We start from the raw sequence: 505,422 nt of genomic DNA, 5'->3' as shown, positions 1-505,422 counted from the left end.
GATTATATAATATTCTATATACTAACACTGTGTGTACTCTAATTATATAATATTCTATATACTAACACTGTGTGTACTCAGATTATATAATATTCTATATACTAACACTGTGTGTACTCTAATTATATAATATTCTATATACTAACACTGTGTGTACTCAGACTATATAATATTCTATATACTAACACTGTGTGTACTCTAATTATATAATATTCTATATACTAACACTGTGTGTACTCAGATTATATAATATTCTATATATGCTAACACTGTGTGTACTCAGATTATATAATATTCTATATACTAACACTGTGTGTACTCTAATTATATAATATTCTATATACTAACACTGTGTGTACTCAGATTATATAATATTCTATATACTAACACTGTGTGTACTCAGATTATATAATATTCTATATACTAACACTGTGTGTACTCAGATTATATAATATTCTATATACTAACACTGTGTGTACTCACATTATATTATCCTATATACTAACACTGTGTGTACTCACATTATATTAGTCTATATACTAACACTGTGTGTACTCAGATTATATAATATTCTATATACTAACACTGTGTGTACTCTGATTATATAATATTCTATATACTAACACTGTGTGTACTCAGATTATATAATATTCTGTATACTAACACTGTGTGTACTCAGATTATATAATATTCTGTATACTAACACTGTGTGTACTCAGATTATATAATATTCTATATACTAACACTGTGTGTACTCAGATATATAATATTCTATATACTAACACTGTGTGTACTCACATTATATTATTCTATATACTAACACTGTGTGTACTCAGATATATAATATTCTATATACTAACACTGTGTGTACTCAGATATATAATATTCTATATACTAACACTGTGTGTACTCACATTATAATATTCTATATACTAACACTGTGTGTACTCAGACTATATAATATTCTATATACTAATACTGTGTGTACTCAGATTATATAATATTCTATATATGCTAACACTGTGTGTACTCTGATTATATAATATTCTATATACTAACACTGTGTGTACTCTAATTATATAATATTCTATATACTAACACTGTGTGTACTCAGACTATATAATATTCTATATACTAACACTGTGTGTACTCTAATTATATAATATTCTATATACTAACACTGTGTGTACTCAGATTATATAATATTCTATATATGCTAACACTGTGTGTACTCAGATTATATAATATTCTATATACTAACACTGTGTGTACTCTAATTATATAATATTCTATATACTAACACTGTGTGTACTCAGATTATATAATATTCTATATACTAACACTGTGTGTACTCAGATTATATAATATTCTATATACTAACACTGTGTGTACTCAGATTATATAATATTCTATATACTAACACTGTGTGTACTCACATTATATTATCCTATATACTAACACTGTGTGTACTCACATTATATTAGTCTATATACTAACACTGTGTGTACTCAGATTATATAATATTCTATATACTAACACTGTGTGTACTCTGATTATATAATATTCTATATACTAACACTGTGTGTACTCAGATTATATAATATTCTGTATACTAACACTGTGTGTACTCAGATTATATAATATTCTGTATACTAACACTGTGTGTACTCAGATTATATAATATTCTATATACTAACACTGTGTGTACTCAGATATATAATATTCTATATACTAACACTGTGTGTACTCACATTATATTATTCTATATACTAACACTGTGTGTACTCAGATATATAATATTCTATATACTAACACTGTGTGTACTCAGATATATAATATTCTATATACTAACACTGTGTGTACTCACATTATAATATTCTATATACTAACACTGTGTGTACTCAGACTATATAATATTCTATATACTAACACTGTGTGTACTCAGATTATATAATATTCTATATATACTAACACTGTGTGTACTCACATTATATTATCCTATATATTAACACTGTGTGTACTCACATTATATTAGTCTATATACTAACACTGTGTGTACTCACATTATATTATTCTATATACTAACACTGTGTGTACTCAGACTATATAATATTCTATATACTAACACTGTGTGTACTCACATTATATTATCCTATATACTAACACTGTGTGTACTCAGATTATATAATATTCTATATACTAACACTGTGTGTACTCTGATTATATAATATTCTATATACTAACACTGTGTGTACTCAGATTATATAATATTCTGTATACTAACACTGTGTGTACTCAGATATATAATATTCTATATACTAACACTGTGTGTACTCAGATATATAATATTCTATATACTAACACTGTGTGTACTCACATTATAATATTCTATATACTAACACTGTGTGTACTCAGACTATATAATATTCTATATACTAACACTGTGTGTACTCAGATTATATAATATTCTATATATACTAACACTGTGTGTACTCACATTATATTATCCTATATATTAACACTGTGTGTACTCACATTATATTAGTCTATATACTAACACTGTGTGTACTCACATTATATTATTCTATATACTAACACTGTGTGTACTCAGACTATATAATATTCTATATACTAACACTGTGTGTACTCACATTATATTATCCTATATACTAACACTGTGTGTACTCAGATTATATAATATTCTATATATACTAACACTGTGTGTACTCAGATTATATAATATTCTATATACTAACACTGTGTGTACTCAGATTATATAATATTCTATATATACTAACACTGTGTGTACTCACATTATATTATCCTATATACTAACACTGTGTGTACTCACATTATATTATTCTATATACTGACACTGTGTGTACTCACATTATATTATTCTATATACTAACACTGTGTGTACTCAGACTATATAATATTCTATATACTAACACTGTGTGTACTCACATTATATTATCCTATATACTAACACTGTGTGTACTCAGATTATATAATATTCTATATATACTAACACTGTGTGTACTCAGATTATATAATATTCTATATATACTAACACTGTGTGTACTCAGATTATATAATATTCTATATACTAACACTGTGTGTACTCAGATTATATAATATTCTATATACTAACACTGTGTGTACTCACATTATATTATCCTATATACTAACACTGTGTGTACTCAGACTATATAATATTCTGTATACTAACACTGTGTGTACTCAGATTATATAATATTCTATATACTAACACTGTGTGTACTCAGATTATATAATATTCTATATATGCTAATACTGTGTGTACTCAGATTATATAATATTATATATAAGCTAACACTGTGTGTACTCAGATTATATAATATTCTATATACTAACACTGTGTGTACTCAGACTATATAATATTCTGTATACTAACAGTGTGTACTCAGATTATATAATATTCTGTATACTAACACTGTGTGTACTCAGACTATATCATATTCTATATATGCTAATACTGTGTGTACTCAGATTATATAATATTCTATATATGCTAACACTGTGTGTACTCAGATTATATAATATTCTATATACTAACACTGTGTGTACTCAGACTATATAATATTCTGTATACTAACACTGTGTGTACTCAGATTATATAATATTCTATATACTAACACTGTGTGTACTCAGATTATATAATATTCTATATATGCTAATACTGTGTGTACTCAGATTATATAATATTCTATATATGCTAACACTGTGTGTACTCAGATTATATAATATTCTATATACTAACACTGTGTGTACTCAGATTATATAATATTCTATATACTAACACTGTGTGTACTCAGATTATATAATATTCTATATATGCTAATACTGTGTGTACTCAGATTATATAATATTCTATATATGCTAACACTGTGTGTACTCAGATTATATAATATTCTATATACTAACACTGTGTGTACTCAGACTATATAATATTCTGTATACTAACACTGTGTGTACTCAGATTATATAATATTCTATATACTAACACTGTGTGTACTCAGATTATATAATATTCTATATATGCTAATACTGTGTGTACTCAGATTATATAATATTCTATATATGCTAACACTGTGTGTACTCAGATTATATAATATTCTATATACTAACACTGTGTGTACTCAGATTATATAATATTCTATATACTAACACTGTGTGTACTCAGATTATATAATATTCTATATATGCTAATACTGTGTGTACTCAGATTATATAATATTCTGTATACTAACACTGTGTGTACTCAGATTATATAATATTCTATATATGCTAATACTGTGTGTACTCAGATTATATAATATTCTATATGCGAACACTGTGTGTACTCAGATTATATAATATTCTATATACTAACACTGTGTGTACTCAGATTATATAATATTCTATATACTAACACTGTGTGTACTCAGATTATATAATATTCTATATATGCTAATACTGTGTGTACTCAGATTATATAATATTCTATATACGAACACTGTGTGTACTCAGATTATATAATATTCTATATACGAACACTGTGTGTACTCAGATTATATAATATTCTATATACTAACACTGTGTGTACTCAGATTATATAATATTCTATATACGAACACTGTGTGTACTCAGATTATATAATATTCTATATATACTAACACTGTGTGTACTCAGATCTAATATATAAAGCTGAATGTGTGTATGTGTGTGTGTATGTATGTCCGGGATTTGCATCTGCACCGTCGCAGCTACAGCCACAAAATTTTGCACAGTCACACGTCTGGACCCCGAGAGCGTCATAGGCTATGTTGTGAGGCGAAATTTTAACCCCGCGCGTTCCAATTCACCAAACAATTTTGCCCCTATCTACATAATGGGGAAAAAGTGAAAGGAAAAGTGTTGGAGGCAAATTGACAGCTGCCAGATGTGAACAAGGGGGACTTAAAGAATGAGAGCGATGGCTTTAAAGAGTATATACCGTACAGTTGCTAAGGTGGGGCCCCGACATGAGATACTCACCACACATGGGGATATGAACACACACACAAAATGCGCCACACACTACCACGTGCTTGATCACATATACCACCCTCAGCACACATTTCACCACACATACACCCACCTCGCCACATAAAAGTCGAAACACAAAAGTCGCCGCTCAAAACTCGCCACGCGCAAAACTCGCCACATGCAAAAACTAGGCTCACGCAAAAATCGCCACAAGTGCAAAACTCACCTCATGGAAAACTCGCCACACGCAAAACTTGCACACGCGCAAAAATTGCCACATTCACAAAAGTTGCAACACATGCAAAAGTTGTCTCACACAAAACTTGCACATACTCAGAAGGCACCACACATAAAACTCGCAACGTGCAAAACTCGCCATGCGCAAAACTTGCTGCACACAACTTGCTACACTAACCTGTCACATGCAACTCGACACACAAAAAGTTGCTACACGCATGTTGCCACACAAAACTCATCTCACAAAAGTCGCTACATGCATGTCGCCACACGCAACTCAACACACACAACTTGACAAACGAAACTCGCCCTAAAACACACACAAGTCTGGTATTATCCTTCAAAAATAAAAATCTGATTAATAAGCAGACAAACTACAAGAGCAACAAATGTACCATATAGGAAATACGGCAGCTGTCAGTCACATGACCTGTCTATTATGTGTACTGTATGTGTGAGCTAATATATACTGCCAGGGGGAGGGCTTCCTGTTGGCTGGGGATTTATCAGGCTGCCAATTTAGCTTACAAATACTGAGGTAAAAATACTGAGCAAATAACGTGTGAACGAGGTCTAATACAGGAGGAGATGACACACAGGTATATACTATATACAGGGGAGATGACACACAGGTATATACTATATAGAGGAGGAGATGACATACAGGTACATACTATACAGGAGGAGATGACATACAGGTATATACTATATACAGGAGGAGATGACACACAGGTATATACTATATACAGGAGGAGATGACATACAGGTATATGCTATATATAGAAGATGACATACAGGTATATACTATATACAGGAGGAGATTACACACAGATATATACTATATGCAGGGCAGATGACACACAGGTATATACTATATATAGGAGGAGATGACATACAGGTATATACTATATACAGGGGAGATGACACACAGCAGGTATATACTATATACAGGAGGAGATGACATACAGGTATATACTATATACAGGAGATGACATACAGGTGCATACTATATATAAGGGAGATGACAAACATGTATATACTGAGGTGAAAATGAGAGGTGTGAGGTGAAAATGAAAAGGTGTGAGTGCAAAATGAGAGGAGTGAGGGAAAATAGTGGAGTGATTGGAAAATGACATGTGAGGTCGAAATGACAAGTGTTAGGGGGGAATGAGAGGAGTGAGGGAGGAAATGAGAGGTGTGAGGGAGAAAATGAGAGATGTGAGGGGGAAAATGAAAGATGTGATTGGGAAAATGAGGCATGATGGGAAAATAAGAGAAGTGAGGTGCTATAACTAACCACAGATATTTACTATGCCCAGTGTTATGGCTGGCAATCAGGCAACACAGCGTGCAGTAATCAGCGCACATACAGAGATCTGGCAATAACCAAAAACAATAGGACGAGCTCTGAGACGTGGAATCTCTGTAGACTGCAGTACCTGATCTATCCTCACACAACTATAAGCAGCAGTGGATTGCGCCTAACAACTACCTATGCAACTCGACACTGCCTGAGGAGCTGACTAGCCTGCAGATAGAAATACAAGCCTGACTTACCTCAGAGAAATACCCCAAAGGAATAGGCAGCCCCCCACATATAATGACTGTTAGCAAGATGAAAAGACAAACGTAGGAATGAAATAGATTCAGCAAAGTGAGGCCCGATATTCTAGACAGAGCGAGGATAGCAAAGAGAACTATGCAGTCTACAAAAAACCCTAAAACGAAAACCACGCAAAGGGGCAAAAAGACCCACCGTGCCGAACTAACAGCACGGCGGTGCACCCCTTTGCTTCTCAGAGCTTCCAGCAAAAGTTAATAGCAAGCTGGACAGAAAAAACAGAAAACAAACTAGAAGCACTTATCTAGCAGAGCAGCAGGCCCAAGGAAAGATGCAGTAGCTCAGATCCAACACTGGAACATTGACAAGGAGCAAGGAAGACAGACTCAGGTGGAGCTAAATAGCAAGGCAGCCAACGAGCTCACCAAAACACCTGAGGGAGGAAGCCCAGAGACTGCAATACCACTTGTGACCACAGAAGTGAACTCAGCCACAGAATTCACAACAGTACCCCCCCCTTGAGGAGGGGTCACCGAACCCTCACCAGAACCCCCAGGCCGACCAGGATGAGCCACATGAAAGGCACGAACAAGATCTGGGGCATGGACATCAGAGGCAAAAACCCAGGAATTATCTTCCTGAGCATAACCCTTCCATTTGACCAGATACTGGAGTTTCCGTCTAGAGACACGAGAATCCAAAATCTTCTCCACAATATACTCCAATTCCCCCTCCACCAAAACAGGGGCAGGAGGCTCCACAGATGGAACCATAGGTGCCACGTATCTCCTCAACAACGACCTATGGAATACATTATGTATGGAAAAGGAGTCTGGGAGGGTCAGACGAAAAGACACCGGATTGAGAATCTCAGAAATCCTATACGGACCAATAAAACGAGGTTTAAATTTAGGAGAGGAAACCTTCATAGGAATATGACGAGAAGATAACCAAACCAGATCCCCAACACGAAGTCGGGGTCCCACACGGCGTCTGCGATTAGCGAAAAGCTGAGCCTTCTCCTGGGACAAGGTCAAATTGTCCACTACCTGAGTCCAGATCTGCTGCAACCTGTCCACCACAGAATCCACACCAGGACAGTCCGAAGACTCAACCTGTCCTGAAGAGAAACGAGGATGGAACCCAGAATTGCAGAAAAATGGAGAGACCAAGGTAGCCGAGCTGGCCCGATTATTAAGGGCGAACTCAGCCAACGGCAAAAATGACACCCAATCATCCTGGTCAGCGGAAACAAAACATCTCAGATATGTTTCCAAGGTCTGATTGGTTCGTTCGGTCTGGCCATTAGTCTGAGGATGGAAGGCCGAGGAAAAAGATAGGTCAATGCCCATCCTACCACAAAAGGCTCGCCAGAACCTCGAGACAAACTGGGAACCTCTGTCAGAAACAATATTCTCAGGAATGCCATGTAAACGAACCACATGCTGAAAGAACAAAGGCACCAAATCAGAGGAGGAAGGCAATTTAACCAAGGGCACCAGATGGACCATTTTAGAAAAGCGATCACAGACCACCCAAATGACCGACATTTTTTGAGAAACGGGAAGGTCAGAAATGAAATCCATCGAAATATGTGTCCAAGGCCTCTTCGGGACCGGCAAGGGCAAAAGCAACCCACTGGCACGTGAACAGCAGGGCTTAGCCCTAGCACAAATTCCACAGGACTGCACAAAAGCACGCACATCCCGTGACAGAGATGGCCACCAGAAGGATCTAGCAACCAACTCCCTAGTACCAAAGATTCCTGGATGACCGGCCAGCACCGAACAATGAAGTTCAGAGATAACTTTACTAGTCCACCTATCAGGGACGAACAGTTTCTCGGCCGGACAACGATCAGGTTTATCAGCCTGAAATTTCTGCAACACTCTCCGCAAATCAGGGGAGATGGCAGACACAATGACTCCTTCCTTGAGGATACTCGCCGGCTCAGATAACCCCGGAGAATCGGGCACAAAACTCCTAGACAGAGCATCCGCCTTCACATTTTTAGAGCCCGGAAGGTATGAAATCACAAAATCAAAACGAGCAAAAAATAACGACCAACGGGCCTGTCTAGGATTCAAGCGCTTGGCAGACTCAAGATAAGTAAGGTTCTTATGATCAGTCAAAACCACCACGCGATGCTTAGCACCCTCAAGCCAATGACGCCACTCCTCGAATGCCCACTTCATGGCCAGCAACTCTCGGTTGCCCACATCATAATTACGCTCAGCAGCAGAAAATTTCCTGGAAAAGAAAGCACATGGTTTGAACACTGAGCAACCAGAACCTCTCTGTGACAAAACCGCCCCTGCACCAATCTCAGAAGCATCAACCTCGACCTGGAACGGAAGAGAAACATCAGGTTGACACAACACAGGGGCACAGCAAAAACAACGCTTCAACTCCTGAAAAGCTTCCACGGCAGCAGAAGACCAATTAACCAAATCAGCACCCTTCTTGGTCAAATCGGTCAATGGTCTGGCAATGCTAGAAAAATTACAGATGAAGCGACGATAAAAATTAGCAAAGCCCAGGAATTTCTGCAGACTTTTCAGAGATGTCGGCTGAGTCCAATCCTGGATGGCCTGAACCTTAACCGGATCCATCTCGATAGTAGAAGGGGAAAAGATGAACCCCAAAAATGAAACTTTCTGCACACCGAAGAGACACTTTGATCCCTTCACGAACAAGGAATTAGCACGCAGTACCTGGAAAACCATTCTGACTTGCTTCACATGAGACTCCCAATCATCTGAGAAGATCAAAATGTCATCCAAGTAAACAATCAAGAATTTATCCAGATACTCACGGAAAATGTCATGCATAAAAGACTGAAAAACAGATGGAGCATTGGCAAGTCCGAACGGCATCACCAGATACTCAAAATGACCCTCGGGCGTATTAAATGCCGTTTTCCATTCATCTCCCTGCCTGATTCTCACCAGATTATACGCACCACGAAGATCAATCTTAGTAAACCAACTAGCCCCCTTAATCCGAGCAAACAAGTCAGATATCAATGGCAAGGGATACTGAAACTTAACAGTGATCTTATTAAGAAGGCGGTAATCAATACACGGTCTTAGCGAACCATCCTTCTTGGCTACAAAAAAGAACCCTGCTCCCAATGGTGACGACGATGGGCGAATATGTCCCTTCTCCAGGGACTCCTTCACATAACTGCGCATAGCGGTGTGTTCAGGTACGGACAAATTAAATAAACGACCCTTAGGGAATTTACTACCAGGAATCAAATCGATAGCACAATCACAATTCCTATGCGGAGGTAGGGCATCAGACTTGGACTCTTCAAATACATCCTGAAAGTCCGACAAGAACTCTGGGATGTCAGAAGGAATGGATGACGAAATAGACAAAAATGGAACATCACCATGTACTCCCTGACAACCCCAGCTGGTTACCGACATAGAGTTCCAATCCAATACTGGATTATGGGTTTGTAGCCATGGCAACCCCAACACGACCACATCATGCAAATTATGCAGCACCAGAAAGCGAATAACTTCCTGATGTGCAGGAGCCATGCACATGGTCAGCTGGGCCCAGTACTGAGGCTTATTCTTGGCCAAAGGTGTAGCATCAATTCCTCTCAACGGAATAGGACACCGCAAAGGCTCCAAGAAAAATCCACAACGTTTAGCATAATCCAAATCCATCAGATTCAGGGCAGCGCCTGAATCCACAAACGCCATGACAGAATATGATGACAAAGAGCACATTAAGGTAATGGACAAAAGGAATTTGGACTGTACAGTACCAATAACGGCAGAGCTATCGAACCGCCTAGTGCGTTTAGGACAATTAGAAATAGCATGAGTAGAATCACCACAATAGAAACACAGTCTGTTCAGACGTCTGTGTTCGTGCCGTTCTACTTTAGTCATAGTCCTGTCGCACTGCATAGGCTCAGGCTTACTCTCAGACAATACCGCCAGATGGTGCACAGATTTACGCTCGCGCAAGCGACGACCGATCTGAATGGCCAAGGACATAGACTCATTCAAACCAGCAGGCATAGGAAATCCCACCATTACATCCTTAAGAGCTTCAGAGAGACCCTTTCTGAACAAAGCCGCTAGTGCAGATTCATTCCACAGAGTGAGTACTGACCATTTCCTAAATTTCTGACAATATACTTCTACATCATCCTGACCCTGGCATAAAGCCAGCAGATTTTTCTCAGCTTGATCCACTGAATTAGGCTCATCGTAAAGCAATCCCAGCGCCTGGAAAAATGCATCAACATTACTCAATGCAGAATCTCCTGGTGCAAGAGAAAACGCCCAGTCCTGTGGGTCGCCGCGCAAAAAAGAAATAATAATCAAAACCTGTTGAATAGGATTACCAGAAGAATGAGGTTTCAAGGCCAAAAATAGCTTACAATTATTTCTGAAGCTCAGGAACTTAGTTCTGTCACCAAAAAACAAATCAGGAATCGGAATTCTTGGTTCTAGCATCGATTTCTGATCAATAGTATCTTGAATCTTTTGTACATTTACAACGAGATTATCCATTGAGGAGCACAGAGCCTGAATATCCATGTCCACAGCTGTGTCCTGAAGCACTCTAATGTCTAGGGGAAAAAAAAGACTGAAGACAGAGCTAAGAAAAAAAAATGTCAGGATTTTTTTTTTCCCTCTATTGGAAATCATTGGAGTGGCTCCTTGTACTGTTATGGCTGGCAATCAGGCAACACAGCGTGCAGTAATCAGCGCACATACAGAGATCTGGCAATAACCAAAAACAATAGGACGAGCTCTGAGACGTGGAATCTCTGTAGACTGCAGTACCTGATCTATCCTCACACAACTATAAGCAGCAGTGGATTGCGCCTAACAACTACCTATGCAACTCGACACTGCCTGAGGAGCTGACTAGCCTGCAGATAGAAATACAAGCCTGACTTACCTCAGAGAAATACCCCAAAGGAATAGGCAGCCCCCCACATATAATGACTGTTAGCAAGATGAAAAGACAAACGTAGGAATGAAATAGATTCAGCAAAGTGAGGCCCGATATTCTAGACAGAGCGAGGATAGCAAAGAGAACTATGCAGTCTACAAAAAACCCTAAAACGAAAACCACGCAAAGGGGCAAAAAGACCCACCGTGCCGAACTAACAGCACGGCGGTGCACCCCTTTGCTTCTCAGAGCTTCCAGCAAAAGTTAATAGCAAGCTGGACAGAAAAAACAGAAAACAAACTAGAAGCACTTATCTAGCAGAGCAGCAGGCCCAAGGAAAGATGCAGTAGCTCAGATCCAACACTGGAACATTGACAAGGAGCAAGGAAGACAGACTCAGGTGGAGCTAAATAGCAAGGCAGCCAACGAGCTCACCAAAACACCTGAGGGAGGAAGCCCAGAGACTGCAATACCACTTGTGACCACAGAAGTGAACTCAGCCACAGAATTCACAACAGCCCAGGCAACGCCGGGCTCTTCAGCTAGTTATATAATATTCTATATACTAACACTGTGTGTACTCAGATTATATAATATTCTATATATGCTAATACTGTGTGTACTCAGATTATATAATATTCTATATACTAACACTGTGTGTACTCAGATTATATAATATTCTATATATGCTAATACTGTGTGTACTCAGATTATATAATATTCTATATATACTAATACTGTGTGTACTCAGATTATATAATATTCTATATACTAACACTGTGTGTACTCAGATTATATAATATTCTATATATGCTAATACTGTGTGTACTCAGATTATATAATATTCTATATACTAACACTGTGTACTCAGATTATATAATATTCTATATACTAACACTGTGTGTACTCAGATTATATAATATTCTATATATGCTAATACTGTGTGTACTCAGATTATATAATATTCTATATACTAACACTGTGTGTACTCAGATTATATAATATTCTATATATGCTAATACTGTGTGTACTCAGATTATATACTATTCTATATACGAACACTGTGTGTACTCAGATTATATAATATTCTATATATACTAATACTGTGTGTACTCAGATTATATAATATTCTATATACTAACACTGTGTGTACTCAGATTATATAATATTCTATATATGCTAATACTGTGTGTACTCAGATTATATAATATTCTATATACTAACACTGTGTACTCAGATTATATAATATTCTATATACTAACACTGTGTGTACTCAGATTATATAATATTCTATATATGCTAATACTGTGTGTACTCAGATTATATAATATTCTATATACGAACACTGTGTGTACTCAGATTATATAATATTCTATATATGCTAATACTGTGTGTACTCAGATTATATAATATTCTATATACTAACACTGTGTGTACTCAGATTATATAATATTCTATATACTAACACAGTGTGTACTCCAGGGCCAGACTGGCCATCGGGCAGTTCTGGCAAATGCCAGAAGGGCCGGTGCCAGTAGTGGGCCGCTGCACGCCGACTCACCATTCCCCCCCCAGCGCCGCTGCTGCCGCATTCAACTATACCGGCGTCTATGATGCCGGTACAGTTGAATGCAGTGATGGAGGAGAGAGCTTCACCTGATGCTCCCTCTCCCATCATTCCCCGCTCTGCCTCTGACACTGCGGGTGCGCGTGCACTCACTGTGTCAAAGGCAGTGCAGCGGCAGCTGCCGAGACAGGAGCAAGGAGCTCTGCTATATACTACTATTTGGGCTCTGCTATATACTACTGTGTGGGCTGTGGTATATACTACTATGTAGTCTCTGCTGTATACTACTATGTGGGCAGTGCTGTATATTACTATGTGGGCTGTGCTATATACTACTATGTGGGCTGTGCTGTATACTACTATGTGGGCTGTGCTATATACTAGTGTGTAGGCTCTGCTGTATACTACTATGTGGGCAGTGCTATATACTACTATGTGGGCTCTGCTGTATACTACTGTGTGGGCTGTGCTGTATATTGCTATGTGGGCTGTGCTATACACTACTATGTGCGCTCTGCTGTATACTACTATGTGGGTAGTGATGTATACTACTGTGTGGGCTGTGCTGTATACTGCTATGTGGGCTGTGCTATACACTATACTATGTGGGCTCTGCTGTATACTACTATGTGGGTATTGCTGTATACTACTATGTGGGCTGTGCTATATACTACTATGTGGGCTCTGCTGTATACTACTATGTGGGCAGTGCTGTATTACTATGTGGGCTGTGCTATACACTACTATGTGGGCTCTGCCGTATACTACGTTGTGGGCAGTGCTATATACTACTATGTGGGCTGTGCTACATACTACTATGTGGGCAGTGCTGTATACTACTATGTGGGCTGTGCTATACACTACTATGTGGGCAGTGCTGTATACTACTATGTGGGCAGTGCTGTATACTACTATGTGGGCAGTGCTATACTACTATGTGGGCAGTGCTGTATACTACTATGTGGGCAGTGCTGTATACTACTATGTGGGCTGTGCTGTATACTGCTACATGGGCTGTGCTGTATACTGCTACGTGGGCTGTGTTATCTGTTATGCAGGTTGTGCTATATACTATGGGGGGTATATTCTATTCTATGGGGGAGGCCGTGTTATATACTATGTGGCTGTATATTCTATTCTATTGGGGAGGCTGTGTTATAGTATGGGGGGCTGCATTATATTCTGTGGGGGCTACATTATATATTATGGGGAGGTGGGCTGTATTATTTTCTATGGGGTGGCAGCATTATATTCTGTAGGGTGGTGGCTGCATTATACTATATGTGGGCTGCATTATACAGTATCGAGGATTATGGGGAATACGTTATACTATATGAAGAACTATGGGGTGCATTATACTATGGGAAGTGAATTGTACTACATGGATGACTATGGCGGTGCATTATACTATATGGAGCACTATGAGGAGTGTATTATGCTATATGGAGGACAATGAGGAGTGTATTATGCTATATGGAGGACTGAGCAGTGTATTTTAATATATGGAGGACTATAGGGAGTGTATTTTACTATATGGAGGACACTGGTGCACATTATAATATATGGAGGCCTATGGGGTGTATTTTACTAAACAAGTAAAATGCTGCATATTCAGATTGTTTTTGCTGGAACAAAAATCATTGTTCTCAGCAGCGCATCGCCAGCCTAAACTGTAGATGTGCTGCTGATAACATGATACTGTATGATGATCTGTTAGTGATCTATTAGTGATCATTCTGTCCCATCATTATTCCTCAGCTGGAGGAAAGAGGCCGGGAAACAAGTGTTGAACAACTTCAGTATTGTCGATCAAACTCATTTAGCGGCCTGAACTCAGCACTTGTAAATACAACCGAAATGCTTTTGTGTGATGTGCAATATGTTAGCACTTGGGGCCCCATTTTAAACTTTGCCTAGGGCCCCACTTTGCCTAAAACCGGCCCTGTCTACAAGTGTACAAAGATATTATACAGTCACCATGTGACAAGTGGGCCTATGTAACTTCAAATGCCAGGGCTGAATTTTAGTCAAAGTCCGGCCCTGGTGTACTCAGATTATATAATATTCTATATACTAATACTGTGTGTACTCAGATTATATAATATTCTATATACTAACACTGTGTGTACTCTGATTATATAATATTCTACATACTAACACTGTGTGTACTCAGATTATATAATATTGTATATATACTAATACTGTGTGTACTCAGATTATATAATATTCTATATACTAATACTGTGTGTGCTCAGATTATATAATATTCTATATACTAATACTGTGTGTACTCAGATTATATATTATTCTGTATACTAACACTGTGTGTACTCAGATTATATAATATTCTATATACTAACACTGTGTACTCAAATAATATAATAGGCTATATACTAATACTGTATGTACTCACACTATATATTATTCTCTATATTAATACTGTGTGTACTCAGATTATATAATATTCTATATACTAATACTGTGTGTACTCAGATTATATAATATTCTATATACTAACACTGTGTGTACTCACATTATATATTATTCTATATGCTAACACTGTGTGTACTCGCATTATATATTATTCTATATACTAACACTGTGTGTACTCAGATTATATAATATTCTATATATCGTTATTATTTATTTATATAGCACCATTAATTCCATGGTGCTGTACATGACAAGGGGTTACATCAAAATAAAAATATCACTTACAGTAAGCAAACTAAGAATGACAGACTGATACAGGGGGCCGAGGACCATGCCTGTGTGGGCTTACAGTCTACAGGATTATGGGGAAGGAGACAGTAGGTTGGGGGTTGCGGTAGCTCTGATGGTGTTGAGGTGGCCGTGTGGTCATTACAGGTTGTAAGCTTCTTTGAAGAGATGGGTTTTCAGGTTTCTTTTGAAGGATCCAAGTGTGGTGGATAATCAAATGTGTTGGGGCACAGAATTCCAGATGATGGGGATATTCATGAAAAGTCATGGAGGCGATTGGGTGAGGAGCGAATAAGCGTGGAGGAGAGAAGGAGCTCTTGGGAGGACCGGAGATTACGTGAGGGAAGATAGTGAGAGATTAGTTTGGAAATATACGGAGGAGAAAGGTTATGGATGGCTTTGTAGGTCAGTGTTAGTAGTTTAAACTGGATACGCTTGGAAATTGGGAGACAGTGAAGGGATTTGCAAAGAGGGGAAGCAGGAGTGTAGCAAGGAGTGAGATTAATTAGTCGGGCAGCAGAGTTAAGGATGGACTGGAGGGGTGCGAGAGAGTTAGAAGGTAGGCCACAAAGGAGGATGTTGCAGTAGTCGAGGCGAGAGATGATGAGGGCATGCACAAGAATTTTGGTAGAGTGAGGGTTGAGAAAAGGACGGATTCTATAAATATTTTTGAGCTGGAGGCGACAGGAGGTGGCGAGAGCTTGGATGTGCGGTTTGAAGGACAGGGCAGAGTCCAGGGTTACTCCGAGGCAGCGGATTTTGGGGACTGGGGGAAGTGTGATTTCATTTATTTTGATAGATAGATCAGGTAGGGAAGATATGCGAGATGGAGGAAAGATAATTAGTTCAGATTTGTCTACATTGAGCTTGAGGAAGCGAGAGGAGAAGAAGGAGGATATGGCTGATTGACACTCTGGGATTCTGGAGAGCAGAGAGGCGATATCTGGGCCAGAGAAGTAGAACTGAGTGTCATCAGCATATAGATTGTACTGGATGCCATAGGACCTTATGAGTTGTCCGAGGCCGAGTGTATAGACTGAAAAGAGTAAGGGCCCAAGGACAGAGCCTTGAGGGGCACCAACAGAGAGGGGGCGAGATGAAGAGGTAGTATGGGAGTAGGAAACGCTAAATGTGCAGTTGGTAAGGAATGAGGAGATCCAAGATAGGGCAAGGTCTTTGACACCCAAGGAAAAGAGGATCTGTAGTAGGAGGCAGTGGTCAACTGTGTCGAAGGCAGAGGACAGGTCTAGAAGGAGGAGTATAGAGCATTGTCTGTTAACTTTTGCTGTAAGTAAGTCGTTTGTAATTTTGGTCAGGGCAGTCTCAGTGGAATGGTGGGGATGGAAGCCAGATTATAAGTTGTCGAAGAGAGAGTTAGATGCAAAGTGAGGGGAAGGTTCAGCATGGATGTGCTGCTCAAGGAGTTTGGAAGCAAATGGGAGCAACGTTATTTGGCGATAGCTAGACATAGCTGTTGGGTCGAGGGTTGGCTTTTTAAGGATAGGTGTGATTGTGGCATGTTTGAAAGCAGAAGGGAAGGTACCAGAAGTTAGTGATAGTTTGAAGAGATGTGTTAGGGATGGGATTAGTGTGGTGGTGAGGTTGGGGAGGAGGTGGGATGGGATGGGGTCAAGTGCACAAGTGGTGAGGTGTGACTTGGAAAGAAGATGAGCAAGCTCCGCTTCAGTGATTTTGGAGAGGGAAGTTATGGGTTTTGGGCATTGGTCTGGTATACAAAGGGGTTGTGGTGGTTTGATGACAAAGACTTGCCTTGTTTGGTCAATCTTATTTTTGAAGTGCATGGCAAAGTCCTCGGCAACGATTAGGGAACTCGGAGGGGGTAGTGGTGGGCGGAGGAGGGAGTTAAAAGTGTTGAACAACTTTTTGGGGTTGTGGGATAAGGAAGATACAAGGGTTGTGAAGTAGGCCTGTTTAGCAGAGGTGAGAGCTGAATGCGAGTGTTGCTTGTTTGAGTGCAGTGAAATCATCTTGCGAATGCGTTTTCTTCCAATGACGTTCTGCAATTCTGGATACTTGCCGAAGCTTTTTAGTGATGTTATTATGCCAGGATTGTCTATTGATTCGTCGCACTCTGCTATGCATGACAGGGGCGACCATGTCAATAGCTGATGCAAGAGTGGCATTGTAGAAAGCAGTGGCAGTGTCTGTGTCTTGGAGTGAGGATATGGATGCTAGTGATAGGATAGAGTCAGAGAATGTGTGGGTGTCTAGGTGTGCGAGGTTCCTGCGTGGGTGCGCATGTTGCTGGACATGGGTGATAGGTGAGGAAGACAGGGATGAGAAAGTGAGTAGATGGTGGTCAGATAGAGGGAGAGGGGAGGTGGTGAAATTAGATAGAGAGCAGAGACGGGTGAAGACCAGGTCTAATGTATGTCCGTCTGTGTGGGTGGCTGAGGAGGACCACCGAGTAATTCCAAAGGATGAAGTAAGGGACAGGAGTTTGGAAGCTGCTGACTGGTGGGTGTCAATTGGGATGTTGAAGTCACCCATGATGATGGTGGGAGTGTCAGCAGAGAGAAAGTGAAGGAGCCGGGTGGAGAATTGGTCAATAAAAGCAGTGGTCGGACCCGGAGGTTGGTATATGACGGCCATTTGGAGGTTGTAGGGAGAGTAGATGTGGACAGTGTGGACTTCAAAAGAAGGGAGGCTAAGGGAGGGTAGAGGCGGGATTGGGTTAAAGGTACAGTTGAAAGAAAGGAGAAGGCCCACTCCTCCACCATGTTTATTGCCAGTGCAAGGAGTGTAGGGGAAGTGGAGGCCACCATAACATAGTGCAGCGGGGGAGGCTGTGTCAGAGGATGTCAGCCATGTATATATTAATACTGTGTGTACTCAGGTTATATAATATTCTATATACTAATACTGTGTGTACTCAGATTACCATATATACTTGAGTATATGCCGACCCCCCTAATTTTGCCACAAAAAACTGGGAAAACTTAATGACTCGAGTATAAGCCTAGGGTGGGAAATGCAGCAGCTATCAGTAAATGTCAAAAGTAAAAATAGATACCAATAAAAGTAAAATAAATTGAGACATCAGTAGGTTAAGTGTTTTTGAATATCCATATTGAATCAGGAGCCCAATATAATGCTCCATAAAGTTTATGATGGCCCCATAAGATGCTCCATATTAAAATATGCCCCACATAATCCTGCATAAAGGTTAATAATGGCCTCGTAAGATGCTCCATAGACACATTTGCCCAATATAATGCTGCACAAATGTTGATTATGGCCCCATAACATGCTCCATAAAGATATTTGCCCCATATAGTGCTGCACAAATGTTATGGCCCCATAAGATGCTCCATACAGACATTTGCCCCATATAGTACTGCACAAACATTGATTATGGCCCTATAAGATGCTCCATAAAGATATTTGCCCCATATAGTGCTGCACAAACGTTATGGCCCCATAAGATGCTCCATACAGACATTTGACCCATATAGTGCTGCACAAACGTTGATTATGGCCCCATAAGATGCTCCATAAAGATATTTGCACCATATAGTGCTGCACAAACGTTGATTATGGCCCTATAAGATACTCCATACAGACACGTGCCCCATATAGTACTGCACAAACATTATGGCCCCATACAGACACTTGCCCCATATAGTGCTGCACAAATGTTATGGCCCCATATAGTGCTGCACAAACGTTATGGCCCCATACAGACACTTGCCCCATATAGTGCTGCACAAACGTTATGGTCCCATATGATGATCCATACAGACACTTAACCCATTTGCTGTTGCTGCGATAAAAAAAAATCACATACTCACCTCTCCGTCGCTCAGGCCCCCGGCGCTTTCAATATTCACCTGACTTCGTTCTGGCGCCGCTCCATCTTCAGCGTCTTCTGCACTGACGTTCAGGCAGAGGGCGCGCACTAACCACGTCACCGCGCCCTCTAGCCTGAGCGTCACTGCAGAAGATGCTGAAGACGGAGCGGCGCCCGGAACGGGGAGCAGGTGAATATCGTGCAGCGCTCCCCATTATACTCACCTGCTCCTGACGCTGAGTACACACAGTATTAGTATATAGAATATTATATAATATTATATTATAAAATCTAAGCACACACAGTGTTAGTATATAGAATAATATAAAATCTGAGTACACACAGTGTTAGTATATAGAATAATATATAATCTGAGTACACACAGTGTTAGTATATAGAATAATATATAATCTGAGCACTGTGTTAGTATATAGAATATTATATACCGTATATACTCGAGTATAAGCCGAGATTTTCAGCCCATATTTTGGGCTGAAAGTCCCCCTCTCGGCTTATACTCGAGTCATATCCAGGGGTCGGCAAGGGAGGGGGAGCGGGGGCTGTCTAATTATACTCACCTGCTCCTGGCCATTGGGATGAATTTCAGGCTCCATACCTCACCATCCACTACTGCATTGCTTGTGGCATAGCCAAGATGATAGTCCATAAAATTATGGCGATCTCATACAGAAATCTGACTTGCAACTATTTAGCATATGATTAGTTATACAGATTCTTGTCATGTCACTGCATTGTTACTGTTTTGCTCCGATTGGTGAAAAAATGTTTTTCTTCCTTTATACTACAAAATACAACCTGTTCTCACATTCCCTAACAGCCTCACTATATTATCAGTTGACCCCATCCATCGTTCCCATAGTCCCTACTCCCTGTTCCCTACTGAACACGTGCTTTGGCAAAACTAATGTTTATTTGGTCCTGCCAATAAAGCTTCATTGAATTGAATTGAATTTATTCCCAAGTAAAAGGTCATTGGTTCGAATCAAGATGAAGAAGATTTCCCAAGAAAAGAGAAACAGCATCATCCATCTCATCGATAGCCAAGAAAATTACCCACCTACATCATGTGAGACCCTTGACAGTTGGAAGAATATATAATTAAGTCTGTCCATTCATTCAAAAGCCAAGAAGTGGATGTCCAGGCAAAATATCGGCATCAACAAGTCGGCTCCTCCCAATGTCTATCAGTTCTGGAGCTACAAACACAGCAGTGGAGGTGGCTCGTATTCCTTGTAATAGTCAGATCACAGACATCCATGCAAACACCGTGAGATGCATTATATAAAAGTCTGGAATGGTTGCCCGAAAAAAAGTGAAGAAGCCTCAAATTCAATATTGTCATAAGAAGCATCGGCTCAAGTATATTTTGATTTTTCTATAAGGGAATGAGTCACATACTTTTTTAAAAAAATGATCAATAATTACCACATACAAGGGACAAATACCGTCACACCATGGCCGGACAACATATTACCACCACATACTACATACTGGGGATAAATACCGCCACACCAGACCACATATTACCACCAGATAGTGATCAAATAATACCACATACAAGGAACAAATACTGCCACATCATGAGCAGACCACATAGTGATCAAATAATACAATACTGATTATTAATAAAAAAAACAATAATATTACCTTAAGTGCCATTATACCCAGGAGCTCTGTATATAGTTGTATATAGTGTACAGGAAATACAGGGATCACTGGTAACATTATACACAGGAGCTCTGTCTGTAGTTTCAGTGTACAGGTAATACAGTGACTCACCGGTGACATTATACACGTGAGCTTTGTATATATTGTCAGTGTACAGATAATACAGTGATCACCAGTGACTTTATACAAAGGAGCTCTGTATATAGTGTCAGTGTACAGATAATACAGTGATTCCCGATGACATTTTACATAGGAGCTCTTTATACGCTATACAGTGTATAGTGTAAGTGTACAGGTAATATAGTGATCACCAGTGACATTATACACAGGATCTCTGTATATAGTGTCAGTGTACAGGTAATACAGTGATCACCACAGGAGCTCTGTATATAGTGTCAGTGTACAGATAATGCATGGATCATCAATTACATTATACATAGGAGCTCTGCACATAGTATGCAGTATATAGCGTCAGTGTACAGATAACACACTGACTCACCAATGATATCTCTAAATGAGGTCCTTCTTCGCTTTTCTTCTTCATCTGACACAGACTGCCATCACTTCTTCCAGCCAGGACTCGTCTCTGCATAAAAAATAACATATCTAGAGCAGTGCTTCCAGAGCACATTCCCCACCTTTTCCCCAACTTCTACGCTATGCAGCTGAATACAGATGTGCACCCACCATTAATATATAATTATTTAGAATGCAACCCACCATATCAAGTAATCCACCACTGTGCCCACGGTTAATATAAATAGCCACATTCCCCACCTAATAAATATATAAATTAATTAGCACCTGTACGCTTTCCCCCAATTCATTACCAGTCACACTCCTGCATCCTTAATGCCCCCCCACTCTGTACCTCCCAGTCCCGCGATTAATTATATTTACATGCACCCCTCCACCCCAATTCATTATGTCATGTCCTCAATACAGCATCATTTGCTCTCCTCCAAATTCAATTCATCATTTACTCTCCTCCACCCTCAATTCATCATTTACTGTCCCACATCCCCAGTTTCAATACATCATAATTTACTCTCTCCACCCTCAATTCATCATCCTTTTCTCTCCTCTCCCACCATCAATTCATCAATATTTGCTCTCTGCCCACCCTCAATTCATGATCATTTGCTATACCCCACCCTCAATTCCTCATTATTTGTTTTCCTAAACCCCACCCTCAAGTCGTCATTTGGTGTCTTCCACTCTCAATTCAACATTTGCTGTTCCTCACCCTCAATTCATCATTATATGTGCTCCCCCACCCTCAATCAATCATTATTTGCTGTCCCCCACCCCAATCTATCATTATTGCTGTCCCTCGTCCCCAACCCTAATCCATCATTATTTGCTGTACCCTGTCCCCCACCCCCAATCCATCATTATTAACTGTCCCCCATCTCCTACCCTCAATCCATCCATCATTATTTACTGTCCCCCACCCTCAATCCATCATTACTTGTACCCCCACAGCACCCTCAATACATCATCATTCACTGTTCCCGTTTTCCACCCCAATCCTTTATCATTCACTGTCCCCCACCCCCAATCCATCATTATTTGCTGTCACCCTTCCCTCACTCTCAATCCGTCATTATTTGTGCTATCCCACAGCACCCTCAGTACATCATCATTCACTGTCCCCCACCCCCAATCCATTTACTGCCCCCCATGCCCCCAATCCATCATTATTTGCTATCCTCTGTCTCCCACCCACAATCCATCATTATTTGCTCCTCCACACCCATTTCATTCATTTTATTTAAAAAAAAAAAGAGTTTCATACCTACATGTCATACTATCCCCTGCTGGTGCAGCTCCGCTTCTGGTGTCCTGGTGACGGCAAATGGCACGCGTACATGCGGTGCGTACACAATGATGTTATCGCATATGCACCACCATCAGCGTGTCACATAAGAGATGGGGGGACTCTCTTGGAGTTGCAAGGCTGTTCCGGGGAGCTCCAAGAAACATGCCTGTGCTGAGATGTGCACCGCCTATGGCATTATTATACTAGGTAAGCAGAAGCACAAGATGGGGTGGGCACAGACTGGGTCACAGAGCCAGAAGAAATCAATGGGCAGGTGGCCATCAAAATACAGCTACTGACCAAGTACTACTTTATGGAATCTGGCCGGGGGCGAATAAAAGGTCATTGAGAGCCGTAAACGTCCCGCGTGCCTGAGGTTCTCCACCTCTGTAGTAGTGGATGATGAGATATGAAGCCTGAAAGTCAAAAGTTCAAAATATTGTTGCACTTTTGCTCGTCACTGTACTAAACAAATCTGATAAATACTAAAGCAATGCTATGGACATTAAACTAACAATATAAATACTTTACATTACTAACATACTACTAAGGCAATACATAGATACTAAACTAATGCTGTGTATACTCAAATATTATTCTACATACTAGCTAATACTGTGATAGAAATATATATATCATGTAGATCTCACTTGCATGTATACTCCTCTATAATCATATATACTCATATATCCACAGCTAATATATACTCAGCTAGTTTATAATCAATTGCTCGATTTGACCGCATGAGCTAGGCCAGATGGTTCCTCGGTACTTTCCAGATACCCGAAAAGCGAAACAGCACCAGATGTATTAAGTGATGATCAGATGTCTCAACTTTGTCTTAGATGCAGAGAGCTACATTTTAGTTGCTTAATCAGCAACCATATGTGCATTAATCACAATATTCCATATATATTTAGATAACCAATAACAGAGGAGCTAGACAATATGGCAATTAACTAACCACCCCTAACCACCTCCTTTCTATATGCGATTATAAAACTATGTATGTACAATAAATCATCAGTAGTGATGGAATGCTTTTCTGTCACAATGGTGTACAATCCATTCTTGATGAGCGCTCAAAATATTCAGTCTTATTGGGAACGGCCGCAGCACACACAGGGATAGATTTATCCAAACCAAATTTCCATAACATCTGGCGCCCAACGTGGGGCACGGACGAAACGCACAGGGACCCTGCTGACCGGAGAGACGGAGGTGTTGGCCACGGCCTTGGTTCATGGGACAGAGACTGCACAGCTCCATAAGTAAGGTAAGAAAATGTTATCATCTTACCTGAAAGTCCCCTGTGTCCAGTCGGGGTCTATACCTCTTGCCGGTCAGTTGTGGCCACCACCGCATTCCCATTCGAATATGCCCTTGTGGTCGTGGATGTGTCCTCCGGATGGCCAGAGGTTTTCCCAATGAGGAGCCAGTCAGCAAAGACTACTGCAAAGACGCTACTCTCAGAGATGAGATGTGTAGATACGGGGTCCCAGAAGTGATAGAGAGTGACCAGGGACCCGCATTCACAGCAAATCTCACACGGCAAATCTGGTCAGTAGTAGGGTCAGACTTAGGCCTACACACTCCTTACAATCGCACAGAGTAGCGAGAAAGTGTAAAGACTGAATGGGACACTTAAGAACAGGATGTTGAAAGTTGCCCAAGACAAACAAACCATGGCAGGAGACACTCCCAATCACACTACTTAGTGTAAGGCACACTTCCGGAGGCCCAGAAAAGCTGTCACCATATGAAATTTTGTTTGGGTTTAGTCCCAGGTTAGGGGTGTTCTTCCCTCAGCAGCTGACTATGCAATATGATACTTTGTCTGCTTATGTAATTGAACTCACCAAGAAACTTGCTAATATCCATTCTCGAGTTTTTTCTTCATTGCCAGATCCAGATTCAGTGTCCGGTACACACTCCCTGAAGCCAGGAGACTGGGTGTTGGTGAAAAAAAAAAAAGTTTGTAAGGAGAACACTACTCGATCCCAGATTTGATGGTGCTGTCCAAGTGCCAGTGATGACACCAACCTCTGTGAAGCTGGAGGGAAGACCCACTTGGATCCACTCATCGCATTGCAAGAAAGCTCCCCCATCAGAGGATGACACCCAAGCCAGAATGATGTTGTGGATGCCCTGCCTGATCGAATTGATGATCTACCTGATAAAGAATACACTACACATGCTATTGACTAAGAGACTGATTGCAACGAACCCCCGTTAGGGAAAGATCTCCTGACCGCCCATTTGCGAAAAGTCTGTATGGAGTGGGGCATATGTGCTAGGCATACGTCAGTTCACCGGCAGCATAAAAGATTTGCAGCGCTTTGGGACAGGAGGTTAGGATTAGGGTATGTGATATCTAAGGGGGGCTTGTGATAGAAATATATATATCATGTAGATCTCACTTGAATGTGTACTCCTCTATAATCATATATGCTCATATATCCACAGCTAATATATACTCAGCTAGTTTATAATCAATTGCTCAATTTGACCACATGAGCTAGGCCAGATTGTTCGTCTGTACTTTCCAGACACCCGAAAAGCGGAACAGTACCAGATGTATTAAGTGATGATCAGATGTCTCAACATTGTCCTAGATGCAGAGAGCTACATTTTAGTTGCTTAATCAGCATCCATATGTGCATTAATCACAATATTCCATATATATTTAGATAACCAATAACAGAGGAGCTAGACAATATGGCAATTAACTAAGCACCCCTAACCACCTCCTTTCTATATGCGATTATAAAACTATGTATGTACAATAAATCATCAGTATTGATGGAATGCTTTTCTGTCACAATGGTGTACAGTCCATTCTTGATGAGTGCTCAAAATACTCAGTCTTATTGGGAACGGCCGCAGCACACACAGGGATAGATTTATCCAAACCAAATTTCCATAACATCACTATAAATACTTAAAAGTTATTTTAAATCCTAAGCTAATGCTAGAAATAATTTGGCAACACTATGGATACTAAACTAATACTATGTGTATTCAAATAATATTCTAAATACTAAACTAATACTAGAAATACGAAGAAAATGGATGGCTTCAGAACTAATGCTATAAATACTAAAGAAGTGTACTGATCTAATACTAGAGATAATAAGACAATGTATGAGTACTAACCTAATGCTATAAATACTAAAGCAATGTATGAATACTAAACTAATACTATGCAGACTCAAACATTATTCTAAATACTAAATAAATCATTAATCAATGGATGGCTACTGAACTAATACTATGAATACGCAAATATTTTTCTACATACTAAACTACGGTAATTCTAGAAATATTAAGACAATGAATGGATAGTAAACTAATACTATAATTACTAAGCAGTGTACTGAACTATTACTATAAATACCTAAGCAATGTATGAATACTAAACTAATACTATGCAGGCTCAAACATTATTCTAAATACTAAATAAAAAATTAATCAATATATGGATACTAAACTAATACTAAATATGCTCAACATACTAAACATTTTCAACATTTTACTTTTATGAATTGTCCCCTTTGCAGGAGAAAAATCAAAAGTGGGGGTTTTAGTGACTGTGGGGCCATCTATGGGACCACCAATCACATGTGAAAGACATATCTAAAGGATGGGCATTCCATTAATAAATAACAAAGAGACTGATACATGAATACAAATAATACTGCCTCTTCCTTGTGTCTGTGCTATTGCTCAAGTTGAATGTTTTCTCACCCTGCTTAACAGACTACCATTACACTGGCCCCCCAGTTTTCCTTCACTTTCAATGTACCATCAATAACATTAAAAGAGGTTACTTTACATTACAAAGTTGTCCATACTGAACACTGGGGGGTCTTCAGGAGCAGATTCTATATTCCCAGTTTGGGTCCCCTTTTTCTCAAATGCATGCCATGCTAAGTGAATTTTTCAGCCCAATAGAGTTGGAAGACTGGACACTCAGCAGAATTGTGTTTGGCTCCTGGATATACAGCATTGTAAAGGGCTAAATACTCCATAAACGTCCATAGTGACCACTTAATACTGTGTATATGCGCAAAATATAAACATAATCTAAAACTCCTGCGCAAAACAAAATCAGTAATTGTTATGTGTTGGATTATTTGTCATTGTTTAATATAGGTGTCATTGAATACATGACATCAAATAATTATTGTTATTATAATGTTATAGTTTATAAAGCCAGAGTTTTATGAAGTTGAGCACATGTACTAACACCATATTCCAACCACTCCAAGACATTTCAAGTATGTCAAGAGCTATGGGTCAACCATTCTGCCAAAACAACACATATCACATTCCAAGGGCATGAAGGTTAAGTAAAGGTGTCATCTACTGAGACACTTTCAAGAGAAACATACTCACATTTGTCCCCAAGCAGCCATCACACACATTCCTAGTCTAAGTTAAGAGTTAAAACATTATCACTTGGGCTGGCCATAGACTTAAGATAACTGTCAGCTGAACAGCTGTCCTGCTTATTAACAAGCGTGCTTGGATTGGACGAGTGTGCATATTTTGGGAGATAGGTGGATTAATTATGTTTGCTTCTATTGCACCAATATATGCTGGATTTATTATTTATTATGCTTGCTAAAATAGCACTTCAAGATGCAGCAACGACGCCGGGAGTCGATAGGAGAATAGCTATGGGCAAATCAACAATTAAGTTTCCGGTCAAGGTCTTCAAATCGATGAACATTTCACTGACGATGAAGACATGGCTCGTACATAGTTTGGTCTTTTCTGTGCTAACATATGGATACGAAACCTGGTGTTATCAATATCATTGATGGCAAGAAAAACATACAAATACATTTTGGAACAAATCAAGCCAGACATGTCACTCGAAGCAAGGATCACTAAGCTGCATCTTGCCTACTTTCGACACATCATACGAAGAGACCAAACACTGGAGAAGGACATCACAGTTGGAAGAATAGATGGAACAAGGTGAAGAGGAAGACCAGCAACCCAATGGCTTGATACAATCGAGGTAACATCGGTGAAGACCCTGGTGGATCTATCTAGGCTTGCACAAGATCTATCTTCCTACAGACTGTTTATCCATCAAGTCGCCATAGCTGAAGATTAAGCTGAAGGCCGTTATAAAATATATATATAAAATATTATTTATTTATATAGCACCATTCCATGGTGCTGGACATGAGAAAAGTGGTTACTTACAGGGTTATAGATATCGTTTACAGTAAACAAATTTACAGTGACAGACTGGTACAGAGGGGAGAGGACCCTGTCCTTGTGGACTTAAAACAGCACCAGTATATATTCCTCAGCGCTTTACAAACACTTCCTTCACTGTCCCCATAGAGGCTCATAATCTACATTCGCTATCAGTAATTTTTTAGAATGTGGAAGGAAACCGGTGGGAATCTATGCAAAACATAAGGAGTATATACGGTATGTATATTTATATATATATATATATATATATATATACACTGTATATACAAGATCCCCGTACATGCTGTCCTTTGTGAGAAGTGAACCCAGTATTGCCGGAGCATGCTGTTAGCTCCCAATCCTGGCCAGCTTCAGCCCCACTGCACTTTCAATACTGCAGAGGCAAAGCTACCTCATATAACAGAAGCAAGTGCATGCACTTTAGGGCTAATGCTGCAGCGATACTGGTGGTCCACACTGTCAATCAAACAGGAGCACCCATCCCCAGCAAATACGAAGACGATTGGCTTGGGAGCGGTATGCTCCTGGGCAGAAGGTGTAGGACCAATTATTTAATAGATGTGTGGCTATAGCTATTTTTCCCGATCTCCCCCATACACAAGTCAGCTAATCTGATTATGCATGCCTTTACAAAAGGGCAAGGAGGGTAAGCTGCAGCCAGAAATCTAACAAGTATAATCCTTCTCCCCCCAGCATCTGGCATTGTGACAGAGATGGCACACCCTAATATTACATTAGGTAGTTTGCCGATCCAGTCAATCTGTTGGCTTCAGCCACCTTTCCTCTAATGTGTATTACCACCTTTAGTCTGGAAGTCTACATAAACATTCAGATAAACAGATATTTGAAAAGATTTCCATGCGTAAAGCTGAACAACTTGGCTGAATTACTGTTACCATTGGGGTGATAGATGGATTTTAGCCCCCAAGCCCCCCATGCACATTAGACTAATATTGGCTGAACCCACCAATATCACTGGTTTCAACTGATGATATAATGTGAGTAGGATGCCACGGACAATTTATTGTCAGGGAAAATATCTATTTGGTATGTACAATTTTGGACTGCTGATCATATTGTCTCTTTGAGATCATTTGCTGTCTGATGTGTCTGATTATGGATATCTCATAGGAAACATAGGAATGCTCGGCCAAAGTGCTCCTGTGCATACGAGAACCAGCTGAATGATCAGCCAAAACATCATTCAGCTGAAAGCTTTCTAATGTATATGGCGGCCTTTACAATGTTGAATTGGAACTTGAGGGATCTGGAACAATGCATTCCCTCCCTGTTGAATTGTACTCTGTACAGTCTCTGTTGATCCCATTGGGTATGGTATTGGGGAAGTTACTAATTCACACGTTCAGTATTTGGTCAGTATTTCATTTCAGTCTTTTTAAGCCAAAATCAGTAGTGGAACAATCAAAAGAAAAGTATAATAGAAACACGTCACCACTTCTGTATTATCACCCACTCCTGGTTTTGGCTTAGTAATACTTATGTAAAATACTGACCAAATCCTGAACACGTGAACATGGCCTTAGTCCGATATTTATCTTACGTCTGTTTTCTAGCATAGTCTAGAGGCCCCCATATACATTAGTGTCAGCCAACTGACGTGAACAGGTCCAGCCAAACATCTAATGGGTATGGGGACCCCAACAGGTGATAGTCAAATAAGAGGAGTATCATGCATGTCTGATTTTAGACTGCCAATCCTTTAGTTCACTAAGAGATAAGCTGGCAGTGGAAATGTCTAGCAACAGATCTGACAAGCAGAACAGAAGAGTAGTTGGCCAGCTGAGCACTACTGTGTAAGGGAAAATTGGGTGAGATACCTGCCAGCTGATCGATTGGTCGAACAATCATTTCGTGGACAGCCATCTAATGTGGATGGGGGTCTTTGCTGGTAAACTTCCAATTAGCGCATAGCTGATTGCATGTATTCACCAGTTTCACTAGAAACTCCCTTTACCTTCTTTAGTCTTCAGCTTACAAATGACAAAAGACACAGTACACTTCTGTCTCTATCTCTTTGCAGTGTAGCAAGAAGAGGAGCCCATGCTGAGCGCGAATACATCAACCTCCTAGCAACTACAACACTAGGACTTGCATTTGCTGCAGTACATTTGTCTATTTCTTTTGTGAGCTGTAAAGCTGAATGCCATGGATAGTATGTAAAGACATTGCTCCGAAACTTGTCCTCATCAATATTGCTTTGTGTTTTTGAGTTTTGTGTGCAAACATCACCTATAAAGAGAAATGGCACACGCTGAGAGATGTGTTTTCAATTCAGTCCATAGTCATCTGAAATCATATTAACTAGATCAGAAATAATTAACATGGTGTGAATTAAAATGATAAATGAAACATCTGCTGGTAAGTGATAATTAGATTTTGATGATGTATGTCACACGATGCGATTTATACCCGATGTGCCAGACAAAGGGCTGATTAATGACAATTGGCATTATCTCACCAAATGCATCTGTGTCTGTGTGTACATATATACACATATATACACACACACATGCACAGTGGGTACGGAAAGTATTCAGGCCCCTGTAAATTTTTCACTCTGTTTCATTGCAGCCATTTGGTAAATTCAATAGAGTTCATTTTTTTTCTCATTAATGTACACTCTGAACCCCATCTTGAAAGAAAAGAAAACAGAAATGTAGTAATTTTTACAAATTTATTAAAAAAGAAAAATTGAAATATCACATGGTCATAAGTATTCAGACCCTTTGCTCAGTATTGAGTAGAAGGACCCTTTTGAGCTAGTACAGCCATGAGTCTTCTAGCGAATGATGCAAAAGTTCTTCACACCTGGATTTGGGGATACTCTGCCATTCTTCCTTGCAGATCCTCTCCAGTTCCGTCAGGTTGGATGGTGAATGTTGGTGGACAGCCATTTTCAGGTCTCTCCAGAGATGCTCAATTGGGTTTAGCTCTGGCTGGGCCAGTCAAGAATGGTCACAGAGTTGTTCTGAAGCCACTTCTGTTATTTTAGCTGTGTGCTTAGGGTCATTGTCTTGTTGGAAGGTGAACCTTCGGCCAAGTCTGAGGTCCAGAGCACTCTGGAAGAGGTTTTCATCAAGGATATATCTGTACTTGGCCGCATTCATGTTTCCTTTAATGGCATCCAGTCGTCCTGTCCCTGCAGCTGGAAAACACCCCCATAGCATGATGCTGCCACCACCATGTTTCACTGTTGGGATTGTATTGGGCAGGTGATGACTAGCGCCTGGTTTTCTCCACACATACCGCTTAGAATTATCACCAAAAAGGTCTATCTTCTTCGAGATAATCTTATTTCTCATAGTTTGGGAGTCCTTCATGTGTTTTTTAGCAAACTCTACGCGGTCTTTCATATATCTTGCACTTCATCATCCACCACCTCATCTTCCACGTCCACACTCTGGTCCTACTGACTTGATGACTTAATATATCACTTGTTGGCAATTGTGTCTCATTATCTACCTCTTGAGACACGAATTGCCGTTCCCCACCAACATCTTCTTTTGAAAATGTTTGCGCAGATATTTTGGCATCCTTACACATGATCTCGTCATGGCCCTTTTGAAACATGCAAGGCAAGGGGACAGAAACAATAAATGTAAATGTAAAGAGCTCACCGGAGTTTCCGAGTGGGGCAGTTTTACTAGAGAAAGGACAGTACAGTGAGTACAGAAAGTATTCAGACCCCTTTAAATTTTTCACTCTTTGTTTCATTGCAGCCATTTGGTTAATTCAAAACATTTCATTTTTTTCTCATTAATACACACTCTGAACCCCATCTTGACTAAAAAAAACAGAAATGTAGACATTTTTGCAAATTCATTAAAAAAGAAACACTGAAATATTACATGGTCATAAGTATTTAGACCCTTTGCTCAGTATTGAGTAGACGCACCCTTTTGAGCTAGTACAGTCATGAGTCTTCTTGGGAATGATGCAACAAGTTTTTCACTCATGGATTTGGGGACCCTCTGCCATTCTTCCTTGCCTTCCTCTCCAGTTCCAACAGGTTAGATGATGAACGTTGGTGGATGATGAACGTTGGTGGACAGCAATTTTCAGGTCTCTCCAGAGATGCTCAATTGGGTTTAGCTCAGGGCTCTGGCTGGGCCAGTCAAGAATGGTCACAGTTGTTCTGAAGCCACTCCTTTGTAATGTTAGCTGTGTGCTTAGGGTCATTGTCTTGTTGGAAGGTGAACCTTCGGCCAAGTCTGAGGTCCAGAGCACGCTGGAAGAGGTTTTCATGCAGGATATCTTTGTACTTGGCCGCATTCATGTTTCCTTTAATGGCAACCAGTCGTCCTGTCCCTGCAGCTGGAAAACACCCCCATAGCATGATGCTGCCACCACCATGTTACACTGTTGGGATTGTATTGGGCAGGTGATGAGTAGTGCCTGGTTTTCTACACACATACTGCTTAGAATTATCACCAAAAAGGTCTATCTTCTTCAAGATAATCTTATTTCTCATAGTTTGAGTTTGGGAGTCCTTCATGTGTTTTTTAGCAAACTCTATGCGGGCTTTCATATATCTTGCACTGAGGAGAGGCTTCCATCGGGCCACTCTGCCATAAAGGTCCAACTGGTGGAGGGCTGTAGTGATAGTTGACTTTGTGGAACTTTCTCCCGTCTCCCTACTTCATCTGTGGAGCTCAGCCACAGTGATCTTGGGGCTCTTTGTTAACTCTCTCACCAAGGCTCTTCTCCCATGAATGCTCAGTTTAGCTGGATAGTCAGGTCTAGGAAGACTTCTGGTGGTCCCAAACTTTAAGGATTTTGGCGGTCACTGTGCTCTTAAGAACCTTGAGTACTGCAGAAATTCTGCTGTAACGTTGGCCAGATCTGTGCCTTGCCATAATTCTGTCTCTGAGCTCCTTGGCCAGTTCCTTTGACCTCATGATTCTCATTCGATCTGACATGTATTGTGAGCTGTGAGGTCTTATATAGAGAGGTGTGTGCCTTTCTAAATAAAGTCCTATCAGTTTAATTAAACACAGCTGGACTCCAGTGAAGGAGTAGAACCATCTCAAGGAGGATCACAAGGAAATGGACAGCATGTGAGTTAAATATGAGTGTTTGAGCAAAGAGTCTGAACACTTATGACCATGAAATAATTCAGTTTTCTTTTTAAACTTACAAAAGTTTCTACATTTCTGTTTTTTTCAATCAAGATGGGGTGCAGAGTGTACATTAATGAAAAAAATGAACTATTTTGAATTTACCAAATGTCTGCATTTAAGCAGAATGAAAAATTTAAAGGGGTTTGAATACTTTCTGTACCCACTGTATATTTGTATATGTATATATATATTCACTTATATTTGTTTTGTGTGTGTAAACATTATATTTGAACATGGTATGTAATGATATTATGATCTTCAATGGAGAATGTAAAAGAAGAGGTTGGACAGGGAAATGACATTACAATTCTTTTTTTTTGTTAAATAATATATCTTTATTTAGCTTGCAAATCCGCAGATAAAACAGCATGAAAATACGCATCAAAACCGCACGAAATTTTCAACTGCGTTTGCTGCCAAGAGAGGCAGAATCTTCACAGATTTTTACATAGGCAAATCTGCAACGTGCGCACATACCCTTATGCCCAAAAATGACAAAAGTATTCTGGGAGTGATACCTTTACTGGCAAATCAGAAACATTATGTTTGCAAGCTTTTAGAGTAGAGGCTCTTTCTTGAGGCAGGTATTAGAAATGAATTGGATTATTTATGGACATTACTCTTACCCCAATATGACACAAGAAGGACAGAGAACATGGTGCTCATTGATGTTTAGCAGATTATGATTAGTTGATAAACTATAAAGCCTGCTCAATTAAGGGCGACCCATATTAAAATTAATTTTGTGGTCCGTGAAGCCGGAAATTAATGAAGAAAATGAAAATTGAATTTTGATTGATTGTTGGGGTCATTTAGGTCAACTTTTTATATACACACATTAGGCCTGAAGTCCTCAACTTTTGTAGATCTTGAGACAATTGGTATTGAATAAGATGTGTGTTTATGGGTACTCTTAAATAAATCTAATACAACACATTCTGGTTCTTGCAAGCATTTTCTATAGTTTAGAGACAAATATGACTGATTAAGAAGCAATTCAGTTATATAAATATTAATTTCAGCATCATCTTGATAAGGTCAAATGATGTCAACAAAGAGGACATTATTATTTATACAAGCTTGTAATAAAAATACCAGTAAATTAAAGGGAGAGAGGTACAAATCTAGAAACATTAGTTTCAAAAAGTGCATCAAAGTAACATTTAGATGCACATTCATGAATTTTTATATAGCATCAATGTTCTTTTAAGTGTTGATGTGGGGGAGTAGTTTATGAGACATAGAATTATTTCACATGGATGTAAGACCAGACATACACGTTCCTCAGGTTTTACCAGTGGTAGAGAGGAAATTCTTTATTACAGGAAGAGCTCACCATTGTCCACCACTGTAAAATATTTTTAAACACCCTTTGAAGTCTGGGTGGCAGAATGGTTATGTGTCATCTAAATACAAACTGAAGGGTTTACAGCAAAATATTTTGGTGCACACATTTCACAGATGTTCAAGATCTGAAAATAAAAAGTTGTCACACATTTTATTCTAGCTGGACAGGCTGGTAGTGATCAGGCCCCTGCTGATCTTGTTACAGCACAGAATGCAAATAGTTGTTCTTTTATCATCTGCCCTTTTGTTTAAAAAAAGCACCAGACTGGGGAATACTTAACCCTTACTGAAACTTGCTGCTTGTGGATGCTCTGGGGAACAGCTGCCCTCCTTCTCTCTCTGACCACCCCACTGCCTCTTCCTGCCTGATGCAGTGGTGCTGAGGATTCCTAGCTACTGGCCTCACTCCTCATGTCACCTTCCCAGATTGAGTCAATGACTTCATCATCCACCACCTCATCTTCCACTTCCACACTCTGGTCCTACTGACTTGTTGACTTAATATATCACTTGTTGGCAATTGTGTCTCATCATCTACCTCTTGAGACACGAATTGCCGTTCACCACCAACATCTTCTTTTGAAAGTGTTTGCGCAGATATTTTGGCATCCCTACACACAATCTCTTCATGGCCCTTCGGAAACATAAAAATCACAAAAGCGTCCCACAATACAAGAGTATTGGTACTTCTCAAGACATCAAACACTGGAGCGACCACTATTCTGTAGTCAACTCAATGAAGCTCACCAATAGTAAAGTCATTTAAAATATAACTTTTTTAGGAACATATAAAAGATCCAAACGACCACTGAAAATATTTGACCACGAACATTATCCCCAAATCAGAGGGGAACATCCACTTACAAAATAGCACATATAAATGAATCAATAAATATTGGTAAAATCAATGACAATTAGCATGGGAAGCTGCACCGTACAATAGACTGGGACTAGAACACCTAAAGCACATAAACACACCCATAAGACACCCAACAAATCCAACTATAGCTAGTGCCACACAGCATCTCCAAGAACTATAAGCTGATGAGAATCACACAGAGTGCCAAGGTAATAACCTGGTGAATGTCCTTCCCGGTAAAATTATGCAGCCAACACCTTGCCAAGTGAGTGCCCATATAGTGGATATCCTCCTCCGGTGCCCCGACGCGCGTTTCGCGCTCTGCTTCTTCCAAGGACGTGACTACAGAGGTGAGGTGGGTTTATTTGAATAAAGCCGCGGCCAATGAAAATGCCGGTGGTATGAAAAAAAGGGGCAATACAACTCGCAGGGCAGAAGTCCAATGAAAGCTTGTCGGCGCATGCATCTGTCAGAATCCTCCGTAGTGAAAGAACACTTCCTGACTTGCGCCAAGAGGACCGCATGTGGAACGCATGCAGGTCCATAGTAGGCACCGTCAGAAGTGTGCGGAGTTTCGACAAAAAAAAATGTGAAACTTTAAGAGATAGCGCCTGCGCACTACCTACATAGAATTCAAATAGAGACAGCCCGGCCAGTATAGCCAATCAAGGGGCTACCTCAGCCAGTGAAATGCCGAAAAAAGAAAATAGTGCACACCTCCTTGACGAAGAAAAAACTACAACTATTACAAAGTAATGTGCACGGGAATGAATAAAGTGCATCAAAAAAGTGCCAATGAATATTGCGCAAGCATATATAACTACCGCGGTGCATATAGAAATAAAAGAGTATAAAGTGCCCAAAACCAGAGATCTTTAATAAAGTCTCAGTTACATATATAGCCATTGAAAAACAATGAGCACTGAAAACAAATGTGAAATACTTTATAAACGACCCCCCCAAGAACAATGTATATCTAGTGAAACAAAAACATGAACATTATCATATTTAAATATGTGACCCATGGGTGAGAGTTAATAGTGCAGGAAGTGCATAAATAGATCAACAAGCCGTATAAAATCCCCCCTGCAGTAATATATAACCTTTGGAGCCAAAACGTCAGTAAATATTTAAAAACTTATACACAATACATCATATACACAATAATAAGCTCCATGCTCCCCTATAGATACATATATTAAAAAAAACTTCCCAACAATTATACACCAAGAATATGAAAATAATAAATGAAAACAAAAATGTATAAGAGATATATAAACAATGTATATCATGTAAAGCCCAAATAATTATTATGTGATCTTCTTAGATGGAGATGAAATTAACACCCACATTATTTCTTGGTTCTTCTCCTTGGTAAGAATGAAAAATCTTTTTTTCATGGACAGTCATAATGAAACAAGAACCACCAGCACAGACGAATAGGCCATGAACCCCCTCAGAATGGTAGAAACTAGTAAAGAAAAAATATAAAGATTAGTAAGATATAAATAAAAACATATTAATAAAAAATTATATTATTTAAAACCAACCCTAAGACCCCTAAAAAGATACCCCCACCCCATCAAGGATCAAATGCACAGTAAATTACCATAGAATAAAGCCAAACCCAAGATGCTTACAAAAAGGCTGAAAAACCCAAGGTTTCGTTCAATCCATTGGTCCCCAACCGGTAGATCCACCTACTCTCCACTTGGGCCCAAACCTTAGCTAGATCACCTCCCCTAGAACCCAGATAACCTTGGTCAATGGCCTTGATAACCAGGCCCTTGGCATTACAATTGTGATATGCTTTGAAATGTCTGGGAAGGAGTTTAAGTGTTGAGTAATCCTCACTAATCTTAGCCTTCTCAATGTCTCTAATGTGTTCACATGTCCTTACCTTTAGTTCACGTGTAGTTAGACCAACATACACCTTACCACACGGGAATTGTGCATCAAAGTTAGGTTTTTGTGAATTAGCTCCAGATACAGGTCTCACAAGTAAGGATACACTACAGTGTTCTCTGTCTCTTTACTATAACCGGTGTGGGTGCTGGTCCTTTTGGACTAGATACCCCGTACTATTATGTATATACTAGATGGTGGCCCGATTCTAACGCATCGGGTATTCTAGAATATGCATGTCCACGTAATATATTGCCCAGCGGCATAGTATATTGCCCAGCGACATAGTACAGTATATTGCCCAGCGACGTAGTATATTGCCCAGCACACGTAATATATTGCCCAGCCACGTAGTATATTGGCCAGCGACATAGTATATTGCCCAGTGATGTAGTATATAGCCCAGCCACGTAGTATATTGCCCAGCCACGTATATTGTCCAGCCACATAGTATATTGCCCAGTGACGTAGTATATTGCCCAGCCCACATAGTATACAGCACAGAGCCACGTAGTATATTGCACAGCGACGTAGTATACAGCACAGAGCCACGTAGTATATTGCACAGCGACGTAGTATACAGCACAGAGCCACCTAGTATATTGCCCAGTGATGTAGTATATTGCCCAGTCACGTAGTATATTGTCCAGCGACGTAGTATATTACCCAGTGATGTAGTATATTGGCCAGCCACATAGTTTATTGCCCAGCCACGTAGTATATTGCCCAGTCACGTAGTATATTGTCCAGCGACGTAGTATACTACCCAGTGATGTAGTATATTGGCCAGCCACATAGTATATTGCCCAGCCATGTAGTATATTGCCCAGTCACGTAGTATATTGTCCAGCGACGTAGTATATTACCCAGTGATGTAGTATATTGGCCAGCCACATAGTATATTGCCCAGCCACATAGTATATTGCCCAGCCACATAGTATATTGGCCAGTCACATAGTATATTGCCCAGCCACGTAGTATATTGCCCAGCCACATAGTATATTGCCCAGCCACGTAGTATATTGCCCAGTCACGTAGTATACAGCACAGAGCCACGTAGTATATTGCCCAGCCACGTAATATATTGCCCAGCCACATAGTATATTGCCCAGCCACGTAGTATATTGCCTAGTTACGTAGTATACAGCACAGAGCCACGTAGTATATTGCCCAGTCACGTAGTATATTGCCCAGCCACATAGTATATTGCCTAGTTATGTAGTATACAGCACAGAGCCACGTAGTATATTGCCCAGCCACGTAGTACCGTATATACTCGAGTATAAGCCGACCCGAGTATAAGCCGACCCCCCTAATTTTGCCACAAAAAAATGGGAAAACTTATTGACTCGAGTATAAGCCTAGGGTGGGAAATGCAGCAGCTACCGGTGAATTTCAAAAATCAAAATAGATGCTCCATACCGTTCATTATTGCCCCATAGATGCTCTATAGAAAGCTGTGCCATATATAATGCTCTGCACCGTTCATTATGGCCCCATAGATGCTCCATAGAAAGCTGTGCCATATAGAATGCTCTGCACCGTTCATTATGGCCCCATAGATGCTCCATAGAAAGCTATGCCATAAATAATGCTCTGCACCGTTCATTAGGGCCCCATAGATGCTCCATAGAAAGCTGTGCCACATATAATGCTCTGCACCGTTCATTATGGCCCCATAGATGCTCCATACAAAGCGGTGCCACATATAATGCTCTGCACCATTCATTATGGCCCCATAGATGCTCCACATAAAGCTGTGCCCCACATATAATGCTCTGCACCGTTCATTATGGCCCCATAGATGCTCCATACAAAGCTGTGCAACATATAATGCTCTGCACCATTCATTATGGCCCCATAGATGCTCCACATAAAGCTGTGCCCCACATATAATGCTCTGCACCGTTCATTATGGCCCCATAGATGCTCCATAGAAAGCTGTGCCATATAGAATGCTCTGCACCGTTCATTATTGCCCCATAGATGCTCCATAGAAAGCTGTGCCCCATATATATTGCTCTGCACCGTTGATTATGGCCCCATAGATGCTCCATATATAATGCTGCTGCTGCAATAAAAAAAAATCACATACTCACCTCTCTTCGCTCAGGACGCCGGCTGTCATGATCCCAATGGCAGGGGATCACAAAAGGACAAGCACAAAAAACAAAACAAGCTCTAGGGTGATGGGAACTGAGCTGACCGCGATCCTGAACCTCAACACACAACTAGCTGTAGCCGGGGAACGTGCCTACGATGATTCTAGACGTCTCGCGCCAGCCGAAGAACTAACTTTCCCTATTAGAAGAAACACAGACCTCTCTTGCCTCCAGAGAAACACCCCACAGAAATAGCAGCCCCCCACATGTAATGACGGTGAAATGAGAGGAAAGCACATACATAGTTATGAAAACAGATTCAGCAAAATGAGGCCCGCTAAAGCTAGATAGCAGAGGATACAAAAGTGAACTGCGCGGTCAGCGAAAAACCCTACAAAAAACCATCCTGAAATTACTTGAACTCATGTTCCAACTCATGGAACATGAGGAGTAATATCAGCCCACTAGAGCAACCAGCAAAAAGGAATCACATATCTGCAAGCTGGACTAAGACAAAAATTAAGCAAAACGTGGAACAGGAAAATCAAAAACTTAGCTTGTCCTGAAGAATACAGAAGCGGAAAGCAGAGGTAACAAGACACACTGATTACATTGATAGCCGGCGAGGAAATGACAAGAAAGCCAGGTTAAATAGGAAACTCCCATATCCTGATAGAACAGGTGGACACCAGAGACCGCAGAGAACACAAGTCACCCAGTACCATCTGTAACCACCAGAGGGAGCCCAAAAACAGAATCCACAACAGTACCCCCCCCCTTGAGGAGGGGTCACCGAACCCTCACGAGAACCACCAGGGCGACCAGGATGAGCCCTATGAAATGCACAGACCAAATCAGCAGCATGAACATCAGAGGCAACCACCCAAGAATTATCTTCCTGACCATAACCCTTCCACTTGACCAAATATTGGAGTTTCCGTCTGGAAACACGAGAATCCAAGATCTTCTCCACAACATACTCCAATTCTCCCTCCACCAGCACCGGAGCAGGAGGCTCAAGCGAAGGAACAACAGGTACCTCATACTTCCGCAACAACGACCGATGGAACACATTATGAATAGCAAACGATGCCGGGAGATCCAAACGAAATGACACAGGGTTAAGAATTTCCAAGATCCTATAGGGACCGATGAACCGAGGCTTGAACTTAGGAGAAGAGACCTTCATAGGAACAAAACGAGAAGACAACCACACCAAGTCCCCAACACGAAATCGAGGACCCACGCGGCGACGGCGATTAGCAAACTGCTGAGCCCTCTCCTGGGACAACTTCAAATTGTCCACCACATGACTGCAAATCTGATGCAACCTATCCACCACCATGTCCACTCCAGGACAATCAGAAGGCTCCACCTGACCAGAGGAAAAACGAGGATGAAACCCCGAATTACAAAAGAAAGGAGAAACCAAGGTAGCAGAACTAGCCCGATTATTAAGGGCAAATTCGGCAAGCGGCAAAAAGGTAACCCAGTCATCTTGATCAGCAGAAACAAAACACCTCAAATAAGTTTCCAAGGTCTGATTAGTTCGTTCCGTCTGGCCATTCGTCTGAGGATGGAATGCAGACGAAAAGGACAAATCAATGCCCATCTTAGCACTGAACGTCCGCCAAAATCTAGACACAAACTGGGATCCCCTGTCAGAAACGATGTTCTCCGGAATCCCATGCAAACGAACCACGTTCTGAAAAAACAGAGGGACCAACTCAGAGGAGGAAGGCAACTTAGGCAAGGGTACCAGATGAACCATCTTAGAAAAGCGGTCACACACAACCCAGATGACGGACATTTTTTGAGAGACAGGGAGATCCGAAATAAAGTCCATGGAACTGTGCATCCAAGGCCTCTTCGGAATAGGCAAAGGTGAGAACAATCCACTGGCCCGAGAACAGCAAGGCTTAGCCCGAGCGCAAACTTCACAAGACTGCACAAAAGAACGCACATCCCTCGACAAGGAAGGCCAACAAAAAGACCTGGCCACCAAGTCTCTAGTACCAAATATTCCAGGATGACCTGCCAACGCAGAAGAATGGACCTCGGAGATGACTCTACTGGTCCAATTATCCAGAACAAACAGTCTTTCAGGCGGACAACGATCAGGTTTATCCGCCTGAAACTCCTGCAAAGCACGTCGCAAGTCTGGGGAGACAGCCGACAAAATCACCCCATCCCTAAGGATACCAGTGGGCTCAGAATTTCCAGGGGAGTCAGGCACAAAACTCCTAGAAAGAGCATCCGCCTTCACATTCTTTGAACCTGGCAGGTATGAAACCACAAAATCGAAACGGGAGAAAAACAGTGACCAACGAGCCTGTCTAGGATTCAGACGCTTGGCAGACTCAAGGTAAATCAGATTTTTGTGATCAGTCAAGACCACCACACGATGTCTAGCACCCTCAAGCCAATGACGCCACTCCTCAAATGCCCACTTCATGGCCAAAAGCTCCTGATTACCAACATCATAATTCCGCTCAGTGGGCGAAAACTTTCTAGAAAAGAACGCACATGGCTTCATCACTGAGCAATCGGAGCTTCTCTGTGACAAAACCGCCCCCGCTCCAATCTCGGAAGCATCAACCTCAACCTGAAAAGGAAGCGAAACATCTGACTGACACAACACAGGAGCAGAAGAAAACCGGCGCTTAAGTTCCTGAAAGGCCTCCACAGCCGCAGGAGACCAATCAGCAACATCAGCACCCTTCTTAGTCAAATCTGTCAAAGGCTTAACAACACTAGAAAAATTAGTTATGAAACGACGATAAAGATTAGCAAAGCCCAAGAACTTCTGTAGACTCTTAAGAGATGTAGGCTGCGTCCAGTCACAAATAGCCTGAACCTTGACGGGATCCATCTCAATAGTAGAAGGGGAAAAATATACCCCAAAAAAGAAATCTTCTGGACTCCAAAGAGACACTTTGAACCTTTTACAAACAAAGAATTGGCCCGCAGGACCTGAAACACCTTCCTGACCTGCTGAACATGGGACTCCCAGTCATCCGAAAAAACCAAAACATCATCCAAATACACAATCATAAATTTATCCAAATATTCACGGAAAATATCGTGCATAAAGGACTGGAAGACAGAAGGAGCATTAGGAAGTCCAAAAGGCATCACCAAATACTCAAAATGTCCCTCAGGCGTATTAAATGCGGTTTTCCACTCATCACCCTGCTTTATCCGCACAAGATTATACGCACCCCGAAGATCAATCTTAGTGAACCATTTAGCCCCCTTAATGCGAGCGAACAAATCAGTCAACAATGGCAAAGGATACTGATATTTAACTGTAATCTTATTCAAAAGACGGTAATCTATACAAGGCCTCAAGGAACCATCTTTTTTGGCCACAAAAAAAACCTGCTCCCAAAGGGGACGAAGATGGACGGATATGTCCCTTTTCCAAGGACTCCTTAACATAATCCCGCATAGCAGTATGCTCTGGCACTGACAGATTGAACAAACGACCTTTAGGAAATTTACTGCCAGGAATCAAATCTATAGCACAATCGCAATCCCTGTGAGGAGGAAGCGAATTGAGCTTAGGCTCCTCAAAAACATCCCGATAATCAGACAAAAATACCGGAACCTCAGAAGGAGTAGATGAAGCGATAGAAATCGGAGGTGCATCATCATGAACCCCCTGACAACCCCAGCTTAACACAGACATCGTTTTCCAGTCCAAGACTGGGTTATGAGTTTGTAACCATGGCAGACCAAGCACTAAGACATCATGTAAATTATACAGTACCAGGAAGCGAATCACCTCCTGATGAACGGGAGTCATACGCATGGTCACTTGTGTCCAGTACTGAGGTTTATTCATAGCCAAAGGTGTAGAGTCAATTCCTTTCAAAGGAATAGGGACTTCCAGAGGCTCCAGACTAAACCCACAGCAGTGGGCAAATGACCAATCCATAAGACTCAGGGCAGCGCCTGAATCCACATAGGCATCGACGGAAATGGCTGATAATGAACAAATCAGAGTCACAGACAGAATGAACTTAGACTGTAAAGTACTAATGGCAACAGACTTATCAACCTTTTTTGTGCGTTTAGAGCATGCTGATATAACATGAGCTGAATCACCACAATAAAAACACAACCCATTTTTCCGCCTATAGTTTTGCCGTTCACTTCTGGACTGAATTCTATCACAATGCATTGTCTCAGGTGCCTGTTCAGAAGACACCGCCAAATGGTGCACAGGTTTGCGCTCCCGTAAACGCCGATCAATCTGAATAGCCATAGTCATAGACTCATTCAGACCTGTAGGCGCAGGGAACCCCACCATGACATCTTTAATGGCCTCAGAAAGGCCATCTCTGAATCTTGCAGCCAGGGCGCACTCATTCCACTGAGTAAGCACCGACCATTTCCGAAATTTCTGACAATATATTTCTGCTTCATCTTGCCCCTGAGAGAGAGCCAATAAAGCTTTTTCAGCCTGAATCTCTAGGTTAGGTTCCTCATAGAGCAAACCCAATGCTAGAAAAAACGCATCCACATTGAGCAACGCAGGATCCCCTGGTGCCAATGCAAATGCCCAATTCTGAGGGTCACCCCGCAGGAAAGATATAACAATCTTGACTTGCTGAGCAGGGTCTCCAGAAGAGCGAGATTTCAAAGAAAGAAACAACTTGCAATTGTTCCTAAAATTCAGAAAACTAGATCTATCTCCAGAAAAAAACTCTGGGATAGAAATTCTAGGTTCAGACATAGGAGCATGTACAACAAAATCTTGTATATTTTGAACCTTAGCAGCAAGATTATTCAGGCTGGAAGCCAAACTCTGGACGTCCATGATAAACAGCTGAGGTCAGAGCCATTCAAGGATTAAGAGGAGGTAAGACGCAGCCAAGCTGCAATTAAGGCTATGCAGCAAACTCTGAGGGGGGGGAAAAAAAAAAAAAAAAAAAAAACTTCCTCAGACTACTTTTCCTCCTACTTCAGCCAATACGATTACCACTTTTTGGCCGGCTATACTGTCATGATCCCAATGGCAGGGGATCACAAAAGGACAAGCACAAAAAACAAAACAAGCTCTAGGGTGATGGGAACTGAGCTGACCACGATCCTGAACCTCAACACACAACTAGCTGTAGCCGGGGAACGTGCCTACGATGATTCTAGACGTCTCGCGCCAGCCGAAGAACTAACTTTCCCTATTAGAAGAAACACAGACCTCTCTTGCCTCCAGAGAAACACCCCACAGAAATAGCAGCCCCCCACATGTAATGACGGTGAAATGAGAGGAAAGCACATACGTAGTTATGAAAACAGATTCAGCAAAATGAGGCCCGCTAAAGCTAGATAGCAGAGGATACAAAAGTGAACTGCGCGGTCAGCGAAAAACCCTACAAAAAACCATCCTGAAATTACTTGAACTCATGTTCCAACTCATGGAACATGAGGAGTAATATCAGCCCACTAGAGCAACCAGCAAAAAGGAATCACATATCTGCAAGCTGGACTAAGACAAAAATTAAGCAAAACGTGGAACAGGAAAATCAAAAACTTAGCTTGTCCTGAAGAATACAGAAGCGGAAAGCAGAGGTAACAAGACACACTGATTACATTGATAGCCGGCGAGGAAATGACAAGAAAGCCAGGTTAAATAGGAAACTCCCATATCCTGATAGAACAGGTGGACACCAGAGACCGCAGAGAACACAAGTCACCCAGTACCATCTGTAACCACCAGAGGGAGCCCAAAAACAGAATCCACAACAGCCGGCACTTTCAATATTTACCTGCTCCTCGTGCGGCTCCGTCTCCAGCACTGACGCTCAGCAGAGGGCGCGCACTGACTACGTCACCGCGCCCTCTAACCTGAGCGTCACTGCTAGAGGACGCTGCAGACGGAGCCACACCGGAGCGAGGGGCAGGTAAATATCGCGCTGCGCTCCCCTCCCTGTATACTTACCTGCTCCCGGCGTGGTCCCTGCTTCTCCTGGCGCTGCAGCTTCTTCCTGTATTGAGCGGTCACAGTTACTGCTCATTTACAGCAATGAATATGCGGCTCCACCCCTATGGGAGGTGGAGCCGCATATTCATTGCTGTAATGAGCGGTACCATGTGACCACTCAGTACAGGAAGAAGCTGCAGCGCCGGGAGAAGCAGGGACTGCAGGGACCGCGCCGGGAGTAGGTAAGTATAACTAGATAACTCCCGCTCCCCCTCCCCTGCCGACCCCCGGGTATGACTCGAGTATAAGCCGAGAGGGGGACTTTCAGCCCCCAAAAATGGGTTGAAAATCTCAGCTTATACTCGAGTATATACGGTATATTGCCCAGCCACGTAGTATATTGCCCAGTCACGTAGTATATTGCCCAGTTACGTAGTATACAGCACAGAGCCATGTAGTATATTGCCCAGTGACGTAGTATATTGCCCAGTTACGTAGTATACAGCACAGAGCCACGTAGTATATTGCACAGCCACGTAGTATACTGCCCAGTCACGTAGTATACTGCACAGCGACGTAGTATTCAGCACAGAGCCACGTAGTATATTGCCCAGTCACGTAGTATATTGCACTGCGATGTAGTATACAGCACAGCCACGTAGTATATTGCCCAGTCACGTAGAATATTGCCCAGTGACGTAGTATACAGCACAGAGCTACGTAGTATATTGCCCAGCGACGTAGTATATTGCCCAGCTACATAGTATATTGCCCAGTGACGTAGTATATTGCCCAGTGACATAGTATATTGCCCAGCCACGTATGTCACAGGTTAAAAAATAAAAAATAAACAAATTCTCACCTAACGATCCGAGGGCCCCTTGTAGTTTAACATACTCACCATTCTTGTCGCTGCTCCTCAGCGTCCCGTCTCTCCGCCTCCTTGGATCCAACGTCGCTGTGTCGATGGGCGCGCGGCTGCCGCCATCTTCCGTTCCCAGGATGCATTGCGAAATTACCTAGAGGACTTAGCGGTCTCGCGAAACCGCTAGGTCTTCTGGGTAATTTCGCAAAGCATCGCTGGGAAAGGAAGATGGCGGCAGGCGCGAGCGGACAACGGAGGGTGAGTGTAGCAGGTTTTTTGTTTTTTTACTATTTTTAACATTTTTTTTTACTATTGATGCCGCATAGGCAGCATCAATAGTAAAAGGTTGGGGACACACAGGGTTAATAGCAGCGGTAACGGAGTGCGTTACCCGCGGCATAACGAGGTCCGTTACCGCCGGCATTAACCCTGTGTTAGCGGTGACCGGAGGGGAGCATGGAGCAGGCGCCGGGGACAGTGACTGCGGGAAGAATGGAGCGGAGCGCCGGGGACACTGCAGGGAGTATGGACCGGAGCGCCAGGGACACTGCGGGAAGCATGGAGCGGAGCGCCGGGGACACTGCGGGGAGTATGGACCGGAGCACCCGGGACACTGCAGGGAGTATGGACCAGAGCGCCGGGGACAGTGACTGCGGGAAGCATGGAGCGGAGCACAGGGGACACTGCCGGGAGTATGGAGCGGAGTGCCGGGGACACTGACTGCGGGGAGCGGGGAGTATGCGGGCGCCGGGCACTGACTGCGGGGAGAAAGGAGCGGCCATTTTCTTCCGGACTGTGCCCGTTGCTGATTGGTCGCGGCAGCCATGACAGGCAGCTGATGAGACCAATCAGCGAATGAATAACCGTGACAGAAGGACAGGCAGACGGAAGTGGCCCTTAGACAATTATATAGTAGATTAATCCACCCTCAAATATGTCCTATATATATATACTTGTAATGGGTCACCTGCCTGAAAATGAAAGAGAAGAGAGAAAAGAGAAAAAAAGAGAGAAAAAATTATAATAGACTAAAACAGCACATAGAGGCTTTTACCCCTTTGCGCAAGCGCTTAATCCGCGGATATTTCTATGATAACCGGTATCCATCAATGTGCACTTTAGTTTTGGCTTAATTTTCCTGTTCAGGAACGGCCTTGTGCACTGCGCTCACATCCATTTCCTGTTGTACAACCGATCTATGTATGTGTCCTCCTGCTTCATATTTCTTGACCTCGCCGCCTCTGGTTACTACACTTATGTACTTCATCCTTTGATCTGCGCATGCATTGAAGCCAATGCGATTTGTTTAGTTGTTGTCATGACAACCCACTTTTAACACTGGGAAACCGACCTGTACAGTGATGATTCTCCTTTATTAGGGACACACTTGCCATCATGTTCTTTAATATTGCATGCGTCCATGTCTGCGCTCCAAAACTCTTTGAGATCTGTGTATAGAAACAGCTTAGTAAAGTAGCACCAATCGCGCATGCGCAGTGGATTATTTACTGTTTTCCGGTCGTTGGAAACCTGTGCCTGCGCAGTAACCTCTGTAACACGCCGGCCCGATGTACCTACATGCCTGCGTTGCCATTGCTGTACTCACCTGGCAGGTAAATTAAGAAACCATTTACCTATTTAAACATTGGTAACACACCACTATTACACCACTGACCTTGAGGAAGACGCTCTAGGCGTCGATACGCGTAGGTCTTTCCACTGACACAGCCTATTGAGGCTATTATGCCCACCATGCCAGTATCTGAGGGGTTACCTTTCTGTCAGGTTAGGTAAGAATACAGCGTCTAGGGTGGAAACCCTCTTGAATATTTATTATCTGCTTACCTGGGTTATCAAACACACAGCCTGGCCATCCCTCTTAGGTTTATATGCTGCCTTTTGGATGAATATCTGCAATGTTGTCATCTATTATGCCTATAGGGAATGGTATTTTTTAGATATAACAGCATGCATATATTATCGAATACTTGGCTATTGTATTTTGATTATGCCAATGTATACTATGTTATAAATGGCTGTGCAGTGTTTTTTGTAGTATTTATCGTATATTGAAGTGGACCCATTACCTCTACCCATGTTGTTTGGTTTTTTTAAATTGTTTTTAATGTTTTTGTGTGATGTTCTCATGAATAAAAATTGGTATTTTTTTGTACTCTATTATTGTTGTGGTGATCCCATCCTTCTATGCATATACTTTTTTCTATGGGGTTGTATTCAAATGAGATATGCATTAAGTGATCCCCTTATGTATTGCAAGTGGATGGTGCCCGCTCGAAATTGTGTTTGTGGAGCGCCCCCAAAGGCTATGGGAAACTCGGTAGCGGGCCCTCTTCTGTACTCAGTGGGGATGTCACGGTGGCTGGCCCGGTCTGTGGCCCTCGGGAGATCCGTTGATGAAATGGTGGGAAAGGTCTTTAAAGGGATAGTGTTCGTGACGCCACCTGTGGTATTCGGTCAGGGTGACCGACGCTGCTTAAGGGTCCGCTGAGGTGATGTTATGGCAGCTAGATGGTATACTTTCCCACAGGTGAAGTATATCCCCAGGGCTTCCCAGAGTGTAGGTAGTAGATGGTGGATGATGTAAGGCGCAGTGAATAACGAGGACACAAGGTTGCAGTCTCTTTACCTTTACTGAAGGATTTAGCATCCACAGTCTAGGGCACCAGACCACAGGGTAGACAGAATCCGGCCGGTCCAAAGGCACATCCAGAGTCCCCTTTGAGTCAATTTGCCACCGTGTCTTCTTAGGTATTTAAGGTCGGGCAGCCAACTTGGAATTGACTGTCCTGCCGGTCTCTGAAGTAAAGCGTAGAGTCCATTACTCCCTCAGTGTTCCGGCCACCGGCTATGCGCCTTAGAAAAAGGCAGCCTCTCTCATGGCAGAACTTCTTCTGGTTTTCTCCTTGTGCTATGACTTTGTGTCTCACTTTCTACAATACAATTCCTTTCTTGTCTTTTCTTAGGATGCTGCCACATGGGTTGCAGGCGCAGCTTCGTGACTTTCTGTCTCGTTCTAGGCCTCCGACAGGATCCCACCCCTGTCTGGGGCCCTCTGTCTGCAGCATTGTGGTGTTCCTCCTTTCCCGCTGTCTGCCTGACAGGTCTTGCCTGGGCCAAGCCCAGTCAGCTTCTCTCTCACTTTCTATCCAACCCACCAGTTTTACCGTAATGTGAGGAGTGGCCTAGTAGATAGAACCCCCCCCCCTCCCGTTAAATCCAGTACTCCCGGACTTGGAAAAGAAAACAATACATTAGCAACAGACATGCAAAATTTTTAAATGCCATAAAACAAATTAATTTAACTGTGCTTCCCTTTATGGGGAGGTGATAACACTTGAACGTTGCAAGCAAGAACATTTTTACATTGTGCGTACAACTTTCAAAGGCAAATAGAAAATAATTACTACCTATCTATGAAACATAATTACCCATACAGGTATTCTATCTATTATCTACTAAGTGCTATCTCGCAACAATAAATTAACATTCTCTTCATAAAACCGTTATTATTCTCTAAGTACAAAGACTCTTAATTTGCTTCCTTAGGCTCACTAGAAGACTCACTAACCCCTACGGGTTTTAAAGTAGTTAAATAATTAGAACAGAGTCACATATAAGTCCGAGAACGGACAGAAGAACTCCCATACAATATACATATACAGTTAGGTCCATATATATTTGGACAGAGACAACATTTTTCTAATTTTGGTTATAGACATTACCGCAATGAATTTTTAAAAAAACAATTCAGATGCAGTTGAAGTTCAGACTTTCAGCTTTCATTTGAGGGTATCCACATTAAAATTGGATGAAGGGTTTAGGAGTTTCAGATCCTTAACATGTGCCACCCTGTTTTTAAAAGGACCAAAAGTAATTGGACAATTGACTCCAAGGCTATTTCATGGACAGTTGCGGGCAGTCCCTTCGTTATGTCATTCTCAATTAAGCAGATAAAAGGCCTGGGGTTGATTTGAGGTGTGGTGCTTGCATTTGGAAGGTTTTGCTGTGAAGTACACATGCGGTCAAAGCAGCTCTCCATGCAGGTGAAACAAGCCATCCTTAAACTGCGAAAACAGAAAAACACCCATCCGAGAAATTGCTACAATATTAGTAGTGGCAAAATCTATAGTTTGGTACATCCTGAGAAAGAAAAACAGCACTGGTGAACTCATCAATGCAGAAAGACCTGGGCGCCCACGGAAGACAACAGTGGTGGATGATCACAGAATAATCTCCATGGTGAAGAGAAACCCCTTCACAACAGCCAACCAAGTGAACAACACTCTCCAGGAGGTAGGCGAATCAATATCCAAATCTACCATAAAGAGAAGACTGCATGAAAGTAAATACAGAGGGTTTACTGCACGGTGCAAGTCACTCATAAGCATCAACAATAAAAAGGCTAGACTGGACTTTGCTAAAAAAAACATCTTAAAAAGCCAGCACAGTTCTGGAAGAGCATTCTTTGGACAGATGAAACCAAGGTCAACCTCTACCTGAATGATGGAAAGAGAAAAGTATGGCGAAGGCGTGGTACAGCTCATGATCCAAAGCATACCACATCATCTGTAAAACATGGCTGGAGGCAGTGTGATGGCTTGGGCATGCATGGCTGCCAGTGGCACTGGGTCACTAGTGTTTATTGATGATGTGACACAGGACAGAAGCACCCGAATGAATTCTGAGGTATTCAGAGCCATACTGTGTGCTCAGATCCAGCTAAATGCAGCCAAACTGATTGGTCGTTGTTTCATACTACAGATGGACAAAGACCCAAAACATAAAGCCAAAGCAACCCTGGAGTTTATTAAAGCAAGGAAGTGGAATATTCTTGAATGGCCAAGTCAGTCACTTGATCTCAACCCAATTGAGCATGCATTTCACTTGTTAAAGACTAAACTTCAGACAGAAAGGCCCACAAACAAACAGCAACTGAAAACCACTGCAGTGAAGGCCTGGCAAAACATCAAAAAGGAGGAAACACAGCGTCTGGTGATGTCCATGAGTTCAAGACTTCAGGAAGTCATTCCCAACAAAGGGTTTTCAACCAAGTACTAAAAATGAACATTTTATTTAAAATTATTGAATCTGTCCAATTACTTTTGGTAATGTCTATAACCAAAATTAGAAAAATTTTGTCTCTGTCCAAATATATATGGACCTAACTGTATGTTATGATCTGGTGGCCTAGGAGCAGCATGAGACGTACTCTGGAGCAGGTGGTACCTGTACTGACCGCAGACCCTGAACAAAGCCAGGACTTATCTTTATAGAAAAGCACAGCAAAACAGGAGAGACCAGGAAGGGATGTGAATCCTCCAAAAACAATGGACAACTGGCACTGACTAAAGGATCAATCAAGACTAAATAGCCCAGTCCTAATTGCAGTGGACACACCTGATAAATGCTGCGATCCAAAGACAGCAGCACTACCACTCATAACCACCGGAGGGAGCCCAAGAGCAGAATTCAAAACAGTACCCCCCCATTGAGGAGGGGTCACCGAACCCTCACCAGAGCCCCCAGGCTGATCAGGACGAGCCAAATGAAATGCACAAACCAAATCGTCAGCATGAACATCGGAGGCAACAACCCAAGAATTATCCTCCTGGCCATAACCCTTCCATTTAACAAGATACTGAAGCTTCCGCCTCGAAAAACGAGAATCCAAAACCTTCTCAACCACATACTCCAATTCCCCATCAATCAACACCGGGGCCGGAGGATCAACAGAGGGAACAACGGGCACCACATACTTCCGCAACAAAGATCTATGGAAAACATTATGGATGGAAAAAGAGGCTGGAAGGGCCAAACGAAAAGACACTGGATTGATAATCTCAGAAATCCTATAAGGACCAATAAACCGAGGCTTGAACTTAGGGGAAGAAACCTTCATAGGAACATGATGGGAAGACAACCAGACCAAATCACCAACCCGAAGCCAGGAACCAACACACCGATGACGGTTAGCAAAACGCTGAGCCTCCTCCTGAGACAACACCAAATTGTCCACCACATGAGCCCAAATTTGCTGCAGCCTGTCAACCACAGAATCCACACCAGGACAATCAGAAGGTTCAACCTGCCCTGAAGAAAAACGAGGATGAAAGCCAAAATTACAAAAAAAAGGCGAAACCAAGGTAGCAGAACTAGCCCGATTATTAAGGGCAAGCTCGGCCAATGGCAAGAAAGCCACCCAATCATCCTGATCAGCAGACACAAACCATCTCAAATAAGTTTCCAAAGTCTGATTAGTTCACTCGGTTTGGCCATTTGTCTGAGAATGAAATGCGGAAGATAAAGACAAATCAATGCTCAGCCTGGCACAAAAGGCCCGCCAAAATCTAGAAACAAACTGGGAACCTCTATCGGACACAATATACTCCGGAATGCCATGCAAACGAACCACATGCTGAAAAAACAACGGAACCAAATCAGAAGAGGAAGGTAATTTAGGCAAAGGTACCAAATGAACCATCTTAGAAAACCGATCACAAACTACCCAGATAACCGACATCCTCTGGGAAACCGGAAGATCTGAAATAAAATCCATAGAAATATGCATCCAAGGCCTCTCAGGGACCGGCAGAGGCAGAAGCAACCCACTAGCACGGGAACAACAAGGCTTGGCCCGCGCACAAGTCCCACAGGACTGCACAAAAGAACGCACATCCCGCAACAAAGAAGGCCACCAAAAGGACCTACCAACCAAATCTCTGGTACCAAAAATTCCAGGATGGCCAGCCAACACAGAACAATGAACCTCAGAAATCACTTTACTAGTCCATCTATCAGGAACAAACACTTTCCCCACTGGACAGCGGTCAGGTTTATCAGCCTGAAATTCCTGAAGAACCCGTCGTAAATCAGGGGAGATGGCAGAAAGAATCACCCCTTCCTTCAGAATGTCGACCGGCTCAAGGACCCCAGGAGAATCAGGCAAAAAACTCCTAGAGAGGGCATCAGCCTTAACATTCTTAGAACCCGGAAGATACGAGACCACAAAATCAAAACGGGAGAAAAACAGGGACCATCGAGCCTGTCTAGGGTTCAGTCGTTTGGCAGACTCGAGGTAAATCAGATTCTTATGATCGGTCAGGACCACAATACGTTGCTTGGTCCCCTCAAGCCAATGTCGTCACTCCTCAAATGCCCACTTCATAGCCAACAACTCCCGATTGCCGACATCATAATTGCGTTCCGCAGGTGAAAACTTCTGAGAAAAGAAGGCCCACGGTTTCATCAAGGAACCATCAGAATTCCTCTGAGACAAAACGGCCCCTGCCCCAATCTCAGACGCGTCAACCTCAACCTGAAATGGAAGAGAAACATCCGGCTGACACAACACAGGGGCAGAAGTAAATCGGCGTTTAAGCTCCTGAAAGGCAGAAACATCCACGGAGGACCAATTCGTCACATCAGCGCCTTTCTTCGTCAAATCGGTCAGAGGTTTAACCACACTGGAGAAGTTGGCAATGAAACGATGGTAAAAATTAGCAAAGCCCAAAGACAAAAACAGACTACAGAAAAAAAAATGGCTCAGCACTTTCCTTCCCTTCTTCTGAGATGCGTTTAACTCATTGTTGGCCAGTTGTACTGTTATGATCTGGTGGCCTAGGAGCAGCATGAGACGTACTCTGGAGCAGGTGGTATCTGTACTGACCGCAGACCCTGAACTTAGCACCGCAACTAGAAGTAGCCGTGGGATGTACTTAACACTCCCTAGACACCTCGACACAGCCTAAGGGCTAACTTCCCCTAAAGATAGAAACGGGAAAAATATCTTGCCTCAGAGAAAATCCCCAAAGGATAGACAGCCCCCCACAAATATTGACTGTGAGAGGAGATGGAAATGACATACGCAGACTGAAATCAGGATTTAGCAAAGGAGGCCTTTCTAGCTAAAAAGAAAGAATAGGACAGAGTGCTATGCGGTCAGTATTAAAACACTAGAATATATCCACCACGGAAAATACAAATCTCCACATTTGACTAAAGACATGAAGGGTATATCTGCATCTCCAGAGATACAGCTTGGCTGCAAAAAATCCTTACACAGACAAGCTGGACAAGACAAAACATGAAAATGCACTGAACTATGAGGCCCACAGCATGTGGACAGCAAAAACAAAGCCAGGACTTATCTTTGTAGAAAAGCACAGCAAAACAGGAGAGACCAGGAAGGGATGTGAATCCTCCAAAAACAATGGACAACTGGCACTGACTAAAGGATCAATCAAGACTAAATAGCCCAGTCCAAATTGCAATAAGTGGACACACCTGATAAATGCTGCGATCCAAAGACAGCAGCACTACCACTCATAACCACCGGAGGGAGCCCAAGAGCAGAATTCACAACACATATATCATCTGAAAAAGGAGTCGCAGAACTGCCATGTAAGGTATAAAAGGTAACAATATTTATTGAACAATATAACAATAAAAAGTTTGAATAAAATACAAAACTATCAGTCATGATAAGGTAACTATGTGAATAACGGATACAGGTAACAAATACCACACAGCACACCTGAAGTCAACGACTAGAGATCACAAGTTCACAATACCAAGTGCATAATAAATATTTCCACATGATAAATCCCACTGGGAACTCCCTATTGGTAGCAGGTCTATAATCATGTAAAGGACTGGATCTCACCCATTTTAGTCGCGGTATGTGTGTGGCAGCGCCAGCCCCTACGCGCGTTTCGCGTAGGCTTCTTCGGGGGGCTGTACAGCGTGTGTCACTGACAAGGTTTTTATAAGGCCACCACACCTGAGGCTGGTAACGGGACTCAATAGACGGCGCATGCGCCAATGACGTCAGCGCCGGAACTAGCATCACCGCTCGGCTGTCCGGGCCGAGCGAGAAGCCAGGGAGCCAAAACCATGGCAACCGTGACTCACATGCTCCATCCAATGGACGCCGGTGGCGATGCACTGTCACGCCCACGTCACCGTCATGCGCACAAGTCCCGGAGGAACGAACAGTGAGAGCAAATGTAGGTATGTGTACCGCAGTGAATAAAGATATAAGAATGAAGATGCTAAAGTGCAAAGTGCTGTGCAAACATGTTGAATACAACCCTAGCATATAATTGCCTGATATACAGATAATAATTAATTAATTACAATAAAATATATAGGACAAAAACGTAAAAAACAACATCAAAGGAGATAACAACAAACAGAGTCCGTGAATATAGTATGATTCTTCAGAAGTATATTGTGAATCTGTAGATGAAGACAATTCCCACTTTCATTTTCTCACATCAAAGTGTGGTGGACGTCAATAACAATAGTATTCCCATCATGAGTAACTAAAGATAAAATAGCAAAAGAAAAACGCATATTATACATAAACACATAAATAGACACACAAAGACATTAAAAACTAAGTCCAGATAACCCTATAAGAAACTAGAGGAAACATGCGAAGCTATTCTGCTCATTGAGTCCAAAGGGGACCATTGTGTTTAGGACATTAATCCACCTGCATTCACGTTGAAATAAAAGGCGTTTCATGTCTCCGCCTCTAATGCCAGTATGGATCCTGTCAATGCCCCACACTTTTAAATCCCAAGGGTTACATTTATGTTTTTCCCTAAAATGTCTCGGTAGTGTTTTTAGGTTACCCATGTCTCTCATCCCTTGCAGCTATGGTCTCTCTCACGTGCTCCCGTGTTCTCACACGCAGCTCTCTGGATGTAAGCTCTATATACACGAGTTCACACGTGCATTTTGCATAGTATATAACAAAAGTACTTTTACAAGAGATAAACTCCTTGATTTTGAACTCGTGTGACCCGTCCGAAGATGTAAATGATACAGCTCTCTGATGGTTTTTACACGCTAAACAATCCATGCAAGGGAAAAAACCAACCCTTAGTTTACCTAATCCAAAACTATCCGGGGGGCTCGCCACATAATGACTTTTAACAAATATATCTTGCAGATTTTGACTGCGTCTAGCCGTCATTAGTGGATTATTTGGTAGATGCTGATTTAGAATTGGGTCCGTTTTCAGGACCGACCAGTGTCTTGACAGAATTGACCGTATTTCTTCCCAATTAGAATTGGAGGTGGTAATGAATCTAGTTGCCCTTTGCTGCCCATGTTTACCCATCTTTTTATTTTTATTTTTATTTCCAGACACATGGAGGTATTGGTCCTGGGAAAGTAAAGAGGTCCTGTTGACATTTTTGGCCCTCTTATATCCTCTCTTGATGCATCTCTTACTGTAGCCACGTTCACTAAATCTCTCCCCAAGGTCCACAGCCTGACGCTCAAAAGCCTCTTCAGAAGTGTATATTCTCCTCATCCGGAGAAATTGACTCACAGGTACAGCCCTGATGGTTGAACTCATGTGCGCGGAGGATGCATGGAGTAGTGCATTAACTGAAGTCTCTTTCCTATGCACATCCGTACCCAATGAACCATCAGGCTGTACCTGTATTTTAAGGTCAAGAAAAGAAATTTCTTTGGGATGCCACGAATAAGTAAGTCTGATGTTGTAGTTGTTGCGGTTCAACCTGGACACAAATGAATCCAAATCTTTGACCGATCCCTGCCAAATAAAAAGGATGTCGTCTATGAAGCAGTACCAACCAAGGATTTGGGGGGCGGCATGTGCGTCATCTGGAAAAATTTCCCTCTCCCAATATCCCAAAAATAAATTTGCATACGAGGGCGCACATGCCGCCCCATTGCGGTCCCCAGCTTCTGTAGAAAAAATCGGTCTCTGAACGTAAAAAAATTATGTTCCAGGATGAACCGCAACAAATCCAACACCAGATCTCTGACATCCGGATCTAGATTACTGGACTCCAGAAAGACACCTGCGGCCCTTATGCCATCCTCGTGATCGATACACGTGTACAACGTTTCCACGTCAACCGTCACGAGGAGCATGTCGGGCTCAATATGTAAACCATCCAGACGTCTCAGGACATCCGTAGTGTCCCTGACATAGGAGGGCAACGTCTCAACCTGTGATCTAAGATAGTAGTCAATATATTTACACAGCGGTTCGTTTCGCCCTACTATGCCAGAGACAATAGGACGCCCAGGAGGGTTCTGAGCATCTTTGTGGACCTTGGGGAGAAGATAAAAGGTGGGTACACGTGGAAATTCTACAGTCAAACCATCCCGTAATTTTTTGGTAATGACCCCCCTTTCAAATGCTATATCCAGAATGTTACACACCTGTGCCTGGAAATTTTTCATGGGATTCTCCTTCAACACAATGTAGGTGTCTTTATCCCTCAATTGTCTAAAGACCTCCCTCTCGTATTTCTCAACCGGCCAGACTACCACATTTCCCCCCTTGTCTGCCGGTTTAATAACCACATCGCTTCTTGTTCGTAACTGTGTAAGGGCCTGTTTTTGATTATAGATAAGATTATTCTCTCTCTTAATTCCACTTAACTTTTTCAAATCCTCCGTTACCAACCTGGTGAATATATCCACCTGCGGTACCAGTGACAAGGGAGGAAATGTGGCAGATCTGGGAGCGATAGGCGGGAGAGAAATACCTGAAGATTCCGGAAGTGCCTCGGCCTCCAATTCCTCCAAGATGTGGAGAGTCTCTTGTTCGGTAATCGGTATTGAGTCCGAAGAAGACTCATACTTAGAATGTAAACGTTTAAGTACCAACTTCCTTGAAAATAAATTAAGGTCCTTTAAGACTGTAAAAAAATCAAAGGAGTTAGTGGGCACAAAGGAGAGTCCCAATTGCAAGACAGAAATTTGATCGGTAGTCAGCGGTTGAGCTGAAAGGTTTATTACCTCAAGATTAGTTTTCGCCTTCTTCTCCCTCTGTGGAGAGTTAAAGGCTTTTCGTTTGTTATAAATGTTCCCACTTCTCAACCAATTTTCTCTTGGAGGATCGCTCCTCTCAACCGAGGGTCTCCCTGTCTCCACCACTTGGTTTCTCTCCTCATTCGATGATACGGAGGAGAAAGATACTGATCTACCCTGTGCTTGCGGATTCACATTGAGAATATTTCTTCTCCATCTATAGATCCTATTATTTTTCAAATCTGTCAAGTCCCGCTGGTACTTTTTGGTTTTCCTGGTGACAATATCATTTTCCCATCTCTCCAAATCAGCATCCATCTCACCACTAAATTTAGTGACCAGCTCAGCCGAAGCTTGTTTGGTAATGTCACTTTGGATGGCATTTAGTTCCGCAACAAGTTCAGTCAATTTTGCTTCATTTGATTTAATAAGAAGCTCCATAAAGCCTTTTGAGCACTGTGTGGCGATCTCCTCCCATTTATTTTTAAACACTTCCTCCTCCACAGTAAATGAAGGAAACAGTTGGACTCTCAGTCCCCTCGGTATCAGACCGCATGATATATATCTCTCAAGGAACGATTTGTTCCACCAAATACGTGTGCGCTTGTTTAGTAATTCTTTAAATTTATTCCTCATTTCAAAGATATCTCTGGACTTAGGATCTGAAGTAGCAATGAAACAGGGGAAGTTTTAAATGAACTATTTACATTTTCAGGTTTTCGAGGTTTATTCTGGCGGTCTCCACCAGGGCTTTACCTGACACGTAGCCCTCTGTGGCATAGGATGGTTCCGATCTAAGATCACTCCCGGTGCCAGGTATACGCCGTTAGTCTGTCTTTCATGCACGGTCAGGTCGTGCGCAGCCACAAATGTCAGGGTGGCTTGGTGTTGGATTACAGTGGCGGCTACCGCAGTTACACCAGTGGTGAGTTCTTCCTCCAGGGTCCTGGATACCGCTAAGAGGGCTGTGCACCTCTGCACATCCCGGGCCCACCAACTGCTTCCTTTCCGGTACCGATGATAAGTCACGGCATCCCCGGGTTTTAAGGCTGAATCCGCGTTGTCTCCGCACAGGCAGGACTCCACCTCATTCTGGGTAACATGGACTCTCACCGATGACCCGATCTCCTGAATGAACCCCTTTTCCTTCCGAGGTTGGTATACCACCACAACACCCCACTTTGGTGGAGAGACGTCCAGCAATTTGCCTCGGGCCTCTCGCTCAACTTCCTTCCTATACTCCGCGATCAGATGCCGCCGGTATTCTCCCCACGGAAAGGGCCCAAGGTCGTGCCTTGGTGGTCCGGAGCCTGGTGACGAAGGCGCCAGGGCTCCAGCAGCCGCGATGGTGAGCGGAGTGAAGGCGGGGGGAAGGCGAGCTCCCTGAGTGTCACGGCTCCGAGTACCTGCACGTGAGATGGTTGTTCCGGCGCCACTCCATTCCTCCGGGGAAGGCGCCAGGGCTAGCGATGGTGCCAGCAGCAGAGCCCCCACGCACAGTTCCCAGGGGTCCATACTCTCCAGCGGTGGCATGCCTGTATAATCCTCCGGTGACAGGGGTCGATACGGGGCCATTCTTTTTCGGGGGTCGCCGCCGATCTCCAACTCCATTCCTTCTTCCTCTGGAGAACGGATTCGCTTTTGCTGCTCCTGCCTGCCATGGAGAATCAGGAGGCGGACCTCGGTTGCTGATGGACACGTCCTCAATATACAGAGATATTTGGACTGGGCGGCCATTGTTTTTTGCGCTTCTCAGTTCGTTCACGTCCACAACTCCACGCCCTTCTTCTTCTCCAGCGCTCCTCGTGGCGCGATAATGGCGGCGGTTTTGGCGGGAATTTTGGCGGTAAATGGCAATACACAGTCCTTAAGCACAAACAGTTCAAATACAATTCTGGCACAGTTCCTAAGCGCACATGACCCGATTTTCAGGCTTAAGTAGATCCTGTTCGTGACGCCAAAAGATTGGAGCGCCCCCAAGGGCTATGGGAAACTCAGTACCGGGCCCTCTTCTGTACTCAGTGGGGATGTCACGGTGGCAGGCCCGGTCTGTCGCCCTTGGGAGATCCATTGATGAAATGGCGGGAAAGGTCTTTAAAGGGATAGTCTTCGTGACGCCACCTGTGGTATTCGTTCAGGGTGACCGACGCTGCTTAGTGGTCCGCTGAGGTGATGTTATGGCAGCTAGATGGTATACCTTCCCACAGGTGAAGTATATCCCCAGGGCTTCCCAGAGTGTAGGTAGTAGATGGTGGATGACGTAAGGTGCAGTGAATAACGAGGACACAAGGTTGCAGTCTCTTTACCTTTACTGAAGGATTCAGCATCCACAGTCCAGGGCACCAGACCACAGGGTAGGCAGAGTCCAGCTGGTCCGAAGGCACATCCAGAGTCCCCTTATCCAGGTGGAATTCAGTAGCCTTCCTACTAGCGCCTGGGTGTTGTAGTACCTCTCTGTTGAGCAACTCGGTAAGGTCCTCACAACTCTTGTAGATGTTCTAGATGTTATCTCTTCCTCTCTGTCCCCCAGATGGTGTGGATAGGACAAACCATATGACTGATGGCCTGAGGCTTGTTTATAGGGACCCTAGAGACGCCCCGACCCCCACAATTTGCCACCGTGTCTTCTTAGGTATTTAAGATAGGGCAGCCAACTTGGAATTGTCTGTCCTGCCGGTCTCTGAAGTAAAGCGTAGAGTCTATTACTCCCTCGGTGATCCGGCCACCGGCTACGCGCCTCAGAAGGAGGCAGCCTCTCTCAGGGCAGAACTCCTTCTGGTTTTCTCCTTGTGCTATGACTTTGTGTCTCACTTTCTACAATACAATTCCTTTCTTGTCCTTTCTTAGGATGCTGCCGCATGGGTTGCAGGCACAGCTCCGTGACTTTCTGTTTCATGCTAGGCCTCCGACAGGATCCCACCCCTGTCTGGGGCCCTCTGTCTGCAGCTCTGTGGTGTTCCTCCTTTCCCGCTGTCTGCCTGACAGGTCTTGCCTTGGCCAAGCTCAGTCAGCTTCTCTCTCACTTTCTATCCAACTCACCAGTTTTACCCTAATGTGAGGAGTGGCCTAGTAGATAGAACCTTTGCTCTCCCCCTGGTGGACTGGAGTGTGAAGTGTGGTGTATGGTTTGTGATACCTGGCAGGGTGGACTCCTTTAGTGCCATCAGATGTAATATCACTCCCCCTGGTGGAAGAATAACATTACTGCAACGAACCAGGACTCTGGGGCGCTGCACTAGCATCACCATACAAGTACCGCGGAAATAACCGTAGAAATGATTGTAACAGGGCGGGCGGGAGGGAAAATGTTTCCTGATGTCCTCCAGGTAAAGGAAAGAGTGAACAAAGAGATAGACAAAGGAATCCCATCCCTTGATAAACTCCCCTCCTCCAAGAATGCACCCAGCACCCATCCTGTTAGCATTCTGGTCTGCCCCTCCCCCAGTCAAGGTCCTCTCTGTGCCAATGGGCTTCGGGGGTCTTGACTGATGGATACGGGACTGGATGGACCTTCTCTCCCCCATAAAAAAAGTTGTGACCCTGGTAAACCTAAACGCTAATAAAGTACAAAACATACAAGGTTTGGATATTAAAATGGCCACAGCTTTATTTAAATCTCCGGGTTATACAACCATAGTTGGAGTCAGGTGGAGTCATCAGTCGCAGGGATTCACGAATACTGTGATTTCCCAGCTGTTTAACCTACTTTATCAGGCTGGATAGCCAAAAGTATTACCATATTAAATAATGTGGGCTGGCTACCCATAGCCGAGCCTGTTCACCGCCATGAGATTGTACATCTTTTATTAGATCAGATTAGTCCACCGTAAGTCCCTGCAACTTCCACCTGACTCCTAAACCGCCATGAAGAGGCCATTTGACACCTTAAATAAACTCGATCGCCACCTTCCTGTAATAGGAAATGCTTTAATTTGGCCACAGCTGCCGTTATTCAGGTAGCAAACATTAACAAGACATTAGTACATAATTAGCAAAATACCATCCTCCCCAAGATGTGGTCATATGAGCCTCCCGCTCATCCAAGTACCAAAAATCCTGCCAATATTCTCCTTAGCCACAAAAACACCTAGCTCAAAGAGAAAAAACATGGGTTTATTGGCTTAATAATCTGATTTTCCTGTCCTCTGAGCTCTTCCCCAGGGACCCATATTCTAAAATTGCCAATATTCTCCTTAGCTGCAAAAACCACCTAGCTTAAGGAGAAAAACACGGGACTATTGGCTTAATGATCTCATTTTCTTGTCCTCTGAGCTCTTCCCCAGGGACCCATGTTCCACCATTCACTGAGGCCACCCCAAGGACCCATTTTTACCATATTCCACATGCCATGTTATGAAAAATTTTGGGGGCGGAGGTCCCAACAACCACATCTCGCCTGGTGAAATTCACCATAATAAAAGAAGGACCCCAGAGAAGCTATATGCTAAAAGGAGGGTGGGGGACCAAAAATGCTATAATAAAGGGTGAACATCAGGGAAGCTGTATGCCAAAGGGAGAGGGGGCCCTGAGATTCCTGTATAGTAAATCCACCATAATACATGGAAACATTGTACAACAGAAAAGTAGTCTATCTCAGACTTTAGAAATCCAGCATTATGTACCTCGTCCACAGAGAAACATTTGTTTCCACAGCCTTGTAATAATATATTCTACCCTTAAGGTACCGTCACACAGTGCAATTTTGATCACTACGACGGCACGATTTGTGACGTTCGAGCGATATAGGTACGATATCGCAGCGTGTGACACGCTCCTGCGATCAGGGACCCCGCTGTGAATCGTACGTCGTAGCACATCGTTTGAAACTTTCTTTTGTCGTCCAGTGTCCCGCTGTGGCGGCATGATCGCATGGTGTGACAAAGGTGTGCACGATATTGTATACGATGTAAAGGGCGGAGGAGCTGGCTACGTAGGAGCGCTGAATTCTCCACCTCCCGTGTGCTGATTGGGCGGTACAATACTGTGCGCTCATTCGACAAAGGACTATTGTTCCCAGCGGATAAAACCGGAGCTCTCGAGCGCGCTATTCATTTCTCTCTGTAGCACGTGCTGTGAACAGAACTCCTAAATTCGCTGGATTCCCTGGACTTTTAACTACTAGACTTTTACCGCAAAAGGTATGTATAACGCTACAGCGTAGCATATGTTGCGCTTCAACGGGGATAAACGCTGGAGTGTGGTTGATTGTTCCTTTGAGTAGGGTAGGCCTGAGAACCTCAGGTACACAGCTGTTGCGTGGCCCAATTAATTAATCCTTTTACAGATCGAGATGGTTGACTGCCCCATTTAATACCAGTAGTAACATATATAGTTATTAGATCAATGGTCAGAACATTGTTTTGTAAGCACGTGTATTTATTGTACGTTTGTTTTCTTTTTAGGAACTATGCTCACTTCCGATGAGAGTTCTGTTGTTGCTGCTGCCCTGGTGTTTGAGGCAGCACGTCTCCAAGAGGAGAGACGTCCTAAACGAAAACGTCGCATGTGGACCCGGAGCTGGCTGCAGAAAAGATCCACATTGTCACACATGGGTCTCATAAGAGAGTTACGTGACAATAACCCTCAAGATTTCCGAAACTACCTTCGGATGTCCGAGGAATCCTTCAAAATAATACTGTCTGCTGTTACGCCACTCATACAAAGGTGTGATACGCCGATGCGTGCAGCCGTGCCCGTGGAGGAAATGTTGGCGGTGACACTGCGCTTCCTGGCAACAGGAAGGTCTCTTCAGGATTTGCAGTTTTCCGCAACTGTTTCCAGACCTTTCCTGAGCGTTGTGATTCCGGAGACATGCGAGGCCATTGTGCAGAGCTTAAGGCATTATATGGAGGTACTACTATATTTTTTTGGCTGCTGTGTTATGTCGATATATTATACTAGCTATTGAACCCGTTCTACGCCCTGATGGCGAGCATTTCTATAGGTATGTGTTCTACATCCTATCATGTGCTGCTCCCATCCTGCGCCCCCATTCTCACATGTGCTGCTGTGATCCTGCGCCTCCATTCTGACATGTGCTGCTACCATTTTGCGGCTCCATTCTGATATGTGCTGCTCCAACCCTGCGCCACCCTTTTTTATTTGCTGCTCCCAACGTAATTTTATTGATTATATTATTTAGATATATTGTTTAGCACCCCCTCTGAGTCACCGAAGCCATCTGAAAAAATGGCTGCCTGCATACTCTGGGTTGTTGACTTTGTTATACTAATCCATACTGCGCCTCAATCACTGTAGGATGTCCACATGAGAGTGTATGTGCATAATATATTTGACCTAATTTGTACATGTTTCCTTCTCATCTTGCAGTTTCCCAAGACGGCGGATGACTGGAAGAGGATTGCTTCCGATTTTGATGAGCTGTGGCAGTTTCCAAACTGCGGTGGTGCATTAGATGGAAAGCATGTGCGCATCACGCAACCAGCCAACTCTGGATCCTTTTTTTTCAACTACAAAGGATATTTCAGTGTGATCCTCATGGCCCTTGTCAATGCAAACTATGAGTTTGTCGATGTGGATGTTGGCATGAATGGTCGAGTCTCCGACGGTGGTGTTTTTGAACACACTTCATTTGGGGAAAGCTTGAGGAACAATGAACTGCTGTTGCCACTAAATGAAGACACAAAAGCAAACCTAAATTTTGTCTTCATCGCTGATGAAGCTTTCCCTCTTCATCCACATTTGCTGAAGCCATTTGCACAGAGAACACTCACACCGGAGCGCAGAATCTTTAATTACCGGTTGTCGAGGGCCCGTCGTGTGGTTGAAAATGCCTTTGGGATTATGGCAAATCGGTTTAGAGTGTTCCACACAGCTATCAACTTGAAGCTGCCGTCTATAGACTTTGTGGTTTTGGCATGCTGTGTGCTCCATAATTTCCTGAGACGTCATGATACGAGCTCCTATTCTCCTCCTTCGTTTATTGATGCAGTGGACGCAAGAACCGGAGATATTGTGCCCGGGGAATGGCGTACACAACCTGATAATTTTACAGCTCTTCAAGCTCTTGGATCTGGCAGACAGGCAGACGATGCAAGGGACTGTCGCGAAAAATACTGTCAGTACTTTAATGGTTCTGGAGCTGTACCCTGGCAGGATCGCGCCGTATAAAAAAAAATTTTTTTTTTGCTTTGCTGTCATATAAACCTCTCAAAATAACTTTAAATGTGATGCCTATAAAATGGTGCTGTTAACCCTTATAGCTTGGTAAACATTAAAGAAATAATGCGAAGATTTTTGGTTTTTTTTGGAACACTTTCTTGGTTTTAAATTATTTTACAACAAAATATAACATAACCCCCCCCCCCAAAAAAAAAAAAATTATCTCCGGCCCAAGAGGTGTCGCAGCGTCACGCCCTGCTGCTCCACTTGACTCTGGAGGAGCGCTGCTGTCTGCTGCAGGAGCGCTGCTGTCCGCTCCAGTCGCAATTGTCTCGCCAGGAGCTCTCTTACGGTGGGCGGTTCTGTGGATAGAAGAGGTTGGAGAACTAACGTTGATTCCACTGAAAATACATCTCGACCTCTGGGGCAGGACCAAATTTTCTGTGTTGTAAATTTCTATTTGGTCTGGCACCACAGGGCGATGTAAATTTTATTAAATTTTACAGTTTTAGTTGTCTATGGTGACATCCAGCAGAAAACCACTCGCATTATCTTGATACTTACGGAGAAGGGACGCCGGTTCCTCATTGCCAGAACCAGAGCTGCTAATGTCCCATCCCAGCGATCTGGCCTCTGCTGCAGCAGCTAAAAGGAAATAATAACAGATCTGGTTAACTATGGAACACGCCGTTGGGAAGCGCTCGCTGTTTTGGTCACTTACGTATGTTAGCTTCTGGGGAGAATGCCGCCGACCCGGGGGAGGAAGAGGAGTGTCGAAAGGGAGGTGTTGAGGGTGGTGTAGGGGTGCGAGGCCGTCTGCTGTCTGGTGGTGGCGTGGTAGGCCGCTGGGTCATTACTGCGTCTGTAATGTATTCAAATATTTCCGCTACCCTCTTATGTCCCGTATGCAGTTGGAAAACTGTAATCTATGATTGTTAACTTACGTGACGTCACGGACTGTGGGCTCCCGCTGGTGGTGGATGCTGTGGTGCTGCTGGCAATGGCAGGTACCTGTTGCCGCCGCTGTCTCTCTACACAGAAAGTTAACAAACGCAATCTTTAAAAACACATGTAGAGTGCTGCAGATCAAAGCTAACAATATACTGAAACATAAAATTTATATCACACTTCACAGGGGTGCGAGGGTGCATGGTCGCAACAGATGGTGGAGGCGTGGTAGGCCGCTGGGTCATTACTGCGTCTGTAATGTCTTCAAATATTTCAGCTACCCTGTTATGTCCCGTGTGATGTTAAAAAAAAAAAGCAATAAATGATTGTGAACTTACGTGATGTCCCGGACTGTGGGCTCCCACTGGTGCCTGAAGATGGGGTACTGGTGGCAATGGTGGGTCTGACTTGCCGCCGCTGTCTCTCTACACCTAAAGTAAAGAATCACAATGTTTACACACAAATGTTGAGTGCTGCAGATCAAAGCTTACAATATACTCAAACATAAAATAGAGATCACACTTTACAGGGGTGCGATACTCAGACATGTATGTGGGCTCTGGTGTTCAATGGTCTTCCTGTCTTTGGAAAACGTATTATTTCATCAGTAGGCCAACCTCCTCCGTTAATATTTATGGGAAATTGAGAAAGTAAAAATTATGGACATCTTAATAATTTCAAGATGGTGGTTGAGATTAGGGAACCCGACAAGTTTTCTCACGGACAACGCATATTCTGCTTGGAAAATAACTAAATTTTAACAAAACGGGGCATGTGTTTTAATGCATTTGAGGTCACGTTGGCAACCATGAGCGCAAGCCTCCCTCCCAACCCCCCCCCCCCTCCTGACAGCATGCATGTCCCAATTCCCCCATACTAGTACTTGCCTCGCCTTGCCTCCGCACGCAACTCAGTAAACATTTGTGGCGTTTTATAGCGGAGGTCAGCCCATTTTTTATGCAGCTGAAGCTGACTGCGGCAGACGCCAAACCTCCTCTCCATCATTCTTGTTATGTGGCCAAGCACTTCTCGCTTGTGGATGTGTGGGTGGGCAGGGCGGCTCTCCAGACCTTCGTAATCCATGGCATCCATCTGACTAATAAAAAAAAGGATTTCTGGCTGCCCCAGAGGAGCAGAACGCATTCTCGCCGCCATTTTAGATGGAATGACCCTGAACAGCAACGCCCAGAGGAGGAGCAGCGCTCCGCCGTCCTGCCGCGCGATTGGCATCGCAATAGCGTTGCCGTTTATGAACAGCGTCACATTTGTGACGACTGAGCGTTACGAAAGGAACGCACATAGTAAATGCCGTTCGAAGGATCGTTATATAACGCCGGAGCGGCACGTAATGTACGCTCGTGGTCTATGACGGCGTGATGACGTACAGCGTTCCTGCGTGCCTGCCCTAGCTTGTTTTTGTCCCCTGACATCGTGATAATGGCTGCCAGTCGCCGTGGTCCACCTATGGGCATCCCAGAGCTCAAGTTCCTTATTGGAACAATGGATAGGATGCAGTATGAAACCACAGGGATGGTGCTGCACCGCAACCAGCACAAGGAGGAAGTTGTCCGTGTGGTGTCTGAGGGCCTCAGGAAGCGGTTTGGGATAACTCGCAGCAAGGCCCAGATAGTGAAAAAATGGGGCGATCTCAAGTCCAAAAGTCCAGAGCGCCTGCAGGAGCTTCGCCAGGAGATTCGCAGAGGTTAGTACTCAGGTACCCAAAAGTATGTGGCACAGCTATGGGGCAGTTTGAACGTTGCAGAGCCACTATGTGCCACAGCTATGGGACAGTATGAACGTTGCAGAGCCACTATGTGCCACACCTATGGGACAGTTTCAACGTTGCAGTGCCACAGCTATGGGACAGTTTGAATGTTGCAGAGCCACTATGTGCCACAGCTATGGGACAGTATGAACGTTGCAGAGCCACTATGTGCCACAGCTATGGGACAGTATGAATGTTGCAGAGCCACTATGTGCCACACCTATGGGACAGTTTGAACGTTGCAGAGCCACTATGTGCCACAGCAATGGGACAGTATGAACGTTGCAGAGCCACTATGTGCCACACCTATGGGACAGTTTCAACGTTGCAGAGCCACTATGTGCCACAGTTATGGGACAGTTTCAACGTTGCAGTGCCACAGCTATGGGACAGTTTGAACGTTGCAGAGCCACTATGTCCAACAGCTATGGGACAGTATGAACGGTGAAAAGTACTATGTGGCACAGCTAACTGCTGACCGAACTTTTTTTTTCCTTCACAGAGGCAAAGAGACAGCGCCGCCGTAGACACGAGGCATCACACACCGCCTCTGAAGTCCAAGAGCCCTCCGGGTCAAAGACAACTGATCCTAGTAGGTTCCCACAATAATGTGATTTGGATTTGGTTGCAGGTCCCCTCCTCCCCCCCCCCGGCAGCCAGTGTTGCCATATATGCTAACAGACCTTTTTTTTTTTTTTCCTTCACAGAGGCAAAGACACAGCGCCGCCGTAGTGACGAGGCTTCTCACACCGCCTCTGAAGTCCCTGAGCCCTCCGGGTCAAAGACAACTGATCCTAGTAGGTTCCCACAATAATGTGATTTGGATTTGGTTGCAGGTCCCCTCCTCCCCCCCCCCCCCCCCCGGCAGCCAGTGTTGCCATATATGCTAACAGACCTTTTTTTTTTTTCCTTCACAGAGGCAAAGACACAGCACCACCGCCGCCACGAGGCATCCCGCACAGCCTCTTCTACATCTGTGCCCTCCGTGTCTACTCCTCCAGATCCTAGTAGGTTCCCACAATTATGTGATTTGGATTCAGTTGCAGGTCCCCTCTTCCCCCCCACCCCCTCCCCCGGCAGCCAGTGTTGCCATATATGCTGACAGACCTTTTTTTTTTTGGTTCCCTTCACAGAGGCAAAGAGACAGCGCCGCCGTAGCGACGAGGCTTCTCACACCGCCTCTGAAGTCCCAGAGCCCTCCGGGTCAAAGACAACTGATCCTAGTAGGTTCCCACAATAATGTGATTTGGATTTGGTTGCAGGTCCCCTCCTCCCCACACCCCCGGCAGCCAGTGTTGCCATATATGCTAACAGACCTTTTTTTTTTTTAATTTTTTTTTCCTTCACAGAGGCAAAGACACAGCGCCGCCGTAGCGACGAGGCTTCTCACACCGCCTCTGAAGTCCCAGAGCCCTCCGGGTCAAAGACAACTGATCCTAGTAGGTTCCCACAATAATGTGATTTGGATTTGGTTGCAGGTCCCCTCCTCCCCCCCCCGGCAGCCAGTGTTGCCATATATGCTGACAGACCTTTTTTTTTTTTCCCTTCACAGAGGCAAAGACACAGCACCACCGCCGCCACGAGGCATCCCGCAAAGCCTCTTCTACATCTGTGCCCTCCGGGTCTACTCCTCCAGATCCTAGTAGGTTCCCACAATTATGTGATTTGGATTCAGTTGCAGGTCCCCTCTTCCCCCCCACCCCCTCCCCCGGCAGCCAGTGTTGCCATATATGCTGACAGACCTTTTTTTTTTTGGTTCCCTTCACAGAGGCAAAGAGACAGCGCCGCCGTAGCGACGAGGCTTCTCACACCGCCTCTGAAGTCCCAGAGCCCTCCGGGTCAAAGACAACTGATCCTAGTAGGTTCCCACAATAATGTGATTTGGATTTGGTTGCAGGTCCCCTCCTCCCCACACCCCCGGCAGCCAGTGTTGCCATATATGCTAACAGACCTTTTTTTTTTTTGTTCCCTTCACAGAGGCAAAGAGACAGCGCCGCCGCCGACAGCACAAGGCATTCGACACAGACTCAGATCCCGAAGTGCCCTCCGTGCCTCAACATCCTAGTAGGTTCCCACAATAAAGTTATTTTGATTTTGTTGCAGGCCCACTCTTTCACCCCCAACCCAAACACCCCCCCCAAGTCAGTTTTGCCCTTATATGCTGACTGTTTTTTTTTTTTTTCCTTCACAGAAGCAAAGACACATCGGGAGACTACTGTGTTATTAATGTTATGTTTTTTGACCCACAGCTGTCGTCACTGTGAACAAGGAGGATCTTGAAGCCGGCATAGAAAAGCTAATCCACACTATGGCGCGTATTCAGGAGCAGCACAATGTGGCAATGGAGGAGCTGCAGAAGCTGCGGGACATGTGCCAGCAGTTGTAGGCGGGCCAATAAGACATTTTTGGTTGTTACAATAAAAATATTTAGTTTAACTATCATTCCATTTTTTTTGTATTAGTTAACTGTACATGAATTTGTTACGTTAATTTGTGCCCTCATACAGTGCTGTGATCGAGACACACCAATCAAAAAATAGTGATAGAATTTCTAATAAAAGCTTTTATTTGAAACATTATTTTAACAAGACAATAAAATAAAAAGGAATGTAAAAGAAGTTAGGAAATCACAAATTATGATACGACGATTGTTCCGGCTGAAAACTTTGGTGCCTGATGGGCGAAGCCATATGTGAAGGTATTGGCGTGTAGGAGTTATTAGGGGGTGGCTGGCCGAAGTGGGAAACGTGAGCATTGTGTCGCATCGATGTCTGACACTGTGACCAACCATTGTAATTTGATGGCTCTGTCCGCTGTATTGGCCGGGAAGAGACCAAACAAGTGTTCTTGTCCAAATCGCCATCTGTACCCCTGTTTACTGCTTCCATAATCAGACGCTCTGCTAGTATTCTTTGGTTGTCGTCCATTTTGGCCAGTTTGTCAACCACATAGTGTCCAAACCCCTGCAACGCAGGGCTAACATTTCTTGTCAACACCTTCTTAGCAAGGCTCAATAGTTCATGTGAGGCGTCTGAGGTGGCTTTCCGTTTTCTTTGACCTTGCCTCGATTGAGTCCTGGCAGGTGCAGCCTCCACTAAATCTGTTGTCGTGCAGTCCTGTGAACAGTCCAGTGTACTCTCCTGCGCACTGTCATCCTGGGGGGGAAAAAAAAAACAAGTTATGAACCCGGCAACAAAAAGTTGTACCACCATAACCGCATCCAAACTATATATTCGTAGTAGGTAAAAAAAAGATTATAATATATTTTAAGCTTAGTAATATTCTTTAACCCTCCCTTTTATTTAATACTTTGAACTACACTGTTCTGACTGCTAGGGGAACCTGACGAAAATTTAATAGTCTAAATAGTCTCAACAAGAGTACATCGGCAGCTTGAAGCGATACTATTTTCTTTATTGCTTAGATGGTATGGTTTAGATATATCGCCATTTCATACATATTAAGTTCCCCATATAATACTTGACTGCGACAGGGTTACTTATGTGTATATGTTTTTGTAACAACTTCAAACTGATGTGATAATCAGAAGTATAAAACATAAAATGCAGAGAAAAATTATGTAATTATAGGACACATTGGTGAACTTTCGTCCAAAGAGCTACTTACTTGTTGCCCTTGTGACTCCTGCTCGGCGTGGTTCTCCGAAACAATTTGTTCCACAGGTGCCAAGTTGCGAAGACACGTGGAAGTCCGTGGCACCTCTTGGTCCCTCAGAAAATTAAGATGTTCAAAATACCAAAGTTTTGGCACATAAACATCTTCAGTGGAAGCTCCGGACCTTGTAGTCTGAAGAACCTTGTTCAGCTCCTTCCTCCACACCGTGCGGAGCGCCTGGATTTTCTTTTTAATAACTGCTTCGTTTGCTGCCTCTTCTGGTGCATGACAATTGTAAAGCTCAATGAGCTTTAAGTAACCCTCTCTCCTCTTTTCCCTGTTACAATACTCAGGAGATTTGATTTTCCAGAGGCAGGGAATAGACTGATAAATTTCGATGAAATCCCTGATGAACTCCACACGATTTGACATCTGAAAAATAATTATAAAAAAAAATTACATGGTTGACAAAGAGTCCTTTAAACAATACTTTTGCCAGTGTGCCAAACGCTTAACAACAGCAGCCACACAAAGCGCTCATGCCTACCATCGCTTCTTCCATCTGCCACGCCATAGGCCACCATAACCCAAAACAGTGTACCGCCCGCTTCCCTACAGCAGCCACACAAAGCGCTCATGGTGACCATACATTGTACCATCTGCCACGCTGTAGCTCACCAGACACAACCGGTCATAACCAGTCACAACAGCGTACCATCCGCATCGCTTCAGCGGCGGAACGAAGCGGTCATGCCGACCAAACTGCGTTCCATCTACCACGCTGTAGCCCACCAGTCACGACCAGTCACAACCAGTCACAACAGCGTACCATCCGCATCGCTACTTCCATCTGCCACGCCATAGGCCACTACCGCCCGCTTCCCCACAGCAGCCACACAAAGCGCTCATGGTGACCATACATTGTACCATCTGCCACGCTGTAGCTCACCAGACACAACCGGTCATAACCAGTCACAACAGCGTACCATCCGCATCGCTTCAGCGGCGGAACGAAGCGGTCATGCCGACCAAACTGCGTTCCATCTACCACGCTGTAGCCCACCAGTCACGACCAGTCACAACAGCGTACCATCCGCATCGCTACTTCCATCTGCCACGCCATAGGCCACTACCGCCCGCTTCCCCACAGCAGCCACACAAAGCGCTCATGGTGACCATACATTGTACCATCTGCCACGCTGTAGCTCACCAGACACAACCGGTCATAACCAGTCACAACAGCGTACCATCCGCATCGCTTCAGCGGCGGAACGAAGCGGTCATGCCGACCAAACTGCGTTCCATCTACCACGCTGTAGCCCACCAGTCACGACCAGTCACAACCAGTCACAACAGCGTACCATCCGCATCGCTACTTCCATCTGCCGCGCCATAGGCCACTACCGCCCGCTTCCCCACAGCAGCCACACAAAGCGCTCATGGTGACCATACATTGTACCATCTGCCACGCTCTAGCTCACCAGACACAACCGGTCATAACCAGTCACAACAGCGTACCATCCGCATCGCTTCAGCGGCGGAACGAAGCGGTCATGCCGACCAAACTGCGTCCCATCTACCACGCTGTAGCCCACCAGTCACGACCAGTCACAACAGCGTACCATCTGCCACATTGTAGCCCTCCAGTCACAACAGTGTACCATCCGCTTCGCTTCAGCGGTGGAACGAAGCACTCATGCCGTCCATACAGCGTTCCATCCACCACGCCCAAGCGGTTTACATACCTCGAAGCAGCGGTGCAAAGCGTGGTATATTCAGCGAAGTACAAAATTCCAATGTCCAGGTCCACCAAGTGTCCAAGTACGAAGTGAAGAAAGGAAATTTTGAAAGCAGTGAGGTGGCATTGGGAACAATAGCGCTCAGGTGACAAATTTTCCAACCAATTGTGTGCACAGAACCTTTGGCCTATCAGCACACTAGCTAGTAGCACAACACGCCCCCAGTGAACAACGTCACGCACAGATTATGCAAAATTTGCTCTGAATCGTCGTGTGTGACACGACCGTACGACTGTCCCATACGACTTCTACATCGCAAATACGTCATGAATTTATCGCTTCAGCGCCGTGCATCGTGTAGTGTGACCGCAGTCTACGATGTTTGAAACGATAATTAAGTGACGATGCAACGTCACAAATCGTGCCGTCGTAGCGATCAAAATTGCACTGTGTGACGGTACCCTTACTGCTACCTGGCAAGAGGAGAAGAATAGATAGAAAGAAGAGAAGTGATGGGCTTATAACATTAGCATTAAAATCCGCCATGGATTAACATTTATCAAATCTGGAGATGGCAAATAAATAGTCATAAACCTATAAAAGGGGGGAGATTAAAATGGAGCGACAGTGGCATCTCGTCCTTCGTTAGTGACGTCTCAACTTTTGTTAGTGACATCTCCCTCTTCATAAGTGACATCTGGTCTTTCATTAGTGTCATCTCGTCCTTCAATAGCGACATCTCGTCCTTCATTAGTGACATATACCACTGTTCAGTGAGCGCACACTGGAATCCCTCAGCCACTTATTACACCTAGCTTGAGGGGAAAGCCATTTATGAAGAATGTCTACTGGGCTCATCTCCAGGGACCCACATTTCCCTGACCACTGGGCTCATCCACAGGGACCCACATTTCACTGTTCAGTGAGCGCACACTGGAACCCCTCAGCCGCTTGTTACACCTAGCTTGAGGGGAAATTAAGGTATGAAGAAATGTCCTTTCTCTGTCCACTGGGCTCATCCCCAGGGACCAACATAATTATTATCATTATTTTTTTTTTTAACCTGTTAAACAAAGTACATTGCCATGACTAAGCTTACTTAGGGGACAGACACATTGACTGCCAGCAGAACTCACCCCCCGGGCCTACATCTCACTGTCCGCTGAGCACACGCGTTTACTGTCCACTAAGACCAGCCAAGGGCCGTCCCTGCCCATCTATGTATAGACTGGCCATGAATGATAAGACATGTGATACGAGTGTCTAGTATTTACCTCATACAGTCCCGGCTGCATGTGCTGAGAGACCGAACTGAGAACCGAACCATGGCTAACCCCACCCAGAGCCAGGTGCAGCACAACATCAGACTATACCCATTAATCACCGAGTCCTGTGCTGACTAATTCCTCACCCACCATTTTATTTATATTACGGGAATACACATAGGATAAAGACACTGTTCATGGCTCTGCCCGCCCTCAGTAATGGCTGACACTGTTGTGTTTATGTCTCTGCCTGCCCTCCGTAATGGCCAACACTGTTGTGTTTATGGCTCTGCCCATGCTCAGTAATGGCCGACGCTGTTGTGGTTATGGCTCTGACTGCCTTCAGTAATGGCCGCCACTGTTGCTGCCTATTGACTGCAGCTCAGACTATACCCATTAAACACAGAGTTTTGCTGACCAATTACTCACCCATCTTATTATTTATATTATGGGATTACATTGCATATAGGATAACACTCTGGGTAAACTCTTTCCCACCACACTACCCCTCATAGGCAGCGTAAGCAAATGGTGGGTATATAGCGTGACTGTAAACCTACCGTAATGACAATGCAACGCCACTAGGTGGAGACATCCAGCAGGGCAGAATAAAAAGACTAAAGGCTTCGATATACTGTATATACAGGGGACAGCCCTATATACCGGTATACAGTAATCCAAACAGGCGTATAGCCATATATACTAGGATTCTGGGGTAAAGATATATCATGCATAAACCAGCAAGGGTACAACCGCATATATAGAAAGTGGCATATATACCGGGGTACAACCATATATACTGGGATACTGTTATAGCTCAGGGGCACAACATATATAGGGTGAATGCCATGTATACCGTGGTACAGCCATATATACTGGGGTACTACTATAACTCAGGGGTACAACATAAATGGGTGAATTGAATATATTCTCGGCAGCACTGGCATGGATGGTAGGATCCGTATACACAGCATGTTACATATATAGCACAGGGCAGGATGCCAAACACAGGTACTACATAGGAGGAAAGTCATAGCGCTTCATTAGTAATGGTGCTTTATCAGTAATCCGCATTTTTGTTCCCCAGCTATGACATGATAATGGCAGATACTTCACACTGCCCAACTCAATGTCATACAGTGCCAGGGCTCGTGTTATACCGTAGTGTATATATATCTATACGCCATATGCCTTACTGAATTATCTGATATATAGGCCATGCATTATACAAACTGTCTGTATATCCACAACGTATTATTCAACAGTATATATATACTGGCCGTGTATTACGATCACCATGTATGATACAGAAATAACTAGATAATGCAATATCAACATATCAGCCATGAATCCTACAGCAATATGTTTATATCATCGTGTATTATACACAACATCTATGATATATAGGGTAAGTATAATACAAAATGTATATTTGCCTAATATTATTTGTGATAAGTCTGATATATATTATACAGCAGTGTCTATATATCAGCCATAATAATACAATATTATCTATGTTATATTGGGGAAGTTATATAAAAAAGTATCTATATATGTGCCGTGGACTAAATTGCAGTATATACATATCCGCCATGCAATATTTTGCAGAATCATATACGTTCACCATGCACTACATTGCAAAATCTACATACATAACATCCATGCAGTATATTGCAGCATCTATATATACACTATGCACTATATTGCAGTATCTATATATAACCGCCATGCACCACATTACAGTATCTATAAATACCAGCCATGCAGTATATGATGTAACAGCAATATCTATATATATTATTATATATGCACGCCATGTCTGCAGCCAGGCCAAAGTCAAACAGGAGAGCATCTGCCATGTGAGAGGTAACATATAGAAATACCCGAGGACAAAGAACTCCCAGGATATAATGATCCTATGTATATATACAGGATCAGATACTGAAGCAGTACGTGGTGTATAAGGTAAATGTACCCGCGTCCCTCATAATGAGGCTTGATATCCCCAATATTATACTCCCTGAGGCTGCAGACATGTTTCCTGCTGTCCTCTAGGTAAAGGAAAGAGTGAACAAAGAGATAGATAAAGAAAATCCCACCCCCTGATAAACTCCCCTCCTCCAAGAATGCACCCAGCACCCATCCTGTGCTCCACCTACAATGCAGGACCCTTTACCTAAAACTACACAGCTATGAAACAGAAAATTTCAACCCTGCATTATAGTCTGCCCCTCCCCCAATCATGGTCCTCCCTGCGTCGATGGGCTTCGGGGGTCTAGAGTGACTGCACACTTTCATCACAAACCTGGACAAGCCCTTTTAAATATACCATTAAGCACTGTAGCATGCCCAATCTTAACAGCGTGTAATATACTCACTGTCAGCAGTCATCACATGACCACTCATATGCGATTTTCATACTTACAGTCAGGTGACAACTAGCTCCTCTTCCTGCTTCTCTCATTGAAGCAGGCGCTGTAGTATTTGACTGGACATTGAGAGAATCAGGAAGAGCAGCTCATTGGCATATAAGTGGTCACATGACAACTACTCAAACGGACTGAGCATTGGGGCATGCCAAACTAAAATCTTGCCCTGGGTGCGAAAAAACCTAAATACTCCTCTGCTGTACCTATCAAGCTGCTGTGACAATTGTTTGGCAAAGATGATAGACATATTCAGGGTTGCCGTCTCACAGTGCGTGGCCTGCTCATCCATTGACTACAATGTGGAGGCGTGGACAATCCTGCCAAAATTGGTGGATATGCATAATTTTAATCTAATATGTATGGTCAACACTTAAGAGAAAGCAGTGTGCACACCATTCACCTCTGATCTATAATTTCTAGTTTGGTAGGGCTTTCACTAAGCACTGCAGACATAACTTAATATGGACATACTGTTTGTCTTTATTTTGTGCATATTTCTGCTTGACTATAATATAATGAAGTGCTAAAAATTTGAGACAAGCAAACAAATTGTTACCACAAATCATTTGACAGCATCAACTATACGTAGAGCAAGTAGAATGATCACTGCTTTGTCATATACGTTTTCTTAGGTTCCTGGCTTGTCATTATATCTTGATAACAATACCTTCGTGGTGGATGAGTAACTAGAGAACAGCCTGTTACATAGTTCGATGTCAGTGCTCCCTGGAACTTCAGTCATTTTCAGGGTGTGACTATGTACAAATAGATTAGGACAGAGAAGGAAATCAGGCATGGTGGATTATACGCAGAGATCTATCATATGCTCAGTATCAGCATTTACCGCTTTCTGGTAGTATTATGTCTTTTAATAATAACTCATTTAGAAGACATTCACCACAGCTCCTGTCAAAATATATTCAAAACAATGAAATTATCTTTCTGACTGATCACTAAGAGTGTTTTACTGCTGGAAATACCCAAGTACATTGACTTTCACTGGACTCTAAGTATGCCGGCCACTTTTTGCCGAAGTTTCCAACATAGCTTCTGGGTCTTAGTCTTATTGACCATTGGAAATAGGCCCTTTTTACAAGGAAGTGCCCAGGTAAGATGGAACGGAATTTTTACTTTAAGTTGTACTTTATGTAGCAGTCATTTATTTTACATTGATTGAATCTAGATGTTGGCTTTATGTAATCATCGACATGTTATATAACTGATGTGTGACGGTAGATTTTTGTTACATTTATGATGTATTTTCATATTTTATTTTAAATTTTGTACTTTATTATATTCAAATTCCACTGCTCTTAAGAAAATGTAAAATGAATTGCCTTCGTGGAATCATGCTAGCCCAGAATGCATGTGGATGGAACTGTACAGCACAATAAAAAATGTATATCCTTTGTGTTATGTGATACTTTTGACCTGCAGGCTTATACTTTGGCTAATAAAAGTTGATTTGACCTGAAAGTCTCCAATAATAACAACATGCTATTAGAAAACTATAGATATCCATTGTCTCTGGTGCTGTATGTGCTTTTGTCTTTATGTAAGCCCACAAGGGCAGGGTCCTCTCCCCCTGTACTCCCCTCTGCCACTATTAGTTTGTCCACTGTAATTTAGATTTGTGTTTTGTATGTAACCCTTTCCCATGAAATCAATGGTGATATAAAAATAAGTAATAATAACATGTACTTTTAGGAAACGGTCACACGTTGAGTATTTGGTCAGTATTTTACCTCAGTATTTGTTAGCCAAAATCAGGAGAAGAACAATCAGTGGAAAAGTATACTAGAAACACATCACCACTTCTGTATTATTACCCACTCCTGTGTTTGGCTTACAGATACTGAGGTAAAAAACACACCAAATACTGAACTTGTGCACGTGGCCTAAGACTTGTTCAGACCAGTATATAATTGGTCCATGTGGAGAGCACATAGTCCCATAACTGCTAGTGTGGCTAGCGCCTATTTTCCAAGCTGACCGATGGTCTACATGTAAAAATCAAAGCATTAACTTCTTTGGTCTGTTTTCCGGCCCAGAAGAATGTGCAAGCAATGTACAGTGGGGAAAAAAGTATTTAGTCAGCCACCAATTGTGCTAGTTCTCCCACTTAAAAAGATATGAGAGGCCTGTAATTGACATCATAGGTAGACCACAAGTATGAGAGTCAAAATGAGAAAACAAATCCAGAAAATCACCTTGTCTGATTTGGCAAAATTTATTTTGCAAATTATGGTGGAAAATAAGTATTTGGTCATTAACAAAAGTTAATCTCAATATTTTGCTATATATCCTTTGTTGGCAATGACATAGGTCAAATGTTTTCTCTAAGTCTTCACAGGGTCTGCACACACTGTTGGTGGTATGTTGGCCCATTCCTCCATGCAGAGCTCCTCTAGAGCAGTGATGTTTTGGGCCTGTCACTGGGCAACATGGACTTTCAACTCCCTCCAAAGGTTTTCTATGGGGTTGCGATATGGAGACTGGCTAGGCCACTCCAGGACCTTCATATGTATAGGCAGCTTATATGCCCAGCCCCAATGTGGACGAGCACACGGAGCCAGTCATATCTGCATCTTGTAGATGCAACTAGTTTGATTTTCAATATGACCATCTGATCCCAGCCTAAACTTGTCTACATATGCAATATGAATGAACACATCCATTGTTTCCTGTGATAAGCCATTGCAGACTGATCATATATCAAATATATCACAATGTCTGAAAAGTTCCAGACTGTTAGGAGTCATTTATTTGAAATAACACATTGACAAACTATATTTTCCTGTTGTGGCCATTGAGTGGCCAATTCATAGATTTCTTCAACAACATTAGCTAATCTTGGTTGGTTGACCTCTTAAAGGGAATCTTTCACCATGTTTTTTCACATGGTGAGAGCGCCAAGATGTAGGGACAGAGACCATGATTTTAATGATGTATCACTTATTAGGCTGCTTGCTGTAGTTTTGATAAAATCACTGTTTTATAAGCAGGAGATTGTCACAGGAAGACTAGTAAACCTGCTGCCACATAGTTATACTTATTTATGTGTTCTGTATAACCCCGTCCCCACCACTGATTGACAGCTTTCTGTGTACACTGTACATGGGCAAAGACCTGCCAATCGGTGATATGGACGGGGTTATACAAAGATCAGTATTGATCCATACTGCTCCCTCGCTCATCAAACTGCAAAAATTTCTCCCCATACTGTCCTCAAATTCCCCCCCCACTACCCATACATGCGTCTGAACCCATCTAGTCCCCTTGCTCTTCATACTGTCCTCAAATTCCCCCCTGCTGCCCATACATGTGTCTGCACGCATCCAGTCGCCTTGCTCCTCATGCTGTCCTGAAATTCCCCCCTGCTCCCCATACATGTGTCTGCACCCATCCCCAACTCATACAGTTTTCTCATACATACCCCCATCTCCCAATTGCTTTTCATATTGGGTACTCAAATTTCTCCCATTGTGACTCCCCATATTACATCCACACTAATCCCTTCCTAGCCCCCCAAACTATGTCTTCAAATCTCCACCATTATCTTCGGTGTCCTCAGCCCCATTAGAGGCTGGAACACTTACCACCAATACTGTGCCCTGTCGCCTTCGCCTCAGCAGAGCCGGTGAGTGATGTCAGCAGTGTGATAACATGACCTTATCACACTGCTGACGTCACCCTGACCTGGAGGTGCTGGCAGTCAGGGCTTCAATTCTCCTCACATCTAAAAGACGCGAATATAATTGATCACTGGGAGCCGGCGCCCTGCACCTTCTCTGAGCTGGCTGTCAGTTTGACAGTGGCCTCATAGAAGGCCGAATCCCAGTCTGGGGCCAGCAAAATGCAGCAGCTGAGTAGACACCTTGAACTGCAGCATTAGGCATTAGACCTGCCCCTTCTCCCCTGGATACGCCTCGGGGTCTCTCCATATGTTTTTACCTAAGGAAAGACCTGTCATTCAATGGATGGGAAGAAGCCGACCCAGGATCTGTCTCAAACTAGTACCCTGACTGCTTTTCAGAGTTTTCTTTCTTTAAAATATGGCAGCATTTCAGAGTAAAACATACACAGCTGCAATAATGCAGCCAGAGTCTGATTCATGTTGCCCATGGTTTGGGCAGTATGAGTGCGATGACAGGTTCTCTTTAACCCCTTTCTGACAATAGACGTAATGATCTGTCCATGTGCCCTGGGTTTATTTGACCAGGGAAGGATCATTACTTCATCATGACCCCCTGTGTGCGTTGGCGATCGCCGCCAGTTGTCATCTGATTCTGACAGCTGACACCCGGCACTAGGTGCCAGGAGCAGTCACAGACCACTCCCGGCACTTTAACCCCCGAAATGCTGTGATCGAACATGATCGTAGCATTACGGAAGCAGGCAGAGGGCTGACAGCCCCTCTGCCTTTGGATCTGAGACACCATGGTGAGACACAAGATCCCAATCGCTGCCATGGTGACCCGATGTCATCATGACAACATCTGGGTCACCAGAGCTAGGAAACTTGTTGATCATGCGCACTGTATGTTCAGCAAGACTCTCTGTCAGTGCAGAGCTGACAGCTTCCATGGTATGGCTATGCTGCTTCATCTCCATGCTATAGAAGCGATCAGCCTACAAAAAATGATAGTTCCATAGTGGGACAAAGTAGAAATGTAAAAAAAAAAAAAAAATTCTAAATAAAATCTAAATAAATATTTGAAAGAAAGAAAAATGTAAACAATAAAAGTACCGCTGCGTCCACAACGACCCGATCTATAAAATTGTCCCACTAGTTAACCCTTTTAGTAAACACCATAAAAAAACCAAGGCAAAAAACAGTGCTTTTTCATCATACTGCCGAATAAAAAGTGGAATAGCACGCGATCAAAAGGACTGATATAAATAAACATGGCACAGCTGAAAACGTCATCTTGTCCCACAAAAAACAATCCACCATGCATCTCCATCAGCAGAAAAATAAAAAAGCTATAGCTCTCAGAATAAAACAATGCAAAAAACATTATTTTTTTCTATAAAATAGTTTTTATTGTATAAAAGCGCCAAACATAAAAGAAATATAAATGAGGTATCGCTGTAATTGTACGGACACAAAGAATAAAACTGCCTTATCAATTGTACCACACACGGAACAGCATAAACTCCCCCCCCCAAAAAAAAGAAGAAATTCAAGAATTGCTGGCTTTGTTCATTCTGTGTCCCAAAAATCAGAATAGAAAGCGATGTCATGTGTCATGTGCCCAAAAATGGTACCAATAAAAATGTCAACTCGTCCCTCGAAAAACAAGATGTCACATGACTCTGTGGGCCAAAATATGGAAAAAGTATAGCTCTAAAAATAAGGTGATGCAAAAACTATTTTTTGCAATAAAAAGCGTCTTTGAGGCCAGTTTCACACGTCCTGATATTTCCGGTCCCGAAAAACACGGTGCCGAAGATATCCGTGTCCGTGTGTCCTTGTGTCCGTGTTTGTACTACATGCAGCACACGAGTGGCAACCATCTGCCACCTGTGTGCCGCATCGGTACCACATGGACAGCCACCAGGGAAGAAGCGCTACTGTAAGCGCTGTTCCTCTGCGTGTGATGCTGAAGCTGGCTGTTATGTCTTCTTCCCTGCTCGGCAGGCAAGCAGCGCGAGCAGGGAAGAATGAATTAAATAAAAACACGATGTACAGGTGCAGGCTGCGATTCTCAGGCTGATAAGGAGCCATGGATATGGCCCACCAGCCTAAAAACAGCAGCCCGCAGCTGCCCAGAAAAGGAGCATCTATTAGGTGTGCCAATTCTGCAGCTTTGCCTGGTTATTCCCACTTGCCCTGTAGCAGTGGCAAGTGGGGTAATGAGGGGTTAATGTCACCTTCCTATTGTAAGGTGAAATTAAGCCGGTTTAGTAATGGAGAGGTGTCAATAAGACACCTCTCCATTACTAATCCTATAGTTGTTAAAGGGTTAATAAAACACCACACAGTAAGAATAAAGTATTTTAATGAAATAGAACAATAAACACAATTTTGCCATCTTTATTAGGCCGGCGTCACACTAGCGAGTTTTACGGACGTATGAGCGCATAAAATACGTCCATAAAACACGCATTACACACGGCCCAATTATTCTCTATGCCCCAGCTCCTATTTGCCCTATTTTACTGATCCGTATTATACGGCTTTCTACGGCCGTAGAAAATCGCAGCATGCTGCATTTGTCACCGTATTGCGCAAAAAAAATCGCCAATCAAAGTCTATGGAAGCCAGAAAAATACGGATTACACACGGACCAGCAGTGTGACTTGCGAGAAATATGCAGCGGTGTTAGAGAGAAAAGCCGGCAATTCAGTGCGGTGTACAGTAAAATCACACTGACAGCTTACAATAGAATAGGTAGAATAAATGTGTACACATAGAATAGGTATATATATATATATATATATATATATATATATATCAGTGAGACACATATATGTATATATATATTAATATTTCATACAGCGCTAGATAGCTTAAAAGCCGGTAATTCAATTGCCGGCTTTTGCTATCTCCTTCCTAAACCCGACATGGTATGAGACATGGTTTACATACAGTAAACCATGTCATATCCCCATTTTTTTTGCATATTCCACACTACTAATGTTAGTAGTGTGTATGTGCAAAATTTGGGCGCTCTAGCTATTAAATTTAAGGGTTAAATGGCGGAAAAAATTGGCGTGGGCTCCAGCGCAATTTTCTCCACCAGAGTAGTAAAGCCAGTGACTGAGGGCAGATATTAATGGCCTGGAGAGGGTCCACGGTTATTGGCCCCCCTGGCTAAAAGCATCTGCCCCCAGCCACCCCAGAAAAGGCACATCTGGAAGATGCGCCTATTCTGGCACTTGGCCACTCTCTTCCCATTCCCGTGTAGCGGTGGGATATGGGGTAATGAAGGGTTAATGTCACCTTGCTATTGTAAGGTGACATTAAGCCAGATTAATAATGGAGAGGCGTCAATTATGACACCTATCCATTATTAATCCAATAGTCTGAAATGGTTAAAGAAACACAAACAGATTATTAAAAAGTCTTTTAATGAAATAAAAACACAGGTTGTTTGAATATTTTATTATTCTGGTAATCCACCTGAAGACCCTCTTTCTGTGACAAAGAAAAAATAATAAACCAACAATATACATATCTTCCGAGGATCTGTCATGTCCCACGATGTAAATCCATCTGAAGGGGTTAATTTTTGTTACAGCCAGGAGCTCTGCCATAATGCAGCTGTGCTCCTGACTGTAAAACCCCAGCGAATGAATGGAAACTAGGTCAATGACCTGTAGTTACCTTCATTCGCGGTGAGGCGCCCTCTGCTGGTTGTCCTCATATGAACTCGAGCCTGGGAACTTTTCTGATTTTTTCCCACGCTCGAAGGACATCCAGTCAGTCCCACGCAGTAATCCATATCTGAGGAAAATACAGTTTACAACCGGGAACAGTGCTAATGCGACCGTCCCAGCTGTAAACTACTGGGGAATGAAGTATAATAGAAACACGTCAAACCTTGTGCAATTATCACCCACTCCTGGCTTTGGCTTACAAATATGGAGGTAAAAAAACTTGCCAAATTCTGAACGTGTGCACGTGGTCTTGGGGTATGTGCAAATGTTCATATTTGCAGCAGAAAAATCTGCTTTAAGTACAGTCATGGTCAAAAGTATTAACACCCCTGCAATTCTGTCAGATAATACTGTTTCTTCCTGAAAATGATTGCAATCACAAATTCTTTGGTATTATTACCTTCATTTAATTTGTCTTAAATGAAAAAACACAAAAGAGAATGAAGCAAAAAAGCAAAACATTGATCATTTCACACAAAACTCCAAAATGGGCCAGACAAAAGTATTGGCACCCTCAGCCTAATACTTGGTTGCACAACCTTTAGCCAAAATAACTGCGACCAACCGCTTCCGGTAACCATCATTGAGTTTCTTGCAATGCTCTGCTGGAATTTTAGACCATTCTTCTTTGGCAAACTGCTCCAGGTCCCTGATATTTGAAGGGTGCCTTCTCCAAACTGCCATTTTTAGATCTCTCCACAGGTGTTCTATGGGATTCAGGTCTGGACTCATTGATGGCCACCTTAGAAGTCTCCAGTGCTTTCTCTCAAACCATTTTCTAGTGCTTTTTGAAGTGTGTTTTGGGTCATTGTCCTGCTGGAAGACCCATGACCTCTGAAGGAGACCCAGCTTTCTCACACTGGGCCCTACATTATGCTGCAAAATTTGTTGGTAGTCTTCAGACTTCATAATGCCATGCACACGGTCAAGCAGTCCAGTGCCAGAGGCAGCAAAGCAACCCCAAAGCATCAGGGAACCTCCGCCATGTTTGACTGTAGGGACCGTGTTCTTTTCTTTGAATGCCTCTTTTTTTTCTCCTGTAAACTCTATGTTGATGCCTTTGCCCAAAAAGCTCTACTTTTGTCTCATCTGACCAGAGAACATTCTTCCAAAACGTTTTAGGCTTTTTCAGGTAAGTTTTGGCAAACTCCAGCATGGCTTTTTTATGACTCGGGGTAAGAAGTGGGGTCTTCCTGGGTCTCCTACCATACAGTCCCTTTTTATTCAGACGCCGACGGATAGTACGGGTTGACACTGTTGTACCCTCGGACTGCAGGGCAGCTTGAACTTGTTTGGTTGTTAGTCTAGGTTCTTTTTCCAACATCGGCACAATCTGGCGTTGAAATCTCTTGTCAATTTTTCTTTTCTGTCCACATCTAGGGAGGTTAGCCACAGTGCCATGGGCTTTAAACTTCTTAATGACACTGCGCACGGTAGACACAGGAACATTCAGGTCTTTGGAGATGGACTTGTAGCCTTGAGATTGCTCATGCTTCCTCACAATTTGGTTTCTCAAGTCCTCAGACAGTTCTTTGGTCTTCTTTCTTTTCTCCATGCTCAATGTGGTACACACAAGGACACAGGACAGAGGTTGAGTCAACTTTAATCCATGTCAACTGGCTGCAAGTGTGATTTAGTTATTGCCAACACCTGTTAGGTGCCACAGGTAAGTTACAGGGGCTGTTAATTACACAAATTAGGGAAGCATCACATGATTTTTCGAACGGTGCCAATACTTTTGTCCACCCCCTTTTTATGTTTGGTGTGGAATTATATCCAATTTAGCTTTAGGACAATTCTTTTTGTGTTTTTTCATTTAAGACAAATTAAATGAAGATAATAATACCAAAGAATTTGTGATTGCAATCATTTTCAGGAAGAAATTGAGTATTATCTGACAGAATTGCAGGGGTGTTAATACTTTTGACCATGACTGTATGTACTGCAAATCTGCTGCAAATGTGTTGGCAGGAAACATGCAGCATAAAATATGTGCATTTTGATGCATTTTTTATACATTTTTTCAATTCATTAGAAATGTTGAAAAATGCTGCAAAAACGCTGATAGAATTGACAGATATGAATCTGCTTCAAATCTATAACAAACAAAAGAGACACTTAGGAATCTCATTCACTTTGCTGGTACTAGCAAATGTGGCTTACACATAGGTAAAAAAAACTCAGCAAATAATATCTAAAGATAGAAAATTGAACCTCATAGCTTAGAGATGCTGAAAACTTGTCTCTGAATATAATGATGATGTTTCTTTGACAATGGCAGCTAGAATGTCCTGATCTTAGTGACTTCTCATCTAAGGCTATGTGCACACGATGCCGAATTACTGCGGTTCCGCAGCGTTTTTTTCCGCGCAGAAACACTGCAGATCTGCAAACTGATTTACAGTACAATGTAAATCAATAGGAAAAAAATAATGGAAGGGTGCAGAAACGCATCAAATCTGCACCTGCGGTTTCTGCTAGGAAATGCAAATTTTGTGCAGAAAATTCTGCACCCAAATCTGCAAGTGTGCACATAGCCTAAGGCCTCTTTCACACGTCCATGTCTCTGGTACATGTGGTGACTAGGCTTGAGCGAAACGAATTCAAAAGTCGCCGACTTTTGGCAAAGTCGGGTTTCATGAAACCCGACCCGATCCTAGTGTGGGATCGGCCATGCGGTCGGTGATCTTCGCGCCAAAGTCGCGTTTCGTATGACGCGTTTGGCGCCATTTTTTCAGCCAATGAAGGAGCGTGGGCAGAGTGATGACATAGGTCTTAGGGGCGTGGACGCCTATCGCCATCTTGTCGCTTGTGCGCTGTAGCGATTTGCAATGTGTAACACCAGCTTTCCTGTTTAGGGACGGAGGAGAGAGAGAGAGAGAGAGAGAGAGAGAGAGAGCAAGAGAGAGAGAGAGAAAAAGAAAAAATTCCCATTGACTTTGCATTGGGTTTCGTGTTTCGGTCGATCCCCGACTTTTCGCCATAATCGGCCGATTTCACTCGACTCGACCCTAAAAAACTAAAAGTCGCTCAACCCTAGTGGTGACAGTTCTCACACATACCGGAGACACTTACACATGTAGACTTATTCAAATGAATGGGTCTGTGCACATGTGACACATGTATATACAAACATTGTTTTTCTGCAGCCACAACCTGCTCTCTTGACAGTAAAAACTCTGCTATCAAAACGCCCATTTTTCCATGTTTTTACAGTCTTTTTTGCATTTTTTTTGGGGGGTGCGGATTACATGTGTGCTTTAGCTATAGCATATGTTTAATAAAGTTAGTATAATTAATTAAAAGTGTATTAAAAATTCTGCAAAAATGCTGACAGAATTGTCATGCTGCAGATTTCAAAAACATTCTCAAATTCAGTCAGGAAAAAAAAAGCTAAGCATGTGCTTCAGGGATGATTGTGCACCACATTCCAGCATGGTAAAATGACTTTTCCTGATATCTACCGGTCTATCCTTATTCATTCCTAAGTACGAGATGAGCAACTACTACTTGGGATACTACGTGTGCCTTATGGGTTAATATAGAAGCCCTATTAGATAACATGTACTGTTGCATGAGATACTATATGTGTTTGTATTTGAGGATCACTACCTATCTATTGTCTCCCTATTGCTGCCAAGTGTTGCCACCATTTGACTAATCTGTATAACTATGTTTGACTATATGACGCAACAAAATGATATGTTTCCTCTAAGTATAAGTATGGAAGGACTGTGGGACCAGGGAACTAATGCCTGAGATGACCCAGCTGTACAGATTTTGCATCGAGACCAAGGAAAGACATTATACTTCTGCCAACGATGAACATTTCAGTCCCAAGTGCGCCAGATTGGAGGAATAGTCTCTATGTAGTTAAACATAATGGAAAGACATTAACGGAGATTTACTGTTGTAATTATGCAATCTAATTAATAGGGTAATTTAAAGAAGAACATGCTTTTCTGCTTAAAGATAGTGATTAAAGATAAATTCATTAGCTTGATTTTCCTTCATTCAGTTGGTGGAAAAAGTGCATAATTTGCTGTGTACCCCTCTTTCCTTTCTAATTTATTCTAATATATAATTATATTTCAGATTATACCCTGTGACATACAATGTCATTATCTAAATGAGTCTACCAGCAGCAGACAAGACTATTTAGAAGGTATGGACATTCAGACATTAAGGATCAGATTCCTTATCACTATAGTCATTGTTTCAGGCTTTTCTAATTTATTTCCTTCTTGTAACCTGGCAAATAGACAGCTATGCAGTAAAACAATAGGTCAATATACAGCAAATGAGGAAATCCGGATCTCTGTGCAGATGCAGGTGTTTGCTTTGGGTAAAAGTATAATAAAGTATATTTCATCAAGACTGATACTTTGATTTTCACAAAGTTTGCTGCTGACAATATCTGTAAAGTGCTGAGGAATATGATGGTGCCACATAAGTAAGCATAATAAATAATAATAATAATAATAAATAGCTCAGGAGAAAGTGTTAATGAACAGAATGCATCTGATACCATTCTGTCATGCTAGTTGCTTAAAAAGGTATATAAGTGCTTTCTTATTTAAGTGGAGATGAAAAAAATCCCAAATTTGTGAAAAAAAAATGGCGCCATTTTCCGAGCGTCTCCATTTTTCGCGATCTGAGGCTTGGTGAGGGCTTATTATTTGCCCATCAAGCTGACTTTTTTATAGATACCACATTGGAATAGATACGATCTTTTTATCTCCTCTTATTGCATTTTATTGCAATTTTGCGGCGACCAAAAAAAAAGTAATTCTGGAGTTTTGATTTTTTTTTTCATTACATCGTTTACTGATCAGATTAATTAGATAGATCTGGCGTTTCTGAAAGCGCAAGTATTTGTGTTTATTTATTTTTCTATTATTTTATTTTGAATGGGGCAAAAAAGAGGTGATTTGAACTTTTATATTTTTATTTTTTTTATATTTTTAAATCTTTTTTTCTAGTTTTTACTTGCTTCAATAGTCTCCATTAGAGACTTGAAGATGGGATTGTCTGATCGCTTGTGCTACACATGGCAGGGCTTCAGTACTGCTATGTGTAGCAGAAATGCTCTTCTGCTATGAATGTCGGCTGCTGGGCGGAGCTCATTGAAGAGCAAAAATGACAATCACAGGAGTCTCCTGTAGACCCCAGGTTGTCATGCCAACCCACTCACGATCAAGTGACAGAGGCGCCGATGGGCAGGCTTTATGACACACCTCCAGCGCGGCCATGGTAAATGCTGTTGTGGGTGATCGACAGCGGCATTTAACATGTTAACAGCAGCGGGTGGATTGTGGTTCTACCTATGGCTGTTAAGGGCACATGTCAGCTGATGACATCAGCTGTCATGTGCCAAAGCCCGCCTCAAACAGGGAGAGGCGACCTATGACGTACCTATGCATCATAGGTCATAAAGGGGTTAATTGCTGTGAAGAAAGGTTCATGGTGTGCTAAAAATACCAGCAAGTGCCAGGAGTGTCTGATAAAGAGGATTCAGCTACAGAACTAGTTTAACAGCAGTGCACTGCTTGCTCAGGAATGGCAGCAAGCAAGTGTCAATGCATTTGCACACGGTGAGACAAAGAAGTTTTGGAGAAAACAGGTGCGTCCAGCAAGTGGTGAGGATAAAAAATAACTTTTAATAGGCACAAATAAAAATATTACAAACATATGATGTCTAGCACTGTATACACACTGGCTCAGAGCCTAGAAATGGTCAACGCGTTTCGTCTTTATGTAGTCATGAGATCTTGACTAAGACATAAAGTCGAAACGCGTTGATCGTTTCTAGGCTTTGAGCCAGTGTGTACACAGTGCTGGATACCATATGTTTGTATTATTTTTACTTGTGCCTATTAAAAGTTATTTTTTATCCTCACCACTCACTGGACGCACCTGTTTTCTATTGGACATTGTTGTGGTTGCTTCGCCGTGGTCCGTGCGGTGTGTCGGTATGCAAGCAGGAGGTCAAGACAACAGGAAATGGTGAGCTGATTTTTTTTCTGATGAAGCTCCCTTCAGACTGTTTTGGACGTCTGAAAAATTATTGTCTGAAGAATAAAAGGTGTCCTGTGCCATGCCAACATTAAAGCAACCTGAGACCATTCATGAGTGGGGTTCCTTATCATCCAACAGAGTGGGCTCACTCACATTTTTGCCTAAGACCAGTGCCATGAATATAGAATGGCATCTAAACATCCCCCAAGAACAACTTCTCCCAATGATCTAGGACAATTTGGTAATGAACAAAGCTTTTACAGCATGATGGAACATGTCACAACTTGACTGTGAAGAAAACATTGAAATTTGTGGTTTATGGCCAGGAAACTCCCCAGATCTCAATGCTATTGAGAACTTGTTAATCCTCAAAAAGTGGGTGGAAAAACACAGAAACTGTGATAAAGTACAAGCATTGCTTAGGTAAGAAATGTATCATGGGGTTACCGCAACGGAGTGGAGCCAGAAGACCGCAGTGTCTGGTTGCTCCTACTACGCTGAGAAGAAGCACTTCTCCAGTGTATTAAACATGTTTAGTTCTTCCAGCAGAATAGGGTTTAATCGCCATATTGGAAACTCCTACATTCTGTCTATCGGGTTGGTGTACTGTGGTGCACGGTAGCGCCTCTCTTCCCAGGGTGAGAGAAGGGGCAGAAGAAGGGCTGCACTAGGAGATAAGGTAAGGGTGGAGGCCCCGGCGACTTTGCCATCTGAAGTATCCCAGGGAACAGGGTGAGCTAGGGCGCCCCCTAATGTCAGGGTCAGGAAAGATGCCCCTGGTCCCAGGTCACTCATCGGTCAAATCATGACAAAATGATTGTCATCAGCCAGGATTTAGCCCAGAACCTCATATCCAGAATTCCAATATGTATGGCAGAAGTCTTGAAAAAGTCAACACAATATTAAGCTTTACATAAATCGGTTGTATTGAAAAACTTATGAAATGCTTATAACTGTACATCAATAACTATAGAAACTTCAGAGCAAAAGATTTAAAATCACTGAAGCAGCAAACTCTGTAAAAAAATAAATTTGTGTCAGTCTAAATAATTTTGGCCATGACTGTGTGTGATTGTGACTACATAATAATTGTTATTTTAGCCCCAATTTATTATACAATGCCCATTTGATGGCTAATCTACATGTAAAGGCAACATGCACAGACCTTTATTATACACTGACATTGTGCTGTCATTGGCTTCTTCTGGTCCTGATTTAAAAGAATGGAACTAATCTTCAGAAATTTCTGCAACTAAATCTGCCACGTGATAATATACTAAAAATGACTTTTATATTATTTTACAGACTGTATTGTTGTGCCAGCACCTCCTTTTGTGTCTTCTATTGGGTCACATAATGTAACATTAAGGTGGAATCCAGCAAATCTATCTGAAACAACATATATGGTTCAGATCAAATATGCGAATGTTCCAAGTGAATGGGAAAATACCCAGGTGAGCTATAACTACAAGCACATTAAAGTCTGCAAAGCAGTAGAAAACAAATGTAAAGTCGAGTTCATTGCTTACTGCCACTCTGGTGCAGTTCAAGTTTTTAAACCAACTTGTACAAATTAGTTTTTAGCCAAGTGGTTGCTCTGAGTGGCTCTTATCAGTGTCAGAAGAGAAATTAAAGGGCCACTGTCACCCCCCTCCAGCCGTTAGAAACTAGAAGAGCCACCTTGTGCAGCATTAATGCTGCATTCTGACAAGGTGGCTCTTTTAGTTATTGGTGCAGTCAAAGCAGAAATAAAGCGTTTTATAATTTCGCAAAAATACCTGTCTTTAGTCGTGGAGGCAGCCTGTGCGGCCGCCCTGCTTGTGAATCCCAGCCCGCACTGTGAATAAAGCATAACACACTGCTGGGCTGGGATTCACAAGCAGGGTGGCTGCACAGGCGCAGTCTGCGAGACTGCATCTGAGGTCAGACGGGCAGCACTCACTGCGCCTACCCCTGGCAGAACTAAACAGCGCAGGCGCCGGATTTGATTGGAAAACAGCGTGGAGGGGGCGGCGCCCGGCGCCGAAGAAGCTCTGAGTGACGGAAGTGTGGCGTGTGCAGCAGGGGGTTAAGACCTGCCTCCCTGTCTAAAGACAGGTATTTTTGCAAAATTATAAAATGCTTTATTTCTGCTTTGACTGCACCAATAACTAAAAGAGCCACCTTGTCAGAATGCAGCATTACTGCTGCACAAGGTGGCTTTTCTAGTTTCTAACGGCTGGAGGGGGTGACAGAGTGCCTTTAAAATGTTATATTGTTAAAAATGTTTGATTTTTTTGTAACTGTTTGTATGTCAGCGCTGGAGTGGTGCTAATAATCTAAGTTCTCCGCATTTGCAATATACTTACTAGCAGCCTACTTCAGCTGTTCTCGGTGACGCTCAAGTCAGCTTCTGTAGTTTCTGACCTGCTGGATCGCTCTATTGTTTAACAAGTTAACTATTATCATTTCTCAGTGTAAGTGCAGCGCCCCAGAGACCTGGTCGTTGCAGTGGTGTCGCTCTGCCACTAAGGGGAGTGATGGTGCGTCTGATGGCACTAAAGGAGTTCATCTGACCAGGTATCACCAGCACACATTATACTTCACACTCTGGCCACTAGGGGGAGCAAAAGGTTTTATTTATTAGGCCACTCCTCACACTGGTAAAACTAGGGGTTGGATAGGAAGTTAGGGAGAAGCTGACTGGGTTTTGCCCAGGTAATATCCCGTGGCAGGGGGTGTTGCGGGGGAGACTTCAGGGGAGGTGTGCGAACCTGGCAGAGACTTAGTGACAAGGACAGATCGTTGCAGAGCTGCGCCTGCACTACCTTGCGGCGGCATCTAAAGAAAGGACACGAAGCGAAGGATATTGTGGACAGTGAGAAACGAGATCAAGCACAAAGGAGAGCCAGTAGGAGTCATGCCCTGAGAACGGCAACATCCTACTGAGGCGCGTAGCCGGTGACCGGAACACCGAGGAAGTAACTGACTCTATGCCTTACTTCAAATACCGCAGGACAGTTAATTATAGGTTGGCTGTCTACCATACATCACCTAAGCAGACATAGGGGGCAACCGTGGAGAGGGGCGTCTCTAGGGTCCCAGAATAGCTCCGAGCCTTTCCATCAAACGGGTGCGTCCTAGCCATAACAAACTTGGGGGACGGAGAATAGAAAGAACTAGAAAGAACGAGAGCAGAAGTTGTGAGGACTATCCCGAATGCTCAGCAGGGAAGAACTACAACACACAGGCGCTAGTGGTAGGCACTGATTTCCACCTGCAAAGGGAACTCTGGATGTGCCTTCAGACCGGCCGGTCTCAGACAGCCCTGTTAACAGTGCTCTGGATTGCGGATCCTGAAGCCTTCAGTAAAAGGTAAAGAGACTGCAACCCTGTGTCCTCGTTATTGACTGCACCTCACACCATCGCCACCTACACCACTGGGAAGCCCTGGGGACTCACTTGACCTGTGGGAAGGTATACCATCTAGCTGCCATAACACCACCCCAGTGGACCCCAAGCAGCGTCGGTCACCCTGACCGAATACCACAGGTGGTGTCACAAAACCTTAGCTGACTTTCATTATCTCTTTTATTGGACGCCCCTTAGCAGGGTCCAGCCACCGTGACATCCCCAGAACCGAGCCAGAGAGGACCGGTACCGAGTAACCCGTGGCCCTGCATCTGGGGGCGCTCCATAAGTCTTTGAGAGCCAGAACAGGCTCTCACAGACTTACACTAAGGCCGGGGTCACACTTGCGAGTGTGATGCGAGCAGCTCGTGCAAGTCTCGTATGAATACCCGGCACTGCCACTGGTACTTGGGACCAGAGTGTGCGGCTACATAGAAATGCATCCAGTCGCACGCTTCGGTCCGAGTGCCAGTAGCAGGGCCGGGTATTGATGCGAGAGACTTGAGCGAGTTTCTCACATCACACTCACAAGTGTCACCCTGGCCTAAGAGGTTGTTACCATTGTTCTGGCACCGAATAAAACGACATTTTTATTTCTTCACTTAAAATACTGAACACACTCACCATACAGACAACCGTGCTTAGCTAAAACATAACCCTCACACTGTAAATGTTCTAAATTTCCCTGCCTTGGCACCCTAGGATTATTCGAGATTGGCGCCCCCGCTCAACGGTGGCTGTCCCTCTTACTTCTGTCCAGCCCCTAATAATAATGTGATACAGTTGAACTCCAATCTAACATGACAGGAAAAAATGAAAAAGACAGATATTGCCTTTAAGCGTTAGTGTTCCATGGCAATCATATAGACAGTGTGAGGTAGAGTGAATGAAAAACTTAATTAAAGTGCAAAAAAGTGCATAACATACATAGAGTACCTCTCTATAACTGTTCCCTGCTCTGGCAGCCTACCTAACTGTGGAGGTTGGCACCCTACTGTACAGCGGAAACGGCGCCCCCACTCCTCGACGGCTCACCCTACCAGTGGCCCTATATATAAACTGTATGTAATATAGTGGGCATATAACCAATTTCCAATCACAGTTATAGACACAAGATAGATTTCATCTATATCAACAGAATGAGGCATGAGGAACTTATCCTCAGAATATCACAAAACGATGAGTACCCTATTTGGCTTAACTGGCATCTTTTTTATAATATAACATGAGTGCACAGTGTTCATCCAGACTGTGCTCTTTTCTGTTGATATAGATGAAATCTATCTTTTGTCTATAACTGTGGTTGGAAATTGGTACCGCCACACCATGACCAGATCACATATTATCACCACATAGTGACCAAATAATAGCATATACAAGGAACAAATACTGCCACACCATGATCAGATCACATATTACCAAAACATAATGACCGAAAACTACAATACTGATCATTAATAAAAAAAACACAATACTAATATCACCGTAACTGCCATTATACACAGGAAATCTGTACTTCATATACAGTCTCTGTGTACTGGTAAAACAGTGATTACCGGTGACCATTATATACAGGAGCTCTGTATATAGTACATAGTGCACAGGTAATACAGTTATCACCAGTGACATTATACACAAGAGCTCTGTACATAGTATACAGTATATAGTGTCAGTGTATATGTAACACACTGACTCACCAGTGACCTCTCTAGTTGAAGTCCTTCATCTTTGCTTTCCATTTTCATCCAGCACACACCGCCATCTCTTCTTCCAGCCAGGACTTGTCCCTGCAGAAAATAACACAGTTATCTAGAGCACATTCCCCAAGTTTTTCCCCAACCTCTACACTACGCAAGATGAAGAAAAAAAGCTGCCATGTCACCCTTGTGAGATAGCGCTCCCTGAGTGCATTGGGGGACACTCGCTTGGCAACGGGATTAACGCACTCAGGCATGGTTTCTCACAAAAACAGTTTATTCTGGTTCATTTAGACTCATAAACCGCATCACAAACAGTTCATTATATACATCAATGGAACACATTAACCACCGACAGTCTTTTCCAATGGCAGATACTTCTCTGCCCATAACCCCCTTTATCAGGAGTTACCTTACAGGAGCTCCTGCTCCACATACTGACTCAGTCCTGGTTCCCAGGGAAGCTGCCGAACTGGGATCACCGTCGTTGTACCCAGGGTACTTCAGATAGTCCAGACCCGCAGACGGAACTGTAGCTTCCCCAACACAGTAGCCATCACAGGCTCTGCAGATACAGCCTCTGCATGTGCTATTCAGGAGGTCCAGTCTCAAGCACTTCCAAAACACAGGCCTTCAGTCTATAGCCTCACCAGGTGCTTCCAGGAATCCAGTCTGCTCCGGGACATTCCAACACACAAGCTATCCAGGATTTCACACTCTGACCATTCAGGTTCATACACTCTCAACATGTGACCCAAACCCTGGTCACATTATGTACTTGTAACCACCCCCATAGGTGAGAGGTGTGTGTGGTTAGTCAGTCCCGCCCAGCTCTCCAACTAACCCTGCAAGCCTCCCTTTTAACTATACAAATTCTTGTGGGACTACAGGTCCCAGAAAAACAATACTACAGGCTTACAGCGCAGACTCCCTCTGCGACACATACCGGCCATTTACAATTATGCTGGACACTGTTTCATTATCACCATTACAGATACGCCTCCATGTGTATCCTAAGGAGCACATACAGTGCCATCTGGCTGTAACATGGGTCTCTGCATCACACCCTGCACAGTAACAGGACCTCTCATCCCTCACACTGAAAACAGTATCCTCAAAAATATCCTTTAATTTGCCCCTACAGTAATAATATCCCATGTGTCCTCCCATTCTGGACCCCACGTGTCCTCCCATTCTGCCTCATGTCTCTCCATACTTCCCCCATGTCTCTTCATATTGCCCTCACAGTCATTCATAGTAGTATAATGTACCCCATAGTCATATATAGCATTATGCACCCCCAAAACAGTATAATGCACCCTATACTACTATAATGCACCCTCATAGCAGTATAACGCACCGCATAATATAATGCAGCCCCATAGTATTATAATGCACCCCCATAACAGTATAATGCACACCCATAGCAGTATAATACACCCCATAGTATGATGCAGCCCCATAGCAGTATAATGCACCCATATAGCAGTATAAAGCATCCTATAGTACTATAATGCACCCCCATATTATAATGCACCCCATGGCAGTATAATGCACCCCCATAGCAGTATAATTCACCCCATAGGAGTATAAAGCACCCCATAGTATAATGCAGCCCCATAGCAGTATAATGCACCCCATAGTATAATGCAGCCCCATACCAGCATAATGCACCCCCTTTCCCTTCCCCCATAGTAGTATTATGTAGCCCCATAGTGGTATAATGTACCCCCATAGCAGTATAATGCACCCCATAGTAGTGTAATGAAGCCCCATAGCAGTATAATGTACACCATAGTATAATGCAGCCCATAGCAGTATATTGCATCACCATAGTAGTATACTGCACCCCCATAGCAGTATAATGCACTCTATAGCACTATAACGCACCCCCATAGTATAATGCACCCCCATAGTACAATGCAGCCCCATACCAGTATAATGCACCCCATTTCCCTCCCCCCATATTAGTAGTATAATGCACCCCCATACCGGTATAATATGCCCCATACCATACAGAAAAAAAGCTTTTCCTTACCTGGCCGAGCTCCAGCGGTGGCCTCCTCCTTAACTGTTGCCATGCGAGAGGAATCTCCTGAACAGCAACAGATTTTAACTGATCGTGTGTCGGAGGACACGCGATCAGTTACTGAAGCGGCAGAATCCTGCTCCTGGGGCCAGGTAACCAGAAGAGAGGGGACTCGCTGTGGGCCTTCTCTGTTCATCAGCCCCATACGCCAGTAAGGGCATTAATGCCTTAATGGCGGCCCTGCCGGGAACAGCTGAAGACGTTGGGTAGTAAATATAATACTAAGGTCAGATTAGTAGCACCACTCCAGCACTAAGAAAAAAATAGGTAGAGTGGGGCTTTAATGGGAGTCTGTCAGTACAAAATGACTGTTCAAACCTAGCACATGCTTTCAGTACACCCATGACATAATGGAGAATTTGAATTCACCTTCACACCTACTTTTTTGTAGTATAATACACCTTCCCACTTTTACTTGCTCTTGTAAAGTCAAAGCTGTTAAACATTGAAGAGGAGGATGGAGGTAGACAGAAAACAAGTAGGTGGTAAGTTGCACTGAACTACTAGGCCACATCAGGGGTGCACCGAGGCCAGGCTTGGTACGACTGGCCATTTTGTGCTGAAGATTCCTTTTAATATAGAGCCGAATCTTAAGCCTTTGAAAGATTAGTTGAAAGTGGATGAAGCCCCTAACTTTTGTTCTCTTTAAAATACAGCCAATAACAGAACCTTCATATACTATAAGCAACCTTCAACCCTACACAGAGTATTTGTTCCGAGTCATATGGATTATTTGTCATCTACAATTCTATTCTCAACCCAGCCCAGCCTATAGGACTCTCGCATCTGGAGGTAAGAAACTTCAACATTGAGATCACTTTGGTGCTTTCTTCTACTTTTTAAGTAAATCTCTAAAAATTTCAGAGACATGATGGAGGAACTGTGCTGCATAAAAAAGATGCTAGGAAATAGGTGACCAGTATGTCTACTGTTACTGCCCTGAATGTTTGTAGTATGCCCAGCAGTTACTATGAACTTTCACTTGCCATACATATTCAGTTTTTTTGTCTGGTGTAAATGTCCTGTAGTCCTTAATCTGAGGATGGTTTTCTTTTCTTCCTGCACCTCTCCATTCCAGAGTTATGCCCCTCCCTTAACTATTAAATAAATCTAGTCTTTTTAACCAAGTGCGCATGGTCCTAAAGAAGACTCTTCTAGAGAAAGTTGAAGACCATGTCCGCTTGTTTGGAAAGGCTAGTTTCAAATACAGGGAAGAGAAGGACAACTTTCAGGATTGGAAAAACGATATCAGATTTAGTAGAAGAACGGCATTTATGCCTGGTGAAAATAAAAAGACATACAGCTCTGGCAAAAATTAAGAGACCACCACATCAAAACCCTGTCATGGGCAGCCCAATCTCCAGACCTGAGCCCCATTGAAAACCTCTGGAATGTTATCAAAAGGATGATGGATAGTCACAAGCAATCAAACAAAGAAGAACTGCTTACATTTTTATGCCAGAAGCAGTGTGAAAGACTGGTGGAAAGCATGCCAAGAAGCATGAAAGCTGTGGTTATTTTACAAAATATTGATTTCTGAACTCTTCCTGAGTTAAAACATTAGTATTGTTGTTTCTAAATGATTATGAACTTGTTTTCTTTGCAATAATTGAGGTCTGAAAGCACTGAGGTTATTTTTAAATTTTGACCATTTTTCTTTGTCAGAAAATTTATTGCTTGGAAAGTTGGAGACATTTTGTCAGAAGTTTGTAGACTAAATGAACAATTTACATTTTACTCAAAAATATACCTATAAAGAGAAAAATCTGACAAACTGAACATTTTGCAGTGGTCTATTAGGGTATGTGTCCACGTTCAGGATTGCATCAGGATTTGGTCAGGATTTTTCATCAGTATTTGTAAGCCAAAACCAGGAGTGGAACAATTAGCGGAAAAGTATAATAGAAACATATGCACCACTTCTGTATTTATCATCCACTCCTGGTTTTGGCTTATAGATACTGATGGAAAATCCTGACCAAATCCTGATGCAATCCTGAACGTGGACACATACCCTTTTTGTTTGCCAGAGCTGTATGTATGAGAAGTGACAGATAGTAATACTAGATTACCATGCTTCTAGGTCTGCACATTATTACACAAAAAAATAAAGGGAACACTTAAGCAACAGAATATAACTCCTGTAAATCAAACTTCTGTGAAATCAAAGTGTCCACTTAGGAAGCAACACTATTTGAGAATCAATTTCACATGCTGTTCTGCAAATGGAATAGACAACAGATGGAAATTGTTGGCAATTATCAAGACACACTGAATAAAGGAGTGGTTCTGCAGGTGGGGACCACAGACCACATCTCAGTAGCAATGCTTTCTGGCTGATGTTTTGGTCACTTTTGAATGTTGGTTGTGCTTTCACACTCGTGGTAGCATGAGACAGACTCTACAGCCCACACAAGGGGCTCAGGTAGTGCAGCTCATCCAGGATGGCACATCAATGCAAGCTGTGGCAAGAAGGTTTGCTGTGTCTGTCAGTGTAGTGTCCAGAGGCTGGAGGCTCTACCAGGAGACAGGCCAGTACACCAGGAGATGTGGAGGGGGCCGTAAGAGGGAAACAACCCAGCAGCATGACCGCTATCTCAGCTTTTCTGCAAGGAGAAACAGAAGGAGCACCGCCAGAGCCCTGCAAGATGACCTCCAGAAGGCCACAAATGTGCATGTGTCTGCACAAATGCTTAGAAACCGACTCCTTGAGGATGATCTGAGTGCCCGATGTCCACAGATAGGGGTTGTGCTTACAGCCCAACACCATGCAGGACAATAGAGATTTGCCACAACACCAGGATTGGCAAATTCGCCACTGGCGAACTGTGCTCTTCACAGATGAAAGCAGGTTCACACTGAGCACATGTGACAGACGTGACAGAGTCTGGAGACACAGTGAAGAGCGATCTGCTGCCTGCAGCATCTTTCAGCATGACCGGTTTGGCAGTGGGTCAGTAATGGTGTGGGGTGGCATTTCTTTGGAGTGCTGCATAGCCCTCCATGTGCTCGCCAGGGGTAGCTTGACTGCCATTAGGTATCGAGATGAGATCCTCAGACCCCTTTTGAGACCATAAGCTGGTGCGGTTGGCCCTGGGTTCCTCCTAATGCAGTTCCTGCAAGATGAAGGCATTGAAGCTATGGTCTGGCCCGCCCATTCCCCAGCCCTGAATCCGATTGAACACATATGGGACATCATGCCTCGTTCCATCCACCAATGTCACGTTGCACCACAGACTGTCCAGGAGTTGGTGGATGCTTTAGTCCAGGTCTGGGAGGAGATCCCTCAGGAGACCATCCTCTGCCTCATCAGGAGCATGCCCAGGCAATGTAGGGAGGTCATACAGGCACATGGAGGCAACACACACAACTGAACATTGAGGTTATGCAGGACTGTGTGTAGTGCTTTGCACACCCGGTTGCATTTATTGTAGATGAAGATACCAATTTGATGATGTGATTTTTATGATTGCAACCTCATCTTTGCTTATATTCATTGCATAATTCCAGTTATGTCTTGTCTTTTTTTCTAGACAGCAAAATTTACTTAGTTTTGAGTCCCATGTCCCTCCCTGTTTTTCTGCACTCTTCTTATCAGTTTTATATTTTATACTTCATTATGTTATTGATTCAATAAAAAGTGAGATTTTTAGAATTTTCGTTTAAAGTCCACTCCTTTATCCTATGGTAGTACATTTACGTAGGATGTTGTGAAAAATTAACTTTGAATTTGGGAGTGGTCACCTAATATAATTGGTATTGCCACATTCAGAGGACCTTTTTTGTATATTAATATATGAATATAGTTCTCCACTCTATGTGACATATGTAGGTTTTACATTTTTGAAGTGTATTCTGTATTATCCTTTATTTGGTAAATGGGATCATGAGGACATGAGAACTTGCTCCCAACCAAAATAATATACTTATGTCCCCTGGATATTATCAGAATAAGATTGTGTTGTTTCTGGTAGACTTGTGCTGCCTGACTCGATTTAAAAGAAACCGGTGTTGACATATAGTTTGATCATTTCAATCCCTTCCTAACATATGACACACTGGTATATCACATGTCGGCTCCCTGTCTTTGATACCAGCTCAGAAATGAAAATGTTAAAACAAAAAATCTCCATGTTGGGAAAGGGTTAAATGAACATATTTCTAAGTTAGGCAATTAAAAATATAATCAGTTAATCACTATTTTTCTAAACAAATGACATACTAATCAGTCAACTAGAGAGAGTAAAATATTTAATATTACTTTTGGTTTTATTTATATGATTTATATTTGCATTTTTCAGTTCCTGCCTCTGCACCCCTAATTGAAAGACTTGATAGTTTTAGCAGCAACACAATAGAGGTCAGCTGGCTCCCTCCGCTTTCCCCAAATGGACCTATTGTTGGATATAATCTGAAACTGTCTACTGATGGTGAAATCCCAAACCATATTTCAGTGGTTCAAAAGCAACATTTTCAATTTTATGGTACAAAACCAACAACAACTTACAGGTAAAATATAGATATGAGCCAAATAAGAGCAAATGGCATGGAATAGAAATTCACAATTTTATAGGTTTTATTCTGATTATAGAGACAAAACTAAATAAAGGTAGAGTTAGTATCACTATTTTTATATAATAATAATCATGGAAAATTTTGAGGTTTATTACATAATTTTTCATTTATATGGACCAAATTGAAATAATAAACAAATCAGTGTGGGCACCATAATGAATATCAAAATAGACTCCCTATTGTGGTGTTGGGTTTTGCCACCCTATACAAATTGGCTTGTTGTTTGTTTCTGTTAGGTTCCCTTTAACAATGCTAAAAATAATAGTACTGTATATCTTATAGAAAATCTTGACATGGAAAAGTAACATAACATTCCAGGGGTAGTAGATCAATATAAAAAACAGGTTTACAAGTGATTTTGCTAGTTTGTCAAAACTGGAAAGTCCGGTCATCATATTTAACCTTTGATTGACCAGATGTTGAATTCTATTAGGCTAGAGGGGGGTAGAAAGACAGATTTAAAAGAAGGCGACAGAGCCAATATTTAGAATCAATATTTAGAATATTTTTTTATAAAGTCATTTTCTGCTTTATAGAAGCCTTTCTGACTTATAACAAGCTCTCTGTAGATACATATTTGAGCGATCAGATTTAATATGTAATACATTGCTAGTCACCATTATTGGCACCCCTTCATTTTTTCATAGACTATACAATATATTCAGAAATAAATGCAAATGTACAAAAGTTATATCCTCAGGATTTTTTAATTAGTGGTCCAAAGTAATGCAACAATAAAACATTGTTTTTCGCCTTACATGTTGCAATTTCAAAGAAGAAACAGAATACACAGCATGGGCAGCAATAAAGGCACCCCGAATTAATACTTGGTTGCACACCCTTTGGTATTGATGACAGCCTCCAAATGTTTCCATCAATAAGCTCCTCGCACTTCTCAGCTGGTATTTTATCCCACTCTTCCTTTGCAGTTTGTTTAAGGTCTTCAATGTTTCCAGGGCTCTTTTTTCCCAATGGCAGATTTCAACTCATCCCAAATATTTTGAATGAGATTAAGGTCAGGACTCATTAATGGCCATTTTAAAACAGTTCAGTGTACTTTTGCATATACAGGTGCTTCTCACAAAATTAGAATATCATGAAAAGTTAATTAATTTCAGTTCTTCAATGCAAAAAGTAAAATTAATATATTATATAGAGTTATTACAAACATAGTGATCTATTTCAAGTGTTTATTTCTGTTAATGTTGACGATTATTGCTTGCAGCCAGTGAAAACCCAAAAGTCATTATTTCAGTAAATTAGAATAATTAACAAAAAAAACACCTGCAAAGATTTCCTAAGAGTTTATAAAGGTCCCTTAGTCTGTTTCAGTAGGTTCCACAATCATGGGAAAGACTGCTGACTTGACAAATGTCCGGAAGGCAGTCACTGACACACTCCACAAGGAGGGTAAGCAACAAAAGGTCATTGCTATAGAAGCTGGCTGCTTACAGAATGCTGTATACAAGCATATTGATAGAAAGTTGAGTGGAAGGAAAAAGTGTGGTAGAAAAAGGTGCACAAGCAACCGGGATAACCGCAAGGCCATTCAAAAATTTAGGGGAGATTCACAAAGAGTGGACTGCTGCTGGAGTAATTGCTCGTAACAAGGACATGGGCTACAAGTATCGCATTCCTTGTGTCAAGCCACTTATGACCAATAGACAACACCAGAAGCGTCTTACCTGGGCCAAAGAGAAAAAGAACTGGACTGTTGCTCAGTGGTCCAAGGTGTTGTTTTCAGATTAAAGTAAATGTAGCATTTGATTTGCAAATTAAAGTCCCAGAGTCTTGAGGAAGAGTGGAGAGGCACACAATCCAAGCTGCTTGAGGTCTAGTGTGAAGTTTCCACAATCAGTGATGGTTTGGGGAGCCATGTCATCTGCTGGTGTAGGTCCACTGTGTTTTATCAAGACCAAAGTCAGCACAGCCGTCTACCAGAAAATTTTAGAGCACTTCATGCTTCCCTCTACCAACAAGATTTTTGGAAATGGAAATTTCATTCTCCAGCAGGACTTGGCACCTGTCCACACTTCCAAAAGTACCAATGCCTGGTTTAAAAACAACAGTATCACTGTGCTTGATTGGTCAGGAAACTCGAATTACCTTAACCCCATAGAGAATCTATGGTGTATTGTCAAGAGGAAGATGAGAGACACCAGACCCTACAATGCAGATGAGCTGAAGGCTGCTGTCAGAGGAACCTGGGCTTCCATAACACCTCAGCAGTGCCACAGGCTGATCGCCTCCATGCCACGCCGCATTGATGCAGTACTTGATGCAAAAGGAGCTCCAACCAAGTACTGAGTGCATTTACTGAACATACATTTCAGTAGGCCAACATTTCACATTTTACAAACATTTTTCAAGCTCGTGTTATAATTTTCTAATTTACTGAGATAATGACTTTTGGGTTGTCGTTGGTTGTAAACCATAATCATCAACACTAACAGAAACAAATAAACTCTTGAAATAGATCACTCTGTTTGCAAAGACTGTAATATACGAGTTTCACTTTTTGTAATAAAGAACTGTTATATATTAGCTTTTTGATGATATTCTAATTTTGTGAGAAGCACATATAGATGATAAAATGTGTTAACTGGGCAATAATATCTCCCCCTCTTCAGGCTCTGTTAGTAAAAAAGGTACCTCTGCTTATACCATATATTTTCTATAGGCTTTCCATCAATGCGGTAAATAAAGAAGGAGAAGGCCCTGCTGCTGAAGACAACATTACTACATTGGGATCACCAGGTAACATTGCTAATTAGAACTATAATGTACAATACAAATACATATTGCCTAAAATACCACAATTTCATGTTATAATTAGTGATGATTGAACGTGCTCGGATAACATGTTTGAGTCCCGGCGGCTGTTAGACAGTCTTGTTAGTTCCGTTAGCTGTCTAACAGCTGCACAGACTCAAACAAATAATTTGAGCATGCCCAAGATACACGGATAACACCCGAGCATGCTCGGATAACACGTTATCCGAGCACGTTAGCTCATCACCAGTTACAATGTGTAACGGTTCAAATTACCAAAAGGAAAGACAATATTCTATCCATATGTTACAAAAATCAAAGGTACAGTAGTTGTAGGCTTTTCCATTTGGTAAAATTTAGCTAGATTCTTAAAGGTGCACTATAGGATTAGAAAAGTCTTTAGAGATAACAACACACTTGTCAGCAGGTTGTGAGAGATATTGCAAATCAGCTCCATTCATTCTAAGAAGCTTAGCAAGAAAAGTCACCATCTAAAGTATAAAATTATAGAATGCTGTTGACCTGTTGCCTGGAATTTTCCAGTATGTAGTTTTGTGGTGGTCTCTCATTCATCCATATATCATTCATAACCCGTTTGTGTGTGTATACTGTAATATATATATGTATATATATATATATATATATATACATATATATATTACTGCAGCGCTCACTGTATGTGTTGGGGGACATTAGCTTGGCAACAGGGTTAAGGCACACAGGAACGGTTTCTCGCAGAAACAGCCTATTCGGTTTACTTACACAGCATAAACCGCATAGCGTAAAGTCCAGTTCATTACATCAATGAACATAACAAGACACCAGTCGGTTCATGTAGCAGATACACCTCTCTGCCGTTCTTACAACCCCCTTGTCTTAGGTTACCTTCCAGGAGCTCCGTTCCACACGCTGACTCATTGTCAGTCCTGGTTTCCAGGGAAGCTGCCTTACTAGGATCACTGTCCCGTACGAAGACTTGCTCAGCAAGGTCCCACCTGACAGTTCCAGAACCTTAGAAGAATGGTAGCTTCCCCACCACAGTTAGCCATCACAGGCTCTGCAGGTACATGGCCTCACCATGTGCTATTTAGGAATCCAATCCTCTTGCAGGACCTTCCAACACAGAGACCATGTAATCACACCACAGTCTCATTATAATGTATGAGACCCACCCCTTGATGGGAGGTGTGTGGTTAGCCAGACCCACCCAGCTCTCTGGCTAACCCTGTAAGCCCAGCCCCTTATAAACTAAACAAGGCTCGTGGAACTACAGGTCCCAGAGCAATATTTCAGGCTTACAGCTCAGAGGACCTCCTCCCCTGCTACACATACCGGCCATTCACAACAACGCCGTTCACTGTCTCACTATATATATATATATATATATATATATATACATTACAGACCAAAAGTTTGGACACACCTTCTCATTTAAAGATTTTTCTGTATTTTCATGACTATGAAAATTGTACATTCACACTGAAGGCATCAAAACTATGAATGAACACATGTGGAATTATATACATAACAAAAAAGTGTGAAGCAACTGAAATTATGTCTTATATTCTAGGTTCTTCAAAGTAGCCAACTTTTGCTTTGATAATAATATAGTAACATAGTAACATAGTAACATAGTTAGTAAGGCCGAAAAAAGACATTTGTCCATCCAGTTCAGCCTATATTCCATTATAATAAATACCCAGATCTACGTCCTTCTACAGAACCTAATAATTGTATGATACAATATTGTTCTGCTGCAGGAAGACATCCAGGCCTCTCTTGAACCCCTCGACTGAGTTCGCCATCACCACCTCCTCAGGCAAGCAATTCCAGATTCTCACTGCCCTAACAGTAAAGAATCCTCTTCTATGTTGGTGGAAAAACCTTCTCTCCTCCAGACGCAAAGAATGCCCCCTTGTGCCCGTCACCTTCCTTGGTATAAACAGATCCTCAGCGAGATATTTGTATTGTCCCCTTATATACTTATACATGGTTATTAGATCGCCCCTCAGTCGTCTTTTTTCTAGACTAAATAATCCTAATTTCGCTAATCTATCTGGGTATTGTAGTTCTCCCATCCCCTTTATTAATTTTGTTGCCCTCCTTTGTACTCTCTCTAGTTCCATTATATCCTTCCTGAGCACCGGTGCCCAAAACTGGACACAGTACTCCATGTGCGGTCTAACTAGGGATTTGTACAGAGGCAGTATAATGCTCTCATCATGTGTATCCAGACCTCTTTTAATGCACCCCATGATCCTGTTTGCCTTGGCAGCTGCTGCCTGGCACTGGCTGCTCCAGGTAAGTTTATCATTAACTAGGATCCCCAAGTCCTTCTCCCTGTCAGATTTACCCAGTGGTTTCCCGTTCAGTGTGTAATGGTGATATTGATTCCCTCTTCCCATGTGTATAACCTTACATTTATCATTGTTAAAGCTCATCTGCCACCTTTCAGCCCAAGTTTCCAACTTATCCAGATCCATCTGTAGCAGAATACTATCTTCTCTTGTATTAACTGCTTTACATAGTTTTGTATCATCTGCAAATATCGATATTTTACTGTGTAAACCTTCTACCAGATCATTAATGAATATGTTGAAGAGAACAGGTCCCAATACTGACCCCTGCGGTACCCCACTGGTCACAGCGACCCAGTTAGAGACTATACCATTTATAACCACCCTCTGCTTTCTATCACTAAGCCAGTTACTAACCCATTTACACACATTTTCCCCCAGACCAAGCATTCTCATTTTGTGTACCAACCTCTTGTGCGGCACGGTATCAAACGCTTTGGAAAAATCGAGATATACCACGTCCAATGACTCACCGTGGTCCAGCCTATAGCTTACCTCTTCATAAAAACTGATTAGATTGGTTTGACAGGAGCGATTTCTCATAAACCCATGCTGATATGGAGTTAAACAGTTATTCTCATTGAGATAATCCAGAATAACATCCCTCAGAAACCCTTCAAATATTTTACCAACAATACCAATACCAATACAATACCAATACCAGCAATATAATAATAATTTTTATTTATATAGCGCCAACATATTCCGCAGCGCTTTACAAATTATAGAGGGGACTTGTACAGACAATAGACATTACAGCATAACAGAAATACAGTTCAAAACAGATACCAGGAGGAATGAGGGCCCTGCTCGCAAGCTTACAAACTATGAGGAAAAGGGGAGACACAAGAGGTGGATGGTAACAATTGCTTTAGTTATTCGGACCAGCCATAGTGTAAGGCTCAGGTGTTCATGTAAAGCTGCATGAACCAGTTATCAGCCTAAGTATGTAGCAGTACAGACACAGAGGGCTATTAACTGCATAAAGTGAATGAGAACATGATGCAAGGAACCTGATTTTTTTTTTTTTTTAAATAGGCCACACAGGGATCGTTAGGTTAATGCAATGAGGCGGTAGGCCAGTCTGAACAAATGAGTTTTTAGGGTACGCTTAAAACTGTGGGGATTGGGGATTGATGACTGCTTTGCACACTCTTGGCATTCTCTTGATGAGCTTCAAGAGGTAGTCACCGGGAATGGTTTTCCAACAATCTTGAAGGAGTTGACAGAGATGCTTAGCACTTTATGGCCCTATTGCCTTCACTCTGCGGTCCAGCCCACCCCAAACCATCTTGATTGGGTTCAGGTCTGGTGACTGTGGAGGCCAGGTCATCTGGCGTAGCACCCCATCTCTTTCCTTCTTGGTCAAATAGCCCTTACACAGCCTGGAGGTGTGTTTGGGGTCATTGTCCTGTTGAAAAATAAATGATGGTCCAACTAAACGCAAACCGGATGGAATAGCATGCCACTGCAAGATGCTGTGGTAGCCATGCTGGTTCAGTATGCCTTCAATTTTGAATAAATTCCCAACAGTGTCACTAGCATAGCACCCCCACACCATCAACTCCTCCTCCATGCTTCATGGTGGGAACCAGGCATGTAGAGTCCATCCATTCACCTTTTCTGCGTCGCACAAGGACACGGTGGTTGGAACCAAAGATCTCAAATTTGAACTCATCAGACCAAAGCACAGATTTCCACTGGTCTAATGTCCATTCCTTGTGTTCTTTAGCCCAAACAAGTCCCTTCTGCTTGTTGCCTGTCCTTAGCAGTGGTTTCCTAGCAGCTATTTTACCATGAAGGCCTGCTGCACAAAGTCTCCTCTTAACAGTTGTTGTAGAGATGTGTCTGCTGCTAGAACTCTGTGTGGCATTGACCTGGTCTCTAATCTGAGCTGCTGTTAACCTGCAATTTCTGAGGCTGGTGACTCGGATAAACTTATCTTCAGAAGCAGAGGTGACTCTTGGTCTTCCTTTCCTGGGGCGATCCTCATGTGAGCCAGTTTCTTTGTAGAGCTTGATGGTTTTTGCCACTGCTCTTGGGGACACTTTCAAAGTTTTCCCAATTTTTCGGACTGACTGACCTTCATTTCCTAAAGTAATGATGGCCACTCCTTTTCTTTACTTAGCTGCTTTTTTCTTGCCATAATACAAGTCTAACAGTCTATTCAGTAGGACTATCAGCTGTGTATCCACCAGACTTCTGCCCAACACAACTGATGGTCCTAACCCCATTTATAAGGCAAGAAATCCCACTTATTAAAACCTGACAGGGCACACCTGTGAAGTGAAAACCATTCCCGGTCACTACCTCTTGAAGCTTATCAAGAGAATGCCAAGAGTGTGCAAAGCAGTCATCAAAGCAAAAGGTGACTACTTTGAAGAACCTAGAATATAAGACATAATTTCAGTTGTTTCACACTCTTTTGTTAAGTATATAATTTCATATGTGTTAATTTGTAGTTTTGATGCCTTCAGTCTGAATGTACAATTTTAATAGTCATGAAAATTCAGAGAAATCTTTAAATGAGAAGGTGTCAAACTTTCGGTCCTTTACATATATATATATATACATACAGAGCTTAGCACAAATGAGTACACCCCCTTTGAACAGTAAGGTTTATATTAACATATCACTTAACCAGAGGAGTAGCTAGGTGTTCAGCTCGGGGGGGGGGGTACCAAACATCTGACTGGGCCTCTAAACAGGTAACCCTGAGTACAACCATGGTGGCGCACCCAATCTCCTGGCTGCTACTGAAAGTAAATCACTATACAAAGACAACTGTGATATTACTACCATACAGTGACCATATAGTGGTAGATACCAGTCCTGCAGAACATGCAAGTGTTCTTACTGATGGAGCAGTTCACTTTTCACGTTTTTTCCATCTGGCCCAGACCTACATGACAACTTCTAACTGTCTGCAGAGGTTACAACAAAAATACATTTGACTTCTCACATTTCCAGCACTGTCCCCATCTATTTCCAATCTGCACAAACTCCTCATCCTGCTGATACCACAATACTGAGCCACTGCTGCCCTATGTGTCTTTTTTTACTGCATATACTGTGTGGTACAAAAACAGCACTCCTCTTGGTGTCCCACATAATAATGCAACCACTGAGCCCCCTACAAAGTAAAATGCCTCTTTTATGCTCTATAGATGGTTAAACAAACCTCTAAAATATATTAATGACCCGTGCAAGTGCTCCAAAAAGAGTGCCCAGATTTTGCCACTAGAAAGTAATAATCTCCCTTGTGCTTCACTTAGACATTCACAATACCCTAAGTGCCCCTATGTTAATGCCAATTTAACATTAATATTGTCCACTGAGACTTCCCCTGTAGAGCTCCCCTGTACGTATTATGTCACAACTCCTTCATTATACACAGCATGATATCCCAACAGCTCTGCTCTATACAGTATGATGTCCCACTATAGACCATATAATGCCCCCAAAACTATTTAATGCCTCCACAGTAGTCCCAACACTGTATGATGGCCCTACTGTAGCCTTCACACTGTATAATGGCCCCTTAGTAGCCTCCACAATGTTTGATGGCTCCCCCACAATGCGATGTCCCAACTGTAGCCCCTACACTATATGATGGCTCCCTTACTGTATGATGGCTCCTACAGTAGTCCCTAAACTGTATGATAGCCACCACAGTAGTCCATACAGTATATTGGCCCCCTTAGCAGCCACCACTCTGTAAGATAGCCCACTTAATAGACCTCACTCTGATGGCCGCACTTGAAGCGCAAACACTGTAGAAGGACCCCCTTTTTAGTCCGCACTCTGCAGAGGGCCCCCTTAGTAGCCCCTACTCTGTAGACGGCCCCTTTAGCATCCCAACACTGTATCATGGCCCCTTTAGTAGCCTCCAAGCTGTATGATGGTCCCCCTTAGTAGCCCCCCATACTGTATCTTCACCCCCTTAGTATACTAGCCACCCCTCCGTCTGACATCGGCATTTAAATCACGCTTCCGGCCATCAGGCCGGAAATATGCACACCGGTGACCTCTGTCATGTGATCGTGGGTCACCTGGTGTGTTGGCATGACAACCTGGGGTCTCCTGGAGACCTCTATGGTTGTCAGTGCCGGCTTGCTGTGAGCGCCATCCAGTGGTCGGCGCTCATAGCAAGTCAGTAAATCTGCTATATAGCCGAGGATATCGGGCTATGACAGCTTCTATTCTCCTATGGAGACTATTGAAACATGCCAAAAGTAAAAGAAAGTAAACATTTTTTTTTAAATATAAAAGTTCAAATCACCCCCCTTTCGTCTCATTCAAAATAAAACAATAAAAATCAAATCAAACATACACATATTTGGTATCGCCGAGTTCAGAATCGCCCGATCCATCAATAAAAAAATGGTGGTGGCAGTGTCTTTGGTAGACGTGAACTTTTCCAATATGAAAATGCTCCAAACACACATCTGTTGCATTTTTGAATAACAGGGTGAAAGCGATTGAAGTGGCCAAGTATGTCTCCTGAGCATGACAGTAGGTGAAATGGAAATGGAAAATCAATTGAAGTCAGAGAAAGTGACAAAGATGTTCAGCTCAGTGTCAGTCCTTTACATTCACACACAAAACACAAATGAACTGCTTATCTGAGCACTAGCGAGACCTAGGCTTCCCTTACTATTCACGTTACCTATTACCTACCACCCGAGAAAGAAGCAAAATGGTTGTGTGATCTCACACCAGTAGCACCAACTGGAGGCTAGCAGTCCTCAGTTATAGAGACTGTTGAAAAGACATTTTGTCCTCTTTGGTTTTTCTCCCACTAAAATGCACAGACCACATCCATTTCTAAATATTCCTAGTAATGTATCAGCCCAGCACCTGCACTGACTTAGGATTACAGAGAAAACCCAGAAAGGAGTGATCAGGCCTGCTACCCAATACTGAAACCTACAAGAGAAATAAGTAAACGAAAACCCTGATGTAACTAAGTAAAAAAAGCAAAAGTGCATTTAAATAACAGAGTTTTTAGTAATACTGTTTTTTGATCAAAAAATAGCACAAAAGCCATCCTACCATGTCGCGTTAACTCTGATCGGGACAGTCCTACACTGTCTAATATTAAAACCTTACCATGTGTCAATGTTGACCTCAGTGTGAATAAGGGCAGACAAAAAGGACTGGGCCCAACCAGTAAAACATTAGACTGGGGAAGCCTTATATAGTCTCTAGCTCAGAAACAGGGAGGCCACACCCAGGCTTGCACAGAATGCAACAATACAGAAAAAAAACAACACAAAATTGAGCTTAAATTGAGTTGGTACACATGCAGAGGATGAAGCGGCGCCGAGTTGGTTGACAGGGGAGCAGTGCATACTACATGTGCCTGCATCTCCCCCCCCATCATGAATATGTCCCCCTGCAGGCACACACATGGCCCCCCGAGTCACTACTTGCCCCCCTGCTGGCAGGCACATGATAAAATAACAAACACTTAACTCACCTTCTGATGATGGCTCCCTGCTCCCAGTTCTCCCATGGCTCTTCCTGTGTCTGTGCCGACATCCGATCATGTGATTGGCACAGCACAGTGATGTCATCGCTGTGTGCCCAGGTCACATGATCTGATGCCTGGGAAACAGGACGTGCAACCGAGGGAGAGGCTGCTGCACCTTCATCAGAAGAAGGGATATAGTTAGGGAGGGAAGATTAACCCCCGAAACTGCTTGTGCTGTAGCGATTTCCACTGTCCAACATCACCATTTGTTTGCAGGGACAGTGGAGTTTATATTTTTGTGCATCAGCTCTGTAGCTTATTAGGCTGCCTTATAAGGCTCCCTGATAGCTGCATTGCTGTTTGCACGCCGCTGTGCAAACCAACTGCTGTTTTCAAAGCACAAATCCTGTTGCTCCTTTCTGCACAGTTATCTTGTTTATTTGTCCACACTTTTGAGTGCAGCAGTCCTTTTTATTGCTGCCATACTTTTCCTGAGATTATTGTAGGGAGATTGAAATTGTACTACAGTCCTTGTATTTTTTCATATATCTTCCAGCCACTTTCTGCCACTTACATTGCGTTGTTTTATACACTGGGCCTGAGTTTTGGGTCAGTCTCCCCCCAAAAAGGGAGTTTCAAATTCTCACAAAGTGGATCTACTGCAGTCCTGTTAGTTTGGTGTATGTCAGCCAGCCACTTTCTGCCACTTACATTGCATTGTTTTATACACTGAGCTTGAGTTTTGGGTCAGTCTCCTCCCAAAAAAGGAAGTTTCAAATTCTCACAAAGTGGATCTACTGCAGTCCTGTTAGTTTGGTGTATGTCAGCCAGCCACTTTCTGCCACTTAGATTGCATTGTTTTAAACACTGGGCCTGAGTTTTGGGTCAGTCTCCCCCCAAAAAAGGGAGTTTCAATTCTCTCAAAGTGGATATACTGCAGTCCTGTTAGTTTGGTGTATGTCAGTCAGCCACTTTCTGCCACTTAGATTGCGTTGTTTTATACACTGGGCCTGAGTTTTGGGTCAGTCTCCCCCCCCAAAAAAGGGAGATTCACATTCTCAACAAGTTTATATATACCTTCTACCTTGTTTTACAGTACCATATAATGGTTGTTATTTTGGTTAGATTTTCCAAAAAATTAGGAAGTCTCGTGGAAGAGGCCGTAGGCGGTGGTTGCCAGCTGGTACTGATGGTGGTGGTGGTGGTGCATCTGGTGGTAGTGGCAAAAGCACAATAGCACCTAAGGCTGGAGATGTTGAGCCAGCGTCATCGTCTGGCTACACAAGGACTCGAAGGCTCCCTTTTCTGGGAGTAGGAAAACGGCTTTTAAAGCCGGAGCAGCAGGAAAAAAGTTTTGGCTTTCATTGCTGACTCAGCCTCTAGCTCTTCCAAATATAAAAGCAGCGAGTCGTCAGTGGATGCTTCCGGTCAAGAACAAGACGTTTCCTTGTGTCCTTCACCCAAAGCAAAAGTGAAGGATGCGTCAGGCGACACTACAGGTTACTCCATGGAGCTCTTTACACATACCGTGCCTGGGTTAGAACGGGAAATTGTTATGTGCCCATTGCAAGATGAATCAGACATGGAGTGCACTGATGCACAGCCACAGCTAGATTATAATGCTGTTCCATTGACTCAGATCACTACATTGCTCTCACAGTGTACTGAGCCTGAATCTGACCCTGATGAAACTATGGTGCCCCGTCCCGAACGCTATGGGACCTTACACTGTGACTCAGACGAAGGTGCACATGACATTGAAGAGGAGGTGATAGATGACCCAGTTGTTGACCCAGATGGGCAGCCACTGGGGAAGAGGGTGCCGCTGCCAGTAGCTCTGAAGCAGAGGAGGATGATCCGCAGCAGCCATCTACATCACAACAGCTGTCATCTGGCAGGCCCGTATCAGGCCAAAAAGGTTTGTCAAAAACAAAAACAGTTTTAGGACAGCGTGGCCATCCGGTGAAAGTAGTACAGCGTGCAATGCCTTAAAAGGTGTGGCAGGAAGAAGTGTGGCAATTTTTTAACCAAGATCCGAATGATCAGTCAAAAGTTATCTGTAAGAAATGTTCAAAGACCTTTAGCAGAGGGAAGAATCTTCAAAATTTAAATACAACGTGCATGCTTAGACATTTAACCAGCATGCACTTGCAAGCCTGGACTAACTACCAAATGTCCCGTACCGTTGGTGCACCTGCTCAGAATGAAGGTAGTCAGCAACGCTACATTGCTTCCCTCACTGTAAGCCCACCGGTTAAGACACCACCAGCAGCAAATGTGGAGGTATCGTCGCAAGGCCAAAGCAGTCAGGGAATCACAAGGTTATTGGTAGGAAACACTGGATGTAGGCCAACATCGAGAATACCATCACCAACCCTCTCTCAATCCGCCATGTCCACCACCACCCCCGCTAGTTCCACCATATGCAGCTCTCCAGTCCAGCTCACCCTACAAGAGACTCTCGTTAGGAAAAGAAAGTACTCATCCTCTCATCCGCGTACACAGGGTCTAAACGCCCACATTGCTAGACTAATCTCGTTAGAGATGATGCCCTACCGGTTGGGTGAAATCGAAGCTTTCAAAGCCTTGATGGCCTACGCAGTACCACGCTCTGACCTACCCAGTCGACACTTCTTTGCGAGAAAAGCCATCCCAGCCCTCCACCAGCATGTAAAAGACCGCACTGTCCATGCACTGAGGCAATCAGTCAGTAGAAAGGTGCACCTCACAACAGATGCATGGACCAGTAGGCATGGCCAGGGACGTTACGTGTCCATCACAACACACTGGGTTAATGGGGTGGATGCAGCGTCCACAGGGGACAGCCATAGTGGGACAGTTCTGCCTAGCCCACGGTCTAGGAAACAGTTGGCTGTAGGCATTTGCAACCCCTCCTCCTCCTCCAGAAGCGAAAGCTCGTCCACAGAGCGCAGTCGCACGACCACTCCATCTGCAGCTGCCAGTGTTGCACACGAGGTGTCCCATTATCGAACAGCTAGTGGTAAGCGTCAGCAGGCTGTGTTGAAAAGGAGGAGGAGGAGGAGGATGGGGATGAATATTTATGGGAGGAGGATGCTTCTCAGGAGGCAATAGAAACTGGTGGCTTTGCAAGGTCAGGTACAGGGTTTTTGTGGGACACAAGTGATGTTGATTTGCAAGAAAGTGCTCCTCAACCCAGCACAAGCAGTGAATTGACACCTGGCACATTGGCCCACATGGCTGAGAATGCCTTGTGTATCCTAAAAAGGGAACCCCGCATTATCAAAATGATGACCGATGACGATTACTGGTTGGCCTGCCTCCTGGATCCACGATATAAAGGAAAATTACAAAATATCATGCCACATGAGAACCTTGAGCAAATATTGGCTACCAAACAAGCAACTCTTGTAGACCGTTTGGTTCAGGCATTCCCAGCACACAGTGGCGGTGATGGTTCTCACACAAGCCGTAGGGGGCAAGATGGCAGAGGTGTTAGAGGTGCACAAATCAGAAGTGGCGTTGGACAGAGGGGTTTTATGACCAGGTTGTGGAGTGATTTCGCAATGACGGCTGACACGACAGGTACTGCTGCATCGATTCAAAGTGACAGGAGTCAGCATTTGTCCAGTATGGTTACAAACTACTTTTCCTCCCTTATCGATATTCTCCCTCACAGGTCATTCCCCTTTGATTACTGGGCATCTAAAATAGACACCTGGCCTGAATTGGCAGAATATGCATTACAGGAGCTCGCTTGCCCTGCTTCTAGTGTGCTATCTAGTGTAGAATAGGATGTGGCTATGCACACAGACAAATCATCAAGCAGTAGTCTTTTGAACCACACTCCAAAGGCAAACTGGACATATAATTTCACACAAAACCCAAAATGGTCTGGACAAAACTGTTGGCATCCTCAGCTTAATATTTGGTTGCACACCCTTTGGAGTAAATTGCTGAAATCAATTGTTTCAAACAGCTCTATATTGATCTCATCTGTACAGAAGACACTTTCCCAGAAGGATTTTAGCTTACTCACATTTTGGCAAACTGCAGTATAGATTTTTATGTCTGTGTGTCAGCAGTGGGGTCCTCGTGGATCTCCTGCCATAGCATTTAATATCGACTATAGTACACGCTGACACTAATGCACCTTGAGCCTGCTGGACTGTTTGAATTTCTTTGTAACATGATTGGGATTGCTTATCCACCATCCAGACTATCCTGCGTTGAAACTTTCCATTAATTTTTCTACGCTGCATGGAGATTAGCTACAGCCCCATGGGTTGTAAATATCTTGATTCTGTTGAGCACCTCAAGATCTCTGGAGATGGACTTGTAACCTTGAGATTGTTGATATTGTTCAACAATTTTGGTCCTCAAGTCCTCATATAGTTTTCTTCTTTTTCTTTTCTCTGTGCTTAGTGTGGCACTCACAGACAAACAATGCAAAGATTTAGTTAGTTTCTCTCCTTTTTATCTGGTTTCAGGTGTGATTTTTATGTTGCCAACAATTGTTACTTGCCACAGGTGAGTTTGAATGAGCATCACATGCTTGAAACAAAGTTTTTTAGCCACAATTTTGGAAAAGTGCCAACAATTTTTGGGGTTTTGTGTGAAATTATTTCCAATTTGCCTATTTTTCCTCTGCTTTTTTGGGGTTGTTCCAATACACACAAAGGAAATAAACATGTTTATAACAAAATGTGTAATTGCAATAATTTTCTGGGAGAAAAAAATATATTTTCTGGAGCAATTTCAAGGGTGCCAACATTTTCGTCCATGACTATATAAAAAGCTTAGTTACTCTTTAAGCAATTCTACATACTTACAATTAGCACTTATACTGTAACCCTGTATGTAGTGATTATCTTTTCATAGGGCAAGTAATCAGATTGTAATTAAAAAAATAATGCTATGTTTATAAAATTATGATATTATAAGCATACTCCTGAAACAACTACTTGCCGACTGATGAATTTACTAAGGTACGTTAAACTTTAATTGTGATAAATATGTTTATGCGAGACACTTAATTGGCTTTATGTGAATTCACTGGGAAAGGATCTTTACCGAAAGACCAGTCATGTGTTATGTCCTGTGTTTTCAACCCCCAAGTATATATAGAGGAAATTTCCATTTAGATGAGAACCAGCATCTGTTCACTTTTATCATGTACAGCTTGGCTACGGCTGTTGATCATTCATTACAAAGCTGTAGCACTGCCCATTGAGTAACTACATTATCGGAGGTGCCACACAAATCTCACTGAGATAAAATTACATAAATCCCGTGAAAACAAAATCAAATATCCATGGTTAGTTACTTATTAACATGGGAGATGCTTCAAGGAGTAGCTCAATACAGTCGTAAATATTGCCAGGGACTGTCATCAAAGTAACAACAAACTGGTACTATGGATGCCAAGACCAAATGCAATCTCCACATCTGATCACACTCTGTTTAGTTCCAGATAAGTCTCAGTGGTTCTTTATGTCAAGAAATGACACACTTAAAATGTGGGAAAACATGGAGTATGATGTTCATGAAGCTCAATGTCTTACAACGTGCAGCAGAATACACAGTAAGTATATACACCATTATAGAATATGTTCAAAGGAAATATACACTACAAGTAGAGAAACCCCTAATGGTGGGTATTATATGCCAATATCACTGCCACCCGTTCTCTACTCATAGCCAGCATGTAAGCTTACATACAGTAAAATCCATTAAACCCGCCTAAGATGGATAAGGCTAAATTTGCAATTAGCAGTCCTACCAAATTTATGGCTACATGTATAGAATTATATGGCTGTGTCATTACATATGCTTACCACAGACTGGCATTAAATAAAGTACACCCTTTCAACAAATGTTTTGAAATTCGGTACATCCCTGAATGCATCAGGAGATTTTTCATGTTTGCCCTCTGTCCCACAGAAGTAGTGTGATGCAAGGCTCAGCAAACATTTTGATTTCTCTTATATAGGGAGCAGTCAGACAGCTGTGAAATTCAGAATGTGATCGTAACGCAGTGCATGGACTTGCTGGCCACTCTTTCGACCCGAGCATGACAGATTCATGTGTTTCTATGCAGCTGTCATGCTCGGGTCAGGAGAGCCTCCTGCAGGGCATTACTGGTTTATGGGGCCCGATGAGCAGAAGCAAAAAGAGGGGGCCCGGACTGAGTTAGACACGCTGCACAGCCTGTGCTGAGGCAACACAGTCGAGCCACTGTATAAACAGCCTGGCAGACTGCGTGGCATGCTGGGGCCTGGGATAATTACTTTACTTTGTTTAATTAAGCCCGAGGACCCAGTCACTCATACCTGCAGCTATTTACATTGAAGGGCAGCAGCAGAGGGGGCCAGCCACGACATCAGTTACGTCAGACGCCCTCTGTTCCTAAAGGTACCGTCACACATAGCGACGCTGCAGCGATACCGACAACGATCCGGATCGCTGCAGCGTCGCTGTTTGGTCGCTGGAGAGCTGTCACACAGACAGCTCTCCAGCGACCAACGATCCCGAGGTCCCTGGTAACCAGGGTAAACATCGGGTAACTAAGCGCAGGGCCGCGCTTAGTAACCCGATGTTTACACTGGTTACCATCCTAAAAAGTAAAAAAACAAACAGTACATACTTACCTAACGCTGTCTGTCCTCGGCGCTCTGCTTCTCTGGTCTGGCTGTGAGCGCCGGGCAGCCAGAAAGCAGAGCGGTGACGTCACCGCTCTGCTTTCCGGCTAACCGACGCTCACAGCCAGAGCAGGAGGAGAGCAGAGCACAGCGCTGGAGGACAGACGGCTGTAGGTAAGTATGTAGTGTTTGTTTTTTTACTTTTAGGATGGTAACCAGGGTAAACATCGGGTTACTAAGCGCGGCCCTGCGCTTAGTTACCCGATGTTTACCCTGGTTACCAGCAAAGACATAGCTGAATCGGTGTCACACACGCCGATTCAGCGATGTCTACGGGGAGTCCAGCGACGAAATAAAGTTCTGGACTTTCTTCCCCGACCAGCGACAGCACAGCAGGGGCCTGATCGCTGCTGCCTGTCACACTGGACGATATCGCTAGCGAGGACGCTGCAACGTCACGGATCGCTAGCGATATCGTCTAGTGTGACAGTACCTTAAGCTGCTGGCATGCCCTGGGCCCACCCGCCCTTTCGACTTCCATTCCTCCATCCATCCTCCCATTTGCCCACCCACTGTCCCATCCCCATCCACCTGCTACTCTTCTTGTGGACGCTCTTCCTGCTCGTGCAGTGTGAAGTTGGAGGCTGCCTCTGTCTGCTGCCTGAAATGTTTAATGAGTTAGAGTACGGCGCAGCCAAGAGAATCTATCTTGTTGTGCCGGCGGCTTAACATTTTTTTTAGCCAAAAGAAAAGCTAACGGTTATCTATGTTATATGTGAATTTTTCCAAGCGTGGGCAGTGGGACTTTGGAAAGTTCAAGGGGTGGAGGCGGAGTCTCAAGGGGGCCCGAAAATGTTGCCACTATGGGGCCCTGAAATTTCTGGTCTCAGCCCTGGCTGCCTGCCAGTCCATAAACTGCGTTCCAATCACGGTGCAATTTATATGGCCATCTGAATGTGCCAATAGGAAGTAAATAAGGAATAGTATGGGTAGAGTTTCCCTAAATAGATGTATGTAATTGGAAATTAGTGTTATGAAATACAATATGTCACCGTCCTCCTTTTCAATGTGAATATTCTTCTAATTGGTTATATCCACTTCCCTGTTTATAGGTCTGCAGGGCCCTGTGGGAAATATATGGCAGACGTAATGGGGTAAAATGAAGGTTGACATGCTTTTTTCTTCCTTACCCACCTAGGTGTCTCTGCTAATATACGTGAACAAGCAGTCTATTTCTCAGAGGGAAATTATATTTGGTTGAAAGGGGTCACTAACATGACAGACACATCAGACCTAAAGAAATTTCACATTGGCCTGGGGACCATAACTTCATTATCTATAGACTGGCTACAGGACAAGCTATATTTTATCATGCATAATCAGGTATGTATGAGCCAGGTGTACGTGTATATAGGTTTTCTACTGTCTCCATATCTACATTATACGATGGCTTTGGGCACAGTTGTCTCCTGTATTTACAGTTCAGTCCCATGTTGCTAAAGATAACAAGAGGTAGCGCTTCTCCTTTTAGAGAGTGACATGGCAGTGAAAGGAGGCTTATAAGCCATGCAATGCTCCTCGGGGAAATTAGGTACGGAAATCGACTCTTCTCCCAATAGGTGGCACTAGAGTTCAAGTCGTCTTCCTCTCTGAAGAGGTAAGTTGCTATAGGTAACAGCTACAACACTCTCCAGAAATTTCCCACAGCTTTCTGGAGTGAAGGGAAATCTTTTGTGCTCCAAGAAGAACCAACAAATCTGGTGTGAGGGGTTTTCAACTTTAAATTTTCTATCCACCTAGTGAACTTTTCATACCTGCTACTACCCCAGTGCTGCCTCTCGGCTGATGTCTCTAGTCTTTGTTAATATGGCTGGCGTGGTGATGTCACAAGTACAGCACTTGATTCGTGTAGCCAATCACTATGCTCAATGGTCATGTTGATATAAATGGCATAAGACCGCTTAGCTTAGTGGCTAAATAGGTTCTGTGCCTTAATCATGACTTCACTGCTCCAGCCATACAGTGGAGAAGCAGTGCAGGAATGGCATGGGTTAAGTACGGCTTGTTTTGTTATTTTTTACTAGAGCTGCCTGTGTAATATAAAAAATGAAACGTAAATCTAATACTTATCTACTGTGCGTAGAAATAATTAACATGAGCATAAACATTACAGTAACATGCAATGTAAGGTAATTTAAATGAGACATTTTGCATCATTCATAAATGGAAAAATGAATATACATTTTTCTGTATCAGGCTGTGTATTTGTCATGTGCATAGTTTTGCTTCTTTATTGTAGATACATAGATGCAGTTCATGGAACTGTTCTTCTACTGCTATTATTACATTAGATGTCGAGAAGCCCAAGAAGATCGCAGTGGATCCATATAATGGGTATTTGTATTTTACTCTGCTTATATATTTGTTTGTTAATACATTTGTTTTTTTTCACTTTGCTGTGTTTTGGGCTACAATAAGGATGCCTATGTATTATCACTATCTGTGAATATTAGTAATATCGCTATAGTGTAACGATAACATTCTGAAATATTCTTCTGCTTTACTTGTAGCTATTTATTTTTTCTCCTGGAGGATGGTATTCACAGAACGATTCTCCCTGAACCTTCCTTCGAGGCAAATATAACCGAACATATTGTAAAACACAACGACATTCAGGATTTCACCATCACCGTCCAGTCTAAGAGAATAGTATATGCTTGGAGAGTTAGTCCAGACAATTTTTACCTGATATCTGTTTTTTTAGATGGCTCTGATGAGAAAATCTTAAGACAGAATCTTCCATTTAAGGGAATGAAAAGCTTTCTTTATTTCAGTGACTCTTTGATGTTCACAGATGGAGACATTGTGTGGTATGAAGAATTATTTATGAATAATTACTTTTACAATCAGTATTTAGTAACTTGTGAAGTAGCAGATTCATCATCATCATCATCATCATCATCATCATCATCATCATCATCATCATCCGACTATAATAACATGATATTATATGGAGAGTCTATGCAGCCCGTTCCTCTGCCAGCATTTCCTGAACATGTGTTGGTGGTCTTTGGAACACATTCAGTTGAAGTTCTTTGGAAGCCACCAATGTTAACAGTTGGAGCCAGTAAGTTATTAAGTTATATCAATTTTTGTGGTTCATGGAAATAGCATTGCATGGCCTCTGCAGTACATTGGTGGGTCTTCCTTAATTCTCAATGTACTGGGGCCACTATGCAAAATATGCCACAATGCCTCCACACCTACTATGTGCCCTTTAAAACTTGTGTACTTTTATGGGGTCAAGGATCTTTGACCTCTCAAAAACATGGGTCTAGCCACCCCTTATATCTACATCCCTGTCTCAGAGGCAGTAGGGTGTCCAGAGGGAGAAGGTAACCAACTGTTCCCCAGAGAACCCACATACGGCAGGGTCCCACAATAAGGGTTAAGTGTTGCTCATCACTTCCCAAATCAAAAAGGGAATGTGGTTGAGGTTTTTTTGGCCTTCTCCTCCTCTTCCACTATATACACAGAGTTATCATGCTGCCCTCATTCAATTTTTAGAGGGTCATCAGAGTCAGTGCAGTGTCCAGAGAAAGAAGGTGGCCAATTGTTGCGCACATTTCCATAAGTCAGCTTCAACTGCTGCTTGTCTGGCAGAGCTGCAGCAGTGCTTGCAGGTGCCAGCTCACTGACTGGTTTGCAATCTGACCACACACTGGAACTCAACATTAAATATGCACTTGGCATGGCTTTGCGAGCATCAGTGGGCAGTAGTTGAATACCAGCACCAACATGCCCATCGTTATTCTACTAAGCCTCCACACATAAGTGATGAGTGGCCATGGATGTATGAAGTCTGTGAAAAATTAATCAAGATTGCGAGTGACGATGTTGCCATAATCATTGTAAACATCCCGCTTCTGTGTCTACTCAAACTGTCCTTGTTCACAATTATAAAGGAAGGATTGCATGTGGACCAGATGCAGACAGAGGAAGAAAGTAAACAAGTTGCTACGTGCTTGCCAACCCCTTGTCCAGAATGTGGATATATCCAGCCTGGCAACTGTTGTTGTCCCAGTGCAGCATTCAGCTGTTCCTACCTCCTCATTGAAACTCAAAAAAAATACCCAGCCACAGGCCCAAACACTAAACTGGCACATTTAAAGACTGCTTGCTCTGAAAAATTTGCCGTTTAAGCTTGTGGACACTTTGGGTTCCCATAATCTCATGGCGGCGGACGTCCCTCGGTACTCGGTCCCCACCTGCCACTATTTTTCACGGTGTTCTATCCCCGCCTTACACCAGCACGTATCTCATAACACCTGACCTGACTAACGCAGTTACTGTGAATGCCCACGTAATGACCGACTTGTGGACAAGTGCTTAGGAGCGCTACGTTTCTTTTATGAATGAATTGTTGTACACACATGGCTGGCCAAGTCACACAGAGTGACTGCAGACTTTTCATTTTAGACTTGACAACCCCATTAAGTATGCTCATAAAGGATAATCTTTCAGTGTAAATGCAGATTTAGATAATATTCAATATAAAATCCGTAGGCGCCCAACACCTCGTACCCCTAGAATACCTGTTTGCAGCTCCCTCAGTGGCCAAATGTACACAATGTACAGAGGTGGACCACAGCAGCTACATATATAGGAAGTAATATTCTTTGTTCCATTTTATTACTCAATTAATAACCAAACATAGCTTTTTAAATAAGCCCTCCCACCTATTTTTTTCTACTAAATGTGTGTATATGTGCATGTACTGTAGTGTGAGTGGATTAATATGCTAACCTGCCACCACACTCTCTGGTGACCAGCGCTGTTCTTCTCTTTTTCTCAGTGATGCCAGCCCCTGCAGACTCTCCCGGTCACACTGTGCTCTGCGTGACCTGGAAGTGACTTTTAGGCTGGGGTCACACTTAATGTATGAAAAATCGGTCCAAGTCTCCCTGCCGAGAGTCTCACAAGTGTTCTCTGTATGGTCATCCGTGTGTAATGCGTTTGCAATGCGGTGATGCGATTTTCTCACCTATGCATCCGTATGACATGCATTTCTCACTGCTTTTCCCCGTTGAATTTAATGGCTCAATTTGCTGAATTGAGGAAAATGTGGGCGTATTTGTCACAAGCTACACTGATGGTCCGTGTGGTGTCTGAGTTATTCTTACAATCATAGGCTTGCATTGGTGAGTCGCGGACGATATACACATACAATCACAGTATGCTGCGATTTTATACGCCTAGGAAAACATATAATGATGTTAGCTGCCCCATAGATTAACACTTGTCCAAGTTCTATTCAATGTTTTCTTGCATAGCACTTGTCTGTATTCTATGGTAGTGTGACTCCGGCCTTACAGTGTAAGTCTATGGAGTGTCAAAATTAGACTACATAGGCTTTGTAAGATGGCCGCCGGATGGGCCCTTGAGGGGAGATATGTGTCACTGTGGTTATTAGCTATGATGATGTGAGCTCGGAAGATGGCTCCAGCACATATAGTGCTGAGAGAGTTATTAGGCCATTCCAAGACTGGATTTTACGAGCGGTCATAAGAGATGGGTGGGAATGATTGCTCACATATCCCAACGCCAGGGGTGTGGTTTGTTAGCTAAAATGGGAGGCAGAAAGTCTCATTCAGTGTCTGGAGCTGGAGATGTGTGAAGCTCCTATGTGTTGATCTGTGGTAATGCCTAAAGAACCGGACACTATCCTGAGCGGGTGGACCAGCTATATGTTGCATGGACTTTTTACTTTATGCTTTCACTTTGTGCCAGAAAAGGCTGTTCTTTTGTCTTGCTATCCTGAACGGTATATACAGTTTAATTAAACTTGCCTGGATATTTCAGCAATACCACTCCGTGTGCCTACCTCAACCGCAGCTGAGTGAGTATAAACCTCCACAGCTTATATTGTAAAACAGAATCCCGCCTCCCACATAGATCATACAGTGAGCCCCCAGGTCGAAATTGTGATGACGTCACTGAGAAGTGGAGCAGTCTGGCACTGCACACCGGAGAGAGCAGTGGTAGGTGAGTATATTAATACACTCACACTACATTACATGCACATACACACATTTAATACAAAATATAGATGGGAGTGCTTCTTTAAAGTGGCTGAGCTAAGCCTGATTACATTTTTCCTCAAGAAATATTGTGGTAAAATCATATTGTTTTGTGTTTTAAAGGTCCTACAGCTTGGCAAAAGTGGCTATATAGCATTTCCTTATTATCAGAACACGGAATACATCAGATTTTCTCTAATGTTAGTAGAACCCAGATAACAATAACTGGTCTGGACTTATCTACACACTATCAAGTGACTGTACAGGCATCATCACCAGCTGGCGATAGTAGGTGGACAGAACCTGTGGCTGGAACAACTCTGTGTTCAGGTGAATTAATATTATTAAAGATCTAAAAGAGTGTAGGATGCGGCACCAGTGAACTCATAGATCAATCCCAGTAACAGAGGGTGGTTCCCCTATCTCGGAGTTTTTCCAGCTTAAGCGACTGGATTCAAAGTGCTCTGCATATATACATAGTATTAGACCGGGGTCATATTTGCGAGTTCAATGCGAGAAACTCACGCAAGTCTCTCGCATCAAGTCCCGGCACTGCCGCCAGCACTCAGGACCGGAGTTTTCGGCTTCATGTATTTCTATACAGCTGCAAGCTCCGGTCCTGAGTGCTGGCGACAGTGCCGGGACTTGATGCGAGAGACTCGTCTGAGTTTCTCGCATTGCACTCTCAAGTGTGACCCTGACTAAGAAAAAGTATGCGGCACAGACCATTGCATTCGTAGAAAGAGTCCTTTATTCCATGTGGAGGTTACAGGACATTAACTGTGACGTGCCTCTGCTTTCCTGTGCAATTAATATTATAGTGTCCAAATTCTAAACACAGGCAGCGGGGCAACATTCAGAAAAGGTTGACAAAGTCCAATTCTATGTCCAATTCTATGGGTTTTTTAGAGTTCTATTCACACGTAGCAGAGTTTTGCTCATCTACTAATTTCTAACATGGTTGTCTAGCAGTTTTTAAGGTCAAGTCCATTACCACAATTGTATTGTTATTATCCGCTTTGCCAAATTTAGTAATCAACTTTTGTTTCAGCTGAGGAAGACCTTTACTTCATAGCAGTGGGCTTAACTGGAATATGGAAGCAACCTTTAGACCGGTTTGGTCCTGGGCAGCTGATCTCAGATAATCTCAAACATGTTACAGGTAAAGATTTTTTTAATTTCTTCAATCTAATAACATTTAAAATCAATATTCATACAGACGTAGTTTAGTGGGAAATGAATAACTTTTTAGCTAATTGGTGGGGAAAAATGTATCCTCTGCAGCGGTTGCACAATCGATGTAAATTGAGACAATGTTTTTGGCTGAAAAGCACAGAGACTACATTAAAAGGTACAATTCCATTTAAGATAGTATTGTCACTGACCTTTACACTTATGAGAGTGTTGTTTCACCATTAAAGGATTATTCCGATCTTCATCAATGGATATTGTTGGATATTGCTTGTAAATGCAAACAATTTTGCAATTTACTGCTTACTAAAATCATCAGCCATTTTTCAGATACTAATACTTTTTCTTATTTACAGCTTATTGCCTTGGAAACCGACCACTGATCCTAGACAAAACATATGCCGTATTCAAGTTCTTTTCCATTTAGCCTATAAGCACTGTTTTACAGCTGATGATGATTGCTGGAGCGCACTATCACCTCCTAATCCCGTCCAACTTTAGCACAATGCTTACAAGCTAGACAGCAGGGGTGGATGGTTTCCTAGCTGAAGAGCTGTAAACTATAAGGCCGGCGTCACACTTGCGAGTTTTACGGACGTAAGAGCGCAGAATCTACGTCCGTAAAACTCGCAAAAAATACGGCACAATTATTCTCTATGCCCCTGCTCCTATTTGCCGTATTTTACTGATCAGTATTATATGGCTTTCTACGGCCGTACAAAATCGCAGCATGCTGCGTTTGTCACCGTACTGCGCAAGAAATACGCCAATGAAAGTCTATGGAAGCGTGAAAAATACGGATTACACACGGACAAGCAGTGTGACTTGCGAGAAATACGCAGGGCTGTTAGAGAGAAAAGCCGGCAATTCAGTGCGGTGTACAGTAAAATCACACTGACAGCTTACAGTCCAGTAGGTAGAATAAATGTGTACACATAGAATAGGTATATATATATATGTATGTCAGTGAGACACATATATGTATATATATTAATATTTATTCCAGCGCTATACAGCTTGAAAGCCGGTAATTCCAATACCGGCTTTTTCTTTCTCCTTCCTAAAACCCGACATGATTTGAGACATGGTTTACATACAGTAAACCATGTCTTCTCTCCATTTTTTTTGCAGATTCCACACTACTAATGTCAGTAGTGTGTATCTGCAAAATTTGGCCGTTCTAGCTCTTAAAATAAAGGGTTAAATGGCGGAAAAAATTGGCGTGGGCTCCCGCGCAATTTTCTCCGCCAGAGTAGTAAAGCCAGTGACTGAGGGCAGATATTAATAGCCTGGAGAGGGTCCACGGTTATTGGCCCCCCCCTGGCTAAAAATATCTGCCCCCAGCCACCCCAGAAAAGGCACATCTGGAAGATGCGCCTATTCTGGCACTTGGCCACTCTCTTCCCATTCCCGTGTAGCGGTGGGATATGGGGTAATGAAGGGTTAATGCCACCTTGCTATTGTAAGGTGACATTAAGCCTAATTAATAATGGAGAGGCGTCAATTATGACACCTATCCATTATTAATCCAATTGTAGTGAAGGGTTAAATAAAACACAAACACATTATTTAAAATTATTTTAATGAAATAAAAACAATGGTTGTTGCAGTATTTTATTCAACGCCCAATCCAGTCACTGAAGACCCTCGTTCTGTGAGTAAAAAAACATAATAAACCAACAATATAATTACCCTCCGCAGATCTGTAACGTCCAACGATGTAAATCCTTCTGAAGGGGTTAAAACATTTTGCAGCAAGGAGCTGTGCTAATGCAGGCTGCTCCTCGCTGCAAAACCCCAGGGAATGAGGCTAAAAATAGATCAAGGATCTATATTTAGCTTTATTTGCGGTGAGGCGCCCTCTGCTGGCTGTTCATAGATCGTGGGAAATTACCTAGAAAGCTCCCTGGCTCCCTGGCTTTCTAGGTAATTTCCCACGATCTATGAACAGCCAGCAGAGGGCGCCTCACCGCAAATAAAGCTAAATATAGATCCTTGATCTATTTTTAGCCTCATTCCCTGGGGTTTTGCAGCGAGGAGCAGCCTGCATTAGCACAGCTCCTTGCTGCAAAATGTTTTAACCCCTTCAGAAGGATTTACATCGTTGGACGTTACAGATCTGCGGAGGGTAAGTATATTGTTGGTTTATTATGTTTTTTTACTCACAGAACGAGGGTCTTCAGTGACTGGATTGGGCGTTGAATAAAATACTGCAACAACCATTGTTTTTATTTCATTAAAATAATTTTAAATAATGTGTTTGTGTTTTATTTAACCCTTCACTACAATTGGATTAATAATGGATAGGTGTCATAATTGACGCCTCTCCATTATTAATTAGGCTTAATGTCACCTTACAATAGCAAGGTGGCATTAACCCTTCATTACCCCATATCCCACCGCTACACGGGAATGGGAAGAGAGTGGCCAAGTGCCAGAATAGGCGCATCTTCCAGATGTGCCTTTTCTGGGGTGGCTGGGGGCAGATATTTTTAGCCAGGGGGGGGCCAATAACCGTGGACCCTCTCCAGGCTATTAATATCTGCCCTCAGTCACTGGCTTTACTACTCTGGCGGAGAAAATTGCGCGGGAGCCCACGCCAATTTTTTCCGCCATTTAACCCTTTATTTTAAGAGCTAGAACGGCCAAATTTTGCAGATACACACTACTGACATTAGTAGTGTGGAATCTGCAAAAAAAATGGAGAGAAGACATGGTTTACTGTATGTAAACCATGTCTCAAATCATGTCGGGTTTTAGGAAGGAGAAGGAAAAAGCCGGTAATTGAATTACCGGCTTTCAAGCTGTATAGCGCTGGAATAAATATTAATATATATACATATATGTGTCTCACTGACATATATATATATATACCTATTCTATGTGTACACATTTATTCTACCTATTCTACTGTAAGCTGTCAGTGTGATTTTACTGTACACCGCACTGAATTACCGGCTTTTCTCTCTAATATATGTGTCTACTGACACACACACACACACATATATATATATATATATATATATATAGACAGTATATATATATTTTCTTTTCTTTTTGGGACACATGGATCACTTCTATAGCGGTATGTTGGTTTTGCTAGCCTGCGAGAAAACCACGCAGTACGGATGCCATACGGATTACATACGGAGGATGCCATGCGCAAAAAACGCTGACACACCCTGCCTACGGAGGAGCTACGGACCACTTTTTTCGGGACTTTTCAGCGTATTACGGCCGTAATATACGGACCGTATTGTTTTACGCTGTGTGTGACGCCGGCCTTAAGCTCTTAATATCTCTAAACTAGCTAAAAATTTGAGCAAGCAGTAAATAGCAAACGTATTTGTTTTTGCAAGCAATATCAAACAACATCCATCTATAAAGAGGGGGAAGAACCCTTTAAATATTCTATAAAAAAAACAAAAACAAAAAGCAAAAAACAATGAATGCTATTTATTATTTAATAGGCTGTTAAAAAAAACAATCCAGTATAACATTATCACATTTACTTTTAATAGTTTTGCACTATTTTGTGTTAATTAAGGGTGCACAGTGTGGCAGTCATAGGTGGGGGGCTGCTGTGTCCCCACACAATGTCACCCCACAAGTGAATAGTGTCCCGTCTGTCGTATGCTCTTTATGAATCGGATAACACTCGCTTTTTGTCTAGAGGACCCCGCTAGCTCCACGATTCCAGATCCAGATGAAGAAAACACTTTGTCCTTTTTAAACAGTTCAATTTTACTCAGCAAATCGAGTTCAGTGTTAGTCACGTATACAGCACAATACGTTAAGGTGGTAACAGTTCTTTGTACCTGCGCTATCCCTCTCTTTCTTTATCGCCTCTCATTGGGGGACACAGGAACCATGGGTGTATGCTGCTGCCACTAGGAGGCTGACACTATGCAAATAAAAAAGTTAGCTCCTCCTCTGCAGTGTACACCCCACCGACTGGCATTATACTCTTCAGTTTAGCTTAGTGTCAGTAGGAGGTGGACACGGGTCTTTCATTAGACCCTTATCTACCTCAATGTGCGTCATTTTCTTTCAGGTTTTCTGGAGAGATACAGGGTGAGCAGTCACACCTGTAGTCCCACAAAGCGGACTATGAGTACGGCGTGTACTGCCACCCCGTATCCTCATAGATCCCTCTCCAGGACCAAGATCCTAGCAAACAAGCGTGCTCAGAAGTCCGGTCCTGGCTCTGTCCCCACCCACTCGCCTTCCAGAGCCTGTCGGTCGGAGGAGACGAGGATGCCCACCAGCTCCAAGGACGTCTAATATCTTCCATGTTTGTTTTTAAGGTTAGTACGACTGCGTGGGATGTTAGGTGAGTATTGGTGCTCCGAGTCCTTATCAGTGCTTAGGGGGCCTCTTGGATTCCCTACCTTCCCTGCTTCTTTGTGCGGCGCCTTACAGGCAGTCGCACTACTATTTCTGCGGCCGCACTACTATCCCTGCGGCCACACCTTTTCTGCACTGGGGCTATTAAGGACAAAAGCCGGGGCCCATCTTTTTGCGCAGCGGCTCTGATGTCCGGCCGCGCTGCTTTCCGACAGCCGCGATCGCTCTACTTTCTGCGGCGCGGCCCCCCTACAGGCAGCCGCGCTGAAATTTTCCACGGCGGTCATACCCTTTTAGGTGACTCGCGGCCGCGGTCGTCTCCTGCGGCCGCCGGTTTTTAATATAGGTCCCGGCTCTTCCCGGGGCCTACTTCCGGCACTGGCGCTCCTCTTTGCATGCGGTGGCTGCCGCACCTGTCAGCGGGACACCCACACCTTTTCCTTTGCGCCCGCACACATTTCACCGGTCACCGGCTTCTAATTTAGGCCCCAGCTTCTCCCAGGGCCTACTTCCGATGCCGCGCTTCGCCCACTTCCTGTTTCTTCGGGCGGGATTTTCTCCCGCCCGACATCTGTGCACTGCTCACCGGCGCCTCTGTGGCTGGCTCCGCCCCCTTCCTCCCCCATGACAAGGGACAGCGTCAGTGTGTGCTCACCGCTTCTCAGCTGCAGGAGCTCACGCAGCGCGCCGCATCTTCGCCACCGCACTCTCCTGTGGGCACACGATCTGCGCAGAATACAGGGAGTTCTGCACCGCAAGTGGGACATCTTCCAGGACCTGGTCCGTGAGTAGCTGCACTGCAGACTGACACCCCCCTCTGCCCCACTGTCCCCTAACCCACTGGCATTTTCTTCAGGGACCTCTCAAAATGTCTACCTCTAAAGGGGGCCGCTCTCGTCCCCCCACCTCTTCTTCTTCTACTTTGCATGTTCATCCTGTAACAGTAAACTTCCCTCAGGTCAGTCCTCCCCACTTTGTCAGTCCTGCAGCAACCCGATTGTTCCCACCGCCCAGGATCCCCCGGCTTCTCCGCCCGAGAGTGATACTCCCATCCCAGGCTGGGCCTCCTCTCTGTCACAATCGGTGGCTGATTTAACACGGGTGTCCCAAACCCTGGTGTCCGTGCTGGATCGGTTACCCCTGCAGACTCCTGCTGTGGCCAGCGGGTCGCAGGAACCGCCGCCCGAATCCTCCTTGATCAGCCACAAAAGGTCCAGACAGGAACGTCGGTCTGAGTCCTCTTCTCGCTCCATCTCGCCACACGGTCCTCCTCTGCGATTGGCGTCCCCCCGATCCTCCTCCCCTGAGTCAGGCGAGGCATTCTCTGATGCGCCCTCGGAGGATATTTCGGAGCTGGATTCTAACCAAATCGCCACCATGAGGGATATGGTCCAGAATCTCACTGGGGCAATAAACCAAACCTGTGGCATAAAGAATCCCTCTACGGAACCCTTCTAAATTTTTTGCTCCTCATCCTGAATTCGAGGAAATCTTGTCCAGAGGGAGAGAGAATCCGACCAGACGTTTTCAGAGGGAAAAACGCCTGGGGGTGTTATATCCTTTTTCATCAGAACTTACCGCCAATTGGACGGTCTCTCCCTCAGTGGATCCCCCTGTTTCCAGGCTGTCCACTAACACGGTGCTTCCACTGTCTGGCGGAGCATCTCTGAAGGATTCTAACGATAGGGTTATAGAATCCTTTGCGAAGTCAGCTTTTGATGCGGCTTCAGCGGCTCTGTGTCCAGCTTTTGCTTCCACTTGGGTCTCAAAATCCATCTCAAAATGGGCAAGGATCTACGTCGAGGTATCCTGGACGGGGCGCCTCACGCGCAACTAGCGGAACTTGCCAACCAGATTTCCCACGCTGGTGAATACCTGGTCTCTGCCTCCCTGGATGTCGCGTCTTGTGCGGCTCAGGCTTCCAGCAATGCCGTTGCCATCCGCTGGACCGTTTGGCTCAAGGCCTGGCAGGCGGACTTATCCTCTAAGAAGTCCTTCACTAGTCTGCCCTTCCAGGGCTCTCGTCTCTTTGGTTCCCAGCTGGACCAAATCATTAAGGACGCCACCGGGGGTACAAGCTCCCTTCTCCCCCAGGCTAAGCCTTGTCGCCCTCCTCCTAGACGGCAGTTTCGCTCCTTTCGGCCTTTTCGTCGCTTCGCTGCGTCAAACTCCTTTTCCCAGCAGCAACAGAGGCCACAGGCACGTCAAGAGAAGAAGGCGGTGTCTTTTAGGCCCACTCCGTCCTGGCATCCTCGCTACTCCCAGGGTAGATCCTCCAGGCCCAGGACTGGAAGATCCACCTCGGGATAATCGTTCCCGTCCCAGAAAAAGAATGGTTCACGGGTTTCTACTCGAATCTTTTTGTGGTACCGAAAAAAGACGGCAAGGTTCGCCCCATTCTGGACCTCAAATTGCTGAACAGGAGAGTTCACCTGAGACACTTCAGGATGGAATCTCTTCATTCAGTAATTTCTTCCATGGAGGCCCAGGAATTTCTATGCTCAATAGACATCCAGGACGCCTACCTCCATGTCCCGATTTTTCCCGGACATCACCGTTTCCTGCGCTTTGCAGTGCAACGAGAACATTTTCAGTTCGTCGCCCTGCCGTTCGGTCTCGCAACCACTCCAAGGGTGTTCACGAAGATCATGGCGGCGCTGATGGCCATCTTGAGAGTCAGAGGTCTGGTCCTATTCCCATACCTTGACGACATCCTCATCAAGGCTCCGTCCTTTTCTCAGGCTCACGAAAGCCTGTCTATTGTTCTCGACACCTTAGCCCGTTTCGGGTGGCTGGTCAACCGGAAGAAGTCCTGCCTTATTCCTTCTCAGCGCATCATCTTTCTGGGCATGCTTTTCGACACTCGTCAGACCAGAGTCTTCCTTCCCAAAGACAAGAGAACCACTCTTTGTCGGGACATACGCTTGCTCCAGGGTCTTCGGCCTCCCTCCCTCCGATCGGCCATGAAGGTTCTGGGGAGGATGGTGGCTACATTGGAAGCAATTCCCTTCGCCCAATTTCATTCGCGACCCCTTCAGCAAGCCATTCTGTCTCAGTGGGACAGGTCTGTCTTCTCCCTGGATCGGCCGATCAGACTCTCTTCTCGGATCAAGCGGTCTCTCAACTGGTGGCTGACGTCACCTCTCATCTCCCAGGGCAGGTCCTTCCTTCCAGTTCACCGGCAGGTGGTGACAACGGATGCCAGCCTGATCGGCTGGGGTGCGGTTTTTCGCCACCTGACGGTTCAGGGCCGTTGGTCGTCGCAGGAGTCATCTCTGCCAATCAATGTCCTCGAGATTCGGGCCATCTTTCTGTCCCTCCGCCACTGGGAAAGGATCCTCAGGGGCCTTCCAGTCCGGATCCAGACGGACAACGCCACGGCTGTGGCATATGTCAACCACCAGGGGGGGACCTGGAGCTCCTTGGCCCTTGCCGAGGTATCCAAGGTCCTCCTTTGGGCAGAGGCAACGGTTCCGGTGATATCCGCGGTGCATATCCCCGGTGTGGACAACTGGGCTGCCGACTTCCTCAGCCGCGAGGGCCTCGCGGCAGGGGAATTGTCCTTGCATCCGGAGGTCTTCCATCAGAATTGTCTTCAATGGGGGACTCCGGACGTGGATCTCACGGCGTCTCGAATCAACAGGAAGGTTCCGCAGTTTGTCTCCAGGTCCCGCGATCCTCTCACAGTGGGCGTCGATGCTCTGGCCATTCCTTGGTCACAGTTCGATCTGCCCTACCTGTTCCCATCCCTTCCATTACTTCCCAAACTGTTGAAGAAGATCAAAGCGGAAGGGGTGCCGGTTATCCTGATCGCCCCGGATTGGCCCAGGAGAGCTTGATTCACGGAGCTCGTCAACCTTCTTGCGGACGCTCCCTGGCGCCTTCCAGACAGGCCCGATCTGCTGTCCCAGGGTCCGATCTGCCACCCGAATTCTCGGTTGCTCAGTTTAACGGCGTGGCTGTTGAGACCGCGGTTCTAAGAGCGTCCGGCCTTTCGGACTGGGTGATTCCCACCATGATTCAGGCTCGGACGCCTTCGTCTTCCAGGATCTACTACCGCACCTGGAAGGCTTACTTCCGTTGGTGCGAGTCCAACCGCGTTCTGCCTATGGTTTTTTCCCTGCCTTCTCTTTTGGCCTTCCTTCAGGCAGGACTGGATTTGGGCCTGGCTCTTAGCTCCCTGAAGGGTCAGGTCTCTGCGCTTTCCATCCTCTTTCAGAAGACCTTGGCCTCTCGGCCACAGGTTAAGACCTTCTTTCAAGGGGTAGCCCACGCTGTCCCGCCGTACAGGGCCCCTGTGGAGGCATGGGACTTAAACCTGGTACTGGACGTTCTGAGGGTTTCTCCCTTTGAACCTCTTAGGGAGATTCCTCTATCAGTTTTATCTTGGAAGGTGACCTTTCTTGTGGCCATCACGTCCATTCGCCGCGTTTCCGAGCTGGTGGCCCTGTCTTGCCGTCCTCCGTTTTTGGTCATTCACCAGGACAAAGTGGTCTTCCGGCCCCCACCTTCTTTTCTTCCTAAGGTGGTTTCCACCTTCCACCTCATCGATGACATCGTTCTACCTTCCTTTTGTCCAGCTCCGACTCATCCTCTGGAACGATCGTTGAACAAGCTGGACCTTGTCAGGGCAGTGAGGATCTATCTGCACAGAACGTTCACTTTCCGGAAGACGGATTCTTTTTTCGTCATTCCTGATGGCACGCGCAGAGGCCAACCGGCTTCTAAAGCGACTATTGCTCACTGGATCAGAATGGCAATTTTGGAGGCTTACCGGGTCAAGAACAGAGTGCCCCCTCCTGGGATTAAGGCTCACTCTACCCAGGCAGTCGGCGCCTCCTGGGCGGTGCACCACAGGGCTTCCGCCCTACAGCTTTACAAAGCGGCAACTTGGTCTTCCATCCACACGTTCGCCAAATTTTACAAGGTCCATACCTACGCTTCGGCGGACGCCAGCCTAGGCAGAAGGATCTTGCAGGCGGCAGTGGTGAGTCCTCTGACCTGATAGAAGTCTGTTTTTCCCGCCCGTGGGACTGCTTTGGGACGTCCCATGGTTCCTGTGTCCCCCAATGAGAGGCGATAAAGAAAACAGGATTTTTGGTTGCTTACCGTAAAATCTGTTTCTTGGAGCCTCCATTGGGGGACACAGCTCCCTCCCAATGTTTCTGTTATATGTTCTATGACTGTTCTCACGTTTACAGTTCTCAAATTTGTGGTTATGGTTTTTCAACCTTGTTCTTTTCTCCTACTGCTTTCTCACTAACTGAAGAGTATAATGCCAGTCGGTGGGGTGTACACTGCAGAGGAGGAGCTAGCTTTTTTATTTGCATAGTGTCAGCCTCCTAGTGGCAGCAGCATACACCCATGGTTCCTGTGTCCCCCAATGGAGGCTCCAAGAAACAGATTTTACGGTAAGCAACCAAAAATCCTGTTTTTTTTACACTTTTTGTCCATGGGATGTGTCGCCCAGCTCTGCAGCTTCCTAAAATGCCAAAGCAATTTCTGTTTGTAAATCCCTGCCCAGCTCTCCCTTAGGAGAAGAAAGCAAGGCAAGCTCCTCCATACCTAGTTCAAGCCATTGGCCTTGGACATTATGAGATGAACCACCGAAACTTGTTGCCATCACTCCCATTCTGCTCCAACAGTCTGTATCTCACATGCTCTTCAGCCCTCTTCCCCCAAACTTCTGCTCCAAACTCTCTTATCTGATACAATTAACACTGTCTACAACTCCATCTGAAATCAGGGAATGCTTCCTCTTATATTTACTTTTCTATTCTTATCTATTTCCTGATCCTATTGTGTCCTCAACTGCATGTCCCCATTCCTAACTACACCTATCACTTTGTCTTATAATAATAATAATTTTATTTATATAGCGCCAACATATTCCGCAGCGCTTTACAAACTATAGAGGGGACTGGTACAGACAATAGACATTACAGCATAACAGAAATCACAGTTCAAAATAGATACCAAGAGGAATTAGGGCCCTGCTCGCAAGCTTACAAACTATGAGGAAAAGGGGAGACACGAGAGGTGGATGGTAACAATTGCTTTAGTTATTCGGACCAGCCATAGTGTAAGGCTCAGGTGTTCATGTAAAGCTGCATGAAGCAGTTAACTGCCTAAGTATGTAGCAGTACAGACACAGAGGGCTAATAACTGCATAAAGTGTATGAGAACATGTTGCAAGGAACCTGTTTATGCTTTTTTTTTTTTCGAATGGGCCACACAGGGATAGTTAGGTTAATGCATTGAGGCGGTAGGCCAATCTGAACAAATGAGTTTTTAGGGCACGCTTAAAACTGTGGGGATTGGGGATTAATTGTATTAATCTAGGTAGTGCATTCCAAAGAATCGGCGCAGCACATGTAAAGTCCTGGAGACGGAAATGGGAGGTTCTGATTATTGAGGATGCTAACCTGAGGTCATTAGCGGAGCGGAGGGCACGGGTAGGGTGGTAGACTGAGACCAGAGAGGAGATCTAGGGTGGTGCTGAGCCATGGAGTGCTTTGTGGATGAGGGTAGTAATTTTGTACTGGATTCTGGAGTGGATGGGTAACCAGTGCAATGACTGGCACAAGGTAGAGGCATCGGTGTAACGGTTGGTGAGGAATATGATCCTGGCTGCAGCATTCAGGTCAGATTGGAGCGGGGAGAGTTTGGTAAGAGGGAGGCCAATTAGTAGAGAGTTACAATAGTCCAGACGAGAATGAATAAGTGAAACAGTAAGAGTTTTTGCAGAGTCGAAAGTAAGAAAAGGGCGAATTCTAGAAATGCTTTTGAAATGCAGATAAGAAGAGCGAGCCAGTGATCGGATGTGGGGGGTAAATGAAAGCTCGGAATCAAGTATGACCCCAAGGCAGCGGGCATGTTGCTTTGGAGTAATGATGGACCCGCACACGGAGATGGCAATGTCAGGCAAAGGTAGGTTAATAGAGGGAGAAAACACGAGGAGTTCAGTTTTTGACAGGTTCAGTTTCAGATAGAGGGAGGACATGATGTTAGAGACAGCGGTAAGTGTTATGAAAGGTAATTCAGTACCACAATGGACATAGAGGTCAGCGCACATACAGTGACCTGGCAATAACCCAAAAAACAAGAACGAGCTCTGAGACGTGGGAACTCTGTTGACCGCAATCCCTAATCCTCTCAAACCACACCAAAGGCAGCCGTGGATTGCGCCTAACGCTCCCTATGCAACTCGGCACGGCCTGAGAAACTAGCTAGCCTGAAGATAGAAAATAAGCCTACCTTGCCTCAGAGAAATACCCCAAAGGAAAAGGCAGCCCCCACATATAATGACTGTGAGTTAAGATGAAAAGACAAATGTAGAGATGAAATAGATTTAGCAAAGTGAGGCCCAACTTTCTGAACAGAGCGAGGATAGGAAAGGTAACTTTGCGGTCAAAACAAAACCCTACAAAAACCACGCAAAGGGGGCAAAAAGACCCTCCGTACGGAACTAACGGCACGGAGGTACACCCTCTGCGTCCCAGAGCTTCCAGCAAGCAGGAAAAACAAATTGACAAGCTGGACAGAAAAAAACAGCAAACAAATAGCAAAGAGGAACTTAGCTATGCAGAGCAGCAGGCCACAGGAACGATCCAGGAGGAAACAGGTCCAATACTAGAACATTGACTGGAAGCCAGGATCAAAGCACTAGGTGGAGTTAAATAGAGCAGCACCTAACGACTTCACCACATCACCTGAGGAAGGAAACTCAGAAGCCGCAGTACCACTTTCCTCCACCAACGGAAGCTCACAGAGAGAACCAGCCGAAGTACCACTTGTGACCACAGGAGGGAGCTCTGCCACAGAATTCACAACAGTACCCCCCCTTGAGGAGGGGTCACCGAACCCTCACCAGAGCTCCCAGGACGACCAGGATGAGCCATATGAAAGGCACGAACAAGATCGGGAGCATGGACATCAGAGGCAAAGACCCAGGAATTATCTTCCTGAGCATAACCCTTCCACTTAACCAGATACTGGAGTTTCCACCTTGAAACACGAGAATCCAAAATCTTCTCCACAATATACTCCAACTCCCCCTCCACCAAAACCGGGGCAGGAGGATCAACAGATGGTGCCACGTATCTCCGCAACAATGACCTATGGAATACGTTATGTATGGAAAAAGAATCTGGAAGGGTCAGACGAAAAGACACAGGATTAAGAACCTCAGAAATCCTATACGGACCAATAAAACGAGGTTTAAACTTAGGAGAGGAAACCTTCATAGGAATATGACGAGAAGATAACCAAACCAAGTCCCCAACCCGAAGTCGGAGACCCACACAGCGTCTGCGATTAGCGAAACGTTGAGCCTTCTCCTGGGACAAAGTCAAATTGTCCACTACATGAGTCCAAATCTGCTGCAACCTGTCCACCACAGTATCCACACCAGGACAGTCCGAAGACTCAACCTGCCCTGAAGAGAAACGAGGATGGAACCCAGAGTTGCAGAAAAACGGTGAAACCAAGGTAGCCGAGCTGGCCCGATTATTAAGGGCGAACTCAGCCAAAGGCAAAAAGGACACCCAGTCATCCTGATCAGCAGAAACAAAGCATCTCAGATATGTTTCCAAGGTCTGATTGGTTCGTTCGGTCTGGCCATTAGTCTGAGGATGGAAAGCCGAGGAAAAAGACAAGTCAATGCCCATCCTACCACAAAAGGCTCGCCAAAACCTCGAAACAAACTGGGAACCTCTGTCAGAAACGATATTCTCTGGAATGCCATGTAAACGAACCACATGCTGGAAAAACAATGGCACCAAATCAGAGGAGGAAGGCAATTTAGACAAGGGTACCAAATGGACCATCTTAGAGAAGCGATCACAGACCACCCAAATGACTGACATCTTTTGAGAGACGGGAAGATCTGAAATAAAATCCATAGAGATATGTGTCCAAGGCCTCTTCGGGACCGGCAAGGGCAAAAGCAACCCACTGGCACGAGAACAGCAGGGCTTAGCCCGAGCACAAATCCCACAGGACTGCACAAAAGTACGCACATCCCGCGACAGAGATGGCCACCAAAAGGATCTAACCACTAACTCTCTGGTACCAAAGATTCCAGGATGACCAGCCAACACCGAACAATGAACCTCAGAGATATCTTTATTCGTCCACCTATCAGGGACAAACAGTTTCTCCGCTGGGCAACGATCAGGTTTATTAGCCTGAAATTTTTGCAGCACCCGCCGCAAATCAGGGGAGATGGCAGACACAATTACTCCCTCTTTGAGGATACCCGCCGGCTCAGATACACCCGGAGAGTTGGGCACAAAACTCCTAGACAGAGCATCCGCCTTCACATTTTTAGAGCCCGGAAGGTATGAAATCACAAAGTCAAAACGGGCAAAAAACAACGACCAACGAGCTTGTCTAGGATTCAACCGCTTGGCGGACTCGAGATAAGTCAAGTTCTTATGATCAGTCAAGACCACCACGCGATGCTTAGCTCCTTCAAGCCAATGACGCCACTCCTCGAATGCCCACTTCATGGCCAGCAACTCTCGATTGCCCACATCATAATTTCGCTCAGCAGGCGAAAACTTCCTGGAAAAGAAGGCGCATGGTTTCATCACCGAGCAATCAAAACTTCTCTGCGACAAAACAGCCCCTGCTCCAATCTCAGAAGCATCAACCTCGACCTGGAACGGAAGCGAAACATCTGGTTGACACAACACAGGGGCAGAAGAAAAACGACGCTTCAACTCTTGAAAAGCTTCCACCGCAGCAGAAGACCAATTGACCAAATCAGCACCTTTCTTGGTCAAATCGGTCAATGGTTTAGCAATACTAGAAAAATTGCAGATGAAGCGACGATAAAAATTAGCAAAGCCCAGGAACTTTTGCAGACTTTTCAGAGATGTGGGCTCAGTCCAATTATGGATGGCTTGGACCTTAACAGGGTCCATCTCGATAGTAGAAGGGGAAAAGATGAACCCCAAAAATGAAACCTTCTGAACACCAAAGAGACACTTTGATTCCTTCACAAACAAAGAATTGGCACGCAGGACCTGAAACACCGTTCTGACCTGCTTCACATGAGACTCCCAATCATCCCGGAAGATCAAAATGTCATCTAAGTACACAACCAGGAATTTATCCAGGTACTCTCGGAAGATGTCATGCATAAAGGACTGAAACAGTGATGGAGCATTGGCAAGTCCGAATGGCATTACTAGATACTCAAAATGGCCCTCGGGCGTATTAAATGCAGTTTTCCACTCATCGCCTCGCTTAATACGCACAAGATTATACGCACCACGAAGATCTATCTTGGTGAACCAACTAGCCCCCTTAATCCGAGCAAACAAATCAGATAACAATGGCAAGGGGTACTGAAATTTAACCGTGATCTTATTTAGAAGGCAGTAACCTATACAAGGTCTCAGTGAACCATCCTTCTTGGCTACAAAAAAGAACCCTGCTCCTAATGGCGACGATGACGGGCGAATATGCCCCTTCTCCAAAGACTCCTTCACATAACTCCGCATAGCGGCGTGCTCAGGCACAGATAAATGAAACAGTCGACCTTTTGGGAATTTACTACCAGGAATCAAATCGATAGCACAATCACAATCCCTATGCGGAGGTAGGGTATCGGACTTGGGCTCATCAAATAAATCCCGGTAATCAGACAAGAACTCAGGAACCTCAGAAGGGGTGGATGACGAAATAGTCAGAAATGAGACATCACCATGTACCCCCTGACAACCCCAGCTGGACACAGACATGGATTTCCAATCTAATACTGGATTATGGACTTGTAGCCATGGCAACCCCAACACGACCACATCATGCAGATTATGCAACACCAGAAAGCGAATAACCTCCTGATGTGCAGGAGCCATGCACATGGTCAGCTGGGTCCAGTACTGAGGCTTATTCTTGGCCAAAGGCGTAGCATCAATTCCTCTCAATGGAATAGGACACTGCAAGGGCTCCAAGAAAAACCCACAACGCCTAGCATACTCCAAGTCCATCAAATTCAGAGCAGCGCCTGAGTCCACAAATGCCATGACAGAATACGATGACAAAGAGCAGATCAAGGTAACAGACAGAAGAAATTTTGACTGTACCGTACCAATGGTGGCAGACCTAGCGAACCGCTTAGTGCGCTTAGGACAATCAGAGATAGCATGAGTGGAATCACCACAGTAGAAACACAGCCCATTCAGACGTCTGTGTTCTTGCCGTTCAACTCTGGTCAAAGTCCTATCGCACTGCATAGGCTCATCGTACAGCAATCCGAGCGCCAGGAAAAATGCATCGATATTACTTAATGCAGGATCTCCTGGCGCAAGAGAAAATGCCCAGTCCTGAGGGTCGCCACGCAAAAAAGAAATAACGATCCTAACTTGTTGAACTGGGTCACCAGAGGAGCGAGGTTTCAAAGCCAGAAATAGTTTACAATTATTTTTGAAACTCAGAAATTTAGTTCTATCTCCAAAAAACAAATCAGGAATAGGAATTCTTGGTTCTAACATAGAATTCTGAACCACAAAGTCTTGAATACTTTGTACTCTTGCCGTGAGCTGATCCACACATGAAGACAGACCTTTAATGTCCATTGCTACACCTGTGTCCTGAACCACCCAAATGTCTAGGGGAAAAAAAGGCAAAACACAGTGCAAAGAAAAAAATATGGTCTCAGAACTTCTTTTTTCCCTCTATTGGGAATCATTAGTACTTTGGGCTTCCAGTACTGTTATGAAAGGTAATTCAGTACCACAATGGACATAGAGGTCAGCGCACATACAGTGACCTGGCAATAACCCAAAAAACAAGAACGAGCTCTGAGACGTGGGAACTCTGTTGACCGCAATCCCTAATCCTCTCAAACTACACTAAAGGCAGCCGTGGATTGCGCCTAACGCTCCCTATGCAACTCGGCACGGCCTGAGAAACTAGCTAGCCTAAAGATAGAAAATAAGCCTACCTTGCCTCAGAGAAATACCCCAAAGGAAAAGGCAGCCCCCACATATAATGACTGTGAGTTAAGATGAAAAGACAAACGTAGAGATGAAATAGATTTAGCAAAGTGAGGCCCAACTTTCTGAACAGAGCGAGGATAGGAAAGGTAACTTTGCGGTCAACACACAACCCTACAAAAACCACGCAAAGGGGGCAAAAAGACCCTCCGTACCGAACTAACGGCACGGAGGTACACCCTCTGCGTCCCAGAGCTTCCAGCAAGCAGGAAAAAACAAATTGACAAGCTGGACAGAAAAAAACAGCAAACAAATAGCAAAGAGGAACTTAGCTATGCAGAGCAGCAGGCCACAGGAACGATCCAGGAGGAAACAGGTCCAATACTAAAACATTGACTGGAAGCCAGGATCAAAGCACTAGGTGGAGTTAAATAGAGCAGCACCTAACGACTTCACCACATCACCTGAGGAAGGAAACTCAGAAGCCGCAGTACCACTTTCCTCCACCAACGGAAGCTCACAGAGAGAACCAGCCGAAGTACCACTTGTGACCACAGGAGGGAGCTCTGCCACAGAATTCACAACAGGTAAGACAATGACTGGTGTTTACTAAAAAGGTTGGAATGATAACAGGAGAAGAAGTGTATAATTGGGTGTCATCAGCATAGAGATGGTACTGGAAACCAAATCTACTGATTGTTTGTCCAATAGGGGCAGTATACAAAGAGAAAAGGAGGGGGCCTAGGACTGATCCTTGAGGATCCCCAACAGTAAGGGGAAGGTGAGAGGAGGAGGAACCAGCAAAAGATACAGTGAAGGATCAGTCAGAGAGATAGGAGGAGAACCAGGAGAGAACGGTGTCCTTGAGGCCGATGGAGCAGAGCATAGTGAGGAGGAGCTGATGATCCACAGTGTCGAATGCTGCAGAGAGATCCAAGAGAATTAGCATGGAGTAGTGACCATTAGATTTAGCTGTTAGTAGGTCATTAGAGACTTTAGTGAGGGCAGTTTCAGTAGAGTGTAAAGAGCGGAAACCAGATTGAAGAGGGTCGAGAAGAAAGTTATCTGAGAGATAGCGGGTAAGACGGGAGTGGACCAGGCGTTCGAGGAGTTTAGAGATCAAGGGAAGATTAGAGACAGGTCTATAATTAGCGGCACAGTTTTGATCGAGGGATGGTTTTTTAAGTAATGGATGTATGATGGCATGCTTAAATGAGAATGGAAAAATACCAGAAGTCAGAGAAAGGTTGAATATTTTTGTTAGGTGAGAGGTGACAGCCGGGGAAAGGGACTGGAGGAGATGTGACGGAATGGGGTCACTGGTGCAAGTGGTTGGGCGAGAAGATGCAAGGAACCTGATTACTTCTTCTTCTGTAACTGGTTCAAAATCAGAGAGTGAACTAGATGCAGTAGGGGAGGGAGGACAGTGCATGGTATGAAGAGATTGGGAGATGATTTCCTGTCGAATATGGTCAATTTTTTCTTTGAAGTAATTGGCCAGATCGTCAGCGCGGAGATCCGTGGTTGGGGCCTGCACTCTTGGGTTGAGTAGGGACTGGAAAGTGTCAAAGAGACGTTTAGGGTTATTTGACAGTGAGGTGATGAGGGTGTTGAAATAGGTTTGTTTGGAGAGGTGAACGGCAGAGTTGTATGTTTTTAGCATGAACTTATAATGGATGAAATCTTCGGGTAGATTAGATTTTCTCCACAGACGTTCGGCGCACCTGGAGCACTGCTGCAGGAAACGTGTTTGCAGCATGTGCCATGGTTGTTGCCGTCTGTGCTGAGTTGTTTTATGTATAGGAGGAGCAGCTTCATCCAGGGCACTTTGCAGGGTTTCATTGTAATGCTTCAGAGCAGAATCAGGATATGAGATGGAGGAGATTGAGGCCAATGAGGACTGCAAGTTCTTCATAAGTTTCTGGGTGTTAATGGCCTAACTTTACACTGCTCCTATCTTATTGCACTACCACATTATAATATAGTTACAACACATTTATGTAATCGATAACAAAATACATGAGTCATACACATATAAACTAGCTGTAAAATTGTACATATTATGTAATTTACATTATTACTTATAAACCACTCAGTTAGTGCTTATAACGTTCAATGCCCTTAAAGTAGTGAGGAGGGAAGAGCTTATTTGTCCCAGACATACTCTTACATTCAGCGTGTATTGCAGTTTGCACATTCTTCTGATGACCCTCTTCCCCAGACATCTAGTATTTTATTTTATTTTTTGGAAAGCACACAGCTGGTGACGTCACTACAGCATAGGGCGATGAGCGGTTAGTGGATAGCCTGGATCAGCCTGACCGGCCGGTGTGCTTATTTATTCTGGCTCCCCAATCTTGGAGCTATTTTACTAATACAGATAGCATTGTGTAAATTCAAATTTCAATTTTTTCATCTTCAATTCGCTCTCTCACATGGGATTGCTCCATGTACAGACTGAAACAGAATATTACAAATTTGCATCTCAATCTTAGTGAGATAAGAATTATGGCAACTTATTAAACCTCCCTCCATCTGTGTGACTGCAGGCTTTTGAATCCCCACAGCACATGCACTGTGCACTGTGGGGATACGCTTTTCACTGCCCTGGGAATGGCGATCAGGTATGCGATATGCATCCTTCAGGGAAGAACCCATCTAGTGGGGGTGGCCTTGCTCAATATACAGCTTTGGCAAAAATTAAGAGACCACCACATCAAAACCCTGTCATGGGAAGCCCAATCTCCAGACCTGAACTCATTTGAAAACCTCTGTAATGTAGTCAAGAGGGGATGATGGATAGTCACAAGCAATCAGACAAAGAAGAACTGCTTAAATTTTTGTGCTAGAAGCAGTGTGAAAGACTGGTGGAAAGCATGCCAAGACGCATGAAAGCTGTGGTTATTTTACAAAATATTGATTTATGAACTCTTCCTGAATTAAAGCATTAGTATTGTTGTTTCTAAATGATTATGAACTTCTTTTCTTTGCATTATTTGAGGTCTGAAAGCACTGTTTTTTTTTTTATTTTGACCATTTCTCCTTTCAGAATAAAAATACAAAATGTATTGCTTGGAAATTTGGAGACATGTTGTCAGAAGTTTATAGAATAAAAGAACAATTTACATTTTACTCACAAATATACCTGTAGAGAGAAAAATCAGACAAACTGAACATTTTGCAGTGGTCTCTTAATTTTTGCCAGAGCTGTAAGTATATGGAGTGAGGCTGCGCCCCGCCTAGTGGGCACAGCCATCTTGTGGATATAATCACTCCCACTAGATGGGTTCTGTCTCGGAGTATGCATATCGCATACTTGACCACTGTTTCTTGGGCACAGAACATTGAATCCTTGCAATGGACAGTGTGTGTGCTGAAGGAATTTGCAATACCTGCTAGGGCCATGGGGTACTTGGAACCAGGTCGAACGGCTCTAAAAGGGGTGGTCACAGCAGTATTGACCCAGTCTGTGGCCCTGGGCTCGCAATTAAAGGTATGAGAGCAATGTTTGTAGGGGATTATTCGTAACGCCACCTGTGGTGTTGTGCTAGAGATGGCCGACGCTGCTTAAGGGGACCGCTGGGGCCGGTGGTGTTGCAGCTGAGATGGTTTAACTCCCCACAGGTGGAGCTGGGACCCAGGGATACCAGAACAGTCTGTGATGCCCACCAGGGCTTTGGGGTACTCTGTACCGGGTCCAGTACTTAAGGGGACATGTCACGGCGGCGACCTGGTCTGTGGCCCTCGGCGCCCATGTAAAAGGGATATTGATTAAAGTTTATGCTCGTGATGCCACCTGTGGTATTCGGTCAGTAGGGACCGACGCTGCTTAAAGGGGTCCTCTGGGGTGATGGTATGGCAGCTAGATGGTATAACTTGCCACAAGTGAAGTAGGTCCCCAGAGCTCCTGGTGCATAGGTGAAGATGGTGATTAGTGTGGTGATGAATGAGGACAAAGGTTTGCAATGTCTTTACCTGGTTTACTGTAGGTTCAGGCAACCGCAGTCGAGGGCACCGGACAACACGTACAGGCAGAGTCCGGCCAGCTTGGAGGCGACCCCAGAGTCCCCTCACCAGGTGGAGATCAAAGGCTTCCTAAAAGTGTGGTGGTAATGTGGTTCCTTACTGCCTACGGATTCAAATAAGGTCCTCACAGTTCCTCTCTGTCCCCCATAAAGGTTAGGACATAACCCGTATAACAGGTGAACTGGGCCATTTTACAGGGTCTCTATCACGACCCAGGTCCTATAAATATTACTGTGTCTCCTGGGTATCAATGTGGAAAGGTGATCTACAATCCAGCTGTCCTGCCGGGTTCTGCCAGGGCTGGTGTTAGGGGCAGGCAGACTAGGCAGCTGCCTAGGGCCCCCGTTTCCCTAGGGGCCACCAGCCAGGGGCAGACATACCGCTGGTGCCACTGCTCTGGGGCCGAGAGGTGGAGGGTGGTCTCTGCCGGCAGGCCCCATATCATGTAGCATCGGTCCCCTCTCACTTCCTCCTGTAATCATGCTAACACCCAGTGCCAGTGACAGAGAGGTGCGCGGAGTGCAGGAGTTCAAAAGGGGGGCGTGTCATGCAGGGAGAGACGTTGGCCAATGAACGCTTTCCTCACCAGACTGAGGAGAGCGCTCATTGGCCGCTGTCTCTCTGTTCTCCTACATGGCGCGTCCCAATGGAGACTGGTGAGTACTCACCTACAGTCAGGGGCCTCGCCGCACAGCAGCACACAGGGAGTCAGGGACAGCAGTGGAGGAAGAGCAAGATTTAAGTTGTACATCTGCTCCCTCCACTGTTCTGTTCCCAGCAGGCTGCAGAATCTCCTCACTGTGAAGAGATGAGGGAGGAGCTCACTGCACGGGACAACACGGCAGCACCAGGGGGCTGATATCAGTCCTGTCTGCTCTGTGCCCCGTCCCCCACAGTGGGTTCTGCAGCCCTCTCCAACTGAACTGACCTCCTCCAGGGCTCATCTGATCACCTGATATACAAGATTAGTTTGTGTGTGTATGTGCTTGTATGTGTATGTATGTGCATCTGTGTATGTACAGTGTGTGTGTATCTATGTGTATGCATGAACATTATGTGTATGTCTGTGTGTATCTGTGTATATGCAATATATTTGTATGTGTATATGTATGTTTATGTGCATGTATGTACAGTATATGTGTATGTATATGTGTTTGGTATGTGTATACTATATGTGTATATAACTGTGTGTGTATGTACAGTATATGTGTATGTATATACGGTTTATGTGTGTGTATGTACGGTATGTGTGTATATGTACAGTATGTATGGTACGAGTATGTATATGTGTGTATGCATGTACGGTATATGTATATGTATCTATGTGTATGTGCGGTATATGTGTGTATGTTGTTATGACCTGGTGGTCAGGACAATAATGGACCTGGTGGTAAAGAGCACACGGAATGACCTGATAGTTACTGATAATAAGGACGAGCTCTGGGACGTGGGAACTCTGCTGACCGCAATCCCTAATCCTATCACGCACACTAGAAATAGCCGTGGATTGCTCCTAACGCTCCCTATGCAACTCGGCACAGCCTAATGAACTAGCTAGCCCTGAAGATAGAAAAAAAAAGCCTACCTTGCCTCAGAGAAATTCCCCAAAGGAAAAGGCAGCCCCCCACATATAATGACTGTGAGTAAAGATGAAAATACAAACACAGAGATGAAATAGATTTAGCAAAGTGAGGCCCGACTAACTGAACTGACTGAGGATAGGAAAGGTTGCTTTGCGGTCAGCACAAAAACCTACAAAAAGACCACGCAGAGGGCGCAAAAAGACCCTCTGTACCGACTCACGGTGCGGAGGCGCTCCCCCTGCGTCCCAGAGCTTCCAGCAAGCAAGACAACAATAAAAATAGCAAGCTGGACAGAAAAATAGCAAACCAAAGAAAAACAAGCAGGAACTTAACTTCTGCTGGGAAGACAGGTCACAAGAACGATCCAGGAGTGAACTAGACCAATACTGGAACATTGGAAGGTGGCATGGAGCAAAGATCCAAGTGGAGCTAAATAGAGCAGCCAGCTAACGAATTAACCTCGTCACCTGTGGAAGGAAACTCAGAAACACCCACCAGAGGAAGTCCATGGACAGAACCAGCCGAAGTACCATTCATGACCACAGGAGGGAGCCCGACAACAGAATTCACAACAGTACCCCCCCTTGAGGAGGGGTCACCGAACCCTCACCAGAGCCCCCAGGCCGACCAGGATGAGCCAAATGAAAGGCACGAACCAGATCGGCAGCATGAACATCAGAGGCAAAAACCCAGGAATTATCTTCCTGACCATAACCCTTCCACTTGACCAGGTACTGGAGTTTCCGTCTCGAAATACGAGAATCCAAAATCTTCTCCACCACATACTCCAATTCCCCCTCAACCAACACCGGGGCAGGAGGATCAACGGATGGAACCACAGGCGCCACGTATCTCCGCAACAACGACCTATGGAACACATTATGGATGGCAAAAGAAGCAGGAAGGGCCAAACGAAATGACACAGGATTGATAACCTCAGAAATCTTATACAGACCAATGAAACGAGGCTTAAACTTAGGAGAGGAAACCTTCATAGGAACATAACGAGACGACAACCAAACCAAATCCCCAACACGAAGTCGGGGACCCACACAGTGCCGGCGGTTAGCGAAACGTTGAGCCTTCTCCTGGGACAATGTCAAATTGTCCACCACATGAGTCCAAATCTGCTGCAACCTATCCACCACAGTATCTACACCAGGACAGTCCGAAGACTCCTGCCCTGAAGAGAAACGAGGATGGAAACTGTTGTGAATTCTGTGGCAGAGCTCCCTCCTGTGGTCACAAGTGGTACTTCGGCTGGTTCTCTCTGTGAGCTTCCGTTGGTGGAGGAAAGTGGTACTGCGGCTTCTGAGTTTCCTTCCTCAGGTGATGTGGTGAAGTCGTTAGGTGCTGCTCTATTTAACTCCACCTAGTGCTTTGATCCTGGCCTCCAGTCAATGTTCTAGTATTGGACCTGTTTCCTCCTGGATCATTCCTGTGGCCTGCTGCTCTGCATAGCTAAGTTCCTCTTTGCTATTTGTTTGCTGTTTTTTTTCTGTCCAGCTTGTCAATTTGTTTTTTACTGCTTGCTGGAAGCTCTGGGACGCAGAGGGTGTACCTCCGTGCCGTTAGTTCGGTACGGAGGGTCTTTTTTCCCCCTTTGCGTGGTTTTTGTAGGGTTTTGTGTTGACCGCAAAGTTACCTTTCCTATCCTCGCTCTGTTCAGAAAGTTGGGCCTCACTTTGCTAAATCTATTTCATCTCTACGTTTGTCTTTTCATCTTAACTCACAGTCATTATATGTGGGGGCTGCCTTTTCCTTTGGGGTATTTCTCTGAGGCAAGGTAGGCTTATTTTCTATCTTCAGGCTAGCTAGTTTCTCAGGCCGTGCCGAGTTGCATAGAGAGCGTTAGGCGCAATCCACGGCTGCCTTTAGTGTGGTTTGAGAGGATTAGGGATTGCGGTCAACAGAGTTCCCACGTCTCAGAGCTCGTTCTTGTTTTTTGGGTTATTGCCAGGTCACTGTATGTGCGCTGACCTCTATATCCATTGTGGTACTGAATTACCTTTCATAACAGTACTGGAGGCCCAAAGTACTAATGATTCCCAATAGAGGGAAAAAAGAAGTTCTGAGACCATTTTTTTTCTTTGCACTGTGTTTTGCCTTTTTTTCACCTAGACATTTGGGTGGTTCAGGACACAGGTGTAGCAATGGACATTAAAGGTCTGTCTTCATGTGTGGATCAGCTCACGGCAAGAGTACAAAGTATTCAAGACTTTGTGGCTCAGAATTCTATGTTAGAACCGAGAATTCCTATTCCTGATTTGTTTTTTGGAGATAGAACTAAATTTCTGAGTTTCAAAAATAATTGTAAACTATTTCTGGCTTTGAAACCTCGCTCCTCTGGTGACCCATTTCAACAAGTTAGGATCGTTATTTCTTTTTTGCGTGGCGACCCTCAGGACTGGGCATTTTCTCTTGCGTCAGGAGAACCTGCATTAAGTAATATCGATGCATTTTTCCTGGCGCTCGGATTGCTGTACGATGAGCCTAATTCTGTGGATCAGGCAGAGAAGAATTTGCTGGCTCTGTGTCAGGGTCAGGATGAAATAGAGGTATATTGTCAGAAATTTAGAAAGTGGTCCGTACTCACTCAGTGGAATGAAGGTGCGCTCGCAGCTATTTTCAGATAAGGTCTCTCTGAAGCCCTTAAGGATGTCATGGTGGGATTTCCTATGCCTGCTGGTCTGAATGAGTCTATGTCTTTTGCCATTCAGATCGGTCGACGCTTGCGCGAGCGTAAATCTGTGCACCATTTGGCGGTATTACCTGAGCTTAAACCTGAGCCTATGCAGTGCGATAGGACTTTGACCAGAGTTGAACGGCAAGAACACAGACGTCTCAATGGGCCGTGTTTCTACTGTGGTGATTCCACTCATGCTATCTCTGATTGTCCTAAGCGCACTAAGCGGTTCGCTAGGTCTGCCACCATTGGTACGGTACAGTCAAAATTTCTTCTGTCTGTTACCTTGATCTGCTCTTTGTCATCGTATTCTGTCATGGCATTTGTGGACTCAGGCGCTGCTTTGAATTTGATGGACTTGGAGTATGCTAGGCGTTGTGGGTTTTTCTTGGAGCCCTTACAGTGTCCTATTCCATTGAGAGGAATTGATGCTACGCCTTTGGCCAAGAATAAGCCTCAGTACTGGACCCAGCTGACCATGTGCATGGCTCCTGCACATCAGGAGGTTATTCGCTTTCTGGTGTTGCATAATCTGCATGATGTGGTCGTGTTGGGGTTGCCATGGCTACAAGTCCATAATCCAGTATTAGATTGGAAATCCATGTCTGTGTCCAGCTGGGGTTGTCAGGGGGTACATGGTGATGTCCCATTTCTGACTATTTCGTCATCCACCCCTTCTGAGGTTCCTGAGTTCTTGTCTGATTACCGGGATTTATTTGATGAGCCCAAGTCCGATACCCTACCTCCGCATAGGGATTGTGATTGTGCTATCGATTTGATTCCTGGTAGTAAATTCCCAAAAGGTCGACTGTTTAATTTATCTGTGCCTGAGCACGCCGCTATGCGGAGTTATGTGAAGGAGTCTTTGGAGAAGGGGCATATTCGCCCGTCATCGTCGCCATTAGGAGCAGGGTTCTTTTTTGTAGCCAAGAAGGATGGTTCACTGAGATCTTGTATAGATTACCGCCTTCTAAATAAGATCACGGTTAAATTTCAGTACCCCTTGCCATTGTTATCTGATTTGTTTGCGCGGATTAAGGGGGCTAGTTGGTTCACCAAGATAGATCTTCGTGGTGCGTATAATCTTGTGCGTATTAAGCGAGGCGATGAGTGGAAAACTGCATTTAATACGCCCGAGGGCCATTTTGAGTATCTAGTAATGCCATTCGGACTTGCCAATGCTCCATCAGTGTTTCAGTCCTTTATGCATGACATCTTCCGAGAGTACCTGGATAAATTCCTGATTGTGTACTTAGATGACATTTTGATCTTCTCGGATGATTGGGAGTCTCATGTGAAGCAGGTCAGAACGGTGTTTCAGGTCCTGCGTGCTAATTCTTTGTTTGTGAAGGGATCAAAGTGTCTCTTTGGTGTTCAGAAGGTTTCATTTTTGGGGTTCATCTTTTCCCCTTCTACTATCGAGATGGACCCTGTTAAGGTCCAAGCCATCCATTATTGGACTCAGCCGACATCTCTGAAAAGTCTGCAAAAGTTCCTGGGCTTTGCTAATTTTTATCATCGCTTCATCTGCAATTTTTCTAGTATTGCTAAACCATTGACCAATTTGACCAAGAAAGGTGCTGATTTGGCCAATTGGTCTTCTGCTGCGGTGGAAGCTTTTCAAGAGTTGAAGCGTTGTTTTTCTTCTGCCCCTGTGTTGTGTCAACCAGATGTTTCGCTTCCGTTCCAGGTCGAGGTTGATGCTTCTGAGATTGGAGCAGGGGCTGTTTTGTCGCAGAGAAGTTCTGATTACTCGGTGATGAAACCATGCGCCTTCTTTTCCAGGAAGTTTTCGCCTGCTGAGCGAAATTATGAAGTGGGCATTCGAGGAGTGGCGTCATTGGCTTGAAGGAGCTAAGCATCGCGTGGTGGTCTTGACTGATCATAAGAACTTGACTTATCTCGAGTTCGCCAAGCGGTTGAATCCTAGACAAGCTCGTTGGTCGTTGTTTTTTGCCCGTTTTGACTTTGTGATTTCATACCTTCCGGGCTCTAAAAATGTGAAGGCGGATGCTCTGTCTAGGAGTTTTGTGCCCGACTCTGCGGGTGTATCTGAACCGGCGGGTATCCTCAAAGAGGGAGTAATTGTGTCTGCCATCTCCCCTGATTTGCGGCGGGTGCTGCAAAAATTTCAGGCTAATAAACCTGATCGTTGCCAAGCGGAGAAACTGTTTGTCCCTGATAGGTGGACGAATAAAGTTATCTCTGAGGTTCATTGTTCGGTGTTGGCTGGTCATCCTGGAATCTTTGGTACCAGAGAGTTAGTGGCTAGATCCTTTTGGTGGCCATCTCTTTCGCGGGATGTGCGTACTTTTGTGCAGTCCTGTGGGATTTGTGCTCGGGCTAAGCCCTGCTGTTCTCGTGCCAGTGGGTTGCTTTTGCCCTTGCCGGTCCCGAAGAGGCCTTGGACACATATCTCTATGGATTTTATTTCAGATCTTCCCGTCTCTCAAAAGATGTCAGTCATTTGGGTGGTCTGTGATCGCTTATCTAAGATGGTACATTTGGTACCCTTGTCTAAATTTCCTTCCTCCTCTGATTTGGTGCCATTGTTTTTCCAGCATGTGGTTCGTTTACATGGCATTCCAGGGAATATCGTTTCTGACAGAGGTTCCCAGTTTGTTTCGAGGTTTTGGCAAGCCTTTTGTGGTAGGATGGGCATTGACTTGTCTTTTTCCTCGGCTTTCCATCCTCAGACTAATGGCCAGACCGAACGAACCAATCAGACCTTGGAAACATATCTGAAATGCTTTGTTTCTGCTGATCAGGATGACTGGGTGTCCTTTTTGCCTTTGGCGGAGTTCGCCCTTAATAATCGGGCCAGCTCGGCTACCTTGGTTTCACCGTTTTTCTGCAACTCTGGGTTCCATCCTCGTTTCTCTTCAGGGCAGGTTGAGTCATCGGACTGTCCTGGTGTGGATACTGTGGTGGACAGGTTGCAGCAGATTTGGACTCATGTAGTGGACAATTTGACTTTGTCCCAGGAGAAGGCTCAACGTTTTGCTAATCGCAGACGCTGTGTGGGTCCCCGACTTCGGGTTGGGGACTTGGTTTGGTTATCTTCTCGTCATATTCCTATGAAGGTTTCCTCTCCTAAGTTTAAACCTCGTTTTGTTGGTCCGTATAGGATTTCTGAGGTTCTTAATCCTGTGTCTTTTCGTCTGACCCTTCCAGATTCTTTTTCCATACATAACGTATTCCATAGGTCATTGTTGCGGAGATACGTGGCACCTATGGTTCCATCTGTTGATCCTCCTGCCCCGGTTTTGGTGGAGGGGGAGTTGGAGTATATTGTGGAGAAGATTTTGGATTCTCGTGTTTCAAGGCGGAAACTCCAGTATCTGGTTAAGTGGAAGGGTTATGCTCAGGAAGATAATTCCTGGGTCTTTGCCTCTGATGTCCATGCTCCCGATCTTGTTCGTGCCTTTCATATGGCTCATCCTGGTCGTCCTGGGAGCTCTGGTGAGGGTTCGGTGACCCCTCCTCAAGGGGGGGGTACTGTTGTGAATTCTGTGGCAGAGCTCCTTCCTGTGGTCACAAGTGGTACTTCGGCTGGTTCTCTCTGTGAGCTTCCGTTGGTGGAGGAAAGTGGTACTGCGGCTTCTGAGTTTCCTTCCTCAGGTGATGTGGTGAAGTCGTTAGGTGCTGCTCTATTTAACTCCACCTAGTGCTTTGATCCTGGCCTCCAGTCAATGTTCTAGTATTGGACCTGTTTCCTCCTGGATCATTCCTGTGGCCTGCTGCTCTGCATAGCTAAGTTCCTCTTTGCTATTTGTTTGCTGTTTTTTTTCTGTCCAGCTTGTCAATTTGTTTTTTCCTGCTTGCTGGAAGCTCTGGGACGCAGAGGGTGTACCTCCGTGCCGTTAGTTCGGTACGGAGGGTCTTTTTGCCCCCTTTGCGTGGTTTTTGTAGGGTTTTGTGTTGACCGCAAAGTTACCTTTCCTATCCTCGCTCTGTTCAGAAAGTTGGGCCTCACTTTGCTAAATCTATTTCATCTCTACGTTTGTCTTTTCATCTTAACTCACAGTCATTATATGTGGGGGCTGCCTTTTCCTTTGGGGTATTTCTCTGAGGCAAGGTAGGCTTATTTTCTATCTTCAGGCTAGCTAGTTTCTCAGGCCGTGCCGAGTTGCATAGGGAGCGTTAGGCGCAATCCACGGCTGCCTTTGGTGTGGTTTGAGAGGATTAGGGATTGCGGTCAACAGAGTTCCCACGTCTCAGAGCTCGTTCTTGTTTTTTGGGTTATTGCCAGGTCACTGTATGTGCGCTGACCTCTATGTCCATTGTGGTACTGAATTACCTTTCATAACAGGAAACCAGAATTGCAGAAAAATGGCGAAACCAAAGTAGCCGAGCTGGCCCGATTATTAAGGGCGAACTCAGCCAACGGCAAAAAGGACACCCAATCATCCTGATCAGCAGAAACAAAGCATCTCAGATATGTTTCCAAAGTTTGATTAGTTCGTTCGGTTTGGCCATTTGTCTGAGGATGGAAAGCCGAGGAAAAAGACAAATCAATGCCCATCCTAGCACAAAAGGATCGCCAAAACCTCGAAACAAACTGGGAACCTCTGTCAGAAACGATGTTCTCCGGGATACCATGTAAACGAACCACATGCTGGAAAAATAATGGCACCAAATCAGAGGAGGAAGGCAATTTAGACAAAGGTACCAAATGGACCATCTTAGAAAAGCGATCACAAACCACCCAAATGACCGACATCTTTTGAGAGACGGGGAGATCCGAAATAAAATCCATAGAAATATGCGTCCAGGGCCTCTTCGGGACCGGCAAGGGCAAAAGCAACCCACTGGCACGAGAACAGCAGGGCTTAGCCCGAGCACAAGTCCCACAGGACTGCACAAAAGAACGCACATCCCGTGACAAAGACGGCCACCTGTACTGTTATGACCTGGTGGTCAGGACAATAATGGACCTGGTGGTTAAGAGCACACGGAATGACCTGATAGTTACTGATAATAAGGACGAGCTCTGGGACGTGGGAACTCTGCTGACCGCAATCCCTAATCCTATCACGCACACTAGAAATAGCCGTGGATTGCTCCTAACGCTCCCTATGCAACTCGGCACAGCCTAAGGAACTAGCTAGCCCTGCAGATAGAAAAAAAAAGCCTACCTTGCCTCAGAGAAATTCCCCAAAGGAAAAGGCAGCCCCCCACATATAATGACTGTGAGTAAAGATGAAAATACAAACACAGAGATGAAATAGATTTAGCAAAGTGAGGCCCGACTAACTGAACAGACTGAGGATAGGAAAGGTTGCTTTGCGGTCAGCACAAAAACCTACAAAAAGACCACGCAGAGGGTGCAAAAAGACCGTCCACACCAACTCACGGTGCGGAGGCGCTCCCTCTGCGTCCCAGAGCTTCCAGCAAGCAAGACAACAATAAAAATAGCAAGCTGGACAGAAAAATAGCAAACCAAAGAAAAACAAGCAGGAACTTAACTTCTGCTGGGAAGACAGGTCACAAGAACGATCCAGGAGTGAACTAGACCAATACTGGAACATTGGAAGGTGGCATGGAGCAAAGATCCAAGTGGAGCTAAATAGAGCAGCCAGCTAACGAATTAACCTCGTCACCTGTGGAAGGAAACTCAGAAACACCCACCAGAGGAAGTCCATGGACAGAACCAGCCGAAGTACCATTCATGACCACAGGAGGGAGCCCGACAACAGAATTCACAACAGTATGTACAGTATATGCATGTATGATGGTATATGTATCTGTGTGTATGTATAGTATATGTGTATGTTTGTATATACGGTATATGTATGTACGGTATGTCTGTGTATGTACAGTATATGCGTGTGTGTGTGTGTATGTATAGTACGTGTATGTATGACGGTAGGTATAGTATATGTGTGTGTTTGTATATACGGTATATTTGTGTGTATGTTCAGTATATGCAGGTGTGTATGTACAGTATGTGTAACCCTCCGTCACATACAATATTCGGACAAACGAGTTCACATACAATGTGCCTGTCAGGCGCCTGCTGGAAAAATACCTATAATATCTAATGTTTGCAATTTCAGTGCTCTAAAAGTGATCAGTGACCTTCATAGGGATGTAATAAAAGAGACTACACATAATCAGTTGCAAAAAAAACATTTACTTAACATAAAACTAATAACTATGAAATACAAACTTTTCAAAACTCCCGCCAAATAGTCCCCAGTTCGACTCTCTCAAAAAAATGTACAAAGAAAATTTTTGAACACAAACTTAATTTTAAGGTACCTTAAGTACTATTAAAAACATATTCAATCAGAAGTAGATGCTGAGGTTTCCCCAGAAAAGTCACACTTGCAGAGCAAATAGCAAGAATTACACACCATTTTTGCATGTGTCAGGCAAATTGCTTTATGACATTTGAGACATTCATAATTTGAAAGCCTTCTGGTTCCGCTTTCCGTTTGGCAGGTGGTGTATCTCCTTCTTTTGTGAGGTGGTGCAGATGGTGACTTTTCACCATCATCTTCTGGGCGGAACCTTTTGAGCTGAACTTGAAGGCGAGAGGGGATACCGATTGTTTTCACGCTTCTCCTGCGTAGCTCTCCAAGTACTAGTTCATGGGCCAATTTTTTCAGATACAATCGTCTACGGAGTGGTTCAAGCTTGTTTTCAAGATAAATTACTTGTGAATTTATACACCCAAATTCAACATAGCAAAAAATATGACCATTGGCCAGCGTTTGATGTTTCTGCTGACGTTGAAAGTGGAGCACATCTGATCTGCTGTATCCACACCCCCTTTGGTGGCATTGTAAAATGTAATTATCTCCGGGTTTTTTTCTGCCCCAGTCCCAGGATCCATGGCAGCATCATCATGAAGTGTTGATAGAAGAAGTACGATTTTTTTGGCATGTGGTACATAGGAAACTAAAGCCTTTCCATTATGGAATGCAAACATACTGCTGTACTGTTGTCTCTCTTTCACACTTACAAACTGTGGCGGCAATTCCCTTTTGTTTTTTCTTACAGTTCCCACATGACAGCTTCTGAATTTTCAGATAATCAGTCAGATCACAACTTGTAAACCAATTGTCAGCTGTAATATTGCGACCCGATCCAAATAAGGGTTCAGCCAGTCTTTTTACAACATCAATGGGTTTGTTGCTCACACAGTAAGGACCTTCTGGTTGTTTTCCTGCATAAACTTCCAGGTTGTAAGTGTAGGTCTTACTGGCATCAACAAGGGCATAAATTTTTATTCCATATTTGTTTGGCTTTGATGGAATATATTGACGAAAGGCACATCTACCACGAAAACCAGGGAGCATTTCGTCAATAGTGAGATTCTCCCCAGGGTAATAACTTTGTTTACAGTTTACAACAAATCTTTGAAATATATCACGAATTGGAGCAAGTCGGTCATGTGTTTTGCGTTCGGTTCGGGTAGTTCTGTCGTCAAACCGAAGGCAACGAATTAGAATCTTGAATCTGTTTATGGACATAACAAGGCTAAATTTTTCAACTCCATCCCCATCTTTACCCCAAAGTTCCTCCAAACTTTGTCTATTTGCCCTATAAGCTCCTGCAAGGTACAGTAATCCAAAAAAAGCACACAGTTCTATTTAATCTGTGGGCTTGATGGTTCTGTTGCAGATGTACTTGTCCTTTATAATGTCTATATATTGGTTGGTATATGTGACAATAGAGTCCAGAATGTCATCTGTAAATATACTGTTCCAGCATTCAACTGCAGTTTTTGCATTACGTGCAGTTCCTATTACTGCAGGAAGGTGAGTAATAATGTTTAAAGGTTCCCTACGTTTTTTCTGGAATGGCTTCTTGTTCCATTTAGTATTTTTATCTTTTCCAATATAATATGATCCAACTTCTTTATCCTCACCACTGTCACCATCTTGCTCTGTTTCAGAATCCAGGACACATTATTCCACCTCATCATGAGAATCAATCTCACTTTCCTCTCCTAAATCCTCATTCAGTGTGAGGTCTCTATCATCTAACAGCATGTTTGTTACTTCCTCAACATCAAGTTGTTTGGATAAATTGTACATTTTCCTCTCCATTTCAGCAGATAATCTGAAGCAAGAGAAGGAATATGTTAGGGAACTACTGTATATGCCTGAGCAGCACACTTTCTTTTATAAAATCTCCCTTATTTCTATGAAATATCCTCACATTTTGTGCTATACATTCATAAAACAAGCTAAATAAACTATTGTGATGAATAAAAACATAAAATACCAACCTTACTGAATGTGACGTATTCACATACAATGAGCCTGAGAGATCTGTGCAGCTATATCCTCTCCCCTGAAGCTCTGAAATCCAACTGTGATATCAGGTTTCACAGACCTTCAAGAGACAGGAGACTACCTGGAGGGAGGGGGTTTCCTCACAATCTGGTGAGGAAGGAGAAATGAAAGTAAAAGAGAAGCGCCTGTCAGATCAGTTGTATGTGACGGAGGGGTAAGTATGATGGTATGTGTATCTGTGTGTATGTATGGTATATGTGTGTGTTTGCATGTACGGTATATGTATGCTTTTCTGTGTGTATGTATGTACGGTATATGTATGTGTATCTGTGTGTATATGTACAGTATGTGTGTGTATGTATGTACGGTATGTGTATCTGTGTGTATGTATGTACAGTATGTGTGTGTTTGCATGTAAAGTATATGTATATGTATCTGTGTCTATGTATGTACAGCCTGTGTGTGTTTGCATGCACAGTATATGTATGTGTATCTATGTATGTACGGTGTAACGCATATATATATGTTTATTACAAACACACAGTATTATATTCTGCTGGGGACTGCATTATATTCTATGAGGGGGGCTGCATTATATGCTATGGGGGTTGCATTATACTATATGAGGTCAGAATTATACTCTAAATGGAGACTGCATTATGCTCTATGGAGGACTATGGGAGTGTATTATACTCTATGGAGGACTATGGGGGTGTATTATACTATATGGAGGACTATGGGGAGTCTATTATACTATATGGAGGACTATGGGGAGTGTGTTATACTATATGGAGGACTAGAGGGAGTACATTATACTATATGGAGGACTAGGGGGAGTACATTATACTATATGGAGGACTATGGAAGTGTATTATACTATACGGAGAACTAGGGGGAATGCAAAATGCAAGATATTCATCGAGTGATTGGATTGGTTATGCCGCAACAAAAATCATTGTTCTCAGCAGCACATCGCCCAGTGAAAACTGCAGATATGCTGCTAAGATGGTACTGTATGTGGACAGATTGATCTACTAGTGAATATTTTGTCCCCATCATTATTCCTCAGCCGGTGTAAAGTGGCCGGAAACAAGCGGCGAATGACTTCAATATTGTTAATCACACTCGTTTAGTGGCCTGAAATCGGCGCATGTAACTGCAACCGAAATGTTTCTGTGTGATGGTGCAATTTGTTAGCATTTGGGGCCCCATTTTAAACTTTTGCCTAGGGCCCCACTTTGCCTCAAACCGGCCCTCTATGCCACTATATAGTTCAGCACGACCACGGTCTTCTGGCTACCGGAATCTGCACTAGGCAGGGAGGTAGCCAGTTCTCAGCTCTGTTCCACTGGCTCTATTCTCCTGCGCTTCTCCCTCCTGCAATCTCTTCCACAATCTGCTCGTCTTTCTTAATCCTTTCAATGCTTGAGCTGCAGCACTTCCGGCTGCACTGCTCCAAATACATTCCTATCCCCACACTGCTCCAGTCTGCTGTCGGGCACTCTCTGCTCCCTTAGTCTCTCTGGACCAACTGCTACTGCTCTCTAACTGCCCCTCCAGCCAGAATATATAAGAACAGCTGTTGTGAATTCTGCTCTTGGACTCCCTCCGGTGGTTGTTGATGGTAATGCAGTTATTCCTGAGCAGCAGTCTTGGACAGGTGGTTCTGCTAATTGCAATTTTGACTGGGGTATTTAGCTGTGCAGGACTCATTAGTCCTTGCCAGTAGTCAATGTTCCTTTGGAAGTGTTGGTCCTCTGCCTGGCCTCTCCTGCTTGCTGCCAATTCAGATAAGTGTTTGCTTCATTTTTTAGACACACTGCTGTGTGTTTATTTTCTGTGCTTATCTTGTTTCTATTTTGTTCCTGCTAGACTGTGCCTGATGTTTTTCTCAGTCTAGTTGGACTCGCTGGAGTCGCAGATATACTCTCCACATCTTTAGTTAGGTGGTGGAGTTTTTGTATTTTTCTGCTGTGGATATTTAGTAGTGTTTTATGCTGACCGCATAGTATCCTGTACTATCCTTTCCTATCTAGGTAGAAGTGGCCTCCTTTGCTTATCCCTGTTTTCTGTCTGCGTGTGTCTTTTCCTCTCCTACTCACAGTCATTATTTGTGGGGGGCTACCTATCCTTTGGGGATCTACTCTGAGGCAAGAGAGTTTTCCTATTTCCATCTTTAGGGATATTTAGTCCTTAGGCTGTGTCGAGGTGTCTAGGTCTGGTTAGGCACACCCCACGGCTACTTCTAGTTGCGGTGATAGGAACAGGGTTTGCGGTCAGTAAAGTTACCACTGCTCCAGCGAAGGTCTTTTCATGCTGCTCCAAGGCCACCTAATCATAACAGGAAGCTCCCCTTAATCCGGGTTCAGAGCTCCCCATTGTGGCCTGGAGTGTGAATGTGTTGTATGTGAGATTTACCTGGTGAAAGTTATCTTTCATCGCCTCCAAGCGTGACATCACTCTCCCCGTGGGGAAAGAAATGCCACTGTGATGGCCAGGACCTTGGGGCGTCACAAGTCTATGAGGGGTTGTGGACCTTGGGGTGCAAGAATAATTGGAGGACACAGGGACTGTAGTTTCTTTATCTTTAATTGTAGGGGCAGTCCGGAGCACAGGTAACAGGTGGTATTAGAGATCCGAGCATCCTGGGAGCAGTTCAGAATTCCCCTAGCCAGTTGGGGTTAGAAGCCTCTCTACTGCGTTGCTCTTTGGGTTCCTGGTGTTTGTAGTTCTCCTCAAGTTCCTCTCTGTTGGTCCACTTAGTGAAACACCACCCGCATGGCAGGCAACTCGAGCCTTTTCCAGGTGTCACTCCCTCGTGATGACTCTGGGCCTCTGGTATGCGGCTGTGCTTTCGGGTGTCAGTTGTGGACAGAAGACCTGTAATCTCCTGTCCTCCAGATTTGGCTGTGGGGCCTGTAGTTCCTACACAACCACGGACTCTGATGTCCGCTCTGTTGCACTCAATCCTGGGGTGAGCTTAGTCACATCTCCACTCCCAGGCTCTTTTCACATCCTTCCTCTCCCTTCACTGTCTCACATTCAACTCTCTAACCCCGCCTCCAGGTCGCAACTTATAAGGAAGCTACCCTGAAACTGGGTTTAGAGCTCCCCCTTCTGGTCTGGAGTCAGAAAAGGTGTTTTATGCCAGCGTACCTCCTAAGGGAATCCCTTCTTGCTCTCAGGCATGGCATCACGCCCTGTGAGGGAGGCAATGCCACTGTGTCAACTGGACTCCTGGGGTACCACAAGTTCACAAGTCTGCAGTCACACACTGTGACTATGGAAACACCTTTAAGCATAATAGTAAGCACGTGTAGCATGAGTTCCATGTCTTTTGGGGGCTTTGCAATAATGGTTAAAAAATAATATTGATTTCATATTTAAAGAAAATTAAATCAGCGTGTCAGCCCAGACAGCTGACATTGGAGTCCAGCTGGGGCACCTGATCTCCAATGTGAACATTACAGCAAACTGCAGTGAAATTATGTTGACAAGTTTATTCAAAAATTGATGAGCATTAGAGGAGCGGTATCTAGGTGATCGAGCATGGAAACTTTGTGAGTGGCCAGAACTGAGTGGAAGTGGGGAAGAGGTAAGTGGCCGCAAGTTCTCGCCAACTCTAGATTATAATAGAATATTCACGAGTAGAAGCTTTCGCATAACAGGGACGAGCATATATAGGCGTATGACCGGGGATGATATTAGAAATTTCCTTTTGTGGGTTACAATAAATTTTGATTAATTTAATTTTTGCTCTGTTTAATAAAATGTAATTGGTATATCACAATTTTTTTTAAATGTACAGTTGTGGCCAAAAGTATTGACACCCCTGCAATTCTGTCAGATAATACTCAGTTTCTTCCTGAAAATGATTGCAATCACAAATTCTTTGGTATTATTATCTTCATTTAATGTGTCTTAAATGAAAAAACACAAAAGAGAATGAAGCAAAAAGCAAAGCATTGATCATTTCACACAAAACTTCAAAAATGGGCCAGACAAAAGTATTGGCACCCTCAGCCTAATACTTGGTTGCACAACCTTTAACCAAAATAACTGCGAACAACCGCTTCCGGTAACCATCAATGAGTTTCTTACAATGCTCTGCTGGCATTTTAGACCATTCTTCTTTGGCAAATTGCTCCAGGTCCCTGATATTTGAAGGGTGCCTTCTCCAAACTGCCATTTTTAGATCTCTCCACAGGTGTTCTATGGGATTCAGGTCTGGACTCATTGCTGGCCACCTTAGAAGTCTCCAGTGCTTTCTCTCAAACCATTTTCTAGTGCTTTTTGAAGTGTGTTTTGGGTCATTGTCCTGCTGGAAGACCCATGACCTCTGAGGGAGACCAGGCTTTCTCACACTGGGCCCTACATTATGCTGCAAAATTTGTTGGTAGTCTTCAGACTTCATAATGCCATGCACACGGTCAAGCAGTCCAGTGCCAGAGGCAGCAAAGCAAAGCCAAAACATCAGGGAACCTCCACCATGTTTGACTGTAGGGACCGTGTTCTTTTCTTTGAATGCCTTTTTTTTCTCCTGTAAACTCTATATTGATGCCTTTGCCAAAAAAGCTCTACTTTTGTCTCATCTGACCAGAGAACATTCTTCCAAAACGTTTTAGGCTTTTTCAGGTAAGTTTTGGCAAACTACAGTCCCTTTTCATTCAGACGCCGACGGATAGTACGGGTTGACACTGTTGTACCCTCGGACTGCAGGGCAGCTTGAACTTGTTTGGATGTTAGTCGAGGTTCTTTATCCAACATCCGCACAATCTTGCGTTGAAATCTCTTGTCAATTTTTCTTTTCCATCTACATCTAGGGAGGTTAGCCACAGTGCCATGGGCTTTAAACTTCTTGATGACACTGCGCCCAGTTGACACAGGAACATTCAGGTCTTTGGAGATGGACTTGTAGCCTTGAGATTGCTCATGCTTCCTCACAATTTGGTTTCTCAAGTCCTCAGACAGTTCTTTGGTCTTCTTTCTTTTCTCCATGCTCAATGTGATACACACAAGGACACAGGACAGAGGTTGAATCAACTTTAATCCATGTCAACTGGCTGCAAGTGTGATTTAGTTATTGCCAACACCTGTTAGGTGCCCCAGGTAAGTTACAGGTGCTGTTAATTACACAAATTAGAGAAGTATCACATGATTTTTCGAACAGTGGCAATACTTTTGTCCACCCCTTTTTTAGTTTGGTGTGGAATTATATCCAATTTGGCTTTAGGACAATTCTTTTTTGTGTTTTTTCATTTAAGACAAATTAAATTAAGATAATAATAACAACGAATTTGTGATTGCAATCATTTTCAGGAAGAAACTGACTATTATCTGACAGAATTGCAGGGGTGTCAATATTTTTGGCCACAACTGTAGGAAATAGTTTCCTGGAGGGCACAAAGATTTTGACAGCCTAGGGGTTTTTACAGAATTTATACCGTTACTGGTCAAATGATCACAACATATATTTAAGGGACCTCTATTTGTTGTGTTTTTTCTTAATATTCTTTAGTATTTAAAATCTAAATGATAGTTTAGTGTAATGCAAATGGAAGGCTGTTTGATATATACCGCCAACTATAGTTGCTTCCTCTGTAATTCATTTTAGGAAGGAATTCTGTATCATCTGGAGCTTTAGGTTTATTTTCTCTGATATGCTGATTGCAGATCTAGACTGGTACAATGGCACCATCTACTGGAGCAATGAAACAGGTCATGTGCATCTTTGGAAGATAAGTGACACAATTGAGGATTCAGCCCTGTATCTACCTGAGATAAGACGAGCTGGTCCCCTGACATATGATTGGATTGGACAATTCATCTACTGGGCTGACAAGATAAACCCCAAGGTATGAGATAAGATGTCATCTTTTGAGGGGAATCCGAATGTTATTTCTACTTAACTATCAATAACTTTTACACACATATACAAATCTCATATAGATGTACAGTGAATCGGGAATTTCTCTTGTAATGCTTTGATAGGAGTAGTCTTTTCTTTACGTGATAAGCCTTTAACCCCTTCATGACCGGGGGATTTTTCATTTTTCCGTGTTCGTTTTTCGCTCCCCTCCTTCCCAGAGCCATAACTTTTTTATTTTTCCGTCAATTTGGCCATGTGAGGGCTTATTTTTTGCGGAACGAGTTGTACTTTTGAACGACATCATTGGTTTTAGCATGTCGTGTACTAGAAAACGGGAAAAAAATTCCATGTGCGGTGAAATTGCAAAAAAAGTGCAATCCCACATTGGTTTTTTGTTTGGCTTTTTTGCTAGGTTCACTAAATGCTAAAAATGACCTGCCATTATGATTCTCCAGGTCATTACGAGTTCATAGACACCTAACATGACTAGGTTATTTTTTATCTAAGTGGTGAAAAAAAATTCCAAACTTTGCTAAAAAAAAAAAAAAAAAATTGCGCCATTTTCCGATACTCGTAGCGTCTCCATTTTTCATCATCTGGGGTCGGTTGAGGGCTTATTTTTTGCGTGCCGAGATGACGTTTTTAATGATAGCATTTCAGTGCAGATACGTTCTTTTGATCGCCCGTTATTGCATTTTAATGCAATGTCGCGGCGACCAAAAAAACGTAATTCTGGCGTTTCGAATTTTTTTCCCGCTACGCTGTTTAGCGATCAGGTTAATACTTTTTTTTAATTGATAGATCGGGCGATTCTGAGCGCGGCGATACCAAATATGCGTAGATTTGATATTTTTTTTATTGATTTATTTTGATTGGGGCGAAAGGGGGGTGATTTAAACTTTTATGTTTTTTTTATTTTTTTCACATTTTTTTTAACTTTTTTTTTAACTTTTGCCATGCTTCAATAGCCTCCATGGGAGGCTAGAAGCAGGCACAGCACGATCGGCTCTGCTACATAGCAGCGATCTGCTGATCGCTGCTATGTAGCAGAATTGCACGTGTGCTGTGAGCGCCGACCACAGGGTGGCGCTCACAGCGACGGGCAATCAGTAACCATAGAGGTCTCAAGGACCTCTGTGGTTACCATTCACAAGCATCGCCGACCCCCGATCATGTGACGGGGGTCGGCGATGACGTCATTTCCGGCCTCCCGGCCGGAAGCGGTAGTTAAATGCCGCTGTCTGCGTTTGACAGCGGCATTTAACTAGTTAATAGGTGCGGGCAGATCGCGATTCTGCCCGCGCCTATTACGGGCACATGTCAGCTGTTCAAAACAGCTGACATGTCCCGGCTTTGGTGCGGGCTCACCGCGGAGCCCTGCATCAAAGCAGGGGAGCCGGCATCGGACGGTATAGTACGTCCGATGCCGGTAAGGGGTTAAGGACTATGCCCATTTTCAGGGTGAAATACACTGCTCAAAAAAATAAAGGGAACACTTAAACAACAGAATATAACTCCAAGTAAATCAAGCTTCTGTGAAATCAAACTGTCCACTTAGGAAGCAACACTGTTTGACAATCAATTTCACATGTTGTTGTGCAAATGGAATAGACAACAGATGGAAATTATTGGCAATTATCAAGACACACTCAATAAAGAAGTGGTTCTGCAGGTAGGGACCACAAACCACATCTCAGTACCAATGCTTTCTGGCTGATGTTTTGGTCACTTTTGAATGTTGGTTGTGCTTTCACACTCGTGGTGTGAGATGGACTCTGCAACCCACACAAGGGGCTCAGGTAGTGCAGCTCATCCAGGATGGCACATCAATGCAAGCTGTGGCAAGAAGGTTTGCTGTGTCTGTCAGCGTAGTGTCCAGAGGCTGGAGGCACTACCAGGAGACATGCCAGTACACAGGAGACGTGGAGGGGGCAGTACGAGGGCAACAAACCAGCAGCAGGATCGCTACCTCCGCCTTTGTGCAAGGAGGAACAGGAGGAGCACTGCCAGAGCCCTGCAAAATGACCTCCAGCAGACCACAAATGTGCATGTGTCTGCACAAACGGTTAGAAACTGACTCCATGAGAATGGTCTGAGTGCCCAACGTCCACAGACGGGGTTGTGCTCACAGCCAACACCGTGCAGGATGCATGGCATTTGCCACAGAACACCAGGATTGGCATATTCGCCACCGGCACCCTATGCTCTTCACAGATGAAAGCAGGTTTACACTGAGCACATTTGACAGGCATGACAGAGTCTGGAGATGCCTTGGGGAGCGATCTGCTGCCTGCAACATCCTTCAGCATGACCGATTTGGCAGTGGGTCAGTAATGGTGTGGGGTGGCATTTCTTTGGAGAGCCGCACAGCCCTCCATGTGCTTGCCAAAGGTAGCCTGACTGCCATTAGGTACCAAGATGAGATCCTCAGACCCCTTGTGAGACCATATGCTGGTGCGGTTGGCCCTGGGTTCCTCCTAATGCAGGACAATGCCAGACCTCATATGACTGGAGTGTTTCATCTGTTCCTGCAAGATGAAGGCATTGAAGCTATGGACTGGCCTGCCCATTCCCCAGACCTGAATCCGATTGAACACATCTGGGACATTATGTCTCGCTCCATCCACCAACGTCATGTTGCACCACAGACTGTCCAGGAGTTGGCGGATGCTTTAGTCCAAGTCTGGGAGGAGATCCCTCAGGAGACCATCCGCCACCTCATCAGGAGCATGCTCAGGCATTGTAGGGAGGTCATACAGGCACGTGGAGGGCACACATACTACTGAGCATTATTTCCTTCTCTTGCGGCATTTACACTGAAGTTGGATCAGCGTATAATTTGATTTTCCACTTTGATTTTGAATATCATTAAAATACAGACTCCATGGGATATTCATTTTGATTTACATTGATCATTTTTATGTTTTATTGTTCTCAACACATTCCACTATGTAATGAGTAAAGATTTGCAACTGAAATATTTCATTCAGTGATATCTAGGATGTGGTATTTTAGTGTTACCTTTATTTTTTGAGCAGTGTATATACAAACACAATGTATGGACACTGCTTTTAAGGCTAGGCTCATATGACCGATTTTCTCTCATCGAAGAAAATGGGTCTGATTATGCTAATCACACTCTGCTCAGACTCTTGTCCGATATTCTCGGATGTGGAGAATTAAAGTACAACTTGCATAGTTTTAGGCGCTCGCTCAAAACTCATTTGTTCAGAGCGGCCTATCACGTTCCCTAATCAGTCATTTTATGTTTGTGTGTGTGTGTAGCCCATTCACTCTCTTCATCTATCCCCCACCCCCTGAAGATGGCTGGACCATCATTGTAAATACATCATTGTAAATACACACCTGTGCTTTGCATCTCCCCCACCTCATTGTAGATTGTAAGCTCTCACGAGCAGGGTCGTCTTATTTTGCTTTATTATTGTATTGTTAACATTGTTACCTATGACTGTTGTGTTTGAAACTGTTAAACTGTAAAGCGCTGCGGAATATGTTGGCGCTATATAAATAAAGGTTATTATTATTATTATTATTATTAGAAAAAAAATCTTCTCCATTTAGTCTATGAAAATTGGATGTTATCCGAGTGCAGTCCAATGGTTTCAATGGACCCATAGACAAGAATGGGTGACTGCCATCCAATTCAGAGGCAAATCATACAGGTTGCAATTTTATTCCTCCGACCACTCGGTCAGAGGGAAAAAAAAAGTCGGACATGTGCACAACCTCATCGACTAACATGGGGTTGAGTGACATTCATCAAAATGACTCTTGATTTTTACAGTCATGTGCACGAGCCCCAAAAAACACATAGATTAGATACCACTATCGTTGCACAGGTAAAGAAACATGAGGCTTTTTTTTCTGCCTCTAGTTAAAACCTACTTTAGAAAGATGGGTGGTTAGTGGTGCATGTTCATGGTAGTGGTGCCATGAATCTTCTATTTTTGCATTCTACTGCCCAGCTCTTTACAGTAACTTTTTAAGCAATGGTTTTTGAAATACTAAATCTGTATGTTTATTATTTTGGAGATTATTATCCTTTTTGGGATTTTTTTCTTTAACACCATTATTGAAAGTCAGTACATTCTTAGACTCCCATTACGGGACTATAAAATAACTATTATGCATTTATTTTGTACTGTTTTTTTATACAGCTCTACAGCCTGACATTACATTACCACTTGTGCATATATAACAGACATTCCACATGCTATAACATGCTGTGTTTTCTCTAGCAAGCAGTATCACTAATACTATAGCCTCTTGGATAGGCATTCCTCTGTGAATATATAAAGTCACTAGGGCATTAGTGATTAGTCACTCTCCAGTTTGGTCTGTTCTTGTGAGTCCACTATCATATACATGCATGTGGAAATGTTGCAATATGCCATATTCATTCACATGCCTGGAAAACTACTAAAAATGGACATCTACAAGAATTGATTCCCATCTCTGCCTTCCTTGGCCAACATGTGAATTACTACTACATGCAGGGCGACGAAAACAAGTACAACTGTCAAGTACAACTGTGCTACATTGTTTGCCCATCTTACATAGAAATAAATGGGAGCTTATTACTCCGTCACGACTTATGACGTGTATATATATATATATATATATATATATATATATATATATATACACACGCCATATGTCGTGTGTCCTCCTTTTCCGGCAAATGATAGCTGATCTGCCTGCGGCTGTTAGCATGTTAAATGCCGCTGTCAATCTCTGACATTTGTTTCTGTGTTCAATTACTTACTCATACAGTATTCCGTAGTGTGGGTTAGATTTATATAATATCTAACAATACAAAAAAGAGTTTAAAACCTTTTTCTGGGTTCAATTTCTCAGACATGCACTATTCTGTGGTCTAGGGTACATTTACGTGGTATATAACACTAAGAAAAAAGTGTTCAAATGTTTGGCTGTTTTCAGTTAGTCATCCATATAGTGTAACGTGCTTAGTGGGTCACAAATATGGAAGAACCATGCAAGTCTCCTGACTGACTTCAGAGGTGGCAGGAGCCCATGGTCTGGATCCGGCCAATTTCCCAGAGCCACCTGAGGAAGGAGAAGAAGACATGTGAAGAGCATTACTCTATTACCCTCCTTATAATTTTTTCCTGGCTTTCTACTTTGTGCAAAGCCTTTATGAGTGTAGGAGTACAGCGACTACACTTTAAAAATATTTGAATGAGGCCCGCCAGTTATTGCCTTTCAAGGGTCCTTGGATGACCCTCCTTATAATTTTGTGCAAAGCCTTTATGAGTGTAAAAGTATATAAACTACATTTTCAAAATGTTTGCTTTTCAAATTAATTTCTGGATATAATTAGGCATCCATACAGTTTAACGCGGTTATTGGTGCATTATGGTGACATATTAAACTCAAAAAAATGCGTTAAAAATGCGGCTGGGTTAAACTTCTCTGATATACACTATTCCTTAGTTTGGGGTAAATTTCTATGATATCTAACCCTCCAAAAAAAGATCAAAATTTTATCTGGATTCAATTACTCATCCATAGAGTATCATGTGGTATGCGGTACATTTCGGTGATATTCAACACTCCAAAATAGCGTTTAAAAATGTATCGGTATTATATTGCTCATCAATAGAGTTTTAAATATTCTTGGGATGATTTTGGTGGTATATAACCCTCCAAGAAATTGTTTGAAAATGGATTGGTATTTTATTGCTCATTCTTAGAGTTTTACATGTTCTTGGGTGATGTCGTTGATATCTAACCCTCCAAAAAAGTTGTTCAAACATTTATAGGTATTATATTGCTCATCTCTAGAGTTGTCAAGACTCTGCCAGGTTTTCCAGGACCAGGGGCTTCTTCCCTGTCTCTAATGCTAGGTGTGCCCTTGCTCGCTTTGTTCCCCGTGAGGACGGCGGGGCCATGTACCTTGTCTTAGCTCTTGAATCCACTCTCACTCTGTACCCTTCTCCCACCCAGGGAAGAGAAGAGTAGTGGTATACTGTAATACATCATCAAGACTAACAAGGTAATACAAACAGGGAGAAAGGAAAATAGCAATAATTCAAATATACTACCACAAACAACTGAGGTAAACACCGTGGAGTGGAGGATGGGGTAAAACCAAAGTAGGGGAAGGAGGAGAATTAGCACACACCCAAAACTTCTTCTGCTCCCACAATCTACTAACCTCCCTAAATCTGACATTTCCCTCTCCGTGGGTGGCACCATAATAACACCCCGGCAGCAGGCGCGCTGTCTGGGTGTTATGTTTGACTCCGATCTCTCCTTCACCTCCCATATACAATCTCTTGCCCGCTCGTGCCGCTTACACCTAAAGAACATCTCTAGAATCCGCCCTTTTCTCACCATGGAGACAGCTAAAACCCTCACTGTCGCCCTGATCCACTCCCGCCTGGACTACTGTAACGCTCTATTAATTGGCCTCCCCCTCACTCGACTTTCCCCTCTCCAGTCCATCCTTAATGCAGCAGCCAGGGTCGTCCATCTGGCTAATCGTTACTCGGACGCGTCCGCTCTTCGCCAGTCGTTACACTGGCTACCCATTCATTACAGGATACAATTCAAAGTACTTGTTCTCACCCACAAAGCTCTCCACAGTGCGGCACCCCCTTACATCTCCTCCCTCATTTCTGTCTATCAGCCTAACAGACCACTGCGCTCTGCAAATGACTTTCGATTAACCTCTGCACTAACCCGTACCTCCCACTCCCGACTCCAAGACTTCTCCCGTGCTGCGCCAATCCTCTGGAATGCTCTACCCCAAGATATTAGGACCATCCATAATTTGCATAGTTTTAGGCGCTCGCTCAAAACACATTTGTTCAGAGCGGCCTATCACGTTCACTAATCAAAGTCATTTTATGTTTGTGTGTGTGTGTAGCCCATTCACTATCCCCATCTATTCCCCAACCCCTGAAGATGGCTGGACCATGATTGTAAATACATCATTGTAAATACACACCTGTACTTTGCATCTCCCCCACCTCATTGTAGATTGTAAGCTCTCACGAGCAGGGTCGTCTTATTTTGCTTTAATTATTGTATTGTTAACGTTGTTACTTATGACTTTTGTGTTTGAAACTGTTAAACTGTAAAGCGCTGCGGAATATGTTGGTGCTATTTAAATAAAGATTATTATTATATTATTATTATTATAAAACCTAGCAACAGTTTCATATAAATCCACCAAACGCCTTCTCAAAAAACAACCACAAACCACTATCTCCTAACTATGCAGAATAAGCTATCTCTGGCAATGAGTGCTAGCTAGGGCTCAGATTAAATAGGAGATGGGAGTGGATAACAGTGAATAGCTGAGAGACTTAATGCAGGAGAACTTCAATAGCTCTCAACTGAGCAGATTAACCCCTGCACTACTAAAGGAAACCTTCACCCTTTAATATGAAGGTGAAGTGCTTCTAAACAGTGCAGGAGTAGGAGAAATCAGATGCTACAGCCTTCTGGCTCCTCTCTGTCACGTTAAACCTGCGATAAAAGTATTACATGTTCTTGGGTAGTTTCAGTGGTATCTAACCTTAAAAAAAGTTGTCTACTTTTTTTTCGCTATTATGAGCATTATATCTTCTTGGGTGCATTTCAGTGGTATCTAACCCTCCAAAAATGTTTCCATAAATGTATTGGTATTTTGTTGCTCATCCATAGAGTTTTACATGTTCTTGGGTAGATTTTGGTGGTACCTAATAGTGATGAGCGAATATACTCATTACTCGAGATTTCCCGAGCACGCTCGGGTGTCCTCTGAGTATTTTTTAGTGCTTGGAAATTTAGTTTTTATTGCCGCAGCTGAATGATTTACGTCTGTTAGCCAGCATAAGTACATGTGGGGGCTGCCTGGTTGCTAGGGAATCCCCACATGTACTTATGCTGGCTAGCAGTGTAAATCATTCAGCTGAGGCAATAAAAACTATATAGACATCGCCCCAATGTAGCAGAGCCGATCAAGCTATGCCAGCTTCTAGCCTCCCATGAAGGCTATTGAATCATGGCAAAAGTAAAAAAAAATGTTTTTAAAATAAAAAACATTCCCTCATTCAAAATAAAACAGTAAAAGAAAAATCAAACCTACACAGATTTGGTATCGCAGCATTCAGAATTGCCTGATCTATGAATAAAAGAAAGAATTAACCTGATCGCTAAACAGCGTAGAGAGGAAAAAATTCAAAATGCCAGAATTGTTTTTTTGGTCGCTGTGACATTGCATTAAAATGCAATAACGCATCTGCACCGAAATGGTATAATTAAAAATGCCAGCTCGGCACACAAAAAATACGCCCTCATCCAACCACAGATCACGAAAATTGGAGACGCTACGGGTCTCAGAAAATTGTGCAATTTCTTTATTTTTTAAGCAAAGTTTGGAAATTCTTTTTAGCACTTAGATAAAAATGAACCTATGAACTTAGACATGTTTGGTGTCTATGAACTTGTAATGACCTAGAGAATCATAATGGCAGGTCAGTTTTAGCATTTAGAGAACCTAGAAAAAAGCTAAACAAAAAACAAGTGTGGGATTGCACTTTTTTTGCAATTTCACCGCACTTGGAATTTTTTTCCCCATTTTCTAGTTCACAACATGGTAAAACCAATGATATTGTTCAAAAGTACAACTCGTCCCGCAAAAAATAAGCCCTCACATTGCCATATTGACTGAAAAATAAAAAAGTTATGGCTCCAGGAAGGAGGGGAGCGAAAAACGAAAATGCAAAAACGAAAAAAAGCTCCGGTCAAGGGGTTACTCCAATAAAGGAGTAGAACCATCTCAAGGAGGATCACAAGGAAATGGACAGCATGTGAATTAAATATGAGTGTCTGTCAAAGGGTCTGAATACTTATAACCATGTGATATTTCAGTTTTTCTTTTTTATTAAATTTGCACAAAAAACTACATTTCTGTTTTTTTTCAGTCAAGATGGGGTGCAGAGTGTACATGAATGAGAAAAAAATGAACTTTTTTGAATTTACCAACTGGCTGCAATAAAACAAAGAGTGAAAAATTTAAAGGGTTCTGAATGCTTTCCTACCCACTGTATATATAGATAGATAAAATAAAAGCCATCAATTTATGTGCCGCGAACAGTAAAATCAGAGCGTGACAGGTTACGATAGAATAGATACCCCACTGTATTATATGTGTGTTTTTAAGAATATTTCTTTTGAAAACGATGTGTAAGTGACATAAAGAATTGCTCTGTGTAAAAGCTCATGTTAAAATTGCATGGCAGTCCGATAGCAATCGCACTGCATTCTGATGTAAATCGGATGCTAGGTGTGAAAAATCGGATTGTACTCGCATGACACTGGTCAGATTCTCGGCAGTGAGAATCGGACCGATTTAGTGTGACTCCAGCTTACAAAAGCTCTCTCTACTGGTCCTGTGTATTTTCGCATTGTATCGAAAATGAAATTCCAGTACTGTTCGCTCTATCGAATATGCCAATATGAGTGATGACATTCAGTTCAAGAGTTAAGGGGGGACAATCACTATTTAAAACAGTGAGTTGACACAGTCATTTATTTAATTGTAATAAATATCCTATGCTTTGCCTTGTGTTGCTACTGGGTAAGCCATATGTTTATACTCTGTGGAGTTTTGTCTTCTGTTTCCCCCTATATGTTCTAAATCTCTCCAGTATGTGTTTTGCCTGTGACTAAGAAGCAGGTGGCAGCATAGAAAAGTTTCATGCCTGTTAGAGAGCAGAAGATGGCAGTAGCAGAGAGAAAGAGAGAAAACCGATGAGGAGATTGTTTAGGAATAGAGATGGACGAACCCGAACAGTAAAGTTTGGGGTCCGTACTGGACACCTAGAGTCTGTGCATGGACCATGTACATGGACTTTGGCCATTTTGGGGTTGATGTCTTGGGGTTGATGTCAGCTTACATCAGGCCCAGAGGTTAGTAATGGAGAGACATCTATCTTACACCCCCATTACTAACCCCGTAGGGAAAAGTAATCAAGACACACAGATAAAAGTCCTTTAATTGAACAAAACAGTCTATGATAAAATCTTTTTCCCATTTATTAACATAAAAATAAAATAATCCTCACTTGTCCGCCGATAATCCATAATGCTAATGTCCCACAACGAGCCCCAACTCTGCTACATCTGGTTGCATTGCTCAGCAGTGGCCTCAGTAATATTTACTGCTCAGTAAGACAGCCAGATCACACTGTGCTTAGCATGAGAACATGACTGCAAATGACCGGCGATAAGCTTAATGACGACAATGGCGGTCACACGCAACTGCGTTCACATGCTCATTGTAGTCTGAGCTGCGTTGCCAGGCTGATTGGTTGCATTACTGATGTCACCGCTCAGCAATGCAACCAGATATAGCAGAGTTGGGGATTGTCATGAGATATCATCATTATGGATTATTGGTGGGCAGGTGTGTACAATGGTGATTTTTTATTTTTATTTTCATGTTAATAAATGAGAAAGTGAAGAAGTGTTCTTTTTAAATTAAATGACTTTTCTGTCTGTGTGTGTGTGTGTGTATTTATTACTTTTCATTACAGAGTTGATATTAATAGCCTGGGGACCTTTATGGATATTGGCCCCTTCCCAGAATAATAACACCAGCCCACAGCTGCCTGCTTTCCCTCAGCTGGTTGTTAAAAAATAAGGGGATCCCAAGCCATGTATTTTATTTTATTCTTTTTATTAGCTAACTACATGTACAGTAAGCTACACATGCAATGCACTAATTATATATCTCATTGACATATTTCTTACTATGCACAGGCGCTGGCTGGTGAATACTCTCATCAGCATATGCCTGCTCTTGCTGATATCAGCGAGACCAGGCGTACGATGATGAAAGCAGTAGTCATCAGTTAACACTTGACCGGCGGTAATCTTTTCACTGCCGGTGACAGCTGCTGGCTCACACGCTGTCCTGTGTGTGACAGAATGGAGACCGGAGCGCTGTGACTGACAGTAACATCAGTAAGGTTACATAGTAACATAGTAACATAGTAACATAGTTAGTAAGGCTGAAAAAAGACATTTGTCCATCCAGTTCAGCCTATATTCCATCATAATAAATCCCCAGATCTACGTCCTTCTACAGAACCTAATAATTGTATGATACAATATTGTTCTGCTCCAGGAAGACATCCAGGCCTCTCTTGAACCCCTCGACTGAGTTCGCCATCACCACCTCCTCAGGCAAGCAATTCCAGATTCTCACTGCCCTAACAGTAAAGAATCCTCTTCTATGTTGGTGGAAAAACCTTCTCTCCTCCAGACGCAAAGAATGCCCCCTTGTGCCCATCACCTTCCTTGGTATAAACAGATCCTCAGCGAGATATTTGTATTGTCCCATTATATACTTATACATGGTTATTAGATCACCCCTCAGTCGTCTTTTTTCTAGATTAAATAATCCTAATTTCACTAATCTATCTGGGTATTGTAGTTCTCCCATCCCCTTTATTAATTTTGTTGCCCTCCTTTGTACTCTCTCTAGTTCCATTATATCCTTCCTGAGCACCGATGCCCAAAACTGGACACAGTACTCCATGTGCGGTCTAACAAGGGATTTGTACAGAGGCAGTATAATGCTCTCATCATGTGTATCCAGAACTCTTTTAATGCACCCCATGATCCTGTTTGCCTTGGCAGCTGCTACCTGGCACTGGCTGCTCCAGGTAAGTTTATCATTAACTAGGATCCCCAAGTCCTTCTCCCTGTCAGATTTACCCAGTGGTTTCCCATTCAGTGTGTAATGGTGATATTGATTCCTTCTTCCCATGTGTATAACCTTACATTTATCATTGTTAAACCTCATCTGCCACCTTTCAGCCCAAGTTTCCAACTTATCCAGATCCATCTGTAGCAGAATACTATCTTCTCTTGTATTAACTGCTTTACATAGTTTTGTATCATCTGCAAATATCGATATTTTACTGTGTAAACCTTCTACCAGATCATTAATGAATATGTTGAAGAGAACAGGTCCCAATACTGACCCCTGCGGTACCCCACTGGTCACAGCGACCCAGTTAGAGACTATACCATTTATAACCACCCTCTGCTTTCTATCACTAAGCCAGTTACTAACCCATTTACACACATTTTCCCCCAGACCAAGCATTCTCATTTTGTGTACCAACCTCTTGTGCGGCACGGTATCAAACGCTTTGGAAAAATCGAGATATACCACGCCTCTGATCAGAGCCGGTGTTTCTAATGCTGTCACGAAGATGACAGGGTGGGAGCCAATTAATGTTGGGGTCTGGGTTCAGGTTTGAGTTTGACTACCGTTCTGGTACCCAAACCCAACGGAGACGAATATCCATGGGTTTGTCCATCCTTATTTAGGAAGAAAAAGGGAAACAATGATAGTGTGGAAGCTATAACCGTTATCACTGGATCTTACTCTTGCTCTGAATAAGAACTATGTCAACGTAGAAGTATGCCCTGAGAGTACGAGTGGCTATAGACTGCCATGGCTGGTGCATGTAACAATTATCCTGTGTTCTGCAGTGTGTTTGAGACAACAGTTATTAAAGTGTGGACATCTTCAACGTAATAAATGTGTAGTTGTCTGGTTTTGTTGCCTTGTTTCAATGACTTATAAAGTCCTACTACCCTACTGGCCGGGATATGTCATTACATGCCAGATATGGCACATTCACAGTGAAACAAGGTGTACTGACCTCAGTTTGTCAGATGTCGTCAGAGCTGAATATCCTTACTTGTAGTTCAACCATCAAGTTGGGAGGGTCTTGGACTCTTCACATAACTCTTCACATGGACAGCACTGTCCAGATGACTCATGATGAGACATAACTACATGTAGCATGTGCACTAATATACAGTATCTTCATTGTCTAAGCAATGATACAATGCTCTATTTATATGTGCATGTGTCAAGAATGATTTTGCAAAGCAGTATCATGCTGTGGTGGTGGTTTGGGAAAATGTAAATGTATGTTCTGTCAACTCTTGAATCATTGGATAGTTGGCATGTCTTTCTAACAGTCTGTAACAACTAGCAATGCTGGAATTTACTTAAAAATCATCTCTTTTCTAAAGTACAGAAAGTTGTATTGCTTACTGCTCATTGTCTAGGTCACCGGCAACTGGTCTATCAGTGATGGCCAAACATGAGCAGTGCTTACAAGCTTTTTCCAGTAGAGCTTGTAAGCACTGAACTGATACTGGTTAGATTGCTGGAGCACACTGTAAATTCTCCATTTGTCACTGCAGCACTAAATCTCTCCTCTGCATATCATCCTAAGACGAATGGGTTGGTAGAGAGGGCCAACCAGGCCAGCACCACTGGAACCAACTCTCAGTCAAGCAAGAGACTCCTACTTCACAAAATGAGATAACCACTTTAAATTTATATAATACTGTATGTTAATGTGGGAAAACAGTTTTCCTAGCAATGACTAATTATCATCTTCTGGTAACAGATTTACCGAACATCCCTTAGGACACATTCTACGGAAACAGTTAAAGATATCACATACCTAGTGAACGACTTGGCTGTGGACTCTGTCAATGCTTTCTTATATTGGAGCACGGGCTACTCCGTGGAGAGCAGCAGACTGAATGGACAGGATCATGTGATTATACAGAACCTAACGTTCTTTTCCAATTTACAGGTAAATGCATTTTTATTATATTGTTCATCTGCCCATGCATCTCTCCATCAATAGACCTTTCTCTTTTATTTGAAAGGGGTTTTTTAAGTTTCGGAATATTGATAACCTATTTGTAGGACAGACTGTCAAAATCAGATGATGGAAGCAGCCATAGTAGTAACTGTCCTGAGTATTGGAGCATTGACCCATTTCTTTCAATGGCACAACGCTGTGATGGCCGTATGGCCACTACTATGCAGACAGTGTGCAGATGAACACAACAGAAGAGCCTGCAGTACTCCGCCAGTGCCATCTTCTTTTCAACCTGCTGATCTATAGGAGTGCTAATAGTCAAACCCCCACATATTGGTGGGCTTTCCTAAGGATATAGTATCATTTTTTTAACCATTATAACCTCTTTAAATTAATGTGATATTGGTGAAATGGAACCTGGTCCACATATGTGATAAAGTACATGTGCCTCTCACAAAATTAGAACATCATTAAAAAGATAATTTTTGTAATTTATGGCTGTAAGCCATGATCATCAAGATTCACATAAATAATCACTTGAAATAGGTCACTCTGTTTGTAATGACTCTATCTAATATATGAGTTTCAGTTTTTGTATTGAAGAACTGAAATTAATTAAGTTTTTGATGATATTCTAATTTTATGAGAAGCACTTGTAACTTTCCCATTAAGCCTAATTGCCTGCCTTATATAGGTTAGTTCAGTAATAAATGTGCTAAAATTACATGTTTGCACGTTCTTGCAGACATTGGGAAAGATTTCCAAAGCTTTGTGTGTTAGGGGTCGAGTTCCCGCCTCTGCACAGGGGGAATCTCGGGCCATCTCCGCTGCAGTCTCCTATTCTTCTCCAGCCGCCATGGAGCCTGCTCAGTGGAGACGTCGGTCCCAGTGTCTCACTCTGTGCAAAGGGTTACTGCTGCTTTTCAAGCTTCTGCCATTGAGGCCAGTGCTGGGCAGTGGCGAGCAGACGCTTTTGGGACTAAGTCCTGCTTTTCCCCTTCTGAGCATGCCCAGGGTAAGATCTCTCATTGGAGATCGAGGGTCACATGCTTAGATACTGCAGCAAAACTCATTGGTTCTCCAGGAAGGTCCTGAAGTTGCTCAGGCTCTGTGACAGCCTCTCATTGGTCCTTCTAGGAAGGTCCTGTACTTGCTGCAGCTTTAAAAGGTTCACATGGCCGCACGGCCATGCGCTAGTATCAAATCTAAGTGATGTGCTTTGCGCCAGTGTGGTTACGTGTATATGTGTTCAGGGACCCGGCTAAAATAAGCCCCTAGAATACCAGCACCTCCGGTGAGGAGATTGTGTGTATGGATTCAGGGCCCCGGCTGAAATAAGCCCCTAGAATACCGTCTCCTCCGGTGAGGAGATTGTATGATTGCCTCTTTGATTGCGTAACCACAAACTGCTATCTGCTCAGCAGTTGCTGTGTACTCCTGTGAGTTTAACAGGACACGGTGCATTCTTTAGGCGACTCTGTGAAGTAACAGAGTTCGTTTCTACCGCCATATAGGGCCGCCATTTGCCAGCAGCAGGTTCTCTCCTGCACGGTGGACCATGGGCTGCGAACGCACTAAATAACATCTCTCCCTTTCTTTCCAGAGCCATAACATTTTTATTTTTTTAGTCAAACTGGCCATATGAGAGCTTGTTTTTTGCAGGACGAGTTGTACTTTTGAATGACACCATTGGTTTTAACATATCATGTACTGGAAAGCGGGAAAAAAGATCCAAGTGCGGTAAAATTGCAAAAAAGTGCAACCCCACAGTTGTTATTTTTTACCATGTTCACTAAATGCTAAAACTGATCTGCCATTATGATTCTGATGATAGACACCAAACATGTATAGGTTCTTTTTTATTTAAGTGGTGAAAAACATTCCAAACTTTGTTTAAAAGCAAAACAATGCGCCATATTCCGATACCTGTAGCGTCTCCATTTTTTGTGATCTGGGGTTGGTAGAGGGCTTATTTTTTGCATGCCGAGCTAATGTTTTTAATGATACTAATTTGGTGCAGATACAATCTTTTGATCGCCCGTTATTGCATTTTAATGCAATATTGCGGCAACCAAAAAAACATAATTCTGATGTTTTTACTTTTTTCTCGTCACGCCATTTAGCGATCAGGTTAATTATTTTTTTATACTAATAGATTGGGCGATTCTGAATGCTATGATTCCATATGTTTATGTTTGCTTTTTTTACTGTTTTATTTTTAATGGGGTGAAAGGGTGGTGATTCAAACTTTAATATTTTTTCATTTTTTAAAATATTTTTTAAAACATTTTTTTTTACTTTTGGCATGTTTCAATAGTCTCCATGGAAGACTAGAAGCTACCATAATCCGATCGGCTCTGCTATATACAGGCAATGATCAGATCGCCTGTATGTAGCAGAATTGCTCACTTGCTATGAGCGTTGACCACCGGGCGGCACTCATAGCAATCTGGCAGTGACAACCATAGAGGTCTGCTGGAGACCTCTGGTTGTCATGCCAACCAATCGGTGACCCACGATCAAGTGACAGGGTCAACGATGGGTGGGAATTCTGGCACGCTTGCCGGAAGCACGCTTCTAATGCCGTAGTCAAAGATTGACCACAGCATTTAACTAGTTAACAGCCACGGGTGGATCGCGATTCCACCTGCAGCTCTTAGAGGCACATGTCTCCTGTTCAAAACAGCTGACATGTGCCAGGAAAGATGTGGGCTCAGTGCCGAAGCCAACATCAAAGGGAGGGTGTCCAACATTGGCGTACTATTACACCCGATGTTGGAAAGCGGTTAATCTGAGACCATCTGGGACCATCAAAAAATGCTTAGAAGGCCTCTTTTGTGCATCTTTGTGCAAGGCATATGTGCATATCTCAGTGGTCAAGCCATATAATCATAAAATATGTTATGTGGATCAATGTCCATAAAATGCTTTAGCAAGTAGGAACATATTCAGTAACTGTGTAACAAAGATACAAAACATTAATAATTTTGCTTCTATGTTTAAATATGTAAGGGAATGAATGATACATTTAATAGGATCCTAAAGTGGATCTGTCCTGAGACTTTACTGCCCTCTATATTAGTTCACAGTGTATAAAATAATATTGAATTGTTTAACGAATAGAGGCCTGAAAATGGAAGTCCGCTAATGCGGCAGCTAACCTGTTCCCATATTATGCTGCTTTAGACAGTCCAGCTTAGTAGGATGGAGAATCAAAATTCACTGCACACTCATGAGTTTACAGTGCAAGAACAGTTGTTTTATTTTTGTCCATAAACAAAGTCAATATTCAAGGGAGCAAAACATATGGTGAAATGAAGAAAACGACTAGAGCTAAATTAACTTTTCGACCCCACCTGGGTCTTAATCATTGAGACCCTGCATTGTTTCGGTAGAAGTCATAAGAAGAGGTAAGGATTTCCTTGTGAGATCCACAGAGAGGATGCTTGCTATTCACTATAGGAATGCTGGTAACATGCTGGTCTGGTAGCTCGTCAGGCTGTTCCACCAGCACCTCACCTCTTCTCTTGACGGTGTGTACACTAAACTTTATCTTATAGCTTAGTAGGATGACAAATCTGCTTTATACTTATGTTAATTTATGTTTTTTTAAAAGATTTTCTACCTAAAATACATTCTGTTTAATGTATATTATACAGGTGGTGGCCCTGACATTAAACCTCATAGATGGACAGATTTACTGGCTTGTCAAGAATGGGTTGCATATTACCATGTACCATGCAAACACACGCATAGAAGGGTAAGAGAACAAAGGAAAAGCAAGGAAAAGACGAGTCTATATACAGTGGCATGTAAAAGTTTGGGTACTCCTGGTCAAAATTACTGTTATTGTGAACAGTTAATCAAGTTGAAGATGAAATGATCTCTAAAAGGCTTAAAGTTAAAGATGACACATTTCCGTTGTATTTTAGGCAAAAGAAAATAATTTTGTGCTTTACATTTAAAAAAAATTACAAAAAGGAAAATGGGTCGATGTAAAATTTTGTGCACCCTGAATGGTTTGTGCCTTACCCCCTTTTGAAAGTATCACAACTTGTAAATGCTTTTTCTAGCCAGCCGAGAGTCTTTCATTTCTTGTTTGAGGGATTTTCATCCATTCTTCCTTGGAAAATTCTTCCAGTTCTATGATATTCCTGCGTTGTCTTGCATGCACTGCTATTTTAAGGTCTAGCCACATATTTTCAATGATGTTCAGATCAGGGGACTGTGAGGGCCATTGTAAAACCTCCAGCTTGCACCTTTTGAGGTAGTCTATTGTGGATTTTGATATGTGTTAAGAATCATTATCCATTAGTAGAAGCCATCCTCTCTTCAACTTCAGCTTTTTTTTACAGATGGTCTTATGTTTGCATCAAGAATTTGTTGAAATTTCATTGAATCCATTCTTCCCTTTACCCATGGAATGTTCTCAGTGCCATTGACTGCAACACAACCCCAAAGCATGATTGATCAACCCCCATGCTTAATCTACACATACCTTTGATCTTTGTAGCCAAAGAGTTCTATTTAAACCTCATTGGTCCACAGGACTTGTTTCCAAAATGCATCAGACTTGTTTAGATCTTCTTTTGCATACATCTGATGCTGAATTTTATGGTGAAGATGCAGAAGAGTTTTTCTTCTGTTGATTCTCCCACAAAGGCCATATTTGTGCAGGTGTCTCTATACAGTAGAACAATGTACCACAACTCCAGAGTCTGCAAATTCTTACCGAAGGTCTTTTGCAGTCAAGCAGGGATTTTGATTTGCCTCTCTAGCAATCCTATGCTGCTCTCACTGAAATTTTGCTTAGTCTTCCAGACCTTATCTTGACCTCAACTGCTCTTGTTAGCTGCCATTTCTTAATTACATTTCAAACTGAGGAAATGGCAACTTGAGCATGCCATCTTTTTATAGCCTTCTCCTGCTTTGTGGGTCTCCACCATTTTCATTTTTAGAGTGCTAGGCAGATGCTTAGAAGAACCCATGGCTGCTGTTTTTTGGCACAAGGTTAGGGAAGTCTGGGTTTTTCCAAAGCTGGGAAATTTTCATCACCTGGCCTTTCCTAACAGTGATGGTTAACGGCTAATTAAGGTCTGAAACAATGGTCAAAGTTATCTGAGCACACAAATCTCTTCATTTTTCCTTTTTGTAATTTTTAAAATGTAAAAGAAGACAATATATATATATATATATATATATATATATATATATATATATATATATATATATAAATTTCTGCCTAAAATGCAAAGGAAATGTGTCATCTTTAACTGTCGGCCTTTTAGAGTTCATTTCATGTTCAACTTGCTTAGCTGTTAACAATAACAGTAATTTTGACCAGGGGAGCCCTAACTTTTACATGCCAGTGTGTAGTTAAGCTTCTTGATCAGTATCTCTAGTTTTTATTCTTTTTTTATTTATTTTTTAGAACTTTTGATGTAAAAGTCACAGAACATGCATCATGGGGTTATACAGAAATTTCCCAGCATGCTTTAATATTCCTCTGCAATCGACTCTTCTGGATAAATGGGCAGAAATATATTACTGTTCAAGAGGTGAACCAAAGCTCTTGTACACCTATATCCCAACCTGCAGAGTTCACTGGCTTTGTATTGGGATTAAATGCTCTAAAACCATTACCAGGTAAGAGGAGACAAACAATAGCAAACTTTCTGTAAATATAAATTAATTCATATAATAAAAATAGTTAAAGGAATATAAATGATGTGGTGATATGAAATTATCAAAAGTAATGGGGACCATACACATCATAATAATGGCAGCCAAACTAACCATTTTTGGCAGTATCAGCCAATTATCTAATATGGGAAATATGGCTGTTGGTCAAACAAGTGCTTAGCCAATTGCAGTGCAGAAGTATATGGCAATCCTAGTATATTCTAAATAATAATTAGTAGTAAGATACATATGATAATGTGTGCAAAAACTGTAAAGTGCTGCGGAATATGTTGGCGCTATATAAATAAAAAGATTATTATTATTTATTACATACGTAAATGTATGGGTACATTAACAGGAATCTATTTTCGATCTATTTGCTGTTTATGACCACTCGTTGTACATGGTATTTCAACAAGGAGTGCACACAGACCAATTATAACCTATGTGTCAGTGCAGCGATTTCAGTGAAAAGTAACATGTACAGAAGGATTTTTGATTTTCCCAATTTTAAACCAAAATGTCTTGGTGTCATCACCTGAGCATGGCCATTAGCATTGGCAAGGCCAAATCAATGGCCCTGTCAGTGTGTGAAAGTTAAGTATGTCCTATCAATGTATGAACAATACCCGACCAACTCAATGGCCCTACCAATGTGTGAAAGTAAACAATGCCCCACCATCTCAATGCTCTGCCAATGTCTTAGGTAACCTATGCCCTACCAATTCAACCCCCACTGTTGATTTTACCCTTACAATTGTGTATTTTTTCATGAACTCATATGAACCTTTTAGTTCAGAACAGTCACTACTTTTTCAGACATAAAAATCTTTTTTTCACTAAATAATTTGATCAAATTGCATTTTTTTCCAAAAATAGTTTATAGTGTCACATATGTCTTGCATTGGTGGCCTAACACCTTGTATTGTTCATGCTTGTATGGCAGAAGCAAAGCTAAACTTTGGAATCCTGAAAAACACAGCAAAAAAATGCAGCAAATATGCAGCAAGAAAAGCAGCTGCCAAGATATCAGGTTTTGGCTACAGAAAAAAAGCAGTAACAAAGCAACGTGTGAACGTAGCCTAACTATTGTTTCAGAGGAATCTGCACCAGAATGTCTGCATCTGCCTCTAGCTAGTTCTCCCTCTCTCCCCCTCACCATAGAATTTTATAACCCACAACTGTCATTTTCCATATCAGTAATGTGAAAATTTATCTTAACTGAATACAGATTTTACACATGAATAGTGAGTGAAAAACCAATTTAGGAGTAGGCAGAACCAGATTTCTATGATAAGATATATTATATAGTTGCATATTTTGATATGTACTAATGATTTTTTAAACAAAAAATAAAATGACTCCTATTCTTTAAACTAAGAGTAACGTGTAATATTCCAAATTGTTTAATCACCAATTTTCTAACTTTCAGACAATTTCTCATATGTCCCTGAGGTGACACCTGACATCATATTAAGTTCCTCTTTTGAAATAAGAGGAAATTATTCTGATTTCATCATTCAATGGATGGAGCCATCTAATATCGAATATGGGACGTTATTCTATTGTGTGGAGTCCACAGTGCTACAGGAGCTGGTATATTGCTAATATCACAGTTTTTACTTACAAACTAAAGATTTCAAATTGCTATTCCCACCTATCTTCAAAATAAGTCATACATATATCATACTGTAGGTATGAGTTCCATCTTTGGGATCTCTGCCTTTAGCCCCTTCACGACTTTGGGATTTTCTGTTTTTGCATTTTAGTTTTTTGCTCGCCTTTTTCCCAGAGCCACCAGAGCCACAACTTTTTAATTTTTCTGTCAAAATGCTTTGGCAAGCTCGGGGGTCTTCTGCAGACCCCTGTTTAACATGCCAAGCCATCAACGCCCCATGATCATGTGACAGGGGTGCCGACGGGTGAGGTTTGTGACACACTTCCGGCATGATCATGTTAAATACCGCTGTCAGAGATTGACAACGTCATTTAACATGTGTATCACTATTCCACCCTCGGCTTTTAGGGGCACATGATAGCTTATCATATCACCTGTCATGTGCCAGAAAAGATGCAGACTCCATTCCGGAGCCCTCATCAAAGGGGGATACATGACATTCCTATACGTCAAAGGTCATGAAGGATAAAGATCATGTAAAATATATTTTTCTAAATTTTTTAGAGCTTATTTTAATTTTTCATTTCATGATCTATATTAAAACACCCTCATACTTCCTATTTGTTCCAGAAATCTACATAGACATTAGCAGCTTTTGACTGGCAAAAATCCTATCTTTTGTATTGAAGTATCTCATCATGAGCATACGCAATGGTCATTGCGAATAGAGGGGGAGCAGTGTCAGCTGTGACATCGCTGATTGTGATTGCTGGATGCCATGTTATCAGTCTTGTATACTGGTGTTACATGTCATTGTAACACTGCCTGTTATAATAATGAGACTGCTGAAAAGTATTCCTGAAAGAACAGGAAGTGTGCATCTAAAATAGCCTCAGAGCCCAGTGTGAAAATGTTAAGATTTTAAATTAATTTTAATATAGAGATTTTGATATTTCCATGTTAAAAAATTATATATATATCTATATATGTACATATATATATATATATATATACTAGATGGTGGCCCGATTCTAACGTATCAGGTATTCTAGAATATGTAGGTAGTATATAGCACAGGCTACATACTATATTGCACAATGACGTAGTATATAACACAACCGACGTAGTATATAACATAGCTACGTAGTATATAAGAGAGCTGCGTAGTATGTAACACAGTGTACGTAGTATATAGCAGAGCTACGTAGTATATAACACAGCCACGTAGTATATAACATAGCCATGTAGTGTATTGCACAGGTATGTAGTATATTGGTCAGCCGCGTAGTATATAGCAGAGTCACATAGTATATAGCAGAGCCACGTAGTATATAACATAGCCACGTAGTATATAACACAGTCACATAGTGTATTGCACAGCTATGTAGTGTATTGCACAGCTATGTAGTATATAACATAGCCACGTAGTATATTTGTAGAGGCACATAGTATATTGCATAGCATAGCCACGTAGTATATTATAGAGGCACGTAGTATATTGCATAGCTACGTAGTATATAAAAGAGCCACGTAGTATATTGCACAGCCACATAGTATATAAAAGAGCCACATAGTATATTGCACAGTCGACGTAGTATATTGCACAGCCACGTAGTATATTGGACAGTCACATTGTATATTGCACAGTCACATTGTATATTGCCCAGCTACATAGTCTATAGCACAGAGATGTAGTATATAACAGAGCCCACGCAGTATGTAACAGAGCCCACATAGTATATAGCAATGTGGGCACTATATGGGTGGTTAAAAAAGACTTAAAATAAAGAATAAACATATACTCACCTTCCGAAGGCCCCTTGAAGTCCTGGCGCCTGTGTGCGGTGCACGCGGCAGCTTCCAGTCCCAGGGTTGGTATGAGCGCAGGACCTGTGATGACATCGCGGTCACATGACCGTGACGTCATGGCAGGTCCTTCTCGCATAGCATCCTTGGCACTGGAACCTGCCGCTTGCACTGCCGAGGACAACGCGCCACGTCGGAGGGTGAGAATAACCTTTTTTTTTATTATTATTATTTGTAACATTATATCTTTTTACTATTGATGCTGCATATGCAGCATCAATAGTAAAAAGTTGGTCACACAGGGTTAATAGCTGCAGTAACGGAGTGTGTTACACCACGGTCCATTAACACTGGCATTAACTCTGTGTGAGCGCTCAGCGCTGACTGCAGGGCACTAAAGCAGCATCCATTTTGCTGACAGACTATGGCCGTCGCTGATTGGTTGTGGCAATGGTCATGGCACTTTGCCACGACCAATCAGCGACTTGGAGTTCCATGACAGATAGAGGCCGCGACCAATGAATATCCATGACAGACAGACAGAAAGACGGAAGTGACCCTTAGACAATTATATATATATATATACATATACATATATATGTATATATATATATATATATATATATATATATATATATATATATGCACTGCTCAAAAAAATAAAGGGAACACCTAAATGACAGAATATAACTCCAAGTAAGTTAAATTTCTGTGAAATCAAACTGTCCACTTAGGAAACAATACTGTTTGACAATCAATTTCACATGCTGTTGTGCAAATGGAATAGACAACAGATGGAAATTATTGGCAATTATCAAGACACACTCAATAAAGGAGTGGTTCTGCAGGCGGGGACCACAGACCACATCTCAGTACCAATGTATTCTGGCTTATGTTTTGGTCCCTTTTGACTGTTGGTTGTGCTTTCACACTCGTGGTAGCATGAGACGGACTATACAACCCACACAATTGGCTCAGGTAGTGCAGCTCATCCAGAATGGCACATCAATGCGAGCTGTGGCAAGAAGGTTTGCTGTGTCTGTCAGCATAGTGTCCAGAGGCTGGAGGCACTACAAGGAGACATGCCAGTACACCAGGAGACGTGGAGGGGGCCATAGGAGGGCAACAACACAGCAGCAGGACCGCTACCTCAGCCTTTGTGCAAGGAGGAACAGGAGGAGCACTGCCTGAGCCCTGCAAAATGACCTCCAGCAGGCCAAAAATGTGCATGTGTCTGCACAAATGGTTATAAACTGACTCCATGAGAATGGTCTGAGTGACCGACGTCCAGAGATGGGGGTTGTGCTCACAGCCCAACACCATGCAGGACGCATGGCATTTGCCACAAAACATCAGGATTGGCATATTCACCACTGGCGCCCTGTGCTCTTCACAAATGAAAGCAGGTTCACACTGAGCACATGTGACAGAGTCTGGAGACACCGTGGAGAGCGATCTGCTGCTTGCAACATCCTTCAGCAGGACCAGTTTGGCAGTGGGTCAGTAATGGTGTGGGGTAGCATTTCTTTGGAGGGCCACACAGCCCTCCATGTGCTCACCAGAGGTAGCCTGACTGCCATTAGGTACCGAGATGAGATCCTCAGACCCCTTGTGAGACCATGTGCTGGTGCGGTTGGCCCTGAGTTCCTCCACATGCAGGACAATGCCAGACCTCATATGGCTGTAGTGTGTTAGCAGTTCCTGCAAGATGAAGGCATTGAAGCTATGGACTGGCCCGCCCATTACCCATACCTGAATCCGATTGAACACATCTGGCAGATCATGTCTTGCACCATCCACCAGCGTCACATTGCACCACAGACTGTCCAGGAGTTGGCAGATGCTTTAGTCCGGCCTCATCAGGAGCATGCCCAGGCATTGTAACGAGGTCATACAGGCACGTGGAGGCCAAACACACTACTGAGCATCATTTCTTTGTCTTGAGGCATTTCCACTGAAGTTGGACCAGCCTGTAACTTCATTTTCCACTTTGATTTGGAGCATCATTACAACTCCAGACCTCCGTGGGATATTAGTTCTGATTTACGTTGATCATTTTTAGGTTTTATTGTTCTCAACACATTCCACTATGTAATGAATAAAGATTTACAACTGGAATATTTCATTCAGTGATAACTAGGATGTGGGATTTTAGTGTTCCCACTATTTTTTTTTGAGCAGTATGTATATATATATATATATATATATATATATATACATATATACACTGAGACATGATGTCCCAGATGTGTTCACTCGGATTCAGGTCTGGGGAATGGGCGAGCCAGTCCATAGCTTCAATGCCTTCATCTTGCAGAAACTGCTCACACTTCAGTGTGGTCTGTGAGCCACAACAGTTTGATTTACTTGGAGGTATATTCTGTTGTTTAAGTGTTCCCTTTATTTTTTTGAGCAGTGAATATATACAGTCAAATTCCAACATCATCTAGGAGAAAGTGTAGAATTATGGAAATCACTGTTTTTAAAAATACACCTAACACAAAAATCTAATTTAAGCAATAAGTCATTTTTTCATACACACGTGGTCAAAATTGTTGGTACCCCTCGTTTAATGACAGAAAAACCCACGATGGTCACAGAAATATCTTGAATCTGCCAAAAGCAATAGCAAATAAAAAATCTATGAAAATGAACAAATGAAAGTCAGACTTTGCTTTGCAACCATGCTTCCTGGGCAGAAATGATGGTACCCATAACTTAATATTTTATTGCAGAACCTTTTGAGGCAATCACTGCAATCAAATTCCTGTAACTGTCAATGAGACTTCTGCACTTCTTGACAGGTATTTTGGCCCACTCCTCAAGTGCAAACTTCTCCAGTTGTCTCGTGTTTGAAGATTGCCTTTTCCAGATGGAATGTTTCAGCTTTTCCCAAAGATGCTCAATAGAATTTAGGTCAGGGCTCATAGAAGGCCACTTCAGAATAGTCCAATTGACAATACCCTTCCTTCACCAGCCATTCCAAATTAGATTATGTGAGCATTGGTACCGGAGTGAAGAATGAGTCAGACAAAAGCTGGTTCAATCTCATTGCATGCTCGTGCTTCCACACATAGTGGCAACGTCACAGCAACTAACTGTTTATTTCATATACACAACATTATATGATCTATTGGGGGAAGGTGTGCAGAGGGCGGGGTTAGGTGGGGTTTAAGCAATATATCTAGTATTTAGTCCCTCTGGTTGGTCTGACATCATCTGATGGATCTTCCCTTCTCCACGTCGCTTTAAGTATCATTTCAAGAGAAATGATACTTGGCTAATGGAATGTGAAACTTGCTTCTTTAGCAGAATCAGAATTAGGGCAAAGGTGAATACTGGCAGCCATGTTAAATACAGTTACATTTGCATTAGCAAGCATAAAGGGGAAAAACTTATTGTTTCACAGCATAAGAATATAAAAGTACAAAAATGTATAAAAATATATATTTTCACCTTGACAATCCCCCCTAAACACTAAGTTTTTCCCTAAAAAGAAAAATCCTTCGAGACTGTCCATGTGATGGGGAAAGGGGAGGTGGATTTCTTCATCCAGACACCTCAGAAGCTCTCCCCTTGTGAGAGGCCTCCAGGCAGCTGAACCCTTCACTAGCTTCACGTGGAGTTCTCCCGCTGTCCCTAAACTAAATCTCTTAGCATCATCTGAGAATTGGTTTTTTTTTCTAACTTCTTGAGGGGGACGTACTTGGGGATCTCCCCTGGATCAGTGCCATCGCACTCTGGTGGGCCTACTTCTTGGTTGAGGAAGGTGCCAGTCGGAGTTGCCTCAGTGATAATCTTTTTATACAGGGGAATAACACAACAGAGGATTATCGATCCAACTACAAGGAGAGCAATCAGTACCAGACAGGCTTGTTGAAGGAATCCTTTGAGCCCACCCAACCAACCGGAAAGGAATGATGTGTGTACTCCAGCATTAGTTTTTAATTGTGCTGCTAACCCATTTATCTTTTTAAGGGCTATCATGGTCTTTCCATTTACCCCAGAGTTCTGAGGGATATAAGTACAACATTCCTCTCCCACCATCCCACAGACTCCTCCTTTCTCAGCTAAGATCGAATCAAGGGCTAGTCGGTTTTGGAGGGTCATTCTAGTGTTAGGGCCCAACTCCTCAACTATACCCTGGAAAGCATCACAGGTAAAATTGACAAACCTTTGTTCACTGTAATATATATGTAATTGATCCAATCAACATTTTTATTAATCTGCACTTGTGGATTAAAGAAGCAAAGCTAGCATAGATCTGGTTCTGGGCTTTAAATTGGTCAGGCACCCCCCTTGGCACTCCAATAGCATCAACAAATACTAATGGATCTTCTTCATAACTCATGTGGAGCTGATCGAGACTTCTCCTCTTTCTGGTATATTCATCAGGTGTCTCTGGATCCCAAGGTAAAATCTTGAACTGGATGGCTAATTTAACAAGGGTGCATTGACCTGTCCAGGCATTAGGCAACCTAGGACGGAGCTTACCATCTCCACATAACCAATAAATGTCGTACATATACTGTGTATGATTAGCTAACAAGTCAGTATCTAGGGAACTGTTCTCTTTGCAGAAACCTGTCTCGAAGACCCTACTGGTGTACCTGTAGTGTCGTGGGAATTATAACAGGAATAATTATCAGCTAATACGGTTATCCCCCCTGGGACCTTTAGTTTAGGTGCTTCATGAATTAGTGGGACATAATCTGAGCAATCAGTGGGCTTTAAACCCTTCAACAGATTCATTACACAGGCAGTAGTTTTAAGTATATCCAATATATCCCAAATTTGATCATCTGGATAATCTTTGGCCCTAACCAATTTATCCCACATTTGTATAACTGACAATTTTATTGGCTATACCCATCTGTACTACTAATCTTTCATGATATTGTACAAACTTATTATTCAAGGATATTGGGGAATTTAGACTGTCCCATGCGGTTACCAATATTATTATATGGAAATACGAAAAACTAAAACATTATGTCCCCTTATTTGCTACTAGTCTGTTTGACCAGCTTGCAGTGCGATACGTGGATCCATGTCGGCCTTCCTTCCAGCTTTACTGACATAGGAGTAATGAGGAGGACCTGGTAGGGACCATCATACAAGGGTTCTAATCCGTGTTTTCTGACATAGCTTTTCATGACCATAAAACCACCAGGCTTCAAATTGTGACCAATATCGGTTTCTGCTGAATCTGGAAGGAAAGAAGAAACTAAAACATGGGTGTTAGCAACATTTTTACTAAGCTGAATAACATATTGAACAGCACAGTCAGTTTCTTCTGGCAACTACTGAGACTTGAAAATTTGCAACTGAGAACCTAGCACCAAACAATATCTCATATGGGGACAGGCCATGTTTTGCAATAGGGGTAGTACGAATGTGTAAGAGCCCTGACCATGGAGCCGTAGTCTCCTGCATCAATTTGGTCAATTGTCTCCTCAGTGTGCCGTTCAGCCTCTTAACTTTACCACTGGATTGTGGATGGTACGAAGTATGGAGGGCTACAGTGGATCCAAGCATTGTCAGAACCTCCTGATACACATAAGAAGAAAAGGCCGGGCCTTGGTCACTTTCAACAACTTCTGGAACACCATTTCTGCATATAACTTCCATCACCAGTTTCTTTGCTGTGATCTTTGCAGTCACGTTGGTAACGGGGAATACTTCTGGCCAACTGGAGAACATATCGACAACCACCAGACAATATTCATACCTTCCAGACTTAGGCAACGTGATGAGGTCCACCTGGACCCTTTGGAAAGGATAGTCAGGCTTAGCAAGGTGCTTCGGGGGTACACGTTGAAGTTGACCGGGATTGCAGGTCCGACAGATACCTCGATGTGTGGGCCCATGCGCCCACGTGGCAATAGCAGGGTACATCCGCTTAGGGAGACACACAAGTTGGTCCTTTTTCCAGAGACCATGTCCATACGTGCTTCATCAGCTTTCCAGTGCTTCACTTCTTCCTTTGGAGACATTCTCTGCATCGTCATTAAGCGGTCTCGCGGGTTCCGACAGAAGACCTTAGTCTGGCATAGATCATCAGGTTCCTGTAGAGTCAGTGTTTCTTGTAACTGTTTACGCTGAGAGCGTGTGGTCACCATAGCTGGTATGGGCAGTTCAACAGGCAGAAGAGCAGCGGCTTTTGCTTGCATATCCGCAAAGGCGTTACCACCAGTCTGTGGACTGTTCCATAGTACCGTGCTCCTTAACTTTGATAATGGCCACCTGAGTAGGTAATTCGATTGAGTCCATGAGGGTTTTAACAGCTTCAGCATTCTTCACTGGAGTCCCGGCGGTAGTAATAAACCCTCGATTGGCCCATAGGGCTCCGAAATCATGAGCAATACCAAATGCATACTGTGAATCCGTATATATTAGCCCGCCTGTCTTTGGCCAGAACACATGCAGTAGACAGATCCTGAAGTTCTACTTCTTGTGCTGACAGGGAGGGAGGGAGTGCAGCTCCATGCAATACAGTGTCTTCTGTAGTAACAGCGTATCCGGTGTGAAATCTGCCAAAATCATCACCATATCTTGAACAGTCTTTCAGGGCCTTGTAGAGAGGTTGCATTATGCGGGATGCGTCCGGTATCCACTGACAACAATAAATACATAGTCCAAGAAAACGCTGGAGTTCAGTCTCATCTTTTGTAGCTGACGGCTATTTTTCTTTCTTCTGTGAGGTGTCTGGCACCCTGAAGGAGACAGTGACCCAAAAATATCACTTGACCAAGGCAGAACCGAAGTTTCGAGGCCGAAACCCGACAGTTCAGATCTGCTGGATACTTGAGAAGGCTAACAGTGGCAACAATGGCTTCCTGCTCTGTCTGTGCACACAACAAAAGATTACCCACATACTGAAGCAGCGTGACATAAGGATATTCTAACTGCCAGGGTAAAAGACATTGGCCCATATTTTTTGCAAACTGATTGGGACTGTTTTGGGCCCCTTGTGGCATAACTGTCCACATCAATTGTCATCCCTGATAAGTGAATGCAAACAGAAACTGGCAATCTGGGTGTTTTGGAATGCTGAAGAAGGCATTGGCAAGGTCGATAACTGTGAACCAAGCAGCGTCTTGAGGTATCTGGGACAAGAGTATGTGGATTAGGCACCACTGGAGTTTCTAGAACAGTAGCTGCATTAACTGCCCGTAGGTCTTGTACCAGCCGGTACACAGGGGGTTGGCTGGGTGGGGTCTTTCTCTTAACGGGAAACAAGGGCGTGTTACATGGGGAAACACAGGGTACCAGGGCACCATTATCGAGTAACGTTTGTATTTGCCCCTTGAGGCCCTGCTCCTGATCATATTTCAAAGGGTACTGATGGACTTTGGGAAAAAGGGCACCAGGTTTGAGAAACACTTTTACTGGTTCTACAGGTATTATTGGGGTGAATCTGGGCCTATCAGGGCCATCATAACCGTGGGAAGGGCATGTAAGATACACATCTCATTATGTTCATCTGCATAGGGGTTATATAACGTAAATACCATTTGACCATCATCTTGGAATTATACTCTGGAGCGGAACTGTGATAATAAATCTGCCCCCAGTAAATTTACCGGACATGAGGGAGAGATTACGAACCGAGCAGTAACTTCAGGGAAAGATCCCACAGGGATGGGTTTTGTAAGAGTATATTTATTGGGTCTGCCATCTACTCTAATTGAAACAAGCTCTTGGTCTGAGAATTAACATAGCAAGGGAGATTCCCAGACTCAGGGTTAAAGTGGATATTGGAGTATGGGACTAGATTTGTGTAGGGGAGGGGGGCTGGAGCCTGGGCCACTGATAAGGAACGAGCTGTGTCCTTGTACTGCGGGGGCTAGAGAGCGCAGCTGCTGATTTAACCTCTAATCTCACTGCTGTTACAGAATGGGTTAAGTTCTTCTGGAAACTTTGTACTACTTTTAATGCATCGTCCGGAGTGGAATTCTCGATGTCAGGTCTAACTGACATTATTGCCTCTTTCAATTCAGATTTAAGGCCGGACATCAAAGCTACTGCAAAAAGGTGTGAATGGGCTTTATTATACAGTGAAAACCCCAAATCTTTAAGTACTACCATGAGACGCCCATAGAACTTCTCAGCAGTCTAGGATATATTGGTGCCTTCGGGTTAAGGGGCACAGAGCTTACAGTCGGGAGAAGAGACTTAATTTCCTGGGGAGGGACCATATTACCTAACAGGGAGCCCCCCTGTACCAAATTTCTTATTGTTTGCTTTCCCAACACATTAATCTCAGTCACTTTCTCAGTTCCTTCTTGCACCACAAAACATCCAGTTTTTTGTCATAGCAATAGACAATTTTCCTTTTTCAATGTAACAATCTAAAACAAAACACCATATTTTACTTTAAACTTACAATAATTCTTACTATACAAGGAGAGGACGCAGCGACTCGCCCCCTCCATACCAGAAACACGGAACAGATAAGAACATCACAGCATTCCTCAACACAAAAGAAAGCAATAGCGCAGTGGTTTGACCCCTCCCATCGGGTGTCTCGGAAAACCACACAGAGTAACGGAATACAGCAGTTCTCAGACTTAATTAATTTCTACAAAACCTTCACACAATTCATATGCCAGAACACCTTAGAAAAACCAATGATTGAGACATTTTATAACCAAACACGGGCTCTGCATCCTATGATCCTCCCTCTCCATCAACCTCTTTCCATCCCTCGTTCTTTAAACCTCGCGCAACTCGCAGATGAGCTTGCGCTTGTTCTAACAATCCTTTATCTTTCAACATGCCCCTTTTGTTCTCTATGAGATGGTGCCATGTAGACAGCTGCAATCTCCCTGACGAGGGCAATCCTACATGCTTGTACAACCTCTCAACATTCTTGACTGCCTTCTTGCCCTCCCGTGACTCTACTATTGTCTTGACTTCCACAGCATCCTCACTTAACTCGTGGGGCACGGACTTCTTCTGCTTCAAGAGACGCAACATGACTCACAGAATACTACGCCCTGCTGCAGCCCAGGATCGCTGACAGCGACAACAACACTATGTCCTTAAAAAAACACGGAGCCTCTCATTCGACGTGCTATGAATAAAGAGCCTCGCGCTCGATATCCTGTCCCTAACCTGAACACTAGTGATTACAGTCTGCCCTGTCACGATATTCTAAACAGTCGGGAGGCGGTCTCCTAGTGAGAGTCCTCCACAGAAAAACAGGTGGTCCCCTCTCGGGACGTCTTAATTACCTAGTTGGTACAATATCACAGAGGCTGCGTCTCCTGTCCCTTTCTCAAAGCCGCCCCAATCTACAACTTCCTCAATCTTTCACTCTATCACTACTAGGCAATAGTCACGGCTAGGGTGGTTGAATGGAGTACAATGACCGGTGGAGGAGGTGTGATGTACACGAGGACGCGCAGAATGCGACGTCTCTCAGTTGCTGGTTCGAAGCGTGGCACGGGATCGCGCTCGGTCTCACCACTCGACCCGTCACTCCCCAGACCCAAGGAGACCACAGACTAACCAATAACGGCTGAAACACTAGCAAGTGTGACACATACATAGTATGTGATCTCCACTTACCGTGTTTGGAGGGTGATCAGTCCTCGAGGTCAGCCACTACGGGTGTCGTCCACGGACGTCCAGGCATGGGTCCAGGGGGTCTCGGATCGCGGGCCACGCCCCACGTTGGTTGCGGCAAATTGTCGGGGTCGTCACGACAATACCCTTCCTTCACCAGTCATTCCAAATTAGATTATGTGAGCATTGGTACCGGAGTGAAGAATGAGTCAGACAAAAGCTGGTTCAATCTCATTGCATGCTCGTGCTTCCACACGTAGTGGCAACGTCACAGCAACTAACTGTTTATTTCATATACACAACATTATATGATCTATTGGGGGAAGGTGTGCAGAGGGCGGGGTTAGGTGGGGTTTAAGCAATATATCTAGTATTCAGTCCCTCTGGTTGGTCTGACATCATCTGATGGATCTTCCCTTCTCCACGTCGCTTTAAGTATCATTTCAAGAGAAATGATACTTGGCTTCTGGAATGTGAAACTTGCTTCTTTAGCGGAATCAGAATTAGGGCAAAGGTGAATACTGGCAGCCATGTTAAATACAGTTACATTTGCATTAGCAAGCATAAAGGGGAAAAACTTATTGTTTCACAGCATAAGAATATAAAAGTACAAAAATGTATAAAAATGTATATTTTCACCTTGACACAATGATTTCCTCTTAGCCATTCTTGGGTGTTTTTAGCTGTGTGTTTTGGGTCATTATCCTGTTGCAAGACCCATGACTCACCGATTCCAAGATTGTAGACACCTGTGATGCTAGTTAGTGGACACACCTTGATTTAACATGTCCCTTTTGTCACATTATTTTCAGGGGTACCATCATTTCTGTCCAGGCCTATTTCTTGAGTTTTATTTTTTTTAATTCTGTGGAAGTATGGTTGGAAAGCAATGTCCTTTTTTGCTGTATAATTCATAGATCTTTTATTTATTATTACTATTGTCAGATTCAGGTTATTTCTGTGACCATTGTGGGTTTTTCTGTCATTAAACAAGGCGTACCAACAATTTTGACCATGTGTGTATGTGTATTTTTGTTACCATAAAAGCAGGGGGGCCCCGACACATTTCTTGCACAAGCTGTCAGTGTCCGCCCCTGTTTCTAGGGGTGGACCTCTTTCTAGAATCTGCTGGAAAATATCTCAGCTTTTCCATAGACTCCCACTATACTCGTTACTCGAATCAAGCATGCGAATATTAGAAATTGCTTGGTTCGATCAACGAGCACCCGAGCATTTTAGTGCTCTCTCATCTCTACTCTCTATCAACAGGGAGAAAAACTGTATTGAACACTGCTTATGTGAATTTACACCTGTAGAAACCCATGCTTAAGCTATATATTTGGAACTTGCACAAAGGCAATAAATAGCAATGTTAGACTTGTGCAATCATAAGCATGCGAATCATGAGAGCGTTTATCCATGAGCAAAAATAGGTTGTTTTATAATAAGCTCCTACACCTAAGGCAGAAAATAGATGAATGACTATGAGATATAGACTGAAATCATCTCAAAGATTTATAGAGTAATGCTAGAGATTCAATATTCCTGTTGCTTACCTTTTCTTGTTCTTAAAAAAAGATCATAGCTTAATTTCATGAGTTATGCATGAAAAATTAAGCAGAATCTTTAACATCAACTGTAATTGCCATAAACAAAATTCCCAATGCAGAGTGATTTATTACCTTGGTACCAGGGGCAGCATGGGCCAGGTGAGTAGAGGGTCTGATGACGCATATTCAGATGAAATATATTGCATTGCAGAGACCCGCCGGCTCCCTGCACTGCAATACATACTACCTTTGATATTGGCTTGCCCATCATAGGCTGTCATGGCAAAGTCAGCTGCGGCCTCTGCATCAGCTGCACGTCGTGATAAAGGGGAAGGTACGAAGATTTTTTTTTCAAATGTGTTGGACATGAATAGCAAATCAGGGGACATTATAACAGGAAGGGACTCAGGATAGAGGACATTATAACAGGAAGCGGCTAAGGATAGTGGACATTATTACTGGAAAGGGTCCAGGATGGGGGACAATATACCCGGAAGGGGCCCAGGATTGGGGGACATTATACCAGGAAGGGGCCCAGGATGGGGCTACATTATACCAGGATGGGGCTACATCATACCAGGAAGGGGACCAGGATGTGGGGCATTATACCAGGAAGGGGACCAGGATGGGGCTACATTATACCAGGAAGGGGACCAGGATGGGGGACATTATAACAGGAAGGGGCTCAGGATAGAGGACATTATAACAGGAAGGGGCTAAGGATAGTGAACATTATTACTGAAAAGGGTCCAGGATGGGGGACATTATACCAGGAAGGGGCCCAGGATTGGGGGACATTAAACCAGGAAGGGGCCCAGGATGGGCTACATTATACCAGGAAGGGGACCAGGATGGGGACATTATACCAGGAAGGGGACCAGCATGGGGGACATTATACCAGGAAGGGGCTCAGGATGTGGGGCATTATAACACAGCTAAAGATGGTCCACCTCAATTCGAGGGCCAGTGATTTGTGAATAGCTCACAAGCTAAGATTTGCCAGCCAGCTCTTTAGTACCATATATCAATTGTCCTCCTGCTGTATTGATCACACAATGCCCATTGTTTATACAATTGAAGAATGTTCCATTCAAAACTTATTTCATTACAATGAGTGTACGACTGATCATACCAATAATATATGTCTTTCATTTTTAGGAGATCATAACCAGATATGAAAACTGTCTTACACATGAAACATTTGCTGAAACCTTCTTTACTGTAAAAGGACTGGATCCATACACAGAATTTGACTTTGCAGTTACTCCGTACACATATTGGGCCAAGGGAATTACAATCTCACTTACGCTCCATGCACCAGAAGGAGGTATTACATTACTTATCTATTCCTATATCATATTAAAGAGAACGCAATTGAATCATATTAGTAAAATGAAAGGTTGGCTCATACCCATGTACATCATTTGGATTTTTTTCCACTTTAATGTCAGAGTGGTTATATGCCATTGATTTGTCTTTTAATTCAAGCAGAAATTATTCTCTTTATGGCAAAAAAAATCCCATTGCTTCTGTTTCTGAAGTACATTGTTCTGTATCTTTGCTTTTAACACAATTGACAAAATATGTGATGTTAGTGTCATTAAAGCATTAATTCTATTGTTATAAAGGTTCCTACTTGTAATATGTCTCTCATCCCTATTTGATGACTTTTTTATGAGCACAGCTATTTCAAATTACCTTGATACGCTGTCAAAGTGTCCATAGATACGGAGAGACAGTTCCAAAAAGTTAACTTCTGTTAATAAATAAATGCTGTTATTGATCTTGTCAAACAATAGAGCTAAACTGAAAATTCCGTGGCCCATTCAATTTAGGTGCCCTTACCCTTAGACATAACTGAAGCACCGACAATACGGAATAGTTCTGGATACAATTCAGCACGGGGTGATTATGATAACAGCGAGGAAATGAGACTATTGTAATACAATAACAGAATAATAAAAATAATAATAATAAAGTTTAGTCTTTAAAGGGATCCTGTCACCCCCAAAATCGAGGGTGAGCTAAGCCCACCAGCATCAGGCGCTTATCTACAGCATTCTGTAATGCTGTAGATAAGCCCTCAGTGTAACCTGAAAGATGAGAAAAAGAGGTTATATTATACTCACCCAGGGGCGGTCCCGGTCTGGTCCGATGGGTGTCGCGGTCCAGTCCAGTGCCTCTTATCTTCATCAGATGACGTCCTCTTCTTGTCTTCACGCTGTGGCTCCAGCGCAGGCGTACTTTGTCTGCCCTGTTGAGGACAGAGCAAAATACCGCAGTGCGCAGGTGCTGGGCCTCTCTGACCTTACCCGGCGCCTGCGCACTGCAGTACTTTGCTCTGCCCTCAACAGGGAAGACAAAGTATGCCTGCGCCGGAGCCCCAGCGTGAAGATAGGAGGCGCTGGACCGGCCCATCGGATTGGACTGCCCGCCCAGGTGAGTATAATCTAACCTCTTTTTCTCATCTTTCAGGATACATCGGGGGCTTATCTACAGCATTACAGAATGCTGTAGATAAGTGCCTGATGCTGTTGGGCTTAGCTCGCCTTCGATTTGGGGGGTGACAGGTTCCCTTTAAAAGTCAGTTATTCTCATATGAAAAGTGTTTCAAATCTGTAATAAACTCTTACTTTGGATTAATGAAAACTATAATGCATCATGCAATAATAACATGCAATGAATAACCAATAAACAGGCATAAATAACAAACTAAATACTTGACTAATAAGACACCAAATGACAGACTAATACATATAAAACAAGAGTAAAAGCAGAAATGAAAGATGAAAGCAGGGAAACATAGACAGCATGAACCATAAATGATCAAGTGTCCTAATATTAAACATAAAGTGCAAGTGCACAGGAAAAATATGCATGGTAATTAGAAATGGAAACCTATAAAATATAAATATATCACATACATGTGCTGCTGATCAGTGTAAAAAAGAGAGAGTGAAAAACTGTGAAAATACTAAGAGGAAAAGAAAGGTAATGGAAAAAGTCACTGACCCGAGTTCATGATGAGAATGCTGCTGCCACCCCTCACTCCAGCGCATGTTTCCCACAGGCTTCCTTCCATGATGTAGGTAAAGTCCAAGGTTGTATCACTGAGTTTACTGGGTGCAGCAGTTCTGACACAACCAGAGTTTTTAGATGTGGAATATGGCATAGCTGAGAAAACGAACACCATCCACACCAGTCTTTTTGTGTACATAGTCTATTGACAGTGAGCTGCTTATCACAGGAGGGGATGTGCACATTCCAGCTGACAATGATAATTACCCAGTGATAAAACCTTCAGTGAAAGTAAACAACATCATGCACCTTAATAAATTACACATCATTGAATTCAGTAATTTAGACTTACACAGGGGCCCCTGGTTTGGGTCCACAGAGTTGCTGCAGGCCGATGAAGTGAGGTTGCAGAGGTTGATCAGAAAACTGTGTCTATGCTAGAAGGTTAGATACAGGAACAGCATCATCTGGCAGAAAAGTAGTTTAAACACAAAGTTCAGAAACATTCATCAAATAGGCTGAACAAATACTGAATAACGTGAGTGTACCTAAGCAAGTATAAACTATAACTGCCACTGAGTTTAAGTAGGTGTTGGTGGTCTTTCCCATTGGTCACAGCAGAAAGCTGATTACCCTTACTGGACATAACACACCCTTAATTGATAGACTTTGTGACTCTACTATGGCTGGATTGAGCCTGCATCGCCCAGAGCTTCTGATCTGGAAGTCTACGTCATAGCCAGCACCCACCACAAATAAATACACTAGAATCATAGAATGTTAGAGTGGGAAGGGACCTCAAGGGTTATCGTGTCCAACCCCCTGCTCAATGCAGGATTCACTAAACCATCTCAGACTGATGTCTGTCCAGCCTCTGTTTGAAGACTTCCATTGAACGAGGACTCACCACCTTTCACGGTAGCATGTTCCACTCATTGATCACCCTCACTTCTTATACAGATCAGTGTCCGGTCCATAGTCCTGAAAAGCATATTTAGATATTAGAAAACCATGGCTTTCTTACACATTCGGTGCACTCTCTCTACATCAGTCCCTCTCTTCTCAACTCTCCCATGTACAACTCTCAGGCTCTACCGACATTTTTCAATCACTCTAAACCATCCACTACCACCTTACATTGCATAAAAAATAAAATAACCACTTCCATAAATCATGAAACATCTGCTCTTTCTTTTTTTTCTCCTCCGAGTTTCTGACAACATCTTTTCCCTAAGCCTGGGCTTTCTTCGAGCAGTATTTATAACTCTCTTCCTGCTGCACATCCGTGCTAATTTTATTGGCATTCAGTGCTTGCCTTCTCCTGCCTTTTTTAATTGTACACTCTGGAACTCACGGTTAGCAGGTAACAAACTCCCCTAAACATTTTACTTTCTAATTCCCTTAACCTTCTGGCTCTCACTGAAACCTGAATTCAGCAGTCGGACACCAATGCCACTGCTGTAATTTTGTATGGTGGACTACAATTTTGACATATCCCCAGACCTAAGAGCAGACAAAGTGGAGATGTGGGAATGTTCCTTTCCTCACAATGTGCTTTCCAGGTTATCCCCCCAGTACCCTCACTTATGTTTCCTTCCTTTGAAGTCCACATTATCAGACTGTTCAAATCCTTCTTCCTGTGAGTGATGGTTGTGTATCGCCCCCCAGGCAAAACCAACCAGTTCCTGGGTCACTTTGCGTTCTGGCTTCCACACTTTTTATCCTGTGACAATCCCACTCTCATTATGGGGGGACTTTAATATCCCAATTAATAATCCGCACTCCATTCCTTCATATCTCCTATAGTCTCTCTACTCAGTTATCACCACCTACCTTACTAAAATATTTAACCTCTCGTGTTCTTTCGGTATCTTTCCTTCTTCATTCAATCATGCAGTTTACTTAAAAAATCACTCCTCAACCAGAACGCACTGCGAAATGCGGACCTGTTTCTAATCTTCCCTTCATTTCTAACCTCCTGGAACACTTGTCCACTGTCGTCTAATATGCTATCTCTGAGAATACTTTCTTCTTGATCCTTTAAAATCAGGTTTCCCCTCTTTACACTCTACTGAAAATACCCTTACTAAAGTATCTAATGATTTACTAACCATTAAATCTTATTTGTTACTGCTGTCTGCTGATTCTCCTATAACTCTCTGCTGCTTTTGACTTGTGTATCACCAGCTGGGTGAGCTAGGCTCTGGCTGGGCCAGTCAACAACGTGTTCTGTGCTGATGTGAGCAGGTATCAGGATGCAGTAATGGTCGGAGGCATAACAAGGGTTTACAAGGGATTTTAATGGAACAGCGTTACTCCACGCAAGGAGAGGGTCAATGGGGGAGATAAGGATACTAAAACGGTGTTTGGTGGACGTAGGTATAGCAGGGGCAATAGAGGGTTGAGGAAAGTACAGAGGTATCAAACTTATCAGTTGGCGGTGTTGAGGATCAGTCTCTGTGAAGATAGCGGTGACGTTCCGGCCTGAACGCTTGAAGAATCCTGCGGCGTCCTGGTTGGAGATGGGTCCTGGGTTCCGGTGTCGGAAAGGATTCTGGAATGTCCTTTCGTGGGTCCTGTTACCACGATGGGTCACGATGGAGAGAGGACAGTCCTTTATTTTTAAGCGTCGGCACAACGCTAATACAGGCGGGAGAGTCTATGTACGATGGCCGCACTCGGTTTATGGCCAGGATCTCGAGTCTCGAGCGGCGCCCTCTGTGGTCTGGTTATGGGGAGGGCTCACTCACGCTCAGTGACACTGTGGGAGTGGATGTCAGGGTTCTTAGGAGACATCTCTTCCTAAATTTTCTCCATTAAGTCTCTGTAGGCCTCCCTGACTTAAGCCTATTATGTCCTGACTGTTTAGCGTAGGAGGGTTCTCACTCTGCCTCCGCACACTACAGCTTCCAGCCAACTGAGTCCCTGTTCCTGTGCACGGTTCCCCTCTTATACCTTTCACGCCCCCTGATTGATCTCAAGTTCAAAGGTCTGTCCGGGGCACTAATATCACCCCTCTGCATCTTGGGTGACAGCACCGATGGTTCCGGACTCGTCTCGGACAGGGCACCCCGAGGCTGGCTCTCCTCCTTACCCTGACATTGAGTTACCTAGGTATTCTGGGTGATTTCAGCTGTGACACTTGTGATTTGATAATTATGACTTTGGACTGTAATACAGACTGGATCTCTGGATCGGTGCAAGATAAGTAATGCAACGCATTTGGAGCGCCCCCAAGGGCAGCGGGGTACTCGGTACCGGGTCCTTCGGTTCACGGGGAGAGGTCACATGGCTGACCCAGTCCATGGCCCTGGAGCATCCATGTAAAAGGGAAAGGTCTTTAAGGGGAATATTCGTGATGCCACCTGTGGTATTTGGTCAGGGTGACCGACGCTGCTTTAAGGGGTCCGCTGGGGTGCTGTTATGGCAGCTAGATGGTATACCTTCCCATAGGTGAAGTATGTCCCCAGGGCTTCCCAGTGTGTAGATGGTGGATGGTGAGAGGCACAGTGAAGAACGAAGATGCAAGATTGCAGTCTCTTTACCTTTACTGAAGACTTCAGCATCCACAGGTCAGGGCACCAGATCACAGAGCAGAGTCTGGCTGGTTTGGAGGCAAATCCAGAGTCCCCTTATCCAGGTAGAAATCAGTAGCCTTCCTCTAGAGCCATGGTGTTGTAGTCCCTTACTGCTAAGCTTCTCATAAGGTCCTTACAGATGTTGTAGATGTTATGTCTCTCTCTCTGTCCCCCAGATGGAAAGGACAAACCCGTATGACCGGTGGTTTGAGGCCTTTTACAGGGACTCTATCATGTCCCAGCCTCTAAAGGGGTGCCACCTTGCCTCCTGGGCGTAGGGGCAGACAGGTAACATGAAATTAGCTGTCCTGCTGGTCTCTGGAGCAAGGCATAAAGGATCATTGCTCCCTCGGTGTTCCGGCTACCAGGATCCTGAGCCTCAGAAGGAGGCAGCCTGTGTAGGGCTGTTCCCCTCCTGGAATCCACTCCTTTGCTACGACTTCTTCACCCTCTCTAAAATACAGTTCTCCTTCAGTGTCTCTTTCTAGAAGCTGCAGCTCTCAGGGCATGCACAGCTCTGTGTCCTTCTGTCTCGATCTCTGACAGGATCCCACCCCTGTCAGGGACCAACTACCTGAGCGAAGCTCAGCCAGCAACTAATTAACTTCCTCCCCAGGCAACCAGTTTTACCTAAGTGTGAAGAGTGCCCTAATAAATAGGAGCAGAGCTCCCCGTGGTGGCCTGGAGTGCGAAATGTGTTGCATGTTTGTGATACCTGGATTCAGTTGTCCTTTGCCTCCAAACGTAACATCACTCCCCCCTAGAGGAAAATGACATTACTGCAATGACCAGGACCCTGGGGCGCTGCACATTCACAGATGTATATCTATCCATGATGTTGTTCCATTAGGGCACATTTGAAAATGGATTATGAATCTTGGCTATAGTAAAATTGATCCTTAAAGGGGCTATCCAATGAACAACATTTATCATCCATCCAGAGAACGACCAGGTGTTCAATCAATGGGACCCCCACAAATCCTGAGACTGCGGTCCTTTGCACTTTTAGCAATTGGAACAGTTGTGTGCAGACATGACAACTGCTCCATTGACTGACTGTGGCAGTGGTGGTCACACATGCAGACTATGGTGGTGGTCAAACATACACGCTTCTGCTCCCATAGACAGATAGAAGTGAATAGAGTAGAGGGCAAACATTCATTACAACACAACGGGTCTTTAAAACCCTCCTTTCAGGAGCAGTTGGGGTAGGGAAGATCAAGTGGCCACACTAAACGACATTAGTCTGCTCACTAATGCATTAGCAGTGTGGGAAATGGTGTTAGACAAGGTTTTTTTGTGACAATCAAAGTGTTCAAATTTGAAACCGACAATTTCAGGAAATTCGATTCAAACTTGATCCTCTGTGGATTGATCTACTCGCTTCTAGTAGTAAATGCTGTTGACTCATGACAATACTTATTTTTAGTAATATTTCCTATTATACTTTACATGATGCACAGCTTCATGAATTTTAAATCAGCAAACCATGTCATTGAAATTGCTTATGTATCTCTGTTTTCCTTTGCAGTTCCGTCCTCACCTGTAAATCCTCGGGTATACAAGTTGCAAAATGCAAGTGTATTTGACACAACACATGTTGGATTGGAGTTAAGATGGGATGCTCCAATAAGGAGCAATGGTGTATTGATAAACTATGCGATTTCCTACAGAGTGATGAATGAAAGTAATGATGCCCAAACAGTTGGTGTGTGGGTTACTGTGAACACCACAGCGTTGTCATTTATTCTCCACGGTGTAAGTCCAGGACTGCTTCTTCAGTTTCAGGTAAAACCTCTTATTAATCTCTTTACTAAATGAGTTTATCAATCTTTCTCAGCTGGACACACAGTGTGCAGGTCCTCAGATACTTACAAGTATCTGCCTTTCTGTGCATTATAAATCTATATTATACATAAAATACAAAGAGGAGCAGCAGGGAAGTATTTGGGGTGTGGGCTCACCTATCACCGCTGTGCTACGTATTATCATTATGTACAGTGGATATAAAAAGTCTACACAACTTGGTTAAAATGACAGGTTTTTGTCCTGTAAAAATATTATACCAAGAAAAATCGCTTAAGATTTTTTTTCCACCTTTAATGTCACCTGTAATGTGTACAAATCCATTGAGCAACAAGGTGAAATCATTTTGAGGGGAGAAATAAAACTAAAACTAATATATTATGGTTGCATAAGTGTTAACACTCACTTATAACTGGGGATGTGCTTGGGTTCAGAATTAGGCAATCTACATATAAAAACCAGAAAATCTGTGTGTGGTAGCCCGATGAGTACAAAAACCACACATTCACCAGATTTGAGTGTAATTTAGCTAGGCCAATGTTTAACCCCAGACTAAAAATACTGCGAACGTTAAAACTCAAAATCCACCCATAACCCTTTCACGAGATTTGGCCTTCTGAATTAAGGCTCAATAGAAATAATGTCGAAAATGGGTGTTGGTGTGTTGAATGCAAAACAACAGTTTTTGTCTAAAGGGTCTTAAAGAATTAAAGCGACATCACCCAAAGAGTTCCTCTTAAAGGGGCAGCAATCATATAGTTGCTAAGGTGGGGCAACCTGATATGCCGCTCTAAAGTCTGTAATAATAGCAACGGCTGTTGCAGAAGTAACTGGGGCCTCATTTATGAAACTAGCCTCTCAGTAAGATCATTCTGGTTGCCTACAGCCACTACAGAAGTAACTGGGGCCTCATTTATGAGACTAGCCTCACAGTAAGATCATTCTGGTTGCCTACAGCCACTGCAGAAGTAACTGGGGCCTCATTTATGAGACTAGCCTCACAGTAACATCATTCTGGTTACCTACGGCCACTGCAGAAGTAACTGGGGCCTCATTTATGAGACTAGCCTCACAGTAAGATCATTCTGGTTGCCTACAGCCTCTGCAGAAGTAACTGGGGTCTCATTTATGAGACTTGCCTCACACTAAGATCATTCTGGTTGCCTACAGCCACTGCAGAAGTAACTGGGGTCTCATTTATGAGACTAGCCTCACAGTAAGATCATTCTGGTTGCTTACAGCCACTGCAGAAGTAACTGGGGCCTCATTTATGAGACTAGCCTCACACTAAGATCATTCTGGTTGCCTACAGCCACTGCAGAAGTAACTGGGGCCTCATTTATGAGACTAGCCTCACAGTAAGATCATTCTGGTTGCCTACAGCCACTGCAGAAGTAACTGGGGCATCATTTATGAGACTTGCCTCACACTAAGATCATTCTGGTTGCCTACAGCCACTGCAGAAGTAACTGGGGCCTCATTTATGAGACTAGCCTCACACTAAGATCATTCTGGTTGCCTACAGCCACTGCAGAAGTAACTGGGGCCTCATTTATGAGACTAGCCTCACAGCAAGATCATTCTGGTTGCCTACAGCCTCTGCAGAAGTAACTGGGGTCTCATTTATGAGACTTGCCTCACACTAAGATCATTCTGGTTGCCTACAGCCACTGCAGAAGTAACTGGGGTCTCATTTATGAGACTAGCCTCACAGTAAGATCATTCTGGTTGCTTACAGCCACTGCAGAAGTAACTGGGGCCTCATTTATGAGACTAGCCTCACACTAAGATCATTCTGGTTGCCTACAGCCACTGCAGAAGTAACTGGGGCCTCATTTATGAGACTAGCCTCACAGTAAGATCATTCTGGTTGCCTACAGCCACTGCAGAAGTAACTGGGGCATCATTTATGAGACTTGCCTCACACTAAGATCATTCTGGTTGCCTACAGCCACTGCAGAAGTAACTGGGGCCTCATTTATGAGACTAGCCTCACACTAAGATCATTCTGGTTGCCTACAGCCACTGCAGAAGTAACTGGGGCCTCATTTATGAGACTAGCCTCACAGTAAGATCATTCTGGTTGCCTACAGCCACTGCAGAAGTAACTGGGGCCTCATTTATGAGACTAGCCTCACAGTAAGATCATTCTGGTTTCCTACAGCCACTGCAGAAGTAACTGGGGCCTAATTAATGAGACTTGCCTCACAGTAAGGGTAAGTGCACACGTTGCGGATTTGCTCTTGTAAAAATCTGCGAAGATTCTTCCTCTCTTGGCAGAAAACGCAGTTGAAAATCCGCGTGTTTTTATGTGTTTTTTATTCGGATTCGGTTCAGATTTTCACATGGATTTCCAAGTGTTTTTGTAAGCTAAATAAGGATATATTATTTAGCAGAAAAAAGAATTATGATGTAATTTACTAGTCCAAACCCTTCTTTTACATTCTCCATTGAAGACCATAATATCATACCATGTTCAAATATAATGTTTGAACACACAAAGCAAATATAAGTGTATAATATATGTGTGTGCAATTCCAAGCCCTAGGTTTAGTAATGAACAGGTGTCAGCCAGATACCCTCATTAATAAAATGGTAAATAGTTAAATAAGAGACACACACACAAAATCTGCGTGAAACGCAATATCTGTTTAATTTTCAAAAACTTTACAAGGTTATGTTCCTACGGTCAGTAAACGCTGTGGGAAGGATGCTACGTACAACCGCAGTGTCCAACCCGCAGCAGAAAGATGTTACAGCATAGTGCATCGTCGCCCGTGGCTTCCCTGCGGAGAGAGACATGTGGCGTGTCTTTCCAGACTGCAGCATGTCTACTTATCTTGGGGATACATTTCAAAAACCTGACCTGCACATCCAAACATAGACTGAGTGTGAACAGGTGCTGAACCCAGAGTCGCCAACTCGTATATAGTTAAATAAATAGGGCAGCACACTGTAGCGCCAAAACATGCAAACTTGAAAAAACGAAATTTGAACTGCATTACTGCACTAGAAATATGAAAAATGAGAGCTTTTAGCGCACAAAAATGGCCAATTTTATGTGTACCTCGTAGCCACGTTAAGGCATCTCTCTTATACGAGGTCCTACGCTTGACCTACCTCACTGAGAATAAACGTCTCCATCTGAATGGGTACATGTAAAAACCTCTTCTTGGACTCAAATTCTCTCTCTATGTGGAGGGGTATTGGACCTACTATAATTAAAACACCTGAAGCTAGGAGGCGGGGAGTGCACGATCAGAAGGCTAGAGAATACATTTCAAAAACCTGACCTGCACATCCAAACATAGACTGAGTGTGAACAGGTGCTGAACCCAGAGTCGCCAACTCGTATATAGTTAAATAAATAGGGCAGCACACTGTAGCGCCAAAACATGCAAACTTGAAAAAACGAAATTTGAACTGCATTACTGCACTAGAAATATGAAAAATGAGAGCTTTTAGCGCACAAAAATGGCCAATTTTATGTGTACCTCGTAGCCACGTTAAGGCATCTCTCTTATACGAGGTCCTACGCTTGACCTACCTCACTGAGAATAAACGTCTCCATCTGAATGGGTACATGTAAAAACCTCTTCTTGGACTCAAATTCTCTCTCTATGTGGAGGGGTATTGGACCTACTATAATTAAAACACCTGAAGCTAGGAGGCGGGGAGTGCACGATCAGAAGGCTAGAGAATACATTTCAAAAACCTGACCTGCACATCCAAACATAGACTGAGTGTGAACAGGTGCTGAACCCAGAGTCGCCAACTCGTATATAGTTAAATAAATAGGGCAGCACACTGTAGCGCCAAAACATGCAAACTTGAAAAAACGAAATTTGAACTGCATTACTGCACTAGAAATATGAAAAATGAGAGCTTTTAGCGCACAAAAATGGCCAATTTTATGTGTACCTCGTAGCCACGTTAAGGCATCTCTCTTATACGAGGTCCTACGCTTGACCTACCTCACTGAGAATAAACGTCTCCATCTGAATGGGTACATGTAAAAACCTCTTCTTGGACTCAAATTCTCTCTCTATGTGGAGGGGTATTGGACCTACTATAATTAAAACACCTGAAGCTAGGAGGCGGGGAGTGCACGATCAGAAGGCTAGAGAATACATTTCAAAAACCTGACCTGCACATCCAAACATAGACTGAGTGTGAACAGGTGCTGAACCCAGAGTCGCCAACTCGTATATAGTTAAATAAATAGGGCAGCACACTGTAGCGCCAAAACATGCAAACTTGAAAAAACGAAATTTGAACTGCATTACTGCACTAGAAATATGAAAAATGAGAGCTTTTAGCGCACAAAAATGGCCAATTTTATGTGTACCTCGTAGCCACGTTAAGGCATCTCTCTTATACGAGGTCCTACGCTTGACCTACCTCACTGAGAATCAACGTCTCCATCTGAATGGGTACATGTAAAAACCTCTTCTTGGACTCAAATTCTCTCTCTATGTGGAGGGGTATTGGACCTACTATAATTAAAACACCTGAAGCTAGGAGGCGGGGAGTGCACGATCAGAAGGCTAGAGAATACATTTCAAAAACCTGACCTGCACATCCAAACATAGACTGAGTGTGAACAGGTGCTGAACCCAGAGTCGCCAACTCATATATAGTTAAATAAATAGGGCAGCACACTGTAGCGCCAAAACATGCAAACTTGAAAAAACGAAATTTGAACTGCATTACTGCACTAGAAATATGAAAAATGAGAGCTTTTAGCGCACAAAAATGGCCAATTTTATGTGTACCTCGTAGCCACGTTAAGGCATCTCTCTTATACGAGGTCCTACGCTTGACCTACCTCACTGAGAATAAACGTCTCCATCTGAATGGGTACATGTAAAAACCTCTTCTTGGACTCAAATTCTCTCTCTATGTGGAGGGGTATTGGACCTACTATAATTAAAACACCTGAAGCTAGGAGGCGGGGAGTGCACGATCAGAAGGCTAGAGAATACATTTCAAAAACCTGACCTGCACATCCAAACATAGACTGAGTGTGAACAGGTGCTGAACCCAGAGTCGCCAACTCGTATATAGTTAAATAAATAGGGCAGCACACTGTAGCGCCAAAACATGCAAACTTGAAAAAACGAAATTTGAACTGCATTACTGCACTAGAAATATGAAAAATGAGAGCTTTTAGCGCACAAAAATGGCCAATTTTATGTGTACCTCGTAGCCACGTTAAGGCATCTCTCTTATACGAGGTCCTACGCTTGACCTACCTCACTGAGAATAAACGTCTCCATCTGAATGGGTACATGTAAAAACCTCTTCTTGGACTCAAATTCTCTCTCTATGTGGAGGGGTATTGGACCTACTATAATCAAAAGACCTGAAGCTAGGAGGCGGGGAGTGCACGATCAGAAGGCTAGAGAATACATTTCAAAAAGAGAGAGAATTTGAGTCCAAGAAGAGGTTTTTACATGTACCCATTCATATGGAGACGTTTATTCTCAGTGAGGTAGGTCAAGCGTAGGACCTCGTATAAGAGAGATGCCTTAACGTGGCTACGAGGTACACATAAAATTGGCCATTTTTGTGCGCTAAAAGCTCTCATTTTTCATATTTCTAGTGCAGTAATGCAGTTCAAATTTCGTTTTTTCAAGTTTGCATGTTTTGGCGCTACAGTGTGCTGCTTTATTTATTTAACTATATACGAGTTGGCGACTCTGGGTTCAGCACCTGTTCACACTCAGTCTATGTTTGGATGTGCAGGTCAGGTTTTTGAAATGTATTCTCTAGCCTTCTGATCGTGCACTCCCCGCCTCCTGGCTTCAGGTGTTTTAATTATAGTAGGTCCAATACCCCTCCACATAGAGAGAGAATTTGAGTCCAAGAAGAGGTTTTTACATGTACCCATTCAGATGGAGACGTTTATTCTCAGTGAGGTAGGTCAAGCGTAGGACCTCGTATAAGAGAGATGCCTTAACGTGGCTACGAGGTACACATAAAATTGGCCATTTTTGTGCGCTAAAAGCTCTCATTTTTCATATTTCTAGTGCAGTAATGCAGTTCAAATTTCGTTTTTTCAAGTTTGCATGTTTTGGCGCTACAGTGTGCTGCCCTATTTATTTAACTATATACGAGTTGGCGACTCTGGGTTCAGCACCTGTTCACACTCAGTCTATGTTTGGATGTGCAGGTCAGGTTTTTGAAATGTATTCTCTAGCCTTCTGATCGTGCACTCCCCGCCTCCTAGCTTCAGGTGTTTTAATTATAGTAGGTCCAATACCCCTCCACATAGAGAGAGAATTTGAGTCCAAGAAGAGGTTTTTACATGTACCCATTCAGATGGAGACGTTTATTCTCAGTGAGGTAGGTCAAGCGTAGGACCTCGTATAAGAGAGATGCCTTAACGTGGCTACGAGGTACACATAAAATTGGCCATTTTTGTGCGCTAAAAGCTCTCATTTTTCATATTTCTAGTGCAGTAATGCAGTTCAAATTTCGTTTTTTCAAGTTTGCATGTTTTGGCGCTACAGTGTGCTGCCCTATTTATTTAACTATATACGAGTTGGCGACTCTGGGTTCAGCACCTGTTCACACTCAGTCTATGTTTGGATGTGCAGGTCAGGTTTTTGAAATGTATTCTCTAGCCTTCTGATCGTGCACTCCCCGCCTCCTAGCTTCAGGTGTTTTAATTATAGTAGGTCCAATACCCCTCCACATAGAGAGAGAATTTGAGTCCAAGAAGAGGTTTTTACATGTACCCATTCAGATGGAGACGTTTATTCTCAGTGAGGTAGGTCAAGCGTAGGACCTCGTATAAGAGAGATGCCTTAACGTGGCTACGAGGTACACATAAAATTGGCCATTTTTGTGCGCTAAAAGCTCTCATTTTTCATATTTCTAGTGCAGTAATGCAGTTCAAATTTCGTTATTTCAAGTTTGCATGTTTTGGCGCTACAGTGTGCTGCCCTATTTATTTAACTATATACGAGTTGGCGACTCTGGGTTCAGCACCTGTTCACACTCAGTCTATGTTTGGATGTGCAGGTCAGGTTTTTGAAATGTATTCTCTAGCCTTCTGATCGTGCACTCCCCGCCTCCTAGCTTCAGGTGTTTTAATTATAGTAGGTCCAATACCCCTCCACATAGAGAGAGAATTTGAGTCCAAGAAGAGGTTTTTACATGTACCCATTCAGATGGAGACGTTTATTCTCAGTGAGGTAGGTCAAGCGTAGGACCTCGTATAAGAGAGATGCCTTAACGTGGCTACGAGGTACACATAAAATTGGCCATTTTTGTGCGCTAAAAGCTCTCATTTTTCATATTTCTAGTGCAGTAATGCAGTTCAAATTTCGTTTTTTCAAGTTTGCATGTTTTGGCGCTACAGTGTGCTGCCCTATTTATTTAACTATATACGAGTTGGCGACTCTGGGTTCAGCACCTGTTCACACTCAGTCTATGTTTGGATGTGCAGGTCAGGTTTTTGAAATGTATTCTCTAGCCTTCTGATCGTGCACTCCCCGCCTCCTAGCTTCAGGTGTTTTAATTATAGTAGGTCCAATACCCCTCCACATAGAGAGAGAATTTGAGTCCAAGAAGAGGTTTTTACATGTACCCATTCAGATGGAGACGTTTATTCTCAGTGAGGTAGGTCAAGCGTAGGACCTCGTATAAGAGAGATGCCTTAACGTGGCTACGAGGTACACATAAAATTGGCCATTTTTGTGCGCTAAAAGCTCTCATTTTTCATATTTCTAGTGCAGTAATGCAGTTCAAATTTCGTTTTTTCAAGTTTGCATGTTTTGGCGCTACAGTGTGCTGCCCTATTTATTTAACTATATACGAGTTGGCGACTCTGGGTTCAGCACCTGTTCACACTCAGTCTATGTTTGGATGTGCAGGTCAGGTTTTTGAAATGTATTCTCTAGCCTTCTGATCATGCACTCCCCGCCTCCTAGCTTCAGGTGTTTTAATTATAGTAGGTCCAATACCCCTCCACATAGAGAGAGAATTTGAGTCCAAGAAGAGGTTTTTACATGTACCCATTCAGATGGAGACGTTTATTCTCAGTGAGGTAGGTCAAGCGTAGGACCTCGTATAAGAGAGATGCCTTAACGTGGCTACGAGGTACACATAAAATTGGCCATTTTTGTGCGCTAAAAGCTCTCATTTTTCATATTTCTAGTGCAGTAATGCAGTTCAAATTTCGTTTTTTCAAGTTTGCATGTTTTGGCGCTACAGTGTGCTGCCCTATTTATTTAACTATATACGAGTTGGCGACTCTGGGTTCAGCACCTGTTCACACTCAGTCTATGTTTGGATGTGCAGGTCAGGTTTTTGAAATGTATTCTCTAGCCTTCTGATCGTGCACTCCCCGCCTCCTAGCTTCAGGTGTTTTAATTATAGTAGGTCCAATACCCCTCCACATAGAGAGAGAATTTGAGTCCAAGAAGAGGTTTTTACATGTACCCATTCAGATGGAGACGTTTATTCTCAGTGAGGTAGGTCAAGCGTAGGACCTCGTATAAGAGAGATGCCTTAACGTGGCTACGAGGTACACATAAAATTGGCCATTTTTGTGCGCTAAAAGCTCTCATTTTTCATATTTCTAGTGCAGTAATGCAGTTCAAATTTCGTTTTTTCAAGTTTGCATGTTTTGGCGCTACAGTGTGCTGCCCTATTTATTTAACTATATACGAGTTGGCGACTCTGGGTTCAGCACCTGTTCACACTCAGTCTATGTTTGGATGTGCAGGTCAGGTTTTTGAAATGTATTCTCTAGCCTTCTGATCGTGCACTCCCCGCCTCCTAGCTTCAGGTGTTTTAATTATAGTAGGTCCAATACCCCTCCACATAGAGAGAGAATTTGAGTCCAAGAAGAGGTTTTTACATGTACCCATTCAGATGGAGACGTTTATTCTCAGTGAGGTAGGTCAAGCGTAGGACCTCGTATAAGAGAGATGCCTTAACGTGGCTACGAGGTACACATAAAATTGGCCATTTTTGTGCGCTAAAAGCTCTCATTTTTCATATTTCTAGTGCAGTAATGCAGTTCAAATTTCGTTTTTTCAAGTTTGCATGTTTTGGCGCTACAGTGTGCTGCCCTATTTATTTACTTATCTTGGGGAGACACTCAGTATCTGCAAGATAAATGTCCCAGTGTACTGTATTAAGCGCAGTGATTCTGCATGGTTCAATGAACACATGCAGAATCACCTGCGTTCAAAAGCCGGCAGCACTTTGGACGGAGTGGACATGTGCTGCGTCCAAAGAGTTACTGGTTCCTGACCATGGGAACATACCCTAAAAATATTGCGTGGGCTCCCGTGTAATTTCTTAACCAGCAGAGGGAAAGCCTACAGCTGAGGTTAATGTTTTAGTAAGGAGCCAATGGCCATAAAGGTTCCCAGGCTATTAATATCAGCTCACATATGTTTGTTTAGCCTTTACTGGCTAGTTTACAGGGGGAACCCCAGAAAAAAATTGACATAGAGTCCCCCTAAAAAATTGAACCAGCAAAGGCTAGGCAGACAGCTGTGGGATGATATTAATAGCTTGGGAAGGGGCCATGGATATTGGCACACCCAGGCTATAAACATCAGCTCTGAGCCACCCCAGAAATGGCGCATCTTATAGAAGCCATTTCTTACAAAGAAAAACATCCAATCCCAGCTATGTTAAAAAGCTGAAGATAAAGAGGAATTTCACAGTTGAACACATCAACGACCCTAAGTATACTGCTACAGTGGGGCAAAAAAGTATTTAGTCAGTCAGCAATAGTGCAAGTTCCACCACTTAAAAAGATGAGAGGCGTCTGTAATTTACATCATAGGTAGGCCTCAAATATGGGAGACAAACTGAGAAAAAAAATCCAGAAAATCACATTGTCTGTTTTTTTAACAATTTATTTGCATATTATGGTGGAAAATAAGTATTTGGTCAGAAACAAAATTTCATCTCAATACTTTGTAATATATCCTTTGTTGGCAATGACAGAGGTCAAACGTTTTCTGTAAGTCTTCACAAGGTTGCCACACACTGTTGTTGGTATGTTGGCCCATTCCTCCATGCAGAGCTCCTCTAGAGCAGTGATGTTTTTGGCTTTTCGCTTGGCAACATGGACTTTCAACTCCCTCCAAAGGTTTTCTATAGGGTTGAGATCTGGAGACTGGCTAGGCCACTCCAGGACCTTGAAATGCTTCTTACGAAGCCACTCCTTCGTTGCCCTGGCGGTGTGCTTTGGATCATTGTCATGTTGAAAGACCCAGCCACGTTTCATCTTCAATGCCCTTGCTGATGGAAGGAGGTTTGCACTCAAAATCTCACGATACATGGCCCCATTCATTCTTTCATGTACCCAGATCAGTCGTCCTGGCCCCTTTGCAGAGAAACAGCCCCAAAGCATGATGTTTCCACCACCATGCTTTACAGTAGGTATGGTGTTTGATGGATGCAACTCAGTATTCTTTTTCCTCCAAACACGACAAGTTGTGTTTCTACCAAACAGTTCCAGTTTGATTTCATCACACCATAGGACATTCTCCCAAAACTCCTCTGGATCATCCAAATGCTCTCTAGCAAACTTCAGACGGGCCCGGACATGTACTGGCTTAAGCAGTGGGACACGTCTGGCACTGCAGGATCTGAGTCCATGGTGGCGTAGTGTGTTACTTATGGTAGGCCTTGTTACATTAGTCCCAGCTCTCTGCAGTTCATTCACTAGGTCCCCCCGCGTGGTTCTGGGATTTTTGCTCATTGTTCTTGTGATCATTCTGACTCCACGGGGTGGGATTTTGCGTGGAGCCCCAGATCGAGGGAGATTATCAGTGGTCTTGTATGTCTTCCATTTTCTAATTATTGCTCTCACTGTTGATTTCTTCACTCCAAGCTGGTTGGCTATTGCAGATTCAGTCTTCCCAGCCTGGTGCAGGGCTACAATTTTGTTTCTGGTGTCCTTTGACAGCTCTTTGGTCTTCACCATAGTGGAGTTTGGAGTCAGACTGTTTGAGGGTGTGCACAGGTGTCTTTTTATACTGATAACAAGTTTAAACAGGTGCCATTACTACAGGTAATGAGTGGAGGAAAGAGGAGACTCTTAAAGAAGAAGTTACAGGCCTGTGAGAGCCAGAAATCTTGATTGTTTGTTTCTGACCAAATACTTATTTTCCACCATAATATGCAAATAAATTGTTAAAAAAACAGACAATGTGATTTTCTGGATTTTTTTTTCTCAGTTTGTCTCCCATAGTTGAGGTCTACCTATGATGTAAATTACAGACGCCTCTCATCTTTTTAAGTGGTGGAACTTGCACTATTGCTGACTGACTAAATACTTTTTTGCCCCACTGTAAATCAACAAAATAATGGCTTTTACAGAAGATCAATATTTTGGAATGCCCCAGCCAGAGCCAATATGAATGTAAATAAAAATCTGTATGTATTCATCTGAAGAGGGCTGTACACTGGAAATGCCCTCACAATCCACCGTGAATCATGGTGGAGGCAGATACTTTAAACCTAAGATTTTAGTCAATATGTGGTTAATTAGGAACAATTCCAAATATTAGTCAATTTTGCAACAGAAGCTGAAGCTGGAGAGGAATTTCACCTTTCAACATGACAATGACCCTAAGCATATCATTAAATCAGACCTGAATAAAAATGAAAATCTGTGGGTTGATCTAAACAGAACTGTACACAGGAGATGCCCTTACAATTTTTTAAGGATGTGTATATTTGTCCAACCACATTATGTTAGTTCTTTATTAGTGATGGGCGAGCACTAAAATGCTTGGGTGCTCGTTGCTCGGGTCGAGCAAATTGGAATACTCCGGTACTCGGCCTGAACAACGAGCCCAATGTAAGTCTATGGGAAACCCGAGTATTTTTACCGCGATCCCCCCCGGGTGTCCTTTTAAGGTCTAAAAACGTCTGAAAATCATGGAAACACTGCTCAAATTACACAGGAACATCATGTGGATCGCCCCTGGAAGCATTCCTGACACGTAGTTCACAGCTTTAATCAATTTTTTTTCTGAGATTCATGCCATTTTTCCCGGTGCCACAAAAAACACATTAAAACAAAACCAAAACGGATTTGGCTGGGAAATATGTCAAGGTACATCCTTGTTATGATCAGGTGACCTTGGATCAGCATGAAAACTTTCACTGGAGTAGGTGGTAACTATACTGACCGCAAACCCTTATCTTAACACCGCAACTAGAAGTAGCCGTGGGGTGTGCGTAACAAAACCTAGACACCTCGACACAGCCAGAGGACTAAATACCCCTATAGATGGAAATAGAAATTTCTACCTTGCCTCAGAGCAGATCCCCAAAGGATAGGCAGCCCCCCACAAATATTGACTGTGAGTAGTAGAGGAAAAGACACACGCAGGCAGGAAACAGGATTTAGCAAATGAGGCACAAACTAGCTAAATAGGAAAGGATAGAACAGGATACTAAGCGGTCAGTATTAAAAATCCTTCCAAAAATATCCACAGCAGAAAATACAAAAACTCCACCATCTAACTAAAGATGTGGAGCGTATATCTGCAACTCCAGAGAATCCAACAAGACTGAGAAAACACTGACACAGTCTAAGCTGGACAAGAGAAAAACAAATGAATAGCACAGAATATAAGCACACTGCATGTGTGCCACAGAAACAAAAACCAGACACTTATCTTTGCTGAATTGGCAGCTAAGCAGGAGAAGCCAGAAAGTGATCCAACACTTCACAAGAAACATTGATAACTGGCAAGGACTAATGAATCCTGCACACCTAAATATCCCAGTCAGAACTGCAATCAGCAGATACACCTGGCCAGGACTGCGACTCAGAGACAACTGCATTCTCACCTACAACCACTGGAGGGAACCCAAGAGCAGAATTCACAACACATCCTTTGCAGGTAAATGACTTGCCTGTAAGGCCAAATATTTAACCCCAGACTGAAAATTTCCTCCCCAACTTAGGCTTAGTTCAGACGCAGCGTTTTTGAAGCGTTTTTCAACTTTAACATTGATTCAACCACTACAAATGCATTCACTGGGAAATGTCATTGTAACATTTAACAACCCTAGCTGGCCATGTGGTGTGTGACACATAAGCAGACCCATCTTGTTTCATTTATGAAGGAGGGCCTCTTAAAGTCACAGAGCCTATTTTTAGTGGTGCATTAATCTTCTTAAAGGGCCATTATGAAACAGTGGGTCTCCTAAGCTGTTGGAGCCTATGCTGTGAGTCGATGGGCTGCCTAGAATTACGACTCACCACAATACCCCTTTTATAAGATGTCCAGGAGGGCCTCCTGAAAAAATGTTGCATTGAATGCAAGGCCTGCCCTGCTACCAATTTATATGCCCCCCCTTACGCCTTGGAACCCACATACTGGATGGGCCCATGAAAATCCACTTCACAATATGCATTTTGTGCTCCATACTCCTTTGTTTTATACATTGGCAGGAAGGCGAGCCCTGCTGCATAGTCAGTCATATGCACCCCATTAGGCCTTGGAACCCACATGAAAATCCACTTCACAATATGCATTTTGTACTCCCATACTCCTTTGTTTTACACATTGGCAGCAAGGCCAGCCCTGCTGCATAGTCAGTCATATGCACCCCATTAGGCCTTGGAACCCACATACCAGATGGGCCTAGGAAAATTCACTCATATTTTTTAATGGTATACAGAGACAGAGTTAAGAAGTAGGCCCAATGGAATGCCATGCCCAATTCCCCAATGTGGTCTCCTTTTTGGACTGATTAAAATAGTGCCATCACAACCCCTAGCCCAAAATGCACCGTACAGACCACGTTCAACCTGGTGATCTAGTGGCAGGTACAGGACAGATTGCAGGAGACCAAGTTAAGAAGTAGGCCCAAAGTTATATCATGCCCAATTCCCCAATGTGTTGTCCTTTTTTAAAAAAAATAAGAGTGCCATCACAGCCCCTTTGCCCAAAATGCACTGTACAGAGCACGTTCACCCTGGTGATCTAGTGGCAGTTAAAGGACACCTTGCAGGAGACAGATTTAAGAAGTAGGCCCAATGTAATGTAATGCCCAATTCCTCAATGTGGGGTCCTGTTTTTACAATATAAAATAGTGCCTTCATAGCCCCCATGCCCAAAAATCACCGGCCTATAACAGTACAGAGCACGTTCACCCTGGTCATCTAGTGGTTCTGGATGATGAGGATGAGTATAAGGAGGAGGATAACAACAAATAGACCAAATATGGAAGTGTATACCCATGTGTGGTTGTGAAGAGGTGCATGAGAATACACCTCCCCAAAAGAGAGAATGTATTTGAGGTTATGTTTTGCTGTTTTCACTTGGTGGTGTACAGAAGTTTTTCCCAATCCAGGCCTTGTTCATTTTGAGTCAGCCTGTCAGCATTTTCAGTTGACAGGCGGATGCGCTTATCTGTTATAATTCCACCAGCGGCACTAAAAACTCTCTCTGACAGAATGCTAGCAGCAGGGCAGGCCAGGACCTCCAAGGCGTAGAGAGCCAGTTCATGCCACGTGTCCAGCTTGGATACCCAATAATTAAAAGGCACAGAGGAATCATGGAGGACGTTTGTATGATCTGCAAGGTACTCCCGCACCATCTTCCCAAACATTGCACTTCTTGTGACAGCACCCCTTGCCTCTGTGCCGCCACGATGGGAGGGTCTGAGAAAACTTTCCCAGAACTTGGCCATTGTTCCCCTGCCTGAGCTGGATTGTACTTCTGTCTCTCTTGCTTGGAGTCCTTGGTTGTACAACAAACTCTGAAGTCTGCTGCCAGCGTTCTCACATGGGAATTTTCTAAGTAATTCCGCTACTAGGGTTCTCTGGTACTGCAACATTTTAGTACACCTCTCTGCCTTAGGCTGAAGAGATTGAAAGTTCTCCTTGTAGCATGGGTCTACAATTGTCACCAGCCAGTAAGGAGTGTCACACAAAATTTTGATAATCCAAGGGTCACGTGAAATGCAGCGCAACATAAAGTCAGCCGTGCGTGCCACACTGCTAACAGGCAAGACTTCCGTGTTCTCACCAACAGGAAAACTTAACATGCTGTCCTCCTCATCCTCATCCTCCCTGTCCTCAGGCCATCCCCGCTGAACAGAAGCTAATAAAGATGTGTTTGTAGTACCGTCTATAGCACATGAAAGTAGCTCCTGTTCTTCCTCCTCCTCCCCCTCCTCATTGGCTACCAATCCACGTTGAGAAGACATGAGGCTGGGCTGAGTGTAATCCACCTGTATGTTTCCTTGCTCCATGTCCTCGTGCTCCACCTGCAGTGCATCCTCTTTGATTGTGAGCAGAGAGGTTTTCAGAATGCTGAGAAGTGAGATGATGATGCTAATTATGGCGTCATCGCCGCTCACCATCTTGGTGCAGTCCTCAAAGTTTTGTAGGATGTTACATATGTCTGACATCCATGTCCACTCGTGAGGTCTTATGTGTGGAGTCTTACCTGAAATTTGACTGCCTTGTTGATGTTGGTAGTAGTCAACAACGGCCCTCTTCTGCTCACAAATCCTTTCCAACATATGCAGCGTAGAGTTCCAACGCGTGGGGACATCACACAACAGTCGGTGAGCTGGAAGCTGAAAATGCTGCTGAAGCACGGCAAGGGCGGCTGAAGCTGTAGCTGACTTTCTAAAATGGTCAGACAGATGGTGTACTTTCACTAGCAGATCCAGCAGCTCCAGGTAGCTTTTCAGAAAGCGTTGAACCACGAGGTTAAGCACATGGGCCAAGCAAGGTACGTGTGTGAGCTCACCTTGCCCCAGAGCCACCACCAGGTTATGGCCATTGTCACACATGACCATGCCTGGCTGTAGGTTCAGTGGTGTCATCCAAATATCTCACTGTTCTTTCAGCACTGTCCACAACTCTTCTGCATTGTGCGGTTTGCCACCTATGCAGATTAGCTTCAGCACAGCCTGTTGCCGCTTGGCTGAGGCAGAGCTGCAGTGCTTCCAGCTTCTGACTGATGCGTTGATTTCAGAGATGGAGGATGAAAAAGAGGAGGTGAAGGAGGAGGTGCAGGAGCTGTAGACTGTGGGGGCAACCCTGATTGACGTAGGGCCAGCAATCCTCAGCGTGGGGAGGATGTGTTCCATCCCAAGGTATGACTGGGTCCTGGCTTCCACTATGTTAACCCAGTGTGCCGTCATTGAGATGCACCATCCCTGCCCACAAGCACTTGTCCACGTGTCCGTGGTTAGGTGGACTTTCCCTGTAACAGCATTGTTGAGGGCACTGGTAATGTTGTGGGACACATGCTGGTCTAAAGCTGGTATGGCACACTGGGAGAAAAAGTGGTGACTGGGGACCGAGTACCTTGGGACGGCGGCTGCCATCAGGTTGCAGAATGCTTCCGTCTCAACAAGCCTAAAAGGCAGCATTTCTAGCGCAAGCAGTAGAGAAATATTACAATTTAGGACTGTGGCCTGTGGGGCGTTGGCTGGGTATTTGCGTTCCAAAGACTGGGTTATAGACAACTGAACGCTGTGCTGAGACAAGAACGTGGATGGGCTTGCTGATGGTGCTGCTTGACTGTGGGCCACAACAGGTGCAGGGCTAGAGGCATATTCACGTGCATGATGTACTGGGGATTGGCTTCCACGCAAAGCAGTGGAAGAAGCAGTGGTGTGACCAGCAGGCAGTGGTCCTGGAGCCTGGGGTTTGGCCCACAAAGTCGGGTGCTTTGCTTGCATGTGCCTAATCATGCTGGTGGTGGTCAGGCTGGTTGTTTTGCTACCCCTGCTGATGCGGACATGGCAGGTGCTGCAAATGGCCAGTTTGGGGTTATTGATAAGTCTTTAAAAAATAACTCGGGAAGATCTAACAGTTGGAATGGCAACTTCCCTCCTGTTGGTGTTACTGGGAACGGATGAATGCCTTCTTTCTGTGGCCACCACACTCCTTCTTCCTGCCTGTTGTGGGGTTATGCCTCCTTCCCCATTTGTACTGCTGGCCTCGCTATGCATGTCCTCCTGCCAGGTTGGGTCAGTCACTATGTCATCCACCACCTTGTCTTCCACATCCACACCCTGCTCCTCCTGACTACCTGGCAATTGTGTCTCATCATCGTCCACCTCTTGTGACACTTTCCCATCATCACATTCGTGTGACCGGGGCTGGTCAAAGCTTTGGGCAGCTCTACATGCGATCTCATCATTCCCCACTTCAAGTTGAACAGCAGAGTTTTCTGATTCTTGAAAACTGAACAGCTCTTCAGAGTGTCCAAGTGTGGGATCAGTTGTCTCAGGGCACTCGGCATGGTGGGAGGAAAGAGGATCAGGGTGAGGAATAACCTGGCCACACTCACGGCTACTCAGACTTGACCGTGTGGAAAACAAGGTGGTGGCTAAGTGACTGGAAGCATTATCCGCTATCCAACCAACAACCATTTCACACTGCTCTGGCTTCAATAGTGGTGTGCTGCGATCCCCTAGAAACTGGGACAGGAAGGTCGAGCGAGAAGATGTGGGTCTTTGTTGTTGCCCACTTTCACCTTGGCCACTGCCTCGTCCTCTGGATGCACCATCAGCATCACATCCACTTCCCCGTCCCTTGCCCCTTGCCTTAACCATTTTAAATGGACTACTGCACTAATTCAAATACTCAACACAAATGTCTTTATTAGTAGCGAAATAATATCTGATCAGTATGCCTGCAAATGTATTATTTTTCAAACCAAAACACCAGGCAGGCCTCAGCCTGACCTAGATGACTGTATTCAATTTTTTTAAAAAAATTTTTGTGACGTTAACGTATGCAACATAGTGCTGTATAGAATTTGAGTATTAGAATTAGATGGCTAAAAATAAGTACACCAACCTGCAATGCCCAAACTTGGAGCAGAGATATATGAGGGCTCTCACAGAAATACCACACTGGCAAATTTGTGGCCTTTTCATTTTTTTATGCTAAATAGTGCTGTATAGAATTTGAGTGTCAGACAGCCAAAAAATAAGTACACCGGCCTACAATGCCCAAACTTGGAGCAGAGATATATGAGGGCTCTCACAGAAATACCACACTGACAAATCTGTGGTCTTTGAATTTTTTTTATGCTAAATACTGCTGCATAGAATTTGAGTATCAGACAACCAAAAAATAAGTACACCGGCCTACAATGCCCAAACTTGGAGCAGAGATATATGAGGGCTCTCACAGAAATACCACACTGGCAAATCTGTTGCCTTTGAATTTTTTTTTTAAGCTCAATAGTGCTGTATAGAATTTGAGTATAAGAGCCAAAAAATAAGTACAAAGCCCTACAATGTCCAAACTTGGAGCAGAGATATATGATGGCTCTCACGGAAATACCACGTTGGCAAATCTGTGGCCTTTGAATTTCTTTAATGCTAAATAGTGCTGTATAGAATTTGAGTATAAGACAGCCAAAAAATAAGTACACCGGCCTACAATGCCCAAAGTTGGAGCACGCAGATATATGTGTTATGCGTTGAGTTCCTGCTGCTGCACAGGGTGAATCTCGAGCCATGTCCACGCGGTCTCCCATTTTTCTCCAGCCACAGTGGAGCCTGCTCAACGGAGACGTCGGTCCCAGCGCCTGGCCAGGAGATTAACTGTACATTTGGTAACTGCTGCCCTTCCAGGTTCAGCCATTATAACTAGTGCTGTTCGGCAGAGAGCAGGCGCTCCTGGGACTAAGTCCTGCTTTTCCCCTCCTGAGCATGCCCAGGGGAAGACCTCTTATTGGAGGTCGGGGGTCACACGCTCAGGTCCTGTAGCAGCTCCTATTGGTCCACTAGGAAGGTCCTGAACTGCTACAGCTATAAAAGGTTCGCCATGCGCTAGTATCATTTGTGTTTGGCAGTTGCCAGTGGATACTCTGCCACACTGTATATAAGTGGTGTGAGTCTGTTTAGCCTTGGGACTGTACACTCAGGCAGGCAGCTAGCGTCAGTGGGGGCAATTAGCCTTGGCTTAGCATCTGGTTCCTTCATGTGTGCGGTTAGCACAGAAGAGTTCCAGAGCAAGCACAACTTCTAGTTAGGATGTTAGTCCCTATGTACAGCGCGACTCTGAGGCAACAGAGCTCACTTTCATTTCACACGGGGTGAAGTTTAACCCACGTGTGAGCTCAGTGTCCATCCGCCATTACTTGCAGCAGGTATCCCTGCACGGTGGACCCCGGGCTACGAACGCACCTCGTATCTATCACCCTATTACTTGGTGCGTTCCGCTAGCCCTAACAATATGAGGCTGTTTTCAGTGAATTTAAAACACCCCCAAAAAAACAGTGGCACAAAAGTAGCACACACAACTAATGCTACGTATACCGGACAGACTATGATTTTTCAACAGGCCCCAGTCTGACAGTACAGACTGTGTATTTTTTTCTGGGGGGGGGGGGTGAATTTTTGGGAAAAAAATGGTATATAGTAAATAAGCTGCAGCAGCAGCAGCAGGCAGCTATGGAGCTTTGGGAGGGATTCAGTGGGAGCAATGGACGCATATACAGTGCTTGCAGGCCTTGCACTGATGTGGATATGCCGTGCCTACCTAGCGCTGCAATATCAGGACCCACGAATTAGCCCTTAGGCTGGGTTCCCATTGCGTTATGGGAACGCGCTTAACGGACAGCGTTGCACGGCAAAATTAACGCCGTGCAACGCGTCCGTTAGCGCGCCCATTCACGGCAATGGGAACGCGCAGCACTAGCACGTGCCATGTTCGGCACGCGCTAGCGACGCGCCGGTGTTTCCTGGCGCGCCGCGGACGCTGCTCGCAGCGTCCGAGGCGCGCCCGCGGTCCGTTCCCCGCTCTCGCAGATCGGGGATCTGCGAGAGCGGGGACGTTACCGCGACCCCAGGACGCGGCCCCATTAAAAACATTGCGTTAGCGCAACCTGCTAGCGCTAAACGGGTTGCACTAACGCAATGTGACCCTAGCCTTAAAAGGACTTTTGGTTTCTGAGGAGTTGAGGAATTAACAGTTGCAGACCTACACTAACTCTAAAAACCACGATTCTGACCCTATCTCGGCAGCAGCTCTCCCTACTCTTGCTGAAACAGGAACAGAATGCGGCGAGCAGGGTGGCGCCAGGTCTCTTATACTCGGGATGATTCTGTGTGACCAAGCCAATCACTGCACGACCACAACAAAGATGGCTGCGGTGTTTCATGGCCTGGCAGACAATACCTGCACTGTGATTAGGTCTCCAAAGTCCGCCATAAATGCTGCGTAGAGACACCAGCTACCGTGGAATAATCCTGGAAATGCTCGATGCTCGCCGAGTACACCGAGCATAGTGATATTCGGTCGAGTAGCGAGCAGTGGCAAGCACGTTCGCTCATCATTATTCTTTATTTTTCATTTTCTACGCAAAAAGTTTTCAGTTTATTTTTTAATTGGATTTTACAGATTATAAGTGACATCAAGGTGAAAAAAATTCTGAAATTCTTCTTCTTGGTATGATTCTATCAGGAGGGGTAATGTGGGGCGATCTGTGGTTGCACATATGGTATTGGCAGCCCACATGATGTCATAGTAGTGGCATTGATACTGGGCTGTTATACGGACAGAGGTGCCTCTCATGTAATGGTGTTAATGGCACTCTATGCAAGCTTGTGTGCATTTTGAATACTAAGCAGCCACCTCACAGATGTTTGGTGCGTTGGTAAGTGGTTGTTTTATTACTATTTTGAATCTGAGCTTCCACCGCCTTTATGATGGGGGACCTGCTGCATCCTGTTGCGCATTTGTGTCTGGACATGGTCAGAGCCATATTTGCCACTAGGCACTTGAGAGCATGTGCCTAGGGTGGGATGATGCACAGGGAGGGGGGGTTACCTGAGCAAATTTTTTTTCTGTTATTTTTTTTATTAAAGTTCGGGGACACCTCCCCCCAACTCCCCTGACTGCCCACTCCTTGAAGACGTCATACTCACCTACTCCAGCGATGCCTGGTCTGGTCCTGATCTCAGTGCTGGCAGCTTGTCCTGTGTGAGCGGTCACGTGGTACCGCTCATTAAGGTGATGAATATGGACGCATATTCATGACCTTAATGAGCGGTACCATGTGACTGCTCACGCAGGAAGAAGGTGCTGCGCCGGGACAAAGGTGGAGGATTCTGTTCCGCGCGGTGTGGAAAAGGTGAGAATGACAGCCAGGGAGGACGGGGGGAGGATGAAGGAGGACAGGGAGCCGAGCCATGCAAGATGGGAGCGGGGAGCCGATGAGCCATGCATACAGGGAGGAGGGGGGAGGGATGAGCAATGCACGATGGGAGCGGGGAGCCCGATGAGCCATGTATACAGGGAGGGGGAGATGAGCCATGCATACAGGAGGGGGGGAGATGAACCATGCATACAGGGTGGGGGGGGAGATGAGCCATGCATACAGGGGGGAGATGAGCCATGCATACAGGAGGGGGGGATATGAGCCATGCATACAGGAGGGGGGAGATGTGCCATGCATACAGGAGGGGGGAGATGAGCCATGAATACTGGAGGGAGGAGATGTGTTATGAACTGGTGATTCAGAACCACAACAGACCTGGTGGTTAAGAGCACACAAAGTGACCTGATAGTTACTAATAACATAGGACGAGCTCTGAGACGTGGAAACTCTGCTGACCGCAATCTCTAATCCTATCACACCACACTAGAGGTAGCCGTGGAGCGCTCCTGACCAGACCTAGGCGCCTCGGGCACAGCCTGAGAAACTAGCTTGCCCTGAAGATAGAAAAATAAGCCTACCTTGCCTCAGAGAAATTCCCCAAAGGAAAAGGCAGCCCCCCACATATAATGACTGTGAGTAAAGATGAAAACACAAACACAGAGATTAAATAGATTTTAGCAAAGTGAGGCCCGACTTACTGAATAGACCGAGGATAGGAAAGATAGCTTTGCGGTCAGCATAAAAACCTACAAACAACCACGCAGAGGGCGCAAAAAGACCCTCCGCACCGACTAACGGTACGGAGGTGCTTCCTCTGCGTCCCAGAGCTTCCAGCAAGCAAGACAAACCAATATAGCAAGCTGGACAGAAAAAATAGCAAACAAAAGTAACACAAGCAGAACTTAGCTTATGCAGGGCAGACAGGCCACAAGAACGATCCAGGAGAGAGCAAGACCAATACTGGAACATTGACTGGAGGCCAGGAACAAAGAACTAGGTGGAGTTAAATAGAGCAGCACCTAACGACTTAACCTCGTCACCTGAGGAAGGAAACTCAGAAGCCGCAGCCCCACTCACATCCAACAAAGGAAGCTCATGGACAGAACCAGCCGAAGTACCACTCATGACCACAGGAGGGAGCTTGTGACCAGGATGAGCCAAATGAAAGGCACGAACCAGATCGGCAGCATGAACATCAGAGGCAAAGACCCAGGAATTATCTTCCTGACCATAACCCTTCCACTTAACCAGGTACTGGAGTTTCCGTCTCGAAATACGAGAATCCAAAATCTTCTCCACTATATACTTCTATATATACACTATACTTATATACACTATACTTATAACTCCCCCTCAACCAAGACCAGGGCAGGAGGATCAACGGATGGAACCACAGGTGCCACGTATCTCCGCAACAATGACCTATGGAATACATTATGGATGGAAAAAGAAGCTGGAAGGGTCAAACGAAAAGACACAGGATTAAGAACCTCAGAAATCCTATATGGACCAATGAAACGAGGCTTAAACTTAGGAGAGGAAACTTTCATAGGAATATAACGAGACGACAACCAAACCAAATCACCAACACGAAGTCGGGGACCCACACAGCGCCTGCGGTTAGCGAAATGTTGAGCCTTCTCCTGGGACAATGTCAAATTGTCCACTACATGAGTCCAAATCTGCTGCAACCTATCCACCACAGTATCCACACCAGGACAGTCCGAAGACTCAACCTGCCTTGAAGAGAAACGAGGGTGGAAACCAGAATTGCAGAAAAACGGCGAAACCAAAGTAGCCGAGCTGGCCCGATTATTAAGGGCGAACTCAGCCAAAGGCAAAAAGGACACCCAATCATCCTGATCAGCAGAAACAAAACATCTCAGATATGTTTCCAAGGTCTGATTGGTTCGTTCAGTTTGGCCATTTGTCTGAGGATGGAAAGCCGAGGAAAAAGACAAATCAATGCCCATCCTAGCACAAAAGGCTCGCCAAAACCTCGAAACAACCTGGGAACCTCTGTCAGAAACGATGTTCTCCGGAATGCCATGTAAACGAACCACATGCTGGAAAAACAATGGCACCAAATCAGAGGAGGAGGGCAATTTAGACAAGGGTACCAAATGGACCATCTTACAGAAGCGATCACAAACCACCCAAATGACCGACATCTTTTGAGAGATGGGGAGATCCGAAATAAAATCCATAGAGATATGTGTCCAGGGCCTCTCCGGGACCGGCAAGGGCAAAAGCAACCCACTGGCACGAGAACAGCAGGGCTTAGCCCGATCACAAATCCCACAGGACTGCACAAACGAACGCACATCCTGCGACAGAGACAGCCACCAAAAGGATCTAGCCACCAAATCTCTGGTACCAAAGATTCCAGGATGACCAGCCAACACCGAACAATGAACCTCAGAGATAACTCTACTCGTCAATTTATCAGGGACAAACAGTTTCTCCGTTGGGCAACGGTCAGGTCTATTAGCCTGAAATTTTTGCAGCACCCGCCGCAAATCAGGGGAGATGGCAGACAAAATTAACCCCTCTTTGAGAATACCCGCCGGCTCAGGCAAACCCGGAGAGTCGGGCACAAAACTCCTAGACAGGGCATCCGCCTTCACATTTTTAGAGCCCGGAAGGTACGAAACCACAAAGTCAAAATGGGAGAAAAACAGCGACCAACGAGCCTGTCTAGGATTCAACCGTTTGGCAGACTCGAGATAAGTCAAGTTCTTGTGATCAGTCAAGACCACCACGCGATGCTTAGCTCCTTCAAGCCAATGACGCCACTCCTCGAATGCCCACTTCATGGCCAGCAACTCTCGATTGCCAACATCATAATTACGCTCAGCAGGCGAAAACTTCCTGGAAAAGAAGTCACATGGTTTCATCACCGAGCCATCAGAACTTCTTTGTGACAAAACAGCCCCTGCTCCAATTTCAGAAGCATCCACTTCGACCTGGAACGGGAGCGAAACATCTGGCTGGCACAACACAGGGGCAGAAAAAAAACGACGCTTCAACTCCTGAAAAGCTTCCACAGCAGCAGAAGACCAATTGACCACATCAGCACCCTTCTTGGTTAAATCAGTCAACGGTTTAGCAATACTAGAAAAATTATTGATGAAGCGACGATAAAAATTAGCAAAGCCCAGGAACTTTTGCAGACTCTTCAGAGATGTCGGCTGAGTCCAATCATAAATGGCCTGAACTTTAACAGGGTCCATCTCGATAGTAGAAGGGGAAAAAATGAAACCCAAAAATGAAACCTTCTGAACACCAAAGAGACACTTTGACCCCTTCACAAACAAAGAATTCGCACGCAGGACCTGGAACACCATTCTAACCTGCTTAACGTGCGACTCCCAATCGTCCGAGAAGACCAAAATATCATCCAAGTATACAATCAGGAATTTATCCAGGTACTCTCGGAAGATGTCATGCATAAAGGACTGAAATACTGATGGAGCATTGGAAAGCCCGAATGGCATAACCAGGTACTCAAAATGGCCCTCGGGCGTATTAAATGCTGTTTTCCATTCATCGCCCTGTTTAATACGCACAAGATTATACGCACCACGAAGATCTATCTTGGTGAACCAACTAGCCCCCTTAAAGGGAACCTGTCACCTGAATTTGGCGGGACTGGTTTTGGGTCATATGGGCGGAGCTTTTGGGTGTTTGATTCACCCTTTCCTTACCCGCTGGCTGCATGCTGGCTGCAATATTGGATTGAAGTTCATTCTCTGTCCTCCGTAGTACATGCCTGCGCAAAGCAATCTTGCCTTGTGCAGGCGTGTACTATGGAGGACAGAAAATGAACTTCAATCCAATATTGCAGCCAGCATGCAGCCAGCGGGTAAGGAAAGGGTGAATCAAACACCCAAAAACTCCGCCCATATGACCCAAAACCAGTCCCGCCAAATTCAGGTGACAGAGTCCCTTTAATCCGAGCAAACAAATCAGACAGCAGCGGCAAGGGGTACTGAAATTTGACTGTGATTTTATTTAGAAGGCGGTAATCAATACAAGGTCTCAATGAACCATCCTTCTTGGCCACAAAAAAGAACCCTGCCCCCAATGGCGACGACGATGGGCGAATATGACTCTTCTCCAAGGATTCCTTTACGTAACTCCGCATAGCGGCGTGCTCAGGTACAGACAAATTAAACAGTCGACCTTTAGGAAACTTACTACCAGGAATCAAATCGATAGCACAATCACAATCCCTATGCGGAGGTAGGGCATTGGACTTGGGCTCATCAAATACATCCCGGTAATCTGACAAGAACTCTGGGACCTCAGAAGGGGTGGATGATGAAATAGACAGAAATGGAACATCACCATGTACCCCTGACAACCCCAGCTGGACACAGACATAGATTTCCAATTCAATACTGGGTTATGGACTTGTAGCCATGGCAACCCCAACATGACCACATCATGCAGATTCTGCAACACCAAAAAGAGAATATCCTCCTGATGCGCAGGAGCCATGCACATGGTCAGTTGGGTCCAATACTGAGGCTTATTCTTGGCCAAAGGCATAGCATCAATTCCTCTCAATGGAATAGGATGCTGCAAGGGCTCCAAGAAAAACTCACAGCGCCTAGCAAACTCCAAATCCATCAAATTCAGGGCAGCGCCTGAATCCACAAATGCCATGACAGAATAGGATGACAAAGAGCAGATCAAAGTAACGGACAAAAGAAATTTTGACTGTACCGTACCAATGGTGGCAGACCTAGCGAAACGCTTAGTGCGCTTAGAACAATCAGATATAGCATGAGTGGAATCACCACAGTAAAAACACAGCCCATTCCGACGTCTGTGTTCTTGCCGTTCAGCTCTGGTCAAAGTCCTATTACATTGCATAGGCTCAGGTTTATGCTCAGATAATACCGCCAAATGGTGCACAGTTTTACGCTCACGTAAGCGTCGATCGATCTGAATGGCCAAAGACATAGACTCATTCAGACCAGCAGGCATAGGAAATCCCACTATGACATCGTTAAGGGCTTCAGAGAGACCCTTTCTGAAAATTGCTGCCAGAGCACATTCATTCCATTGAGTGAGCACAGACCACTTCCTAAACTTCTGACAATATATCTACCTCATCCTGACCCTGACACAGAGCCAGCAAGATTTTCTCTGCCTGATCCACTGAATTAGGTTCATCATAAAGTAACCCGAGCGCCAGAAAAAACGCATCAATATCACATAATGCAGGATCTCCTGGCGCAAGGGAAAATGCCCAGTCTTGAGGGTCGCCACGTAATAAAGAAATAATGATCTTTACTTGTTGAACTGGGTCACCAGAGGAGCGGGGTTTCAAAGCCAGAAATAGTTTACAATTATTTTTGAAATTCAGAAACTTAGCTCTATCTCCAAAAAATAACTCAGGAATAGGAATTTTAGGTTCTAACATAGGATTCTGAACCACTAAATCTTGAATGTTCTGTACACTTATAGCGAGATTATCCATCAAAGAGGAAAGACCCTGAATGTCCATGTCTACACCTGTGTTCTGAACCACCCTGATGTAAAGGGGAAAGGAAAGACAAACCACAGTGCAAAGAAAAAAAAAATGGTCTCAGAACCTTTCTTTTCCCTCTATTGAGAAGCATTAGTACTTTGGGCCTCCAGTACTGTTATGAACTGGTGATTCAGAAACACAACAGACCTGGTGGTTAAGAGCACACAAAGTGACCTGATAGTTACTAATAACATAGGACGAGCTCTGAGACGTGGAAACTCTGCTGACCACAATCCCTAATCCTATCACACCACACTAGAGGTAGCCGTGGAGCGCTCCTGACCAGACCTAGGCACCTTTGGCACAGCCTGAGAAACTAGCTAGCCCTGAAGATAGAAAAATAAGCCTACCTTGCCTCAGAGAAATTCCCCAAAGGAAAAGGCAGCCCCCCACATATAATGACTGTGAGTAAAGATGAAAACACAAACACAGAGATGAAATAGATTTTAGCAAAGTGAGGCCCGACTTACTGAATAGACCGAGGATAGGAATGATAGCTTTGCGGTCAGCACAAAAACCTACAAACAACCACGCAGAGGGCGCAAAAAGACCCTCCGCACCGACAAACGGTACGGAGGTGCTTCCTCTGCGTTCCAGAGCTTCCAGCAAGCAAGACAACCCAATATAGCAAGCTGGACAGAAAAAATAGCAAACAAAAGTAACACAAGCAGAACTTAGCTTATGTAGGGCAGACAGGCCACAAGAACGATCCAGGAGAGAGCAAGACCAATACTGGAACATTGACTGGAGGCCAGGAACAAAGAACTAGGTGGAGTTAAATAGAGCAGCACCTAACGACTTAACCTCGTCACCTGAGGAAGGAAACTCAGAAGCCGCAGCCCCACTCACATCCAACAAAGGAAGCTCATGGACAGAACCAGCCGAAGTACCACTCATGACCACAGGAGGGAGCTTGACCACAGAATTCACAACAGACATGAGCCATGCATACAAGAGGGGTGGAGATGAGCCATGCATACAAAGGGGGGAGATGAGCCAAGCATACAAAGGGGGGAGATGAGCCATGCATACAGGATGGGAGGAGATGAGCTATGCATACAAGAGGGGTGGAGATGAGCCATGCATACAAGGGGGGAGATGAGCCATGCATACAGGATGGGAGGGGGGAGATGAGCCATGCATACAGGATGGGAGGGGGGAGATGAGCTATGGGGGGTGGGCCATTATACAGTATGGAGCATCATATGTGGCCATTATACAGTATTGATCATCATGTGTGACCATTATACAGTATGGGGTCTCCTCTCTGGCTGTGCTTCTCCTCTGCACCCCTCCTTTTTGGTAAGCCTACCTTTACCATTTGATGTTATATCCTAGATAACTGTTATGATACGATGGTCTAGGAGCAACATGGAACGAGCTCTGAAGGAAGTGGTAACTGTACTGACCGCAGTCCCTAAGCTCAACACAACACTAGAAGTAGCCGTGGAATGCTCCTAACTCTCCCTAGGTATCTCGTCACAGCCTAAGAGCTAACTACCCCTAAAGATAGAAGCAGGAAAGCTATCTTGCCTCAGAGAAAATCCCCAAAGGATAGATTAGCCCCCACAAATAATGACTGTGAGTGGAGAGAGAAAAGACATACACAGAATGAAACCAGGATGAGCACAGGAGGCCAGTCTAACTAAATAGATAGGACAGGATGGAAAACTGTGCGGTCAGTATAAAACACTACAAAAATCCACGCAGAGTTTACAAAAAATCTCCACACCTGACTAAAGGTGTGGAGGGCAAATCTGCCTCCCAGAGCTTGCAGCAAGACAGAATTAATTCACACTGATAAGCTGGACAAACATAGAAAGCACAGAATGGATAAGTCCACAATCTATGGACAGAAAAGGGCAAGCAAAAACTTAGCTTAGCTGAACTGGTCAGGATAACAGGGAACTCCAAAGAGATGTGAATCCAACCAGGAACCATTTACAAGTGGCACTGGCTGAAGATAGAGCCAGATTTAAATAGCCGAGCAGAAGAGACGATAAGTGGAGGCAGCTGATGACAGCTAACTCCAAGGAGCAGCCATACCACTAGAAACCACAAGAGGGAGCCCAAGAGCAGAACTCACAAAAGTGCCACTTACAACCACCGGAGGGAGCCCAGGAGCGGAATTCACAACAGATAACTTATTACTTTCCTCTCGGTCCACCGTACGTGGCTGGACTGTTTGACATATCGTTCCTACATAGGCTCACCATTTTTACATTGCACATGGTGCTTGTTCCCTTCCCTTATTTACTATTATTTGGGTGTTATAGGGGCGGCAGTTCCCCTTCTGTGATTGATTGGAATATTTATACTATGACACATTACTGATTGTTATTTTTAATGTTTGTACTAATAAAGACAATGTTTATATATTATCTTTGTATGCTCCTTGTTCTCCTGTTCTCACATTATACAGTATGGAGTATCATGTGTGGCCATTATACAGTATGGAGCATCATGTGGGGCCATTATACAATATTGAGCATCATGTGGGGTCATTATGCAGTATGGAGCATCATGTGTGGCCACTATACAGTATGGAGCATCATGTGTGGCTATCGTACAGTATTGAGCATCATGTGGGGCCATTATACAGTATGGAGCATCATGTGTGGCCATTATACAGTATGGAGCATCATGTGTGGCTATCATACATTATTGAGTATCATGTGGGGCCATTATACAGTATTGAGCATCATGTGGGGTCATTATATAGCATGGAGCATCATGTGTGGCTATTATACAGTATGGAGCACTGTGTGGCCATTATACAGTATTGATCATCTTGTGTGGCCATCATACAGTATGGAGTATCATGTGTGGATATTATAGAGTCTGGAGCATCATGTGGGACCATTATGCAGTTTTGAGCATCATGTGGGGCGATTATACAGTATGGAGCATCATGTGGGGCCATTGTACAGTATTGAGCATTATGTGGGGCCATTGTAAAGTATGGAGCACTGTGTGGTCATTATACAGTATGGAGCATCATGTGTGGCCATTATACAGTATGGAGCATCATGTCGGGCCATTATACAGTATTAAGCATCATGTGGGGCCATTATACAGTATTGAGCATCACGTTGGGCCATTATATAGCATGGAGCATCATGTGTGGCCATTATACAGTATGGAGCATCATGTGTGGCCATTATACACTATGGAGCATGATGTGTGGCCATTATACAGTATGAAGCACTGTGTGGCCATCCTTTTTTTTGTTTATAATTATTGCTTATGAAACAGTATGATCAGCAGTGCTAAATGAGTATGGTTAGGACATGGATATGGGTGTGACTAGTTGTGAAATGGGTGTGGTCAGAGGCGTGGCCTAAAATTTGCTGCGCCACGCATAGCGCGATGCAAACTTTAGCCCTCTTTCACCTCCTTCAAAAGTTGGGAGGTATGGTACCGCATTTGCCGGATCACAACAGCAAGTGCCACAAATGTCCGCAAATCCCATAGGGAATGAATGAGGCCAAACACAGTGTTGCCGTAAGTGATCCGTTACGCAGCAGATGCGGAAAAACTGCCGGATCTGCTGCAAAAGGCTACTTTCACATCAGCGATTTTTGCCAAAAGTCACTGCCGATAGTGTCATACTCACCAAAGGGGGGGGGGGGGGGCAGCACTAAAAGTGCCTAGGGCAGCATAAACTCTAAATACGGCCCCGGACATGGTATTGCAAGTATGGCTGCTAATTCTCTTTTTTCAGCAATATTTTTAAATGATTTTTAGTCCTTTTTCAGTCCAGTAAATTGTGTAGAGATGCAGCAGAGCTGAGTTATGTATCAGTACAAATTATTCCAGCTCTCATTTCATGGCAGTTAGTGTGATAGGAGGGTCAAAGCTGACAGCATTGTGAGATGGGATTTGAAAGGGTTTGTAATAATACAAAACTCTTCTCCGATGTATCTCTTCACAGTAGCTGAAGAGATCAGAGAGGAGGACATGTTCTTTTCTTCTGTACATTGCTGCTTGCTTATGATTTGTCTAACTCAAGCAAGGGAAAAAGTACATTTTCCAAGAGACAAATCTTTGATTACACCGAGCAGAACTATAACATAAATTATAACCTAAACTTAAGCTAATAGCTCAGCAAAAGAGAGGAGAAATTAAAAAATAAAAACTATGTTTTGCTCAGCTATGCAGCCTTTATTTCATGATGTGGCCACTTTAACATACTCAAACTGGTGAAAGGTCCTTTTAAATTAATTCCTCTTGCATTTTCAGACCAGATCTTAAATCGTTTATACTTTTATTATTTGTCTGCTTTTACAGGCTGAGGCCGGCCTCACACTCAGCGTATAAAAATACGGTCCGTAATTTACGACCGTAATACGCAGAAAAGTCCCAAAAATAGTGGTCCGTATCTCATCCGTAGGCAGGGTGTGTCAGCGTATTTTGCGCATGGCATATACTGTATATATATTAATATATCATACAGCGCTAGATAGCTTAAAAGCCGGTAATTAAATTGCCGGCTTTTGCTATCTCCTTTCCAAACCCGACATGATATGAGACATGGTTTACATACAGTAAACCATCTCATATCCCTTATTTTTGCATATTCCACACTACAAATGTTAGTAGCGTGTATGTGCAAAATTTGGGCGCTCTAGCTATTAATTTAAAGGGTTAAATCGTGGAAAAAATTGGCGTGGGCTCCCACGCAATTTTCTCCGCCAGAATGGTAAAGCCAGTGACTGAGGGCAGATAGTAATAGCCTGGAGAGGGTCCATGGTTATTGCCCTCCCCCGGATAAAAACATCTGCCCCCAGCCACCCCAGAATAGGCACATCTGGAAGATGCGCCTATTCTGGCACTTGGCCACTCTCTTCCCATTCCTGTGTAACGATGGGATATGGGGTAATGAAGGGTTAATATCACCTTGCTATTGTAAGGTGATATTAAGCCAGATTAATAATGGAGAGGCGTCAATTATGACACCTATCCATTATTAATCCTATAGTATGAAATGGTTAAAAAACACACATTATTGCAAAGTATTTAATGAAATAAATACACAGGTTGTTGGAATAGTTTATTATACTGGTAATCCACCTGAAGACCCTCGCTCTCTAAAAAAGGTAAAATAAAAAAACAACAATATCCCAAACCTTCCGATGATCAGTCTCGTCTCACGCTGAAGGTGTTAACTAATTTTACAAGCAGGAGCTCTGCTAATGCAGCTGTGCTCCTGCCAGTAAAACCCCAGTGCTAGAGTGCTGTTTATCTCTTACCACGTCACAGCCCCACAGTGTCACATTAGCTTTCCCCCTCCTGGGCGTCCCTACTGAAGGGCGGGCTTGCCATATGACTTACGAGGCACTCCACTGAATTAGGTTCATCATAAAGTAACCCGAGCGCCAGAAAAAACGCATCAATATCACATAATGCAGGATCTCCTGGTGCAAGGGAAAATGCCCAGTCTTGAGGGTCGCCACGTAATAAAGAAATAATGATCTTTACTTGTTGAACTGGGTCACCAGAGGAGCGGGGTTTCAAAGCCAGAAATAGTTTACAATTATATTTGAAATTCAGAAACTTAGCTCTATCTCCAAAAAATAACTCAGGAATAGGAATTTTAGGTTCTAACATAGGATTCTGAACCACTAAATCTTGAATGTTCTGTACACTTATAGCGAGATTATCCATCAAAGAGGAAAGACCCTGAATGTCCATGTCTACACCTGTGTTCTGAACCACCCTGATGTAAAGGGGAAAGAAAAGACAAAACACAGTGCAAAGAAAAAAAAATGGTCTCAGAACCTTTCTTTTCCCTCTATTGAGAAGCATTAGTACTTTGGGCCTCCAGTACTGTTATGAACTGGTGATTCAGAACCACAACAGACCTGGTGGTTAAGAGCACACAAAGTGACCTGATAGTTACTAATAACATAGGACGAGCTCTGAGACGTGGAAACTCTGCTGACCGCAATCCCTAATCCTATCACACCACACTAGAGGTAGCCGTGGAGCGCTCCTGACCAGACCTAGGCGCCTCGGGCACAGCCTGAGAAACTAGCTAGCCCTGAAGATAGAAAAATAAGCCTACCTTGCCTCAGAGAAATTCCCCAAAGGAAAAGGCAGCCCCCCACATATAATGACTGTGAGTAAAGATGAAAACACAAACACAGAGATGAAATAGATTTTAGCAAAGTGAGGCCCGACTTACTGAATAGACCGAGGATAGGAAAGATAGCTTTGCGGTCAGCACAAAAACCTACAAACAACCACGCAGAGGGCGCAAAAAGACCCTCCGCACCGACTAACGGTACGGAGGTGCTTCCTCTGCGTCCCAGAGCTTCCAGCAAGCAAGACAACCCAATATAGCAAGCTGAACAGAAAAAATAGCAAACAAAAGTAACACAAGCAGAACTTAGCTTATGTAGGGCAGACAGGCCACAAGAACGATCCAGGAGAGAGCAAGACCAATACTGGAACATTGACTGGAGGCCAGGAACAAAGAACTAGGTGGAGTTAAATAGAGCAGCACCTAACGACTTAATCTCGTCACCTGAGGAAGGAAGCTTAGAAGGCGCAGCCCCACTCACATCCAACAAAGGAAGCTCATGGACAGAACTGTTGTGAATTCTGTGGCAGAGCTCCCTCCTGTGGTCACAAGTGGTACTTCGGCTGATTCTCTCTGTGAGCTTCTGTTGGTGGAGGGAAGTGGTACTGCGGCTTCTGAGTTTCCTCCCTCAGGTGATCTGGTGAGGTCGTTAGGTGCTTCTCTACTTAACTCCACCTAATGCTTTGATCCTGGATTCCTGTCAATGTTCCAGTGTTGGACTTGCTTTTCCCTGGATCATTCCTGTGGCCTGCTGCTCTGCATAGCTAAGTTCTTCTTTGCTATTTGTTTGCTATTTTTTTGTCCAGCTTGTCTAATTTGTTGCTGGAAGCTCTGGGACGCAAAGGGTGTACCTCCGTGCCGTTAGTTCGGTACGGAGGGTCTTTTTGCCCCCTTTGCGTGGTTTTCTTTAGGGTTTTGTGTAGACTGCAAAGTTACCTTTTCTATCCTCGATCTGTTAAGAAAGTCGGGTCTCACTTTGCTGAATCTATTTCATCTCTACGTTTGTCTTTTCATCTTAACTCACAGTCATTATATGTGGGGGGCTGCCTTTTCCTTTGGGGTATTTCTCTGAGGCAAGGTAGGCTTATTTTCTATCTTCAGGCTAGTTAGTTTCTCAGGCTGTGCCGAGTTGCATAGGCAGAGTTAGGCGCATTCCACGGCTGCCTCTAGTGTTGTTTGGAGAGGATTAGGGATTGCGGTCTGCAGAGTTCCCACGTCTCAGAGCTCGTTCTATGATTTTGGGTTATTGTCAGATCACTGTATGTGCTCTGACCGCTATGTCCATTGTAGTACTGAATTGCCTTTCATAACAGTACAGGAAGCCAAAAGTACTAATGATTCTCAATAGAGGGAAAAAAGAAGTTCTGAGACCATTTTTTTTTCTTTGCACTGTGTTTTGCCTTTTTTTTCCCCTAGACATTTGGGTGGTTCAGTACACAGGTGTAGCGATGGACATTAGAAGTCTGTCTTCATTTGTGGATCAGCTCTCGGCAAGAGTACAAAAGATTCAAGACACTATTGATCAGAAAGCTATGTTGGAACCAAGAATTCCTATTCCTGATTTGTTTTTTGGAGATAGAACTAAGTTTCTGAGTTTCAAAAATAATTGTAAATTATTTCTGGCCTTGAAACCTCGCTCCTCTGGTGATCCAGTTCAACAGGTTTTGATTGTTATTTCTTTTTTGCGCGGCGACCCTCAGGACTGGGCATTTTCTCTTGCGCCAGGAGATCCTGCATTGAGTAATATCGATGCGTTTTTCCTGGCGCTCGGATTCCTGTACGATGAACCTAATTCAGTGGATCAGGCAGAGAAAAATTTGCTGGCTCTTTGTCAGGGTCAGGATGAGATAGAGGTATATTGTCAGAAATTTAGAAAGTGGTCCGTGCTCACTCAATGGAATGAATCTGCGCTGGCAGCTATGTTCAGAAAGGGTATCTCTGAAGCCCTTAAGGATGTCATGGTGGGATTTCCTATGCCTGCTGGTTTGAATGAGTCTATGTCTTTGGCCATTGAGATCGGTCGACGCTTGCGTGAGCGTAAATCTGTGCACCATTTGGCGATATTACCTGAGCTTAAACCTGAGCCTATGCAGTGCGATAGGACTTTGACCAGAGTTAAACGGCAAGAACACAGACGTCTGAATGGGCTGTGTTTCTACTGTGGTGATTCCACTCATGCTATCTCTGATTGTCCTAAGCGCACTAAGCGGTTCGCTAGGTCTGCCACCATTGGTACGGTACAGTCAAAATTTCTTCTGTCCGTTACCTTGATCTGCTCTTTGTCATCATATTCTGTCATGGCATTTGTGGATTCAGGCGCTGCCCTGAATTTGATGGACTTGGAGTATGCTAAGCGTTGTGGGTTTCTCTTAGAGCCCTTGCAGTGTCCTATTCCATTGAGAGGAATTGATGCCACGCCTTTGGCCAAGAATAAGCCTCAATAATGGACCCAGCTCACCATGTGCATGGCTCCTGCACATCAGGAGGTTATTCGCTTTCTGGTGTTGCATAATCTGCATGATGTGGTCGTGTTGGGGTTGCCATGGCTACAAGCCCATAATCCAGTATTAGATTGGAAATCCAAGTTGGTGTCCAGCTGGGGTTGTCAGGGGGTACATGGTGATGTTCCATTTCTGTCAATTTCGTCATCCACCCCTTCTGAGGTTCCAGAGTACTTGTCTGATTACCGGGATGTATTTGATGAGCCCAAGTCAGATGCCCTACCTCCGCATAGGGATTGTGATTGTGCTATCAATTTGATTCCTGGTAGTAAATTCCCAAAAGGTCGACTGTTTAATTTATTCGTGCCTGAGCACGCCGCTATGCGCAGTTATGTGAAGGAATCCCTGGAGAATGGGCATATTTGCCCGTTATCGTCACCATTAGGAGCAGGGTTCTTTTTTGTAGCCAAGAAGGATGGTTCGCTGAGACCTTGTATAGATTACCGCCTTCTAAATAAGATCACGGTTAAATTTCAGTACCCCTTGCCATTGTTATCTGATTTGTTTGCTCGGATTAAGGGGGCTAGTTGGTTCACCAAGATAGATCTTCGTGGTGCGTATAATCTGGTGCGAATCAGGCGAGGAGATGAATGGAAAACTGCATTTAATACGCCCGAGGGTCATTTTGAGTATCTAGTGATGCCATTCGGACTTGCCAATGCTCCATCAGTGTTTCAGTCCTTTATGCATGACATCTTCAGAGAGTACCTGGATAAATTCCTGATTGTGTACTTGGATGACATTTTGATCTTCTCGGATGATTGGGAGTCTCATGTTAAGCAGATCAGAACAGTTTTTCAGGTCCTGCGTGCTAATTCTTTGTTTGTGAAGGGATCAAAGTGTCTCTTTGGTGTGCAGAAGGTTTCATTTTTGGGGTTCATCTTTTCCCCTTCTACTATCGAGATGGATCCTGTTAAGGTCCAAGCCATCCATGATTGGACTCAGCCGACATCTCTGAAAAGTCTGCAAAAGTTCCTGGGCTTTGCTAATTTTTATCGTCGCTTCATCTGCAATTTTTCTAGTATTGCCAAACCATTGACCGATTTGACCAAGAAGGGTGCTGATTTGGTCAATTGGTCTTCTGCTGCTGTGGAAGCTTTTCAAGACTTGAAGCGTCGTTTTTCTTTTGCCCCTGTGTTGTGCCAGCCAGATGTTTCGCTCCCGTTCCAGGTCGAGGTTGATGCTTCTGAGATTGGAGCAGGGGCTGTTTTGTCGCAGAGAGGTTCTGATTGCTCAGTGATGAAACCATGCGCTTTTTTTTCCAGGAAGTTTTCGCCTGCTGAGCGAAATTATGATGTGGGCAACCGAGAGTTGCTGGCCATGAAGTGGGCATTCGAGGAGTGGCGTCATTGGCTTGAAGGAGCTAAGCATCGTGTGGTGGTATTGACTGATCATAAGAACTTGACTTATCTTGAGTCTGCTAAGCGGTTGAATCCTAGACAGGCTCGTTGGTCGCTGTTTTTTGCCCGTTTTGACTTTGTGATTTCGTACCTTCCGGGCTCTAAAAATGTGAAGGCGGATGCTCTGTCTAGGAGTTTTGTGCCCGACTCTCCGGGTTTGTCTGAGCCGGCGGGTATCCTCAAGGAAGGAGTAATTGTGTCTGCCATCTCCCCTGATTTGCGGCGGGTGCTGCAAAAATTTCAGGCTAATAAACCTGATCGCTGTCCAGCGGAGAGACTGTTTGTCCCTGATAGGTGGACCAATAAAGTTATCTCTGAGGTTCATTGTTCGGTGTTGGCTGGTCATCCTGGAATCTTTGGTACCAGAGAGTTGGTGGCTAGATCCTTTTGGTGGCCGTCTCTGTCGCGGGATGTGCGTGTTTTTGTGCAGTCCTGTGGGATTTGTGCTCGGGCTAAGCCCTGCTGTTCTCGTGCCAGTGGGTTGCTTTTGCCCTTGCCGGTCCCGAAGAGGCCTTGGACACATATCTCTATGGATTTTATTTCTGATCTTCCCGTTTATCAAAAGATGTCAGTCATTTGGGTGGTCTGTGATCGCTTTTCTAAGATGGTCCATCTGGTACCCTTGTCTAAATTGTCTTCCTCCTCTGATTTGGTGCCATTGTTCTTCCAGCATGTGGTTCGTTTACATAGCATTCCAGAGAATATCGTTTCTGACAGAGGTTCCCAGTTTGTTTCAAGGTTTTGGCGAGCCTTTTGTGGTAGGATGGGCATTGACTTGCCTTTTTCCTCGGCTTTCCATCCTCAGACTAATGGCCAGACCGAACGAACCAATCAGACCTTGGAAACATATCTGAGATGCTTTGTTTCTGCCCATCAGGATGACTGGGTGTCCTTTTTGCCTTTGGCTGAGTTCGCCCTTAATAATCGGGCCAGCTCGGCTACCTTGGTTTCGCCATTTTTCTGCAATTCTGGGTTCCATCCTCGTTTCTCTTCAGGACAGGTTGAGTCTTCGGACTGTCCTGGTGTGGATACTGTGGTGGACAGGTTGCAGCAGATTTGGACTCATGTAGTGGACAATTTGACCTTGTCCCAGGAGAAGGCTCAACGTTTCGCTAATCGCAGACGCCGTGTGGGTCCCCGACTTCGTGTTGGGGATCTGGTTTGGTTATCTTCTCGTCATATTCCTATGAAGGTTTCCTCTCCTAAGTTTAAACCTCGTTTCATTGGTCCGTATAGGATTTCTGAGGTTCTTAATCCTGTGTCTTTTCGTCTGACCCTTCCAGATTCTTTTTCCATACATAACGTATTCCATAGGTCATTGTTGCGGAGATACGTGGCACCTATGGTTCCATCTGTTGATCCTCCTGCCCCGGTTTTGGTGGAGGGGGAATTGGAGTATATTGTGGAGAAGATTTTGGATTCCCGTGTTTCTAGACGGAAACTCCAGTATCTGGTTAAATGGAAGGGTTATGCTCAGGAAGATAATTCCTGGGTTTTTGCCTCTGATGTCCATGCTCCCGATCTTGTTCGTGCCTTTCATGTGGCTCATCCTGGTCGGCCTGGGGGCTCTGGTGAGGGTTCGGTGACCCCTCCTCAAGGGGGGGGTACTGTTGTGTATTCTGTGGCAGAGCTCCCTCCTGTGGTCACAAGTGGTACTTCGGCTGATTCTCTCTGTGAGCTTCTGTTGGTGGAGGGAAGTGGTACTGCGGCTTCTGAGTTTCCTCCCTCAGGTGATCTGGTGAGGTCGTTAGGTGCTTCTCTACTTAACTCCACCTAATGCTTTGATCCTGGCTTCCTGTCAATGTTCCAGTGTTGGACTTGCTTTTCCCTGGATCATTCCTGTGGCCTGCTGCTCTGCATAGCTACGTTCTTCTTTGCTATTTGTTTGCTATTTTTTTGTCCAGCTTGTCTAATTTGTTGCTGGAAGCTCTGGGACACAAAGGGTGTACCTCCGTGCCGTTAGTTCGGTACGGAGGGTCTTTTTGCCCCCTTTGCGTGGTTTTCTTTAGGGTTTTGTGTAGACCGCAAAGTTACCTTTTCTATCCTCGATCTGTTAAGAAAGTCGGGCCTCACTTTGCTGAATCTATTTCATCTCTACGTTTGTCTTTTCATCTTAACTCACAGTCATTATATGTGGGGGGCTGCCTTTTCCTTTGGGGTATTTCTCTGAGGCAAGGTAGGCTTATTTTCTATCTTCAGGCTAGTTAGTTTCTCAGGCTGTGCCGAGTTGCATAGGCAGAGTTAGGCGCAATCCATGGCTGCCTCTAGTGCTGTTTGGAGAGGATTAGGGATTGCGGTCTGCAGAGTTCCCACGTCTCAGAGCTCGTTCTATGATTTTGGGTTATTGTCAGATCACTGTATGTGCTCTGACCGCTATGTCCATTGTGGTACTGAATTGCCTTTCATAACACAGAACCAGCCGAAGTACCACTCATGACCACAGGAGGGAGCTTGACCACAGAATTCACAACAGAGATGAGCCATGCATACAAGAGGGGTGGAGATGAGCCATGCATACAAAGGGGGGAGATGAGCCATGCATACAAAGTGGGGAGATGAGCCATGCATACAAAGGGGGGAGATGAGCCATGCATACAGGATGGGAGGAGATGAGCTATGCATACAAGTGGGGTGGAGATGAGCCATGCATACAAGGGGGGAGATGAGCCATGCATACAAAGGGGGGAGATGAGCCATGCATACAGGATGGGAGGAGATGAGCTATGCATACAAGAGGGGTGGAGATGAGCCATGCATACAAGGGGGGAGATGAGCCATGCATACAGGATGGGAGGGGGGAGATGAGCCATGCATACAGGATGGGAGGGGGGAGATGAGCTATGGGGGGTGGGCCATTATACAGTATGGAGCATCATATGTGGCCATTATACAGTATTGATCATCATGTGTGGCCATTATACAGTATGGGGTCTCCTCTCTGGCTGTGCTTCTCCTCTGCACCCCTCCTTTTTGGTAAGCCTACCTTTAACATTTGATGTTATATCCTAGATAACTGTTATGATACGGTGGTCTAGGAGCAACATGGAACGAGCTCTGAAGGAAGTGGTAACTGTACTGACCGCAGTCCCTAAGCTCAACACAACACTAGAAGTAGCCGTGGAATGCTCCTAACTCTCCCTAGGTATCTCGTCACAGCCTAAGAGCTAACTACTCCTAAAGATAGAAGCAGGAAAGCTATCTTGCCTCAGAGAAAATCCCCAAAGAATAGATTAGCCCCCCACAAATAATGACTGTGAGTGGAGAGAGAAAAGACATACACAGAATGAAACCAGGATGAGCACAGGAGGCCAGTCTAACTAAATAGATAGGACAGGATGGAAAACTGTGCGGTCAGTATAAAACACTACAAAAATCCACGCAGAGTTTACAAAAAATCTCCACACCTGACTAAAGGTGTGGAGGGCAAATCTGCCTCCCGGAGCTTGCAGCAAGACAGAATTAATTCACACTGATAAGCTGGACAAACATAGAAAGCACAGAATGGATAAGTCCACAATCTATGGACAGAAAAGGGCAAGCAAAAACTTAGCTTAGCTGAACTGGTCAGGATAACAGGGAACTCCAAAGAGATGTGAATCCAACCAGGAACCATTTACAAGTGGCACTGGCTGAAGATAGAGCCAGACTTAAATAGCCGAGCAGAAGAGACGATAAGTGGAGGCAGCTGATGACAGCTAAGTCCAAGGAGCAGCCATACCACTAGAAACCACAAGAGGGAGCCCAAGAGCAGAACTCACAAAAGTGCCACTTACAACCACCGGAGGGAGCCCAAGAGCGGAATTCACAACAGATAACTTATTACTTTCCTCTCGGTCCAGCGTACATGGCTGGTCTGTTTGACATATCGTTCCTACATAGGCTCACCATCTTTACATTGCACATGGTGCTTGTTCCCTTCCCTTATTTACTATTATTTGGGTGTTATAGGGGCGGCAGTTCCCCTTCTGTGATTGATTGGAATATTTATACTATGACACATTACTGATTGTTATTTTTAATGTTTGTACTAATAAAGACAATGTTTATATATTATCTTTGTATGCTCCTTGTTCTCCTGTTCTCACATTATACAGTATGGAGTATCATGTGTGGCCATTATACAGTATGGAGCATCATGTGGGGCCATTATACAATATTGAGCATCATGTGGGGTCATTATGCAGTATGGAGCATCATGTGTGGCCATTATACAGTATGGAGCATCATGTGTGGCTATCGTACAGTATTGAGCATCATGTGGGGCCATTATACAGTATGGAGCATCATGTGTGGCCATTATACAGTATGGAGCATCATGTGTGGCTATCATACATTATTGAGTATCATGTGGGGCCATTATACAGTATTGAGCATCATGTGGGGCGATTATACAGTATGGAGCATCATGTGGGGCCATTGTACAGTATTGAGCATTATGTGGGGCCATTGTAAAGTATGGAGCACTGTGTGGCCATTATACAGTATGGAGTATCATGTGTGGATATTATAGAGTCTGGAGTATCATGTGGGACCATTATGCAGTTTTGAGCATCATGTGGGGCGATTATACAGTATGGAGCATCATGTGGGGCCATTGTACAGTATTGAGCATTATGTGGGGCCATTGTAAAGTATGGAGCACTGTGTGGCCATTATACAGTATGGAGCATCATGTGTGGCCATTATACAGTATGGAGCATCATGTGGGGCCATTACACAGTATTAAGCATCATGTGGGGCCATTATACAGTATTGAGCATCACGTGGGGCCATTATATAGCATGGAGCATCATGTGTGGCCATTATACAGTATGGAGCATCATGTGTGGCCATTATACACTATGGAGCATGATGTGTGGCCATTATACAGTATGAAGCACTGTGTGGCCATCCTTTTTTTTGTTTATAACTATTGCTTATGAAACAGTATGATCAGCAGTGCTAAATGAGTATGGTTAGGACATGGATATGGGTGTGACTAGTTGTGAAATGGGTGTGGTCAGAGGCGTGGCCTAAAATTTGCTGCGCCACGCATAGCACGACGCAAACTTTAGCCCTCTTTCACCTCCTTCAAAAGTTGGGAGGTATGGTACCTCATTTGCCGGATCACAACAGCAAGTGCCACAAATGTCCGCAAATCCCATAGGGAATGAATGAGGCCAAACACAGTGTTGCCGTAAGTGATCCGTTACGCAGCAGATGCGGAAAAACTGCCGGATCTGCTGCAAAAGGCTACTTTCACATCAGCTATTTTTGCCAAAAGTCACTGCCGATAGTGTCATACTCACCAAAGGGGGGGCAGCACTAAAAGTGCCTAGGGCAGCATAAACTCTAAATACGGCCCTGGACATGGTATTGCAAGTATGGCTGCTAATTCTCTTTTTTTCAGCAATATTTTTAAATGATTTTTAGTCCTTTTTCAGTCCAGTAAATTGTGTAGAGATGCAGCAGAGCTGAGTTATGTATCAGTACAAATTATTCCAGCTCTCATTTCATGGCAGTTAGTGTGATAGGAGGGTCAAAGCTGACAGCATTGTGAGATGGGATTTGAAAGGGTTTGTAATAATACAAAACTCTTCTCCGATGTATCTCTTCACAGTAGCTGAAGAGATCAGAGAGGAGGACATGTTCTTTTCTTCTGTACATTGCTGCTTGCTTATGATTTGTCTAACTCAAGCAAGGGAAAAAGTACATTTTCCAAGAGACAAATCTTTGATTACACCGAGCAGAACTATAACATAAATTATAACCTAAACTTAAGCTAATAGCTCAGCAAAAGAGAGGAGAAATTAAAAAATAAAAACTATGTTTTGCTCAGCTATGCAGCCTTTATTTCATGATGTGGCCACTTTAACATACTCAAACTGGTGAAAGGTCCTTTTAAATTAATTCCTCTTGGATTTTCAGACCAGATCTTAAATCGTTTATACTTTTATTATTTGTCTGCTTTTACAGGCTGAGGCCGGCCTCACACTCAGCATATAAAAATACGGTCTGTAATTTACGACCGTAATACGCAGAAAAGTCCCAAAAATAGTGGTCCGTATCTCATCCGTAGGCAGGGTGTGTCAGCGTATTTTGCGCATGGCATATACTGTATATATATTAATATATCATACAGCGCTAGATAGCTTAAAAGCCGGTAATTAAATTGCCGGCTTTTGCTATCTCCTTTCCAAACCCAACATGATATGAGACATGGTTTACATACAGTAAACCATCTCATATCCCTTTTTTTTTTGCATATTCCACACTACAAATGTTAGTAGCGTGTATGTGCAAAATTTGGGCGCTCTAGCTATTAATTTAAAGGGTTAAATCGTGGAAGAAATTGGCGTGGGCTCCCACGCAATTTTCTCTGCTAGAATGGTAAAGCCAGTAACTGAGGGCAGATAGTAATAGCCTGGAGAGCGTCCATGGTTATTGCCCCCCCCTGGCTAAAAACATCTGCCCCCAGCCACCCCAGAATAGGCACATCTGGAAGATGCGCCTATTCTGGCACTTGGCCACTCTCTTCCCATTCCCGTGTAGCGGTGGGATATGGGGTAATGAAGGGTTAATATCACCTTGCTATTGTAAGGTGACATTAAGCCAGATTAATAATGGAGAGGCGTCAATTATGACACCTATCCATTATTAATCCTATAGTATGAAATGGTTAAAAAACGCACATTATTACAAAGTCTTTTAATGAAATAAATACACAGGTTGTTGGAATAGTTTATTATACTGGTAATCCACCTGAAGACCCTCACTCTGTAAAAAAGGTAAAATAAAAAAACAACAATATCCCAAACCTTCCGATGATCAGTCTCGTCTCACGCTGTAAATCCATCTGAAGGTGTTAACTAATTTTACAAGCAGGAGCTCTGCTAATGCAGCTGTGCTCCTGCCAGTAAAACCCCAGTGCTAGAGTGATGTTTATCTCTTACCACGTCACAGCCCCACAGTGTCACATTAGCTTTCCCCCTCCTGGGCGTCCCTACTGAAGGGCGGGCTTGCCATATGACTTACGAGGCACTCAGTGCCATTCCTGTCGCAAGTCCTTTGCATATTCAAGTAGCGCTGTTCCTCTCCTGTTATGTGAATAGCCCCACCAGGTCCAGTTGGCATTACCGTCACCAGACCGCATACAGCCACCTTTATTCTCATAATTTCATATGACATCCAGTTTCCTCCAATAAGGAAATTCTGATGAAGGTCCCATGACGGACCGAAAACGTTTAATTTAATTTAATTGGTCTGGATGTACAATAAGGAAGGAATACATTTTTTTTCAAATACTGAGTGCCAAGTAATTTTTTTTCCTAATTGTATGGGTTGAACACCTGACTTGAGCACCACCAGCAGTATTATTCCAGAGTGCTGTGTTATTTATTTCCACTTGCCACAGGAGAGTTTGAGTGAGCATCACATACTTGAAACAAAGTTGCTTACTGACAATTATAGAAAGTCGTCAACAATTTTGTCCTGCCTTTTTGGGGGGTTTTATATGAAATTATGTCCAATTTGCATTTTTTAATCTGTTCCTGTGTGTTGCTCCAATACACACAAAGGAAATAAATCAGTGTATAACAAAATGTGCAATTGCAATAATTTTCTGGGAGAAATATTTCACTTTCTGGAACAATTTCAAGGGTGCCAACACTTTTGACAATGATTGTATAACAGTTGTGCAAAAATAACAAATATTGGAGTATTAAAAATATTGATAATGTTGTGGTGTTATAGGTACAAGCATACACTTCTGTGGGACCTGGACCTTTTTCTGAAATGGTTGAAGTATTTACCACAGGTAAATCATTGACTGTTTTTAAACATTTAATGTACTGGCTGAATATTGTAATATTGTAATATTTCACTGCATAATGGAGATATCTCTATTTTTCATTTTTTTATTACATTTACAAAAATTTCTACATTTCTGTTTTTTTTCAGTCAAGATAGGGTGCAGAGTGTACATTAATGAGAAAAAAAAATGAACTTTTTTGAATTTACCAAATGACCGCAATAAAGCAAAGAGTGAAAAATGTAAAGGGGTCTGAATACTTTCTGTACCAACTGTGTATATATATATATACTAGCTGAAGAGCCCGGCGTTGCCTGGGCATAGTAAATATCTGTGGTTAGTTATAGCACCTCACTTCTCTTATTTTCCCATCACGCCTCTCATTTTCCCCCTCACATCTCTCATTTTCTCCCTCACTCCTCTCATTCCCCCCTAACACTTGTCATTTCAACCTCACATCTGTCATTTTCTGATCACTCCACTATTTTTCCTCACTCCTCTCATTTTGCACTCACACCTTTTCATTTTCACCTCACACCTCTCATTTTCACCTCATTACCTCAGTATATACATGTTTGTCATCTCCCTTATATATAGTATACATCTGTATGTGATCTCCTGTATATAGTATATACCTGTATGTCATCTCCCCTGTATATAGTATATACCTGCTGTGTGTCATCTCCCCTATTTATAGTATATACCTGAATGTCATCTCCTTCTATATATAGTATATACCTGTATGTCATCTCCTCCTGTATATAGTATATACCTGTGTGTAATCTCCCCTGTATATAGTATATATCTGTGTGTCATCTCCTCCTGTATATAGTATATACCTGCATGTCATCTTCTATATATAGCATATACCTGCATGTCATCTCCTCCTGTATATAGTATATACCTGTATGTCATCTCCTCCTGTATATATATGTACCTGTATGTCATCTCCTCCTCTATATAGTATATACCTGTGTGTCATCTCTCCTGTATAAAGTATATATCTGTGTGTCATCTCCCCTGTATATAGTATATACCTGTGTGTCATCTCCTCCTGTATTAGACCTCGTTCACACATTATTTGCTCAGTATTTTACCTCAGTATTTGTAAGCTAAATTGGCAGCCTGATAAATCCCCAGCCAACAGGAAGCCCTTCCCCTGGCAGTATATATTAGCTCACACATACACATAATAGACAGGTCATGTGACTGACAGCTGCCGTATTTCCTATATGGTACAATTGTTGTAGTTTGTCTGCTTATTAATCAGATTTTTATTTTTGAAGGATAATACCAGACTTGTGTGTGTTTTAGGGCGAGTTTCGTTTGTCAAGTTGTGTGTGTTGAGTTGCGTGTGGCGACATGCATGTAGCGACTTTTGTGAGATGAGTTTTGTGTGGCAACATGCGTGTAGCAACTTTTTGTGTGTCGAGTTGCATGTGACAGGTTAGTGTAGCAAGTTGTGTGCAGCAAGTTTTGTGCATGGCGAGTTTTGCGCGTGGCGAGTTTTATGTGTGGTGCCTTTTGAGTATGTGCAAGTTTTGTGTGAGGCAACTTTTGCATGTGTTGCAACTTTTGTGCATGTGGCAATTTTTCCGCGTGTGCAAGTTTTGCATGTGGCGAGTTTTCCACGAGGTGAGTTTTGCAATTGTGGCGAGTTTTGCAAGAGCCTAGTTTTTGCATGTGGCAAGTTCTGCGCATGGCGAGTTTTGAGTGGCGACTTTTGTGTTTCAACTTTTATGTGGCGAGGTTGGTGTATTTGTGGTGAAATGTGTGCTGAGGGTAATATGTGTTCAAGCACATGGTAGTGTGTGGCGCATTTTGTGTGTGTTCATATCCCCGTGTGTGGTGAGTATCCCATGTCGGGGCCCCACCTTAGCAACTGTACGGTATATACTCTTTTGTGCCATCGCTCTCATTCTTTAAGTCCCCCTTGTTCACATCTGGCAGCTGTCAATTTGCCTCCTACACTTTTCCTTTCATTTTTTCCCATTATGTAGATAGGGGCAAAATTGTTTGTTGAATTGGAAAGCGCGGGGTTAAAATTTCACTTCACAACATAGCCTATGACGCTCTCGGGGTCCAGACGTGTGACTGTGCAAAATTTTGTGGCTGTAGCTGCGACGCCTCCAACACTTTTCCTTTCACTTTTTTCCCCATTATGTAGATAGGGGCAAAATTGTTTGGTGAATTGGAACGCGCGGGGTTAAAATTTCGCCTTACAACATAGCCTATGACGCTCTCAGGGTCCAGACGTGTGACTGTGCAAAATTTTGTGGCTGTAGCTTCGACGCCTCCTACACTTTTCCTTTCACTTTTTTCCCCATTATGTAGATAGGGGCAAAATTGTTTGGTGAATTGGAACGCGCGGGGTTAAAATTTCGCCTTACAACATAGCCTATGACGCTCTCGGGGTCTAGACGTGTGACTGTGCAAAATTTTGTGGCTGTAGCTGCGACGGTGCAGATGGCAATCCCGGACATACACACATACACACATACACACATTCAGCTTTATTTATTATATATATATATATATATATATATATATATATACTGTTTGACACTTGGTTCAATAAAAGGACTAAAGCAGGGTTCACGTCGTGCTGGACCCTACTTTCGATATGACTCCTTCGGTGTTTACTTCCAAACCTCAGCAAAACGGGATTTGGGTGTATGCGTTGAAGGGGCCGTTAACTATAATGATGCAGATGGAGTCACAGTGTGCTCAGTCATATATTATTTTTGGCCGTATATGCCTACTAGAGGCAGACAACATGACGTAGTCTACTACATGTTACTGCTCGCCTCTATAGGCCTTTAAGAACAAAAATGATGTATAGCAGAGCCCACTGTGACTCCATCTGCATCATTATATATATATATATGATGCAGAATCTGGACACTTAATACTGCAAAAAACCATTGCACATACCTAGTTAGGTATCACATTTCTGCACCATGATATCTGCCAGCATAGTGGTGTGCATGTTAGGTAAAGAAATGCTACCTCTGTATATTTTAACATCAAATGCATGAATATTAAATTCAGATTACTACTTTAATATATTGACTACATTTTTACAACATCCATCCAAAAAAAGTTGGGGCGCTAAAGAAAAGAAGAGAGCAGTGATTTGGAAATTTTTTATAACCATATTTTATTCAGAACACAGAACATATCAGAGATAGACATTTTTCCATTTCATATGAAAAAATAACACCTATACAAATAGATAGCAGCAACACATCTCAAAAAAGTTGGGTCAAGCTTAGTAAGAGGCTGGAAAAGTAAGTGACACTAATGCAAAACATGTGGATGGTCAATTTTCAACGTCACATGACATATGACTGTGTTTAAAAATATCATGGGAGATAGGTAGAGACTCTCAGAAGCAGGGAGGGTCAGAGGTTTACACTTTGTCCCAATTTTTGACCTGGAGTTATGTGTTAGAGTTTTTTAGAGCACATTTCAGTAAAATAAATACAAGTAGCACATAGACAGAGGGATGATGCTTTAGGCATAGGAATGGCCTCAATACAACAACCCATTTTCACATGCCCACATCACATAGAGAAGTCCCTGCTCAGGACCATTAAGAGCAGTTCGTAATCTGGTTGACCAAGCTGTCCACGTGTTGCATGGTTTCATTTGAATGATCAGCAGTAGCTGTAGGGGAAATAGATGACCAGCTGCCTTGTAGTAGACTATGATCGTGTTTTTCATTTTCATTACAGCTTTTTTTTAATGAAATATTCACCTAGTAGATTCTGCGGAGTTTGATTTTGATTTGCCTTTCCCGTTGCAGATGTTCATCCTGTTCCAGTTCTAATCAGTACTTCCTCAAGCAAAATAACTTTTACTGACGTGGACAGAAAACAAGAACTGTGGAATCTTAAAGCTGAGAATATACGGATGATTTCCTATATAGCTCATGATGAAAGATTGTTCTTTGTGGATAATGATACACTCTTTCTAAGTGATTTGAAAACCCAATCTGCTGTTCTGGTACTTGTATTTATTGTAATGTTTGGGTCTAGGACTTTTAATTGCTTTCACCGTTTGTTATAAAATAATAAAGCACAATAAGTACTATTGTGTGGATAAGTTAGCTTCATAATACAATAAAAAGATGAAATACAATAACACCAAAAAGGTCTAGGAAAATAATAGTCGTAGTCTCATAAACCCTTTAAAATCTCCATACTGTATTATTATGAGATACTCGACAGTGACATCCAACAATTTAAGCAAAGGGAATGATTTATTAAATAACACTTTTTTTCAGATTTTTAAGAGGAGAAATCACCTTGATAAGTGTTAAATCCAGGTCAAATAAATGACTCGAATTCAAAAACTTCAACTAAAACTGTTAAAATGCCAAACAATACATGAAAACACATTCTAGAGGTTTAGCACTTGATATTTTTTAACACACTTGAAAATGAGAGCAAGGTTTTCAGATTCATAATAATAACCACTTGATATTTCATCAAAAAGTGTTCTCAATTTTTTTCATACATTTGTAGCCCTTTTGTTCTGAACTTTTCTTTTTTTTTGCAGCTACTGAAGGATGTCCGTCTCTCTAGATGTCAGAGTATGACTGTAAACTGGATCGCAAGGCATATTTATGTGGCTGTACATTCAGAATGGAATAGTACACAACTTCTATTTGTTGACCTGGAGTTAAAGGAGAAAGTACTGAACCACATCAACACATTTGAGATATCTCCAAATCTGACAATACACACTGTTGTTGCTTACTCCCTTCTAAGGTACAAGGCTACTAATCGTTGCCTGTTACATTCTTTTGCAAGTCTCATATTGGTAGATATATTAACATTTTGTTATAATAATGCTTGAAAATAACATAATTAACAAAATTATTATTATTATTATTATTATTTATTGTTATAGCGCCATTTATTCCATGGCGCTTTACATGTGAAATGCACTGTTTTTTTCTGTTGTGTTACACTGAAGTTACCAACTAAAGTTTCTCTTTTTGGAAAATACTACTAAATTGTCTAATATCAGTTAATGGGGGTCTATTGTCAAGTCTATATCTTTCCAGACTGAAGCTCTGAACAAATGATCTATTATTCAATTATGTAAATATGATATTGGATTTTTCTTAGATATACTCAAGAAGAAAAACTAACAAAAGGATAATTTTAGATTTTAAATGTCGATGAGTGAACGTGCTCGGTGATACTTGGATATCACTCGAGTATCGTGCTCGGATGTTCTTGGTACGCAACAAGCATTTGCAGGTGCTCGAATTTGAAACTTTAATCCCTTCCCTGCATGTTTAGTACCTGTTACACAGCCAATAAGCATGCAGGGATTGACTGTGAGGCACTGTCTTGGTAGTGGCATTACTTTGATTGGCTTTCCGCATTACTTCATCAGAGGTTATAAAAGGATCAGTGCCACCATGCTCAACTCCCTGATACCATTGCTCAGCTCAGGGACAGTTCTTATTGGAGGGAGAAAGTGCTTGCCCAGGCCTGTGTGTGCACAGTTCAATGAATCAGAGTCTTCTAGTGTTGGTACTGGTGTTGATGCTGAACCATCATACTAGCAGTCCTTCTAAGGGATTATCTTGTGGTTTGCTGTTTGTATCAGGTACATTCTGCATTTAGCCTAGGGAGGGATGTGGCGCCCCAGGGTCCTGGTCATCACAGTAGCATTGCTTTCCTCCCGGGGAGAGTGATGTTACGCTTGAAGGCAAGAAGGGATAACTGCAACAAGGTACCACAAACACGCAACACATTGACACTCCAGGCCGCCAGGGGGAGCTTTTGATCCTACTTACTAGGTGACTCCCCATATATTTATAACTGGTAGTCTATAGGGAACGTCAGTCAGTTTTCCAGAGGATTCCTGCCTGGAAGGAGACAGTAGCCATCTGAGGGAGACGAAGGTTTTACGGAGCTGTGTAGCCCCAGTGCAGCAGTTCCTGGAAAGAGATGTTCAGAAAGCCAAATTGATTGCAGAGAGCGTGCAGGAGAGCAAAGCACAGGAGTGGATATCAGAGGGAGACGAGCCCCGAGCAGGCTGCCTTCTTCTGAGGCGCAGGACCGGTAGCCGGAACACCGAGGATCGTAAGGCACTCCATCACTTACATCAGAGACCGGCAGGACAGCTGAACTTTACATTACCTGTCTGACCTAACACCCAGGAGGCACGGTGGCACCCCTCCGAGGCCGGGGTGTGCTAGAGTCCCTATAAACAGCCTCAAGCCACCAGTCATCCGGGTTATGTCCTATCCTACCCGGGGGACAGAGAGAGAGACAACATCTGTGAGGGTCTTATGTGAGCTTTTAGCAGTAAGGGACTACAACACTACGGCGCCAAAGGAAGGCTTTTGATTTCCACCTGGGTAAGGGGACTCCTAACTTGCCTTCAAGCTGGCTGGACCTTGCCTACCCTGTGATCTGGTGCTCTGGACTGTGGATGCTGAAGTCTTCAGTAAAGGTAAAGAGACTGCAACCTTGTGTCCTCGTTCCTTACTGCACCATTCCTCACCATCTTCCATCTAAACACCGGGAGCCCTGGGGATATACTTCACCTGTGAGAAGTTACACCATCTAGCTGCCATAACTAGAGTTGAGCAACCTTGACCTTTTTAGAGTCGAGCCGGGTTTCGCGAAACCCGACTATCTCAAAAGTCGGGTCGAGTGAAATCGGCCAATTATGACGTAAAGTCGGGATCGACCGAAACACGAAACCCAATGCAAGTCAATGGGGCAGCATAGTCGGCAGTGAGTGGGGGCCAGGAAAACACCTAGAGTGCCCATTTTAATGTCAAAACCATCCATTCTTCTTAATGAAGCTTGTCAAGCGTAATTTACCTTATAATAATTGGAAGGCATTTGAAATTGGGGGTCATTTGGCTAAAGTTGTGGTGGGTAGGGCTGGTTCAAGTAATTAGTGGGCCCAGGAAATCTGGACCACGTCACGGCAGTGGAGCAGGGAGAGGTAAGTATTTCAACTTTGCAAGTGCTGTGAACCTGAGCAAGCAGGGGGGCCCACTCGTTGGCATTGGCACTGGCACAGGGCCCCTCAAAGTACAGCGGTGTGTTTGCACGGCGGGGGCGCCTCCCACCGGCAGCAACACTTTTGCGTACCATGAGAGGCCCTGTGCCAGTGACGTCGCCAACTCGTATTCCTCCCCCCACCTGATGAAAGAACCTGCACTTTCATCTGCACCTTCCTGTTTGTCCCCGTGTAAGGTGGTATGGTATGCGGGAAGGGGGACCTGACTTTCAGCAGGGTCACAATCTTGCAGTGTAGCGTGCACGGGAAATGTTGCGTTATGGGTCAATGTACCAGCAGACTCATCTATCACTGGCTGGGCAATGGGCAGGATGAGGAGGAAACACAGATATAAGCCCAAAGAATAAAGTGGGCTAAATGCAGTTCAAAATTGGTAACACAGGACTAATCAGGGGGCATTGCAGTGGAGGACAACTGGAATGAGAGGCTGACACAGAGAGTAGGCCCAAATCAGTAAGTAGTCGAAATGCAGTTCAAAATTGGCAACAGTAGTAAACAGGCGGCACAGCTTTGTTCAGTGGAGGAGAACAGCAAGGAGTGGCAGACACCGATAGTAGGCCCCAACCCAACTAGTAGGCCAAATGCAGTCTAACATTAACAACTACTTAACGAGCGCCTGAAAACGGAATTTCAGGACAGGAAACCTGGAGAACAGCAAGGAGCGGCAGACACCGATAGTAGGCCCCAAACCAACTAGTACGCCAAATGCAGTTGTTCCGTTTAACCACAATTTAATGAGAGCCTGAAGATAGAAGTTCAGGAAAGGCAACCTGGAGAACACCTTGGAGTGGAACACACCATCTCTCTACACCCCATACCCAATTTGTAGGTCTAATGCAGCGTAATTTCCGACAACTACTAAACGAGAGCATGATGATCGAAGCATTGGCGAGGAAACCTGGGGAACACCTTGGAGTGGAACACACCATCTCTCTACACCCCATACCCAATTTGTAGGCCTAATGCAGCGTAGTTTCCAACAACTACTAAACGAGAGCATGATGATTGAAGCATTGGCGAGGAAACCTGGGGAACACCTTGGAGTGGAACACACCATCTCTCTACAGTGGAACACACCATCTCTCTACACCCCATACCCAATTTGTAGGCCTAATGCAGCGTAGTTTCCAACAACTACTAAACGAGAGCCGGAAGATCGAAGCTCAGGAAAGGCAACCTGGAGAACACCTTGGAGTGGAACACACCATCTCTCTACACCCCATACCCAATTTGTAGGCCCAATGCAGCGTAGTTTCCAACAACTACTAAACGAGAGCCGGAAGATCGAAGCAATGGAGAGGAAACCTGGGGAACACCTTAGAGTGTAACACACCATCTCTCTACACCCCATACCCAATTTGTAGGCCTAATGCAGCGTAGTTTCCAACAACTACTAAACGAGAGCCGGAAGATCGAAGCAATGGAGAGGAAACCTGGGGAACACCTTGGAGTGCAACACACCATCTCTCTACACCCCATACCCAATTTGTAGGCCTAATGCAGCGTAGTTTCCAACAACTACTAAACGAGAGCATGAAGATCGAAGCAATGGAGAGGAAACCTGGGGAACATCTTGGAGTGGAACACACCATCTCTCTACACCCCATACCCAATTTGTAGGCCCAATGCAGCGTAGTTTCCAACAACTACTAAACGAGAGCCGGGAGATCGAAGCAATGGAGAGGAAACCTGGGGAACACCTTGGAGTGTAACACACCATCTCTCTACACCCCATACCCAATTTGTAGGCCTAATGCAGCGTAGTTTCCAACAACTACTAAACGAGAGCCGGAAGATCGAAGCTCAGGAAAGGCAACCTGGGGAACACCTTGGAGTGTAACAAACCCTCTCTCTACACCACGGAAGGGCTGATTCTTAGGAAGGAAGGCTGTCGGAAAGAAGCAGGGCGCGTCCGAGGGTGATTATATTCTTATTAGGTATATACTCACCCTCGGACGCGCCCTGCTTCTTTATTTGTAATGAATGTTTATTTGCAATGTGGTTTTGACTTACTCTATTTTTTTGGTAAATAATGATTTTATTATTTTCATTGTTTTGCATCTTCTTGGCAATAATATAAAGAAGACGCGACAGGACAACACTCGGTGGATGCCATATCTGTGTTTAAAATTGAAAAAACCTTTCAGTTAACTACTTGCAGGAGAAAGTTATTGTAGCTGGTGGCCATTTTTAGTACTGTACCAGATTTTTGTTGTATGTGTTTGTTTTTAATGTTAAAATGTCTGCATTTGATATCTCTCCAGTATTTTCTTTTTTATAAGCAAAATACTTATTTTTATATTTTCTGATGTTGGTTCCAGGGGTACACGGGCAGCAGTGGTGTGGTCAGTGGAGGCCTAGTGGAAGGAGTGACCGCAGACAGGCATCGAAGGCCTAAAATAATAACACATGGCTGTAGGCAATTTTAAATTGGTTCCAGGGGTACACGGGCAGCAGTGGTGTGGTCAGTGGAGGCCTAGTGGAAGGAGTGACCGCAGACAGGCATCGAAGGCCTAAAATAATAACACATGGCTGTAGGCAATTTTAAATTGGTTCCAGGGGTACACGGGCAGCAGTGGTGTGGTCAGTGGAGGCCTAGTGGAAGGAGTGACCGCAGACAGGCATCGAAGGCCTAAAATAATAACATATGGCTGTAGGCAATTTTAAATTGGTTCCAGGGGTACACGGGCAGCAGTGGTGTGGTCAGTGGAGGCCTAGTGGAAGGAGTGACCGCAGACAGGCATCGAAGGCCTAAAATAATAACACATGGCTGTAGGCAATTTTAAATTGGTTCCAGGGGTACACGGGCAGCAGTGGTGTGGTCAGTGGAGGCCTAGTGGAAGGAGTGACCGCAGACAGGCATCGAAGGCCTAAAATAATAACACATGGCTGTAGGCAATTTTAAATTGGTTACAGGGGTACACGGGCAGCAGTGGTGTGGTCAGTGGAGGCCTAGTGGAAGGAGTCACCGCAGACAGGCATCGAAGGCCTAAAATAATAACACATGGCTGTAGGCAATTTTAAATTGGTTACAGGGGTACACGGGCAGCAGTGGTGTGGTCAGTGGAGGCCTAGTGGAAGGAGTGACCGCAGACAGGCATCGAAGGCCTAAAATAATAACACATGGCTGTAGGCAATTTTAAATTGGTTCCAGGGGTACACGGGCAGCAGTGGTGTGGTCAGTGGAGGCCTAGTGGAAGGAGTGACCGCAGACAGGCATCGAAGGCCTAAAATAATAACACATGGCTGTAGGCAATTTTAAATTGGTTCCAGGGGTACACGGGCAGCAGTGGTGTGGTCAGTGGAGGCCTAGTGGAAGGAGTGACCGCAGACAGGCATCGAAGGCCTTAAATAATAACACATGGCTGTAGGCAATTTTAAATTGGTTCCAGGGGTACACGGGCAGCAGTGGTGTGGTCAGTGGAGGCCTAGTGGAAGGAGTCACCGCAGACAGGCATCGAAGGCCTAAAATAATAACACATGGCTGTAGGCAATTTTAAATTGGTTACAGGGGTACACGGGCAGCAGTGGTGTGGTCAGTGGAGGCCTAGTGGAAGGAGTCACCGCAGACAGGCATCGAAGGCCTAAAATAATAACACATGGCTGTAGGCAATTTTAAAATGGTTACAGGGGTACACGGGCAGCAGTGGTGTGGTCAGTGGAGGCCTAGTGGAAGGAGTGACCACAGACAGGCATCGAAGGCCTAACATAACAAAAATGTCAATACAATGATATTGTCAGTGGCAGGCATTGAAGGATGTCAGCGCATAGACTAAACATTGGTGGAGCTGTGAGATAATTTTGCAAGTGGTAGAGCACTGTTTGAGCTGGGGTGGGGGGAAACTGTCTTGTGGCCGGCGGTACAGGCCCAGGGCCCCTCATATTACAACGGTGTGTCTGACGTTGGGTGCGCACCACCACCGCCAGAGACACTTTATTGTACTAGGAGGGACCCAGTGGCAGTGCCGTCGACCAAAAGCGGGCTCACCCACCTCTTCAGACAAACTGCACTCTCACGGGTGCTGTCGCCAAGTGTCGATACCACGGCCCCGTGTGGGGAGTTTGGCCATTTAGTGAGGTGTAAACATGTCGTATGCTGGACAATCAGGTGCAGAAAATTACGAGATTGGAAAAGGCATTCAGAATAGTCCACAGGCAAGACCTTTTCATAGGAAAGCTAGGTGTCAGCCGGGCAAGGTGGGGCAAAAGATTTCGAAATCCAGTTGTGGTTCATTTTAATGAAGGTTAGATCATCTACATTTTGGGTAGCCAGACGAGTCCTTTTTTCTGTTAGTATTGAACCTGCAGCACTGAATACTCTTTCTGATAGGACACTAGCTGCCGGGCAAGCAAGCTCCTGCAATGCATATTCTGCCAATTCTGGCCAGGTGTCTAATTTTGATGCCCAGTAATCAAATGGGAATGACGGTTGAGGGAGAACATCGATAAGGGATGAAAAATAGTTTGTAACCATACTGGACAAATGTTGTCTCCTGTCACTTTGAATTGATGCTGCAGTACCTGTCCTGTCTGCGGTCATAGCAAAATCACTCCACAACCTGGTCAGAAAACCCCTCTGGCCAACGCCACTTCTGATTTCTGCCCGTTCTAACTCCTCTGGTCTGCTGGCCCCTGCAGCTCGTGTGAGAACGATCACGGGCGCTGTGTGCAGGGAATGCCAGAAGCAAACGGTCAACAAGAGTTGATTGTTTGGTTGCTAATATTAGTTCCAAGTTCTCATGTGGCATTATATTTTGCAATTTGCCTTTATAGTGAGGATCAAGGAGGCAGGCCAACCAGTAATCGTCATCATTCATCATTTTAGTTATGCGTGTGTCCCTTTTGAGGATACGTAAGGCATAATCCGCCATGTGGGCCAAAGTTCCAGTTCTCATATCTGCGGTTGTGCTTGGTTGAGGGGCAGTTTCAGGCAAATCCACGTCACTTGTGTCCCTCAAAAAACCAGAACCCGGCCTTGCCGCGCCACCAATTTCCAGTGGCCCCGGAAAAGCTTCCTCATTAAAAATATAATCATCCCCATCATCCTCCTCGTCCTCCTCCTCCTCTTCGCCCGCTACCTCGTCCTGTACACTGCCCTGGCCAGACAATGGCTGACTGTCATCAAGGCTTTCCTCTTCCTCAGCTGCAGACGCCTGATCCTTTATGTGCGTCAAACTTTGCATCAGCAGACGCATTAGGGGGATGCTCATGCTTATTATGGCGTTGTCTGCACTAACCAGCCGTGTGCATTCCTCAAAACACTGAAGGACTTGACACATGTCTTGAATCTTCGACCACTGCACACCTGACAACTCCATGTCTGCCATCCTACTGCCTGCCCGTGTATGTGTATCCTCCCATAAAAACATAACTGCCCGCCTCTGTTCACACAGTCTCTGAAGCATGTGCAGTGTTGAGTTCCACCTTGTTGCAACGTCTATGATTAGGCGATGCTGGGGAAGGTTCAAAGAACGCTGATAGGTCTGCATACGGCTGGAGTGTACGGGCGAACGGCGGATATGTGGGCAAAGTCCACACACTTTGAGGAGCAGGTCGGATAACCCCGGATAACTTTTCAGGAAGCACTGCACCACCAGGTTTAAGGTGTGAGCCAGGCAAGGAATGTGTTTCAGTTGGGAATGGGAGATGGCAGCCATGAAATTCCTTCCGTTATCACTCACTACCTTGCCTGCCTCAAGATCTACAGTGCCCAGCCACGACTGCGTTTCTTTCTGCAAGAACTCGGACAGAACTTCCGCGGTGTGTCTGTTGTCGCCCAAACACTTCATAGCCAATACAGCCTGCTGACGTTTGCCAGTAGCTGCCCCATAATGGGAGACCTGGTGTGCAACAGTGGCAGCTGCGGATGGAGTGGTTGTGCGACTGCGGTCTGTGGACGAGCTCTCGCTTCTGCAGGAGGACGAAGAGGAGGAGGAGGGGGTGCGAACGGCTACAGCCAATTGTTTCCTAGACCGTGGGCTAGGCAGAACTGTCCCAAACTTGCTGTCCCCTGTGGACCCTGCATCCACCACATTTACCCAGTGTGCCGTGATGGACACGTAACGTCCCTGGCCATGCCTACTGGTCCATGCATCTGTTGTCAGGTGCACCTTTGTGCTCACAGATTGCCTGAGTGCATGGACGATGCGCTCTTTAACATGCTGGTGGAGGGCTGGGATGGCTTTTCTGGAAAAAAAGTGTCGACTGGGTAGCTCGTAGCGTGGTACAGCGTAGTCCATCAGGGCTTTGAAAGCTTCGCTTTCAACTAACCGGTAGGGCATCATCTCTAACGAGATTAGTCTAGCTATGTGTGCATTCAAACCCTGTGTACGCGGATGCGAGGCTAAGTACTTCCTTTTTCTAACCATAGTCTCATGTAGGGTGAGCTGGACTGGAGAGCTGGAGATCGTGGAACTAGCGGGGGTGCCGGTGGACATGGCAGACTGAGAGACGGTGGGAGATGGTATTGTTGCCACCGGTGCCCTAGATGCAGTGTTTCCTACTACGAAACTGGTGATTCCCTGACCCTGACTGCTTTGGCCTGGCAAAGAAACCTGCACAGATACTGCAGGTGGTGCGGAAAATGGTGGCCCTACACTGCCGGAAGGGATGTTGCGTTGCTGACTAGCTTCATTGGCCGAGGGTGCTACAATCTTAAGGGACGTTTGGTAGTTAGTCCAGGCTTGCAAATGCATGGTGGTTAAATGTCTATGCATGCAACTTGTATTGAGACTTTTCAGATTCTGTCCTCTGCTTAAGGTAGTTGAACATTTTTGACAGATGACTTTGCGCTGATCAATTGGATGTTGTTTAAAAAAATGCCAGACTGCACTCTTTCTAGCATCGGATACCTTTTCAGGCATTGCAGACTGAGCTTTAACCGGATGGCCACGCTGTCCTCCAACAGGTTTTGGCTTTGCCACGCGTTTTGGGCAAGATACGGGCCCGGCAGATGGAACCTGTTGCGATGTTGATGCCTGCTGCGGCCCCTCCTCCTCCGCTTCAGAACTGCTGCCGCCTGCACCCTGTTCCCCCAATGGCTGCCAATCGGGGTCAAGAACTGGGTCATCTATTACCTCTTCTTGTAGCTCGTGTGCAACTTCGTCTGTGTCACCGTGTCAGTCGGTGGTATAGCATTCGTGATGGGGCAACATAGTCTCATCAGGGTCTGATTCTTGATCAGCACCCTGCGAGGGCAATGTTGTGGTCTGAGTCAAAGGACCAGCATAGTAGTCTGGCTGTGGCTGTGCATCAGTGCACTCCATGTCAGATTCAACTTGTAATGGGCATGGACTGTTAACTGCTTCACTTTCTAAGCCAGGGACGGTATGTGTAAAGAGCTCCATGGAGTAACCCGTTGTGTCGCCTGCTGCATTCTTCTCTGTTGTTGTTTTTGCTGAAGAGGACAAGGAAGCGACTTGTCCCTGACCGTGAACATCCACTAACGACGCGCTGCTTTGACATTTACCAGTTTCACGAGAGGAGGCAAAATAGCTAGAGGCTGAGTCAGCAAGATAAGCCAAAACTTGCTCTTGCTGCTCCGGCTTTAAAAGCGGTTTTCCTACTCCCAGAAAAGGGAGCGTTCGAGGCCTTGTGTAGCCAGACGACGAACCTGGCTCCACAGCTTCAGACTTAGGTGCAATATTTTTTTTCCCACGACCAGCTGATGCTCCACCACTACCACTACCCTCATTACCAGCTGACAATGAACGCCCCCGGCCACGACCTCTTCCACCATACTTCCTCATTGTTTTAAAAACGTAAACAAACTAACGGTATTTGTTGCTGTCACACAAATTACACGGTGAGCTATAACTTCAGTATGATTTAGCTACCCCTTTACAGGTGAGTGAGACCACAACGAAAATCAGGCACAATGTTACACACTCTGTTGTTGGTGGCAACAAATGAGAGAGATGCCACACACGCAGGACTGTCACTGAAGCACAAATGTAAATATTAATCTCCCACTGATTTGATTTTTTTTTTTTTTAAGGGAGACTTTAGGAAAAAAAAATAATAGAATAAAATGATTTTTTCAGGAAGAATTTAGAAACCAAATAAAATAAAATGATTTTTTCAGGGAGAATTTAGAAAACAAATAAAACAAAAAAAGGCTTTCTATGGCCCACTGAGTGAGAGATGACGCACACAGGAGTCAGGAGTGGCACACAATCCCAGAGGCCAATATTTATCTCCCACTTTTTTTTTTTTGTTCCAGGGAAAATTTATAAACCCAATAAAAAAAATAATAAATAGGCTTTCTATGGCCCACTATCTGAGAGACAGAGAGAGATGGCACGCTTAGGACTGGCACACAAGCCCAAAGGCCAATATTAATCTCCCTTTTTTTTTTAAGGGAGAATTTATAAAACCAAAAAAAAATAAATAAATAGGCTTTCTATGGCCCACTATTTGTGAGAGAGATGGCACGCTCAGGACTGGCACACAAGCCCAGAGGCCAATATTAATCTCCCACTTTTTTTTTTTTTTCCAGGGAAAATTTATAAACCCAATAAAAAGAAAAATTAAATAAATAGGCTTTCTATGGCCCACTATCTGAGAGAGAGAGATGGCACGCTTAGGACTGGCACACAAGCCCAAAGGCCAATTTTAATCTCCCACTGATTGATTTATTGATTTTTTCAGGTAGAATTTAGAACCCAAATAAAGCAAAAAAAAAAAAAAATGGGCTTTCTATGGCCCACTGAGTGAGTGATGATGCACACAGGAGTCAGGAGTGGCACACAAGCCCTGAGGCCAATATTTTTCTCCCACTGATTGATGTAGTGATTTTTTCAGGTAGATTTTAGAACCAAAAGCAAGCAAAAAAATAAATAGGCTTTCTATGGCCCACAATTGGAGAGAGAGAGAGAGATGGCACACCCAGGAGTCAAGACTGGCACACAAGCAGAAAGGGCAATATTAATCTCCCACTGATTTGTTTTTTTTTTTTTTTTTTCAGGGAGACTTTAGGAAAAAAAAAAATAGAATAAAATGATTTTTTCAGGAAGAATTTAGAAACCAAATAAAATAAAATGATTTTTTCAGGGAGAATTTAGAAAACAAATAAAACAAAAAAAGGCTTTCTATGGCCCACTGAGTGAGAGATGACGCACACAGGAGTCAGGAGTGGCACACAAGCCCAGAGGCCAATATTTATCTCCCACTGATTGATGTAGTGATTTTTTCAGGTAGATTTTGGAACCCAAATCAAGCTAAAAAAATAATAGGCTTTCTATGGCCCACAATTGGAGAGAGAGAGAGAGATGGCACACCCAGGAGTCAAGACTGGCACACAAGCAGAAAGGGCAATATTAATCTCCCACTGATTTGTTTTGTGTTTTTTTTTTTTTCAGGGAGACTTTAGGAAAAAAAAAATAGAATAAAATGATTTTTTCAGGAAGAATTTAGAAACCAAAGAAAATAAAATGATTTTTTCAGGGAGAATTTAGAAAACAAATAAAACAAAAAAAGGCTTTCTATGGCCCACTGAGTGAGAGATGACGCACACAGGAGTCAGGAGTGGCACACAAGCCCAGAGGCCAATATTTATCTCCCACTTTTTTTTTTTTGTTCCAGGGAAAATTTATAAACCCAATAAAAAAAATAATAAATAGGCTTTCTATGGCCCACTATCTGAGAGACAGAGAGAGATGGCACGCTTAGGACTGGCACACAAGCCCAAAGGCCAATATTAATCTCCCTTTTTTTTTTAAGGGAGAATTTATAAAACCAAAAAAAAATAAATAAATAGGCTTTCTATGGCCCACTATCTGAGAGAGAGAGATGGCACGCTTAGGACTGGCACACAAGCCCAAAGGCCAATCTTAATCTCCCACTGATTGATTTATTGATTTTTTCAGGTAGAATTTAGAACCCAAATAAAGCAAAAAAAAAAAAAATGGGCTTTCTATGACCCACTGAGTGAGTGATGATGCACACAGGAGTCAGGAGTGGCACACAAGCCCTGAGGCCAATATTTTTCTCCCACTGATTGATGTAGTGATTTTTTCAGGTAGATTTTAGAACCAAAATCAAGCAAAAAAATAAATAGGCTTTCTATGGCCCACTGAGTGAGTGATGATGCACACAGGAGTCAAGAGTGGCACACAAGCCCTGAGGCCAATATTTTTCTCCCACTGATTGATGTAGTGATTTTTTCAGGTAGATTTTATAACCCAAATCAAGCAAAAAAATAAATAGGCTTTCTATGGCCCACTGAGTGAGAGATGACACAGACAGGGATGGCACTCTAGCAGAAATGTCAATCTTAATCTCCCACAAAAAAAAAAAAAAAAAACAGGGAGTGTCCTTCAATTACTATCTCCCTGCAGTAATCTCAGCCAGGTATGGCAGGCAGCAATAAGGAGTGGACTGATGCACAAATTAAATAAAAAGTGTGTACAAACCAAAAAGATAGCTGTGCAGAAAGGAAGGAACAAGAGGATTTGTGCTTTGAAAAAAGCAGTTGGTTTGCACAGCGGCGTACACACAGCAATGCAGCTATCAGGGAGCCTTCTAGGGCAGCCCAATGAGCTACAGCGCTGAGGGGGAAAAAAAAAAATGTAGCTTCCACTGTCCCTGCACACCGAAGGTGGTGTTGGGCAGTGGAAATCGCTACAGCACAAGCGGTTTGGTGGTTAATGGACCCTGCCTAACGCTATCCCTGCTTCTGACGAAGCGGCAGCAACCTCTCCCTAAGCTCAGATCAGCAGCAGTAACATGGCGGTCGGCGGGAACTCCCCTTTATAGCCCCTGTGATGCCGCAGACAGCAAGCCAATCACTGCAATGCCCTTCTCTAAGATGGTGGGGACCAGGACCTATGTCATCACGCTGCCCACACTCTGCGTTTACCTTCATTGGCTGAGAAATGGCGCTTTTCGCGTCATTGAAACGCGACTTTGGCGCGAAAGTCGCGTACCGCATGGCCGACCCCGCACAGGGGTCGGATCGGGTTTCATGAAACCCGACTTTGCCAAAAGTCGGCGACTTTTGAAAATGAACGACCCGTTTCGCTCAACCCTAGCTATAACATCACCCCAGAGGACCCCTAAAAGCAGCGTCGGTCCCCCCTGACCGAATACCACAGGTGGCGTCACGAACATAAACTTTATTCCCTTTAAAGACCTTTCCGTTTTACATGGGCACCCAGGGCCATGGACCGGGTCGTAGCACCGTGACATCCCCCTGTGAACACCACCGGACCCGGTACCGAGTACCCCATGGCCCTGGCGGGCGCCTCAGGGACAGCTGCAGGAGCAGGGAGAGTTGCTTAATACAGTCTCTAGACAGGGCTTAGGGCTTTGCAGTCCGTTGCAAAATATATAGCTGATGCAGTTGACCACATTCTTTTTTTGAGGTGAAAAAATTTACTATATTGTCATCCATAGAGTATTACGTGCTCTGTAGTACATTTCTATGCTATATAACATTCCAAACAAAGTTGAATTTTTTTCTGGATTTAATTAGTCATCCATGAAGTATTAAATGCTTAGTGTCTGACAAAGATTACAAAATCATGCAAGACTCCTGTGGGAGAGACTGGTGGAATATCAGAGCCACACCAAGCTGGCGCAACAGTGGAGGTGGCAGGAGCCTGTGGTCTGGAAGTGGCTACTTTCCCAGAACCACCAAGGCTCAAACCCAGGCTGCAACCTTCACTGCTGGGATTCTTATGGACTGCAGATGGGAGAGCTAGGATGCAGCAACTATTCAGCGGAATGCGGGGCGTAGGCTGGCTGGAAGAGAGAAGGAAGCGAACCACAGCTGAAGACATGCTAGATGGCTCACTAGCCACAAGGTACCAACAGATGGCATCCCAGGAGTAGGTTTTTATGTATTATCGGTAATGGAGATGGGGGTCCATTGAAGAGTTTGGGACACCCCGCCATTAAATTTTGTTCGACCAGCAGGCAGTAGAGATGAAACACTTGCTGCAAGAGCTGCTGGCTGGAACTAGGGTCCAAATAAATGGGCCTGGGAGAGGTTCCTTTATTTGGATCAAAATGAGGCTACCACCCCTGTGAGATCGGACTGTCCATGCGGTTCCCCACATCCTCTGCTGGAAAATGCGATGGTGCAGGTGACACAGGGAGCTGTCACCTATTTCCACATGTCGGGGGCTTCAGCACTACCCAAAGTCACGTCTCTAATGGCCCAGGCACCTAGGAATCAGGCTCCAGGAAGCAGGGGGAGGCAGTCCCCCCAGCCTCCCGAGGAAGGAGAAGAAAAAGCGGACAGATGAAGAGGATTACTGTATTACCCTCCTTATAATAATTTACACTTTATGCGTGTAGGAGACTGGAGTACATCAACTACACTTTCAAAATATTTGAATGAGGCCCACCAGTTGTTGCCATTCAGGGGTCTATGCATGACTTTATTACCCTCCTTATATTTTTTCCCTAGCATTGCACTTTGTGCAAAGCCTTTATTAGTGTAGAAGTGCCACACACCCACGCTTTCTTATTTTTTTATGAGGCACTTCAGTTCGTGTCTTGAAGGATGTATGGATGACCCAGCTTGTAATTGTTGACAGGCTTTGCACTTTGTTCAGAAGTTTTATGAGTGTAGAAGAACCACAAGTACATTTTGTTCACAATATTTGAATGAGAAACTACAGTTTGGTGCCTTCAAGGATCTGTGAAAAACCCTCTTTATAATTTTTTTCTGGCTTTTCACTTTGTCAACTACAATTTCAAAATATTTACATTCAAAAAATTTTCTGGATTCGATTAATCATCCATAGAGTATTATTTGCTTTGTGTTAGATTTCAGTGATATCTAAAACTGAAAACAATTAAATTGCAGATAGTCATCCATACAGTGTAACATGGTTATTGTAAAATTACGGTGGTCTCCTACTGTCTCTTTGCAATGACGAATCCTCCTGGTTCTTCAGCACGTGGTCTCCTGATCTGTGCACAAGAAGCAGAAAGTTCAGTAGGCAAGGTCGCATTAGAAGCACACAGTCCAGTGGACACAGCCACAGGCACGGGCCGGTCCTTAGCAGGCACTGCAAGAATGGGACTAAGCAGTGCCCCCGCGGTGGTGAGCAGAGCCAAGGTATGGACTCTATCCTGGTCACTACCCGGTGCAGATGTCTCCCTGGCTGGAGGGTGGAATGTGTCGGAAGTCTTGCTAGCTGGGAATATAGGCACGGCTAGCTGGCATGGGTCCATTGAGAGGGAGTCAACCATCTCACTGCTCACAAGCTTATTCCCCGCCAAGTGTTCTGTCTTCCTGCTCAGACTGCTATTTATGTTGGACCCACCCCCATCAGTCGGGTGCCCTGAACTGCTCTTGTCAGAAATCTCTTCCCCCTGAAACAATGGTGACAGCCCCGATGGTTCCGGACATGGAAGAGAAACCATTAGCTTGGCTCTCCTCTCTAAACTCCTCCACTCTTTTTTCTTGTCATTCCACGGGCGAGACTCCTCGAGGAGTGTGTGACCGTCTTCTCTTTTTCTGTGTGGATTGTTGCCAGGCAAAATTTTCTTGGCCATAGCGATTGGGGGGTTTGCTAGCTGTTGTTCGTTCGGAGCGTCTCAGATCAGGAAAAGTAGTGGAGCTCTCTTGTGGGGCCAAATCCAGCTGTGGGGGAAGGGCCGTGGATGAGCTTGTATCCTCTGTTTCCAACCTCTCGGAGCTTAATCATTCACCCCTTCTTTGTCCTCTGCTTCTACCGGCATATGGACCATCTCAGGAGCCTCGGGCTCCTCTTCTACTTGGACAGGGTTCTTAGACAGGCAGGGTCAGAGCACATTCTGGTGAAGAGTTCGAGTGAGGGCATCTTCTTTCCCTTCAGGCTGGAATTCATAGACAGGTCCTTCTAGACTAACTATTCTCTTCACCCGATACGTATCTTTCTCCCAAGGATTTTCCAGTTTGTCTCGAGGGCGCTTCTCCCGCACTAAGACATGGTCTCCAACTCGAAACTCCAACTGTTCCTCCGGATGGGGTCTTCTCTGCGTGTTCTAGCTCCTGTAATCTGGTCTGGACCAACCGGTGTAAGGTCTGCAGACAATGTCGATGTTCTCGAACCCAGGAGGACACCCCCGTCCGTGGGTAGTCCTCTTCTGGGTCCAGTACCAACTCGGTGATTCCTTTACTTTCTCGGCCGAACAGAAGAGAGTAAGGTGTATATCCCATGGTTTGATGTACTCGATTATTATATACCCACACCAGTTCAGAAAAGTACTCTGGCCACTGGGCCTTCCGATCTTTCTCTAGAGCTCTTAGCATCTGAATCAGTGTACGGTTAAATCGTTCACATGCACCATTACCTTAAGGATGGTATGGAGTGGTGCGGGACTTGTCAATCCGGTACAGATGGTGCAATTCATCCATTACTCTTCCTAAGAAACAAGCTCCCTGATCGGAGTGAATTCTCTTCGGACACCCATATAAAGTTCTTACATGTTGTGTGGCAGCGGACTCTGCAGTCTGATCCTGGTGTAACAGGCCAGATTAACCCCCCACCCAGAATATACCCGGGGTTAAAGTGGCCTAGGCCAAACTATACCCCGGGGTATAAATTGGACAAGTCCAGATTATACCCCTCTGGGCCAGATTATACCCCGGGTATATTCTGGCCTAGCCCAAACTATACCCCGGGGTACAAATTGGACTAATCCAGATTATACCACAGCTGCTGTAGATCAGATTTTTCAGCCTTTTTGAGAACCATTGAGTGATATAATCAATAACGGAGCCCCAGGCAGCAAACGGGGCCCCAGACAGTGCCAGGGCCCAAGGCAGCGCACAAGGCCCCAGGCAGTGCACATGGCCCCAGGCAGCACACAGGCACCCCAGGCAGCGCACAGGGCCCCAGGCAGAGTACAGGGCCCCAGGCAGCACACAGGGCTCCAGGCAGCGCACAGGGGCCTCATGCAGCACGTGGTGCCCCTGGCAGAACACAGGGCCCCAGGCAGCGCACAGGGCCCCAGGCAGCACACAGGGGCCCCAGGCAGCGCACAGAGCCTCAAACAGCGCACGGTGCCCCAGGCAGTGCACAGGACCCCAGGCAGCCCACAGGGCCCCCAGGCAGCCCATAGGGCTCCAGGCAGCGCACAGGGGCCTCAGGCAGCACAAGGGGCCCCTGGCAGAGCAAAGGGCCCCAGACAGCGCACAGGGGCCCAAGGCAGCACACAGGGCCCAAGGCAGCACAGAGGGGCCCCAGGAAGAGCACAGGGGGCCCAGGCAGCGCACAAGGCAATAGGCAGCAGAGAGGGGCCCCAGGCAGCACAAAGGGGCCCCAGGCAGCACAGAGGGGCCCCAGGAAGTGCACAGGGGCCACAGGAAGTGCACGTGGCCCCAGACAGTGCACAGGGCAACAGCCAGCGCAGAGGGGCCCCAGGCAGCAAAGAGGGGCCCCAGGAAGAGCACAGGGGCCACAGGAAATGCACGGGGCCCCAAGCAGCATACGGGGCCCGAGGCAGGGCACAGGACCCCAGGCAACCCACAGGGGCCCCAGGCAGTGCACAGGGCCTCAGGCAGCACACGAGGTCCCACGCAGCGCACGAGGCCCCAGGCAGCACACGGAGCTCCATTCAGCACATGGGGCCCCAGGCAGAGCACATGGCCCCATACAGCGCACAGGGCCCCAGGCAGCGCAAAGGACCCCAGGCAGCCCACAGGGGCCCCAGGCAGCCCGCAGAGCCCCACGCAGCGCACAGGAGCCTTAGGTAGCACACAGGGCCCCAGGCAGAACACAGGGCCCAAGGCAGTGCACAGGGCCCCAGGCAGCACACAGGGGCCCCAGGCAGTGCACAGGGTCCCAGGCAGCACACAGGGGCCCCAGGCAGCGCACAGGGTCCCAGGCAGCACGCAGAGGCCCCAGGCAGCACACAGGGTCCCAGGCAGCACAGAGAGGCCCCAGGCAGCACAGAGAGGCCCCAGGCAGAGCACAGGGGCCACAGGAAGTGCATGGGGCCCCAGGCAGCGCACAGGACCCCAGGCAGCCCACAGGGTCCCCAGGCAGCCCATAGGGCCCCAGGCAGCACGCAGGGCTCCAGGCAGCCCACAGGAGACCCAGGCAGCCCACAGGACCCCAGACAACCCACAGGAGCCCCAGGCAGCCCACAGGACCCCAGACAACCCACAGGGGGTCTCAGATAGTGCACAGGGGGCAGAGACAGTGAGCAAGGGGGTAAGAGATAGCGCGCAAGGGGGGAAATAGACAGAGCACATGTCCCCTGTGCGCTGTCTGGGACCCCCTGTGCACTATCTGGGACCCACTGCACACTGTTTGGGACCCCCTTTGTGATGTCGGGGGCCCTGCTCTTGAGTATATCACTCAATCCTGTAAGGCTAGTTTCACATTTGCATACAGCCGTGCGCATGCATACGCTCTCAGTGAAGCCTTGACCACTGCTGCACCCCGCCGGTTAAGCTCCACCCACATTCTTTTTACGTTGCTGCAACCCGCAGCGAAGGCAACAAGTTGGATTTTCTTGCGTTCACCGAATCGTCAAAACAACGCATGAGGACGCAAACACAAACATCTGCAGGGCCTGCGTACCCAATGATAAAGATAGGGTACGCTGGCCGCATGCGGCCGTATGCGTACCTGGGCAGAGCTTAACTGGCGGGCATGGCAGTGGGCAGGGCATCACTAAGAGCATACACAGCCGTGCGCAAATGTGAAACTAGCCTATGATATCTAGGGCCCCTGTGCCATGTGCGATGTCTGGGGCCCCTGTGTGATGTCTGGGGCGCCGTTCTTGAGTACATCACTCAATGGTTCTCATAAGCATGAAAAATCTGATCTACAGCAGCAGGGGTATATTCTGGCCCGGAGGAGTATAATCTGGCCTAGGTATAATATACCCATGGTGTATACTCCTCTAGGGCAGAAATTGTGCTAATGTAAAGTAGACATGTGGGAAATGTTATTTATTAACTATTTTTTGTGACATATCTCTCTGATTTAGGGGCATAAAAATACAAAGTTTGAAAATTGCAAAATTTTAAAAATTTTCGCCATATTTCCATTTTTTTCACAAATAATCGCAAGTCATATCGAAGAAATGTTACCACTAACATGAAGTACAATATGTCACGAAAAAACAGTCTCAGAATCAGCGGGATCCGTTAAAGCGTTCCAGAGTTATAACCTCATAAAATGACAGTGGTCAGAATTGTAAAAATTGGCCCGGTCATTAAGTACCAAATTGGCTGTCACTAAAGGGTTAAAATACCAATATATCAAACCCCGGCTGTTTCTGCCTCGTGATAAAAATTTCCCACATACCAAGTAAACAATGAAGGACAGCATCCAATCCAGGTGAAAGTGTTCAAAAATGGATTCCTTTATTTGCCAAAGTATTTTGCTATTCTGTTGGAAATAATTTCCCACATGTCTACTTTACATCAGCACAATTTTGGAACCAAATTTTTTTTTTGTTCGGGAGTTATAAGGGTTAAAAATTGACCAGAAATGTCTCATTTTTACAACACCATTTTTTTTAGGGACCACATCACATTTGAAGTCATTTTTAGGGGCTTATATGATAGAAAATAACCAAGTGCGACACCATTCTAAAAACTGCACCCCTCAGGGTATGTGCACACGTCAGGATTTCTTGCAGAAATTTCCTGAAGAAAACCGGAAACTTTCTGCAAGAAATCCGTATTTTTTTTTGCATTTTTTTCCCCATTTTTTTCGCGGTTTTTTTTAGCATTTTGCAAGCGAAATTAGCTAGCAGAATGCTAAAGTTTTCTAAGCGATCTGTAGCATCGCTTGCAAAACTGACTGACAGGTTGGTCACACTTGTCAAACACTATGTTTGACAAGTGTGACCAACTTTTTACTATAGATGCTGCCTATGCAGCATCAATAGTAAAAGATAGAATGTTTAAAAATAATAAAAAAATAAAAAAATGGTTATACTTACCTGCAGACAGCCGATCTCCTCAGCGGCGTCCGTTCCTATAGATGGTGTGTGTGTGCAGGACCTTCGATGACGTCGCAGTCACGTGAGCGGTCACATGAGCGGTCACGCGACCAATCACAAGATGGCGACGTCATCGCAGGTCCTTCACACAGAGCATCTATAGGAATGGAAGCGGCAGCATGCACCGATGAGAGGCGGGAGGACTCTGGGGCCATCAGAGGGTGAGTATATGACTATTTTTTATTTTAATTCTTTTTTTTTTACCAATTATATGGTGCCCAGTCCGTGGAGGAGAGTCTCCTCTCCTCCACCCTGGGTACCAACCGCACATAATCTGCTTACTTCCCGCATGGTGTGCACAGCCCCATGCGGAAAGTAAGCAGATCAATGCATTCCTAGGTGTGTGGAATCCCCGCAATTCCGCAAATTTAATGAACATGTTGCTTTTTTTACCGCAATGCGATTTTTTCGCGAAAAAAAAGCAACATTTGCACAAGAAATGCGGAATGCACTTTAAATAATAGGAGGCATATGTAAGCGTTTTTTTTGCGTTTTTATCACGTTTTTATAGCGAAAAAACGCGAAAAAAACTCGAAAAATACTGTACGTGTGCACATGGCCTCAAGGTGCTCAAAACCACATTCAAGAAGTTTATTAACCCTTTACGTGCTTTACAGGAACTGAAACAATGTGGAAGGAAAAAATGAACATTTAACTTTTTTCTTGCAAACATTTTACTTCAGAACCATTTTTTTTTAATTTTCACAAGTGTAAAAACAGAATTGTAACCATCAATGTTGTTGTGCAATTCCTCCTGAAAACGCCGATACCCCATATGAGCTTGGAAGTGAAGGAGCGCCGTTTGACTTTTTCAATGCAGAATTGGCTGGAATTGAGATCGGATGCCATGTCACGTTTAGAGAGCCCCTGATGTGCCTAAACAGTAGAAATACTCCACAAGTGACACCATTTTGGAAACTAGACCCCTTAAAGGGAACCTGTCACCCCGTTTTTTGAGATTGAGCTATAAATACTGTTAAATAGGGCCTGCGCTGTGTGTTCCTATAGTGTATGTAGTGTACCCCGATTCCCCACCTATGCTGAGAAATAACTTACCAAAGTCGCCGTTTTTGCCTGTCAATCAGGCTGGTCAGGTCGGGAGGGCGTGGTGACATCGCTGGTTCTTCCTCAGCTTTACGTTGGTGGCGTAGTGGTGAACAAGCAGCGCGCGATCTGCGCTGCAATCCCTTGCATCGGTGGGGGCGGCCATCTTCCTGGGGCCGCGCGTGCGCAGATCGAGTGCTCTGCTGCACGGGGCTTCAGGAAAATGGCCGCGGGATGCCGCGCGTGCGCATTAGAGATCGCGGCGGCCATTTTCCCAAAGCCGAGATGCAAACTCAAAAAACGGGGTGACAGGTTCCCTTTAAGGAACTTATCTAGATGTGTGGTGAGCACTTTGAGCCCCGATGCGCTTCACAGAAGTTTATAACGTAAAGCCGTGAAAATAAAAAATCGCATTTGTTTACACAAAAATTATCTTTTCGCCCACAAATTCTTATTTTCACAAAGGGTAACAGGAGAAATTAGACCACAAAAGTTGTTGTGCAATTTCTCCTGAGTACTTCGATTCCCCATATGTGGGGGTAAACCACTGTTTGGGTGCACCGCAGAGCTTGGAAGAGAAGGAGTGCCGTTTTACTTTTTCAATGTAGAATTGGCTGGATTTGAGATTGGACACCATGTTGCGTTTGGAGTGCTCCTGATGTGCCTAAACAGTGGAAACCCCCCACAAGTGACACCATTTTGGAAACTAGACCCCTTAAGGAACTTATCTAGATGTGTGGTGAGCACTTTAAACCCCCAGGTGCTTCACAGAAGTTTATAACGTAGAGCCGTGAAAATAAAAAATCGCATTTTTTCTACAAAAATGATCTTTTTGCCCCCAAATTTTTATTAACCCTAATCTCAAATCTAACCCTAATCCCAAACGTAACCCTAATGCCAACCCTAATCCAAACCCTAACCCTTATCCCAACTCTAACCCTAACTTTAGCCGCAACCCTAGCCCTAACTTTAGCCCCAACCCTAGCCCTAACTTTAGCCTCAACCCTAACCCTAACTTTAGCCCCAACCCTAACCCTAGCCTTAACCCTAGCCCTAACCCTAAATTTAGCCCCAACCCTAACCCTAGCCCTAACCCTAACTTTAGCCCCAACCCTAACCCTAGCCCTATCCCTACTTTCACACTTGCGTCGTGTGGCATCTGTCGTTTTGGACAGATCTGCAAATATGCCCGCAGGATGCAATTTTTGCCCATAGACTTGTATTGCCGACGGATCGCGACGGATGGCCACACGTCGTGTCCGTTGTGCACTGGATCCGATGTGTTTTGGCAGACCGTCATCACAAAAAAACGTTCAAGGTTACATTTTTTGTACGTCGCGTCCACCATTTCCTACCGCGCATGCGCGGCCCCCTCCTCCCCAGCGGATGCATTGAAAAGCTGCATCCGCTGCCCACGTTGTGCACAATTTTCACAACGTGCGTTGGTATGTCAGGCCGACGCATTGCGATGGCCCCGTACTGACGCAAGTGTGAAAAAAGCCTAACCCTAACCCTAAATTTAGCCCCAACCCTATGTTAGGGTTGGCGGAACGCACCAAATGTATAATTTATTAAATGGAATTGGTGCGTTCGCAACCCGGGATCCACCGTGCAGGAAAGCACCTGCTGCTAAATAATGGCGGCTCTATATGGCGGTATATACCAACTCTGTTAGCTTCACAGAGTAACCGCGAGAGGAAAGCTCTGTGCCCTGTTAGACTTTCACAGAGGCACAGGCCAACTACCCAGATGTGAGCAGTGAGTGGTCATGCATGCATACAAAACTCCTCGCCGGAGATGCCAGCATTCTAGGGGCTTATTTCAGCCGGGTCCCTGAACACATTCAAACACATGACCACATTGGCGCAAAGCATATAGCATAAGACGATACTAGCGCATGGCCGTGCGGTCATGCGCAGTTTATATAGTTGCAGCACAGGAAGCTGCTACTGAAGTTTTTGCCCTTTCAGGACCTTCCAGCAGGACCAATGGAAAGTGCTGCAGTACCTGAGCATGTTTTGCCCTTTCAGGACCTTCCAGAAGGACCAATGGAATGTACTGCAGCACCTGAGCATGTGACCGAACATGTGGCCCTCGACCTCCAACGGGAGACCCTGCATGCTCAGTGTGTGCAAATAAGGACTTAGTCCCAGAGAAGTCTGCTTGCCGCAGATCAGTGCAGGGTACCATAGGAAAGCCAGAAAAGGCAGTAGTGACCCTATGCACAGAATCAGCCTCAGCGAGATGCTGGGAGCGACGTCTCCGCTGAGCAGACCCCACTGCGGCCGATGCTGGATGGGAGACCGCAGCAGACACGGATCGAGATTCCCCCTGTGCAGCAGAGGAAACTCGACTACTAACATTACCCCCCCTCCTAGGGCCCCCCCCCTCCTTGAGCCTCACTACGCTCAAAAGCCGCAATAAGCAGCGGAGCCCGAATGTGCTCCACAGGCTCCCAGGTTCTATCCTCTGGGCCGTGACCCTTCCAGTCCACCAGATAAAATTTCTTGCCACGTACCACCTTGCACCCCACAATAGCATTCACCTCAAACTCATCCGTGGATGAACCCGATGTCCCAGCAGATGACTCAGAAAACCGGGACAAACGAACGGGCTTTAAGAGGGAAACGTGAAAAGTATCGGTGATACCAAGGCGTGGAGGAATAGCCAAACGGTAGACGACAGGGTTGACCTGTTCCAGAACCTTAAACGGGCCAATGTAGCGAGGAGCAAACTTAGTGGACTCAACTCGCAGCCTGATGTTACAGGCGGAGAGCCACACCAAGTCACCAGGAGCAAAGACCAGAGCGGGGCGCCGGTGTGTATCAGCCGAAACCCTCATTCTCTCCTTGGAGGCCCGGATGGCATCCTGTGTGCGGTCCCAGATGTCACGTGCCTCCACCGCCCAGTCTGCCACCCTAGAATCGGTGGATGACACGGGCATGGGCACAGGGACACGCGGATGCTGGCCGTAATTAAGGAGAAAAGGAGTCTGACCAGTGGAATCGGCTACGGCGTTGTTCAAGGCAAATTCCGCCCAATGTAGCAAAGATGCCCAGTCATCCTGCCTAGCAGAGACGAAATGTCGCAAATATGTCACCAGAGTCTGGTTGGTTCTCTCCACCAACCCATTCGTCTCGGGATGATATGCAGAGGAGAGGTTCAACTCTATGCTGAGTAAACGGCAGAGCTCTCTCCAAAACCGAGACGCGAACTGGGGACCCCGATCGCTGACAATCTTATCAGGCATACCATGTAATCGGAAAATGTGCTTAATGAACAACACCGCCAAGGCCCGTGCAGAAGGCAACCGAGGGAGCGGCACCAAATGCACCATCTTAGAGAAATGGTCGGTGACAACCCAAATAACGGAGCAGCCACGCGACGCGGCCATATGCGGCCACCAGTATGTTCTAGCCAAAAGCTCAGATGTCCTCTTGGTCCCAAAATGCCCACCCACTCTGGAGGAGTGAGCCCAAGAGAGAACCTCCGGTCGCAAGTTAGCTGGCACGAAAGTCTTGCCCGGGGGCACAGACTCTAGCGAAACCGGAGCTACAGTTCTCAGGCTCTCAGAAGGGACAATAAGACGAGGCTCCTCCTCCTCCTCCTCAGATGACACTACGGAGCGGGAGAGAGCGTCGGCACGAACGTTCTTCTCCCCGGAGAGAAAATGGAGAGTAAAATGGAACCGGGAGAAGAACAGGGACCATCTAGCCTGGCGAGAATTCAGCCGCTGGGCCGTCTGTATATACACCAAGTTTTTGTGGTCAGTGAAGACTTGGAAGGGAAAGCGAGCTCCCTCCAAGAGGTGTCTCCACTCTGAAAAAGCCAACTTCATGGCTAGCAACTCCTTGTCCCTGATGGAATAATTCCTCTCTGCTGGTGTGAAGGTCTTGGAGAAGAAGAAGCAAGGATGCTTCCGACCTTGAGCATCCTTTTGGAAAAGGACTGCTCCAGCACCAACGGATGAGGCATCCACCTCCAAGATAAATGGTTTATCTACATCGGGGCGATGTAGGATGGGAGCGCTAGCGAAGTGTGACTTAATCGAGAGAAAGGCCTTGGAGACCTCCTCTGACCACAACTTGGGATTTGCTCCCTTCTTGGTGAGGGCAACCAAGGGAGCTACCAAAGTTGAGAAGTGTGGAATGAACTGGCGATAGTAATTGATGAACCCCATAAAGCGCTGCACCGCTTTAAGAGAATGGGGTTCCTGCCAGTCCATTACAGCCTGTAGCTTGGCAGGATCCATAGCCAAACCCTGGGCAGAGATGATATAACCAAGGAAAGGCAAGGACTCCTGCTCAAACACACACTTCTCCAACTTGGCGTAGAGGGAGTTTGCCCGTAAGAGGTCGAAGACTTTGCGAACATCTCTCCGATGGGAGTCAATATCTGGAGAGTAGATGAGAATATCATCCAGATAGACTACGACCGAGGTGGTGAGCATATCTCGGAAGATGTCGTTCACAAAGTCTTGGAAAACGGCTGGGGCATTACAGAGCCCGAAGGGCATCACCAGATATTCATAGTGCCCATCCCTGGTGTTAAAAGCCGTCTTCCATTCATCCCCCTCACGGATGCGAATCAGGTTGTAAGCACCCCGCAGATCTAACTTTGTAAATACCCTTGCTCCCCGTAGCCTATCAAAAAGCTCAGATATTAGGGGTAATGGGTACTTGTTCTTAACGGTGATGGCGTTAAGACCCCTGTAGTGTATGCATGGACGTAAGTCTCCAGTCTTCTTCTGTACGAAGAAGAACCCAGCCCCTGCCGGTGACACTGACTTCCTAATGAATCCTCTTGCCAGATTCTCTTGGATGTACTGGGACATTGCCTCCGTCTCCGGGAGAGATAACGGATAGACTCGACCCCGGGGAGGCTCAGCACCAGGCAAGAGGTCAATAGGACAGTCATAGGGGCGGTGAGGCGGAAGGGTCTCCGCAGCTCTTTTGGAGAACACGTCTGCATAGGGCCAATAGTGCTTGGGAAGAGAGGAAAGATCTGCGGGTACCTGTGTAGTAGCAACCTGAACGCACTCCCTCTGACATCTACCCTCGCAGGATTTACTCCATCCCAAAATTCTCCCAGAGGACCACTCAATATGAGGAGAATGGTAGCGAAGCCATGGTATCCCCAACAGGACCTCATCAATTCCCTCAGGAATGACTAATAGGGAGATTATCTCCTGATGTGATGGAGACACAGATAGCGTGAAAGGAATGGTTTGGTGGGTAATCTGTGAAGGTAGTGTTGACCCGTTTACCACTCGAACGGTTACTGGCTTGGCGAGCATCACCAAGGGTATTGCGTGACGCTGGGCAAAAGAGGAAGACATAAAGTTACCCTCTGCCCCAGAATCCACGCATAGCTCGACCATAAGAGTGGATGGGCCTATGGTAATTGTCCCCTTGAAGGACAACTTTGAGGCAAACGTCGCCGTGTCTAGTGTACCTCCTCCAACTGCCACTAGACGCTGACGTTTCCCCGACCGCTGAGGACCCTTGGAGGCAAGATGTCCTGACTGCTGGCAAACATGATGGACCTTATGTGCACGGGCGGACTGAGACTTGGATCCCGCTCGTGTCACCTCTAAGGCCTCATGTGACTCGGACGCCTGGACTGGAGATTCCAAAGGTTTGGCGAAGGTGGGAGCCAGCCGAAACCTCTGCCTACACTGGGCTCGCTCCAACCTTCGCTCGTGAAAACGAAGGTCTATGTGAGTAGATACGGCTATGAGCTCCTCCAGTGTGGTGGGAATCTCCCTAGTGGCCAAAGCGTCCTTCACATGGTCAGCCAGCCCCCTCCAAAATACGGGAATGAGGGTTTTATCTGGCCATTCCAACTCAGACGCTAATGTCCGGAAGTGAACAGCAAAATGGCTGACCATGGTTGAACCCTGAGTCAAAGCCAGCAGTTGGAGCGCTGTATCAAGGGTGACTTGAGGTCCTAAAAAGACCTGTTTCAGAGTGTCCAGAAACCTAGGAACACTCCGCACCACATGATCGTTGCGCTCCCACAGCGGCGTAGCCCACTCCAACGCTCTGTCCGACAGGAGAGAGATTATGAATCCCACCTTTGCCCGCTCAGTAGGGAAACGTGCAGCCAGAAGCTCGAGGTGTATACCACATTGGCTCACGAAACCCCTACAGGACTTACTGTCCCCAGAGTATCTCTCAGGCAAAGGAAGGTGAGATAGGGTCGGAACAGAGGTAGCAGTGGGTAAAGCTGCTGCAGCCACGCTAGCAGCCTGAACAGCTATTGCGGTAACATCAACCGCCGAGGTTGCACGCTCAAGAGACGCCAACCGGCCCTCCAGCAGCTGGATGTACCCCTGCAATCGCTGTTCATCCGCCATTACTTAGCCAGATCCTGGCGCTAGTATACTGTTAGGGTTGGCGGAACGCACCAAATGTATAATTTATTAAATGGAATTGGTGCGTTCGCAACCCGGGATCCACCGTGCAGGAAAGCACCTGCTGCTAAATAATGGCGGCTCTATATGGCGGTATATACCAACTCTGTTAGCTTCACAGAGTAACCGCGAGAGGAAAGCTCTGTGCCCTGTTAGACTTTCACAGAGGCACAGGCCAACTACCCAGATGTGAGCAGTGAGTGGTCATGCATGCATACAAAACTCCTCGCCGGAGATGCCAGCATTCTAGGGGCTTATTTCAGCCGGGTCCCTGAACACACTTAAACACAATCTCCTCGCCGGAGGTGCCAGCATTCTAGGGGCTTATTTCAGCCGGGTCCCTGAACACATTCAAACACATGACCACATTGGCGCAAAGCATATAGCATAAGACGATACTAGCGCATGGCCGTGCGGTCATGCGCAGTTTATATAGTTGCAGCACAGGAAGCTGCTACTGAAGTTTTTGCCCTTTCAGGACCTTCAAGCAGGACCAATGGAAAGTGCTGCAGTACCTGAGCATGTTTTGCCCTTTCAGGACCTTCCAGAAGGACCAATGGAATGTACTGCAGCACCTGAGCATGTGACCGAACATGTGGCCCTCGACCTCCAACGGGAGACCCTGCCCTGGGCATGCTCAGTGTGTGCAAATAAGGACTTAGTCCCAGAGAGGTCTGCTCGCCGCAGATCAGTGCAGGGTACCATAGGAAAGCCAGAAAAGGCAGTAGTGACCCTATGCACAGAATCAGCCTCAGCGAGACGCTGGGAGCGACGTCTCCGCTGAGCAGACCCCACTGCGGCCGATGCTGGATGGGAGACCGCAGCAGACACGGATCGAGATTCCCCCTGTGCAGCAGAGGAAACTCGACTCCTAACACCCTAACCCTAAATTTAGCCCCAACTCTAACCCTAAATTTAGCCCCAACCCTAACCCTAACCCTAAATTTAGCCCCAACCCTAACCCTAACCCTAATTTTAGCCCAAACTCCTCCAGCTGCCGACCGGCAGATTATGGCGGGCGTACTGCGCACGCGCTCACCATTTTCTTACCGGATGAAGAAGCCGGCGGGCAGGAGGGCATGCAGGAGGATCCAGGGACACCGGTAAGTATAACAGGGTCTCCGAATCCGCCTATTTCTCTGTCCTCTGATGTGCGGTCGCCGGTAAACAGTTAATTACCGGCAATCGCAAACAGGGTCGGTAAAACCAACCCCGATCATGTTCTTTGGGGTCTCGGCTACCCCCGGCAGCCGAGACCCCAAAGATCTTCAGGGTGCTGGCTGGCGGGCGCACTGCGCATGCACCTGCCATTTTTTGGCTGGAACAAGATGGCTGCGCCCATCGGGAGCCACGAGGAGCACCGGGGGAGACAGGTGAGTATCCGAGACCCCAGAGAACATGATTCGGGTTTTTTTTACCGACCCCCTGGTTGCGATCACCGGTAATTAACCGTTTACCAGCGGTCGCAAAAAAACACAATTTCCTATTTAATTTCTCTGTCCTCCGATGTGATCGCACATCAGAGGACAGAGAAATGGGGTCCCTGATGGCCCCCCGATACTCACTTTTACCGACCCCTGTTTTGCGATCGCCGGTAATTAACTGTTTACTGGCGACTGCAAAAAAAAAAAAAAGTGGTGTGTTATTCTCTGTCCTCTGATGTGAAAATCCGACTCTGGTGGGTGCTATTCACTTTTTTCACAGCGCCGTTAATTAACGGCGCTGTGGTTTAAGTACCCTTAACTGCCACCGTTAAAAGGCATATCGGCGGTCGTTAAGGGGTTAATACAACGATAACTTCTAATCAATATAGAGAATTATAACAGTTTATGAACAGGCTAGAAAGTCTCTCAGTACTTAACGTTAGTGGTGTGCCCAGTTTTGGGAAACACCATGTGAGTTCTCACTTGAAACTCTGGCTCTAGCGGGGGTCACCGGGTTTTCCTGCTAGGCTGCAAGTCTCTTCCTGACATAGTCTGTTAAAGCCCGATGAGCCTCCCATGCACCAACTGGCCCCCTCCCGACTGTATTCCTAGTCCCAACTGACCCCCGGTACCATAGGTGATAGCTGGAAGTCAGGGCCCTGCTCACTTGCACCGTTCCTCCTTTCTTGCAGGTGTATCTCTCCTGTCACAGTCACCACACGGCTCGTCTTGGCTTGACTGTCAGCAAAAGTCTCTCAGACTCGGGGCAGAGACGACTGGGCCTCAACTCTTGACAGGCATAGTCCAACCTGCGCAGGACGCAGATTATGGCTCTGACTAGTGTAATCCGCACTCAGGGATATCTTCCTGGGGACCTGCCAGGTGGTGACTGACACCCAGATAGCACAGACTCCTTGCTGGCGCCAAGTCCACCTGTGGTTTGGCGCTCTGGGATTTTATATCAGGACAGTTCTTACAGAGCGTCACCTGATCTTGTCCAGCACACAAGGTTCCTCCCTCTGCAAATCTTCCAGCACACTTTGGTTCCGCTTGATTTTGGCTTGCCAGCAGATGGCAGTCTTTCTTCATTAATGGTACATCTTGCACAAATTTTACAGAGTGGTCATATTGCCTGGTTACACTGTGATATTCCAGAACTGAACTCCATGGAGTAGTCAGGAGTAAAAGTTGTTCAGTGCTTAAAAGCTGAAACCCCACCACTACTGAACAAGATACATACTGTATGTTGAAATGTCAAGATTAAGCCAAGAAATATCTGAATACAGATTTTTCAAAGTTTATATTGACCGATGAGAAGAAAGTGACTCTTGATGGACCAGATTGGTGGGCCTGTGCTTGGATCAGTAACTGGCAAAGACATCCACTTCAAATAAGACACCAGCTAGGTGGAGGTGGGCTACTCCAGAGATATTATTAAATAGAAGCTTGTGAACCTGTTCGGTTTGAACATAGACTAAAAATCAAATCCCAAATCTACTGGTAGTTTTTAGAAGACACTTTCAACAAGTAGTGGTACAGGAAAAATTCTGCATCTTTCAAAAAAACATATCTATGCAGTGTAATGCTCCATTGCATGCATCATAGGATTCTACTGCTTCAGTAAATGGCTTAAAAATGAAAGAATAATGCAATGGCACCTCCGTCTATTTATGAAAAAAATGGAAATTTGGCAAAAATGTTGAAAATTTTTAAACTTTTCATGTTTTTACCCTTAAAGGGAACCTGTCACCCCCCAAATCAAAGGTGAGCTAAGCCCACCAGTATCAGGGGCTTATCAACAGCATTCTGTAATGCTGTAGATAAGCCCCCGATGTTACCTGAAAGATGAGAAAAAGAGGTTAGATTATACTCACATGGGCGTCGTGGTCCGGGGCCTCCCATCTCCTTACGATGACGTCCTCTTCTTGTCTTCGATTTTGGGGGTGACAGGTTCCCTTTAAATCAGAGAGTCATATTGCACAAAATAGTTAATAAAGAACATTTAGCTTCTGTCAACTTTACATCAGAAGAATTTTGGAAATATAATTTTTTTGTGTTAGGACATTACAAGGGTTAAAAGTTGACGAGTCATTTGTCATTTTTCCCAAAAAATTTGCAAAACCATTTTTTTAGGGACCACCTCACATTTGAAGTGAGTTTGGGTGGTCAATATGACAGAAAATACCCAAAAGGGACACCATTCTAAAAACTGCACCCCTCAAGGTGCACAAAACCTCATTTAAATTTTTTTTAACCCTTCAGGTGCTCCACGAGAAGTAAAGCAATGTGGAAGGAAAAATGAGCATTTTACTTTTTTCACAAAAAATTTACTTTGGAAACAATTTTTTATTTTCACAAGGGTATCAGGAGAAAATTGACAACAAAATTTGTTTTGCAATTTCTCCTGAGTACGCTGATACCCCATATATCGGAAGGAAAGCCACTGTTTGGGTGCATGGCAGGGCTCAGAATGGAGGGAGCACCGTTTGACTTTTTGAACGCAAAATTGTCAGAATCAATGATGGTGCCATGTCGCGTTTGGAGACCCCCCTGATATACCTAAACAGTAGAACCCCCCAATTCTAACTCCAACACTAATCCCAACACATGCCTAACCCTAATCCCAACCCTAACCATAACCCTAACCACAAACCTAACCCCAACACACCCATAACCCTAATCCCAACCCTAACCATAACCTTAACCATAAACCTAACCCTAACACACCCCTAACCCTTATCCCAACCCTAACCGTAATTTCAACCATAACCAGAACCCTAACCCTAGCCCAACCCTAACTTTAGCCCAACCCTAACTTTAACCCAACCCTAACCCTAACTTTAGCCCAACTCTTACTTTAGCCCAACTCTAACCCTAATGGCAAAATGGAAATAAATACTTTTTTTATTTTATTATTTTTACCTAACTAGGGGGATGATAAAGGGGGTTTGATTTACTATTCTTTTATTTTGATCACTGTGATAGCGTCTATCACAGTGATCAAAGTGAACCAATAGGAAAAATTTCCTATTGTTGCTGGGCCCTGGCTGGCAGTTCTCGGCGGGAGCACTGTGCATGTGCTTGCAATTTTCAATTTTCTCTCGAAAGAAGATGCCGGCGGCCTGGGGGACTACAAAGGGGTTGCAGGATAACGGAGGTATTGGGGGAATCGAAGGGACCCCATTTCTCTCTCCTCTGATGTGCGATCACATCAGGGGAGAGAGAAATTAAATGCAAAATTGGACCTTTTTTTTGCGGTTGCCGTATTTACACTGGGGTGAGTTAACACCGACCCGAATAATGTTCTCTGGCGTCTCAGCTACCTCCCCTAGAGGAGACCCTGGATAAATTCTGACTCTGGGGCGCTATTCCCTTTTTTGTCTGCGTCGTTAAAAGGCGTATCAGCAGTCGTTAAGGGGATAAGAAAGACAAAACCTCGCTTTAAGTTTCTTAAATATTCAGGTTTCAGTTTTGCAAAGCTTTTCAATTGAACTCTTCACTCACAATGTCAATATTATATATGTGCGCTGTGTGTCCAGTGTCTCGTGTATCCTGAGGGTATGTGCCCACGATCCGTAGTCCCTATAGGTTTTTGGCCCCGTCTGACAGTGTGGGTGCTGATAGATTGACATCAATCTAATATTGATGGCTTATTTTAAGGATAATCCATGGATTTTAAAAGGCTGAATTACCAATTTAATAATAGTCTGTGCTCCGCTATCTATGCAGAAAAATTGCTGCAGAGTACTGTGAGATTCTCAGCAAAGTCCGTATGTGTTATACATACATTTTGCATGGATTTTAATGCAGCAGTTGAGACTTTGGAGAGAAGTGGAAGTTGAAGTGAAAGTGGTTGACACATGATCATTTGTGAGCAAATTGCACATGGAGTGGTCGCATAATGAGTGGAAATAGCAGAATCCTAAACGTGAGAGCATTAAACACTGCTAGCGTTCTGCATATTAGGCTCAGTGTTAAATTCTATAATTGCTTTGGACAAACTCTTCATAATTTTCAGTTCACGGGAAAGATATCAGTTACTTTTCTTTAGACAGTTATTTGGTCATGTTATGTTAATTTATTATGACTTTTACATTTAAGCTAAATATTGTAAAATATATTTCTTTTTATTTTGCAGCCGTGTCTACTGGGTGCAATCTTGGGAAAGTGGTAACAAACTTTCTTACTACGACGTAATCAATGATAAAGTAGAAAATATTTTGGGACATTATAAGAAAACAACTCCTACTACCACAAGTAATTGTGATTGTGTTGAGAAGAACTGTGAACTAGGAACAGTAATTGCTTTGGATACGTCAAATAAGAATAACCCGTACATATTCTTCCTTTGTAATATCACAAATATTTGGGCCTCTGATTTGGATGGGTGCCATTGCTGGAAAGTGATCAGTGTTACTCTTCTGCCTGGTAAGTGTTTGCAATTATTATAAAATTGTAACTTTACTGGCTAGATAGACTGTCTGTGCTTAGAAATCCTTTTTATCATCAGAGAATTTATGGTACTCATACAGATTAGGGCACAATGGGCTGAACCCGCATAATTCGAAGGGACCTATCATACCGGTCAGTATGGGGTTCTCCCGACACTTCCCCAATACAATGTTCATTCTCTTATTCTTAACAGAGACTAGCTTCTGGACATGTCTGGGGTCAGTGTATTCTGTCTTCTTTCAGAACTCAAGCATCGTTGGTTGGGCTGAGGTCATGAAGAATGTCTGACAGCTATTAAAGACATATGGCTACATTTTAATGCAGTACAACATTATAAATAGTAGAGCAGATGCCAGAGTAGTTTCTGCAAAAGAGCTTCAATCCCCAGACTGACAATCTGCCCAACTGGGCAGATTCTTGGTGGCCTGCTCATGTTGGACCACCTGTTCAATCAGCCTGGCTCACTACTGTTAAATTCTTCAATTATTTTTGTTTACTGCTGTGTAGAGGACTGCCCAGAAGGTCCTGACACTGATTGACATCAGGGTGATGTGTACAGGCCTTCCTCGCTTGCCTTTGCTGATTTTTAGTTTTCTCAAGGCAGTAGCTGACTGGTCCTTGTGATGGTTGGTGAGTCCAGACACAGTATGCAAACAATCGGGAATTTGTGTCTGGTCTAGTAGTGTTATGTTAGTTCTTTGCTAATGATACTTTTAGAATATGAACACATAATGAGATTGAAGAAAAGGCAAAATCAAAGCATAAATATTCAAAAAATGGATTTTATTAATGAAAAAGGATACAATAAAAACATAGACATCAAAAGACATGATACAATATTAAAAATGGGAGGAACTAGCTAAGCTATGATTTTATTAATTTGAATGAAATCTAGAAATAATTAAATGGGGTCCTTGCTAACAATCCCATTGATCAAAAAAGGAAGGAGAAGGAGAACACAAATGTAAGGTAGTAAAGTTGGAGTTGAGGCAGTTGGGGTTGACGTGAAGAGCAGCTTTGCCAGTTACATCTATTGATCAGTATAAAATCTTGATTATTTTGACCATTATATTATTACATTTTGGGTGTGTGCAATAAACTTTTGAGCATCTATTTTACATGTGCAACAACAATATTTGGGGCTATAATATTTTGTGTATCTATTTTTTGTAATATTGATAGAATATATAGGTATTGCTACTTTACTGTCTGTACATTTTTATTCTCTCACCTCCCCTTTTTTGATCAATTGAATTGTTTGTTTCATGTCCTATGATTTTGGAAACATACAGACAGTATTGTAGTATCGTTGTGTTGATATATGTTGCTCTTTTGTTGCTGTGAAATAAGGTTTGCTCTTTTAAGAAGTTTGTCCTTCCTCTTTTCCTGTCTCTCCCTGATGTAGCTCTGATGTCAGTAACCCCTCCCTTCTTCCCCATTCTTCTTCCTCATTTACTGTCTGTCAGCCATCTTAGAAGCCCATGTGTTTGCAGCGCTGCTCAGAAAAGTCTATTTTATTTGCTGTATGTGTGCATATCTACAAGAATTTAACTGGAAAATAAACCTCTGGAATTTTCATACATGCCTCCTACAATCGAGTTGAAGCTATCTGAGCACATCACTCTGTGAGAGTAGAGGTTGAAGGAGGTAGCCTAGAAATTGTATCTCAAGTTGTATCTCAAGCGATCTACACTTGCAGCTTATTTATGGAGTCAGTCAAAAGTTTGCAAAGACCCAATTTAATTATTTTTATATTTAATTAAATTTAATACAATAATGGCTTAGCTACGTTCTCCTATTTTTAATATTTTATCATGTCTTTTTGTGTCTGTTTTTATTGTAGCCTTTTTCATGAATAAAATTATTTTTTGGAATATTTATTTATTGTTTTTTGCTCTGAAATTTAGGTACAAATTATACTATTTTTATTGTACTTCACTGTGCAATATTGTAGACGTGCTCATTTTGCTTGTCCCCTCTTTATGTTACTTTGTCTTTATGATATCTGTAATTCTTATGATGTATGTGTATTTAACAAAATTATCTATTTTATGAGTTTTTTTGTCTTTTCAAACCTTTTCAGATTATAAATATGCTCTAAATTTGATGTTAACTTATTGATTTTGTAGTATAATCTCGGTTATTTAAACATGTGTACAATATTGAAGATCTATTGTAGTTTCTTTTTGTGAAATTGCAATAAAATTGCTGTAATTTTCACAAACCGCAACAAAAGTTATGCATTTTTACTGTAATTTTGCAGCCCTTACTGCCATGTGAATGTAGCATAAAATACACAGCTATGTGGCAGTGTCAAGTACCAAGCAGTAGAAACATTGGCTTTTTGCCTCCAAGAATAAAGGCTTTCTCCCACATAGCGATCATCGTTAGTGATGAGCGAGTACCGTAATATTTGTAATTGCTATACTCTTAATGATTACTTTGTAAAAATTGCGTATTCATTCCGAATAGTGAGTACAATGCAAGTCAATGGGAAATGCAAGTAATTTTCTGCTGGACCCTGCAAAGGGGACTGGGGGCCTGAGGAAAAGGCTGAAATGGATGGGAAAGTGATGAAACAGAGTGGGAAGAGCCTGGAGAATATGACTGCATGCATTTCTGACTCGCATATGGTTTCTGGGAATAAGTTTGTCGCAGTATTACGCCACTTTTACAGATACACAAGAACAACTACCAAACCTAGATTTCTATTGAATATGTATCCCCTATATCAGTCATAATGTGGGACAACCTGTCACAAGGGCCTCCAATGACAAACATTAGTTTGGTAGGACCACTCTACATTTAAGATTTGTCCACTGCACAATGTGCAAAGGGTTTGTAAATATTATCCCTATGGGCTGAGTCATAGTTGAGGCAGGAAGCCACCATCTCAAGAGCCTCCAATCACCAATAGTAGTTAGGCTGGAGGAGGAATACTGTCCTGGCTTGTCCACTGCAAATGTGCATAGGGTTTGTAAAAATTAGCCTTATGGGCATAGCCATGGTTGACGAAGGAAGGAAACAGGTTTTTATGGAAGGGGTTGACGTTAACAGCAGTAGCATGAATCAGCATTTTTGGTGAATTTAGGTTGGCTTGCTGTCATCTGGAGGGATTGCAAACTGTGGAGATATCCAGTCCTTGTTGAATTTAATCAGAGTAAGTCTGTCTGCATTTTCCATGGAGAGGCATGTGCACCTATCAGTGATGATTGACCCAGCAGAACTGAAAACACGCTCTGACATTACAATAGCAGCTGGGCAAGCCAGCATCTATCTTCAAGGCATATAAGGAGGGGTCAGGCCAAGAGTTCAGTTTGGACGGCAAATAATTAAATGGAACTGAAGCGTCAAAAAGGACGCACGTATGGTCACTTAAGTACCCCTTGACCATGTTCTGCAACTTCAACCTCCTTGGCATTGTTACAGGCACAGATAGCCCTTGCTGTTGTGCTGGTTTATTGAAAATTGCCCACATTTCCCCCCCCACCTGTTGGACCAGGTGCTTGTGCGTCTTCCCATTATCCCTTGACATTGAAAAAAATGCTACCTCTGCCACCAGCTTTGCCTGAAGGTGATGTTTTCAGCAACTAATATGCAATGGCCCTCTTGAATGATTCAATTGTAAAACTCTTTGGTGACTCCAAAAGGAGAGAAGGAAATTTCTCCTTGTACCGTTGATCGAGAAAGGTGGCCAACCAGTATTGGCTGTTGGATAAAATGTGTATGTTGCACCACTGAAGGTCCGGTCACCACAGAGGTACTGCATCTTAGCCAGAGTTGTGGTATCCCACTCTCTGGTAAGGAGGGAACATTGTACAGAACTCTAACACTCGCACCCAACAGACACCAGTTTAGAAAGGGCATCTGGGTATACCCTTGGGGAGGATGGCCTCATCCCAGTCTGGATAGGAAAGGGTGTTGGGGAGTGGGTGGAGAAGGTAGGAAAGAGGGGGGAGCTAGATACACAGAGAGAGAGACAGTTAGTGAGTGAGTAGGCAGACAGAGAGTCTGCAGGGAGCAGGAGAACAGAGCAAAGATGTGGGTCTGCAGCTCTTGTGAGTGGAAGGAACAAAAGGAAAGAAGCTCCCAGGAAGAAGGGGTTCCAGGGGTACGGGAAGTGTGGAAGCCACCCGTAGGACCCGTATCCAGGCTAACCTGCGTCAGTGGAGGAACCAGGCTGCAGTAGGGGAACCAGCCCCTGAACTAGTGGGAAAACTTCAGACTCCAGCTAGCAACCGGAGGCTGCTGTGACTGAAGGTGCAGCAGCCACATTTGCACCTACTCACCTACACAACTACTCAATGTGGACACAGAGGGTCCAGGGGACAGAGAGTCACCTTACAAGACCCACATTCACCGGCTTGAGACACTGGGTGGCAAGCGCAGGGCAGGAGGGAAGATAGCGCAGAAAGATGGCCAAGAGAGGCATATAAAAGAGGAGTTCTGGACAGGTGCCTAACTTGCCGGAGAGTTTTCTGGACTTCACACCTAGAGGACACAGCACCCTGGCTAGGGAGTCTGAACTGTGAGTAAAGCCATGATAACTGCAGCAAGCTGAGTCCTTCCATTTCTTTACGGCATCATCTACTCTGCTCCTTTACCTGTCACTAGTAACATTGCCACCCACACCACTAACTGCCCTGGGGGCCAAGCTCTACCTGTGGAGAGCTATAACAACTCAGCTGCATTATCATCTGCCCCCATAGGACTGTACAGCAACGTCGGATAACACCTTTATTGCCGAACATCACAGGTGGCATCACAAACATTTTCCCCTTTTTCTTCATAACCCTTATTCCCATTTTCTCATCCCTTTAATTGGATGCCCAGGGCCATGGACCAGGTCACTGCTGCCATGACCTTCCCCTTTACGAATGGTGTCTGGCCCGGTATCGAGTATCCCGTGGTCCTATGGGGTGCTCCATGTATCATGCGAGTCTTGCCATAGACACTTACACTTGAACTATGCATGTGAGCCAAGCTGCAAAAAGGCAAATGTTCTGTGTCCCCAACAGTAGGAACAGTACCTATCCTCTCCTCACACTGACTTGCCTCTTCCTCTTCACCACCTCCTCTTCAACCCATCTAGGCTGCACAGTCATGAAACGTGGGTTGGGTGCCCCCTCTATAGCATTAGGAGTCCTCTCGGTGTTAAGGACTGGCGGAACACACCAAGAATCAGATGTTATGGTATTAGGTGCGTTCGCAGTCCGAGGTCCACCGTGCAGGTGAAAACCCTGCTGCTAGTAGAGACAGACGATATGGCGGTACAATAAGTATACACACATGGGTTAACTTCACTCTGTGTGAAGGAAGCGAACCCTGTTGCATCACAGGGCCGCGGTACCGCACAAAGAGTGCAAGCAAAGAGTCTCAGAACTCAATCCCAAGACTTAGGATTTGAGTTCATAAAGACCTCATGCGCTCGACACCACTACTGGGGTGTCAGAGTGACAGAATATAATTAAGTGGCACAAGAGTGCGTGCGGTGCCGCACAAATGGACGCCGCTAACCACCCAGGCTTGGGTCAGGTAAGCGCAGTCAGGCAGTCACAGCAACTAGACGCTGATATGTGTGTAACGTGCTGTTGGATAAGTCGGGCGCTAGATAGCAAACATACACCTTCCGCGAACAGTCATCCAATAGGGAGGGTTATTTAAAGAGCGACTTTCACTCACAACACACACACATATAATCAAGACAATACTAGCGCATGGCCGTGCGGTCATGCGCAGCTTATATAGTTGCAGCACAGGAAGCTGCTACCGAAGTTTTGCCCTTTCAGGACCTTCCTGGAGGACCAATGGGACGTGCTGCAGTACCTGAGCATGTGACCCTCGATCTCCAATGGGAGATCTTGCCCTGGGCATGCTCAGTGTGTGCAAATAAGGACTTAGTCCCAGAGAAGCCCGCTCACCGCAGATCAGTGCAGGGTACAACAGGAGAGCCAGAAAAGGCATCAGTAACCCTCTGCACAGAATCAGTCCCAGCGAGACGCTGGGAGCGACGCCTCCGCTGAGCAGACCCCACTGCGGCCGATGCCGAATGGGAGACCGCAGCAGACACGGATCGAGATTCCCCCTGTGCAGCAGAGGAAACTCGACTCCTAACATTACCCCCCCCCCTAGGGCCCCCCCCTCCTTGGGCCTCGCTACGCTCGAAGGCAGCAATGATCTGCGGAGCCCGAATGTGCTCAGCAGGCTCCCAGGACCTGTCCTCAGGACCATAACCCTTCCAGTCCACCAAATAAAATTTTTTGCCACGTACCACCTTGCACCCCAAAATAGCGTTCACCTCGAAATCGTCCGTAGACGAACCCGATATCTTGGAAGATGACTCAGAAAACCGAGACATGTATACGGGCTTAAGGAGGGACACATGAAAGGTGTCGGTGATACCAAGGCGTGGAGGACGGGCCAGACGGTAGACCACAGGATTAACCTGTTCAAGGACCTTGAAGGGACCCAAGTAGCGAGGAGCAAACTTAGTGGACTCTACACGCAGCCTGATGTTACAGGCGGAGAGCCACACTAAATCACCAGGAGCAAAGGTCGGGGCAGGGCGCCGATGTGCATCGGCGGAGGACCTCATTCTCTCCTTCGAGGCCTGAATGGCATCTTGAGTGCGGTCCCAAATGTCCCTTGCCTCCACTGCCCAGTCTGCCACCCTGGAGTCAGCAGAGGACACGGGCATAGGCACAGGAACCCGCGGATGCTGACCGTAATTAAGGAGGAAAGGAGTCTGACCGGTGGAGTCGGCTACAGCGTTATTAAGGGCGAACTCTGCCCATGGTAATAAAGATGCCCAGTCATCCTGCCTGGCAGAAACAAAATGTCGTAGATATGTGACCAGAGTCTGATTGGCCCTCTCTACCAACCCATTCATCTCGGGATGATATGCGGAAGAGAGATTTAACTCAATGCTGAGAAGACGACAAAGCTCTCTCCAGAACCGAGACGCAAACTGGGGACCCCGGTCACTGACAATTTTGTCTGGCATGCCGTGTAGGCGGAAGATGTGTCTTATGAACAACGCTGCCAAGGCCCGTGCAGAAGGTAACCGTGGGAGCGGCACCAAATGCACCATTTTCGAGAAATGATCGGTAATAACCCAAATGACGGTACAGCCGCGAGACTTGGGCAAACCCACTACAAAGTCCATCCCGACCATCTCCCAGGGCCTGTCTGCCACCGGCAAGGGATAGAGTAACCCAGACGGCCTTTGTCGAGGAGACTTATTTTTGGCGCATGAGACACACGCCAGAACGTAATCTCTGACATCTCGGAGCATATGCGGCCACCAGTACGTCCTCGCCAGCAGCTCAGATGTCCTTTTTGTCCCAAAGTGTCCACCCACCCTGGAGGAATGAGCCCAAGAGAGAACCTCCGGTCGCAAATTTATGGGCACAAAAGTCTTGCCCGGAGGCACAGACTCAAGCAACACCGGAGCCACGGTTCTCAAGCTCTCAGAAGGAACAATAAGCCGAGGCTCTCCCTCCTCCTCCTCAGATAACACAACAGAGCGAGAAAGAGCATCAGCTCAAATATTCTTCTCCCCAGCGAGATAATGGAGGGTGAAGTGGAATCGGGAGAAGAATAAGGACCATCTGGCCTGGCGAGAATTTAGCCGCTGGGCTGTTTGCAAATATAGCAAATTTTTGTGGTCAGTACAAACTTGAAAGGGAAAACGAGCCCCCTCCAAGAGATGTCTCCACTCTGAGAAAGCCAATTTCATCGCTAGCAACTCCCTGTCCCCGATGGAATAATTCCTCTCCGCTGGTGTGAAGGTCTTGGAGAAGAAGAAGCACGGATGCATCCGACCTTGAGCATCCTTTTGGAAGAGGACTGCTCCAGCACCAACGGAAGAGGCATCCACCTCCATTATAAACGGCTTATCGACATCGGGACGATGTAGGATGGGAGCGCTAGCGAAATGAGACTTAGTAGAAGAAAAGGCCCTGGAGACCTCTTCAGACCACACTTTGGGATTTACTCCCTTCTTGGTGAGGGCTACCTAGGGAGCTACCAAAGTTGAGAAATGGGGAATGAACTGGCGGTAATAATTAATGAACCCCATAAAGCGCTGCACCGCTTTAAGTGAATGGGGTTCTTGCCAGTCCATCACAGCCTGTAGTTTGGCAGGATCCATAGTCAATCCCTGGGCAGAGATGATATAGCCCAGGAAAGGTAAAGACTCCTGCTCAAACACACACTTCTCCAACTTAGCGTAAAGAGAGTTTGCCCGTAAGAGGTCGAAGAATCTGCCAACATCTCTCCGGTGGGAGTCAATATCTGGAGAGAAGATGAGAATATCATCCAGATAGACTACGACCGAGGTGGAAAGCATATCCCGGAAGATGTCGTTGACAAAGTCTTGGAAAACGGCTGGGGCATTACAGAGCCCGAAGGGCATCACCAGATACTAATAGTGCCCATCTCTGGTGTTAAACGCCGTCTTCCATTCATCCCCCTCACGGATGCGAATCAGGTTATAAGCTCCCCGCAGGTCTAATTTGGTAAATACCTTAGCTCCCCGTAGCCTATCAAAAAGCTCAGAAATCAGGGGCAGCGGGTACTTATTCTTAACGGTGATGGCGTTAAGACCCCTGTAGTCTATGCAAGGACGCAATTCTCCATTCTTCTTCTGTACGAAGAAGAACCCTGCCCCTGCTGGTGACACTGACTTCCTAATAAACCCTCTTGCCAAATTCTCCTGGATGTATTGGGACATAGCCTCCGTTTCCGGGAGAGAGAGGGGATAGACACGTCCCCGAGGAGGTTCTGCTCCAGGCAAGAGATCTATAGGACAGTCATAGGGACGGTGAGGCGGAAGGGTCTCCGTGGCCTTTTTGGAGAAGACGTCTGCATAAGACCAATAGTATTTGGGGAGAGTAGAGAGATCTGCGGGTATCTCAGTGGTGGAAACCTGAACGCACTCTTTCACACATCTGCCCTTACAGGATTCACTCCAACCCAATATCCTCCCAGAGGTCCACTCAATATGTGGGGAGTGGAAACGGAGCCAGGGTATTCCCAGCAGAATCTCATCCATTCCCTCGGGAAGGACAAGAAGGGAAATAATCTCCTGGTGGGATGGGGACATGGCTAACGTGAAAGGGACAGTCTGATGTGTGATCTGTAACGGAAGTGTCGACCCATTCACCACTCTAACGGTTACTGGTTTGGCAAGCATAACCAGAGGTACTGCGTGGCGCAGAGCAAAAGCAGAAGACATAAAATTTCCTTCTGCTCCTGAATCCACACAAAGCTCTACTGTAAGAGTGGATGTGCCTAACAGGATTGTCCCTTTAAAGGACAATTTTGAGGAAAATGCCGCTGTGTCCAGTGAACCTCCTCCAATGGTCACTAGACGCGATCGTTTTCCCGACCGCCGTGGACATTTATTAGCGTAATGTCCCGGTTGCTGGCAATTTTTACACACCACAGGTACTTGAGCGGTCTGAGACCTAGGTCCCGCTCGAGAAACCTCCATGGCCTCATGGGAGTCGGCCGCCATAACAGGAGATTCTAGAGGTTTGGCAAAGGTGGGAGCCAGCCGAAACCTCTGCCTACACTGGGTCCGCTCCAACCTCCGCTTGTTAAAACGGAGATCGATGCGGGTAGCTATAGTAATAAGCTCCTCCAGTGTGGTGGGAATCTCCCTGGTGGCCAAGGCGTCCTTTACATGATCTGCCAGTCCTCTCCAGAACACCGTAATAAGGACTTTATCCGGCCATTCCAGCTCAGAAGCTAGAGTCCGGAATAGGATGGCGAACTGGCTGACCAAGGACGAAGCCTGAGTAATTGCCAACAATTGGAGCGCGGTATCGTGGGTGACACGGGGTCCCAAAAAGACCTGCCTCAGAGCGTCCAGGAAGATAGGAGCACTCTGTACCACTCGATCACCACGTTCCCAAAGCGGCGTTGCCCACTCCAACGCCCTGCCCGACAAAAGAGACAAAATGAATCCCACCCTCGCCCGTTCCGTAGGAAAACGTGTAGCCAGCAGCTCGAGATGTATGGAGCACTGGCTCACGAATCCCCGACATAGCTTACTGTCACCAGCAAACTTGTCTGGAAGCGGGAGACGGGATAAAGTCGGAGCAGGGGTGGCAGCGGACAAACTGGCTGCAGCTACACTTGCAGCCTGAACAGCGACAGCAGTAACGTCCACAGCTGAGGTTGCACGCTCTAGAGCCGCCAGCCTACCCTCCAGCTGCTGGATGTACCGCTGTGAACACTGATCGTCCGTCATTACTAGCCAGACCTTGGCGCTAGTATTCTGTTAAGGACTGGCTGAACGCACCAAGAATCAGATGTCATGGTATTAGGTGCATTCGCAGTCCGAGGTCCACCGTGCAGGTGAAAACCCTGCTGCTAGTAGAGACAGACGATATGGCGGTACAATAAGTATACACACATGGGTTAACTTCACCCTGTGTGAAGGAAGCGAACCCTGTTGCGTCACAGGGCCGCGGTACCGCACAAAGAGCGCAAGCAAAGAGTCTCAGAACTCAATCCCAAGACTTAGGATTTGAGTTCATAAAGACCTCATGCGCTCGACACCACTACTGGGGTGTCAGAGTGACAGAAATAATATAATTAAGTGGCACAAGAGTGCGTGCGGTGCCGCACAAACGGACGCCGCTAACCACCCAGGCTTGGGTCAGGTAAGCGCACGGCGCCGTACAGGCGGTCACAGCAACTAGACGCTGTTATGTGTGTAACGTGCTGTTGCATAAGTCGGGCGCTAGATAGCAAACATACACCTTCCGCGAACAGTCATCCAATAGGGAGGGTTATTTAAAGAGCGACTTTCACTCACAACACACACACATATAATCAAGACAATACTAGCGCATGGCCGTGCGGTCATGCGCAGCTTATATAGTTGCAGCACAGGAAGCTGCTACCAAAGTTTTGCCCTTTTAGGACCTTCCTGGAGGACCAATGGGACGTGCTGCAGTACCTGAGCATGTGACCCTCGATCTCCAACGGGAGATCTTGCCCTGGGCATGCTCAGTGTGTGCAAATAAGGACTTAGTCCCAGAGAAGCCCGCTCGCCGCAGATCAGTGCAGGGCACAACAGGAGAGCCAGAAAAGGCAGCAGTAACCCTCTGCACAGAATCAGTCCCAGCGAGACGCTGGGAGCGACGCCTCTGCTGAGCAGACCCCACTGCGGCCGATGCCGAATGGGAGACCGCAGCAGACACGGATCGAGATTCCCCCTGTGCAGCAGAGGAAACTCGACTCCTAACACTCGGTAGCACAGAAAAACAAGTCCTCTCCCTCCTCATCCTCCTCATCTTCCTCCTCATCACCCAATGCTGCCTTAGAATATTGGCTAGACTGGGTAGTATCACCCATTGTGAAAATTGGCTCCATACCAACATGCTCAACACTCAAAGCTTCTTCTTTAAGATTATGCAGTGATTGTTTCAAGAGACACAGCAGCAGGATGGTTACACTGATAATAGCCTGATCACAGCTCATGAGCTTGGTGCAGTACTCAAAGTTCTCAAGAACCTCAAAAATATCGGCGATCCACACTCACTCGACAGTTATGTGTGGTGGCTGACTCTCAGTCTGATGGGCATTTTGAAGCTGCTATTCAGCTACTGCCCTCTGCTGCTCACTAATCCTCACCAACATATGATAGGTTGAGTTCCACCTCGTGGGCAGGTCGCAAATGAGTCAGTGACTTGGCAAATTCAAGTGCTTTTTCAGCACTGTAATACCAGCAAAAGCGGTAGAGGAATGGCAGAAATGGGCACTAATATGGTGCACCTTCTCAAATAGATACACAAGGCAGGGTAACTTTTCAGAAATTTTGAAACAAGTAGGTTCAGCACGTGAGCCATGCATGGTATGCGTACCAGCTTGCCGACCTTTAAATCCGCAACCAGGTTATGCCCATTATCGCAGACGACCATACCAAGTTGGCGGTGCCGCAGGGAGAGCCACTGAATGGTCTGTTGTTTTAAAGCTTGCCATAGCTCTGCTGCAGTGTGTTGTTTATGACCTAAACAGATCATCTTCAGCAGAGTGTGTTGCCTCTTTGCCAATGCGCTCCTGCACAGGTTGCAGCTTGGCAGTGATGGGTAGTGTACTTCAGCAGAGGATGAGGAGCAGGAGGAGGGGAGAGAGGAAGTGAAATATGAAGAGGTAGAAACCCTGACAGAAGTTTAAGTGGTATAATGTAGACAGCAGAAAGCAGGCTGTGACCACAAAAACAGCAGGGAGAATGGCCTGGTGTGTGCATGGTTGCAGGCAGTAGGAAATGTTTGGATTACTGCTTTGCGTAGGGCACTAAACGCATTTTCAAATGGACTAATGTGGACAGCAGAAGCCAGGCTCTGACCCCCAAAAGAGCCAGGAAAATAGCCTGGTGCGTGCTTGGTAGTAGGCAGTAGAAACTGTTTGGATTACTGCTTTGTATAGGGCACTTAACGCATTTTCAAGTGGACTAATATGGACAGCAGAAGGCAGTCTCTGACCTCAAAACAGCGGGGAAAATAGCCTGGTGCGTGCTTGGTAGCAGGCAGTAGGAACTGTTTGGATTGCTGCTCTGCGTAGGGCACTTAACGCCTTTCTAAATGGTCTAATGTGGACAGCAGAAGCCAGGCTCTCACCCCAAAAACAGCAGGGAAAATAGACTAGTGCTTTAAAAAAAGGAAGCACTAAATGCTAGTACTCCGTGTGCTGGAAAAATATTGCTTTGCTTCTAGCAAGAGCTGTTTTAAGATGGACACTGGAAGAACACTTTAACCTCTCCCTACCTAATACACAATCTCTCCCTCCCTGTACTCTGATTTTGTTGTGTGTCTTCAGCTATGAAAAGAGCTATTTTTTGGTGATATTATGGAGCTTGTGACCGGCTCGTTTAAACCGTCCCTGCTCGAGTATCTCTCTCTTCCTACTCTACACTGATCTTGTATACACTGCAGGTAGCCCTGAAAAGAAAGGCTTTTGTGTTATCAAGAGGCCTAAAGACTCTCCCTAGCAGCTGAGTGATCTCTCCCTATACTTGTAGAAAGCAGGCTCCAGATGCAATGTGTGCAAAATGGCAGCTGCAGGGCTTCAATAGACCCTATGACGCTGGGCGGCCAGTCAATCACAGTAATGCCACTACCAAAATGTCTGCGGCATTACTGCGATTGGTTAAGAAGTCCAGCATGTTTAGTGGCTGCAAAGGAGGCACCAAAACTGCAGGGAAGACATCCGAATATAGTGAGGTGAGTAGGGTTGAGCGAAACGGGTAGTTCATTTTCATAAGTCGCCGACTTTTCGCAAAGTCGGGTTTCATGAAACCCGACCCGATCCCTGTGTAGGGTCGGCCAAGCGGTACGCGACTTTAGCGCCAAAGTCGCGTTTCAATGACGCAAAAAGCGCCATTTCTCAGCCAATGAAGGTGGATGCAGAGTGTGGGCAGCGTGATGACATAGGTCTCAGTCCCCACCATCTTAGAGAAGGGCATTGCAGTGATTGGCTTGCTTTCTGCGGCGTCACAGGGGCTATAAAGGGGCATTCCCGCCGACCGCCATCTTACTGCTGCTGATCTGAGCATAGGGAGAGGTTGCTGCCGCTTCGTCAGAAGCAGGGATAGCGTTAGGCAGGGTCCATTAACCCCCAAACCACTTGTGCTGTAGCGATTTCCACTGTCCAACACCACCTTTTGTTTGCAGGGACAGTGGAGGCTACATTTTTTTTCCTCAGCGCTGTAGCTCATTGGGCTGCCCTAGAAGGCTCCCTGATAGCTGCATTGCTGTTTGTACACTGCTGTGCAAACCAACAGCTTATTTCAAAGCACAAATCCTGTTGCTCCTTCCTTTCTGCACAGCTTTCTTGTTTGTTTGTCCACACTTTTGACTTTTTTGTGCAGCAGTCCACTCCTTGTTATTGCTGCCTGCCATACATTGCTGAGATTACTGCAGGGAGATAGTAATTGTAGGACAGTCCCTTTTTTTGTTTTTGTTTTGTTATATCTCTTCAAGCCACTTTCTGCCACAGAAAATATACTCTAATACAGTGGCCCAGATTTATTCACTAGTCTCTCTGAAGGTAAAAAAAAAAAGGTGCAGATTAAAATTGGCAAATCTGTATCAGTGGCAGTCCTGTGTGTGGCATCTGTGTCTCATTTTCTGGCACAGAAAACATACAGTCTAACAGTGGGCCTAATTTCTTGCCAATTCTCCCATAAATAAAAAGAAATAGTGGGAGATTAAGATTGGCAATTTTGCCTCAGTGCCAGTGCTGTGTGTGGCATCTGTCTCAAATTGTGTGCCACATTAAACCTAGTGTGTAATACTGGGCCAGATTTCTTTTAAATTCTCCCTGAAAAAAAAAATAGTGGGAGATTAAGATTGGCATTTCTGCTTCAGTGCCACTCCTGTGTGTGCCACCTGTCTCAAATTGTGTGCCACATTAAACCTAGTGTGTAATACTGGGCCAGATTTCTTTTAAATTCTCCCTGAAAAAAAAAAGTAGTGGGAGATTAAGATTGGCATTTCTGCTTCAGTGCCACTCCTGTGTGTGCCACCTGTCTCAAATTTTGCGCCACATTAAACCTAGTGTGTAAATACTGGGCCAGATTTCTTTTCAATTCTCCCTGAAAAAATAAAAATAGTGGGAGATTAAGATTGGCATTTCTGCCTCATTGCCAGTGCTGTGTGTGCCACCTGTCTCAAATTTTGCGCCACATTAAACCTAGTGTGTAATACTGGGCCAGATTTCTTTTCAATTCTCCCTGAAAAAAAAATAGTGGGAGATTAAGATTGGCATTTCTGCCTCATTGCCAGTGCTGTGTGTGCCACCTGTCTCAAATTTTGCGCCACATTAAACCTAGTGTGTAATACTGGGCCAGATTTCTTTTAAATTCTCCCTGAAAAAAAAAAAGTGGGAGATTAAGATTGGCATTTCTGCTTCAGTGCCACTCCTGTGTGTGCCACCTGTCTCAAATTTTGCGCCACATTAAACCTAGTGTGTAATACTGGGCCAGATTTCTTTTAAATTCTCCCTGAAAAAATAAAAATAGTGGGAGATTAAGATTGGCATTTCTGCCTCATTGCCAGTGCTGTGTGTGCCACCTGTCTCAAATTTTGCGCCACATTAAACCTAGTGTGTACTACTGGGCCAGATTTCTTTTAAATTCTCCTAGAAAAAAAAAAATAGTGGGAGATTAAGATTGGCATTTTTGCTTCAATGCCACTCCTGTGTGTGCCACCTGTCTCAAATTGTGTGCCACATTAAACCTATTGTGTAATAATGGGCCAGATTTCTTTTAAATTCTCTCTGAAAAAAAAAAAAGTAGTGGGAGATTAAGATTGGCATTTCTGCTTCAGTGCCACTCCTGTGTGTGCCACCTGTCTCAAATTTTGCACCACATTAAACCTAGTGTGTAATACTGGGCCAGATTTATTTTAAATTCTCCCTGAAAAAATAAAAATAGTGGGAGATTAAGATTGGCATTTCTGCCTCATTGCCAGTGCTGTGTGTGCCACCTGTCTCAAATTTTGCGCCACATTAAACCTAGTGTGTAATACTGGGCAAGATTTCTTTTAAATTCTCCCTGAAAAAAAAAAATAGTGTGAGATTAAGATTGGCATTTCTGCTTCAGTGCCTCTCCTGTGTGTGCCACCTGTCTCAAATTTTGCGCCACATTAAACCTAGTGTGTAATACTGGGCCAGATTTCTTTTAAATTCTCCCTGAAAAAATAAAAATAGTGGAATATTAAGATTGGCTTTTCTGCCTCAATGCCAGTGCTGTGTGTGCCACCTGTCTCAAATTTTGCGCCACATTAAACCTAGTGTGTAATACTGGGCCAGATTTCTTTTAAATTCTCCCTGAAAAAAAAAATAGTGGGAGATTAAGATTGGCATTTTTGCTTCAGTGCCACTACTGTGTGTGCCACCTGTCTCAAATTGTGTGCCACATTAAACCTAGTGTGTAATACTGAGCCAGATTTCTTTTCAATTCTCCCTGAAAAAAAAAAGTAGTGGGAGATTAAGATTGGCATTTCTGCCTCATTGCCAGTGCTGTGTGTGCCACCTGTCTCAAATTTTGCGCCACATTAAACCTAGTGTGTAATACTGGGCCAGATTTCTTTTAAATTCTCCCTGAAAAAATAAAAATAGTGGGAGATTAAGATTGGCTTTTCTGCCTCATTGCCAGTGCTGTGTGTGCCACCTGTCTCAAATTTTGCGCCACATTAAACCTAGTGTGTAATACTGGGCCAGATTTCTTTTAAATTCTCCCTGAAAAAAAAAATAGTGGGAGATTAAGATTGGCATTTTTGCTTCAGTGCCACTACTGTGTGTGCCACCTGTCTCAAATTGTGTGCCACATTAAACCTAGTGTGTAATACTGAGCCAGATTTCTTTTAAATTCTCCCTGAAAAAAAAAAGTAGTGGGAGATTAAGATTGGCATTTCTGCTTCAGTGCCACTCCTGTGTGTGCCACTTGTCTCAAATTTTGCGCCAAATTAAACCTAGTGTGTAATACTGGGCCAGATTTCTTTTCAATTCTCCCTGAAAAACAAAAATAGTGGGAGATTAAGATTGGCATTTCTGCCTCATTGCCAGTGCTGTGTGTGCCACCTGTCTCAAATTGTGCGCCACATTAAACCTAGTGTGTAATACTGGGCCAGATTTATTTTAAATTCTCCCTGAAAAAAAAAAAATAGTGGGAGATTAAGATTGGCATTTCTGCTTCAGTGCCACTCCTGTGTATGCCACCTGTCCCAAATTTTGCACCACATTAAACCTAGTGTGTAATACTGGGCCAGATTTCTTTTAAATTCTCCCTGAAAAAAAAAAAGTGGGAGATTAAGATTGGCATTTCTGCTTCAGTGCCACTCCTGTGTGTGCCACCTGTCTCTAATTTTGTGCCACAGAAATCCTAGTGTGTAGCACTGGGCCAGATTTCTTTTAAATTCTCCCTGGAAAAAAAACAAATAGTGGGAGATTAAGATTGGCAATTCTGCCTCAGTGCCAGTGCTGTGTGTGGCATCTGTCTCTAATTTTGTGCCACAGAACATATACTGTATAAGAGTGGGCCACATTTCTTCAATATTGTCACAGAAAAAATAAAAAGGGGGAGATTTTAATTGTTAGTGTCTGCATCAGCGTCAGTCCTGTTAGTGGCATATCTGTCTGCCACTGAAGCTGTGTACTGTTATACATTGGGCCTGATTTTCCCTGCAGTCTCACCCACCTATAAAGGGATATATAAATCCAACAGAAGTTTGAGTTCACCTTGTAACTGGTTTTACAGTAACAAATACCGTTAGTTTGGTTACGTTTTTCAAACAATGAGGAAGTCTGGTGGAAGAGGTCGTGGCCATGGGCGGTCATTGCCAGCTGGTAATGATGGTAGTGGTGGTGGAGCATCAGGTGGTCGTGGGAAAAGCAATATAGCACCTAAGTCTCGAGTTGTTGAGCCAGGTTCGTCGTCTGGCTACACAGGGCATCGAAAGCTCCCTTTTCTGGGAGTAGGAAAACCGCTTTTAAAGCAGGAGCAGCAAGAACAAGTTTTGGCTTTCCTTGCTGACTCAGCCTCTAGCTCTTTCGCCTCTTCTTCTGAAACTGCTAAATGTAAAAGCAGCGCGTCGTTAGTGGATAATCACGGTCAGGGACAAGTCGCTTCCTTGTCTTCTTCACCAAGAACAACAGAGAAGGATGCATCAGGTGACACAACGGGTTACTCCATGGAGCTCTTTACACATACCGTTCCTGGGTTAGAAAGTGAAACAGTTAACAGGCCATGCCCATTACAAGTTGAATCGGACATAGAGTACACAGATGCACAGCTACAGCCAGATTACTATGCTGTTCCTTTGACTCAGACCAGAACATTGCCCTCGCAGTGTACTGATCCAGAATCAGACCCTGATGAGACTATGGTGCCCCGTCACAAACGCTATACCACCGGCTTACATGGTGACACAGACGAAGTTGCACACGAGATAGAAGAGGAGGTCATAGATGACCCAGTTGTTGACCCCGATTGGCAGCCATTGGGGAGACAGGGTGCAGGCGGCAGTAGTTCTGAAGCGGAGGAGGAGGAGCCGCAGAAGGCATCAACATCGCAACAGGTTCCATCTGCCAGGCCCGTATCTGGCCAAAAACGCGTGGCAAAACCAAAACCAGTTGTTGGACAGCGTGGCCATCCGGTTAAAGAAGTTCAGTCTGCAATGCCTGAAAATAGTAGAAAGAGTGCAGTCTGGCATTTTTTTAAAACAACATCCAATTGATCAGCGCAAAGTCATCTGTCAAAAATGTTCAACTACCTTAAGCAGAGGTCAGAATCTTAAAAGTCTAAATACAAGTTGCATGCGTAGACATTTAACCACCATGCATTTGCAAGCCTGGACTCACTACCAAACGTCCCTTAAGGTTGTAGCACCCTCGGCCAATGAAGCTAGTCAGCAACGCTACATCCCTTCCCTCACTGTAAGCCCACCATTTCCCGCACCACCTGCAGTAAATGTGCAGATTTCGTCGCCAGGCCAAAGCAGTCAGGGAATCACCAGTTTCGTAGTAGGAAACACTGCATGTAGGGCACCAGCAAGAATACCATCTCCAACCCTCTCTCAGTCTGCCATGTACACCGGCACCCCCCGCTAGTTCCACCATCTGCAGCTCTCCAGTCCAGCTCACCCTACATGAGACTCTCGTTAGGAAAAGGAAGTACTCATCCTCGCATCCGCGTACACAGGGTTTGAACGCCCACATTGCTAGACTAATCTCATTAGAGATGATGCCCTACCGGTTAGTTGAAAGCGAAGCTTTCAAAGCCCTGATGGACTACGCTGAACCACGCTACGAGCTACCCAGTCGACACTTCTTTTCGAGAAAAGCCATCCCAGCCCTCCACCAGCATGTAAAAGACCGCATCGTCCATGCACTCAGGCAATCTGTGAGTACAAAGGTGCACCTGACAACAGATGCATGGACCAGTAGGCATGGCCAGGGACGTTACGTGTCCATCACGGCACACTGGGTTAATGTGGTGGATGCAGGGTCCACAGGGGACAGCAATATTGGGACAGTTCTGCCTAGCCCACGGTCTAGGAAACAGTTGGCTGTAGGCGTTCGCCCCCCCTCCTCCTCCTCCTCATCCTCCTGCAGAAGCGAGAGCTCGTCCACAGACCGCAGTCGCACGAGCACTCCATCCGCAGGTGCCACTGTTGCACACGAGGTGTCCCATTATGGCGACAACAGACACACCGCGGAAGTTCTGTCCGAGTTCTTGCAGAAAGAAACTCAGTCATGGCTGGGCACTGTACATCTTGAGGCAGGCAAGGTAGTGAGTGATAACGGAAGGAATTTTATGGCTGCCATAGCACTTTCACAACTGAAACACATTCCTTGCCTGGCTCACACCTTAAACCTGGTGGTGCAGTGCTTCCTGAAAAGTTATCCGGGGTTACCCGACCTGCTCCTCCAAGTGCGCAGACTTTGCTCGCATATCCGCCGTTCGCCCGTGCACTCCAGCCGTATGCAGAACCATCAGCGGTCTTTGAGCCTTCCCCAGCATCGCTTAATCATCGACGTTGCAACAATGTGGAACTCCACACTGCACATGCTTCAGAGACTGTGCGAACAGAGGCGGGCTGTTATGTATTTGTGGGAGGATACACATACACGGGCAGGCAGTTGGATGGCAGACATGGAGTTGTCAGGTGTGCAGTGGTCGAAGGTACAAGACCTGTGTCAAGTCCTTCAGTGTTTTGAGGAATGCACATGGCTGGTTAGTGCAGACAACGCCATAATAAGCATGAGCATCCCCCTAATGCGTCTGCTGATGCAAAGTTTGACGCACATAAAGGAGCAGGCGTCTGCAGCCGAGGAAGAGGGAAGCCTTGATTACAGTCAGCCATTGTCTGGTCAGGGCAGTCTACAGGACGAGGTAGCGGGCGAAGAGGAGGAGGACGAGGGGGATGATGGGGATGAGTATTTTTTGTATGAGGAAGCTTCTCCGGGGCCAATAGCAACTGGTGGCGTTGCAAGGCCGGGTTCAGGGTTTTTTAGGGAGACAAGTGACGTAGATTTGCCTGAAACTGCCCCTCAACCCAGCACAACCGCAGATTTCACAACTGGAACTTTGGCCCACATGGCGGATTATGCCTTATGTATCCTCAAAAGGGACCCACGCATTATTAAAATGATGAGGGACCCACGCATTATTAAAATGATGACCGATGACGATTACTGGTTGGCCTGCCTCCTTGATCCTCGCTATAAAGGCAAATTGCAAAATATCATGCCACATGAGAACCTCAAACAAATATTAGCAACCAAACAAGCAACTCTTGTAGACCGTTTGATTCAGGCATTCCCAGCACACAGCGCCGGTGATGGTTCTCACACGAGCTGCAGGGGGCAACAGGGCAGAGGTGTTAGAGTTGCACAAATCAGACAGAGGGGTTATCTGACCAGGTTGTGGAGTGATTTCGCAATGACCGCAGACAGGACAGGTACTGCAGCATCAATTCAAAGTGACAGGAGACAACATTTGTCCAGTATGGTTACTAACTATTTTTCATCCCTTATCGATGTTCTCCCTCAACCTCCATTCCCATTTGATTACTGGGCATCCAAAATAGACACCTGGCCTGAATTGGCAGAATATGCATTGCAGGAGCTTGCTTGCCCAGCAGCTAGTGTGCTATCAGAAAGAGTATTCAGTGCTGCTGGTTCAATATTGACCGAAAAAAGGACTCGTCTGGCTACCCAAAATGTTGATGATCTAACCTTCAATAAAATGAACCACTCATGGATTTCGAATTATTTTGCCCCACTTTTCCCGGCTGACACCTAGCTTTCCAATAAAAAGGTCTTGCTTGTGGACTCGTCTTACTGACTGTTCCAATCTCTTAATTTGCAGCAGCTGTTTGTCCAGCATACAACATGTTTACACCTCCCTAAATGGGCTAACTCCCCCCACGGGGCCGTGGTCGCGCCACTTGGCGCAAGCACCCGTGAGAGTGCCGTTTGTCTGAAGAGGTGGGTGTGCCCGCTTTTGGTCGACGGCACTGCAACTGGGTCCCTCATAGTACAATAAAGTGTCTCTGGCGGTGGTGGTGCGCATCCAACGTCAGACACACCGTTGTAACATGAGGGGCCCTGGGCCTGTACCGCCGGCCACAAGAGAGTTCCCCCCAGCTCAAACAGTGCTCTACCACTTGCAAAATTATCTTTCACAGCTCCACCATTGTTTAGTCTATGCGCTGACATCCTTCAATGCCTGGCAATGACAATACCAATTTGTTGACATGTATGATGCTAGTTAAAATAGTCAGGGTCAGTGTCCTATATTGACACCAGTAAATACTTAGCGCCAAATTACTATGTTTGAAACTCAGCAGAGGAGCCCACCCCTGTACCTAAGTATGCCACCCTTTTGTTTTTTGGTTTTGTTGTTTTGTGAGACATTAACATCTATTTATTTTTTGGGAGTACTAACTGTGTCAGACACTCCTTCCAATCGTCCTCCGCTGACCACACCAATGCTGCCTGTGTACCCCTGCAAGATAATTGAAACTGCCTTGAGCCTTATTTTTTTTATTTTAGGCCTACTAAGTCTGTCTGCGGTCCCTCCTTCCAATTGTCCTCCGCTGAACACACCAATGCCGACCGTGTACCCATGTAACTTTTTGTCATCCTGCAGTGAGCCTACTTTGTAGTGTAAGGCCTACTAGCAGTGTCTGTCTGCGCCACTTAATACAGCTGTCCTCCTCTAAAAAAAAAATGGTGGATTTTCAGCTCGTCAGAATTATAAAACTGCATTGGGGCCACAAGTTTCGTTGTGGTCTACATACTGAGTCTTCCGCTCCAAGGTGTTCTCTCTGTTGCCTCTGCTTCGCTTCTATCTTGAAGCTCTTGTTAAGTAGTTGTTGAAACAACACTGCATTAGGCCTACAAGTTGGGTCTGGGTTGTAGAGATGATGTCTGCTGCTCCAAGGAGTTCTCCAGGTTGCCTCTCCATAGCTTCAATCTTCATGCTCTTGTTAAGTAGTTGTTGAAACAACACTGCATTAGGCCTACAAGTTGGGTCTGGGTTGTAGAGACGGTGTCTCCCGCTGCAAGGTGTTCTCCAGGTTGCCTCTCCATAGCTTCAATCTTCATGCTCTTGTTAAGTAGTTGTTGAAACAACACTGCATTAGGCCTACAAGTTGGGTCTGGGTTGTAGAGACGGTGTCTGCCGCTCCAAGGTGTTCTCCAGGTTGCCTCTCCATGGTGTTCTCCAGGTTGCCTCTCCATAGCTTTAATCTTCATGCTCTTGTTAAGTAGTTGTTGAAACAACACTGCATTAGGCCTACAAGTTGGGTCTGGGTTGTAGAGATGGTGTCTCCCGCTCCAAGGTGTTCTCCAGGTTGCCTCTCCATAGCTTCAATCTTCATGCTCTTGTTAAGTAGTTGTTGAAACAACACTGCATTAGGCCTACAAGTTGGGTCTGGGTTGTAGAGACGGTGTCTCCCGCTGCAAGGTGTTCTCCAGGTTGCCTCTCCATAGCTTCAATCTTCATGCTCTTGTTAAGTAGTTGTTGAAACAACACTGCATTAGGCCTACAAGTTGGGTCTGGGTTGTAGAGACGGTGTCTGCCGCTCCAAGGTGTTCTCCAGGTTGCCTCTCCATGGTGTTCTCCAGGTTGCCTCTCCATAGCTTCTATCTTCTAGCTCTCGTTAAGTAGTTGTTGAAACAACACTGCATTAGGCCTACAAGTTGGGTCTGGCTTGTAGAGACGGTGTCTCCCGCTCCAAGGTGTTCTCCAGGTTGCCACATAATCGAAGCTGCATAGAGCCTATTTGTTATTTTAGGCCTACTAAGTCTTCCTGCGGTCCCTCCTTCCAATTGTCCTCCACTGAGCACACCAATGAAGACCGTGTACCCATGTAACCTTTTTTAAACCTGCGTCGAGCCAACTTTGTGGTGTAAGGCCTACTTGCAGTGTCTGGCTGCGCCACTCAATACAGCTGTCCTCTTTAAAAAAATGACCTGCAATTATCAGGTTTTCAGCCTATCGGAATTTTAAAACTGCAGTGGGGCTACTAGTTTGGTTGGGGCCTACTCACAATGTCTGCCGCTTCAAGGTGTTCTCCTGGTTGCCTTTCCTGAGCTTCTATCTTCAGGCTCTTGTTAAATAGTTGTTAAATGGAACAACTGCATTTGGCCTACTAGTTGGGTTGGGGCCTACTAACAGTGTCTGCCGCTCCTTGCTGTTCTCCTGGTTTCCTGTCCTGAAATTCCATTTTCAGGCTCTCGTTAAGTAGTTGTTAATGTTAGACTGCATTTGGCCTACTAGTTGGGTTGGGGCCTACTATCGGTGTCTGCCGCTCCTTGATGTTCTCCTCCACTGAACAAACCAGTGCCGCCTGTTTACTTCTGTTACCAATTTTGAACTGCATTTAGCCTACTTACTGATTTGGGCCTACTCACTGTGTCAGCCTCTCATTACAGTTGTACTCCACTGAACAAAGCAATGCCCCCTGGTTAGTCCTGTTACCAATTTTGAACTGCATTTAGCCCACTTTATTCTTTGGGCCTATATCTGTGTTTCCTCCTCATCCTGCCCATTGCCCAGCCAGTGATAGATGAGTCTGCTGGTGCATTGACCCATAATGCAACATTCCCTGTGCACGCTACACAGCAAGATTGTGACCCTGCTGAAAGTCAGGTTCCCCTTCCCGCATACCATACCACCTTACACGGGGACAAAGAGGAAGGTGCAGATGAAACTGCAGGTTCCTTCATCAGGTGGGGGGAGGAATACTCGTTGGCGACATCACTGGCACAGGGCCCCTCATAGTACGCAAAAGTGTCGCTGCCGGTGGGAGGCGCCCCCACCGTGCAAACACACCGCCGTACTTTGAGGGGCCCTGTGCCAGTGCCAATGCCAACGAGTGGGCTCCCCCTGCTTGCTCAGGATCACAGCACTTGCAAAGTTGAAATACTTACCTCTCCCGGCTCCACTGCCGTGACGTGGTCCAGATTTCCTGGGCCCACTAAATACTTGAACCAGCCCTACCCCCCACAACTTTAGCCAAATGACCCCCAATTTCCAATGCCTTACTATTATTATAAGGTAAATTAAGATTGACAAGCTTCAGTAACAAGAATGGATGTTTTTGCCATTAAAATGGCCACTGTACATGTTTTCCTGGCCTCCACTCACTGCCGACTATGCTCCCCCATTGACTTGCATTGGGTTTCGTGTTTCGGTCGATTCCGACTTTTCGCGATAATCGGCCGATTCCACTCGACTCGACTGTTGAGATAGTCGGGTTTCGCGAAACCCGGCTCGACCCTAAAAAACTAAAAGTCGCTCAACCCTAGAGGTGAGTACACAAATACTTGCAATGCAACGAGTAACCCGAATACCGTACTATCCGTGCGAATAGTGAATATTAACGAATACACTAGCTCATCACTAGTCATCGTGCATCTGAGGTGCTGCTGCTGTGAAGTTACTTTCAAATAGCCACAAAGCCTTTCTGCTTCATCATTAAAAGTTAATTGCAGATGTCTTCCTCACCGATAATCACAGCTCAGTTTTATCAAAATGATTTAAGTGAGCCTGTCCGCTGATACATGCTGCCTAATTGGTGGGCAGCATGTATCAGGCACTGAAAGTATGAACACAGCCAGGAACGAGGGGTGTTCCTTGAAGATTTCTCCTGACCCACTTCCTGTGGACTGAGATTAATGAAACTTGGCACAGTTATTTGTTCTTCTCTACATAGGTGCCACATAGGGACACACAGTTCTCCCATCTATTTAAGCAACTGTGCACCTCACTTGTAGAAGTCGACAAAAAGCTATGTTGTGACTTCGAAAATCAGACTCTCATCATCTGAAAAATGCTTGTCCTTCAAAAGTAGCTTCATTGTTGGAAAGAGGTGGAAATCCGATGGTGCGTGGTCAGGTGAATAAGGGAGATGCGATAGTTTCAAAGCCTCAGGAGCATGCTTCCATTCAAACATGTGAGTTGTGAACTGGTGCATTGTCTTGCAGAAGTCAGACACCTTTGTTGAGCATGCCACTTCTCTTGATTTTGATGGCCTCCTGCAATTTCCTCAGCAGTGAAGCATAGTATGCCCTAGTGATCATGGTACCCTCTGCTAGGAAATCCATCAATACTACTCCGTGCTGGTCCAAAATACTGTGAGCATGACCTTGCCTGCCGATGGTTGGGGATGTGCCTTCTTTGTAGGTGGTGAGTCATTATGCTTCCATTGCATAGACTGGACTATAGTCTCAGGATCATAGTTTCCAAAATTGCGACCTCCACTTGCTGGATGGTGTGCTCATCAATAGCAGTGTGGGGTCGCACTAGAATTGGAGCTGTTTGCATTGAAGTCCGAACATATTTGAATTGCTGATGCCAGTTCTTGACTACATCATATGATGGGAAATCATCACCATAAACCTCTTTCATCTCATCGAACTTTTCCTTTGGTGTGCAGCCTTTCAAGTAAAGGAACTTGATGTCTGCTCTGTATTCCACTGGGTCCATTATCAAACCTCACACCACTTCAGCACCTGTAAAATCAAGACTGGTAGCAGTTCTGAGTTGCAAATTGGCACGTATCCTATAAAGACTTATATCATTACACATGTGCAGTTTCAGCTTCCTGTGATAATTAGAAGTGGGTCAGGGGAAATCTTTAATGGATGCCCCTCGTATGTTTAACCCTGAAACACTGCACCATTTCAGAGAAGAACATGCTTTAAAAGACAACTGTCTGACTTGTGAATAGTGCGATCTCAGTCCCTGGCAGATTTTAAACATTCCTGACTGAGTTCATACAGCCAGTGTCCAATCCATGGGCAGCATGCATCAGCTGACAGGTTCACTTTAAAGGGAATCTGTCAGCAGGTTTTTTCTATGTCATCTGAGATAGAGGCTGAAACACAGAATTCAGGGATGTGTCACTAGTCAAAGTGTGTGCTGCTGTTTACTTAATGTGAAGGATTTATCACTAGGAGATTAATATTGCTGGACTAGTCCAGCAATGCCTCTACCTCATGGTCTATGGACTTTGAACACAGAGAGCCTAGGGGGGCGGGTCAGCTTTCTAAGCTCTTCTTAATTCTAAATGTAAAAGCACTGATTGTGTCAGAATGGGTGAACCCAGTAAATGAAATGATACATCGTTTGATTTAGCTTCTCTTTACCTACATTATGCTGCAGTCAGATGAGGTAGCAAAAAGCTGCTGACAAATTCTCTTTAAGTGCAAAGCATTTGGAACTTTTTAAAGTAATTTTTAACAGCTGCACCGCAGTGGAACTTAACTACCATGCAAAATGCCATGTGGGTTCCCAATCTAACAGGAGGCTTCCTTCACCAAAACTGATAATTAATTGAATGTATATTTTCCTTTTATTTTGGAGGCATTTTATATCCATATATTTAATTATAAGGTTGTAGAAATAGAAAATAACAAACACAGCAATACCCATCCTCCCTGAGCCCACTTTTGCCTCTCTGCTGCTTCCCAGGACAGGCTGCAAAAGCCACTGAGCCTAGTGGTTGGCTGCATTGGTCACCTGTGCTATAGTGGTGACATCACAGTCACCGGCAATTTCATTCAGCAGCAGCATGCATTACTAGTCGCAGTTTAGGACTGAGGTGCAAAGGGCATATCAGTATTGCAGTATATGAAAATATTCCATTGCCCTTATTCACAAATTTATATAATGGGTAGTTTTTCATGTTAACCAAATCAAAAATACGAGCCAGAGCATATGTTGGTGTGACGCCCAAGAGACCGGGATACCCAGCACCGGACCAATGGGGTCTGTCTCTTGAGGGGGATGTCACGGGTGGCTTGACCCGGTGCTGTGGCCTCAGGCAATGCACAGTGTAAGGGGTATCGTGAGGGGACAGGCACTTACTTGATCAGCAGCAGGTTCTCCCAGCGGCGATGATCCCGATCCTGGATAGATGGCTATTGTCCAAATGAAAGACTGAGGCACTGAAACGTTTAACCAGTTTACTTTAACATAAAAGGATTTACAACCAGTCCTGTCACCGGAGTCTGTATGGGAACTCTGAGTTACTTTGACCCTGCCGGGGTCTTCGCCTCTTATTGTGCGCAATTTCTGTGTGGCCCTGCTGCTGTATGTGAACTGGCTGCCGGCCCAATCTGTCCCCTCCGGGTCCTGGTTCGACGGGCAACCCGAGTCCTTTTATCGGCTTACCCCCTCCGGGAGTACCGCTGAACTCTGTGTCTGTTGCTGCGTCCGACCCTAGTGAAGCTGATATCACCTCACGTTTTTCCGGTTGCTGTATTATATATAATGAATACAGCCACGGATCCGGTATCCGTCTTTGCGCCTGTTCTGGGTAGTCATTAATGCTACCCGGTTCTCACAATGTCCCTTTTCTCTGTCCCTCTTCTCCTCAGGCCGGTGATTTGGGCCTGGAAACCGTCATAGGGCTGTTAGAAATTCAGCTGTATGACCTCTCACTATCAGCTCCTTAGCCCAACTGCCATTTCTTCTCTCAGACCAGAATGGATTAAGGGGAGTCTCTGGAGCTCCCCCTTCTGGCCGGAGGTGGTAGTGCAGTTTTGCTATTTTAGTATTTGTGTCTAGTGTCAGTAACTATTTTTGTGGCAAATACCCCTAGGGGTGCCACATTCCCCCTTAGTTAAGAACAGTACTCCGGGACTGTGGGACGATAACATTTTGAAATAACAATTAATATGTACAGAGTCTTAAAAATGAAAAGTTACAAAAACCACTCAAGGAAACAAAAATAGAGTTCTGTAAAAAGTCACTTCAAATAGCGTCCATTAATACAGTTCTACCCTTGAAGGTACTCTATATAAAGTCTAAAGAAAGTTCAAAAAGCAGTCTTTCCGGAGCTTTGATTTAGTGCCTCCGGGCTGATAACAAGTTCAAGAATATGCAAGAAGTTCATACAGACAAGTCTCTGTAGGTACTGGGCTTAAACATTGCAGACTGATAACAATGACTATACTACATTTTCTGTTTTACTATATACGGCATAACATATATACAATTCACATTATGAGCTTTATAGTTGGTAATCTGCATACCTGGCCGGTAATTGACCCTGGGTACTACGCTGTGATCTACGTAATAGTGGTATCTCTTCATGTGGAGTACTACTGTCTACTGCGGATGTAGTATCTGCCCGCTCTGCTAAAGATAATTCCATAACTATGGAGTTGGCAAGTCCACCGTGAATGGGATTACTCTTTTCAGGAATCTGTTCTTCCTGGCCTGGAACCTCCTGTAGTACGGGGTCAGCCTCTTCCTGTCTTGGGACTTCTGGTATTGGGTTCGGTGTTGGATAAAAGGCCACCATGGGAACCACTACTGCACCATGGTATGTTAGTAGGGTTTTGGGAAAGTCTCCTATACAGGTGTGATACACTTCCTCTTCTTTTTCCTTTACTGGTTGAACCTGTATGGGTTGAATAACTTCTGGTTCTGGCTGGACAACGTCTGGCTCTTTCAATGCTTCCGGACATAATTTAAGATTGTCTCTTGACACTAGTACAGATGTTAAGCCTCCGTTTTTGGTAATGAGACACATTTTAGGATTATCCACTCTTGTTGGTAAAACTGTGTAGGGTACGGCTTCCCACTGATTGTCCAGTTTATTGGTTCGACGATTTCTCTTGAGCACTTGGTCACCCGGTCTTAATGGGGTCGCTAGAGCATTCTGGTTGAAAGTTCGCTCTTGTCTTTCTCTAGTTTGCTGAAGGCTTCTTTCCACACTCTCTTGCACTTGGCGATACTGCTTTTGCCGTATGATATCCCAATTGGAGTCTTGAACTTCTGCGTCTGGTTTCAGAATTCCCATTTCTAGATCGATTGGTAATTGGCCGGGTCTTGCACGCATAAGATAAGCTGGGGTGCAGTTGGTGGAGCTCACCGGGACATGATTATACAGATCCACCAAGTCAGGCAATTTCTCTGGCCATTGATTCCTTTCTGTCTCAGGTAAAGTCTTTAGTAGGTTTATTACAATATGGTTCATCTTCTCGCATAAGCCGTTTGTTTGTGGATGATAGGCCGTCGTCCTGATCTTTTTGCAACCATACATATTACAGAATTCTCTGAAGATCTCTGATTCAAAGGCTGTACCTTGGTCGGTGAGAACCTGTTCCGGATATCCATGGGGTCTACAAAAGTACGTTTGGAACGCTTTGGCTGCTGTTTTTGCTGTCAGATCTTTTACGGGTACTACTACCAAGAAGCGTGAATAATGGTCCACGATGGTCAAGGCATAGACATAGCCGGACCGGCTTGGTATTAACTTCACGTGGTCTATGGCTACAAGTTCAAGTGGTTGTTTGGTGATTATGGGCTGCAGTGGTGCTCTTTGGTTCTTTTGATCGTTTCTTCTGAGGTTGCACGGGCCACAATTTCTGCACCACTGTTCGATTGATTTTCTCATCCCGACCCAATAAAATCTTTCTCTTAGAAGTACTTCTAACTTTTTCCAACCAAAGTGACCAGCACCATTATGGTAAGCTTCGAGGACCATCTTGACATCTTGTTTAGGCACGATAATCTGCCAAACCAATTCATGTGTTTTCGGATTGGTGTACCTTCTACAGAGCTTCCCTTGATACAGGAACATTTTGCCTCTCTCTTTCCAGAGCTGATGCGTCTCTTCTGGGGCATCCTCATCGGGATATGCACTTTGCTCAGTTAACAGTTCCTTCACCAACTTCACAGCCGGATTGCTGTCTTGGGTGTCAGCCCATCTATGGTGTGCTAACGGATTAAAATTCACCTCTTGTTGTTTCTGATAGGTACTTGACTGATGATGTTTTGCCTTGGGATGATGGAAGGCTGGTAGTTCAATTTCTTCAAGCTCCCCCGTTTCTTCTTCTACATCTCTCAAGTGTGGCATCCGGGATAGGGCATCGGCATTTCCATTCTTGCGACCTGCTCGATACTTGATCTTGAAGTTGTAATTAGATAACCGGGCTATCCATCGCTGTTCTAACGCACCTAATTTGGCTGTGTCCAGGTGGGTCAATGGATTGTTGTCAGTATAGACAATAAATTCTGCAGCGGCCAGATAGTGTTTGAAACGTTCCATCACAGCCCAAACTACTGCCAGTAGTTCCAATTTGAAGGAGCTATAATTTTCTGGATTTCTTTCAGTAGGCCGGAGCTTTCTACTTGCAAAGGCGATGACTTTCTCCCGACCTTCTTGCTTTTGTGACAGCACCGCTCCTAGTCCCACATTACTGGCATCGGTGTAGAGGATGAAAGGTTGATGGTAATCTGGGTATGCCAGAACCTCTTCTCCGGTTAGTGCCTTCTTTAGTTGTTCAAAGGAGTCTTCCCTTTCGTCGTTCCACTGGAAAGGAGGGTTTCGGCTTGAAGGTTTCTTCGTCTGCCCTACCAAGGCGTCTTGCAAGGGTGCTGCCAACTTGGTAAATCCTTTTATAAATCTGCGATAGTAACCCACCAATCCCAGGAATTGCCTCACTTCTTTTGCGCTGGTAGGTCTCGGCCAATCCCTTATGGCGGTTATTTTCTCGGGATCCGGTGCTACTCCCTCCGAACTCACGATGTGTCCCAGGTACTGTACCTTTGGCTTGAGAAGGTGACATTTGGATGGCTTGATTTTCATGCCATACCTGGATAAGGCTTCGAACACTTCTGCCAAGTCTTTTAAGTGTTGTTCGTAAGTCTTTGAGTAGACGATCACATCATCTAGGTACAGGAGGACGGTCTCGAAGTTCTTGTGTCCGAGGCAGCATTCCATCAGCCGCTGGAAGGTACCGGATGCATTGCAGAGTCCGAACGGCATGCGATTAAATTCACTTAGACCCATTGGTGTGGTGAATGCCGTCTTTTCCTTATCTCTCTCAGCCACAGGGACTTGCCAATACCCGCTTGTTAAGTCTAAGGTGGAAAAATAATTAGCAGATTTCAAAGCAGTCAAGGACTCTTCTATCCTAGGCAAAGGGTAGGCATCTTTATGGGTGATGTTATTAATCTGCCGGTAGTCTACGCACATTCTCATAGTTCCATCTTTTTTTTTGACAATCACTAGAGGGGCCGCCCAGGGGCTACAGCTGTCTCTTATTACCCCGGCCTGTTTCATTTCCCTCAGCATATCTTTTGCACATTGATAGTGAGCGGGCGGTATGGGTCTATATCTTTCTTTTATTGGGGGATGGTCACCTGTGGGGATTGTGTGTTCTACCCCTTCTATCCGTCCGAAGTCCAATGGGTGTTTACTGAAGACTTGTTCATATTCCGTCACTAGCCTATACACCCCTTGTTTTTGATGGGTAGGTGTTGAATTTATGCCCACGTGTAGCTGTTGGCACCAATCCTCCATTTCTCCATCTGAGCCATTGCCTTCCACCTGACAGGTTGGTTCTAAGGGCTCAATGGTTGTGATGGCATTGTTGTCAACAGTATATAGCTTTGCCATTGTAGCATACCTTGGCAAAGTGACCTCTTCCTCTCCACAGTTCAAAAGTCGTACCGGCACTCGTCCCCGGTGTACCTCGACTATCCCTCGTGCTGTGAGTATAGTGGGCCTGCTGTCGGTGTACACTGGTTCTATTAAGGCTTGATAATCTTGTCCCATAGTACCAATGGCTGCTCTACACCATACCAGCATTTCTGTTTTTGGTGGGATTACAATAGACGTTGAATCACTTACCCTCACACTGCCGATTTCTCCACCTGCAACTTCTACCTGTTGCCTTAACATCAATACTTTTATTTCCCTCCGGAGAACTCTCCGCTGGCAGGATTGGGCAGTTTCAGCCATTTGCTGTAAGACAGAAATGACTTCGGAAAAGCAGTTCTCTAACACATTCATTCCTATCAATACAGTTGGTTCACAGTTCCGCCGGTCAACATCAACAACAATTATACCCTGTTTCTTCAATTCTACTTTACCAATCTTTATGGTCATCTCCCTGAATCCTAGTTTCGGTACCAACTTACCATTACTGGCCCATATATCTAGTTCAACATCAGAGGGCCCTTTATCAATATCTGCATCAGCCCAGTACCTCTTATAAAGGATATACGGTATAGATGAAATCTGGGAACCTGTGTCCAGCAAAGCGTTGAGGGGCATTCCGTCCAGCACGATAGGGATAATGGGTCGTCCTCCGATGTACCTGTCGTGCCAGGGTGTTGGGCCTTGAAAGTTCATTCCTGCGAAGCGGCCCTCATTCCCAGGGGATTCCCATTTAAATCACAATCTCGTGCAAAGTGGCCTGGCTGCTGGCAACGGCGACAAATGGGCTGTCCATCCGGTTGGTAGCGGCCGCGGGGTCGTCCTCTCCATGTCGGGTATCTCCGGGGTCTCATCCATGGAACACCTTCTCTACGGTTTGACAACTCCATCTTGGGTCCTCTCATCTCCTGCATGGTTTTAGCCATTGAAGCAACAACATCAGTTAAAGAGTCAAGCTTTTGTTGAAGAGCCTCATTAGTACTGGGCCCCAGGGGCTTAGCAATGGCCCCGGACATAGCTGATGTCACTGGTACTCCATGTTGTTGAGGAGCCTCTGCCATGAGTTGCGCAGGCTCCTGATCCCGAGGTGCCTCTGCCAGCTGGAGACGTATAGCGCTCTCCTTTAATTGGGCAAATGTCAATTCAGGGTTCTTAAAAACAAGCATGCTCACATGCCCCCGGTGAGAAGGGGTGTAGAGTCCCTCAATAAATTGATCTCTTAGCAGTTTATCCGCTCCGGTGTTAAAAATGGGTTCAGCCAGTGTAAGTGATTTAAGGGCTTCCTGCAGGTTTAAGGCAAAGTCTCTCACGCCCTCATTAACTTTTTGTTTGCAATTAAAGAATCGTACTTTAGCTTTGCTGCTGGCAGTGGTTTCAAATGTAGCTTTTAATCCAGCAAATATGCGTTCAACAGTGCCTTTTAGATCAGCTGCCCATGCTGTGACTTCTCGCTTAGCATGGCCACTTAACTGCATCATCAGGAGACTAACACGCTGGACTTCACCCACAGGGAACATGTCAAAATGGGCCAGCATCTTTTCTCTGAAATCGTCAAGGGTATTAGGCTCACCTTCATACATTGGAAGCCATGGGCCACCCGGGGTATATGGCATCAGCACCGGCATGATGGGTGCCACTCCTTGCACCGCTGCGCTACCGGACTCTCTATCGACACTCTGTCTTTCAGCTGCATTAGCGTCGCCGGGTGCTGCGGCGTCTCCGTGCTGCGACATACTGTGCCCCCTTAGTTAATCCGGATCCTTCCGGTCCTCCGCTTCCGTCGGGATAGTGTAGATTCGTTCCGCTGTGCAGCAGGATCGATTTTCCCCTTGCTCTGATGTCAGAGCGCTCAGCTTGGTGCCGCCCACAATGACACGCCCCCTGCTGCTCTCACCCACCGCGCTCTGTAATGGCGGATTCTGAAGTTTTTCAGTTAGACTGGGGCTCAGGTGATGGCGTAGCTCAATTAACAGTCTCGTGCCTAACGGTTATGAAGTGATTACCTCAGGGGATGGCGGCCATCTTTACTCCATTATAACCAATGGGGAAAAGTCAATTTCAATAGTTTTCAATGGGGAATGGATTTTTCTTTAATAAAGTCAATTTTCAAGATTTTTCATCCAAGTTTTCACAGTTTTGGGCTCCAATCACGGCACACAATACCCGGTATACGGGCTGGCTAGATCCTGTTCGTGACGCCAATTGTGACGCCCAAGAGACCGGGATACCCAGCACCGGACCAATGGGGTCTGTCTCTTGAGGGGGATGTCACGGGTGGCTTGACCCGGTGCTGTGGCCTCAGGCAATGCACAGTGTAAGGGGTATCGTGAGGGGACAGGCACTTACTTGATCAGCAGCAGGTTCTCCCAGCGGCGATGATCCCGATCCTGGATAGATGGCTATTGTCCAAATGAAAGACTGAGGCACTGAAACGTTTAACCAGTTTACTTTAACATAAAAGGATTTACAACCAGTCCTGTCACCGGAGTCTGTATGGGAACTCTGAGTTACTTTGACCCTGCCGGGGTCTTCGCCTCTTATTGTGCGCAATTTCTGTGTGGCCCTGCTGCTGTATGTGAACTGGCTGCCGGCCCAATCTGTCCCCTCCGGGTCCTGGTTCGACGGGCAACCCGAGTCCTTTTATTGGCTTACCCCCTCCGGGAGTACCGCTGAACCCTGTGTCTGTTGCTGCGTCCGGCCCTAGTGAAGCTGATATCACCTCACGTTTTTCCGGTTGCTGTATTATATATAATGAATACAGCCACGGATCCGGTATCCGTCTTTGCGCCTGTTCTGGGTAGTCATTAATGCTACCCGGTTCTCACAATGTCCCTTTTCTCTGTCCCTCTTCTCCTCAGGCCGGTGATTTGGGCCTGGAAACCGTCATAGGGCTGTTAGAAATTCAGCTGTATGACCTCTCACTATCAGCTCCTTAGCCCAACTGCCATTTCTTCTCTCAGACCAGAATGGATTAAGGGGAGTCTCTGGAGCTCCCCCTTCTGGCCGGAGGTGGTAGTGCAGTTTTGCTATTTTAGTATTTGTGTCTAGTGTCAGTAACTATTTTTGTGGCAAATACCCCTAGGGGTGCCACATTGGTATAAGTGCAGTGCGTAGGTCTGCATTCATGCTGTTGCCATTTGACCACACAGAACCTAAGATAAAAACAAAATGAGCAAATACCCTATAATAAGGAAATTTATAGTATATACAAAGAAAATAGTGTAAAAGCCATCCCATTGTGACAAGGTGTACCAAATCGGGCAACTGCGGAACAGGGCCCCCCCGATGGATTTAACTGTTAACCTGTGGCCCAGTGTGAGCTGGGCTAGATTATCTTTTTCCTTGATGTGAGGGGTCCGTGATATTGTTTATGGGTTGGCGTGGTTTGTAAGCTAGGGCTGCTTTTTATTCCACGTTTAGCCCTGACCGGAACCACAGTTGTAATTTTAGCTGCAAGAAACATGTCGACGAACAACCTTTGGTTGTATGTTGGTGAGTAGGGTTGAGCGAAACGGGTCGAACATTTTCAAAAGTCGCCGACTTTTGGCTAAGTCGGGGTTTCATGAAACCCGATCCGACCCCTGTGCGGGGTCGGCCATGCGGTACGCGACTTTCGCGCCAAAGTCGCGTTTCAATGACGCGAAAAGCGCCATTTCTCAGCCAATGAAGGTAAACGCAGAGTGTGGGCAGCGTGATGACATAGGTCCTGGTCCCCACCATCTTAGAGAAGGGCATTGCAGTGATTGGCTTGCTGTCTGCGACGTCACAGGGGCTATAAAGAGGCGTTCCCGCCGACCGCCATCTTACTGCTGCTGATCTGAGCTTAGGGAGAGGTTGCTGCCGCTTTGTCAGAAGCAGGGATAGCGTTAGGCAGGGTCCATTAACCACAAAACCGCTTGTGCTGCAGCGATTTGCACTGTCCAACACCACCCTCGGTGTGCAGGGACAGTGGAAGTTTTTTTTTTTTTTTTTTCCCCTCAGCGCTGTAGCTCATTGGGCTGCCCTAGAAGGCTCCCTGATAGCTGCATTGCTGTGTGTACGCCGCTGTGCAAACCAACTGCTTTTTTCAAAGCACAAATCCTCTTGTTCCTTCCTTTCTGCACAGCTATCTTTTTTGTTTGTCCACACTTTTTATTTCATTTGTGCATCAGTCCACTCCTTATTGCTGCCTGCCATACCTGGCTGAGATTACTGCAGGCAGGGAGATAGTAGCTGCCTGCCATACCTGGCTGAGATTACTGCAGGCAGGGAGATAGTAATTGTAGGACATTCCCTGTGTTTTTTTTTTTTTTTTTTTTTGGTGGGAGATTAAGATTGGCAATTTGGCATTTCTGCTAGAGTGCCATCCCTGTGTGTGCCATCTCTCTCACATAGTGGGCCATAGAAAGCCTTTTCATTTTTCTGTATTTTTTTTTGTGGGGTGTATAAATTCTCCCTGATAAAAATACAGTGGGAGATTAATATTGGCCTTTGGGCTTGTGTGCCAGTCCTGAGTGTGCCATCTCTCTCACAAATAGTGGGCCATAGAAAGCCTATTTTATTTTTTTTGGGGTTTTATAAATTCTCCCTGAAAAAAAGGGAGATTAATATTGGCCTCTGGGCTTGTGTGCCAGTCCTGAGCGTGCCATCTGTGCCAGCCCTGAGCGTGCCATCTCTCTCACAAATAGTGGGCCATAGAAAGCCTATTTAATTTTTTTTTTGGTTTTATAAATTCTCCCTGAAAAAAAGGGAGATTAATATTGGCCTCTGGGCTTGTGTGCCAGTTGTGAGCGTGCCATCTGTGCCAGTCCTGAGCGTGCCATCTCTCTCACAAATAGTGGGCCATAGAAAGCCTATTTAATTTTTTTTTTTTGTTTTATAAATTTTCCCTGAAAAAAGGGAGATTAATATTGGCCTCTGGGCTTGTGTGCCAGTTGTGAGCGTGCCATCTGTGCCAGTCCTGAGCGTGCCATCTCTCTCACAAATAGTGGGCCATAGAAAGCCTATTTAATTTTTTTTTTGGTTTTATAAATTTTCCCTGAAAAAAGGGAGATTAATATTGGCCTCTGGGCTTGTGTGCCAGTTGTGAGCGTGCCATCTGTGCCAGTCCTGAGCGTGCCATCTCTCTCACAAATAGTGGGCCATAGAAAGCCTATTTAAATATTTTTTTGGTTTTATAAATTCTCCCAGAAAAAAAGGGAGATTAATATTGGCCTCTGGGCTTCTGTGCCAGTCCTGAGCGTGCCATCTGTGCCAGTCCTGAGCGTCCCATCTCTCTCACAAATAGTGGGCCATAGAAAGCCTATTTTTTTTTTTGGGGGGGTTTTAGAAATTCTCCCTGGAAAAAAAAAGGGAGATTAATATTGCCCTTTGGGCTTGTGTGCCAGTACTAAGCGTTCCATCTCTCTCTCTCTCTCTTAGTCAGTGGGCCATAGAACGCCTATTTTTGGTTTTATTTGTTTTCTAAATTCTCCCTGAAAAAATCATTTTATTTTATTTGGTTTCTAAATTCTTCCTGACAAAATCATATTTTTTTTATTATTTTTTTTTCTAAAGTCTCCCTGAAAAAAAAAAAAAAAACAGTGGGAGATTAATATTGGCCTTTCTGCTTGTGTGCCAGTCTTGACTCCTGGGTGCGTCATCTCTCAGTCAGTGGGCCATAGAACGCCTATTTTTGGTTTTATTTGTTTTATAAATTCTCCCTGAAAAAATCATTTTATTTTATTTGGTTTCTAAATTCTTCCTGATAAAATCATATTTTTTTTATTATTTTTTTTTCTAAAGTCTCCCTGAAAAAAAAAAAAAAAAAAAAAAAAAACAGTGGGAGATTAACCCCTTCATGACCAGGGGATTTTTCGTTTTTCCGTGTTCGTTTTTCGCTCCCCTCCTTCCCAGAGCCATAACTTTTTTATTTTTCCGTCAATTTGGCCATGTGAGGGCTTATTTTTTGCGGGACGAGTTGTACTTTTGAACGACATCATTGGTTTTAACATGTCGTGTACTAGAAAACGGGAAAAAAATTCCAAGTGCGGTGAAATTGCAAAAAAAGTGCAATCCCACATTGGTTTTTTGTTTGGCTTTTTTGCTAGGTTCACTAAATGCTAAAAATGACCTGCCATTATGATTCTCCAGGTCATTACGAGTTCATAGACACCAAACATGACTAGGTTATTTTTTATCTAAGTGGTGAAAAAAAATTCCAAACTTTGCTAAAAAAAAAAAAAAAAAAATTGCGCCATTTTCCGATACTCGTAGCGTCTCCATTTTTCGTGATCTGGGGTCGGTTGAGGGCTTATTTTTTGCGTGCCGAGATGACGTTTTTAATGATAGCATTTCGGTGCAGATACGTTCTTTTGATCGCCCGTTATTGCATTTTAATGCAATGTCGCGGCGACCAAAAAAACGTAATTCTGGCGTTTCGAGTTTTTTTCCCGCTACGCTGTTTAGCGATCAGGTTAATACTTTTTTTTATTTGATAGATCGGGCAATTCTGAGCGCGGCGATACCAAATATGCGTAGATTTGATATTTTTTTTATTGATTTATTTTGATTGGGGCGAAAGGGGGGTGATTTAAACTTTTATGTTTTTTTTATTTTTTTCACATTTTTTAAAACTTTTTTTTTTAACTTTTGCCATGCTTCAATAGCCTCCATGAGAGGCTAGAAGCAGGCACAAGCCGATCGGCTCTGCTACATAGCAGCGATCTGCTGATCGCTGCTATGTAGCAGAATTGCACGTGTGCTGTGAGCGCCGACCACAGGGTGGCGCTCACAGCGACGGGCAATCAGTAACCATAGAGGTCTCAAGGACCTCTATGGCTACAATGGAGACGCATCGCCGACCCCCGGACATGTGACGGGGGTCGGCGATGACGTCATTTCCGGCCGCCCGGCCGGAAGCGGTAGTTAAATGCCGCTGTCTGCGTTTGACAGCGGCATTTAACTAGTTAATAGGTGCGGGCAGATCGCGATTCTGCCCGCGCCTATTACGGGCACATGTCAGCTGTTCAAAACAGCTGACATGTCCCGGCTTTGGTGCGGGCTCACCGCGGAGCCCTGCATCAAAGCAGGGGAGCCGGCATCGGACGGTATAGTACGTCCGATGCCGGTAAGGGGTTAATATTGGCCTTTCTGCTTGTGTGCCAGTCTTGACTCCTGGGTGTGCCATCTCTCTCTCTCTCTCTCTCTCCAATTGTGGTCCATAGAAAGCCTATATTTTTTTTCCTTGATTTGGGTTCCAAAATCTACCAGAGAAAATAACTCCATCAATCATTGGTAGAAAAATATTGGCCTCTGGGCTTGTGTGCCACTCCTGATTCCTGTGTGCGTCATCTCTCACTCAGTGGCCCATAGAAAGCATATAGTTTGTTACATTTGTTTTCTAAATTCTCCCTGCAAAAATCAATGTTTTTTTTTTGGGGGGGGTTTCTAAAGTGTTCCTGAAAAAAATAAAAATAAAATAAAAATAATAGTGTGACATTAATATTAACATTTGTGCTTCAGTGACAGTCCTGCGTGTGGGGCATCTCTCTAATTTGCAGCCACCAAAAAAAGAGTGTGTAACATTGGGCCTGATTTTCGCTGTGGTCTCACCAACCTGTAAAGGGGTAGCTAAATCATACTGAAGTTATAGCTCACCGTGTAAGTTGTGTGACTGCAACAAATAACGTTAGTTTGGTTACGTTTTTAAAACAATGAGGAAGTCTAGTGGAAGAGGTCGTGGCCGGGGGCGTTCATTGTCAGCTGGTAATGAGGGTAGTGGTAGTGGTGGAGCATCAGGTGGTCGTGGGGTAAAAAATATTGCACCTAAGTCTGGAGCTGTGGAGCCAGGTTCGTCGTCCGGCTACACAAGGCCTCGAACGCTCCCTTTTCTGGGATTAGGAAAACCGCTTTTAAAGCCGGAGCAGCAAGAGCAAGTTTTGGCTTATCTTGCTGACTCAGCCTCTAGCTCTTTTGCCTCCTCTCGTGAAACTGGTAAAAGTAAAAGCAGCGCGTCGTTAGTGGATGTTCACGGTCAGGGACAAGTCACTTCCTTGTCCTCTTCAGCAAAAACAACAACAGAGAAGAATGCAGCAGGCGACACAACGGGTTACTCCATGGAGCTCTTTACACATACCGTCCCTGGCTTAGAAAGTGAAGCAGTTAACAGTCCATGCCCATTACAAATTGAATCTGACATGGAGTGCACTGACGCACAGCCACAGCCAGACTACTATGCTGGTCCTTTGACTCAGACCACAACATTGCCCTCGCAGGGTGCTGATCAAGAATCAGACCCTGATGAGACTATGTTGCCCCATCACGAACGCTATACCACCGAACGACACGGTGACACAGACGAAGTTGCGCAGGAGGTACAAGAAGAGTTATTAGATGACCCAGTTCTTGACCCCGATTGGCAGCCATTGGGGGAACAGGGTGCAGGCGGCAGCAGTTCTGAAGCAGAGGAGGAGGAGGGGCCGCAGCAGGCATCAACATCGCCACAGGTTCCATCTGCCGGGCCCGTATCTTGCCCAAAACGCGTGGCAAAGCCAAAACCTGGTGGAGGACAGCGTGGCCATCCGGTTAAAGCTCAGTCTGCAATGCCTGAAAAGGTATCCGATGCTAGAAAGAGTGCAGTCTGGCATTTTTTTAAACAACATCCAATTGATCAGCGCAAAGTCATCTGTCAAAAATGTTCTACTTCCTTAAGCAGAGGTCAGAATCTGAAAAGTCTCAATACTAGTTGCATGCATAGACATTTAACCACCATGCATTTGAAAGCTTGGACTAACTACCAAACGTCCCTTAAGGTTGTTGCACCCTCGGCCAATGAAGCTAGTCATCAACGCAACATCCCTTCCGGCAGTGTAGGACCACCATTTAGCGCACCACCTGCTGTATCTGTGCAGGTATCTTTGCCAGGCCAAAGCAGTCAGGGTCAGGGAATCACCAGTTTCGTAGTAGGAAACACTGCATCTAGGGCACCGGCGGCAACAATACCATCTCCCACCGTCTCTCAGTCTGCCATGTCCACCGGCACCCCCGCTAGTTCCACGATCTCCATCTCTCCAGTCCAGCTCACCCTACATGAGACTATGGTTAGAAAAAGGAAGTACTTAGCCTCGCATCCGCGTACACAGGGTTTGAACGCCCACATAGCTAGACTAATCTCGTTAGAGATGATGCCCTACCGGTTAGTTGAAAGCGAAGCTTTCAAAGACCTGATGGACTACGCTGTACCACGCTACGAGCTACCCAGTCGACACTTTTTTTCCAGAAAAGCCATCCCAGCCCTCCACCAGCATGTTAAAGAGCGCATCGTCCATGCACTCAGGCAATCTGTGAGCACAAAGGTGCACCTGACAACAGATGCATGGACCAGTAGGCATGGCCAGGGACGTTACGTGTCCATCACGGCACACTGGGTAAATGTGGTGGATTCAGGGTCCACAGGGGACAGCAAGTTTGGGACAGTTCTGCCTAGCCCACGGTCTAGTAAACAGTTGTCTGTAGCCGTTCGCACCCCCTCCTCCTCCTCCTCCTCCTCGTCCTCCTGCAGAAGCAAGAGCTCGTCCACAGACCGCAGTCGCACAAACACTCCATCCGCACCTGCCACTGTTGCACACCAGGTCTCCCATTATGGGGCAGCTACTGGCATACGTCAGCAGGCTGTATTGGCTATGAAGTGTTTGGGCGACAATAGACACACCGCGGAAGTTCTGTCCGAGTTCTTGCAGCAAGAAACGCAGTCGTGGCTGGGCACTGTAGATCTTGAGGCAGGCAAGGTAGTGAGTGATAACGGAAGGAATTTCATGGCTGCCATCTCCCTTTCCCAACTGAAACACATTCCTTGCCTGGCTCACACCTTAAACCTGGTGGTGCAGTGCTTCCTGAAAAGTTATCCGGGGTTATCCGACCTGCTCCTCAAAGTGCGTGGACTTTGCGCACATATCCGCCGTTCGCCTGTACACTCCAGCCGTATGCAGACCTATCAGCGTTCTTTGAACCTTCCCCAGCATCGCCTAATCATAGACGTTGCAACAAGGTGGAACTCAACACTGCACATGCTTCAGAGACTGTGCGAACAGAGGCGGGCTGTTATGTTTTTGTGGGAGGATACACATACACGGGCAGGCAGTAGGATGGCAGACATGGAGTTGTCAGGTGTGCAGTGGTCGAAGATTCAAGACATGTGTCAAGTCCTTCAGTGTTTTGAGGAATGCACACGGCTGGTTAGTGCAGACAACGCCATAATAAGCATGAGCATCCCCCTAATGCGTCTGCTGATGCAAAGTTTGACGCACATAAAGGATCAGGCGTCTGCACCAGAGGAAGAGGAAAGCCTTGATGACAGTCAGCGATTGTCTGGTCAGGGCAGTGTACATGACGAGGTACCGGGCGAAGAGGAGGTGGAGGATGAGGAGGATGATGCGGATGAGTATATTTTTAATGAGGAAGCTTTCCCGGGGGCACGGGAAATTGGTGGCGTGGCAAGGCCGGGTTCTGGTTTTTTGAGGGACACAAGTGACGTAGATTTGCCTGCAACTGCCCCTCAACCAAGCACAACCGCAGATTTGACAACGGGAACTTTGGCCCACATGGCGGATTATGCCTTGCGTATCCTCAAAAGGGACACACGCATTACAAAAATGATGAACGATGACGATTACTGGTTGGCCTGCCTCCTTGATCCTCGCTATAAAGGCAAATTGCAAAATATTATGCCACATGAGAACTTGGAACTAATATTAGCAACAAAACAATCAACTCTTGTTGACCGTTTGCTTCTGGCATTCCCTGCACACAGCGCCCGTGATCGTTCTCACACGAGCTCCAGGGGCCAGCAGACCAGAGGTGTTAGAGGGGCAGAAATCAGAAGTGGCGTTGGCCAGAGGGGTTTTCTGACCAGGTTGTGGAGTGATTTTTCTATGACCGCAGACAGGACAGGTACTGCAGCATCAATTCAAAGTGACAGGAGACAACATTTGTCCAGTATGGTTACAAACTATTTTTCATCCCTTATCGACGTTCTCCCTCAACCGTCATTCCCATTTGATTACTGGGCATCCAAATTAGACACCTGGCCAGAATTGGCAGAATATGCATTGCAGGAGCTTGCTTGCCCGGCAGCTAGTGTCCTATCAGAAAGAGTATTCAGTGCTGCAGGTTCAATACTAACAGAAAAAAGGACTCGTCTGGCTACCCAAAATGTAGATGATCTAACCTTCATTAAAATGAACCACAACTGGATTTCAAAATCTTTTGCCCCACCCTGCCCGGCTGACACCTAGCTTTCCTATGAAAAGGTCTTGCCTGTGGACTATTCTGAATGACTTTTCCAATCTCGTAATTTTCTTCACCTGATTGTCCAGCATACGACATGTTTCCACCTCACGAAATGGCCAAACTCCCCACACGGGGCCGTGCTATCGCCACTTTGCGCTTGGACCCTTGAGAGTGCTGTTTGTCTGAAGAGGTGGGTGTGGCCGCTTTTGGTCGACGGCACTGCCACTGGGTCCCTCATAGTACAATAAAGTGTCTCTGGCGGTGGTGGTGCGCACCCAACGTCAGACACACCGTTGTAATATGAAGGGCCCTGTGCCTGTACCGCCGGCCACAAGCCAGTTCCCCCCCCAGCTCAAACAGTGCTCTACCACTAGCAAAATTATCTCTCACAGCTTCACCAATGTGTAGTCTAGGCGCTGACATCCTTCAATGCCTGGCACTGACAATACCATTGTTTTGACATTTTTGTTATGTTAGGCCTTCGAAGCCTGTCTGCGGTCCCTTCTTTCTACAACTACTACACTGACCAGGCCACTGCTGGCCGTGTTACCCTGGAACCAATTTAAAAGTGCCTATAGTCAGCCCAAGTTTGTTATGTTAGGCCTTCGAAGCCTGTCTGCGGTCACTCCTTCCACTAGACTTCCACTGACCAGACCACTGCTGCCCGTGTACCCCTGGAACCAATTTAAAATTGCCTACAGCCATGTGTTATTATTTTAGGCCTTCGATGCCTGTCTGCGGTCACTCCTTCCACTAGGCCTCCACTGACCACACCACTGCTGCCCGTGTACCCCTGGAACCAATTTAAAATTGCCTACAGCCAGCCCAATTTTTTTATTTTAGGCCTTCGATGCCTGTCTGCGGTCCATTCTTTCAACTACTATTACACTGACCAGGGCACTGCTGCCCGTGTACCCCTGGAACCAATTTAAAATTGCCTACAGCCATGTGTTATTATTTTAGGCCTTCGATGCCTGTCTGCGGTCACTCCTTCCACTAGGCCTCCACTGACCACACCACTGCTGCCCGTGTACCCCTGGAACCAATTTAAAATTGCCTACAGCCATGTGTGATTATTTTAGGCCTTCGATGCCTGTCTGCGGTCACTCCTTCCACTAGGCCTCCACTGACCACACCACTGCTGCCCGTGTACCCCTGGAACCAATTTAAAATTGCCTACAGCCAGCCCAATTTTTTTATTTTAGGCCTTCGATGCCTGTCTGCGGTCCATTCGTTCAACTACTACTACACTGACCAGGGCACTGCTGCCCAAGTACCCCTGGAACCAATTTAAAATTGACTACAGCCATGTGTTAATATTTTAGGCCTTCGATGCCTGTCTGCGGTCACTCCTTCCACTAGGCCTCCACTGACCACACCACTGCTGCCCGTGTACCCCTGGAACCAATTTAAAATTGCCTACAGCCAGCCCAATTTTTTTATTTTAGGCCTTCGATGCCTGTCTGCGGTCCATTCTTTCAACTACTACTACACTGACCAGGGCACTGCTGCCCGTGTACCCCTGGAACCAATTTAAAATTGCCTACAGCCATGTGTTATTATTTTAGGCCTTCGATGCCTGTCTGTGGTCCCTCCTTCCACTAGGCCTCCACTGACCTGTCTACTGCGGCCCGTGTACCCCTTGAACCAACCTAATAAAATATTTAAAAAATTAATTTGATTATAAAAAATAAGATCGTGTTGAGATCTCAAATGCAGACATTTTAACAATCAAAACAAACACACAACAAATATCTGGAACTGTACTACAAAGGTCCAACAGCTACAATTTCTTTCTCCTGCAAGAAGTTAACTGAAAGTTTTTTGGAGTTGTTAACACAGATATGGCATCCACCGAGTGTTGTCCTGTCGCGTCTCCTTTAAATTATTTCCAATAAGATGTTAAACTATTAATTTAATAAAATCAATAATTAAAAAAATAATTGAGTAAGTCAAAAGCACATTGCAAATAAACATTAATTACAAATCAAGAAGCATGGCGCGTCCGAGGGTGAGTAGATACCGAATAAGAATATAATCACCCTCGGACGCGCAATGCTTATTTACAACAGCCTTCCTTCCTAAGAATCAGCCCTTCCGTGGTGTAGAGAGAGGTTGTGTTACACTCCAAGGTGTTCCCCAGGTTGCCTTTCCTGAGCTTCGATCTTCATGCTCTCGTTTAGTAGGTGTCGGAAAGTAGGCTGCATTAGGCCTACAAATTGGGTATGGGGTGGAGAGAGATGGTGTGTTACACTCCAAGGTGTTCCCCAGGTTTCCTTGCCATTGCTTCGGTCTTCCGACTCTCGTTTAGTAGTTGTAGAAAAGTACACAGCATTAGGCCTACAAAATGGGTATGGGGTGGAGAGAGATGGTGTGTTACACTCCAAGGTGTTCCCCAGGTTGCCTTTCCTGAGCTTCGATCTTCATGCTCTCGTTTAGTAGGTGTCGGAAAGTAGGCTGCATTAGGCCTAAAAAATGGGGAATGGGGTGGAGAGAGATGGTGTGTTACACTCCAAGGTGTTCCCCAGGTTTCCTTGCCATTGCTTCGGTCTTCCGACTCTCGTTTAGTAGTTGTAGAAAAGTACACTGCATTAGGCCTAAAAAATGGGTATGGGGTGGAGAGAGATGGTGTGTTACACTCCAAGGTGTTCCCCAGGTTGCCTTTCCTGAGCTTCGATCTTCATGCTCTCGTTTAGTAGGTGTCGGAAAGTAGGCTGCATTAGGCCTACAAATTGGGTATGGGGTGGAGAGAGATGGTGTGTTACACTCCAAGGTGTTCCCCAGGTTTCCTTGCCATTGCTTCGGTCTTCCGACTCTCGTTTAGTAGTTGTAGAAAAGTACACAGCATTAGGCCTACAAAATGGGTATGGGGTGGAGAGAGATGGTGTGTTACACTCCAAGGTGTTCCCCAGGTTGCCTTTCCTGAGCTTCTATCTTCAGGCTCTCATTAAATTGTGGTTAAATGGAACAACTGCATTTGGCGTACTAGTTGGTTTGGGGCCTACTATCGGTGTCTGCCACTCCTTGCTGTTCTCCTGGTTTCCTGTCCTGAAATTCCATTTTCAGCCTCTCGTTAAGTAGTTGTTAATGTTAGACTGCATTTGGCCTACTAGTTGGGTTGGGGCCTACTATCGGTGTCTGCCACTCCTTGCTGTTCTCCTCCACTGAACAAAGCTGTGCCGCCTGTTTACTACGGTTGCCAATTTTGAACTGCATTTCGACTACTTACTGATTTGGCCCTACTCTCTGTGTCAGCCTCTCATTCCAGTTGTCCTCCACTGCAATGCCCCCTGGTTATTCCTGTGTTACCAATTTTGAACTGCATTTAGCCCACTTTCTTCTTTGGGCCTATATCTGTGTTTCCACTTCATCGTGCCCATTGCCCAGCCAGTGATAGATGAGTCTGCTGGTACATTGACCCATAACGCAACATTCCCCGTGCACGCTACACAACAACATTGTGACCCTGCTGAAAGTCAGGTTGCTCTTCCCGCATACCATACCACCTTACACGGGGACAAAGAGGAAGGTGCAGATGAAAGTGCAGGTTCCTTCATCAGGTGGGGGGAGGAATACTAGTTGGCGACGTCACTGGCACAGGGCCTCTCATAGTACGCAAAAGTGTTGCTGCCGGTGGGAGGCGCCCCCGCCGTGCAAACACACCGCTGTACTTTGAGGGGCCCTGTGCCAGTGCCAATGCCAACGAGTGGGCCCCCCCCTGCTTGCTCAGGATCACAGCACTTGCAAAGTTGAAATACTTACCTCTCCCTGCTCCACTGCCGTGACGTGGTCCAGATTTACTGGGCCCACTAATTACTTGAACCAGCCCTACCCCCCACAACTTTAGCCAAATGACCCCCAATTTCAAATGCCTTCCAATTATTTTAAGGTAAATTACGCTTGACAAGCTTCATTAAGAAGAATGGATGGTTTTGACATTAAAATGGGCACTCTAGGTGTTTTCCTGGCCCCCACTCACTGCCGACTATGCTGCCCCATTGACTTGCATTGGGTTTCGTGTTTCGGTCGATCCCGACTTTACGTCATAATCGGCCGATTTCACTCGACCCGACTTTGGACATAGTCGGGTTTCGCAAAACCCGGCTCGACTCTAAAAAGGTCAAGGTCGCTCAACTCTATTGGTGAGTCTAAACGAGCTAAAGAGGGCCACACATCCAAATTAATACTAGTAATATAATAATAACATTTATTTAACTTATAAGGGTTCATTACATATCTACAGATAGTTGTAGCAGAAGTCGTTGAGTTATAGCTTGGAGTTTGGCTGGCAACCTGTAATGTAATTATCCAACACAACTATACGTATTTATTGGTTTCTGCTAATCATTGTATTGTGTCTGTCAGATAAAAACATATATTTCTAGACAATATGTAGTCTACTTTCACGGGAGATGATCAATTCAGTTTACATTATAGTATAGAAAAAAATCCCTCTCAGTTTGTGACTTTGTAATTTAGGACAAAACAAGTTCTCTTGCTACCTGTCTTATTGAGGGCATAATTGTCAATAAAAAATGATGAATATTCCTAAATTAGTTAGTTTGTTGAATCTTTAATATTCAAGCTTTTTTGGCGATGGTGGGAATGTGTGGAATAGTGCACTCAGTTCAATAATGCAGTTAAGTTTATTAAATACTTTTTTCTTTTTTTTCTACCTTCAAGGTGCAACATTAACAAGTATTTCAGTTGATAATTATTTCATTTACTGGAGCATTAAAGAAAATGGAAATACTAATATTTATCATGCAAATAAAAGTAATAAGGTTTCAATGTTGCTACACACTGTTCCCGGGGTTGTTCAAGTTACAGCATATAGCACCTCTCTGCAACCCTTCCCAGGTAAATAGGTCAATGTTTACAGAAATGATTACAATTATCAATGTTATGATCATTATGATTAGAAATAACCACATTTCCAAGATTCAAATTAAGCCATTCATGTACATATTGCAGGGAAATTTGATTTATAGCTAAGATACTCTCTGCAATTTTAATGTTTCTTTTTGTGCTCTGAGATCTGTCTGGACCCCAGGGCATGATAAATTTAGGAAGTAAAACAAAAAATTATACTCATCTTATTGCTGATCCCTTGCAAACCCGCAATTAACCGTTTGCATTTACGGTAATTTGTGGCTTCTGCTCTATTTTGTTAGTAATGTAGAATTGACAATATTATTGCCTGCAGTTCTAATCACCACCACCGGAGGACACTTTTTCGCCTGCAGCTGTTTGATGACTGGCTAACTGGTTTGCGCAGAATTTTTTGATTCTGATGCAGTTACCCTATTTCTATGAGGAGATACAAAACAATTGTTTTGTCGGCAGAAACTGGTGTTATGTTAAATGGACTCTGCTCTGCTGGTTTGAACTGCAATTTGGACATTAGGGATCTACCGAAGTATACAGAGGTGATGCAAGGAGGGACCCATTGCACTTACATGGTCCTTAACCCCTTAACGACCAGGGGTATTTCAGTTTTAGAATTTCTGTTTTTTGCTCCCCTTCTTTCCAGAGCCATAACATTTTTTATTTTTTGGTCAATATGGCCATGTGAGGGCTTGTTTCTTGCGGGACAAGTGTAGTTTATATCGTGTACTGGAAAACATGAAAAAATTCCAAGTGCGGTGCAATTGCAAGAAAAGTGCAATTCCACAGTTGTTTCTTTTTTTGTACCATTTTCACTAAATAGTAAAACTGCCATTATGATTCTCCAGGTCATTACAAGTTCATAGATGCCAAACATGTATAGGTTCTTTTTTATTTAAGTGGTGAAAAAAATCCAAATTGTGTTAAAAAAAAGGCACCATTTTCTAAAACCTGTAGCGTCTCCATTTTTTGTGATCTGTGGCTGGGTGAGGTCTCATTTTTTGCTTGCCGAGCTGACTGATTTTGGTGTAGATACAATCTTTTGATTGCCTCTTATTGCATTTTATTGCAATACAGCGGCTACTAAAATAACTTTCTGGAATTTTTCTTCTTGTTACGCCGTTTTTTTATATTGATATTACGGGCGATTCTGAACTTGGCGACACCAAATATTTGTATATATATTTTTTTTTTATTGTATTTTGAATGGGGCAAAAGGGAGTAATTTGAACTTTTATGTTTTTTAATATTTTTAACTTTTTTTTTACTTTTTGCATGCTTCAATAGTCTCCATGGGAGACTAGGAGCTCAGTACTTTGATCACTTCTGCTGTACCCAGGCGATGATCAGATCACCTGTGTGTAGCAGAAATTCTCACATGCTGTGAACATCGACCACGTGGTGGCACTCATGGCAATTTGGCAATGACAACCATAGAGGTCTGCTGCAAATTTAGTGTTTACTACTTTACTTGTATTGGCTTTGCTGTATCCTGGGGAACCGGCTCCAGTCCATAACTTATAACTTGGCGTAGACAGCAGGATACAGCGATAATTATGGACAGGAACATGAACTGAAATAATCCCCTGGTGTCAGACCATGCCCCAGCACAAGGTGCCCCTGTCAGTCCAGGTAGGGTACCTTCCAACGGTGTCTGTTTCACCACATGGCCAAGTTTGATGATAGCAACATGGGCTCAAAGGATGGGATTGAGAGGGTTCGTAGGGCGGTCAACGTGTGTAATGTGACCCCAGAGGTACGGACAGAGGTAGCTCTGAACGCACTAGAGGGTGATGCCAGGTGGACAGTGAGATGGATGTACAAGGGACAGTCTGGATTTGAGTACGACTATTTTGCAGGACATTGGCAAGAAGGGAGTCATGCTGGTGGACCATTTGCCACAAAGAGGATTACATGTAACAGTAGGTATGAATGTGCTGAGAGACCTAGACTAATATCTCTGCGCCAAAGAAGGGCCTAAATATTGGCAAAGGGCCACCGTACACAGGCAGACCCAGAAGGTTCTGCAACAAATGATAAGGAGCTGTAGTCTGCGAAAGAGCACCATGTATGGCCAGTCAAATGGATGGGTAAAAATGCCGATGAAAACCCTGGTGAAGAGGCTGCCATGACAAGAACAGATATTGATGCTGCCAGCAGCAGCTGGGTGACAACTGAGTGGGCTGGAGGTGCTGATTGAGCTCGCCACCCAGGAAGCAACACTGATTCAACCACTGGTAGCCTCAAGATCAAGCCCAGGAAACGTCAGCTGTTCCGTCACTGGACAGAGTACTTCAGTAAAGTAAATGTTCAGCACAGCCCGAGGTGGAGGTGCATGAGAGTAGGTGCCCAGACCTTTAACTGTAATATAGAATATATACTCAGCACACTCCAGGAAGTCTGATGCAAAACGGGGTGTTTAATACATACAGTATTTATATTTACAAACGTTTCGGTCTGTGAAGACCTTCATCAGTGTGCTCTATTATTTTGAGCCGAGGGGTGTGAACTAATCACCCTTTATACACAGAGTTTGCATCAGGTACTGGAGTTTAAACAGGATAACTGTTTAAAATAGAGGGCTGACACTAGTCGGTCGAGCGCTGTAAATAACACAAGGAGGGTCTTGAAAGTAGAGGGCTAAGCAAGCCGATCGCGCCCACTGCAAGTCTGAAATGCTCTTCGGACTTGCGGTGGATACCGCGTCTCCTCTCCTACCCTCCAGCCTGCTACAGGTGTGATCGGTTTGCTTAGCCCTCTACTTTCAAGACCCTCCTTGTGTTATTTACAGCGCTCGACCGGCTAGTGTCAGCCCTCTATTTTAAACAGTTATCCTGCTTAAACTCCAGTACCTGATGCAAACTCTGTGTATAAAGGGTGATTAGTTCACACCCCTCGGCTCAAAATAATAGAGTACACTGATGAAGGTCTTCACAGACCGAAACGTTTGTGAATATATATATATACTGTATGTATTAAACACTCCCTTTTGCATCAGACTTCCTGGAGTGTGCTGAGTATATATTCTATATGGACAGAGTACTTTGGCATGTGGTCACCCAGGAGGGGGTACATCCAGCCACCAGCAAGGTGGAGGATGTCCAGAAGTGGCTGGCCGAATACCCTCTGGGAGGTACTGGCCTTTCTAGATCTGGCCAGATATTGTAGAAGGTCTATACTGAAGTTTGCTCCCCTAACTGGCCCTTTAAACAAGCTGCTATGGTTCACGGCTGGGGGTCCCAAGACTCAGCCCAACGAGTGAGGACTACAGCAGCAAGAAGCTTTTGTGTGGTTTGATGCCCCATTTTTGTTATACACTGATGGGAGTCAACATGGTCTTGGGGCCGTGCAGTCTCAAATTCAAGATGGATGTGAGAGAGCAATTGCTTTTGGCAGCCAGTCTCTGGGTGAATTGGAGCACAACCCCGACAACTATAGCTCCTTTAAATTGGAACTTTTGGTGCTGGTATGTGTGCCATGACCGAAACGTTGCACCCTGACGGGTTCTGAAGTGACCGTAATGATGGATAATAACCCGTTAGTGCCCCTGGAGAAGGCCAAGCTAGGGGCACTTGAACAGAGGTGGATGGCTTGCCTCTCGAAATATCAGCACTGCATCTGGTTCCAGTCAGGAAAGAAGAATGGAAACACCGATGTGCTCTCTAGAGTTCCTGTAAGATTGCCAACGCAGAGTGTTGATGAAGATGTATAGAAAAATGAAACCTTAAATCTTGGCCAATTACTCCTATTCCAAAACTTGACACATTCAAGTGGGGTGGCTTACAGGATGCCAATGGTGTTGGGGAAAACTTTGGCTGATTGAGGAAAAGTTCAGTATGGTAACCTGGATCTACGGAAAGTGAAAGGGTGGGTCTGAACAAAGCTCTGGCCACCACCAGAAGATTGGGCCTACTGGCCCTGGAGGGCTAGAAATTTCTGAGATGGTGGGATTAGACTAAGTGTTACCCAGGGACTCCTGTGCAGGGACTCCTGTTACTTATGGTAACAGTTGCTGTACCAGCAACAAATTCTCATCCTCATGTCACTAGGACTAGAGATGAGTGAATATTTCAATGGTTGGTTCAGATTACAATCACCAAAATTGCAATATTCACCAATTTATTTGTTGAATATTCACCAAATATAGCTGAACCCCATTGGAGTCAATGGGAGGCAAAAACAAACGCATACACAGCACCTTCAAATGGGCCCAAAAGCTGCCAAAACACAGCAAATTAAGGTCAGACACCAGGAAGGAGGCTTCAATTCACCCACAGTACAAATTCTAGCATGGCATGCATGATATATCAGGGTCTTGGCAAGCATTTACAGCTTTGAATTGAACAACAAAGTAAGATGAGGTGGGTGAAGGATCGGTGTAGGCCAGCTGTGCAGGGAGCCCTAATACCACATTCGACAGCTCAACTTGCTTTCATGCTCAGCCACACTCAGGGGGCACAAATATCAGTTTCGTAGACTACTATTGTCAGAAAAATTTAAAGATACTAACACGGGTAGTTGACTCAAAGGAAGTGGAGGCCTGCCGGTCTCAGAGGCCTACTGCTACAGGCAACACACATGAAGGAGACCCAACCAGGAGTCTATACATTTACAAAAATTAGTTGCAGACACCAACAAAGTTGCATCAATTTCACCACAGTAGAAATATTATAATAAGGACCAACACATCTTCCACTACAGCCAACGGAGCAGATGGAAACCCAGCCAGTAGTGTACACATTTTCAAAAATTAGTGGCAGACACCAATAAAGTACCATAAATTTCACCATAGTACAAATAGTATAAAAGGGAGCGACTTCTCTTTCACTACAGCCAACCCAGCAAATGGACACCCAGCCAGGGGTGTTCACATTTCCAAAAATTAGTGGCAACACCACCAAAGTGGCATAAATTTCATGAGAGTATAAATAGTATAATAGGGACTGACACATCTTCCACTACAGCAACCCAGAAGATGGAGACCAACCATGACTGTCTACATTTCCACAAATTTGTGTTAACATCTGCAGCAGCAAAAGCAGGCACAGAAGCCACACTAAAGATATCACAGAGTGCAATTATACGAGAACAATGCAGCACACTAATAACTTCAACATCGCCTAGTCTGTACAGTCTATGATTGTGGTGCAAATGTCCTTGGCGATCCATGACTTGTTCATCTTGATGAAAGTTAGGCGGTCTACAATTTCAGAGGACAGCCAGCTGTGCTTATCCATCAGGACATCATTACGTGTCTGTGCTGTACGACGCAAGGTAACCTCCTCGTCTTCCTCCTCCTCCACATCCTCAGATAATCTGCTCAGCACAGTACAATCCACGGGAGCCTCAGATATCGGAGTCTCATCAGGATCACCTCCCCCTGGGGGTTAACATCTGGTGACGAGGGTCAGGATGCTGCTCGGACCCTACTTCATCCTGCCCTGGATGCAAGCTAAAAAAATTTTGGGCATTGGTGCAGATGATTTCCTCCTAACTCTGTGAAGCTTTTGAGTACACTGCTGATGCCCATGGCATAGAATGTGTGAACAGCTCTGCAGACTCACGCATCTGTTGTTCCCTACAGTCAGTTGGATGGGAGTTGTGATGCACGGGGAAGAAAGGGTAATTGGGGTGTGACCTCTGTGGACTGTACTGGATGTGATGTTGAGGTGGAGGAAGAGGAGGAGAGGCCGCTTGAATCTGTGCTTGCCATCCACTAGAGCACATGCTCTTTCTGGGCCTCATTAACAAGGCCGTCCAGGAACTGAAGTTGTCGGTTGTCTTTGTATAGGATATGACATTGTTGGTTCACTAATGCTTTCACAAACATTACCACCTACCCCACGTACACCGTGAACACGAAGCCTCGTCCCCATTCCACCATAACCTTGCTTTTTCCCAGTCATGTTTCTCAGATAGTATGGTAGGAGCACAATATTAGCAACAAAAATAAATGTTTAACTCTGCACCAGCTCTGCAAACAGCTGAATTTCAGCGGCAGTAAATGACAAAGTGAAATATGGCATGCTGAATCGCTTTAGTCACAGAAGAAAAAATTGTTTGAATGTGGATGAGGCCTGTATAAAAAAGAATAGATGCTCCAAACAATTTGAAAGTGAGATCTACCCTACTGTATGATGTTAGTAACCAAAGGCATTTTTTTGGCCTGTGGATGAGGCCCATATAACAGACTAGATACTCCAAACAATTTCAAAATGAGATCTCCCATACTGTATGATGTTAGAAACAGAAGAAATTATTTTTTTGTGCGTGGACGAGGCCTGTATAAAATAGACTAGATGTTCCAAACAATTTCAAAGTGAGAGCTACCCTATTGCTTGATATTAGTACCCAAAGAAATTTTTTTGGGGCTTAGTAACAGAAGACATTTTTCGTGTGTAGATGAGGCATGTATAAAATAGACTAGATGCTCCAAACAATTTAAAAGTGAGATCTCCCCTACTGTAGAACGTTAGTAACAGAAGAAACTTTTTGGTGTGTGAATGAGGCCTGTATAAATTAGACTAGATGCTCAAAAACAAATTAAGTTTCCCCAACTGCATAACGTTAATAAGAGAAGAAAGAATTTACTGTGGATGAGGCCTGGTTGACAAAGATATGCTCCAAACAATTTCAAAATTAGATCTCCCCTAGTGTATGACGTTAGTAACTGAACAAATGTGTTTTTAGTGTGGATGAAGCCTGTATAACCTTAAAGATATACTCCAAACAATTTCAAACTCGAATCTAGCCTGCTGTATCACATTTGTAAAAAAATATATATTTTTTTTATATGCTACAGCTCTGCACACATAATAATTTCAACGCCACAAAATTACAACTTGGGACATAGCGGGCTGTATCATGTTTAGCAACATAATTTTTTTTTTAATCTGCAATTCTGCATGATCTATGTAGATAGTTAAATTTCACCACCACTAAATGAGAAGGTGAACTGTTATGACCTGGTGGTTAAGAGGCCACACTGAAATGACCTGGTGGCTAAAACGCAACATGAACGAGCTCTGAGAAGGTGGTATCTCTACTGACCGCAGTCCCTAATCCTAACAACACAACTAGAAATAGCCGTGGGATGTTCCTGACACTCCCTAGACACCTCGTCACAGCCTCAGATATAACTACCCCTAAAGAAGGAAATAGAAAGCTATCTTGCCTCAGAGAAACCCCCAAAAGGAAAGACAGCCCCCCACAAATATTGACTGTGAAAGGAGAGGGAAATGACGAACACAGAAATGAAATTAGATTTCAGCAAAGGGAGGCCAAAACTAAACTAGATAGACAGAGAGCAAAGGATACTGTGCGGTCAGTATTAAAAACTACAAAATCCACGCAGAGTTTACAAAAATGAACTCCACACCGACTCACGGTGTGGAGGGGCAAATCTGCTTTCCCAGAGCTTCCAGCTAGCCTGAATAAGACATAGTGACAAGCTGGACAAAAGAGACAAAATGCAAAGCAATAGAGTCCAAGCAAATGGACAAACAAAACTAGCAAAACTTATCTTTTGCAGACAAGGACTGGCCATATGAGAAATCCAAGGGAAGAATCAAATCCAACCAAGAACATTGACAGCAGGCATGGACTAAGGCCCAGAGCAGGTTTAAATAACAAACCCAGGCAAGGCGATTAGTGAAGGCAGCTGCCACAGCTACCTAACTGAGCAGCAGTTCCACTTGAAACCACCAGAGGGAGCCCAAGGGCAGAACACGCAAAAATACCATTAGCAACCACAGGAGGGAGCTCCAGAACGGAACTCACAACAGTACCCCCCCCTTGAGGAGGGGTCACCGAACCCTCACCAGAGCTCCCAGGCCAATCAGGACGAGCCAAATGGAAAGCATGAACCAAATCGGGAGCATGAACATTGGAAGCAACAACCCAAGAATTATCATCCTGGCCATAACCCTTCCACTTGACCAGATACTGAAGCTTCCGCCTCGAAAAACGAGAATCCAAAATCTTCTCTACCACATATTCCAATTCCCCCTCAACCCACACCGGAGCAGGAGGATCAACGGAGGGAACCATAGGTACCACATATCTCCGCAACAAGGATCTATGGAACACATTATGAATGGAAAAGGAAGATGGAAGGGCCAAACGAAAAGACACTGGATTGATAATTTCAGAAATCTTATAAGGCCCAATAAAGCGAGGCTTGAACTTAGGGGAAGAAACCTTCATAGGAACATGACGAGAAGACAACCAGACCAAATTCCCAACACGAAGCCGGGGACCAACACACCGACGACGGTTAGCAAAACGCTGAGCCTTCTCCTGAGACAACGTCAAATTGTCCACCACATGAGTCCAAATTTGCTGCAACCTGTCCACCACGGAATCCACACCAGGACAGTCAGAAGGCTCAAGCTGCCCTGAAGAAAAACGAGGATGAAAACCAAAGTTACAAAAAAAAGGCGAAACCAAGGTAGCCGAACTAGCTCGATTATTAAAGGCAAACTCTGCCAACGGCAAAAAGGTCACCCAATCATCCTGATCAGCAGACACGAAGCATCTCAAATAGGTTTCCAAGGTTTGATTGGTTCGCTCCGTTTGGCCATTTGTCTGAGGATGGAATGCAGAAGAAAAAGACAAATCAATGCCCATTCTAGCACAAAAGGACCGCCAAAACCTAGAAACGAACTGGGAACCTCTGTCAGACACAATATTCTCTGGAATACCATGCAAACGAACCACATGCTGAAAAAATAATGGAACCAAATCAGAAGAGGAAGGCAACTTAGGCAACGGCACCAAATGGACCATCTTAGAAAACCGGTCACAAACCACCCAGATGACAGACATCTTCTGAGAAACAGGAAGATCAGAAATAAAATCCATGGAAATATGCGTCCAGGGCCTCTCAGGAATAGGCAAAGGCAAAAGCAACCCGCTGGCACGGGAACAGCAAGGCTTAGCCCGAGCACAGGTCCCACAGGACTGCACAAACGAACGCACATCCCGCGAAAAGGAAGGCCACCAAAAGGACCTAGCCACCAAATCTCTGGTACCGAAAGTCCCTGGGTGACCAGCCAACACCGAACAATGAACCTCAGAAATTACCCTACTAGTCCATCTATCAGGAACAAACAATTTCCCCACAGGACAGCGGTCAGGTTTATCAGCCTGAAACTCCTGAAGTACCCGCTGTAAATCAGGGGAGATGGCAGAAAGAATCACCCCCTCCTTGAGGATCCCAGCCGGCTCAAGAACTCCCGGAGAATCAGGCAAAAAACTCCTAGAAAGGGCATCAGCCTTCACATTCTTAGATCCAGGAATATACGAGACCACAAAATCAAAATGTGAGAAAAACAAAGACCACCGAGCCTGTCTAGGATTCAACCGCTTAGCAGACTCGAGGTAAATCAGATTCTTGTGATCAGTCAAGACCACCACGCGATGCTTGGCTCCCTCAAGCCAATGTCGCCACTCCTCAAATGCCCACTTCATAGCCAACAACTCCCGATTGCCGACATCATAATTACGCTCAGAGGACGAAAATTTTCTGGAGAAGAAGGCACAAGGTTTCATCAAAGAGCCATCAGAATTTCTCTGAGACAAAACGGCCCCTGCCCCAATCTCAGAAGCATCAACCTCAACCTGAAAAGGGAGAGAAACATCTGGCTGACGCAACACAGGGGCAGAAGTAAAACGACGTTTAAGCTCCTGAAAGGCCTCAACAGCCGCAGAGGACCAATTCACCACATCAGCGCCCTTCCTTGTCAAATCGGTCAGAGGCTTCACCACACTAGAAAAATTAGCAATAAAGCGACGATAAAAATTGGCAAAGCCCAAAAATTTCTGAAGGCTCGGCTCTTTACAGATGTAGGTTGAGTCCAATCATGAATGGCCTGGACTTTAACAGGGTCCATTTCAATAGCCGAGGGAGAAAAAATGAAACCCAAAAAAGAAACCCTCTGAACTCCAAAGAGGCACTTAGACCCCTTCACAAACAACGCATTAGTACGAAGGACCTGAAACACCATCCTAACCTGCTTCACATGAGACTCCCAATCATCGGAGAAAACCAAAATATCATCCAAATACACAATCATAAATTTATCCAGATAATTCCGGAAGATATCATGCATAAAGGACTGAAATACCGAAGGAGCATTAGAGAGCCCGAATGGCATTACAAGATATTCAAAATGGCCTTCAGGCGTATTAAATGCTGTTTTCCATTCATCACCTTGTTTAATACGCACAAGATTATATGCCCCTCGGAGGTCGATTTTAGTAAACCAACTAGCACCGTTAATCCGAGCAAACAAATCAGAAAGCAAAGGTAACGGATACTGGAATTTGACAGTGATCTTATTGAGAAGGCCATAATCTATACAGGGTCTCAAGGAGCCATCCTTCTTGGCAACAAACGAAAAATCCCGCTCCCAACGGTGACGAAGACGGGCGAATATGCCCTTTCTCCAAGGACTCCTTTACATAACTCCGCATAGCGGCATGCTCTGGCACAGACAGATTGAAAAGTCGGCCCTTAGGGAACTTACAGCCAGGAATCAAATTAATGGCACAATCGCAGTCCCTATGAGGAGGCAGGGAACTGGACTTGGGCTCATCAAATACATCCTGGAAATCCGACAAAAACTCAGGAACTTCAGAAGAAGGGGACGAGGAAATGGACATCAAAGGAATATTATTATTATTATTATTATTATTATTTATTTATATAGCACCATTGATTCCATGGTGCTGTACATGAGAAGGGGTTACATACAAGCTCCAAATATCACATACAGTAAACAAACTAACAATGACGGACTGATACAGAGGGGCGAGGACCCTGCCCTTGCGGGCTTACATTCTACACTATGTATCCCCTGACAACCCCAACTAGTCACAGACATAGATCTCCAATCCAGCACTGGAATTATGTTCCTGTAACCATGGAAAACCCAGCACAACATCATGCAAATTATGCAACACCAAAAAACGAATATTTTCCTGATGTGCTGGAGCCATACACATGGTTAACTGTGTCCAGTAATGAGGTTTATTCTTGGCCAATGGCGTAGCATCAATCCCCCTCAAGGGAATAGGACTCTGCAAAGGTTCCAAGGAAAAACCACAGCGCTTGGCAAATTCTAAGTCCATAAAGTTCAGGGCAGCGCCAGAATCCACAAATGCCATAACAGAAAAGGACGACAATGAGCAAATCAGGGTAACAGACAAGAGAAATTTAGGCTGCACAGTACTAATGGTAACAGACCTAGGGACCCTCCTAGTACGCTTAGGGCAGTCAGAAATAGCATGAGCAGAATCACCACAGTAAAAACACAGGCCATTCTGACGTCTGAATTTCTGCCTTTCTGCTCTAGTCAAAATCCTATCACATTGCATAGGCTCAGGACTTTGCTCAGAGGACACTGCCATATGGTGAACCGCCTTGCGCTCACGCAAGCGCCGATCAATCTGAATAGCTAGAGACATAAATTCGCTCAAACCGGTAGGCGTAGGAAAGCCCACCATAACATCTTTAAGGGTTTCAGAAAGACCTTTTCTGAAAATAGCAGCCAGCGCCTCTTCATTCCATTTAGTGAGCACAGACCATGTTCTAAATTTCTGGCAATATAACTCTGCCGCTTCCTGACCCTGACACAGGGCCAACAGTGTTTTCTCAGCATGCTCTACAGAGTTAGGTTCGTCATACAACAATCCGAGCGCCTGAAAGAATGCATCTACATTCAATAATGCCGGATTCCCTGTTTCAAGAGCAAATGCCCAGTCTTGAGGATCACCACGCAGTAAGGATATGATGATTTTCACTTGCTGAATGGGATCACCAGAAGAACGGGGTTTCAAAGCAAAAAACAATATGCAGCTATTTTTAAAGTTCAAAAACTTGGATCTGTCCCCAAAAAACAAATCAGGAGTAGGAATTCTTGGCTCTAGAGCCGGAGTCTGAACAATATAATCTTGGATACTCTGGACTCTTGCAGCAAGTTGATCCACACGAGAAAACAAACTCTGAACCTCCATACCAGAGCATATATCCAGCACCACCCAGATATCAAGAGGAAAAAGAAGACAGAACAGAGCACAGAAAAAAAAATGGTTCAGAACTCTTCTTTTTTCCTTCTTTTGAGATGCATTCAATTCATTCTTGGGCTGCTGTACTGTTATGACCTAGTGGTTAAGAGGCCACACTGAAATGACCTGGTGGCTAAAACGCAACATGAACGAGCTCTGAGAAGGTGGTATCTCTACTGACCGCAGTCCCTAATCCTAACAACACAACTAGAAATAGCCGTGGGATGTTCCTGACACTCCCTAGACACCTCGTCACAGCCTCAGATATAACTACCCCTAAAGAAGGAAATAGAAAGCTATCTTGCCTCAGAGAAACCCCCAAAAGGAAAGACAGCCCCCCACAAATATTGACTGTGAAAGGAGAGGGAAATGACGAACACAGAAATGAAATTAGATTTCAGCAAAGGGAGGCCAAAACTAAACTAGATAGACAGAGAGCAAAGGATACTGTGCGGTCAGTATTAAAAACTACAAAATCCACGCAGAGTTTACAAAAATGAACTCCACACCGACTCACGGTGTGGAGGGGCAAATCTGCTTTCCCAGAGCTTCCAGCTAGCCTGAATAAGACATAGTGACAAGCTGGACAAAAGAGACAAAATGCAAAGCAATAGAGTCCAAACAAATGGACAAACAAAACTAGCAAAACTTATCTTTTGCAGACAAGGACTGGCCATATGAGAAATCCAAGGGAAGAATCAAATCCAACCAAGAACATTGACAGCAGGCAAGGACTAAGGCCCAGAGCAGGTTTAAATAACAAACCCAGGCAAGGCGATTAGTGAAGGCAGCTGCCACAGCTACCTAACGGAGCAGCAGTTCCACTTGAAACCACCAGAGGGAGCCCAAGGGCAGAACTCACAAAAATACCATTAGCAACCACAGGAGGGAGCTCCAGAACGGAACTCACAACAGTGAACATGGCATGCTGAATCATTTTACCAACTGCCAAGAAAAACCTTTTTTACTATACAACAGCTCAGCACACAGAACAATTTTATCACAACAAAATTATAATGTGGAACATGGCTGGCTATATCACCTTTAGCAACAGAATTTTTTTTTATGTGCATGAGGGCTACAGAAAGCTTAATTTCACCCCCACAAAATGACAATGTAGGTTATGGTGGGCTGTATCACGTTTAGCAACAGAATATTTCTTTTAATTTGCATGAGGTCCATAGACAGCTTAATTTCACCACCACAAAATTACAACGTGGGATATGGCGGGCTGTAAGCAACAGAATTGTTTTTTTTTAAATCTGAAATTCTGCATGAGCTTTGCAGGCAGTTCAATTTCACCGCCACTAACTGACAATGTGATGCATGGCATGCTGAATCACGTTAGCAACTGTCTAAAAGATGTGTTTTACTGTACAACAGCTGTACATACAGAATAAATTTACGGCAACAAAAGTGCAACATGGGATATGGTGGGCTGTATCAAATGAACCTAGACATGTTTAGTATCTATGAACTCGTAATTTATGAGTTATAGCCTAGGCTATAATCCTATTCACAATTATTGTCCTAAAAGCTTTAGATAGGCTTCACAAGGGGAAATGTTGAACAATACTTACCCTGTTGTGAATTCTGTGATCAAGCTCCCTCCTGTGGTCACAAGTGGTACTGCAGCTTCTGAATTTCCTTCCTCAGGTGATGAGGTTAAGTCGTTAGGTGCTGCTCTATTTAACTCCACCTAGTGCTTTGATCCTGGCCTCCAGTCAATGCTCTAGTATTGGTCTTGCTTCCTCCTGGATCGTTCCTGTGGCCTGTCTGCTCAGCATAAGCTAAGTTCTGCTTGTGTTACTTTTGTTGCTATATTTTCTGTCCAGCTTGCTTTAATTTGTTTTTCTTGCTTGCTGGAAGCTCTGAGACACAGAGGGAGCACCTCCGTACCGTTAGTCGGTGCGGAGGGTCTTTTTGCCCCTCTGCGTGGTTGTTTGTAGGTTTTTGTGTTGACCGCAAAGCTATCTTTCCTATCCTCGGTCTATTCAGTAAGTCGGGCCTCGCTTTGCTAAATCTATTTCATCTCTGTGTTTGTACTTTCATCTTACTCACAGTCATTATATGTGGGGGGCTGCCTTTTCCTTTGGGGAATTTCTCTGAGGCAAGGTAGGCTTATTTTTCTATCTTCAGGCCTAGCTAGTTTCTCAGGCTGTGCCGAGTTGCATAGGGAGCGTTAGGCGCAATCCACGGCTACCTCTAGTGTGGTGTGATAGGATTAGGGATTGCGGTCAGCAGAGTTCCCACGTCTCAGAGCTCGTCCTATGTTTTTTGCTTATTGTCAGGTCACTTTGTGTGCTCTGAACTTCAAGGTCCATTGTGGTTCTGAATTACCTATTCAGAACAGTACTGGAGGCCCAAAGTACTATGCTTCTCAATAGAGGGAAAAAAGAAGTTCTGAGACCATTTTTTTTTTTTTGCACTGTGTTTTGCCTTTTTTTTCCCCTAGACATTTGGGTGGTTCAGGACACAGGTGTGGTGATGGACATTAAAGGTCTGTCTTCATGTGTGGATCTTCTCACTGCAAGAGTACAAAATATTCAAGACTTTGTGGCTCAGAATTCTATGTTAGAACCAAGAATTCCTATTCCTGATTTGTTTTCTGGAGATAGAGCTAAATTTCTGAGTTTCTAAAATAATTGCAAACTATTTCTGAATTTTATATTTGAAACCTCGCTCCTCTGGTGACCCAGTTCAACAAGTTAAGATCATTATTTCTTTATTACGTGGCGACCCTCAAGACTGGGCATTTTCCCTTGCGCCAGGAGATCCTGCATTATGTAATATTGATGCGTTTTTTCTGGCGCTCGGATTACTGTATGATGAACCTAATTCAGTGGATCAGGCAGAGAAAAATTTGCTGGCTCTGTGTCAGAGTCAGGATGAGATAGAGATTTATTGTCAGAAGTTTAGAAAGTGGTCTGTGCTCACTCAATGGAATGAATGTGCTTTGGCAGCAGTCTTCAGAAAGGGTCTCTCTGAAGCCCTTAAGGATGTCATGGTGGGATTTCCTATGCCTGCTGGTCTGAATGAGTCTATGTCTTTGGCCATTCAGATCGGTCGACGCTTGCATGAGCGTAAATCTGTGCACCATTTGGCGGTATTATCTGAGCATAAACCTGAGCCTATGCAGTGCGATAGGACTTTGACCAGAGCTGAAAGGCAAGAACACAGACGTCAGAATGGGCTGTGTTTCTACTGTGGTGATTCCACTCATGCTATCTCCGATTGTCCTAAGCGCACTAAGCGGTTCGCTAAGTCTGCCACCATTGGTACGGTACAGTCGAAATTTCTTTTGTCCGTTACTTTGATCTGCTCTTTGTCTTCCTATTCTGTCATGGCATTTGTGGATTCAGGCGCTGCCCTGAATTTGATGGACTTAGAGTTTGCTAGGCGCTGTGGGTTTGTCTTGGAGCCCTTGCAGTGTCTTATTCCATTGAGAGGAATTGATGCTACGTCTTTGGCCAAGAATAAGCCTCAGTATTGGACCCAGCTGACCATGTGCATGGCTCCTGTGCACCAGGAAGATATTCGCTTTCTGGTGTTGCAGAATCTGCATGATGTGGTCGTGTTGGGGTTGCCATGGCTACAAGTCCATAACCCAGTATTAGATTGGAAATCAATGTCTGTGTCCAGCTGGGGTTGTCAGGGGGTACATGGTGATGTTCCATTTCTGTCTATCTCATCATCCACCCCTTCTGAGGTCCCAGAGTTCTTGTCTGATTACCGGGATGTATTCGATGAGCCCAAGTCCAATGCCCTACCTCCGCATAGGGATTGTGATTGTGCTATCGAGTTGATTCCTGGTAGTAAGTTTCCTAAGGGTCGACTGTTTAATTTATCTGTACCTGAGCACGCCGCTATGCGGAGTTATGTAAAAGAATCATTAGAGAAGGGTCATATTCGCCCGTCGTCATCGCCATTGGGAGCAGGGTTCTTTTTTGTGGCCAAGAAGGATGGTTCGCTGAGACCTTGTATTGATTACCGCCTTCTAAATAAAATCACGGTCAAATTTCAGTACCCCTTGTCGCTGCTATCTGATTTGTTTGCTCGGATTAAGGGGGCTAGTTGGTTCACCAAGATAGATCTTCGTGGTGCATATAATCTTGTGCGTATTAAACGGGGCGATGAATGGAAAACTGCATTTAATACGCCCGAGGGCCATTTTGAGTACCTAGTTATGCCATTCGGACTTGCCAATGCTCCATCAGTATTTCAGTCCTTTATGCATGACATCTTCCGAGAGTACCTGGATAAATTCCTGATTGTATACTTGGATGATATTTTGGTCTTCTCGGATGATTGGGAGTCTCATGTGAAGCAGGTCAGAATTGTGTTCCAGGTCCTGCGTGCTAATTCTTTGTTTGTGAAGGGATCAAAATGTTCCTTTGGTGTTCAGAAGGTTTCATTTTTGGGGTTCATTTTTTCCCCTTCTACTATCGAGATGGACCCTGTTAAGGTCCAGGCCATTTATGATTGGACTCAGCCGACATCTCTGAAGAGTCTGCAAAAGTTCCTTGGCTTTGCTAATTTTTATCGTCGCTTCATCTGTAATTTCTCTAGTATTGCTAAACCATTGACCGATTTGACCAAGAAGGGTGCTGATGTGGTCAATTGGTCTTCTGCTGCTGTGGAAGCTTTTCAAGAGTTAAAGCGTCGTTTTTCTTCTGCCCCTGTGTTGTGTCAACCAGATGTTTCGCTTCCGTTCCAGGTTGAGGTTGATGCTTCTGAAATTGGAGCGGGGGCTGTTTTGTTGCAAAGAGGTGCTGATTGCTCGGTGATGAAGCCATGCGCCTTCTTTTCCAGGAAGTTTTTGCCTGCTGAGCGAAATTATGATGTTGGCAATCGAGAGTTGCTGGCCATGAAGTGGGCATTCGAGGAGTGGCGTCATTGGCTTGAAGGAGCTAAGCATCGCGTGGTGGTCTTGACTGATCACAAGAACTTGACTTATCTCCAGTCTGCCAAACGGTTGAATCCTAGACAGGCTCGTTGGTCGCTGTTTTTCTCCCGTTTTGACTTTGTGGTTTCGTACCTTCCGGGCTCTAAAAATGTGAAGGCGGATGCCTTGTCTAGGAGTTTTGTGCCCGACTCTCCGGGTTTGCCTGAGCCGGCGGGTATTCTCAGAGAGGGAGTGATTGTGTCTGCCATCTCCCCTGATTTGCGGCGGGTGCTGCAGAAATTTCAGGCTAATAAACCTGATCGTTGCCCAGCGGAGAAACTGTTTGTCCCTGATAGGTGGACGAATAAAGTTATCTCTGAGGTTCATTGTTCGGTGTTGGCTTGTCATCCTGGAATCTTTGGTACCAGAGATTTGGTGGCTAGATCCTTTTGGTGGCCGTCTCTGTCGCGGGATGTGCGTTCTTTTGTGCAGTCCTGTGGGATTTGTGCTCGGGCTAAGCCCTGCTGTTCTCGTGCCAGTGGGTTGCTTTTGCCCTTGCCGGTCCCGAAGAGGCCTTGGACACATATCTCTATGGATTTTATTTCGGATCTCCCCGTCTCTCAAAAGATGTCGGTCATTTGGGTAGTTTGTGATCGCTTCTCTAAGATGGTCCATTTGGTACCCTTGTCTAAATTGCCTTCCTCCTCTGATTTGGTGCCGTTTTTCTTCCAGCATGTGGTTCGTTTACATGGCATTCCAGAGAACATCGTTTCTGACAGAGGTTCCCAGTTTGTTTCGAGGTTTTGACGAGCATTTTGTGCTAGGATGGGCAGGTTGAGTCTTCGGACTGTCCTGGTGTGGATACTGTGGTGGACAGGTTGCAGCGGATTTGGACTCATGTAGTGGACAATTTGACCTTGTCCCAAGAGAAGGCTCAACGTTTCGCTAATCGCAGACGCTGTGTGGGTCCCCGACTTCGTGTTGGGGATTTGGTTTGGTTGTCATCTCGTTATATTCCTATGAAGGTTTCCTCTCCTAAGTTTAAGCCTCGTTTCATTGGTCCGTATAGGATTTCTGAGGTTCTTAATCCTGTGTCTTTTCGTTTGACCCTTCCAGATTCTTTTTCCATCCATAACGTATTCCATAGGTCATTGTTGCGGAGATACGTGGCACCTATGGTTCCATCTGTTGATCCTCCTGCCCCGGTTTTGGTGGAGGGGGAGTTGGAGTATATTGTGGAGAAGATTTTGGATTCTCGTGTTTCGAGACGGAAACTCCAGTATCTGGTTAAGTGGAAGGGTTATGGTCAGGAAGATAATTCCTGGGTCTTTGCCTCTGATGTCCATGCTGCCGATCTTGTTCGTGCCTTTCATATGGCTCATCCTGGTCGGCCTGGGGGCTCTGGTGAGGGTTCGGTGACCCCTCCTCAAGAGGGGGGTACTGTTGTGAATTCTGTGATCAAGCTCCCTCCTGTGGTCACAAGTGGTACTGCGGCTTCTGAGTTTCCTTCCTCAGGTGATGAGGTTAAGTCGTTAGGTGCTGCTCTATTTAACTCCACCTAGTGCTTTGATCCTGGCCTCCAGTCAATGTTCTAGTATTGGTCTTGCTTCCTCCTGGATCGTTCCTGTGGCCTGTCTGCTCAGCATAAGCTAAGTTCTGCTTGTGTTACTTTTGTTGCTATATTTTCTGTTCAGCTTGCTTTAATTTGTTTTTCTTGCTTGCTGGAATCTCTGAGACGCAGAGGGAGCACCTCCGTACCGTTAGTCGGTGCGGAGGGTCTTTTTGCCCCTCTGCGTGGTTGATTGTAGGTTTTTGTGTTGACCGCAAAGCTATCTTTCCTATCCTCGGTCTATTCAGTAAGTTGGGCCTCGCTTTGCTAAATCTATTTCATCTCTGTGTTTGTACTTTCATCTTACTCACAGTCATTATATGTGGGGGGCTGCCTTTTCCTTTGGGGAATTTCTCTGAGGCAAGGTAGGCTTATTTTTCTATCTTCAGGCCTAGCTAGTTTCTCAGGCTGTGCCGAGTTGCATAGGGAGCGTTAGGCGCAATCCACGGCTACCTCTAGTGTGGTGTGATAGGATTAGGGATTGCGGTCAGCAGAGTTCCCATGTCTCAGAGCTCGTCCTATGTTTTTTGCTTATTGTCAGGTCACTTTGTGTGCTCTGAACTTCAAGGTCCATTGTGGTTCTGAATTACCTATTCAGAACATTACCCATAAAGGCTACTTAGCCAGTGAATCTGCTCACCTTAACTTGCACAAAAGGAAGGAATTGAATAATACCTATCCCCTTGTGAGATCTCCTATCAATATTGGATTTATATAATAACAGGGAGGAATTGGTTAATACTTATCCCTGAAGTAATAGCACTCAGCAGCTAACATTATACTGCATGAGGAGGAACTTTGTCCATGTTTTTATAACCAATACATCAAGATAGGACACTAATAACTAATGTGGACTCTGGATTTTTAAAGAGCACATTCTTATTATTACTATTATAATTTAATCATTAAAAGTTATATTTATTAGCCACAGAAGCTTTAGTTAGGGTCTATTTGCCATTCGGCAATTTGTAAATTATCATAGTAAACCCTACGCTGATTCTAGTTGAACTGTATCAGATATGAACTCGTAATGACCTGGAGAATCATAATGGTAGGACAGTTTTAGAATTTAGTTAGCGTGATAAAAAAAACTTGTGGAATTTCACTTTTTTTGCGATTTCACTGCAATTTAATTTTTTTTTCCCATTTTCCAGTACACGACTTGTCCCGCAAAAAACAGGCCCTCACATGGCCATATTGACCGAAAAATAAAAAAGTTATAGCTCTTGGAAGAAGGGGAGCAAAAAATGAAAAAACAAAAACGAAAATACCTCTGGTCGCAAAGGGGTTAACCACCTACAAGTTCTTTAAGGCTGCCGTCACACTAGCAGTATTTGGTCAGTATTTTACATCAGTATTTGTAAGCCAAAACCAGGAGTGGGTGATAAATACAGAAGTGGTGCATATGTTTCTATTATACTTTTCCTCTATTTATTCCACTCCTAGTTTTGGCTTACAAATACTGATGTAAAATACTGACCAAATACTGCTAGTGTGACGGCAGCCTAATAGTTTCCAGTCATAAGTGATATGATGCTTGTAACAGTGGAAAATATATATTGTATAAATATCTAAATTTAGACTTTATAATGATTAACTAATGCTACATTTGTAACCAGTGTCCCTGTTAACTACATTGTTCTTTTATCTTTATAGACATGAAATGTCTGATATTGGCTTCACTGATTGATAATCCCATTGTACTAAGCACAACAAATACAAGTATTACATTGCATTTGCCTCCAATTGCTACAGAAGTGATCTGTCCATTTATAATAAACTGTACTCCAACATACATTGTTAGACATTGGAGTTCTCTGAATGCTGACCACATGGTTTCAACACATGTCAAAAACATCACATTAGTAAGGTTTTATTTATTGTTTTTTTCTGATAATTGTCTAGTTGGGGAAATGAGATAGCAATTGAATGTGAATAAGATTAGAATCTCTTATATTAGTAGTTATTTAAATGTGTATGTGTTATCAGAAAATTACGCATTGATTAAGTTATATTTTAACCTTAAATTAATTTTGAATACATTTTTCAAATTTTATTCAATTTCCCAAATCACTATCTATATAAAAATGATCAGAAATTTAGCTATTTTCACCCTGACCAGGCCTAATATTAGACACATACTACTCTTTCTGTGCAGATGACTTTTCAACAGTCTGATCAACATCAAAGGATTACAATTATCGGTATCACCAACATATACAGTCATGGCTGAAAATGTTGGCATCCTTGAAATTGTTCCAGAAAGTAAAGTATTTCTCCAAGAAAATTATTGCAATTACACGTGCTTTGTTGTACACATGTTTATTTCCTTGTTGTGTATTGGAACAACACAAAAAAAAGAAAAAATGGCAAATTGGACATCATGACAAACTAAACTATGCTAAATGACTTTTTTTCATCAGTATTTACAAAAGAAAATCCCATGGCAGACAATATGATCACTGATAACAAAAATTCCACATTAAGTGTCATCTGCTTAACCCAGCAGGAAGTACGGCAGTGTCTAAAAATCACTAAAATTGACAAATCTCCGGGCCCGGATGGGATACACCCTCGAGTACTGCAGGAATTAAGTACAGTCCTTGATAGACCATTATTTTTAATCTTTAAAGAGTCTATAATAACAGGGTCTGTACCACAGGACTGGCGTATAGCAAATGTGGTGCCTATATTCAAAAAAGGGACAAAAACTGAACTCGGTAATTATAGGCCAGTAAGCTTAACCTCTACTGTGGGTAAAATCCTGGAGGGCATTCTAAGGGATGCTATGCTGGAGTATCTGAAGAGGAATAACCTCATGACCCAGTATCAGCACGGGTTTACTAGGGACCGAATGTCAGACTAATCTGATCAGCTTCCATGAAGAGGTAAGTTTCCAACTGGACCAAGGGAACCCAGTGGATGTAGTGTATATGGACTTTTCAAAAGCTTTTGATACGGTGCCACACAAAAGGTTGATACATAAAATGAGAATAATGGGGATAGGGGAAAATATGTGTAAGTGGGTTAAGAGCTGGCTCAGGGATAGGAAACAAAGGGTGGTTATTAATGGAACACACTCGGACTGGGTCACGGTTAGCAGTGGGGTACCACAGGGGTCAGTATTGGGCCCTCTTCTTTTTAACATATTTATTAATGACCTTGTAGGGGGCATTCAGAGCAGAATTTCAATATTTGCAGATGACACTAAACTCTGCAGGGTAATCAATACAGGGGAGGACAATTTTATATTACAGGATGATTTATGTAAACTTGAAGCTTGGGCTGATAAATGGCAAATGAGCTTTAATGGGGATAAATGTAAGGTTATGCACTTGGGTAGATGTAATAAGATGTATAACTATGTGCTTAATTTTAAAACTTTGGGCAAAACCGTCAATGAAAAAGACCTGGGTGTATGGGTGGATGACAAACTCATATTCAGTGGCCAGTGTCAGGCAGCTGCTACGAAGGCAAATAAAATAATGGGATGCTTTAAAAGAGGCATGGATGCATATGAGGAGAACATAATTTTACCTCTATACAAGTCACTAGTTCGACCACACTGTGCATAGTTCTGGTCTCGGTGTATAAGAAAGACATAGCTGAACTAGAGCGGGTGCAGAGAAGAGCGACCAAGGTTATTAGAGGACTGGGGGGTCTGCAATACCAAGATACGTTATTACACTTGGGGCTATTTAGTTTGGAAAAACGAAGGCTAAGGGGTGATCTTATTTTAATGTATAAATATATGAGGGGACAGTACAAAGACCTTTCTGATGATCTTTTTAATCATAGACCTGAGACAGGGACAAGGGGGCATCCTCTACGTCTGGAGGAAAGAAGGTTTAAGCTTAATAACAGATGCGGATTCTTTACTGTAAGAGCAGTGAGACTATGGAACTCTCTGCCGTATGATGTTGTAATGAGTGATTCGTTACTTAAATTTAAGAGGACACTGGATACCTTTCTGGAAAAGTATAATGTTACAAGATATCTACTATATAATTGTCTACGGATCACTTCCATCTGTCTGTCCTTCTGTCACGGTTATTCATTCGCTGATTGGTCTCGCCAGCTGCCTGTCATGGCTGCCGTGACCAATCAGCGACAGGCACAGTCCGGAAGAAAATGGCCGCTCCTTACTCCCCGCAGTCAGTGTCCCCGGCGCTCCGCTCCAAACTCCCCGCTCCCCGCAGTCAGTGTCCCCGGCACTCCACCCCATACTCCCCGCAGTGTCCCCGGAGCTCCGCTCCATACTCCCCGCAGTGTCCCCAGCACTCCGCTCCATGCTCCCCGCAGTCACTGTCCCCGGTGCCCGCTCCATACTCCCCTCCGGTCACCGCTAACACAGGATTAATGCTGGCGGGAACGGACCGCTTTATGTCGCGGGTAACGCACTCCGTTACCGCTGCTATTAACCCTGTGTCCCCCCAACCTTTCACTATTGATGCTGCCTATGCGGCATCAATAGTAAAAAAAGTAATGTTAAACATAGTAAAAAAACAAAAAACCTGCTATACTCACCCTCCGTTGTTCGCTCACACCTGCTGCCATCTTCCTTTCCCAGCGATGCATTGCGAAATTACACAGAAGACCTAGCGGTCTCGCGAGACCACTAAGTCATCTGGGTAATTTCGCAAAGCATCCTGGGAACGGAAGATGGCGGCAGCCGCACGCCCATTGGCACAGCGCCGTTGGATCCCAGGAGGCGGAGAGATGGGACGCTGAAGAGCAGCGACAAGAATGGTGAGTATGTTAAACTACAAGGGGCCCTCGGATCGTTAGGTGAGTATGTTTATTTTTTATTTTTTAACCTGTGACATACGTGGCTGGGCAATATACTACGTCACTGGGCAATATACTACGTGACTGGCCAATATACTACATCACTGGGCAATATACTACGTGGCTCTGTGCTGTATACTACGTCACTGGGCAATATACTACATCGCTGTGCAATATACTACGTGACTGGCCAATATACTACATCACTGAGCAATATACTACGTGGCTCTGTGCTGTATACTACGTCGCTGGGCAATATACTACGTGACTGGGCAATATACTACGTGGCTATGTGCAGTATACTACGTCACTGGGCAATATACTACGTGACTGGGCAATATACTATGTGGCTCTGTGCTGTATACTACATCCCTGGGCAATATACTACGTCACTGGGCAATATACTACGTGGCTCTGTGCTGTATACTATGTGGCTGGGCAATATACTACGTGACTGGCCAATATACTACGTCACTGGGCAATATACTACGTGGCTCTGTGCTGTATACTACGTCGCTGGGCAATATACTACGTGACTGGCCAATATACTACGTCACTGGGCAATATACTATGTGGCTGGACAATATACTACGTGGCTGGGCAATATACTACGTGGCTGGTCAATATACTACGTCACTGGGCAATATACTACGTGGCTCTGTGCTGTATACTACGTTGCTGTGCAATATACTACGTGGCTCTGTGCTGTATACTACGTCGCTGTGCAATATGCTACGTGGCTCTGTGCTGTATACTATGTCGCTGTGCAATATACTATGTGGCTCTGTGCTGTATACTACGTGACTGGGCAATATACTATGTCACTGGGCAATATACTACGTGGCTGGACAATATACTACGAGGCTGGGCAATATACTACGTGGCTTGGCTATATACTACGTGGCTGGGCAATATACTACATCATACTATGTCGCTGGGCAATATACTATGTCGCTGGGCAATATACTACGTCGCTCGGCAATATAGTACATGGCTGGGCAATATACTACATCGCTGGGCAATATACTACGTCACTGGACAATATACTACGTGGACATGCATATTCTAGAATACCCGATGCGTTAGAATCAGGCCACCATCTAGTATACACTAGATTCCTTGATAGGGCGTTGATCCAGGGAATTAGTCTGATTGCCGTATGTGGAGTCGGTAAAGAATTTTTTTCCCCAATGTGGAGCTTACTCTTTGCCACATGGGTTTTTTTTTTGCCTTCCTCTGGATCAACATGTTAGGGCAAGTTAGGTTAGGCTATGTGTTGAACTAGATGGACTTAAAGTCTTCCTTCAACCTTAATAACTATGTAACTTTGTAAACCCCAAAAATGGGCCAGACAAAATGGTTGGCACTTTTCCAAAATTGTGGGTAAATAACAGAGTGTGATGCTCCTTCAAACTACCCTATGGCAAGTAACAGGTGTTGCCAATATGAAAATCACACCTGAAACCAGATAAAAAGGGGAGAGGCTGACATGCAAAACAGAAAAAGGAGAAGAGAACTGTCTGAGTGTCTGAGGACTTGAGAAGCAAAATTGCTGAAAAATATCAACAATCTCAAGGTTACAAGTCTATCTCAAGAGATCTTGATGTTCCTTTGTCCAGGGTGCGCAACAGAATCAAGAAGTTTACAACCCATGGCACTGTAGCTAATCTCCCTGGAGGGGGTACGGCAGAGAAAAATATATGAAAGTTTGCCACACAGGACAGTCCGAATGGTAAATAGGCTGCCCCAATCAGGTTCCAAAGAAATTCAAGCTGTCTTGCAGGCTCAGGGTGCATCAGTGTCAGCATGAACTATCGACATGTGAATAAAATGAAATGTATTAACCCTCCGTCACATACAATATCGGTTCTAACGAGTTCACATACAATGTGACTGTCAGGCGCAGGCTAGAAAAATACCTATAACATCTAATGTTTGCAATTTCAGTGCTCTAAAAGTGATCAGTGACCTTCATAGGGATGTAATAAAAGAGACTACACATAATCAGGCGCAAAAAAAAACCATTTACTTAACATAAAACTAATAACTCTGAAATACAAACATTTCAAAACTCCCGCCAAATAGTCCCCAGTTCGACTCTGTCAAAAAACTCTACAAAGAAAATTTATGGAAACAAACTTAATTTTAAGGTACCTTAAGTACTATTGAAAACATATTCAATCAGAATTAGATCCTGAAGTTTCCCCAGAAAAATTACACTTGCAGAGCAAAGAGCAAGAATTACACATCATTTTTTCATGAGTCAGGCAGATTGCATGATGACATTTGAGACATTCATAATTAGAAAGCCTTCTGGTTCCGCTTTCCGTGCTGCAGGTGGTGCATCTCCTTCTTTTGGGAGGTGGTACAGGTGGTGAATTTTCACTATCATCTTCTGGGCGGAATCTTTTGAGCTGAACTTGAAGGCCAGAGGGGATACCGATGGTTTTCATACTTCTCCTGCGTAGCTCTCCAAGCACTAGATCATGGGCCAATTTTTTCAGATACAATCGTCTACGGAGTGGTTCAAGCTTGTTTTCAAGGTAAATGACTTGTGAATTTATACCACTCAAATTCAACATAGCAAAAAATATGACCATTGGCCAGCGCTTGGTGTTTCTGCTGACGTTGAAAGTTGAGCACATCTGATCAGCTGTATCAACACCCCCTTTGGTTGCATTATAAAATGTAATTATCTCTGTTTTTTTTTTCTGCCCCAGTCCCAGGATCGATGGCAGCATCATCATGAAGTGTTGATAGAAGAAGTACAATTTTTTTTGCTTGTGGTACATAGGAAACCAAAACCTTTCCATTATGGAATTCAAACATACTGCTGTACTGTTGTCTCCCTTTCACACTTACAAACTGTGTAGGCAATTCTTTTTTATTTTTTCTTACAGTTCCGACATATGAAAGCTTCTGCATTTTCAGATAATCAATCAGATCACAATTTGAAAACCAATTGTCAGCTGTTATATTGCGACCCGATCCAAATAAGGGCTCAGCTAGTCTTTTTACAACATCACTGGGTTTGTTGCTGACACAGTAAGGACCTTCTGGTTGTTTTCCTGCATAAACTTCCAGGTTGTAAGTGTAGGTCTTACTGGCATCAACAAGGGCATACATTTTTATTCCATATTTGTTAGGCTTTGATGGAATATATTGACGAAAGGCACATCTACCACGAAAACCAGGGAGCATTTCATCAATAGTGAGGTTCTCCACAGGGCAATAGCTTTTTTTTACAGTTTTCATCAAATTTTTGGAATATATCACGATTTGGAGCAAGTTGGTCATGTGTTTTACGTTCAGTTCGGGTAGTTCTGTCGTCAAACCGAAAGCAACGAATTAGAAGCTTGAATCTGTTTATGGACATAACAAGGCCAAATATTTCAACTCCATCCCCATCTTTACCCCAAAGTTCCTCCAAACTTTGTCTATTTGCCCTATAAGCTCCTGCAAGGTATAATAATCCAAAAAAAGCATGCAGTTCTATTTCATCTGTGGCCTTGATGGTTCTGTTGCAGATGAACTTGTCCTTTATAATGTCTATATATTGGTTGGTATATGTGACAATAGAGTCCAGAATGTCAATTGTATGAGCGGTCACGTGGGGCCGCTCATTTACAGTGATGAATATGCGGCTCCACCCCTACAGGAGGTGGAGCCGCATATTCATGACTGTAATCGGCGGCCCCACGTGACCGCTCATACAGTAGAAGGTGCGGCAGGACAGGAAGCAGCGCCAGCCAGCGAGGGAGCCGGGTGAGTATTTTAAGAACAGCGGGCGGGCGCACAGGGGGTGGGAGGGGGGTGGGGACATGGACCTTTATTTTAAACACAAGTAACAAAAAAAAAAGGATTATTCATATCTTCTTTACAGCAAATGCTGCTGCAGAGAAGATATGAATGGCGGCTTCAGCACCAGATGCAGGGGACAGCGCTAAATTTTAGCACTGTCTCCTGCACGGTGCGTGTGGTACTTTGTGGGCACATGGGCGGCACACGTGTGCCGCACTGATGTGCCACAGAAACGCACGGGCACACGGACACGGATAATTCCGGTACCGATTTTTCCGGTACCGGAATTATCTGGATGTGTGGGACTGCCCTCACAGCATGTTTGTTACTTCCTCAACATCAAGGTTTTTTGATAAATTCTACATTTTCCTCTCCATTTCAGCAGATAATCTGAAGCAAGAGAAGGAATATGTTAGGGAACTACTGTATATGACTGAGCAGCACACTTTCTTTTTTAATCTGCCTTATTTCTATGAAATGTCCTCACACTTTGTGCTATACATTCATAAAACAAGCTAAATAAACAATTGTGATGAATAAAAACATAAAATACCAACCTTATTGAGTGTGACGTGTTCACATACAATGAGCCTGAGAGATTAGCGCAGTTATATCTGTCCTCCTGAAGCTCTGCAATCAAACTGTGGTATGAGGTTTCACAGAGCTGCTAGAGACAGGTGACTCCCTGGAGGGAGGGGATTTCCTCACAATCTGGTGAGGGAGGAGAAATGAAAGTAAAAGAGATGTGCCTGTCAGGCCTATTGTATGTGATGGAGGGTTAACAGGAAACCCAGGAGGACCCCACTGCTGACAGAGACATAAAAAAGCTACACTGCAGTTTTCCAAAATGTATGCAAGTCAAAATCATTTGGGGAAAGCATCTTGTGGACAGATGAGACCAAAATATAGCCTTATGGAAAAACACAGCATTCTACTATTTACCGAAATTGGAAAGAACTCTACAAAGAAAAGAACACATCTATAGTTAAATACTATGGAGGTTCAAAGATGTTTTGTGGTTGTTTTGCTGCTGATAGCACTGAATGCCTTGACTCTGTGAAATGCATCATGAAATCTGAAGCTCACCAATGGATTTTGGGTGCCCAGTGTCAGAAAGCTGTGTTTGTGGTCATGGGTCATGGATGGGTCTTGCATCAGGACAATGACCCCAAACATATTTCAGAAATAGATGGAAACAAATTGCTAGAGAGTTGTGAAGTGACCAGCAATGAGTCCGGACCTAGATCCCATTGAATACCTGTGGAGAGATATTAAAATTGCTGTCGGGAGAAGGCTTCCTTCAGATATGAAAGACCTGGATCCGTTTTTAAAAGAAGAGTGTTCCAAAATTCCAGTTGACAGTTGTAAGAAGCTTGTTAATGGTTATAGAAAGCGATTGATTGCAGTTATATATTCCAAAGGTGTGCAACCAAATATTAACTTGAGAGTGCCAACAATTTTGTCCTGCCCATTTTTGGGGTTTTGTGTGAAATGATGTCTAATTTGCCTTTCTTTTTTTCTCTGCTTTTTTGTGTTGTTCCAACACACACAAAGGAAATAAAGATGTGTATAACAAAACATGCGTAATTGCAATTTTTCTGAGAGAAATACTTTATTTTCTGGAACAATTTCAAGGGTGCCATCACTATCGGCTATGACTGTATAGTAGATGGCACAGGATCCACTATTCACAATAAATGTTATAGCTCCCTTGCCCTTTCTTTACAGTGACCTTTGCCCAGATTAGAGCATGCCCATTTTATACTATTTTCTAAGTCCATGTAAAGAAATAAGGTCTGAGTCAGTCTATTACTGCTAATGTTAATGTGAACAAGAGGAACTATCAGTCTTCTATTAGGACAAGTAGCCAGTATGTAAATTGTGGATATTTTTTTCACTGAACATCAAATTTTTCATTTAAAAATAGATTTTATCTGATTATAACAATAGGTCATTTTCTGATATATCAGTCGGACGCCTCTCACACAGCCAAACCAGATCTCCACTTTACACTTATGAGAGGCAGTACCCCGAAACACAGTGTCTGCAAATTGAGATTCTGCTTTGGCTATTATCCTAATTCATGTGACAAGGCTCGTTAAAAGGGTCGACATTGACTGTTAGGGTTGCTACTTCCAATAGGTGCACTAGAGTTCTAGTTCTCTTCCTCTCAGAAGAGATAATTTGCATAATTAGCATATTTCCCAGAGGAGCATTGCGGCTTTAAGTCTCCTCATCTCAGCATGCTTAGCATGCTAATTTCTGCAAGGAGAAACAATACTTCTTGGATATCGGTTGGACGCCTCTCACACAGCCAAACCACATCTCCACTTTGCACTGATGAGGGGCAGTACCCCGAAACACAGTGTCTGCAAATTGAGATTCTGGTTTGGCAATTATCCTGACAAGGCTCGTTAAAGGGTCGACATTAACTCGCAGGATTGCTACTTCCAATAGATGGCACTAGAGTTCCAGTTCCCTTCCTCTTTTAAGAGACAATTTGCATAATTAGGTCTTGGAAAATGACAGCAAAAGCAATTTTTTTTTACAAATTTCATTTTTCTTTGCCACTTAAAAACTATATATGTTTGGTAGCTGCGTACTTGTACTAACCTGGAGAGTCATACTGCCAGGCCAGTTTCACCGAATAGTGAACAAGGTAAATTAAAAAATCCCAAAACACGATTGTGAAATATCTCTTTTTTTGTAATTTCAACACCCTTAGATTTTTTTCGCCTGTTCCCAATGCATCACTTGATAAAATTTATGGTGACATTCAATAGTACAATTCATCCCACAAAAAACAAGCCCTCATACTGCTATGTGGATGGAAAAATGAAAAAGTTATGGCTCTTTGAAGAAAGGGAGGAAAAACATACAGGTCCTTCTCAAAAAATTAGCATATAGTGTTAAATTTCATTATTTACCATAATGTAATGATTACAATTAAACTTTCATATATTATAGATTCATTATCCACCAACTGAAATTTGTCAGGTCTTTTATTGTTTTAATACTGATGATTTTGGCATACAACTCCTGATAACCCAAAAAAACTGTCTCAATAAATTAGCATATCAAGAAAAGGTTCTCTAAACGACCTATTACCCTAATCTTCAGAATCAACTAATTAACTCTAAACACATGCAAAAGATACCTGAGGCTTTTATAAACTCCCTGCCTGGTTCATTACTCAAAACCCCCATCATGGGTAAGACTAGCGACCTGACAGATGTCAAGAAGGCCATCATTGACACCCTCAAGCAAGAGGGTAAGACCCAGAAAGAAATTTCTCAACAAATAGGCTGTTCCCAGAGTGCTGTATCAAGGCACCTCAATGGTAAGTCTGTTGGAAGGAAACAATGTGGCAGAAAACGCTGTACAACGAGAAGAGGAGACCGGACCCTGAGGAAGATTGTGGAGAAGGACCGATTCCAGACCTTGGGGAACCTGAGGAAGCAGTGGACTGAGTCTGGTGTGGAAACATCCAGAGCCACCGTGCACAGGCGTGTGCAGGAAATGGGCTACAGGTGCCGCATTCCCCAGGTAAAGCCACTTTTGAGCTACAGAGAAGCAGCACTGGACTGTTGCTAAGTGGTCCCAAGTACTTTTTTCTGATGAAAGCAAATTTTGCATGTCATTCGGAAATCAAGGTGCCAGAGTCTGGAGGAAGACTGGGGAGAAGGAAATGCCAAAATGCCTGAAGTCCAGTGTCAAGTACCCACAGTCAGTGATGGTGTGGGGTGCCATGTCAGCTGCTGGTGTTGGTCCACTGTGTTTCATCAAGGGCAGGGTCAATGCAGCTAGCTATCAGGAGATTTTGGAGCACTTCATGCTTCCATCGGCTGAAATGCTTTATGGAGATGAAGATTTCATTTTTCAGCACGACCTGGCACCTGCTCACAGTGCCAAAACCACTGGTAAATGGTTTACTGACCATGGTATTACTGTGCTCAATTGGCCTGCCAACTCTCCTGACCTGAACCCCATAGAGAATCTGTGGGATATTGTGAAGAGAAAGTTGAGAGACGCAAGACCCAACACTCTGGATGAGCTTAAGGCCGCTATTGAAGCATCCTGGGCCTCCATAACATCTCAGCAGTGTCACAGGCTGATTGCCTCCATGCCACGCCGCATTGAAGCAGTCATTTCTGCCAAAGGATTCCCGACCAAGTATTGAGTGCATAACTGAACATTATTATTTGTTGGTTTTTTTGTTTGTTATTAAAAAACACTTTTATTTGATTGGATGGGTGAAATATGCTAATTTATTGAGACAGGTTTTTTGGGTTATCAGGAGTTGTATGCCAAAATCATCAGTATTAAAACAATAAAAGACCTGAAAAATTTCAGTTGGTGGATAATGAATCTATAATATATGAAAGTTTAATTGTAATCATTACATTATGGTAAATAATGAAATTTAACACTATATGCTAATTTTTTGAGAAGGACCTGTAAATGAAAAAATGGAAAATAGACTCGTCAGGAAGTGATTAAAGAAGTTGAGTTGATATATGATTAAATATTACATTACTTTGAGGGAGATCACACAAAACAAGGCAATTTTTCAAATGAAATGAAAAAATTGCTCCTGTGAGTACAGTTGTTAGGGTTGGCGGATTGTGCTAAATAAAATAAATAATAAAGCGCAATTGCAACCTGGGGTCCACAGTGCGGAGATGGAAAACTGCTGCTAGTGAATAATGACGGAATACATAGCAAGCGATTACCCGCACATACTGGGTTGAACGCCACTCAGTGTGAACAGCACATGAACGGAACTAGCACACAGAAACCTTTTCCCACATATCATGCTTCAAACATAAAGATACCAAATGTAAATTTTTGGTGAAGAATCAACAACAAGTGGAACACAATTGTGAAGTTGAACTAAATTTATTGGTTATTTTAACTTTTTGTGGAAATTCAAAAGCTGAAAAGTGGGGCTTGCAATATTATTCGGCTCATTTAACTTAATACTTTGTTGCACCACCTTTTGATGTGATTACAGCTGCAAGTCACTTGGGGTAAGTCTTTATCAGTTTTGTACATTGAGAGACTGAAATTCTTGCCCATTCTTTCTTGGCAAACAGCTTGAGCTCAGTGAGGTTTGATGGAGATCGTTTGTGAACAGCAGTTTTCAGCTCTTTCCACAGATTCTCAATTGGATTGAGGTCTGGACTTTGACTTGGCCATTCTAACACCTGGATAAGTTTATTTGTGAACCATTCCACTATAGATTTTTCTTTATGTTTGGGATCATTGTCTTGTTGGAAGACAAATCTCCATCCCAGTCTCAGGTTTCTTGCAGACTCCAACAGGTTTTCTTCAAGAAGGGTCCTGTATTTGGCTCCATCCATCTTCCCATCAATCTTAACCATCTTTCCTGTCCCTGCTGAAGAAAAACAGGCCCAAACCACGATGCTGCCACCACCATGTTTGACAGTGGGGATGTTGTGTTCAGTGTGGTGAGCTGTGTTGCCTTTACACCAAACATATCGTTTGGCATTGTTGCCAAAAAGTTCGATTTTGGTTTCATCTGACCAGAGCACCTTCTTCCACATGTTTGGTGTGTCTCCCAGGTGGCTTGTTGCAAACTTTAACCAACACTTTTTATGGATATCTTTGAGAAATAGCTTTCTTCTTGCCACTCTTCCATAAAGGCCAGATTTAAGCAGTGTATGACTGATTGTTGTCCTATGGACAGACTGTACCACCTCAGCTGTAGATCTCTGCAGTTTATCCAGAGTGATCATGGGCCTTTTGGCTGCATCTCTGATCAGTGTTCTCCTTGTTTGAGATGAAAGTTCAAAGGGACGGCCGGGTCTTGGTAGATTTGCAGTGGTATGATACTCCTTCCATTTCAATATGATCACTTGAACAGTGCTCCTTGGGATGTTTAAAGTTTTGGAAATCATTTTGTATCCAAATCCGGCTTTAAGCTACTCCACAACAGTATCACGGACCTGCCTGTTGTGTTCCTTGGTCTTCATGATGCTCTCTGTGCTTCAAACAGAACCCTGAGACTACTACAGAGCAGGTACATTGATACAGAGGCTTGATTACATACTGGTGGATTATATTTATCATCATTAGGCATTTAGGACAACATTGGATCATTCAGAGATCCACAATGAACTTCTGGAGTGGGTTTGCTGCACTGAAAGTAAAGGGGCCGAATAATATTGCACGCCCCACTTTTCAATTTTTGAATTTCCACAAAAATTTAAAATAAGCAATAAATTTCATTCAACTTCACAATTGTGTTCCACTTGTTGTTGATTCTTCACCAAAAATTCAGTTGACATCTTTGTTTGAAGCATAATATGTGGGAAAAGGTTGAAAAGTTCCAGGGGGCCGAATACTTTCGCAAGGCACTATATTAAACAACAAAGTCTGTGCACTGGGCTATAGCTTGCCCTCTATAATTTCTCCCATAAAATAATAGATTGCCAGTGGCTTGATAAAGTGCCAGTGGTTTTACAGATGGTTGAGCCAAAAAATTATAACAGTCTGTGCTTTGCATATACAATATTTGATAATGTAAAAATAGGGGTTACTTATTCCATATGTAATGCCTCAACCATATGATATACTGTATTTATCCTATATGCCATCAATTTTTTAAAAAAAATTAATCTGATGATTTTTCTTTACAATCTAGCGTTAATGCAAATTGCCGCTATAAAAACTGAAGAAGCAAACATTCTAAAAACCAAAATTTGTGTCAGTCTCAAAAGTTTGGGCCATGACTGTAGATATAACTGTTACATGCTTGCTGCATAATGCAATAAAACATACTTTCCTCTGTTTATTTGCGTATTAGAAGAAAAGTAAGAATATGCAATCCATGTTTGTTAAAGTTCTAAGTGTATGTGCCATATATTAGTATGATATCATATCCCTATAGGAATTTCAGGAACAGATAGCAACCATCTATGATTTGCAGCCTTTCTTCTACTACACATTTGAAGTCAGTGTGAAAAACTATTACATATTTCTGCTCGATCAACAACCATTAGGAGTAACAGTTACTGGAAAGACAGCTTATGGTGGTAAGTCATGTCTCATTTAATTACCTATTTACAATATGCAATCTAATCTAATGGATAGCTCATATACTGGGGTCATATGCTATGTATATTATCAGTAACTTTAACAATTTGATCTGAGTCTATAATTTTTGGGTATATTTTTTAGTGCCTGGAGCAGTTGCTATTATGGATTTGACCATTTTATCAGATTCCTTGGCCAATATAACTTGGGCAGAGCCATCTGAGCCCAATGGACCCTATGATATTATTCGATATCAAATTAAAGCAAACAGTTTGAAAAGCCCTGCGTCTCCATTGAGAAAAAGTGAATTTCCAAATGAAATCCTATCGTGGTCTTTAAATGATCTTGAAGCAGGAACTGATTATGAGTTTAAGGTAGAGTAAATTACTGTTTTAATTAGTGCATCTATCTATCTATCTATCTATCTATCTATCTATCTATCTATCTATCTATCTATCTATCTATCGTATATATATCATAAAGACCAGTTATGTATGTTGTCCAATTATTTAGGTCCTTGCATTTCACCCAGATGAGGCCTGGTATTCCCAGAGTAGTATTGTGAATGGCAGGACATTTAATACACCAGCTGCTCCACATAATATTGTTCCAGGTAATGTAAGTTTAGTACTAGAATGGAGAGCTCCTGAGGAATCCATAAAAGAGCACTGGTTTCATCTAAAAGAGGTACCGGTAAATATTTATGTATGGATGGTTTATGTTTCTTGTATCATGTTCAGTTTATCAGACCATTCATTTTTATATTTCTACAATTTTCACCAGTTAAGTGGCTACAATTCATATAAACCAACACACCAATACTGCACAAATGGATCAGTCTACATGTGCCTACTTTTGGGAGTTGGTCCAAATACAGTCTATCAAGTACAAGCCGTGGTTCTTTTTATGACTGGAGCTCAGAGCATTTCAGATCCCACAAATTTCAAGACATTAGGTTTGAACTCGATTTATTATATGTGTATTAATGTTTCTGTCCTAGGAACTTTTTCTGAAGTTGCAGTTGCAAAAACTAATACAATGTTAAAACTGATGAACCTGTGCATTGCAATTATAGTCTAAAACCTTTGTTATGGGCAACTTTACTGTCACAATTTCTCCTGAGTGTCTGGATGAGGTGAATGACAGTTCTGCCATCAAATCTGGGAATTGGGTTTAATGGGCTGTCAGTATGGTGATGGACAGCTCAGCCACACAATCGGATTCTGGGGCATGCTGTGCTATCAGTGTCTGGAGTGATAGTTTAACCATCCAAAAAAGGACCAGGCTGTGATGAGGCTTCATCCATGTGTCTCTTGTCCTGAGTAATTCCCTGGCTATTTAACAAGCTCTTTGTTTTTTACTGCTGCCGCCAATTGTAGCTTTCCTCATAAGGAGTGTGCTTATTCTGTGCTCATTGCCTGGTATTCTGTGCTTTGCTGCCCAACCTTGGATTTGTTTTGACCATCCGTTTTGCCTAGCCTTTTTCTTGTGATCTGCTACCTTCTTGGAATATTGACCTCGGGCTGTTTATTGACTTCGCCTTTGTCTCACCCATCGGTTTATGACGTACTTTCTTGACTTTTGACCTCGAACCTCCTGAATACCCAGCCTCATGGCTTATCTGTGAGTGGTGGCTAGCATCACATTTACATAATGTTTGCAATTCAGGCATTTCATTATTATATTCTATCATGAAATGTTTGGAATAAACAACTCACTGTATTAACTGATATAATGAAAAATTGTGCTTGGATTTCAAAGACAAGCAAAACTGATCTTTTAGTGCATGCCTATATGTACAAATATATGATGTTGACTTGACATCATTAGAAAAAAAATTCTCAAAGTTTGTTTACTGAGTAGGAAAATATGGAAACAAGGGAGAAATTACAACAAAAACATAATCCAGTATGTCCTTGTAACTGTAAAATAATTTCTTTATAAATTCATAATTAATATTTATTTACAAAGACGTTTAATACAGATTCCCATCCTATTCCAATGTAAAAATCACATCATTTTACTATGCTATTTGTAATGCTCTTTGTATGATTTTCTCTGCTTCGGAGAGAATTCGGTATTAATCCACAATATTGCATCTGTTCTATTTTAGCTGGTGTCCCTTCTAAACCAGGAATTCCTCAAAAAGTGCCTGGAGATGACAATACCATCCAGTGGAAAACTGCCATAGACAATGGTAGTAACCTCACATATAGTATACTAGAGTACAGGTAAGTAGAGCATTGTAACTTGATTTTTATAGGGCAGCGATGTTCTACAAAGCAACATAAAATGTTGGTAGTGGTAAAATGTGTGATATTGGGATAATTATAAGCTCATGTGACCAGGGCCGCATTACTGCCCTTACTAGCGTATGGGGCCCGGTGAGCAGAGAGGGGGCCCTAGCGGGCCCCTCACTTCTGCTCACCTGGTACTAAGCCGGCGTGCTGGAACGCCGGGTATCAGCGTGGCTGTGCGCACTCATTCTCTGCTCCTTCACTCTCTGCATAGTGAGGACTTGGAGCAGAGCGCTGGCAGTGCGTGCGGCCGTGCAGAGAGTTGCCGGCGGCTGGGGTGCAGGGACGCACAGTCACACACGCTGTGAAACTAGTACTCACCCCGGCACCTGCAGTCAGCAGCAGAAGGAACCCCCCCTCCAGCAGCGTCGCAGCTCTCACACTGTGAAGAGCCAGGGAGGGGTGGAGTTAAATGTCGGGGGTGGAGCCACAGGAAAGCAGGGAGAAGAGGCAATAGGAAATATAAAAATCAGAGCGGGAGAGAGAAAAGATGTAAGAAAAGAGACAGAAAACACAACAGAGAGGCAAGACACAGGTGAGAAGTTTATATATACTATATATATATATATATATACTGTATATATATATATATATACATATATATATATATATAGGTTTTTCCCACGGTCAGTAACAGGCAGCGCTTTGAACGCAGCACATGTCCGCTGTGTCCAAAGCACTGCCGACCTTTGTATGTGCTGTGATTCTGCATTTGTTGATTGAACCGTTTCTGAATCACAACGTCCAAGACAGTGTACGGGGACATGTATCTTGCAGAGACTGAGCGTCTCCGCAAGATAAATTGACATGCTGCTGTCTGGAAAGACGTGCAGCATGTCCCTCTCCGCAGGGAAGCTGCAGCTGCCGGTGAGGTGGAGATGGGATTTCTTGAAATACCATCCACGATGCTATAACATCTGGCCACTGTGGGTTGGATGCCGCATTTGTACGCAGCGTCCATTCCACAGCGTTTACTGACCAGTATGTTTCCACAGGCAGAAACCAGCAGCACTTTGGATGCAGCACATGTCTGCTCTGTCCAAAGCGCTGCTGGCTTTTGAACACCAGTGTTTCCGCCTGTGTTCATTGAACCATGTGGAATCACCGCGTCCAATACATTGGACGGTGATATTTATCTTGCCGACACGGAGCGTCTCCGCAAGCTAAATTGACATGCTGCGTCTGGAAAGACGCGCCTCATGTGAGTATGCGCAGGGAAGCCGGAGGCGTCCATGAATGCATAGTAAAGATGGGATTTCATGAAATCCCATAAACTATGCTGTAACATCTGGACGCTGCGGGTTGGACATGGCGGATGTATGAAGCGTCCAACCCCCAGCGTTTACTGACTATGGGAACATACCCTAAGACACTGACTGCAGTGGTGGGATTCAGGGGGCTCTCACTGGCTTAGTGACACTGCTTGTAAAAATAACAGGCAGTTGCCCGAACCGTCAAGAAGTGGTGCCGCAATCTGGTTTCCTAGCCCACAATTTTCAACTAAATGTGCATCTGAGGAGGCAAATTCAGCTGCAATATATTGCGGTACAGAAAGTCACTGGATTTCTGCACAGCAATAGTTACCAGCTGCCAGCCAATCACAGGGCAGCAGCTGATATCGGTGCACATGTCGCCAGCGTATAACGTCACTGTCATGCGTCGGCGCATCCTCACCTCAAATAAATGAGTTGCCCTCTCCGGGCAGCGCTGGGCCATGGCCAGGTAAGGAGAATTTTTTTTACTTTCTTTTTGTACTGAAAGCTACAGGATGGGGGAGCTCATATGTCAGCAGTGTGGGAGCTCATTTGGGGCAGAATAGGAGCTCATATGGGGCAGGATGGGAACCCATGTGGGGCAGGATGGGAGCTCATATGGGGGCAGGATGGGAGCTCATATGGGGCAGGATGGAAACTCATATGGGGGCAGATTGGGAGCTCATAAAAGGGCAGGATAGGAGCTCATATGGGAGCAGGATGGTAGCTCACATGGGGCTCATATGAAGGCAGGATGGGATCTCATATGGGGCAGGATGGGAGCTCATATGGGGGCAGGATGGGAGCTCATATGGGGGCAGGATGGGAGCTCACATGGGGCAGGATAAGAGCTCATATTGGGGCAGGATGGGAGCTCATATGGGGCAGGATGGGAGCTTATATGGGGGCAGGATGGGAGCTCATATGGGGCAGGATGGGAGCTCATGGAGGCAGGATCGGAGCTCATATGGGGGCAGGATGGGAGCTCACATGGGGCAGGATAAGAGCTCATATTGGGGCAGGATGGGAGCTCATATGGGGCAGGATGGGAGCTTATATGGGGGCAGGATGGGAGCTCATATGGGGCAGGATGGGAGCTCATGGAGGCAGGATGGGAGCTCATATGGGGGCAGGGTGGGAGCTCATATGGGGCAGGATGGGAGCTCATATGGGGCAGGATGGGAGCTCATATGGGGGCAGGATGGCAGCTCATATGGGAGAAAGATGGCAGCTCATATGGCAGCAGAATGGGAGCTCATATGGGGCAGAATAAGAGCTTATATGGGGCAGGATGGGAGCTCACATGGGCTCATATGGGGGCAGGATGGGACCTCATATGGGCCAGTATGGGAGCTCATATGGGGCAGGATGGGAGCTCATATGGGGGCAGCAAGGGAGCTCATATGGGGGCAGGATGGGAGCTCATATGGGGGCAGGATAGGAGCTCACATGGAGCAGGATAGAAGCTCATATGGGGACAGGATGGGAGCTCATATGGGGACAGGATGGGAGCTCATATGGGGCAGGATGGGAGCTCATATGGGGCAGAATGGGAGCTCATATGGGAGAAAGATAGCAGCTCATATGGCGGCAGAATGGGAGCTCATATGGGGAAGAATAAGAGCTTATATGGGGCAGGATGGGCACTCAGATGGGGTAAGAAGGCAGCTCATATGGGGCAGGATTGGAGCTCTTGTAGGGGCAGGATTGGAGCTCATATGGGGCAGAATTGAAGCTCACATGGAGGCAGGATGGGAGCTCTTATGGGGGCAGGATGGGAAACATGGCTGGAGCTAAGAGTGAGACACAAGGGGGCCAGGATGGGAAATATCATTACTTTAGAGGCTAATTAAGGGATATTATTACTGCAGTGATGTATTTTATTTTTGGAGGATACTGTTTTCAAAGAAGGGGGTCCTGTTACTATACTGAGCGACACTATGTCACCTTTTTTTCTTCATCTGGTGTAGTGTGGAAGTCAGGAAAAATTAAATAATGTGTTCTGCTAGCAGTGCTCTTGATGACTGTGTTATTTCCTGCAGTGATGAGTCCTGGGTGGAAGAAGTGATGGCGGTCTGTGCTGGATGAAGATGAAAAGTAAAGATGGAAGACTTCATCTCGAGACGTCACTGGTGAGTCATTGTATTACGTGTACACACACAGTATACACTGTATATTATATACAGAGCTCCTGTGTACAATGTCACAAGTGATCACTGTATTACCTGTACACTGACACTATATGCAGAGCTCCTGTGTATAATGTCACTGGTGATCACTGTATTTTCTGTACACTGACACTATATACAGATCTCCTGTGTGTAATGTCATTTGTGATCACTGTATTACTAGTACACTGACACAATATATGTATACTAGATTCCTTGATAGGGCATTGATCCAGGGAACTAGTCTGATTGCCGTATGTGGAGTCGGGAAGGAATTTTTTTCCCCAATGTGGAGCTTACTCTTTGCCACGTTTTTTTTTTTTCGCCTTCCTCTGGATCAACATGTTAGGGCATGTTAGGTTAGGCTATGGGTTGAACTAGATGGACTTAAAGTCTTCCTTCAACCTTAATAATAACTATGTAACAATAAACAGAGCTCCTGTGTACAATGTCACCGGTGATCCCTGTATTACCTCTACACTGACACTGTATACTAAGTACAGATCTCCTGTGTATAATGGCACTTATGGTGATGTTAGTATTAGGTTTTATTTTATTGATAAGTATTGTAGTAATCGGTCACTGTGTTGTGGTAATATGTGGTCTGGTCATGGTGTGGCGGTCTTTGTTCCTTGTATGTTGTATTATAGGTCACTATGTGGTGGTAATATGGTGTCTGGTCATGGTCGGTGGTATTTGTCCTCTGTATGTGGTATTATTGGTTATTTTAAAAATTGAAAAACAATTAAAGATATACCTAAATTGTATTGGATATTTTAACAACAAATTTTAATAAATTACAGTAGAGTAGAGCCCGGCCAAAACAGTATACAAAAGTTACTGGCTATGTATGTGATCTGGTGATGGGAACTGGTAATGTGTGATTGGTGAGGACGTGGTGCAGAAGAGGAGTTTTTCCAAGAAGGGGCAATGGGACTGTGTAAGGTTCGCGTGATGGAGACGGAGCTGGGGTGGGGCCTGGGTGGAGTCTCAAGGGGGCCCCAAAAATGTTGCCAGTATGGAGCCCCAAAATTCCTAGTGGCAGCCCTGCATGTCACAAAGGCTGCAAGGTCAATTTGGAGTCATCCAGCAACTATACGGGTTAAATGGTTATAAAAGGGCAGCACGGTGGCCTTGCAGCACTGGAGTCCTGGGTTCAAATCCCACCAAGGACAACATCTGCAAAGAGTTTGTATGTTCTCTCCATGTTTGCGTGGGTTTCCTCCGGGTACTCCAGCTTCCTCCCACATTCCAAAGACATACTAATAATGATGATAATGTGTGCAAAATGTAAAGCGCTGCGGAATATGTTAGCGCTATATAAAAATAAAGATTTTATTATTATAAAAGTCAGTAAATTATTAGCTCAGCACCAGGGAATCCTGGAAAAGGTGTTATTTTGTCCAGGACGTCCAAGAGTAAGGATGTGGGTTAGAGAATTGCTGTAATCATAGAAGCAGTCAGGACAGCCAGGAGCATCTTTATGATCTCAAGATAGAAGTGAGAGAGTTACAGCATCAAATTCATCCCCCTCCCCCCAACTTACTGAATGAAAAAGGTAAAGTTCTGCTTAGGATAAGACACTGTGTGTGAAGAGAAGTTTTCTGTGAAGAGAAATTATTTCTCAAAAGACTTTCATATATGTTGATGAAGAATTGCATGAAGAGAAGTAATTCTTTGTGATAAAAAGCTTGAATAAAACCCCTGTGATCAACTCCAGCTCAGAACTGTGTCATATATTGAAACATACAGCAGCACAGCACCTCAACTTAACTCAGCTACACCAATTAAAAGGGACCAGCGTTATAAAAGCACAATCCTTCAAAAAGAACCTGAAGACCCACCTCTTCCGACAAGCCTACAACCTGCAGTAACCACCGATCGACCAAACCGCTGCATGACCAGCTCTACCCTACCTACTGTATCCTCACCCATCCCTTGTAGATTGTGAGCCCTCGCGGGCAGGGTCCTCTCTCCTCCTGTACCAGTGGTGACTTGTTTAAGATTATTGTACTTGCTTTTTTTATGTATACCCCTCCTTACATGTAAAGCGCCATGGAATAAATGGCGCTATAACAATAAATAATAATAATAATAGCAGAACCAGCACCTATGAATGTGGAAACATAGATTAACAGTGTCAGTGAGTTGCTTCTTCAGTTAACCTATGAGGAATTGAGTGCGGTAACAGGACTTGTAAAGATGGCAGAAGAAAAGATCTCTAAGGCATGCAACCACAGACATCTCTTAACTTCTATTAACAAATAGATCGATGAGTTAGGAGAGAGAAAAGACTAGGATGTCATGGGGACATTCCTTCAGAAATTAAAACAGTTGTGCTGAAATTCAACATGCTTAACCCTTCCCCCCCCCACAATATCTGAAATCAGGAAATCCTCCATACACGTCAGATGATAAGCCGTTCTCTGCAAAATGAGCAGATTTGACTAAGGGCAGAGTCAGATGGCTGTATAAATCAGAACGAGATCGGAACACAGTGCACAGACTGGTCAGCAGCTCTCCTGACCCGAGCATAACAGCTGCATAGAAATACATGCAAGGCAAGTCTATGCACTGCAATCCCGGATTTATATGTCCGTCTGACTGCTCCCTAACATTCATCTATTGTGTATTACCACAATAAGATTGGATCATGCTAATTATTAGTTGGCAGACAACTGTCACACTTGTTTGTCCAGCTGATGGTACATAGTTAAGGCAGCAAGCTAAAGGTTTGCACTGGTAATGGATAGCTAAGATCTAGCTCTGCATGCTATCATTGTGAATTGGAAGATAAATAAGGTAACTCATGTATAGTCTTCTTACCATTTCCAGATTTGATGATGGTGATTTTTTTTATTATTCTTTTGTATTGTATACAAAGCATTTTTCAATGCAACACCAGAGAGATACAAGTATATGAATGCACAATGACGCATATTTCATTTAGGTTTTAATAAAAAAAAGCATTCATATGTAAAAAGAATAATGCATGCACATTGGAATAGATGCATATACAAAACTGAGAGTACTAGGAAGCACTATCTCGACTCCATCTCTTTCATAAACACTTTACTAGTATATGTTCAGTACTACTAATAAATCATTTTATCTACAGGAAAGTAATGGACGATAAGGAGTTAGACCTGTGGAAACTGGCTTACAGTGGATCATGCGGTGACATTTGTGTTTGGAAATCTACCGCTTTGGATGGAACATTTCAGTTCAGAGCAGCAGCTGCCAACATGATAGGTCTCGGAAATTACAGTGACATTAGTGAAGATATTCTGCTATTCAAAGGTAGTTACAAGTTTGTCATAAGACCTTTATTTACATTTTTACTATCTATAGCTGATATAGCAGCTGCAATGGGGCTCTATAGTTGGGAAAGGGGCATTTTCACTCAGTGACAAGCCACAGTTAATATTGATTATTGCTGGTGGAAAGTGAAAACGGAGAAACTTAGGATGGATTCACACATCCATGTGTCACAGTCCAAGTACACCTTGCTATGCGCAGACTAGCCATTGCCATTGGTCCCCTAATTGGAACTTGACAGCTTACGAGGCTCAGGAGACCTGCAGCCAGTCCATGCACAACAGATTGTGATACATGGAGGATTGAATGTAACCTTTGACAGATCTATGGGAGGCCAATAAAGTGAAGAACAGACACAGGGCTTACACAGACAACCAAAATAATATTCTCATCTTCTTGTGTCAACCATGACAAAACCCTAAAATAAATCTGAAATTGATTAAAGTAAAGTTGTCCAGGATTTAATTAAATATGTGCTGAACGCAGACAATATTTTAAAATTAATAAATAAAATATGAAATATTTATTTTTCTAATCCCAGCCCCATTGCTCCACATGTCTCTGTCGATACTACATTCTTGACTTTGCTGACGTCTTTCATATCATTCGTGCAGCCAGGAGCCTTGATGTATAATTTGATACATCAGCCAATGTTTCCATTATGAGATATCAAACAGGTGTACTAGAAAGGCTTTTTATATATAAATCCTGTTTTCCACAAATATTTTCTCTATCCAGCTTTAGAAAAATATTTATTTTAACACATTTATCGTCCTAGAAAAATCTGGTCATTTTCAAATATATTTCATGCGAGTATATTGTAGCCCGTTCCCTTTGTTGTCTTTCTGTAAGTCTGTATAAAAGTTAGACGGAAATAAAATACAATGGGTTTTATTCTTTGATCAAAACTGGATGATAGAAAAATTGGACTTGTCTGAAGTAAGGGTAGTTCATTAAAGAAAATATAACAGTTTCAAATAAAGGTCAGAGTATTTCAGATGCATATTGGATTGACTGGAGTTGCAGATACAATCGAATTTATTTACGAAGTTATCATGGCCAAGTATGAAAGTCTACCATATATTTCTTGGCTTACAGATAGGTAACAGCAAACACTGCTGATGCATGAAGCACATATACTATGTCCAGTGGAGAAACATATTTACCAAGGATATTGTGTGGATTACCATAAATAAAGGCTTAAGCAAAGAGTATCTACTATCCATTTGAACTGCTTTATTCCTATACTGCCTGCGTAGGTGATACCCCCTAAAATAGGGCAAGTGGGGCAAGAGTGTAGAATCCGTTAAATTTATGGTGTATGTAGTTGGTAGCTTTTATCAGAGGTTAGAAGTGTTTATTGAAGACAAGTATTGTGCAGATGATAAGTTCTGAGTTTAGAAAGTGAAAAGAGAGGGATGGATGCTCCCTAGTGTAATACTGCAAGTAATAAGAACAATATGAATGTAGAGGATTTCCTCTTACCTATTGGAGTTGCACCATAATAGGTTTGGAGGACAATGTCAGAGAACAAACTGGAGCTTATGTATCCCCAAAAAAGTATAAGGCTTACTCCTTATAAAAAGAATACATGGTATAACAATTTTTAAATATGTTTAAATCACTTACAGATTACTTTGAAAAGACAATGATCAGAATAGGGAGAATGGTGACGACACAAAAGTGTAACAGGACAAAGAGGCCCTTAACACTAGATGATGGTACAGAGAATTTATGTATATCTTTATATGCCACAACAGTCCAATATAAATCACAGTGGATTGCAGTTTGCTCATTCCCAGGGGGAGAGTTGTCAGAAACACTGTAAAGTTATCACATGTGAAAGCACCTAATTATATAATTTGGTGGTGAAAATATCTAATTTACAACTCTACCCAAAGACAGATGCCAAAAAGATTCACATATTGTGATGAAAGTAGATGCATGTGTTGCCAGATCACAGCACCATACCCTGGGCAGGTGCTTCTAACGGAACAAATAATAATGATACCATTGAATGCATTATTGCTCACCTATAACGTGTAGGAGTCGCCTGTATTCGCTGGTCAAGCCCCAAAGCGCGTTTTGTGTCAGCGTCCTCAGGGGAGCAATCAGTTGTGCTTCTGGGCGGGCCTGTGGGCAGGTCTCGTCTTGGTTTCTCTGGCTTTAAAACACTTATTTAACACAGTGATAGATATATATCACTAATCATAGAAATAGTGTAGTGAGTCTAATAGACAGTGAGTGATATATATCTGCTGTTATAAGGAAAAATGGCAGACCATTCGGAAATTAGTGTAAAACCAAAGAAGAAAGGGTCTGAACAAATGTCAAGGAAGAAATAGGACAATTAAAATTAAGGCTAAAATACCTTTATTAATAGGGGTAGTAAAATGTAACACTACAAGCCAAAGAGGTGCCATTATAGATGAAGAACATGAATATGCACAGTGGTAAAATATCTCATAATTAAATACAAATTTAAATTAAAAACCAACTCATCATGTATTGTGTACAAAATAGTAATCTAAATACAATGACATAAATATTTGAGAGCTCAAAAAAAGACAGACTATATTGTTACTATGACCAGAAATAATAGTGAAAAATAATAAAAAATAAACATAATATCAGGGAAATGATGAATTTTGCAAGAATGGCTAACACTGAAATATACCAGAAGAAACCACTAGAAAAAAAACCACTCAACAATTGCACATGTAGGGGTGATAAAAAAATATATAAATGCAGGCGAAATCAAAGTGTTGATTGGGAGTTATAGGTAGTTGCATTAAGCGGTCACACTGAATCTCACAAAAAAAATGCAGGTGCAAAATGAACAAGGAGAATAAATACAAGGATAAATAAATTAAATTAGTGATTGCAATAAATAGTATTCAATGTTCACAATAAATCAGTTGACTTAAAATAGAGCAGATTAGAAGTGGAGCAGAAGCAATGTATTGCAAAACATGATCACAATATAGATCTTATAATTATATGGATAGGGGATGCAGAGCCTGTTAGACAGAGGCAGTAAAAAGATTGGGCACAGGTATTATGAGGGATAGGACAATAGATTACCTGGGTGTATGGGGGTCACTGTGCGGCGCACACCCCGACGTGTGTTTTGGAACTTTTCCTTCGTCCTTTTTGTTTCTCTGGCCTACACCAAGATAAGACTCTGCCTACAGTCCCAACATGGAGTACAAGCATCTCATTAACTGAAAACTTCTAACACTGATTATTGTTGTGAATTCAGCTTTTTGGCTCCCTTCGGTGGTTGTAGAGGGTAATGCAGTTGTGCCTGGACTGCAGGAGTGGACAGGTGTATCTACTAATTGCAAAACTGACTGGGGTATATAGCTTTGCTGGATCCTTTAGTCAGTGCCAGTTGTCCATTGTTCTTGAAGGATTCACTTCCCTGCTGGTCTCTCCAGTTTGCTGTGTTTTTCTACAAAGATAAGTCCTGGCTTTGTTTTTGCTGTCCACCTGCAGTGTACCTTATATTTCTGTGCATTTTCATGTTTTTGTCTTGTCCAGCTTGGTCTGTAAAGGATTTTTTGCAACCTAGCTATTTCTCTGGAGATGCAGATATACCCCTGTAAGACTCATGCTGGTGTGGTAGATGGAGGCAGGTATATCTCGCCCAGGTGTTTGTCCTATGTGAATTAGGCCACTCAGTATCTTCAGGGTGCTAATGGGTTAATGATTGCAGGAATAAAAGATGACCAGCTGGGTGTTTCCAGTGTCTGCCTGGGGCACACAGATTGCCTGCCTGTGTGAGACAAACGTGAGTGAAGAGCTCTGCTCAAGATCTGTATGATGTTAGCTGGGTGGGAGAAGCCCCCCCAGTTGTTGAGATAGCAACGTATTTGTTTAGTTAGTGCCGGACAGGCTAGGGTTTATTTTTATGTTTTGTTTTTTGTGTTGCTTTCACGTTAATAAATCTGACCTGAGGTCAGCCTGCTCAGAAACCTGCTGTACGCCTCAGATTCAATGCACAAACCACGTGTCCTTTGACCCCAGCAAAGGCAATCCCAGAGTGTTTTGTCACATTGTGGTGGAGAATGCGGGCATACCGTGGCACAGGCGACAGCATGGAAGACGTGGTGAAAGCCTTAGTACAGTCCACTGCCGTACAGCAGCAGGCCACTGCCGCACAGCACGAAGCTAATCGCTTGATGGCCGCACAGCTGAAGGAGTTACTGGACATGACGGTTGCAGACCGCCAACTTCTCCAACAGGTGGCGCAGCGCCTGGTGAGCATGCCTGACGCTGACCCGGAAGCAGAGTCCAGAAGGATCCATGTGAGTCGATACTGGCAAAAGCTGACTGCAGAAGATGACGTCGAGGCATATCTGACAACTTTTGAGCGGACGGCATTGAGAGAGAAGTGGCCGAAGGCACGATGGGCCGATTTGATTGCCCCGTTTCTCTCCGGCGAGGCCCAAAAAGCTTACCATGATTTGGACCCGGAGGTCGCTCAGGACTTTGAGAAGCTGAAAGCTGAGATCCTGGCCCGGCTGGGTGTGACGACGGCTGTCCGTGCACAGAGGGTACATCAGTGGACATACCAGCAAGATAAACCAGCGCGGTCTCAGATGTTTGACCTGATCTACTTGACAAAGAAATGGCTGCAACCCGAGGTACTGACAATACCCGAAATAATCCAGCGGGTTGTCCTGGACAAGTACCTGAGAGTACTACCCCCAGCGCTGAAAAGGTGGGTAAGCCAAGGAAATCCCACGACAGCGGATCAACTTGTGGAGTTGGTCGAGCGTTATTCCGTGGCAGAAGGACTTCCCGACGACACCGCCAAACCCCGGACTGTGCCTCCTCCTCGTGGAACCGGTAAGACTGTTCCAGGGACCACGGGTGAAGGAAAATCGCTTAAAACTGTGGGGGAGGAGTCCGGTACTGCTCGCACTCCGAGACCAAGAGTATTGGACGGTGGTCTCAGTAGGGGACCTGTTAGGTGTTTCCGCTGCCATGAGAATGGTCATGTTTCTGCGAACTGTCCTGTTACCGCTGAACCCATGCAGTGCGACGTTATAGACTCTAGAAAACGCATGTCTTTGGTTACACAGCTAGTGAGTGTGAATGCGGGTCAAAATGATACAGTGAAACACCTGTGTGAATTATCTGTTGATGGGAAAAATGTTGTGGCATTACTAGACTCTGGAAGTGTGGTGACTCTGGTGAAAGCTAGTCTGGTGGCACTTCCGTCTGGTCCGTCTGACAAGTTTTCTGTGACGTGTTTGCATGGTGACACCCGCTCGTACTTAACAGCGGTCATATGGATTTCTACTCCCTATGGGTCAGTGCAGCACAAAGTGGGACTCGTTCCCGCATTGTTACATGATGTAATCCTGGGCAGGGATTTTCCCTATTTCTGGCAGTTGTGGGAGAATCAGTTACTCCTTCACGGTAGCTGTACCCGTGAATCTTCTCCCATGCCATCTGGAGGTCCCGAGTCCCTAGAGGAGACCCCACAGGAAGATGTTGCTGGGGAGGTTAGTGAATCTAACCTTCAGTACCCCTTCTCCGTCATGGCGGGGGAAACAGAGGAAACTGAGGAACCTCAGCGAGAGGCGGAGGCAGACAGCCATCCGGCACCCTGCCTGCCAGATTTGGGAGTCCAGGTGGATGACTTCCACAGCGAGCAAATGAAAGATCCTTCCCTGACTCCGGCTAGGAAAAATGTAAAAATGATAGGTGGGGTACCCGTAGAACCTGACACTAGGCTAGCGTACCCGTATATGGTTCTTGAAAATGATTTGCTCTACCAGGTAGAAAAAAAGGGGAAGACACAGTGCAACGGTTAGTGGTACCCAAACCTTATCGGCGGAAGGTACTGGATTTGGCCCACGGACATATAATGGGGGGACATCTGGGGGTACAGAAAACCACAGAAAGGATATTGCATTGTTTTGTGTGGCCTGGAATACATTGTGATGTGCGTAACTATTGTGAGTCCTGTCCAGAGTGCCAAATCGCGGCCCCTAAATCTCAGTTCCGTAGCCCTTTGGTACCCCTTCCTATCATCGGGGTCCCTTTTGAGAGAATTGGGATGGATTTGGTTGGGCCCCTTCCCCGATCCGCACGTGGGCACCAACATATCCTCGTCATCGTGGACTATGCCACTCGTTACCCGGAAGCCGTCCCTTTGCGTAACACAGCTACCAAGACGATCGCCAAGGAATTGGTACAAGTGTTTAGTCGGGTGGGAATTCCAAAACAGATACTCACCGACCAGGGGACTCCCTTTATGTCGAGGGTAATGAAGGAGCTCTGCAGGCTCTTACAAATAGACCCGTTGCGTACGTCTGTCTATCACCCTCAAACAGATGGCCTGGTTGAGCGCTTCAACAAAACCTTAAAACAGATGCTCCGGAAGGCGATAGACAAAGATGGGAAGAACTGGGATTACTTGTTACCCTATTTGCTGTTTGCCATTAGGGAAGTTCCCCAGTCTTCCACAGGATTTTCGCCTTTCGAACTGTTGTACGCCCGTCGTCCCCGGCGACTGCTGGACGTCGCAAAAGAAACCTGGGAAGGTCAAGTCACTCCCTTTAAAACGGTGATCGACCATGTAACACAAATGCAGGATCGTATTGCCGCTGTCATGCCCATTGTTAGGGACCATATGTTACAGGCCCAGGGAGCCCAGAGGCAAAGTTATGATAGAGGCGCTAAGGTCCGTACATTTGCACCCGACGATAGGGTGTTGGTCCTAATCCCTACGGTGGATAGTAAATTCCTGGCGAAATGGCAGGGCCCATTTGAGGTCCGAGAAAGAGTTGGTGAAGTGAACTATAAAGTGTACCAGCCGGGTAAGAGAAAACCGGAACAGATTTATCATGTGAATCTGATAAAATCCTGGAAAGACCGCTCTGCCCTAACGGCGGATCTGCCCCGTCCGGTTTGTTCACCTACTGTACCAGAGGTGCAGGTTGCTGAGACTCTCTCAGAACAACAAAAATCTGAGGTTAAGCAATTTTTGTTACAGAACCGACAGTTTTTCTCCGAAAAACCTGGCCGGACGAAGTTGGTGAAACATGAGATTGTCACAGAGCCTGGCGTCACTGTTCATGTGAAGCCCTACCGGATTCCGGAAGCCCGCCGTGAAGCCGTCTCCCGGGAAGTGATGGCAATGTTGGACTTAGGAGTCATTGAGGAGTCACACAGCGCCTGGTCCAGTCCAATTGTGTTGATACCTAAACCGGATGGCTCCATCCAGTTTTGTAATGACTTTAGGAAACTGAATGCAGTTTCTAAATTTGATGCGTACCCTATGCCCCGGGTCGATGAGTTGATCGACCGGCTTGGTAAAGCCCGATACATTACGACCCTGGATTTAACAAAGGGGTACTGGCAGATTCCTCTGGCCGAGGCGGCCAGAGAGAAGACGGCATTTGCTACACCGGAAGGTCTGTTCCAGTATGTCTATATGCCGTTTGGACTTCACGGAGCTCCCGCAACGTTCCAGAGATTGATGGATCGAGTCTTGAGGCCTCACAGACAGTACGCTTCTGCCTACCTGGATGACATCGTAATTTACAGCATGGACTGGGAAACTCATCTCCAGAAGGTACAAGCCGTGATTGATGACCTGCGAGATGCAGGTTTAACGGCAAACCCCAAGAAATGCCACATCAGGCTTGAAGAAGCCCGATACTTGGGCTACGTGATTGGCCGAGGAGTGGTTAAACCCCAGATCGACAAAATACAGGCAATTCAGGGCTGGCCACAACCAGTGAACAAGAAACAAGTGCAGGCTTTCCTGGGGATTGCCGGCTATTATCGCCGGTTCATACCCAATTTTGCAGCCATGGCTACTCCCTTGACGGATCTTACCAAGGGGAAGGGTTCCGTCATGGTAAAATGGACCTCAGCTGCTGAAGAGGCCTTCCACAGCCTGAAACGGGCTTTGTGCTCTCAGCCCGTACTAGTGACTCCTGATTTCAGCAGCGAGTTTGTGGTACAAACTGATGCCTCTGATACTGGTGTCGGAGCTGTACTTTCCCAGGTGAGGGACGGAGTCGAACACCCGGTCCTCTATCTCAGTCGGAAACTGAATGTACATGAGCAGAGGTATGCCGTGGTTGAAAAAGAGTGCCTAGCCATTAAATGGGCTCTCGACTCCCTCAAGTATTACCTGGCTGGTAGGAAGTTTAGGCTGGTCACAGACCATGCCCCTCTCAAGTGGATGCACCTCCACAAGGACCGTAATAGTCGGGTAACCAGGTGGTTCCTTGCCCTGCAGGCTTACTCTTTTACGGTGGAGCACCGACCTGGGGTGCAGATGGGGAACGCCGATGCCCTATCCCGAGTGCACTGTTTCAAAAGTGTTCTTGCTCGACCGGAGTGGTCTGAGGAAGGGGGGGGGGATATGTAAGACTCATGCTGGTGTGGTAGATGGAGGCAGGTATATCTCGCCCAGGTGTTTGTCCTATGTGAATTAGGCCACTCAGTATCTTCAGGGTGCTAATGGGTTAATGATTGCAGGAATAAAAGATGACCAGCTGGGTGTTTCCAGTGTCTGCCTGGGGCACACAGATTGCCTGCCTGTGTGAGACAAACGTGAGTGAAGAGCTCTGCTCAAGATCTGTATGATGTTAGCTGGGTGGGAGAAGCCCCCCCAGTTGTTGAGATAGCAACGTATTTGTTTAGTTAGTGCCGGACAGGCTAGGGTTTATTTTTATGTTTTGTTTTTTGTGTTGCTTTCACGTTAATAAATCTGACCTGAGGTCAGACTGCTCAGAAACCTGCTGTACGCCTCAGATTCAATGCACAAACCACGTGTCCTTTGACCCCAGCAAAGGCGATCCCAGAGTGTTTTGTCACAACCCCCCATGTCTTTAGTCAGATGCGGTGATCCGTATTTTCTGCGGTGGATATTTTCTAGTGTTTTTATACTGACCGCATAGTACTCTGTTCTATTCTTTCTTGTTAGCTAGTATGGCCTCCTATGCTAAAATCTGATTTCATATCTGCGTATGTTTTTTCCCTCTCCTCTCACAGTCAATATTTGTGGGGGGCTATCTATCCTTTGGGGATTTTCTCTGAGGCAAGATAGGTTTCCTGTTTCTGTCTTTAGGGGTAGTTAGCTCTTAGGCTGTGTCGAGGGGTCTAGGGAGTGTTAGGTACCCCCCACGGCTGCTTCTAGTTGCGCTGCTAGGTTCAGGGTTTGCGGTCAGTACAGGGACCACCTTCTCCAGAGTACGTCTCATGCTGCTCCAAGGCCACCAGATCATAACAGATTACACTAGAACCACAAGACAGATTTTTTCACCCCAGATATCATTTTAATCAGCGTCAACCTGACAATGCCTATAGTTTTCTTAGCAAAATCATGGTGACAGGTTTGCTTTAAGTATAGATCTTCATGTCCACTCATCAGTACTGTAGATTCAATCCAATTCGAAGTGGAAGGTTAGGGAGGAGAACAGATACTGTAAGTAGGTGCAATCCACACCAACTGCAATGGGCATCTGAGTATTGTTCGTTTGGAGGAATAAACCATCATGAGCAAAGTGAATATATAGAACTTAATATTTTATTGGCAGAAATCTACAACGCCTTTCGATTCCAAATGCAGGAATCTTTTTCAGGCATAAAAATACATCTGTTTGGTTTTAAATATAAACCAATAAATCCGCGACACGTGTTTCAAGGTATTTGCACATCTTCAGAGCAATGCTCTGTCACGACACTGAGAAGTAGTAGACCGGCACTGAACACTGGAGATAGCAGCGGTAGGTGATTATATTAATACACTCACAATATATTTCATACACATACACACATTTAATGAATTCAAACCTTTGTGGGAGGGCTTCTTTAAGGACAGACACCAATGCCAATGTTAAAATTCTGTGATAGCTCAGGATTTTTCCATGTATACACACAAAACAGGATAGAAAAGTCAGCTTGGTTAATCATGGACAGACCAAAGTTATTACAAATCAGCCATCAGATAATGATACATCAAACTAATCTTATCTATAAAAGACAGCTTTTGTTACAAGGCTTACTGGCTACTGAGGCCAAGGGTGCATTCACTTATATTAAGGGGATACTGTGAGCTAATGTTTACTTATAGATGTGAAGGAGAAAAATTAACTATATCTACTTTATAGGAAAGTGCTGGCATTGTACAGTATATGGCCATCTATTGCAATAGGTCAGCTTCATTCTCTTTATAATCAGATATCAGCTTCATTACTTTAGTACAGTACAGTTCAGTTAATCATCATTTTTAGAGAAGCTGATTCAAAAGTAACAATTAGTATGGCTGCATTTCCTGATTCCGGTTTTTTTTTTTTAAAAAAAAAGGTCATCATGATAGTAAATAGAAAAACAAACATACCGGTAATTAGTCATTTTGGAAGTTGCTGTAACTTCTGATCTTTTAATATATGGCCATTTTCTGCTGCAATATATTATTACTTCATTCTCTAATTCTTCCTTTACTCAGGTAAGGTACTAAGCAGACATTTAGTTTAATACATTTATGCTCATTCATTTCTGTTGCACATTTCCTATCACAAATAACCAAGACAAAAAGTAACGTGTAAAGGTAGGATCACCACAAGTAATTCAACAAAATGATTGTATAAATCTTTATTAAGACAAGCAACAAACAAATTAAAAACAGTTAAAAAACTATAAGGTTAACAAATGAACAAAAGCATGAAGGGTTTTATAAGTGCCCCCCATGCAGAGGAAAACCTGCCTCCACTTTGTGCACCGGGAGTGTGTTTGTAATAAAACACACACTAAAGCCACTAAGAAAAATGACAAAAACTAATACGGCTACTTTCACACTTCCGTCTTTTAGAATCAGTCACAATCCGTCAAAGTGCTGAATAGACGGATCCTGTACAGATTGTAAAAAACGGATGCACTGGATCCTGTTTTTTGACGGATCCGTCGATGCAGCAGCTGCAGGAAAAATGGGTTAAATTAAAGGAATTGAAATCCTTCCAGGCATGCTCAGTGTAAAAAAACGGAATCTGTTGCTGGATTCCGTCATTTGACGGACAGCAACGGATGGACGCCGCAGGATCCGTCGCTGTACGTTTTATTGACGCAGAAAAAAAATGTTACATTGAACGTTTTTTCCAGATGACGGTCCGCCAAAATACGACGGATCTGTCGCACGACGGACGCGACATGTGGCCATCCGTCGCGATCCATTGCTAATACAAGTCTATGGGAAAAAAAACGCATCCTGCGGGCACATTTGCAGGATCCGTTTTTTTCCCAAAACGACGCATTGCAACGGATCTGAAAAGATGGAAGTGTGAAAGTAGCCTAAGTCACAACAGGAAAAACCTTACAAAATAATGAATAATAACAAAGATATATCCGTGATAATCAGAAGCAAATAGTAAGGACTTTCCCCTGAGGAAGCCACGCTGTGTAGTGATACGTGTGGGGTTCTTTCCCCTCCTCCTTGAAGTGACTGGGTTACTCTTTCATTCCAAGATCCAACAGGTCTTATTCAGCCTCACTTTCTTGCCTCCCCTTTTTTTCCCTTCTGTTTATCTTCCAGATGGTTTTCTTCTCTTACATTGTTTTGCCACCTTCCAAGACTTTATGGATTTGAGTCTAGGGGGATATAGGCTTTAATTGCTTATTTATGCATCGTATTTTGCCATTTTCTGTGAGTCTGTTGACATTTTGCTATTGAATACTATTTGCTTCTGATTATCACCTTCATGCTTTTGTTCATTTGTTAACCTTAGGGGGTTTTTTTTACTGTTTTTAATTTGCTTGTTGCTTGTCCAACTTTAATTGTCTTCATAAAGATTTATATCACCATTTTGTTGTGATCTTTACCTTTACACAATACTTTTTTTCTTGCTTATTTGCATATTTTTTAGCGTGTGGTTAGTGATCCCATATATTTACCTTTAGTAGTGCCCTCAGTTTTTCTGTTTCATTCATATTTCCTATCACAGAAATTATTTAACTTAGAGCTATTAACTTCTTGATTGCTGTGCTGGGGGTCATTCACTGGCCCAACACCGATCCTGAGAATTGGCACTTTGAATGGAGCCGTTATCGTTTATACACACCTTCATTGCATTCTTTCTTAATGGAAGCACAGTAGAGTAGCTGAATGCTGTGCTTGGCTATCTTTAGAGGACTCATAAAGAATAAATGGAGCAGAAGTGTGCGTGATCTGATGACACATTCCATTTCGGTCTCCATTTTATTTCAGATTGTTTCTTTAGGCCATGTTCACATGTTCAATATTTACTTAGTATTGAAAATCAGTATTTCTAAGCCAAAATCAGGAGTGGATCAATTTCAGGAAAAGTGTAATAGAAACATGTTACCACTTATGTATTTATCACCCACTCCTGGTTTTGGCTTACAAATACTGATATAAAATACCAACCAAATGCTGAACATGTGAACGTTGCCTTATAACGTTGACACATTGTCAATATTGTCTTGTTTTATGGAGTCACGAGTGGTTCTAAATCTCATGCAGATGATGAAGTGATTGATTAAAATCCCAAAGTATATGGGCAATGAAATATATACTAGCAAAAATTAATACAAAATAGATCCATAAAATTAGCCGCTAGTTGCTTCCTATTGGGATTCTAATTTAAATAAGTATTACCATAATGGGAAATATAGAAAATTGCAATTGTATATGCAGAAATGTTCCTACTTTATCAAACCACTCTACTCATTTTTGCACATCCTACCCCATAATATAACACAACATCAGTGACATCATACAAGTTTGCTTGCTTGTTCATATGTTCTTTGTGTTACTGATAATACATAAACTCTTGTATATGAAAGAATTTCCAATCTTTTTTTCAGAGGCCAGTTCTTTTGATGAAGTGGGGATTATTGTAGGTTCTAGCTTGGGTGTACTCCTCGTTCTTCTGTTGTTGACTGCTTTTGGTAAGTATGAGCCCTGTAGGCATCAAATGTAACTTTACTTTACCCTTGAAATCATATTGTGGAGTTTTGATCCTTTTTGTTTTTTCTTAGTTATTTATAAGAGATTAAAGGAGAAACAGATTAAACATAACCCCAACAAGGAAATCATAGATATCACACATGAAGATAAAGAGCTCTCCAAGCTGCGTGGCTTGTCAAATGCTGTTGGTTTAGCTAATGCATGCTATGCTATAAGGTAAAAAAGCATCTGACATTTTTACTTCACTTACTTGTTTTTTTTGTGATCATATGCTCATCAAGTTTAGGAATAAGGGTATTTTCTTGCTTAAAGGAACCCAATGAGCTGCTTATAAGAAAGTAACTAAATACAGTATATTGATAAGTACATACAATTATTACATTCTTACCTGATGTACAATGGTTTTTGCTTTTTCTCTGCTGCAGAGTATCTGCATATCAGCCGCTATGTGTGGCCTATATTTAAGCACAACAGGCAGAGCTCACCATCATTTCCAGCACCTGCAATTATTAACTGTTTGTTAACTTAATCATTAGTTTCAATTAAGGACAGAAAATAGTGCGGCTCTCTACCAAGAGGTTGATAGAAAATTAATAGGAAGAGTTAAAAACAGTGAAGATTGATGTTTAAAAGGGTGTCCGAAATAGACTTTTAGACTTGCAAAATAATAAACTGAGTTGTTGCTTACTCTCCACATGTCCATCAATCCCTTTCGACCACTGTTTTATTATTTAACAGACTGCAGCAGTGACATTATGATTAAAGTGCATGTGACCACTGCAAACAATCAATGCACTCAACAGTGATGCTGATGTAGAGATTACGAGCTGCTAAGTATAGTGGTTGGCTGTAGAGGTCATATGTACTGTAGTCGAGATGTCAACACTGCAACTTGTCAACAAAGACCAGGCCAAGTATTGTATGAATCACAATGCGATGTATAATAAAGTTACCTAGTTACATAATCTTAAAAATACCTAGTTTCATCAAGTTTAACCTTCCCTACAACCAACCTTTTTTTCACAGTACTCTGCCAACAAAAAATGAAATGGAAAACTTGCCCACTTTCCCTCGAGTGAATTTAGAACTATGTGTTTTCTTGGGAAGCGGAGCATTTGGAGAAGTATATCAAGGCATCGCTAAAGATATACTTGGTCCCGGAACTGGAAGTCAGAAAGTTGCTGTGAAGGTAACGTTAATTTCAGAGGTCGGTTGTAAGTTCCCGGAGCACTCCTTCTCAATCCCAATGTTTTTCCCTAAGTAAAATAATAACACTTAGACTCACCTCCAATGCTGGTGTAGTTCCAGTTGTGTCGTCTTTCATTACCCAGGGCTTGTGTAACATATCAACCAATCAGTGATGGATTCACGATCACCTCCTTCAAATAAAGACATCCAGAGGCATATGTTATAATTTTATTGGGGGTAAACATAGGCATTGGAAAGGGGTTGTCCTCCGAGTAGTGGACAATCCGTTTAATCAAAATCTTCAAAGTTCCAATATACCTGTAAGGTGTGGTCAGCCATTCCACACACATTTTAAGAAAATGTATAAGTTAAAGTTTAAATTATTTAAGAAAATGTAGATATTTCATAGACTTGTATAGCTACAACACAGAAGCATGGGATTAGTATGATGTAAAAATGAAATTAGAAACCTTTTTAACTTAATGCTATGGGCTAATGTTCACAATTGCTCAGTCAATGGAGAACAATCATTTAATTTAACATTTTTGTAATTTGTTGATATGTCACAGCATAACAAACCCCCAAATATACAAATAACATATAGATCTCAGAGCCACAGCTAACAAATAAATTGGGTGACATTCCTAATAAATAAAATGAGTGGTCATCCTTCTTTATTGTGGACCATGTATAAGCCACTTGGCTATCTACATTATAGAATAAATATTTTTCTTTTCATTTCTATAATTTTGGTTGATGTGGATATATTTAATCTTTTATGTTGAACAGACTCTGAAAAGTGATGCAACAGATGAAGAAAAAGTGGAATTTCTGAAGGAAGCACATTTGATGAGGTATAAAATGTAATCTTACATAAAACATACCGTAATTTAATATGATATATTAACAAATTAATAGTAAAGTAAAAGTACGCCTCTGAGGACCATCCACTTTTATTGACACAGATGATTAAGTTAAAAAAATAGAGCAGGGGCTTCATACACATAATATATGATGAGAATCTCATATACATAGTATTCATCAATATCTTTTGTCAATTAATTTAAACCAAAAACTCTTAGTTCTATGTTCCTTGCCGGTCTGTATGTAATGTAATGTAATGTAATGCAAATGTAATTTGCAGCTAAGGGTATGTGCACACGTCGATGGAACCTCTGTGGATTTTTCTGCACCTGTTTTTGTAAATCTGCAGGTAAACCGCACTGTGGATTACCTGCGGATTTACTGCGGAATTACCGTAGATTTACCGCGGTTTTTGTGCGGATTCCACCTGCGGTTCTACACCTGTGGATTCCTATTATGGACCAGGTATAAACCGCAGCAGAATCCGCACAAAGAATTGACATGCTGCGGAATAAACAACGCAGCATTTCCGAGTGTTTTTTTCCGCAGCATGGGCACTGCGGATTTTGTTTTCCATAGGTTTATATTGTACAGTAAACGCATGGAAAGCACATATCCTAATGGTTGGCTGCTGATAGACTGCAGCTGTAACAGCTCCATCCGAGCCGAATCTGCTGGGAAGCAGGAAGCAAAATTGTGGATGAACATAGAGGATCAAAAATCTTTTTCCACCTGGGTCATAGTTTTGCTTGCATTCTTTATGTACTGGGGAGGTTTTATACTATTCATATTTCTCTTACATTTTAATACTTTTTTACACAGCCAGTTTCACCATCCTAATATCCTAAAGCTGCTCGGTGTCTGCCTTCATAATGAACCTCAATATATTATCTTGGAATTGATGGATGGTGGGGATCTGCTTTCATACTTGCGAGGTGCTCGAGTAAATACTCATGTAAGTATGAGAATTGTTCTTTCTACTATTGAGTACATTTAAACTATTAGGCCGGTATCACACTTGAAACTCGCATGGTTCGGACTAGAGTATTCAGCTGCATGAAAATACATGCAGCCGCACACTCCGATCCCGAGTGCCGGCGGCAGTGCCGGGTGTTGAAGAGAGAGACTCGCGCTAGTTTCTCGCATTGCAGTTGCAAGTGTGACACCAGCACTAAGCAGACTGTTGCAAATTATGTTATTGGATTTGTCTGAGTAAATAATGCTCTTGCAGGAAGTCTTTCTTTGTTGGGTTGTAGCGGTAGGCACCAATTGTGGCCATTACTGTGTTCTTAGGGATTATCATGCATCTTTCCAAAGATTCTAGATAAACCATATAGTACATCTGAATTATTTATTGGTTATTTAGTATGTGTTATCTGTGTAACTTTTAAGGGTAGCGGATTGTTTAAAAGAGTCTAGCTGAGTGTGGATTTCACCAAATTCCTTAGCAATTTGCTTGGGTTGTCCAGAGAAGTTTGGATCACAGCTAATTTATTTTCTGCTAATTGAATGGCTCTTATTTTCCTCTGTGGTATCTCCAGTTTCTCTAGACCCTAGTGCATAATAATTGTCATATGTAAAAAATAATGAAAAATACTTTAACGCTCATCTCTCTCGACCCTCTGCTCCTCACTATCATGGATCTATTCCTTGTTGTATCTTATTATCACTGCTGCAAGCACTGAAATTCCTCCTCTTGCTGGTTGGGAATTAAGAATCGTATAAGGCAAAGAATGATTTTGTGCTGGTGTACATAAGGTCCCAGCGTACATTCTGAAGTCAGGGGAACCTCAGCAGAGCCAAAAGTACCGACATAGCATGAAGAGGTAGAGGATTTCAGCCATTTCAGATTTTTATTCTTGGAAAGGATGCAGTTGAGCAGATATAAAATTTTACATATTTAACCTTCTGGAGGCCCTTTATGGCTAGTCTTTTGCAAAATTGCAAAAATAAATCTTCATTTTGAAAAATACAGATTTTTTAAAAATTAGAGTAGAATTCTATTCCACTCAATTAAAGTCTATCATCTTTACAGTTGAGTATTATGTTAAAAACTTTACACAGAAAGCCAAACAAAGAATAGATCATGATTTCAAAGTACAGTAATCTCATAACAAAACAATATTTTACTTTTTGAAAGTGTGTAAATCATTAACCAATCATCAATAAAAAAAAATTCTACCCATAGATGACACTTACTGTTATTTACTGACTGAATCACAAAATATTAAAGGAGTTTTACAATTTTGAAAAAAGGCAACCCAAACCTTTCTTGTCATATAACAACAAAATTAAATAGTACATACCCGCATATGCACCTATCTCTGTATTTTGGTGGCAGTGATGTGATGTCATGTAAAGAGCTCACATTACATCTGTAGCTGAGCCATTGAGCTCAGTAATTGACTGCCGCCAACATGACATGATTGCTCCAGCCAAAACACTGAAACCAGAGTAGCCGCGCAGAGCCTGCGCTGGATCCAGGGAAAGTGAGTACTATCTTTTTTTTTTGCTATTTTACAAGACAGGAAAAATGTTCTAAAAGTGTTAAACATCTTATTTGAAACACTTTATTTACTACTCAAGTCTTGGTAAAATATGGTAATATAGCAATACATCCTAAACTTAAATATTCCCAATTTTACACAAATAATCACTGATCTTGGGAAATTAATCCTTACATTAATTTTACACTGTTTAAAAAATTATTTCCTCTTCTTTGTTGTGTAATTAGTTGTCAATGGTTTGTCTTTGACACTCAGCTAGATCTCCTATGTAATGTGAACAAACATAGATTGATGTACTGCTGTGATGATGACCAAAACTAAGTAATGGCGAGCTTGGCAAAAACTCCAAGACTCTAGTCAGAAATACAGTCATAAATCTCATGTGGAGGCTTACATGGAAAGTTGGAAGTAAACTTTTGTCCACAATTGTCTATAAATATGTGCATGGCTATGTTTCTTATAGGTCCAAGAGTCATTGTCAACTGTGGATCTACTGGATATGTCACTGGATATTTCCACAGGCTGTGTGTATTTGGAGAAAATGCATTTTGTCCACAGGTAAACTCATGAAAATGAATTGTAGCTTCTCTACGAGGCCTGATAATGAGGCTCTAGAAATGTTCTGTAGGAATATATCAGTTACCACACATCTTCGTCTCTGTGGGACTGACAGAAATAGCTGAGCACAGTGCTTGGCTATATCTGGCAGTCCCTAGAAAAATCAATGGCGCACATTTAAATGCATAAAAGCCCTTACTACAGATTATTACCACTGGCATTAATTTTTATTTTACTTCTGGAGCCGTGTCACTAATTTTTGCTCCCTGCCCCTAGTAAAATACTTACCGACAGCCGTCTTCTGCTATTCCCTGTCCCGCTCTACCATCTTGTGTCCTTAGTTCTTGACTGCCTGGAAGTCAGATGTAACGGTCACAAGCTTTCAAAGTAATAGTTATGAGATCCTCGTTTTGACCTCGTTCTGACTTACATAGACTAACATTGAGAAGTGACTTCCGGCCTGCCCAGCAAACAATAGAGGCATCCGGCAGGTAACAAATAGTAAAAGACGACCAGAGCTATGTTAATAATAGAAGGAGATGGGTTAATGTTACCTCTTCAGCAGAGAAATTAAAATAAAAAAACGCTGAAGTGGTGCTAAACACTGTTTAAATAAAAGTATTGAATGATCTTTTGTTTAGAGACTTGGCTGCTCGCAACTGCCTGGTATCAGTAAAAGAATACCACAACCCAAGGAGAATTGTTAAGATTGGGGATTTTGGACTAGCTAGAGATGTGTATAAAAGTGATTATTATAGAAAGAAAGGAGAAGGACTCCTGCCAGTTCGATGGATGGCTCCTGAAAGTCTCATTGATGGCATTTTTACCACTCGCTCTGATGTTTGGTGAGTTTTATCCTGTAATGCCTGCGTTCTCACTACTTTACATATTATTAAAAACAACTTTTAAGACATTTCCTTTTATATTAGCGCACGAGCAGATGTCATTTTTTAAAACTTTTTATATTATTGGTTTCTGAAAGCCCACCTCTGAAGTGTGTAGCTCCGGCATGAGCTTTGTGTGCACAGAGTGGTGGTCCATACCATGCTATGTTAGAGTGAATGCACAGACCCATAAGCTTACTATTGAGCTGTATAAAGCCCTGTGCCCACAGTTCTTGCAGGAGCTACAGACTTCAGAGTGGTGTTTTGTCTGATCGGTTGGGGGTCTCAGGACTCAGACTACCACCAATCAGCAACAATATGAAGCGCCTCTATTAAAGTTTTTTAAAAACTCATTGTAATTTGGAATCATTTCTATATCGTGGCATCTGAGTCACTTCTTCTGGGAAGGAAAACATTTTAAGACTAACTGTTATTATTATTTTTTCAGAAATCAATAGTACAACACCAGAAACTTTGCAATAATATATCTTATCAGAACATTTTTTTACTCTGTATTCATGGATAAAATCTCAGTGAATACAGATTTTCCCATTGCTGAGATAAGAGATGAAAATTGATGCTCATAAAGTTCTATGGAGAATGGTGGACACTGGAAGATATAGAGGCAGACTTAGGCCATATTCACACTCTCAGTATTTGTAAGCCAAAATCAGGAGTGGAACAATCAGAGAATGGAGAGAGTCACACTATTATATAACATGGCTGAGTGCTACACAGCTGTGCTCCGATCCTGTCATGCAAGAGGATCGGAGCACAGTAGCTTGACTCACGGCTTCCTCTGGCAGCAAAGCAGGAGTCGAGGGTCATTAGCATATCGCATCAGATGCTCTCACATCGGTTTCTATACACTGATGTGACTCTGGCCTAAGAAGTATAATAGAAACACGTCGCCACTTCTGCATTTTTCATTCACTCCTGGTTTTGGCTTACAAATACTGATGAAAAAATACTCCCCAAATAATCAATAGACCTTAGACATTTTGCTGCTATTCTTTTGAAATGTCAGTTACACTCTAGGTATTAAACTCAGTGATTAACTGCATAATTACGTCTTTGTTTTATTTAGGTCATTTGGAGTTCTGTTATGGGAACTTTTCTCTCTCGGACAACAACCTTATCAAGGGTATTCCAACATGGAGGTTTTACATTTTGTACGTTCTGGCCAAAGAATGGATTCTCCAGACAACTGCCCTGATGACGTGTATGTGAAATACTTTTATTAGTACACAATAAATTGTCTCTCTATGGTAAAGGGCCCAAAGATAAGCGTATTACCACAGGTTTGGTTTCAGAAAGCCAACTATACATTTAGTATTAGTTTTACATGTTGGTCATTCAACAAGAGATGCTGATTATTATTGGTTTTCCATGCATTGCCTTTTAGAGAGAGTGGACCCCATGTGTGGAATCTCTCTCTACAAAGTCTGTGGCTTGGTGAGATAGCCCCTTTGCTATGGCACAGTTTACAAGACATCCATGATACCACTATACACTTAATTATAATACTTAATTACAATGTATGTGTATTGATGTAGTACCAGTGCCAGAACTGCTGTTCATTTTTTCCTAGTTGTCACTTTGCCAATAAAATGTAGTCTACTTTAAAGGCATCCATACACGTTAGTCTAAAGTAAGCCAACACTTATTGATGCATACAACTGTCAATCTAATGTATATGGATACCCTCGAATCTCCCCCAACATTATGATGTCAAGGAAGGTAAGAATCTGGCATGTCTTGATTTCAGAATGGCATTCCTTTTGTTCCCTAAGGTTGAGCTTTTGTTGCGTTTTTGATATTTCAGAATTTCTGCTACTCTTATTTAAATTTGGTTACTTGTGTTTTTTCCTTGCATTTTTGTGTGCGTTATTCTATCACACATTTTTGATGCTGCGGCTTTTGCCTCTGTTTAGTGTGTCATTTGTTAATTAAAGCTGGCTTGCTTTTTACTTTTTCTGGTATTTTAATTTCACTGAACTTTTTTGACATACGTAGGTGCAGATTACATGCATTCTTGATGTGTTTAAGCTTCGGAAACACACTAACAACACATGTGCGTTTCTTACCTGTGGAGTTTTCCCATCTAATGTAAGTGGGGAAAATGTGCACAGAAAACTTAATGTATCCGCAAGAGAAATTAACATGCTATAGATTCAAAAAAATGCACTGCAGGTCAGTTTATGGAGCGTAAAAAGCAAGCACAGTGGCCATGAGATTTCTAGAAATCACATCCACTTTGCTGGACGCTGCGTTTTTGACGCAGGGATAATATACAGCACTAAAATGCAATAAAAGCTCATAATAGTAACATAACCTAAGATATAATCTGCCTCTGGAGATGGCTGGCATCGATTCCATAGAGAACACCGGAGGGCTCGGACAATTTAGAGCTCCTGTTTATGGGAGAGTCGGGGGGGGGGGGGGGGGATGGGCGGAACAGCTGCTGGTCAAACAATTAATTTAGGTAATTTGAATGAGTGATGGGAATCCTAGAAGGCCTTTATTTGTCTCCCAGAATTGTTCTGGAGACATAATGAACCTGCTGAAGAGCATTGCAATTACAGCTACAGATGTGGTCACAATGCAAAATTAAAAGTAAGTGTGTACTGGCTCAAAGTATTTGACCAAGTCAGAATTTGGAAAACCAGACATGGGCTTTTATTTTTGGAGAGATCTGTGGGAGGGTAGGGGGACTGATCTCTCCCTCCAGTTCGGGACTTTGCAAGTGGCCCATGGCCACAATTCAGTTAATCCCGCAAGTAAGGGTTTGGTGTGTCAGTTCTTGTCTTCAAGTCCAGCAGAGATGGAGGTTCTGTGTATGCAGAGCTGTGTGAGAATTACCACAGACCAGAGCTTGGGTAAAAACCGTTACTGCCTAGGGATTCCTATGGTGGTTTAGACGCCACGGCAATGGACTATATGCAAAGGTTCCTGGTTGAGATCCAGTTGATGAAGGGTTTTAACTTTAATTTGTGCACTTTTGAAAATCAAGACTTTGTTTTTGAACTTAAATGGTTCACTGCCTCGCTGTCACACTGACATGAAAGCTGCTGCCTTACATATGGTGGAGAATGCGAGCAGTGTGAATTGAGGCATACCACAAAGAAAGCTGCATGTCTGATCAAGCCTGCAACGCTAAAACTGAGGCCCAAAGACAAGATGTAGGAGCTCCTGAAGCAGTTAGTCCTTTCCAGTATGCAACAGCAGCAGACTACCAGCCTGTTTGTACAAAGTCAGTCAGTGCTAAGGAAGATGAGCCCAGAGGATGACCTGGAAGCTTTTCTCACCATATTCAAAAGAACAGCGGAGTGGGAGAGTCTGCCGATCTCCAAGTGGGCTGAAGTGGTGGCCCCGTTCTTTGATTGAATATGCCCAGAACGCATATTTTGACCTCAGCAGGGAGGACGCCCAGGTCTATGAGAAACTCAAAGGTAAAATCCTTGCCCAGATGGGGGTTAATATGTATGTTAGGGCACAATGAGTGTACATTGGTACACCTTTGTGGAGACCCAACCCTCTAAGTCTCAGGTATATGACTTACTGCGTTTAGCAAAAAAGTGGATCCAGCCTTAGACCTTGAGCAAAGCCCACATGAATGAGAGGGTAGTAGTCGACTGGTTGGTGCAAACTCTGCCAGTATCTGTACAGTGCTTTGTGGGACAATGGGACCCAGGCAACCTAGATCAAGTGGTTATCCTGATAGAATGTTATATGGCCACGCAGGACTTGGTACGGGACTCTGCCCCACTGCGGATAAAACGTCAGCCCCTTCAAGCTGGAAAGCCTGAAAAAGGGATAATGTGTGTCAAACAGAAATCAGTTCCAGGAGCGCTGAAGGAAACTCAGACAACATATGTCGTTTGCCACAACGCGTTTCAACGGTAAACACCGTCTTCTTCAGGTGGGAGTTTACCGTTGAAACGCGTTGTGGCAAACGACATATGTTGTCTGAGTTTCCTTCAGCGCTCCTGGGACTGATTTCTGTTTGACACACATTCTTATCCTCCTTTGGAGGTATTTAGCTGGAGCTGTGGTGGTGCTCGACAACTCCTTTTCATCTCCCCTTCCCTGGGTCAATTCCTCTGCGCTCTCCTCTGACTGCTTTCACTTATCTTGAAAAAGAGATAAGACCTGTTATGACCTGGTGGTTAAGAGGCCACGCTGAAATGACCTGGTGGCTAAAACGCAACATGGAACGAGCTCTGAGAAGGTGGTATCTCTACTGACCGCAGTCCCTAATCCTAACAACACAACTAGAAATAGCCGTGGGATGTTCCTGACACTCCCTAGACACCTCGTCACAGCCTCAGATATAACTACCCCTAAAGAAGGAAATAGAAAGCTATCTTGCCTCAGAGAAACCCCCAAAAGGAAAGACAGCCCCCCACAAATATTGACTGTGAAAGGAGAGGGAAATGACGAACACAGAAATGAAATTAGATTTCAGCAAAGGGAGGCCAAAACTAAACTAGATAGACAGAGAGCAAAGGATACTGTGCGGTCAGTATTAAAAACTACAAAATCCACGCAGAGTTTACAAAAATGAACTCCACACCGACTCACGGTGTGGAGGGGCAAATCTGCTTTCCCAGAGCTTCCAGCTAGCCTGAATAAGACATAGTGACAAGCTGGACAAAAGAGACAAAAATGCAAAGCAATAGAGTCCAAACAATTGGACAAACAAAACTAGCAAAACTTATCTTTTGCAGACAAGGACTGGCCATATGAGAAATCCAAGGGAAGAATCAAATCCAACCAAGAACATTGACAGCAGGCATGGACTAAGGCCCAGAGCAGGTTTAAATAACAAACCCAGGCAAGGCGATTAGTGAAGGCAGCTGCCACAGCTACCTAACGGAGCAGCAGCTCCACTCGAAACCACCAGAGGGAGCCGAAGGGCAGAACTCGCAAACATACTATCAGCAACCACAAGAGGGAGCTCCAGAACGGAACTCACAACAAAGACCCTTTGCTGGTGTCAGTCAGAACTGAGCTCATACTGAGGGGGCTCTCAGGAATGAGGATGACAGGATGCCAATTTCCCCTAAAACAATCTCGTGGAATAACAGTGCCACTGCTATCAGGTGGTGGCAGTGCCAAGTGCCCGGATATGTGACTGCACACTGCCCCCCTGGCTTCTGAACCCATGGACTGGGGGCTTGCTAACCAGGTATCAATGTATGCCCAGACCGTCAACACCGTGGACACCCCATCTGTGTCGTGTGTGTCAATGGGCAATGCGCTGAGGCTCTCTTGGACTCTGAGAGCCTAGTGACTCTTGTGCATGGATCATTGATCCTCAGGAAAAACCTGCTGGAGGGAAAATCTGGGTCATCAGTATACACTGGGAACTCCAGGAGTATCCGACGGCAGAGGTTATCCTGTCCACCCCGTGCAAGGAAATGAAATGTGTAATGGGAGTAGTAAAGACCCTTCCTTATGAGACTATTTTGAAAAAGACTTGTCCCTGTGGGAGGTCAAAGCTAACTTTCCCATGGTAGTCTCTGGTCGCAGAATCAGAAGATCCCGAGTCAGGAATACCAGCCGTAGGGGTCACCTTCATAGGGAAAAAGCATAATCTCGATAGGTTTCCCTTAGAGGTCTTGGGAGGAGGTCCCACACTGGCCCGGGCACAGGAAGGAGTGATAGAAATAAAAGGGGCTGCTCAGCAACCGGGATTAAAGGTGGCTGTTCCTCGTATTGTGGTGAACCATCAGTTGCTATACCCAGTTGACAAAATCCGAGATGAAGTCATATAACAGCTGGTAGTGCCCCAGTCTTATCGCCAGGCGGTGCTTGAGTTGGCCCATGAACATATGCTGGGTGGCCACCTAGGGGTTCAAAATATGAGGAGAATATTCTGCAATGGTTCTTTGCTGGGTTTAATGCCAAGGTCCAGAAGTTTTGTGTCTTGCCTAGAGTGCCAGATGACCACACCCAGCACAAATTTCCATAGTTCACTAGTTCCTCTGCCTGTTATAGAGATACATTTTGAGCAGATTGCCACGAATCTTATAGGGCCAATATTAAAGTCAGCCTGTGCTACCAACACCTACTAGTGGTAGTGAATTATGCCACTGGTTACCCAGAGGCAATTCCTCTTCAACATACCTCGTTAAAACTTGTTGCCCCGGAGCTGTTTTCCATGTTTTGCGGTCTTGGGCTACCTAAGGAGATCATTATGGATCAGGGGGCTCCTTTTATGAAGTTTGGAGTCGGAGTTGTGGTGTTCTGTAAGTTGCTGTTGTATGCGTTTATCTATTGTTCCCTTTCCTCATTTAGTTTATCCCTCCCTGTTCCTACTCTCCTCCCTATTGTTAGTTAGTGATTTTAAATGTTATCCCTGTTTTGTCCACGTGTCTGGTTTACTTTTCATTTCTGTCCCATGCCTCATGGGATGTGGAAGGGGACAAATTAGGGTTTCTACATTAGCATAGTAAGGTTGGAAACTCGAGCCTCTTGACCTTTAAGAGTACTCCCGGGACAGGGATAGTTAGGGACCCTGCACCAAGGACAGTTTGATGTCCTTCTTCCCTACTAAAGACTATCACAGCATGACAATATCCCTGCTGGAAATTGCCAAAGAGACATGAGAACAGGAACCTACCCCCCATAAAAGCATGATAGAGCACATTGTGAGCATGCAAGACCTCGTCACGACTGTAATATCTGTTGTATAGGAACATTTCATGGATGCCCAGAAGTCACAGAGCCCAGCAAACAATAGGAAAGCCACAGTCAGATCCTTTAAAAAAGGGGATCAGGTATTGGTTTTGGTGCCCACCGCAGAAAGTAAGTTCATGGTCTAGCGGCAAGGGCTATATGAAGTCAGGGAAAAGATCAAGAAGGTGAATTACAGGGTATATCAGCCTGGAAACAGGAAACCTGAACAACTATATAGTGTAAATGTGTTAAAGGCGTGGAAAGACCGAAAGTTTATGTGTACAGATGTGTCTACAGTCGAACCTACTTTGGACCCTCCGACACCAGCCAGGAAGAGGCTGAGAATGAGGCAAAAATAAGCAACGCTCTCTCTAACTTTAGAGATGGGAGGTTTGGAAATTAGTGCAGTGGACTATGGACACATTCTTGGAACAGCCCTCCATTTCATCTGTGATCCTACCTGGCATTGTTACTGAGCATCATGTAAGAATTCGCTGAAACTGTACCATGTGCCGGTGGCTTGGAGACAAGCCATCACAGAAAAAATGCTTCAGCAATTAGTCACAGAGGAGTCTAGCAGTGAGTGAACTAGTCTCAATGTGCTGATTCCAAGGCTAGACGTATAGTTATGGTTTTGTAATCATTTCTGAAAATTGAATGGTGTCAAAATTTGACCTTTATCCAATGCCCTGAGTAGATGAGCTGATTGAGAGACTGGTTCAGTACTTCATGTTGCTCAATTTGACCAAGGGTTACTGGCAGGTGCCTCTGACAGAGTTGGCAGGAGAAAAGACCTCCTTCATTATATCAGAGAGTCTTTTTTCACTATGTCATCTTGCCATTTGCATTACATGTGAACCCGGCCATGTTTCAGAGGCTGATGGACATAGTTTTAGAGCCCCATCAGAGGTATGCGCTGGCATACCTGGATGATATTATTATCTATAGCAGGGGTGGGGAATCTTTTTTCTGCCAAGGACCATTTGGATAATTATACCATCCTGACTCTGGCACTGGTTTCAGGATGTAATCTTTCATTGTATGCCCATCAGTGTTCAGTAGTGAGCACTGCATGTGTGTGCTCACACAGCAAGGAGAAATTAATGAGCTGGTTGTAATCAAAATACACCTCCCTGCCCAAGAATGCGATTCCTGAGAATCTGCTCGGGGGTCTAATAAAAGGTCATCGAGGGCCCCTGGGGCTTGAGGTTCCCCACCCTGTAAACAGGCCCTAAGCAGTCAAAAAACCCACATGTGACCCTATGTTGGAAACAAGACCCCTCAAGGAATGTATCTAGATCTGTGGTGAGCACCCAAACCCCAAATAAACAAAATCGAGGTAATTCAAAACTGTCTTATTACTACCAAACAGGTAGAAGAATTCCTCAGCATCATTGGGTATTACTGATGATTTATGCCTAATTTTGCACCTTTGACCGATCTCTTAAAGGGAGGAAAATCGGTCATGTTTCGATGGAACAATAAGGCGGAGGAAACATTCCAGTCCATGAAGTTGGCATTGTGCCGACAGCCGTCCTCACCAACCTCAACTTTAGGAATAGTTTTATCATTCAAACTGATGCCTCTGACATAGGCCTAGGAGCCGTTGTGCCACAGGAGGTGCAAGGAGAGGAACATCCAATCACCTACTTGAGTAGGAAATTTACCCCAGAAGAGAAAGATTAGCATAATAGAGTAGGAGTGCTTGGCCAATAAGTGGTCCTTGGAGTCCCTACGCTATTATTTACTGGGGCAACAGTTCTGCCTGGTAATGGACCACTCACCGCTAGTCTGGAAATGCCAAGAAGAGTAATGCACCAGATTTTTTCTGTTACAAAACATGATTTTCTTGGTGGAACTCTGAGCTTGGAAGTCGTAAGGAAATGTGGGTGCCCTGTCACAGGCACCCTGTAGGGAAATAGTGTTCAACCACTCAAATTTGAACAGAGAAGGGGGGGGGGGTATATAAGGCAGTGATGGGAATGATATATGCGGGCCATTACATGTCTCCCAGAATATGATTGGAGACATAATGAACCCGCTGGAGAGCATTGTAATCACAGCGACAGCTGTGTGTTGCAACGCAAAATTAAAAGTAAATGTGGACTAGGTCAAGCGATTTGACCAAGTCAGATTTAGGAAAACCAGACATGGGCTTTTTTTGTTGGAGACATGTGTAGGAAGGTAAAGGGATGGATATCTCCCCCCAGTTTGGTTTTTTGCAAGTGGCACATGGCCTCGATTCAAATTTAATCTTACATATAAGGGTTGGGTGTGCCAGTTGTTCTTTTCAAGTGGAGCAGAGCTGGAGGTTCTGTGTGCGGCTGGGTCTTTGAGATTGAACACAGACCACAGTAAAAGCTGTTACTGCCCCAGAATTTCTATGGTGGTACAGATGCCCATGGTAACAGACTATATACAAACATTACAGTTATTTTTGAAAAATAAATATTTTGTTTTTTAACTAACCTGGGTCCACTGCCTCACTACCATATTGGCATTTAAGCTGCTGCCTTCCAGTAAGTAGAATTCCCACTGCAAATCTTAAAACAAATCCACACCCTGAAAATCAATGGCTTCTCCTCAATATTATAAGCATGTTTTATCAGCAGGAGATTATCACTAAAGGGCTAGGTGACACATGTAAAGGCAGTGAAGCTAGTCTGTGTAACCCAGCTCCACCACTGATTGTACATTGTTAGCAAGTGGCCAATGTACACAGGAAGCTGCCAATCAGTGACGTTGGTGGGGTTATACAGAGCTCCACATTCTGACCACTGCTACATCTACACCAGAGAAAACGGAATCTATGACTGTAAGATTTCTGGCGTAGTGCACCGAGGCGCACAACACTTGTGAGACGATCCAGATTCATGAAGAGGCACGCACCAATTCATGAATCAAGAACGTCTGTTTCCATCACACCTCCTCATCAAGACTGACCAGAAAACCTTAGTCTGCAAAAAAATGTGTTCAGTTAAACCAGCAACTGCAGTCTATTCAAGCAGCTAGAAGAGCAAGCCGCTTAAGTCATTATACTTCTTTTTATGGGATTGACCTAGCACTCAGCACCTCGGTGCTGCTCCTGTCAGTAAAGGATATTGTCTGTTGCCATTACACCCAGTTATTAATGGAAGTGGGAAATTCTTTGAATTCCATTTACCATAAAGATAATTCTGAACATGAGGAGCAAACGATAGAGCTTTTACTTATCTTTTTTGCTTCACCTTTTGCACACTGTCATTTTTTATGCAATCCTTCAATTGTTAGCTCAGTGTTTAATGACAAAAGAGTTTGCATTTTAGCAGACTTTGCTTCTTTGATTGTGCTTCTTAACCCCTTTACCCCCAAGGGTGGTTTGCACGTCAATGACCAGGCCAATTTTTACAATTCTGACCACTGTCCATTTATGAGGTTATGACTCTGGAACGCTTCAACGGATCCCGGTGATTCTGACATTGTTTTCTCGTGACATATTGTACTTCATGATAGTGGTAAAATTTCTTTGATATTACCTGTGTTTATTTGTGAAAAAAATGGAAATTTGGTGAAAATTTTGAAAATTTTGCAATTTTCCAACTTTGAATTTTTATCCAATTAAATCACAGAGATATGTCACACAAAATACTTAATAAGTAACATTTCCCACATGTCTACTTTACATCAGCACAATTTTGGAACCAAAATTTTTTCTTTGTTAGGGAGTTATAAGGGTTAAAAGTTGACCAGCAATTTCTCATTTTTACAACACCATTTTTTTTAAGGGACCACATCTCATTTGAAGTCATTTTGAGGGGTCTATATGATAGAAAATAACCAAGTGTGACACCATTCAAGAAGTTTATTAACCCTTCAGGTGTTTCACAGGAATTATTGGAATGTTTAAATAAAAATGAACATTTAACTTTTTGCTCACAAAAAATTTATTTCAGCTCCAATTTGTTTTATTTTACCAAGGGTAACAGGAGAAAATGGACCGCAAAAGTTGTTGCACAATTTGTCCTGAGTACGCCAATACCTCAAATGTGGGGGTAAACCACTGTTTTGGCGCATGGCAGAGTTCAGAAGGGAAGGAGCGCCATTTGATTTTTCAATGCAAAATTGACAGGAATTGAGTTGGGACGCCATGTTGCGTTTGGAGAGCCACTGATGTGCCTAAACACTGAAACCCCCCACAAGTGACACCATTTTGGAAAGTAGATCCCCTAAGGAACTTATATAGATGTGTGGTGAGCACTTTGACCCACCAAGTGCTTCACAGAAGTTTATAATGCAGAGCCGAAAAAATAAAAAATCATATTTTTTCACAAAAATGATTTTTCAGCCCAATTTTTATTTTTCCAAGGGTAAGAGAAGAAATTGGACCCCAAAAGTTGTTGTACAATTTGTCCTGAGTATGCTGATACCCGATATGTGGGGGTAAACCACTGTTTGGGCGCATGGCACAGCTCGGAAAGGAAGGAGCGCCATTTGACTTTTCAATGCAAAATTAACTGGAATTGAGATGGGATGCCATGTTACGTTTAGAGAGCCACTGATGTGCCTAAACATTGAAACCCCCCACAAGTGACACCATTTTGGAAAGTAGACCCCCTAAGGAACTCATCTAGATGTGTTGTGAGAGCTTTGAACCCCCAAGTGTTTCACTACAGTTTATAACGCAGAGCCGTGAAAATAAAAAATATTTTTTTTCCACAAAAATTATTTTTTAGCCCCCAGTTTTGTATTTTCTCAAGGGTAACTGGAGAAATTGGACCGCAAAAGTTGTTGTCCAATGTGTCCTGAGTACGCTGATACCCCATATGTGGGGGAACCACCGTTTGAGCGCATGGCAGAGCTCGGAAGGAAAGGAGCGTCATTTGGAATGCAGACTTAGATGGATTGGTCTGCAGGCATCACATTGCGTTTACAGAGCGCCTAATGTACCTAAACAGTAGAAACCCCTCACAAGTCACCCCATATTGGAAACTAGACCCCCCAAGGAACTTATCTAGATGTGTTGTGAGAACTTTGAACCCCCAAGTGTTTCACTACAGTTTATAACGCAGAGCCGTGAAAATAAAAAAATCCTTTTTTTTCCACAAAAATTATTTTTTAGCCCTCAGTTTTGTATTTTCCCAAGGGTAACAAAAGAAATTGGACCCCAAAAGTTGTTGTCCAATGTGTTCTGAGTACGCTGATACCCCATATGTTGGGGTAAACCCCTGTTCGGGTGCACGGGAGAGCTCGGAAAGGAAGGAGCGCTGTTTTACTTTTTCAATGCAGAATTGGCTGGAATTGAGATCGGAAGCCATGCCGTGTTTGGAGAGCCCCTGATGTGCCTAAACAGTGGAAACCCCACAATTATAACTGAAACTCTAATCCAAACACATCCCTAACCCTATTCCCAACGGTAACCATAACCACACCCCTAACCCTAATCCCAACCCTATTCCCAACCGTAAATGTAAGCCAAACCCTAACCCTAACTTTAGCCCCAACCCTAACCCTAACTTTAGCCCCAACCCTAACTATAGCCTTAACCCTAGCCCTAACCCTAGCCCTAACTCTAGCCCTAACCCTAACCCTAATCCTAACCCTAGCCCTAACCCTGACCCTAGCACTAACCCTAACGGGAAAATGGAAATAAATAAATTTTTTTAATTTTTTAATTTTTCCCTGACTAATGGGGTGATGAAGGGGGGTTTGATTTACTTTTATAGCAGGTTTTTTAGCAGATTTTTATGATTGGCAGCCATCACACATTGCGTTACCACATTTTGAGAGCTATTATTTTTCCATATTTTGGTCCACAGAGTCATGTGAGGTCTTGTTTTTTGCGGTAAGAGTTGACGTTTTCATTGGTAACATTTTGGGGCACATGACATTTTTTGATCGCTTTTTATTCCGATTTTTGTGATGCAGAATGACCAAAAACCAGCTATTCATGAATTTCTTTTGGGGGGTCGTTTATACCGTTCCGCGTTTGGTAAACTGGATAAAGCAGTTTTATTCTTCGGGTCAGTACGATTACAGCCATACCTCATTTATATCATTTTTTTATGTTTTGGCGCTTTTATACGATAAAAACTATCTTATAGAAAAAATAATTATTTTTGCATCGCTTTATTCTGAGGGCTATAACTTTTTTATTTTTTTGCTGATGATGCTGTCTGGTGGCTCGTTTTTTGTGGGACAAGATGACGTTTTCAGCGGTACCATGGTTATTTATATCCATCTTTTTGATCGCGTGTTATTCCACTTTTTGTTTGGCAGTATGATAGTAAAGCGTTGTTTTTTGCCTCTTTTTTTTACGGTGTTCACTGAAGGGGTTAACTAGTGGGACAGTTTTATAGGTCGGGTCGTTACGGACGTGGCAATACTAAATATGTGTACTTTTATTGTTTTTTTTTATTTAGATATAGAAATGTATTTATAGGAACAATATATATATATATATATATATATATATATATATATTTAGGAATTTTTTTAATTTTTTTTTTACACGTGAATATTTTTTTTTACACTATAACATTGCCCCGAGGGGGGGGGGGGCATCATGTTATAGTGCAAGATCGCTGATCTGACACTTTGCTGTGCACTGTGTCAGATCAGCGATCTGACGTGCACAGCAGGGGGGTTTCCCGGCGCCTGCTCTGAGCAGGCGCTGTGAAGCCACCTCCCTGCAGGACCTGGATGCCGTGGCCATTTTGGATCTGGGCCTGCTGCAGGGAGGAAGGAGACCCTTGGAGCAACGCGATCACATCGCGTTGTTCCAGGGGTCTTAGGGAAGCACGCAGGGAGCCCCCTCCCTGCGCGATGCTTCCCTATACCACTGGAACACTGCAATCATGTTTGATCGCAGTGTGCCGGGGGTTAATGTGCCAGGGGTGGTCCTTGACCGCTCCTGGCACATAGTGCCGGATGTCAGCTGCGGTAGTCAGCTGACACCCGGCCGTGATCGGCCGCGCTTCCCCCGTGAGCGTGGCCAATCGCATATGACGTACTATCCCGTTGGTTGTCATACGGGCCCACCCCACCTCGGCGGCATAGTACGTCAGATGTCAGAAAGAGGTTAAGCTAGAGTAAGATGGCCATAGATCGTTTCATCCAAGAGAATTGGGACAATTATGCGAATGACACTTTGATCCAACTCAGATCAGAGTTTGGTCAGAGTGTCAGCATAGCGTGATCTGATTCTGCCAGATGAGAGAGTTGAAGCACACTGCGAGAGATAGAGAACAAAATTTCTCCATCTTCTCCATTGTGTCAGTGTGCGGAAATTGGACTGCACTCAGATATCATCTGAGTACAGTCTGATTATTTTCACGCACTCCTTAACTTGCATGGATGAATGTGATCTGATAATCGGATCAAACTCGTACATGCAATATTTTTTTTTCCTCCTTCAATAATATCAGACGTGCACAACTTAATTGATTACATTGGTCCGAGTGCGATCTGATGTTTTCTCGGATCACGTTCAGACGGAAAATATGGAGTGTGAGCAAGCCCTTACCTAGAGCTATTTAATGTATTTAACATTTGGATGACATCCATATAGTGTCATCATTTTTCCTATTGCTACGGTAGGGTGTATTTCCAGATTTCCAATACTAAAAACACCTTGCTATGAATGGATATACTGTATTACTGTAGTAATGAATATTATCTAATATATAAAGCTGAATGTGTGTGTGTATGTGTGTGTGTGTGTGTGTATGTCCGGGATTGGCATCTACACCGTCACAGCTACAGCCACAAAATTTTGCACAGTCACACGTCTGGACCCCGAGAGAGACATAGGCTATGTTGTGAGGCGAAATTTTAACCCCACGTGTTCCAATTCACCAAACCAAATTTTGCCCTTATCTACATAATGGAGAAAAAGTGAAAGGAAAAGTGTTGGAGGCAAATTGACAGCTGCCAAATGTGAACAAGGGGGACTTAAAGAATGAGAGCGATGGCGCCAAAGAGTATATACCATACAGTTGCTAAGGTGGGGCCCCGACATGGGATACTCACCACCCACGGGGATATGAACACAAAATGTGCCACACACTACCACGTGATTGAACACATATACCACCCTCAGCACACATTTCACCACACATACACCAACCTCGCCACATAAAAGTCGAAACACAAAAGTCACCGCTCCAAAACGCACCACTCGCAAAATTTGCCACATGCAAAACTCGCCATGTGCAAAACTAAGCTCACGCAAAACTAGCCACACGTGCAAAACTCACCTCATGGAAAACTAGCCACATGCAAAACTTGCACATGCGGAGAAATTGCCACAGGCACAAAAGTTGCAACACATGCAAAAGTTGCCTCACTCAAATCTTGCACATACTCAAAACGCACCACACATAAAACTCGCCATGCGCAAAACTCACCATGCGCAAAACTTGCTGCACACAACTTTCTACACTAACCTGTCACATGCAACTCGACACACAAAAAGTTGCTGCACACGTCGCCACAGAAAACTCATCTCACAAAAGTCGCTACATGCATGTCGCCACACGCAACTCAACACACACAACTTGACACATGAAACTCACCCTAAAACACACACAAGTCTGGTATTATCCTTCAAAAATAAAAATCTGATTAATAAGCAGACAAACTACAAGAGCAACAAATGTACCATATAGGAAATACAGCAGCTGTCAGTCACATGACCTGTCTATTATGTGTATGTGTGAGCTAATATATACTGCCAGGGGGGAGGGCTTCCTGTTGGCTGGGGATTTATTAGGCTGCCAATTTAGCTTACAAATACTGAGGTAACAATACTGACCAAATAACGTGCGAACGACGTCTAATACAGCAGGAGATGACATACAGGTACATCTACTATATAATTGTCTAAGGGTCACTTCCGTCTTTCTGTCTGTCCCGGATATTCATAGGTTGCGGCCTCTGTCTGTCATGGAATCCAAGTCGCTGATTGGTCGTGGCAAAACGCCCACGACCATTGCCACAACCAAGCAGCGACGGCCACAGTCCGGCGGCAATATGGTCGCTCTTTCCTCCCCGCAGTCAGTGCCCCCTCCATACTTCCCTCCAGTCATCCAGTCAGCCCTCACACAAGGTTAATGCCAGCGTTACCAGAGTGCGGTGTAAAACACTCCAGTTATGCAGCTATTAACCCTGTGTGACCAACTTTTTACTATTGATGCTGCGTAAGCAGCATCAATAGTAAAAAGATCTAATGTTACAAATATTAATAATAAAAAAACCATTATTCTCACCCTCCGACGTGTCGCCCTGTCCTCGGCAGTGCAAGTGGCAGGTTCCGGTGCTAAGGATGGTATGCGAGAAGGGCCTGCCATGACATCACAGTCATGTGACTGCGATGACATCACAGGTCCTGCGCTCATACAAACCCTGGGACTGGAAACTGCCGCGTGCACCGCACACAGGCGACAGAACTACAAGGGGCCCTCGGTATGTGAGTATATGTTTCTTGTTTATTTTTTAACCTGTTACATACCTGGCTCGGCAATATACTACGTGACTGGCCAATATACTACGTGACTGGGCAGTACACTACGTGTCTGCGCTGTATAATACGTGGCTCTCTGCTGTATACTACATCTCTGTGCAATATACTACGTGGCTGGGCAATATACTACGTGGCTGGGCAAAATACTACGTCACTGTGCAATATACTACGTGGCTGGGCAATATGCTACGTGGCTGGGCAATATACTATGTGGGTGGGCAATATACTACGTCACTGGGCAATATACTACGTAGCTGGGCAATATACTACATGGCTGGGTAATATACTACGTGGCTGGGCAATATACTACGTGGGCTGTGCAGTATACTATGTGGACATGCATATTCTAGAATACCTGATGCGTTAGAATCAGGCCACTATCTAGTACTATATACAGGGGAGATGACATACAGGTATATACTATATACAGGGGAGATGACATACAGGTATATACTATATACAGGAGATGACATACAGGTATGTACTATATAGGAGGAGCTGACATACAGGTATATACTATGTACAGAAGAGATGACATTCAGGTATATACTATATACAGGAGGAGATGACACATAGGTATATACAATATACAGGAGGAGATGACATACAGCAGGTATATACTATTTACAAGGGAGATGACATACAGGTATATACTATATACAGGAGATGACATACAGGTGTATTTCTACTATATATAAGGGAGATGACAAACATGTATATAGTGAGGGGAAAATAAGAGGTGTGAGGTGAAAATGAAAAGGTGTGAGTGCAAAATGAGAGGAGTGAGGGAAAATAGTGGAGTGATTGGAAAATGACAGATGTGAGGTCGAAATGACAAGTGTTAGGGGGGAATGAGAGGAATGAGAGGGAAAAGAGAGGTGTGAGGGAGAAAATGAGAGATGTGATGGGGAAATTGAAAGATGTGAGGGGAAAATGAGAGGTGTGATGGGAAAATAAGAGAAGTGAGGTGTTATAACTAACCACAGATCTTTACTATGCCCAGGCAACGCCGGGCTCTTCAGCTAGTGTAGCAATAAAGCTATTGCTACATTGCATATTATAGAAATAAATCTGTCTGTCTGTCTATCTATACCATATCTACTTCTCCATCTATCTTCTCTCTATATTAATATATAATACACTGCTCAAACAAATAAAGGGTACACTAAAATACCACATCTTAGATATCTCCGAATGAAATATTCCAGTTGCAAATTTGTATTCATTGCATAGTGGAATGTGTTCAGAACAATAAAACATAACAATTATCAATGTAAAACAAAATGAATATCCCATGGAGGTCTGGATTTGAATGATACTCAAAATCAAAGTGGAAAATCAAATTACAGGCTGATCCAACTTCAGTGGAAATGCCTCATGATGAGGAAAAGATGCTCAATATTGTGCGTGGCCTCCATGTGCCTGTATGACCTTTCTACAATGCCTGGGCATGCTCCTGGACAGTCTGTGGTGCAATGTGACATTGGTAGATGGAGCAAGAGATGATGTCCCAGATATGCACAATCGGATTCAGGTATGGGGAACGGGTGAGACAGTCCATAGCTTCAATGCCTTCATCTTGCAGGAACTGCTGACACACTTCAGCCACATGAGGTCTGGCATTGTCCTGCATTAGGAGTAACCCAGAGCCAACAACACCAGCATATGGTCTCACAAGGGGTCTGAGGATCTCATCTTGGTACCAAATGGCAGTCAGTATACTTCTGGCAAGCCCATGGAGGGCTGTGCAGCCCTCCAAAGAAATGCCACCCCACACTATTACTGACCCACTGCCAAACCGGTCATGTTGAAGGATGTTGCAGGCAGTAGATCGCTCTCCATGGAATCTCCAGACTCTGTCACATCTGTCGCATGTGCTCAGTGTGAACCTGCTTTCACTTGTGAAGAGCATAGGGTGCAAGTGGCGTATTTGCCAATCCTGGTGTTCTGTGGCAAATGCCAAGCGTCCTGCATGGTGTTGGGCTGTGAGCACAACCCCCATCTGTGGACATCGCACACTCAGACCATCCTCATGGAGTCGGTTTATAACCGTTTGTGCAGACACACACACATTTGTGGCCTGCTGGAGGTTATTTTGCAGGGCTCTGGCAGTTCTCCTCCTGTTCCTCCTTGCACAAAGGCTGAGGTAGCGGTCCTGCTGCTGTGTTGTTGTCCTCTTACGACCCCCTCCATGTCTCCTGGTGTACTAGCCTGTCTCCTGGTAGCGCCTCCATCCTCTAGACACTTCACTGACAGACACAGCAAACCTTCTTGCTACAGCTCGCATTGATGTGCCATCCTGGATGAGCTGCACTACCTGAGCCACTTGCGTGGGTTGTAGAGTCTGTTTCATGCTACCACGAGTGTGAAAGCAAAACCAACATTCAAAAGTGACCAAAACATCAGCCAGAAAGCATTGGTACTGAGATGTGGTCTGTGGTCCCCACCTGCAGAACCACTCCTTTACTGAGGGTGTCTTGATAATTGCCAATAATTTTCATCTGTTGACTATTCCATTTGCACAACAGCATGTGAAATTGATTGTCAATCAGTGTTGCTTCCTAAGTGGACAGTTTGATTTCACAGAAGTTTGATTTACTTGGAGTTACATTCTGTTGTTTAAGTGTTCCCTTTATTTTTTGGAGCAGTGTAATTTAACTAAGTAAATGGGCACATATCAGAAAGTCAAAGAATTCCAGTATGAAAGCAAGTTCTCTATAGTCGGATCTGTATATAGCCAAGTACTGTATCTTGTCAGGTTGCCACACTAGGCAGTAGATGGCACCATTTTTACACCAAGAACTATAGTAAATGCACAATACATAGACCCTATAAATGTGGTCACAATGGATCCATGGTCAGTGCAATAAAGCCTACACGACAAATCTATTATAACAATAATAATCTAGTTCAGCCATTAAATAAAATACAAATTACAGAAATCAAGTTACAGTAATATAATAATTCTTGGCTTATGTTCATTACAAATTATTAAGACATTTCTGAGCTTTATTTATCACTTTTTTATTTGAGTATCTATGAAAACTTTGAAGCCGTAAAGGTGAAGTCTGACATGGAAAAATGATGGCTGATTAATGGTTTAGGAACACAATGCGGTGCCCCAGGGTATTACTTAGTGATACTGAGCTTCTCTTCCTATGCTTCAACACTAATTTCCTTTCTATACATTGCTAGTACTCTTTGAAAAAAAAGTTTATGCCCTATATATAGAAAAAAATCAGTTTTCTTTTGGGCCTTCACTTTTAGCATCTTTTTAAATTTTAGTTTTGGAAAACTTGGTAGTGTATTGGTGTATGTAATATTATAGCATATTTTTAACTATTTGCTTTCTCATACATAATCAGAATAGATACAAAACATTTTCCTACCCAACCTTTCCTCTTTTCCTGTTCTCTTGTGATACTAAACAAATCTGGAGCAGAAGTCATTGGTTGTGACTTCTAATGTGCGTACACAATGAAAGATGTGAAAGATTACAATGAACAAGTGTAGCTCGTTTCACAATAACCTTGTAGTCTAAACAGGCAGCAACAGGCTCGTTCATAGGGTGCAATGACCTTTTGTGTTGCACAAAAAGATCATCGTTTTCGACAGTGCATCATCTTGTGTAAAAAGGGTAGCCGAGAAAGATGGCAGCCTGTGCACACTGAACAATCAATTACAGATCAGTGTACATTGCTAAAGAATATCAATTCTTTACATTTTTATTTCATAAACTAATAGAACACATGGGAATAAGAAATTGTGTAATATACCTTATCAGAGAAATTTCATTAGTTCTCTGCCAGGGCTGATCATTTATTATCAATTCATTGGTAAAACCTGTGGTCAGTGAATAGAAATCTTCCTATGGATGAGATAAGTGATGACAGTTGGCGATTTTAAAATTCTATGGAGAGGAGAGAGGGACTAGAGAGGAGCTAAAGGCTCATACACATCTGCGAGAAAAATGGACAATCCAATAAAAAATCGGATTGCACTCAGACCAATGCTCATCTGCCATTTTTTTTTCTCAGCTGAAATCGGGCAGAGAAAAAAATTGTAGCATGCTCGGCTTGTCCTTGTATATTGGACGAGGTTTTCCAATGCAAGTCAATGGATCTGATAACAAAAATCGCATGGCACTCGCACCATGTGAGTGCCGTCTGATTTTTACACACCCATGTCCTTGAAAAACCGGCATTTCTTTTTCCATGTACAATAAAATCACAGTGTGACCCTACAGACTAGGATAACTAGAATAGAGATATACACATAGAATATATATATATATATATATATATATATATATATATATATATAAAGATTTCAGTGACATATAGAATTAGTACAGTGCGTGTTTAGCTTATTGTACATGTATTTGATTTTATTAATAGCCTGAGAAGCTCCATGGGTAGTACCCCCTTCCCAGGCTATAAACATTTGCACCCAGCTGTCCACTTTCCCTCTGCTGGTTAATAAAATTTCAGAAGATTCCACACCATTTTTTTCAGAAAATTAATTATTCAGTAATAAAATACCAGTACAGTAATCTACACAAGCACTGTACTAATTATATTTGTCACTGACATCTTTATATCTATGTTTTCTATGTGTATATACACTGTGTGCAGAATTATTAGGCAAGTTGTATTTTAGAGGATTATTTTTATTATTGATCAACAACTATGTTCTCAATCAACCCAAAAGCCTCATAAATATCAAAGCTTAATATTGTTGGAAGTTGGAGTGGGTTTTTTTTAGATTTGGCTATCTTAGGAGCAGACTTATTAGGTAACTTAATAAAAACCAAATATATTCCCATCTCACTTGTTTATTCTCACCAGGTAAACCAATATCACTGCACAAGATTTAGAAATAAACATTTCTGACATGCAAAAACAAACCCCCAAAAATTAGTCACCAATATAGCCACCTTTCGTTATGATGACACTCAGCAGCCTTCCATCCATAGATTCTGTCAGTTGCGTGATCTGTTTACGATCAACATTGCGTGCAGCAGCCTCCACAGCCTCCCAGACACTGTTCCGAGAGGGGTACTGTTTTTCCTCCCTGTAGATCTCACATTTTATGAGGGACCACAGCTCTTAGAATTTTATAAGCACTAACTGTCAACTCATGTTCCTATTTCACTAATGGAAAAATCTGTATTCACTTAAGAAAGTTTTTACCTGTGAATTGAGAATTTTGATACTGAATGATCAGTCTCGGAGAAGAAATATTTTTTTTCTGACAAGATATATTACTAGATTTTCGTGTACTATTGATTTATGAAAAATAAATTAAACAGTAGTTACACTTTCAACAAAGTCTGCTGTATATAAAGGCTATTACATGTATTAAATATTTGCTAATTGTGGGTTATATAACCCCTTTACGCCTTTTAACGTCGTTCATTAAAGGGTCTTATTCCTCAGTGTTGTTTTTTAACAGCGCTGAGGAATAAGAGAATAATGTCACCCAGCGGCCACAATTCCCAAAGGGTGTCTGCTATATGCAGCGCCCCCAGACACAGGGCCACAGGTTCTCTCGGTACCGGTCCTCTCTGTCTCAGTCCTAGGATTGTCACGGTGGCTGGACCCAGTCCGTGACCCTGCTAAGGGGCACCCAATGAAAGGGTGGTAAAAGTTGTTAGGTGTTTGTGACGCCACCTGTGGTATTCGGTCAGAGTGACGACGCTGCTTGGGGTCCGCTGGGGGTGATGTGATAGCAGCTAGATGGTATACCTTCCCACAGGTGAAGTAGATCCCCAGGGCTTCCCAGTGGTGTAGGTGGCGATGGTGTGAGGCGCAGTTAATAACGAGGACACAGGGTTGCAGTCTCTTTACCTCTTTACTGGTGACTTCAGGATCCTCAATACGGAGCACTAATAACAGGGCTGGCTGAGACCGGCCGGTCCGAAGGTACATCCAGAGTTCCCTTTGCAGGTGGAAATCAGTGCCTACCAACTAGCGCCTGTGTGTTGCAGTCCTTCCCTGCTGAGCCTTCGGGATAGTCCTCACAACTGTCGTTTCTATTCTGATGTTCTGCTTCGTCTCCCTGTTTGTTATGGCTAGAACGCACCCGTTTGATGGGAAGGCTCGGAGCTATTCTGGGACCCTAGAGACGCCCCTCTCCACGCTTGCCCCCTATGTCTTCTTAGGTGATGTATGTTAGACAGCCGACCTATAATCAACTGTCCTGCCTCTGTTTGAAGTAATGCTTGGAGTCAGATACTTCCTTGGCATTCTGGCCACCGGCTACGCGCCTCAGTAGGATGTTGCCGATCTCGGGGCACGACTCCTACTGGTTCTCCTTTGTGCTTTGATCTCGTTTCTCACTTCTCCACAATATACTTCGCTTCGTGTCCTTCCTTTAGATGCCGCCGCAAGGTAGTGCATGCGCGGCTTTGTAACGATCTGTCCTTGTTGCTAAGTCACTGCCAGGTTCCCACGCCTGACAGGGACCGCTCTGAATCTTCCCCACAACACCTCCTTCCACGGGATGTTGCCTGGACAAAACCCAGCCAGCTTCTGACTAACTTCCTATCCAACCCCCAGTTTTACCAAAGTGTGAGGAGTGGCCTAATAAATGCAACCTTTTGCTCCCCATAGTGGCCGGAGTGTGAAGTGTAGTGTGTGACTGCGATACCTGGTCAGGTGAACTCCTTTAGTGCCATCAGACGTACCATCACTCCCCTTAGTGGCAGAGCGACATTACTGCAACAACCAGGTCTCTGGGGCGCTGCATATACATGACAGCAGACACCCTACAGTGTGAGTCCCGGCCAGTTTTAAAGCTAATTGTGGCTGATTAACCCCTTAAATACAGCTGTCAATCATGACAGCTGTATTTAACTGGTTACCAGACCCCCTTAGTAACCATCAGTTACCTTTGTCGCCCTGAGGTCATGTGTCTCACAGGCTGTGTTATTGAGACTCTGACAATCTCATGAGTCCTGCAGTGTATGAGATTGGAGATCAAAATAAAAATTCTACATGTTGCACAGTGGGAGTAAGTGAAAAAGTAAAAAAAGTAAGATGAAATATATAAAAAAGATAAAAAAAACACAAAAAAACACACACAAATCACAAAAATCCTTTTCATCACACAAAACGCAGCGTTTGTGATACAATAAAAATAAACAAAAAAAGTACACATAATTGGTATTGCCTTGTCCAGAATGACCTGCTCTATAAAGCTAGCACGTTATTTATTCATTATGGCTAATACTGTGAAAAAAATAATTAACAGACGTGCCAAAAATGATGCTTTTTCATCATATTAACTCACAAAAAAAGTGAATAAAAAGCGATCAAAAAGTCAAATGTAAAAAAATTGTATAAATTAAAACGCTAAACTGTCCCGCAAAAAACAAGCCCTAATATGGCTAATTTGCCAGAAACATAAAAAATGTACAGCTTTCACAATATGGAGATGCAAAACAAAATTCATTTTTGGAAAATATTGTTTTTAGTGTGTAAAAATAGAAAAGCATAAAAAAATATAAAACTAGTGTCGCTGTAATGGTACAGACCCAACGAACAAAACGGTTTTATCACTTTATTGCACGGTGAATGTTGCAAAATATAAAAAATTAAAAACAATAATTGAATTGTTGGGTTTTGTTTCTTCTGTGTTTGCAAAATCTGAATACAAGGCGATCAAAAAACATTGTGCCTCAATATGGTACCAAAAAATGTAAAACTTGTCCCGCAAAAAATAGCCCTCATACTGTTAGGGCTAGCGGAACGCACTGAGTAAATATAGATGTTTCATTGTTATAGATGCGTTCGCAGCCTGGGGTCCACCATGCAGGAGAACCTGCTGCTAGCAAACGGCGGCACTATATGGCGATATGAACTAGCGCTGTTATTTCACAGAGTAGCCGTGAAAGCAAAGCACTGCACCCTGTTAGACTTCACAGAGGCACAGTCTAACTACCCAACTAAGAGCAGTCAGTGGTCATGCATGCACACAAAACTCCTCGCCGGAGGTGCCAGCATTCTAGGGGCTTATTTCAGCCAGGTCCCTGAATACACACAAACACAATCTCCTCGCCGGTGGTGCCTGCATTCTAGGGGCTTATTTCAGCCGGGTGCCTGAACACAATCTTACATGACCACACTGGCGCAAAGCACATAACTTAGAAAGATACTAGCGCATGGCCGTGCGGCCATGCAAGCTTTAAATAGTTGCAGCAAGTACATGACCTTCCTAGAAGGACCAATGAGAGCCTGCCACAGAGCCTGAGCACCTACAGGACCTTCCTGAAGGACCAATGGATTTAGCTGCAGTATCTGAACATGTCACCCGCAATCTCCACTGAGAGATTTTACTCTGGGCATGCTCAGAACGAGAAAAGCAGGACTTAGTCCTAGAAGCGTCTGCTCGCCGCTGCCCAGCACTGGCTTCAATGGCAGAAGCAGGAAAAGCAGCAGTAACTCTTTGTACAGAGTCAGACTGAGCAAGACGCTGGGACTGACGTCTCCGTTGAGCAGGCTCCACTGCGGCAGGAGAAGAATGGGAGACCGCAGCGGAGATGGCCCGAGATTCCCCCCTTGCAGAGGTGGGAACTTGACCCCTAACAGGGCCCCCCCTCCTTGGGCCTCGCTACGCCCAGAGGCGGCAATGAGCTGCGGAGCCTGAATGTGCTCAGCAGGCTCCCAGGACCTATCCTCAGGACCGTAACCCTTCCAGTCCATCAAATAAAGTTTTTTGCCACGTACCACCTTGCACCCCAAAATAGCGTTCACCTCGTAATCGTCCATAGACAAACCCGATGTTCCGGCAGATGACTCAGAAAACCAGGACATGTATACGGGCTTAAGGAGGGACACATGAAAGGTGTCGGTGATACCCAGGCATGGAGGAAGGGCTAGACAGTAGACCACAGGAATAAACCTGTTCGAGGACCTTGAAGGGACCCAAGTAGCGAGGTGCAAACTTAGTGGACTCAACACGCAGCCTGATGTTACGGGCAGAGAGCCACACTAAGTCGCCAGGAGCAAAGGTCGGGGCAGGGCGCTGATGTGCATCGGCGGAGGAATTCATTCTCTCCTTGGAGGCCCGGATGGCATCCTGAGTGCGGTCCCAAATGTCCCGTGCCTCCACTGCCCAGTCTGCCACCCTGGAGTCAGCAGAAGACATGGGCATAGGCACAGGAACCCGCGGATGCTGGCCGTAATTAAGGAGGAAAGGAGTCTGACCGGTGGAGTCGGCTACAGCGTTGTTAAGGGCAAACTCTGCCCACGGTAACAAGGATGCCCAGTCATCCTGCCTGGCAGAAACAAAATGTAATTATGTGACCAGAGTCTGATTGGCCTTCTCAACCAACCCATTCGTCTAGGGATGATAGGCCGAGGAGAGATTCAACTCAATACTGAGCAGATGACAAAGCTCTCTCCAGAACCGAGACGCAAACTGGGGACCCCGGTCACTGACAATCTTGTCTGGCATACCGTGTAGGCAAAAGATATGCTTGATGAACAACGTTGCCAGAGCCCGTGCAGAAGGTAGCCGTGGAAGAGGCACCAAATGAACCATTTTCGAAAAATGGTCGGTGATCACCCAGATAATGGTGCAGCTACGAGACTTGGGTAAGCCTACCAAAAAAGTCCATCCCGACCATCTCCCAGGGCCGGTCCGCCACCGGCAGAGGATAAAGCAACCCAGCTGACCGTTGCCGAGGACACTTGTTCTTGGCGCAAGAGACACACACCCGAACATAGTCTGCGACATCACGAGCCATATGCGGCCACCAGTATGTTCTCGCCAGCAACTCAGATGTCCTTTTGGAACCAAAATGTCCACCCACCCTGGATGAGTGAGCCCAAGAGAGAACCTCCTGTCGCAAACTGGATGGTACAAAAGTCTTGCCCGGAGGCACAGACTCTAGTGGCACCGTGGCCACAGTTCTCAGGCTCTCGGTGGGGACAATAAGCCGAGGCTCCTCTTCCTCACCACAGATGATACAACGGAGCGAGAGAGCATCGGCACGAATGTTTTTCTCTCCAGAAAGAAAATGAAGGGTAAAATGAAAGCGGGAGAAAAACAAGGACCATCTGGCCTGGCGAGAATTTAACCGCTGGGCTGTCTGCAGGTAAACCAAATTCTTGTGATCTGTGAAGACTTGGAGGGGAAAACGAGCTCCCTCCAAGAGATGTCTCCACTCCGAGAAAGCCAACTTCATGGCTAGCAACACCCTGTCCCCGATGGAATAATTCCTCCCTGCTGGTGAGAAGGTCTTAGAGAAGAAGAAGCAAGGATGCTTCCAACCTTGAGCATCCTTTTGGAAAAGGACTGCTCCAGCACCAACAGATGAGGCATCTACCTCCATTATCAATGGCTTATCTACATCAGGGCGATGTAGGATGGGAGCGCTAGCGAAGTGTGACTTAATGGAGTTAAAGGCCTTGGAGATCTCCTCAGACCACAATTTTGGATTTGCTCCCTTCTTGGTGAGGGCACCCAAGGGAGCTACCAAAGTTGAGAAGTGTGGAATGAACTGGCGATAGTAGTTAATGAACCCCATAAAGCGCTGCACCGCTTTAAGAGAATGGGGCTCCTGCCAGTCCATCACAGCCTGTAGTTTGGCAGGATCCATAGCCAATCCCTGGGCGGAGATGATATAGCCCAGGAAAGGTAAGGACTCCTGCTCAAACACACACTTCTCCAACATGGCATAGAGGGAGTTTGCCCATAGGAGGTCAAAGACTTTGCAAACATCTCTCCGGTGGGAGTCAATATCTGGATAGTAGATGAGAATATCATCCAGATAGACTACGACCGAGGTGGAGAGCATATCCCGGAAGATGTCGTTCACAAAGTCTTGGAAAACAGCTGGGGCATTACAGAGCCCGAAGGGCATCACCAGATATTCATAGTGCCCATCCCTGGTGTTGAAAGCCGTCTTCCATTCGTCCCCCACACGGATGCGAATCAGGTTGTAAGCACCCCGCAGATCTAATTTAGTAAATACCCTTGCTCCCTGAAGCCTATCAAAAAGCTCAGATATCAGGGGCAAAGGATACTTATTCTTAACGGTGATGGCCTTAAGACCCCTATAATCTATGCATGGACGTAGTTCCCCATTCTTCTTCTGCACGAAAAAGAACCCTGCCCCAGCAGGTGACATTGACTTGCCAGATTCTCTTGAATGTACTGAGAAATTGCCTCCGTCTCCGGGAGAGATAACGGATAGACTCGACCCTGGGGAGGCTCAGCACCAGGCAAGATATCAATAGGACAGTCATAGGGGGGATGGGGCGGAAGGGTCTCCGCCGCCTTTTTGGAGAACACGTCCGCATAGGACCAATATTGCTGCTTGGGGAGAGAGGCTAGATCTGCGGGTACCTCTGTAGTAGCAACCTGAACGCACTCCATCTGACACCTACCCCAACAAGATTCACCCCATCAAAAAATTCTGCCTGAGGACCACTCGATATGAGAGTGGTACCGTAGCCAAGGTATCCCCAACAGGACCTCATCAATTCCCTCAGGAATGAAGAGCAGAGATATAATATCCTGATGGGATGGCGACATGGACAGAGTAAAAGGGATGGTCTGGTGTGTTATCTGTGAGGGCAGTGTCGACCCATTCATCACTCGTACCGTTACTGGTTGAACTAGCATTACCAGGGGTATTGCGTGACGTTGGGTGAAGGCAGAAGACATAAAATTGCCCTCCACCCCAGAATCCACGCAGAGCTCTACCGAGTGGGAGGTTGAGCCTATAGTAATTGTCCCCTTAAAGGACAATTTGTAGGCAAACGTCGCCATGTCTAGTGTACCTCCACCTGCTACCACTAGATGCTGATGTTTCCTCAACCGCTGGGGACATCTGGTGGCAAGATGACCTGACTGCTGGCAAACATGACAGACCTTGAGTGGACAAGCTTGTGACACTTCCATGGCCTCATGTGACTCAGGGACCAGGACCGGGGATTCCAGAGGTTTGGCAAAGGTGGGAGCCAGCCGAAACCTCTGCCTACACTGGGCTCGCTCTAACCTCCCCTCGTTAAAACGGAGGTCAATACGAGTGGAGACAGCTATTAACTCCTCCAGTGTGGCAGGAATCTCCCTAGTGGCCAGAGCATCCTTCACGTGGTCAGCTAGCCCCATCCAAAATATGGGGATAAGGGCTCAATCCGACCACTCCAGCTCAGATGCTAGGGTACGGAAGTGGACGGCAAAATGGCTGACCAAGGACAAACCCTGAGTCAATGCCAGCAGTTGGAGCGCCGTGTCATAGGTGACTTGAGGTCCTAAAAAGACCTGTTTCAGAGTGCTCAGGAACAGCGGAGCACTCTGCACCACATGATTGCCACGCTCCCACAGCGGCGTAGCCCATTCCAGCGCCCTGTCCGACAAGAGAGACACAATAAATTCCACCTTTGCCCACTCTGTGGGAAAACGTGCAGCCAGGAGCTCGAGGTAAATAGAGCACGGACTCATGAATCCCTTACAAGATTTACTATCTCCAGAAAAATTTTCTGGCAGCGGGAGGTGAGATAATGTCGGAACAGGGGTGGCAATGGACAAGGTTGCTGCAGCCACGCTAGCAGCCTCTACAGCAACTGCGGTAACATCCACAGCTGAGGTTGTGCTCTCGAGAGCCGCCAACCTATCCTCCAGCTGCTGGATATACCGCAAGGATTGCTGAATGTCCACCATTTACTAGCCAGACCCTGGCGCTAGTATTCTGTTAGGGCTAGCGGAACGCACCGAGTAAATATAGATGTTTTATTGTTATAGATGCGTTCGTAGCCCAGGGTCCACCGTGCAGGAGAACCTGCTGCTAGCAAACGGCGGCACTATATGGCGGTATGAACTAGCTCTGTTATTTCACAGAGTAGCTGTGAAAGCAAAGCAGTTGCGCCCTGTTAGACTTCACAGAGGCACAGGCTAACTACCCAACTAAGAGCAGTCAGTGGTCATGCATGCACACAAAACTCCTCGCCAGAGGTGCCAGCATTCTAGGGGCTTATTTTAGCCAGGTCCCTGAATACACACAAACACAATCTCCTCGCCGGAGGTGCCAGCATTCTAGGGGCTTATTTCAGCTGGGTCCCTGAACACAATCTTACATGACCACACTGGCGCAAAGCACATAACTTAGAAAGATACTAGCGCATGGCCGTGCGGCCATGCGAGCTTTAAATAGTTGCAGCAAGTACATGACCTTCCTAGAAGGACCAATGAGAGGCTGCCACAGAGCCTGAGCACCTACAGGACCTTCCTGAAGGACCAATGGATTTAGCTGCAGTATCTGAACATGTGACCCTCGATCTCCACTGAGAGATCTTACTCTGGGCATGCTCAGAACGAGAAAAGCAGGACTTAGTCCTAGAAGCCTCTGCTCGCCGCTGCCCAGCACTGGCTTCAATGGCAGAAGCAAGAAAAGCAGCAGTAACTCTTTGTACAGAGTCAGACTGAGCAAGATGCTGGGACTGATGTCTCCGCTGAGCAGGCTCCACTGCGGCAGGAGAAGAATGGGAGACCGCAGCGGAGATGGCCTGAGATTCCCCCTGTGCAGTGGCGGGAACTCAACCCCTAACACATATAGCTCTATTCACCAAAAAATAAAAAAGATACATCTCTTAGAATGTGGAAACGAAAAAAAATACTTTTCATAAAAAGCATTTTTAATGTGTGATAGCAGAAAAACCTGAAATAAACTCCAATAAAAATCTGGTATTGTTGGAGTTGCAGCGACCTCAAGAATAAATCCATCTTATCACTTATACCACATGGTGAACCATGCAAAAATAAAAGTAAGAATTATTCTTGCACTGCTGTCTATTTGTTAATTCTGCCTCCCAAAAATTGGAATAAGGCTCGACTTGCATTTATCCTGCTCTCTATGCTGGGCTCTTACATCTGGGTTTCCGTTTAAATGATACAAAACTGCGATTTAGACAAGATGTCCTATGGATCCACTCACTTATGAGGCAGGTGGAGTCACTTTGGATTGTTCTGTGTCAACCACAGATCTGTGAACGCCTAAAAAGATGGATACCACTGGAGTAGATGCCAAACGAACTCCAAAGTGTCTCTATCTGTCTCATTATGGTGAGGTTGTTTAGTCTGAATTGAATTTTTGTGGGATTTATACAGAAATCATGACAACAGTGTTCAGCATAGAGCACAAAAATGTGATCCAGCTTTTTTCTGGAAGCAATCAAAAAATATTATGTACTCCCAAATGGTACCAATAAAAACCCTAATTCATCTCACACAAATCCAGCCCTCACGCAGGGTCCATCTTCTGTCACTGGAAATCAGGGGTTCCCAGGGTACAGGCAGAACAAAGACTCTGGAAAAGCGGCATGGCTCCCACCTCCTCAAATAAAATCCAGTGAATTCTGGGCTCCCAAATCCAAATGTCCCCCTCCTTCTGAGCCCCACTGTGCCTAAACCATCGGAAGTGGCCATGTTTGGCAATATTATAGTGGGGAAATAGCACTTAACAATTTATGGGGTGGGTATCACCACAAGCTGGGCACTATGTATGGGGGCACTACACTGTATGGAGTCACAATGTATGGGCACTAAATTGGCATATTTGCAATTCTCCCCCCAAAATAGCCTGGCATGGATGTTACAAAATAATCCCTGCAGCCGTAGATAAATTCATAGGTGCAATTTCTACAATTGGGTCACTTTTGGGGATTTTCTACTGTTCTGGCACCTTCGTTGCTCCGTAAATGTTGCCTGCAATCTATTCTAGCAAAATCTGTGCTCCAGAAGCCAAATACCGCTCCTTCATTCTCAACCTTGACGTGTGACCTAACAGTAATTTCTGACGACATGTGAGGCATCACAGCTTTGGGGAGAAATTGCTTAATAAATTATTGGGTCTAGTTTCACTTATTAACCCTTGTTTACCTGACAAATTTGCAGCAAATACAAAAATTACATTTTTACCACTAAAATGTCATATTTCCACATCTCAATGTTATAAAATTCAGTGAGGTACCTATGAGTTCAAAATACTCCCTACACCCCTAGATGAATTCCTTAAGCAGTCAAGTTTCCAATATGTGGTCACTTGAGGGGGTTCTGCTGTTCTGGCATTTCAGGGGCTCTGCTAATGGAGCCCACAATCTATTCTAATGAAATCTGAGTTCTAAAAGTCAAGTAGCGCTTCTTCCCATTCGATTCCAGCAGTGTGCTAACAAAGTGGTGTGCAACCACATATGGGGTAATGTCACATTTAGGAGACATTGCATAACAAATTGTGGGGTCCAATTCCTCCCATTACCCCTTGAATAAATTATAAATTTTGTGCTAAAACAATATTTTAGTGGTAAAATTTACTTTTTTATTATCACATCTGTAAGTTGAAAATCATCTGTAGGTTGAAAATGCTCAGTACACCCCTAGATTTCTTGAGGGGTCTAGTTTCCAAAATGGGGTCACTTGTGGGGGATTCTGCTGTTTTCGCATATCAGGGGCTCTCCAAATGCAACATGGCATTCACAATCTATTACAGATAAATAGCACTCTGTTTCTTTTCTTTTGACCACATATGCGGTATCATTGAATGCAAGAGAAATTGAGATATGGGGTATGTTTTCTTCTATTATCCAATGTCAAAATTACAAATTTGGGACCAAAGCAACATTTTTGCGTGAAAAAAATGAACATTTTCAAAATGTGCATTCAAAATGCTCACTATAACCCAAGATAAAACCTTTAAGGGGTGTAGTTTCCAAAATGTGGTATGTGTGGGAGGTTTTCTCTGTTTAAGCACATCAGGGGCTCTCCAAACACGACTTGATGCTCGCAAAATGTTCCATCAAAGTCTGCGATCCAAAACGTCACTTCTTCCTTTTCTGAGCCCTGCTGTGCACCCAAACGGTAGTTTTTCCCCACATGTGGGGTATCGGCGTACTCAGGGGAAATTGCACAACATATTCTGGGGTACAAATTCTCCTGTTAACCTTGTAAAAATAAAAAAAATTGTGGCTGATGTAAAATTGTTGCAATTTTTTTTATTTCCACATTACTTTAGTTTCTGTGAAGTAGGAAAAAATTAGATTTTTTATTTTCACGGCTCTACGTTATAAACTTCTGTTAATCATCTGGGGGTTCAGGGTGCTCACCACACATATGGATACAGTCTTTGAAGGGTCTTGTTTCCAAAATGGGGTCACATGTGTTTTTTTTTACTGTTTAGGTCCTGTTTAGAGGTGGGGAACCTAAGGCAAATGGCCCTTGATGACCTTTTATCAGGCCCCTGAACAAATTCTCAGGGACCACATTCTTGGACAGGGAGCTGTATTTTGATTACAACCAGCTCTTTAGTTTCTCCTTGCTCTGTTAGCACACACATGCAGTGTTCACTACTGAACACTGAAGGGCATGCAATGAAAGATTACGTGCTGAAACCAGTGCCAGAGTCAGGATGCACTTTGTGGGTGAAGTTTGTACGGCCCCGAAGGATGATATAAATATCCAAATGGCCCTTGGCAGAAAAAAGATTCCCACCCCTGGTTTAGGTACATCACGGGCTCTCCAAATGCAACATGCGTCCGCTCTCGATTCCAGCCATTTTTGTGTTCAAAAAGTTAAACGGTGCTCCTTCCCTTCCAAGCACTGTCATGCACTCAAACACATGTTTTACCCCACACATGTGGTATCGGCATACTCAGGTTAAATTGCGCAACAAGTTTAGGTAACCATTTTCTCCGGTCACCATTGTGAAAATAAAAAAAATTGGGTCTAAAGTAGAATTATTGTAAAAAAATGTAAAATTGTTCATTTTTTCCTTCCACATTCCTTTAGTTCCTGCAAAGTACCTGAAGCATTAATGAACTTCTTGAATGTGGTTTTGAGGACTTTGATGGGTGCAGATTTTAGAATGGTAACACTTTTGGGTATTTTCTGTCATATAAGCCCTCAAAAGTAATTTCAAATGTGATGTGGTCCGTAAAAAATGGTTTGGTAAATTTTGTTGTAAAAATGATATTGTTAATGAACTTTCAACCCTTTTAACTTCCTAAGAAAAGAAAATTATGTTTAAAAAATTCTGTAGATGTAAAGTAGACATATGTATGTTATTTGTTATCTACTTTATATCTAGAGATATATCTCTCTGGTGTGGGTGTGGACTGACTCAAGATGGCCGCTGATGTGGGTGTGGCCTGGCTTAAGATGGCCGCTGATGTGGGTGTGGCCTGACTTAAGACGGCCGCTAGTGTGGGTTGGCCTGACTTAAAGTAGCCGCTGGCCCCGCTACCCCAGGGCCCCCCAGCCAATGGTGTGCTGCTAACAGTAGCACACCACACGGCCACTATGAGACCCATAAGTCAGGAGGGCGGCTTCCTTCCCCTGCATCACGCATTCAGCTTATCAGCATCATAGAGGTCGATACAGTTGAAAGCAATGATGGAGAGAGAGCATTAGATGATGCTTCCTCTCCCATCACTCCCTGTCTGACTCTGACACAGAGGGTGTGCGATGACGTGACTTCATTGCATGCCACGCTGTGCCAGCAGTGGAGTCTATGAGATGCGCTGCAGAAGACAGAGCAGCGGGGGAACAAGAAGGAGAGGTAAGTATTGTGTTTTTTTTAATACTGCAGGACTGTGTGTGTGTGTATGTATGTGTATGGGGGCTGTATTATATTGTATGTGTGTATGAGCTGCATTTTACTGTGAGTGTTTGTTTGGGTGGGCTGGCTTCATTATACTCTGTGTGTGTGTGAGGGGGCTGCATTATACTCTGTATGTGTGGGGGGCTGCATTTTATTCTCTGTGTGTGTGTGCTACATTATACTGTGTGTGTGTGTCTGCATTATCCTTATGGATGATACTGTATGGGGACAGATTTATCTGCTAGTAATTGTTCTGTCCCCATCATTCTTACTCAGCCATTGTAAAGAGGCTGCGAAACAACTATCAAACGAATTCAATATTGTCGATCACGCTCGTATAACAGTCTGAACTCAGCGCATATAAATACAACCGAGATGTTTCTGTGTGATGGTGAAATATGTTAGGATTTGGGGCCCCACTTTAAACTTTTGCCCAAGGCCCCACTTTGTGTACACCCGGCCCTGGACACTACTTATTGTAATTCATCACTATGTGCAAAATTACAATTTTGTCCTCATAAACTGTGTATATTAACTGTGTGTTTTTATTGCACTGTGGGGAAGTCGCACCATTTCAATTTTCACACTTCAGTTAGTAGAAAAGTATGAATCGGCATTTCCGCTATTACTTGTTGACACTGTCCATATCTCAGTATCACATTGCAGTAACCAACGAAATGGCTCCGCATTGTGATCCTAAACTTAATTCTAACTTATCATTTTGCAAACATTCAGAAGGGGAGGTGAGGAATGACATCCATGAGGAGATCCAGCTTACATTTAATACAATTATAATGCAACTTAAAATTTCTCTACATTTTCCTGACAGATTTCATCAGCTGCACCCGTAGTGTTTAAAAGTTGAAAATATCAAGTTTATAAAGAATTTTTAATATTTCATAAAAACAAAACCTAGGATAAAAACAAAATGAGAATAGAAGCTGTAGCAAGTAAATAGTAATAGTATATATACATAAAATAGGATACTTATTTAAAAAAATTTTGATAAAAAAAAGGGTACAAGCCATCCCAAGATGACAAGGTATATCCGATCGGTACATCCTATCCTCTAGTATTAAAATTTCACCTTGTGTCGTTTGTTATCAAAATATTGTTAGCTAAATACCCTATGTTATTTACATTAACTATTACTGTCATGTCCCATGATTTGGGAATCATACAGATAGTATTGCAGTAACTCCTCGGTTCTACCTCATTCATATCTCAGCCAACTTAGAAGCTCATGTGCTGCATCCCTGTTTCCGAAAAGTCTTTTTTACCTGCTGTCAGTGTGCATATCTTCAAGACTTCAGCTAGAAAATAAGCTTTCTTCTGGAATCTTCATACGTGCCTCCTACAGTTGAGTTGAAACTATGTGAGGACTAGTGTTGAGCATTCCGATACCGCAAGTATCGGGTATCGGCCGATACTTGCGGTATCGGAATTCCGATACCGAGATCCGATATTTTTGTGATATCGGGTATCGGTATCGGAAGTGTAAAATAAAGAATTAAAATAAAAAATATTGTTATATTCACCTCTCCGGCGGCCCCTGGACATCAGCGGGAGGATCCGGCGTCCGGCACGGCTTCTTTCTTCAAAATGCGCGCCTTCAGGACCTGTGGAATGACGTCCCGGCTTCTGATTGGTCGCGTGCCGCCCATGTGACCGCCACGCGACCAATCAGAAGCCGCGACGTCATTCCTCAGCTAAAGTCCTAGAATGAGCGCCTTCTAGGACCTGAGGAATGACGTCGCGGCTTCTGATTGGTCGCGTGGCGGTCACATGGGCGGCACGCGACCAATCAGAAGCCGGGACGTCATTCCACAGGTCCTGAAGGCGCGCATTTTGAAGAAAGAAGCCGTGCCGGACGCCGGATCCTCCCGCTGATGTCCAGGGGCCGCCGGAGAGGTGAATATAACAATATTTTTTATTTTAATTCTTTATTTTACACTTTAATATGGATCCCAGGGCCTGAAGGAGAGTTTCCTCTCCTTCAGACCCTGGGATCCATGAGGATACATTCCGATACTTGATGTCCCATTGACTTGTATTGGTATCGGATATCGGTATCGGCGATATCCGATATTTTTCGGGTATCGGCCGATACTATCCGATACCGATACTTTCAAGTATCGGACGGTATCGCTCAACACTAGTGAGGACATCACTACGTGTGAGGAGGACGTTTTAAAAGAGGCAGCCAAGAAACGGTGTCTCACAGCGCCATATACATGCTGCATAGTCATGGAGTCAGAATAGTAAAAAAGACTTTTGCCAGATAAATCTGTAAAGCCAGTCTTCAGCTTCTATAAAGCAATGAAAAAATCTTCTGAGCATCTGCTTTCACCATTTAAGAAATCATCCAGTGTGTGTAAGCATACTAACAAGCCTGTCCTCTAGATTCCAGAAACCAGGGTCGGACTGGGACTAAAATTCAGCCCTGGCATTTGAAGTTATAGAGACCCTCTCGTCACATGGTGACTGTATAAAATCTTTGTACACTTGTAGGTTACAAGAAGTGAGGGGAGTGTAACACGACTATATAACATATAATCGCAGCTTTATCCAGCATTACAGCTCAGTCCTATTTATGACTTTTAGTTGCAGTAGCAAGAAAAGCCGCTACTTTACCTACATAACTGGATCTCGTAGATAATGAAGGGATTGAGACGACCAAAGGCTATGGAACCTCATTCTGGTGCTCCATAAACTTTGCCTACAGCCACTTTTGGTTCCGCTGCGCAGCACGAGATCCAGTGACTCTGAAGAGTGGTGACATCAGTAACGTCACCGCTCTTCAGATATTCCGGGTCTTGCGCTGAGCTCAGTGACTGTGAAGAGCAGTATTGTTACTACCATCACCGCTCTTCAGAGTCGCTGGGTCTCTCCAGGTCTTGGCTAGTAGTGGGGGTGTCTGATAGACACGTCTCTATTACTTATAGCAGGGATTGATAGCAGCTGACATTACGCAGCTGACATTAACCCTAAAAATCATTACACATACCAGAATTAAATGCTTTGGCGGCTGGGAAAAGCAGTTAGCGCTACTCCCAGGCGCTGGGTGCTAACTACAACTGTCATCATCCTTGCCTGGTCTCCCTGTGAAGCATTTCTGTTGTATTTACAGGCGCTGATCTCAGGCCACTAAATGAGTGTGATCAACAATACTGAAGTCTTTGCTTGTTTCCCGGCCTCCTTACACCAACTGAGAAAGAATGAAGGGAACAGACCAAGCACAATTAGATTAATCTGTCCCTATACAGTATCATGTTATCAGCAGCACAACTACAGTTTACACCGGCGATGTGCTGCTGAGAACAAGGATTTATGTTCCTACATAAACAATCCAATCACTCGATGAATAGGTAGCATTTTGCTTGTTTAGTATAATACACCCCATAGTCCTCCATATATTATAATGGGCACCTCAGTCCTCCATATAGTATAATACACTCCTCAGTCCTCCATATAGTATAATACACCCCTCATAGCCCTCCATATAGTATAATACACTCCTCAATCCTCCATATAGTATATTACACTCCTCAGTCCTCCATATAGTATAATACACTCCTTAGTCCTCCATATAGTATAATACACTCCTCAGTCCTCCATATAGTATAATACACTCCTCATAGTCCTCCATATATTAAAATACACTGCTCAGTCCTCCATATAGTATAATACACTCATAGTGCTCCATACAGTATAATGCACCGCCATAGTCATCCATGTAGTACAATTCACTTCCCATAGTATAATGCACCCCATAGTTCTTCATATAGTATAATGTATTCCCAATAATCCTCGATACAGTATAATGCAGCCCACATATAGTATAATGCATCCACTCCAGAGTATAATGCAGCCACCTCACAGAATATATGTAGCCCCGAGTATAATTTAAACCCCCAGAGAATATAATGCAGCACCCTCATATGGTATAATGCATCCCCTGCATATACAATATATGGTAGCCCCCTCATAGATCATAATAATGCAGCCCCCTTAGAATATAATGTAGCCCCTCCATAGAATACAATGCAGCCCTCCTCATATAGCATAATGCAGCCTTCCATAGAATATAATGCAGCCCCCTCATAGAGTATGATGCAATCACCCCTCATAGAATATAATAAATGTAATACATAGAATACATTTAATATAGAATATAATACAGCCTACCTCCCCATAGGATATAATGTAGCCCCCTCATAAAGTATGAAGTATTCACCCCTCATAGAATGTAATAAATTTAAAACATATAATACATTTAATATAGAATATAATGCAGCCCACCTCCCCATAGAATATAATGTAGCCCCATAAAAGAGTATGATGCAATCCTCCCTCATAGAATGTAATACAGCCCTCCATGGAATGTAATACAACCCCCCACAGAATGTAATACAGCCCACCATAGAATGTAATACAGCCCCCTATAGAATGTAATACAGCCCCCCATAGATTGTATCACAGCCCCCCATAGAATGTAATACAGCCCCCATAGAATATAATACAACCCCCCATAGAATGTAATACAGCCCCCCAATATAATGTAATACAGCCCCCCATAGAATGTAATACAGCCACCCATAGAATGCAATACAGCCCCCCATAGAATGTAATACAACCCCCATAGATTGTATTACAGCCCCCATAGTATGTAATACAGCCCCCCATAGAATATAATACAACCCCCATAGAATGTAATACAGCCTCCCATAGAATGTAATACAGCCCCCTATAGAATATAATACAACCATCCATAGAATGTAATACAGCCTCCCATAGAATGCGATACAAAATGTAATGTAGCACCCCCCAATTGCCCCACAATCCAGTTATCACTCATTGATATATAAAAAAACAAAACACATACAATCCTCACCTCTCCTCGTGCCCCGCGCTGCTCCTGGCTCCGGTCTCAGCGGCTGCAGTCTGCCAGGCGCACAGCAGGAACGTGATGATAGACGTCATCGTGCACCCACTGTGTCAGAAGCAGAGCGGGGAATGATGTGAGAGGGAATGTCAGCAGACGCTCTCTCCTCCATCATTGCATTCAACTGTACCAGCATCATAGACGCCTGTATAGTTGAATGTGGCGGCGCTGGCGGGGGGTGAGTTGGTGCTGGTGGGGGGGAGTCGGCCCTGTGGCAGAGCGTGCAGGGATTGAGCGGCTCCCTACTGGCACCGGCCCTTCTGGCATTTGCCAGTCTGGCCCTGCCAGATCTCATCACAACTTCATTCTGTCTATGAATTACATTACAATGGCTGAGGGAAAGACTACAAGATCCACTATTAGATGAAGAATGTATAGAGTTTAATCCTCAGTCCAGCGAGAAGGCTAAACTTTCTACAAAACCTATGTAAAAATTAGCGAGAACTTTGAATTCATTAAACATTACCTTTCTTGTATTATGGCAGACTTATGGCAAAAATTGCTGAGTCACATTAACATGATGTTCAATAACAAATTGTATTGTGGTACCGTGTTAGCCAGAAAAAAAGATGTGAATACTTTTCTGCCCAATGATGACAGAAGTATTCTAGGAGTGATACCTTTATTGGCTAACCAGAAAATAATATGTTTGCAAGCTTTCAGAGCACAGAGGCTCCTTCTTCAGGCACAATTACAAATTGATTAATAAGAAAAAAGCTCAACTTTTAAAGAATAGTACAGCAGGACATTTGTACAGGGGGATGGAAAGTGTGATGCCTTGTAAAGATAAGCCTAGAAAATGAAATTAGGCATTTTCTTACAAATGGAGAGGCAGTGGGAATAATGTTCTTAAGGTACCTTCACACTAAACGACGCTGCAGCGATACCGACAACGATCCAGATCACTGCAGCGTCGCTGTTTGGTCGCTGGAGAGCTCTCCAGCGACCAACGATGCTGGTAACCAGGGTAAACATCGGGTTACTAAGCGCAGGGCCGCGCTTAGTAACCCGATGTTTACCCTGGATACCATCCTAAAAGTAAAAAAAACAAACGCTTCATACTTACCTTCCGCTGTCTGTCCTCGGCGCTCTGCTTCTCTGTACTGGCTGTGAGCACAGCGGCCGGAAAGCAGAGCGGTGACGTCACCGCTCTGCTTTCCGGCCGCTGTGCTCACAGTGAGTGCAGGAAAGCACAGTGCCGGAGGACAGACAGCTGAAGGTAAGTATGAAGCGTTTGTTTTTTTTACTTTTAGGATGGTAACCAGGGTAAACATCGGGTTACTAAGCGCGGCCCTGCGCTTAGTAACCCGATGTTTACCCTGGTTACCAGCGAAGACATCGCTGAATCGGTGTCACACACGCCGATTCAGCGATGTCAGCGGGAGATCCAGCGACGAAACAAAGTTCTGGCCTTCTAGCTCCGACCAACGACATCACAGCAGGATTCTGATCGCTGCTGCGTGTCAAACTGAACGATATCGCTAGCGAGGACGCTGCAACGTCACGGATCGCTAGCGATATCGTTTAGTGTGAAGGTACCTTTAGTTATCTGGAGTCCGTCTGATGGAGGTGTGAATTTTATCCGTGTAGTGACTTATAAATCCAGTTGTTAAATTGAGTGCTAGTGTCAACGAATTGAACATCTTCATTAGTTTGAATTCCCATTAACAGCATCTCCCAGCCTGCTTCTCTCGAACTACCACTAGAGGTAACCCTAGGACAACTGTGATCAAATCATGAAACCTATGCTAGAAAGACAAAGGAATATATTACAATTCTGCAAAGTCTTAATACATCTGCTTCTCTTGAAGACCTGCAGGTTAACTCAGAGAGAGAACAAATAGTGCGTGATATAAAAACCAAAACAGGCAAGAATTGCATAACTAAACGAGACCTCATCTCACAATGCTAGGTTTGCCAAGCAGTGAAAATGATCATCTTAGTCAAGCTCTTCGAAATCTTTACCGCTCAGTGAACAGCTTATAAGAACACATGCAGAAGCCAAGGCCACTAAGGTACAAGCCAAAAGAAAACTAAGTTGGAAATGGAAGCAGCTGAAGCAGCGTGCAAGAAGGCAGAAATGGACGCCATTGCAGCATGCAAGAAGGCAGAAATGGAAGCCAGCGCAGCACACAAAAAGGCAGAAATAGAGGTCCAAGTGAAGGAATGTGAACACGCCACAGGCATGGCAAGGTTAAAGGTCCTGGAACAAGCGATCAGTGGGAACCAAAGAGACAGCATCAGTTTAAGTGATTTTGATACTGAAGACCCTGTTAAGCGTAAAAGAGACTATGTACTAAGCCAAAATAGAGCACCCCTGACTTCAACAATCATTCCTGATGGTGCAGACATTCCTCTAACACAACAGGATGCAAATCGTTCACCAGCATCTTGCATTCAAGGTCAGTACAACATTCTGCCAATCCTTCATCCTGAACCTCCTTCATTCACTAGAAAGTACCAGGCCCAGGCACCTCACCAAACCATATACACAGAAGTGCATATGCAAGTCAATAAGCAGGCAAGTCATCGCATTCCGGTCAGACACACAGTTTCAGCTCCATGAGTGGCAGAAACTATGCACATTAAACCAGTCACTAGACTGAATGCCTATGCTGCACCATACTTTCTTGTGTTTCTAGGTTAAAACTCTGCAGATGATAAGAGTGACACTACACAGCCAGCAACAGTATTTACCAAATCAGAGAAAACTGGCATGTCTGACTTTCCAAGGTACATGGTTCACCACAAACTTACTGAGACTTGTCTCACAAGGTTCGATGATCAACCTGAAAACTACACAAGTTGCAAATGTGCCTTTAGAACCGTAGTGACCTTGGCATCACTGCTGATGAAGAGCCAGATCTGGTGATCAGGTGGCTTGGGCCACAATCCACAGAACGAGTCGAGACTTAGATCTGTCCACATCAGTAATCCAACGGTAGGTCTCATGGCTGTTTGGGAGAGACTAGAACAAAGCTAAGGTAGTCCTGAAACCATAGGAAATGCACTGTTCTAGCGACTACAGGATTTTTACAAAATATCCAGTAGTGACAGTTCAAAATTCCAAGAGCTCAGTGACCATCTGTTAGAGCTCCAGCTGGCCAAAATATACACGCACCAACCTGGCCTCAGCTACCTGAACACTTCTCGTGCGGTAAACCCAATTGTTTCTAAGCTACCATACAATATTCAAGAAAAGTGTACCACACTTGGGATAAGATACAAAAAAGAAAACCAAGTCTCCTTTTCTTAACTTTCCTACTTTTGTGAGTTTATCAGAAATATTGTACAGTGTAAAGGTACCGTCAAACTCAGCAACTTTGCAAAGAGAACGACAACAATCCGTGACGTTGCAGCGTCCTGGATAGTGATCTCGTTGTGTTTGACACGCAGCAGCGATCTGGATCCCGCTGTGCCATCGCTGGTCGGAGCTAGAAGTCCAGAACTTTATTTCATTGCCAGGTCGGCGTGTATCGTCATGTTTGACATCAAAAGCAATGACGCCAGCAATGAGCATAGGGCCCCTAGATGTGTGTCGGATTGGTACACTCCGGCTGTTTGACATGGAGCTAACAACCAGCGAGAACGAGAAGTGAGTCGCCGTTACATCACTGGATTGCTCCTGCATCGTTCTGGAGTTGCTGTGTTTGACGTCTCTACAGCAACCTAAACAGCGACGCTCCAGCGATCTAGTTTAGGTCGGCTTGTTGTCTATATCGCTGCAGAGTCGCTGAATGTGACGGTACCTTAAGACTGACCTAAGCTTTTCCTGCAGAGAGAACCCAGTGGCCCTGGTTTATCGTCTCTTAAATTTGCAAGTTGACATCCTAATAAAAGAAAATGATCGAATAACATCTTATCTGAGCACGCTTGTACATTATATTCAAGTCCCTGCGGCTGCATGATTTGCGGCTGTTAGTCTCAACACATGTGGGGATTCCCTAACAGGAAATTCCCGCATGTGTTGAGGCTGTCTAACAGTTGCAAATCATGCAGCCTCAGTGACTCTAACATAATATACAGATAACACCAGAGCATGCTCTAATAAGACATTATCTGAGCACGTTCGCTCATCACTACGCAGAGGTCCAGTGTCAGTCAAGAAGACTGATGTTCTTTTCACACCACAAAGGTGAAAATGTTAAAAACTAATTAACTGTGTCCCATTCATAAGAAGTCATATCCCCTAAAGAAGTGCATTTGCTTCAGAAAGATAACACTCCAGGAACGAAAGGAGATTTTATAGAACTTTAGGGTATGTTACAGATGTTGTGCTTCAACTAACATGTTGTTAAAGGGAACCTGTCACCCCCAAAATCGCGGGTGAGGTAAGCCCACCTGCATCGGGGGCTTATCTACAGCATTCTGGAATGCTGTAGATAAGCCCCCGATGTATCCTAAAAGATGAGAAAAAGTAGTTAGATTATACTCACCCAGGGACGCTCCCGCTGTTGGTCCGGGTCCGGTGCCTCCCATCTTCATCAGATGACGTCCTCTTCGGGTCTTCACACTGCGGCTCCAGTGCAGGCATACTTTGTCTGCCCTGTTGAGGGCAGAGGAAACTACTGCAGTGCGCAGGCGCCGGGCCTCTCTGACCTTTCCTGGCACCTGCGCACTGCAGTACTTTGCTCTGCCCTCAACAGGGCAGACAAAGTTCGCCTTCACTGGAGCTGTAGCGTGAAGACCAGAAGAGGACGTCATCTGATGAAGATGGGAGGCGCTGCACCCGGACCAACAGCGGGAACGCCCCTGGGTGAATATAATCTAACTCCAGAATGCTGTAGATAAGCCCCCGATGCCGGTGGGCTTACCTCACCCGCGATTTTGGGGGTGACAGGTTCCCTTTAAAGACTGTAAAAGTGTTTGGAGTGCCACAGCTAGGACCACGTAGAAGTGCTCCATTCATTCCAACCTAACTCTGCAGCGCTTACGCCTTCTCCCACCACAAGGCATGGTGGGGAGAGGCAGAACAAGCCCTACTATAATATCTTCTTCATGCACAGAAGTCTGCGGAGATGGCCTCTGGGACAAATCGTGTGCAAAGATACATCTGGTGAATGTACATCTCAAGGGCCAACCAAAGAAAACTGCAAAGGTGTATGTCATCCCGGAGGTTCAGAGTAACTGATCACTCGCAAGGTTGGAACTCTTTGATCTGTTTAACTTAAACGGAAATGCTCACCCCTACACCCTGAGCACCTGTAGTGGTTTAATAGAGGTCTCTGGGAGAAGGGCCAATGGACTCATAGTATCTTCTCACGAGAACAATGTGGATATACCCCTACTCCATCTTGTAGAATGCAACCAGATACCATCCAAAAGAGATCCCAACTCCAGGGGCTGCTCTTCATCACCCTCATCTAAAGACCATAGCCAAAAAGATACCATCTGTTGACAAGAGCTCAAATAACTTATTCTATTTGGCAGAGGCATTCTTTGGCTACACAAGGTACGTCAGCGAATCAATGGACCACATGATGCTCCATTTGCTCAATACTTTGATCTGGGCTGGGTTATCATAGGTAATGTCTGCATAGATATAATGAAGAGGGCTACACAGATTTTCTCATTTAAGACTCATTTCTTGCCAAATAGTCGTTGCATTTACTTTAACCCCTTTAGCCCCAAGGGTGGTTTACACGTTAATGAGCGGACCAATTTTTACAATTCTGACCACTGTCCCTAAATGAGGACATAACTCTGGAACACTTCAACGGATCCTGATGATTCTGACAATGTTTTCTCGTGACATATTGTATTTCCTGAGGACAATATTTTGACAATTCTTAGATCTATCGAATTTGATCCCCTTGATCTTTTTCTATATTGTACTTCATGATAGTGATAAAATTTCTTTGATATTACCTGCGTTTATTTGAGAAAAAAACGGAAATTTGGCAAAAATTTTGAAAATTTCGCAATTTTCCAACTTTGAATTTTTATGCTCTTAAGTCACAGAGATATGTCACACAAAATACTTAATAAATAACATCTCCCACATGTCTACTTTACATCAGCACAACTTTGGAACCAAAAATTTTTTTAGGGAGTTATAAGGGTTAAAATTTGACCAGCAATTTCTCATTTTTACAACACCAACAACATTTTTTAGGGACCACATCACATTTGAAGTCACTTTGAGGGGTCTATATGAAAGAAAATACCCAAGTGTGACACCATTCTAAAAACTGCTCCCCTCAAGGTGCTCAAAACGACATTCACATTTTGGAATGTTTAAAAAAATGAACCTTTAACTTTTTTTCACAAAAAATTTAATTCAGCTCCAATTTGTTTTATTTTACCAAGGGTAACAGGAGAAATTGGACCCCAAACCTTGTTGTACAATTTGTCCTGAGTACGCTGATACTTCACATGTGGGGGGAAACCACTGTTTGGGCGCATGGCAAAGCTCGGAAGGGAAGGAGCGCCGTTTGACTTTTCAATGCAAAATTGACTGGAATTGAGATGGGATGCCATGTCAGGTTTGGAGAGCCCCTGATGTGCCTAAACATTGAAAACCCCCACAAGTGACACCATTTTGGAAAGTAGACCCCCTAAGAAACTTATCTAGATTGTGGTGAGCACTTTGACCCACCAAGTGCTTCACAGAAGTTTATAATGTAGAGTTGGAAAAATTTAAAATTATATTTTTCACAAAATTGATCTTTTCGCCCCCAATTTTTTATTTTCCCAAGGGTAACAGAAGAAATTGGACCTCAAGAGTTGTTGCGCAATTTGTCCTGAGAACGCTGATACCCCAAATGTGGGGTAAACCACTGTTTGGGCGCGTGGCAGAGCTCGGAGAGGAAGGAGCACCGTTTGACTTTTCAATGCAAAATTGACAGGAATTGAGATAGGACACCATGTCGCGTTTGGAGAGCCCCTGATGTGCCTAAACATTGAAATCCCCCACAAGTGACACCATTTTGGAAAGTAGACCCCCCTAACAAACTTATCTAGATGTGTGGGTAGCACTTTGACCCACCAAGTGCTTCAAAGAAGTTTATAATGTAGAGCCGTAAAAATAAAAAATCATATTTTTTCACAAAAATGATCTTTTCGCCCCCAATTTTTTATTTTCCCAAGGATAACACAGGAAATTGGACCCCAAAAGTTCTTGTGCAATTTTTCCTGGGTATGCTGATATCCCATATGTGGGGGTAAACCACTGTTTGGGCGCATGGCAAAGCTCGGAATGGAGAGCGCCATTTAAATTTTCAATACAAAATTGACTGGAATTGAGATAGGATTCCATGTCGCGTTTGGAGAGCCTCTGATGTGCCTAAACATTGAAAACCCCCACAAGTGACACCATTTTGGAAAGTAGACCCCCTAAGGAACTTATCTAGATGTGTTGTGAGAACTTTGAACCCCCAAGTATTTCACTACAGTTTATAAGGCCTCTCACACGTCAGTGTCTCCGGTACGTGTACTGACAGTTTTCTCACGTACTGGAGACACTGACACACGTAGATCGAATCAAATGAATGGGTCTATGCACATGTCTCCGTGTTTTCACGGACCGTGTGTCCGTGTTGAAAACACAGAGACATGTCCGCTTTTCTCCGGCAGCATGGTCCGCAAAGCGTCCCGCTCACATGCACACGGAGAACAGTGTGCACTCTCCTCCGTGTGCATGTACCGCCCACTGGAGAGACAGTGCTACAGTAAGCGCTGTCCCCCCTGCGTGTGGTGCTGAAGGCGGCATTCATCTCTTCTCCCCTGCAGGAGAGAAGAGATGAAAAATCAAGGTTTTTTTTGTTTAAAATAAAGTTTTGGGGTCAACTCCCGCCTCCCATCCCCCGTGCGCCCGCCCTCTTGCCGAGAAATACTCACCCAGCTCCTGCGATGTTTGCTCTAAGCTCCGGCAGCCTGTCTTGTGTGAGCGGTCATGTGGTGCCACTCATTACAGCGATGAATATGCGCATATTTATCACTGTAATGAGCGGTACCACGTGACCGCTCACACAGGACAGGCTGCCGGCGCTGAGAGCAGACATCGCAGGAGCTGGGTATTTATTGGCAAGCGGGCGGGCGCACGGGGGATGGGAGGTGGGAGGTGACCCCCAAACTTTATTTTTAACAAAAAAAAAACCTAGATTTTTCATTCCTTCTCTCCAGCGAATGCTGCTGGGGGGAAGGAATGAATGCCGGCTTCAGCACCAAAAGCAGGGGACAGCGCTTAACTGTAGTGCTGTCTCCTGCACGGTCCATGTGGTCCTTAGTCAGCACACGGGTGGCACACGGCTGCCACACGTGTGCCACACTGATGTGCCACGTGAGCACACGGACATAGATAACTCCGGTACCGATTTCTCCGGTACCGGAATTATCTGGACGTGTGAAACCGGCCTAACGCAGAGCCGTGAAAATAAAAAATATTTTTTTCCCATAACAATGATTTTTTAGCTCCCAAATTTTTATTTTCCCAAGGGTAACAGGAGAAATTGGACCCCAAAAGTTGTCCAATTTGCTCTGAGTACGATAATACCCGATATGTGGGGGCGGACCACCGTTTGGGCACATGGCAGAGCTCGGAAGGGAAGGAACGCTGTTTGGAATGCAGACTTAGATGGAATGGTCTGCAGGCGTCACATTGCATTTGCAGAGCCCCTGATGTACCTAAACAGTAGAAACCCCCCACAAGTGACCCCATAGTGGAAACTAGACCCCACAAGGAACTTATCTAGATGTGTTGTGAGAACTTTGAACTCCCAAGTGTTTCATTACAGTTTATAACGCAGAGCCGTAAAAATAAAAAATCCTTTTTTTCCCACAAAAATGATTTTTTAGCCCGCATATTTTTATTTTCCCAAGGGTAACAGGAGAAATCGGACCCCAATAGTTGTTGTCCAATTTGTCCTGAGTACGCTCATACCCCATATGTTGGGGTAAACCCCTGTTTGGGTGCACAGGAGAGCTCGAAAGGGAAGGAGCACTGTTTTACTTTTTCAATGCAGAATTGGCTGGAATTGAGATCAGACGCCATGTCGCATTTGGAGAGCCCCTGATGTGCCTAAATAGTGGAAACCCCTCACTTCTAACTGAATCCCTAACCCAAACACACCCCAACCCTAATCCCAACCCTAACCTTAACCCTAACCACTCCCCTAACCCAAACACGCCCCTAACCCTAATCCCAACCATACTCCAAACCCCAACACATCCCTAACCCCAACACACCCCTTACCCTAATCCCAACCATAACCCTAAACACACCCTTAACCCTGACACACTCCTAATCCCAACCCTAATTTCAACCGTAAATGTAATCCAAACCCTAACCCTAACTTTAGCACCAACCCTAACCCTTACTTTAGCACCAACCCTAACCCTTACTTTAGCCCCAACCCTAATCCTAACTTTAGCCCCAACCCTAACCCTAACTTTAGCCTCAACCCCAACTGTAGCCCCAACCCTATCTTTCCACATTTTGAGAGTTATAATTTTTCCATTTTTTTGTCCACAGAGCCATGTGAGGTCTTGTTTTTTGCGGGCTGAGTTGACGATTTTATTGGTACCATTTTTGGGCACATACCATTTTTTGATCGCTTTTTATTCCGATTTTTTGAGACAGAATGACCAAAAACCAGCTTTTCATGAAATTCTTTTGGGGGGGACGTTTATACCATTCCTCGTTTGGTAAAATTGATGAAGCAGTTTTATTCTTTGAGTCAGTACGATTACAGCGATACCTCATTTATTTTTTTATGTTGTGGCGCTTTTATACGGTAAAAACTATTTTATATAAAAAATAATTATTTTTGCATCGCTTTATTCTGAGGACTATAACTTTTTATTTTTTCGCTGATGATGCTGTATTGCAACTCTTTTTTTGCGGGACAAGATAACGTTTTCAGTGGTACCATGTATTTTTATATCCATCTTTTTGATCGCGTGTTATTCCACTTTTTGTTCGGCAGTATGACAATAAAGCGTTGTTTTTTGCCTCGTTTTTTTTTATGGTGTTCACTAAAGGGGTTAACTAGTGGGACAGTTTTATAGGTCGGATCATTATGGACGCGACGATACTAAATATGGAAGGAGCCCTGCAGCCATTTTGAATCCGGGGTCTGCAGGGAGGAGATGCTTGGAACGACGTGATCACATCGCGTTGTTCCGAATGTCTCAGGGAAGCATGCAGGGAGCCCCCTCCCTGCACGATGCTTCCCTATGTCGCCAGAATGCTGCGATCATGTTTTATTGCAATGTTCCGGGGGTTAATGTGCCAGGAGCGGTCCGTTACCACTCCTGGAATGTAGTGCCAGATGTCAGCTGTGATAGTCAGCTGACCTCTGGCCGCGATCGACCGCGCTCCCCCTGTGAGCGCGGCTGATCGGTGATGACATACTATCCCGTCAGTGGTCATAGGGGCCATGACCACCTCGACGGGATAGTACGTCGGATGTCAGAAAGGGGTTAAGCCATGCGCACATCATTTGTGGGCGAAAGAGAAGCTGAGTGACAGTAAGTGGCAGCAAGAGACTCCTGACAACATGAACATGTTTCCATCCTGTGATGACACCCTCGGGTCGACAGTGTTCAATTCTACAAGTGAAGACAATAAGCTGGCAACTACAAGAGAGGACAAAGGATTCATAAGGATTATGGAAAAGGAATTTGCCCAGGATGACTCCAACAGCTGGGTAGCACATTTACCCTTTTGTTTGCTGCAAGTAACGGCAAGATTTTCATCCTTAAAACATACCCTAAAGAGAAAATATGAGATAGAAAAACATTTAGATGACTTCATGCAGAATATCTTCTTCAGATTTCATGCAGAGCCTGCACGACCACTGAAGGAAGGAGAAGAATGCTGGTACCTTCCATCTTTTGGTGTATATCACCCTCACAAACCTAACCAACTCAAAGTGGTGTTTGACTCTAGTGCTCAGTATGAAGGCAACTCTCTCAACAACCTGTTCCTCATTGGGCCTAACCTAAACAACAGCATTATAGGAGTGTTGATTAGTTTCAGACAAGAACCTGTTGTAGTAATGGCAGACATTCAGCAAATGTTCCATTGTTTTATTCAGTGAGAAAACAGTAGAAACTACCTCAGGTTCCTATGGCACCAGGACAGTGATGTCCACAACGAGGTCATAGACTACCGGATGAAGGTATATGTCTTTGGGAACAGCCCCTTACCTGCTGTGGCAATCTATGAACTGAGACAGATAGCCCAGGAAGGTGAGAAAGAGCATGGATCTGATGCTTGTCTTTTTGTTTAAAAGAACTTCTATGTAGATGATGGGCTTAAATCTCTGCCCAAATGTGAAAAGGCAATTGATCTGCTCTCTGGAACACAGGAAATGCTGTCAGCAGAAAACCTCAAACTTCACAAGATCATCTCCAACAGCCAGGAAGTACTGAAGGCATTCGAATCTGAAGACCATGTGACATGCATAAAGGACCTCGATCTGGGTTCTGACATGCCTCCTGTGCAACCCAGCCTTGGTCTGCTTTAGGACATTAAACAGGACACGTTCACATTCCAGCTGTCAGTCTGTGACAAAGTCTTCACCCAATGAGGAGTCTTATCTGTTGTGAACAGCATCTATGATACTCTCAGGTTTATAGCACCCATCACCAATCAAGGCAAGATACTGTTGAAACATCTCCAAGTCCCACATTGTTATTTCTTAAGATCCCTTTCTGCTGCCATCAGAAGAGAAGTCCACATTTTTCATACCCACCTAGAGGCAATAGATGCAGGTGCCTATCTGAAGACCTCAGAAGCCAACAACAAGGTGCACTGTGATTTTGTGGGTAAGGCCAAATTAGCCACAAAATCTGCACACTCTGTACCACGGGTTGGACATTGTACTGCTATATGAGCAGCAGACATTGCTGAAGTTTTCCCTGAACAGTGGCACCACTTCTCCTCTGGCCTTACGTAAGCCGATCAAGGAACAAGATTTATGGCAGCATCTAGCCTTTGCGGCAACACCTTGCTTTAGTCTCCAAGCCTTCTATCGAAGGACCCTTGTTCTGTTGATGCCAGCAGCACATATGAGCTTGAGAAACCGAATTCCGATGGGAAGATCAGAACAGCTGTCTCTACATGCCACATATCTATGGCATCAAGGTTGAAGCATGCCTCATTACTCTGGACACTCCTCTAGCTGGTCATAGGTCATGCAGACTGGTATTCACCTGACTTATATCGCCAACTGCTTCAAGAGAGAAGGCATCACATGAAGGACATTACTACCGGATGCAGCTTACGGCAGGGAGCATACCACCATATATCTTCAGCTGTGTTAGGACATGGAGCTTTCACAATTGGATTGTTTGGTTTGGTGGAAATGTCTGCATATTGCGGCTTCCACAATCCAAAGAGGGGTTTCCAATTGGACATGGATTATACTACTGTTGTGGACTTCAGTCCACCAACCAAAAAACTGGACTTACAACTGTTATAATTATTGTTCCATGCTTGTGTGTTTCTTTTTATCTTTCATGTTACAGATTGACTGTGGACTTCATCAGAAGACATCACGTCAAATGGATCATCATGAAATCTAAAGATTTCAGACAGGAAGTGTCATGTCTCATGATTTGGAAATCATATAAACAGTATTGCATGATCATTGACTTGTTATATATTGCTGTTTTGTGTCAATGCAATAAGGCTTGCCTCTTTAGAAGTATATCCTTCCTCTCTCCCTGTCTGCCTCTGAGGTAGCTCTGATGTCAGTAACCCCTCCCTTCTTCCTCACTCTTCTTCCTCATTTCACCATCTATCAGCCATCTAAGAAGCTCATGTGCTGCAGTCCTGTTTCTGAAAAGTCTTTTATATCTACTGTTGTATGCATATCTTCAAGAATTCAGATGGAAAATAAACCTTCTTCTGGAGTCTTCATACGTGCTACAGTTGAGTTAAAGCTATCTGAGGACACCATTATGTCTGAGTATGGTTTAAAAGAGGCAGCCTAGAAACAGTGTCTGACAACTAGGGATGGGCAAACCTGAACTGTAAAGTTTGAGACCATACCGAACACATAGTGTTTGGCAACAAGGTCCCAAACACGGATTTCCATGGGAAACCCATGTTACAGTTCAGGTCCAGTTCGGATCCAGGGCGACTGTAAAAGAAAACATGAAATTAATAATAAACATTATAAATATTATAATTACCTGTCCAGCGATATGTCCTCCCATCCTGCTGTCTCCTGGCCGCATCTGCTTCCGGGGCCGCTCATTACCTTCTGGTGGTGTTCACTGCACTCGGCAGTCTTTGGCATTTTTTGGCAGTGCTCGTGTGGTGACAGGAGGACACGTCGCTGGACAGGTAAGTATAATTATAATGTTTATTATTAATTTTATGCTTTCTTTTACAGCCCCCCTCCACCCCATCCCATATCTGTAAAGTCCAAGTTTGGGGTTCGGACGCAAGTTCGTGTCATCTCTGGCCCCAAACTCGAACTTTACAGAAAAACTCGAGGAACCCGCTGATCCCGAACATCGGGGGGTTCGCCTATCACTACTCAAAATGCCACATACTTACAGCTTAGTCAGCTTAGTCATGGAGACAGAATAATTACAATTTATTTAATTACATACTACAGGGTATATGCTCATTTTGTTTTTATCTTAGGTTTTGTCTGTTAATTGGCTAGTGTGAACATGCTCCTACACATTGCCCCTATACCAACTTGTGCTCCGACTCATTTTTTTTGTTTTACTATTTTATAAAAAAGTAGCATTTTAAAAAAGAATACTTAAATAACCTCAGAAGCATCATGAAAGTAGGTTATCTTGCTTAATGTCCCTCTGGCCAGGATACATCATCACAACTAATTTTTGGTTGCATGTGTAGTGATGCCTAGTCTGCAGCATTTGGAAACTGATGTGTGATGATGTATCCTGACCAGAGTCATCAATCAAAACAGAAATGAGGCAGCCAATGTTACCACTTAATTTGCATATTCTACATTGAAACGTAAGGCTCCTAGACACAATAGACAGCTGTCAGACCAAAGATAACTATTTCTCCTTAGGCTAGGTTCACATTGCATTAGTGGGTGTCTGCTAACGCACTCTGTTACATGGCGCAATTGTCGCAATTAACGCTATGTAACGGATCCGTTAGCGCACCCATTGACTGCAATGTGCTAACGGATCCCTAACGCATCGCAAACGTATGACATTTTTGGCATGCGTCTGCGATGTGTCGTTAGTTTCGGACGGACCTCAAACGCTGCTTGCAGCGTTCAAGGTCCGTTCCTCGCTAGCGCAGATCGGGCATCTGCGCTAGCGGGATTGCCAAACGCAATCCCTTTTTGGACATTGCGTTAGCGCAATCCGTTAGCATATCCGCTAAACGGATTGCACTACCGCAATGTGAACCTAGCCTTACACCACCATACACAGGAACACTCATCTTGGTCAAGCACTTCTGTATTCTTTTTGAGAGAACTGCTGCCAAACCCCTGTGGCAGTGGCTTATCTCCTATGAGAGGAAAAAGATTGACTATTGAAATTTAGAAAGAATTATCCTTCTCTTCCGCAACATCACGAGTACGTAGTAGTTGGGAGTAACATTAAACTGTCAGTTGATATTGGAGAGTTAGGTAGACTTTAGTCTAATGTGCTTGGTAGCTTTTCATTTGTTTTATTTTATTTTTTTACATAATGCAAAGACACAAAATCGGTATAGTGACATGCTTTGAAACATAATGCTCTGGATAATAAAGGAACAATGGTCATTTTAGTTGAGTTAAATGAACCTGACAGGCTCCTTTTAACACCCATAAATAAATATATGACACAATAATAAAATATGTAATAGAATATTGCTATAAAAAATAAATAAAACATTTTCACATAGATAACCTTCTAAATGAATCCACTGATTGTAAATGACTTTTCCTATGGACAGATAAAGTCATGCTATTAATAGATTATTAGATCATTGATGAAACAAATTGCATTAGAATTGAACGGACACCTATCATTTTGGCATTGCAGGGATGTGTACATGTCATCTGGTGCATGTGTCTATTGCCTTTTAAATTTTATTATTCAATAGCAGTAAATGGTGATAATTTTGTCACCTCTGACTGCCCACATATTCCCAATGCCAAAGTTGTTAGGAGGAATGTAATCGCTCATGATGAGGGCGAAGCAAGCGTTATTTCTGTAATAGTCAACTACATAGGATTGCGAGTCTTTGCCGTATTTTATGTGTTTTACATGACACTACTGTATTCGCATATAGTGTAGGGCTCTATGAATCACACTTATTTGACCATCAGCTGAAATAACAGTTAATTTATTTGAGCAGTTGCCAAAAAAGTACATTTTGTTCCATTTCAACAGTAGCAAAGTTTTGTCAAACCCCTTGAATGATATATTTGGAGCCCGTGCACACACTTGTCTTTTACTGTTTTTTTTTTCTTTCCTTTAAGGCTATTTTTCCCATTAACAGATCAACTGACCATCTCACATTTCACATGCATACCAAAACCTTCCAACTTTACTGTGACCTTGTCACTAAACATAGTGTCACATAGCTTACCAACGTTTAAGAATACCGCACTCTGACAGCTTCCTAAACATATTCTTCCTCCATCTCGCCTGCATCACTGGACTGCTCAGCATTTGAAGATTTAACACAACTTTTATTAGTTGTGTTTTTTTTTCATATCTGGAATTTTTGGGTTGCATTTTGTAGGGCTCTGTGTTACCATGTGCCAGTCTTTTTCAAAGGTAGAAACTTTCTTCTTCAGTTGGTTGCATTTTAAATAGATTAGGTGGTCAGAAACCATCTGAAAAGCCAATGGAAGCTCATAATGTAGAAAATAGGCAACCTCTGATCCTTACCATCTTGTAGCTATACAGAACTATGATGGACAGAGGGTCATCATCCAAATAGCTAACCTCATTTCTATAAACAAATATTTCTTGCTGGGACATGTTAGTTTTAATATTGTTTGTGGTAAGTAAAGTTCAAAGCTGCACATATGACCCCAACATTTCTCAACTGCTTGTTAAGCTCTTTGCCTTAGGACACCATTATAAATGTGTAACTTTGCAACTTTGTTACTTTATCTATCTATCTATCTCATATCAAATTCAGAGAAGTTTTATTGGCAGGACTAAATACATTAGCTTTGCCAAAGCAAGTGTATAATATTGAATAGGGATAGGGACTGTAGGGATAATGAGTAGGAACTGTAGGAACGATGGATAGGGGCACATCCAGGGTGGAGGTTATGGATGTCCATGGCATATCATAGTTCTCTTTCTCACAGCCTATTACATGCACTCACATCCTGTGCTGCTATCTCCACCATGCTCTCTTCTTCCCCCAGCAGGATATAAGTTTTCTCTTCCTCCTTCATGGAGATGAAATCCGTGTAGAGATCGGAGAGTCTCCTAAAGTGAGTATTCCTCACTGCTGAGTATTTTCATGAACGTTTAGCAGGAAGTGGGTCTCATATTCCAGGGTTTCCAGGTCCAGGTGTGGTCACAGTCTGTCTTCCTTGACCTTGTAGCTTTGTGCCAGCTGGATTCAATGGCCAGACTGGGTGCTGAGACTATACTGTCTCAGAAACTGGCGGTCTCTGGGGTCCTGGAGTTTCTTCAGATATGGGGCTTGTCTGTAATCTCCCTGTAGACTCCACTAAATGCTCAGTTTCTGTGAGGTGATTATATAATTTCTATAGTCACTGATATACCACTTCAGGCCCTCGTCTACCATCTTCATGATTCTGGCTTTTGTCAGGCTGCTGTGATTGGTGTTTTGGTCTGGTTGGGAGAACTGTTGTGAATTCTGTGATCAAGCTCCCTCTGGTGGTCACGAGTGGTACTGCGTCTTCTGAGTTTCCTTCCTCAGGTGATGAGGTTAAGTCGTTAGGTGCTGCTCTATTTAACTCCACCTAGTGCTTTGATCCTGGCCTCCAGTCAATGTTCTAGTATTGGTCTTGCTTCCTCCTGGATCGTTCCTGTGGCCTGTCTGCTCAGCATAAGCTAAGTTCTGCTTGTGTTACTTTTGTTGCTATATTTTCTGTCCAGCTTGCTTTTTTGGTTTTGCTTGCTTGCTGGAAGCTCTGAGACGCAGAGGGAGCACCTCCGTACCGTTAGTCGGTGCGGAGGGTCTTTTTGCCCCTCTGCATGGTTGTTTGTAGGTTTTTGTGTTGACCGCAAAACTATCTTTCCTATCCTCGGTCTATTCAGTAAGTCGGGCCTCACTTTGCTAAATCTATTTCATCTCTGTGTTTGTATTTTCATCTTAACTCACAGTCATTATATGTGGGGGGCTGCCTTTTCCTTTGGGGAATTTCTCTGAGGCAAGGTAGGCTTATTTTTCTATCTTCAGGACTAGCTAGTTTCTCAGGCTGTGCCGAGTTGCATAGGGAGCGTTAGGCGCAATCCACGGCCACCTCTAGTGTGGTTTGATAGGTTTAGGGATTGCGGTCAGCAGAGTTTCCACGTCTCAGAGCTCGTCCTATGTTTTGTGGTTTTTGTCAGGTCACTTGTGTGCTCTGAACTTCAAGGTCCATTGTGGTTCTGAATTACCTATTCATAACAGAGAACCGTTCAAGGGGGTCTTGGTTTGTGTGGATCATCTATATGTAGCAGATCTTTATGGTGATAGGAGCTTGGATTGCTACTATGAAAGCGAGTCCAGAATGACAGCTCCCTCTTCAGAACTGGTAAGTGTAGAGGGAATCTGCCCAGCTCAGCCACTGTTCTAGGTGGAATATTTCTGTTGGGCTGGAATCTCACCTTGACCAGGCTGGGTATGTGTGAGGGCCCCAGACTTCGCTACCATACAGGAGGATTGAGGAGATGATGGCATCAAAGATTTTTGAGGGCATTTGTTGAGGGCAGAGTAATGTACTGCAGTGAGCAGGTGCCAGGCCTCTCTGACCTTTCCCTGCGCCTGCGCACTACAGTACTTTGCTCTGCTCTCCATAGGGCAGACAAAGTACACATGCATCGGAGCCGTGGCAGGAAGACAAGAAGAGGACGTCATTGTATGAAGATAGGAGGCGACACCCATCAGACCGGACCGCAGCAGGACTGCCCCTGGGTGGGTATAATCTAACCTGTTTTTCTTACCTTTCAGGTTTCATCGGGGGCTTATCTACAGCATTACAGATTGCTGTAGATAAGCCCCTGATGCAGGTGGCCTTAGCTCATATATGATTTTTGGGCCGACAGATTCCCTTTAAGGTCAGAAAATATGGCCATGGTGTAGATTATATAATTAAGGTCTTTTGCAGCTGGGCTCAATCCTTCTGGGTAAAACTTGTACTCATGGTTGTAAAAGTGGTGTATTTCTGATCTGATATCTACAGTGGTATGTATAGGTTTGGGCACCCCTGGTCAAAATTACTGTTCTTATGAACAGTTAAGCAAGTTGAGGATGAAATTGTCTCTAAAAGCGTTAAAGTTAACGATGACACATTTATTTTGTATTTTAATCAGAAAAATCATTTTTAACACATTAAAAGTTACAAAAAGGAAAATGGACCAATGCAAAAATGTGGGCACTCTGTATGGTTAGTACCTAGCAGTACTCCCTTTTGCAAGTATTACAGTTTGTAAATGCTTTTTTTAGCCAGACAAGAGTTTTTCAATTCTTGTTTGAGGGATTTTTCATCCATTCTTCCTTGAAATTTTTTTTCCAGTTCTATGAGATTCCTTGGTCGTCTTGCACATACAGCTATTTTGAGTATTAGCCACAGATTTTTTTTCAATAATGTTAACATCAGGGGCCATTGTAAAACTCTCAGATTGCAACTTTTGAGATAGTCTTTTGTGGATATTGAAGTATGTTTAAAATCACTACTATTTGTAGAAGCAATGCTCTTTTCAACTTTTAGCATTTTTGCAGATGGTGTTATGTTTGCATCAAGAATTTGCTGAAATTTCAATTACGGTAATCCATTTTCCCTTCTGTCCGCGAAATGTTCCCTGCGTCTTTGGCTGCAACACAACCCCTAAGTATGATTGATCTACCCCCATGCTTAATGTACCACAACTCCAGAGTCTGCTAAATCTTTCTGAAGGTCTTTTGCAGTCAGGCAGGGGTTCTGATTTTCCTCTCTAGCAATTCTATATTCAATATCTACAGTTGTGTTCAAAAGTTTACATACCCTGCAGAATTTTTTTTTCTTTTTTGGCCTTTTTTTCATAGACTATGAATGATAACACCAAAACTTTTTCTCCACTCATGGTTAGTGGTTGGGTGAAGCCATTTATTTTCAAACTAATGTGTTTTCTCTTTTTAAGTCCTAATGACAAACCAAAACATCCAAATGACCCTGATCAAAAGTTCACATACCCTGGTGATTTTGGCCTGATAACATGCACAGAAGTTGACAAAAATGGGTTTGAATGGCTACTAAAGGTAATATCCTCACCTGTGACCTGCTTGCTTGTAATCAGTGTGTGTGCATAAAAGTTGAGTGGAGAAAAAGTTTTGGTGTTATCATTCATATTCTCTGAAAAAAAGGCCAAAAAAGCAAAAATTCTGCGAGGGTATGTAAACTTTTGAGCACAACTGTATCTATCTGTTATATCTTAACAACATGTAAATAAAGAAAAATATACAGTAGAGAAAATAAGTATTTGACACACTGCGATTTTGCGATCTTTCCAACCTACAAAGAATGGAGAGGTCTGTAATTTTTACCGTAGGTGCAGTTCAACTGTGAGAGACAGAATCTAAGAATAAAAACAGAAAATTGCATTATATGATTTTTAAATAATTAAATAGCATTTTATTGCATGAAATAAGTATTTGATCACCTACCAACCTGCATGAATTCTGGCCCTCACAGATCTGTTAGATTTTCTTTAAGAGGACAGAACAATAGGCAAGCAGCTTGGTGAGACGGCAACAACTATTGGTATAATTATTAGAAAATGGAAGAAAGGCAAGATGACTGTCAATCTACCTCGGTTTGAGGCTCCATGCAAAATCTCACCTAGTGGACTAAAAATGATTCTGAGAAAGGTCAGGAATCAGCCCAGAACTACAATGGAGGAACTGGTCAATGACCTGAATAGAGCTAGGACAACAGTCTCAAGCATTACCATTATTAACACACTGCACCGTCATGGACTAAAATTCTGAAGGGCACGCAATGTCCCCCTGCTCATGCCAACACATGGCCAGGCCCATTTGAAGTTCTTCAATGACCATCTGGATGATCCAGGTGATGTGGTCAGATGAGGCAAAAATAGAACTTTTTGGCATCAACTCATATCGCTGTGTTTGGCGGAAGAAGGATAAACACGACCAAAAGAATACCGTACTGCCATAACATGAAACATGATGGGGGAAACATCATACTTTGGGAGGGCTTTTCTGCAAAAGGAATAGGATGACCTATTAAAGGGAGGATGGACGGGGTCATGTACTGCAAGATTTTGGCCAACAACCTCCTTCCCTCAGTAAGAGCATTGAAGATGGGTCATGGCTAGGTCTTCCAGCAAGCAAATAACTTGAAAAACACAGCCAAGGCAACTAACAAGTGGCTCCATAAGAAGCATTTCAAGGTGCTGGAGTGGCCTAGCCAGTCTCCAGACCTGAACTTAATAGAAAATCTTTTGAGGGAGGTGAAATTCAATGATGCCCAGCAACAGCTCCGAAACCTGAAAGATCTGGAGAAAAGCTGTATTGATGTGTGGGCCAAAATCCCTGCTACAGTGTGTGCAAACTTGGACAAGAGCTACAGGGAGTGCCAGACCTTTGTAATTGCAAAAAAAGGTTTCAGTTCCAAATATTAGATTCTGTTTTTCTATTGTATCAAATACTTATTTCATGCAATAAAATAGAAATTAATTATGTAAATATCATACTATGAGTTTCTAAAAATTTTTTAAGACTCTGTCTCTCATAGTTGAAGTGTACCTACGATAAAAATACAGACCTCTTCTTTCTTTCTAGGTGGGAAAACTTGCAAAATCGTCAGTGGATCAAATTCTTATTTTCCCAATTGTAGATAAATAGATAGATCGCGGGATCAAATACACATTCATTTTACCAAAGCAAGTGTGCTGTAGGGACTAGGGATAGGGACTGAGGGGATGATCTGTAAGGACTAGAGATTGGCGGACAACTGGATGTTTGGGATTGGCCAAACAGTTATAAAACGTTTGTGTCTGGGTACCAGAACAGTACCAGAGCCGAACCTGGACCCGATTCACTTGAATGCAGGGCCCGAATATCCAGTGTTTTTGTGGTCGGCTCTCATAGCAAGTGAGCATTTCTGCTCCATACAGGCAAACTGATCATTGCCTGTATGTAGCAGAGCCGATTAAAGTACTGCAGCTTCTAGTCTCCCATGGAGACTATTGAAGCATGCAAAAAGTAAAAAAAAAGTTTTTAAAAATATTAAAAAATAAAAAAATATAAAAGTTCAAATCACCCCCCTTTCACCCTATTCAAAATAAAACAATAAAAAAATCAAACATACATATATTTGGTATCGCCACGTTCAGCCCGATCTATCAATACAAAAAAAGAAGAATTAACCTGATCGCTAAACGGCGTAACGAGGAAAAAAGTCAAAACGCCAGAATTATGATTTTTTGGTCGCCGATACATTGTAATAAAACGGGCGGTCAAAAGATTGTATCTATACCAAAATGGTATCAATAAAAACGTCAGCTTGGCATGCAAAAAATAAGCCCTCTCCCAGCCCCAAATCAGGAAAAATGGAGACGCTCTAGGTCTCTTAATATGGCACCATTTATTTTTTTTTACCAAAGTTTGGATTTTTTTCACCAATAGTGTTGAGCGATACCGTCCGATACTTGAAAGTATCGGTATCGGATAGTATCGGCCGATACCCGAAAAGTATCGGATATCGCCGATACCGATACCCGATACCAATACAAGTCAATGGGACACCAAGTATCGGAAGGTATCCTGATGGTTCCCAGGGTCTGAAGGAGAGGAAACTCTCCTTCAGGCCCTGGGATCCATATTAATGTGTAAAATAAAGAATAAAAATAAAAAATATTGATATAATTACCTCTCCGGAGGCCCCTGGACATCACCGCTGGTAACCGGCAGCCTTCTTTGTTTAAAATGAGCGCGTTTAGGACCTGAGAATGACGTAGCGGCTTCTGATTGGTCGCGTGCCGCTCATGTGACCGCCACGCGACCAATCAGAAGCCGCGACGTCTTTCCTCAGGTCCTAAATTCCTAGAATGAGGAGTTTAGGGCCTGAGAATGACGTCGCGGCTTCTGATTGGTCGCGTGGCGGTCACATGAGCGGCACGCGACCAATCAGAAGCCGTGACGTCATGGGAGTCCCTAAACGCGCTCATTTTAAACAAAGAAGGCTGCCGGTTACCAGCGGTGATGTCCAGAGGCCTCCGGAGAGGTAAGTATATCAATATTTTTTATTTTAATTCTTTATTTTACACATTACTATGGATCCGATACCCGATACCACAAAAGTATCGGAACTCGGTATCGGAATTCCGATACCGCAAGTATCGGGTATCGGAATGCTCAACACTATTCACCAATTAACTGAATAAAACCTAGAAATGTTTGGTGTTTATTAACTTGTAATGACCTGGAGAATCATTATGACAGGTCAGGTTTAGCATTAAGGCTATGTGCACACGTTCAGGATTTCTTGCAGAAAATTCCTGAGAAAAGCCTGAAATTTTCTGCAAGAAATCTGCATGCGTTTTTTGTGCGTTTTTTTGCGCATTTTTACAGCGTTTTTGGTGCCTTTTTGGTGCATTTTTTTTGCGGATTTTTCCGGAAATTTCCTATTGCATTATATAGTGGGAAATCTGCAAAAAATCCGCAAAAATAATGAACATGCTGCGTTTTTTACCGCAATGCGTTTTTTTCGCGGAAAAGAACGCATCATGTGCACAAAAATTGCGGAATTCATTCTAAATGATGAGATGCATAATGTACGCTTTTTTTTGTGGTTTTATAGCGTTTTTATAGCGAAAAAACACGAAAAAACGCAAAAAATAAGCACCGTGTGCAAACAGCATTAGTGAACATAGTAAGGCCGGTTTCACACGTCAGTGGCTCCGGTACGTGAGGTGACAGTTTCCTCACGTACCGGAGCCACTGACACACGTAGACACATTAAAATCAATGCATCTGTGCTGATGTCATTGATTTTTTGCGGACCGTGTCTCCGTGTGCCAAACACGGAGACATGTCAGTGTTCGTGGGAGCGCACGTATTACACAGACCCATTAAAGTCAATGGGTCCGTGTAAAACACGTACCGCACACGGACGTTGTCCGTGTGCAGTCCGTGTGCCGTGCAGGAGACAGCGCTCCAGTAAGCGCTGTCCCCCCTACATGATGCTGAAGCCGCGATTCATATCTTCTGTGCAGCAGCGTTTGTTGCAGAGAAGATATCAATAATATCAAGCTTGAGGAGGATAATTTGCATATTCCAGGTGCCTTCTGGGAAAAGCGAAGAGTCTCCCTCAGCAAGAAGATCGTTGTGTACAGCCGGGACCAGCTGATTGGAAAGCATCACCAAACCAGGGATTCAAGCTTGAGGAAGATAATTTGCATATTCCAGGTGCCTTCTGGGAAAAGCGAAGAGTCTCCCTCAGCAAGAAGATCGTTGGGTACAGCCGGGACCAGCTGCTTGGAAAGCATCACCAAACTGCACGCCTTACGGCGCGCAAATTTTTGCCTAAAGGACATTATTGCAAGAAAGCTTGGCTGAGTAGATTACACAAGAAGGAAAACACACAGCAAGTCAGCAAGTCAGCAAGTCAGGATCTAGGAGCAACATGGCAGATGTGACAACCTACATGGTGAGCTGCAGCATGTGCTACATGTTCACAGATCGACCAGAAAAAGAATCCAATTTCACCTGTCAGAAGTATAGATTAGTGGCCCTTTTAGAAGAAAAGGTGCGGGGTCTGGAATAAAGAATAGCAACTTTGAAACTCATCAAAGAGAATGAAGACTTCCTAGACAGAACAGAAGCATCTCTACTGGTCACAGAAGGTGAAAATAGTGTCAGAGAACCTCCAAAAGCAAATGAGTGGAAGCATGTGACCAAAAGAAGCAAGAAGACCATGGAGAAATCACCAACCACACAACTGAAGAACCGATATCAAATCTTTGTAGAGGATGAAGATGGCACACCTAAGCATGAAGCAATACCAGCAAGCAAAAAAGAAAAAGGCACACAGCAACAAGTGACAGCAAAAAGTACAGCCAAGAAGCAACGAAGAGTGGTGGTGGTAGGAGACTCACTACTGAGAGACACAGAAGCAGCCATCTGCAGACATAACCGCAATAGAAGTATGCTGCGATGATCAAGGATGTAACCGATAGGATACCAAAGCTCTTCAGCTCCAAGGACGTCCATCCATTTCTTCTGATACATGTTGGCACCAATGACACGGCAAGGAAGGACCTACCGACAATCTGCAAGGACTTTGAAGAGTTGGGGAAGAAAGTAAAGGAACTGGATGCACAGGTAGTATTTCCTTCTATCCTTCCAGTAGACGGGCATGGCACCAGGAGATGGAACAGGATCCTTGATGCGAACAACTGGCTAAGACGATGGTGCAGACAACAAGGATTCGGATTCCTGGACCACGGTGAGAATTACTTGTACTATGGACTCCTCGTCAGAGATGGACTACACCTCAACAAACCTGGGAAACACACATTCGCCAGAAGACTCGCTACACTCATCAGGAGGGCGTTAAACTAGAAGAAGAGGGGATGGGAAGAAAAACATTAGACTCAAACAAAGAAGACCCAGGAAAACATACTCCGAAGGGATGTAAGAACATTTCTAAAACAATCCACAGCGAGGAGATTGGAACAAAACAAAATCCTCTAAACTGCATGCTCGCAAACGCCAGAAGCCTGACAAACAAGATGGAAGAACTAGAAGCAGAAATACCTACAGGTAACTTTGACATAGTGGGAATAACCGAGACATGGTTAGATGAAAGCTATGACTGGGCAGTTAACTTACAGGGTTACAGTCTGTTTAGAAAGGATCGTAAAAATCGGAGAGGAGGAGGGGTTTGTCTCTATGAAAAGTCTTGTCTAAAGTCCACTTTAAGGGAGGATATTAGTGAAGGGAATGAGAATGTCGAGTCCATATGCGTCGAAATTCATGGAGGGAAAAATGGTAACAAAATTCTCATTGGGGTCTGTTACAAACCCCCAAATATAACAGAAATCATGGAAAGTCTACTGCTAAAGCAGATAGATGAAGCTGCAACCCAAAATGAGGTCCTGGTTATGGGGGACTTTAACTACCCGGATATTAACTGGGAAACAGAAACCTGTGAAACCCATAAAGGCAACAGGTTTCCACTAAAACCAAAAAATTATCTTTCACAATTGGTGCAGAATCCAACCAGAGGAGCAGCACTTTTAGACCTAATACTATCTAATAGACCTGACAGAATAACAAATCTGCAGGTGGTCGGGAATCTAGGAAATAGCGACCACAATATTGTACAGTTTCACCTGTCTTTCACTAGGGGGACTTGTCAGGGAGTCACAAAAACACTGAACTTTAGGAAGGCAAAGTTTGACCAGCTTAGAGATGCCCTTAATCTGGTAGACTGGGACAATATCCTCAGAAATAAGAATACAGATAATAAATGGAAAATGTTTAAGAACATCCTAAATAGGCACTGTAAGCGGTTTATACCTTGTGGGAATAAAAGGACTAGAAATAGGAAAAATCCAATGTGGCTAAACAAAGAAGTAAGACAGGTAATTAACAGTAAAAAGAAAGCATTTGCACTACTAAAGCAGGATGGCACCATTGAAGCTCTAAAAAAATATAGGGAGAAAAATACTTTATCTAAAAAACTAATTAAAGCTGCCAAAAAGGAAACAGAGAAGCACATTGCTAAGGAGAGTAAAACTAATCCCAAACTGTTCTTCAACTATATCAATAGTAAAAGAATAAAAACTGAAAATGTAGGCCCCTTAAAAAATAGTGAGGAAAGAATGGTTGTAGATGACGAGGAAAAAGCTAACATATTAAACACCTTCTTCTCCACGGTATTCACGGTGGAAAATGAAATGCTAGGTGAAATCCCAAGAAACAATGAAAACCCTATATTAAGGGTCACCAATCTAACCCAAGAAGAGGTGCGAAACTGGCTAAATAAGATTAAAATAGATAAATCTCCGGGTCCGGATGGCATACACCCACGAGTACTAAGAGAACTAAGTAATGTAATAGATAAACCATTATTTCTTATTTTTAGGGACTCTATAGCGACAGGGTCTGTTCCGCAGGATTGGCGCATAGCAAATGTGGTGCCAATATTCAAAAAGGGCTCTAAAAGTGAACCTGGAAATTATAGGCCAGTAAGTCTAACCTCTATTGTTGGTAAAATATTTGAAGGGTTTCTGAGGGATGTTATTCTGGATTATCTCAATGAGAATAACTGTTTAACTCCATATCAGCATGGGTTTATGAGAAATCGCTCCTGTCAAACCAATCTAATCAGTTTTTATGAAGAGGTAAGCTATAGGCTGGACCACGGTGAGTCATTTGACGTGGTATATCTCGATTTTTCCAAAGCGTTTGATACCGTGCCGCACAAGAGGTTGGTACACAAAATGAGAATGCTTGGTCTGGGGGAAAATGTGTGTAAATGGGTTAGTAACTGGCTTAGTGATAGAAAGCAGAGGGTGGTTATAAATGGTATAGTCTCTAACTGGGACGCTGTGACCAGTGGGGTACCGCAGGGGTCGGTATTGGGACCTGTTCTCTTCAACATATTTATTAATGATCTGGTAGAAGGTTTACACAGTAAAATATCGATATTTGCAGATGATACAAAACTATGTAAAGCAGTTAATACAAGAGAAGATAGTATTCTGCTACAGATGGATCTGGATAAGTTGGAAACTTGGGCTGAAAGGTGGCAGATGAGGTTTAACAAAGATAAATGTAAGGTTATACACATGGGAAGAAGGAATCAATATCACCATTACACACTGAATGGGAAACCACTGGGTAAATCTGACAGGGAGAAGGACTTGGGGATCCTAGTTAATGATAAATTTACCTGGAGCAGCCAGTGCCAGGCAGCAGCTGCCAAGGCAAACAGGATCATGGGGTGTATTAAAAGAGGTCTGGATACACATGATGAGAGCATTATACTGCCTCTGTACAAATCCCTAGTTATACCGCACATGGAGTACTGTGTCCAGTTTTGGGCACTGGTGCTCAGGAAGGATATAATGGAACTAGAGAGAGTACAAAGGAGGGCAACAAAATTAATAAAGGGGATGGGAGAACTACATTACCCAGATAGATTAGCGAAATTAGGATTATTTAGTCTAGAAAAAAGACGACTGAGGGGCGATCTAATAACCATGTATAAGTATATAAGGGGACAATACAAATATCTCGCTGAGGATCTGTTTATACCAAGGAAGGTGACGGGCACAAGGGGGCATTCTTTGCGTCTGGAGGAGAGAAGGTTTTTCCACCAACATAGAAGAGGATTCTTTACTGTTAGGGCAGTGAGAATCTGGAACTGCTTGCCTGAGGAGGTGGTGATGGTGAACTCAGTCGAGGGGTTCAAGAGAGGCCTGGATGTCTTCCTGGAGCAGAACAATATTGTATCATACAATTATTAGGTTCTGTAGAAGGATGTAGATCTGGGGATTTATTATGATAGAATATAGGCTGAACTGGATGGACAAATGTCTTTTTTCGGCCTTACTAACTATGTTACTATGTTACTATGTAATAATCCTTTTTTTAAGTTTATCATGTATAAAATAAAGGTCCATGTCCCCACCCCCTGTGCGCCCCCCCCCCCCGCTGTTCTGAAAATACTCACCCAGCTCCCTCGTTGGCTGTCGCTGTTTCCTCTCCTGGCCGCACCTTCTACTGTATGCGGTCACGTGGGGCCGCTGATTACAATCATGAATATGCGGCTCCACCTCCCATAGGGGTGGAGCCGCATATCCATTACTGTAAATGAGTGGCCCCACGTGACCGCATACAGGAGAAGGTGCGGCCAGGAGAGGAAGCAGCAACAGCCAACGAGGAAGCTGGGTGAGTATTTTCAGAACAGCGGGGGGGGGGGAGGGGCGCACACGATAAACTTAAAAAAAAAGGATTATTCATATCTTCTCTGCAGCAAACGCTGCTGCACAGAAGATATGAATCGCGGTTTCAGCACGATGCAGGGGACAGCGCTAAACTTTAGCGCTGTCTCCTGCACGCTCCGTGTGGTACCCAGTGGGCACACGGGCGGCACGCATGTGCCGCCCGTGTGCCACACTGATGTGCCACATAAACGCAGGGGCACATGGAGACGGATAATTCCGGTACCGATTTTTTCCGGTACTGGAATTATCTGGACGTGTGGGACTGCCCTAAAAAACAAGAAAACAACTGTGGAATTGCACTTTTTTTTTTTTGCAATTTCACCGCACTTTGAATTTTTTCCCATTTTCCAGTACAAAATATGTTAAAACCATTGCTGTTGCTCAAAAGTACAACTTGTCCCACAAAAAAACAAGCCTTCACATGGCCATTTTGACAGAAAAATAAAAAAATTATGGCTTTGGGAAGAAGGGAAGCAAAAATTGAAAACGCAAAACCGTAAAATGGCCTGCTGGGTAAGGGATTTAAGAATATCAAAATCTGTCTCATATTGCTAAGAAAGGTTGTCTAATCATACTCTCCCACTGATCCTGGTATGAAACATGGCTAACGCCTAGTGCATGCTGAGTTTTACAGCCACCAAGATATCTATCAGATGCCTGGCAAGCATTTTGCACAGGTACTTACCAGAAATTGGATGTTTATCTAGACATCTGTTCTGCAAAGCATGTGCTAACTTTTCTACATATTCAATATCATATCAGGTGGGAGACTGTGCCTAAACTATCCTTTTTAATGCACTAGAGTCTTTTATGATATTTTCCATTACACTGTAAAAAAATACCCTGAAGTGAGACCACATCTAAGCCCTATTTGGCTACAGAATAAATAGAGATATCACAGTTTATTCTGTCCCTAAGTACTTATGAAAACTGTTTAGTTCATTGGATCATCTATGATATATCTTTTCCAAAGACTTTACAAAGAATATTTGTTATGTGTGGTGGGAAGGTGATTTAGACATCAGTGCAGAAAAGGGTTCTTTACAGTTAGAGCAGTCAGACTATGCAATGCCAAGCAGATGATGGCATCTTTTTCGGCAGATGATGGCTGTGATAATCAGCCATCATCTGCTTTTAACAGCCACAGGTGGAGTGGAGAGCTGTCCACAGCTGTCAACCTGCCATATGCCCCTGGAGGAGGAGGAAGGGGGGTGGGTGGTGTTCTATATGCCCATCTGTTTAAATCATTCTCCCTTTCCAAATTATAAATTGAAAAATTAAATATATGCATATTTGGTATCGCGTTTGTGAAAGTCTGTACTATTAAAATATAAACTAAATTAATCAGTAAACGGCGTAACGAGTACAAAAGCAAAACACCAAAATTGCATTGTTTTGGCCACAGCAACAACACAAATAAATGTAATAAGAGGCTATCAAAATATCGTATCTATCCCAAAATGATATCAATAAAAACATTGGTTCTTTGTGCAAAAAGCAAGTCTTCTCACAGCCCCACATCATGAAAATTAAAAACATTACAGCACTCAGAAAATAGTGTTGCAAGCATTTTTTTTTTCTTACAATGCACAGTTTTTTTTTCACCACTTAAATAAATTGCCTGGTCATTTTTTACCATAAAATGATTGCTGTAAATAAATAATCCAAAAAACAATTGCGAAATTTGTACATTTTTTTCCTGTTTTCCAGGACATCATGTGATAAACTGGTGCCATTCAATAGTACAACCTGCAAAAAATAAGCCTTCGCACGGCTATGTCCACGGAAAAATAAAAAGGTTAAAACAGGTAAAGCAGACCGAAAAAGAACGAAAGTGCAAAAGCAAAAAGTCGCCCTGTAGCTTATAATAAATTTTGTTTGTTGGTTATAACTACTCAAGCAATAAATGTTGAATTATTGATTGAGTAACGTTTGACTTTAGTGGACCTGTGTCTTTTTTCAATGTGACTATTGAAAAATGTCAAATTTGTAACTGGACATACATTTCCAAAGAGTCTTCGAAACATGTCCCATACTATTTATGAAAAATAGTGCCCTCTCACATAGCAGAGGAGCTTTTGGCCACCCCTAGCATCATGGTATACCCATTTCAGTTCTCCTTGGTATGTATTAACATAGTTATGGACAACACAATGGTTTAGCCTTTAATCAGCCAATACTTAGGATTTTATTTTTAATTGATGACCTGTTCTAAAATATCTTAAGTCTATATATACCGTAATTTATTACATATTGTACTTTGTTACTTTGTTAAAGGACACCAACCTGTATGAGAATGGTGAGAATGGCTAAAATACTGATGTTTCAATCTGTGTTTTCCCAAGTGGCCAAAGTATTGGTCAGTAAGGTGATCTGTTTTACATCCTGTCCCTTGAAGGGACTCAGGGAACTTCTCCATTATTTTCCGGACTCTAAAGAGGAAGCATTGAAACGTATTCACGGCAATAGTAATGAGGCAGAACAACTAATGGTCATTCATAAACCACTTTGTGAAACCAGTTCCATTAAAATGAAATTAAATGATAATAGGAAGTTAGCCATCAAAGTGATTTACTAAGCCCAGTGCAGTCCCATCTGTCAGTTTTTGCGACATCTTTTTTTATAAGGCCCAGTGGTCAGCACTAATTTTTGTGTGTCACTGTTGAGTTTGAATTGACCTGAAGATAGTGAGGACGGGGTATGATGAGACAGACCAGAATGCATGTGGAGTTTCAAGAAAAATTGGCACTTTAAAAACTGCATTTGTTATACCATGGGCCACGTAAATAAAAATGTATACATCACAATTGTGGCACCTGTATGGTTATACAGTAGAATACAGTACATCAGAAAATATCTTACACCTTATATATATGTTTTTTGGCAGTCTAAGTCATAACGTGACTTATGGTACAAGTAATAGAATGTATATACAAGAGAAGGGGGGGCATGTGAATAGCTGTAACCTTCTTAGGTGGAAGCAATATTTGGAAAGCAGTTGAGGGGTTCTGTAGAAAAAACTTTTCGAACGAGGTGAGATTACAGGGTACAATCAAAATTGAGAGTTTTTTTTAGAGTGTTAGCTCAGAGAAAGGAGTTCTAGAGGAAAAAAACAATGTCATTTTGTTGGAGGATGTGTAGAATCTGAAGTTTAAAGATGTTATGAAGAACACAGTAGATTTATGTATGGCTTTGTTAGGATCAAGCATAATGGTCAACTAATGGAATAAATGGCGAAGGTTCTGCTTTGGGAGTCTGAAGAGAGGTCACCTGATGGTTAGGTGGTAGATTGGAGGATAAATTGAAGTGATGCCAACAGCTATCTGTGTAGTCCAGCATTATGGATATTTCATGGATTAATATGTGAATATGGAATGTTAAGTTCGAAATGGCAGATTGTTAGATTGTGCATTTGAAGTTTAGCATCAAATGTTACTAAAATGTAGCATACTCTAGGAAAAAGAAGTGTCATTTTTGGTGGCAGTGGCGATAAAGGTAAAATATGTCCAGTGCAGCTATTAATTCAGTAAATGTCTGACAAGTTATAGTGATTCAAATGAATGGGTCTTAGGATCATGAGTCTCTTACCATTCACCAATACTAAGAGATATAAAGGGCCTTATAATTAATCTAACTTTACAGCAATGGAAACATTTTATCATATACTTGACTTCTTGTTGATTTTGTGCCTATAAACTACAGACAATTTTGGTAAGCAGATCTTCAGTGTTTGTGCATTAGACCCTGGCACGCTAGTCTTAATTATTACAACTCCATGTTGTTTCTAAAGTGACAGGACGCATAATAAAAACTCAGATGCACATTGCTGTATTTTCTATTACTTTAAACTGAACAAAGAAATGACATATGATGTAAGGTGAAATATGATTAAACTTTGCTTTCCATATATAGGTGGAACCTGATGCTGAAATGTTGGGAACAAAACCCTGCTCAGAGACCCAACTTTGCTAAGATTCAAAAACAGCTCGAACAACTCAAAGGTTGCTCTTTAAGATGTACCCGACTCAAGGAGAAAATATTGGTTTCGGAGGGCATTGATAATGCAGGCTTTGAAGGTCAGTACAGAGCACTAACATTTGCTGAATGTAGATAATAATAATATATATATATATATATATTATATAAAAGAAAGCTCAATGTCTTAATATATAGCATGCATGTTTTAAATATCCTTTGTTTTTTTTAGAATTTCATAATCTTTCATAGTTTTTGCTATGCATGATCATCACTTTTTGAAATTAATTATGCAAAAGTGTCATCCTCTTCTGGAAACATAGAATGTGGTATGGGTAAAGAGAATGCAGCAAAACTGTCCAAAAAAGAACATAATTGGTTTCAAAGTGTTATAAGTAACTTACTTTGAATAGTTTTTACGGCAGATTTACTAGTCCTCCAGTGATAATCTCCTGCAAATGAAACAGTGATTTGAATTAAAACTACAGCAAGCAGCCCAGTAAGTGACACATTGCTGGAATCAGAGTCTCTGTCTGTACATTATGCTGCTCTCAGATTAGGTAGTAAAAATCTGGTGACAGACTCCCCTTTAAGCTGGCTTGGATTTTTCTGTCCTTAGCCGGAAGTACACTTCCAAGTACTCTATAAACTCTCAGTCACACTGAAGCCACAAACAGTCAGCTTACAGGAATAGAAGCAGAGACACACACAGAATAAAAATATCAGCGTGACTTCATTCCACTTCATTTAGGCAAACATCTCCAGCAGACATGTATACAGGACCAAAATCTAAACATAGGCAGGTTGGCCGGCAGTTGTCTGAGACATAAATATAAAGATTTAATTAGTAACTCTTATTATTAGATCCCCCCTTGAAGAGCGTGTTGGAAATAGTGGAGACTCATTTACTACATGCTTTAAAACAGTTAGGCTTTAAGTGGTTCATCAAACAAAACTTCACACAGCAGATGTCAAGGGCATTTAAAAGACTAATATGATCTTGAGCTCTGCATTTATGAAGTGGCTATCTAAAATACTGGAAGCTAATAAACATTAGCAAACCAGTCAATCAGCTACGGTGCCAACATTTCATTGAATGTTCAGGAGATTTGCTGCAAAATATGTAAAAAAGAAATGGAGGAAAGTTGCCATTTGCACTTCTTAAAGGGGAGCAATCAACTCCAAGATGATGCAATGTGATAGAATATGAAATGCTGAGACTTTTCTGAAATAAATGTCATTAAAGGGAATCCGCGGGCAGAGTTTTGACACCTAATCAGATAGATGCATAATTTATTGGGTATAGACCCTTATTCCAGACATGTGTCACTTACTGGGCTGTTTTGGTAAAATCACTGTTTTATTAGCAGGAGATCATCATTGAAGGACTAGTAAACTTGCTGCCAGGTAGTCAACCATAATCATGATCTCTGTGTTACTCTGCCCCCACTGTTATAACCTGGTGGTCAGGACAATAATGGACCTGGTGGTTAAGAGCACACGGAATGACCTGATAGTTTCTGATAATAAAGGACGAGCTCTGGGACGTGGGAACTCTGCTGACCGCAATCCCTAATCCTATCAAACACACTAGAAATAGCCGTGGATTGCGCCTAACGCTCCCTATGCAACTCGGCACAGCCTAAGGAACTAGCTAGCCCTGAAGATAGAAAAAAAAAGCCTACCTTGCCCCAGAGAAATTCCCCAAAGGAAAAGGCAGCCCCCCACATATAATGACTGTGAGTAAAGATGAAAATACAAACACAGAGATTAAATAGATTTAGCAAAGTGAGGCCCGACTTACTGAACAGACCGAGGATAGGAAAGGTTACTTTGCGGTCAACACAAAAACCTACAAAAAGACCACACAGAGGGCGCAAAAAAGACCCTCCGCACCGACTCACGGTGCGGAGGCGCTCCCTCTGCATCCCAGAGCTTCCAGCAAGCAAGACAACAATGAGAAAAGCGAGCTGGACAGAAAAATAGCAAACCCAAGAAATACAAGCTGGAACTTAGCTTTTGCTGGGAAGACAGGTCACAAGAACGATCCAGGAGTGAACTAGACCAATACTGGAACATTGACAGGTGGCATGGAGCAAAGATCTAAGTGGAGTTAAATAGAGCAGCCAGCTAACGAATTAACCTCGTCACCTGAGGAAGGAAACTCAGAAACACCCACCAGAGGAAGTCCATGGACAGAACCAGCCGAAGTACCATTCATGACCACAGGAGGGAGCCCGACAACAGAATTCACAACAGTACCCCCCCCTTGAGGAGGGGTCACCGAACCCTCACCAGAGCCCCCAGGCCGACCAGGATGAGCCAAATGAAAGGCACGAACCAGATCGGCAGCATGAACATCAGAGGCAAAAACCCAGGAATTATCCTCCTGACCATAACCCTTCCACTTGACCAGGTACTGGAGTTTCCGTCTCGAAACACGAGAATCTAAAATCTTCTTCACCACATACTCCAACTCCCCCTCAACCAACACCAGGGCAGGAGGATCAACGGATGGAACCACAGGCGCCACGTATCTCCGCAATAACGACCTATGGAACACATTATGGATGGCAAAAGAAGCAGGAAGGGCCAAACGAAATGACACAGGATTGATAACCTCAGAAATCTTATACGGACCAATGAAACGAGGCTTAAACTTAGGAGAGGAAACCTTCATAGGAACATAACGAGACGACAACCAAACCAAATCCCCAACACGAAGTCGGGGACCCACACAGCGCCGGCGGTTAGCGAAACGTTGAGCCTTCTCCTGGGACAATGTCAAATTGTCCACCACATGAGTCCAAATCTGCTGCAACCTATCCACCACAGTATCTACACCAGGACAGTCCGAAGACTCAACCTGCCCTGAAGAGAAACGAGGATGGAAACCAGAATTGCAGAAAAACGGCAAAACCAAAGTAGCCGAGCTGGCCCGATTATTAAGGGCGAACTCAGCCAACGGCAAAAAGGACACCCAATCATCCTGATCAGCAGAAACAAAGCATCTCAGACATGTTTCCAAAGTTTGATTAGTTCTTTCGGTTTGGCCATTTGTCTGAGGATGGAAAGCCGAGGAGAAAGACAAATCAATGCCCATCCTAGCACAAAAGGATCGCCAAAACTTCGAAACAAACTGGGAACCTCTGTCAGAAACGATGTTCTCCGGAATACCATGTAAACGAACCACATGCTGGAAAAATAATGGCACCAAATCAGAGGAGGAAGGCAATTTAGACAAAGGTACCAAATGGACCATCTTAGAAAAGCGATCACAAACCACCCACATGACCGACATCTTTTGAGAGACGGGGAGATCCGAAATAAAATCCATAGAAATATGCGTCCAGGGCCTCTTCGGGACCGGCAAGGGCAAAAGCAACCCACTGGCACGAGAACAGCAGGGCTTAGCCCGAGCACAAGTCCCACAGGACTGCACAAAAGAACGCACATCCCGTGACAAAGACGGCCACCAGAAGGATCTAGCCACCAAATCTCTGGTACCAAAGATTCCAGGATGCCCAGCCAACACTGAACAATGAATCTCAGAGATAACTCTACTAGTCCATCTATCAGGGACAAACAGTTTCTCCGCTGGGCAACGGTCAGGTCTATCAGCCTGAAATTTTTGCAGCACCCGCCGCAAATCAGGGGAGATGGCAGACAAAATTATCCCCTCTTTGAGAATACCCGCCGGCTCAGGAACACCCGGAGAGTCAGGCACAAAACTCCTTGACAGGGCATCAGCCTTCACATTCTTAGAGCCCGGAAGGTACGAAACCACAAAATCAAAACGGGAGAAAAATAACGACCATCGAGCCTGTCTCGGATTCAACCGTTTGGCAGACTCAAGATAAGTCAAATTCTTGTGATCTGTCAAGACCACCACGCGATGCTTGGCTCCTTCCAGCCAATGACGCCACTCCTCGAATGCCCACTTCATGGCCAACAATTCACGATTACCAACATCATAGTTACGCTCAGCAGGCGAAAACTTTCTAGAAAAGAAAGCACATGGCTTCATCACCGAGCCATCAGAACTTTTTTGCGACAAAACAGCCCCTGCTCCAATCTCAGAAGCATCAACCTCAACCTGAAACGGAAGCGAAACATCTGGCTGGCACAACACAGGGGCAGAAGAAAAACAACGCTTCAACTCCTGAAAAGCCTCTACAGCTGCAGAAGACCAATTGACCACATCAGCACCCTTCTTGGTCAAATCAGTCAATGGTTTAGCAACAGTAGAAAAATTAGCGATTAAGCGCCGATAAAAATTAGCACAGCCCAGGAACTTTTGCAGGCTCTTCACAGATGTCGGCTGAGTCCAATCGTAAATGGCCTGGACTTTAACAGGGTCCATCTCGATAGTAGAAGGGGAAAAAATGAACCCCAAAAATGAAACCTTCTGAACTCCAAAGAGACACTTTGACCCCTTCACAAACAAGGAATTCGCACGAAGGACCTGGAACACCATTCTGACCTGCTTCACATGAGACTCCCAATCATCCGAAAAGACCAAAATATCATCCAAATACACAATCAGGAATTTATCCAGGTACTCTCGGAAGATATCATGCATAAAGGACTGAAATACTGATGGAGCATTGGAAAGCCCGAATGGCATAACCAGGTACTCAAAATGGCCCTCGGGCGTATTAAATGCTGTTTTCCATTCATCGCCTTGTTTAATACGCACAAGATTATACGCCCCTCGAAGATCTATCTTGGTGAACCAACTAGCCCCTTTAATACGAGCAAACAAATCAGACAGCAACGGCAGAGGATACTGAAATTTGACTGTAATTTTATTAAGAAGGCGGTAATCAATACAAGGTCTCAAAGAACCATCCTTCTTGGCCACAAAAAAGAACCCTGCTCCTAACGGTGATGACGTTGGGCGAATATGGCCTTTCTCCAAGGATTCCTTTATATAACTCCGCATAGCGGCGTGTTCTGGCACAGATAAATTGAACAATCGGCCCTTAGGAAACTTACTACCAGGAATCAAATTAATTGCACAATCGCAATCCCTATGAGGAGGTAGGGCACTGGCTTTGGGCTCATCAAATACATCCCGATAATCCGACAAAAACTCTGGAACTTCAGAAGGAGTGGAAGACGAAATAGACAAAAATGGAACATCACCATGTACCCCCTGGCAACCCCAGCTGGACACAGACATAGATTTCCAGTCCAATACTGGATTATGAACCTGTAGCCATGGCAACCCCAAAACGACCACATCATGCAGATTATGCAACACCAGAAAGCGAATATCCTCCTGATGTGCAGGAGCCATGCACATGGTCAATTGGGTCCAGTACTGAGGCTTATTCTTGGCCAAAGGCGTAGCATCAATTCCTCTCAATGGAATAGGATACTGCAAGGGCTCCAAGAAAAAACCACAGTGCCTAGCATACTCCAAGTCCATCAAATTCAGGGCAGCGCCTGAATCCACAAATGCCATAACAGAATAGGATGACAAAGAGCAAATCAGAGTAACAGACAATAGAAATTTAGACTGTACCGTACCAATGGTGGCAGACCTAGCGAACCGCTTAGTGCGCTTAGGACAATCGGAGATAGCATGAGTGGAATCACCACAGTAAAAACATAGCCCATTCCGACGTCTGTGTTCTTGCCGTTCAGCTCTGGTCAAAGTCCTATCACATTGCATAGGCTCAGGCCCATGCTCAGATAGTACCGCCAAATGGTGCACAGCTTTACGCTCACGCAAGCGCCGATCGATCTGAATGGCCAAGGACATAGACTCATTCAGACCAGCAGGCATGGGAAACCCCACCATGACATCCTTAAGGGCTTCAGAGAGACCCTTTCTGAAGATTGCTGCCAGGGCACATTCATTCCACTGAGTGAGCACAGACCACTTTCTAAACTTCTGACAATATATCTCCGCTTCATCCTGACCCTGACACAGAGCCAGCAAGATTTTCTCTGCCTGATCCACTGAATTAGGTTTGTCATAAAGCAATCCAAGCACCAGGAAAAACGCATCAACATCACGCAATGCCGGATCTCCTGGCGCAAGGGAAAATGCCCAGTCTTGAGGGTCACCACGTAACAAAGAAATAATGATCTTTACTTGTTGAACAGGGTCACCTGAGGAGCGAGGTTTCAAGGCAAGAAACAATTTACAATTATTTTTGAAATTCAAGAACTTAGATCTATCACCAAAAAACAAATCAGGAATTGGAATCCTAGGCTCTGACATCGGATTCTGAACCACAAAATCTTGAATGTTTTGTACCCTTGTAGTGAGATTATCCATCCAAGAGGACAGACCTTGAATGTCCATGTTTACACCAGTGTCCTGAACCACCCAGAGGTAAAGGGGAAGAGAGAGACAAAACACACTGCAATGAAAAAAAAATGGTCTCAGAACTTCTCTTATCCCTCTATTGAGATGCATTAGTACTTTGGGCCACCTGTACTGTTATGACCTGGTGGTCAGGACAATAATGGACCTGGTGGTTAAGAGCACACGAAATGACCTGATAGTTTCTGATAATAAAGGACGAGCTCTGGGACGTGGGAACTCTGCTGACCGCAATCCCTAATCCTATCAAACACACTAGAAATAGCCGTGGATTGCGCCTAACGCTCCCTATGCAACTCGGCACAGCCTAAGGAACTAGCTAGCCCTGAAGATAGAAAAATAAAGCCTACCTTGCCCCAGAGAAATTCCCCAAAGGAAAAGGCAGCCCCCCACATATAATGACTGTGAGTAAAGATGAAAATACAAACACAGAGATGAAATAGATTTAGCAAAGTGAGGCCCGACTTACTGAACAGACCGAGGATAGGAAAGGTTACTTTGCGGTCAGCACAAAAACCTACAAAAAGACCACGCAGAGGGCGAAAAAAAGACCCTCCGCACCGACTCACGGTGCGGAGGCGCTCCCTCTGCGTCCCAGAGCTTCCAGCAAGCAAGACAACAATAAGAATAGCGAGCTGGACAGAAAAATAGCAAACCCAAGAAATACAAGCTGGAACTTAGCTTTTGCTGGGAAGACAGGTCCCAAGAACGATCCAGGAGTGAACTAGACCAATACTGGAACATTGACAGGTGGCATGGAGCAAATATCTAAGTGGAGTTAAATAGAGCAGCCAGCTAACGAATTAACCTCGTCACCTGAGGAAGGAAACTCAGAAACACCCACCAGAGGAAGTCCATGGACAGAACCAGCCGAAGTACCATTCATGACCACAGGAGGGAGCCCGACAACAGAATTCACAACACCCCACCACTGATTGTCAACTTTCTGCTGTCTATGCACAGTGTACACAGAAAGCTGTCAATCAGTGGTGGGGGTGGGGTTATACAGAGCTCAGAATTTAGAGAACGTGTAGATCTGCAGCAGATAAAACAGTGATTTTATCAAAACTGCATTGCTCAAATCAGGGTCTCTGCCCTGCATCATGCTGCTCTCAGATGGAATAGCAATAACCTGGTGACAGATTCCCTTTGACAAAGAGATAATTGCTCTTGGTATTATAGGATTTCAGTTCCTAATTTAATTTTTTCACAGTGCCTCTTTTCTGGGAGACACCAACTGTGAAGGTAACTCTATACAACATCTGAATGTCAAACTGGAGCCGCATTTTCCTATTTTACAACAGCATCCCTGATGAAGGCACTAGGAAGGCGATACCCATAGTAGAGCTTATCCCACACTTTCTCTTTCATGTCCATTCGGAAATAGCTGTTTGTGACGGGTTAAAGTGAGCCTGACAACTGATACATGCTGCCCAATCCACGGACACCATGTATCAGGCCCTGCCTGATGATCTCTTCAACTTCAGAGAAAAGCATACTTCAAAAGCCCTGGGGAACAATCAGCACTCGTGACTAGTTGGATAGGCGGCTTCCCCATGCATTCCACTGACAGGTCTCTGGCTATACTTGCACATATGTGTAAGGAGATCAACAAATGTGAGACTTCCACAGTTTGAGGCCTAATAGGGAGTTGGCAAGCAGGTATCTGCTGGTCAAATGTTGTAGGACAAAAGAAAATAGCCAGAATTCCATCAGCAGGAACTGTAGGGAAAAAGTACATGATTCCTGAGGGGAAAAGACTAGAGGAGACACCAGGTCAGGTGACAGCTGTGGAGCAGTTATCTATAATATAACGCTGGGAGCGTCACTCTGTCCGAAGCCTTTATAGACTGCGCCGGCGCAAGCGCCGGCGCAGTCTGGCCCCCACAGAGTGACGCTCCCAGGAGATCGCGGTATGCGTAAGCACTGAACGCATACCGCGATCTCCACCGGAGAGTCAGGGATCGCCAGGAGGGTAAGTATATTCACCTTTCCCCGTTCCAGCGCTGCGTGCGGCTCCGTCTCCCGGCTCCTCTGCTGTGACAGTTCAGAGGGCGCGATGACGCGCTTAATGCGCGACGGCGCCGCCCTCTGACTTACCAGTCACAGGCAGAGGAGCCGGAGTGAGTCTTCAAGAAAATGACGCCGGAAAGCACCATTTTCTTGAAGACAAACTCCGGCTCCACTGCAGGTGTGTCTTCAAGAAAATGGCGCCGGAAAGCGCGGACTGTGCAGGCGCCAATTCCTGCTGCCGGAATCGGCGCCTGCGCAGTCCGCGCTTTTCGGCGCCATTTTCTTGAAGACACACCTGCAGTGGAGCCGGACGATAGGTGAGTATGGTATTTTTTTTTTTTTTATATGGCAGCAGCATTCGGGGGCATACACACTGGAGCGTCTTATGGGGGGCATATAATACAATGGTGGCGCAGGATGGGAGCAGCACATGACAGAACGGGGGCAGGATGGCAGCAGCACATGACAGAACGGGCGCAGGATGGCAGCAGCACATGACAGAACGGGCGCAGGATGGGAGCAGCACATGACAGAACGGACGCAGGATGGCAGCAGCACATGACAGAACGGGCGCAGGATGGGAGCAGCACATGACAGAACGGGCGCAGGATGGCAGCAGCACATGACAGAACGGGCGCAGGATGGGAGCAGCACATGACAGAACAGGGGAGCAGGATGGGAGCAGCACATGACAGAACGGGGGCGCAGGATGGGAGCAGCACATGACAGAACGGGGGCACAGGATGGGTGCAGCACATGACAGGATGGGAGCAGCAAATGACAGAATGGAGGAGCAGGATGGGAGCAGCACATGACAGAACGGGCGCAGGATGGCAGCAGCACATGACAGAACGGGCGCAGGATGGCAGCAGCACATGACAGAACGGGCGCAGGATGGGAGCAGCACATGACAGAACGGGCGCAGGATGGCAGCAGCACATGACAGAACGGGTGCAAGATGGGAGCAGCACATGACAGAACAGGGGAGCAGGATGGGAGCAGCACATGACAGAACGGGGGCGCAGGATGGGAGCAGCACATGACAGGATGGGGATGCAGGATGGAGCAGCACATGACAGAATGGGGGTGCAGGATGGAGCAGCACATGACAGGATGGGGACGCAGGATGGAGCAGCACATGACAGGATGGGGATGCAGGATGGAGCAGCACATACCAGGATGGAGACCATATACCAATATAAATGCTCGCCACCCGGGCGTAGAACGGGTTCAATAGCTAGTTAATTATAAAAGGCCTCGGAGAGCAGAGAAGTGGAGGAGTTGGCACCTGGACTTGTGGCAGGACAGACATACGGTGCAGCAGAGTTGGCTTATAGCCACCATTACGAGTAACCAGATCCAAGTAACCAGATGTGTGCAAGATACCGAGTGTTCAGAACTGAGTGACCAGATCCAAGTGACGAACCAAGTGACCAGAAACGAGTAACCCGATCCGAGCCAAGTGTGCAGAGCCAGAGCAGAAGGAGACGATTAGGCCACAGGAGAGGGACGTTCGTGTGAACTGTAACTTCTGGTATAGAAGTGAACTAGGGCCATGCCTCAGGGGACTACAGCGGCCAGTATAACGGGTGTGAAAAGTGACTTATTGATAAGGGGCTTGTGGCATAACGGCGTAGTATCGTACAGTCCCGTTAGAGCCTGTATGTAGATTCGTATTGCCTAAGTGAGAGATAGTGATGACAATGATGGGCCCAATAGTGTTGTGGCACACTTTTGGTGAAGGTATTAGGTCTAAGACACCACTGATGATAATAGTTGTTTACTTTTAGCAACAGAACAATAGTACAGGAATAGAATTGTGTTAACCCCCAGTATAGCCAAATTGTTGCATTCTCATTGTATAATAATTTACAGAATTTCCACTTTTTACTTTACCCTGTGATATTGTGCCATAGGTACCACATATATCCGTGTTAATCAAATGAATATCTTTTGGTTAAAGTACTACTGAGTCTTCATTCTCTGCGCTGTGGCATCTACTTTTCTGCTTATATTTGGCATAGTCAGCAGGATGCAACTCTGGAGTGCAGAAATGGCGGATCAGTTGATAACTGAGATCACAGGGGCTGTCTCCCTCTTGAAGCTATGCTCAGCAACATACCAAAGTTTACAGGTGACAATTTACAGATATGGAACTGGGTTGAACTTCTGAAGAGCATGTTACGAATGCACCCTATCATGCCTGCCTTACAAGAAGAGATAGCCTTGCTGATCTTCGACAGAGAGGCACGACAGACGATCATGTTTAGATAGCTGAGGCACTGTGATCAAGATTGTAGTGGTAATACTTGAAGATAGTTAACCTGCACATTTGCCTTTTCTTTCTGGTTCAACGGTAAAGACAGTTGCCTAATAAGTGAATGCTCTGCACGAAGTATTGGCTCACATCACTAAGAAAACTGAAGGTGAAAATAGGGGACTAGGCCTGCTGGATGAATTACTGCGGGACCAACTGGTTATGGGCCTAAGAGACACCTACTTGAGGCAGGCCTTGAAAGAATGTCTGGGCTACAAAGAATTCAACATGAGTTTCCTCGAGGTCGGATCTGAGCCCAGAGTCTGAGAACAACATGGCAGGTATGGTCCGAAGCCATGAAGTGTCTGCTTTGGGGTGCCCTATGTCGAGCCAGTAAGGGCCCTTGAATTACAACAGGAAATGCAATAAATCAGAGGGAGGCTATTGAGTATAAGAAAAACCCCTGCAGCTACACCAGAATCAAATTACACACCTTGGCCTGAATAGCGACCAGAGAGGGGTTACCCCACTCCCAGAGGGCAGCAATACAGACCAAGATGCTAACCAGACCAGCACAGATTTGAGTGTTGGACTTATTTACATGTTGAGGAATTGCCCCACCCGAGGTAGCCAGCAATGGGAGCGGCCGTTAAACTAAAGTGCCCCATAGTCTGGAAGCACACTGTGGGACTGAGTCCACTGTAGAGAGGGCTGATGGCTCAGCTCAGAAAATGTAATTTACAATAGTTCTACTATGTGGGCCAAGCTGGACAGACGGAGGAATAGTTGTCAAATGGATACGGAGTCCAAGGTGACTGCAAAGCCAGAAGTACATTTCAAATGGATGGGATCCCCTCTTAACCTGGCAACATTTTGGAAGCGCTGTCAGGTTAAGAGGGAAGCACATGCATTCAACTGATGGCTGCCAATCAGTTACCTATCCAAGTAGTGGGGTGGTATGGATGGAGCTGTGTGTCTGCACACGGAATATAGGAAATAATGGGATCGTGCTGGTGAAGGGCCCCATCAGGGATGGACCAATTGTAAAATTGGGGATGAATGTCCTCAAGGAAATAGGACAGTTCCTGTCGGACAGCTGGCAAGGAAGTGACTTGGAGGAGTGCAACAGAGAATACAGTTAGGGCCAGAAATATTTGGACAGTGACACAAGTTTTATTATTTTAGCTGTTTACAAAAACATGTTCAGAAATACAATTATATATATAATATGGGCTGAAAGTGCACACTCCCAGCTGCAATATGATAGTTTCCACATCCAAATCGGAGAAAGGGTTTAGGAATCATAGCTCTGTAATGCATAGCGTCCTCTTTTTCAAGGGACCAAAAGTAATTGGACAATGGACTCTAAGGGCTGCAATTAACTCTGAAGGCGTCTCCTTCGTTAACCTGTAATCAATGAAGTAGTTAAAAGGTCAGGGGTGGATTCCAGGTGTGTGGTTTTGCATTTGGAAGCTGTTGCTGTGAGCAGACAACATGCGGTCAAAGGAACTCTCAATTGAGGTGAAGCAGAATATCCTGAGGCTGAAAAAAAAGAAAAAATCCATCAGAGAGATAGCAGACATGCTTGGAGTAGCAAAATCAACAGTTGGGTACATTCTGAGAAAAAAGGAATTGACTGGTGAGCTTGGGAACTCAAAAAGGCCTGGGCGTCCACGGATGACAACAGTGGTGGATGATCGCCGCATACTTAATTTGGTGAAGAAGAACCCGTTCACAACATCAACTGAAGTCCAGAACACTTTCAGTGAAGTAGGTGTATCTGTCTCTAAGTCAACAGTAAAGAGAAGACTCCATGACAGTAAATACAAAGGGTTCACATCTAGATGCAAACCATTCATCAATACCAAAAATAGACAGGCCAGAGTTAAATTTGCAGAAAAACACCTCAAGAAGCCAGCTCAGTTCTGGAAAAGTATTCTATGGACAGATGAGACAAAGATCAACCTGTACCAGAATGATGGGAAGAAAAAAGTTTGGAGAAGAAAGGGAACGGCACATGATCCAAGGCACACCACATCCTCTGTAAAACATGGTGGAGGCAACGTGATGGCATGGGCATGCATGGCTTTCAATGGCACTGGGTCACTTGTGTTTATTGATGACATAAGAGCAGACAAGAGTAGCCGGACGAATTCTGAAGTGTACCGGGATATACTTTCAGCCCAGATTCAGCCAAATGCTGCAAAGTTGATTGGACGGCGCTTCATAGTACAGATGGACAATGACCCCAAGCATACATCCAAAGCTACCCAGGAGTTCATGAGTGCCAAAAAGTGGAACATTCTGCAATGGCCAAGTCAATCTCCAGATCTAAACCCAATTGAGCATGCATTTCACTTGCTCAAATCCAGACTTAAGACGGAAAGACCCACAAACAAGCAAGACCTGAAGGCTGCGGCTGTAAAGGCCTGGCAAAGCATTAAGAAGGAGGAAACCCAGAGTTTGGTGATGTCCATGGGTTCCAGACTTAAGGCAGTGATTGCCTCCAAAGGATTTGCAACAAAATATTGAAAATAAAAATATTTTGTTTGGACTATGTTTATTTGTCCAATTACTTTTGACCTCCTAAAATGTGGAGTGTTTGTAAAGAAATGTGTACAATTCCTACATTTTCTATCAGATATTTTTGTTCAACCCTTCAAATTAAACGTTACAATCTGCACTTGAATTCTGTTGTAGAGGTTTCATTTCAAATCCAATGTGGTGGCATGCAGAGCCCAACTCGCGAAAATTGTGTCACTGTCCAAATATTTCTGGCCCTAACTGTATGTAAGCAGCTAATGTTAGCCAGATAAATCCAGTGATTGCAAGTTGCCTACCAGGCCCTGAGAAAAGTGGTGGTACCCACTACTATCTCCCTGACTTTGCCACAAGGAAAGACAATGCTCACCATCATGTTGGTCTGGAAGAAGGTCGGGACACTGAGGTTCTGAGTGGACTATTATCGTTGAACGTCTGCGCAATCTGAAATTCGTACCCTTTGCCGAGGTTAGGAGAATCCCTGTCAGCACTATTAAGAGCTAGATACTTTCCCCCCTCGATTTATCCAGTGGCTACTGGAAAGTCCCCATGACCAAACAGGATTGTTCGATGGCTTTCATCCACACATACAAAATTTTTAATGTCGAGATTAAAGGGAACCTGTGACCCCCTGGTGTTTTTAAGTAAAAGAGCCATCTTGTGCAGCACTAAGGCTGCATTCTGTCAAGGTGGCTCTTCTTTTTGTGCTCCCTTCTAACACTGCAATATTAATTTTAGAATTTTCGCTCCTTACCTTTAGCCTGTCCGGGGGCACGTCTTTTCCCCCGGACACAACTGCCTCCCAGCCATCAGTCAGCCCCTCAGTGCGCCGGGCCTCGCCTCCTCTGTCTTCAGTCAAACACCCGGTGCCTGCGCTGTGCTTTCCTTTTTCGGCCATGTGCCGTTTGTGCTGCCCTTCAATTCACATCTCCTGATGTATTCATCTCGCGCCTGCGTGTAGCCCAGGCTCGAGATCCCGCCCCGCAGTGTGTTCTGATTTATTCGCATTGTGGGACGGGATCTCGAGCATGAGCTACACGCAGGCGCGAGATGAATACATCAGGTGATGTGAGTTGAAGAGCAGTGCAAACGGTGCATGCCCGAAAAAGGAAAGCACAGCGCATGTGGCGGGTACATGACTGAAGACCGAGGAGGCGGCCCCCATCGCACAGATCGGCTGACTGATTGCTGGGAGGCAGTTGTGTCCATGGGAAAAGACGTGCCCCCTGGACAGGCTAAAGGTATGGTGCGAAAATTATAAAAATTAATATTGCAGCATTAGAAGGGAGCACAAAAAGAAGAGCCACCTTGACAGAATGCAGCCTTAGTGCTGCACAAGGTGGCTCTTTTGCTTAAAAATGCCATGGGGGGTGACAGGTTCCCTTTAATCAATGAATCTGTCATGGTATGAGGTTACAATAATTACATCTCTTTATGTAGGCCAGCATAGATAGGGTGATATGCTAAATTAATCTGCCTTTGTCTTGAGCTCATTGCTTTACCAAACATGATATACAGATATTGACAGGCATGGATGGCATGTTGAGTTAGTGGATGTGGTATTATTTGTTGCTTGGTTTGGTCAATGTTATGCATTTGGAACTGTTCACACTGACACCATTCTCCAATTCCATTACCTACATAAAATGGAACCCAGGTGATTACTTGATGGCCATTTACAAGTTAAAGGGATCCATTGGTATCATTAAAATATAATTCCAACATGACTTTTTTAAATTAAATGTAGAATATTAGTGTGAACAGAACTTTATTCCCTACAGATAAGAGTACTGATAGCTGAAGAATATTTTATAGAATGTATCTCCTGGCAAAGGACATAAGACGTGACTGTGATTCCATGCTGTTATGGAATGATTGGCATGTGATATATGTGGCTAGTAAGTAAATTATGCAACTAAACTATGGGATCCAGTGTTTACAGACAAATAGCTAGCATAGTACAGCTGGCATGGGTTCAGAAGGGCTAGTGTCAACATTGCTGTTGGTGACAGGTGTTTTCAGGCAGTTGGACAACTTTATATACAATTGTGGCCAAAAGTAATGACACCCCTGCAATTCTGTCAGATAATACTCAGTTTCTTCCTGAAAATGATTGCAAACACAAATTCTTTGGTATTATTGTCTTCATTTAATTTGTCTTAAATGAAAAAAAAGAGAATGAAGCAAAAAGCAAAACTTTGATCATTTCACACAAAAATGGGCCAGACCAAAGTATTGGCACCCCCAGCCTAATACTTGGTTGCACAACCTTTAGCCAAAATAACTGCGACCAACCGCTTCCGGTAACCATGAATGAGTTTCTTACAATGCTCTGCTGGAATTTTAGACCATTCTTCTTTGGCAAACTGCTCCAGGTCCCTGATATTTGAAGGGTGCCTTCTCCAAACTGCCATTTTCAAATCTCTCCACAGGTGTTCTATGGGATGATTCAGGTCTGGACTCATTGCTGGCCACCTTAGAAGTCTCCAGTGCTTTCTCTCAAACCATTTTCTAGTGCTTTTTGAAGTGTGTTTTGGGTCATTGTCCTGCTGGAAGACCCATGACCTCTGAGGGACACCCAGCTCATACTGGGCCCTACATTATGCTGCAAAATTTGTTGGTAGTCTTCAGACTTCATAATGCCATGCACACAGTCAAGCAGTCCAGTGTCAGAGGCAGCAAAGCAACCCCAAAACATCAGGGAACCTCCGCCATGTTTTACTGTAGGGACAGTGTTCTTTTCTTTGAATGCCTCTTTTTTTCTCCTGCAAACTCTATGTTGATGTCTTTACCCAAAAAGCTCTACTTTTGTCTCATCTGACCAGAGAACATTCTTCCAAAACGTTTTAGGCTTTTTCAGGTAAGTTTTGGCAAACTCCAGCCTGGCTTTTTTATGTCTCGGGGTAAGAAGTGGGGTCTTCCTGGGTCTCCTACCATACAGTCCCTTTTCATTCAGACGCCGACAGATAGTACGGGTTGACATTGTTGTACCCTCGGACTGCAGGGCAGCTTGAACTTGTTTGGATGTTAGTCGAGGTTCTTTATCCAACATCTGCACAATCTTGCGTTGAAATCTCTTGTCAATTTTTCTTTTCCGTCCACATTTAGGGAGGTTAGCCACAGTGCCATGGACTTTAAACTTCTTGATGACACTGCGCACGGTAGACACAGGAACATTCAGGTATTTGGAGATGGACTTGTAGCCTTGAGATTGCTCATGCTTCCTCACAATTTGGTCTCTCAAGTCCTCAGACAGTTCTTTGGTCTTCTTTATTTTCTCCATGCTCAATGTGGTATACACAAGGACACAGGACAGAGGTTGAGTCAACTTTAATCCATGTCAACTGGCTTCAAGTGTGATTTAGTTATTGCCAACACATGTTAGGTGCCACAGGTAAGTTACAGGTGCTGTTAATTACACAAATTAGAGAAGCATCACATGATTTTTCGAATGGTGCTAATACTTTTGTCCACCCCCTTTTTTATGTTTGGTGTGGAATTATATCCAATTTGGCTTTAGGACAATTTTTTTTGTGTGTTTTTTTATTTAAGACAAATTAAATGAAGATAATAATAACAAAGAATTTGTGTTTGCAATCATTTTCAGGAAGAAACTGAGTATTATCTGACAGAATTGCAGGGGTGTCAATACTTTTGGCCACAACTGTAACTCAATATTTTGTGATTTAGGATTTATTCTATTATTTTGTATTTAGAAATGTTTATTATAAAGTCCTAAATTATTATTTTTATGACCCGTGCTGATTGAGGGATAGACGACTGTCAACTCTTCTGTCTATGACCCCAAATTCAACAGTGTCTTCACTGTCACCATTAATCATGATGGAGGACACCTGTGGATCCCCTAATCAGCCAAGATGGAATCGGAGTCTTCACAAAAGCAGGAGCTGTAATATTCCTAGAGAATTACTTTAAAAAAAAACTGTCAACATGATTTTGAAATGGAAAGAAAAGACATGGCTGTGATGGCGCTGTAATACTGATTACATTGATACCTTTGATGGAGAAACCCATTTTGTGGTTCTTTTTTAATCAGCTTTTGAAGTTTTCTGCTAAATAGATTGCACAGGGGCCTGACTGTGGACAGGGTGTTCTCCTCTCTGTGGTTCCACAGCCCCTCTTCCTGCCTCTGGTCTGTGAATGACAGGTCACTACTGAGATCTCAAGCAGAGAAGGCAGGTAATTCAAAGGCTGAAGGCAGGCGGAGGGGCTGTGAATCACAGACAGGGAGGAAAAGACCCACTATAGAGTCCAGTCCCTGTGCACCGAAATCTAAATAGAAGAAAACTTCAAATAGAGAATAAAGAAGAAGAACACATTTCTTCAATAAAACAGAAATTGAAAGGCTTTTGTCCTAAGTCCCATTTCAAGGCACGGGTCAATAGTCACATGTAGGATTGCTGGTTCCAACAGGTGGCGCTATAGAGTTCAAGTCCTCTTCCTCTCTGGAGAGGCAATATGCATATTAAATTTCCCAGAGGAGCATTACACGGCAAATAAGCCTCCTTAGCTTGTCATGACAGAGCCGGTATGGCAATCGCCACAAGGAGAAACGTTACAACTTGTACCTCAGTCCAGAGCCTCTCACCTAGCCAAATTAGGGGCAATACTCTGAAACACTGTGTCTATAAATTGAGATTCTGAATTGGCTTTTGCCCTAAGTCAAATTTCAAGGCTTGTTAAAGGGTTAGTAGTGACTTGTAAGATTGCTGCTTCCAACAGGTGGCGCTAGAGAGTTCAAGTCTTCTTCCTCACCGAAGAGGCAGTTTGCATAGTCAACAAAACATACATTTAATCACTATTAGGTGCCATCACACTATCAGTATTTGGTCAGTATTTTACATCAGTATTTGTAAGCCAAAATCAGGAGTGGAACAAATAGAGGGAAAGTATAATAGAAACATATGCATCACTTCTGCATTTATCACCCACTCCTGGTTTTGGCTTATAAATACTGATGTAAAATACTGACCAAATACTGATAGTGTGACGGCAGATTTATAGTGCTTTTACAGCCATTTCTTTAAGCAATTGGCTTTAAAGTTGGAATGACTGTGTTCTGGTCCATATGTGTGACCTTGCATATTGTGCATTTGTTCTTTAATATATTTTATGCCATTTTAAAATTGTGTGTGCACCTGTCTTTTTCAGCCACCACATACCCACTTGGATAGTTAAATAAAGATTTTGGATATTTTCACAAAATTCGACATATTGACACTTTTTGTTTAGAGTTATTGATTTTTGGTCCATGCGTATCCATATACTAACACGTGACATCAAGTAGGTTGATAGCAGCAAGCTTAAGATCCATTTACATGGACAGATATTCGTATAGCATCTGGCACTAGGATTTCTGTAGGAGACCTATTAGTCAGTGCCGACAAGTATTTTCACAACATCTCAATAATGTTTCTAAATACATTGGTCACTTAATAATATCACACACTGGCTATTTTCAAACAATTAATTGTTACATACCACAACATCATAACAATCAATGATTATTGATTGGTTGGCATAGCAATAGAGCATCTACACATTCAATTTGCGCTTTATCTCTAATTGTTCAGTCAATTCCTAGTTACACTAAGTGATGACTGTGCACTAGAGATAGAAAGTGAACTCTTCGCAAATATTACAAAAATCCGCATTTGCCAAAATGTGGATTTTTTGTAATTCACTTCCATGCGGATTCAGCAAAGTGGCAAATATCAAAAGGTTAAAAAAAGTGAAATAAATACTTATAGTCACTTTACCGCTGACCTCTCTGGATCCTCCACCCTGCACCATTCTGATCCTCAGCACATCTTATTATCACCACTGCCAAGCTGTGGCCTCTTCATGCAAGGTCAAGACTTCTGTCTCTAATGAGGCCCAGGATGTTATTGTGCAAGGTCTAGGCATACATCTTGATATTATGACTTCGTGACCTTACATGCTTTTGCATAGAAACATCCAAGACCATCCAAGACCTTGTCAGGGCCAGAAGTCATGGCCTAGCGTGAAGAGACCCATGGATTCAGCGCTCATCGACTGGGACAAGAAGATACACTGGACGTGTGACTGTGCAGAATGTAAGTGCTGGAGAGGTGAATGGTAAATTGAGTGTACGTTTTTTTTATTTTCTAAACTTCTATTTTTTATTTTCTAAACTTCTGGAAAGACCCTAAAGTAGTGTTCCCCAACTCTGGTCGTTAACAGCCACCAAAACAGGTAATGTTTTCAGGATTTCATTAGTATTGCCAAGGTGATGAAATTCTTGCCGGTAGACATGATACAATTCTCACCTGTGAAAAACTAAGGAAATCCTGTAAACGTTATATGTTGGTGGCTCTTGAGGACCGGGTTGGGGAACACTGACCTAGAGCATAATAAGAGACGTTCACTTCACGGAGAAACCACACAAACAGGTAAATTGGAATATTGTCTGATCCGCTAATTTGTATTGTGCATGATTATTCTTTAGCTTTTAATTTAATTATCTATTCATGTAAATAAATCTTTATCCTTAGTCTTTATGGAGTTATGCTATATTTTGAGCTCTGATTTCTTTTGGCGTAATATACAGTGGGGCAAAAAAGTATTTAGTCAGTCAGCAATAGTGCAAGTTCCACCACTTAAAAAGATGAGAGGCGTCTGTAATTTACATCATAGGTAGACCTCAACTATGGGAGACAAACTGAGAAAAAAAATCCAGAAAATCACATTGTCTGTTTTTTTATCATTTTTTTTGCATATTATGGTGGAAAATAAGTATTTGGTCAGAAACAAACAATCAAGATTTCTGGCTCTCACAGACCTGTAACTTCTTCTTTAAGAGACTCCTCTTTCCTCCACTCATTACCTGTAGTAATGGCACCTGTTTAAACTTGTTATCAGTATAAAAAGACACCTGTGCACACCCTCAAACAGTCTGACTCCAAACTCCACTATGGTGAAGACCAAAGAGCTGTCAAAGGACACCAGAAACAAAATTGTAGCCCTGCACCAGGCTGGGAAGACTGAATCTGCAATAGCCAACCAGCTTGGAGTGAAGAAATCAACAGTGGGAGCAATAATTAGAAAATGGAAGACATACAAGACCACTGATAATCTCCCTCGATCTGGGGCTCCACGCAAAATCCCACCCCGTGGGGTCAGAATGATCACAAGAACGGTGAGTAAAAATCCCAGAACCACACGGGGGGACCTAGTGAATGAACTGCAGAGAGCTGGGACCAATGTGTTATGACCTGGTGGTCAGGACAATAATGGACCTGGTGGTTAAGAGCACATGGAATGACCTGAGAGTTACTGATAATAAAGGACGAGCTCTGGGACGTGGGAACTCTGTTGACCGCAATCCCTAATCCTATCAAACACACTAGAAATAGCAGTGGATTGCGCCTAACGCTCCCTATGCAACTCGGCACAGCCTAAGAAACTAGCTAGCCCTGAAGATAGAAAAATAAAGCCTACCTTGCCTCAGAGAAATTCCCCAAAGGAAAAGGCAGCCCCCCACATATAATGACTGTGAGTAAAGATGAAAATACAAACACAGAGATGAAATAGATTTAGCAAAGTGAGGCCCGACTAACTGAACAGACCGAGGATAGGAAAAGTTACTTTGCGGTCAGCACAAAAACCTACAAAAAGACCACGCAGAGGGCGCAAAAAGACCCTCCGCACCGACTCACGGTGCGGAGGCGCTCCCTCTGCGTCCCAGAGCTTCCAGCAAACAAGACAACAATAAAAAATAGCAAGCTGGACAGAAAAATAGTAAACCAAAGAAATGCAAGCTGAAACTTAGCTTCTGCTGGGTAGACAGGTCACAAGAACGATCCAGGAGAGAACTAGACCAATACTGGAACATTGACAGGTGGCATGGAGCAAAGATCTAAGTGGAGTTAAATAGAGCAGCCAGCTAACGAATTAACCTCGTCACCTGAGGAAGGAAACTCAGAAACACCCACCAGAGGAAGTCAATGGACAGAACCAGCCGAAGTACCATTCATGACCACAGGAGGGGGCCCGACAACAGAATTCACAACACCAATGTAACAAGGCCTACCATAAGTAACACACTACGCCACCATGGACTCAGATCCTGCAGTGCCAGACGTGTCCCACTGCTTAAGCCAGTACATGTCCAGGCCCGTCTGAAGTTTGCTAGAGAGCATTTGGATGATCCAGAGGAGTTTTGGGAGAATGTCCTATGGTCTGATGAAACCAAACTGGAACTGTTTGGTAGAAACACAACTTGTCGTGTTTGGAGGAAAAAGAATACTGAGTTGCATCCATCAAACACCATACCTACTGTAAAGCATGGTGGTGGAAACATCATGCTTTGGGGCTGTTTCTCTGCAAAGGGGCCAGGACGACTGATCCGGGTACATGAAAGAATGAATAGGCCATGTATCGTGAGATTTTGAGTGCAAACCTCCTTCCATCAGCAAGGGCATTGAAGATGAAACGTGGCTGGGTCTTTCAACATGACAATGATCCAAAGCACACAGAAAGGGCAACAAAGGAGTGGCTTCGTAAGAAGCATTTCAAGGTCCTGGAGTGGCTTAGCCAGTCTCCAGATCTCAACCCTATAGAAAACCTTTAGAGGGAGTTGAAAGTCCGTGTTGCCAAGCGAAAAGCCAAAAACATCACTGCTCTAGAGGAGATCTGCATGGAGGAATGGGCCAACATACCAACAACAGTGTGTGGCAACCTTGTGAAGACTTACAGAAAACGTTTGACCTCTGTCATTGCCAACAAAGTATATATTACAAAGTATTGAGATGAAATTTTGTTTCTGACGAAATACTTATTTTCCACCATAATATGCAAATAAAATGTTAAAAAAACAGACAATGTGATTTTCTGGATTTTTTTTTCTCAGTTTGTCTCCCATAGTTGAGGTCTACCTATGATGTAAATTACAGACGCTTCTCATCTTTTTAAGTAGTGGAACTTGCACTATTGCTGACTGACTAAATACTTTTTTGCCCCACTGTACATAGGATGCTTGCATTTTGGAATGGTGGCCATCTGGCACTCCATCATGGTCAGAGATTCTAAAGACGTACTGATGCAGGGGGGTAATTTCTGTATATGTTTGTGATTTAAAAAGTTAATATTTTTTGTACGGTGCATGAACATTACACAAAAAATAAACCTTGTGCATTACATACGTTGGTCTTATTCGATAAATATTCTTTATTTTTGTTCACAATGAAATTTCTATTCCCTGTTTCTTCTTTCAACAGCTTTAGTTATGAGAGTAAAATATGATATACATTCACACTACACAATATCTTACATGTTCTCATTCAACTAACAATACACTGACACTTTATAATGTCTTATTTTCCATCAAATGGCTTTAATTTCCACATTAGATCACTTTCAAGGCCTTTAATTTGAATAAATGTGTGATATGAGTTTACTTTTCAGATACAGATGCGAGTCTTGGTTCAGCTTCAGAAGAAACAGGTTCATTGACCCTTACGGGAGCAAGAAATATAGATGGCCTCAATTATCTAATGGTTACTACGTAAAGCAATGAAAATCTTAAGGGAAGAACGTTTGAACCAAAGATGCTATAAAACAGCAAAGCCTTGAACACTCCATTGGGGGAAGAAAAGACTGTGGTATTTCCAATAGTAGAAGTATTTGCACAAATGTAATTTCAATGAATGGAAGTAACCGATCTATTTAATCACTGACTTTATAGATAGATTGGAATTTGTTAATAACGTGTTGACGCTGACCACTAGTGAACCATATTCAAAAGGAACTATTGCCATTGTGTATATTTTTTATTGTCTTTGAGACAGTAATTTACACATTCTATAAAATATTTTTTCTATTTTGATGCTTATTTGGCCCGTGCTTCAATATACAAATGTTCTTGTCTCACAACAGTTTTTTTTTCTATTATGTTGGTCTTGGCCACTGATTGGCCCTTCAACCATTATAATGAGAATTTACGTCGTGGGAAGGGGGTCACATGGGTGGAGGACTGAGCTCCCTCTACTGGCATCTGATCTTTGTCTAACAGCTGCCGGCGGAGCTGACTGTTAACCATTTAAATGTCGCCTTCAATTTCTGACGGCAGCGTTCCAATAGAACACATGCCATTGCTTTCATGCATTGGTTTCCATCAACTGCCTTCATAGTAATCCTGTGTAAACTTATGGGTTATCATGACAGCCGGGATTCTGCTGAAGGTCCCAATTGCTGCCATTTTGATTCCTCTCTGAAGCTCAGCCGTGGGCTGAGCTCCATATTAGACTATGATTTTCCAAATTCACTACATTACTGTAGAATTGTAATACATGGTATAAGAGATGAAAAAATTGCAGGTTCAAGCCCCCTGAGAAAACGTAAAAGTTTTGAAAAATGTAAATAGGCATTGGAAAATGGGGACATATTGTAAAAACAGTTTTAATTGCAAAATTCAGAAATTTGAATCACGTAAATAAAAAAATCGAAGCAAGTTTGGTACTGGTATGTTACTTGCTCAGCAGATTGCTATAGTTTCAATACAATCAGTGTTTTATCAGCAGGAGATCATCACTGAAAACTAGGTGTTGCGTGCAAGCCAGACCAGCTAATCTGCGTAAACCAGCCCGCACCACTGATTGGATCATATAGACCGGAAAGCATGGCAATATAAAGGGACCAAAGTCATATAGGGAACTTCCCAATAATTATATGCTACAAGATCATGGAGTCAACAAATCCCCCAAAAAATTAGTCATAAAAAAATACGAATCATCTTACATAATAAGGTAAAACATCAAGTTTATTGTATACCGAAAAGTAATAAAATAGTAGCAAGAACAATCAGGAATCAACAGTTATAACCAGCTAAAACAGTAGATCATCAGTAAGGAGACAAGGAGCAGAAAGATAGAAGGGCAATGTTAGTGCATTATAAATGGGCATTGAGTCCAAATCACAAATGATCACATTCAATTAGCAATACCCTCAGCAAAGTTCAAACATAGTATATAATAGTCATTTACTACCAGATGGCACTAGAAAAATTTTCAAGCCACCATAGCTGGAAGTCATCACGTTACTTCCAGCTGCGATGGCAATGCGGGATCCCCTGTGTTGTGATCAGATCTCATCACGGGGGGCGTTGGAGAGGTGAGTATAGCAGGGGTCAACCTCTGCTATCTTCTTAATGCCGCAATCGCGGCATCTAGAAGATAGCTAAGGGTTAACATCATTGAGACCTGATCTAATCAGGTCCCGATGATGTCACCTGTCAGAGCAATGGCTCTGCACAGGAATTGCAGTGCTTCCAGGACCCTAGGGGTCCTGAGCGCTGCGAGACCACCGACTGCTCATAAATGTTGATGCTGCACAAAGCCCTGCAAACGCCGACGTTTATGTACAGTGAGCGGTCACGAAGTGGTTAAATTCATTTTTGAAGCTGGTGTTATAAAGTATTCTAATTTACTGAGATAATGACTTTTGAGTTTTCATTGGCTGCAAGCCATAATCATCAACATTAACAGAAATAAACACTTGAAATAGATCCCTGTTTGTAATGACTATATAGTATGAGCTTCACTTTTTGCACTTTACTGGCTATTAAATTGGGGGACCCTAAAAAATGACATAGAGTCCCCCTTTAATTAATATCCAGCAAAGGCTATGCAGGTAACAGCGGGCTGATATTAATAGCCTAGGAAGGGGCCATGCATACTGGCTTGTAATTAAATGAATTCTCAAAGACGGAAGCAAAATAGTTCCTGTCATGTAATTCAAGTTGCACTCGGTCCTAGTCATGTGTCATGATGAACTGCAGTCTGAGAAAACACAGCTTCCGAGACCTGTGTCTAAGTTGACAGAGGAGCTGTATTATAATCACACATACCTGTGAACTGCCAGAGATGTGATATGTAGGGAGGAGTAAAAAACTGCTTGGATGATTGAGCATGGATGACTGGCTGGAGAAGAAAAAAAATTCCTTTGTGCTCAGCAAAGGAAAAGATTAATTTCTTTCCTCATTACAGCCCTTCACTTTTCGAATTACGAGTTGGTTGGCGGTTTTATTTCATTCTCGAAGAACCCCATTTAACGGTCAATGACACAAAACTAGGCTTAATAATATCAATAGCTTGTGTAGCATTCACTCCAATACACTAAGCATTCAAGTTGTCAAGGGTCAAGAAAAAAATGGAAGGAGCCAGTTGACATCAATGGTTGTCCTTGTAGTCCACAGCCGGGTCATGTCCACCAGTGCAGAAGAGAAGCTTTTTACAGATTATCTGCTCTTGCTTTCAATTCCTTAATGACGGAACCTACAACATTTAGGTTTCATTAATAAAAAAAATCCATGTAATAGACTGGAATGCCTATATATTTATGTCTGTTGCTTATATTTTTGTTTTTTTTTCCAGTGCATCAATATAGGCAAATCTTAGGCATCATAATGGAAAAATGGTTAATTAACTTCAACAACACAAGATCATCTTTCCGATAAATAAGCTGAGCTGTAAACTCAAATTATATATATATATATATATATATATATATATATATATATACGGTACATTCTAATAAATTGCTGCATTTCCATTTTTATTACAATTTTTATGTGTTTATCAGTTTAGCGTTTCGGATGTTTCTTTTTCTTATTGTGATGAGAAGTCTAAACGCGTTTTGCAGGCTTTCTTCGATGTGCGAAGCTTCACCTACATGAGCTATTTGCCCTTGTGCTCATTATGAAACTCAGCACCTCCCTTTTGATTATTACTTGTATCAAGGCCATTCACAAGTTAATTCACATTTTGCAAGATTATTTCTATTTTTTTTTCCCCCTCCGCAAAATGCAAATACAAACAAAACCGATTTATTTTCTCCGCTATGTTTTTAAGTGTTTGCAAGTGAAAGTTGTGTCTTTTTAAACATGACATCAGTCGTTTAGAAGAAAAATGAAGCCTTGTCCTTGATCATATGTGACCTATTCAAGTGACATGAAAAGAGAAGAGGAATTTTCTTCTTCCTTGGCCCTTAACTTTCCAATATAACACATACAAAAGAAATATGTGCAGATGTGCATAATTCACTGAAGTCCTGAATGTTTTTCAGATGCAAGGATACTGCGTTATTGTCATCATGCTTTCAAATGTGTCTTTTATGTGCGAATTTTAAGCAACAAAGCCATAAGGTTAATGCAATGATTTTAGTAAATGTCCATTTCTGTTTGTTCTTCTTTTCTAATCTGTGAATTTTTTGCTGCCTTAATATTTTATAAAAGTGCATTAACTTTTTTTTTTTGTCAGTTATTTGCATAACAGTTTTCTTCACTTCCACATTATTACATTCTCCATCATAAAAATGAAGATTATTATGGTTTCCTAATTAGGGTAATGTTTTTGATGTTTTAATATTAGGTGGGTAGGATGCCCACCTTCCATATAAGTGTTGATTGATTTCGTTATGTGGTTCCGGTTATATCTGTGTATTAATATAGCGTAAAGATGTGATTATTTAAGTGTCCAGTTTGTCCCATACAGTAAAATATATCCTAAGACATAGTTTGAGAAATTATATAATGAATAATTATGCAGAAGATTTTATGTATATGAGCCAAAGTTATGTAAACGTAGGCCACACATTGGCAATAATCAGTGCCTCAACTTGAGGGATAAAAGAAAACTTTTTAATTCAAAGTGACAATGTTTTTTTCCTGCTTTCTGCAAAAGATCATTGAGTTATAGTGAAGAATATTAAGTTATAGGCACATATGTAGGTGGGGCCTTTAACCCATACAAATTAACATGTACAAAGGTATAGTCATCATTAATAGTCTAGCTATGTGATATAAAATGAATCTATCACCAGATTTTTGCTAACCCGTTATGATGTAGGGACAGAGACCTTGATTCTAGCAATGTGTTACTTACTGAGCTGTTGCTGTTGTATTGATATAATCTGCTGTAGATCTACCAGTTGTCTGAATGTAGAGCTTTGAAAACACCCCACCCACACCACCGATCGACTGCTTTTTGTGCACACTGTGCATAGGCAGAAAGCTGCCAATCAGTGGTTTGTGCAGGGTTATACAGAGCTTCTAGATATGGAGATCTCCATGGCTGCAAGTTTACTAGCCCTGTAGTGTGTGCAGTTAGTATAGAGAAGGGGAAGCGTGGGAGAGACAGTATGAGGACATAGTATGGATGGGATGGGGAGTGTGAGGAGAGGGCACAGCATAGAGAATGGACAGTATAGGGGGATACAGTGTGAGGAGTTAGTGTGAAGGGGGACCCGGTATGGAAAGAAAAAGACAGTGTGGAGGCCATGTACAATAAGAGGGATGATGTGGAAGTCATATTTTGTGGAGCAAAAAGAAGGGCAACTATCCAGGGGCACAGCATAGGATAGATATATTTATTAACCCCTTCATGACCAGGGGATTTTTCGTTTTTCCGTGTTCGTTTTTCGCTCCCCTCCTTCCCAGAGCCATAACTTTTTTATTTTTCCGTCAATTTGGCCATGTGAGGGCTTATTTTTTGCGGGACGAGTTGTACTTTTGAACAACATCATTGGTTTTAGCATGTCGTGTACTAGAAAACGGGAAAAAAATTCCAAGTGCGGTGAAATTGCAAAAAAAGTGCAATCCCACATTGGTTTTTTGTTTGGCTTTTTTGCTAGGTTCACTAAATGCTAAAAATGACCTGCCATTATGATTCTCCAGGTCATTACGAGTTCATAGACACCAAACATGACTAGGTTATTTTTTATCTAAGTGGTGAAAAAAAATTCCAAACTTTGCTAAAAAAAAAAAAAAAAAAATTGCGCCATTTTCCGATACTCGTAGCGTCTCCATTTTTCGTGATCTGGGGTCGGTTGAGGGCTTATTTTTTGCGTGCCGAGATGACGTTTTTAATGATAGCATTTCGGTGCAGATACGTTCTTTTGATCGCCCGTTATTGCATTTTAATGCAATGTCGCGGCGACCAAAAAAACGTAATTCTGGCGTTTCGAGTTTTTTCCCGCTACGCTGTTTAGCGATCAGGTTAATACTTTTTTTTATTTGATAGATCGGGCAATTCTGAGCGCGGCGATACCAAATATGCGTAGATTTGATATTTTTTTTATTGATTTATTTTGATTGGGGCGAAAGGGGGGTGATTTAAACTTTTATGTTTTTTTTATTTTTTTCACATTTTTTTAAACTTTTTTTTTTAACTTTTGCCATGCTTCAATAGCCTCCATGAGAGGCTAGAAGCAGGCACAAGCCGATCGGCTCTGCTACATAGCAGCGATCTGCTGATCGCTGCTATGTAGCAGAATTGCACGTGTGCTGTGAGCGCCGACCACAGGGTGGCGCTCACAGCGACGGGCAATCAGTAACCATAGAGGTCTCAAGGACCTCTATGGCTACAATGGAGACGCATCGCCGACCCCCGGACATGTGACGGGGGTCGGCGATAACGTCATTTCCGGCCGCCCGGCCGGAAGCGGTAGTTAAATGCCGCTGTCTGCGTTTGACAGCGGCATTTAACTAGTTAATAGGTGCGGGCAGATCGCGATTCTGCCCGCGCCTATTACGGGCACATGTCAGCTGTTCAAAACAGCTGACATGTCCCGGCTTTGGTGCGGGCTCACCGCGGAGCCCTGCATCAAAGCAGGGGAGCCGGCATCGGACGGTATAGTACGTCCGATGCCGGTAAGGGGTTAAGGAGCATATTAAAAACACTGGTATTTTAAATGGCAGCGTGTTGGAATGTGCTGCAGAGGACCATAGAGGAGGAAAGTCTGCTAATACGAGCTGTGGATGTAAAAAGTCATCATGTCATCTGAATGAGCTGGAGAGAAAAAGAAAGAGAACTAGTACAATTAGAGAATATCTCCGGTATAGCGTTATCTGGATGTAAAGGTTTATTTCAGACACTGCCTGCGTCTCATCAGTATTGGGGTTCCTGTATGGTCCACAGTCTGATGATGGCTGTTACAACTTACCATTGTTCTGTACTGTATTTCTGTACTGATGGTTGTTGGGATGACGTATTTCTGTACTGTAACGTTGATGGATCTGGTGATCTATTCATGTATTAATGGCGGATCTGATGATGTATTCCTATATGGATAGTGGTACTGGGAACTGTGTTTCTGTACTGTAAGTTGTTTTGGTGAAAGATGTTGTTATTTCTGATCCTGTACATGTGTAACAACCCGTTACTTGATATATTTAAGTATTATGCCTTCTAACAAGTTAATAATTACTACATCTTTATTTATGTTAAGACCATTAATAATACAGATAAGCACTATGTCATGCCAAATCTTAACAGCATGTTATATACTCAATGTCAGGATTTGACTCTGTTCATTGATTACAGAAGTTGGGGTCCTGGGTTCAAATCCCACCAAAGACAACATCTGCAAGGAGTTTGTATGTTCTCCCCGTGTTTGCGTGGGTTTCCTCCGGGTACTCCGGTTTCCTCCCACACTCCAAAGACATACTGATAGGGAATTTAGATTATGAGCCCCATCGGGGACAGTGCCAATAATGAGTGTTAAACGCTGTGGAATTAATGGCGCTATATAAACGAGTAAAATAAAAAAAATAAATAAATGTTGAAAGAATTAGGTAGGGATCTAGTGATCATGTGTCTTTAAGTATGCAAATCACTTATGAATGTATTCTGTACTGATAGTGGTTCTGGTGATGTATTCCTATAGTGTTACTGGTTCTGGTGATATATTCTTGTACTAATGTTGGTTCTGGTAATGTATTCCTGTAATGTTGGTGGATTTGGTGATGTGTTCTGGGGAAACACGATGGTCAGTACTCTTGTTCATTGGCCCGAGACCGCATGGAGCAGGGTTCTTCCTACTAAATACCCACTGTCCTTTCCCGTGGGCATAATACTACTCAGACAACACAGGGTAAGGGTAAAACAGAGTTGCAATACTTTACTGAACCACCAACAGAAAATAGGAGTCTCACCCTTTTGCTGAGCTAGGATTAGAGCAGCTGTGACTGCAGGGCTGTGAGGGCCAACTACCCCCACCAGTGGCACCCCGCTATGTGTTTCAGGTCATTATCCACAGGTCAGGGGGTAGATGGGATGAGATTAAGGCCGGGATCACACATGCGAGAAACACATCCGTGTCTTGCATGTGAAATCCAAGCTGTGGCGCCGGCACTGTGGAGCGTGCGGCTCCATGTGTTCCTATGCGGCCGCACGCGCCGCTCCGAAGTGCCGGCGCCACAGCTTGCTTTTCACATGCGAGACACGGACGTGTTTCTCGCATGTGTGACCCCGGCCTAACTCTCATTGTGTGAGTATTTAATCAAACTGCGTAGTTTGTCTTCCACTATTTTACAGGTCAACAAGCTACATAGACTTATGCAAAGGGTAATCAACATATTAGCAAATATTGATTGTAACATTGTAAACCATGGAGGAATGAATGAAAAGCTGCCTGCGCAGCCTCCCTGCCTGACCGGACATGAACTCATTAGCGTGGTAAAGTTTCTTAACATTTTCCCACGCTGTCAAGTTCAGCTCAGGTCAGGCGGGGCCGACTACCGCTGATGTCACTGAGCATGCGCAGACTCCCCACCTGACACGGTGAACTTGGCAGTGTGGGAAGATGTTAAGAAACTTTCCCACGCTAATGAGTGGTCGGTAGCATTAACACCGCTCTGGGTTGTAAACTATGTAACCCCTTGAGATGGATTGCAGCGTGGGACTTGATTGTACAGCGGACAGTTATGGGATATTGTTGCTTTTTTATTTTGAATTTTATTACAGAAGAATGAGGGCTTCGCTTGGATTGAGAGTGTAATAAAGATGTTGAACATGTGTTTCATTATTACTGCATGTGTGTATTTTAACCCTTTCATACTATTGGATTAATAATGGAGAGGTGTCTTATGGACACCTCTCCATTATTAACCAGGCTTAATGTCACCTTACAATAGCAAGGTGACATTAACCCCTTATTCCCCATATGCCACCGCTACTGGGCAATGGGAAGAAGAGAGGCTAAGTGTTGGAACAGATGCATCTTACAGATGTGCCTTTTCTGGGGTGGCTGGGGCAGATTTTTTAGCCGGGGGGGGCAATAACCATGGTCCCTCTCTAGGCTATTACTATCTTCCCTCAGTCACTGGCTTTCCCTCTCTGGTGGAGAAAATTACACGGGAGCCCACGCCGTAAATTAATCCTTTACTATAACACCCACAGCTCCAAAATTTTATACACACACACTACTAACATTATTAATGAGAGACATATAAAAATCTAACGGATATGCAATGGTTTACTGTATGTATACCATGTCTCATATCAATGATTTTACAGAACCCGACAATTGAATTATCAGCTATTCTGCTATCTAGCTCTGTATGAAATATATATATATATATATATATATATATACTGTGTACTGTATATGTTTTCGTGATTATTTGAGCCCATGGATCCATTATATGTTCATTTTTCAGGCTGGCGAGAAAATCTCGCCATACGGATGTCATACGGATGTCACACGGATACTTTAATGAGAAAAAAATCGCATCCTCGCATTGCACATGGATGACATACGGATCACTGTTTGGGAACATTTCTGTATCTCTCGGCCGTAAAAAAACAGGCCGTATTTTTATACGTTGTGTGTGATGCCGGCCTTATACTGTATTCTGGTTCACATTTGGTAGAATTTCCAAGTTAATAAAAAATATGTTAAAGTTTATTTTTTATTTATTTATTAACCTCTTCAAGACTGGACAAATCAGCTGTCATGTGCCCAGAAAGTTGTGGGTTTAATATCAAGCGTTTAATATACATAGTGATATGGAAAATTGAAAAAAATAATCCAAAAATTCTTAAAAATATATATTTTATATTAAGACCAGATTTAAACAATATGTCATTTTCAGACAACATAATCCCTTTCAAGCTGGCTTGTCTGTTTTTACAAGTCACTTTCACTGGAATGTATTTTTGGTCCTCTCTCCATTCAAACTTGGCCTGGATTCGTGACTACAGACTCAAATAGAAAGTTAAGGAACTGCTTGTGTCCCAATAGACCGGAGTGCCAGAAGTGGATATGCCAGCTATGTAGTTTCTGAAGAACTCTTCAAAGCCGAAGAACTAGCAATACTGCTGTATGAGATATGAAGAAAAAATTCCTGTTTTCCTTGCCCAGCAACATGCTATAAAGAAGATTTATTGATTTAGTATTTTGATAATTGATTTATAGTTTTCTACTAGCAACCACAAAGGCTATGGAGATACAATGAGTAGACATCAACATTTTATAAATGTTCCAAGTATTTAAAGTTGCTCCAAGTGGCTACTTGCCAGCTACTTTTACAGCAGTTTGACGTTGGAAAAAACATTACATGTGAAAGGCGTGTGAAATGTTAACCCTGAATTATGCAGAAAATGTTAGTGTTAGTAGTGTGCAAATCATCAGGCATGTAGGACATGTGTATTGCTAAAGTATAATAAAGAGATGCTATGCAATGAAGGCATTGCTCACATTCTTAGCTACCGGACTCCAATGAAGGGCAGTAATGGACACTCAGGCCAATATACATATATAAGGAAGGCAAATAAAAAAATCACTACAAATCCTTGAGAAATTAAATTTATTTTAAAAAGCATTTTTCACCAATCTTTTAAATAGGCTGATTGTTAAACTGTTGAATTATATGATAATTGCTAATTTTAAAGTGTAATGTAGACTGTTTTATGCCTATATTTTATCCTCATCGCCAGTGTCATAACAAGGGGATACTAGTGGGGCTTGTCCTCTGGATATTTGGTACAAGGGCTAAAATGCCACTCTCCCTAGATCAGAGCATTTATAAACAGTACTATGGTCAGGTACGGACTGGGGCTGAAATTGAGCCCTGGCATTTGAAATCACTGAGGCCCATGTTGTCCCCGTCCCCATGAATCAGACGGAATATATTACTAATATTACCCTGGATGGAGTAAAGGAAGATTTTCTACAAGACCAATATGTCTAATGATACCCGTGGCCTGCTGGGGTAAGTGACGGAGTCAGCAACTTTGTGCTCCATCACAACTCTTAACCGTATGGGTATCTTAAGAACACAGATTCTGTTAACAAAATAGCAGACAAGGCCCTTCTGACATTTGTCAGAATTGCCAGATGGCCAGTCCGGCCCTGACTAGTGTAGTAAATTAAATCTTGGTACCAGGTAAGGCACAGGCTAGCTACAACTTTGATCTACAACACTGTACAGAGCACTAGACAAGCCTTTGGTTTGGACTGGGCATTTGAAGTGCCAAAACATTCTCCAATCGATCCAAATTGTCCAACGGAAGGTAACCCCTTTTGGAATTGACCTTGAAGCTAATCACCTGTCTCTAGGATTTATTTCATATAGTTTGGTTTATAAACGAGTTAGAACTTATATGTCCTGCATGTGTTGTCTACTAACATTCTATAAACCTATAGGGAGGGCAAACAATTTAAATGCTCCGCCATCATAAAATATGAGAGAACCAAGAAACAATGGACACAAGAGCTCAAAAAATAACAGCTTTATTAAGACAAATTCAAAACATTACAATAAGTACATAAAAAACAAATGCGTAAAATGCAAAAGATGAGAGAAGAGGCGAGCCTAGTGCCACGCACGAATACACTAATCCATTAACGAGC

The 505,422-nt window shown here is 43.8% G+C and overlaps 3 protein-coding genes across 9 annotated transcripts; 2 read left to right on the top strand and 1 right to left on the bottom strand.

The window, feature by feature from the left end:
• Positions 1 to 63,402: 63,402 nt before the first annotated feature.
• Positions 63,403 to 65,801, top strand: LOC138680674 (uncharacterized). The gene is made up of 2 exons (XM_069767979.1): positions 63,403 to 64,446; positions 64,926 to 65,801. Exons 1-2 carry the CDS (start codon positions 64,003 to 64,005, stop codon positions 65,724 to 65,726), a joined length of 1,245 nt encoding a protein of 414 aa, XP_069624080.1. The 5' UTR covers positions 63,403 to 64,002; the 3' UTR covers positions 65,727 to 65,801.
• A 5,122-nt stretch (positions 65,802 to 70,923) lies between these two features.
• LOC138637733 (uncharacterized) lies at positions 70,924 to 77,767 on the bottom strand. The gene is made up of 4 exons (XM_069726646.1): positions 77,682 to 77,767; positions 72,390 to 72,477; positions 72,058 to 72,318; positions 70,924 to 71,585 (listed from the first exon to the last, which is right to left on the bottom strand). Exons 1-4 carry the CDS (start codon positions 77,765 to 77,767, stop codon positions 71,058 to 71,060), a joined length of 963 nt encoding a protein of 320 aa, XP_069582747.1. The 3' UTR covers positions 70,924 to 71,057.
• A 480-nt stretch (positions 77,768 to 78,247) lies between these two features.
• ROS1 (ROS proto-oncogene 1, receptor tyrosine kinase) lies at positions 78,248 to 494,378 on the top strand. 7 transcript variants are annotated; one of them, XM_069726196.1, is made up of 41 exons: positions 78,248 to 78,586; positions 88,960 to 89,029; positions 92,188 to 92,336; positions 98,715 to 98,850; positions 102,360 to 102,567; positions 105,314 to 105,390; positions 118,685 to 118,801; positions 121,057 to 121,241; positions 122,158 to 122,252; positions 122,429 to 122,985; positions 126,062 to 126,268; positions 126,990 to 127,100; positions 165,642 to 165,823; positions 179,316 to 179,507; positions 183,179 to 183,279; positions 184,951 to 185,165; positions 186,634 to 186,797; positions 200,907 to 201,075; positions 207,876 to 208,132; positions 252,556 to 252,619; positions 256,422 to 256,621; positions 257,177 to 257,388; positions 290,658 to 290,947; positions 338,392 to 338,568; positions 358,815 to 359,023; positions 372,661 to 372,805; positions 372,951 to 373,180; positions 373,320 to 373,493; positions 373,590 to 373,761; positions 374,920 to 375,037; positions 381,643 to 381,824; positions 394,698 to 394,781; positions 394,872 to 395,016; positions 395,827 to 395,989; positions 396,778 to 396,842; positions 397,675 to 397,807; positions 399,823 to 399,917; positions 400,559 to 400,762; positions 401,889 to 402,023; positions 471,536 to 471,699; positions 494,197 to 494,378. In XM_069726196.1, the coding sequence occupies exons 1-41, from the start codon at positions 78,491 to 78,493 to the stop codon at positions 494,298 to 494,300; spliced, it is 6,753 nt and encodes a 2,250-aa protein (XP_069582297.1). In that variant the 5' UTR covers positions 78,248 to 78,490; the 3' UTR covers positions 494,301 to 494,378. The 7 variants fall into 7 exon arrangements, with proteins under 7 accessions (XP_069582297.1, XP_069582296.1, XP_069582294.1 ...); XM_069726195.1 differs by having other exon boundaries at positions 373,320 to 373,499; XM_069726193.1 differs by having other exon boundaries at positions 373,320 to 373,761.
• The last annotated feature ends 11,044 nt before the right edge of the window (positions 494,379 to 505,422 follow it).

Source organism: Ranitomeya imitator, chromosome 5 (assembly GCF_032444005.1).
Source record: "Ranitomeya imitator isolate aRanImi1 chromosome 5, aRanImi1.pri, whole genome shotgun sequence".
NCBI classification, from domain to species: Eukaryota; Metazoa; Chordata; class Amphibia; order Anura; family Dendrobatidae; genus Ranitomeya; species Ranitomeya imitator.
The sequence above is the reverse complement of the archived record's forward strand: the minus strand, read 5'-3'. Positions and strand labels throughout refer to the sequence as shown.

Excerpts from the sequence above, each read along its gene's own strand:
- LOC138637733 (XM_069726646.1), bottom strand. The coding sequence starts at position 77,767 with ATGGATGAGCAGGCCACGCACTGTGAGACGGCAACCCTGAATATGTCT. Across the intron at positions 72,478-77,681 it reads TTGTCACAGCAGCTTGATAG|ATGTCAAATCGTGTGGAGTT; the intron begins GTACAGCAGAGG and ends ATTATTTTTCAG. Across the intron at positions 72,319-72,389 it reads AATCAAATCTCCTGAGTATT|GCAGCAAACGAAGCAGTTAT; the intron begins GTAACAGGGAAA and ends GCACCAGAAGAG.
- ROS1 (XM_069726193.1), top strand. The coding sequence starts at position 78,491 with ATGCCGGCCACTTTTTGCCGAAGTTTCCAACATAGCTTCTGGGTCTTA. Across the intron at positions 92,337-98,714 it reads GTGAATGGGAAAATACCCAG|CCAATAACAGAACCTTCATA; the intron begins GTGAGCTATAAC and ends TTTAAAATACAG. Across the intron at positions 186,798-200,906 it reads CCACAGTGCTACAGGAGCTG|GAGATCATAACCAGATATGA; the intron begins GTATATTGCTAA and ends TTTCATTTTTAG.
- LOC138680674 (XM_069767979.1), top strand. The coding sequence starts at position 64,003 with ATGCTCACTTCCGATGAGAGTTCTGTTGTTGCTGCTGCCCTGGTGTTT. Across the intron at positions 64,447-64,925 it reads GCTTAAGGCATTATATGGAG|TTTCCCAAGACGGCGGATGA; the intron begins GTACTACTATAT and ends CTCATCTTGCAG.